Source organism: Ochotona curzoniae, unplaced genomic scaffold, assembly GCF_017591425.1.
Source record: "Ochotona curzoniae isolate NIBS_2020 unplaced genomic scaffold, NIBS_Ocur_1.0 scaffold_3835, whole genome shotgun sequence".
In the NCBI taxonomy this organism is placed as follows: Eukaryota; Metazoa; Chordata; class Mammalia; order Lagomorpha; family Ochotonidae; genus Ochotona; species Ochotona curzoniae.
The window spans coordinates 22,477,578-23,054,293 of NW_024467114.1; the positions used below are offsets into that span (position 1 = coordinate 22,477,578).

At 42.2% G+C, this 576,716-nt stretch overlaps 3 protein-coding genes and 4 pseudogenes across 7 annotated transcripts; 2 read left to right on the forward strand and 5 right to left on the reverse strand.

The window, feature by feature from the left end:
• The first annotated feature begins 4,396 nt into the window (after positions 1 to 4,396).
• PDE1C (phosphodiesterase 1C) lies at positions 4,397 to 423,124 on the forward strand. 4 transcript variants are annotated; one of them, XM_040964586.1, is made up of 19 exons: positions 75,394 to 75,478; positions 132,331 to 132,381; positions 158,124 to 158,295; positions 338,087 to 338,200; positions 340,426 to 340,608; positions 341,855 to 341,921; positions 343,343 to 343,459; positions 345,781 to 345,921; positions 356,009 to 356,109; positions 358,759 to 358,887; positions 363,949 to 364,050; positions 364,533 to 364,653; positions 373,561 to 373,642; positions 376,535 to 376,655; positions 377,897 to 378,072; positions 382,746 to 382,967; positions 388,087 to 388,164; positions 410,868 to 410,936; positions 422,955 to 423,124. In XM_040964586.1, the coding sequence occupies exons 1-19, from the start codon at positions 75,394 to 75,396 to the stop codon at positions 423,122 to 423,124; spliced, it is 2,301 nt and encodes a 766-aa protein (XP_040820520.1). The 4 variants fall into 4 exon arrangements, with proteins under 4 accessions (XP_040820519.1, XP_040820520.1, XP_040820522.1 ...); XM_040964585.1 differs by lacking the exons at positions 75,394 to 75,478; positions 410,868 to 410,936; positions 422,955 to 423,124 and adding exons at positions 4,397 to 4,724; positions 399,708 to 399,760; XM_040964587.1 differs by lacking the exons at positions 75,394 to 75,478; positions 132,331 to 132,381; positions 158,124 to 158,295 and adding exons at positions 223,351 to 223,459; positions 240,550 to 240,576.
• On the reverse strand, positions 37,343 to 37,547 carry LOC121145937 (annotated as a pseudogene).
• LOC121145960 lies at positions 70,450 to 70,547 on the reverse strand (annotated as a pseudogene).
• Positions 86,762 to 87,098, reverse strand: LOC121145637 (annotated as a pseudogene).
• Positions 423,125 to 423,517: 393 nt separating the features above from the next.
• Positions 423,518 to 424,853, forward strand: LOC121145599 (annotated as a pseudogene).
• Positions 424,854 to 440,823: 15,970 nt separating this feature from the next.
• PPP1R17 (protein phosphatase 1 regulatory subunit 17) lies at positions 440,824 to 451,746 on the reverse strand. 2 transcript variants are annotated; one of them, XM_040965135.1, is made up of 4 exons: positions 451,665 to 451,746; positions 447,522 to 447,674; positions 445,762 to 445,914; positions 440,824 to 440,903 (listed from the first exon to the last, which is right to left on the reverse strand). In XM_040965135.1, the coding sequence occupies exons 1-4, from the start codon at positions 451,744 to 451,746 to the stop codon at positions 440,824 to 440,826; spliced, it is 468 nt and encodes a 155-aa protein (XP_040821069.1). The 2 variants fall into 2 exon arrangements, with proteins under 2 accessions (XP_040821069.1, XP_040821070.1); XM_040965136.1 differs by lacking the exon at positions 447,522 to 447,674.
• Positions 451,747 to 476,242: 24,496 nt separating this feature from the next.
• ITPRID1 (ITPR interacting domain containing 1) lies at positions 476,243 to 548,200 on the reverse strand. Its single transcript, XM_040964516.1, has 13 exons — positions 548,041 to 548,200; positions 546,662 to 546,710; positions 546,391 to 546,434; positions 532,549 to 532,600; positions 530,447 to 530,533; positions 526,583 to 526,785; positions 523,191 to 523,759; positions 519,868 to 519,925; positions 484,153 to 484,235; positions 482,456 to 483,748; positions 478,542 to 478,669; positions 477,387 to 477,498; positions 476,243 to 476,533 (listed from the first exon to the last, which is right to left on the reverse strand). The coding sequence occupies exons 1-13, from the start codon at positions 548,198 to 548,200 to the stop codon at positions 476,243 to 476,245; spliced, it is 3,129 nt and encodes a 1,042-aa protein (XP_040820450.1).
• Between the last annotated feature and the right edge of the window lie 28,516 nt (positions 548,201 to 576,716).

A 576,716-nucleotide genomic window follows, 5' to 3' on the forward strand; every position in this document is an offset into this window, starting at 1 on the left:
CTGCATGTAATGGACTGTCTGCTGTGGTTTTCTTTCAGCCTTGATACATCAGAAACTCAAGTTTGTCCTGTGGAAGATGGGCTGGAGCAGCTGGGAAGGGAGACTTAGGTGATATTCAGATTTGATCTTTTAAGCTTAGATTTAAATTTTCATATTTAGGTTGAGTCTCTTTTTTGATTCTTGGAAGTGGTTCAATTTCATTTAATTTAGCACAACTTAGGCAAGACATATGAAATGAAACAGAATAGAACACATTTAAAATTCTGCATTTAAGCTCAAAGGCCAAATGGGACAAACATGAGCTCAATGGGAATAACAGCCTCGACAACATAAACATGGGGTTTGGGTACCTGACATTGTTAGGATACACTGACAGTGTCTGCTAGATTGTAGGGGGTAAGAATTGTCAAACATTGTATCTTTTCATTAGCTAAATAATTTTTTATCATTAATACATTAAGTTCACTTTATACATTTGATAAACAGAGTTAACAAGTCAACATATTATTTTAACCATTTAGTTAAAAAAATTTTTTTTAACAATCTAAATATTTTTTATATTCACGTGACATATAAATATGTATGTGTGTATAAATAAATGCACACACACTAGTTTTTTGGAAGGAGAGGTGGATATATTAGTGTCACATAATGTGGAATTCATGACAGATCAGAAAATGAGAAAATAAAGTTGTAGCATTTTGTAAGGAGTATAAGTTGGTGAAAGCAGAGCTTGCAGATTAACTAATAAGGCATCTACGCATTTTTCATTCTTACTCTGTCTGCATCTCTTCCACATACGGCAGAAAACACAGAACACTTGTCTTTTTGTGTAAGGCAACACGTTTTTTCCTGAGTAGACACGTCTAGATCATGGTCCTGTTGAAGTCTGTTTTCATGATCTTAGGAATCCTTTTCGCCTAATATCGTGGAAGCTACAGCCACCAGCAGAGCGTGCAACAGGAGTGCAAAGGGGAAGCCAAGGTCTGGGCAGCCCAGCATGAGGCACGAGCTGGTTTTCACTTTGCTTGAGAAAGGGAAGACTGACAGGAAGGCCACAGGGGACTTCCTAGACTTGCAGTTTTTATCCCTTTAGGAGAAGGCACGTGCTGGTTTTGATTTGCTCTGGAAAGCTCTCATTTTCATAGCTTGATTTTAAACATTATTGTAAAATATGCGGGTCAAGCATGGAAGCCTAGTGGTTAAAGTCCTCCCCTTGCACGCCTGGGATCCCATATGGGCACCAGTTCATATCCCACTGCAATGCTTTCTTTCCAGCTCCCTGCTTGTGGCCTGGGAAGGCAGTAGAGGATGGCCCAAAGCCTTGGGGCCCTGCACCAGTGTGGGAGACCCGGAAGAAGTTCCTGGTTCTTGGCTTCAGATCTGCTCAGGCTGGCCATGGTAACCACTTGGAGTGTAAACTAGCAGATGGAAGATCTTTCTCTGTCTCTCCTTCTCTCTGCAAATCTACCTTTCCAATAAAAAAATAAATGAATGTTTAAAAAAAAAAGCATGATTGTGATTTACTATTAAAACGACCTTGTGCTGTTAGGTACCCCTCAGTAATGAATTTATGTACCATCTGGGGAAAAAAAAAACAAAAACTTATCCCAAATGGTTTTTAGGAAAGGCAAATGCAATATGATTTATAGAGAGAAGGCCATACAGCAGCAAATATATTAATTATATATATTATATAATTAATTTTTGTCCTTCCCCTTATTAAACATTATAAAGGAACAAACATAGCCACATAAGCACTTGGAATCATGGCTGGTTGAAAGCGTCAAGTTTACTATGTTAGGTTTATGGATTTAGGATTATAGGGTTAAGTTTATGGATTCATTATTTAGGTTTTAGGATTATAGGGTTTGAAGGAGACGAGGCAATTAGTTAAAACAGAGAAGACTTTATTTTACGGGGACTTTACTCCTGGGGGATAAAGGGAGAGTGGGAGTACAGTCTGCCCAGGCACAGGGGAGGGATTTAAAACTAGGCTGCATCCTCTGAGCAGCAGGCAGAGTCCCTTCTTGTTGGGGGAGATTTAGAGCACCGGACCCCGAGAAGGTAGGTGGGGGACACACAGGCTCCTTGGTGAAACTCACTGTCTCAGCAGATTGGAATGTCCCGAGGTGCAGGATTTTCCAGAGCAGCAAGCATTCCACTAGCCTTTAGATGAACTATCTGGACCCAAGTTCGTCACGTCTGGGGGTTTGGACTTTGTGTTCCAGCAGACTGGACCATGGGTGTCAGCTATTCGGTTAAAAGTGATTGTGAGAGGGCTGCAGGATGCTAACAAAGGAGGGAAGCACACGTCCCTCCCCAGTGTAGGTAGGTCCTGCGTCCTCTGTGGGAGGCCCGTCCTGAACATGGACAGGAAGGGAGAACTCTTCTGTCTTCTAGCCTCCCACAGAGGCTTTTGCCTGCAGACCTACACTCAGGCTGCAGCTCACGGCGCTGGCTCTCATTCATGGGTGGTAGATCTTTGAACTTGGACTGGAACCATTCTAGGGTTCCATTTTTGCTGGCTACTGGCCATGGGAGTTTCAGTCTCCATATAACCTTATAGTAAATGATCCTCTCCATCTGTAGCTCTCCTAATATCTGTTGATTATGTTTTGTTTGGAGAACCCAGACTAACACAGGTGGGTGGATGAATCCTGATATGTTCCATCTTCCTGCCCTGAGAAGAAGGGTCCTGGATGCTGAGGGAGGTGAGAAGATGCCTGCTGTCGCCCTGGCCTGAGCAGCGTGTGTGTGTGTGTGTGTGTGTCTGTATGCACCTGTCACTGGTGAAGCATGCTCTGTGGGATGTTGGCTTGGAGCTTAGAATCACAGCACCTGTCTCCCCCCACCCCGCCATGGGAAACAAGGCCAAGGAGAGAGTGATGTTTTGTCCCCTGCTGTTCTCCGACTTGTGCCCTCCTAAACACCAGTTCAGAAATCTAAAACCTTTTGTTTTTCCTCCTCCCCCACGTAGCTTTGACATTTATTAAGCAGATAGGTTCTGAAAACCATCTCCTTGATCATACTGCTTCACATTTCCTTATGTATGTGCCACTTTATAAGTGTCATGGGAAGAGTGATCAGCATAGGATGGGGGAGGAGGGGACGTGTCCAGACCGGCTGAGAAATGGTCCATAAACTTACTCTCGCCTCACATGCTCCACCCTCAGATATGTGTATGTTGCACAGTTGTTGGCTTCATAAATTCAGGGCCTGAAAACATTGGAAGCGATGAGCTCTGTGAACAACAGGGCAGGGATAAAAACGGATTAAACATTTTAAAGAAATAAACATAGCAACATAAGCACATGGAATCATGGCTGATTGAAAGCGTCAAGATGACTATGTTAGGTTTATAGACTAGGTTAAAAAGGATTTTAGGGTTCAAAGAAGAAGAGGAGGCAACTTTGTTGAAGTAGAGAACTCTGTGAATAAAGAGACTGGATCTAGAAAGAGGAGTCCCAGGTAGGAGACGCAGGGCTAGGGCTATCAGGACCGTGGCCTTGGGCAGCGCCTTTAAGACATCATCGCAGGGACTTGGTTCCCAGCTTCTGCCTTCTCTATGCAGGCAGAGAAGGGATGGGACTAGTGGCTTCACCCAAGTCACCAAGGCAGCCCTATTAATAAGGTCCCAAGTTGCTCTGGCTTCCCTTCATGGGAGCCCCTAGGGCAGCCTCTGCCCGCTCTCCTGAGGAGCACCAGTCCAGCGGGCTACCGATGCACTTCCGCTGTCCTTCCCTGGCCTCAGCTCCCTCCTGGAAGGATGCGAGGCTCTGAACAAGGCACACTGGGATGGGGATTGCTCAGGCGGCCTCAGGGGCCAGGGCTGGCAGAGCCCCTCAGGGGGAGGACAGCTCAGAAGAGCAGTGGTCTTGGTTTTGAGTAACTGAGAAGCAAACAGAGCTCGTCCCCTCCTTTACTACCCCCGCGAAGCTTTCCATCTTCCTGGGGCCCGGGGCTGAGGAAGAAGTCGCCAAACTTTGGGCCCCAGGTGAATCAAGCGGAAAGCAAAAAAAAAAAAAAAAAAAAAAAAAAAAAGTATGTCTGGTTTAATACCACACCCCTTTCTCCTCCCCTAGAAAAGCCTCCGGACAACCCCTGGGTACTGTCCCTCGCCTCCCTATCCCTATTTTCCCATCCACTCGGGGACGTGACGCGAGCGCCGAGACGCGAGCGCCGACCCCGCCCTCATTAGCCGCGGTTCCACTCGGTGGGCGCGCAGCCTCCTCAGCCTCTCGCTCCTCGCCTGGGGAGGGGCTGCCGCGCGCCGAGTCTGAGGCGGACGCGTGGGGGCGCCTCGGCGCCAGGAGGGCGGGAGCTCGCTGCAGGCCTGGGGTGTGGATCCCGCGGGGAGCCCGGGCGCTCCCCGGGCCCAGGCTGGCCCGCCGAGATGGGCTCGGTCTCCTCAGCGCTGACGAGGTCCCGCAGCACCGTGGTGCAGGTGGGCTCGGCGCCACCTCAGCCCGAGCCGCTACCGGCCACTTCTGCTGCTGGCAAAGACAGATTCTCTCTGTCCAAGAAGACCCGGAGGCCGGGACCCGGGCGCGGAGCGACCCCCACCCCGCCGCCCGCTGCCTGGGAGGCGCAGCCCGCCAGCGACAGCCGGGAAGGACGCGCCAAGTTGGCGAGCCCCGAGCGGAGCCCGGAGCTGTCTCCGGTGCTGATGCAGGCGGAGGCGGCGTCCCAGCCTCACCTGCCCCGGAGCCCCAGCGCCGCAGGTGAGTAGGCTCCGACAGCTGGTGGGAGGTGCTGCCCGGAAAGACTTCCGGACAGGGTGGGTGGGGACTTTTTTTTTTTTTTTTTAATTTATGGTGCAATTCCAAAGGGTCTTGGATTTCCCTACTCCACTCCCCAAATTCCCACATCCGACTGATTTCCCCCATATTATTACAATAATATAGCCCTGCAGAAGCAGTTATAAGTCCATCAGCCTGTTCTTCAAGTGTGTCCTGACATTGCTGGCGAGGGGACACTTTCAACCTTCAGGGTGAGACCAGAAGGCTCTGCTTCCCAACGGGATTTCTCTTTCTCTTGCCTCCGCCTTGCCGGGAACTTCTTTTACAAGTTGATTCATTTCTGGGCGATACTTCCAACGGTCTTTCTTTCATTTGGGTTTTGGTAGCTGGCTCAGCACTTTCCGCCCCAGAGCTCCTTTGCCCAGCTTCGTCCTGGAAGAAGTCTTTCGTGTTGTCTGGGAAAAGATAGAAGTTGCGCTGCTCGCGGCTCCTCCCAGAGGACTGGGCAGCAGATGGCTGCTGGCCCAAGCCTGGATCTACGCGTGAAGAAGGGAAAGGAGTTTGAGCCAGTGCCTTCGGAGGGCTCTTGGGGTGTGGGGCTTGGGGAAGACTTTCTTTTTTTAAGGATAGGCAGTGTGGGAGAAGTATAAAGCGCACAGAGCTTTTTCAAGCAGTGGTAGATCTCGGTCTCCACCTGCTGCTTTCCTCGCGATTCAGGGCAGATGCTCTCCCTGTACCTCTCCGATAAAGGGCTGAATATCATACTGGGAGAGCGGTCTAGACACCCTGGAAATGTGGAAGTGCTTTGTAAACTGTCAAGTGCCGTGCAAGTTTCGGCATCACACCTGAACTAGACCTTTAAACGTCTTTAGCTGGGGAAAAAGTGAAACTAGAGCAGTTTAGTTAGAGATACATAGACTCCATTTTGGGGGAAGATTCTGTTTTGAAATAGTGTTGATGGGGAAAATCTCCTTAATCTCATGCTTTGCCAGTATGAACAGCTTTGAATTTGCAATTAATTCATATATTTATAGTGCCATAAAACCAATTTCTAGTAATTTGCCTTGAACTTGTGTCAATTGGATTTACAATTTATATGGATTTAAGTTGTAAATACTTTTGAATTTTGAATACTTTTGAATTTGCTGCAATCTCAAATTCTGTGTAAGCCAAGTTGAATCTGTGTGACTATATGGAAATCTACCTAACTGGATATGTAACTTTAGTGCTGAATGTATTTTATGAGATAGTGGGAAGGATTTTTTTTTTTTTTTACTTCACAGATGAAGACACTAAAGCACAAAGAGGAATATTTACTAGTTATACAGCTAGTGAATGACTGAGCCAAAATTTAAACCTGGGTATTATAGCTCTAAACGGTTATGTCCTTACTTATTTCTCTTTATTTCTAAAATTGTGTTTTATTTCATGTTTATTAGCCCTTACGTTGATTTTGCAGCAGTGTCCATGGAAAACTTTCTCTTGTCCCAGCTGTGGTGAGGAGAACCCACGGAAAGTGTTGGGAAGGAGTGTTGGAGTCTTAAGGGAGCAGCAGTCACCTGGGGGGTTCCTGCAGTGATAATTAGAGCCAGGGGACTGGAGGGGAAGTACAAGTTTGAGCTCTGTCTCTCTTAAAGGACATGTAAAGGTTCTGAGATTGGAGACTTCCTTCTTCCTGTTGAAGATCAAGTGCAATGAGGTGTCAAGGCCCAGGGGAGACCCCCTCATGTATTACCTTGGGTCTTTGACATGTCTTGTGTTTGTTTGCAGAGCCTTGGGGCTCTGCTCACTGGGAGAAGTGACGGAGCAGCCCGATCCCCTTTCTTCTTCTTTTGTAAAAGCAACAATTATTTTTATTGGAAAGGCAGATCAGACTTATGGAGGGAAGGAGAGACAGATCTCGCATTTGCTGGTTCACTCCCCAAGTGGGCGTGACAGGCAGAGCTGTGCTGATCTGAGGCCAGGAACCAGGAGCCTCCTCTGGGTGTCTCTCAATGGTGCAGGGTCCAAAGGCTTTCTCACGTTACAAGTAGGGAGTTGAATAGGAAGTGGAGCAGTGGGGACAGGGACCAATGCTCATATGGGAGCCTGGCACTTACCAGGTGAGGATTTATGAGGATTTAACTGTTGAGGCATTGTACTGGCCCCAACCCATTTGGTTTTTGTTGTTGTTGTGTTTTTTAAAGATCTATTTATTTTTATTGGAAAGGCAGATACACAGAGGAGGAGAGACAGAGAGGAAGATCTTCCGTCCGATGGTTCACTCCCCAAGTGACCGCAACAGCCAGAGCTGAGCCAATCTGAAGCCAGGAGCCAGGAGCCAGGAGCTCTCTGGGTCTCCCACATGGGTGCAGGGTCCCAAGGCTTTGGGCCATCCTCAACTGCTTTCCCAGGCCACAAGCAGGGAGCTGTATGGGAAGTAGGGCTGCCGGGATTAGAGCTGGCGCGTGCAAGGCGAGAACTTTAGCTACTATACTATCGCGCCGGGCCCAACACATTTGTTTTTCAACAAGCAGTTCATGAAAGCAAGTTGGATGACACTTCTGGCTAATAGTCTGTGTTAAAATTTTTGGGGATTTTTTTCATTTTCAACCGCTATCCCCTTTCTACTGCTTGTTTTTAGCATTTGGAAAAGGTATGTCTTTTAAGCACTGATTCTAAAGTGCCAGTAATGTTTGTCAAATGGCACTCTTTTTGAATGTTTGGGTGATTTGATTTGAAAGGAAAGGAAAGGAGAGAGAGAGGGAGAGAGAGAGAGAGAGATATCTTGCATCCACTGATTCAGTTCCCAGATACCCATGATAGCTGGAGCAGGTCTGATCCAGGCTGAAACTGGGAACCAATAGCTCAGCTCTGGTCCCCTGTGTAGCTAGCAGGTCCTGGTTCCTTGAATCTTCCATTCCTGAATTTTTCTCAGCCTTTTGGTTTCTATCTAAATCTAATGTAATTTTTGACAAAGTTACTAGTATTTGCCTCTAGTTGGTTTGGGGTGAATGGTTTAAGGCGTTTAAGGAGAGAGAATCCTAGAAACTCAGATTGGTTGTTGAATGATAGGGTTGGGGCCTTTGTACTTGAACAAGATTGCCCACGTGTGTCTGTTACTGCTAAAGTGAATGCTTACCTTTTAGCAGCAAAGCAGGTGTTCAGTTATCAGGAGGCTTGGGTAAAACATGACTCCGGGCTCTTTTACCCAGATTTCTGATGAGCACATCCAATAGACAACCCCAGATGCTGAATTTTGGAAAAGCTCCCAGGTTGTGCTGGGGTCCAAAGGTCACACATTGGAAACTCCTGGTCTGTAAGTGGACGAGAAGGGCAGTCAGATGTGTTGTGTCATCCGTTACTGAGCTCTTGGTCTGGGATCCAGACAGGTGCTGTGGAGGAGAAGTGACATGGCATAAGCCCCGTTTGTCTCCCCTACCTGGCCCCTTAGCAACCACACTCTCGCCCGTTTCTGAAATGTCAGGATAATTATGATCTTCACCCGTGATGCTTTTAACTTGGGATTGAATTATTTTTGGGTAATTTTAGCTGCATTCAAAGGACTGACTAATGTGAAAACAAAACTCTCCTCATTTTAAAGATCAGTGGGTGGATGAGAGGTCGTGACGCTGCTAGCACCTTGATGTTCAACAGGCATAGCTTCCCCTCATATGTGACCGTGGTCTGAGTTAATTTAAACTGGCACAAATAAATTTCTGAAATTTGGGTTGATGACAGTTGAAACTGATGAGAACAGACACGTGACAGGCAAGACTAAACCCCCCCCCCGGGAGGAACTGTGGCCTGCACAGTTTGCCCTCCCAAATGCCTCCTTCCCCATAGGAAGGTAAGGCAGGTCTTATACTCAGTATAAGGCCTGACATTGTGGCAAAGTGGGTTAAACCTCTTTCTGAAGTGCTGGCATCCACGTGGGTGTCACTTCATGTTCCTGTTGCTTTAATTTGGATGCAGCTCCATGCTAATCACCTGTGAAAGCAGTGAAGGATGGTCCTAGTGCTTGAGGCCCTCTACCAGTGTGGGAGACTTGAAGAGACTCCTGGTTCCTGTTTATGGATCAACTCCGTTCCAGCCATTGGGTTTGGTGAGAGTGAACCAGCAGATGGAAGATATTTCTCTCTCTCACTTGTTCTCTCTGTAAGTTAGCTTTCCCAATAAAAGCTAAAATAAATAAAATAAAAATATGAAAATAAAAAATAATAAAACATAAAAAATTAAAAAATGAAAAAAATGCCCCCAAACCACATGTCCACTGGCCAACAGGCTGTCCATGGTATCTGCACACAGTATAGCTTATTTTTCTGGCTTCTTCGAGGTTGAATGTTGAGTCTCCTTGGGGGACCCAGGGCAGGGGATGTGATTGCTCCCTGTTTAAGGCAGGGGCAGTTCAAGGCCTCCCCCTCACGCCTTTCTCTGGATATGAGTGTCCAGGGCACCCCCAAGCAGCTGTGCACGTGGGCATCCCAGAGACAGCTAGAAAAGGTTGTGGGGGTCCCCATTGATCTTAGCTCGGAGATACTCGGGGTGTACCTCTCTACGTGTGTACGTAAGCCAGATCACTTCACTTCTCGCATCTGCCATCTCACTCACCTCACGTCACATCTCGTCTGAACCCTGCCTAGAGGGAGGGATGGCACAGCTGCCCCCTGCATCATGACTGGGCCTGGCATTAGGTCCCTTTGCCGAGAATCAGCCCCTACCCAACTGAGGTGAGGGAAATGGCACCCTGGTGGTGGGGGTGATGATTGTGTGTGTGTGTGTGTGTATAAAAGCACATCTGCAGAAAATTTTCACATATCATGTGGCTCTGGCCATGACTAGCCTGCAAGGCAGCCAACCTGGAGTTTAGGCTTTTCTGTTCTGTCACTGCTCCCACAACCCTACTCCTTGTATTCCGGAGGAGAAGGCAGAATTTGTTCCCCAGCTCTCTGCAGCCTCCTTGCTATCAGCAGGCCAGGAAGTCTGGCCTGGAGGGTTGGGGAAGTGGATACAAGGTAGGCATAGCAGGTGTGCAAGATGCCTTCCTGCAGTCCACAGTGTGGCTAAATCTGTGATATGACCTCGCATATAAAAAAATTTCTTGGAAAGGAGATGATCAGATTTTTTGGGGGGAGGTGCAAAAAATTCTTGAAATCAATGCATACTCCTTTGAGGTTCTTCCCCCTTTGAGGATATTTCCCAAAAACCCATCTTAATAGAGTAGGACTTCTTCATTTTTATATTGCATAGAACAGTTTTGTTGCATCTTTGTAAGTGCGTGTTTTCCCCACCAGCCTCAGTGTCATGACTAAAGTCACTCTTGAGTCATCCTCATGGTGTCTGAGCTGTAGCACGGCACTCTTTGAGGCCATGAGTAATGCTGTTGCTGGGGGTTTGACAAGGTGAGCCCTGGTGGCCGTTTAGCCTTCAGCTACTCAGGGTCACCTGGCCACGTTTGATGAGGTCTGAGTTCTAGTCCCTTGGGAAGAGTAAACTTGACAAGAACCCAAGCATGAGATGCGTTCCTCTTTTCTGGAGGCTCGTTCTGCCCACGGGCCCAGGGGCCCACTACTTGCTTGATACATGGATAGAGAGAAAAAAGATGCATGGGCTGATACAACCCGGGTGACTCCTGACTCCTGGCGACAAGACGGCGGCTGAGTGTGAATAGCAACTTCTCTTAGTGTTTCAGAAGTTGAAAAGGGTTTTTGTTCTTTTTATAAAAATAATGCAGATATGTGATGAAAATGTCACATAATATGGAGTAGCAGGAGGAATAGAGCACGACAAATTTGTCAGCCAAAGATAGCATTGGTGAGTAACTTGGGGAACAGCCCTTCAAGTGTCTGTCCTACTTGGATATGTTTTATGTAAGTGGGTTCATATGACGGGTGCTACTTTATAATACAGTGCTTTCATTTTCTCTGTGGACATTTTTCTTGTGTTTGGCATTTTTTAGTACTGAAAGGATACTCTGTGTATGGTGTAATTTACTATCTCATCCTCCAGTTGATGAGTGTGTAGACTGTGTCTAGTTTTCTTTCAGTTGAAGATTCATCTTATTTTTATTGGAAAGGTTGAGTTTCAGAGAACAGGGGAGACAGATCTTCCATCTGCTGATTCACACCTCAAGTGGCTGCAGTGGCCAGAGCTGAGCCAACTTGAAGCCTGGAGCCAGGAGCTTCTTCTAGGTCTTCCCCATGGGTTCAGAGGCCCAAGCACTTAGGCTTTCCCAAGCCATAAGCAGAAAGCTGGATTGGAAGTGGAGCAATTGGGATTCGAATTGGCACTCATATAGGATGCTAGTGCCAGAGGCGGGGGACTTAGCCTACTATGCTACTACACCAACCCTTAGTTTTCTGTATTACAAACTGTACTGTAACAAAAACCTCTGGACTCCTGGCAGGGGAATTCTGTAAAGTGTCTAAGATGCTGGGTGGTGGGACGCTGGAGTTTCTGCATTGGAAGGCCTTGGTGCTAATGAAGACCCTGAGAGGCAACTGGTGATGGCTGATGTAGTTCAGCTTCCTGCTACCCACATAGAAGAGCTGCCTTGAATCATGGGCTCCCGGCTTTGGCCTGGTCCTGCCTAGGGAGATGAACAGGTAGATGGGGTATGGGATCTCTCTGTCTGTTCCTTTACCCTTCAAAACTAACAAGTCCTGAGTCAAAGCTATAAAGACTGTCTAATGTTACCCAAGGTTTACAAATGAATCCCCCCACTTTGGCTTCTACATTTAAAAAATTTTTTCAGATATTCATTTTTATGAATTGTGGTAAAATGTAAAAAAAAAAAACATCCTTTCAGCTATTTTTAAGAATGCCGGTTAGTGGCACTAAGTATATTCATTGTTGTCTTCCATCCAGACTGTTTTTTTTATCTGATCACACTCAGATTTTGAGCCGTAAACACTAATTCTCCATTCTTCACTTTCCAGAGTCTATGGCCCCTACCATCTAATTTTTTTTTTTAAATTTTCACTCTGATAGAGAGGGAGAGATAGAGAAAAATCTTCGATCTGTTGGTTTACTCCCCAAATATTGGCCTTTCATATTTCTTTTGAGTTTATTTCTACATATTTGCTACAATTGTCATTTTATCTTCATCATCTTTATTTAAAAAATAGAGAGAGAGTCAGAGATTTTCCATCTACTGGTTCACTCCCTAAATCTTTGAAGTAGCCAAGATGGGCCAGGCTGCAGTTATATCCTGGAGCTCAATCAAGCCTGCCACATGGATGGCAAGACCCAACTTTTCAAGCTATCATTTGCCTCCTAGGGTGCATCTAGGTAGAAAATTAGACCAAGGAGCCAGAACCAGCAATTCAACCCTGTTACTGCAATGGGACGGGTGTCTTAACTGCTGAAGCCTGTCTAGGCGACAGTTTATGAGCTCTTTCTTCTGCTACATCATCCAGTTGACTTTGGTTGGTGTATGAGAAAGTGGTTTGTTTTTCATAATAGTTTTATATTGATTTGTGTCTGTCTTACTGAGTTTTCTTATTGTTTGTAGCAGTTTCTACTATATCAATTTTCCATATAATCATATCACAGTAATGGGTTTATATCGTCATTTCCAATTTTTATGCTTCTCATTTCTTTTATCTAGTTATACTCATGACTAGGTTAAATTCTAATGGTTAGAGTGAGTCTTATGTCTGGCTTTATTAGACTGCAGTGAGTGTCTGTGTGTGTGTGTAAGTATGTGTGCACAAGAATATATCGAGTTTGTGGAAAAACAATAAAAAAGACAAGTTTATTTTTATACAAAAATGTGAAATTCATGCAATTAGCTTTTTCATAATGCAGATGTACTTTTTGAAGACCCTTTGTAAATATATATATATATGCAAATATCTAAACATGTATATGTATTTTATGGAAAATATATTAAGGAATTTATGTTAATATGGTATACACATGTATATGCCTACATAATTTATATTTTATTTATTGGTGTGTGTATGTATATATACACACACACATACATACACACAAATAACCTTTAGTCAAGATTCCCAGCTTGACTTTAAAAATAAACAAGAATGGGCCTAGCCCAATGGTTCAATGGCATGCCTCACCTTGCATGTGCTGGCATCCTATCTGGGCATTGGTTCATGTCCCAGCTACTTCCCTCCCTTCCAACTCCCTGGTTGTGACCTGGGAAAGCAGTGCAGGGTGGCGTAAAGCCTTGGGACCCTACACTCATGTGGAAGACCTGGAAGAAGCTTTTGGCTCCTGACTTCAGATGGTCTCAGCTTGATGGCCGTTGCAGCCATTTGGGGAGTAAATCAGTGGGTGGAAAATCTTTCTGTGTTTCTCCTCCTCTCTGTAAATCTGCCTTTCCAATAAAAATAAGCAAATCTTAAAAAAAAAAAATGAAGGCTGAAGTCTGTTGAAATGTCCTTTTAGTCTCAGCGAGTCAATATGAGTTTTAACCTCAGATCAATAAATATGAATTAGAAAATATTAATTTTCCAACTCTGAGGCATTTCTGGCTTTCTAGAATCTAATGGTGTAAGATACTGTTTTAATGTGTTGTTGCATTATTGATTAACATTTTGTTTAGGGTTTTTGCATTGACTTTTTTTTTTTAAAGATTTATTTATTTTTATTGGAAAGGCAGCTATACAGAGAAAAGAGACAGAGAGGAAGATCTTCTGTCCAATGGTTCATTCCCCAAGTGACTACAACAGCCAGTGCTGTGCCGATCTGAAGCTAGGAGCCAGGAGCTCTTCCGGGTCTCCTACTGTCCTTGATTGTTTTCCCAGGCCACAAGCAGGGAGCTGGATGGGAAGCAGGGCTACTGGGATTAGAACTGGCAACCATATGGGATCCCGGCACATGCAAGGCAAGGACTTTAACCACTATACTATCGCGCTGGGCCCTTTTGCATTGACTTTTTACAAAAGTATTTGTATGAAAGGCAGTTAGGAGGAGAAAGCAGAGGGAGAGAGGGAAAGAGAGGGATTTTTTTTTTTTTTTTAATGTCCCACATGGGACCCAAGTGCTGCTGTCTCCCAGGGTGCGCATTGGTAGGAAGCTCGGATCGGGTGGAGCTAGAACTTATCAAGTGAACTGCTAGGCCAAATGCCCACCCTCTTTCTTTTTAGAATATTTTTTTTTTTTTACAGAAATTGGGCACTTTTAAGAAATTTAAATTATGTTTGTAACAGATTCAATGTGATTTTTAGTCACAATTCTAAGGACCCAATCATAGTCCCTCTCTTCTACCTTCCCTCCCTCTCTACCTTCCTCTGTCCTTCTCCCTTAATGCCTACCATTTAAAAATTAATTAAGTTTTAAAAAATTTTAGATAATGTTTACGTAGTCGATCAGGGTGAGAAGGATCCAGGGTTAGGGAGAAGTGGGTGTGATCATTGTTTCCAAACTTTCTGTTTCTTCTTCCCATTTCTTGGGGGGAGGGAGGAAATAAGGTGATAGGCCATACCCGGCCGCCCAACCAACCCAGTACCCGAGGATGGGGAAAGGCCATCCCAGGATCACAATGTGGCACATGCTCCAAAGGTTCTGCCCAGGTGGATGTGATAGTTCTGAGATGCTGTTGATTTCGCTGATCTGTGGATGAGGAATCCTTTCCAATGTCCATTGCCTGACACTGTCGACCTTATAGTCTTCATTTGCTCAGATATTGGCTGTCATTGGTTGAAGTAGTTGCCCATATGTTCTGTTCTCCATTCTCTGCTGTGGTACCAGATGTCTTCTACAGGCCCCAGTGAGCCGCCATGTCTTCCATGTGGGCCATGGTCTGCTCTCTAGCACTCCGCCCTCTACACTAAGGAGGACCAGTTCTCCTAGGTGGGATCATGGATAGGTCTGAGCCAGGCTACCTGGGCCAAGCCAGATCCCAACTCCTGGGGCTCACAGATCCAGCACCCACCATGTAGGCGAGCCCATGGCCCTGGGCCGTGTGACCGAGATCCCACCAGACCCTGCAGCCCCGGGGCTTACAAACCCAGTGCCCACCATGCAGGCAGACCGAGTAACTTGGGACATGAGTCCCAGTTCCCTCCTGACCCCCTACTCTGGAGCTCATGGATCCAGCACCCACCGCTCAGGAGGCCCAAGGACCTGCGCTAGAAGACTCAGGACCCTCTGGTCCCCCCCTCCTCCACCACCTTTGGGACTCACGGATCTAGCATCCACCATGCAGGCAGGCCCAAGGCCCTGGGCTAGGAGACCTAGGACCTTCTGGATCTCCTACCCCTGGGACTCATGGATCTAGCACCCACTGTGCAGGCAGGTCCAGGGCCCTGTGCCATGTGACTTGGAATCCTCCGGACCTCCACCCCCGGGATTTATGGATCCAGCACCCACCACACAGGCGGGGATTCTCCCCAGTGCCTCAGAACTAAGACTGTGGGTACAGCAGTGTCTGGGATGGTTGGTGACACTGGCAGCAGGTGGCAGTGAACCCAGCATAACCAAGACTTACACTTGCATCAACCTACTTGGATTTCCATGAAGTCTCTTGGCAAGTGAGGCCCTTGTGGCTTTGCTCCTTGCTCAATCCTGCCCACTGTTGGCTCCTTCAACCCTGAATTCTTACTTGCTAAGGAGAGTTTTCTGATTATTCTAGTTTATTCCTTCTCCTGTAGCCCATGTCCAGAGGTTATTATTTTTTTTTTCACAGTTTAGTGTGGATAAACTCCAGGAATAATAATGCTGTGGGGTGATACGATTTAGATGTAACACCAAGGACAGTGGTTTAAGACACTGGTGCAGGTGGAGGAGAGTGTAGAGGTGAGGAAGGGGCCTTTTGTTATTATTCAGAATGTTCTCAGGTTGATGCAAAGCGTGTATGAGCTCAGCAGGACACTGGCCCTTCTCTTCCTCTTCCCATCCTGGTTACACCCACCTGCTGTGGCTTCTGACCAGATAGCGCATTTTTCTGCTTTTCTCACCTTAACTGAGAGAAAATATCGACAACAAGCCCCTCTATAATCCTCATGCATGCCCATAAAACAGTACCCAGAAAGCCTTCTGAAAAATACTGCTTTTCATTAGCCTTGCAGTAATGCAACTTCAGCATCTTGTGCAATTGGATTTTCTGGATTCCAGTTTCTGTGTTATGGCGGTTTTATGATAAACATCAATATGTTCTGTTGAATAAGAGAAGTCTGTAGCCAACTTTGAACAGCAATTTCCCCTCCCTTGTGTACTAGAAATAGAGGTCAACAATGATACATGGCCTTCTTTCCTATTGCTTGCACAATAGTTCTTACTGACTGGTGTTTCTTCTGTTGCACTGGATGGTTTGACTTATAAGAGTATTTCAAAAAGTTATGTGACATGGAATGAAAAGATAACTTTATTTTGTGCAAACATTTTGAAATTCATCCACAGGAGGTGTTTCCAACAATTTCATTAAAATGCATATTATACAAAACTATTGCAAGGATTTCAAAAATTTTTGATTCAAAATAAACTTAAAAAATTTTTTTTTTTCTGTTTATGTGAAAGATTCCCACAAAGAAGAAAAGGAGAGAGACAGAGAGAGACTATGCATCATCCATCTGCTTGTTCACTCCCCAGATTGCCACAGTGGCTAAGACTCAACAAAGCTTCTTGATTTCCCATCTGGGTGCACCAGCAGGGAGCCAGATTGAAAGTGGAGCAACTGGGACTCAAATCAGCATTTGTATGGGATGCTGGTGTTGGAAATACAGACTTACAGAGAGTAACAGAGACAGAAAAATCTTTAATCCACAGGTTCACTCCCCAGATGGCCGCAATGGCCAGAGCTGAGCTGATCTGAAACAAGGAACCAGAATCTTCTTCTAGGTCTCCCATGTAGGGACAGGGTCCTGAAACTTTGGGCCATCCTGCACTGCTTTCCCAGGCCACAAGCAGGGAGCTCTACAGGAAGTAGAACAGCCAGGACACTGCTGCCCATATGGGATGCTGGTACTTGAAGGCAGAGGATTAGCCATTTGAGCCATTGTGTTGCCCCTGGCTCCTCTTCTTCTTCTTCATTTTTTTAAAAAAATTATTTATTAAGGGTTCAGTGTGGCAGACTAATCCTCAGCCTGTGGTACTAGGAACCTGTATGGATACCAGTTCAAGTCCTAGTTGCTCCACTTCCAAGTCAGAACCCCTTCTAATGGTCTGGGAAGACAGTGCATGCTCGCTTAAGTCCTTGGGCCCCTGCACCTTTGTAAGAGATTTGGAAGAAGCTCCTGGTTTTCGATTAGTCCAGCTCTGGCTATTGTTTCCACTTGGAGAGTGAAACAGAAGGTCAAAGTTCTAGTTCTTCTTCTCTCTATAAAATTTGCCTTTCGAATAAAAAGTTTTTTAAAAATATTTGAGGGGGTGGGAGGAAGGAGTGAAAGGAGGGAGAGGAATATCTTCCATCCACTGATTCACTCCTAAGTAGCTGCAATGATTTGGCTAGCCCAAGCTAAAGCCAGGAGCCCAGAGCTCCATCTGGGTCTCTCAACATGAGTTAGCAGGGGTCCAGATATCTGGGCCATCTTCTGCTGCTTTTCTAGGTAGATCAGCAGAGAGCTGGATCGGAAATGCAGCAGCCAGGACTCCAACCAAGGCTCAGATATAGGATCCTAGAGTTACAGGGGTGACATAAACTGCCAGAACACCAGTCCCTTTCTCGGGCTGACTCATTCACTTAATAAGTAGGGTGGAGGAATTTGTAGAAGGCTGATAGTGTAAAGGGAAAGACACTGGCATTGCTTCTTAATTTTTTGGCCTCTGTAGGATAAGATGTTTAACTTGTCTGTAAACCCATTCTTTGTCTATAAATATTTGTGAAGATATTCTCATACCAATCACGTCTACCTCATGGGGTTGCTCAGCACACCAGAGATGATAATGGACATTAAAAGCACTCAGAAAACTATGCTGAGCTGTGCTGTGTTGTGAGTTGTCCATCTAATGGATGAGGGATAGATATGCATCCAAAGGATGCACCAATAGGCTCTGTCTTCAGTTTGATCTTTATGCTGTTTTTATCTTTATAGTATGTCCTGAAAAGATCCTTTCACAATCCCCTTGAATAACTGACAAAGCCTAAGAAACATCTGCAGACACAGAGTTGAGCTTCAAGGAAATAAAAGGACTCCCTTGGGGGGCAGAGAAGTGAGGGTGGGAGGCTGCTAAACTGAGCAACTGTTTTTTTTTTTTTCATTGAAATGTGTATTTGAGAGAGAGAGATTATCTTTCTACCTGCCTATCTACTATCTAACATGTATTATCATCTGTCTATATGAATTCACTGATATTACTTCCCAGATGCTTGCAAAGGCTAAGGCTGGGTCTGGGCCAAAGCTCAGAACTTGGAACTCAGACCAGGTCTTTCCTGTGGGTTAGTGGCAGTAACCCAACTTACTGGAGCCATCTTTACTGCTTCTCAGGATCCACGTCAGCAGGGAACTTCAGTTAGGAGCTGAATCCAGGAATTGATTCTAGGAATTCTGACTTGAATCCAAATCCTAAGTAGTGGGGTCTGAAGTGCTGGACTACATGCCTGTCCCCAGTTGTTCTTCCAAGTTTGGGGTGGTTTTCCCAGGATGTCTCTAGGATCTGCGTTAGCAAGAATCTGGGATCAGGAGTTGAACCCAGACGCTTGGGATGTGGCTATCTCAGCTACTAGGACAAATACCTTATATTTTTTAAATTAAAACTTTAAAACGCGTACTTGATTTTTAGCAACTTTCTGAAAGACAAGGTAAGTCTTTAACCCTGTGTTAACTGGAAAGTTGGAACTGAAACCTTAGGACTCCCATGAAGGAGTTTGCCTAGGAAAATTGGAAAATTTGCCCACCAGCAATAGAAGGGAAAAAAAAATTATCCAGGTTTAGGTTGGTGGAAAGAAAAAGTCTCCTGAAACATTTCGTTTCTGCAGGGCTGGTAGTGCTTGAGTTTGAGCTGCTGACTCATGGTGTCTGCACGAGCTGGGTCACTAGACAGCATGAAGGGGGCTAGGATTGCTGGAGCCCTGGGTTCCTTGCAATAGAGATGGGAACACTTATTGGGAGGTGAGTCTGGAGTCTAGGCCACACAGCATCCCGCAGATGAGGCTGAGATGAAGTAAACACTTGTCTAAACTTGCAGAGTGCTCAGGAAACACATTGGCCTCAGCTGGAGGGTGAAAAATAATCCTAATGTGAAGAAAGAAGTATTGCGCTCTGCCTCTCTCACACACACACATTCCCCTGTTTCCTCATTTGCATGTCATTACATGACTTGGATGAGGTTCAGGATCCTGGCTTTGACCTGGCGCAGCCCTAGTCATTGTTGTCATTTGGAAGGACAGTGGAGTGGTGAACCAGTGGATGGAAGATCTCTTTTTCTGTCTCTCCTTTGCTCTCTGGTGCTTTGCCAGTCAAATAAATAAATCTTAAAAAAGAAAGTGAAAAGGAAGCCAGTTTCCTACTAATTCTTACTTCTTCCCACTCACATTGTACGCTATGTGCAGGGTTTGATCAGAGGGAGCTTCTCTCTAGTTCTCACAGTCAAGAGAAACCAAACAACTGCGAGGATCTACCGTGTTGTCCGGCCTGCATCTGGTGCATATGGACACAACGAGTGTGGAGAGTCCTCGGTGTCACTGAGCAAGCAAACACAGCTGTTGGAAAGTAAATACTGTCCTGCTGGCCATAGGAGCAGTACCATTTATTTATTGCTTGCTGCATGGCAGGCGGTTTGCAAATGCTTTGTATAAATGTAACTTGTGTAGCCCTCTTCACAACTCTGTGACATAGGGACCATGATCCTTATTTCTGTGTTGGTCATGGAGAAGATAGAAACACAGAGAGCTTAAAGGACAAGTCCAAGGTCTCAGGTTCACCTGGCTGTTGGGAGGAGCCAGGGCACAGGCCCAGAAGTTCACTTCCAAGCCTAGGCACACGTGAAAGCATATGTATGGTGGTGGCAGTTGTGTCGGTGGTGGTGTGCCATGGGTCACTTTTGAATGATCCTTTTGGATTTTACATTTCCTTAAGTAGCTTGTTATTTTTTAAATACTAAAGATGGAGTGAGAGAAAGGACATTTTCTGTCTTTTGTTGCCTACTCTCCCCTACTGCATGGTATCCAACACCGTGATTGCTCCTTGGTGGGTATTAATAAGAATTGTATCACATGCAATTGTTGAATCGGACCACATGAAGGAAAAGCTCCCTGCCAAAGTGTAGGGGCCTTACAAGGGTCTGTTAGGATCAAACTGAATCCTGGAGTGGTTTCAGAGTGACTGGAGAAGGGCCAGTTCAGCCTGTGTTTGTGTAAATCTACAGAAGAGGCCATTCCTGGTGTAATTTTTGTGCTTCTACACTTTAGGTCTCCTTTAATGGTTAGAGAGATGAGTGGTTCGAGCGTCAACTTTCTTATGCTTGTGGTTTGACTTCTTCCGTCTAAGTGTGTGCAAGCTTTAAAATAACCCTCAACGTAACTCATCTCTGCCAAGGACCAGTGTCGATAATTTTGTAGAAGTGAGGGCAGAGGATTTAGAATTCCGAAAAGGGAAGTTAGGTTGGAGAGGTGGCAGTCCGCCATGGAGAGGTGGGTATAAATGGTGCCTTGAAGTTGGGAATTCAGGTCTCTGAGGCCTGTGGTATTTCTCTCTCACATTGGAGTTGGAAAAGAAAAGTCCGTTTATTCGTTTAGTTGCTCTGACATAGAACATGAGTGGGCATGGAATTCTATCCTCCAAGGGGAACCTAGTGCAGTTGCTCAACAGGCTAATCCTTCACCTGCCAGCACTGATTCATGTCCTGGCTGCTGCACTTTCTCATCCAGCTCTCTGCATATGGCCTGGGAAAACAGAGGAAGATGGCCAAAGTAGGAGGGACCCTGCACCCACTTGGGAGGTCTGGAAGATGCTCCTGGCTCCTGGCTTTGGACCTTAGCTCTAGCCATTGTGGTCAATTGTGGGGTGAACCAGCAGAAGAAAGATTCTCTCTCTCTCTCTCTCTGTTTCTTCTTTTCTCTGTAAATTTGCCTTTCCCATAAAAATAAATAAAATCTTAAAAAAAAGTGTGCAGTATCCGAGAGTTGGGTCACAAGTGGCAGGTGAAAAGAAACTAGCTGTTGTCATTGTATTGCAGTCACTTCTAAAAGTAACACAAATGATACTATCTTGTGCTACCCAAGAAGAAAAACATTGTTTTTTCCTAGAAATTAAATTTGAAAGAAAAAAAAAGGACATTTTTTTCTGGTTGTTAGAGAGAAGAGTGTTTGAAGCTTTCCTTGTGAAAGGTTTTGCTAGGAATCCCCAGCTTTCTCTCTGATACATATTTCTATATGCTACTGAGACAAGCAGGAGGCTGTAGGGTTCCCTCCTGGCTTCATAGCACCAGATCATAATGATATTCTGGGATGGATCTAGTGTTTTTCTCTGGAGTTTAGGGGTTTCCTTTAGATCACTGTAATTTCTCTTCCCGGTTTGCTGATGGGATGTGGAGCAGGAGTCAAACCTATCCTTGCGGGCTTCTGTTTAGCTGCCCGCCTCCTCTCTCCTTCCCACTTGTACGCCCTATCAGGATGGAACTGCCTGCTCTCTCACTTTTAACTCCCCTGTTCAAGCCCTGAGTCCACTGCTCTCTCTTCCTCTGCCTATACTTCCTGGCCCCTCTCAACTTTCTACAAAGCTCCCGTTTTTTCCTCTGTAAACTCAGTTGAAGAGTTGCCTCCTCTGGCAAAGTCCCCTCAACTCCCCTAGCACACTTCTCCCTCGCACTATGACCTTGCAAAATGATGTTTTTTGTTGGTGTCTTTTCCCCTTGTTGTCCATTCCTTCCCGGTTTGAATGTCTTCCTAGCACCTGGTTCCCGGCATAGGTCTGTACTCAGATATTTCTTGAACAAGTGAATGGGTTCAGTTGTGTATCACCTTTCTCATGCCATAGCCCTTTCAAATAGTGATCCTATCATGCTTTTCCCTCACATTCCTTTTTTTTTTCTTTAAATTTTCAACTTCTTTTATGGTTTCCCCTGGGATGTACTCTCTCAGGTCATCATGTGGGTTTGAAGAAACGTTGAGGCAGAAAAACAATTCATAGATGTCTCCTAGCCATAGCCAGAGAGCTGCTTCCATCACCTTCCGACTGCGGCTGCTCATGCCTTCATGAACCAGCCACAGAGCTCCTGATGGAGGTTCAGATCAGAACAGATCAGTTTTCTGTGTACGTTTGTCTACATTTTTTTTTTAACCCAGTGATATTTTGGAGGTTCTGATTTCTGGTAAGATCTCTAATTGGGCTTCCCAGCCCATGTGGTGTAGATCTCATTTCTTGGCCTTTTAGGCTCATGCAATCCATTCAGATCAGTCCCTCAAGACCCGGAATTGACTCAAGGCTCCAAAGTGTCAGTTTCAGTATTTGTTATTCCCTCTGGATTTATGGCTTCTACATGGTTCCTGACTTCTCAGCATTTCTTCTGCTCTCATGCCAGCTCTGCCATGATTTAAAAAAAAAAAAAAGGATGTTCATTTGTTTGTTTTTCACTAGCATTTAGGTGTTCTGTCCCAGAAGTCCTCCTTTTGGAGAAGTCATTTTGTTGAAAGTAATGGTCAATTTACTCATTCAGCAAAATAGTTTGGCTATTGCACTTGGGCAAGGTCTTTGTATCATTCTAGTTGAAGTATCACAAGGAACTCAGTCTGTTAAAGGAGGTGATACATGCAGTAAGTGATAGAAGGATATGATGGTTATGGGTTGGGCAAACAGGACACAAAGGCAGATGTTGAGAGGCCAAGGAAATCTTTCCAGAGCTGGCTTGGGCTAGGTTTTGAAAGGAAAGGGTAGAGGAAGCTGAGTTAGCAGAAATGTGAATGTATGTAACAGTATTCTTTTTTTTTAAAAAAAAGATATACTTTATTTGTATTGGAAAGGCAGATTTGCATAGAGAATGAGAGAAAGATCTTCCATAAGCTAGTTCACTCTTCAAATGGCCATAATGGCTAGAGCAGAGCTGATCCAAAGCCAGAAGCCCCTTCAGGGTCTTCCACATAGATGCAGGGTCTCAAGGCTTTGGAACATCCTCTACTGCTTTTCTAGCCATAAGTAGTGAACTGAATGGGAAGTGGGACATGAACTGGCACCCATATGGAATGTTGGGTTTTGCAGGCAGAGGATTAATCAATTGAGCCATCATGCAAGCTCCACAACAGTACTCTTCTAAAATACTTTTATCCAGAGCCACTTGACCATTCCAGTGCCTGTGACAGGAACCAGGTACCAGTCCTGGTCATAGGGAACCCAGGCCAAAAGCTTGTCAATCAGTGGGCAGCAACTGCGTTCCTTGTTCTGCCTTGTGCCTCTGTTTGCATGCTTCATCTGAGGCATAGAGGTGGGTCCATTCTAAACTTTTTGCTTCCAATGCCTGTTCCTGCTGAGGATGTATAGGACTCTCTGGGATTTAAGTGCTGCCAAGTTCTTGCTAGGTTTCCCTGGGCATAGTCATACGACACCTGACCATCTCCTAGCTCTCTCCCTCCACTCTCAGCCAGGCACTCTTGACTCAGTGAGAGACACTGAGTTTGGAAAAGGCCTAGGATGAATTTTCCCCCAGTTTCTCTGAGGGAACTCTCATCTTTTCAGCATATCCTAGTCCTGCTTGTTCAGGTTCAAGAAGGGGCTGGTGGGGAAGGGGCAGCAAGGTACTTCCTGATCCCTGCTCCATTCCTCAGGAAGTACTTTAAAATTGCCACAAAGAAGATTGCACTCAGAGTTTCTTGGGCTTCAAGGAGAAGCAAAAAAGAAGAACCTATTTGCTGCTGGATCCCACATGTTTGTTTTCATTCTGAAACTTTCTTTCGAGTTTCAGCTTGTATGTTCAATGGATTGCTTAGCATTTCTGCTTAGCATTTTTAGAGGATATGCCACTTGGGCAGAGATGAAGCCGTCTTTTCCCCGAAACATCTTCTGCACCCCACCCTGATCGCTCAGGTGCCTGCCATGAGAACCGGAATGCCCTCCTTACAGCTTGTCCTCATTGCCCCCTCCCACTGTTAAGTCCTATGATAGTCTGTGCTAATTTATTTTTGTTCTGTTTGCCACTTCCTCAGCCCACTTCCTTATGATTGCTCTTTTAGCTGGTGTCCTTGCTTCCTTGGTTATGCTGGCTTCCAACTGATTTTTCACAAATAGCAAGAGTGACCACTTCAAAACTTTGGTACTCAAAGGGTATTCATGAGCTGGCACTATTGGCATCACACAAGAACTTATTAAAAATGCAGGCTTCTAGGCCCCACATGATGTACTACATTTAACAAACCCCCCAGGTAATGCTTGAATACTTTAAAGTGTGAGAAGCATAGCTCTAAAATGGATATCTGATTTTCTCTCTCTTTTTTAAAATGTCCTTTAAGATACTATACTGTCTTCAGGAAAATCCATCATCCTTAAATGACCCCATATGGCCCTTTAAGATCTAGTCCCTCTGTACTAGTGCAATTTGTCTCTGTATTCTCCTCCCCTGACTCCTGAGCAACAGCCCACACTGAACTGCTCTCCATTCTCTGATAGACTCTGTGTCTCACCTCCAGGTCTTCGTGTGTGATTTCTCCCCCGCCTGGAATATTCTTTTTTTCTTTTTTTTCTGAGACACCTCTCTTCTACATGCTCCTATGATTGCATTATCCTGCTCAGTCTTTCATTTACTATTGCTTTTTACTTTTCAGATTCTGTGTAATGCCTGTGAGCTTTGTGCCGGGATGCAAGGTGCAGGAACTGTCTTGGACTGCAGACACTGTGTTCATATCCATCTGTCTGTTTGTTATGTCCGGCTGTGTCAGTAGCAGGGGCACACGGCGAGGGTCTGAGGGATTGAGGCACTGACGGGAGGCCAGTGATGGTGGAAGTCTCTCTCTAAAGCCTCGCTGAGGCTTCCTTTTATTGCCTTCTCTCTTGACCTTTCACCTACTTCTTGTTTACTCTTTACCCCGCACTCTCATTAGCGCATATTGGATACAGCTGAGACCAGGTGCTTTTAGCCCCAAGCCCACTCCCTGTAGTGCTGGGCTTAACGAGTGCTAGTCAACTCCTTAGCCCACAACATCTGTTGGCACTGGAAGCTTAGTCTGTCCTACAAACCATGTTTCCTTATGTACTTGTGAGACCTTAGAACCTTGTCCTGGTACAAAAAGATGCTCAACAAAAGGTGATTAAATGGACAGTGAACTCCAGTTCTGCTGCTGCTGAATACGGGAAGTAAAAACACCACTTGGTGAGTCAAGATCCTCTTTGGGTTTGAAGCCAGCCTGGGTGTCTAAGTTTGTCAAGGGAGTGGGTGGGTGACAAATAACCTTGATCTGACCGTGTACAAACTGGCCTGGTCTTAGAGGTAGTGGGGACGTGGGGAATGTTAGCTCACTTTAAAGGTGTACACACCAAGGTTCTGAGAAGCTACATGACTTGCCAAGAGTTATCAAGACGATGAGTCTTGTAGGGCCACTTTGTCTTTTCTGACCATATGAACGGGCGAATCCCTGTGTCTGTTCATCCACCCACCCACCCTTCTGATAATGACAATACGTCAGACATTTCTCATGAAATGCTAACCGTCTCTAAAGCCCTTCCTGGGCTCTCCATGAACTGCAGCCTCCTCAGACGGACTTTCTTTTAGTCCCCGCTCTATGGACTCAGAAGTCTTTCTGTATCTCCATAGAAAGGCCACTCTGGAAGAGAGTACCTCAGAGGTCCTGCAGCGCCATTCTCTTTTTCACCAAGGCTCAGAGACACACAGCAAGTTACCCACCAAGTGCACAGCATGAGTACATGACTGAGCTGGGACTCGAACTTTGGCCTGTGAGTCTTTGGTCCGTAGCCCTAAGCATGGGGGTTCGCTACTGAGTATGCAGTAGGTGCTCCGTTAGTACTCATTGACCAACTGATGATGGATACTCAGCGCCAAGAGGCTGGCAGCACCGTGTCATGACTCAGGCCCCAGGCACTGGCACGTCCCTGGAGAATTTTTGTAAGCCTAGGAGAAGTTGAGTGTCTTGAACTATGATTATCTGTTCACATTCCTGCAATTAGTGTCAAAGATAATAGCTTGATTGTTATTATTAAATGTAAATGTGAACAGTCCCCAGCCGCCCCAAAGCAGCAGCTGTCTGTTAATTTAGAGCAGAGAAGACATCTGTCCTCTGACTGAGGCCTTGCCTCATGACTCGTGTGTGTGTGTGTGTGTGTGTGTGTGTGTGTGTGTGAGAGAGAGAGAGAGAGAGAGAGAGAGAGAGAGAGACAGACAGACAGACAGACAGGCGCTATGTGACAGAATGGCCCAGGCCCATTGTGTCTGAGAGGTACTAGGGAGCATCATGGAGAACACCGTGTGGGGGAGTCTGACTCTGACCTTTGGCGGGTTTCTGCATTTTTAAACAATTTGTGGAGTGGGTTTGAGCATACCCATCTCACAGGCTTCCATAATGTGAAGTGCCGTGCCCCATGCCTGGCATGCTGACCTTGAGTAGGCAGGGGTACTAAACTGTACGTTGGTGACCAACACACTGGGGTAACCGCAGGCCTTTTTGGGCAGCCTCTTTGCATGGTTTTTTTCCAGGTAATTCTTGTGATGCCAGCCATGTCCCAAGGTGTGAGCAGATGAAAAATTGGCACAAGGCTTCTAGAATAGGCTCTAGAATGTCTGAATGGTCAGAGTCAGGAGGCCTCTCCCAACATGTGGTAGAACACATGCAGGCATGTGGCTGGAGAGGTCACTGGCTGCCTGTCCCTTCCCCCCCGCCCGTTCTGGGCACAGGACCACCTGGCAGGTGGGCCAAGACAGAGACCTAGGAGACTTTCTTGAAAGAGCAAATTGCGTGTGACTATGGGAAATGGGTAGAGGAGGGAGACTAACCCTTAAGCAGGGCAGACTCTGTCAGGGAGACAGCCAGGGTCTAGGTGCTGAGGGCAAGTCAAGAGAGCAAGGCCAGATGGTGCCCTGTGGTATGCATTCCTCCTGGCCAGGCCCTGGGGAGGCTGGACTGTGCTGGTGGAGACACTGGCTGGTTATAAATCCAGGTTCCACCAACTGCTATGTGTGAGTGCTTGGGCACAGTATGTGTTACAGCTTCTTGCAAAAATGAGAACGGTAATCATGTGGCTTACCTTAATGTCTTTTTGGAGCATTCAGTGAATTATCTGAGTGATTCAAGTCAGAAGTTGGCGTAGAACAGTACTCTGGTAAATGTTCTGAGGGTACTGGAGGTTCAGTCTTGACTCTGATCCCCAACTCCGGCTTCCTGCTAGTGCAGACCCCGAGAAGCTGTGGGGATGACCCAAGTGATTGGGTTTTTATGACTCGCGTGGAAGGCCCAGTTTGAATTCCTGGGTCCCATCTTCAGCTGGGCCCACTCCTGGCTGTTGTAGGCATTTGGGGTGTGCACCAGAGCCTGAAGAGCTCTGTCTATCAAGTAAATAAAATAAAAATTACTCATCTCCTCCTTGTGGAAAATAAGAATGAAGGAAAGGGATTGAGGACCATTTGTGGTCTAGGACACTGAATGGGAAAACCTGACTGGCTATGAATGTGAACCACTGGAGTTGCCTGGGAGATATGTAACTGTGGTTGTGATCACCAGGAAGCTGTTCCAGCTGTTGGGAGGGGGTTGTGATGTTGGGCGCCATGAGCACAGGTGGCGTGTGACATGGAACTGCAAATGGCCAAGTTTGGTTGGGGAGAACTCAACCCTCATGCCCTAATGTTAGAGGTCAGAAAAATGAGGATAGCCTTTAAAGGAGCTTGGGAAGGAGTGGCTGGTGAGGTGAGCACCTCCAGAAGCAGCTGGCAGTCAAATCTGAGCAACTGTGTCACAGTGATGGGAGTGCAGTGAGGTTTGAGATTACACTATCGATCTGGGGATGCAGGGTCATAATTGACCTTGGTAAAGGGAGCATCAGTGAAATGGCAGGGATGAAAAGCAAATCTTAGCACATTCAAGACAGTAAGGGAGATGGTCATAATAGGCACTTGCTTCTTAAGGAGTTTTACCATGAAAGGCAGCAGAGAGATGTAGTAGTATTTGGAAGAGTGTGTGTGGGCAAGTGAAGGCAGGCTTTCTTTTGAGACCTGTGGCACCCAGTGCAGGAGAGGGGGCCAATGGCAGGTGCACAGGATGACTGAATGTTCAGGGGCAGGATGACTGACCGTAGACAGCGACTCACTGCCTGGTGTTTCCTAGTGAAGAGGCATCCGTTGCGTGGACTTGTGCAGAGAAGGTTGAAAGAGCCATTCCAGGGGCCACTGTGAAGTGCTTCTTACAGCTTCCGATTTCTGGCTTTGGAAGTTAAATTACTGATGAACTCATTGTCAGAAACCAGACAGGGCGGCCACCAGAAGCAGCTGCAGGAAATTTCTTGGCTCCTGAATTACGCAGTTGTCCATCAGCAGCTCAATTAAAGCTCTCAGACCATGGCAGTTTGTCAGCTGTGTTCACATTAAAATGGGTCAGAGAAAAACCCTGGGGAAAGTTAATGAGCTGGAAGGCCACCACTGGACTTTGTGAAAACTGTGCTGGGCGATTCTTGTAAGGGTAGAATCTTGGGCTGCTCTATCAGCGTTGCTGGGAACTGACAATCCAGGGAAATGGCCCTCCGAATAATAGCAACTTTCTTTTCTTGCGGCAAAGGACTTGCTTTCTTTGTTGCTCTCAGGGTCTAACTTTTTTTTTTTTTTTTCAAGAATCTTGAATGAGGGGAAGGAAATCTGCTTTTCAATCCTAATCCTTTGTTTGTAACCTTGCAACTCCATTGGCCTGGCTGTTGGAGTTGTTCTTCAACCTGATGTTTGGGGATGTTACTCTGAGCATCTGTCCTCGCCTCTACTCCTTTAGTTGAAAGACAGAGGGGAAGGGTCAGCATTGTGGTGCCACAGGTTAAGCCTCTGTCTGCCATGGTGACATCCTGTATTGGTTGGCACCAGTGCAAACCAGCTTCCTGCTAGAGCACCTTGACAAGCAGCATAGGAGGTCCCAAGTGCTTGGGCCCTCACTCCTCACTGTGGAGATTTGGTGGAGCTCTGGGATCCTGGCTTTAGCCTGGTCCAGCTCTGGCTATTGCGCCCTTGGGAAAGTGAATCAGTGAATGGGAGGTCGTCTTCTCCTTCTCCCTCTCTCTGTCACTCTACCTTTTGAACAAGTGAATTTTTTTTAAAGTAGAAAAGCAGAGAGATGCTGGGAAAAGACAGAACTTCCAGTCATTGGTTCACTCTCTAAACATCCACAACAGCTCAAGTTGGGCTCCGCCAAGCCCAGAGCCCAGATATCAATCTGGGTCTTTGATGGGGTGGCAGGATCCATCTTGTCTTCCTGACATTATTTATGTTTTTTTTTTCTTTTCTTTTTCTTTGAAAACGTGGCATTCCCTTTTTTGTCCCTTGATTTTTCAGCCCAAATTATACTGCCTTGATTGGTGACTCAGACAATGGATCCCTGCTCAAGGAATCGCACATGTGGCATCCCAAGGTGTGCCCTGCTGTAGTCACTCTTGTTTTGGGCTTCCAGCTTCCAATCATGCCCTGATTGGCAGAGGGAAGGTGCCCCTGGTTGTCCCTGAAGAGCTCCACCTGCTATCTGGGCCAGTCTTGTACCTGTGCTGAGGCCCTCCTCTGGGCGAGGCCTGGACTAGGAAGTGGGAACTCAGAATTTACATGCCTGCAGAGGAGTCAGGGTACAGTGAATGGGCAAACTGTCTCCCCGAGGAGGCAGGGACTCAAGACTGCTGTGCTGGGGGAAGCAGAAGCCATATCTAAGCTGACTGGGTATTGTAGCTCAGGGTTCAGACACACCAGAGAGTGACAACTGAGGGGAATCCGGTTGAGTCCTTGGAGCTTTCTGTGTGTCAAAGTGACTCTTGAAATCTCTGACACTGCATGAACTAAGGGCTGGGGAGGAAATGCCGCCAAAACGGCTGGCCATGCACCCCTTTGGAGATGGGCAGAGCCCTCAGTCGGGACTCAGCACTTGACCCACCTGTCCCCAGATGGCTTTGATCTTCTCCACGTGTCGAACCCAACTGGAAGGCAGACAGCACCAACACTCCCTACCCCATCCCCGGGCAATGATTTTACATGTCGGTCTCTGGGGGAGGCTGATGGAGAAGGGGCTGCTGCAGGGAAGAGCTGATGTTGTCACTAGCAACTTCCAATCAGCATTGTGGTGGGAACAGCATGAGCAGATGGAACATACAAGTATATACTTGTGTGATGATTAACCTATGCAATTATGTATTCTTGGTGTGTTAGAAGTTGATGTGCCTCTTGTGCATGGTTTCGACCTGTTTGTTAAAGGACGAGGCTTGAACTCAGCGTTTGATGACCTTTCTGTGCTTGGTGTGACAAGAAACCAGAGTTCTTTTCTTCAAACACAGTCTGAGATTCAGCTCAAGTTTATGACTAATTTAGTTTTAGATTTCTCCTTGTGGTCTGGGGTCCTTTCAACCTTACGAAGTATCCTGGAATTTGCTCTACAAACTCTGAGAGCCTTGAGCTGTGCTGCACGCCTTGCACACCTGTGAGGCTGGCCCAGCTTCCCCTCCCCCAAAGCTTTAACTTCTCAACACTTGATTGGATAAGGATCAGAGGAGCACTGCCTGTTCTCCAGGGCTCCAGGTCAGATTACACTGATTTGCAAAGGAAGGGGCAGCGGAAGTGTCTGCACTTGGAGGGAGAGACAAAACCAAGTAATTCTGGCAGGCAGCTTTTCCTTTTCTCCTCTCCAGAGCATTCCACATTGGTCATCACCAGTTTTGGTAATGGTAAACAGATCAGGATAGTAGGGGCGGGTGCTTAGTTTGGGATCTCTCATGCTGCTAATCTTATGGATCACAAAGCCATTTCACATTTTTATAGATTTAGTCTTATTGAAAGGCAGAGTTACAGAGAGAAGTAGAGACATGGGGAGAGGGCTTCTATCCTCTGGTTCACTCCCCAAGTGGATGCAATGGTTGGCGCTGAGTTGATCAGGAGCCAGGAATCTCTTCTGGGTCTCCCACATGGGTACAGGGGCCCAAGGCTTTGTGACATTCTCTGCTGCTTTGCCAGACTGTAAACAGGAAGCTGGCTCAGAAGAAGAGCCCTCCCCACCCCCAGGACACGAACTGGTACCCCTATGGGATACCATTGCCACAGGCTGAGAATTAGCCTGATATGCCATGGGCATGCCCATTTAACATAGACTGGTTTAACCCAGATGGCTCATTAGTTGCTTTAGTGCGTTGGTCAGATTGGTCAGCCCAGTGTCCCAGGGCCAGAAGAGGGAGCAGAGAATTGGGCTGAACTTGCTCAGTGGTGGTCATGGTGCCCTGAGTGGGAGTCTGGTCTTTATCCAGCAGCTGTGGTGTTCAGAGTCAGGGAGTCCGTCACATTGTTCTCCCATTCCCCCAGGAGTCTACTATCACGGAAGGAGACCATACTTGGCTTAAAACAGCTAAATACCAACAGAAATGCTTCTGATCTAGCTAAATAATTTCGAGAGGACTCAGAGGAGGGAGGGATGTATATGGGCTGAGTCACTTCCCAGAGTGGATGGGCTGTGAGTGGATCTTGGAGGAAGGGTAGGAGTGGGTTGGGTGCTGGAGTGGAAGGAAGGCGTTGCAGGCGGAGAGACCTGCATGGGTAGAGGCTGAGATGGGGCCCTTGGGGTTATGTGGCAATTGCTGAGGAAATTGAATAGAATGTAGCACAACAATTTGGTCCCAAACCCAAAGCATTGATTAACAAATTCTTACATGTATACAATTTATATTTAGATAAAGTGAAAGGAAACAACCACTCACAGAAAGTCAATAAAACATAGTGATTAAGAATATAAACTTTGGAGGGCCCAGCACGGTAGCCTAGCAGCTAAAATCCTCGCCTTGCATCGCCGGGATTCCATATGGGTGCTGGTTCTAATCCTTGCAGCCTTATTTACCATCCAGCCCCCTGTTAGTGGCCTGGAAAAGCAGTCGAGGATGGCCCAAAGCCTGGGAACCTTGCACCTACATGGGAGACCCGGAAGAGGCTCCTGACTCCTGGCTTTGGATCAGTGCAGCTCCGGCCCACTGCTTAGGGAGTGAATCACTGGATGGATGGAAATCTTTCTGTCTCTCCTCCTCTCTGTATATCTGACTTTTCAATAAAAATAAATAAATCTTTTAAAGAAAGGATATAAACTTTGGAGCAAGACACATGTGTTCTTTTTTTTATTAAAGATTTATTTTTATTATTTTTTTAATTGGAAAGGCGGATATACAGAGAGGAGAGACAGAGAGGAAGATCCTCCGTCCGATGATTCACTCCCCAAGTGAGCACAACGGGCCGATACTATGCCGATCCGAAGCCAGGAGCCTCTTCCGGGTCTCCCACGTGGGTGCAGGGTCCCAAAGCCTTGGGCCGTCCTCGACTGCTTTCCCAGGCCACAAGCAGGGAGCTGGATGGGAAGCAGGGCTGCTGGGATTAGAACCGGCGCCCATGTGGGATCCCGGGCATGCAAGGCGAGGACCTTAACCACTGCGCCACCGCGCTGGGCCCCACATGTGTTCTTTAATAAATATTGACTGAGCACTTGCCGTGTGCTAGGCCACGTTATAAGCACTGAAGACAGAAAACTAGATCAAAGTTCTTGTCCTCATGAGTTTATATTCTAGTGGTAAAGACAGATAATAAACAAAACAAAGACACATGGATACTGTGGCAGAAAGCTGCAGATAGACAGTTGTTAAGTCAGTTGAAAACAAATTTTAATGAGAAACTTGCCCTAGAGGAAAAGAGACCCTGACAGGGGAGTTGTTTCAATTCTGAATACAGCAGGGTAGGATGGGAATTGGTAAGCAAGGGTCAGGTTGTGGTAGGCAAAGTTGTGTGTCTCCGACGGGAAGGACAGGGAGAGAGTCTTGCTGAAGTGACCTCACAGGATTCTTGCTAAAAGCAGGCCAAAGGCTTACACAAAAGGTGGGGATGAGAAATCTGATCAGGACAGGATTCTCTTTAAACCTGCTTAGCAGGATTCTTGCTAAAACTGGGCCATGCGGGCCCAGCCAGGACAGGAGCCAAGATTGAGGCCTGGTTAAGAAGGCTCAGAGCCTCACTAGGTGTTGGCCAAGGAGAAAAACTGCCTATACACACCCATGCACTAGTGCACATACACTCATGCAGTGTTTGATGGCAGGTTGTGTTATGGAGAATGGAGCTCAGCCTTCTCTGGTTCGATTCCCACCAGGCCCTGTAGAGGACAGCTGGCCTCTGTGATGGATCCTTCCTGCTACTGAGGAAGACCCTGCAACTGGCGAGAGACTGTGATTTTAATCCCAACTAGCTCGTTTGGAATGACACCTTTCCAATCCCTAGTCTCTCTCTGGTGCAAATTGGAGACTTAGGGATCCACGTGGTTAAGGTGGCCACGAGCCACATCAGAGCCCCTGGCTTTGAGTTCTAGCTCCAGTTGATGAGTTCATTCTCTTCCTCTGTCTCTGCCTCGCAAATAAATTAAAAATTGAAACTTTAGAATTTCAAATCAGATGTAAAATACAAACCATGATTCCCGAGGCTCCAGTTGGAGCAGGACTTTCCCTAGTCCTTGGGCTAAAGGCACATCTGTTCACTTCCCGCTGAGCTGAGCTGGACGGGAGGCCCAGACAGCTGCCCACCTTCCCTCACTTTCACAGCACTGCGGGTACTGTTTCTCGGCTGTGGCAGTGAAGGCATCAGATCACCAGATGGCGCCGTGGAGAAAGAAATGGTTGTATCATAACCCGACAGTGCTGCGTGCTGCTGCGGCTGTAGAGTTCCACCCCGGCCACGCTGGGCACTGGGGCAGCCCACTAATTCTGTCTGTACTAAGCCTTTCCCAGCACTAGAATCCCTTCGAAGTGTACCAGTTTCCTCTTAAAACCTTTCCGTTGTGAAATATTTTCCCCAGCGAGCTGCAGAAACAAGCTCAAGCGTGCTTTAAGACACGGTTAGGGACTGGGTGAGGTTTGTCCCTGCAGAGGTTCATGTTTTGGGCATTCAGTCCCCAGTTGGGGGGCGTTAAGTGATGGAATCTCTAAGAGGTGATGCTTGCAGGGAGGTCGTAAAGTCATTGAACGAATCACTCTTGGAAACAATTCATGCTCTTTGGGGGAGTGTTCCCAAGTGAACCCTGGCACCTCCCTGGCTTCTTGTCTCACCCTGTGAGCTCTTGTGCCTAGGCTCCCATGAGGCTGCCTGCCGTGGGGTGTTCGCCAGACAGCGAGTGAACAGGGGCCACCTAACCTTGGAGTTTTAGCTTCCAAAACTGTGAGCTAAGTAAACTTAAAAATATTTTTCCAAGAATTTATTTAGTTTGCTTGAAAGGCAGAAAAAAGGGGAGAGGGATAGAGAGGGCTCCCATCTCAAGCTCACCTGACCCCCGCAAATACTCAGGATGACTGGGATTGCACGAGGCCAAAGTTGGGGGCAAGGAGCCTCAAGGCAGGCCTCCACGTGGCTGGCAGGGACCCAATCACTGAGCCTTCACACTGCCTCCCAGGGTGTACCTGAACAGGTGACCAGGAAAATAGAATTGGGAACGGAGCTGGCACTTGATACAGGTTGAAGGTATCCCAAGTGGAATTTTAACCTTTGCCTTGTCATTGTAAAGTTTGCAGCATCAGGTTTTTTGTTATAGAAGCAGAAAAGACACATAAGTTCAGTCTAATTTAAATTCCAATAATCTTATTTTCTCTGAATCATCACTGTTGAGCCCCTGTTTAGTCACCTAAGTGTTTTTTGTGGATTCCACAGATGATGGGCACAGGCCTAGGGGATGGGCTTTTCCAGATGGGGAAAGATGTGGTGCTTGCAGATCTCGCCAGAGGGGAAGTGGTGGCTACCAAGATGTCCCCTCTAGGACCCTCCAGCCGGCTCTCCTTCTCTTTACCCAATCAAGAACGAGTAGTTCTCTCTCAGGTTTGGAAGTGAGCCTGCAATACTTAAAAAAAAAAAAGATTTATTTTTATTTTTATTTGAAAGTCAGACATACAGAGAGGAAGTTCTTTCATACACTGATTCACTACTCCCCAAGCAGTTGCAATGGCCAGAGCTGCGCTGATCTGAAGCCAGGAGCCCAGAGCCCCTTCCAGGTCGCCCATGCAGGTACAGGGTCCCATGACTTTGGGTTGTCCTCGACTGCTTTCCCAGGCCACAAGCAGGGAGCTGGATGGGAAGTGGAGCTACCGGGATTAGAACTGGCACCCATATGGGATCCCGGTGGTGCATTCAGGGCAAGGACCTAAGCCGCTTGGCTACTGTGCTGGGCCCTCCTGCAATACCTTTAATTGTAGTTTAGTTGTGAATTTTATGTAAGAGAAGCAGATTCCTTTGATTCAATAGAAATATGAAAATCAAGGTTAGGGGGCAGTAGTGAGACATTAGTGCATTACTCAAGTGAACTGTCGGCTGATGCCGCCCTTCAAAGGGATTGTCTATAAAGTGTGCATGCTCTTTGTGCTGTGGGGAGAGGGGCTGGGAGAGCTTTTCCAGTGGTCTTGCTTTGTACACAGAATCCTAGAATGTGCACATCCAAATGAGAACACGCTAAGCCCGTTGGAGCATTTGGTCAAGCATTTGGTTAAGGGGACTTCAGTTGTCCCCTCGCCCTGTGTGTCCACTTCAGTAGGTCCCCATCTCAGCAGAATCGTGTTTTCCCAGGAAGGTTGCCTCTTCGTTGTAATTGTCACAACAAGGTCTAACTTGCAGGGCCTGGATAAGCTAGAAATTAGGCCCCAAAGTGGATACACCTAGAACAACATCTTCTTGCACAATCTTGTTTTATAAATGCTTCCACACTTAGAGACTCTCATGCAGCAAATGCCAGCCAGCTAGAAGACAACACACTCAATATCTAAATCACAAGCAAAGCAAAAAGAGACACTGGATACTTGGAGATGAAAGAGATTTCAGAAACACATCGTTTAAGTGCCATGCCTGATTTACCCAGACCATGAGTCTAACTATTAAGTCAGGACCCAGGAATCACTTATGAAACTGAGGAAACAGTTGGATATTGGGCCCTGAATATTTGCTGCTTTGTGAAGATTTTGTTTGTTAGTCTAGACCTGGAAATGGTATTGTGACTGATACAACAGAGAGGGCCACTTTATATCTTAGTGAAACGTGATGAAATATGAATGAAAAAATAAGACTGTTTGGGATATGCTTCAGAATGAATAGGATGAAGGCGCAGAAAGAGCAACCCTGGGTCACAGATTGAGGGTAGCTGGTACTGGGCAGTGGATACAGGGAGGTTCTTTATAGTGTTTGGATTCTGTTGAAAAATACATACAAATAGAGTGGTGCAAAAACAATGCCACAAAGCAGGACATGCTTAACTGTTATGTGATTGTAAGAAATCAGGAATGTAAATAACGAAGTAAGGAAAAAAGAACTTGATGCTGACAGTATTGTAAATAAAGTTCTTTTTCTTTTCTTTATTTTTGGATCAGATAACTTGAGAATCAACTTAGGATCACTGGCATGGCAGAATGTGTTTAAGTGATTTCCTGTGCTAGGGCATTGTGCGTTGACCTGTTCTTTGATGGCTTGATGCCCTCTGGTGGTTTTCTGTTAGAACTGTCTTCAAGGAGCAGTCATACAGCTTTGGTGGTATAGAAGAATTCTTATTTGTCAGAAGTTTAAATGGCAGCCTTCAGCTCTTGGTCATTTACTGCTCTTTCCTGACAATTTTTTTTTTAAAGATTTATTTATTGGGAAGGCAGATCAGATTTATGGAGAGGGGAGACAGAGAGAAAGGATATGTCTGCTAGTTTGCTCTCAAGTGGTCGCAACAACCAGAGCTGAGCCGATCCAAAGCCAGGAGCCAGGAACCTCCTCCAGGTCTTCCACTTAGGTGCAGGGTCCCAAGGCTTTGGGCTACTCTCCACTGTTTTCCCAGGCCATAAGCAGAGAGCTGGAAGGGAAGTGTAGCAGCCAGGACACAAACTGGTGCCGATATGGGATCTTGGCACTTGCAAGGTGAGGATTTAGCTATTGAGCTATCATGCCAAGCCTTGATTTTTTAAAAAAAATATTTATTTATTTATTTGAAAAACAAATTGACACACACACAGAGAATCTTTCATCTGCTGGTTCACTCCCCAAATGACTACAACAACTGGAGCTGAGCTGATCAGGAGCCAGCAGCTTTTTCCAGATCTCCCATGTGGCTGCAGGGGCCCAAGAGCTTGGGCCATCCTCCTCTGCTTTTTTAGACTTTTAAAAGCAGGGAGCTGCACTGGAAGTGGAATGTCTAGGACTAGAACTGGCACCCATATCGGGTGCTGACATTACAAGGTGGAAGATTAGTGTGATGTGCCACTGTGCTGGCTCCACTTGCTGCTCTTTAATGCAAAATGACCAATATGGGGTGACTTCACCTGCACTAACAGGACTCACTGAACAATGCAGATGATGTGGCCATGGAAAACTGTATGATAGCTTCAGAGAATCACTGCTTTAGGATGTATCCTTTGCTGGCCTCCAGGTAAGAAAACAAAGCAGGGCTGGTGTCTCCAGAAGGCAGCTGTTAAGATGAATGCTAGCATTTCGTGTTGAGCACTTACGATGAACCACACAGTACAGGGGCCCAAGAAGTTGAGCCATCCTCCACTGCTTTCACAGGCCACAAGCAGGGAGCTATGGCAAAGTGTAATAGCTGGGACCTGAACCAGCACCTGTATGAGATCCTGGTGCTTGTGAGGGGAGGATTAGCCAGTTGAGCCATTGTAATGGCTCCCTCATTTGCTATTTATTTATTTACTTATTTATTTATTGGCTCTTTGACTTGTAAGACTCTTTTTAAACTGATAAGAACAGATACTACATTTGATCTTAGTCAAAAGGCCAAGGAGCGATGTAAGACTCTTTTTTAAAAATATTGTGGATATAAGTCATTTCAGTTATACAATATGCAGAAAGTTTCCTCCAGGCAGTGATTTGTCTCTTCCTTTTGTTAACAGTGCCTTTGGAAGAGTGAACCCCTGTAATTTTAATGAAATCCCATTTATCAACTATTGTCTTCTATGATTTGTGCTTATACCATCACCAAATTCTTTATATTGCTCTCCTCCGGGAAGAAATGGGGTGTGAGCAGCTGACCATCACCACTGTTGGCATGATCTGGGACCTTGGGGACAAGTTTATTTTGCTTCTGTTATCAAAACAGACAGAGGGCCAGTGTGGTCTTCAGACTAGCTGAGGTTTTGCAGCCCCTGCCTGCCGTCAGCCTGCATATGTGCTGTGGTGTGCTGTGTGTGAGCTGAGGTTCATGGCCATTGCATGGGGAGGGCTGGTGAGAGCCAGAACCTGACAGGTCAAGGGTGTCATCCCCCTTGAGGTCCCAGGTGAAGGGTTTTCCAAGATCTCATCTGTGATTACGACAGAAGGTGAACCATCGGAAACTGAAACTCGAGGAATTTTTGTTTTCCTTCGTGTCAGTATCTGAGAGCGACTGGGGTTAGTGATTAGCATCAACCTCCGTTGTAGCTGATACAACCAGTGAGGTGACAGATGCACCTGTCACAATGTGAGTGATAAGAGTGAGATAGGGAAGTAGTGTTTGAAGAAGGAGCCACAAAGGCAGAGGTTCTGGTTGGGCAGAAGCCCAAGGCAGTGATGTGCCCAGCCTGTCCAAGGATGCCTGTGAGGTCAGGGTGGAATGAAGAAGGAAGTGGGAGGCAGAGGAGGAAGTGGGAGCAGATATGCAGGCTTCAGAAGCCTATGTTAAATTCTTTAGTTCTTACACAGTGAACTAGAACAAATTTTGTGCAGCAATACCCAAATTCTTGTGCCATTCAGATGCATAATAGCTATATCTTCCTCAACTTATTTCCTGAACAATAGAAGGAATTTGGAATGTCATTGAATAATAGTTAACATCTTAAAATGGCAAATGATAGTGTGTGGATAATAAAGGGTAACAAATGGATCTAAAATATTATTACAGAACTATTGAAACGATAAAAATACTTGGTCTGTGAACTAGCAAATAAAATTTAGATATGAAAATGCATCTAGATTGAGTTTTTACCTCTTGGCTCCTGGCTTTGACCCAGTCCCAGGCATTTAGGGGGAGGAACGAACTAGCAGGCGGAAAAAAAAAAAATCTCCCTGCCTTCTTTTCTTTCTGTTTCCTCTGGCTTTCAAATAAAATGAAAACAAATTAGACAAATATTTAAAGAAAGAATTACCTTTTTTTAAAGATACTTTATTTTTATTTGCAAGGCAGAGCTCCAGAGAAAAGGGGAGACAGAACGCTCTTCCACACTGTCCCCAAATGGCCTCAGTGGCTTGCGCTGAGCTGATCTGAAGCCAGATCTTTCAGGTCTCACACATAGGTGCAGGGGCCCAAAGACTTGAGCCATCAGTTGCTTTTCCAGGCCATAAGCAGGGAGCTGAATTAGAAGTGGAGGAGCCAGGACACCAATCTGCATCCACATGGGATGCCAGTGCCTTAGGAAGAGGCCCAGCTTACGACGCCACGGGCTCTCGCCCTATGAAGAATTGTTCTTGAAACATGACAGATAAATGTAGGATTTTATTTGACAACGAAAAAACTTTGGATGTTTTTGTGGTGATGTCTATGTATCCTAAGTTACTTTACCAACATTGTTCTTCAAGTTGAGATTCAATATATAAAATGCATCTTAAACACAGCCCATATATATATTTTTAAAGATTCATTTATTTTTATTGGAAAGGCAAATATGCAGAGACAAAATCAGGTATGGTGATTCACTTCCCAAGTGGCTGCAACAGCCGAAGCTGAGTTGATCCGAAGCCAGGAGCCAGGAGCTCCTTTTGGGTCTCCCATGTAGTTTCAGGGACCTTTACTGTTTTGCCAGGCCACAAGCAGAAAAGTGCAGCAGCAGGAGCAACAACCGGTGCCCATGTGGGATTCCAGCAGATGTAAGGCAAGGACTTTAGCCACTAGAGTATTGCATAGGGTCCAACACCATTTAGTCTAAACTCTCTGAGTTCAGCATTGGTGATTGACTTATCTTTGAGTTCGAGTAGCAAGGATTGATTAATACCTGTGGAGTGAATGACCACTGGTCTAGCTAAGGAAACATACTAATTAAGCTTTCCACTAAGTCCCTAGCATTCGCAGTGCTGATTCATTGCATTCCTTACTACTTTATGCTGACTTATTTAATCTCCAGCAGCTTTAAGTTGGGTGCAGTGATTACTTACTATTTTATATTTAAGTGTATGTGGTATATCATAGTATAAATCCTCTGTACTTGGCCTACTTATCTTTCTCTGCCCCACTGCAACATCTTACCTTGTTACTGTTTGCGTATTTTTTTTTCTTTTCCAGACTGTCATGTGGTTGGAATCACATGTTGTAGTATGGAACCTTTTCAGATTTTTTTAAACCTAGTAATATATGCATTTAAGGGTTTTCTTTTTATGACTTGGTAGCTCTTTTCTTTTCAATGATGAAAACATTCCATTGTCTGCATGTAACTATTGATTACAGCAATTTTTTTTTTCTTTTTAAGATTTGATTTATTTACTTGAAAGGCAGTGTTACAAGTTAGGGAGAGAGAGGGAGAATTAGAGATCTTCCATCTGCTGGCTGGGCCAGGCCAAATCTAGGAGCTACAAGCTTCATCCAGGTCTTCCACATGGATGCTTGGGCCATTTTTCATTGCTTTTCCAGGTGCATTAGCAGAGTTGGATTTGAAGTGGAGCAGTGAGGGCGCTAAATGGTACCCATATGGGATGCTGGCACTTCAGATGGTGGCTAGAGATGGGTGAGGCTGGCTATGAGGGCAGTTAAAGGTCTTAGCGCATTTTTTTAGAAACACAAATATGAGTGATACCTACCACTTAAAATCCTTTCCTAGCTTCCTCATTAGCATGGATTCCTCAGTTACAAAAATAGCCTCACTTTCTACCCTACTTTTATCTGTCCCCTGACACTGATCTCCTCCTGCTCCTGGGCATACCCTTGCTTGCCTCAGAGCCTTTGTAAATGGCTTCATTTCGCTCTTCTATAACCTTGCTCTTAGCTCTCCCTTTCCTTTCTCCTAGCTTTCTTTGGGGGCAATCTTAACATGCATGTAGGGAATCCAATAACGCTTCAGGACTAAAGCTTTTTGCTCTACCCAATTATGCTATGTACTTACAAAGTCACTGACAATAACTACACACATACAAGATCTTGAATACAAGCCTCATGTTCTCTGGCCCTCTCCTCCTGTGCCCCCAGCCTGCTTGTTTACTACTGTAGCACGTGCAGGCTGTTTGTGTAGCATTTTTGAAGAAATGTTTATTCAGGTCTTTTATGTAAAGTCAGGTTCCTTTATTGAATTAGAGTGGTTATTTACATATTCAGGTTAATAACTGATTTGTGAATATTTTCTCCTACTCCTTTGTTTGCTTTCTACTCTTGGGCCTGTGTCCTTGGATGCATAGAGCTTTACATTTTGTATGGTCCAGTTTATTGATTTTATTTTTTCTTGCTTTGCTTGTGTTTTTCATCCTAAAAATCTTTGTCAGATCAGACATTCCTAAACCTTTTCTCCTGTGTTTCCTCCTAAGAGTTTTATACTTTCAGCTGTTATATTTAGATCTTTGATGCACTTTGAGTTAACTTTTGGGTTTGTATTTTATAAGGTAAGGTTCCAATGTCATTTTCTTATTTGTGGATATCTAACTTTCCCAGTGCTGGGAAGATACTCTGTTCCCTCATTTTTTTTTTTTTGTTTGACTCCTCAATTTTTGGAAACTCAAGGGCTGTTCCTTCTCTGTTTTGCTGGTTTCTTTTCATCTCTTTTAAAGACTTACTTGTTTTTAATGGAAAGGCAGAGTTACAGAGAGAAGGACAGACAGAGAGAAAGATCTTCTGTCGTGGGTTCACTCCCCAAGTGGCTGCAATGTCACAGCTGGTCCAATCTGAAGCCAGGAGTCAGGAGCTACTTCTGCGTCTCCCACATGGGTGCAGAGTACCAAGGCTTTGGGCCATCCTCTACTGCTTTTTCAGGCTACAAGCAGGGGGTTGGATGGGAAGTGGAGCAGCTAGGATATGAAGCCACATCTGTATGGGATCCCAACACTTGTAAGGCAAGGATTAAGCACCACCCCTCCACCCCCGTCCCCCAAGCCATTTTGCTGGGCCCTGTTTTTCCATTCTAGACAAGTTTGAGTCTCTCAGTTATCCACTATTAGGTATGATCTTCAAAGGATGTACAATACTGTCTTATTATGGTTCTTTGTTTACAACCATTGGCTGTTTCTCTGACTAGACCATCACTTGCAGGGTGTTTGGCTTGCCCTTTTCAAGGCTGAATCCCCAGAGCCAGAGTATCTGGCAGATAATTAGAACTCAGTAAGTACTCATAGATGGAACAGAAGAATGACCCTGCACTGATGCAGAAATAGACAGGAGGAGGAGGCCAGAAGTGAGGAGTTCACTTAGGAGTCTCTCTTGGAAAGAGACAATTGACATCTTTGGTAGGAAAGTGGGAGTGGGAAGGAAGGAAAGAAGGAAACAAGAAAGAGAGAGTTAGAAACATGAAAGTGGAAGGCATGAATTGTGAATGTCTGGGTGTTTGGGGTAAGATGACTCAGGACGTGGACAGAAAGAATGCTTCAGTGGCGGAGCGAGGGACTTATTACGTGAAGTTCCCTGGGGTTGCTTGGGTAACAGTGTCTGTAGAAATGCTGTCAGCAGCCAATTCTTTACTGTTCTGTGGAGGATTCTCTACTTGCTTTTAGAAAGATTCTTATAGACAGTTCTTAAAATAGAGTACAAATATGTTGAATGTATGAAGGTTACAGGAGATACTTGGCTGCAGTAAGGGAAATTCTGTTCTCTATGTGCCGAAGCCTATTTTAAGATCCCTAAGCATAGCGGGAGGGTGTTGGGTACTGCTTGGGAATTCCATATCCCATTCTAGCATGCTTGGATTCATGCCCCAAAGCTGTTTCTGACTCCAGCTTCCTGCTACTGTGTACTCTTAGAAGCGGCAGGTCATGGCTTACATACTTGGGTCCCTGTCACATGTGGGAGATCCGGATTCAGTTTTAGGCTCCTGGCTTTGGCCTATTCCAGTCCCAGTTATTGTGAACATTTGAGGAGTTAACCAGCCAGGTGGAAGATCTCTGTCTGTTTCTTTATCTTTGAAATAAAAATGAAAATTAGAACATAGAAAGTAAAAGAAAAGCATAGCACTAAAAAAAAAAAAAAATCTCAAGAGTGTGGCCCATTTTTGAGACTCAGTCTCTGATGATCTGATTTTAAGTCTTGACCCATGTTAGTTTTCTCCTCCAGACCCCCAATAAAACTCCTTTAGCAAACATATGTACATCAAATTATATCCACTGAACTCTGTTGAGAGCCTCTGATTAGAGCCCCTGTGCTTGTTTCAATTTTCGATTCAGTTTGCAGGAAAGTGAGGGCTTTGAGTTTCCCAACATTAGTTCCAATCTGTCATCTTTCCATTTTCTGCACATTTATTTGACATAAGAAGGGCAAAATGCAATAAAACATTGAATTAAGTACACGATCTCTCTTTAATGGGTAAAACAGAGGGTGCTGCTAAAATTGAGCTACAAGCTGGAAGTTGGCGTGATAACTTGCAGCGTGACACAAAAGAAATCTCACCCTGAGGGCAGCTTCACTAAGCAGCATCCTGTTACATGGGATTATGAAGAAAATGAACCTCTGCCTGTGTTTTGAGTTTTCAGATAATATCTTACAGACAGTAATTTTTACAGTGTTGGACTCGCTTATCTCACCCAGAACTACTTCATTCCCTATGTTCATTTCTTAGAAAGATGATTTGGGCTGGATTGTGACCCCCTCAACCTCCAGTATTTCAGAATGCAATTTCATTTGGAAATCAGGCCTTGAAAGAGGCAATTAAGATATATTAAGGCTTGTGTCTGATAGGACTGGTGTCCATGTATAAAGTGAGACTGAGGCTGCATGGAGGGATAAACTTGAGACATTGAAAGAAGGAGAGATTGACTTTGAAGGGTTGTGTCATAGCTGGGAGACCAAAGAAACCAAGCGACACTTGAGGCTTGCAGGAGGAAAGGCACATTGGTTTACACACATGGACTCGACTCATGTGCCAAGAGCCAAGCTCTGACCCTTGGCCTTTTTTGGCTTTTATACCTCACATCTGCAAGTCATGGTCCCTTGGCAGTTTCAGGAGCTACGTTCTCCTTGGAGGCTCCCAGATGTACAAGGTAGCTGGGTCTTAGGTATGGTTGCAGGCTGGGTTGGGGCCTTGAGGTCAGCCATGGATTGTCCAGACAGAGCCAGTCATTGTAGCCAAGAGGGCACATTTTTGTTTTGGAGTCTGTGATGGTTGCATGTGCCACCACTTTGATCTTGGAAATACCTTTCTGTTTGAGTCACTTAGGTGTGGCACTTACATTACCCCTAGCTAATGAATACAGAAGCTTCTCAACCAACACTACTGTCCTTGGTGAAATCTCTCAATTACTAAGATTTGCAGGGTCTCCTGATCCTTGGGGATGGGACAGGCAACTTCTCCAGGCCCGGGAACATCAGCTGTGCTGAGTTAAACACATCCAGGTGGAGGTCAGACTGGACTTGAGTTCACTGCTGTCACATTGTCCCTGTAAGAGATTTGGACATGTCATTTGCATGTGTGTCACTTGCAGATGGATTTGTGTCCCTTAGATTATATGATGTTCATAAATGTTTCATACAGGTGGGCAAAGTCAAAGTAATTATAACAAAGCAAGCAGTCACAGGAAAGATTTTTGCTAAGATGTAAATACTACAGGAAAAATAGCCAGTCATATGTCCACCTTACAAAGAATATTTTTACACAGATTTATTTATCGAAACAGTTATAAAGAGAGGCAGAGGTAGAGAGAGAGAGATCTTCTGTCTGCTGGTTCACTCCCCAAATGGCCACAATGGCTGGGACTGGGAGAGGCTGAAGCCAGTAACCAGGAGCTTCATCTGGGTCTCCCATGTGGATGAAGAAGCCCAAGTACTTGGACCATCTTCTTCCTCTTTCCCAGGTGCATTAGCAAGGAGCTGAATCAAGTGGAACAGCTGAGACTCGAACTGGCACTCATTTGGGACGCTGGTGTTGCAGGCAGTTTTACCTGTCATATCACAATGCTGGCACCAGAATATTTTCTTATCTCATTATAGAAGTAAAGACATTTGCAGTATAAAATTTGAAAAACAAAAACACCCCCCCCCAAAAGCCCAAAAACCTCTTCTCCCCCAACTCCCCAAACAAACAAAAAACCAAAATTCTATCTCTCACTGTCCTTAAATTTAAAATAAGTTTTATGAACATTTTGAAGGGCTATTCTTCCAACAATTTTTTCTGTTTCTGTTCATCTGACTTATGAAAATGGAATGATACAGAATGCATGCTTTTTGTTTTTGAAGCAGATTTATTTATTTGTGAGGCAGAGAAAAAAGAGAAAAATCACCTATCTGCTGATCCATTCTCCAAATGCCTGCAGGAGACAGATCAAGCCCGGAGCCAGATACCTGGTCTTCCAAATGGGTGGTCGGTGCCTAAGCAGCTGGACAAACCTTCTGCTGTCTTCTTAGACATACTAGTGGGAAGCTGGATCAGAAGCAGAGCAGCTGGCACTGAAGCTGGTGCTTTGATATAGGATACTAGCATTGCAGGTGGCAGCTTCATTGATGTGCTGTGGTGCTGGCCCTCACACATGACTATGTATAGCACCAGTGCCATTTAAAGAATTTTTCGTAGACATTTTCCTAAACTATCAAATGTTCTTTCAAAATAACTGCTTCTGCACATTGGCATAGCAAACTATTTCTCTGCTTGCAGTGTTGACATCTCATGCCAACATCTCATAAGGGTGCCGGTTCAAATCCTGGGTATTTCACTTCTGATCTAGCTCCCTGCTAATGGCCTTGGAAGGCAGTGAAGGATGGCCCAAGTGTTTGGGCCCCTGTGCCCATGTGGACAGCTGAAAGAAGCTTCAGGCTCCTAGTTTTGAACTGGTTTAGCCTTGACCATTGAGGCCGTTTTGAGATCTATCTTCTCTCTCTAGGCAATTCTGACTTTCAAGTAAAATAAATCGATCTTAAAAAAAAATCTCCCGTGGTTACCTTTTAATGTTTGTTACATACATATACCTCACTGTAATTAATATCCTAATGTGCAGATAAAATGAATTTATTTTTCTGGATGGAATGTTGGCAAAATGTTAAGGGAATTATGTTAAAAATAATATGGTTTGGGAAGAACGTTTTGAAGATTTGTTTATTTATTTTTTTTTTAGTTGAAAGGCAGAATTACAGAGAGAAGGAGAGACAGGGAGAAAAATTTTCATTCACCAGTTCACTCCACAAATGGCTGCTGAAGCTGGGCCAGTGCAAAGCCAGGAGCTTGGAGCTGCTTCTGGGTCTCCTACATGGGTACAGAGGCCCAAGGACTTGCAACTTCCAGTGCTTTCCCAGGCACTGTAGGGAGCTGGACTGGAAGTGGAGCAATCAGAACTTGAATTGGTATCCAGATGAGATATGCCTCCAGTAGAGGCTTAACCTCCTATGCCATGGCTCAGGCCCCAGGAAAAACATTTTTAAAAGACACATCTATATTCTGCTACCCAAAGATTAAGGTTCATTGTTTAGACAGTTGCACTTGGGGTTTGTTATAGCTCAAAAATCATGTACTGTCACAGGATATAGTTTTACTAAAAGAAATATAGTTACAATATAAAACAGAACAATTTGTGACTCATTTTTTTGGGGAACCCTACTTTCATTTGCTCATTTATTGGCAGCCTTATGTAAGTTTTCCTTTCAGAGTGTACATGTGGAAGGATGTCTGTTCCAGAAACTCAAATATACTCTCTGTTACTGTTTTCTTCCTTATCTGTCCGTGGCTCTGAAATGATGGGACCTGGGGGAGTTTTCAGCATTTTGTGTAAACATCAAGTCTGTGAAATGAGTTCAAAAGGTCTGACCTTCGATCCTTGTTAAAATGTGGAGGAAAGAGAAAAATGTCAATGTGTTAGCTTAAAAAATGGGTGAAACTGCAAGCCAAAAGTCTGCTGTTTCTGTAGCTGTTCAGCATTTGGTAAGTGCTCAGGACATGCCAGACTCTTTTTCCCTTAATATGTTTTGTTGGATTTCACTTCAGTCCCTTAATCTACACAGTTGCATGAGTGGGAACTGAGTTGGGGAGAGTGGATTGATTGTTTCCATGAGAATTGGTGGGCTCTGCGTTCGGTGTCCACTAGATGAGGCCTAGGACAGCACAGCTCAGTGTTTGGATTCCTTTAATGCACACTCAGTGATAAAGAACACACACACAGATCAGGTATGATGACAAAATAACAAGCTCGCTTTGTGGCTGGCTTTGGAAGTCATTTTCAATGTGTTTCAAAATTTATTTCTTTATGTTTATTTGAAAGGCAGAACAACACAAAGAGCCACAACAAGAGGGATGAGAAAGTGAGAGAATCAGAACGAACTGAATTTCCTCTGCCTGTTGTTCAGAGTCCCTGCCCCTCTAGGGCTAAGTCCTCCTTCCTCTGTCTACTTAGCACATTAGGCAGCATCTTCTGGAAGTACTTCACCGACAGGCCCAGATAGTGCTTTGCAGTCAAAATTAAACACTGCACTGTGTTAGCAATACGCCAGAACCAAAAACTTTAAAAATGCTTAAAAATGAAGATTTGAGGGCCCGGCGCGGTGGCGCAGTGGTTAGGGTCCTCTCCTTGCACGCCCGGGATCCCATATGGGCGCCGGTTCTAATCCCGGCGGCCCCACTTCCCATCCAGCTCCCCGCTTGTGGCCTGGGAAAGCAGTCGAGGACGGCCCAAAGCTTTGGGACCCTGCACCCATGTGGGAGACTTAGAAGAGGCTCCTGGCTTCGGATCGGCATAGCGTCGGCCGTTTCACTCACTTGGGGAGTGAATCATCGGATGGAGGATCTTCCTCTCTGTCTCTCCTCTCTGTATATCCACCTTTCCAATAAAAATAAAATAAATCTTTAAAAAAAATGAAGATTTGAAACTACAATGATATGATTTATCTTTCTTCCTCACTCTTTGAATTTTATGCTTGGCATTGATTGTTTGGCAATGACTTTGATTTGTCTTGACTATGATTTTGGTAAATATGCAACCATATGCCACTTACTGTTATTCCAGTGATGGACTGCATATGGGGTGGTGGCCTCACATAGTTACATTACTTAGCAAAGCCATGGATGTCTTAGTTTGTGTTCTCACTGTGATGTTTGAGCAATGACGCAATCACCTGATGATGCATTTCTGAGTGTATCCTTGTTGTATCCTTGTTGTTGAGCTGTACATGGTTGGATAGCCCCCAGGACAGAAAGTGGCTAGGGGAAATACAGGAGTCTTAGAACCCAAAAAGGTCAGAGAGGAGAAGAGAAAGAGGTTGGGGCAGCAGTGATCTGGATCGGACAGCTGTTATTACTAACCATTGCAACCATAGATGGTTGTTTTCAAATTTTGCCTTGAACAACTTTCCCTTGTTTCAGCCTTTTTGAATAAACCGTTAGCTCCTTCCCATACCATTTCCTCCTCCTTTGAGCCCCAAAGTGGGAAAGATATTTTAGAAGACGACGCCCCTAACCCCTTTTGGGACATGCTTTATCAGTAGGACTGGCCTCGCCTGTCTCTTAGCTTGTTAATCTGGATTTTGATACTCCATATTGTCAACTTAAATTAAAACTGACAGCCATCATACAGAGAGACTTTCTAAACACAATAATAGCTATGGGGGGAACAATAGGATAGTGTAATGGGATATGCGATAGTAAACCAGGAGCATAGACCAAGAGGTGGAGGCAGGGGAAATGTTTTAAAAGCAAAAAATGATGAGGATTGTATCAGATATTTTGAAACAACAATATTTGGCCATGAAGATGAATAACCAGGGTGACGTTAGTCTGAGGTTGGGCCGACAGTTGCTGGGTAGATATTGTTGATGCAGTACTTTCTGTAGAAAGCTGTGGTGGCCACTATGATGACGTGGTCCTGGTAGCCTCTTGATAGTTAATTTCAGGCTGTTGTCTCTAAGAACCATTTCTTCATAACCTCCTGATGTAATTTATTCTTAGAGTTGACACTAAGGACTCCATTTTGATTCTGATAATTTATATATTTATTTCCCAATCCTGTAAACTCATAATAGCAGGTGATATTTTCCAGTCTGACTTGGGGTTCATCTTCCTTAATTTTTCTCTCCTCTTTAAGTCTTTATGTTTCCAGGCTCACCAAAGCCTATCGATTCTGTGTCTAAAATATGCATCCCATGGGATCATGTTGCCACAGTTGTACTGTTTGTACTGTGGTTCAAACTACACCATCTCCCTGTTAGGAAATGAGACAGTTCCCAACTGCCTCCCCTTCTCACCTACATTTGAACCTCACAGTAGCCGAAGTGAACTACTAACAAACACAAACTCAAACCCCTACTCAAATATTGTTATCTGTTACCACCTCTGTTCTTCCCTTTGTAGCTCTTATTGCAATGTGTATATTTTTTTAAAGGCGTTTTTATTGGAAAGGCAGATCAGATTTACAGAGAGAAGGAGACAGAGAGAAGGATTTTCCATCCACTTTGTTTTCATGTCTGTCTTTCCCACTGACCTGTAAACTCCTGGAAGGCGGATCGGCCTTGCTTTGTATGCGAGTCAGGGCAGTCCAGTGAATGCTGGTGGATTTGATCTGTGAGTGATTGAATCAATGTCACATGTCCATTCTGAATCACATCGCTAGTGCTTCATGTTTCTTCTGGATAATTCTGGAGATGGAACTTTTACTACTCCTGAGTCCACAGGAAAGTATATTTGGCAGCTTTTTGATGCTTTAAACATGATGATCCATAGAAGCTACTTAGGAAGAAGGTTTATCTCAGCTCACCATTGCGGAGGTTCACAGGCACAGAATTGGATGACCCCATTAGTCCATATCTGGTAGAGGCTGGCAAAGATAGAGCACGTGTGGGAGAACAATCACTTGGGGAATCTGGAAGAGGAGGGGGAGCAGCAGGGCTGAACTGGGCTTCTCTAATCAACCCTTTGGCGAGCCCTGCCCTCTGATGGCACATCTCCAACAGCCCAAAGGCCTCCCACCGGGCCCTCCTTAGAGCACCCTTCATCCATCCATGATTCACATTCATCTAGAAACCTCTAACATGCTACCCTGGGAATCTGCAATCCTGCTCAAATCTAAGCGAGAAAGTTACATATCTTACTTCAGGGCGGAAAGGGTGGCTGCTGTGCTATTAGTATAGACTGAGCGACTTCAGGGAAGGGGATTTAGTTAGAATCTTGTTGAACTCTGAAGACTGCTCAGCTCAGAGTGGGAAATAAGGGTTCTTCTTTTCAACCAGGGCCTGGAGGTCAAGAGACTCTTTCCTGAGAAATCAGCGGCTAGGAGGGGGAGGAGAAGGAGAAGGAGAGAGGAGACATCTGTGCACACAGGAAAAAAGGCTGAGGGACTTGCCAAGATTGAAGACAGGCACAAAGCTCCAGGGCACTGTAGAATGTCCTTGCTTAATTGTTTCAGTTAGAAAACTCTCATTTAGTAGATGTGATTCCTGGCTCCCTGACCTTAATTTCCCTCCCATCCATAATGTTCCTAGGAAAGTGGTACACTTCAATACCAAGGACAAAATTAAGCATGGTAGGAGAGGGTGGGTGTCAATCCTGTTCCCATGTGCCACCTCCCGCCTTGTTCCCAGGCTTGAGGTCCAGAGTGGAACAGATTGTGTGCTGGGGTTCTGGAATAGGCCTCCTAATCTTTCAGTGGCCCTGCTCAGCTCCTTACCCAGCATGGGTTAATTAATGTAAACACATCAGGAGCAATGGCAGGGGGTGACTGAGGGAGCAGAAGCTCAAACTAACTTCAGGAAGAGACAAGGCTGTAGTTTGAAGTTCTGGCTGTATTGAGGCCATGTCCCCAGGGGTTAGCTCATCTATTAAGTAGTCATCTAACCCTGTGATGATCCCAATTAATTGGATGTTTTCTCCTCACTCCCAAGTCTGTACTCTGCACTGTGGGCTCATGAACAAAATCTTGGAAGCAGGGAGATCTGGGTTCAAGCTCTAATCAGCTGCTCAGTGGGACCTTGGACAATTCGTCTCACTGAGCCTCCTCATCCTTGCCTACAAAATGCAGATAACATTTCTAGGGTGACTGTGAGTTGTCCCTAGGTTACATGTAAAGGTGCCAGGCACCATCCCTAACACAGGCCAGGAGTCTGATATGTGATGGGTGCTTTTCCAAACAGAATCTCCTTGTCTTCCGGTCCAGGTAACCAAGGATGACTTCTGCATCTGTTTGCTTTGTATGGGATGTACTGTGTTCACTCTTGATTTCTGGGTCATATTTGCTGAGTTGTGAGAATTACCGCTGGGCCTCTTGGCATCCCTGATGGGAAGATAAAAACAATGTGTGGAGGATGCTTTGGGAAAATAACCTGGGATATAGGAGGCTTTTAATAATCTTTTCTCAGTTCATCTTCAGCAGTTTTGGGCAAAGAAGGCAACATGGAGTTGAAGAGTTAGAAATCCCCTGAAGCTCAGATTTTTATGGTAGTTTCATCCAAGTTGTCACTCTCACTGACATTAGAGGTCAAATCAGAGAACAAAGAACAGAAGACTTGAAGGAGGTATGCTGGTTTTTCTTGTGGAGCAGAAATATAGATGGCTGTTTTTCTTATTAAATTTCCAAATTTTCTAAGTGCTAATTTGCTAGTATTATTATCAGGATTAAAGAACTTTCTAGATTGAAATACCAAGTAAATTCATTTAAATGCATCTGTGCTTCTGCATAAGGGATGAACTCACATTAAGCAATGTGAAACAAGCTCACTTAGGTTGAATGGAAAACTTACAGGCAATGGAGAGGAGACACTCACGGGGTGGAGGGTTCTGTTACAGACACACAGGGCGTATCCCATCCCTAGTAAGTATTCAGTAAACAGACGCTACACTGGTGTGTACATAATGCTTTTTCTCCAAGTAGCTCAGAATATCTTTGTTTTATCAAATTTGATAAGTGTGGAAGGACTACTTAAATTAGTTTTACCCCCACTAGAGTTCTATTTACTGAGCATATTGGCTGATGAAGTTTATTGAATGTAAGGAATGTGAAGATTGTGTATGTATTACTGAGGAAAGAAACTCTTGAAATGGAAGTCCGCGAAAAGTTCTCACCTTAGCAGGTGACTTTTAAGTTAGATCTGAAATAGAACAGTAGCCACTATGGCAAGGGTGGGAGCTGTGGAGTGGGGCTATGTTCTGGGCAAGCAGGAAGAGTAGTTGACCAAAGACCCCAAAGTGGGAGACAGCCTGGTCTGTTCAGAGGAGATAAAGGGGGTTGGTGTGGTTGTTGCTCAGTGAATGTTGGGGGTATGGTTGGACAGGAGGTGGAAGCCAGATCATTCATGGATAGGGAGTCTGTGTCTGCAAGTTTGGATTTGTTCTAACTGGGATCCATTGGGATACTTAAAGAAGCCACATGCTGTTCTCTGATTTGTGATATAAACAGTTTTCTTTGGATAGAACACACTGTTAAAGGCAGCAAAAACAATTTTGAAATCCATGCATAGTTTTTGGGTGCTGTTTAAGTATTTATTTTTATTTGGGTTAGAGTTGCACAGAGAGAAAGAGAGGGAGTGAAGGATGAAGGGAGGGAGGAAGGGAAAGAAGGAGGGAGTAAGAGAGGTCTTTTAACCACTGCCTCACTCTCTAAACAGCTGCAGTGGGCCAGACTGGGCCAGGCCGAAACTAGGAGCTTCCTCCTGGTCTCTGATGTGGGTGCAGGAGTCCAAGTACTTGGGCCGTCCTCTGCTACTTTCCAAGGCACACAAGCAAGGAGCTGGATCAGAAGTAGGGCAGCCTGACTCAACCTAGTGTTCATATGGGATTCTGGCACTGCAGGCAATGGCTTAATCCACTGTGGCCCCCACCCCAGGCATAGCTTTAAAAAAATGCATATTTTCTATTAACTTTTGAAGATCTCTCATATATATGTTTCAGTAACACGTTTCTTTGAAGAAGAAACAGAGAACTGATTGCAGTAGTTTATTAAGATTATGTATAAGGGATGTGTGTGTGTTTGTCTAGTGGAAGGACAGGGCTTATGAGAGGATGGATTGGTATAAGGAAGGCTGACTTAGTTATTTTGCTCAGCTTGTTAGGTGGGTTATGGTATTGTTTATGGGACATCTAGTTTTGCACAAAGTCACAATTCTTGTTTAGTAATTCCCTAAATGTCCATGGTTGAGAATATCACACTAGTAATTCTCTTTCCTTCTTCTACATCATCACTGTTGTTCTAAATTGTATAGTTTCTTTCAGCATACACAGTGTTATTGTTGCCACCTTGTTCTCTTGGTGCCTTGCAGTCATCAGCTGCCGTGCCACTGCAGTTCTCCAAGCTCTTTGTCTCTTCCCCCATTCTCTCTTAATTTCACTTTCATCAGGGTTTTGTCTCATGTCCTCTACTGAAACTGATCTTGGCAAGGTATTCAATAACTTAAATATTGCTGAATCTAAGAATCAAGTAGTCTTCCTCCTTTTTTTTTTAAGGATTTATTTGTTTTTATTGGAAAGGCAGATCAGATTTATGAAGAGAAGGAGAGACAGAGAGAAAGATCTTCCATCTGCTAGTTCAGTCACCAAATGAGTGCAGTAGCCATAAGCAGGGAGCTGGATGGGAAGTGAAGCAGATGGGACACACACTGGAGCCCATATGGGATCCCGGTGCTTGCAGGTGAGTGCTTGGTTGTTGCCCATTACACTGGGTCCAAGTAGTTTTCTTAGCCGTAGACATGTAACTTAACTGATTACTATTTTCTTCTATACCTGATTTTTATGACATTATGATCTCTTTATTCCTCACTACTTATAAGCAAGCATTACTTATAGTTATTAAGAGTAATATAATATGCTTTATCCTTAGTTTTTTCATCTCCCTCTATGTATCTCCCTTGGTTGTCTTGTTGTATATCATTGCTTTAAAATCCATCTATATTTATATGCCAGAAACTGCTACTTGTTTTCCTCTAATCCAAAAACACTGTCCCACCTATTGGACTTGTATATGTAACTGCCCATTCAGCGCTGAGTTATGTCTGATCTGCAGATGTCTAAATGTTGTTGTCTTAGACAGGTAGTTCAGGATCATGAGCTTGAAAGCTACTCTTCCCCCTGATATGTAATCCTTTTTGCCCACCTGGGAGTCTGATGCCACTCACCTATCATCACCTGGAACCTGAGAGGTGGTGGTATTGTGTTATTGTGTAACCACTCCCCTTCCAAGCCCCCATAAGGGCCCAAGATAAGGAGGGGTTCCCTCTTGGTTGCTTGCTTCTGTTGCTCTGACACGTCAACTCTTGGCCTCCCAAGTACCTGCTTGCTCTCTGGCTTCCTGCGGACAGACCCTGAGGACAGGTAGCCCCTGAGCATGACTCCTGTATGTCTATATTCCTGACACTCTGTTCGCTGCATGGGTGGAACAGTGAAGATCTTAATGCTATGCTGCTTTGTATTTCTAATTTGTTTATTTTTAAGAGTTCCAAGAGAAGTGAAGCCTAGCAGTAATGGAATGTGGACAGAGAAGCCAGGAAAAGGTGAATGTTTACAGCTTTGTAAGTGTGTCCAGGTTGTTTACTGTATGTCTGTTAGGCTAATTTATATTTCTGGGAAAGCTGAAAAATAGGTCTTCAGTTTAACAGATGGTTTTCACAATGTTGACCATTTGTTCCTCTTAGGGTTTTGATTCAGACTGGATTGCCGCAGTGACTTTTCATTTGCTAATTTCTAGTGGGCCCTGCCATCACCAAACTTGGTTAATAAAAACTCCTTAATACAGCCTAAACTTGTCTGATGTGATCTGTATTGCACCCCATAACTGAACTGTTCAGTGGGCAAATGTTTATACGGACTAAGAACTATATCCTGCTTGGTGGCAAGGAGCTGAAGCAAGTCAGCAAACGTGCAAACATGGTTTACAGAAGTCAGTTTTGTAGTTAGCCAAGGTTTAGAGTAGACAGTGGATGTCTTTCTAGCATTCTGGTCCTGCACATGTATCCCTAACTGAACATTCATTTCTCTGCTCACCCTGAGGCTGATGTAGACTTAGAGGGCCTTGACAGAGTTGACACCATTTTGAAGTTTTGGGTTGCCACAAAATGAAGTGTGAGTGAAGGTAGAGAAGGAATCGGTCTTCGTGGCCCACATGAAGAGTGGAATTCGCGATGGGATTTGCAATGGGACTCAGGGCTGGCAGAATGCTGGGAGATGGAGAGAGTTAGTTCTACAGGCAGTCCTAGAGAGAGCCCTGCTCTCTGATCATTAGGCCGTTTGGTAAATATAGAAACTGAATGTGAAAATTAATTAACATTAAGCTGATTTCTTCTGTAGTTAGTACAGAGCTGCTATAAAAATTCCATCTCTCGCTTGCCCATTGTCTGCTGAGGTGTTACTAAGTGTTTTGCTTCAGGAATATAATAGATTCTAATTGTTGAGCCATGTACTTGAAGGGAAAGAAGGCAGACATCAGGAATGTTCTGTAACTCTGGAGCATCTGTTTAATGTATGCTGGAGAAGTGATCACAATGCAGTAACATTCGCAAAGCTAGTCAAGAGTAATCCGATGAAGACTTAGAGATGGGGATCTCTTGGTTTTCCCTCTCCCACTGCCATCTGTTGTCACTTTGCCTTTGGGGAGGGGTTCTTTTGGAACTCACATGTGCTGCCTTTTGAGAAACCAAAGTCAGGCTCCCAATTCAGGGCTCTTCCTGGGAGTGTGTTGAGACAGGCTGTGCCTCACAAAAGGAGGGGAGGGATATCAATATGTCTTTTTTTGAGACTCTGCATTATGACTGAGGCTTTTATTCTTTTGTTATTGAGCAATTGTTTTGGGGAGGGGCCATGATGGATAAGAGCCATGAGGATGGTACAGAGAAATGCACCCTTAGCTCTCTTCTGTCTTCCAAATCCATGGCTTCCTGGACAAGACAGGTCTGAGTTTGTGTAAGCTGAAGTGTTGGCTGCACCTTTTATTTGGATCTTGATTTTTATTCTCTGTCAGCAGGGATTGTGACCCCTGCCTGGAAAATGGTGGTGGGTGTCATGCACCTGGAGCTCCATGCTAATACTACCAGGGTCCTCCCCACTAGGGATCTTACTGGGTACTCAAGAAATGTGTCTTCCTTTGTTTGAGCTTTTCAGAGCTTCTTTCCTTCAGCAGTTCTGTGTGTGCAAAGAATGGTGAGCTTTCTCTTAATTCTGTGGACATTGACAAAGGTATGTGAAAAAGAACATATCTGGTTGTGTGTGTGTGTGTGTGTGTGTGCCTGAGGGCATATGTAGGCCTAAGTGTGATCATAGTCCTAGAACAATTCCTTGCATTACTCCTTTTGATTCCACTGTTCCTATCTCCTATCGGGAAAGCCAACGAATTACCCAAGAGGAATAGGAAAAAGTAGAGTAGACCAGTCTGAAAATCCTTAAATGAGAAAAACCTATTCTGTTCTTAAAATGATCCTCTGATAATGGTGACAAATGTGGTGCTTGAGATTCAAAATACATTGACCATTGTCGTTATGAGAATAAATGATATAGTCAGTGGTATCAACGAAACACAAACCTTTGTAAATTGTACAGAATGTAAACAAGCATTAGACAAGGCCAAAATAGGTCAAAAGGCTGTTTGATGAACATCAGTCTGAGAAGTTAATTCTTTGTTACAGCCTAAAATCCCTTTGTCTACTCCATCCCCATATTGTCCATGCTGAGAGAAGCTGTGTTTTGTTCCAAGCGACCTGGTGTCTGAGTGTGTGTGTGTGTGTGCACATGTGCACTCATGAGTGACCCAAATCCTTAGTTTTGTACCTTGGAGTAGTAGCACATAGAATTGATTTTTACTTATCTGTGTTCAGCTGGCATAAAACTTATATGAAGAAGAAAATACTTTCAGCCAACATAAAATAGGATCAATTATATATTGCCTTTTTTTTTTGGATTTGAGCAAAACTTTTTTTCTTTTTTTAGAAAATTTATTTTCAGTTATATAGTTTTATAGGCATAGAGATTCTTCACTTCCCCACTTCCTGTATCCTCATTTCCCCTGCCACTATTTGTCTCTGTTATTGAAATCTGTTATTGAAATAGTCCCTTAGCACAAATTACAAGCATAATTTTTGGATATTTAAATGTATCATGGCATGGTGATTATAGGAAAACATAGAAAATCTAGTATCATAATGTAAAGATATATTTATAAGTTTCATTGGGAGTCCTACTTTTATTTAGGAGTAGAGACACATGCTGTTACTTCTCAGTAAGCTGATCTACCTTGTACATTTCATAAATATATACATATATCATACTTTGCATATAGCTCTTTCTTTTTAAAAAAGATTTTATTTATTGTTCTTGGAAAGTCAGATTTACAGAAAGAAGGAGAGACAGAGAGAAAGATCTTCCATCCGCTGGTTTACTCCCTAGGAGGCCACAATGATGATAGCTGAGCCTATCTGAAGCCAGGAGCCAAGTACTTCTGGATTTCCCACATGGGTGCAGAGTTCTAAGGAATGGGCCATCCTCTGCTGCTTTCCCAGGCCACAAGTAGAGAGCTGGGTAGGAAGTAGAGCAGCCAGACACAAATCTGCCCATATGGGATGCTGACACTTGCAAGGCAAGGATTTAGCCACTAGGTCATCGCGCCAGACCTGCATATTAGGGAGGACATATGATATTAGTCCATTTGGGACTGGCTTACTTTGCTAAGTGTCGTGATTTCTAGCTGGAATCATTTTGTTGCAAATGTTAAGATTTCATTCTTTTTCATGACTGAATACTCTTCTACCAAATATATGTACTACAATTTATCCATTCCTCTGTTGACAGGCATCTGGGTTGTTTCTATTTTTCAGCTATTGTGAATTGTGCTACTGTAAACATAGGGTTGCAGGTCACTTTCTCGAATGCAGTTTTCATTTCCTTTCAGTGTAGTTCCAGGAGTGGGATGGTTGGGTTGGTGGGATGGATTGATTTGCAGTTGTCTGAATACTTTCCGTACTGACTTCCCTAGTGGTTGAGTAGTTTACAATTCCACCAACAGTGGATTAAGATACCTTCCCCCCCACATCCTCATCAGCAATTGCTTGTTGTTTCTGAATGTAAGCCATTCTCACTGGAGTTAGGTATTTTTGTTTACATTTTCTTGATAACTAAAGAATCTGAGCATATTTTTTTTTTTTACGTGGTTATTGGCCCTTTGGAATTCACCTTTTGAAAAACATCTGTTCACAGCCTTTGCCCATTTAACAGGGTTGTTTTGCTGTTGTTGAGTTTCTGAAGCTCGTTGTCAGTCCTGGATGTTTGTCCCTCCTTATCTGCTGTGTAGTGTGTCAAGATTTTCTCCCATCCTGTTGGTTTACTGCTCCTTTTACTGTTTCCCTTGCTGTACAAAGGCTTCTTCGTTTGATGTAGCCCCATTTGTCTATTTTTGCTTTAACTGCCTGTGCTTTTGGAGTCTTTTCTGAGACATCTTTGCCTATGCCTTGTAGAGAGTGTTCCTGATTTTTTTTTTCCTAGTAATTTGATGGTGTTTGGACATAGATTTAGATCCTTGATCCACTTTAGGTTAATATTTTCGCATATCTTCTTTTTTGGGAGATTTATTTATTCTTATTGGAAGACAGATAAACAGAAATAAGTAAGTAAAGAAAGGTCTTTCGTCTGCTGGTTCAATTCCCAAGTGGCTGCAATGGTTAGAGCTGAGCCTATCCGAAGCCATGAGCCAGGAGCCAGGAGCCAGGAGCCTCTTCCTGGTTTCCCATGCAGGTACAGGGTTCCAAGGCTTTGAGCTATATTATACTGCTTTCCCAGACCATATGCAGAGAGCTGGATGGGAAGTGGTGCAGCAGAGACACGAACCAGTGCCCAAAAGGGATCCTGGCAAATGCAAAGCCAGGATTTAGCCACTAGGCCACCACTGCACTGGGCCCTTTTCATATCCTCTTAAGCAGAGTCTGCAGGAACAATATTACATTGAATTCCATTTCTTTTCAGTCTTCACATCTGAGGGGGTTGCTTTGGGGGCACCCTAGGCCTGAGGAAAAGCCAATTTGAGTTCTGTGACCTGGGGAGAATGGGTTTTACTTAATCTGGATCTGTTTTCTACTTGAGGAATGGGAGTTCGTTGTCACAGTGTGGTCACATTTTCTGCTGCAGAGTCTGGCTTATTTGCCTTTTTTGCTTCCTCTAGGGCCAGGGCCCACAGGATGCATGGACAGGGGCTGGGGTGGAAGTCATTCCAAGGAGCTTGTCCAGCTGGTCCCTTCCCAACAGTGGCTTGTCTGCTGCCTAGTCGGCTCCAGTCTCCTTCCCCACCTCCGTCCCCCACCAGGCAATAGCATCCAAATAAATAAGCCATGCCTTGGAAGTCACCAAATATAAGGGGCTGGGAGGCCAGCCAGGAGGGAGCTTGGCACAGGAGTACAACGGGAGTGAAGGGCAGGCTAATCATCTGCTTTGTCATCTGCTCCTGCCCTTACACTAAAGACATCAGGGTCGCCAAGGTTGTCAAGTTTCAGCTGCTTTCAGCTTCCTCACAGGCCGTGTTTATTTTCTTTGCTGACAGAAGCAGGTGCCAGGAGGAGTGCCACTGATGCGGAGAAGTGCAGCCCCCTGGGGGACACTGTGGAGAAACTCCCCGGGGATGGAGAGCAAGGTAAGCCTGCAGCTGACTTTGCTCAGAACCCCCTCTGTTTTCCGCTGTGCCTGCAGAAGCACAGGGGAGCTCAGGAGGGAGAATCACCTGCGCCTCCAACCAAGGCCTGAGAGGCTAGGACCGAGGGGCGCTGGTGCTAGCAGCCGTGGCAGCGAGGGCTGGAGCCAAGTTTCGCCCCCCATTCTCAGCCCAAGTATAATACACTTGATATCTTTATTCTGAAATTCACTGTCATTTAGTCTCTTAAATAACATTGATAGCACACTTGGGATATTTGTCACAATGGTTACTAATGCCGTAACTCAGATCAGTAAAAAAAATAAAATAGAAAAATCTAAGCACTGCTGTAATTACTTCACAGTAATTTATGTCATAAAGGGAAAAAAATTTGCTTTGTAAATTTCCGGTTTTGTTTTCCTTCCTTCACAGCAGTCTTAACTGGAAGGAGCAGCAGCATCTTGGGAGGGAGTTTTCTGAGGATGTGCAGTTCCCCAGTCCCACCTGGGAAGGGAGCAGTGTCACCTCCTGCTGGCACCTTAGCCCCACCTGAGTCCTCGCCCAATCTTTTTGGTGGGAAATTACTCAGGGGATTGTGTTCTGTTTCTGCCTCATCACAGCCATCAGCTTCTGACTGCTTGATTTTGTTCCTGCTCATGCTCTGGCTGTCTTTCACTTTGGTCTCCTCTGTCAGATCGGGGGTGGTCCTTGGGACCTGGTGTGGACATCACAGGCTGCTGAGAAGGCTCCCTGCTTTTTCATTTTCCTCACTTGTTCAGGGTCCTGGCATCCCTTCCCCTTTGTGTTTCTGCCATTTTTCTGTTTAGTGCCAGTCGAAGGCTTGTGGTGTAGAGTCCTGCCAGCAAATTGGAGCTGGCTGTGAGCACAGCTGTGTGAACAGTGGGCATGCTAGGGGGCAGAGGTGAAGGCTGGAGGAGCTGGAGGAGTTCCCAAGACGAGGCTTCTGGGGCTGTGGTGGTTTGGAGGCTGGAGGGATTGTGTCACACTGGAAAAGAGGACTCTGGGGGCCACCCTGGGGTGCACTGAGTGCTGCTGCATGTTAACTTTTTTCCACAAACCCAAGACGCCAGACAGAGCAAGTGAGCCCCAGGAGAGGCCTTTATTTCAGTGAGGGAGGCAGCATGGGGTAGGGAGAAAGTGAGAGCAGAGCAGAGAGAGAACAAAGGGGAGAGGCATCTCTTCTGGCCTGGGGTAAGGGAAATAGAAAGTTGGGATCAGGGATTGGCAGCTGAGGCTGTAAAACTGGGGAGACATGCCTCAGGGGATTGGTGGAGCACATAGTTTAAACCTGAAGGTCACTAAGCTTAATTAGGCAAGTGGGCCTTAAGGGGGTTGAGGTCTAGGCAGTTTATGGTAATGCTGGGTAAACAAGTATTCAAGGGGATTGAGACCTGGGGGATTGAAGGTAGTACTGGGTAAGCAGGCATTCAGGGCATTCAAAGTGGTCCTGAATGCAGGATGGTGGGGTCAGTCCTCAAAGTCCCTCCCATTTTCCTCCTTGAATAGCACTGGAGACATCCAGGTTTTTAAATACATTTTTTTTTCCTGGAAACTTTATGTTTTCACGACAACTTTACAAATTTTAACACATTGGAAATATTGTGGACAGCCCAATAAGTTTGTTCACCAGAATTGCACTAATAGAAATTCCTAGGGTTATCTGTGTCACTCTTGGACCCTGTATCACTATCGTAAGACTTCCCCAGCCTTCACAGGATATTCTGCCAAATGAGAAGTGTGGAGAGCCACACTGAAACGAGCCAGGTATAAAAGCATCCTGTGATGACAGGAATGAGAGCCTCTCATTTCTATTGTGTCTCTACTATGAGTTGGATGCAGCTGTAGGCACCACTCTCAGATCAAGTCAGCTCACCCTTGCAGTGGCCATTGTAGGCATCGCTGTTATCCACGGGGTGGCTGAGGTCAAGCCCAAGGATCTCATGGCTGGTGAGTGCAGTACTGGGACTCCACCCTGGCCGCTGGGCTCCTGAGCCTGCCTGCAGTTTGTGACTGGGTAGGAGTAGGATGCTGGAGTAGGACTGATGTGATCAGGGTTAGAATGGAAATGACACCAAGCACTTTACAGAAAATCCGACTCATCTTCCCTCCTGCCTTTTATCACTCTGAGAGGAAGAGGAGTGTAAATGTTATCTCCTTCAGGAAACTGTGAGCTGGGCCAACGGCCTGAGGGCTGTCCTCTCCCCAGTCTTGAAGTTTTTTCTGTCTTAGCACCACTATAGGCAGTAATCTAGTTGCTAGGGGTTGGCCTTTCTAGACCCTGAACTGCTGCAGGCAGGTACAGTGGAGCCCCCACCAGCTCTGATCTCCAGCCTGGCCTCAGCAGGTTGGCCCTAGTGGTTGGGTTGGGTGCTGGGGCCTATGGCATTTTCTGCCTTTCCAGGCCTTGGTGCTGCTGGATCTCCTTCCAGGCTGCTCAGGGGAGTATCTCTTGAAAGGTTCAGGGGGTCTACATGGCTCCAGGGGGCTAACTTTCCCTCCTGGTGAGTTCACTCTCAGGACACTTGGGCTTTCTCATATCTGTTTGAGCGGCAGGAAGTTGCTGGTGGTCCCTGGAAGGGCCTGAGCCAGGTCCGTGGTTGGGAACTAAGCTGAGATGCTCAGAGGTGTGGGTGGGGATTGCTGGTCTGGTGGCTCTGGGTTCCCTCCCCAGGGGCTGAAATCTCGAGGGCAGCAAGCCTCAGGAACAAGTGTAGTGTTCTAGGTGACGATGAAATAAAGGTGGCTACCCTGGGTCTCCACCTGGAGCCTGGTTCTCCCTGCTTATGTATCTTCATTTTGTGTACACACACAGACACACAGACACACACACACACACATCTTCCATTTGCTGGCTAACACCCCAGATGGCCATAATGGCCAGAGCTGATCTGGTCTGAAGCCAGGAGCCAAGAGCTTCTTTCAGGTCTTCCACATGGGTAAAGGACCTAAACACTTGGGACATCTTCCTTTATTTTCCCCAGGCCATTAAAAGGGAACTGGATTGTAAGTGGAATAGTTGGGATATGAACTAATGCCTATATGGGATGCTGGTATTATTCACAGTGACCCCATCCACTAAGGCACAATGCCAGACCTTACATTTTATTTTTAAAGCAGAAAGAAAGAGTGGGCCTTTGCACAGCATGGGGAAGCTATTTTGGAATGTCCATATCTCATATTGGAGTGCTTAGGATTGAGTCCAGGCTCCATCTCTTGGCTAACATTGCACCCTTGGAGGTAGCAGGTGATGGCTCAAACACTTGGGTCCCTGCCACCCATGTGGGAGACCTGAATTGAGTTCTGGGTTCCTGATTTTAATGTGGTCCAGCCCGGTCCGGTGTAAGCATTTAGAGTGTAAGCTAGTGGATGGTATCTGTCACTCTGCCTTTGAGCATAAATGAAAATAGATAAATGCAAATGACAAAAGAGAAAGTAGGAAAATGTTACGAGCATGTGGAGAGGTTGTCAGAAGAGAGTGTCTAGGACCAAGGGCCCTGATAGAGGACAGAGAGGCCCTTGCATGGTGCTTGGAGCCCTGAAGGGGAGGAGAAGATGGCAGTGGCGACAGACTGCCCTCAATGGACATCTCACACTCAAGATATTGCAGCCAAGTCTCAGTTTCTCTGTGTGTGAAGCAGGAGCTGTCGTGAGGGCTAAATGACACGTGTGTATGAAAGAGTCGGGCTCAGTGGCTGGAGAACTGTGTGAATCTCAACAGACATGAATGTTGAATACAGAGTATGACCGAGCCCCTGACTCTTCTGCTTCTCCCAGTCCATCCATGGATCCATGCTTCCTTCTGACCCTTTCCCTCGTGTTCTCCCAAACAGGTGGTCTTGCATTTCCAGCACTTGCAAGGCTCTGTTTTCCTCAGAATTTGCTCCAGTTGCTACACAATGTGTGTGGGTTCCATACGTGTGGGCTGAGCACTGGGTCTGAGGCAGGGACCGTGGTGTGTGAGTGTGCGATTTAAGAATCAGAAGGACTGAACAAACCAGAGATAACACACGTGAAAAGCAGAAAGTAAGTCGCTTCCCATCCTCAGAAGTGTTCTCTGTTGATTTGGGAGACATTGTGTTAAAAAATTTTTTGTTCTACAAATATATATGTGCAGGAATTTATCAGTGAGGAAAGTACATGTTGGTTCCTTAAACACCTGACAAAAGCACTTCAGCTTGAAATCATGAATACTCCCACCTGCTGCCAAGTGTAGCTGCTTTCTTTTGTTATGATAATACAGTCTGTCTGATTCTCTGGGAGGTTTTCTTGGGGGGGGGGTGCGCAGAGGTGTAATCAACATCTGGAAACCCTTGTGATTCTCAGATTTTAGTCATCAATGTAGAGACTCCCACACATGAAGATTTTGTAATTCATGATCATAATTTAGAACTTGAACCACATAAGTCTGTTCCTGATTTCTTTTGGTATCAGCTTGCCGTGTATGGTTAATGTGCTTGGTATTTGGTAAAATATCCTAAAACTCCCCAGTTCTCACATGCTGATGCTGGGGCAGCAGGGCTGTTTGCTTAGGTTCTGGGATGACACAGAGGAAGGAAGTCCTTTCTGGAAAGAGGGGACTGGAGTCGTTAAATGTGAACTCTTTTTAATGGAATCTGTGGTAACCATGGCTTATCCCAACGTGTGGAAAACAGTTGGTGGACATCTCTGACTTAGAATGTTAATGTGGTTGTTAACACGTTTCTTCTTTGTAAGAAATCTTTGATTTTTTCTTTTGTTGTATTTTATTTGAAAGAGTGAGAAACACACACCAATATCCATTGGTTAGTTTATCCTCCATATATCCACAGAAGCTAGGGTTGGGGTAAGCTGAAGGCAGAGGCTTGTAAAGTTGGGACTTCCTGTGAGTGGCAGAAACTCAAGTACTGGAGCCATCATCCGCTCTTCCAGGTGCATTAGAAGGCAGGTGGATTGGAATCAGAGTAGCTGGTACTTGGATATAGGTATGCCAGCATGGACTACAGACACCCACCACATCTGTTCTTAAAGCTGCTGCCAGATGCAGAATATTCATGTGGTCATTCACTCGGCAAGCGTCTATGAGCTGCCTGCTTGGTGCTAGGCATTATTCTGTGTTGTTGTTGTTGTTTTTGTAATACATCAGTGAACAAAGCACACATGGTCCTCTGAAATTCTCATCTAGTACGAGCATGAGACTACAAGGGTCTTTGATCTAGGTCAGGATAATTTACGATTTTAACTTTTTAAAATTATAGAATATATTAAAACAGCAAGTACTTTTAAAGACTTATTTATTATTTTTATTTAAAAAATGGAATTGGGGGGGAATAGAGAGACAGAGGTTTTTTATCTGCTGATTTACCCCTCAAATGTCCACAATGGCCAGAGCTTAGCCATTCTGAAGCCAGGAGCATGGAGCTTTCTCTGAGTCTCCCACATGGGTGCAGGGACTCAAGGACTTGGGCAATCCTATGCTGCTTTCCCAGGCTACAGATGATAGCTGAATCAGAAGTGGATTAACTGGAACATGAACTGGTGCCCATATGGGGTGGTGGTGCCCCAGGCAGAAGCTTGGCCTGTTATGCCACAGTTGCTAATCCCAGGAAGTACTTTTAGATATCCATGTCTACATTGATAGCCAACTTAAATTTTTTTAAAAATTAGAATTCTGGGCATGCAGAGAATCTCGTAGACATATAAGAGACTAAAATAACCCAGTACTTCTGGGATGAGAAGCTTGCAGGTGAGACAATTCTGTGTTCACAGGAATGAGCATAATTTTGAACTTGCAATGTCTGGTGAATCAAGTTACCTATAATCTCAGCACTGGAATATATTCACAGTGTATGCCACTCTCAGATTTTTTCAAAAAGATCTGTTTGTTTACTTGAAAGGTCATTGCAAATAAGGAGGCTGGCTGGGTGGGGAAGAGGAGAGAGCAAGCTTACATCTGCTGGTTTACTCCCCGAATGGCCATACTAGCCAGGGCTGGGCCATACCACAGTCAGGAACTCTATCTGGGTATCCTATGTGGATACCTGCTGCTGCCTTTTAGTGATATTAGCAGAGAGCTAGATCAGAAGTAGAGTGGCCAGAATGAACTGATGCTCATATGGGGTGTTGGTGCTGCAGGTGGCAGTGTGACTCACTATGTCAAAATACTGGTCTCCTTCTCTTCTTCCCTTCCTTAGTTTTCAAATTTTCTTTGAAATTTACTACTTAAATATAAATATTTTTAAAGTTTATTTTTTATTTGAAATGCAGAGTTAGAGAAGGAGACACTGATCTTGCATCTGGAGGTTCACTCCCCAAAAGGCCAGAGCTGGGTCTATCCACAGCCAGGAGCCAGGAACTTTTTCTGGGCCATCTTCTGCATCCTCTAATGCCTTCCCAGCTTCCTTGCAGGGAGCTGTATCAGAAGTAGAGCCTCTGGGACTCAAACCAGAACCCATATGGGATGCTGGTGCTGCAGGCAGACACTTGGCTTATTATAATATGGTGAACCCCTATTTAAATATTTTTTAAACACTAAATGGAAAATGCCACAGACACACACACACACACGAGCCCAATTTGCAACCACTAATTGAAATGTTTTTACCCAGTTCTCTTATTCACTGGATTCTTCCCATTTTCCTCCTCTTTTGTAGTTGAGACTCTACCCTACTGTACTGTTTATTCTGTTTGCTTCACATTTTGTTCTGTGACCATTTTGTAGAAAAATGCCAATGTCCTTTCTCATCAGAAGTCATGTCCCAGATGCAAAAGTGACGTGTGTGTACGTGTGTGTGTGTGTGTTGGGGGGCTGTGGGTGGTGTGTATGTGTGTATGTGTCAGGGGACTGTGGGTGGTGAGTGGATGGTGGTGGTGTTTGCTAGTGACAATGATCATGTTTACTGTCTGGTTTGAGATCAGTCACTAAGTGGGAAGAAAATCCTAGATGAATTATCTGTGAATAACAAGTGGGAGAGAATCTACCCCCAAGTCGTTTTGGCCGTTAGTGAGCTCTGGTCTGTGTGTCCAAATTCCCCTCCTAGGCTGCCTGTCAGTTCTCTCTGGTTCCAGCATTCTCTGTGCTCTTAACAATTCTGTTGTCTAGGTTGCTACTCAGAGGAGCAAATCCTTCTCCAGGGATTTCAGAACTGCTGTAGGAAAACTCCACTCTGTCATGATGCTCTTTGTGACCAGAGGGTGTGATTGGAGATGCCAGTGTGTTTAGCACAGAGCCAGGCATATGGTGGCCTGCAGAGCCTGGGTCCCCTAAGGAATAGCAGACCCTTCGATGGCTGACTGCTGACTCTACCTTTAACAAATTATCACCTGGGACCTATTACAATGCATGCAGCTGTACCCCTGGAGGCTCTGTATTTATTCCATTACCCTGGTCCCTGGATCCTCACACGCATTTGATATGGCGAACTTTGCTAAAGATTATTGACTAGTTCCTTTGGCCCTTTGGCATTTTGTATTAATCTGTATTTATGGTTTCCAGTTACAGAAAAGAAAAATTGGAGCACCCCAAGATGCAGTTTTCAACTGCTATGTGGGTTGTGCCACATAGCCAGAGCTACAAAATATGAGTACAATAGTTTATACCCTTAGACATCCTCTAGGGGCTAACACCAAGAATGGGTCACATGTAAAAGTAGTGTCCTTGCTAGCGAGGGTGGGCTTGAATCCTATCACTGTGGTGGGTTTGGGGCTTTGACCTGGTCTGAAAAGTCAAGAGTCTGCTTTGGATGCAGGCTTTTATTCTTTTCCTTGTGTTTCTTTCAGGCCTGGTCCCTCATGGTCTTCCATTTGTTGACCTTGGCCCACCAGCTGGATGCAGAGGAGCAAGTGGAGGATCCCAGGGCTTGCTGGAACTCCCACAAGAAATAGTCTTAGTCCCCGAGTAACTCTATGGAGCCAGGCTCAATGTCACTGTTTCCCTCTGGTCTCAGCTGGGGAGGGCTGTTACACGGAAGGCAGTGCTGGAGGTGAAACAGGAGGCCCTGATGGTGTTCCAGAAGCGGGAAGGCTACGAGCTTAGAAGTATCAGATTCTGGACATCTGGGTTGCACTTGATGAGCTCTGTGCCTGTTCTGGCAGTGATCCCTCCTCAGTCCTCACAAAGGTGCCTCCTTGATTCCTCCCAGTAGAAAGCCTTTGCTCTAGTAAGTTTGGCTCAGAAAATAGTTCAGTTAACAAACCAACCAGTTAAGATATTCTCTTCCTGTGGGGGCAGTTAGAAAGAGGATGGACAAAATGGAGCTAACCTGAGGAACGGTATGGTAGCATGAGCTGACTACCCTCCAGCAGCCTGTGGGAAGTCTAGGAAGAGAATTATGGAGATGAAGAGGTGAGGTTGAGAAGTCAGGGGGCTTAAGAGCTGAACAAACATCTCCTCTGTGGCTGGGTAGAGTGGTCTGGGCTGATCACTAACCGCCATGAAGAGCCTAGAGGATGCCTCAGGGTAGAGGGATTGTGTCGCTGTCCCGCAGCGATGGACTTGGTGCACGGAGCCGATAAATAACACACGTGGATTCCGACTGATGGTCAAAGCCGAAGTTTATTAGTAGCATCAGACTTTATACACTGAGGGTCATATGGGTTAAGAGAGAAGTATTGAGCTTAACCATGAAACCCATCAACTGTTTCTATGCTTTTGTTTGGAAGTCCTTTTGTCTTGTATATTCCACCAAGTGTTCTCATACACATACTGTCCACACAACTGTTCTTATACAAATGATATCCAATCAGGTGTACAAAAGGTAGCCATTCGGTTGTTCTCATGCAAATATTATCCAATAAACTGTAATCCTGGCTGACCTTCTAGGGTCACAATGTCCTCCTACAGGATTGGAGCAGGTAAGAAGTTCACTGGTCAGCATCGACATTAGTGGGATTGGTGGGAGAGCTGCAAGGAAAACCAGGAACACGTGGTGCCCTGGATGCAGAGGGAGCGAAAGGTGTCCTCACTGAGCCAGGTGAGGTTCTCCGCCAGGCACTGCAAAAGCCCACAATGAGGTGAATGGGCAGGAGAAGGAGATGAGTTCCCATGGACGGAGAGTAACTAAGCACTTTCCAAGAGCATCCTTTGAGCTGCGGGGCTGTTTCTGCTCTGGACTGTAGTCTTGGAAATCTAATGCCTCTCTGCAGCTCACTGGGTGATGCTGCCCAGGAGTCCTTGGGTCATACGCGGGGGGCCCAGTATAGATACAGGATGGTGGAGCTCAGAGCCTGTTTCTCTTGTCTACAGTTATGGATGATCTCAAACACCTGCAGAAGGCACAAAAGGGACCTACCTACTTGCATGGTGATGATGATGTGTAAATAACATTTATGGGATATTTAGTATTGATAAGACCTAGGACTGTGTGTGTGTGTGTTTCAAGATTTGTTTGAAAGGTGGAGTTGAGAGCAAGGGAGAGATTTACCATCTGTTAGTTCACTCCTCCAAAGGTCAGAATTGCTAAGGTGGTATCAGTCTGAAGCCAAGCGTCAATAAATCCATCTGGGTCTGCCCCATGTGAATGTAGCAGCCCAAGTATTTGAGTCATCTGTTGCTTTTCCAGAGCATTAGCAGGGAGTTGGATCCAAAGTGGAGCAGCTGGGGCTTGAACCTGTGCCCATATGGAATGCTGGCTTAACCTGTGTGGCAGTAGTCCTCCAAGGTAAACCTTTAACATAAATTTCTTCCTGATGCCTCACACATTCCCCCTGCGCTAGGTATTGTATCTCTTCTTCACAGAGAAAAAAGCTCTATGACTTGGAGAAGCTGATCACTTGCTTGGTGTTCCACAGCTAGCAAATAGGGGAGCTCTTCGTTGTGCTTTGATAGGCTTAGAAGTTTGTGGTCCATTTAGAATGGGGTTGTGATTTGAACTGGCTACAAAGTTCATCCCACGGCAGCAGAGCAGGTGAATGTAGAAGGGATTCACCCTAATCATGTCACCCTCTGGCCATGTGACATTGCCTTGACACCTTGGCCCACTTTTCCATTCATCACATGTTTCAGCAGGGACCTGTGATGTGCCAGGCACTGCAGGACCGGCATGGGAGATCATGGAATCCACTCCTTCATCTGCTGCCCACATCCTCAGTGCACAAGCAAGAAGCAGTGTGCACAGAGCAGGACAGTTCTGTGAGAACCATCGGCAGAATGAGGTAGTGGAGTGGCTGCCTCCCCAGGGGCAAGGTCAGGCAGGCAGTGTGTCCTGCAGGGCCTCAGCAATCCCAGAAGACTAGAGGCATGGGCAAAGAAATCTCTAGATGAACCCAATGTGCTTAGATGATTGTGGGGTGTGTGTGTGTGTGTGTGTGTGTGTGTGTGTGTGTGTATTAAGACTATTCCAGGCTTGTTCGTCTAGATCACATACATACAAAAAAAGAAATAAAAAAAGAAATCATTTTGCATTGCCCCTCCTGCCTACTGTAGAATATTTTCAGTTCTGAAAAATCCCCTAACTTCAAAAACTATTGGAAGATTCTCCCCAAGTCAACCCACAAAAAGAGAATTTACTCAAATTTGCTGCACACTGGTCTTGGGATAGCGTTGGACTGTGAGGCCATAAGCTGTTTTCTAAGATTATGAAGGTAGGCATTGAAGAATGGTCAGATGTACTGACCACATGAGGGGTATTTAGGAAGATTGCAAAAGGTATATGTAAAAGATACATTTGTTTTAGTGCAGAAAAAATTGAAATGCATATTGGAACACTGGCTTGAGTTCTGAATGATACACTTCTAATCCTCCTCTTCCTTTTTTTTTTTAGAGTCTAGAGTTCTTTTATTTTTCTTTGGCATCCATTATGCCGTGAATTCATAGGGGATTGGTACTAACAGCTCAGGTTCCTTTTCTTTGAGTCTGACATAGTGGGCTTCCCTAGGTGGAGCAGGCTGGAGGTTTGGTTGAACCCAGGTGCTTTTCTCTTTGGCTTCCCTCCTTTTCGACATTTTCCTTCACTCATTTCAGGATACTATCTCAGCTGGTAGAGTGCTTAATATGCTCAGTATGCACATTTATCCTCTTGGCAAATATTGTGCCTTTAACTTGTTTAAAAATATGAAACGCTTCATGAATTTGTGTGTGCAGAGGCCATGCCAATCTTCTCTGTATGGTTCCAGTTTTAGTATACGTGCTGCTGGAGCGAGCACCTGATCCAGCTTCTTGCTCATGTGCCTGGGAAAGCAGTGGAGAATGACTCCAGTCCTTGGGCCCCCCTGCTCCTGGTTTAGGACCGGCCCAACTCTGACCATTGTGGCCATTTGGGGAAGTGAACCAGGAGATGGAAGATTTTCCGTCTTTACTTCTCTCTCTCTAACTCTGCCTTTCAACTTAAAAAAAAAATCTTAAAGAATAGACAGGAGGCCAACTCTATCACAATGATAAATTGCTTCTTGTGCAGATAGAATTCTGTAATCTTCAAGAAGGTCTTCTGGGTACCTTTGGACACCTCTTTCAGACCTTTGAGTGTATAAGTACTTTGCTTTTTTAAAAAATTTATTTGTTTTTATTGGAAAGTCAGATATACAGAGAGGGGGAGAGACAGAAAGATCTTCCATCTGGCGATTGACTCCCCAAGTGGCTGCAACAGTCGGAGCTGAGCTGATCTGAAGCCAGGAACCAGGAGCCTCATCTGGGTCTCCCATGTGGGTGTAAGGTCTCAAGGCTTTGGACTGTACTCAACTGCCTTTCCCAGGTCACAAGCAGGGAGCTAGATTAGAAGTGGGGGCACCCATAAGGGATCCCGATGCATGCAAGGCAAGGATTTTAGCTGCTAGGCTACCACCCTGGGCCCAGTACTTTGCTTTTTATCCTTCATGTGTATTTCAGTATTGCTGTCGTACTGGGGACTGATTTATAAGAGGAATGCGGAATAGGCTGTTGGGAAGGAGCAAGGTACAAGGAAAGTAAAACGGTGCTGCAGGGAGCTGAGCAGGAACTGCCTTGCAGACCCAGACTTCTGAAATTGGTTTCTTGCTCTGAGCCTCAATCTAGAGACCATTCTGGGACTTAATGCTCTCATCAGTGCGTCAAAGCCAGGGATGGATGTCTTGGTTAGCACAAAGCCTACCACACAGCTGGCCCTCAGTAGATGTTATTTAATTCCGTTATTTCTTTGTCCTTTTCTTCTTCCTGATTTTGCATTCTTGGCTGCAAGCAACAGTAACTCTCTTGCCCTAGGTCACTCGCAATATAACAATATAAGACCATAGCACAGGATTGGTAGGGTGTCCCACTGGAAGCTATCGGAAACTGATTTTCAAACACTTGTTGGGACTGGGACTGGGATGCAATGGAACCTTCTTTCATCTCTGACAATGTCTATCTCCTGAAAAGGTCTAATCTGAGTCCTGGCAATGAGCTGGGTTGGAAGCAAGTGGAGCAGCCTGAACCTGAACTGCATCTATGATATAGGATGCCAGTGGTGCAGTGGCCTCAGCAGATGTTTTTATGTCAAGGGTTGAATAATAAAACTTTTTGTAATTACAGATGACACGATCTCAAGTACAGTGACTCAATTCTGCCTTTATGAAGTGTTACAGGATTATTGTAGACAACATGGAAATAAATAGGCATGGCCATGGTCTCATAACATTTTATTGTGAGCACTAAAATTTCAATCTCATGTATTTTTGTAAAGATTTATTTATTTGAAAGGCAGTGCTAGAGAGAGAGAAAGAAAGAGAGAGAGGGGGAGAAAGAGCGAGAAGGAGAAAGAGTGAGAGAGAAAAAAAGAGAGAGGAGAGAGGGGGAGAGAGAGATGTTTTATCTGTTAGTTTACTCCTCAGTTGGTTGCCCTGGTGAGTTGGGCTGATCTGAAGCAGGAACCAGGAGATTCTTCTGGGTCTGCCATGTAGGTTCAGCGGCCCAATTACTTGGGTTATTCTCCAATGCTTTCCTGGGCACATTAGCAGGGAACTGGACCAGAAGTAGAGCAGCCAGGACTCGAGCTAGGATGGTGGCACTGCAGAGAGTCGCTTTGCCAATTATGTTACAGCACTGGCTCTTGCATCTCCTATAGTTTTAACATGTCACAAATTACCACTCTTTTGCTTTTTTTTTTTTCTTGAGCATTTAAAAACAGAAAAGTCATTTTTCGTTCGCAGATGCTACAAAAACAGGCTTGATTCAGGTGGGCTATAGGCATTAATTTGATGACTCCTGCTCCAACTCCGAGGACGAGACTGACCCATCTGCTTGGCTGTTGTGGTTTGGTGTTCTGACTTTCCGGACCTTCTTTAGGCAGCATTTCTGATAGAGCAGGCACAGGCTCAGCCTGGAGCCCATTCTCTCCTGGCTTATGTAACGCTAGTGTTCAGCTTCACTTGGTTTGGTGTAAGAGGCCCACACTGCGAAGGCTGTGTGAAGATTTGAAGCTGAGCATTGAGTGGGTCTGTAGGTGTGCAGTCTCTGCAACCAGCAAGTGAGCTAATGATTCTGGGGAGAAGCGATTTAAAATGGTTCTTGTAATTGTTCAGACAAGTTATTTTTACCATACTTTAGGGGTTAGATCAATGAGCACATTGTTATTATTTTTATAAAGTATATTTCTAGAAGCACTGCTGTTCAGAAAAAAAAAAAGTGCTATCACATTCGACTTTCATGCTTGAGAATTTACTCCAGGAGACTAACTCAGGGCTTTTGGGCTCCTGATTGGAGGACTTGTGTTGGCACAGAAGGAGGCACATGTTTCAGTTAAAGGTTTGGGAATGTGGAGGCAATGGGGGCAAGTGGGGAAGATGAGAAATTTAGGTGGCTGCTTATATTCAACACATAGGTGATACATAGTGACCAAAATGTTGCATACCCACACTCTCTTTGTGAAATTCACCATGGTGACAATAACTCATGTTATTACTGCGATAGAGGAGAACTTTCCGTGAGATATACCAAGTGGAAGTTGGGAGTTAACTGGTGATTGGTGTGACTATCCACCTTTGTGCCTAGGTGATGTACACGTCCTCTCATTTGATCTTCACTTAGGGTAAGAAAATCAGGATGGAAAGAGGTCTTAGCTAAGTTCATGGAGCTGGTAAGTGCTGCAACCAGCTTTCAGACCCAGGTCTGTGTGGGTGAGTTCTTTTCATGGCCCATGTGGTTGCTACCTCCAGACATGAGTGTCCCATCTCAAGGACAGCAGTGTTGGAAGCACTCTGACATCGGTGTTGAGATATACCACTCTGTGTGACATGAGGTTTGGTGGTGCCTGCTGCCTTGGTGATGAATTAATCTTGCCACTCACCTAATCAAAACATCCGGGTGATTCTAGGTTCTCCCCTGAGAGAATTTCTAAGTCAATTTTCACTACCGCTTTGATGTTAATTGTGGCACAGCCAGTTGGGAAGCTCACGTTCCATATCCCAGAGCAGGTTAAAGTCCTGGCCATTCTGTTTCCAACCTGGCTCCCCACTAGTGCGCATGGGAAGGCAATGGAGGATGACTCAAGTGCTTGAGGCCCTGCCACCACGTGGGAGACCAGGGTGGAGTTCTAGGCTTTTGGTTTCAGTATGGCCCAGGCATTGATTCAGGGGACTGAATCAATGGAAGTGAGATCTCTCTCCTGTTTTTCTGCTTCTCATATAAATACATCATAAAACCATTGCTTTGTGTTATGTGGTGAATGCAAGAAGATGGGGCTTCTGAAATGCATGCTAGCCTGAGTACCAGTGGGTTGGAGGGTTCTGTGTGTCCTCCGCGATCGTAGCTAGAGTAAGCATTTGTCTGCTTATCTTTTTTCGGGGTCATTGTTGGAGAGGATTTTTCATTTTTATTCAGTGGTGAAGATGAGTGGCTTCATTGCCCTCCCAACTGGAACCTGTGGGGAATTTACCCATCAGCTCCTCACTGCGACTATGTGTGTTAATTGTGTCAAATTTCATTGCAGAAATGAGGCTAAATTAACTGTAGTCCCACAGAGGCTGAATATAGCACATCTCTCTACTTGTCTCGTGTTGGAACCCTCAAGAGGACTGGCTCCCATCTCTGCTTGCTGGTGTCTCCCCAGCTGCTGGCACCTACAACTGTAAACCCACCCGCCCCCACTGATGACTGCCTGGGATTCAAGGGAATGGCCTAGCTTTGCCTTGTGGGAACAGCACAGGCACTGGAACCACCAGACTTGGCATCCCAAGTCACTTCCCCAATCCCTCCCAGCCTCAGTTTCGCCTTCTGTAGCAAAAGCCTTAGCTATAGGATTGGCACTGGCTCTTGCCCGTTGGTAGAGACGGAGTCCACCCCATCTGGCAAATCCAGCTCGGAAAAGGACCACCTGTATGAAGTGGATCTGCAGGGGCGAGTTCTGACTCAGCGTGGTGCGAAGCGTGCATCCAGCATTCCTGTGCGCCAGGGACAGTTGCCACCGGTCAGGGGCTGTGGACCAAGCTATAGACCGGCCCCTGTGGGCTCTAGGGACAGCGGGCCCGGGAGGAAGTGGGCGTGGCGACTTTCCTGCTTCCTTGTTTGGAGTAAACTTTGGCTGCATCTGACAGCGGTGATGTTTACTTTTCCATCTGTTGATGTGCTTTTGGGGAGCTCCCCAACCTACTGGAGAAAACATATCTAGGAGAAACGTGACGTCCAATCACAGCCGTTTTCTTGGGTCCCCAAGCCCCAGCAACCCCCAGAGAGGGGACGGCGCTGCCAAGGAGCAAAGAGAGGAGCGCGTGGCGTGCTGGCTCCAGCGGCTCCCGGGAGCTGAGGGTCAGAGTTGGGGATTCAGGAGCCAGCCAGTGCCGACCCTGCACACGCCCCGGGGGGCTGTCAGCCGCTGGTTGTTGTAGTTTCGGGAACGGGGTTAACTGGGATCTGCAAGGGTGATGACTCGCTAACCCTGCTGGTATCGGAGCCTCGCGCCGGGATCGCTCTGTTCAGGCAGCAAGCGGTTCCGCGGGAACAGCGCGCAGCGCGGCCAGGGAGTGAGCACGGCTGAGCGAGGTGCGGGTGCCACAGGCAGTGCTCTCCCCTGTCGCGGGGAATCCTAGGTGCCACCACTAAGCCATGACGGACGCCAGCAACAGGAAGGAGGGCTTCAAAAAATGCCGGAGCGCCACTTTCAGCATCGATGGCTACAGTTTCACTATTGGTGAGAACTTGCCTCCCCTTCCGGACCCTGGTGTGGCGACGGCGAGGGGCTCCCTCTCAGTTGGGCAGGGGGTGGCCCGGGGTGGGGGCCCGACTCAGGTCGCTGAGCCAGGACCCACCCCGAAGCGGGGGTGGGGTGGGGTGGGGGTGGGGTGGGGTTAGGGTCACACCTTCTGAACTCCAGGTTTGAGAAAGGGCAAGAAGGAATAGAGGCAGGGATGGGAGAGAGGGAAGACAGCACAAAGAACAGGAGACACAGAGGGACCCACACATGACCGGGAACAACGGAGCCCAGGTCACAAGTACAGAGACCCACTGAGATCATGGAGGTAGGACCATGGAGGCTGGTGAAAATGGGACAGGTGCAAAGTCCTGGGCGAGAGAGGGTCAGAGACAGAGGCAGGACGACTCAGACAAAGAGGGAGCTGTTGAGAGATAGTTATTGTTAAAGTTGAAACAAGGAGAAAAGACACACAGGGCTTGGTGCTGGGAGAGGCTGGAAGAGACAGATGAGGGAGTGGGGCGATGCAGGCGGGCAGGGAGAGTTAGTTACTGAAGTAGTGGTAGTGCCCCTGCGCTGCATGCCTGGGGGATTCCCTCTCCTGCTTGCTGCACTCGCAGTGGCTCTTCTCACAGCGGTGGCAGCAGCCGGCAGGTGCTGACTGGCTGGAGGCTGGTGTAATATAGGAGATGATTCTTGATGCACTTGGTCCCGAGCTGAGACTGTGGCGAAGTGGCTCATCAAGGGATCACAGCTTCCTCTTCCTGGGTGGCAGAGCAGAGCTGGGGGGCTCAGGGGGTGCCCAGGCTGTTTCCTTCTTCCAGTGTCAGCTTGGAGAACCTCAGGGCAAAGGCTCCTGCCTTAGAGGATTGCTGTGGCTTTAAAGCACTACTTAACCCCAAAGCCTTTGAAAATGGGGGTGTGTGTTTGGCTTTTGGGGTTGTACCAGGAAATCTCCAAGTAGCAAGAAGGGACCTGGGAGGAGGAGCTCCTCACATTGGCTCCTAGTGAAGTGCCCAAGGTTTGTGGGGCATGAGCTGAACACACAAAGCTCCAGCCCCCAGCACCCGGGTCCAGCCTCAGCCCGCAGCTGGGAATGCTGTCCCCCAACTGGGCTGTGAGCAGCCTTTTTCATCTCTTTCACAGCCATTCCCTTAGTTCTGCAACTATTGACATTTCTCTGCCTTGCCCCCGTGGTCCTGGGGTCAGGGGAAGTGGGTTCTTGACCAAAGTTCACACCTCACTTTAGGCACCTGCTGGTAGAACTCCTTGCAGGACAAGCTCTAGAAACAGGAGGCTGTGTTTATTTTTTCTTTAGCTACAATTTAACCGAGTGGCGGAGGAGGGTGCTGAGGAAGTGCTTATAGAAATGAATTAAAAGCTGCCAAGGTCAAAAGTATTTCCTTTGAAGGTCATTGTCAGGTTCACATGAGTCTTCTTGACTCTGGTAGGAAAGCTTTCAAGAGCAAGTTTTAAGTTTTCTCGGGTGATTTCCATAATATCCATTGTCTGGGAAGAGTAGCTTCCTAAAATCTAGGATCAGGGTGTGATTTTCCTACTCCCAACCTTTCTCCTTTCCGTTAGAAGAGATGGAGCAAGTCAGTGTGGTCTGGTGGGCAGAAGGAACAAAAACTGAGCTAGTCACTTTTAGGTGAAAGAGCTGCCCACTGCGAGCCTGGTTCAGATGCTTCTCATCTGTTCTTCCCTTCCTTCTCCTCCCCACCTCTTTTTTTTCTTCTTCCCAAACTGTCAATTGAATTTTACTGTATTAAAAGATGCAGTTTAGCACAATGTCTGCTACATGGAAAACATCCAGTGAGTGGTAACGGTTCAAGGTGCTAGGCGTGTAACGTGGGGGGAAGTTGATGCAGATAAATCATATCTAGAACTTGTGTTCCAGCCATCTGTCCTCCTGTGATGTGTTCACACATAGCCAGTTCACAAAAGTAGAAACTTGTCAGTGTCCTGTGAAACATTTGAGAAGTTTTAGGCCAATAGACACATTGCAGAAAATCCGGTAAATATGAAGGAGGTCGGAGCCAGCCTGGTGGTGCAGTGGGTTCAACCTTCAATGCAGGCATACAATGTCGGAGAGACTTCTGCTGTTCCACTTTGCACCCAGATCCCTGGTGATGCATCTGGGAATGCAGTGGAAGGTGACCTGAATACCTGGGCTTCTGCCACCCATGTGAGAGAGCCAGCTAGAGTTCCTGACTTTTACTTGGCCCAGACTTGGCTCTTGTGGTCATCTGGGGAGGGAACCAGCAGATGGAAGATTTTTATTCTCTCTGTCATTCTGCCTTGCAAAGAAAGATATAAATGCAACTTTAAAAATAAAAACGAGAAAAGTCACCTGTAATTTTGTTACCCAGTGGTAAACAGTATTATTTCCTGTGTCTGTTTGTACTGCTAATATGCTTGCACACTATTTTTACAAAGAAAATGCAATTATGTTTGAGCATGTGTTGTTTTAGCATCTTATTAGATTTGTTCTATATATACAGATTTAATCAATTGTCTGTTGGTTGTTCAGTTATGAACAATGATGAAAACCAAGTTTTTGAGTATGTGTGTACACACTCTTGAGGAGAAACTTCTAACAGTGGACCTACTTGGTCAAGAGTAGGCATAGTTTTAGGAGTTTCCAGCCACCTTCTGGACTGGAGCCCAGCTGCACTCCCACCTGCAAGGGATCAGGGTTCTCACAGTCACTGTCAATGCCAGTGTGACAGGTGGAAATGGGATCCTGACTCCATAAGTTATTTCACTTCCTTTGTTAAATTTCTTTCTTAAGTCCTTTGCCTGCATGGCTTTCCTCTACTTGATTTCTAATTTTGAAGGACTACTTGATGCAGACAATGCCTATCAACCATAATTGAATTATGTACCAATATAATCAGTACTCTTAGGTACTGTATCAATTGCTTTAGTATACTCTTATATTTTCATTTAGTAGTTTTACAAATGATATACACTGATATGTAAACAAGTGTGTATATATGTGTGTGTGTATAAAGTACTTTGAAAAGCTCATGGAAAAATGAAATTTTAAGTAAGCTTCTTTTGGCACAAAAATGTTGAAAGCCACTTAAGTTTTTGTAGTAGACATTTTCCACACTCTTTTAGAAGACCTCTCATGTGTATAAATTTCAATTTTTTTGGTATCAAAATGGACTTTTTTTTTTATCTTTATTCAAAGGACAAATTTACAGAGAGAAGGAGAGATGGAGAGAGCCCTTCCATCTGCAGGTTCAATTCCTAAATGGCAGAAATGGTAGGAGCTGATCTGATCTGAAGCCAGAACCGGGACCTTTTTCAGGTCTTCCACTTGGTGCAGGGGCCTGAGAACTTGAGTCACCTTGCATTACTTTTCCACATGCAAAGCAGGGAGCTGAATCAGAAGTGGAGCAATCCCAGTGCCTATATAGAACCGTGTCACATAATACAATGTAATTAAAAAAAAGAAGTGGAGCAGCCAGGACTTTAACCAATGCCCATACGGGATGCTTGTGCTGAAGCCAAAGCTTAGCTTACTATGCCATGGTGTTGGCCCTAGACTTTCTTTTCCATTTTCATGAACTCTTTAAGGCTCTGTATGTATACATGTACACACACACACACACACACACACACACACACACACACACTCACAAACACTTGCAAACCTGTCTATTATGAATGGCAAATATGTCTTCTGTGCAAAGTACTGATGTTCTTTTGACGTCTGATGGAGGATTTGCTTTGAGAATGGACAGGTGCTGTGTAGCTCACTCCTGTGCTTGCCAGCTCATTATGCATTTCAGCAGCATGGAGAAGATGAGCAGGCCCCTTCTACCCTGGTGAGGACATCTCTGTTTCACAGGTATCTGTCCTTCCGTCGCTAGGTATTACCTCTTCTTATTGTTCATCTTCTTCTTCATCATCTTTTTTTCTTTAAAGATTTATTTATTTTTATAGCAAAACAGATTTACAGAGAGAAGATACAGAGAGAAAGATCCTTCATCCTCTTGTTCACTCCCCAAATGGTTACAAAGGCCAGAGGTGAGCTGATCTGAAGCCATGAGACATGAGCTTCTTCCAGGTCTTGCACATGGGTTCAGGGTCCTAAGGCTTTGGGCCATTCTCTACTACTCTCCCAGGAAACAAGCATGGAGCTGGTTGGGAAGTGAAACAACCAGGACATGAGCTGGTGCCATTATGGCATTCCAGTGCTTGGAAAGGGAGAATTAGCTGAGGGAGCCATTGTGCCAAGCCTGGAGCCATTCTTTCTGTTCAGGCTTTGGAACTTGTGGAGGGAAGTTTACTGCTCCATAGAGATGTCAAGTTTAAGAAGCAAGACTTGTGGGGTCTGCTTCCTCTCAGCTCCCTTGTGTTCCAGTGCAAATGGTTTTATGTCCTCTTGATAAGGTTTTTTACTTTGGTTGTGACATGGGGGTGTGGCCCAGAGATCTTGGGAATGAAACCCTGGGGTTCAGCAAGGACCATGTGCAGAGAGCACTGGCTGTGGAGAGATTTCTGTCCAGGAAACACGGCACTTTGGGTGGCAGCAAGTAATGCTCATGATGGGCGTTGGCTGGAGGCCAGACGTAGCTGTTCATGCATGGTTTTCTTGTGAAATGCTCACATGTGAGCATTTGAAAATGAAGCCAGGGGTTGGGTAGAAGGAGTAGTATCTTGCTTGCCAGAACTTTCTTTGTCTCCTGGGGTTTGCATATGGATCAAAATCCACAGTTTTAGATTTTCCATGAGGCTGTCTGAAATCCCAAGAAACAACTTTTTCTACTGAAAAGTGATGCATGTCTAAAAATCAGAGGCGTCTATTTTAAGCAAGTCACCCCAGTGAGCCACCCCCTTGATCTCTTTGGCGCTCAGCACTGTTTATTTCACAGGTGAGAAAATTGGACTGGGCTTGTCATTTTTCCTTCTTCCCTCAGAGATGATCTCCAAGGTGTCAGACAGAGGAGGGTTGAAACCACGGCTGGGAAGATGTGAACTTGAGCACATACATGGCAAAGAAGCTGCTTCCTGAAACAGTGCATGTGGGTGTGTTGTGGAAAATTCTAGGTCGGTAGTGAAGAGGTGTTACTAACAGGAATGTGTTTCCTGTGGCAACGGCCATGGTTGCCCTGCCCTGTGTTTCTCTCCTTGGTTTGTCCCAATGGAGGAAAATAACAGGTCCCTTGATAGCTATCGCAGACCTGGGAGATGAGGGTTCGTTGTCTTCTCTGGGATGGCTGGTGCCCACAATGAGGTAGAGAAAGCCTGCTAATAGATTCTGCTTTCAGGGGAGCCTGGGACGGCTAGGCAGGGCTTCAGGAAGGAGTAGGGAAAGGTCAGGAAACTTGGCTCTGTGCGTGCCCTGTGGGCATGGTCCATTCTCCCTTCGAGGCATGTGGCTCTGACCTCCAAGAACTTGTCCCTGAAGATGTTTTGTATGGCCTCTCTTCTCTGTTGGCTGACTGCATATTCTGTCTGCCTGCTTGTCCAAGGGAAGACACTTGGGCCCTGTATCTGTGGTTGGAGGTCATGGTGGGGAAGAGGCAAAGAACTTCATAAAAACCCAAGGTAAAATGCATTAGCTGCCCATTCCCTACATTTGTAGACCCCCAATAAATGACTGAAATTGTGGATAGTCCTAAATGCTATAAATACTATGATTTTGTCTTTATGTACATGCTTATGGGAATGTTTATTTGATAATTGGGAGATTAACAGTAATAACTAAACACAATAGGACAATTGTAACAGCGTAATGAAATGAATGCTGCATGAATGTGGCCTTTCTCAAAATGTCTTACCTTTCTGTACACCCTCACGGGCAGGCAGTATGAACAGCACTAAGGGTGAAGGGAGGATTTTGTGGTTGGCATCTGGCGCAGGGGTTGAGATGCTGCTTGGATGCCGGTTCTACTTCCAATCCAGTTCCCTGTTAGTGTAGACCTCACTCATATAAGAAACTCAGAACTTGGTTTAGCCTTGGCTGTTGCCAGCATTTGGGGCCAGTGAACCAGAGCAGAGAAACTCTGTATGCTAAATGAAATGAGAATAAATAAATGCTTTGTAACCAAAATATTTTAAGAGATTTATTTTTAATTTGAAATACAGAGGACTACACACACACACACAGAGGGTACCTATGTTCTTTCATCTGCTGATATATTTCCAAAACACTGGCAACAGTGGGGAGCTCATATAGGCTGAAACCAGGAGCCTGGAACTCCACTTGGATCTCCTGTGGGGGAGGCAGGGACCCAAGAACTTGTGTCATCATCTCCTGCCTCCCAGGTGCATTAGTAAGAAGTTGGATTGGAAGTGGAGGCGAGATTTGAACCAGGCGCTCTGATGTGTGACGGGGGCGTCGCAAGTTATGGTTTAACCTGCTACTCTAAAACAGCTGTCTCTTGATTTAAAAAAATTAAAAATTAAAAATACAAAGTGATTCATATTCCAGGTAGGATGGAGTAGGTTGACACACGGTTTCATCACAGTACTCAAAATGGTGCACAGTTTGAAAGTTATGAATTATTTATCTCTTGAGTTTTCCTTGGTCAGCTGTGGGAAACAAAATGTAGAAAACAAACTTGTAGGACAGGGAGCTATTACTCTGTTCTTCAGCCACCTGCTGTGACCCATGGAACTCATTTGCTTCTCCTCCTCTCATCTCTGAGATGACCCAAATCAGAGCCAGGTGGAGCAGTGTGTGGAAGAATGTGTGGTCTCTGCCATGCCTATTGTCTCCCTCTGTCCTGCATCTTGGGCAAAGCTGTACTTCTCTGAGCCTTGGTCATCTGTTATGGGACACAGGGAGCATTAGCCTTTGGCAGGGAGCTGTGCTGGACAGAAAGTTCAGCTATGTGTGAACACACTGCCTTGTTACCTGGAATGGTCCTTCAAATGCATCTTCTGAACAGGGTGAATTTGTGCTGCTGACAACATGTGGAACACTCTTTACAGCTTTTGGTTGTCAGCCAAGAGGAGTCATTCTCAAGCTGGGAGAAGAAGGCTGTTCACAATGGGATTGCCCTGTCAGTTGAACAGTTGGGCTGTGTGGCTGGGGCGGTGGCACACAGTGTCTGCAGACAGGCTGCATTTGTAGTGGGAAACTCTAGGTTTGGTGTCACAAAACAATGTTCATGCCGATCAAGCAAGCTGTTTAGCTGCTCTGGGCTTCTATTCCCTTCTCTGAATCAGTGGAGCTAGGAAGAGTCTCTTGGTGGGTATACCATGACCAGGAAAGGGAAGTGTCCTGCTTAGTGGCTGGCTGGCTGAGTGCTCAGTGTCCCTTCCTTTTGTCTTAAATTGTGCTGTGAATAAAGCCAGCACTAACATTGCTCTGTGACCCAAGGCCTTGCATACATGAGGCATTCAAAACTGTCAGCTAAACACCTGCTGACCACAGTCCTGTGGGAGTGTGGGAGGGCAGGGGATCCATGTTGAGGAAAATACATAGAGCCATGGAAAATATATTATACATTGGTCTCAGAAGCAGGAGATGGCGTTCTCTCCTTCCTAACTTGCTCTTTAATTCCATATGAGTCATTTGACAGGGGCCTTGGTTTCTCCATTTGAAAATGAGCTGATTGGCTAGTGAGGTCTGTTTGGTTCTTGACACTTCCTAACAGCTTCTGCAGCCTTTCCAGGGTAGGAGGGTCCAGGGCATAGGTGCCTGGCAGGTCACTGGGGATATGGAGGATGTTCTGCTGAGAACAGAGCACAGTACCGGCAAATTACATGTAGGAGTAAAGAAAAGCCCAGAGTCTAGATTATTATCATTTTTGTTTCTAGACTTTGGAAAGGTAGAATTACAGAGAAGGAGAGTTAGCGATGGAGAACTTCCACTTGCTGTCTCACTGCAATGAATGATTCTGGGCCATTTGCTGCTGCCTTGCCTAACCACATTATCAGGGAGCTGTGTTGGAAGTGGAGAAGCAAAGACTTGAACTGGTATCTGTATGGGATACTGGTGTCACAGCTGGTGGCTTATTATACTGTGCTATGGCCTTGCTTTTTCCATGTACCCCGGGTTATTCTTGTAATAAGTGAAATGCACTCTGTGTATATCACTTTGCATAGTTTTCTTACAGTGGAGTGTGAAACCACTAAGCTAGACTCAAGGAAGGGTCAGAGGTTAACATAACTCTGGGGCCTTTATACCTTCTACCCTAACAATCAAATCTTTATGGGAAATAGGAGGCTGGGCAGAGATTTCCAAGCAAATTAGTTGGCTTGCAGCATCAGCTCCATTTTAATGTGATAGGCAGCAACCTTTTTGGCTTCCGTTCATGCTATTGTTTTTTTTTTCCTACAAAGAATAAATGCTAATAATAAATAATAGAGTATTTTAAAAAGTTTTTATTTATTTTTATTACAAAGTTAGATATACAGAGAGGAGGAAAGACAGAGAGGAAGATCCAATGATTCACTTCCCAAGTGACCGCAACGGCTGGTGCTATGCCAATCCGGAGCCAGGTCTCCCACATGGGTGCAGGGTCCCAAGGCTTTGGGCCATTCTCTGTTGTTTTCCTATGCTTTACAAGCAGGGAGCTGGATGGGAAGTGGTGCAGCTGGGATTAGAAATGGCACCCATAGAGATCTCAGCAGTTGCAAGGTGAGAATTTAGCTATTGAGCTATCACACCGGTTCCTAGGTTGAGTTTTTAAATTCTCAGTTTCTGACTTTGGCCTGACCTAGCTCTGACCATTCCAGGCTTTGCTGAGGAATGAACCAGCACATGGGCTGACCTTGGGTGTCTTTCTACTTCAAAAAAAGAAAAAAAAAAGTAGAAATTCTTTTTCTTTTTGAGAGGAGACAGTATTTGAGGAAGTTTACAGCACGAATTCTGGATTGTGTTTTATGTGTATATCTGTTAAAGTAACTGTATTACCTACTTCCTGGGATGTTAAATGATCAGGGTTCTGGGATTAATATACCTCACCTGGACATAGTAAGTTTTGCAGTGTTAACATGGAAGTCATAATCACAAGTTCTTGTCCCTTAAAATGCTATAAGGATGACCTTGGTCTTTTGCTTTCTGTTATTTAAAATCAGCATTTCCTGCCCAAAGGCTTTCATTCCATGTCCTTGGACATTGGTCTGTTGGTGCTCATGGTTCTTGATGAATTCATGTTGGACTTCCAGAGGTCTACAGCTCCTTAGCCTATTCTCATTCTTTGGAAGTTCATGGGTCATATGTTTAGTTTTATAAGACAGTTCTCTAACTTCCAGACCTGGCTAGATGGTTTCCTCTCCCAGGCTGAGAAACCAGTAGGAAGGGGCAGCGATGCCAAAACTTGGGCTCCATTCTCAGCAGCTCTGTCACGTCCTGACCAAGTGGCTGAAGAATAGATGGTTCACCTCTTGGAGCCTCAGGCCCCTTATTAGTAACTGGGGATAACAATTGCCATTTTGTTGCTTCATTGGGTGGATTCAGTAGGTTAAAGAATATAGGAACCCAGCAGGCTCTAGCTGCCCCCTCATTGGGAGTTATTCGTGTAATGATGGAGAGGCCCTGGAATCAGGCAGTGGGCAGGACTCCCAGGCTCTCAGCTGCATCCCTGGATGGCACTCACCAGTCTGCCCTGGCTGCCTCTCAGAGCCACTTATGTCAGGCGCTGGCCTGTTTGTGTTGGAGGGTAAGATTTCCAATCAGTTGCAGATCTGGGGCCTGTCTCTTAGCAGCCAAGGGCTTCCAGCTGGCTCTGGGTAACTTGTGCCAGCTGCTGAGGGGAGTGCTGGTTGGTGCTTCCTGTGCTGCTGACAGGCTTTGACGTGCTATAGGAACTTGGCCTGAGCTTTAGGCTTTCCCCCCAGGTCTTTAGGCAGAGCTGTTGGAAGTTGGTTCCACTTGGTGGAGGGCCGGGTCTGCTGGCTGCAGATTCATTTCAGTCTCAACTGTAGCCAAGTGTGTTAGCGGGTGCTTTGCTGGGCTTCATGTTTCCAGGAAGAAATCCCTTGGATTGACTCACTAACTTCTTTCTTGCTGCCTTACCCGATGACTGTGCCTCCCCTACCTCTTGAACACCTTGCAGAGGGCACAGATCTGGTTCCTGGGACTTGGAGAAGAAAACAGAATGGGCCATTTGGGGCTGAGTAAACTCCTAGCATCCAAAAGGGCTTTTATTGAGAATTTACTTCAGGTTTCTTGTTGAAATTAGATGGAGGAATGACCTGTTCAAGACCAAGCTGATCAATGATGGTTTCATGCAGTCCAACTCTAAAGCTTTTTTCTGTTTTGGTGGTTTTGGCTGAAATTCTGTGTTGAACCTTCCAAATTGTATATTTTGTTCCTTAGGTATCTTGACTCTCAGAAATTGTCTCAAAAATATTACAGTGTATATGGTAAAACATATTTTTGGATGGAGCAGAAGTGGCATGACTGGGCTCCTGGTTTACCTTTCTGAGTCTCCTTTCTTAATCTTGTCAAGGAAGAACAGTAGTGTCTCTGTATGATATGACATGTGAGCCAGGCAGAGGTGCATACAAAAGTGTTTGTTCCTTTCTCTTGCCTTTTTTCCTTGCTTCGATCAACCTGATGTTTACAATTATAAAGCGTGGGAACCCATAGGGCCAAGGAAGTTTCATCTTCCCTGCTCCTTCTCCCTATACCTGGAGAGTCTGGCATTTTTTGTCTTTGACTTTGGATACATTGACACAATTGGATTTAGGCTGTGAACTGTGGGATGGATGGTTTCTATTTCAAAATCACTAGTTTACGATTTTCAAGAAAGGCTTGCTGTGTATAGTGACTCATCTCTCTTTTAACAGTTGGAATTTACTTAGATTTTCAAACGTGGTCGAACCATTTGGTATTGATGGAGAATCCAGCCACTCTTAACAGAAGGAACCAGCAGGACTGGGAGCTGAGCTAGATCTCAGCCAGCTCTTGTTGGCCTCTGGGGGACGCGATTTTCTCACAAGACTCATGTTCTTCCTTTCTCAACTGGGTCATTCAAGACCAAGTGTTTAAGATTGTGCCAAATGTTTAAAAGATGCAGAATGTGGTGTCATGTGCTTCTAGGAGAAAGGAGCTGTGCAGGGGGTGAAGGTGTGTAAGGCCTCGTGGGGCCACCAGAGGAGGGATGACCAGGGGTCTGTCTGACTGAATTCTTGCAGGCCCATCACAGGGTTTTGGTGGTCCTTCTTCCTTCCTTCCTTCCTTTCATTTTTAAGGTTAAAAATTTCCCTACAAGAGTGATTTTATTGATGGCTCCAGTTTATTTCCTCCTCCAAAAATCAAATGAAGGAAACAAAAGCTTGTCTTCATAACATAGCAGAGGATGAAGATTAGAATTGGATCACTTGGCCCATTCTCTTCTTATCTCTTCCAAGTTCAGAATGTTTACATCTTTTAATATACAGCATTCTTTTGGATCTGCAGTTGGGATCTACAGTTGGGATCTACAGTTGGGCTCAAGCCTTAGCAAGCCTTAGAAATCTTTGGAGTTTTAGCCTTTTCCCAGAAAATCGGCTCAGTCTGTCTGCCATAGCCACTGTGTTTTCTCTAGTGACATTTCCCCTGGGCATAGAGGGAATCTGTGCTCTTCATCTACTGTGTTACTTTGTTGGGCTGGTGCTAGCCACACTTCTTGCAGAACGCCAGGTGCGTTTTAGGAAATTTCATGATGTTTGTAGAGTGCTACCGGCATGAAAAGAAAGAAGGCAGGCCTGAAGCGGAAACATTTGTATTGGTCTTTTTTCTTTCTCTTTTAAAAAGAAGTAGTTTTTATTGGAAACACAGATTTACAGAGAGAAGGAGAGATGGAGAGAAAGATCCTCTGATTGCTTGTTCACCTCCTCCAAGTGGCCACAATGGCCAGCGTCGAGCTGATACAAAGGCAAGATCCAGGAGCTTTCTCTGGGTGTTCCACAGAGGTGCAGGATCTTAAGGCCCTCGGTCATCCTCCATTGCCCTCCCAGGCACAAGGAGGGCTGGAAGGGAAGTAGAGTAGCTAGGATATGAACCGGTGCCCATATGGGATCCTGGCACATGCAATGCTAGGATTTAGCCAGCAGGTCTTTGCACTGGGCTCTTTGGTGGTCTTTTTAAGCACAACATAGGGCAACTAACCATTCAAGCAAGGGTGATGTGATCAGATCTGTGTGTAGCAAAGCACACTCAGGCTGTGGTGTGGAGAAACTCCCTGTGAGTGTTTGCTGAGTGGTCTTGCTGTTGAACTAAGCAGCTGTGCCCGTGGGGTCTGCTTTCCCCTCTGCACCTGGGCCTGCCTATGTTCTTCTGAGGATTAATGCGGTCCTTGGAACAGACCTGACAAGCTCGCTATAATATTAACCCATCAGAAGTGCACAATCAGTAATGTTTTGTAAATAAACAGAATTTTGGCACTCTCATCAGCATACAATTAGTAGCATTCTCATCACTCTCCAAAGCACCCTGAGGCTTGCACATGGAGTATGGCTTTCTGTCTAGCTTTCTGTCGATCGCCTATCTTTTTAGACTAGTCTTATTCTTCACTGTCAGTCATTTTTGTTCTTTGTCTGACATTTGTATTTTGTCTTGATCTTCAAACAGTTGAATGAATAAAAGCTCTGTGCATTTAAAATCCTTCTCTTGAAGGAGGAGGGAGAGTGGGAGCCACAAAGGAGGGTGGATAGGGTGGGAAGTATCATGTTCTTAGAGCTGTGTATATGAAATTTTTCCCTTCATATAAATAAAAGCATTTAAAAATCACTTTCTAATGTGGCAGATAAATTGGTGGCATAAAATTTCTGGGTTATAATCTTTTTCAGAGTGCTATAGGTATGGATTTAGTATCTTTGATTTATACTAGATTTGGTGATATCTGAGATCTGACTAACCTTTTTAGGCAACTTGCTGACTCTGTGTGCTTACAGGTTTTAGAATAAACTAGTTTAATTTAAAATTTATTTTTTATTCCTAAATTTTGTTTATTTAAAATCTTCAGTTTTAAAAAGATCCAATGTGATTTGTAGATACTTCTAAGAATGTAATGAAATTTAGGTTTATTCTTGTAGTTTTTAAATGAAAGATTTGTTTTTATTTGAAGGACAGATTTATGGAGAAAGAGAGAGAGAGATCTTCCATCTGCTTGTTCACTGTCCAAACAGCTGTAAAGGCCAGAGCTAGGCTGGTCCAAAACCTGGAGCCTGGAGCTTCTTCTTGGTCTCCCACATAGGTGCAGGGACCCCAGGACTTGGATCATTTTCTGGTGCTTTTCCCAGGCACATTAATAGGGAACTGAGTTGGAAGTGGAGCAGCTGGGACTTGAACCAGGACCCATATGGGATCGCAGGTGGAGGCTTAAGCTACTATGCCACTGTGCCATTCCCTGTGGTTAAGTAGTTTTGCAAGCACATGAATAGACATATGTCTGTTTTAATGGACTTCCATAGAAAACCAAAGACCTTTTTGATGAGGAATGGCTTCTATTATATGTTTGATGAATGGTTCTTATTCATTGGTTCTAAGTTTCCCTTCAGGAGCATCCATTATCCTCTTATTGACTTTCTCATCTTAGTCTTCCAAGATAAGAATTATTTTAAGTTTTGTGTTCTTTCTGCATTCTAGTGGAATGTAAGGTTTGTTATTAAACTATCAGTTAATTTTCCCATAGCATCAAATAGCTCCTGAAACTCTTTCCAATGTGTATGTTACTTCCGTGATTACACATTTAAAAAAAAATTTCTCTTCTCCTCTGTACTTTTTTGGGTCATTGTTTTAGCTTATTGCATTTTAATTTCTATCTGCTTACATTTCTGCTTTTTTTCCCTATATAGTCTAGTGACTTTCCATGCTTGGGACTTACTGGTGTACTTTGTTACCAGTCTAGTTTTTTATTTCTCTTAGGCCACCAGCTGATGAGTCTTGCTTTATTGAAGTCGTATCTATTTCCTCCTATTGCCCGTTTCTCAGGTACCCTGAATATGGACACATCATAGTCCCCAGCATGCATTGCTGTTGAGCTTGATCTTTAGGGTATCTTGCTTTTATGCAAAAGAAGTGTGTTGTGCTACCATCACAGCTTGTCTTGGCCCTAGCCATGATTATTTTCTAGAATCTGTAGTGTCCACCACACCTCTCAGTTTGAAGCCTCCAGTGGGTACTACACTTCTCAGTTTGTGAGGGTTGGTGATAAGCGTCTGCAGGGGAATCCTCCCTTGCTCTTCTGTGTGGTGGTCTCTGGTGCATTCATCAAAGGCAGGCCATGTGGAAACTGAGCAGCTGCAGTTTATCTGATGTCCTGAGCTACGGTCAGGCTCTAGGACTGGACTGTGTGCAGTTTTGGTTTTCTTTTGGCTTTCGACTTTTTATGTCTTGAATGCTATTTATGAGAACTCAGGAGAATCCCATTTGTGGTTTTGTATCTATCCGATTTTTATAAGACTCATGTACAAAATTTTAATTTCATGTCTGTGGGCAGTTTATGAAGACTTTGGAAGAAGTGAATTTGATAAAAGATTAAAGAAACTGTATGGATACAGTGTCCTGTTGTTCATTATGGGAAGACTCCACATGCATGCAGTTTTTCTGTGAAAGGGCATAGTTACATAGTGAACACAGTTTAATAAAAACCAGGATTTGGGGTGCAGGCCTTTGTCCTAGCAGTGTAAGAGCCTCACATCCCACACTGAAAGTCCTGGGATTGCTGCCCAGCTCTTGCACCTGACTTCAGATTCCTGCTTCTCCGGTGATACATTATAGTATTGATTTAAGTGCTGTAACCTCATATTGACTGTAGACATAACAATTTCAGGAATGTGTTCCAAGATCCCCAAATGGACCTTTGGAACCAGAGATATACTGAACTCCATACAAGGGGCCTTCAGAAAGGTCATGGAAAATGATTTCTGAGAAAAAAAAAACTGCATGGATTTAAAAATGTTTTGCACATGTTTTAAATTTCCTTTCCCGTAAACTTTTCATACTGTTTTTAACCTAAACATACATACCTATGATAGAATTTAGTTCATAAATTAGTCACACCATGAGATGAACAATGCTAACTGATAATAAATAGAACGGTTATGACAAAATGCCGTTCTAAAACTGCCAACATCACTCCTGCATGTTGGGGCCATTGCTAACTAAAATGAGAGTTGCTTTAATACAGGCCTTGGCAATACCATGACAGTCTGCTGGATAACTGATTCAAATACTAAGTGACTAATGGACATGGACATGTTGGACATAGGAAGGATCTGGTTCTCAAGAGGGAGCAGAGCAGCGTGAAAGTTTATTTTGGCACCCAGAACAGGGCATAATCCTTATGACTTGTTTATTTCTGAAAGTTTCCATTTAGTATTTCCTTTCGTCAATTGGTCATGGTAACTGCAACCTTGGAAAGCAGACCTGAAGGTCACAGAGAGGACTACTGCCTCACTGCCATGCTCTGCTTGACCCCTGGTTCTCACGTCTGCCTTCCTCTGCCAGTTGTTAACTTCTCTTTCGTGTTGACAGCTCCTGAAGGGAATGTAATTCTGCCTTACAGAGGTCAGCAAGCACACAGGATGTCCAGCAGGTTCTGAAATGGAGTTTGAGTTCTCCTCACTGTGATAATTCTGTCTGTTGCAACCAGGGAACCAGTTGAGGGATGATCTCTGTCTTTGGGTGTAGCCCTGGAATTCTTTTGTTTCAGAAGTATGGAAATGATAAGAATTGCTGGTTTATATTTCCCTGTTTGCTCAAAACACAGGACCAAGAGTTTACACACTAATTTTGAGGGACTTCATTGCTTTGCTCCGCTGTGTATTGTAAATTACTAGCTGCCTACTTCCCATTCAGGAACCATGGGAGGCTACATGCTGCCAGACTGGGGTGCTGTGTCCTACATCTGCTGTGGCTGCAACTGCAAGTACAGTTATTTCTCACAGCTAATACCACTTGAGTCCTGTGTATGAGGGGTCACTTAGTGTGTCTTTCCAGGATGAAATAGATTTCGCCATTGCCAGGTGATAGGGTGATTCTTTAATAACCAGACACATCTCTGTCACCAACTCTGTCTCGAAACCAGGCTGTAGACTTTGTTGATAAATTATCTCATATTCAGTGTCAGAGTTCAGTAAATATACAGCATATGTTTAAGAAATACTTGTTAAAATCCCTCTGCCCAAAGTGTTTTTTTTCACACAGGGTCATATTTAACATGGATTCCTAGTGAAAATAGCTCTGCAAATCTCAGTTTTTTCTTGTCCAGTTCATGGCTTCATGGTAACAATATGACACAACAGTTACTTCCTTTACTCACGTTTGCTAGAATGGGATCATATGCATTCTTCTAGACCAATCACTGACTTGGTAGGAGAGATTGTCACTTCCCAAATGACTAATGGCTGAAGCTGGGTCAGTCTGAAGCTGGGAGCCAAGAGCTTCTTCTGGATCTCCCATATGGGTACAATGGCCCAAAGCCTTGGGCCATCCTCTGCTGCTTTTTCAGGCCACTAGCAGGGAGCTGGAGTATCTAGGACTTGAATTGTTTCCCCCTATGGGTACTGGCACTGCAGAGGGAGGATTAGCTTGCTATGCTTCTGTGAAGCCCTTAGAATTTATTTTAACCAAGGCTTTATCATGCAGAATGTGGTTTGTGCGATTGCTGTCTCCAGGAAGATTATTGGAAGTGGGCACTTTCCCCTGCTCCTCCTGCTCCCCCAGCCAGATTCACTGACAAAATAGCCCTCCGTATCACCCCATTCTTGAAGGTGTGGGGGGTGGGGAGGTCATGTCATGTTCATGTGCAGGCTGCCCTGGTTTAGGGCAGTAGTCACTATTTTTGCTCTCTGTGTTTGGACTGTAAACGATGTTGTGATGAACATCCTCCTGAGGCTTTGGGCACTGCTCCCACCACAGCTGTTGTGTCAACATGTATTCAGCAGGTGGGTAAATTTTGTGTTCCATAGTTCACTGCCTCTCTCAGGTCTCCCAGCAAAGAACACGCAAGCTATGAGAAGGTCTCTCCACATCAGAATAACTAACAATTTTTCATCAGTTGGGCCAGCCAGTCCCTCCATCTCTCTGCCTTAAACTGGTGAGCATCAATGTTCTTTGTTAGATGTGCATTAAAGGACAGATCCAATCCTCAGATGGGGATCCAGTGGTTACATTTGAAGTTAGCCTGATTTCTCAAAAGATCTTTTACTGCTTTCCTTTCTTATTGCTTAGATCGAAACTCTTGCTAGTAATTCAAACAGAAAGCCTTTTCCTGGGCCTTGTAACTTTTTGGAGGTTTTATAATACCCCCATGCTACTTGTTTGTTATTGTTTTTAAAAAGTTAGAAAGTACAGTTGTGTTAAAAAAAATCAGTTTAAATCACACTACCTAAGATGCAGATGATGTGAGATGTTGGGGTACAGTTGTCCCTTGACATCATGGAGGATTGGTTGCAGGACCCCCTGTTTGTCTAGGAAGAGTAGAGGATATGTAGTTCAATGTCATCAATTAGTGAAAAGCTGCATCTCATGCAAATTCCTATTTATCTTCCTAGTTGTACTTACAAGCCAAACTCATCCCCACCCTTCTCAAAGCAAGGCTGAAACTGAAGTCACTGGTTTTAAAACAGCCCAGCGGATTTCACTGTTGGCAGTTTTCCCTCATTTTCTCTTTGAGCCTCTCAATGAGTCATCAAGCTCATTTGTGTCTATTTTCCATGAACCACTTGATAGATACTCAATGTGTACCAGCTGCCTTGAATGTCGTTTGGGACCAAGTAAAGTAGAGGAAAATCAATATGGAGCCCTAACTTTTCTTTCTGCTGTGGTATTTCTTGTGTCCTCTATGTGCAGTGCTGTATGTGTATGGGTTTCAATCCTCCTGTGATTTCAGAAAGAGAAGTATTGTCTCATTTTCCTGTTCTCTTTCTTTTTATGTGAGAGCAGCAAGAAAGAGAACACAAGAGAGAGAAAACTCTCATTTGCTGGCTCACTTCCAAGATACCCACAACAACCTATGCAGGGCTGGGACGTGGCCCCCAAGTGTCAGGAACTCAGTCAAGAGCTCACATGCAGATGGCAGGAAACCAACTATTTGTTCGTCGCAGCTGCCTCCCAGGACCGGCACTGGTGGGATTATGGATTCAGGAGTGAGGTGGGATGTAGGTATTTGAACTGCTATGCTAAATGCCAGCTCCCTAAAGTCTCACTTTCTACCACAGAATCCGAGGTTTGGTGATTTGCCTATGTTGGCCAAGGTCAGTGAGTAGTGGGGCCAGCATTTAAATCTGGGTCTTTCTCTAAACCTGTCCTGTACCAAATCCTCCCAAGGCTTTAGGAAGTGCAATGAAACCATGCAGGAATGTCACCAACTGAAATTCCTGACTTCAGGACTTAGCCTAACCACTTTGTGGCTGGGGATAGGTTTTCCACAGCCTGGGCTCTGGGCTTGGCAGAACCCACATAAGTTGTTGCTTTCCATGCCTCCGTTACCCCCAGGTTCCCAGGAGCCTGCTGCGCCTTTCACTCCCCAGTACAGCGCCTGGTGGCTTGTCTTGGTAGCACTGTAGCTCAACTTTTGCCTTCACTGAAGATTGAGAGGTGTCTGTGTCCTGTGGTCCAACTGTCCTCTTCGAACCTCCCCAAGCCCATTGCGACTTCTGGAACAAGAGGAGAATGAACTTGAATTCCTAGGAGTGCAGTGATGATGCATATATCTCCTGAGTTTTCTGCAGATTGGGGAAGGACAGGATTGCTCTTCATGGCAGCTGTGTGCACAGAGCCTACTGGGAAGGGAAATGAGGCAGCAACCACTAGTAACTTCTGCAAGGTTTCCTTCAACTGTGACACTACTTTTTAGTCATTGCAGAGATATCTGAGAAGAGGTCCTGGTTTGCGTGGTTTGGGGGTCCTTGCCTGGGTATTAGAGGGTGAAGAGTTGGATTTTCCTCTGATCTCTTGAGGGAACATCTCCCTCTCAGCTCCAGTATCTTCCAGAAGCCCCTCTGCCTGCATTGCTGGGTTGGTTCTCTTGTCTCAGCTCTTGCCTGCCACCACTCTCCTTTTTACACCTGTTGCTTCCATGGACATGTCCGCAGGTTTGGGCCTAGCCTACCCTCTCTCTTCCTCATCTATTCTAGGGTATTTTCCTGCTGCCTATGTGCCTGAAATCCCTGGAGATTTCTCTCAAATCACAGAACCAGCTTCATCCCAGCTCTCTCTGCCCTTAGATGAAAATTTCCTAACCACAGCCTGTGATGTGGCCCAAGCATCTCTTTCTGACCAGCTTACCTCTTCCCCCGGACTTGCTCCCTGAAGGGCCTCTATGTATGGGAAGTGTCATTGAGTGTGACCATGCCTCCTGCTGACCTGTGGCAGGCAGGGAAATGGAGGAAGGTGAATTCTTAGGGAATGCACAACTCCCCCGGTGGCTGATGTTGGGCTCCCTGCTCTGTGCTTTTTCAAACTCATGGCTCCCTGTTCCCTCTTCACTTGACTCATAGGCATCTCATCTGCTGGAGTCTGGCATGTCCTTGTCCCCTTTGGGCATCTAAAGAGTTAAGGCTCACCCTTGTTTGAGCTCACTAGCATCCCAGAGTTTTGCCGTCTCCCTGGTGTATTCATCATTACCACTAACTCCAGCTCAGCCTTCGGGCCTTGGCCCAACCCCTCAGGCCTGTCTTATGCCTTATCTAGCACAACATCCATTTTTAATTCTTTCCCAGTATTTGAGGGGATTTCCAGAACATCACAGAGAAATGCAATTAAAATTAGGTTCATTGTGGGGCAAACCTTTTCAAAATTCATGTGTAGTTTTCCCATGAACTTCTTGAAGTGCCCTCGGGTCTGAATTCTTTTTGTTTGCTGACCACATATTTTGTTGCTTGCTCTTCTCTTACCCATCAGTTAGGCAATAAGTTTCAAAAACATAGGGATGTTTTTCTTGTTCTCAATGAGGTTCCATCTCTATCTTGAGAGCTTTGTCCCTGTTTCCCACCAAGATTCTGGCTGTATCCTTCTAACTTGTTCACCTTTGACAGATTTGTCACGTGTAGATATTTGAGAGTAAGCATGGAAACATGTCAGATCAGCTGCTCAAACCCTCCAGTGCCTGTCTGGGATCATGATTTGAACCAAACAGATGTAAAAGTATGCCATAGATTCAATTGGAAAATTGAACACAAACTAGGTGATAAATATTGTAAAATTACTTTGGTTGGATGCAATGGTAGTCTTGTGGTTAGACTGACATAGTCTTTATCTGCTGTAGGTAAACACTCGTGACTGTTTGCTAAGATGTCTGGAAAGTGCTTCAAGTTGAATGCGTCTGCTGCTTTCCTTCTTTTGGTTTGATACTGTTTCTTCCTACTATGTTGATGTCCCTACATGTCCATTAAGAACTGGATCAAATGCTACTCTTTCCATGCAGTTTTCCCTGATTGCTCCATTGGAAGTGATGTCTTTCCCTTGTGAATGTGTAAATACCATGCTGTCCTTCATTTCTGATACTTATCAATCTGTCCTATTTTAAAGTAATTTGGGTCTGGCTCTCGTAGTTAGACTTCATTGGGTTTCAAGTGACAAACACAAATGATTTGCAGTGCAAAGCCCAACTTCTTGACTCATGAAACATAAAAACCCAGAGTTGCACAGCGTTAGGTAATACTGAGGTTGAGTGGTTCAAAATACATCCTCATGTTTATTCTCAGCCTCTTTGTATTCCTCGACTCTGCTTTGCTTTGTGTGGACTTTATTCTCAGGCCAGTCCTCTGTGTGTGCTAGCTACTGTAACATTCTTCTCTTCCTCTCTTGTTCTGGCTTAAAGTCCTTTGAGAGTCTTGTTGTTTTGAATTGAATCAAGTATCCATTCCTGAACCAATCCCTATAGTTGGGGGAAGACTTGGATGCTCTGAGTGGTAAGGTTTATTTCAGGTGGGCACTCGGGCCTGAAGGTTATAGTCGACTTCATTCAAGCCTCATTGACTAGGGTGGGCCTTGTGATTCAGTGGGTTAAGTGGCCAATTGAGACACATGAATCCATAGCAAAGTATCTGGGTTGGCTCTCAGCCCTCTGCTTCTGACCTAACTTCCTGCTAATGTACCCTGGAGGCAGTAGATGATGGCTCAAGTAGTTGGATTCCTGCTACCCATATAGGAAACCCAGGTGGAATTCAGGCTCCTGGATCTGACCTGGCCTACTCCTGGCTGTTATAGGCATTTGTGGAGTGAAGCAGTGAATGGAAAATCTCCCTGCCTTGCCCATGCCTCTGTGACTCTGCCTTTTCAATGAATATTATTTAAATCTTGATGAAAAGCAAAAGTTAAATGTAAGACAGTGAGTGTGCTGTATCCCAGAATAATTTATTAAATAGGTAATGAGACAGCACATGATATGGTGAAATGTGTTCTCTTCTTGTTTTAATTCTTTCTGACTGATATAATCCTGCCTGCAGAAATCAACCCATTCTGTTTTAACAGGTTAAACCTACCACTACTTTATATATCTGTGTGAGCCTCATCACACACTGGGCTACTGCCCTAGCTTCTTGGCAGAACCATCCCAGATTCCAAAGGGAAGTGCAATCTGGTTGATGGAACAATAAGGGACATTATAGTGTGAAACAGGGAACAAAAACACGTCTTGGAAAAGCCTACTTGGAAAGGAAGGGAGGAGACCAGAATGCCCCATGCTGAGTTCAGAGCATGTGGTACCCTCTGGTTCATTGACACAGATGAAAGGATCAGGCCAGTGCATACATTTGGATAGTTGCTGGTGTTCTTATTAGCCATTTCTTGAGATTCCTTCATGATCTTAACTCAACCAAAGTTCTGGAAGTCATGGGTATTGCTGCAGGAGAAATCCCAGCTCAGTGAGCCTTAAGTGCACTGAGCAAAATCTGAAAATTTGGATTCATTTGGGAGAGAATGATGTGGGAACCATGAACAAGGCAGTGTAAAGGGCATGGATTTCCGAATCAAATTTCAGTACAGTGATGTACTAGCTATGTGATACTAATTATGTTAGTCAGTCTCTTGGAGTCTAATCATGGCAATAGACAGATGAGAACCGACATGCCTTCCTTATAAGGTGACCGTGAGGGGTCACTGATAAAGTGTGTACACAGTGCTTATATGTAGTGGGTACTTGACTAAGTCCATTCTTTGATAAACACTAGTAAGTTGCCTTGTGTAACTCCTTTACACAGCTATCCGTGCCTCTCAATGATTTGGAATGCACAGGTGCCTAAGCACCCCTGGAGCTTCCATAATCATCATATGGCAGCCATTGTGGCAAACACTCATCAATGGATACTCATTGTAGGGGTACATGGGGTTTTGCTGAAGGATAGGATAGTTACGTGTCCCAAAGAACCTTGCAAAAAAAAAAAAGCCAGTGGTAATACTGAAGTAGTATCTGATGATTCAGGGCTGGCATTGTGGCGTAGCAGCTAAAGCTCCCCTAGCTACACTGGCATCCCTTATGGGCCCTGGTTTGTGTCCTGACTGCTTTACTTTAGATCCCTGCTGACATGTCCAGGTAGCAGAAGATGCCTCAAGTCCTTGAGTCCCTGCCACCCACATGGGAGACCCAGAAGAAATTTCTGACTCTGTCTGGCCCAGCTGTGGCTGTTGTAGCCATTTGGGGAGTGAATTAAGAGAAGCTCTCTTTGTTTCAATAGCTGTCTCTCTGCCTCTTTCTGTGCCTCTGCCTTTCAAATAAACAAATCAGTGCTTGAAAAAATCCAGCAATTCTTTAATCAGATAATGACAATGAAAATTACCTCTCTGGGACAGATGAACTTTGGATGCTTCCAGTTTCTGAGATCCTGACTGCTGCGCTCACAAGACAAAGAGTTGGTGTGAACTGCACTTAAGAGAGAAGGTGATTCTGGTCTCACAAGGGAGCTGCTCTGTGTTGAGTGTTTGCCTGTATGCTCCTTGTCCAAAATATGGGAAGGCAGTTGATGATCAAAGCTTTCCTTGGGTAGCAGGAATGCTGACACCATCTTTTGCAGGTCTGGAGGATTGCGGAGTATAAACCATGTGAAAATATTGAACAGATAGGACTGTACATGTATCTTCTTTACTAAACTTTTACTGCCTTTCACCATGTGCAGTAATCCACAAGTGCAAACCATGGAGTGTGATGGAAGGAGTCTGCTGGGGATCCATCCTGTGCCACTCTCAGCATGCACATTTCCTCCTTCCATCTTCATAGTTTCTCTGAGATGGAGGTTCTGTTTTTTCCAATTCACAGAAGGTTCCAAGAGGTTGAATGACTTGGGTCTAGCAAGCCTTGAAGGAGCTGAATCTTTTGAAAGATTCTTCAAGGGTATGAAGACATTTCCCTTGAATAAAAAATCATAAAAGGTCACTACCATGTCCAAAATGAAGGTTCAAGAAGTTGGCAGCTAAATCTTCTGGAATTTTCAAACTTGAGCCAGTCCTCGCATTGAAGCTGCCTCCATTCATTATTCTGGCTGTTTTTTTTTTTTTTAACCTGATGATTACTTGGGATCCCTAAAGTCTTTTATTCCCTTGACTGGAACAGTTGTGCTGGACCCACGCACTACTTGTTAATTAAGAATTCACTAGGGACCTGTCCTTACGTATGTCCCTCTGCACACCTCCACCCCCAGGTTATGCTACATGCATGAGTCCAGCCCTCATGGGCAAAAAGAGGAGTGCATGGAAAATGTTTTGCTAAGTGGAGTTTTGTCAGGCTCTCTAGTTTTAGCTGCTGGTTGATAGTCAAAGGCCATTATTCAAAGCAGAGTCAACATAAACTGTTTCATATGATAGCTTTGAATGCCTATCCTGGGATGTGACTTAATTCTGAGGATTAGGTTTTGTTATTCCTGCTACATAATCAAGGATACAGGGACTGTAAAGGCTTTGGGAACCTGCCTGTCTTCCTCCAGCTGGTGAATGGCAGAACCCAATTTGAAATTGAGCTGCTCTGACTCACTCAATGTCTTCTTGGAGTAAGGACTTACTTGACCTTGATATAGTTTGTCTGGTCCGATAGTACGTGACGGAGCTGGCATTTGAATTTATAGAGTTGCTTTGTGGCACACGATTTAGACATTCATAGCCTTTGCAGAGCCCCCAGTCTCTCTTAGGAATGTGCTCAACCCTGGAGTACCGTTGTACCAATAGGCAGGCAGGGCAGTTTAGGGGCAACATTGGAGTAGTTGATTTTCTCTGTAGTTCCTTCCTCCCCCATCCTTTGTTTTTTTCTGGCTCCACCAGAATCCCCAAAGATTGACTTTTCCCTGATCCTTGGGCTTTCCTTGTTCCCTGTACAGGTGCACAGAAGTTGGCCTTTGGTTGCCAGACTGACCTCTGAGCTCTGTGAGATCAGAAACTGGCTTGATTCTCTAAGTGGCTGCACAGGTCTGATGCATAAAATAGGCTGAGTGTATATTCATGAAATGGGAGGATAAATATCTGGGTGGGTGGACAGGTGTATTGCAACCCTGTTTCCCAGTCATCAGGCTCAAAATAACCTTCCTTGAGCAAGCAAAGGGATGAGAGTTGGCTAAAAGAATGGGGAGACAAAGCAAGACTCCATTTAAGTAGCCCAGTGGTACTCTGTGAAGCTTTGCAGCTTGTGGAGTGTTTTTTATATACCTTGCTGTATTTCATGCTTGTACTCATGCTAGACATAGAGCGTTTATTGTTGCATCTATTTGAGAGGTGAAGAAATTGATTCTAAGCGATCAGACATGGGTGTGTCCTAGGTCATGTTGATGAGTATCCAGCGATTCTCCCACTGCTCTACAGGGTCGACTAGACCCCAAAAAGGGTTGGTGAGCCCAGTACACTGTGGAGCAGTGTGTGCCCAGGTGAGACTCAGTGGGTACCAGGTGAGTTGGCTGTCATTAAGCCCCTGTAGTCCAGCTTTGGAGAAAGGGAACGTGGGATATAGATCCTCAGGGTTTTGCCACCAGGCAACTGCCCCTCTCTTTCACCATGGTACCTGACTGGACTGTATAGGCACACTGCAGGGCTTCAGTGGTTGTACCTTATCTTTATCCAAACAGGCTACTGAAGGAAAACTTTGGAAACACACCACCAAATAGGCTTCCTGTCTCCCCAGTGTTCACACTGGCCTCTGCCAGTGCTGCCTGTGCGAATGGACTTCTGAGTACTCACTACGGGAGGAGCTACTTAACTGCCATGCTTTCCATATACTTTGCTGCTTCTGTGCTCACCTTTCTGCTTGGGGTGTTCTTTCTCTTCCTTCTGACCCATCACGATTGTGCCATCCTCCCTGAAGCTTTCCAGATCCTTTACGTCCTACCTGCCGAACAGAGAGGCCCCTTCCTTCTTGGTTTCCATGGCAGTGAATAATATTTCCTCTCTCTTTTAGAAATAAGTATTTGCATTAGAAGGAGAGAGAAAGAGAATTGAGATCCAGGAGCCAGGAACTCAAATCTCCCATGTGAATGACAGGGATCCATCAGCTGCTACACATGCGAAAGAAGTATGAAGAGTGAAGTTGGGACTTACTCAGACATTCCAATGTGGGACACAACTGATTCAACCACTAGGCTAAATGCCTACTGCATAGCATTTCTAATAGGCTACTTAAGACAATGTGTTGTAGTTATTTGCTCGTGTCTGGCTCCTGTGATGTTCTCGGGGACAGGAGGGGTATACTTTAGTCTCCAATGGCCAGCACACAAAACTTTTTTTTGTGACTGAGTGACAGTGAAACTGAACACCAGCAGGGCCGCTCTCGGGCTCTGTGTTCTCATCTTTTCTTCTCAAGGCCCATGAGAGCCCTCATAAATTTTTAAGACTATTTTTGACTTTGGTTTTCATGTGTGTGTGTGTGTTTCATATATGTATACACATACACACACACAAATACCACAGCTGAGGCTTGGACAGGTTGAAGTCAGGAGCTAGCAGGAACTCAATCCATTCCTCCCAGTGGTGTCAGGAACTCAAATTCTACTTCCAAGGTGCACATAAAACTGGAATTAGAAGCAGGCCTGGGGCATGAACTCAGGCAGTCTAATAGATCTTATAATATTGTAACTCATGAAGGGATGTGTGTGTTCTTTTGTTTCTGAGATTTGGGCCTCAGGATCTCAGGATTCTGCCCATAGTACTCTCCTGGCATTTTTTTTTTTTTCTTTTTTTCAGTTCAAAATGTAGACTCCATTGGAGAAATCTCAGAATATGTTCTGTTGTGCAATGCCCACAGAGATCCTGGGAGAAGGATGTGAGAGGTCTATTTAAAAGATGATGAAATTGAGACAGGACAGTACATTAGAAGTTGTCACGGAAGTAGTGAGTAATAGTTCAGGGCTGATTAAAAGTGTGGTCTGGAGGAGGGCCCAACTGGAAACTGGGGCAAAATTGCAAATTCCGGGCCTACACCAACCTCTCTAAATCAGGAAGTCCATGGATGAGGCCCAAGAGTGCATATTTTTACATGCTGTACTGATAGTTCTGATGCAAGGACAAGTTGGAGTATTTTGAGCACCATCCACCTATGTTCAAGCTGAGGTCTGTGCAGCTACAAAGGCCTCCTTCATCTTTCCCTCTTGTGTCTCCGTGAGCAGAGGGCAGGAGGTGGGGCAGAACCCCTCTGGTGTAGAAGTAAATCCATGTGGTTTATCTTGGTGTCTCCCATCTGAGAGGCCTAGACTGTCAGGACCTCATTAATGCTCTTATCGGCTTTGCCAGCTGACGTCAGTTGCCCAGTGTCACGCTCTGGGCTCTTGCCAACCTCTGTTTTCAAAACAGAGTCTTGGGTTTCAAAAGAGCTCTTTAGGGAACGGTTGGGTAGAGGGGAAGGATTTAGTGTTTCAGCGACTTGAGACTGGCTGTTTGCCAAATTGCTCAGAAGAAAGGAAAAGCTGTTTCTTTGGTTTATCTTCCTCCAGGTCAGATTTCAGGGTGTGTATTTTATTTGGCTTTGTGAAGTTGCCATTATCTTCTGAGATTTTCTTGAGGGGTGGCGGAGGGCTTGCTGGAAGCATCGTTGGTTGTGGAGTCTTAGATTGCACCAGGTGTAGGCTTTCTGGAAGCCTCTGTAGGGAAGCCTGTTAGATCTCTCCTGCATTCCTTTATCTTACCTGCACAGGTGTGCACACACGTACACACAGTTGTTGGATGGATTCCCCTTCATTTGCCCTGTCCCTAATAAACAGTAGAGAAAATGGCAGGTTCTTTCTCTCTCTAGCATCTATGTAGATGCAAGATGGTGATGTCTGTAGAGGTAGCCGTTGGGTTCACTGGCTACACTTTACAGTTGTGGAGGAAAGGGGGAGGGTTTCTCCCCTACAGTTTCAGGAACTCTACTAGAGGGCACTGTGCTTTTCCACAAGGGCTGGCACCCATCATTGTGCTCCTTTGTCAGGAATGTGCAGAGGACCTGAGTGTCAGTATAAATGAGAAGTCACAGGAGCCAGTCAAACATCAGCTGCCTTTGTCCCCTCCTCTACAGCTTGGGATTTCCCATGCTCTGAGGCTTGTCTTGTTTCTGGAGGTGATCACGGAGGAGTGTCATGTGTGCAAAACCACCTTCTTGTTATCTTTCAGCTGCAATGAGCCACACTCAGATGTCCTCTTGGGGTTCAGTCCAGCCCAGATCCTCAGACATGACGGTGTCACTTTATTGTCCATTCACTGGTGCATAATGCTTCTTGTAACTCGCTTGTCTGTCTTGCCTTATACCTCTCCTCCCTTCCCCTTACATTATCTCACTAGTGAGCTGCCTGTGGTCTCCAGATTCATTCTGCTCAGCCACTTCCCCAGGAGGGTGCTCCCAAGGCTTATCAGTTTGGAAAATCTCTTTCCTGGTTTTAAAAGTGGATCAGTCACTTCCTCCCGCAGGGAGTTTTCTCCCATGCATGTCCTCTGAGCTCTCTGGGGCTGCCTTCTATGTGTCTGTGTCACATTTACCATGTGAGGCTTGGCTCTGGTCATTTTACACATCATTTCAAAGCCTGGCACATGAATTTCCAGGGATGTTGGTTTGGGTTGTACTGGAATCATCTTAACCCCCGTAAAGGCGGCAACCAGGGCTCAGGGGACTGCATGATGGGCATGGGGTCCTTCACAAGTGCATGATGGAGAAGGTGATGGGTTCTTGTCTTTTTCATGAACGGGGCTGCCTCTGCCTTCTCCTAACCCCTCTCTTGCTGCAACTGCATAAACTCAATTGTCTCTTAAAAGTCATCAGGGTCCCGTTGGAAATCTGTAGTTTAAGAATGATGAGGAAATTGTGAGTCTCTCTCTGCCTCTGGGATTTCACTTACTGTGAGATATTTGCATGAGGTATGGCAGCTAGAAGCCCCTGAAGGTCCTCAACCTTGATGGATGATCATGGGCTTTCAGTAAAGGCCAATTTTGCCTGTGGATGGCAGGAAAAGGCTGTTTAAAGAAGCAGCAAAAGGGATCTTGTTTTAAAGTCATCCCAAGAGTTGTGTTTAAATAACCCAGGAAATTCAGGGTTTTTGAAGATTGGATTTTACTTCCTGAGATGACCTTAAAGTCTCACTTGAGATTGATGCCTACTTCATGGTTGTTGCAGCTATTAAATAGCACCCTCCTGAAGTTACCTGTTTCTCACTAAGACACCTACAATAGTACCAACTGTCTCTTGCACCCCTAACTTATTCTTCCTACAACAGCCAGAAGGATCTTCAAAAAATACCACTCTGAGTTTTCCATACCTGTACTTAAGAGGCCTTTGGTGACCTCCCAATCATTGCGCTACTCAAAATGTGGCATTTGATGCCATTCTGCAAGCTGTTGTCATTAGGCCAAAGGAAAGATATGAATTGGAATCAAGTATTTAAAAACTTTTGTAGTCACTGGTAGAGTAACTTGAAGCCTATTAAAACTCATGGTAAAAAATTGAGGCTTGGACCCGGCCCAATGGCTCAATGGCTAAATCCTCACCTTGCAAGTGCCAGGATCCCTTATGGGCACTGGTTAGTTTCTTGGCTGCCCCACTTCCCATCCTGTTCCCTGTTAATGGCCTGGGAATACAGTAGAGGATGGGCCAATGCCTTGGAACCCTGCAGCAGTGTGGGAGACTTGGAGGAAGCTCCTGGTTTTAAATTGGTTCAGCTCTGGCCATTGTGAGTGCTTGGGGATTGAATCAGTAGATGGAAGATTTTTGTCTTTCCGCCTCTCTCTGTAGATCTGCTTTTCCAATAAAAATAAATAAATCTTAAAAAATTATTTTTGAGCTATGTTGTATATCTTTTTAAATTTCAGTTTTCTAGGAAGTTTTTTTTGTAACTTGCTGAAGTCTCCAGGACATATTGGAGGTACATCTTTTGAGCAGAACTGGCCTGCATGGTTCTAAGGCTCTCACTTGGCTGGTTTCAATTGATTTGCTTTTACACGCTCTCCCAACATCTATGCCCACCTCCTCAGCTAGCTGCTCATCTGCTTTCACTTTGCAAATGTTATGCCCACTGCTTGGGAGTCAAGTCTGTGGGAGTTATTTCTCACTTATTCTTCAGTTCTCAAGTCCATATAAGTTTCTCAAAGAAGTCATCCTTTTCCCTCCAGGTTGGTTTCTTGCATGCTTATAATCTTTGCAGCTTATTCTTCTCCACCATGATACTTTACAAAATCACCGTCAGAAAATGAACTGTGTGCTTCATTGTTTAAAGTCTTTGCTAAGCACATTTACATCATCACCTTATGAAAATATTGGAATTTATTGAAAAATACATGCCAGTGTGTCCTGGATATATAGGGAAACAGGAGATGCAACTTACCCTGGAGAGAATTTGCCATTGATTGAGTTGCCTTTTCAACTTCAGGACTGGGATCTGACTGATGCAAAAGTCAACCCAGATGTCAACTGAAAAGGTGTCTCATGAGCAAGAGTGATGAGAGGCCAATGACATCATGCGTTGCTGCCTGTTAGCAAGCTTTGTAAGCCCTTGTAAGCCCTTGTAAGGAATTTGAACTTTGCTTTAACAGCCAAGGGCAGCCACCAAGTTGCAAGGGTAGACATGGTGGAGAATGGAGGTGGAGCTTACAGGACTTGGTAATAGATTAGGTGTGGAGAGTGAGTGAGAAATAGCGAAGGATGAGGCACGCTTGGAAAACAGGATCTGTGATGCCCTTCCCTGAGCTGAAGCTTCCAGCTGCTCACTCCTCTTTAGAGTGGGCCAGTCCTGCTGCAAGTGTGCAGGTAGAGGGGGTGGTAGGTTGAGGACATAGGGGTTTGGTCCTGGCCTGCATACTGTAACCTGGGTCCCAGCCATAGGTATGTGAAGTTAGCAGCTGTCAGGGGCTCTGGCACAGGCCAGGAAGCAAGGGTAGGTTGATGGGGGAATCTGTAGCTACAGTTTAAGGAATTTAGCATTAGCCATCTGTACACACACATGAATGTATGTGTGTTGTTAATCCATCCTTTTTTTTTTTTATCTGCATCATGCTTCACTAAAGCTTTGACTTAATCCAGCTTGACTTGTATAAATGTCGCCATCTGGCACTAGATCATGCGGCTTTTCCATCAGAAGGAGCAGAATGAGTTTGTTCAGAAATGCAAATCCATGACTCTGTGCCGTCGTGGTGCATGGCAGCCGAACATGAACATTAGCCTTTGAGGGGTTCTTGAAGTGAAACACTTTCTTGGGTAAACTCTGAAGTTGACTTCCTGCTGGGAAAGACCTGCTAGTTTTAAGGATTTTACCCTTTCCCACATCATTAAAACTGACCTCCAAGGCTGGTCTGATTCCGCAGGAGCTTCAGGCGTGTGTTGCCACAGAGATGAGTGGTAAGAGGATGTGGCTGTAGCATTATCAGTGATCATCATCAAGCAATTTATTTATAGTCCCCAGGGTACTGGGCAGCTGGCACCGACATGTGGCTCAGTACAGAGTGTATTAAGCAAGGAATGAGAGCCTACTGCAGGGTTGCTCCAAGTCTGGTCTGTAGACTGCTTGTGTCAGGATCAGCTGGGAAGGGACTACAATTCTCATGGTCTGATAGGCACCCAGGAAGTTACATTTTTTTTTTAAAAAATTCTATTTTTGTATTTGAAAGGCAGAGCCTCGGAGAGAGGGAAAGGGGTATGGAGAGAGGAAGAAAGGGAGATCTGCTAGCTAATTCATTCCCCAAGTGGCAACAACAGCCAGTTCTGGGCCAGGCTGAAGCTGTGAGCCAGGAACTCAATCCTAGTCTCACACATGGATGGCAAGGGTACTTGGACCATCTTCAGCCGTCTTCCAAGTATCTCAATAGGAGATTGGATTGGAAACAGGGTAGACAGGACTCGAACAGCTGTTCCAATATAGGGTGCTGATATCCCAAGCAATGACTTAACCCTCTGTGCTACAAATTCCAGCTCTAGAAACTTCATTTCCAATAGGCTCCTTCTGTGATACACACTTGAGAACTGCTCGTCAGAAGACATGCTTTCTAGGCAGACAGACCTCTGGCTCCAGCTGTGCCACTTCAGGGCTGCGTGTACAATACTGGGTTAATTTCTCCCTGTCAGTCCTACATGTTATTTGTGATGTAGGACTAGCAGCAGTGACCCACACAGGCAGGGGTTGGAAAGATTCAGTGACGAGATCAACACAGTGCTTGGCAGGTAGTCAGTGCTCAGTATCTGGGACATGTTATGTCATTATTTGGCTGCTGACAGATCAGTTGAATTGGGACTCCTCATCTGTCTTACTACAGAGCATGTTTAACGTGCTGTGCATGTGATGGAAGTAGTGACAAACACATGCTTGATTTCATGGAAACTCAACTTTACACCTTCATTAGTTTTTCTCTTACATATAATTTAAAGTCCTGTAAGGTTGTATTTTGCATTTAGAGCCTTTATCGAATACTCTGTCTTACTGCTTGTCTGCTATTTGAGATTGCGTATGCAAAACCAGAGACTATATTTTGCAATTGAGTTCATGGATTTTTCAAAGGCAACCCTTCAATGCATGTGATGTTTGCCTTAGGAGCTAACTTTAGAATCTCATCCCCCTCCGAAGATGTGACTCCAACCATGCTTAAGACATAATGACTGATTTATTTTTGTGCTATGATCTTAAAGTCTACAAAATTGAAATAATGACATTTCATGCGTTGTGGTTGTGCAAGGCACTTAGTGAAGAAGAAAAGGTTTTCAATTATCTCAAATAGAATTGATAAAAATAGTGAGCTGTATAGTGGGAGGGATTTTCAAGATCAACTCCCAGATATTGGTCTGGGTATCTTTTGTTCTCTTGCAATAGGCGTGAAGGGTCTTTTTACTGAAGGAGGCTGGTGCTTAAGGAGGCCCTCTCTCTTTTCTCTCACTCTCCCGTGCAGCCTCGAGGGACATTCTCGTTTCCAACACTAATGCCATTTCCCATGATCCAAGTGAGGCTTGGATTTCCCTACATAACAGACTCTTAGGCTATGCTCACTGTCAATTGACCCCTGCAAGCAAAGACAAATCCCACCACCCTAGGGTTTTCCTAGATGTATTTTACAGCACTTAGAGCCGTACCTTCAAGGAAGTGACTCCAGGTGATTTGGCTAAGAACTACAGAAGCTTAGCATCTTGGAGTGAGCTTTCCATGCCTTATTTGAATTTGCTGCATAGCATCCCAGTAGAGGCCGGTCCAAGCAGACCCTGCTTGCACACTGGCAACAATGAAGGGGACCTGGTCATCCTCCGAGTGGCACACTCTATCTCAGACATATTGAGTTTCTGGGCTCCTCTATAATGTCCTGGATTCTCTCTCAGGAGCCCCTGTCCACTGACACGTTAGAATAGATGTCTGGTCCCTCTCTTCATGACTGTCCTTCACACATTTCAAGAGGGGATTCTCTCTCTCTCTCTCTCTCTCTCTCTCTTTTTCTTTTACTGTAAACCACTGTCTTGATGCTGCTACCCAACCTGTCTTAGGTCTGCTCTTTCTATGTGCAAAAGCATTCATGTACAAAGTATAAAAAGCAAAGGAAACTTCCTGCATAAAGTGCTTTCTTTCCAAGTGTTTTAAGTGTTTTGATTTCCAAGCAGTGACATTGTTGCCCATCAGGAGGACTTGGAGTTACTTATGCACAGCATCTGGGTCAAACCATGCTGCTGCAGGAGGTCCTGGTGCATTGATGGTGACTGGTGGAGGTTTTATTTTTTTCCTTTGTGAATCCTACTTATTCTCCTAGGTCTCTGCTCCGCTGGTGACTATCCCTCCCTGTGTCGTGGTCCCCCTCCCCACCCATGGCTTTGCGTCTGTGTGTCTCATTGGGTAGTCTTCTTTCTAGGTTCTCCAAGATCCCTTCTTGGGTAGAGTGAAGCTGTTGTTTCAATTTCCCATGCTGTTTCCAGCTTCTGTTTCATGTTTATTTCTTGGTTCCCCTTCTGGGTTATAAATTCAGTTAAAACTGAGGAGCCTGGCTTTCCCATCTAGCCACTTCTAATTCAGTGATTTTCACATTATTCTTCTTTTTAAAAAGATTTATTTATTTATTGGAAAGTCAGATATACGGAGAGGAGGAGAGACAGAGAGGAAGATCTTCCGTCCGATGATTCTCTCCCCAAGTGAGCGCAATGGCCAAAGCTATGCCCATCCGAAGCCAGGATCCAGGAACCTCTTACGGGTCTCCCATGCGGGTACAGGATCCCAAAGCTTTGGGCCGTCCTCGACTGCCTTCCCAGGCCACAGGCAAGGAGCTGGGTGGGAAATGGAGTTGCCGGGGCCCGGTTTTCATATTCTTAAACTCAATAACTGTTACTTTGATTTGAAGAGGATTTGGTTTTCTCTTCCACTTTATACTGTCTCACTGGGGCTGTTTACCCAACTGTGATGATTTCTGTATGCAGTCCTTCACTGTGTAAATGACTCTAGATCTATGTATCTGTTTGTCAATTAATCCTCTCTACTTAGATGCTCTGAAGGGAACTCAAAACTCAATATGAATGATAGTAACTAATTACATTTGTACTCCTCCCCTTAATCTCCTTTCCACCCAGGTTTGTTTTGACTAGCAACATGTCTTCCTTTAGTTGAAAGCCAGCTCTTGCTTCAGCCTGTGGAAGGTATTTTTGCTGATGAAGTTGGGTCAGTTCAACTTTGGAATTGTCTGTGAAGCCTGTTCCTTGCTCTCTACCCCATGGCACCCCTTCCTGGAGGTCCTCTCTATCATGGTTTCCTGGTGCTCACTGCATCACTTGTCTATTTCCATGGCAACTTTCATCTGCATGCCTAAAGGTATTGCTATGATCTATTTAGCCACATATAGGACAGAGTCAATTCATTGCCTTGACATATGGTTTGTGAGAATATAATGCGTGTCAACTCCTGTTTTTGGCTTTGAGGACATAATAACGCACAGAGAAAGGCTGTTGTGCTTTCTGAGTTGATGTTCTGAAAGGCGAGCTGGATAACCATTGATCAAAAATCCTGAGTTTGGCCAACAAGGCCCTTGGCTTCCAAACCCTGGTCTGTCACTCCTGCTTTATTGCACACTGCGCATCTGCCAGTTTTCTTCAAACATCCACATGCTGGAACCCCTCTTGGTCTTTGCACCTGTGGATACCTTCCCTCATTTGTTAAACTCCTACTCACCCTTTGGTGGCTCATGTGGCACTTCTTCCAGGAGGAGCCTTCCCTGACTCTTAAAGAGGGTTAGGCATTCTTTCCGGATTTAAATATACCTCTAGAATGGTATTTTATGAGATTGTGATTATCTGTGTCCATGCTTGACTGTTCCCCTGCATGTTTCATTTTTTTCCTTTGCCTCAGTGCATAAAATTGTTGTTGGCACAGAGAAAACACTCAGATGTGGTTGATAAAAATGACAGTCGCCACTTTTTAGCATCTTATATACTCTGTACTGTGTACTGTGACAAGAAGTTGTTACCATGTCTTAATTTGTTCTCACAATCAGATGAGGTAGTGAGAAAATGGAGGCTTTTGGTAATGAGGGGGCCAGGGTTTCATGTGGAATTCAGAGCCCTTGTTCTTCAATGAGCCTGCTTCTCTGCCCCTTGCAGTACTTCTTGTCAGTAGGGAAATTCCCGAGGGGTCCTACATTTTGGGGCTGGCTTACTTCTTGCTAAGCCAGAAGAAGTTCTAAGAAGATTGCAAATCTATCAACATTGACCTGTATGACCCATAGCTAATAAGGGCTGTGTTCTCTCTGTGGAAGCATCTAAACTTCCTGAATGCTCTTGGTACTGCATAGTTGGTTCCAGAGTAGTGAGAGTCCACACCTTTCTCCCCTGCACCTGTCTACTTGCCTCTCATGGGAGCAGAGCTGTTCTTTCATCATAAATATGAATCAATGCCTGATTTCTATTGTCTCAACATTTGTCTTCCCTCAAAATCCATGCTGATCCCTTATCCCCTCAATGGAAGATGAAACTAAGTCATAAAGGTAAAGCCCTCATGTTTAGTATCAGTGCCCTTATAGAAGAAAACACAGGAAGTTAGCTAGTTCCTTCCACCTTTCCAAGTCACAGCAAGAAGATGTTCTCTGTGCGCCAGAAACTGGACTTACGTTAGATTCTCAACCTGCTGGCATTTTGATCTTGGGCTTCCAGCCTCCTGAAAAAAGAGAAATAAATTTCTGCTGTTTATAAGCTACCATATTTATGGTACTTTGTTATGGCAGTAAGTGGGTCAAGACACTGATACATGTGGAAGAGAAAAGCTCAGTGAGTTTTGATCCACTCGGATTAGATACTCCCTGAGAGCAGAAGGCAGGGTCGGAGGGGAGGGGAGAGCAGGGGAAGCAGAACAAGGACTGGAGCTGGGGCAGGGCCAGAAAATGAAACCAGATAGCAAAGCTCACAGATATGCACACTAATTCTTCATATATTCTCTTGGAGTACCAGCTTTGGACAATCAGGGAGCAAATTGCAGTGTACAATTATTTCATAAATGCAAGACATGTCAGGATTGGGAGTTGTGGAGGTATCCTGTCTTCAGTTAAAGATAAGCAAGGAAAGGGCAGACAGCCTGGCCTTAGTTGGGCAAGATGGTGACACCAGGGTGGGGTTGCCATGGCTCCCACCAATTCGTTTACCTGAAATGAGAATGATGAATTCCAAGGCGACTAGAATGCTCCTGTTGCAATGGGTGCATTTTCAACCCTTGACGCAAGAAGAGTACACAGCCTTGGTGGGGTCCTGAACTGTCCCATGTAGAGTGTGCAAATTTGATAGAATCACATGACCTCTCTAGTTTCTGTTGCATTGGGTTCTGCAGGACTTTCCTGGGGTTTCCTGAGCTGGCCCTGAGATCCCAGCCCTGTTCCTTTAGCTCAAGAGGGTCTAGCTCCTCAGGGAGACAAGCAGAGTGGAAAACCAAATACCCTTGAAAGTGTTCAGAGTGTGAGTAGAGCTTGTGTTGATGCATGAGCACTTTCTCTCTCTCTCTGTGTGTGTGTGTTTGTGTGTGTGTGTGTGAGACAGTATGTGGTGGGGTGGGGAGAAGGGAGAGGGCACGCTCACCTAGTTCATAAGCCACTTGTTATTTACTTAGCTCCTGGGCCAAACATCTGCCCTGGATGATGATGATGATGATGATGAGTATGTGTGAAAAATTATAGGGAGGGATAGCTCTTTCATCACTGGTTCACGCCCCCAAATGGCTGCAATGGCTGGAATTAGCCAGACAGAAGTTAGAAGCTTCTTCCAGGTCTCCCACCTGGGTTCAGGAGCTAAAGGACTTGGGTAATATTCTTTAGTTTTCCTGGGTACATTGGCAGGGAGCTCGATCAGAAGAGGAATATATCATATGTGATCTATTGACTGTGGAATGCCAGTGTTTTAGGTGGTGGCTTAATATATTATGCCATAACATTGACCCTGTGTGTGTATTTTCTGTAGATTTATTTTTGAAGGAAGGAGGGGGATCTCCCCTTTATGGTTTCCAGCATTGTCTGCCAAGGTACCTTCCCTCCATGAACTATCTTGTGACATGGTATTCTGTAGAGCTAACAGTGCCCAAGGCTGGAGGAGTTGCTGATTAGGGGGGAAATAGAAATGATTTCCATTTCCCTACTTCTGTGTGAGGGCTCCCAGGTATCTCTTGTCAAAATGCTACTTTACTGCAGGGCAGGCCAGGCCAGATTGGCTGTTTCTGGACCAAGTGCTCAGCAGTGCCGTTAGTTGCATGACCTATGTGAGTTGAAAGCTTTGTGCAGTGTGGGTAAACTTCCATCTGTGATATTGGCATCTCATATAAGCACCAGTTGATCTGCTCATGATGATGGTTCCAGTTCCTGGGCCGCTGCCACCCATGTGGGGAGACCTGGAAGAAGCTGCCTCAGACTCAACCAAATGAACCAGCAAATGGAGGATCTCTGTCTCTCCCTTTTCTCTGAAACTCTTTCAAATAAACACACACACACACACACACACACACACACACACACACACACACGTATATATATAACTTAAGTGACAAGAATTAGTTTGGGCTCTTATAATCTGGCATCTAATTGTTCCAGTCCCTGTATCTGTCCCTGACAGCCTTCTTTCGGCCATCTGTGGTTACTTTTTCATGTCCTCCCCTCTTCTTTTCTCATGTATCTGCATGAAGGGACAGCATAGCATTTATTTATTCCTTCCTTCATCCATTCTGAAAATCTCGTGCTGGCTCTTAGGTTTTTTTCCTCCTGCCATTCCTCACTGTTGGAAGAGGGAAGGCTCGCTGTGAAGAGGAGCGCTGTGCTGTCTGGTCCTCATAGAAGGGAGTCTATCTTGTAGTAGTGTTTGCAAAAATCATCTCCTTGGAAACGCACTGCCACAGGAATCCTTCTCTTGCAAGGCTTTTGAGACATGCTTCACTCTTTGTGCAGCCGATTCAGGAACTCTGGTGTCTAAATACTCTTTCTGATCAGTGCTGCTATTGTTCCGGTGTCCTCTTCGATTTATGTGTCCCAGAACTTTTCCTCTGAGGGGGACCAAAAAAAAGTGATGAAGGAAACTTGTGCTGGGATCTGGTAGTAAGGGCTTGGCTGACTTTGATGTTATCATCCCCATATTTATATACAGAGAAACTGAAACTTAGAGAAATGCCTTCTTCCAGGAAAGACAGGATTACCTGCCTGCCTTCTGGTTGTGGATCTGTAGGGGAACTCCTCAATGCCCACCCTCACCCCCTACCCCTACCCTGGTAGTTTTGAACACTTGAATTTTTCTCTGCTCTGTGTGATGACATGGGGACTTTGTTATTGCTGATGTGCCAGTCTGAACCCCTTGGAATCCACCCAGAGCCAGTCCCCATGACAGGTGACTCATTGAAAGCCACAGATAGTTTCCATGTCCCATGTTTAACCAGAGCCATCAGCTTCCTCCTGCTTGTAAACATCACCCCACACTGCTGGGCTGCAAGGGCACCAGGACTTGAGGGAGTGTCCCTGATTCTCCCTGCCTTGTGAGTGGTGTGTGTGCTCCCACCCAAGCAGTTAGGAAGGTCGAGGGTGTGGTGTCACCTCTTGAGGTGCTCATTTGTAGAAAGCTCATGGCTTCTGAATCATTTTTCTGAAAAGCAAAGCAGGCGTGTGTCCAGTGTGCCAGAGTGTGTAGTGTTTATGTAATTCAGGCATGACCAACACTCCCTCTTGACTTTCTCTGCCTTTACCATCTGCATAATAGACTGTCCCTGGCTGGCACTCCCCCAGGAGAGTGTGTGTGTGTGTGTGTGTGTGTGTGTGTGTGTGACTCTCTTATATGCTAAAGATCATTCATCACCATCTCCTGGATTTCAAGAGTGTGTTCTTTTGTCTGTGCTATAATCCCAAATCTGATCATCTCCCATCATTTGCAGCTTTGCTCTTTATTCAAGTCACTGTTTCCTCTTGACTGACTGTTATTTCCTAACTGATCTCCTACTTCCACTCAGCCATTCCTTTTTAAAAAGGTTTGCTTCTTTGTTTGAAAAGCAGTGATACACAGGGAGAAGGAGGGAGGGAGGGAGAAAAAGAGATTGATCTTCCTATTTGCTGATTTATTGGTTTACTCTCCAAGTTGGCTGCAATGTCCAGAGCCAGGCTGGGCTAGGCTAGGCCAGGTTAAGCCAGGAACCAGAACTCCATCAGTGCTTCTCATATGGCCGGTAGGGGCCCAATTACTTCAGCTTCTTTCTACTGTTTTCCCGGGCACATTAGCAGGGAGCTGGATTGGAAGTGCAACAGCAGGATCTTAAACTGATGCTCATATGAGATGCTGGTGTCACAGGTGGTAGCCTAACTTGCTGCACCACAATGTTGTCTCCTATTTAGCAACCCTTAGATATGCTTCACTCAACAGCCTGAACAGCTTTTCTGGAACATGACAGATCATATCCCTATTCGGATCAAAATCCTCTCTGTGGACTTCCATGCTCTGAAAGGTCCTTTGTCGTGCTGTCCCAGCTGGCACTCAGTACTGGATGCAGGGATTCCTTCCCTGCTGGTTTTCTGAGAGTTTTGTCCTTTCTGTCACTCCTGTGCAGTTTCCTCCACAGTGGATTGGTTCCAGGACCCCAGACAGAAACTGAAATTTGCAGATATGCAAGTCTCTTATCATAGTAATGCATGTAACTGGTGCACCTCTTTTTGTATAGTTAAATCATCTGTAGAGTACTTAGAATGCCTTATGCCATGTTAATAGCTTTATTTTAGAGTTTAGGAAATTAATGACATGGAACAGATTTGTATATGTTTAGTAGATGACATTTTTGGGCATTCTTTTAAGCCTGTGGTTGGTTGAATCAGAGGCTATGAATTGGTTGATCTGAATCAATGGATGTATTCTGTTCTCTGTTGGCTGTCCAAGACTTTCATGCCCACCTGATCTAAAATACTGTTCTCTTGCTTTGTCCTCTTAACCCTGCTGTTGTGGGAAACAATACACTCTGACATTTTAAAAAAGGCATTCATTTTCTGCTTTCTCCCTCAAGCTCTAGAAAAATCAGAACTTGTCTTTTGGTTCGCTGTTGAATTCCTCACAACTATTACCCTCAACTTACATTTGTAGGATGTTGGCATATGTGTTCTACCTTAACCTAGAAAGCATTTCACTATCATAAACAGTTCTTCTTCTTCTTCTTTTTTTTTTTTAAAGATTTGCTTATTTTTATGGGAAAGGCAGATTTACAGAGAGAAGGAGAGGCAAAAACTTCCATCTGATGGTTTAATCCCCAAGTGGCCACAACAGCCGGAGCTGATCTGAAGCCAAGAGTCAGGAGTTTCTTCCACTGAGCCGTTGCACTGGGCCTCGTAGACAGTTGTTAAAAAAAATGATGAAATATTTTAGGTCGACAAAGCACCATGAATAATTAATAAGCATCCGCACACACGACCCATATACAGGAACCAGATGCAACTCTTGTCAGAATGGGCTGGTTGACACTGCTGTAACAAACAGCTCTCAAGTGTAAGTGGCCAAAAACAAAGGAGCCAAGTTTTGCTACTTGTTCAGGCCACATGCTGTGAGCAGGCTGGATTAGGTAGAGAACCAACTCAGGACACAGGCTGAAAGCATCATGATGAGTCCCTGAGAGCCAGGGACAAAAGGGAAGAGAAGCAATGACTTGCATGCTGGGCTGTACAAGGTTCCACCTAGAAGTGACTCTGCTGCAGAAGCAAATCCCAGTGCTTGCCCAGCTTGAAGCAGGCGGAGGAGGACTAAACAGTGCTGAGTGGCTATAGTGACACTCATGACAAATCAAGTGAAAGTTCTCCTGACACCATTCCTTGTTTTTACTCATTTCTCTGCTTGCTAGAAAACATCTCTATGCTTTTAAAATTGATTTTTTAACTTAAAAACAGCCAGAAAGAAAAGGTGGGAGGGAGGGAGAGAAGAGAAAAAAAATTCAGTAATATCCTTCCTTGGTAGTTCAGTTTCCAGTTGACTGCAACAGCAGAGGCTTGGCCAGACTGAAGCCAGGAAGCAGGAGCTCTGTCTGGGTCTCTCACGTGGGTGGCAGAAGCCCAAGTGCCTGGGCCATCATCTGCTGCCTGCCTCAGTTCAGTAGAAGGGAATTGGATCAGAGGAAGATGAACAGGAATGAACTGGCTGTCAGGTATGGGATGCTGGCATTGCAGAGGTGGCTTAACTTACTATACCACAATGCCAATTCTTAAAGTTCATGGTTTTTGCTTTATCTTGGTTAAGAAGTCCTGAGGAAACTGCCCTCGGGAAATCACATTTTTTTGTGAAAATTTTGCTTTTCATATTTAGGTCTTTACCTGGAATTCGGAGTTGTAAATGATGTGGACTAGGACTTGTTTTTTTTCTAATGTGGATTATGAGTTTCAGTATCCACTAATTTGTAATGCCTTCTCTGGTTTACATTGAGTTTTCATTTAGCATTCATTTCTGAATTTTTTAATTCCATCCCTCTATTCCTGGGCCAATAAAGCATTGTCTTATGGCTTCCTAATTAAGTGCTGATATCTGAGAGCATGAGTGTTACCCTCCTCCCACTTCTGTTCTTCAAGATGGCTGGTACTGTTTTTGGACCAATATTTTGCCTCACAGATTTTAGAACTAGCTTTTCAAGTTACATGAAAACCTTGTTGGAATTTTGATTTATTTATTCAACAACGGATATGTACTACTTGTTGCATATTAGCCACTGCTTTAAAGACTTGATAAACACTCAGTTAAAAATGGCATGGTAGTCTAGTGGCTAAAGATCTTGCTTTGCATGCCCTGGGATCCCATTTGGGCAACAGTTCATGTCCCAGCTGCTCCACTTCCCCTCCAGCTCCCTGCTTGTGGCCTGGGAAAGCAGTAGAGGATGGTTCAAAACCTTGGGACCTTGCACCCATGTGGGAGACTCAGAAGGCTCCTGGCTTCAGATAATCTCAGCTCTAGCTGTTGTAGCCACTTGGGGAGGGAATCAGTGGACAGAAGATCTTTTTCTCTGTCTTTCCTCTCCCTCTGTATATCTGATGACTAATAAAAATAAGTAAATCTTTAAAAAAATGCATATTGCATCTATCGATAGCCTGCTGCGTTGTAGGGCTGAGTAGTATTCTGTTACATGGGTGTGGCACCGTTTTCTTATCCATTCACTACCACAGGGCAGGTGGGTGGTTTTCATTGTTTAGTGGTGATGAATAGAGCTGCCATGAATATGTGCGCAGCTTTCTGAGTGAGTGTGACTTTTCATCTCCTTTAGGAGACATGCTTGTCCAGACTTTCTACATGAAAGTGCTTTTGCAACAGTTGCTGAGCCACGTTTGTGTGGATTGCATTCTAGTCTCTGTATATGATTCCTACTGGTATTTTGTAATACCACACTGTTTGGATTACTGTAGCTTAAGTCTTGAAATCAGAGAGTGCTTGCTCTCAAAATGTTTTCACTGTTTGACCTCATTTGCCTTGCTTATATGCATTTCAAGCTCTACTTAGATATTTCTGTTGGAAATTGGTTGAAATTGTGTTATATCAGAGGGTCAGCTTATGCAGAATTGATGTTACTATATTGAGTATTTTTGTTTTTAAAGATTTTTTGTTTATTTATATTAACAGCCACTGATTAATTCCTCAAATGGCTGTAATGGCCTGGGCTGGGATAGGCCAAAACCAGGAGCCAAGGGCTTCCTCAGGATTTCTCACGTGGGTCTAGGGGCTTAAGAACTTGGAAAATCCTCTGCTGTTTTCTCAGACTCATTAGTAGGATGCTGGGTCAGGAGTGTAGCAGCTAGGACTTGAACTTGAGTGCACATGGGATACTAGGGTTGCAGGTGGCAGCTTCACCTGTTGTGCCATGATTCAAGCCCTTCTGTTGAATATGACCACATTAGATCTGTTGTTTTATTTCTATCTACTTTTTCAGCACTCAGATTCTGTACATGTTTGATAGATGTGTCACAAAGTATTTATCTTATTCTTTCCTTCCCTTTTCTGCCTTCTCTTTGTTTTTCCCTTGCCTTTATGCACTGGTTTGACTTAGAATATAATGCTGAACAGATTGGTGAGTGGGTATTTTCCTTTATTTCCAAATGCAGGGGAAGAAGCTTAGTCTTTGCTTAGGTGTGAATTTAGCTGTGGGTTTTTATTGATGCCTTTCATCAGGTTGGAGATAATTGTTTTTATTCCTAGTTGCTGGTTTTTTTTATTATTATATATAGATGTGAAACTTTGTTAATCTTTTTTTCTGCATTAGCTGTTATGATCTTGATTTTTTTTGTGTGTGTGGTGGTGGTTAATGTGGTAAGACTCACTGATGGATTTTAAAGCGCTCAACCATCCTTACATACCAACACACATCCTACCTTTTTTGTTTACATGTTGCCATCTTCAATTTGCTAATATCTGTTTCTTTGTATCTATGTTCATGACAGAGGTTGGTCTACAATTCCTTCCTTTCTCCTCTTTGGTGTCTTTGATATCAGAGTAATACTGGCTTATGTGAATTTTCCCTATTTCTGTGATTATTTCTTCTTGTCATGATTTGTCCATTTCAGTTTTAGAGTTTTGACTTTCTGATACAGCTTGTGTTAGTTTTGATTCATCTAGTCCTTGAATATTTGATATAGTTTGACTGTAAAATTCTCAATCAAGCATTTTTTATCTTCATGGATATATAGTAGATCATTGTTTTTCTGCTTTTTCTTTAGTGATATAAAGTCTTCAGATAGCATTTTTCTTTCTATCTTTTGTTAAATCTGCTTTGCCTAAGAATCCATCCATTTCAATTCTTAAAACATATTGACATAAAGTGTTCCTGGTTTTGTATGGATGATTGTTAATGTGTGTATGTATGTGTGTGCATTGGTATGGTCACTCTGTGCTGTGCTCTGAGTCCTTCTTTGCTGGAGAACATTTTCCCAGCACAGTCAGCTGTGCATCTTCTGAGCTGACCAACTCTGTATCTAGATGGAGTATGATGTCCACAAGTTCTTCTGTGTTCTTTTGTGTTTGTGATTTCTGCAGGGACATTGCATGCTCATCTCATTCATTTGCAAAATGGGGCAAAATAAGTAGGTTTCAATGTGTTTTTTTTTTTTTTTAATAATTATCCCCACCTACTGGCTCTCTGGTATGTTTAGCTCCTGTGAAGTAGGAAGCTGGTCTTGTATGAAAAATCGGGCTCCAATGGAATATTGGAAGAGTATAATGAAAGAGTGACAGACTGTAAATGTAGTTGTATAGAGATCTGCTAGGGACTTGTGGAAACTTTCTTTCAGGGGTGACCTGAATACTTTCTCTAGCAAATGTGGAGGGAATTTGGGGGGTCAGCGCTCCCAGGGCTGTGTGAAGTGTGGAGTCTTGGGGGCAGACATTCTGAATCTTTTTGCTGAGTGACTGCCAGGGAGCTGTGTGCAGGATCAACGTCAGTGAATCAGGCTGAGTTCATGAAAGTGGAAGTAACCATTTTCAGCCATATCTTTTCTTTTTGTAAATATTTATTTATTTTCTTTAGAAGGCAGAGACATAGGCATTGGGTTCATTCCTCAAATGCCCACGACAGCTGGAGCTGAGGCAGCCTGAGTCCTGGAGCCCATAACTCCATTTCGGTCTCCAGTGCATGTGATCTATAGAGCCCAAGTGATGGAGCTGTCTTCTCCTTCTTCCCAAGGCGTACTTTACCAGGGAGTTAGAACAGGGAGAGGAGCTGGGACTCCAGGCATTCCAGTCTGGCATGTGGAGTTCCCAAGTGGAGTCTTACCTACTGTGCCAAATACATGTCCTGTTTGGTGTTGTCTTAAATGTCCTTGTATTAGTGTCAGCCCTGAAGAGCCAGCTGTGTGATTTCCATGAGCCTTTGAATGCCAGTGCCAAGGCATTTGGGGGTCTCTGTGATTTTAGAGGGTCTTAAGCCAGGTCTAGGGAATTGGAAAGGTCTGTAAATAAGGCAACCACATAGGGACGGGCGGGCGGAACAGGCCGCTTCCAAGGGAGGAGGTACTTTAATTGGCATCCTGTATGGAACATTCAAATTAAGTTCTCGGATTTCCTCCTCTTGTTCCTTCTCCCTCGGTTCCTGTCACCCCGGCTGGAGCCCAGACAGAACTGAGGGGCCACTTGGGGGCTGTCACCATGGTTTCCAGGGGCCTTTGAGAGGCTTGTGTGGAGCCAAGCCTTCCTTTCCTGGTAGATACCGACTGCCTTGAGAGTCCCCAGGGAGGGCCCCAGAAGCTTTCACTTGACAACCACAACCCTCCCCGGACCCAGCAGGTCTACAGAGGACTGCTCCTCTCTCCTATCCCAGAGGCTTCTGAGTCCATACCTTCCACCTTCCTCCCAGCTCCTTTCTTTCAGCTTGAACATGAGAGAATTGTTATATGAAGTACAGTATTCCTGGAGACCCTTCATTCATCTCCGTCACTCCCCATGGAGAAGAAAGTTGAAAGGGTCAGCCTGGTTCACCAGGCCCTGACCTTCCAAGGCTGTGATTAGAGCAGCTTTTTGTTAAGGTCAAACTTGCCTTCAGTGGCTCAGGTCAGAAGTGCCATGCCTGGCTGCGCCATGGTGGATAGCTACTCCTCTTTGGGCTGATGTCCTTCCAACGAACAAAGGAAAAGGGAAGATCCCGAGCCAGAGTCTTGGCTGCCAATGGCTTCTCCAGCTGGGAAGCCCTAGATGCTTGTGGTTCCCTCTCTGCCAGTTGAACTGTCTGTGGAAATGCTTGGGGCACTCCCAAGGAACATCTGTTAGAAAGAGCCAGGGCCTGGAAATTGAACACCACAGGATCAAATCAGCACTGAGCAGTGGGAAAGTCCTGTGGAACCATCGCTGACCCTCATTTGCTTTTGTGCAAACAAGAAAAAAATGCCCCTTCTAAAATCACTTTCTGCTGGAGAATTTTCATGATAAACATATAAACCTATGGTGGTGATTATATTGTGATTTCTGCCTAGAGGTATGCAGTGCACAATCTGCCTGGCTGTACACAACCACTACTTCGTGTCTGTTGGCAAGTTAATGAACCTCTTTGGATCCCTTTATATTCATTTGGGTAAAAAAGCTAGTAATGTCCATCTCATGGAGTGTAGTCATGAAAGACAGAAATATATGGAAAAACCCAAAGGCTTCGGGAGTGGTTGCTCTGGCAATGTGAATTTGCTTTCTCTTTATCTGAGAGTTCACTCTATGGTGTGATCTTCAGGGCCTCAATCACTTCCCCTTTCAGAATAACAGCTGGGATGGAGGGTGGGATGGGAGGGGTACTGAGGTGGTGAGGTGGCCTTGTGTTTCCATGATAAACTCAGAGCTTGGAAGCATGTCCTGTTGGCTTGCCCCAGGAAAACTCAGGGCCAGCTGCTGTGGAATGCTGCTGCTACTGCTGATCCTGTGGGAGGACAGGGAGAGCCCAGGGGCAGGTGGCTCACCCGGGGGTGCAGAGTGGCATCATGGTTGCTAGGCAGTGAGGAGGCCTCGGAGAGCTGGGACGAGATAGGGAGAGGAGCACCGGTTGCATGTTCTTGCTGGGCAGGGTAGTGACCCTGGGGTGGGGAGACATAGGCCCTATACCATCCAAGAGTCATGGCACTCACTGGGTCCCCTGTCAGGTCAGGTTGTGGGGAGCCTACTGGGGGTCTTTGAGGAGCCAAATAGAACTCAGTTGAAAAGCCCTGACCCAGGTGTGACTTCATCCTGCTTTGGAATGCTAGGCTTGCCAATTCCTAGCCGGTTGTCTTTAAACTATCAGAGCTTAGATCGTCTCATTTATAAGTTGGAAATATCATTCCTGTCTGTGCAGAGTACAGATCCTTTAGAACAGTATTGGAGACCTCTCCTGCATAGCCCTAACATCTCATCATTGTCACTTCTGGTGTCTTGTGGGCTGAGATATTCTCCCATCTCCTGAATGTAAACTGCCCTGTTCATGTTCCTTGTCTCAATCCTCTTCTGGCCCTGTGCTAGGAAGGTTCTCTGATTCTTCTGGGGCTGAAGGCTGAGAGAAAGGGGAGAGGGAGGGAAAGCTCCTGAAAGCTCCTGAAATGCCTGCAATGGCTGAAACTAAAACCAGGAGCTAGGAGCACACGTCAGGAATCTGCTGCCTCCCAAGGCCCGCATTGGCAGGAGGCCCCAGTTCAGAGCTGGAGCCAAGAATACATCCCAAGTACTGTGATATGGGACCAGGCATCTGGAGCCCTAGACCTGATGCCCACCCCTCACGCTGTGCCTCAGCAGTTATCTTATCCACCCATTGCTGCTCCCATCACAGTGAAATCCTCTGGAGACAGAGCTTATCCTGTTGGGGTTCAACATTCCCAGGCCCCTGCCACTGTGTCCGGGTGCAAAGATGGTGCCCAGTGCTTCATGTTTTGTCTTATTCTGCTGACCCCGAGAGGCGATGGTGACTCAGTTTGTCTGTGAGGAAAGTGATACTGGAGCAGTAAAGCTTGCACCCTACCTAGTGGGTTGGGAACTAGTGCTGAGGGCCATTCGCCATCCCTGAGGTCCTTGAAGCAGAAGTCGAAAGAGCAGAAGGTGGGGGGGGGGTTAAGGGAAGGATGCAAACAAAGGTTCACAAGTGTGCAGCGTGTGTTCCATGAGAAAAGCAGCTCAGGGTGGCTGGAGTGCAGGTGTGTGGAGGGGGTGGGACGAGAGATAGGAGAGGCTGGACTGTGATAGACTCATGTGTGTGGGGTTTTGCCATCTGGACATGGGCTGTCTCCTGTAGTGTGCGCTACCGGGAGCCTGTGGCGTTTTATAGGAGAAGTGAAGATGACAAGGTGGGAAGCGCCTGTGCCTCCGGAAGCCAGCCAGTCACACAGACGAGGCAATGGACTGGTTCATATGTAGTGAGGGAGGCTTTATGGTGTGCAAAGTTCTGGGATACAGAGAATTAGACAGCTGGGATCTGCCTGCAGGGTGCTTGGGTCCTCTTGTGTTGGTATTTGTGGTGGAGAAATTTGTACATGAATAAGAGGCCAATTCTATATACAGGTCATGAGGCATGGGAGGGCAAGGGGAGTTCTCATTGTGGACATACTGGGCACATGGACATGCTGTTTGGGTCAGTTGCATTCCAGAAGGTTGCTGCTGGGCAGGTGACAAGATCTGTAAGAGGGAGGATAATAGTGCTGCAGAATGAGACCCTGGGATCTGGTCTAGGATGGAAGTCTGGCTTGGCCTCATTTATCTTAGAGACTCATTTCTTCATTTGTTTGGAAGTCAGAGTTGCAGAAAGGAAGGCATTGGAAAAGGCTGCAGTGGGGATATGGCAAGAGATGCTGGGAGGCTCCCCAGGGAGTGCTGTGGTCTGTGGAGCACCTGAGCAAGGTGCTGGCTATTTGAAGCTGACAGTCTGGGGTGGAACTGAAGGAGCGGTAGGGTCTTGGGTTCTATTTCAAAGGCAAGACCCAGGGATTTGCTGAGGAAAGGGCTGTGGGAGTAAGAAAAATCAAGGTCATGTCACATGCTTGCCATGATCAGCCTTGGTTGGGGGTGGGGGTGATTTGGTGGTGCCACTCACTGAGATGGGAAACCTGGGGACAGAGCTTGTTTTGGGGAGCTTGTCAGATGAGTCCTAATGCACACTGGTCTTAAGTCCCCAGGAGGCAGTGGGCATGAAAACCACAGGGGTTCTGGAGACTCTGGGGAACTGTTCCCAAAGGAATTCAGCATGGGTATTTTTCAGTGCTCCGATTGCCAAGCCAATATACCTGTCTTCAGTTTGTAGCATCTCCTTCCCACCTCCAAATTCTTCAAACTTTCATGCAGACTAGAAAATGAAATGTCAGCTACAAGGCTCGTAGGTTTCTGGACTGAAGAGAAATCCCAGCAGTCACCACTACCAGTGTCCACTCTAGGGCTTTTGTGTCTTTGTGGCCATGCCTGGCTCCTTCCACGATTTACCAGCCCTTTGATTGGTGGCCTGTGTGTGCCAGGCCTTGTGCTAGGCTGGAGGGAGAAGGGATGTGGTTCTACTGAGGGGAGTTCAGTTTAGTGTACATCTGGGTCCCTGGCCTGAGGGCCTGGTGTTCTGGGTCTAGGCCTTTATTCTGATGCATTTTGATTTGGCCAGCCTGCAGCCAGTTGGTAATGATGCAATGATTTATGCTTCTGGACATAATAACGCTGGCAGTGCATGCTTGAGCTGATGTGTGTGTGTGTGCATATATAAGCATTCCTGTGTATGCATGCATGTATGCCAGCTCTCATAAGCTCAGGTTACTAAGAGGAGCTCAAATGCAAATGGAACAGCTCAAATCCGGTCCTGTGAGGCTGGTTTCTTTGCTCAACTCTTGGGATCTCCCTGTGCTTTTTGGGCTTGTGCCCTGCGGCTGGCCGCTTGCTCAGGTGGCCGGGGGACCTTCCAACTCAGCTCTGTTGTATTGCATGCCTCATGTCCAGGTGGTGAGTTTCTTTCTATCACTCTCTGCCTCCCACCGCACACACTGTCAGTGCCCACCTGAGGTGGGTTCCTGGGTCATGCTGTGAGCAGTTCTCAAAGCATTCCACATGAGCATGTTTTCAAAACAAGCCAGGGATTGCCAAGGAGCTCTTAGTAAGTATGTGTGGCTCTTCTGTTTCAAAGTGGGGTTGTATCCTTCAGCATCTGGTGACGTCAAGTGTGCTGCCTGGATCACCAGCCATTGGCAATCCATGGAAACTTGTTAAAAATGTTAATGCTTGGGTCTTTTCCTAGAGAGACTGGAAAAGAAACTGCTTGTTAACAAGAGACCCACACGGCTCCACATGTGCTTGAGTCTGAGACATGCTGAGTTAGATGCCAGTCAGCCTTTTGCAATATGCTTGATCTGTGGATGACCCTGTGGTATACCATGCAGGGGGCAGTTCCCAGGGCCCCATCACTTCTCCTGAGACTCCCCTCAGTCCTAACTAAGGAAGGAGATTTGGCTCAGCCTGCGGATCCCTGTGGCACTAGGTAGTGGGCTGCCAAGACTCTTTAAACATAAACATACGTTCTCCTGTTTTGGTAATAACTTAAGAGACATGACGCTCGTGGGGAAAAGGGCTTGGGATATTTTTGTCACATGAGGAGGGAGCAGGGCCTGTCAGTTTGGAGAAGAGAGTGCTTAGAGGTCTGAATCTCTGATGGTTGTCAGCAGAGTTTGGAAGGAGAAGGGAATTGGACCTGTTGTGGAAGGGTCAGTGTGGAGATTGAGCAAGATGCCTCGTTATGGAACCTTCCCTCCCCTGTCTCCCACCTGCTACCTAGGCAGAACTGCTGAAAAGCTGTCTGCTGGGAGGAGGAGCTCACTTCCTAGAGGCAGGGCAGGCATGAGCTGGCACTGCTCGGGGTGTTGTAGGGATGTGTGCATGAGATGTAGAGCTGGACCAGGCAGTTTAAAAACATATTTTTGAATAATGTTCACCATTACCCAAAAGGTGTCTGGAGACAGCAGGGAAGGGAGTCAGGGTATAGCCTCGCTCTTTTCTGAGTACAGAGTTTGCTGAAGCTTAGTGCATACGTGGAAGGCAAAGAGGCCAAGTGCCAAAGACATCAGACATGTCAGGGCTTTGGTGGGGGCTTGGTCTCATAACTCTATGCTCCTTGAAGAATTATACAGTATCTCTTTTTAAAGATATTTATTTCGGGGCCCAGCACGGTGGCCTAGCGGCTAAAATCCTTGCCTTGAACATGCCAGGATCTCACATGGACGCCAGTTCTAATCCTGGCAGTCCTGCTTCCCATCCAGCTCCCTGCTTGTGGTCTGGGAAAGCAGTTGAGGACAGCCCAAAGCCTTGGGACCCTACACCTGTATGAGAGACCCGGAGGAAGCTCCTGGCTCCTGGCTTCGGATCGGCTCAGCTCCAGCTGTTGTGGTCACTTGGGAAATGAATCATTGGGTGGAGGATCTTCCTCTCTGTCTCTCCTCCTCTCTGCATATCTGCCTTCCCACTAACAAATAAATAAATCTTCAAAAAAAAAAGATATTCATTTTGGGATTGGTGCTGTGGTGCAGGAGGTAAAGCTACTGCCTGTGGTGCTAGCATCCCTTATGGGTGTGTTTAGTCCTGGCCATTCCACTTCTGATCAATTCTGCTGATGTGCCAGGGGAAGCAGTCAAGGATGACTGGGGTCCTAGGGCCCCTGACCCATGTGGGGGACCCAGAAGAAACTCCTGGTTCCTGGCTGTTGTGCCCCTTTGGGGAATAGACTAACAGATGGAAGATCTCTCCCTCTCTCTGTAACTCTGTTTTTCAGGTAAATAAATCTTTAAAAGTATTTTTATTTGAAGAGTATAGATCTCTTATTGGTTGGTTTCCTCCAAAATGAGCATCAGAGCTAGGGCTGTGCTAGGCTGAAGCTGAGAGTCTGGAATTCAGTTCAGGTGTATTACATGAGTGGCAGGGACCCAAGTGTCTGAGCTATCACTTACTCTGCAGTGTACATAGCAATAGAGATCTGGCATCAGAAGCAGAGCCTGAACGCCAACCCACACATTCTGATGTGGAATGCAAGTGTCTCAGGCAGTGTCTTAACTACTGTACCAAGTGCCTGTTCTTACCCAGTCCTTCTGGGGTTCTCTTTATTAAATGGAAATGGCAGTCTTAAGAAGTGTGAAGGCAGAGATCATACTGGGTGCTTTTAGATTTATTTGGTATCTTCAGTTTATTCAGGGATTGCTACACATGTTTGAAGAACTGAATGGACTTTGACAGCACAACTGGGGAATCAGGGAGGGAAATGTCCTTGCATCTTCCTGTTACCTCCTTCCATTCTTGGCCCTTGTTGCACTGTGCGTGGTTGATTGAGAAGGCAGTCATCGATTCAATAAACATTGTGTGTCAGGCATTTGGGCACTGGGTTATGGTAATGGTGCTATGGTCAGAGAATCCACGCCTATGTGGGATTTATACTGTAGTGGATGGAGAAAGACAGAAATTGTAGATAAATGTAAATAAAATGTAGAACATTTAGGACAAATAAAATCATAAATAAATCTAAATAAAACGTAAAACATTTGAATGGGTGGTGGAAGAAAGTGCTGTATGGAAAGGATATGGGGAGTAGGGGAAGGAATCAGTAGGGTGATGTAATCTCAAGAATTGGCTAAGGAAGACCACTTAGAGGTAACACTTAGGAAAGATAATTCATGCTGGTCTTTGATTGATTTTTATCCCTAGTATTTTTAAAAAGATTTATTTTTTATCTGAAAGGCACAGTTATATAGAGAAAGAAAATGAATGAATGCACGAGTCTTCCTTTTGCTGGTTAAATACCTTAATGGCTACAATGGCTGAAACTGAGCTCATCTGGGGCCAGGTGTGTCTTCCAGGTCTCCTACAGGGACTTGAGCCATCTTCTGCAAGCTATCCCAGGCCATTAGCAAGGAGCTGGATTGGAAATGGAGCAGCTGGGACTTGACACCCATAGGGGATACTGGCATTGTATGTGGAAGCCAGCCTCCTAAGCCACAGCACTGACTCCCTCCTCCCAGCATTTCTATCTTAATTTCCCTGCTGTTGCTTGGGTCCTTACAAGTTGAAGGGAAGGGGAGTTGAGATCAAATACCTGTGAGGCATTCCAAGCTTGTTTCTACAATAACTAGGGGAGGTACCTTGATTCCATTAGAAACCTCATTCCAAATTTCTTCTCCAAAGCAGCTTACCTGGACCTGATTCAGAGCTGTAGCCCAGTCGTATCCAATCAGTGTGTCAGACAGATTTCTTTACAGGAAGTTAGGCTCTTCCTTGAGTTTGTTCTCTCAGTGTGTTTGCCCTGACACCCAGCACCCCAGCTGTGTTTATGCTCATTTGGGTTCTAGGGCTTCCAAAATAAGGGAAGCAGTGTTTCTGGTGCTAGTTTTGATTACAAAGCAGTGTGCACCTGCCCAGATCATCACCACCACTGTTTGGCCCATCCTACCATTCCCTTCATTCTCCCCTATCCCTTCCAACAGCCTTGATTGTACATGACGTCTCTGGAACACCAGAGCCCCCTTAGATGCCTGGGAGTCAGGTACTGCTTGCTCCGAGTTGACTTTCCATCTCTCTGCCTCCTTCTTACTACTCTTTGTGTGGTCAGTCCTGACATTGAGATTTCTTTCTCACCATTTTTTTTTGAGGGGAGGGAGAAGCATACAACAAACACACTAGAGAAATAATTTGTTTATAATGCTTCTTTTCAGACATTAGTGTGGCCAAGTGGCTTCTAAGGCATTGTTTAGAAACCCATCCCACCTGCAGTCATTCCAAGTCAGTGGATCTGGAATGAGGCCACAGAATGCTGCATCATCATCATCACCATCATCATCATCATGTCAGTTCACTGACTAATCAGAATTGAATAAAGCAAGACTAAAGAGCATATTTCACCTCCTTCTCTTGCTTACATTTCAAGGCTGAATCCTCTGTGGCAACCTGCCCAGAGTCTAGTTTGATACAAACTCAGTACATATGTGGTGGAGGTTAGGGGCCACTTGAGGCCAGTCGTGTTCTAAAGAACCCTGCAGCATGGGAACTAGTTTACCTTCATTACTGTGCCTGCGAATACAAACAGGTAAAATTTTCCCAAAGGAGAAGCATACCCGATTTAGGACTTTAATGACAAAAGAGGAGCATTCTGAGAAAAGGAAAGTGTCTGAGCTGTGCTATGTCCCTGGATGTTGCTTTTATAAAGCTTTGCATAGCTACCATTTGTCAATGTTTCTCATTATGGCTTGTTCAATGGAAATACTTGGGAACTGAAAAAACACTACTGTTGGTCTCCCATCTCTAATTTCCACTTGGTCTATGTGTGACCTGAGCTTTGGGAGTTTGTAAAGTTCCCTGAGTGACTTTGATGTGGCTAAGGTTGCACATTTCTGACTAAAGTGTGTGGAACTCCCTGGAGAAGGGGGTGAGGGATACATTTTTTGAATCTTACAGGAGTCCTCTTGGACTAGACATAACAGGTACCTTGGATTCTGTGATCAATTTGAAACAGATGTGTGCATGTATAAACACACACATACACACACATATATATCTATATATAATATAGATAGATATATAAAATACACATTTTGAAAAAGAGCAAAAGTTGATCACTTTTCATGCTTTTAATATTTTTTCCGGCTATAAGCATGGTGCATGCTTACTATAAACTATTGAGTTTATGGAGAAAAATGTGAAAAATTTTATAGCTCTTCTATTAAGTGAGTACACAGAGGAAATAAATGTGTGTGTGCGCAAGCGTACATATCTGTGTCCTCAAACACCATACCACTGGTCTTTCTGCCAACATCCACAGATAGCCTAGACGTATGTCTCCATATCAATAGAATCCATTATATGTTCTGATCTGGACCCTGTTTATTTTGCCTAATCGTATAGCATGGATAACCTTGCATAAACCTACATAATCATTTTTATAAGATCTCACGTATTTCAAGCTCCACTTCTACGTGTTTAAGGGAATATCAACATTATGATTAAAGCTTGCTGCTTGTTTTTAAAAAATGCATCTTCAGGGCCTGGCATGATGGCTCAGTGGTTAAGGTCCTCGTCTTGCATTCCGGGGATCCCATATGGGTGCCGGTTCTGGTCCTGGTGGCCCGGCGGCCTGGCTTCCCATCCAGCTCCCTGCTTGTGGCCTGGGGAGTGAATCATTGGATGGAAGCTCTTCCTCTCTGTATATCCGCCTTTCCAATAAAAATAAAATAAATAAAAAAAATGCATCTTCAAGGATGCATTTTGAGCCAGCCAGGTAAAGACACGGGGAGGGATGTCCTAGAGTAAGGGGACAACAGGAAGGTGGGGAGGATATGTAAAGGGCATGTTTGACATTTGCCAGTTTGGTGCATATGTCTGGGCACTGCAAAATCTTCTGGACGATAACAGTGGAAGAGTAAGTTGGAGCTGGGCTTTTGATTCTAGGCTGGTTTGACCTGATTGTGTCTTGTAGCTGCTGGTTGATCACTAGAGGCCTTTTGGCAGGGGATGTGGCACTGGGTCTCTATGCAGGCACGTAAGGTTGATAGTGCAATTCACACTCTTTCTGGATAGAGGCATGTCTCCTAGAGGTTCTCTGGCCTTGATCTTGGTTCCTGCCTCTGCTGGAGTGATGTGGGTCTGGAGCAGCCAGCCATTCCTGTCCTTGGAAAGGGTGGTGGGGAAGGAGGTTGCAGCTGGAAGAGCAGGCAGTGGCTTCTGACATGAGACCTGGGAGAAACATCTCCAAGTTGAGCCTTTATATGATGGCCGGTGTTCTTGGCCACTGCAATGGTCTTTGCAGATTTTTTTTTAGGGGGGAACCCCACAAACTTGCTGTTTTTTTTTTCCCTTTCAAGGTCGATGTCTCTAAGGAGCACAGAATCTGAAATCAAGGACCAGAGAAAGTCATGTCTATACCAACTAGGGCTCGTTCCTTCTTTCTTATCCCCTTGCTATTTGCCTGCTTTGTTCTGGATTTCTTCTAGAACAACTTTAGTCAGAGAACTCTTGAGATTGTCTAAATGCTTATAAAATCCTGTGCATCTCTTATGTAACTCTGTGATACTCACTGTGGTTAAAGATGGTTAGTGGCAGAGCAGGCTGCTATTCTGAAGTATTTTAGATGTGGCTATGCTGGGAAGCAGGGCTGTGGATGGGAATTATTTACAAATGTTTATAGAAGACAGCTCTTAGAACTCCTGATTCCTTTATGAAGATCCTTTTTTTTTTTTTACAATTTGTTTGGCCTGCAGTTTAGTAATTCTTTGATTTCTTTTTCCTTTTTTGAAATGTTGAGTGAACAATGATGGAAGCTGGATGCAATGTCACCTCCCCCTGCTGGTCATTTTCCTGCAATGTCATATTTATAATGGAGACACCATGAGACAGTGTTAATCATTAGAATAAACAGAGATTGAGACTAAATGATGAACTGGAAAAAAATAGTCCTAGCGCAGGATATTTTAAAATGTCTGACTTTGTAAGAAGGGGAAGGGGACTTCTTTGGACTCATTGCATTGTTTGAAAAATGATGTAGTAAGTTAGGAAGTAGGTACTTTTGTCCTTTAATTACCATTCGTCATCCGTTAATGAGTCCATTTGCCATGTCCTTTCTTCTACCCATGCATCGAGTGCATTTTTTTCTGAGCAAAAATGAATAGTTTTTTGGTGCTGCTTGGTCTGAGTATTCATTCAAGTAGATATACTTTGTATACACAAAACAACCAGGGTATAATCTTCGTGAGAGTTAGAAGTGATATTTAAAGAGAATGAAACTTGTGATTCTACTTAATAACTGATCTTGTTCCCCACCCCCCACAAGGAGAGTTCATAAATTACAGGGGTAGGAAGTATGCCTCCTCCACAGGATGGTCAGCTGGGGGGAAACCATTTGGGGGACTCTTGGACCCAGCTTTTCAGGACTGTGCTCTAGACAATGTTCTGGAATACCCGTATTTGTGAACATATGCATTCAGTAGGTTTCTTAACTTGGTTGCTCTTTTCTGAACATGCTCCCCACTAACTCACCCAGTACTGCCCCCACCCCAAGCTGTGTGTGCAGAAGGGACACTTGGTTGAATATCTGATGTTAACTAAGTGAGTTGGAAGCCAGGTAATTTTTCTAGGAATATGAAACTAGATGTTAGCTAGGATGTCTTCATGTTTATTCAAATGTTCTAATCAAAATGAATGAAGCATTTTACCTCATCCTGGCATGGAGAGAAATCTGGAGTGAGAGAGAGTAAGCATGCTTTTTTGTTTTATTCACGAATGAAAATTCTCATATTGGGTCTGGTGCAATGGCTCCACTGGCTAATTCTCCCCTTTCACGCAGCAGGATCCCAGTTCCCTGGCAATGGCTCGGGAAAGCAGAGGGATGATCCAAAGCCTTGGGACCCTGCACCTGCATGGGAGACCTGGAGGAGGCTCCCACCTTTTGATCAGCTCAGTTCTGGCCATTATGGCCACTTGGAGAGTGATCCAGCAGATGAAGGATCTTTCCCTATGTATCTCCTTCTCTCTGTAGATCTATCTTTCCAATAAAAAAAGAAACAAACAAAAAGGACTTTCATGTAAGGTTCTATGTCAAAACAGCTGGACGTGCTGTTGAGAGCTGGGCAAGTTCTACAGACACTGGCGCCTCTTTGCTAACTGCATCCTCTGTTTTTCTTTTCCCAGTTGCAAATGAAGCTGGAGACAAGAATGCCAGACCCCTCGCACGCTTCTCCCGTAAGTGAATCTTGTTTCACTGATTTCTGGGCTCACTACACTTCCAGAGCCTGTTCCCCAGTGTGGTTCTGCCCCGTGATCCCACCAGGAGTTGACAAAGTAGGGTTGCTAGAGAGAGATGTCTTCTATCGGGTAATATTTCATCTGAACACAGAGCTGCCGCTCCTCTCCTATCTCTGAGCCTCAGTTGCTGATGTGGTTTCCCAAGTTGCTCTTGCACCTTGTGGGTCCAACTCCGGTCCTTATAGCAGCAGAAACCTAGAGCTTCTAGAAACCTAGAGCTTCATGATTCACCTCCCTGTGCAGACCTACTTAGTGGAGTCTGATTGCTCTCACATTAGAGCTTGCTGGCGGTAGTGCTTTCTCTGGGGTAACCTCAGAGTGCCCAATCGTGGCCTCTTAAAAAAGATCAAGTGAGAGGCAGCATGAGTAGTGTTACTGTTATGGTCTTATATTCATGGAAACATTGCTGTGACGGCCTTCACCCCGGTTTGGCCACATTTGGAAGCTTGGGTAGACTTGATGTTATTCAGTAGGTGTGGTGATATTGGCAAGGCTGTGAGCAAGCTGTGGAGGTTTCCTTGTCTCCGGATCTTGATCCCAGTGGCAGGGCAGGAGTCAAAAGTCTCGAAGGATTCCAGTGCCCATGTGATTGGCATGCATAAGATCCAACAAGCGAATGCTTTCTCTGCAGTGAAAACCTGGCTGCCTGCCGATGAAGGGAGTAGAAATACTGGACACTCAGTGGTACCGGCTGGAGGCACTCCCCAGCCTGCTGGGAGAGTTGTAATTATTTATTTTTTTAAATTTACTAATGTTGTCACTGCCATGCAGGTTTTTACTTAGAATAACTAAGTGATATTTTCCGGGCTTCCCCATCCGAAGAAGCACGTCACCACCTTTGTAAAAACACTGTTGTCTTTTGAGATCAAGGTGTGAGAGCAAAGAGGCAAGTTCCCAGCTGTGGCATTATTCTCCAGGGTCTGAGTAGGGCTACTCTGTGAGCAGTTTCATCTTTATCTTTTATGTTTTATTTATTATTTATTTTCATTTTATTTGGAAGGAGGGAGGCGAAGAAAGAAAGTTCTTCTATCTGCTCATTGTCTCACTAAATGCCTGCAGTAACAGTGGCTGGGCCATTCTGAAGCCAGGAGCCTGGGACATAACTCGGGTCTCTCATGTGAATAACAGGGGTCCAGCTACTGGAACTGTCACCTTCTGTGTCTCAGGGTCTGTATTATCTATTTTTATGTATATTATATTAAGTGTAATTTGGATTTAGAAGTAGAGACAGGGGCAGGCGTTATAGCAGAGTAAATAAACTGCTACCTGTAACACTGGCATCCTAGATGGGCATCAGTTGTGTCTTCGATGCTCCACTGCTAATGATTTGGATAAAACAGCAGAAGATTTTCCAGCTACTGGGCCCCTGCTATCTGTGTGGGAGACCCAAAAAAAAAACTCCTGGCTTCAGTCTGGTCCAGAGTTGGCTGATGTGGCTGTGTGGGAAGTGAACCAGCAGGTGGAAGATCTCTGTCTCTCCTTGTCTCTAACTCTGACGCCCCAAATAAATAAATACTTTTTAAACAAAAAAAGCAGAGCAATGTCTTAACTGCTGCATCAATATTCTGGCATGTAGTCAACATCAGTGTGTTAAAATGGAAAGCGTAATTTTCCTTGACAAATTTCTTCTAAACTCTGCCTTTTTGCTTGGTTTTTTGTTTTTGTTTTTTTTTTTTTTTAACTCGTAAGAAGTCTTAGAATGTTTTGGTCCTGGCTTCTTGGAAATTGTTTTTGTAGAATTGCAGTCTGATAATGAATGAGGACGAAGGGCTCACAGTCTAGAAATTGGGTAATAAAGCACTTGGTTCTCATTGGCTCAATTGTACATTGCCCTCCTACCTGGAGTTATTATTTTCAAAATAAATGCACTACCTCACAACTCAATGACAATGGTGGATATGCTTCTATCCTTTTTATTTCTTTGCTTCCTGAGTTGCAGTCGGGCAAACTAATGAGTTGGAACTCCCTCCTGACCGTGCTGTGTGCACTGCTGCGTACATCCCATTGGGCAATCCTGACACCTGTGACAAGGTGTAGGGCGGGGGAGGGAGGGGCATGGCCCTTGACCGTGAAGCCAGAGTGGGAATTCCGATGCAGCTGAGAGGGTGTCTTCTCTTGTCAGTGTTGTCCACATTCTCCTAACTGTGACTGAGTTACGAGGCAGTTATATCAGTGTTACGAAGATGAGCAAGAGCATAGGGGAGAGAATATCTATAGTGGAAGTAAAAGTCATTAGTGGCCAACTCACTAGATCGAGCTATTTCTGAAAACCATATAAAAAGAAAAAAAAATGTGACTGCAATGTCCCAGAAAAAGACACACGGCACGTCAGCAGTTACAGAGTGTCTGTAGTAGATACTAGCGAGGATAAAAAGAGGTGGGTTTTAGGCAAGAATAAGCGTTTCCTGGCATAAAATCCTCTGTTGGACACTCACCTTGCTCTGCCATGTCTGAAGTCTGATTTGAATGGAGTGCTCAGTTTGGGAAGACGGGAGGGGCTGGCATGATTGACAGCTCCTAGAGCATCAGAGGCTGCAGGACTGGTGCACACTGAGGTTTGTTTTCAGCAGGGCAGATGGAGAACTCTGACGCAGGCCCTGGGATTAGGTGGGGTGGGGTGGGAGGGGCAGAGGGCAGCAGAGAATAGCTCTGGACGGGGAGGCCAGAGGGTGTGCCAGAGGGCTTAAGGGCATCATGGCATGGATTTCCTGTGGCGCTGGATCCTACCACTGGCCCTGACCCCTCATTTCCTGCTGTGGTTTCCATGTCTTCACAGCCTAACTCTGAAGGAGCATCTTCCCGACAGCTGTAGGTACATAGAACAACATATGGTTCATGTCTTAGAATAGGGATTAGGTAGAGGGAGGAGGCAACAAGCGTGAGAAACTCAAAAGGAAATGGAGATGATCCCTTTCCCTTCAAAACATCCCTAGGAGTGACAATGTCCAGGAGAGTGAGGAGTGCAGGGTGGCTTCAACATGCTGTTGGACCCAGGGTATGTAGGTCTGCCAGATGGCTTGATATTGGCACCTGTTGTGAGGTCAGCAGTCCTGGAGTCTTATGTATGGCTTCTCCCTAGGGGCTAGGGCTTGACTTTTCTGTGGCTTTGGAACTTGAGGTCTTTTGAGTAGTGCAGATGCTATAGTTGGGAAGACTGCCCCACAAACATCTTCTTTCTACCAGCTCACTCAGGCTGTCATCTCAAGATTCCCATGTGAGTAGCAGAGACCTAAGTCATTGAACCATCACTTGCTGTCTAGGAGGGTGTGAATTAACAGGAAGCTGGGATAGGAGCAGAGCTGAGACTGAGCTCAGATACTGCCATTTGGGGTGTAGATCTCCCAAGCTGTTTCTTAACCACTTATAAAGTGCCTCTGGAGTCATTTGCCTGCTTGCCATTCCTCCCTACCTCTCCCCCTCCCGCCCTGCTCCATATTTGTTGGAGACTTTTGCATGCTAGGCCCTGGAGATTCACAGATGAGTAGCTGATCTAATCAGGGAGACAGAAAAGAGGAGCTATTGGGGCCAGTACTGTGGCACACTGGATTAAGATGTAGCCTGAGATGCTGGCATCCCATATTGGAGTCCCAGTTCTCTGCTTTCTGTTCTCTGCTAATACAACTGGAAAAGGACTGTAAGATGGCCCACGTGCTTGCACTCCTGCCACCTATGTAAGAGACCCAGATAAAGTCCTAGGCTCCTGTGGTTGGCCTGATGTGGCACCAGCCATTATAGCCACTTAAGGGAGACACGTGGCAAATGGATCTTGCTCTGTCACTCTGCTTTACAAATAGATAAAATTTATCAGTGTGTGGAGGGATCTGGTTGGGGCTTGCTTGATAAGAGAAGCTGGAGGTGTTGGATTGGCGTTCCTTCAGCCAGTTGAGGCAAGGAGTACTCAATGCTGTCACTTTGGAGAAGACAAGGAGTAGTTCAAGTTTTGGGTGGGTAAGCAGAGTTAACAGGTAGAGAAGCTGACTTGTAACCTTAAGAGATGAGGGATCCCACAGGTAAGGGAATAGAAGCCACATGTAGTGTTCAGACATGGCCACAGTGTGGCAGAAGCAGCCTGGATTTTAGTGTGCATTTGGTTTCCGGGAGACTTACACAGGTTCAGGGCAATGCAATGAGCTTTCGTTCGGGAGGGCTCAGGTATTGGAAGACACTGAGTGGAGGGAACACTGACTCCGAGGCTTGTGCATCTGGGCAATTGCATTCTGGAGTATTCTCCCCTAAATAAGGGGAGAGTAGATTCTTCTCAGAGATAAGCAACTGTTGACAAGAAAGTAGTGCTATCCAAAGCAGTGAGAAAATGAAGACTAGTTAGTCATTGCCATTCAGTTTGGCATCTTTTGCTTTTGGGAGGTACCAAAAAATTCAGGTTTTGTGGAGTATAAATTTTGCTGTTGAAGAGCAGGGTAGCCAGGGTGGAGGGATGAGGAAACAAGGGGGAGTCACTTGGATCTTCTGGGAAGGGTGAAGGGTGCTCACCCCTGGGAATAAGTGAGCAAGGGCGTGCAGTGAGAGTGCACCTGCTGGAGTGGAGGGTGAGGCAGCACTCCTCACGCATCCCACAGGGATGCCCTTTGTGTGAGAGCCCAGGACAAGCTCCAAATTATGCAGTACTGAAGGCCATCCAGAGAGCTCTTCTAGATTGGTTACTACAGTTAGAGGGATCATGGCAAACCCAGGGTGCTTGCAATGAGCCTGGGTGTGGCATGAACTCAGGACGGTGAGGACAGGAAGGGTGATGAGAGGATTTGAAGGACCATGAGCTGTGACTGAGACTGGTGGCAGGGTGCTCAGTGTTCTTGGGGGATATACACTGCAGGAAGCAGAGCCTGGACAGATGAAAGCAGGCGTGGCTGAAAGAATCTCGTAGAATAGTGAGCAGAACTGGGGAAGGAAGGTTGTTATTGCTATCATTTTACTTTAATGGAGGAACTCAGGGGCTGAGGGGGATTAGGGGAAGAGGGCCTAACTTTGGAATTGATGTTTTCCAGAGCATATGCCTTGGTTTTCTTTTCTAAAGTCCCTTCCCACCTAGTCCTAGTACTGAAAGCTTCTTAGCTGGCACAGCAGCCTTCTATGTGTAACTGTGTGTATGTCTGGATCATCATCCTGGAACTCTGTTTGTATTGTTAATGAATTGAATTTGTGTTTCAGAACAAAAGTTACTTCCAATTTGTGATCTCCCAAGATTTATTTCTCTGCTTCCCCACCAGGGGGCGTCACTGTTGTATTTCCCTTTCATCAACTACAGCTGTTAGCCTAGCAAGTCTTGTCTCAGTCAGCAGATACAGCTGTCTACCAAGAAAAGCTTCCAAGTTAGAGCTTTCAGTGATTCAGTGCAATGCTCATCACCCCATCCACACTCAAGTTTCCTCTATGGCACCTCTGTCACGGGGTCCTGAGTTTTCTGCAGGAACTCCTGCAATGGTAGAAGTTGGTTGGTCAGAGTGAAGGACTGCAGTGTATATGTTTGTGTGTGTGTGTGTGGGGGGGTGTGGCGGGGACTAAAACTCACTTTATTTTTCTCTTCTTGAAAGAGTCTGATGGGGGTTTTTGAAACACGTGTGCTACAATCAACCTCCAAGGATAGCATGCTGATGCTTAAGCTACGTCTAAAAATGGCTTAGTATTTCCACATAACCTATGTAATCCTCCCATGTTCTTCAAATTATCAGTGAGCTGCTTGAAATACCCAATACAATACACATGCTATGTAAATTGCTTCTATCCTATATTGTTTAGGGGGAAATGACAAGGAAAAGGTCTGTAATTATTCAGTTCAGGCACTTTTAGAAGGTGTATTTTCTGTCTGTGGTTGGTTTAATACGTGGGATATAGAACCCATGAATGTGGAGGAGTGATTGTGTATCCCCTGGGCCCTGGTGTATCGGGTAGCTGGTGAGCTGACCTCTAATACTATAAGTAGCTTCCAGGAGCTTTGGGGTGGAATGTAACTTCCATGTCAGCAGTCTTCTGAGATGCAGGTCGTTAGGCTCACATCACTTCTGCGTCCCCTTTAGATATTCAAAGATTCCTTATGCTTGTGTATGTGAAGCTCTGGTTCTGATCCCCACTCCTGGTTGTTCCCCTATGCATGTTTTTGAGTATCTCTTCATCTCTGCTGACGTATCCCTCAAATGCTATACATATCTTGCTTCATTTCCTTCAGAACACCAAAACCTCTTGGTCCAAGCTGAAGCTAATCAAAGGTGAAAGGATCAATGAGAAAGACAACGTTAGGCACTGCACTTACATAGAGACGGCTTGAATTCACGGTCCTCTTCAAAATGGTCCTTTAAGTCAGCTTCCAACCCATCATTTTAAAAAGGAGTTAGTTGTTTATTTGAAAGATAGAGAGATCTGTCTTCCATCCTTGGGTCATTTCCCAAATGGCTGTAATATTTGGGACCACGCCAGGCTGATGCCTGGAGTCAAGAGCTGGGTCTCTGACATGGGTGAAAGGAATTCAGTTTGAGCCATTGTCTGCTGGTTCCCAGGCATGTTAGCAAGGAACTGGCTCAGAAGCAGAGCAGCCGGGTCTTGAGTCAGCATTTCAAGTAAAGGGTGTGAGTGCCACCGTGCTTGTCCCTGCCAGTAATTCAGCTTATGGCTACCACCTCTTGATCTCCTCTCATGTCTTTGTCCTCCGATGTCTTCTGCACAGCATCAGAAACCTTCTCTGGATTACCTTTGTTACCCGTTGACACTGTAATCCCAAGTACCTCACCTTCTATTCCTTTCAACTGATTTTGTTTTTTTCTGGCCAAACTTTCTTCTCTCTGGATAGAAATTGTGGCATTATGTGGAGATTGTGACAATTATTTGCCCCTTTCTATTGGTGTATTAGTTTACACAGTTTAAAAAACTCACCAGAAAGTTTTGTGTGCCATGTGACCCCAAGGAGGATAAGGATGACATGGCTTGGCTCTTGGGTTCCAAGTACTGTTTCCTCTTACTTCTTCATGGCCACTTTTTTTGGGGGGTAAAAGAACATTTTTGATTCTAGCTAGAGAGAGTTTAGACACACACACATAGAAATACTGCGTAAAAATATTTAAAAATACGTAGTGAAACTTGCGGCAAAGAAAGGGTGCTTTAGAGGTATGGAAGTGAAGAAAGAGTTTAATGTCTGCTGACTCCACAGCTCTGTGGTGTGGAGCGGTGCTGCAAGGTCTGTGGAATCTGGTAGCACATGTTTTAGCATCTACACAAGGAAAGGAGAGAAGGGCTTGGACTGTGTATCCTGAGGAGTTGGATCTGACACTTGCGCCTAAGCTCAGACTGTTAAAAACATATGGAAGGTTGTGTTTTCCAAAAATATTTGCAACTTTATATTCCATCCCACATGTTCTTCTTGTAATGTGATGCTGACACGCTTTCCACTGGGATGCCTGCATTCTCACCCTTTCAGTCTGTGTGGCCTGGAAATGCAGCACAAATGTGTGTGATGTGACTCACCGAGTTAGACTATGAAAGATGATAAAGGTTCCTCCTGCTGCCTGTTTAAGAAAGGCTTGTCAGTCAAAGCCTGTCTTCGTACTGTAAGCAAATAGAAAGGCTCCTTGAACAAGCCACCTCGAACCCATCCTGAAGTGTAGGGTTGAGAACAAATACCTGGTTTTTCTCTACAGCAATTAAATTGGATGTGGTCAGTTACACAGCAAAAGATAACAGAGTTCTCCAACCTTAATGAAAGAGAAAAATGGCGCAGAGAAACAATATGGGGATCTGTTAACTTCCTCTTGTTCTTGAGATGAACTTTTTCCTAAGAAATTGAATCTACCCTCATGGTCCAGAAACCCTTTCAGACTGAAAAATGAATGAAAATTATTTTTGGGTTCAAATATTGCAAAAATCTTCTAAAGGAAACTCAAGTCATAAAATATTCTTCAAAAACAAGACCAAATAGATAGGAGCTCAAAACACAACATTAAAACAAAACAAAAAGCTGATGAGGAGCAGATTCTCAATTCAACAAATCGAGAATCAGGATCCTAAGAGATACAAGAATGACGCTGTGGGAGAACATACAAATGAAAACTATTTAAAAATGACTAAAGAACTAAATTGTAATAACGGAGTAAGACATGTGGAGAACCGATAGAACTTTGAGAATAGCAATATGGGAAGCATTAAACATACCAGCAAAACCAAAGGCAAATGCAATGTTATTTGACTGGAAGGACTAAAAAGAGAAATTAGGGAGCAGAGGAAAGATACATGCGAGGAGATTATCCTTACTGTAACACAGGGATATGGTGAACATGGAACAACGGCTCACTGCTTCAGAGAGCGGAGTGACAAGGTCCAGCATACATCACATAGGAATTTCACAATGAAAGATAAAACAGACTTTGAGAACAGTTGATGAATATCCATTAGCTGAGCACGTATTAGTGGTGTGAATCTGCATATGGAAATATCATACTCAGTTTTAGGCAGGGAAGGAAACATTGGCCTGCTGTTCGGCATCTAACAGGGAAGTTATACACAGTGAGAACACAATGAGACAATTAAAGAGAATTGGAAAGGAATAACGGGTTACCTGTTCCCCTAAACTGAGTGTGTTTTTTGAGTTCTCTGGAAGGTGGATGTGACCGTTTCTGATCACTAAGTTGTAAACAGATGTGGCAAAGGAACATTTCTGGAAATTTCACTGGCACTTTGTGTACCCTTTTACCTCTTTCATTTTTATCTCTTTTGCATCTGCTGCCTAGAGCATACCTGTGATACCTCAGCTTCAGCCACGATCTTGGGTCACAGGGATAATTGTCACACTGAAGGTTGATAGAGTGGTAAGCTGACAGCTTTGTGGAACAAGGCTGCCAGGTTCTGAAATGCCCATGTCCAGATTTTTTTTTTTTAAGATTTATTTATTGGAAAGTCAGATATACAGAGAGGAGAGACAGAGAGGAAGATCTTCCGTCTGATGATTCACTCCCCAAGTGAGCACAACGGCCGATGCTATGCCGATCCAAAGCCACGATCCAGGAACTTCCTCCAGGTCTCCCACACGGGTGCAGAGTCCCAAAGCCTTGGGCTGTCCTCAGCTGCTTTCCCAGGCCACAAGCAGGGAGCTGGAAGGGAAGCGGAGCTGCTGGGATTAGAACTGGCGCCCATATGGGATCCCGGGGCGTTCAAGGTGAGGACTTTAGCCGTTAGGCCACCGTGCCGGGCCCCCATGTCCAGATTTTTACATACAGAGATATGACCTTCTATCTTGTTTAACTTACTAGATTTTTGCATCCCTGTTATCCTGTCATATCTAATCTGATACATTTGCCCAGGGTTAATAATCACTGCAGGCTTCTCCATAGTGTATTTGGAAGGCAGATGATAAATAGTATTTATGTCGTGATGACAAAAAGCATTGTCACCCTGGAATTCTACACAGAGACAAATACCATTTAAGAGAGAGTGACATTTCCAGGAAAGTTCACTATGAGAGAATTTACCACACATGGATCTTGACTGAAAAATTAAGGGTATGCTTTAGAAAGGAGGCAGTTGAATTTAGAAAGAATAAACACAGGAAAAGGATGACCTATTATTTTATGTGATATACAGTCAAAACCTAAAAAGAATATTAGGATGATTGTTGCTGTTAAGTTTTTAAAAAATCTTTATTGAACTGTCTAACTCACTTATGATCATTTTTATTCATTTGAAGTATAGAGTTCATCGGCTTTTAGTTTATTCATGGAGTTGTACACTCACCATCATCATCATCATATTTTAGAAGTTTTTTGTCACTTGAGAAAGAAATCCTGCGTTGTATAAGAGTCACTGGTCTGAGACCTGCGACCCTCCCTACTCCTAGGAAACGATTCATCTGCTCTGGGCTTCTGAAATTTTGCTGATTTTGTTCACTTTATACAGATGAATTCAGGTAATGTGTGATCTGTTGTGATTGGATATTTTGACTTAGTGTGCTATTTTCAGCTTCACTCATGTTGAAGTGGGTATAAGAATACAGTCCCTTTTTATTGTGGAATAGCATTTTGTAGTATGGATAGAGACCATATTGTATGTTTCCTTGAATCAGTTGATGGGCACTAAGTAGTTAGTAGCTTTTGACTATTGTGAATAGTGTTACTATGAATATTTGAGTACACTTTTTTGGTGGATGTGTTTAGCTTGGCTATAAACCAGGGAATACAGTTTGCAGGGTTCTGAGTGCCTCCACGTTCAACCTTCTGAGAATCTGCCTAACTGTTTACCAAAGTGACTGTACCATTGTGCCATTTAATATAATTTTTTTTTAAAAAAAGATTTATTTATTGGAGAGTTAGATATACAGAAAGGAGGAGAGACAGAGGAATATTTTCTGTCTCACTCCCCAAGTGGCCGCAAAAGCTGGAGTTGTGTTGATCAGATGCTGGGAGCTAAGAGCCTCTTCTGGGTGTAGGGTCCCAAGACTTTGGGCCGTCCTCGACTGCTTTCCCAGGCCACAAACAGGGAGCTGGATGGGAGATGGGGCTGCTGGGATTAGAACTGGTGCCCATATGGGATCCTGGTGTGTTCAAGGCGAGGAGTTTAGCCGCTAGGCCAGGGCACTGGGCCCCTCAGATACAATTCTAAGAATATAGTCATATTCCCTTCCTCTCTCACTTTCCCTCTCTTCCTTTCATACTTTATTTTTTATTTTAATATTTATGATAGCATACTTTTAATTTACTTTACAATTATAGGTAATGCACCTCTAATCATAATATTAAATAAGTAAAAGGTAAGACCACTTTTCACAGTAAGTAGATGAAGGCTGTAAGCAGTAATCATAAAATGCCAGCTTCATTCTTATATACTGTGGATTTTTTGGTAGTCTATTAAATACCACAGAACAGAGAAAATATATTTTACTTGTGTTCTTCAGATTGGCTTATTTTAGTAAGCGTAGTGGCCTCCAGTTGCATCCATTTTATTGTAAACAACAGGATTTATGTTATGACTAGCATTTGTTCATGTGTGTGTACCACATTTTCTTTAGCCAGTCATCAGTTGATGGATATCTGCATTGATTTCATCTCTTAGCTATTGTGAGTTGAGCTGCTATAAGCTTGGGGGGTGGGGAGGGGAAGTAAAAGCAGCTGTTTCATATACTGATTTCATTTGTTTTTGGTAAATTTCCAGGAGTGGGATAGCTGGGTCATATCATATGGTAGAGCTAAATTCAGATTTCTGCAGAATTTCTGGCTATCTTCCATAATAGTTGTTCTAGTTTATATTCCTGTCACAGTGTATTAGGGTACTTTTTCTCCATATTTTCACCAGAGCTAATTGTTTTTTGATTTTTTGGAATGATACCCATTCTAAGTAGTGTTGGCATTTTCCTGATGGTTAGGGACCCTGAACATTTTTTTATATGTCTATTGTCCATTTATTTTTCATACTTTGGAAAATGTCTGTTAATTTCCTTTGCCCATTTCTTAATTGGAATGTTTTTTTTTTGTTGTTGTTGAGTTTCTTGAGCTATTTATAGATCTTAGATAAGTTACCTGTGCACAGTGTTAGCCAATTGTGCCAACAGCATTTGTTGAAGAGATCATGCTTTTTTTCCTGGATCTTCTTTCAATTTTTTTAAAAGAATTATTTGTTTTTGTTGCAAAGTTATATATATATATATACACACACACACATGTATATATACACATATATGTATATATACATATATATATATGAGACACAAAGAAATATCTTCCATCCAATGATTCACTCCTCAAGTGACCGCAACAGCCAGTGCTGAGCTGATCCAAAGCCAGGGGCCAGGCGCTCTTCTGGGTCTCCCACGTGGGTGTAGGGTCCCAAGGCTTTGGGCTGTCCTCGACTGCTTTTTCAGGCCACAAGCAGGGAGCTGGATGGGAAGCAGGGCTACTGGGACTAGAACTGGTGCCCATATGGGATCCTGGTGCATGTCCAAGGCAAGGAGTTTAGCCGCTAGGTCAGGGCCCTTTTTTTCTTTTCTTTTTTTCTTTTTTTTTTTTTGTCAAAGATTAGTTGGCTGTACATGTGTGAACTTCATTCTTGGGTTTCTGTTTTGTTACAATGATCTTCTTTGTTTCTATACCAGTACCAGATTGTCTTGATGACCACTGCCCTGTTACGTACTGTGTGATGCCAATGATAGAATATTCTTTAAATGATATAATTATCGATGATAGAATAATGGCTTTCAGGGATTACAAGATATGATAGATGAGGAAGAAAAGTGAATGTGGTTACGTAAATGGAACACAAGGAATCTTCTAGTGATGGGATGTTCTGTGAGTGTATAGCCTGCATCTGGTTAAGAAATGTGTTGTGCAGTGTTCAAATTGTTAGCACTTTGCGTGAAAGGTGCATGGAAAGGATGCCTTCAATTGGACTGAACACAGATTGAATGAACAAGTCCTCTTCCCAGCCAGCTCCAAATAAGGGAAGGAAATCCACTCTTCCCCTGAGATTCATACATTCTCAGTTACATTGCTGCAATGAAATTGGATGTATTTTCATCCATGGGATGTCCCATAAATTTGTCAGTCACACATTTCCGTGAAATCTCCTTTTCAGTGGTATTTGTGGAACACTTACTGTGTGCCAAGTGTTAAGTCTTGGCTAAACCATAGGTTGAAGTCCCTCGCGGCTGTGAAATGTGTACCTGCAGGAGGTTGATGTAAACCATTAAAAACTTAACTCTTCTTGTAGCTGTGCATCTTTTGGCGGCTCTGTTGAAATTCTCATTTTTACAGCTGCAGCTTTTGGGACTCAGGAAACAATTACTTAGTGTTTATGTCAATATGTTGATGAAGCTAGGTTCCCTAATCTATTACAGCAAGATAAGAAAGAAGGGCAATCTGATTTTGATGGTTAATGAATATAAAACCATATTTCACTAAAAACCATCACCTGTTATGCTGGAATCCATATTGGAGAGCCAGTTTAAGACTCTTTTGCTATTATTTCAATCCAGCTTTCTGGTAGTTTGCCTAGGAATCTCCCCTTTGAGAGATTCACATGGAGTTCCTGGCTTTGCCTGGCTCTGCCCAGGCTATTCGACCGCTCAGAGTGAACACCAGCAGATGGAAGAACTCGCTCATTCTCTCTCTTTGCCTTTCAAAAAGTAAATAAGCAAGTGTTTTTAAAGACCAGAGCTTGAGATATGAAGCAGTTAGGTCAGAAACTGAAGAAAGACTCCTGCATGATGTAATTGACACATGATTGAAAAAAAAAACCAGCCTGTGGAGGTGTTAATCCATGATTTAAATGTAGTTTCTTGCTGCTTAGAACCATCTAAGAGATATATGAGTCTTTACTCACCTTGGAAGACATTTTGGATGCAGGGGTATAAAAATGAGTAAGTCAAAGTTTTTTCCCTGTAAGTACTGCTAACAGATGACCCGTTGTCTTTGCTTTATTGCCAGCAATGGCTCATTTGGGTTTAGGGTAGAGAAATTCTCCCTTGAGATCAATGTATTACCCAAAGTATCTAATTCTCTGGAAATGTTGATTAAAATCTCCAAATCTTTAAGCAATTGCTTTCACACACTTTTATTTTTGGTCACAGCACAGATCACACACAAACGTGTCGGGGTTTCACATGATACATGCTTTCAGAGTACTTTTATATGTACCGTAATTATTGAAATTATTCCTACCAAGTTTTACAGTGAGGTTGAAAACCAGCCTTGGAAATTCCCAAAGGACTACTAGGCAGATTTACAAATGAATCATCCACCAGATGGTAAGACCTGAATTTCTGCCTGCTTTGAGACACTAGCACACTTTTATACATTGAACAATTTTTTACTAAATTATGGGGGTTGTATTAAATTGATGAAAGTATAAATTATAGGAAATGTTAAAGAATGCTATCTTCTCATTCAAGTATTCAGTTTAGATTAACCATTAACACAGTAACAAGTAGATTATATTCTTAATAAACTTGTTTTAATTAGTATGCTAAATGAATCCTATCAAAGCTCTTGAAAATAGTCTCCCTTTAATCTTGTGTACATTACTCTGATAAACAGACGTGTTCTGTTTCTGTATGACAAAGAGTAATGGCGAGCTTTTCTTTTTGGAAATGATGGTCTCACTACGCAGTGAACCTTGCACCAGAGGAAGTTCTAAGCAGATTTTGAAAATTCTCCAGGAACAATGCCCATTAGTTGTGTTCTTTCTGCTGATTTTATTTGGCAACCTGAGTAGATAGTGAAGCCTAGATTAACATCCCTACCCTGCCTTATGGAACACCACAAATTATATGAATTTTTTTTTGCTTTCCAGCTTAACTAGAGATAAACCCAAAGTGAAACACCGAACAAAACAAAGAGGTAGAGAAATGAAACACAAGTGATCTAATACAGCAGCTCACAGAGGAAAGATGTAACTGCTGTGTTTCATTCTTAAATGAGAATCAAGAAGATATTTGAAAGAATATTTAAAGGACACACTGTGTTCATGAAAAATAAATTTAAGTATCAGTAAAAATAGCACATACCTAACATATATCTAGGAAAAAACTGAATTATAGGCAAACATGTTTACCTACAAAAAAATAAACTAATAAGGCTTGGCATTGAATTCTCTTATACACTATTCCCACATAAATAGAGGAAAATAACAGAGAAATCTGTTCAGAGTTTAATGAAAATTCAATCAATCGATTTCCCAAATTGTTAGTGTTTGTCATCAGCCAGTGTGTCATTTTTGGAAAGAATTGTTCATGGGTGTATATAAGCCAATTGCAGCATGAGTCAGAATAAATGGTTAGAGGTGTGGCCTGTGTGGCATGGCTGCTAAATACTTGAAATGTAGGTAATATTAACTGATGAAACAATGTTGTGAGCATAAAGCATACACTGGTTTCTGATCAATGCAGAAGTATATGAAATCTAATATTTGTATATCAGTTATTTGTTTAATAACCAGGGGCATATGTTCATGGAGCAATGAAATATGCTGTTGTGACTGAGGAAGTATATATTAAATTTTGTTTCATATTAGTTAGTCTAAACTGAAATAATTACTTATGATGAATGGCTACTGTATTGGACAGAATAGCTTAGTAATGTAAGCAGAGAAGAAAGTAAGCTGTAAATAAATAGATCATCAAAAATAGTACACGGATGAGGATTAAAATGGCAGAGACAAATTTCTGCTAACAAATTTGAATATCTCTACAAAATAGCAATTTCCAAAGAAAAATACTGAGTTTCACAAAAAATAAGTTGAATATAAAAAAGGGAAGACTTTCAAAAAAATAGAGAAATAGTTTTTTTTTTCTAAAAAGATTTTGGATTCCAAGTTTTATTATAGGCAACTTTATTTATGATAGTCCCATGATTAAAAGAAAATGTGAAAGAAGAAAATAAACACGTATGTCCTTTTTGAATATAATTGCAAAAGCCTTAAATAGAATTATCAGATCAAACTTGTGAGTTTTCTATAGTAATAATACAATATGATCAAATTGAAGTTATTTGAATAATGCAAGGTGACTTAACTAGTAAAATTTTTAAATATGTGATCATGATATTATATACGCTTTCCTTTTAAGATTTGTATAAGATGGTCTCAACTCTTCAAATCCAGTTTCAATCACTAAGGTTTCTTTGAATTCTTCGAGAATTTCTTATTATTTCCTTTTTTTTTTTATGTCGAGCTTTTTTCCTATACTTTGTTTAGCAAATGTTGATTTACTTTTTTCAAGACAACAAATGAAAGATGAAACAGTCCATTTTTTGTAATTTCTAAATCCCTCTAGTACCACTTTCAGAAGGTAACAAGTGTATGGAGACATTAGTGCTTCTGGAATATTGGTTACATTGCAATTCCATGAAGCATTTAACTTAAACATAAGTATCAGACTGGATCCTCTGTCTGCTGCTTGACCCCCTAAGCAGCCACAATGGCCAGAACTGTGTCAATCTGAACCTAGGAGCCAGGAGCTTCTCCAGCGTGGGTGCAGGGTCCCAGGACTTTGGGCCTTCCTCTATCAATAAAACACATTTGTATTAATAGGTCAGAAAGAAGAAAGAGAAGAAAAATGCGACCCAAGAATTTCAGTAGATGGCAAAGCCATTTCTGATTTGTGTGTGTGTGTGTCCTGGAAAGAGGCAAGTCACTCAAACTAGAATATAGTATGGAAATTTACAGTAAAGCTACAGTAGAACTTTTTTTGAAGATTTATCTATTTTATTTGGAAATCAGTTACAGAAAGAGGAGAGACAGAGATCTTGCACCTGCTGGTTCCCGCCTCAAATGTCCACAATGGCCAGAGCTGGGCAGTTCCAAAGCTCCCTCTCTCCCTCTTTCATTCATTCTCTCTCTGCTCTCCCTTCCTCCCTCTCTCCTCCACCCTCTTTTTTCTCTCTGTCTGACTCTCCTCTCTGCCTCTCCCCCTCATTCCTTTTCTTCCCACCCCTCCTTCCTTGCTTCTCTCTTTTTCTTGTGTTTTCCTTGGGGGCTTTGTTTGCTGCACTTCTCCATCTTGTAGGACAGGGCTGCCAGTACTTGCTATCCAAGTGAAAAGGAAGGCTCCTGCCTTTGGCTTTGCATAATATCAAGAAAGAGCTTCATTTTTATAATGTCATTGTTTTAGCAAGCATAAGGCTCTTCACATGGACTTTACTGTGAACGCCCTTGATTTCTCTGTATCCCAGCCTCATTTTGCCACTGGAAGCTTTAGGAACTTCTCTTTCTGGAGAGGGGGACATATAAGAGGAAGTATAAATTTAATCTGTGTTCTGAAAGAGCAAGGTTTTATCTTACCCTTTCTGGAGAATTGAAACTCTGCTTTCTCTTGGCTTGGTGCGATTCTGAGTCCTTGTTCCTCTGCCAGCAGAATTGCTGTGCATTTTTATGGAGAGCTAAGTTGATAGGCAGACATCACCACATTACCTTGAGCTGCAGGTCATCAGACAGCTGCCATCAGCCACCCTGCAGAATGAATCTGCAGTTAGTTCTGATCTAGAGTCTTCTCATCTCATTTTCTTCTCTTGTCTCTCAACCCAACACTCACTTTGGCTTCTTTATCATCCCTAGCAACTGAACTTCCTTAAAGCTGTAAACTACTTCACACAAAAGGTTCTCCATGGTTGTAGGAGAAGGCGAATGCTGTTTCTTACATGGAAGATTGTTTCTAGTCACAAAGATCAGAGCATCATGTTTAGTCTGCATCCTGACTTACGAGAGTGCAAATGTGGAATCAAAATGATCTATTCTAACTCTGCTGGATTTGAATTATTTTTTTGGGGGGGGAGGTGGAGGGTGATTGTTTGGAGCCTTGCTGCCCTAGCATTCAGTAGTGTTTCAGTAAATGCTTTTTGGAAGGATTGCTTTAAATGATGATACTGGAGAAGGCATCTCAACAAGGCTTGACTCAGAGCAAGTGCTGAGCAGACACTGTTAACCTGCACACTGGAGCCCTTTGCTCTCTTGATGAGTGGGTGGAGAATGGGGAGGGGGATGGTACAGACATTACCGGAGTTTATGCATTTGGAGGATTTGTATTCAGTGTGAAGGGTGATGGGGTATTTGAAAAGTTGTTTCTATGAAGGGAGAAGATTTATGGCCCAGAGAGAGGGATGGGAAAAGAAGGTCATGGACACCGAATTGGAAACAAGTGCAAGGAGGGCTGGGGTGGGGAAGGGCACAGGGAGAAGCAGGTGAGATGGAGTGGGCTGAGCGGGTATGCTCATCTGCTGCACCTGAGCCACATTATTTTTGGTCCCCTGGAGGCTTCCTTTACTTACGATTTCCCTCCTGGGGTTTTCGACATTATGGAGAGAGAACCGTGTGACTCTGTTTCCGTTTTTTTGGCCTCTATTTAGTCAGAAACATTTCATGCTTTCCAAAGCAGCTTAAAATAAATCAGAGCTGGGGAATTTTCTATTTTTCTCTGTGTCAGAGCAGACCTTTCCAGCACCCCTGGAGAGCATCCTGCCTATGTTTGTGGAGATTCAGAGGAAACGTTCTTTCCACCTTCTCAGAGTTCTAAGGGGAGAGTGTTTGTTCCAGAAACTCCCACGTGGTGGACTTGGGTTGAGACCGGCCAGGGAAACACAGTGATCCAGCAACGGCAGAATGAGTGACACGTAGGATTCTAGCTTTACTTTCTAGGGTACGAGACCTGGGTGAACAGCCCTTAGACTGGGCATCTCTTAAACCTGGTCACCTTCTCTTGTCTGCATTTTTAAGCTCAGTCTGCACTGTTTCCTCTGAATCCACACCCTAGGCATTGTCTGTTTAGCTACAGCGAATGGGCTGGGAACAGACTGGAGATGAGACAAAGGCTTCACATCACTTCATAACTTTTACTTTTATTTAAAGTGAAATAAACTTAACAGGTAATTTTTAAAAGTTGCTAAAAACTAAATACGAACAGCTGGCACCTATTCCTTGGGCAAGTAGTCCTAGAGTGTATCGGACCCATTAGGGAGGAACTGGAGGAGCTATAGGTTGGATCACATTGTTTGTATTAAAAATCATACCCCTGGCAGGAGGAACCCTCCTGACGGAATGTGCTGACAAGGAGAGCAGAAAGCTGAGACCAGGGACACATGGGATTTGTGGTTAGTGTATCCATTGCTGTGGGTGTGTAGGTATCTTGCCACCTGCTCCTGGGACTGCCTCTGTAAGTTCCCTTATTTGCTCTTCCTGCCCTCCTCCCTTGAATTCTGGAATCACTTCCAAAATAGATTACTTGCTAAAGTCACTGACTCAGGATCTGCTCTTTAGACTGAAACTAAGCCGAAACCCTATGTTAAAAACAATTCAGGAGGGGCTGAGAGAGACCACATTTCTCTGTATGCAGTGGTGTTCTCTGTTCATCTGCTTAGTGTATTTCCTGTGACATATTTTTCCTGCTTAAGATTGTTGAAATGATCATGAACTAAAAAATTTTTGTTTTTACTTCTTGCAAAGTTAATCCGTCATTCATTCATTCATTATCAGCTGTTTCTTTGTAACCTGCTGACCATGATCATAAATTCATATGGATCATTCCTATTTAAATTTAATACCCAATGGTATTAAATTTCTTCTTTATAATCTCCTGTTGCCTATTTTTATACTATTTTTCTTGATGTGAGAGCCGTAGTTCCCAACATTATTATCATTGTTGCTCATTTACTCCATCTAACAACATACATGACATAGTACTGAATTGCTGCTTGTACCATTCGCAGCAAAACTGTTTCAGGAAGTTCAAGATTTATCTGCTGTGTGTGTGTGTGTGTGTGTGTGTGTGTGTGTGCTTAGAATCGATCTCTTTCAGGATGTATGGTATTCAATACTATATTCAGAAGATATTTAGCTCTATTTTCCATTATGGTCATGTTATGGCATGTAGTTAGGCTTGTTTACTTCTGTTTGTATTTAGTTTTTAGCAACTTTTAAAAATCACCTGTTAAGTTTATTTCACTTTAAATAAAAGTAAAAGTTATGAAGTGATGTGAAGCCTTTGTCTCATCTCCAGTCTGTTCCCAGCCCATTCGCTGTAGCTAAACCATGTTCATGGCTTCTGGTCCATTCTTTTTTGTTTTTGAAAGGATAAGAGATATATTTCCTGTTATTTCTCACTCAAGAGATAGCAAAATAGAAATAATCTAATTCCTGTTAGCTTACTTCCTCCCTGCTCCGTTCACCATGGATCTTGGCAATCACTCATCAATTTATGTAGATTTGTCTTTGGAATGTTACTCAGTGGTGTAGTAGTGTGTCGCTTGAATGTCCCAGAGTTAACTCAAGTGGTCATTAGATGTAGGTAGATTAATTATAGGAGCATTTCTCAAGGGGGTATAGTGAGAAGCATGAGGACTTCAATATTGATAAAGGATAATTTTTTAAAAGATTAATTTGTTTTTATTGGAAAGCCAGATATACAGAGAGGAGGAGAGACAGAGAGGAGGATCTTCCATTTGATGATGCACTGCCCAAGTGGCCACAACAGCAGTAGCTCTTCCCGGTCTTCCACGTGGGTCCTAAGGCTTTGGGTCGTCTTTGACTGCTTTCCCAGGCCACAATCAGGGAGCTGGATGGGAAACAGGGCTACTGGGATTAGAACCGGTGCCCATATGGGAGCCTGGTGAATGCAAGGTGAAGACTTTAGCTGATAGGCTACTGTGCTGGGCCCCGATAAAAGATAATTTTTAAAAATTCATACAAATACAGGGTAAACATGAGCTAGAGATTCTAATTCCACTCACTAATTGATGAAGAAGCTATTAAGTTGTTGTAACTAGTTGGGAAGAGAATCCGAAAAACAGACTAATGTATAGGTTCATGAGGAATACTGCAATGAGTTTAACAGTTATGAAACTGGCAAGACTTGTCAGTATTCATATGGTAAAAATTAATTAAACTTCATGGGAGATAATTATGTTTCTATAGGCATGAATCATGGGCATTTTTATGTTTCCTTCAATTTACAGTATTTAAAAATAGTTCTAAGCTAATGAAAAGTAGAGATAAGTCATGTGGGTAAACTAGACAATAGATAAGCTAATTTTTTCAATTCTAGTAATTTTTAAAAATTATTTTTTATTATTGTTTTATGATACAGTTCCACGGGCTCTGGGATTTCCTCCGCAGGTTCCCTCCCCCATTGATATCCCCTCTAGTATTACAATAGGTGGTCCTTCCCAAACAGTCATAAGTCTATCATGATGCTGTTGAAGTGTTTCCTGACATTGTAGGCATGGACAACGTCAGAAAGTCCAGCACCCTACTGTCAGGATATGTTCAACTGTTTCGCTGGGAGTCCATTTTTGGTCTGCATGTAGAGAGACATGCTGTACTTTGTCTCCACATCTGAACATGTCATTCTCCACTACACTGCTATCATTCATCCCCTTAAAAACAGAGCCAGTGAACGCAGTCCACAACAGGGAGAAAAACAGAAAAATTTTCACCAACATGAAGTTAGAGAACATGTTATGAAAATATCAATGCATTGCTAGAGTGATTAAAAAAAAGAAAATCAAAAACGGAGCAGTGGACAGCATATCCAAGTGCACAGTACTTTAGAGTCTGCAGAGGACATCTGGTACCATAATAGAGGACAAAAGACAGAACAAATGGATCCACTACCCTAGCCAAGTGTTGGCAGTGAATAACTGGGTAAACAAAGACTCTGAGGTGGACTATGTCAGTCAGTGGAGTCTGGAGAAATTTTATCATGCTTGGAGGGGCAGTAATTCGAAACTGTTGAACTATCAAAACCTCCTGAGCAGGACCCTCAGAGCATGCCCCACATTGGGGACCCTGGGATGGTATGGGGTGGATGTCCTCTATCCCAGGGTACAGAGGCATTTGGGAGGCTGGGTGTGGCTTCTCTCCTATCTCTCCTCATCCCCCAGAACAGGAAGGAAAAAAAGAGATTGTAGAAATGGTGATCTTACCCACCTTCCTGTAGTCCTTGACCCTAATCACCCTAATCAACCATGAATAAATCATCAAAAATAAAAATAATTAATAATTTTAAAAAGCCTTGTGGAAGTTGCTGCTGCTGCATGACCCACACGGCACTGAAGAAATGACAATAAAAGCGAGAACATCATTACCCATGAAGTGTAGCAAAAACTGTTTGAAAGGAACAATTATTACCTCAGGTTATAAGGTAATTTTTGCCAGTTTCAAATATTTTGACCATGTCTGTTGACAGTATTCTTGGAAGGGTTGATAGTAGGAGCTAGAGGAAAAGTGATTCCATTGTTGGAAGATTGCCTCTAGACTAAATCAGTCTGCAGCTTCTTTGTGGTTTTCTGCCTCCTCAGATCTTTTTGACAGCAGGTGGGTCTAAAAATTTTTGTATATGATCTTTCAGCACAACATTGCTGCTACAACTCCAGTAGCATGCCTTCTGTACACACACACACACACGCGCGCGCGCACACACACACACACACACACACACACACACACACACATGAAAAGGGATGAAGGAGGGAATGGCCAAATTTAAAGGGGCAGTGTTTTTCTCACATGGAGTATTTTAAAATATTTTTTTAAAAAACGATTCATTTATTTGAAAGGAAGAGTGAGCAAGAGAGGGAAAGAAAGACTGAGATCTCTTCCATTTGCTGGTTAACTCCTGAAATAGCCTAAACCACCAAGGCTGGGCCAGGCTGAAGCCAGGAGCCCGGAACTCCATCTGGGTCTCCCATGTGAGTGGCACGAATCCCAAATACTTGGCTATTATGCACTGCCTTGCTAGGTGTTAGCAGGGAATTGGTTCAACAGTGGAACAGCCAGGACTCAAACCAGCACTCAGATATAAATTGTAGACATTTCAGGTAGTGGTTTAAATCTCATGGAACACAACATGCACTTGCTCAATATTGTGTAATTATGTTTTATATAGTTTATATTTATCTTTATTCACTAATACTTTGAGATGAATTTTTAGTTTATTGGCTATATCTGCATATGCTAAACACTAGTCCTATCTGTATATAAGACTTTGCTATTTACCTATGCACATGTCTGTCCCCCTGTGGAGTTCCAGGAGCCTTCAGATAGCCCTCTATTTTCTAACAGCTCCACTGCTAGATGGCATGCTGGTTATCCTGAAACATCCATGTGGCCCTGTCATCATGAGCTTGCCTGAAACTCTCATGCTATTTTAATGCCTAGAAAAGAAATCACAAAATGATGAACATTTCCTTCAAGGTACTTAGCAACAGACACAGTCTTTAGCCTTACCTGTGGGTGCTGTGCCCTGTCCCTTAGCTCTACTTTCAGAGAGACCACTGAGCCTTTGAGTGTGCCTCCTTGCTTGCCTCTCTATCTGCTGTTGATATTGTACATCCACATTGGGTATCATGTTCTCTGTTGCTTTCCCCATGGATGGTGTCAGAGGGGTTGGGTCCTTTTTGGGCTTCTGTTGCTTCCTTTGCCCTTTCATTATAATGTGTTCTTGATTCATTGTGACTGCTTATGGACTGGTTCCTAAGAGAACAATTTCATTCATCTTTCTGTTCACAGAGACTTAGAGTGGTACTTGGCACATTGTGGGAATGTAAATATGTTTTTATTAAATGAATAAATGAAGGAAAGAGGCACAAATATGGGGAGTTTTTGGTTAGGTCTTAGCTGAAATTTAAGAAAATAGATGATTGCTTTTAGTTCTTTTTCCTAAGCCAGGCATCCAGGCATCAGTAATTTATAACAGATCTTCATTAACAGGACCAGATCTTATGCAGATAAATGTTTAGGATTTTTTTTTTAAGATGTCTTGTATTTCAAGCATTGAGACATCTGTTTTCTGCCACAACTGTGATTTATTTTCTTTTGATTGACATAAAAACAGTTTACATGCCCAAAAAGGGTTGGTCATGACCATGTCATCAAAAGTGCCATTTGCTGATCCATGGGGAATGCTTGATGACTGCTCAGGGAACCTTGTGGGGTGCTTCCCCTTGACTGTGAAATTCTCATGTTCTTAGTGGTAGAGCTGTCTTTCGGGCAGAATAAGTCAGGATGGTTTCTTCTGTGATGGACTGCAGGTGGTTGGCCTGAGTCCTAGGGAGACATTGCCCTCTTGGTACATGCATCTTTCTCTGACACCTCGCCCACACATAATGGGTGTTATCTGGTACAGCTGCTTCTTCATGAACTGCCCTCATGCCCCTGAGGAGCCTCTGTGTGAGTTAGATAAAGCATCTCCTCTGCATTGTTGCGTGGGTGGAACTAAAGCCAACCCCTCTTGTATGGACAGAGCCCCATTAGTATGCAGTTTGACTATCTGCCAGAATTTTGGTGCAAAGACGAAATCTTCCTTTCATTTGAGTAGAACATAGCCAGCATAAGCCAAAGGCAACCTGCTAATGGTAAGAGGGATGCCCTCAGGCTCTGCTTTAGAAACAAAATTAGCCACAAACTAAATTTATATCAATTTATTAGTGTATTATTTATGGTATTTTAAATTTACTTTTATCATAATTTTACATTTTGGAATAGCTGTGAATTTGCATAAATTGTGCAAAAATATTGGAGCTCTACTGAGGTAAAGAGATTTCCCCCATCAGTTATATTTATGACATAAAGTATAGCACCTCCAGACCTATTTTGCTCTGCTGTTAGCTCTTATTTTGGCAAGGTGCATTTGTAATGACTGATGAACCAATGCTGATATAGTATTGCTCACTGAAACCCATGTTATTCAGATTTCTCTAGATTTTATCAGATGTCTTTCTTGAGTACCAGGATCTCATCACCTTCCATTTCAACCTCTTGCCTTCTTAGGGTCCTCTTGGCTGTGCGTGTCATTTAAGTCTTTCCATCTCTTTGCTAACCTTGACAGTTAGAAATTTGTTGATCAGATGTTTTGTAAAATATTCCTCAGTTGAGATTATCTGACATTTTCCCCTGACTGGACTGGGTGTTTTGAATAGTTCTGATCATTAATTAGATGTAGAAAGACCAACAGGTCAGGAGATGACTGCTGTTACATCAGTAGTTGCTATTTTCGTAGTGTTGGAGAGAGGGGCACCGCCTCATGATGTGGGGTCATATGGGAAAGCCCTGGAGTGGTCTATGAGGAGGAGCGAGTGGGGAGAACTATGAGCAAGAACCACTTTTATCGTCTCCATGGGAAGTAACTGCTGAAGCAGGATAGGTAGGCTTTAGATTGCATGGTTTATGTAATTCCAGTCAGCTGTTGGGTTTAGGGGACAGTACCTGGTGCCTGGCTCTGGCAATAGTAGGGCATAAAGGTAGTGGCTGGAAGCTTTGAAATTTCTGTAAAGGAGATGGCTGAGGGTGTGAACTCCAGATTGTTTGGTTGTATTTGAAAAGTACATCCCTTTAGGATGAGCTGGGAGAGCTTTAGGAGAGGCAGGAAGCTAGGGGCAAGATGATTCAGGCAAACCAATTTGACTAGGACTAGCCATGGCTGGCTGGTATTTGCAGGTCAGATGTGAAAGCATGAAACTTAACAGAAGCTGAAACCATTCTTAACACTGTGCAGTTACATGTTTTGGGGTATAGAAGCATCAAGATTAAAGACCTCTTTCACCACCACCATCAAGGGAGCATGCTGACCTTGATACCTGGCTGATCAGGCTGTACTTCTGTGGCACCGTCTTCGCTGTATGACTGCTTTTAACATTTGCTTGTTGGAGGTGTCTGAAGAGCAGGAACCAACAAGCATGCATTGTCATTTTCCTCAGCTTTAGCTATTGCAGATGAATTGAACCACTGATGGTGAGCTCCAGTTCTTAGCTGTGGGGTCCTCTTTGTGGTAGGTGTCTCTGTAGAATGGATGGAGTCTTGTAGCTTTGCTCTCAGAGAAGCTAAGGTCATGGGGGAAGTATGTGTCCAAATACCTGACTGTTCTATGAGAGGGTTTTACATGTGCATTTCCAATTGCTGAATAGACATTTGAGTTAAATATGCTGTGGGGATATGTGGATTTTAGGGCTACTCACCACTGCAGTTGCGACAGGACCTATCCTTACTGCTCAGCTATGAGTCAAAATACTCAGAGTATTTGTTTATGTCTTAGATGTGAAAATTCTTGGTCACTCCGTTTGTTGCTTGGCCAGTATCTTCCTAATATTGGAAAAAACAATGAAAAAATACATAGATTTCCATGCTCTGTTTTTTAACATCCTGAATTGGTAAAAGCTGGACAAGGAGTTAATAATTCACCCGCACTGGTGTGTTTTTTGTTTTTTATGCCTCAGGGTCTAAGTCACAGAACTGTTTGTGGAACTCCCTCATCGATGGGCTCACAGGGAATGCCAAGGAGAAGCCACGGCCAACGATCGTCCATGACCCGCGCCCTCCAGAAGAAATCCTGGCTGATGAACTGCCACAGCTGGATAGTCCGGAAGCCTTGGTGAAGACATCCTTCAGGTTTGCTAGACTACAGTTTCCATTCGTTTCTTCTTACTTGCTTGTGGAGTTGCTTGGTTCCATTGGATTCATTGTCAGAGTGGCTGGCGAATTACTCCGTTTCTTTTTACCCTTTTACTGAGTAAATGAGAATCAATGGAGTGTTGGAATCAATACCTGCCAGAGTTGTGTTTGATTTGCCTGTTTGTAGTGAAGATCCTATCAGTGGTTAAGTTTCTGTTGGCTATTAATTGCCATTGACATTTAGATGCTGAAGATTTACTGATGTTGGCAGTTTGAATTGAATTAATGAATCTTTTGCAAACTCAAAGGAGGATGATACATAGAGATAAGTACATGGAGGGAAAACATGTGGTGGGAATGCATTCAGCCCTGTGTTTTTTAGTTTCTTGTGAGCTGGCAGATGGTGGTTGCTACCATCTGAATTGAAGTGAGAGTTTTTTTGTGTTGATTGCAGGTGGCTGTTTGTTTTGTTCATTCTTGTGTCTTCTATCTTCCTGTCAAGTCTTCTTCTTTTTCTTTTGGTTTGGTGTTCCATTTTCATTAGAAATCTGTCCCTCACCTTCTCACTCCTATGAAGTACAACTCAATCTGGGTACGAATCTGGGTGTAAAATATGATTTTATTTTCTGAATTGCTCTTTTCAATACCCTTTTGGAATAAACAGTGCCGCTGAATTAAAATTGAATCATTTTCCTGCCTTGCTTCTTCTTTCATCCTGTGACTTTCACTTTTCTTTCTACCACAGACTTTCATGTTTTCTAAAAGGTTCATAGAGCATATAAACCTTGCTTTTCTCCTACTATAAACACTTCAGACAACTCTTGGAGTCCATGAAATACATTTGAAAAAGGTACTCTTTGGCATCCAGGTGATGTATGTAATCTCTCAATAACAGCCATTCCATTGTGCAAAGGTTCCTAGGTTGAATTATAGATGGGTTCTAAAAAGGAGTGATGAATAGGGGTTTGGATTATTTTATGCAATGTGATGGTTGCACTGGTGAGGCAAGAATTGCAGGCAAATGCTTTTCTTATTCCTAGAAAGTGTTTGGTAATTACATTGTGAGGTTTTGAATGAAATCAAACCCACTTTACAAGAGCATTGACATGCTGTGAGCGTGGAGTTCTCTGAAAGTGGCTGTGGTGGAAGAGAGGGTGGCGAATGGCTTCCTCAGTTTACATGTTCTCGCTCTGGAGTGTCCCTTGTAGAATTGCTCCTTTACCCTGCAGTGTTCTCATTGGCACTCCTCCCACCCCAAGCCTGGTCCATCATCTTCAGTGAATACCTACAGGTTATGTTGTGAAAACTATGTTTTACTTGCTTGTCCAGCTCTTTTATCATCATCTGTTCTCTTTGCAGTCACTCCATTTTCTTTGAGAGAGACTATGAATTGCTATGAATTTCATTTGATCTGCTAATTATGTCACATGTTAATGTCCTGGTTCCTGAAAGAGATTAAGTTATAATATTTTTTTGAAGTCCAAGGCTTATTTCTGATTCCTTGAAATACATTGGGATAGTGAGAAGAAAGCCACAGATACAAACTTGCCAACTCTTTAGCAACTGAAGCTAGAAACTTAATGACATGAGTCACTTATTTGTTCATGCCTGTAATACAACTATACACTGTTCTGGAACTGTCATTTCTTCCAAAGAAGGGGATTTGTTTCAGTGTGAATATCAGGTGGCAAATGTTTTCTTGTGAGTTCAGCCAAAACTGCGATAGTTATGTTGTGAGATTATTTTGTATAAACTGTTAGAAGGGAGATACTCAACTGTGAGAATGGTTTACCAACAACAGGTAAATCAGAGGATAATCAAGGTTACCCTTGAACTAATGCCTTTGATTATGACATGCCTTGTTTATTGCAAAGAAAGGGATAAACCACAGCTGGATTTTAAGTAATCTTATATAGTAAATCACACATGTCTTCTTACATTCCTCCTCATGTCACCCTGATAATTACTGAGTCTCAACTGAATAACTTAGTAGAAATGATTCATTATACTTCTACAGCATTTAAATTGCAGGGGTATATCAGTCGATCGGTGCCCTCAGCAAGGGGTATGTCTTCCTTCTGCTGTTGTTGAAATGTTGAATACTTCTCTGTAACTCTGAAGTACAGAACCTTGCAGACACTTGGCTGGTATGTGTGTATGTAAGTGGGTATATTATATATGGATATATAAATATGTATATGTATATATATATATATATATATATACACACACATTTGAAATTGGAGGAGTCCGTGTGTGTGATGGCCAACATCCTGCGTCTGTGTCTCTGTTTTTGGAAGGTCTTGTTTGCTGGGAATAAAGCACGTGGTTCCTGTGATTTGGCTTTGTCTGTCCTCTGTAGGAACCACGTGGGATCATCACTGCTGCCTGATACGGGAAAAGTGATGTTTTTAGTTACTGGCTTCTGTTTGTGCTTGTGCAGACTAAGAAGACAATTGGAATCTGAGGCCTTAAAATGTGCCCATCAGACCTTATTATCAACCAATTTGCAAATTGCAACATCAATCAATTCAATGTGCTAAATGATCAGCAAGTGCAGTCTTGAAGCTCTTCTCCCTGGATGTTCCCAAGTTCTCCCAGAACAACTAGCACTGGGAAGTGGGGCTCCACATGGAGGGTCGGCTTTCTTTCTTCATTGAAATTCTAAGGCTACATCACCAGCTCAGTTCTCTTCTTCCCAATGATGTTTGCTTTCAAGAGTATCTCTTGTCTTCTGACACTTGGTTTCATTTGGCACCACTAATTTTTCTCAGATTCTTTTTGTTGTTAAACATCTCTTTATCTGGCAGGAAGTGTTATAGAGAGAGACACACACATACACACAAAACACTCTTCCATCTGTTGGTTTATTCCCCAAATGGTTGCAACAGCCAAGGCTGGGTCAACTCAAAGCGAGGAGCTTGGAACTCCACCCGGGTTTCCCATGTGCATGGCAGGAAACCAGGTACTTGTGCCATCTTCCACTGACTTCTGAGGCGCGTTTGCAGGGAATTGGATCAGAAGTGGAGCAGCTGAGACTTGAACTGGTACCTATATGGGATATTAGTATTCCAGGTGGTGGCTTAACCTGGTGTGGTACAATGCTGGCTGCATTAGATATATTATAATGTTTACTTAATTTAGCCTGTATTTTTAAAATCTAAATGATGGTTGAGGAACCCCACTCCCCAGGGTTGCTGGAGGGATATAAAGGGGATGATATACGTGAATAAGACAAGCATCCAGCACCCTGAATCTGCTTTAATTGTGTATTCCTGCTCAGTATCTCCTGGAATCCGTGTATGCCTTGGAGACTATAGAGTGAGTAGGATCAGACTTGGGATTTGTGACTGCAGGTGCAGACACAGTGGACCCTGGAATTTCACGAAGTTTCTGGTAGGAGAAGTCTAGTTTCAAAGCCGGAGTCTTTGAAAAGGAAGAAACAGAAAGCTGTAATTTGACCAAAAGGCATCAGTGCCTGGAATGTAGCCTTTCCTGGGAACTTTGGCTCAGTGCTTCTTTTCCTGGTTTCTCAGATTCTGTGTCTGTGAGCCTATTACTGTGTCCAAGATTTTTTTTTCAATTATTTTTTAATAATCTTATTAGTTGATTAGGGTGCAAAGGGTCAAGGGCTACAGGGTGAAAGTGGGTAATACCATTGTTTCCACACTAATATTATCGTTTTTTCCCTGTGTCTGGGGCAAGGGGAGAAACAAAGGGAAAAGCCCCACGCAGCATCCCACCCATCCCAGATCCCCAATGTGAAGTACACTCCGAGGGTCCTGCTCAAGCAGTTTTGAAAGTTCAACAGTTCTCGATTGCTGCCAATCTTGCCATTCCGATCGCAATGAAACCTATTCAGAGTCCACTGGCTGACAGTATCTTGATGGTTGGGGTTCTGAGATCAGCAGTTCAGTTGAAGGGATCTCCAAAGAAATTTGATCTGAGATGTTCCCAGAGCTGATTCTTGCGTGAGTTTGCTAGTTCAGGGTCCAACACCATCTGTTGTGCCAATCAGCTTACACACATGTTGGTCGTTGCTATTGCTGGGTCAGTTCTGTTTCCAGCTCTGTCCTCCTCATGAGCCAATGGGTGTTGTAATCCAGCTCGATCCTACCCACTTCATACTCGGTCCTCACGCAAACCAGAGGGAGCTGCAGCCTAGTTGGGGTGACTCCCCATAATCCCCACCAGGTCTGCCCCCTATCCTGGTTCCCATGTATGCCAGTATGTACCGCAGGCTTGTCCAGTCTGTCTTACATCCCATTTAGCTCTCGTACATGTCAATGGGCATTGAAGCCTAGTTCAACCCAACCAACCTACTATTCAGCCCACACACTTACTGGCAGATGCCTTTCTGTCTAGCCATGCCTGCCCCTGTCCTGGTTTTCATGCTGTCCAGTGAGAGTGATAACCCCAAAGGAGGTGCCCACTATCTTCCACTCCCACTCTCAGATTTTGTACTCTCCAGGTGGTTCTGGCATTTGACTTGACAGAATTAGCTCCCAGTGCCAGCCTCTGCCAGCTGATGCTGCGGCTAAGCCCAACCAACCCTCACCCACTCTAATTTTTGCTTGCACCAGTTGGGACAGTCAGCCCACCGTGGCCCTTCCCTTATCTAGCTCACATGAGGCCCACAGGTGTTATAGCCCTCCCTGCCTAGTCTGGTCTGCTTCCATCCCTACTCAGGCTTTCCAATGGAAGTAGTTGTCCAGCAGGGGAGCCCACATTCCCCTGTCGACTTTGCCTCCTCCCCCTGGTTTTCACACGTGCTGTTTGGGTGCTGCAACCACATCTGGTACGGCTCATCTCACCCTGGCATTCCTTAATGTGTACTGGTATTTGTCACAACTGGACCTGGCCCGACCCATACTCTGTTCTGGTGCTCAGATTCGCCAGCAGGTGATGTGAATGGGTTCAGCCTGGTCTGCCCCCAACCAATGCCAGTGTATGCCAGTGGGATAATTTCCATAGCCTGTTCTGGGCTGTTTCCTATTGTGTTTCTTGCACTTACCTGCAGGGACTGTGTCCAAGTTTTTTCCTAAAAGAAAAGAGAATAAACTGAACCTGAGGCTGAGGAACATAGCCAAGGCCAGCCAGTTCGATGAGTGACAGCAATCTCAGTACCTGAGGGAACAGGAGGCACTGGCCCAGCCAACAACTTTCTCTTTCCCTTGCCTGTGGTGTACACATAAGATTGATTTTATTAATTTGGGGGTGCACTTTGGGTGTACAGTTGCTATATAGCTTATAGAACTGACCATTTTTCTTACAGCAAGAAGCCGTTTCTATCATTTAGACTTATTTTTTGCAATTCATCCACCTCTTTCAGATAGATAGCCTTTAGGGGGTTGCTTTATCATCTTTATGTCTAAATCAAGTCCTGGTGCCCTGGATGAGGTTTGGGGGAATACTGTTAAATGCAGGGCTGTGTACAACCTGTGAATCTGTATTTCCAGCAAGTCCTCCAGTAATGTGCTTGTCTTGAGGAGCTTCTAAAGGGTGAGACAAAGAGCTTTGGAAATCAGTTTGGAATTTGCAAGCATCTTAGAAACTGTGGGAGTTGAGTCATGGTTTGAATTTCCAGTTTCCCCATTTTCACATGGAAACCATAAGATAATGACACAGACTTTGGGAGTGGTTGTTAGGATGAAGTGGTTTAACAAAGGTGGCAGTGCCTAATTCACTGTCTCTCAGTTTTCAAAACTCTGACTAGGAGTGGATTGATCTTCCAAGCTTCAGTGTTCTCTTCTATGAATGGATGATGCAGTGCGCCTAGCCTGGAGATGTGAGCCCTGTGACTGCTGTGTGATCACGGGCAGACACCACCAACCCTGTGCCCTCCTGAGCAGCAGTGGGCACCCTGAAATCACTTGGTGCTTGGCTGTCTCAATTATTTACCTACTGTTGTGAGACTATAGCATAGGTTGAGTGGCCAGGTTTGATAATTTCATTTGGAAGGATAACAGTCTTATTTCCTAAAGATTCGCTAACGGCTGGATCAGCTTCTCTCCCCACGTTGAACAGACTTATTTGGGCTTTGGCAAAGGCGTTCTAGATTCTATACATAGCTTATCAAGACTGTGTTCCAGAGAGCAGAACCGCATCAAGCCAACACCCTCTGCCACGGATGAGATTAAGGCCTTGTCAGATCCCATTTAATGGATTGCGTTTTTCAGGCAGAATTAAATCATTGAACTCATCCTCATTTGGGCTTTTGGCAGATCTTTTTCCACTGGGGGTTGCTGCCAAGAAGTCAGTTTCTGACTTGATTGCTTTCAGGAAATGTGCAGTCTGGCTGATGATATGACATGGCCTAAGATCACGTCCCCTGTGGGGCTTTGCATCCCGCCCTGGGATGAGTCATGGGTTAAAATTCCCAATTAGCTCATGGGAAATCTGCTCCCATGGATTTCTCTATCATCATATGTTGGTCACTGACCGAGAGTTTTTGAGGACACCGTCTTCCTTGACTTGCTGTTGCCTTCCTATGTCTTCTGCTTCTATCCTTCACTAATCCCAATTAATTGGGTCTCCTTCAAGCTTATCCAGGGAAAAAACTAAAGAGGAGTTTGATGTTTTCAAAGCACAGAGGGTTTTCTCTTTGCACGTTTTTCTTCCAGTAAGGTAAATGTTTAGATATCCCTTTGTGGGTTTTAAAAGTAGATTTCCCAGTGTTAGAAATTGTCAAGGTATATATACAGTAGACATTGCTTCATTGCTTCTTTGGAGTTCCTCCTGATCCATTCTCTGGTATTTTGGGGAATTTCTATCTCTATGACAATCATGAGAATGTTCTTTTGTTTTTAAAAGTTTTATTGATTTTCACTGGAAAAGTAGATCAGATTTACACAGAGAAGGAGAGACAGAGAAAAAAATGTCCCATCCACTGATTCACTCCCCCAAGTGGCCACAACATCTGGAGCTGAGCCGATCTGAAGCCAAGAGCCAGGAGCCAGGAGCCAGGAGCCAGGAGCCAGGAGCCAGGAGCTTGTTCCAGGTCTTCCACGTGGGTACAGTGTCCCAAGGTTTTGGCCCAACCTCTAATGCTTTCCCAGGCCACAAGCAGGGAACTAGATGGGAAGTGGAGCATCCAGAATGTGAACTGGTGCCCATATGGGATCCCAGAGTTTGCAAGTTGAGGATTTAGGCATTGAGCCATCATGTAGAGCCTGACTGTGGTGAATGTGTTTGACCCGAGATTGTAGCTTCTGAGTGGGGGCATTGACCCTCATGATGGCTGGTGCGAAGAGTTCTCTTTGCAGTGATTGAGATGGCAGGTACGCTGGGAAACACAGGACTCTTCAGATGTGATTCTAGGTTGAATATGCCTTGATCACTTTGCTGGACTTCATTGGACACTTTCCTTTCTTTATGTTTCTATGCAACCATCCTTCCTTTCTTCTCTCCTTCACTGTGTTTCAAAGTTGCATCCTGATCTTTCTGAGCCTTCCCAGCTCCTATTGATATCTTACATGTCCAATACTGTCTTGGTGTCTGCTTTTCAGAGAATCTAGATTATCATAACTCCCAACATGCCTTTGACTGCTCTGTCCTGCCATGAGAGTTTGGTGTTGTGGGCACAGCTCCAATGATCATATAGCCTAGAAATTTTGAGCCAGTATTTCTGTATTGTGTTTTACATTGGGTATCAAATCTTTCTCATCAGCTATAGTGGTAAACATGAAATCAAGTCCTGTTTCTGTTGCCTTCAAGAAATTTTTGTTTACAGAGGTATTGGGAACAACAACAAATTCCAATGTAAGATGGGAGATTTTAAAATTATACTCAATCTCTAAGTACTTTCATCATCCCAAGGAAATCCTCAAGAAATGTCAAACTCTACTTAGAAAGTTTGGACATGCTCTTGTTTCCAGCCAGTGGTCCTGTCTCTGGGGCTAGCTTCCTGAGAGGAGGAAACAGCCTGTTTCAAACTTGAGCACACTCTCAGTGGGCTGATGGGAAATCCAGCTGTCTCAAGATCGTGTTAACAACATCTCCCAGAGGCAGGCAGGGGTAACTGAGCTGTGCAAGAAGCCTCTTCGATGCTGTGGCCCAGTGTGACGTGACTGAGCGGGGGAACAGGCAGAGCCGTGCTGTGACAGCTGAGCTATGCCACCTTGGGCATTGACCTTGACCTTCCAAAGGGTGAAGCAGCTGAGGCAGGATTATCTCCATGAACAGAAATGGACTCATATGTTCTAGACACATCTAGAAACTTGAGATTGTTACTGTCCCTTACATGAGCATCATGGCTGGCAGGTTCTTGTTAGTGTAAAGAAAATTTTTTTTTCTTAAAGATATTTATATTACAAAAGTGATACATGGTAATAGAGAAGGGAAGATGAGAAAATACCACTTGTCGTCCTTTCTTGCCGAGTTGTTAAATTGCTTGAGTTCCTCTAACTTAAGCTTGAGTGTGGAATCAGTTTCTAAGATTTAACAATAGAATACACTCAGCATTTCCCCTTTAAATTAAAATTTAAATGTCACTTTTATGGTATAGTCAACCGTGTTTCCAAGTTTAGATGCTGATGTTACTGAAATGTTTTCACAGATAGACTGTAGGTGATATTGTATTGGAAATCTTTGGAAGATTTATGGTAGTGGCCTGGGCAGGGAGGCTGTAATCCAGACAGAGTTCTTAGGGTTAATCAGATGAGTAGTGTCACTAACAATACCTTCATTGTTCCCTTGCTGAACATGGCTACAACTCTCTTTTACTTGTCATTCTCTTATTAACCAGATATTAATTGTAGTGACTTTGGCCTTGACCCTTCCCCTAATGATGCATAGGATTTATGTAACTCTCATATTTAAGTTATCCAGGGGTGTAGGACACCGAGGAGGGTCCTTTCCAGCTGCCCTCAGCATTCCTGTGTGCCCTGCAGAGTGGAATTCCATTCCACTGGTATTTGCTGATTTCTGAAGAACAGCTGTGGGACAACTGAAGTTGCTGTAACTGAGAGGCAGAAAATCAAGGCTTAGCATCCAGTCTTACCCTTTGCTAGTAGCCTTAGGCACATCGACTGACGTTTTCAGAACCTTGTTTTCACTTGAAATGTAATAGTGTCTTTCTCAGCATTTATGAGATGAATAGCTGATGAACTTGATAAACTGTATGGTGTATGTAAACAAAAGCCCAATTGTTAGCATATTTTCAAAGTTCTCTGCTGGCTGGGGGTGACACTAAAATGAACATCCCACCCATTGCCCTCCCTCCTTCACTTCATCTTTTCTTTTCCAATTGTCTGCTACTCAGTTACTCAATGTTACATAAAAGGCAGTGACCTTGGATCTGGAATGCTGTGGTAAAAGCAGGCCCTCTAGGTTCTTGAGGAGTTTGTAATCTGTTGTATAGAGAGCTATGCCCCGTTTCCCCCGCCCCCGTAACATAGAAGCTATGAACTACATGTGAACAATGGCACTAAGAGACCGAATTTTAAGTTTTATTTAAGCTGAATAAGTTTTAAAATAGATCAACCTAGTTTCTGAAAATGTTTTAGTGTTTTCCATTAAAAGTATGTCTGAGGCAAAATTGCATATGTGAAACTATTTTTCAACTGTAAAATTTTATGAAATCTAAATATAGATCAAGTATTTCCAGTGAAAATGTAACTGCTGAACTGAAATGTGCTTAGCATATAACTAGTGACTTCCAAGACTTAATATATGAAAAAATAAAATATCTGGATAGTTTTGATCACATTTTGGAATATATACTTCAATATGTAATCTTAATATCCCAATTTTTTCCTTTTAAAATTTATGTAGTTTAGGGCCCGGCGCGGTGGCGCAAGTGGTTAAGTCCTCGCCTTGCACGCCCGGGATCCCATATGGGCGCCGGTTCTAATCCCGGCAGCCCCGCTTCCCTTCCAGCTCCCTGCCTGTGGCCTGGGAAAGCAGTTGAGGACGGCCCAAAGCTTTGGGACCCTGCACCCGCGTGGGAGACCCAGAAGAGGCTCCTGGCTTCGGATCGGCATAGTATCGGCCCGTTGCGGCTCACTTGGGGAGTGAATCATCGGATGGAAGATCTTCCTCTCTGTCTCTCCTCTCTGTATATCCGCCTTTCCAATAAAAAATAATAAAAATAAATCTTTAAAAAAAAATTTATGTAGTTTAGAGGTAGAGAGAAAGAGAGAGGGAGCTCTTAGCTGCTGGTTCCCTTTCCAACTTAACATTTTTTAGGAGAGAGCATGTTTCAGCCAGAGGGGAATAGTTTTTGGAAAAGCCCAGTGATTGTAGAGTTTGTAAAGGCTAAAAACGAACAAATAAACAAAACCCAGAGAACTTGCCAACAGGTTTGCCTTTACCTTAGCTGGAAGTCTCAGAGTTTAAGATGCTCTCAAACCCAGCCCCAGGCCAGACACCCTGCAGAATTGCACCAGCTCCTCAGAGGGTGACGGAAGTACCTATTGGAATTTTGATCATCAGATCGGCTGGGGGTTCTAACTTTACAACAAGCAGCAGATAGTCCAACACAAGGAGGAATTATTTTGAACCTCTGGAGATTGCTAGCTGAATTGTTTTGAAATTTTTCTCAAAACAGCCACAGACAGGCCATAGTCGGAGCCAGACCTGCTGGGTTGGAATTTTCAGGTGGAAACCTGAGCATGTATATTGATGAGTCAAAAAAAAAAAGGCGGAATTAATGCATGCATATAATTAAAAATACGAACAGCACAAAAAGTTATAAACTAAACAAGAAGGATTTCCTTTTCCACAGGGACAACTGATATTTTTTGCCCCAAGTTAGAAACGATATGCAACTAGCAAATGTACCTGCTATGGTTTGGGAACAGGTAGATTGTGTCCTCCAAGAGGCATCTTATGTTGAAATGTAATCCCCAATGTGAAGAGTTCTGAGGTGGACACAGACTGACCATAATGTTTAGAGGGGGCCTTCGGGGGTGACTAGGGTTAGATGTGGTCAGTATAGTGGAACCCCTGTGACTGAACATGGATTGGTTTACAAGAGCAAAGATAGAGGCCCCAGGAGATACCAGGCCACACTCATCCTGTCATTTGTCTTGTGGCACCTTGCATTTCCTAGGGACATTGTCAGCAAGAAAGCTTCTCCAGATGTGGGCACTTGATCCTCGAGAACCAGAACTGAATAGGCCTCTTTTATTTCTAAAATTAGTCTGTTTCAGCTGTTTTCTTACAGTAATGAAAAACAGAACTAACATGGCATGTGTGTGTGTGTGTTTAATCTGCCAAATGAAATTATATCACGTGGAATCTCCAGTATTTTTTTTTTTTCCCAGAGAAGATTTTTTAAATGTTTTTGTTGATTTTCCAATGTAGATGAATGCCGATGGGACCCTTTTCTTCTTAAACTCCCGAAGTTTTTCATTGTATGAAGATATTCTATTTTATTTAACCAGACTTTCTTGGTGGGCATTTAGTATATACTTTTATACTTCTATCATTTTTAGAAATTGAATTGCCAGATCTGTTAAAATGTGGCTAGATAATTGCCAATGACTGTGCAAAGTTTTTCAAAGCATAATTTATATTCTCATAAACAATGTATGAGTATAATCCACAGAAAATGTATTGCCCCGATCAAGAATCTGTTTTCTAACAAACTTTGCTAATGTCCTTAATTTCCATTAAAATGCTTCCATAAAAATTAAAACATTGTTTTGTGTTTCATTCCCTTTCAGAAAGATGTCAACTATTTTGTCAGTTAGGTCACATTATTGTCTGCTAAAGTGTCAACTCCTGGGGTAGATACAATAGTGACCTTACAAAGATGTCCCTATCCTAATCCCTGGGACCCATGGATGTGTGACCTTTGAGGCCAAACAGTAATCAATTTAGAAATGGGGAGCCTGTCCTGGAAGAAGATCTAATATATTCATAAATAGCCTTATAATTGACAGTCAGAGCCAGGAGTGTTGGAACCAGGGAGATATGTCTGGCTGCTGGCTTTGAAGGTGGAGAGAAGGGACCATGAGCCAAGGGATGCAAGGGGCTTCTAGGGGTTAGGCAGAGGAAGGGGACAGATTCTCTGGAGCCCAGCAGGCACTGTGAGTGTAACCTAGTGAGCTCCCTTTGGGGCTTCTACCTCCAAACTTGTAGGATCCTACTTATGTGTTCTTTTGGCTATCTCTTCTAACAGACACAGGACATAGAGAGACTTGTCCCAGATGGCCTCTGAAGTGGGTGTTCTGGATCTAGTGCTGTCATAGAAACACAGATGGTTTCAGAGCCCAGGTCAGCCAGCTGTCCACCTGCCCTCAGGGCTCAGCATTAGCTCCCCATTTTGTTTTCTTCTTGAAGAAGTAGAATTAACTAAACATTTAAAGCTTAAATATTAAAACTAATTCTCAGATTGGGGACACAGCTTTTATTTAAACTGCAAATGATAAGAACCAAACTATGAAATTCACCATTTCACGTGTCTGGAACTTCCACCTTGCCCTCTGCCATTTGTCATTTTTGTGATTCGGGGCAAATCACTCATTTTGATGCAGTCTATGAAATGGGACCAGTAATACTCATTTCAAAATTGTTGTGGAAATAAACAGAGACAGATGAAAAGGCCTTGTATATTGCTATAAAATGTGAGGCCCTGTCTTCAGTTACCAGGAATAATTTTATAAGAAGTATAGTTACAAATATTCTGAATAAGCCTGCTAAGTCCTACTGAGTCATCAGTTACTCTCAGTTATGATTGTCAATGATCGTATTTCATTTTTAAAGCAGTTGATAAGCAGTTGTGAGGAAGTGCTACTTTGAGCCACATCCCTGCCTATCTCAGTCTTTTGCAGTATGTCATAACTGATCAACAGGTGAAATAGTGGGAGGAGCTGTCAGGGGATGTGGAAGCATGGTGCCATGGCACTTCATCCAATAGGCAGTTGCATTCTGTGCTAAACCTCTGGACTTAGACTCTCCATTTTCATTCACCATTTCCATTCTCTGTAGCTCTTCGTTTGGCTGTGTGCCTGGGCCCCCTCGTCTTTGTGTCCAAATAATCTCCCAGTAGACATCCTTGCCTTTAGGATCGCCTCATTCTATCCAGCTACAATTTGCCATCCTAGGCATCATTTTTCCCCCCACAGTTGTGCCTATTGTTTAGAAGCCTTCAGTGACTCCCCATTGCTGATAGCATCTGTGCTCAACTGAGGCATTTGAATCACTGTTGAATCAGAATAATTTATTATTACTAATAATTAGAGACCAGAAGTCTGTGAAAGATTAATTCCTATTTGGTTTTACCCTGAAAATCACTTAAAGTAAGCTTCACTGTATTGTTGTTATGCAATGTGAGAAGGTAGTGGTGGAATTAAAACAAATGATTGGGAAATTGAGGATAACCCTTGGCTATGCCCACAGAAGTGGCATTCATTGACCTTATGGGAAAAGCAGTAAGAGTGCCTGAAGACCCCATCCACCCTCCTTTGCATGTCTTCAGAAAGATCTGTCATCTGGTGCCTAACAATGCCCCTCGTTTGGATCCTTCTCTCTATCCTTTCCCCTCCCCTGCTGTTCCTCAGCCATGCCAGTTATAGGAAGATTTTTCTCTACCAAACATGCATCTTTTTTCCTCTGTGGTGATGGCAAGTTGGCCTCCCTTTGGAGAAGCTCTGTTTTGCTATCTTCAGCCCACAGGGTATCAATGAGCTGGGCTCCACCTCTAGGTCCTCAGGCTGGGCCCTCTATACTGTGACTGGCTGGCAGGAGTCCAGAACCCTCCAGTCATTGTAATTTGTTGGAGGGGAGTGGAGCTTCTGCTGATCCAATCAGAAACAGTCTGTGGCTCTGATGGCACAACTGGGCAAGCCGTACTGTCTTTCCAGTAAGTCTATCAAGCTTTTAAGACACATGCCTAGAGCTTCCACAGCTCATGTTGCACCCTGGGGCTTAGCCTGCTGAGTGTAAGGCTGGCCCAGAGGGAGGAATGCTGAGAAATAAATGGACACCTGGGAGGCATTATTTGATCCTTTGAATCCACCTGAGACTGGATACAATTTGGTTTTAGACTCCTGGTATCTGTTTCTGGCTTAAGTCAATGTGAATTTCTTTTTAAATTGGGAGCCCCGACCAATGTACTGGATTGCAGACCATCCCAACCAGACAAATCCTTTTGCACATTCGTTTTTGCTCCTGGCCTAGAATCCTTATTTGCACCTGTCAGTCCAGCAGCGTTCTGTAGATCTGTCCAGGCCCAGGAAGGACATCACTAGTACTGTTTGTCCTTCCTGGGTGAAATATGGCATTTCATTGTCTTGTTTCAGTGTCCTGGGGTCACACATGCTAGTACACTTTGTTTAACAACTGTGTGGGCATGGGAATGACGGAGTCTTTCCTTATGAGATACTGAATTTCCAGCATGTGGTTATTTACATTGATTGTGAATAGATAGAACACATTTGTTGAACTGAATTCAGCAGAAGAAATACACAAGGAGAGAAGAAAGAAAAGTGAAATTGTGCATTTTGTTCTTTGTGAGTCAAGCTAGAGCTGTGGGTGAAGAAACACAGAAATAACTCATTGAATAACAAGTTAAAGCTCTTTAATCTCTCTTTCTGGGAACTGTTTGTCCTTGACAGCTGCAGACTAGATGGTGGTCCCGAGACAGGGGATTTGAACATAATATGTGGGAATGGCAAGGAAGGAACGTCCGTCTGAGTTACATAAAGACACTGTCAGTGACACTGTGTGCTGCACAGCAGATGGGGTGTCAGATCTGGCTCAGGACTCTGTCCTGCTTGCATTGCCTGGGTCAGGTCATCTCGCTGGGCCTACTGCATTATCTTCTTGTCGAGCTCCCCAAGTCACCCCATGTGTGATGTCAGAATGATGCTGTAGTTCGTCTTGGCTCTCAGATCTCAAGTTTCTAAGGCATCTCTTTAAGTCATCACTGAAGACTCACCATGGGATGGCCAGAATACCTTGTACAGAATTTTTTTTCTTTTCTTTGCAGAATTCTTTCCCATGTTTCTAGCCAATACTCCTCCCTATTGTTGGTTGGTTGTATCCTGCCTAGTGATTCTCTTAGGGAGATCTCTCCACTAGAAGGACTGACTTAACAACACAACAAAAATAGTCATCCTCTTTGGTCATGGACTAAGACCACCTCCACCCTAAAGCCATCTGTCATTTGAGTAGGCCACTGCTCAACCCGAACTTGAATGGAACACTCTTCCTCAACCTGAACTTCTCTAGAACATTTTGGTTACAGGAGTTACTTGTCTTTTCATGTGTGCATGCAATGTACATGTGTGTGCATATGTTTATTTCTATGCATTGTTTTTTAATTAGACACATTTTCTATGAACTTTTGGGACATATATTTAAACTTCTGCATGTGAAAGAAACTTTTCTGTCTGTGCTTAATTTCACTTAAAACAATGTTCTTCATGCATTTTGTTGTAAATGTCGGGCCTTCATTCTTGTTTATGGTTCAGTAATATGACCCGTCAAATGCATGGGTTTCAGTTTTGCTTTCATACAATGTGCACATACATGTTGCACTGAGAAAGGTTAGCTGATGCTGGAACAGGCAATCCTCCAATCCCAGCAACAGAATGCAGTAAAACTTGGTTTCTCTTTCACTTTCCTATGCAATTTGGTCATCTGGTTACCTCCAAACTGTGAGTCATAACTCGGGAATCTGGGCCTCTGCCATCCTGGAGCTTTGCTGTCTCAGAGGCCTACCTCCTCTCTATACATCCAAAGAGGAGGAGAGGAGAGTGAGGTAGGAACATGAGATGCTTTAGAGCATACGCTGGGAAGTAGTGCATATTATTCCTGCCTGTCTGTCAGTCACTGACCACAACAGAGTCATATGGCAGCAAGCTAAAAGCAAGGTGTGGTCGGAATATGATTTTCTGGGAGGTCTTAGATGAGAAGATGGGATTTGATGAACATCACGTCAGTCACTTTGTTTTTTCCCATTGGAGAAGTCTAGCCGCACCCAGCCCTCTTTTGCACTCTGTCAGTTTGGAGCAGAGTGTCCTAAATCTGTCAGTCAGAAGTGGCCTTGGCACCCTGCAGGGCCTGCACAGGACAGCCCTGTGTTCACCACGGTTTGCTTCTTTGTGCCTGAGCAGGGACAACACCTCCTTCAGGGCTTTCACCCTCATGCCTCACTCTGTTTCCTTTCCCCCAATCCCTTCCACTTTGCCTTTTTCGTTTCCTTCACAATTTCCTCCTCTTCCTTTTGATATTGTTTTTTATCAGAAATTTTGCATTCTGTTATATTATGAATATTTGTCATATTTACCAAAAAGGTATAAATATACAAAGTTTGGGATGGATACTTGTGGCTCCTGCTCAGGTAGGAAAGAAGGCGGCCACTCCTCTTCCTTGTAGTCTTTGTTTTGTGTGGGAGGAGGTGTTTAATAAACTTTTTGTTTGTGAATAATTCTAGATTTGCAGTAAAATTGCAAAGGTTGTTTGGAGTGCCTGTGCTTATGCTTCGTCAGAATCTCCTCATGTTTGTCTTATCTGTGATACTTTTGTCAAAACTAAGGAGCCAACACTGGCACATGGCTCTCAACTAAACTCCAAACTTTATTCTGTTTTTACCCATTTTCCATCAGCATGAAGTTGCAGGATCTCATCCAGACCACCACGTGGCATTTTGTTGTCATATTTCCTGAAGTCTCCTCTGTTGTCGGACACTTTCTCAGTTTTTATGTCTGAGAAAGGATGGCCTTGGATGACCTTGGCAGTTTAAAGGGGTACTGGTCAGAGAATGTGAAGAATATCCTTCATTTTGGGTGTATTTGATTGTTTTTCTTTTTCTTTTTTTTTTTTTTTATTTAGGTTCTTGGGAGAAAGACACAGAGATGAAGTTCTCTCTGTATCTAGTGTATCAGGGGTCGGAAGGCTGGTCTGTCTATCTACCCATCCACCCATCTGCATCTGTCTGTTTACACACCCGCCATTCAAATAGTCACATAGCACACTCATTATGTTAGACTGGGTCACTTGATGGAAGTAATGCTTCCCAATGTGGAGTTCCTGTTTTTGTCCTGTCTTTACTCTCACTCATTGTATACAAACACTAAGTCCAGTCAATACTCCAGGCAGGAGACTCTCTATTTACTATCCTTGGGAGCATCCTGTCATTTTTGCTTCCCTACTGCAATACTTTCACAGACCCTAAACAGCCTTTAGCCTTAAAAGGAGACATCAATCTTGGCCTCAAAGTTGCTGCCTTTCTGACACTCAGATGAACAGCCTTGCACATTAGCATTCCGCAGACAAGAGAGAGCAGTCATCCTGAGGAATCAAAGCAGAGCAAGCCAATGAATGTTAGCAACTGGTCAGTTTGTGAAGCAGGACACCTAGGGACTGGCTAATGATGGCCAAATGTTACTGGCTTCTCTGATGCCTCTACAAGTGCACAGCATCACTCTTTGGGTGGAAGTAGCGAGGTTACTTGGGCCTTTGGAATTGGTGGAAGTAGTGAGGTTACTTGGGCTAGAATTGCGTCCAGCCTGTGGGGCAGGCTGATGTGCTGGGAAAGGGAAGGGGCAGAAAGGATGTGCCTTGGGGCTGATGGAGTGACTCAGTCAGTTAACCCTCTGCCTGCAAGTGCCAGCATCCTATATTGGCACTGGTTAATGTCCTGGATGCTTTTGTGGGTACGTAAGCAGTGAACCAGCGGATGGGAATTCTGTGCTTCTTCGTCTCTTTGTCAAATGAAGCCAACCACTGCAGCAGCAATTCAAACTGCATTTTACTCCTAGCTGCTTTTCCCCACCTCTACTGTTTCTTTGTACTTTTCTCCTTTGCCAGAGGTAATTGACCAACAGTCACACTAAACTCTCACAGCAGTTCTAAAATACCAAAATAGATGATTCAATTTATGGAAGAAGTTGGGAATCGTGACATAGAAGGTCTGATAAACTATGACAGAATGCCATTAATCAGAGAGGTAAACACTTCTGGGTGGATGCAAGACTGCCTTATTTTAAGTAACCACTTCATGTGCACCCTGGAATGACGTCAGAGAGTAGGAGGGAGGATGAGGGGCTCGTGAATTGAATGCCTAAGTACTTCTCTTTTATTGTTTCGTTGCTTCCAATCAGGAAACACTCTTTGAACTAATGTAGACAAAACCTGAAACGAGGCCAGGTGGAGTGTATTACAAATATTGAGGTGGAAAATGATTATTGGCTTTTTAAATTAGTTATCCTGATGGGGAACAGCTTTGTTCTCCTCCCCTTCTGCTGCTCCTCTGGGGGATGAGGAGATCGAGTAGCTGGCTTTAAGGCCATCCCTCTGTGGGTTGACTTTTAGTCCTTTATTTCACTGGGGTTGCTGATCAGGCAACTGTCACACTGCCTTTTAATAATGGTGACACCTAACCGAGGCATATGGCAGGGATTAATCTGATTGTGGTGTCCAGAAACTGGAACAGGGACTCAAAGGGTGCTGCAACCACACAGCCCCTGAACAATCACATGATTCTTAGATTTCCCTTAAAAGAGAATAAGGATGGAAAGTGCTGGGTTTGGGGTGCATCTGATCTATTTTGAGACTGTTGTAATAGTTTGCTATGTATCTTTGTAGTATAAAACTTGGTTTCCAGGCAAAAATTTTTCTTCACAGTACACTGTGTTTAGTATTTTGTGGGGTCTTTTTTTGTTTTTTTTGAACCAGATTCTTACTTTATAAAAATAGTGTGATATTCTCATTCTCTATCCTGGATTACTACAAATAGGTAGAGAATGAGTGATGAAAGAAGAAAGAAAGGAGGAAGGGATGGAAAGAAAAGGAAGAAGGGGAAAAAGGAGGAAATAAGAAAAGGAAGGCAAGAATATATGACTCTGTAAGGATGAATATGTAAAGGAAATAGTGCTGTAGAAATGCCACTCTCCTGGATGTGATTGCTTTCTCATTTTCCATTAAGAACTGCTAAGTAAACAACGCCCAACTGCTTCCATTAAACAAATGAAGCCTGTATGTCCTTTCATGAGGGTAACTTTAGAGGGCAAACAGGTCGGATTCTGCTTGACCCAGATGCTTCTTCTGCTCAGTTTGAATGCAGCGTGGATTTATTCGGAGCATAGAATAGAGCCAAGGCTGCCTCTGCATGGATCAACATCTCAGTGACTCTGGTACATGCCTGTGTTGGTCCCTTGCTTCTTGATAGCTAAGATACATTTTTATTATAAAGAGTTTTATAATATCCAAGGAAGTAGCACTATTGAGTCATTTTGAACTATTTCATTCTTTGAACAAATATGAGTATTTGCAAAATACTTTATCTCTGAGATACTCTGTACCAGATGTAGAGGGCTGTATGTGCTTCCTTCAACAAGCTTCTCCCCCAGTAATGCATTTACAATTATGAAATTGCCAGATTGTGTGTGTGTGTGTGTGTGTGTGTGTGACACATTTTCCTTATCCATTCCTGTGTTAGTGGAGACCTAACGTTGTTTTCGTGTCCTCTTCACTGTGGTGAATGATACTGGAGTAAATATGGGAATACAGATATCTTTTCAAGATACTGATTTAATTTCCTTGGGGTGTATACTCAGAAATGGGTTCTGGATAGTGTGATAGTTGTATTTGTAATTTTCTGAGGAACTTCATGCCATTTTCCATAATGGTTGTACCAACTTACATGTCCACTGGCAGCATTGTACAAGTATTACATTTCCTTCAACGTTGTGTTGTTTTTTTCTAGATTGTCAGGAAGAAACAGCCAGGAAATCCTTGTCTCTCTCTTCCTTGGCTCTTTTTTCCTTCTCTATTCTTTTCTATTGTACTTTCCCCCTCTATCCCCTCATTGGGTTTGTTCTAATTTAGATTTCCATGTTGGAAAAACTTACTGCCACTTTTTGTCTTCATCTCAGCTAATCCATGTTGCTACACATTACAGTATCTGTCAACTCCCTCCCCCCCCACCGCCCCCTTTTTAAAGCACTTTTGGGTAAATTGACCATCATATTTATTTTTGTTTTAAAATATATTGTTGGCCATTTCTTCTCAGTTTCTGTTCCTGGGTTTTGTCCGTTCCATTTTAGAGAATTTAGACCTGCGTTGTGGGCCTCTCTCTTCTTACTGTAGAGGATTTAATCTGTCCCAGATCTTTATCAGTTGTTTCAACACCAAATGCTCATGTACCCAAATACGTTTTTACTTGAATGCACTCTTTCAAGAATTTCTAATCTGCCTACATCTGTAAATTTTTGTTTTCCACTAAACTTTGACCAACTTTTTTTTGTCTATGTTCTGGTCAATTTCTTTCTCTTCTCCAACTGCTTTATGTTTTGATACATTTCAAAGTGTCTGAAATTAATTTTTTCAATAGTTAGACTCTACAAATTATAAGATTTCTAAATCTATTTTAGATCTACAATTTCTTTCCCTTGTCATCTTGTTTAAATCAGTTTTCAAATATGCTAGCACTTCCTTGTTATATTGTCTATGTATTGACTGTGATTTCCTATCACCCACGATGAGCATATTTTCCTTTGCTTTAGTGAGCATGGTCATTACTACTGCTTCCAAACCTTTTGCTAAGAATGTTAACATGTGGTTTATCTTCAGGTTGAGCTGTTGAGAATGAGTCACATGTTCCTGACTCTTCATGTATGTCCTAAATATTATGCACATTAAGAAACAAACATACTGCATTGTATTACGTTGTTTTAAGAGTCTTCTTTCTTAATTTTCCAGACAATTAACTTGCTTTATAGCCTAATTGTAAACTTTTAGTCTCAGCTGTAAGGTGATGGTTAGGTTGAATTCACATACTGCTCACCACATACCACAGCATACTGAATTCCTGGGCCTAAAAATAGCCAAGCTCATGCTAACTATAAAATATTCCTAGGTTACCTTGTAAGAAAGACATTCCCTCACTACAAAAACTAAACTGGACTCCATAATCATTTTTCTGTTACATTATTTCCTTTTTTTCTTTCTCCACTATACAATACTGTACACCACTTGTGTTACTATCACAGTTTGTCTGTCTTCCTCTGGTATAAGCTGCATGAAGTTAGGGTCAATGTTTTCTTTTTCATTGCTGTGTTTAACAGTGTCTGGAATGATGCCTAGCAGTGTTAAATAAACTGTTGAATTAATAGAGGAAAGAATATCAAATTATTTGGAAGGTGACATCTTTGGTCTAGACATGAGAAGAGGAGAAACTGAACTTGGTGATGATCAGAAGGAGGGAAGATTGACACTGTGGGGTATTTATTATGATAAACATTAGACTTATTAGATTGGTTTGAAATTCAACAAAAGTTATTCTAGTAGATGAATGAAACAGGCCCAACAGACCTCATTGATTCCAACGAGAGGGCTTCATCTGGATTTCTGAGGGTTGCGGAGTCATAATGGAAACTCTAAGCTCCACTGTGATGGCCACGTGACCACACACTTTCAGGTACTTCAAGAGTTAGAATTTTCAGTTCTTTCATATATCTAATGAATCCACTAACCAAAGAACAAATAAATTGTTACTGAGAATCTGCCATGGACAGAGACCTACCATGACACAGAGGTGGCTAAATATGGGTCTCCGTTCTCCGACGGTTAGCGTTAGCCATTTGAAGATGCCAAGCATTTGGTATCCAGAGAGCAGAAATTATCCATGTAGAATTCTGTGCCCTGAGTTTTCTAATGTGGAAATGTGACATGGGTTCTTGTTTCAGGAATGAGTGTAAAAGTTCCAAGGAGCCTTTTGGAAGTAGATAAAGTAAAATGGGAAAAGCATGGGTATTGCAACCATTCAGAAGTCCAGAACCTATGAAAAATCACAGCATTCGTGAGGAAATGTGCCAGTCTGGATTGATTCACATAGATTTACCTTGGATCTCCGCAACTAGAAGAAACAGAACATGTAGCAGTGTTGAGAACATGAAATGGCCAACAAAAGGTAACACCAATAGTATATTTCTTCCTGTAACAAGAGCTAGGAGGAGCATAAACTGAGGAAATGCTCCTATACTTATGATCATTACTTGCCCCTTTTCAGAGGAAATATGCAGAGAAGCTAGCATTGCGCAGGGCCGTTGCTTCTCTCCAGTTCCCCAGCACAATGTGCATAGTGATGTTCTTTGAAGAGCTTCTTATCTCCTGCAGCAGAAGTGGCTGAGGAAAGGAAAGCTGTACAAGGCAGTCAGTTTCTCCTGAACTGGAACAGGATGCATTTGTCACTGGGACCTAGGAAGTCAGGGAAGTAGAGGACTGTGCAGATTTCTTTGAGGTTGAGGAATAAGAATTCTAAAGACAAAAGTAAGCTATACTGGCATTGTAACTGTGAATAAAGGCCATTTTACAGCAATAGTACCTGAATCGAAGGGAGGAGAGAGGAAAGAGAAAAAGGGAGAGAGGAAATCTTTAGTTAACATAAATGCCTTGACTTAGTTTATGATGTATTTTCCTTCTCTTACAACTCCCATATTTTCTGATGGAGAAATGTACTCTCTGCAGTGACACACAGACACGCAGAAAAAGAGGATTGTTTTGAAAGTAAAGAGATGCCCTTTCCCAGATGCGTCTGCCTTTGCCATTGCCACATTTAGCTACTGTTTTCTGAAAAGTGAAAATGAACAACACTAATTCAAAGGGGAAATTGCTGCAATTAAAAAAAAATCCCAGGTGGGCATTTGGTGCATTGGTTAAGCTGCTGCTTGGGTGCCCACATTCCATGTAGAGTGCCCCAGGGTTTGAGTCCTGGTTCCACTTCTCATCCAAACTTCTTGTTAAGCAAACCAGTGGAGTAAGCAGGTGCTGGCTCAAGTATTCGGACCCTTGCCATGCAAATGGAAGACCCTGGTAGATTCCCAAGTCCTGGGCCTTTGTGGAGTGAATCAGCAAGTGGGATGTCTGTGCTTCTCTCTGCTTGTCTGCCTTTCTCCCTCCCTCTGTCTCTCTCATTCTTGTTAGAAGTTATTATAGAGTGATTTGAAGAGAATAAATGCAAGAAGTTTTGGCTCTGAGGAAAACTTAATGTTACCTGCAATGCGGTTGACTAAGCAAGAGGAGCAGACATCTTAGTGTAGCCAGTTTCCCCTATCTGAATGGTAGCTGGAGTGCTGGCAGCTCAGCTTCTCATTCAGCTTCAGCTAACATGTCAGGGAAGGCAACAGATGATGGCCCAAAGGTTTGGGCCCTGGCCACCCTTGCAGGAGGCCTGGATGGAGTTCATGGCTGCTGGCTTCAGCCTGGCCCAGCTCTGGCTATTGTAGCAATTTGAAAAATGGACTAACAAATAAAGCATTTCTTTTCCTCCGTCTCTCCTTCTCTCTCTGCCTTTCAAATTAATGACAAATAAATGTTAAAAAACGCAAACAAAATTAGTTCATCAGCAAAATCATCGGAATTTCTGTTCTTTAGCTAAACCAACAATAACATCATCAAAGAGGAATCTGAGAGATGCTATCTATTCTATTTTAGCAAATTAACAATACTAATAATCCAATTTTATATCATAGAAATTTGCATTCATTCATTACTTAGTTTAAGTAGATATGCATATATGAATGTATTCCGATGAATATTAAAGTGAGCAAAAAAGAAAGATTTCAAGATGTGATTGCATCGCTCAGTATAATTGTTGCAATATCTTTCCTATCTCTTTTCTGAGCACATGTTTCTCAAAAGAAACAGAATGAGACCCTTCTGCAGTGTAAGTTGCTCTTTCCATGAATACTTCATCAGTAACATCTTTTCATGGCAACAAATGCGGCTTTTAAAAAATTCCAGCACGACTGAGGGATTAAACAGTCTTAATAGTGATATCTGATGTCAATTCTTAAGATTTTTTTTTTTTAAATTGGAATGGCAGAATGAGGGAGAGAGAGTGTGTGCTTTCGTTTGCTGATTCACTCCCCAAGTGGTTGCAACAGCTGTAGCCAGGCTGGTTTGAAGCCAGAAGCTTCTTCCCAACCCTCGACATGGGTGTAGGGTCCCAAGGACTTGGCCATCACCTACTGCTTTCTCAGACCAGCGGGGAGCTGGGTGGGAAGTGGAGCAGCCAGGATTCTAACCATCGCCTATGTGGGATGCTGGTGCCTCAGGCTGAAGCTTAGCCCACTAAATCATGGTATGGGATCCCAATTCTATTTTTTAAGGGGATAAGTTTTAACCTTAAAAAGGATGTGGCAAATCCTAATGCAATGATATTTTAATGATTGCATACATTATACTTCAAAACAAAGTGCTAATTATTGACCATTTAAATTTCTTATTGTTTTTATAAATATTTATTTTGATTTGAAATGCAGAGTTACAGAGACACAGAAAAAGAGAAAGAAATATCTTCCATCCTCTACTTCACTCACAGAAGGGGGCTGCACTGGCCAGAGCTGAGCCAATATGAAGCCAGGAGCCAGGAGTTTTTCCTAAGTCTTCCCCCATGGGTGCAGAGTCCAAGGACCTGAGCCATCCTTTGCTGTTTTCCCCGGCCATAAGGGGGAAGCTGGATCAGAAATGGAGCATCTGGAATAAGAATCAGTGTCCATATGGGAGGCCAGTGCTGCAGGTGGAGGCCTAGCCCAGTTCCCCATGGCATGGGCCCCATGTTTTTTTTCACATTGTTAATCATAATAGGTAATATGGTGATAAATAGTTTTTTTTTTAAATTTTGTTTTGCTTTTCTGGTGGCAGGTTCCCTGCCATCCTTAGCTTGTTATTTCCTTAGGATCAGTCTCTAGAAATGGAATTACTATTAGCAAAGAGCGTTTCCTGTACACGCGGTATGTGGATCTAAGCCTTGAAAAATTGTCTCCCAGAGCTATCATACTAGTTGACACTGCCTGATGGTATTGTCCATGCTCTACCACATAGACCAAGGTCATTAAAAACATGAGATTCGTTTTGGTGGTAGAAATGTGAAGTGCTAATCACTGAATCATGCAGTTAAATATTGTAGTTCTTACCAATTTTTATTTCCAGAAAATTAGTTCTTTTTACGTTGATTTCTACATAGTTATTGTCACTGTTAAGATTCCTTTGCCTGGGCCCAGCAGCGTGGCCTAGCGGCTAAAGTCCTTGCCTTGGACACACGGGATCCCATATGGGCGCCGGTTCTAATCCCGGCAGCTCCACTTCCCATCCAGCTCCCTGCTTGTGGCCTGGGAAAGCAGTTGAGGACGGCTCAAAGCCTTGGGACCCTGCACCCGTGTGGGAGACCCAGAAGAAGTTCATGGATCCTGGCTTCGGATTGGCAAAGCATCGGCTGTTGCACTCACTTGGGGAGTGAATCACCAGACGGAAGATCTTCCTCTCTGTGTCTCCTCCTCTCTGTATATCTGACTTTCCAAAACATAAATAAATCTTTAAAAAATACTAATAATAAAAATAAAGATTCCTTTGCCTTCATGATATTGTTTTACTTAGTGCTTGCATACTAAAGGTGTTTTTTTTTTTATAATATACTGTGTAGCTTTTCTTTGTGACTTCTTATTGATTGTATTTTCAATTTTCCTGTTAAGACAGTCAGCATTTTTGGAATAATTGTGTTTTTTCTGTTATGTCTTTGATTATTAGTCCTGTTTCATTGGGAACTTTTGTTACAGTGAGATTCTTAGTGTTTTCCCCACATTTTGAAGGTCTCTTATGTTGATCTTCCATATTATAATATGCCTGTCTTAGAGTTCCTTGGAAAAGCAGAGCCAATAGGATGTGTATCTGCCTTTTCTCTAAGACCTTGACACTTGAGATGATGGGGACTGACAAGTTCGTAGACCTTGTAATCTGCAAACTGGCAATGCTGAAAGGATGATAGTGGTAGGTTCAGGACCTGAGAGAATTGATGTTTCCGTTCAAGTTGAAAGGCAGGAAAGGACTGATATTCCAACTCAAGACAGTAGGGGATGAGGGTGCTGTCAGGCCCTCAATTCACTTGATAAGGATATCTCACAGGGGAAGAGATTTTTCCTACTCAGCATATGGAGTCAGATGTTAATCTTACCCAGAAAAATACACACAGGCACGGGTAGAATAGTGTTTGGCCATATATTGAGGCATCCTATCACTGCCCAGTCAAATGACATAAAATTAACCATCATATCACTTTTAATTTCTTCAAGGATAGTTCTGTTCTTTACTGCTTCTAATTTGAATTGAATTCAGCCACTGGACTTTTCATTCTGCTTAAATCTTCTTTATTTCACCGAGTGCCTTTCTTTCTCCTATAATTTAAAAATTTTAGTTTATTCTTATTACTTTATTCTCCTATTTCATAAAGGCTAATACCTTCCTGTAGTATATTAGGCATGGCTGATAGTTACCTAAAATTATTTTATATTCCCAGATTAGATTATTGTCACAGATATATTTCTGTGAATTATTAAACTTCAACTTTTCAGCATCTGCATTGCATGATTTTTCTCCTAGATCCTATGTGATTTTCTCTTTAGTTATTTAGCCAATCCCGTTTTGATAGCAGATTATATGTCCTGCTCTGTATAGAGGAATGACTGAAATCTGTAGCCTCCTGGAGTGATCAGATAGGTAGACACAGGAGCCAGTTTGGATACTGGATTCAAATTCTAACTCTGCTACTTCTCCTTGGGCAAATTATCTTATTTCTCTTTCTCTGTTTTCCATTTGTAAGAAGACAGAATACTCATAGTGCCAACCCCATAGGTTTGCAATGGTGATTAACTGAATATATATAATTAGATTTGTTGGGGTGTGTGTAGGTATGAATGGCATTTTGTGATTTACAAGTTCTTTCAGAGTTCTGTCGCATGTGGAAAGAGTTTTCCAGTGATCAGAAGGATTCTTGGCAACAAAACCAATCGTTATTACCTATGACTCTTCCATGACTCAACTTATCAATGCAAAATTTTCCAGGAGTCCAACGTTCCCAATTGTATTGGGGCAGGTGTTTGCCATGATGGTTCCACCTCTGTATCTGATAATGCTCCCTGTGATGGGGCTGGAGGCAGCAGGCTCACAAATCTTATTTATCAGCAGGGCCACCCCACAGTGGCTGCCAGGGACTTTCCTTATTGATCATTCTGTCTTAGGTTTAGAGTTGTATGTCTGCCTGAAGCCTTTGGAGTTTGTAATGAATCAGACCGATTTTAATTCAGTCTTTGGCTATCATGGAAATGGGGAGCATTTCCCATTAAGCTGTTGGTTTTCTGTGGTCCCTGGAGCAGCTGCCTACAGGAGCCTGAAGTGAGACAGGCCTGGAGCTGCAGTTAGGACTTTCGATGAACCTGGGGCTTTCAGTGGTGTGTTGTATGCTTCCAGCATGCAGTTTTGGCTTAGTCTCTGCAGAGTTTGCAGTCTCTTCCCGACTTCCAATTTTCTGAGAATTTATTGATTATTTTTTTTTCTGCACTTGGAATTTTAACATCAACAGAGGATGTTCAAGGCTATCCATAATCAGTGTGAAAATCAGGATTCAGCAGAGAAGGGAGGAAGGAGAAAATAAAATTTCACTTCCAGTTTGCCATTGAGACTGGTACCTTTTAGCTCCTTAGACTCTTGTGTTGGTTGGATATCCTCCCACACATTATTTACCTGCGTGTTTATTTTACTCCCCCTGTTGAAGGAGTCTGTACTTCAGGAAAGAGTTCAGTGTAGAATCAAATCTGCTATCGCAGAGTCAGGAAGGAGGTAGAGCAACTGCAGCATGTTTTACCAAATAGAAGTACAAGTAATGCCACATTTTAGAAAAATTTTTTATTTATTTGAAAGTTATATGAAGGTAGAGAGGATGGGAGGGAGGAAGAGAGAATCTTCTAACTGGTGATTCACTCTCCAAATGGCTGCAAGGATTAGGGATGGGCCAGGTGGAAGATGTGTCTCTCACATAGGTAGCAGGGGCCCAAGCACTTGGGCTGTCTTCCACTGCTTTCCCAGGTCATTAACAGGGAGCTAGCCTCAACATGGAGCAGCTGGGACTTGAAGAAACACTCTGATGAGATGCCAGTGTCATCGATGGCGGCTTTACCTGTTACAGTGTGTTTCTTGAGCAGTACTAAGAGCTGGCCTCACACCATGGTGGTCACTTCATCAGAGTTTCTCTGTTCTAAATGTTTTAGTTGAGAACTGGTTCGTATATTGATACACAGAGATGCCAAGATTTCGTATTACTTTAGGCTCCTATTTCATAAAGGTTAACACCTTTCCATAGTATATTAGGCGTGGCTGAAGGTTATCTGTAGTAATGTTCATGAGATTGTACCCCAGTGCCTGTGGACTTGATTATGGTTATGCAGTGTAACCCCCCCACTTTCTTCCCTCTATGCACCTCCTGTTTCCCAAAAACACTCACACGATTTCCAGGTCTCTGGTTATCCAACGCTTAGGGACAGGACAGATCCCCTTTCCCTCTTCCTCTTCTTGCTCATTCTCCTCTGGATAGTCTCTTCTAATGTAGTGTCCTATTGGCTTTTCCCCAAGGGTGATAGACAGGAACCTACAACACTACAGTTGAAATCCACTCAAGAGAGGGATGGAGGAATAGCCCGAATTCTTCTGGAAGTTGGATTCACCACACCTATTCCTCCCATTGTTCATATTTAAAGAGTGACAGCAATTTAATTTTTTAGTCACTCATTCTATCTCATAATTTATTTAGTTTTCCAGCAATAAAATGTAAGCAGTGTATTTTGAACATTCTTGACTGCAGCTGCTCTAAGAAATACACTGTTAGCCCGATCAAGCAAGAAAATAACCCAGAGACTAGTATTAGGAATGAAAGAGGAGACATCACTACAGGTCCTGGAACACATGCATGTCTTGTACGTGTGTGTGCTCCCAAATATGATAGATCAAACAATTGTTATAATGTTAAGATTGAAAGATTTAAAGGCCCAAGAGGCAGTACTGGAGTTAGAAGGATGAGCCTTAAGTTTCAATGAGAATCTGAATCGGATATCACCATATGAATAATATAGTTCCAGTTACATATGAGACAATTTTCTTACAGTTTTTAACTGGAGGTTGGTCAAATAGCTCTTATTCAAATAGTTTGGAAAGCCTTGGCAACCAAGCTGCTTGAAGCCAACATTTTTCTCTTGACTTTTAGAAAAAAAATTTCTTTGAAGGGTTGACTAGAAAGGGAAGTTCACCATATCAAGGAAGGCTGAAGTTTCAAGGACGTTTTCCCACTGATGGGTTTCTAGATGCATAGTAGGTGAAAATTTTGATTTCTCCCTTTCACATCTGCATATTAATACTTGGAGAAGCTAAGAAACGTTTCCCCTTACGTAGTGGAGCAATAACTTGCAAAATAAAGTGTTTTCTCCATATGGCCAAGGGAGTCACAGTGAGATGAGAAGTGCTAACACCCTGTTTGGATGTCGAGTTTATTGCTGTAAAATGGTCTACAGGGTTGATGAATTTGTCAGGAAATGATCTGAGGCTCTGGGAAGAGACAGCTGTGTGATTATAAGGGACACAAGTGTTGCAATTTCATGTAGTCCTAAGCAATAGCAAAAGGGAATGATCACCTACCAGGGAGCGTGAACTAAATAGGTTTTCTGATGCATCTCTCTTATTCTGGCGTCTCGCTCTCTAGCCCATGGCTCCTTCAGCTTCCCAAGGTGATTGCACCTTTTATTCTTCTGAATACTCGTCATCCCCCTCACCCCAGGTGGTGGAATCAGAAGAAGAAAGTACAGGTGCCAGAATTTTTTCTGGTACCTTCTCTTTTGCTGTTTTACATATATATGTGCCTATTATGAGCAGCCCTCCTGCTCTTTGGGGAGGTTGTTACAGAGTTGACTGGGAATACATCTGACACCCCCCTGCCTGCTTCTGGGTTATTAGGATGTGTCAGCGTTAATCAGAGACAGCAAGGTCGTGCTCCCATTCCCAGGAGGATAGCAGATGTAATTGTCTTAGGGGATTTGCTGAGCACATTTAGGAGGAGTAGGTAGAACATTGTGCTAGGGAGGAGACAAATATATCAGATCTTCTGAAAACAGGAGAGCCACACGATCATCTCACAGTAGATATCATAGGTGCAGAAATAAGAAAGGGAAGGGGTTGACTGCAGGAAAGAGTTATTGCCATGAAAAAGTCACCCCAAGTTTACACTCTGTATTTGTATCCCAAGGAAAAGATCATACTTAAGAACAAAGCCTTCAGTTTTGACTCACTCTTCAAGAATGCTTGAGGGAATCTCTGTTCTTCTAAAAATGATTTACTTATTTGAATGGCAGAGTGACAGGGAGAGGAAGCGAAAGAAGTAATGAGCTTCCATTTTGTGGTTCATTTGCCAAATGACAACAGCCAGGGCTGGATCACGCTGAAGCCTGGAATCTGGGACTCCATCCTCATCTCCCACGTAGCTAGCAGGGAATAAAGCACTTGACCTATCTTTGCTACTTTCTCAGGTGCGTGGATAGGGAGCTGAGCTGGAAACAGAGAAGATGGGAATTGAACTAGTGCTCCCATTTGGGATGTAGGCTTAACTCACTGTGCCATTATGCTGGCCTGTGTTTTAGGAATCTTTCTTCCTTTTGTCTCCTTTTAGAATCACAATTTTCTGGGATTTTCTTGCACTTGTAACTGAGCAGTCCTCTCTCAGATATGCTGTCTTCTTGCCACCTTGGTCCCCTAATCATGCATCCAGGGGCTTCTGACCGGTCACCTCTTAGTACCTGGCAGAGTCCTCTGGTGGTCGTTGTGTTCAGACTCTGCCCATGTAGTTTTCATCTCTCTGCCATCCAGATGCCTCTGTATGATTCTCAGAAATGACTCATCTGTTTGAGCACAGACTCCCAATTTCACAGATGAGGGATAATATAGCTGTAAATGAATTACAGCAGAGCTGTAAGTAGCTCTCATTTTGGGTAAAAGATATCAAAGTGAGGTTGAAAGAGTATCCAAGAAAATCAGCTTCATTTATTTGGTATTCTCTATTATCCTATAAAGGGGGAAAGGCAGGTGATTTGTGGGGGGTTGTTATTGAACCTAGTTATTTATTTTTTTCTCTGAACTCCCTTAAGCCACTGTGATAGACCCTTAAGCTATCCATGCTGGGACCCATAAGTCAGCCAGCAGTGCTGCATAGTGCAATGTATCCTACACGTTCCCAAGTAGTTCTTGATCTTCTCCCATCTTTTTAGCTCTGGACTTCTTGCCAGAAGTTCTGACTGTGAGACAAAGATCTCCTGGTCTGAACTTCAGTTTCTCCCACAGACTTGTGCTGCTTTTCCCAAGAAAAACCCCTCTGCCCATGCTGGTTCAACAGATTCAGATGACTCAGTGGTGGTCCAGCCATCTCTGCCTGCCCCCTCACTTCACCCCTGTAGCCTGGACCTGTTCTCAAGATGGACGTTCTGACCAGTTTACCACAGGCCACATCCCCTTTACCCACACAACGTGAATGTCTTGAGTGTGAATGCAACCTTTTAGAAGGATTCAGAACCTGTAACCAAACCTAGTGGCTTTGCAGGTGTCAGATACGTATCATAATTCTCGCTTTATACCTGCTCCTGTGCTCAAAGTTTGAAATGCTAGGAAGTGTGAGCTAATGCATGCATGTGTACACACACACACTGCTATATATATGTATGTGTATGTTTGGTCTTTTCTGATCCATTCCATTGTGTAGCATTTTAAGAGGTTTGGTTCTTTTCTTTCTTTCTTTCTTTTTTAAAGATCTATTTTACTTAAAAGTCAGAATTACAAAGAAGAAGAAGAGAGTGAGACACAGAGAAAAGATCTTCCATATTGGTTCACTCCCCAAATGGCTACAATGGCTGGAGCTGCGCTGGTCCGAAGCTGGGGCCAGGAGCTTCTTCCAGGTCTCCTACATGGATGCAGGGGCCTAAGGCCTCAAGCCATTTTCCGGTGTTTTCCTAGGCGATAAGCAGGGAGCTAGATCAGAAGTGGTGCTCATATGGGATGCCAGTGCCACGGGTTGAGGATTGCTTGCTCCCCCGCTCCATGACATTGTCCCCCTGAGGTTTGGTTCTTTTGAGTTGATTCAGAGAGTACCTTAGAATATGCTCTAAAACAATGCAAACTGTCCCCTCTGTAACTCTCTCAGAGACCCTGCTGTGGGACAGCCGGGAGTAGAACTGGCGCCCATATGAGAAACTGGCACTTGTAGGTAGAAGATTAGCTTGCTGTGCCACCATGTCAGCCCCTAGTATATTGTTCCCAACCGTTGGTTTGACAAAACTATAAAGCAAAGTGTGATAACTATATTGGCAATAACACTGAAATACACAGACATTTCTTTTTGGTTGTTTTTGCTTTTTGCTTTTTTTTTTCACACATAAGAGAGAATATTTGGTGTTTGGCTTTCTGCATCTAGCTTATTTTACTCATCGGGATGTCTACATGCGTGCAAATGGTAAGATTTCGTTGTTTCTTGCTGTTCCTTGATTTCTCTTGACCTGGGTGTGGGGCACCTCCTCTCAGCCCTGCGTGTTTCCTTACTTTGCCCCATGCAAAATAAGCTCCCCCTCACTTTGAGCCAGATCTAAGCCTGATACTCCCTTTCAGTGGAGTGAATGATTCTGCCTGCTGTCTCTCTCTGTCTTACATGTGTTCTGGAATATGAAGCCCTCCAGAGAGCAGTGATCAATTCTCTTGATGCTGGGTCAGGCAGAGTTAACTAGATAAGGAATATGCTTGCTAGAGCACCTGAGGCCTCTAGAGGTGAAGAGACTACACGTGCGTTTCCACAGCCTGAATCAGCGCTCTGTGGGCTGCCTCAGCAGAGCTAAAGCTAGAGTATTAGTAGGAAAGTGTGTCGCCAGTGGCAGCAGATGTGCATACCTGATATTCAGGTATTGCTCAGATGTTGCCATGTGCTGGACCCTGTATCCTTGAAGGAGCTCAAGGATAACTGGCTGGAATGGGCTGAAATGGCCTGGGGAGATGCACGGAGGCTGAGAGAGGTTAAACCCTACAGGTCATGGGTTGTGCCTGGCTTCCTAGATCCTGATGAGGATTTTAGCTGTTACTCAGTGACAGATTTTGAGCAAAGGAGAGTCATCCTTAAACTTGTGTTTTGACGTATGACTTTTTAAAGTGAGATGCAGTCAGCCTCTGGATATAGCAATTGTCCTTACCCACAGGGAATATATTTCAAGACAGTGGATGCCTGAAACTAAGGGTAACTCCAGACCCTGTAAATGTTGTATCAGTAAATATACAGATATTTCTATGATAAAATTTAATAAGGTAGACATGGTAGTAGATTAATTAGAACAAAATAGAGCAATTATAAAAATGTACTATTATAAAATTATCTAAAAGTTATGAATTGCTTCTTTCTGGAATTTTCCATTTAATAATTCTGGAACATGCTGGACTGTGGATAGCTTGAGCAGTAGGAGGCCCAACAGTGGCTGATGAGAGACCACTGTTTCTCTCAGGTGGACCTGCTGGGATTTGTGGACGGCTTGGATGTGTTATGACAGAAGAGATAAGGAGCTCAAGAGAAGGAAAGGAAGTAGAAATGCCTTGATGCTCTACAAAGCAGAACAGCGAGCCGAGTTGGGTACTCATGAGCAGGTGTCTGCTCAGGTGTTAAACCAGTACCACCTCAACATTCCAGGCAGTCCTGTGAAGACACAGATGAAGTTACAGTGCCTTGGGGAGCAGCTGCTGCCCTTTGCCTATGTGTGTATAAGGAGGGGTCAGCAAACACCTTCTGTTGGGTGCCCATCCAAGGGAGCTATTTTAGAGTTTCTTGGACCACCACCCAGTTTTGGTGGCAACTACCGAGTTATGTGATTGCAGCATGAAAATTGTGAAAGACAATATCTGTATTTGGATTATGGAGAATGTTAATGAAACAGCAGGTGGTGGGCTGGATTTGATCTCCAGCCTAAATTTATCTAACCCTGGGCCAGAAGATTGCTAGATGTCCTGACGCCTCTAACACGCTGCTATTCTCTGACTTGAAAACAAAATTACTTCTGTTGCAAGCCTATCTCTGTATGTAGGAATAGGACATTTCATTTTGGATTTATTAATAAACTGTGTTAAGCAAAGTGAATTTTGTTTTGACTTAATTATGTAATATTTGTTAAAATAATAACTTGCCAAGAGACTCATGCTGGAAAACAGAAAACAAAAAAACAAAAACCCAAACAAACAAAATAGAGGACATTCTAGAAGCTCTCTGCAGAGAAGGAGGCCCACATAGTGTCACCCCACCAAGCCAACTGCCCAGATGAGCGGTCAGCACTGGGACCTGAACTGTGTCTTTCTCATCATCTTCATTTCCACCAGTGATTCTCGTCTGGAGGCATGTTTACCTAGCAGGGGCAATTGGCCTTGTCTAGAGTCAGAACTGGGAAGGAACCTCTGGCACCAGTGGGTCAAGGTCTTGGGTGTTGCTAAATGTTCAACAATGTTCAGGGCACTCTGTCCAACCCGGACTTCCCCAGTCCCAAACGTCATTAGAGTTGATGCTGAGAAAGCCCAAATTAGACCCAGTGGCTGGAACACGTGTGCTTTTTAGTTCATGTGAAAGAGAAAGAGATGAGACAGCTAGAGGGATATTGGGATATGGAGAGAATGACTAAGTATGAGAGTGACGGCAATCTCATCAGCTAGGTCACTTCCCAAATGCCCACAATGGCTGGGGCTGGGCAGGTTCAAAACTGGGAGCCAGGAATTTATCCTCGACTCTCATCTGAGTAGTAAGGACTTGGCCACTGACATCATCACCACTGCCCCCAGAGTGTGCATCAGCAGGTAGCTGCACTTAGAAGCTGTATCCAGGCTTTGAACTCAGGTACCTGTACATGTGCAGTGGGAATCCTAGTTAGCAGCTTAATGAGCCAGGCCAAACACACCCCTGTTTTTTTTTTTTTAAGTGAGATCAAAAGCAATTATTAATTTGTAATCTTTCACCCTTCTCAGAATAAACATCTGTGCATGTGCATAAATCCATCTCTGCTATTAAAAGCCAGTGTATTATCCTTCATACCAATGTGCAAAGATTTAGCCAATCCTTTTCTTATTTTCAGATGTCTAGTTCTCTTTACAGTTTTTTTTGCTATCCTAAACAATACTGTAAAGAGACTTCTTGCACATCAATATTTATGCATTCTCTTGTACCCCCCATGACTCACACTGGGAGCTTCCGCTTTTCTTCATTTCTCTGTACCGCCGACATTTTGACCAAGCCTGTGCATACATACTCCTTTGGCCCAGGGGTCTTATTTTATCTCGGGTCCCGCAGTGAAGAGCAGATGAATCAGAAGATTCCTTTGCCAGGAATGAGGCTGAATCGAAGAGAAGGCACGAACATTGGCACAGAAGCTGTTGTTAGCTAGTGCTGAACCGCCCTGAATGACTCAGATGCCTTTTAAAATCACCATGCCTTGGCACTGCGTGCAGTGCTGGGTCTGTTGGTATGGACCAGGCCAGAAGGGATTTGGGTTGCCATCTCATACTGTGAGTGCAAAAGGAAATAAGAGCCTGCTTTTTGAAATCATGAACAATAAAAATTCTTCCTTCCACTCCCCTCTCTTTCCTTCCCCTCCATTCTTTTTTCTTGGCAGAAAGAGATAGATAGAAAGATAGACAGACAGATAGGAAGAGAGCGAGAGCATGAGCGTGCTCGCCTGTTGGGTCTCTCTGCAATGGCCAGTGCCGAATCTAGCCAAATTCCTGAGCTGACAGCTGAGTCCAGGTCTCCAGTGTGGGTGACAGCCACTACCTTCTACCACTCAGGAGCTACATTAGAAAAAAGCTGGTGGGGTTGCTGGTGTGCTACATTGGGTTACACTGTTGCCGTGGTACCAGCATCCCAAACTGGAGTGCTCATCTGCTTCTGATCTGGTTCCCTGTTAAAGCATCTGGGAAAAAAAAAAGATGGTCTAAATATTGGGGCCCCTGACACCCACCTAAGAAACCTGGATGGAGTCCCAGGCTCCTGTCTTCTATCTGGCCTAGCCCCTGCCACTGTAGCTATTGGAGAGTGAACCCAGAGTCTCTGTTTCTATCTCTGTCTCTGTCTCTCTCCCGCTCTCCTCCTTCCTTCTCTCCCCCTTCCTTCCTCTCCCTCTGACTTTGAAAATAAATAAAACCCTTTTAAAAAAAGGAAGCTAGAATTAGAGCCAAATCTGATTATGAAAGCCAAGTACTTTGATTTGTGACAAAACACTATAAAGGTGCCTCTTCCCTTAGCTCTGATCTCTTTCTTTTCTCCTTGTCCTCTCTGTTTGTCTTTGTCCATGTCTCTTTATCTCTCTTCCCCCACCCCACGCTCTCTCTTTCTGTTCCCTACTTTCTCTTCCCTTCCTACAGCTGTCTGCCTTACCTAAATAAAGGACCTCTCCTATGACTCCTGGTGTCTGGTGTCTTGGGTTTGTGGTGAAATTAGCTAACACTTCTGCTTCTCCTCCTCCTCCTCCTTCTTCTTTTTTTTTTTTTTTAAAGATTTATTTTATTTTTGTTGGAAAGACAGATTTACAGAGAGAAGGAGACAGAGGGAAAGATCTTTCATGCACTGGTTCAGTCCCCAAATAGCTGCAATGGCTAGAGCTGAGCTGATCTGAAGCCAAGAGCCAGGAGCCTCTTCCAGGTTTCTCACTTGGGCCATCCTCTGCTGCTTTCCCAAGTCTTAAAGAAGGAACTGGTGAAGCTAGGACCTAAACGGGCACTCATACGGGGATGCTGGTGCTTTCAGGTGGAGGGTTAGCCTGTTGAGCTACTGCACAGATCCCCTAAGTCCACTTTCAAATAACAATATATTACTTCAGTCAGTTGCTCATATTAGAGGATTCCCAGTTCTTCTTTCAATCTCTTGCACATTGCAATGACTCATTTATCATTAATAAGCCATAATCACCAAATACAAAGTAAATATTATTTTGAACAAACCTTCCACCGTTAGATCAACCGAGAATAAGAAAAATAAGACATTGTTTTTATTGTCATTTATTCCTTCAGACAGGTCTGCCTTTCTTTGTGTAAATTTGAATTTCTGCCCAACTTCATTCTTCTTTCTTTTTTTAAAAAAATATTTATTATTGTTATTTTTATTGGGAAGCGAGATATACTGAGAGGAGGAGAGACAGAGAGGAAGATCTTCCATCTGCTAATTCACTCCCCAAGTGGGCAGTGGTCGGAACTGCGCCAATCCAAAGCTAGGAGCAAAGAGCCAAGGGCCAGGAGCTTATTCCAAGTTTCCTTTGCTGGCACAGGGTCCAGGGCTCTGGCCTGTGCTCAACTGCTTTCCCAGGCCACAAGCAGGGAGATGGATGGGAAGTGGGGTCACCAGGATTAGAACCGGCATTTATATGGGATCCCGGCATGTGCAAGGAGAGACTTTACCTACCAGGCTACTGACCCGGGCCCTCATTCTTCTTTCTAAAGAACTTCTCTTTGTAGGAAATCAGTTGGGGGAAGTGAATTTGGGGAGGGGATAAATGGAATTGTATCATAAAATTCAAAATAAAATAGAAGAAGAAAAAGAACTTCTTTAAAAATATCTTGCAAGTATGTCTACTAGTAACAAATTTTCTCAACTTCTGTTTGTTGGAGAAAGTCCATTTATGTTCCACTTTGGAAACAGTTTTTCTGACTATAGAATTCTAAGTAGGTGAATTTTTATTCACTCACTGATAAATATTTTACTCTACTCTTTTCTTGCATGGATTCTGAAGAGAAGTCCCATGTAATTTTTGTTTATATTTCTCTGTAGGTGGTTGTCCTATTCCCTATTTTGTTACTTTCAATATTTTCTCATTATCTTTCATTTTCTGTGGCGTGGCCAAGATGTCTGTAGCTGTAGATTTTTTATATTATCCAGCTTGATGTTGAATGAACTTCCCACATATGTCATTTGGTATCTGTCATTAAGGTTGAAAAAATTCTCAGCATTATTACTTCTAATATATTTCTAGTTCTCTTTCTCGTCCTTCTGACATTCCTTTTGCATATACTGCGTCGATTGTAATTACCCTACCTTTGCTGGATAGCTTATGGCATCTATCATATCATATCATATCATATCATATCATATCATATCATATCATATCATTTTCATCTCTCTATTACGAACCAAGCATTTTGTCCATGTCTCTCAGGGTGGCAGAGGCATTTAAGCTACATTCTGCTGTTTTTTTTTCCCAGGCCATCAGCAAGGAACTGGATTAGAAGTGCATCACCGAGACATGAATTCGTCCCCAGTGGGATCCTGTCATTGCAGGAGATGGCTTTGTCCTCCATGCCACACACTGGCCCCTCATTACAGTATTTTAAATTCCATGTCTAATAATTCAAAAATCTCTACTTTATCTGAGTTCTAATACTTGCTTTGTCACTTTAGATTATGGCACTTTTTTTTTCCCAAATTGAATTTTTATTTGGGGGGGCAGTTGTTGTTGCTAAATGTAACGTACGATGTACTAGGAAAGATAAATCAAAGTGGATTTTTATTCTAAGCTCTAGTACTTTAGGGATTATGTTGTATTCATTGTTATTGTGGCAATAGGGTCAAATATTTCTCTTATTCTCCTTGTCTTTTTCTCTTTTGCGGCCCTGGGTTTCTTTGGATATTCCTTATGTGGAATCTGGTGCTTGGAGCTCTTTGAACTGTTAACTCCTTGTTTATGATACAGGAGCCCTGCTAATGTGATGGATGTGTAAAGGATGCTGGCAGTTTCTTTTAAAGTTTCTCTCTCTTTACAAAATCTCTCTTCTCTCTCTCTTTCTCTGATCTCCATCTTTTATACTGGGGACTTTGTACAGCTGTTGGGAGTTGGTCATCTGGCTATGGTCATAGTAGGGCACTGAAACTGTTAGTGTTTTAGTACGGCACCTGTGTGAACTGTGCACATGGGTAGGACCGAGTTATGGGGGAAATGCTGGATGATTGTGGGGTCCATCATGATCTAGGTTGGTTATTTCAGGGCCAGTTACCCACTATTAATACATTTGAGTTTCCTAGAAGACTTCCTCGACTTTTTGAATCACTTTCCTGGGACCAGGATATCCATTTGCCAGTACAATGAGAGGTAAAAGGAAGAGGACTTGTCCTCCAACCTTCCAGTCGTGTTGGGATAAACGGATTGTCTGCCTGTGTTGAACAGAGCAAGGAAACTTGAGATCTGATCTTAATCATGTTTTCAGTATTTCTATATTCCACCTTTTCTCTTCCAGAAGAATAGGTTGTAACAAATTACTGAGACCTCACTCCCTAAATGGTTGCTACGACTAGAGCTGGATTGGTCTACAGCCAGGAGCAAGCAGCTTCTTCCGGGTCTCAAGAATTTGGGCCCTTCTCTGCTGCTTTCCCAGGTCATAAGCAGGGTGCTGGCTTGGAAGTGGAACAACCTGGACTCAATATGATACCCACATGGGGATGCTGGTGTTTTGGGTGGAGGATTAGCCTGATACTTTTGTCCATTGTTATTTTCGTGGGGCAGGAAGGGGTGTGCTGCACAAGTCCTGAACATGCTCTAGGCCTATGTGTTGCTCTACCCATGCTCTTCTCCCTGACTTGTAAGCGGCAACTGAGTTTCTGTTGGTCCAGATTGCAGCCTCTCTCCTTTCTGAATGGGACCTGTTCTATGGTGGCTTGTTCTGCATTCCTCAACATGGACTTCTCTTTTACATGAAGCACTGAGGCTGAGGGAGGGCTGAGAGGCCTCTATGTGGACATATGCAGAGCACAGAATGCCCAGTGTTGAAGCAGCCAGCTTCTTCCTGGGCTGTCCTTGGAGGGAACTGAGTGACCGGTGCTGTGCCAACAGTCTCTGGGAGACAACAGCAGGAACACAAGGACTTGCCAATAGTCACCTCAAAAGTCGCACTTGCCCCCTTCTCTCCCGTCTAGCTGTATGCCACACTATAGAAGTGTGATTACTTCTTACTCCTCAGGAATGAGTGGTATTCTTCTAGAACAGTTGCCTTTTGCCAGACAGGAAAATCGCCAGAAAGGGTGTTGACATCTAATGAGGTAGGCATCATGCCAGGCTTTATATAGGCTTGCTAACTTCATTCTTGTAATAATCCTTTGAGGACAATATAATTACCCCTTCGCTACAGATGAGGAAGCTGAGTTTCAAGGAGGTTGAATAATTTGCCAAGGACGTGGATACTCAGTGGCAAGAAGGGCTCTGCACCTATGAATGTGAAGTTAAAAAAAACAATAGACTTCTGGGGGACCACGTTGGATGATGACAAAAAGGAAAGCGTATATTCCCCTAACAACCTTGAAGGATCTATGTTCTGTGTTAGCGTGTCCCCAAAGTGTTCTGACTGTAAATTTTGAGCAAGCAGCTGTGGTAAAAGAGGACTATCCTTTTCTAAGAGCTTAAAGAATACTTTCAATTATAGATCAATGTTTGTAAGACTCTCCAGAAATCTAAATTCCAGACCAACTTTCTATTTTGCATGATAAAGAAATGTATCACTGGCATTCAATAGTGTCCGGAATAAAATTTTGTAATTGGTTTCAAGACTCAGTGTGGGGAATCCACTATGAGAACAACTTTGCTAGTTGATATCACGTCCATGTTTGAGAAGTAGGTTGACTTCCTTTGGTAATAATTTTCAGTAAGCACAGTTTATAAACAGGGAAAATAGGCTTGTATCTGGGGAGAAGATCATTTGGGTGTGGGTTAATTTCCAACACTAGGATTCTGTGTTTAATCAGGAGTGGTGGTATGGGAAATGATAGTAGAGGTGAACAGTGCTCTGGCTGGTCCAATCTATGGTGAATTCTGTTAGAAGGCGATGGCAAGTCACACAAGCATTTCTTAAGGACATGATTATATAACGCAGCATATACTGCCTTAGCCAAGATTGACAGATTTACGTTGCTTTCCAGAAAATTCAAGAAAAGCATAATCTTTACTTTTTGCCTTAGTTTTCTAGTTCTAGTTCTCAGCAGCCCCAAGCATATGGCATGGGTGTGTAATTTAAGGGGAAGTGGATTAATGTGCCACCTGGCAGCAGATTAATTTATGGTGCTAGATGACTAATGTGGCAACCAGAACTCTGGATTTATTTTCCTATCAAATATAGCAGAATTTATACCACTTATTTCCTCAACTAGGAAATTCTTTAGGAATGGTTTAGTAAAACAGACAGAGGATGGATAGAAATTCTACAAATGTTGACCTCCCTCTCTCCCTCCTTTCTTCCCTCTCACCATCCTTCTGTTCCTTTCATTCTGTCCACAAAATGGGGAGTTTGCCACATGCCCCTTGTTGTGCTGGACATCTGGATATAACATGGAGTTTGAGGTGCTAGTCCTTGCCACAGAGTCACTAGAGGTGGAAGCAAGAATATTACCAAAAACATGCACAACGTGAACATACCTGTTAGTAGATGTAGAAAATGGGAGATGCAGAATGGAGTACAACTGATTTTATGTGGATGGAAATGATGATTGGTAGAGTCAAGGGAGACAAAGAGTAGAGAAGACCTACTGAAGGAGGTTGATGACTGAGTGAAAGCAAGGGTCAGAGGAAATGGAGAGAGGGCTGGATGGAGATTGCACACAATGGGAGGAGTGAGAGAAGCAGAGGAAGAGCAGGTACCTCTAGCAGCTGAATGAAGCTACTCAGGACTCGGTGGGTGGTACACTTGAGAAAATGTGAATAAATGAAGCCTATGAAATATAGTTATTTGAGGGGCCCATGTGGTGGCTCTAAAGGCTAAGCCTTAATCTGCTTAAGCCTTAAGCGCAAGCCTTCCAAATGGGGGTCGGTTTGTGTCCCAAGTGTTCCATTTCCTATCCAGCTCCCTGCTAATTGTCTAGGAAAACAGTGAGCCTCTGAATGTGTGTGGGAGGCCCAGAAGGATTTCCTAGCTCCAGATTGGATCAGCTCCAGCCGTTATAGCCATCTGGGGAATGAACCAGTGAATGAAAGATCTTTCTCTCCATCTCTCTTTCTCTTTGTACATCTGCTTTTCAAATAGAAAATAAATTAAAAAAAATTTTAAGGGATAGGTATATGAAAGGCAAAGAGGTCAAAGCATTGTGGTGGCAGGCTTCCTTGTCATGCTCATCAGACAGACAAGTGGGATTTGATCTAGAAGAAGCTCATTTCTTTTTCCTTTCTTCCTTCCTTCTCTCTTTTTTCTCTTTTCCTCTCTCTTCTTGTTTGATAGTGAAAGCATAGTGACGAGAGGGAGGGACCGAAAGAGTGAGTATAATCTGTTGGTTTATTAATGCTAACATCCCGTGACGGGCGAGGTCAAAGCCAGGAGCCAGGAATTCCATCCAAGACTCCTGTGTGGGTGGCAAGAGACTCCAAGTCCTTGACTCTTCGTCTGTTTCTTCCAGAACCCTGTCTTGAAACTGTGAGGTAGCCAGGACTCCGATCAGGCATTCACAAGTTATAAGTGCCCCAAGTAGTACCTTACCCCTCTGCACCACAATGCCTTCTCTTTGTTTTTAAATTATTTTAAAAATATTTATTGAACAGTAATGTATAAGGACTTTGCGAAAATGTGTAAAAGACTGCAAATTTAAAATGTTGAAAAGGAACTGAAATATCTCTTAATCCAACATTTTTCTTCCAAGTGTCAACATTAACACTGAACAAAGCACGTGTGAACACAGTGCTTTGCAAATCCATACCCAGTTATGTAGTGGAAATTTTTAGAAGCACCATGAGATTTCCTGATTCAGATCAAGGTTCATTATAATGTCAAAGATAACATTTCCTCCTGCAGGTACTTTTATTTTTTTAACTGAAACCAAATAATCTGTATATAACTTCCATTTTTAGAAAAATATTTTTGGGAGGTGAGGGATGGATCATAGTTTGTTGTGCATATTCAAGTTTAATTTCTATGTTCATGTAATATTATCTGTAAATCTTTTCATCCTTTTTATATGCTGTCAAGAGTAATAAATGTTACTATAGCAAAGTTTCAAAACAATCATCTTAACATTTTGAAATTTTGTACATGACATGAATTTACTGTTTCCACCTTTTTTGAGTGCCCAGTTGAGTAACATCAGGTTCGTTCATTCATACTGTTGTGTAGCTATTACCATTCTCCATTTTCTGAACATTTTCATCATCCCAGGTTGAAACTTTTCCCCCACTGCCCACCTGCTGGCAACCAGCAGTCCATTTGCTATATGAACTCTCAAGCTGGAACAGCCTCAAACACAGAAACTGCTCAACTCCTCAACAGTGAGGTTCCTCACTGATAAATCCATCACGAATAGAAATATTGTCAGTTGAAACTGCATAGAACTTACCCAACCTCCTGGCTTGGGGAACCAGAGTTCTGCAGCGTGTCAGAGGCCTTGGTGACCCGTGCCCTCCCAGGTGGTCCATGTGGCCATCACCTGCTGCCTCGCAACATGTATGAGCAGGCAGCTGGACCTGAGTGAGTTGCTGGAACTCAACCCAAGCATCTTAACACAGAGCCAGACATCATTTTTAGTGTTTTTGTGAGGGTGCTACTGGAGGAGATTCACCTTGGAATCAGGTATCTGAGCAATGCAGATTGTTCTCCCTGACATGGATGGGCTTTGCCTGATTAGTTGATGACTGGAATAGAACAAGAAGACTGAGTAAGGCCAGGAACTTGTGCCTGACTGCTTGAGCTTTGTTCTTCTCTGGCCTTCACACATAGACTGAAACATCAGCTCCACTTGGTTTTATGAGCTCTCTGGCCTGACAGTGGTTCTCTGAGGTTGCAAACTTGCCAGTTACAGATCTTGGGACATCTCATTCTGCCTCATTATGTGGGTCAGGACCCCGAAAGTCTTTCTATCTGCATATCTCTCTGTCTCTCCACCCATCTCCACCTGTCATCATCTATCTTTCCTTGACTCATTCTGTTTCTCTGGAGAACCCTAACTATCATACATTTATCCTTCATGAGGATACATACCAAAGCTTGGAATAAGATTATTGCTTCTGTCTAGGAAAACCAAAAATGACGGATGTGTGCATGTGACATTGTGGGATGTTTTCCATGCCACAGAAAAATGATAATTTTGGGACATCTATTAATCACTTAGTGTGGTGGCACTCGTTGACACAGCAGCCATGCGAGGGAGATTGGAGGCTGTGACTATGATGGAACAAAGATTGAACACAGGTGTGTCTAAACTCTGAGTATGTATTTCTTTGACTTTGATAAAACTGATGTCAAAGGGAAGGGAACAGTTAATTTTCTGGGCATCATTTATGCTCTCTATGGTTCTAAGAATTGGACCTTTGCTTTTGGAGGTATTTTGACATTTCAATCTTCTGTTTAACTTTGTGTTGTCTGACTTCACCCTGCAGTCCCCTCTAGTGCAGGCTGAACAAAACCACATTCCAGATCCCCCCTTGCTTCTTCTCCGTGGCTTTGAAGTGCTTCATCTGCTCTTTGAAGGAGTGAATTCAGGAAGCCAGGGCTGGGTTGCCAAAGCTTTTCTGGGAGAACATCACTTAATGATTCACCGAGGTTGGGATTAACCAGGGCTAGGGAGGGAAGAGGCACTGCATTCTGCTCTCTGATTGCGAGGATCCTAACACAACTTTACTAGTTAAAGTTCTCAGAAGTCATGCAGAAAAGGTACTAGTTTTATATTTTTGTAACCTGAGAGTTCTACAACTTATTTGAGCCAAGCCCATTTTATGGTGCTAATTCATCTTTCTCTGCAGCATATTGTAATAGATGGATGCTGACCTACGTGGGAGGTAGATGCCTAAATCTGGCACCTGTTGGGCCAGAGGGGGCTTTGCATGGTGCCATTCTGAAGGCAGTTTACTAACAGCCTGTTGAGTGGGGGAAGGGCTGGAGGCATGTGTCCACGTGTACATAAAGATGGTCCATGTCTGAAGCTTCCTGTTTTGAACACTCAGGAAACAGAAAATTTCCTGGAAGCAGCTTTCTGATTCTGGGAGGTGAGTTGATGAGAATTATCTGTGCTCTCAAGAGGATGAAGCAAAGTGACAGAAATAGGCAGGGCCTTGGAAGCGTTCATGGAAAAATGGAATTAGGGTAAAGTTTATTTTGGTGCAAATATTTTTGAAATCCAGGCACTGTTTTTTCATCATACACATTGACATGAACTTTTAGAGGTATTGTGACATTTGAGGCTGAAAGTGGTCTGTGGAAGCTATGACAATTAAGTGCGTGGTGTTCCTTGGCCTAGGACAAGGTTGATAGGATTCTGGCCTAGCTGCTTATCCTCTGCAGCTGTTCCCCATGACAGTGGTGTGGGGGCAGGCCAGTCCTGATGGAGGGAGGCTGCTGCAGGTGGTGCTTCTCAAATGCCTTGTCCAGAGGGAAGGAACTGAAGAAGAAGGTGGGATTTCATTTGCGCCTGTAGATTTTTTTTTCCCTGTGCTGAGGATACAATGAATTTGCAGTTAGATTTCATCCTGTCTTCCCCTCTGACAAGGGTCAGCCCCTTAGGAGAAATGCTACTGCTGTCTGGTTTCTTTTCCAAGATTTTTGCTCGTCAGATGATCTGAGCCACAGGATTTTTTTTTTTTTAATGAAAAATGAGATGTTTCTTCAAGCATTTGTTTTATATGTCCTGGATGTGCAAGAGGGCAAAATTAGCCTATTCACTACCCTTTAAAGATTCTAGAGGACAGATGGTGTTCTTGAGAAATCTAGTAGTTCTCCCTTATCCTCAGGAGATATATCCCCAGAACCCCATCCCTCCTCCCAGTGGATGTCTGCCACCATAGCTGATGTATAACTAAAGTTTAATTTGTAAATTAGGCACAACAGCAACAAAATTATAGACAATGAGACCAAGTTGGAGACAAGGTAGGGTGGAGTGGGGGGCTGTCAGGGTAGGGATGGCCTTATGTCATATTGTGTGTCTGGACTTGGTTTTAGGAGATATCAGGAGCCAGTGAAAGACCCAGAGCTGGGAGAGGAGTCTGTTCATCTTGCTTGTAAGGTGCATAATACTCTAAGATGCTTCTAGGGAAAGATAGGGAAGCCAAGAAATACCAAGAAATACATGATGGAAAGGAATTGAACTCATACTGGGTTGTTCATTGCTAGTCTGTTAACCTCTCTGAGGCTATTCCCTTAAAAGTACCTGCAACTCCTCTCTCATGGCAGTTTTCAAGTTGCCCTGAAATTATGCATTGAACTTGGGTAATGGTAGAGGAATAACTGATTTAATTTTAAGTACAGTAAAAATCCACACCCTACAGTCAAACAAAATGTCATGTGCTTCCCTAATGTTCTTACAAGATTTCCCTCTTCCCAACTTCAGGAGTTGGAAGAGCTCCAACTGACGAAACATAAAGGGCTGAGTGTTGAATGGGCAGATTTATGTGGCTGATTGTGTGTGGCTCTTTCTAGCTTTGTGTGTAGTAATATCAATTGGTAGCTTGGAATTGGTGACAGTGGGAATATTTACACTGTAGGAATCAGCAAAGCCTAGAACTAAAGACTTCTCTGCTCTCACCTAGTTGTTATTTCCCAGAGTCTGATGAGAAGGTGGCTACCCACTGCTGCTTGGGAAGGCAGATCTCCTTCTCTACCTGTCCTGACTCTGGAATGGAGTGCCCAGCTCAAGGCTTGATTGTGGTCAGAGCTAATGAGTTGACATTGGCCTGGCAGCCTTGACTGACACACAGTGCCTTTGCTGGTGATGAGGGAAGAGGGGGAATACCTGTGCCCTCTCCTTCTTGGTGTTCAGATTCAAGTCACCTTGGAAAGTTGCTGCAAAACCCCAGTGTTTAGTGGCCAGGAGTCTGGCTCTAAGCAAACTGGCACCCTGGAGAGCAGAGAGATCAGGTAGCCTTGGGCATGAAGATCAGGAGTGTGGCAAGTGTTGCTTTACAGAGTTCAGATTAAGTAAAACTTGTGTACTTTTTTTTTTTTGGATTATTTATTTTTTAATGATACAGTTGCATAGGCTTGAGGATTTCCCCTCCCATCTCCCCAATTCTTTTCTCCTCCTCCCCAATTCCTTTTCCCCATACAGTATAGTCCTTCAAAAGCAGTCATAAATTCATCCTGCCTGCCTTCCTCTTTTGTCACAGCCTATGCGTAGCATCTTTCTTGGGAATGAAGGGGTGTAGTTGCAGACCGTAACATATTATAATATTCCTCTCAGGTTGGTTCTGAGACTCTGAGCATTGGATAGGATTGCCTTAGCATTACAGCTGAACAGATGTCTGTTTTGTTTGTTGGGTCAAGAATCTTTGAATGACCTGTAACTCCTCTCTGACATATCCAGAACGGACTTCAATACCACGGCCACCAACCCAGCTGTGCCACCATCATGTTTTGCTGGGTAACTGATAGTTATCTCCTATGTAGGAATCTCACACCTCCTCGTATTCACGCTATGGTTCTGTTATTTTCAGTCCAGCAGCCAAAATGGTCTTTGTACAATAGAAGTCAGATTGTGGGCCTGCTTTGCTTCAAATCTTGAAGCAATTCCCTGTTTCTCTGCAATGATTTATGCTGTCTTTTCCTCAGATCCTTGTGTGTAGTTTCTGGCTTAGTCTACATTGTGTTGTGATAACAAAATACTCAGGGCTGATACTTCCTAAACAGAGAGGATCATTGGCTCACACATCTGGGGATGGAAGGTCGCAAGAGGATGGTGCTTGCGCCCCCTGACTGTGTCATAGCACAGCAGAATAGTGCAAAGGGAGCCTACTGTGGACAGAAGGGTCAGGAATGCCAAGACAGGAAGTTGGGGAGCTTCAGGGCAGGTACCACATTCACTTACAACAACCTGCTTTGGCGGGAGTTGGGGAGTGTCTTGGAAGGGTGAGAAAACACTCCAGCAAGAAAGGCATTAAATCCTCTTTTTATAAATCTATATTCATGACACTGCAACACCAGGGCCCCTTTGGGGACTTGACCCCATCCTAATGAGAGCATCCTCCAACCTCATTTCTCATCATTCTACCCTTGGTTCTTCCAGCTCCAGTCTTGGAGCCTCCAGGGTATTTGCATAGATGCGACTGGCTCTAGTTCTGTCCTTCCCCTCTGGAACACTGTCCTGCTCACTGCCTCACCTCCCTTGAGGCTTTGTTTCAACTTTACCCTTTTCCAGTCCCACTCCTCCTCTTTGCCTTTGCTCCTCGGCTCTGGCGACCATCAGAGCGTATCACTTAGTTACTATATCCATGTTGTCTAGTCTCAAAGAATGCGATATCAAACATTCACGTGGCACAGGGAAAGTTACTCAAACATACTGAGATTCAAATTCCACCTCTGTCACTCATGCCTTGTCTATGTTGTCAGGTACTTAAATGCCCCCAGAGTTACAATTTCTTCCTTTATAAAACAGTAGTGATTCATTCACTTAGTATTCAGCCAGCAACAGTGCTGTGCCAAGAATTGAAGAGAGATGAATGTGAAAGGCACAGTCCTTGCTGTGCAATTGTAGAGTGTATGAAATGCAAGAATGTGTGCAATATGCCTGGTAAAAAACCTGGCATCTGTTTGTTGCTCTTTAAATAGAATTCCCCTTTTGAAGATTTTGGGGGAGGAGTTTTTTTTTTTTTTTTTTTTTTTTACTATTTATTTTATTTTATTATTTTATGATCAGTTCAATAGGCTCTGGGGTCCCCCTCACCTCTTCCCAAATCACTTCCCCCTTCACTGATTTCCCCTATATTATTACAATAATATAGTCCTTATTAATCTGTCATAATCCATCATCCTTCTATTTAAGTATATTTTAGTATATTTTGATATTGTAGGTATGGACAATGGCAGAAAGTCAAGCATCTTATTGCCAAGATACGTTTGAAGTTTCATTGGGAGTCCATCTTTGATCTGGAAGTAGAGATGCATATTGCATTGTATGTTTGCATTTGGATATGATAGTCTCCATCACATAGTTACTATATATTCCCTTATATGAAAAACCACGATACAAAATCAAGAGCAGAAAGAAAAATAGAAAATTTATAGCAACGTGAAGTCAACATGCTACTGAATAACAAAGTGCCACTGACAAAAAAGAAAACAAAAAATCTTCTTGATGCAAATGATGCTACTGTATGACTTATGAGTCAGTGAAGAAATTAATAAGAAAAACCCTCTTTGAAGAAATGAAAATCAAAGGTATTGAAAATCTTTGATATATTTTTGGTTAATTGTCTTTACATTCTAGAGTAAACAAGATACACACACACACACACCCCCCATTTAACCATGGCAGCATTTGGGGGTTATTGGGCTATAAGAGTTCCAGGAAGGTCTAAGAAGCCCCGAAAATTTGTATAATTCAGAGCATCCACAATTTATTTAACTAGAGACAAATGAAACTTATAGCTTGTATCAGACTCTCTAATGCTTTCTTTGATTCCTATAAGTTTAAAACCTATGACTTTTCTGCCTCTTTGGGGCATCTATAAACAGAGAGCTGAAACGGACACTATGAAATGATGAGTAATTCTAGGGTTGGAGCTGGCTTTTGTCTGTGGTAGGGTGAGAGCCCCAGCTTCCTGGGTGGTGAGAGAAGAGCCAGTGCTTGTCAAGGTCATTGCCCTGTGAGGCCATGGAATTTAAAGGCTTACTGCCTGGCAGAGGAAGCCACCCCTTGGCTGGCTGGACTGACAGTACAGGAAGTGTAAGCACAGGTCTTAGCAATTCTCCATTCATCCGGGGTGAGTACAGATCACAGGGGGCAGTGCCCCTCCAGCATTTAGGGTAATTCTGCACTGAGGTTTGGGAAGCTTATGAAAAGGCCTGTTGCACAGGCAGATAGATGCTGGAGGGTTGTTATGTGACTCTTAGTACTATCTGTGTTATTAACAAGAAGGCTACTGTCTAACTTAACTCTTATTTTCACTTCTGTAGCATTTAATCCCAGATCTTCTCATAAGGCCTACACTGCCACCGATCACTCTAGGCAGGTGCTTGCCAGATGATTTTTGGCAAGATGCAGGAGAATAAAAACTAGACCTAAGGAAAGGGAATGAGTTTAAAAAGCAGGAGAATAGTACCTCAGGAACTCTTCTGTCTTACCTTGATGGTAGCAAGTAAGAAAAATATTGCTCATGAATTCGCCTCTCCTTTTAGAGAGAGGGGGAAAATGCTGTTGTGGTGAAAGTTAGCAAGTGGACTGTGATGGCAGGGTTTCCAGGGCCCCTCACCCTGCTACTTCCAACATTCCATGCATTCCTCAGCAGGCTAGGGCAGTCTCCTTGTCATGGGAAACCCTTGGGAAGGGATCCTTGCCTGCTAGGGAAAGCTGTGCCCTGGACATCCAGAAACCCTTCCCACCCCCTTGGCTGGGCTGTGTTGATCTAAGCCTGGGGATCTCCTTACAGCCCTTCAAATGAGTGATGGATGCCAGAACTGCTAGCCTCTTTTTATTTGAACATTGCTCCTGTGTTTGATGGTTGCCCCACGCTAGTGGTTTCTCCTCTCCTTGTTGTTTGTAAGCCAGCTGAAAGATAGCTTGAGGTGGTCTGTAATGACACAATCACAGGACCACAGTCAGAGGACTTGGTTGGCCAGACACCCTGAGTTAACTTTTCGATGTATGCCACACATCTTTGCCTACTTGAGAGAGATGCCTCATAATCTGTAGGTTATTGCCAGGCTTCAGTTCAAATCCCGTTCTTACTGTATGACCTTGGTACTTTAAGCTTCAGTGTGAGCATTCTATGGGTTATCATATTTGGAAAAAAAAGGGCAGTGTATGCATTGCACATACAAGAAATAGTAGCTATTATTCTTATTACTGTCCTGTTGTGCTTCCTGTCATGTGTGGGTAGCAGTATTTGTGCTGGGAAAAAGGACACAGATTGAGTGTGCCCTCTGGCTACCATCAAGGGTTAAAACTGCCCTTTCAGTGACAAGGCTGGCTCATCCACACGCAGCCTTTTAGCACCCTATTTTGACAACTGCTCAGTTACTCTGATAGCTGAAAACTATGTCCTCCATGGGAGCCTGAACATTGTTGATGGTGCTGTTTCTTTCCACCACACAGTGTGGCCCTTGTTGGTTGGGACCAGCAGGGGTATTCTCTGTGTTGTGTCCCAGAGAGGAAAGCCAATCTGGAGCCTTGCTTCAAATTTATTACTTCCCTCGCTCAGGTAAAAAGCCAGAGACACATCTGGTCATCCCCTGGGTTATTTCCTTCCAGCCTTTCTTGGCACTGCTTCTCCCCTGCACCATTTCACGGGTGATTAAAGACAGGCAGCGCTCCACTGGAGTGAGGTCAGAGCCGGCGGTGCAAAGAGGGATTTTCCTCTACTGTGCAAACACCCGGCCACGTCACAGAGCCTCGGGAGTCCTATCAATTACACTTGCTGCCAGAAAAGCGCCTGTCTGACGGGATATGGATTTGGCACCGTGGTCAGCCAGCAGCTGGGGCCAATGGGATCACCTCTGCAGGGCTCCTACCTTGGTCTTGGTGGACCCGGTCTAGAAAAAAAAAATTGTCTCCAAATACAGCAAATGTCAGGAGGCAAGGAGGGGAAGCCCGCTCTGCCAGGGGATGGGTGTTTCAGGCAGCAAGGAATGACGTGGCACCACAAGACTGCTGTCAACATGCCCAGAATCATGCATTGATTTTGAAGAGCAGATGCTGATAAGCTCTCAAATTTAAGCACCTGCTTAATTGACTGAGAGAAAAAAAGAGAAAGGAAAGAATCCGATCCCTACATTTTTAAAGACTTTTTTCCTTTGAAAATTTCTGCAGCATTTAAGGAGAGATGTTGCTTCATTCTTTTTCTCTTTAAATGATTAATCATGATATAGGGACAAGGGGATTTCAAAAGAGCTCATGGAAAATGGAATTAAAAGGTCAATTTACTTGGGTGCAGAATTTCAAAAACCCATGCTCTGCTCTTTCATAATGTGCATTTTCCATGAATTTTTTTGAATAGCCTTCATATGCATGAGTTCAAATTGTTTTTGCATCATAATAAATTTATGTTTTAAATCCATTCCAAGCAATTCCTAAGGATGCTGCTTTTCTTCTGGGGCTTTTGACATTCCCTCATGCTAGTGTCATTTTCCAGGGCTAGGGAGTCACAGGGGGAAGGTTATCACTGAAATGCTAATCAAATTTATAATTAGATTGAACCATGTCAGTCTCCTTGCCAGGATTCTGACATGAGCACATTTTTTCATTTCAATGAGGATTTTGCTTCTAAAAGCCAGAGTTATTGAATAAATCTTACCAGTGGCAAATGACCAGTCCTTTGTCAACAAGTCCTTAACCTGGTTTGATTTTGTTAGGTGAGCAGATGGATACTGAAAAGGTCATGAGTTAAAATTCACTCTCTGACCAGCTAGTTCCAGCATATTCCCTGGGACAGATAACTCCTGCCACTCATGAACAGGAAAGTGGCCAAAAGTCCCCGGGTGATAGCAGCATCCTTAGGAATTGCTTGGAATGGATTTAGCAGATTGGTTGGTTGCTTGAGCTGGTTGACTCCTGGATAAACCAGGAGTATATGGGAAATACCTGGTTTCCATTGGGATTTTCAATGCAGATGGACCAGGCTCCACAGAGGCTATGGAGGGTTCCTGGTGTAAATGGCACAGAGGCTGCAGAGGGTTCCTGGTGTGAGTGGAGCAGACTGGTTTTCAGAGATATCCTGGGTATCTGGATGGGAGAGGGGACATGTTCAGTCCTGCCTTCTGATGGAGAAGCTTGTGGATTCTGAAAGCTGTCTTTGCCACCATGAAAGCAGGATGGTTTCTTACAGGACTTAATGGGCCCGATTGGAGCTGTTTCCGAAGACTCTGTTCTCTTGTTTGACATTTCCAGGTGTTTCCTAAATCCTGTGTGTATGTCTGTGTGGGGTGAGTGGTGGTGGTGGGAGGATTCATTTGCATTTCTTCATTTGCATTCAGCCTAGGTGATGTAGAGACCACAAAGTGCTGGGTCTGGTTGTCCATCTAGCTCCATGGGAATGGCAGCACAGAAGCTTTTGAGTCTTTTGCCAAGACTTGCTTTGCATGTTAATTACTTCCAAATTGGGCCCATAAGTTTCTATTCCTCCCCATAAATCAAGTCCCATCCCCTGCTTTGGGGAGCCTTGTTTAATGACTCAGAAACAGAAGTATCTGCATAAATCAACTTCTGATGGGTCTAACGGTCTGTAGGTTTGAGGGCTTCTGGGATGGGTCAAGCTGCCTTCTGGGTTTTTTTTAGTAGTACAAATCTGTTAAAAGCATATGGTTGGGAGTGGCTTGCAGAGATATCACTCCTTATCCCCCGGGCCTTAAAAATCCTTTCACTTTTGAGAATCCCAGGGACTACCAGAGTCCACTTAGATGTCTCCAAGGAGAATTTTGGAAATGCTGCCCAGAAATGTCCCTCATCACGCTTGGATACTGAATCACATGAAAGTTACATTTGTGTTATCTGGAGGGTGCAGGATTGCTCAGCTGGAGTCACATAATGGGAAGTTAACCCTTGAATTAACCTTGGAATAGCCTCACATTTGCTTTGGGTCTAATTGAAGAGTCATTTGTTTCCATTCCTCTTATGTCCCAGGAGTGACTAACTTTGGACCAGAATTGAAATAGTCCCATCTCTGAGGAGTTCAGTGGGTCATTGGGCACATCTCTTAGGAAGTGGGGAGCAGCGAGGGACAAGACATTCACAATATTTGCTCCCCAGGAGACTGCAATTGAGTGGGGACTTGAATGGGTCCCAAAGGCTCTACATGGGGCCTCTGGGTGCCTTGCACAGAGACCCACTCCACAACTTCCTTCTGTTCAGTCCCTGGACTCCTTCAGTAGCTTGTCTTGTTTTCTGTGTTTCCCCCTGCTTCCCTCCCCTACCTTCCCCTCCTCTCCAATCCCCTCCCCTGCCCTCCCTCTCTCCTTCCCCTCTTTCTTTCTTGTTAAAGATTTATGTATTTTTATTGGAAAGGCAGATTTACAGAAAGAAGGGGAGACAGAGAAAGATCTTCCATCTGTGGATTCACTCCCACATGGATGGAGGATTCTAAGGCCCTGGACCATTCTCCACTGCTCCCCCAGGTCATAAGCAGGGAGCAGGATGGAAAGTGGAGCAACTGGGACACCAACCAGCTCCCACTTGGGATGCTGTCTCTTAAAGGTGGAGGATTAGCCTGTTGAACCATGATGTTCCCCTGACCTGATCATCCCCTTTCAGTGCCTTCTTACCCCAGAATCTGTTTGTGTGTTTTCCCTTTTTTGGAGAAATGCTTTCCTTCTGTATGTTACCCAGCAGTTTTTCCTTTTTGGGTATTAGTTTCAATGTTACCGCTTTGTGGAGCCCATCCCTCATCACCAGAGTAGATGAGCGATGACTGCCAAGTCTGTTTTGCTGCCCCTTTTGTACCTCCTTCAGGAGGTGGGGTGCTCAGGGCTGCTCTGGGATCATTTGAGCCAATTAGCTGCTGCTGAGAAGGAGGCTGTGCTGGTTCTGGGTTCAGCTACTGTTGCTTCCCTCTTGAACCCATTCTTTCTCAGCAGCCACATGGGAAGACCCCAGCTTTGTCCCTGTCTTTGCCAAAGCACAAGATATGGGATTGAAAACATGGCTCTTCTAGCCTCGATTGTCTGCTGATGTTAGCTATGTGAAGGGAACCCAAGCAAAACTAGTAGAATTGCTTGGTCAAGCCACAGAATCAGGAGAGACCCTGCCCCCCAAATTTTGATTTTTTAAAAAAAATTAAGTCTTTAAGTGACACACAAAAATTAAGCATATTTATGGAGTGCCACGTGATGTTTCAATGAACGTACATATGGTATAATATGTAATCAGGGCAAAGACATCTATTGCCACAGACATCTATCATTTCCTTATGAAAAAAGAACATTCAAAATCCTTTTTTAAAAAAGATTTATTTTTAGCAGACTGATGGAACTATAGCTTGTTATGAAGGACTACACTATCGTAACAGTATGGGAAAAATCAGTTGGGGGAGGGAATTCGGGGACATCCCAGGCCCTCCATAATTGTACCATAAAATTTGAAATAAAAAATAAAAGATACATTTTATTTTTATTGGAAAGGTACATTTACAGAGAGAAGGAACAACAGAGAAAGAACAGTCTGCTGGTTTACTCCCTAGGTGTCCACAATGGCCGGAGCTGATCTGACCCGAAGCCTCTTCCAGGTCTTCCATATGGGTGCAGGGTCCCAAGACTTTGAGCCATCCTCGACTGCTTTCCCAGGCCACAAGCAGGGAGCTGGGTGGGAAGTGGAGCAGCTGGGACACAAACCAAGGCCATTTGGGATCCCTGTGCATGCAAGGCAAGGATTTAGCCACTAAGCCATCCTACCAGGCCCTCAAAATCTTATAGCTTTTCATTTTTTAGAAGAATATACCTTCATTGTTACTCCTCCCCACGTCATGAGATAGAACAGCAGGGCTTCCTATTGAACAATGACTCATTGTCTATTAAGTGACCTTTATTCCCTCTGCCTCTTACAGTCCCTACTGCCTGGGAACCGTCCTTGTATTCTCAATTTCTTTGACATTGGCTTTTCAAAGATGTAAGTGAAACCATAGCATATTTGTCCTCCTCTGCTTGGCTTATTTACTTTAACACAATGACCTCCAGGTCTACACATGCTGTTTTGACTGACTGGATTTTAGATTTTTAGGGCTAGGTAGTACTTCAACACGTCTGTATGTTCCATTTTCTCTATCCATCAGTAGCTGGACTCCTAGTTTGTTTAATTGCCCTACAAGAGATACGGAAGTGCAGACAAACCTTGGACAATTTGATTTAATTTCTCTTGTACATCTTTCTACCCAACAGTGGAACTGCTGGATCCCAGGATGGTTCTGGTTTTCTGTGTTGTTTTCCACAATGACTTTGGTGATTTGTGTCCCCACCAGCAGTGTGCTAGAGTGGTCCTTTACCTACATCCTCGCCAACACTTGTTATCTTTTTTTTTTTTTTTTATAACAGTCCATCCAACTAGAGTGAGGTGATATTTCATTTTGTTTTTGATCTGAATTCCCCTAATGATTAATGTTGTTGAACTTTTTCTTAATGAAACTGTTTAGTACTTATTTTAAATCAATAATTTTGCAGGTGGTTTGTTATCTAGCATCAGATAGCTAAAATGTCGCCCTGTTTATAAATGAGTCCCATCTCCACTGTTATTTGTACTGTACTCTATTTTCTTTTCAGCGCTTGTTACCATTTACAATGATGATATTGTTTTATAACCTGCTCAGTGTTCGTTTCCTCAATTAGGTTAAAGCTCCATGGCATAGAGAATGGAGTATTTTTATTGATTATTGCATACCCGATATCACAGAGCACGTGGTACATAGTAGGCACTTAGCAAATGTTTGAATGAATGAATGAAATGGCTTCAGCACTTACATATTTGTGAGATCTTTTAGTCCCAAGTTATAAAGACTTTGCAGATCATTACTTCTGGTGGCCTTTGAAAAAATTTTAAAAAGCTGGTCTTCAGTCCTTTTCAAATCAAGAGTCAACTTTGCATCAGTTGTATACTTACTCAAAAAAGTTTAAGACTCTGCTATTAGCAAAAGCATGAAAAGCCCAAGTTTTAACATAGTAATCCAGTCCCACTTTAGTCTGCATAGTCAGCCTCTGCCCACTATCTCTTTCTTGACTCCTGTGCACCTGCCACAGCAAGTTCTTTGTCATTACCTGTTGGCACTTGCCATGTCCATTTGTACATTCCTGGAGGGTTTCTCTCTAGCATCATTCATCCCCCAAGAAACCCCTTTCTTTCAGGAAGTTTTGGCCAATAGCCTATGCTTTTAGCAAGTATTTCTTCTTGGGTATGAGGAAACCATTGAACTAAATCTTCAGCTGGAAGCAAAAGCTATTCTTGAGTGCTGGAAAAAAGGTTATTTTGTGTCTTTTGGTCCCAGATCTGGCACCTGCTTACTTTGGCAGAGTTACTCATTCCTTACTAGTAGTATTAGGAAGTTTGGGAAGGCCACTGCATAGATCCCTCTCAGCTCTGGGGTTTTCTGCATTAAAATTAGGAAAAATAATTCACTGATTTCTCTACATTTGGGGCAGAGTTTGGCTGACGGAGGAAGCGTCAGCGGTTGTGCGAACAATGCAACCAGGAGATCCCTGCTGGCTGGGCAGTATGCCCCAAGGGGCAGAGTGTGGCCACTGTGCTGTCATCCTGCCCAGCTAGGGAGTGGGAAGCTGATGGCCCTCTTGGACCTCAGCCATAGCCTCTCTAAACTGGGAATACTTAGTAACAATGACAATGGTTTCTTTTACCGCAGGGTTGTTGGGGGATCATGTATGTAATATAGCAGTGCTTTGATAATATCTTATCAGGAAGCCTTAATGATTATAAAATTGCTAAAGTTCTTTCTGAATCTTGGGTGTTCTGCCCTCTCCAAGCTTCCCCTACAGTGGTCTAGTTCTCTTCCCCTTACATTCTGTTGGGTGGATGAGATGGAGGAGGAAGTACTACTTTATGTTTTAAAATTTTATTTATTTATTAAAGAGAGAGGGAGAATGATCTAACTCCCATCTGACAGTCTATTTCTCAAATGCCTGGAACAGCTGACTGCGGTTGGGCCAAAGTGAAGCCAGAAACTGGGAACTTGATATAGGTTCTTATTAAAAACAAAAAAGCAAACAAAACTGATAAGATTTTTTTCTTATTTACTTATTTTTTAAAGATTTATTTATTTTTATTGGAAAGTCAGATATAAAGAGAGGAGGAGAGACAGAGGAAGATCGTTTGTCTGATGATTCACTCCCCAAGTAGCCACAATGGTCAGAGCTGGGCTGATCTGAAGCCAGGAGCCAGGAGCTTCTTCCTGGTCTCCCACATGGTGTGTGGGTTCAAGGCTTTGGCCCATGCTCCACTGCCTTCCCAGGCCACAAGTAGGGAGCTGCATGGGAAGCAGGGCTTCCAGGATTAGAACCAGTGCCGGAGAGTGCAAGGCGAGGACTTTAGCCTTTAGGCTACTGTGCCGGGCTCCTGGTAAGATTTTTTTTTTTAAAGATTTATTTGTTTTATTTTTATCTGAAAAACAGCTACAGAGAGAAGGAAAGGCAGTGAGATCTTCCATTCTATGGTTCACTTCCCAAATGGCTGCAACTGCTGTTGCTGAGCAGATCCAAAAGCAGGAGTCAGGAGCCTTCTCTGGGCCTCCATTTAGAGTGTAGGACCCCAAGGACTTCAGCCATCCTCTGATGTTTTCCCAGTTCATAAGCAGGGAGCAACCAGGAAGTGGAGCAACCAGGACATGAACCAGCATACAGATGGGATGCCAATGCTGAAGGCGGGTAGTTGGCTTGCTATACCAAGGCACCAACCCTTGATATAGGTTCTTGAGCAGTAGGACCCAAGCACCTGAGCTATCACCTGTTCTTTCACAGGACACATATTAAGCAAGAAGCAGAGTTAGAAGCCTGAGCCAGGACTTGAGCCCAAGAACTCCAATTGGGATGTAGGTCCCAAGGAGCATCTTAACCACTGCCAAACATCCATCCCAACGACTGTCTTATGAAAGTCTGCATTGTTTGATAGAATCATCATGCATTGCTTAGCTTCTTACAAAACATTGCAGGGGAGTATTGCATCCATCTGAATTCTTTTTGTTGTCAATGACACAGATCTGACTAGTTTAAGTGGAAAGAAAAATGGGAGAGGGAGTATTTTTGTTTCATGTCACTTAAAAGTTCATGGTAGCTTTGGCGTCAGGCATAACATGATCAAGGGGCTCAAAAGGATGTTTCAATTTTTTCCTCTGTCTCTCTAGTTCTTTTCTCCATGTTGATGTCATTTCTTAAGTATATTCTTTCCATATGGTGGAAAAGATAACCCCAGGGCCAAGATAAGCTCAAGTGTGATATCTTGTTGTGACAAAGAAGATAGAAATAGATCTCCTTTTTTATTCTATAACTACATCAAATCCCCCATAAGGATTGAGTATAGAATGTGATATATAGTCATGTGTCATTCCCTGGACCAATCACATTGCTCATAGGTGTGGTCATGCAGTTGAAGTCAGATTCAAGTTTTCTTATGTATGGTTTTTGGTTCATGAAAAGCTGGGTTACGGCCCGGCGCGGTGGCGCAAGTGGTTAAGGTCCTCACCTTGCACGTCCGGGATCCCACATGGGTGCCGGTTCTATCCCGGCAGCTCCACTTCCCTTCCAGCTCCCTGCCTGTGCCCGGGAAAGCAGTCGAGGACGGCCCAAAGCTATGGGACCCTGCACCCGCGTGGGAGACCCGGAGAGGCTCCTGGCTTCGGACTGGCATAGCATCGGCCGTTGCGCTCACTTGGGGAGTGAATCATCGGACAGAAGCTCTTCCTCTCTGTCTCTCCTCTCTGTATATCCGCCTTTCCAATAAAAAAAATAATAAAAATAAATCTTTAAAAAAAAAAGAGAAAAGCTGGGTTAGCCTGGGATAGGCTGTGACTTTTAAATTAGTGTTTGTGAGCCCTGGCATGGGAGCCAGTGGTGACTGTGCTCAGCTCAGCCATACGTGAAGTCAGCAGGCACTCTCCATCCTTTCCTTGTTCTGTGCTACTTCTGGTGAAAGAAGTAGCCAGGCAACTGAAGGACCAGCTGGCGAGAAAAGCAGACACTGAGGGTCCCATTGCACTGCTCGTCGCCTGGGACTCCGTGCTTTCTCCTCTCCTGTCTTTTCCCCTCTTTGGCATCACTGCGTATGTACATGCCTGAGATGCGGTTGTTCAGAACCTCATAGCATATCAGAACAGGGGGACTTTGAGCTCAACAAGTCCTCTGCTTCCTCCTGTACTGCTCTGTTCCAGTGAAGGCACTTCCTTGGACAGAGTCTGCTCCAGATCACAGAATCAACAGAGATGTTGGGACGAAAAGCCTCTGATGACAGCAGCTGCCTGGTGCCGCTCCCCCACCTCCTGAAGGTGTCTGCACAACCTCCCTGGCAACAGTTCTCGTTGTGACGTCAGTGCTGGGTCGTGAAAAATGCATCAAGGACACAGGCTGGTTTCATGGAGGTCGAGGCAGGCAGTCTGCATCTAGCAGCTGGAAGATGGATGCTAGAGATGAGGCTTTTTCTGATTCTGCCCATTTTCTTGGCTCTACTCATCCTTGTTTGTAAGCTGAGGAGTTGGTTGGCACATTTGCTAGCTCTTACAGCTCTTACAGAGTTGTGGTTTTCCCCAGGTTTGTTGCATGTTCTTGGGGAGATTTCCCAGAGAACTCACCTCAGTGCACTATGCATGGTCCCCTCCACATCGGACTTGCCTCCTATGTCTTAGAACTACCCAGGGCCCCTTCATGACTGCAGGAGAGTGAACAGGTGTCTTCCATAACCACAAGTGTCTGACTCACCCTTCAAGCATTTTCTCCGGCAGTCTTGTTATACCTTCATGATTCAGCCATGCAAGGCTGTTCATGGACTGCTGAGCACTGTACCCCTCTCATTTCTCTTTCCACGCACTCACTTCTTTCTGGAATTCCTTGCCTGTTCCCACCTTCTACATTATGACCCAATTTGAATGTCACTGCCACAAAATGACCTCCCTAACTACCCCAACAGTACTAGTGACCACTGAATCTGGGCTCCTGTGGCTCACTCTCGCTCGTGTCCACTTTCCTATTAGTCTGTGTCTTCCTGGAAGTGGTACAGCCATGGGAGAGGGCATGAGCTTTGCCCTCTGCATTTGACCTGTGAGCTCTCTTGGCAAACACATTTGACTGTTGGGAGCCTCTTTGGTGCTTTCCTTGTAAACAGGCAAGGAGATACCACACTGAAATGCTGTGCTGACGAGGAAATGAATCCATGGATCACCATGGATCTTGACACATGAAAGTTCTCAGTAACTGTGGGGTAGTGGTGGTTGTGGGTAAGGTGAAAGTAACTGATTCTCCTGTTGGCAAAGTGTGCCTCTCATCCGCTTGCTGAGTGATCCTCCAGCTTCCCTGTGGGCTCTGCCTGTGACCTGGAGTTCACTGTCCTTCCAGTCTTTTGTGATACTTAAATATTGATAGAGCAAAGGTTCACTAGTGTTCAGGCTAAATTACCATATGTCTATTTGGAGGATATTTTTGAATTGTCAGCTAGTGTGTGTGTGTACATATATATATATATATATATATATGAAATTTTAAAAAAATTTAGATCATGTTAATGTAGTTGATCAGAATGGGATGGAGCAAGGGTTAGTGAAAAGTGGGTGTGATCATGGTTTCCAAATTTTCTGTTTTTCTTTCTTGTTTCAAAGGGCAGGGGTTGAGGGGGCAGAGGGGAGAAGCCGTACCCAGCCTACCAACCACTCCAGTACCCAGGGATTGAGAATGTCCACTTGATATCAAGCCAGGGTCCCAATGTGTCACACACTCCAAGGTTTTTGCCCAGATGCTTTCTATAATTCTGAAATGTTCATCTTGCCAGTCCCAGGATGAGGGATCTCTTTCAGTGTCCCTTGTCTGACATAGCCAGCCTCAGAGTCTCCATTCACCCAAATACTTGCTGTCATTGTCTGGCTGGGGTTGTTGTCCAATTTGTTCTGCCACACATCTTAAAAGTCCATATCTCCGGGCATTTGCCTAGCATGACTCAAAGTCCTGCCAGTGCATCTTGGCATCTGGCAAGGTGAAAGTCCCCGGTCATGGGCCTAAGCTGCCATGGCTGCCTTACCTCCATATGGGGGACACATGTGAATTGTCAGTTGTGTGTGTGTGTGTGAGATTGGTCAAAATTTTTGAATTGCCAGTTGTATGTGTGTGTATGTGAGGGACATTTTGGATTGTCCGTCATGTGCATCTACATGCCTGTCTGTACATTAAGGAATGATTGGCTATGTGCTGTCTCCTGGAGTATCACTCTAAAGAAAGTCACGATGGAAGTTTACCTCCACAATGAACTCAGGAATGGCCTTGGATTTTCCCAGACTTTTTGTTTCGGGGTCGATTTGCATGGGTGGACTCTGTCCTGAGAACCTCATGACCGTGTCCTGTTCAACCTGAGCCTCTTTACTTTCTGAAACTTAAGTGTACAATGGAGATCCTTTTTGTTATTTGACATAAAATATTCTGTTGCTCAAAAATTTGAAAATCTCTAGAGTAGATTACCTTTTAGGCCTCTTTCTGCCCTCAACAACCATTACAGCTCTAAAGTAAAATAAAGCTTGATCTGTGTATACATTTCTCCAGCATTCTAATTCATGTTTGGTTTTAGAGACATTTTCTCCAATGAAACAAAATCTTGCTTCAGAAACTTTGCCATCTGATTTGCATCACTGTTGTAAAAGACCATTTGTTTCCTTTTGTCTGTGTTTCTTCTAACTTAATCAAAATTACCCTCATGCTAGGAGGAAGTCCCCTGCACGGAGCGGGATAGTAAAGTGACTGTCATCCTTTATGTCTCCTGCTGTCCTGTCCTTTCTTCCCAGGCTATTCCTGGGAAAGACCAGGAGTGCAGGTGTGAAATTGGCAGAAGACATCTCTCTCTTTTCAGCAAGTCCTTTCTCCAAATCTCTCCAGCTGATTTCAATGAACCAGAAAGGTAGAGATAATTTATTTTGCATAACTTCTCCACCTTTCAGAAATGGAGAATGGAAAGTTAGGAGCAGGGACTAATTTATATAGGCTAAGGTAATGAACCCTAACTGCAGCTCTGGTGTTCTCCAGTTCAGTTTTCTTTCTAGAAGGTAACCATGTGGTGTATCGGTTTCTTGTTAGAGAGTGGGGATGATACTAATAGTAGCTGCCTCACTGAGTTGTTTGGAGAGCTACATGTGAATGGAACCCTTAGAACAGCGTTGGGACCATACCTAATTGCCAACACTTGATTGTTTTTACATGTGACCATGACTGTGTGTCCATACGTTGGCAGTAAGCTGCCCAAGGTTCACTCACTGGTGGGAAGATGTACATTAGTGACCTATTCCTGTCTTCCACCCTGCAAAGTGAGTGATCAAAGTGCTTTTATCTTTCAGCATCCCATCCTCCCAGGACACTGTTCCCTTCTAGGTGACATTGGGTGGGTAACTAGTTTGATTTAGAGAAATAAACTCCACCTTCACTTATTATTAGCGGTTGACTATTGTTTCTGCCTAGCATACTAGTCAGCTCTTGGTTACTTAACTAAATGACCTGAGGGCATCTTCTTGGGGATGGGAGGAGTTTTTTTTGGGAGAATTTGGAGGTTTGCCGTTTGGGATCAGACAGACCTGGGAGTCTGGCAGCTGATAGAAGCTGCATTGGAGAAGCAGTTGTGGAGAAATGATCCTGCTGGAGGCCAAGAAGCAGAGAGAGAGAGAGAGAAGGAAGACAGGGATTCAGCTGAAGCAAGCAACCCCCTCGCAGGACCTACCTTTGCAGGGCAAAACCAAAATGACCAGAAGCCCCTTCCCCTCCCCTGCCCCACCCTCAGACCAGATACAGCTCAGGCAATCAGATCAAGCCTTCACTGTGGAGTCATGAACTCTAAGAATTCAGAGTCGAAACCTACGTGTGAATTTGGAGTGACAGGTCTTGCTCAGCCCATAAACTCCTGTGTTGAGGTGTGAGCTCAAGGAAGAGATGCCCACTTCCAGGGATCCTGTTGGAGACTGAATGGATGCAAAGTACCGAGCACGAGTTAGCAAGCAGATCCAGTTGGATCTCACAAACCTGTTGCCTAACTACTCTCCCCTCCTTCCGATCCCTGGAAAATGAGTGCTAACCAGCAAGCGGAAGAGCATTTAGGATACAGCTGCCAACATTTTATTTCTTCGTGAAGTTCATGTAAATGTAGCTTTTGTTACAAGTGCGGATTACTTAGCTTTCAACTTTATCTTACTTTCTTGAGCAACCATTTGGCTGTAGCCCAGTGGCGGTATGGCTACAAACCATTACCTGCCAGTGAGAAAAAGCAGGTCATTGCTACAGCTTGTGTGGCACTACACTGTATCCCCATTGTGAGGTGGCTGCTGGGGAAGCCCCGATTGCCTCACACACCTGGAAGATGGAGGTTCTGTTCTGTGATATCACAGGATGCAATCACCTACAGCATGGATAACCCCCACCTCCTTTTTTTTCTGTGCCTTTGGCTTCCCTTTTCATTCTCTTCCTAACTCCACACTGGGTCCCATTCTTGCAGAGCATTCCGTTTCACTGACACTGCGGGTCACCTAAAGGAACCCACATGGTCACCAACCCATGCAAGGGAGTTGCAAGTTCTGGACTTGGAACTGTCACCCAACAGGGAACTTTGGAGGAGTATGGGAGAGGGTGGGGAGAAAGAGAGGGAGGAAGGGAGGGAAGAAGGGGAAACTGAAACTTTCATTAGTATCAGGACTTCCCAAGCATGGCCCGAGGTCGCTCTTGTCTATCAATGACTTTAATATTCCTAAATGGACTGACTCCCTGGCAGTGCTGTTAAAGAAAGCCCCAACCAGAATCTCTAACACCCTCGCAGCTGCTGTGTGTCTCCTGTGCTCAGAATGCTCCAGGAGGGCCCAGACCTCACTTCTCTTCTCCAGGATTTGCGTGACCACTTGAGTGGCGCGGGATCTGGAGCCGCCCACGCAGCCGCAGCCGCCTGGGGGCTGCGGTGCCCTGGGGTGCCCTGCGGGGGCGGGAGTGACGGACAGGCGGGCTCGTGCCTCTCAGACGGTGCGCCCCTCCCTGCGAGCCCGCGGTGTCAGCCCAGTTAGGGACGGCGACTTCTCTGACTTGTCAGCTTTCTAGCTTGTCAGCAGAGTGGCTGGTGAGTGAAAATGGGGGAGAAGGGGCGCGGCATCAAGAAAGTGGTGGGGGAAAAGGGGTGCGGCAAGGGGCGGAGCTGGGGGCGCGGCCACTGGGTGTGACCACCCTTCTACCCATGCCAGCCTTCTGAGGGATTCTTGCCCCAGGTCCCCTTCTCCCTTTCTCCCTCCTCATGTTCTTCACCTTCCCTCCAAGCCCCGTCTTCCATTTTTTCCCTCTAAATCCTTAGTCTGCCACACTGGTGACTTCCGTGGCTTTGTTTAGGAAAAAGAAAAGTATCCAAATAGACCCCAGGTGCTTTCTCCTGGAACAGGCGCACCATTCCCAGCCCTGTTTCTGGGCTTTGTCCCACGACCATGGCTGATGCTTTTGGCTGCTTCCAGGGCGTTCCTGGGACCAGGGTCGCCCACCATCCGCACCCGCTCTAGTCTGGGTTTGGGAGCCGCAGGGGGAGCGCACAGAGGAAGTGACAGTGCCAGGAACGCGCGTGCACACACGCAGGGCTGGGGAGAACTGCTGGACTGCTGGACCGGCGAGGAGGAGGAGGAGGTGGGGAGGGGACAACCTGAGCTCTGCCAGCCTTAACCCCCCAGTGATCCTCTACAGCTATGGAGTCCCCAACCAAGGAGATTGAAGAATTTGAGAGCAACTCCCTGAAATACCTGCAGCCAGAACAGATCGAGAAAATCTGGCTGCGGCTCCGAGGGCTGTAAGTAAAGCCATTTCTTTCTCTTGTTCCGTACCTTGTCCCATCACAGCCACAGCCTTGCTGGCTCGCCTCATTCTTGCACCGCTCTTTAAACACAGCCCTGGAAGTTCCACAACTGCTTGCCTGTTAATTACAGTCCCTGCCACCTTCCTTTTGGCACAAAGAGGGGGGCTGTCTTTGCATCTCAATGCCTTGCCCCCTCTGACTGAACTCTCTTTTGTGTAGACTGGGTTTAGACGAAAGAATTGTGGTAGATGTTTCTGGTCCTTTTAACGGGATATCTTGGTTAAGGACTTTTAATCAAAGAAAAGAGTTTTTCTCTGCAAACCGTGGCTCACTCACAATGCAAATACAGTATGCACGCTCGCTGTTAAGGTCTCTTCTCTTTCTCCTGAGTGTGGTCTAACTTGGGTTCTTTCCTGACAGGCAGGAGACAAAAATCTTAGAAGGAAGGGAGAAAGTGGAAATCAGAAGCAATCCTGGAGTTTCCTAGTAACGTTGGAGCAGTGAAGTAGGACGTTTGGTGTTGATCCAGCAGTTAGAGTTCTGGTGGACTGATTGGAGGGGATTCATTCCCTTCACTGAGTTCAGCCTGGTTTTGAGTCCTGAGGAGAGTGACCTAGGAAACCTGGTCTTTCCCGTGAAAAGGTTTCATAAATAGTGACCTGTCCATCACCTCAGTCCAGGAAGCTTGAAGTCAGTGCAGGTGGACAGCTTGTCCCTCAGTGGCCACACAGCTCCCTGAGACACCTTTCTTGACCACCTAGGGCTCTGTGCATCAAACATTTGTCCTCAGATAGCTAGTGTGCTTTCAAAGAATAGTTTCTCCCTGACTGTTCTTGTGTTGTTTGGATGCTCTTTCCTCTCAAGGACAAATGAGCTGTCCACCAGTTTGTTTATTCGGCAGCCTTTGTTATTTCTGGAAACATACACCCGCACAAACACACACAAAACTTATCGTAAAGCACCGAAGAAGCTGGTCCCTCTCAGGAGAGACTGCAGTCTAATCAAGGGCATTGAGAGTTTCCAGGTAGAAGCAAGAGGTCCCATGTGCTTCTTTATGGGGAACCATATTTAAAGTAGTATTTTGTAAACACTGCTTCATTGGTCTCCAAGTGAGTTCCGTTACTGGTGCTCTGGATAGAAAACCATGCCAACTCGTTTGGTTGTAGACTCCTCTGGCTGCTGCAGGTAGAGGTTACAAACTTATTTAATAGTCTTCCCTCTCTGCCAGGCAAGCTCTCCTGATGGTTTAGATGCCTGCACTGCAGCTACTATTTGAAGGTGTGGTTCCTTTAGTATAGAGAACCTAGTATAGTAAGCTCTTGCTGCACATAGTGATCCTGAAGTCCCATTGTACTGTGAAAGTTTGTCATGTCCAGCAAGTCTGGATGGGTCCTAGGTGAACACCTTCCAAGTGCTGGCAGGTGTTTGCCATCCTGACTGGAGGAAGCCACATCCACACACTGAGGAAGTGCTTCTTTTAGGCTCTTTCACAATTCAGACTAATGCTGCTACTCCACGCAGCCACTCAGCCTGCAGACAGATCCGTAAAGCCGAGGTGGGAACTTGTGCAGGAAGAGCATTTCGTGCTAACATCACACAGTCGTGTAGCTTGCTCAGTTTCCTATCTGTTTGACTTCTCTCCCCAAGGTGTTGTGACAGATCCTAGGGAGTGCGAAGGGTTGCTGCTTCTCCCAGTCTGTGTTACTAAATCATTCTGCTTTGCCTTCCTCCTGTAGCACCTTGCCCAAGAGTAATCCCCTGAGAGTTTTAGCTTCATTCTCAAATTAGAAAAGGATATGCTGTGTTTTATATATATATATATATATATATATATATATATATATTCCCCCAGCAGTGCTGGATTATGTTGCTATAGGCTCTGGACACCAAAGCACATGTTCCTCTCTTTGACTTGGAGTAACACATTCACAGTCCACATAGTAGAAACTTTCAGGAGCTGGGAGACTACATGTGTCTTCTGTCTGCCTGGCAGGTTGTCAGTGAGAGGAAAGGAAGCTGCTTTTTAAACTTTCCAGAAAGATCCAGTAGCCACAACGTGGCTCTCCTCTCAGTTCATGATCATGACGCGCTCGGGGAAAGAGCTTTCTAAATGACCACAGATGGTCAGGACTTCCTCCAGCTGGCCTGAGAGCTGTCTGTGAGCATGTCACACCTGGATTATTCTGTAGGATCTAATTCTCTTTTAATTTATTGTTGTTTGTTTATTTGTTTATCTCCTATATTAGAATGTTAAGTTCCTTAAGGAAGAATGCTTTGTGTTTTTTGCTCTTGGCAAATAGGGTTGGGCACTTAGTAGGTGCTCAATTTGTAGATAAGAAAGGCTATCATGTGAATGTCTTAATATTAAACATGAAGATGAATATGTATCAGGGGTGAGTGTATGGTTGGTGAGATCTCTGTGTATGCCAGGAGCTAGCTGGGAGGCAGGGTATACCCAAATCATTATCTAGGCTGGAGCATAGACACTGAAAGGGAATTAGGAATTGGGTGACCATGGCAAAGCCATGACCCAAGGTGTAATCACGCTCTTACCTCCTTTCATCCTCTTATATCTGCCATTTTCCATAGCGGAGAGAAGTGGCCTTTACCGGAAGTTCTGTGCTTATCTGCAGAGATATTTCAGGGCATGGCCTTCTCCGTATTCCAATCCTTACCCTTTCCCCTTTTCCCTTTTTCTCTCTAGTATTCTTCGTCATCTGAATATTGTATAGTTGATTTGCTTGCTGTGTTTCTTGTCTGTCGCTCTCAAATGGACTATAAGCTTCAAGAGAATGGAGTCTTGTGGTGCCGCTTTATCTCCAACTGCCTGCAATACTATTTGGTTTATAGTAAGGATCCACAGATATTTGAAATTTTGAGCAGTTGTTCATGTTTCTCCATGAAGGGGGAAAAACTATTGTTACCTTGTAGCATTAACAGCATAAAAGTAGCCCATTTGCTATGGGTACTGTGTGTTTTAAACACTGTTAATCCAGCTGAGATGATAAACCCTTGTAACCCTGTGCATGTTACCTTATAACTGGAGTGAAGGTTTTATACCGAAGTGTAAGCAGAGGAGGCAACTGTGGCTTGAGTGATGTGTTTCTCAGCTTCTCTCTGCAGCCCTGCCACTCTTAGACCTATGTTCAAAGTTTTGTAAGCCAGCAGAAACCAAATACAATCAACCAGAAGGATGCTCTTAGTCTTCTAAGAAGCCCCTGTTTTTCACTTTTCCATAAGCCTGTAGACATCTTTCTGTTTTATCTAGGAATGGGTGAAATTTGTCAGAGCTCCTCTTTACTTTGTTGCTGTGGAATCTTCCAGTCAGGGAACACAGGGGCAAGGATGTTTTCTGTGGCCCTGAAGCTGTGGGGTAGGTTTTTGGGTTTGAGCATTTGGGTCATGACCCCTGCACTTTAGTTCCTAACCCAGGGTTACTTTCTTGCTAGCCTGTTGTAAGATGATCACCAAATGATGTTTCTTATGCTACATTTGTAAAAATTGGGAACAAAATCGATGGTCATTGTTATAATGATGTAAGCTCTCTGGGCCATCCAGGAGGTAGCAGAACAAACTGTTGGTTTTATGAAGATGATGAAGTTGTTTTTGAGTGATCTGTGTCATATTGTGGTAACGAAGGCAGATAAATGGATGTTAGATTAGTAGGCTGAACCAATCGTGGTTCTTGTGTATCCAGCAAGCAAACCTTCCGACTCTGTGTTCCACTGAAGGATGGGTTTATGGTCTGTGAGTGGTAGATCATGTAATTTCACCTTCATTGCCCATCTCAGGTAGGACACTGAATGCCAGAAGAAGCATAGAGTCTTTCGCCCACTACCGCCAATTCTTTAGTCGCCACGAAGTGTGTCCTTCCCCCTTCTCTGGGTGTTTGTTCTGACTGCCATTGGATCTGCTTCCTGCTTGTTCATGTAGAAAGACTTCTCTACAGTGTAGGAGGCACAGAAATGGAGGTGAGGAGACACAGTGGAAATCTTTTCGTTGGCTCCTGGTGCCCCCAGCACCTGAGGGTGTTTTCTCTGAAGAAAATCAGGTGGTTTCTGTTTAGGTTTGGAAAGAGCCTTAACTTGCACCCACCAGCATCCACAGAAGTGACTCTTCCAAAGGGGTGGAGGTAAGCTACAGGCAAAGCAGTCTGGATCTTCAGTTTTAAATTTCTTGTTTAGGGCTTCTCACTGTATGTTTCTTTTACATTCACTTGAATTTTTTTTATAAAGAGAGTAAATAATATTCAGCAAACATGATTAACATTTGCAAGTCATACCATGTGATTACTATGCTGAACTCTGACAGTGCAGAATTAGGTAAGACATCTGATCTTTGACAGGCCACAAGCTGGAGGGGGAGTACTAAGAAGTGATGAATGTAGTTTTCAAAGGGTACGGGGGAGAAGCCTCTGCATCTAAGGAAGAGTAAGAGGCTGTGGACTGCAGGGAGCTGGGCTAGTAGCCCCCGGGTTTTTGGAAAAGCGGAAGTCAGGGGCTTCTCAGAAGACTAAGAGAACAGTCTCCTTCTAGTTGGTTGCATTTGGTTTGTGGACAGAACCCTTAGAAGAAGGCCAAGGGAGAAGAACCTGGCACAAATTCTTTTCAGGGATATCAGCTTTTTGTGAAGAGGCAAAGTTGTAGGGGAAACAAGGACCCATCCAGTCAGTCTAGAGGAGACCAGTTTAGTGTTCTGGGCAGCTTTGAATGACTATTGGAAGAGCTGCTTATGCTTACTTGGGTTGTGACTTGAGTCCCACTGAGCCTTGTCTGTGCTCACTTCTCCTGATCACCTCCAAAGAAGAGGGAGTGGTTGAATCTCCTAGTTGTTGTTGAACATGGAGGTACTGAATAGAAATCTCCCAAGCATCTTATAGCTCTTAAATAAAATGGGTACAGGTAACGGTTTTATTATTCTACAAGTCAGTGCTCAAAAGCTTGAGTTACTTTCCTTGAAAGGATTCTGAGTGCCATCTTCTTGCAGCTTCCTCAGAACAATGATGAGGGATAGAATTTCATCAGTAGTGGGAACAGAACAGATGCTGAGGCCCAGGAGACCTGGGCAACTCAAGAATGATGGAAAGGAAGACATGGACCGGTTGGAGATCCATGGAATAAAAAAAAACTTTTTGTTTTATTCAACATCCAGCATGTTTATAATTTAGGCGTATTTCAATGTATCTTACTCTACAACAAAGGCATATCGTGTGTTCTGGGTGCTCCTCTTCCATACCCTCCAGAAAAATCCTTTTTTATTTTATTATTCTTTGGTGCATATTATTTTAAAGAGTTTGATTTCCCATCTTCTTAGTTATGAGAAATCATGAGAATGCCTTAAACTAGATAGTTGCAAAATGTGACTTGAATTTTATTTTTATAATAATCTTTCTTGGGCCCAGTGTTGTGTTCCAGTTGAGTTGGACCTCCACCTGCAAAGCTGGAATCTCCGATGTGAACTCCATGCCAATGCATCTAGGAAAGCAGAGAGGAATGACCCAAATCCTTGAGTCCCAGCACCCATATGGAGGACCTGGATGGAGTTCTAGACTCCTAGCTTTGTTCTGGGTCAGCTCTGGCCATTGTGGCTATTTGGAAAGTGACCCAGCAGATAGAAGACTTCTCTGTCTTCATGCTCCCTGGGACACTCTGTTTTCCAAACAGATTTCCAAACATTTCCAAAAAATGTTGTTGATTTCTTCCATATATTGTATTTAGGGTACTGACTGGTCTGTCTATTCTCCTATTTAATTCATTTACTTAGGACAGGTTGGATGATTTCACTTGTTGCTGAGTTACAATTGTGTGCAGAACGTTAGAGCTTCCAAAGGGAGATGAAACTATCAGAAGAAAAGCCCACCTTGGCCTCAGGACACTTAGAAATTAGGAGGGCAAGCTAGTTCTTCTATGTGTGAGAAGCTAAAACACAAACAAGAATAAAGCCAATAAAACAGAAGGCGGTAATTAATGGTGTTGGCAGCACCTTGCTGGGTTCAGAGAAGGTGGACATCTGTGTTCAAACATGGCTTTCCAGCCTTTAGTTTACTAATAGAGATTGAGACTTTCTGAAATGCATTCTGAATGAGTACTACAGGGTAAAAAGAGGCAGCTAGCAACAAGGTTGTAGTCCAGCCTCACATTTAAAGCGAAATTGTCTTGACTTGAATATTAGTGTGGCTTACTATTGTATTATCATTGGCTTATCATAATTCAGTTATGCTAACTGGCTCATTACAACTCAGTATTCAGCAACTCTGAGATTCTTGCTCTGGCCCAGCTTTATGGCTGTCAGTTGGGAAACAGCTCTGAGCAAAGGTTTCTGTATTTCTAGGTCCACTTTTTTGGTCTATAATTGTCCTAAGAAAATAAAAAAACTATTTTTCTTCATTTCCGTTTCTTCAGATGAGGTACACAGTTGTTTGACCCCCCTCGCAGCTTTTTGAAAAATGACTAAGGAAAATATTTGTTAAATACGAGGCATATAAAATAATGTGTGACAGCTTTGAGAATGACCATCATAATTTCCCAGGAGTTAATAAAATTGAGTTCTCCAAAAAATGAAAAATTCTATTTTGAGAGAAAGAGAGCTGAATCCATGTGAAGTGTTGGTATTCTTAGGTCTTTTATGATAGTGTATTCTTTATCTTAATTCATCGTGACAGCTGTTATTAAACAAAAGAAACACATCTTAATGAGGTTAATGGAAAATGTTACTGGGTTATGAAATTCCAAAAGAAATCTCTGGAGAATAGTGGAATCAAAAGACAGAAAAATTGATCATTACTGGTAAGTGGCTTATTTATATATCTGAATGTATATGCAATATGTGGAAAACTCAGTTGTTACTCTTTCACTTAGCAAATGGCTCTCTAGCACTTACCATGCACCTGATGCAGTTTTAGGCACTAGGCATATAGAAAGAGACAAGACAAAGATTGTTTTCTTCAGAGGCTGTTCAGGCAGGCAGAGGCAAACACCACATACTATTTCCAGAAATAACTATTAACCATGATGACTGCCCCACAAAAGTAACGTAGAGAGCTGAGATCCGATTCATGATTCAGAGAAGACTTCTCTGAGGAAGTGGAATTTAAGCTGACATTCAAAGAATAAAAAGGTGTGATAGTCAGTAAGGAAGGTTCTAGGCTCTTATATAGCAGTTACCATTCCTAGGATCTTTGCACAAAGATCCAAATCAAAGAAGGTTACCTGGCTGCAGCCTATACCGGAAAGAGAGTACAAACTTGGGAGGGACCAGATCTGCCCATCTGCTGTGGGCCTTAGCCACGGAGGGGCCATTCTATGCAGGGGTGGAGTAGAGAAATAGAGGAGGTAGACCCAGCAGACCTCGGATGTGGGAGGTGAGGAAGAAAGAAATCTCAGATAACCCCCACATCCTTTAGCTTGAATCACCTGGTGCTATTTACATAGTTCAGATTACTAGGAGGAGAGCAAGGCTGTAGTTTGGTTTTGAGTGGAAGCAGGATGAATGGGAAATGTGAATTTGAATTTGTGTTTGGACACATTGAATAGGAAGGAACTAAGAGGATGTGTTGCAACATGAGCCGTGAGATAGGTAGGCTGCAGATTTAAGAATAAGAGCTTTCATTTATAGCTCAACAAAGAAGAAAGTATGTATGTGTCTGAGTGGTACTAAATTAATATTCCTACACATTTTACAAGTAGTTGGAATAGGATTTAGTCTGACATTAACTGGGTAGTCTGACACACGAGGCACCAGGACTATGCATTTATGTATATGAGGGTATTTCAAAACAGTTGTAGATAAATGGAATTAAAAGATCAACTTGATCCATGTCTTTGGCATAGTAGTTAAGATGCCTACCTGTGCCCTATGTCAGAGTATTTCGATCCTTTTCTGGCTCTGGCTTCTGACTGTAGATATTGGCAATAGTGGTGGCCTAAGTCATTGCCTCCTCTGTGGAATTCTTGGCTGCTAGCTTCAACCCTGGCTGTTGCAGGCATTTGCAGAAATCACAGTTTCTGTTTTTGCCCCTCAAATTAAAGGAAAAAAAAATCCATAGTTTTTTTCATAATACACATTTTCAGCAATCTTTAAAAAATTTGTTTATTTGAAAGACAGGGAAAGACATAGGAAAAAATTGACAGAGAACTCCCACTCATTGTTTCACTCTCCAAATGCCTGCAGAGGCTGGGGCTGGGCCAGAGCAAGTTGGGAGCCAGGAACTCAACCCAGGTCTTCCATGTGGGAAGTACTGAAAATTCTAGTTGAGCCATGCCCTGCTGCCTCCTAGGGTATGTGTATTAGCAGAAAGCTGGAATCCTGAAGGGAGCAAGAATGCATTCCCAGCCTTTTCTTAACTGCTGTGCCAAATGCCTGCCTCCAGGGATAAGGTTTTAATAAGAGTTGGGTGGAAGAGTGCTTGAGAATGGAGATAGGAGGGAGTATTCTCTGGACTAGACTGCGAGGCTTGGAGAAATCAGATTGTCAATGAAGTTAAACTTGGCAGAGGCTTCTGTTTTTATCTGAGTCTACACGAGGAGAAATAAAGTAGAGAAATAAAGCAACTCTGTGAATAATTCAATTTTAAAAACTCTTCTCCCTTGACCTCAAGTGTCTGTGAAGGGTAGGATTTTCGTCTTAATCTTTGGGATTTAGCTCCATGTTGTCAGTACCATCCCAGATATTAAGAGATGGTTTTTGTTTCCAGCCTTTCTCATTAATGTTTATTTAAATAGGAGGTTGGCTCTGAGGAAGGAGATCACCCAAATCTCTTCTATTCCCACCCACACAGTTTTGTTTGTATTTACAACACAGCAAGTGGTTGTAAATATGTGAATAGAGGAACAAATAATTTCTGCCCAAACACACGCACACACACACACTCTCTCTCACACACCCCTATTTCTTGAACTTTTACAAGCATGATATTTACTTTTTATTTTGCTTTCTCACAAAAGCTTTCCCTGTTTTTTCGTGGGTGTCACTGATAAGCTGGGAGCCTGGTTTTGAATGGTGCTGAAGGGGAAGCAGCTGGTGTTTGCTGGAAAAGCCCCGCTTTCCAAGGAAGGGTTTTGGCTTTCTCTGGAGGGGCGTCCTGTTTTGAAACCTCTGGAAATGGTAGTGTGAATGCTAAAATGGCTCATCTGGGTTCAACAAAGAAGGAAGCAGCCAGCAGCCAGATGTCTGCAAGCAGAGGAGCTGGGACAGGAAAAGTGCAATGCAGAGAGGGACCCTGGGTGGACTTGCTGGGTGAACTGGGTGGCACAGTTCCCGGGTGTGGGGAAGGGCTGTGCTGTTGGGTTTGTATTAAGTTACCTTCTCCTCATAGGTTTCTCCTTGTTCCCCTGCCCAACCAAGCACTAGATAAAAGCGGATTTGTTTCTGGGAACAAGGGGCACACTGATTATGCTGTGTACAGATGAGCTTTCTCCTGTTCTCTAGATTCACCACCTTTAACTTGCCTCGGCACCCTGGCAAAGGCGTCTTTCATTTGAATTGGTCTCATTGCTTCCTGTAAAACATTGGAGATCTGTATCTTTGGGAGAGGCCTGTCTTGACTATAAGCCTCTTTTTCTATGAGAGCGAAGGGAAAGAGTGGGAGCTTACAGGGCAATTTCCCCCAATAGAAAACCCAGCAGAAAAAATCCCTAGGAAGTTTAAACAAGAATATCTCTCTGAAAGTGAGTTTCCAATTTATTTACTTATCTACCTACCTACCCACTTATTTGGTCTTGTCTTGCATCTTTGATCAAGCAGGAAAATAGATGTATAATAATCGTGGGGTTTCATACTGTAGCTGATTTGAGCTAGTAAGAAAAGATTTTTCTCTGTCAGGGCACCCCTAACACCTTGTATGCATTTTATTGTGAATATTTCTTTGTTCAAAAATATGATGAAGGCCGGCAAAACACAAAACCCATATACATGCTTGTGCAAATGTAAGTTTTTAACATGCGCCTGATGGAGATGAAACTCACTAGAAGGAGAAAGAAGGAGTATACAAAGTGTCAGCAATATGAGATGAGTTCACATACATACTACAAGACAGAGCAAGCAGAAGTTTCTAGACATAGCAAGTGAAGTCAGTTTGCACCCCACATGCCAGCAAAACACAAAACCAGAGGATCAAATTATGGTGCCAGTCCTCACTCATTTTACGGTGATTTCTGATGTTTTCTCTCAGTCTGCTGCCCCACAAATGACAGACACGTGAGCTGACCCCTGAAGCATGTGTTAGCTATGAGAGTCCTGCTGTGTGCTTCATTTTTCTCTGAATCCGGCCTTAGCCTCCTGTTCCAGAGGAAACAGAGTGTTAGAGAACTCGAGATGTCCACTGCAGTCTGCTTGTGTGCCGGCAGCGACCATGGTCTCTGGAGGGAGAGCTGGACGCAGATTCTACTGGGAATTGAAACAGTGTGAGTCATTGTTTCCTGGACACCCAAGAAAGAGCATTGCAGGCAGAGTTGCCTCTGTGTGTGTGTGTGTGTGTGTGTGTGTGTGTGTGTGTGTGTGTGTGTGTGTATGCACACACATGCAGTTGTTGTGTATTCAACTTCCCAGACTCAAAAATCATGCTGTGTCCATCTAGGAAGTATCTTGCTGTCAACTGAGAAGCAAAGCACACATTTTGCTTCCTCGTAGCCAGCTTGTTCAGTTATTAAGCCCACTTACAAACCTCATGATTGCAGCCCCCATACGGCTGTTGTTCAGAGATAGTCACCTTAAGATAGTGAAAGGCTGCCATGTGTTTCATAATTTAGCATTAAGATTTAATTTACCCTCACTTATCCAGGCTCTTAGAAACACATCCCATCCCATTTCTTTGACCTTGAAGGATGTGATGCTTGCATTTGAATGCAGGTGTATTCAATATTTGGGAGAACCTTTTGCCATCAGAAAGCAAAAGGCCATCCCTGGAGAGCATCCTTGCTCTGGCCCCACTGCCTGACTCTCCTCTGCTGCCTGGTGGGTCTGCTGGGTGGGTCTTACTCCAGACACTTCCACCCTTGACAGGTGCTCCATTTTCTTCTTTTTCTCCCTGACTGTGGGTCTGGGAAGTGAAAGGAAATTCAAGCTCTAGAAGCCTCTGTTAGGTGATACAGCCTTGAAGGACTTTGGGGAACATTTTTAAATATTGACGGTGAGCAAATATTTGCTCCCTGATGAAGCCCCTCTCTCAGTGTTTGCTTGTCACTGAATGTGGCCAGCTGCATGTCAGTAGACTGCAGCCTTTCAAGGGATGGCTTCGTTTTTGAAATATTAATTAATTAATTAATTAGAGAGTCAGGTGGGTGGAGAAAGAGAGCTCCCATCTGCTGGTTCATTCTCCACCTGTCTGCAACTGCTGGAGCTGAGGCAAAGGAGAGCTGGGTGCTAGCTATATCCTCCAGGTCTTCTCATGTGCTTGGCAGGACCCCAACCAAGTCCTGAAACCATCACTTGTTGCCTCCTCAGGGCCTATACTGGCAGGAAAAGGGAGTCAGGAGTCAGAGTCAAGAATTGAACCCAGGTTACTTGGGTGTGTAGTGTAGGCATCTTAACAGCTGGGCCAAGGACCCACCCACTCTGAGGGGAGCTTTGCAAGCCCATTTTCCTAGCCCCCTACCTCCATTCTGCATATGTGCAGGGGGTAAGCCATGTGCTATTTGAAATTTCTTGAGAAGTCCACCATTCTATCACAATGTTCTTTATTTAGGCAGACATTGATTTTAAGTGAAGAGAAGTCTTTTAATTTACATAAGAGCTAAATGAGTATGGATGGGTCGGTCATTCTAGCTGGAGCACGTGATGTCTGTGCAGTGAGGTAACAGCTTCCAGACAGTGCTTAGTGATGCTGTATGGACACACTGCAAGGGTCAGTGTTTATTAGTGGTTTTAAGAGTAATTAGTAAAACGGGAATTTTGTTAGGAGATGTATTTAGATATGCCATGGGATTGTTATGTTACCCAATTTTACCTTCCTATTTTACTGCATGTTGAGTTGATGATGTCAGTCAAGGCCTGGAGCTGTGCTTTGCAAAATCATTTCCCTAGAACGGGATCTATCCATCACATGCACCAAGATGTACACACATGCATGTCTGCAGGGGCTTTGTATGTTTGCTTTGCTTTTCAATGAAAAGGACTTTGGCATTAGAGAGAAGCGTGTGCTCTTCTAGGTATGTGGGAGGTGCTGCCAGAGGGGGTGGCAGGGTATACCAGCTGCAGCGTCCCTTGGTCAAGATAAAAAGCTAAGCATGATTCTAGCTCATCCTCCTTTTAGTAAGACTTAGATTAACACCTGCTTTCTTGGTGGTTCTAGTGCTCCTAGGCAGGGAGAATTGGGAGTACCAAGTTTTTCATTCTAGAATAGACACCTTAGCCACTCATTAGTGATAGACTCCTCCTCCTTCCCACCCTTCCCCATGGAAAAGCCATTGAATTACAATACCACATTTATGCAATTCCATTGTTAGTGCAGTGGCTGATGCTTTTTTGAGGATTTCCAGAATGCTCAGTGCTGTGCAACAAGCTTCATGCCCATTATCCCATTTCCCTCTCACCGAACCCAGGGAAGCAGAAGTCTTGCCACCTAGGTTGTAGAGATGAGGATACTGAGTGTTTGGGAAGGTAATCAAAGTCACTGAAGGTCACAAATGTCTTGGACACGTAAAGTTGAGGAAGGGGTTTGCACTAGAATTAAGTGATAAGAAACCTTCTGCTGTAATGATGCTCTTTCAAAGAAAGAAAACAAACACCACCCCTGTATGCATGCCTGTGAAGGGCATGTGCGTGTGAAGGGTAGAACCCATTCTAGAAGCTGAAATATGCAATCACTGGCCTAGGCCTTCTTAGTTGACGTCATCATTCTAGCTTGGTAAGGATGAACTGCCTTTGAATTGGAAGCCACTTTCTTAGTCACCCTCCTCCCTTACCCCCCCACCTGCTGCCAAAATTGCCAGGTCTCAGAGCACCAAAGCTCCTTGTCCTTCCCTGCTTCCCACATCCACTCAGTCTGGCTGTACGGACCTTAAGATTTGGGCTACCTTGCCTCAGATTTCTTCAACAATTATGAATATAAAGTAAGTTTGAAAAACAAGACGAAGTAGAACAGCGTAAAACTTATTGTTTTTTAAGTATCTTCCAGGTAGTGAGTCAGGGAGAAATTCTGTTGAAATCCTTCAAAACAAAAGGCCAAGAATAAACTAGGTTTCTTTTCCAGCTCATTTCCTGCGTTTGAGTGGAAAGAACTCAATATGGTTTATTGTTGTTGGTTTTGTTTGTTTTCATCTAGTATCTAAGTTTCCAAATTGACTCTTTGGACTTTTGGAATGACTTCCTCAGTTTTCTCTGGTGGTTTTAGATATTGCTTTTTTTTTTTTTTTTGTCTCAGCCGCTTTAGGGATCTGGGTCTGTAGGTGAGTTGTTAAGCTTCTCTAAACTTCCACTCTGTCAAAGATAAAGTGAGTTATACTCCCCAGGATTTATAGATTTAAATGAGTTAACTTATATGTCCAGCATTGAACAGAGGGGTTACTCAATGACCCTGAACTCTACAGCCTTCTCACATCTTACTTCTGTGTGTGTGTTGGAAACCACAGCTGTAGTGAATGTCTTCACGATTAAGCAGAGGCAAATGAGTAAGAGATAGCATTTTGAATAGATGTCTTCATAAACACATTCATTCAGTGAGTAATATATTGGGCAGCTGCTATTGCCAAGTACAAAGGTGTTAGGCAAGGAAGAAAGAAGTAGCAGATAGTGGACAAGCCATCATTATTGCCACCAACGTAACACATCAAAACCATGAGAAGTCATAAACACAGCAGTTGGTAGGTAAGCTCTGGCCACCATGGGTTGTGTAGAAGGATTCGTTTCCAGTTTGGGAAGTCCTAAAATGTTTTTTTGTTTTGGGGGGTGGGAAATTAATAATTCAATTCCTATCTACTAGTTTATTTCCCAAATACCTACATCAGCCAGGGCTAGGCCAGAGAGAAGCCAGTAATCTGAAACCTAATCCAGGTCTCCCTTGTGGGTAACAGAGGACCCGAATGCATGAACTACCATCTGCTGCTGAAAAGCCATTTTCTGATGAGCTAGATCTGATGTGAGATGCAAACATCCCAGTCCCGTGGGATGACACTTTTTTGTGTGTGTTTGACCTTGAGACTCCAGTATCTGATGACAACATTTGGATTGTGTCTGCCTTGATTTTGGGGTGGTGTCTAAATGAAAAATAATGTAAAGGGTAGACTTTGCAACATGTGACATCACAAGTGCTCCCCTTTTTGGGGGTCTACCAGATGCAGAGTTCATATTTTGATGTGTTGATGGCAGCTGCAAAGAATTCATTTACTTAACTGACAGCCATTGTGTGTGTGTGTGTCTGTATGCTTGCACATGCATGTGTGTGCTAACCATAAACCAATTAATATGCAAATTCTTGGGGTACATTTGAAGAACCATGACAAAACCTGTGACTTCAGAAAACTCAAAATTGGGAGGGGAGAGGCATGTCCCTTACATGCTAGATGCAGAATCTGCCAAATTTTAGTGCCTTATTTTAGGATCATTCTATTCATTATTTAATTACAGAGTCTAAGGCTTGATTTAACATGGAACTTGCCTCAGCTTTTATAGTCCACAAGGTGAAGCTGAGTTTTAAACCAGGTCTGTCACATGGTCACACTTTACGGTCCTTGTTTTCTTTCCATATGGTCATAAACTTGAGAGTGTAGTACAACTGAGACTGGGGTGCCTGTTCCTCGGAGAGGTGACCCCTCTTTTCAGATATCCCCTCTTTTCCTGATGAACCCAGGCTTTGGCAGATGTCAGCTTTATCTACTATCTCACTTCCCACCCTCTGCCAGGCTGCCTTCCTATTGAAATCCCACCCATTACTCAAGATAACCTTTTCCACCAGATTTTCTCAAAGCATCCCTTGTATCTGTTGTGATAAAGTGAGGTGTGTATTGTAACTTCCTTAGTGGATTTGGCAGTTTTGAGACTGGTGATATACGTTACTTTCTTTTACTTTTCTTTTTTCCTCTGGGATGCCCAACAGTGCCGGTGTATGCTCTGGGGGGCAAATGCTGGGAAGAGTTCTGTGGAAGCCTTAAGAAAGACTGTCTCCTGCTGTTCAAGACATCCTCTCCTGTTGGAATTAGTTGGGTTTTGAGATATAACTCAAATGCATTCATCTAATCTGACTGCCCCTGGCCTTTAATCATTGCCCCCTTTGAATGGTTTTATTTGTTTATTTTGGTCAGTGTGTTCATGGGTTCCTTAGGTAAGTTTGTTAGGTTGCAGTGCCAGTGATGTCAAGGGCATGGGCCACACTCACAGCTCATGTATTCAGTGCCTGTAGATGCAACTTCTACCCTTGGCTGTTGCCCAAAGCTTAGTTAGCTGTCCTTGGTATACAACCATCAGCTTTTGCTGTAGTTCAAGGTGCTGCTTTAGGCACTAGGGTGGAGTGGGGAATGCAGAGACCTGCTTTTGGGGAGCTGAGGTTCAGGTGAATGATCTCATTTGTTTCTCATTATAAAAAAATCTTAGAAAGAGTGATGTGATTGTTTCTACTTTATAAAAACTGAGGTTCCAAGGGTTGTATAACTGGTCCCCTATTGAAGAGCTAAGTGCTAGAGCCAGGATTGGACTTAGGTACTTACTGTAGATCCCAAGTCCTAATCCTGAGTTTGAGTGACATTTCCCACCTAAATATGTGACATCATTCAAACATGTGCCTAAATATATTCCTATTGATACAGAAACCCTATACTCATGTGTGGCTATGTTTTATACATGCATAGTTTTGTAAGTTATTTCAAATGACAGTGCTCATCCTTTAAAATTCATGGCATTAAAAATAATAGAAGTCACTTATGGACCCTCTGCTTGGTGTTACTGGTTGTTCTTCTGGGGTTTTTCCCGTGGTAGAGGAATACTGATATGTAACTAGTAAAGACCACACTGCAGGTTTCACATTGCAAAAGCTTTTGCACTTCGTGTCTAACTTTGTCTTTGTGTTTTCATTTTTATCAGAGATAACATGTCAGCTGGCTTCTGGATTTGAAACCTCTGTGCCTTTTTTGTTTGCTTTAAAATATGTGGCCTCAAGCTCCCTATGAACAAATCGGTGGTTTGGTTGCCAGGGTGCAGTGACTGTAACAGGAATGCAGATGTGGAACTAAGGACTGCTGGGAAGAGTGTACTTCCTGGAGATGTTGAAAGAGAATATTTTCCTCTCTCAGCACTTCCTTTCCCCTGATCCTATCCAGGGAACAGCTTATTAAAATGCTTTCAAGGTATATCAGAACTGCCACAGACTTGAAGAACATGGAGGATATTGGGACAGTATACTTTCCTAGCCATTCTCTACCTTTTATGCCATTGTGACCTGGGTGAGATAAGGCAGAGGTTACTCTGTTGAGTAGATTAAGAAGTCCAGTGCACAAGGTATTTGTCCAAGACTCACTGAGGATTGTCACTGGCAGAGATGGGCTAGACGCAGACCCCTTCTGCTGCCTGTGGAAGGGCTAAGCTGAGCTGTAAGCCAAGTCCTTCTGCTGCTCCTGCACTGTGGTTCTCGGTGTTCTCATTTAAACCTTTCCCTGTTTCTTGGAAGATCTTTATTCTGGCTTGGCCTCAGGATCATGTATTTGCATTCAAAAAAGCACACCCTTGGAGATAGGAGAATGTTGGGGATGCTGGTAACCACAGTGAAATGCAGATAACTGGTAAATAGGACCCTGTGTCTGTGGTAGACAGCAGAAGCACAGAAGTGTCTGCCCATTTGCACTACAACAACCCAATGAACCTGGTATATGGAAACGACTGAGATTTGATGCTGGATCTTGTTCAACTTTACAACCAAGATCCTACAATCTCACAAGGGACAGAGAAGACCACAGGTGCAGGACTGCTGATTTCTTCATGGGTAAGCACAAGATTGTTTCCATCTACTATGGTACAGAAACAAGCACCCTGAGTTTTAACTGGAGGAACCTTGGAGAAAGTAGAGACCTTACCTTGCTCATGCTTGCTGAAGTCATTTCTCTTTGACCCACTGCCTGCCGCACATACTTTCCTGATGTGTGTTTATGCTTCTTTTCCTACAGGAGGAAATATAAGAAAACATCTCAGAGGTAAGAGTGTCTTTCTGAGAAAGGGGCACTTTCCAGGGCCTGATTGATTCGGTCAATGATGACGGAAGTCTGGCTCGGGTGGACCAGAGCTGTCATGTACAGTTTCCTGGTTCCTTCTCTGTAAGTTGCCTTCTTTCACTCCTCCTGAGGCTACTGCTGCTGTGTAATTAAAAATTGATAGCTGGGAGCTAGTGTGGCACAGCAGGTGGAAACCTCCACATGGGAGTGGATCCTGTGGATTCAGAAGCATGTTACTGCTGCACTGTTGCTAATTTTACTGGCACCGTGACCAGCAGGGGATGGAGCAGGCAGGGGATTGGAGACTTAAAAAAACAGGGAGCAGAAATTAACCTCTCAGTCACTTTTAGTTTCCAAATTCTTGCTTGCTTCAAATCCTCTTGTGCCCAAGCCATGGACAAAATGCTGTTGGACTAGAAAGACGTGCACAGATTTGTTTGTTTGAATGTAGTTTGACTGTGGAAAGGATAACTGGAGGTAGAATAACACCTGTCATGTCACCAGCCGTACACTAAGGTACAATGGATGTGTGAAGATGAGGCCCTGGCTTGGATTATGTCTGTGCTCTGCAAGCCTTTTGGCTTGAGAATCTGTGAAGAGATCTAGAGGATTGGCCTTGACCTGTGCAGCAATTAAACTTTAGGTTTGTAGTCTTTGGATCTATAGTTCCCAAATGACTTACCAAAGCTTTTCATGCAAGGCTTTCCAGTTCCAAATGGGGAATCTGTTTTTTAGAGCCTATGTGATTTTATCTGGAAATATCTTAGAGATGGTGCTTGGTGATTTGTTGATACAGGTTGCTTGTTTGTGTGCATGCAAACAGTTGTGAATATGGAAAGGATGTGAGTATGGAACGTCTCCAGGTATTAGAATAATGAAGTGGACATTGTTTATTTGTTCATTATTTTCTTGTATTCATTTAGGACATGCAACATGAGATTTTGAGGTACATATGGGTAGTGAAATAATTCAGTCAAGTAGGTTAATCGGTGCATCACCTCACATAGTTTATTGATTATCTTGCATATTTTGGTTGGTTTTGTTTTGCAATGATTTCCTTTCATAAATATCAGTAGCAACACCCGAGGCCACAGTCTCTTTTATTTTTCCACCATCTTCTTTGGGCGCTTTCAAGCTCTCTTCTTATTTTCCAATCATTAGCTGTGGATTTTTGTTGACATGGTTCTAAAGCCATGGATGTTTTCTCAGGAAGAGCTTTCTAGTAAATGTTTGTATTTTAGGCTTATTTAAGGTTATAGCCTCATTTGAGTCCTTGTTTCTTCTTCTTCTTCTTCTTTTTTTTTTTTTTTCTTGAGTAAGGCAGGATAAAGACTTGGAGTTCCAAGATTACCCAAGAAACCCATCAGGTCTAGAGGGAGTAGAGAGGTATTGCAGGTCAGGAGGACACATTGTGCTTCTTGTCATGTGTGATGATGCGTGTCTCTTTGTGTTTGTACGTGCTGTTCCTCCTTCTGTAACTGAATCCTGGTGGCTCACCTCAGGTTCCACACTTGTAGAGCTCTGTCTACCTTCCGTGTGCTCCCTTAACTGCCCTCTTCCTTCCTCCTCATCCCTGCCCCACTGTGAACAGCGTGTCTGCTGTGCCCCTCAGCATCTCCTACACCTGCTGCAGTCCCTGGGATAGAGAGGCCCTGAGGTGATGTAGAATGAATGGGTAACAACTGCTCCTCCTAGGGACTGAGCTCTTTTGAGTGACATGCGTTCTGGAGTGTTGGTGAGGGCACCAGGGAGGGATGCCACAGTTGGAGGGTGCTCAACTCAGTCTTGAGTTGTCTAAAACATAGCCCCAGTTATTTTTACTTACTATTTGAATGCTCCATTTTATATGCTGGATGGCATCATGGGAATCTACTGAGGGTTTTTAGGACATGTCTGAATGAACGCTGATAGGATAAGGATTGAAGTGGCAGGACCCACTTAAAATTTGACCAGGAGTACAATGTCTTATGGTTACAAGAATTTTTTTTAATAAAAATATTGTTCTAGTCTCAGCGACTTTAGATTGGCCCTTCACTTGGGCAAGACTTTAGGGGTATGTTTATCAAATGCCAAAATGTTTATTCTGCGTTACCGAAAAGAGTTTGCAGAGTGCTTTCCAAAAAAAATAGAGTTGCTTAGACCTCCTGTTGCCTGAGTGTTTCAAGCCCACAGTTCAGCTTGAAAGGCCAGCGTCTGCTTTTCATTGCAGTTGACTTTGGTATTAAAGATGTAAACAGATTATGATCAGATAAAGGAGTGCCTCATGTAATCAAAACCTGCCAGTGAGTTTCAACAATGACTATTTTAGCTGACTTCTTCAATTTCACTTTTTCTTCTGAGTATCATCTCCTGGTAGAGATTCCTGTGTGGTATGGTTTCCCAGTACAGTTGATAAATACTCCTAAGGAAAGGCGTTCTAACCTGATCTACAGTGTATGGTGTGCATGGATCATTGAAAGGAAAATGAACTGAGCCTTGGAAGGCTCGTGGAGGTTGCTATGCTTCCCTAACTATGGGGAGTTTTTCCAGATGACCCAACAGTTCTGTCTCATTCAGGTTGATTGGACTCCTGGTAGTAATTGCCTGTGAACCATGGAGCGGGATGTAAATTAATCACTCAGATTAGAGGGCACAATAGTCTGCTGAAGTAAAAAGTAATTTCTCATTTTCACATATGGTTGACCTGGGATATGAGCTACTTCAAAGTGGCCTCAGTTTTGAGGAAGAGATACAGACAGCTAGGAGAGAATTTTACAAGTAGGCTGCTCAAACCTGTCAAGATTGAAATTACTATGTCATTTTTTGGGGACAGCTTAATATTGTGTATCTGACATAAATGCAATTTTTTTTATTATGTCAATGTGAAAAGGGAGAAAAAAACCAACCTGCCTTATAATAGCTTCATCGAAGGCACTTAAGTTGCAAATTAATAGAGGGGCAGTGTGAGCTCTTTGATTTTTTAGTATTTTCTTGTAAAGTAGACCTACATTTTTCTACTGCATCATTGAATATCAAACCATTTCCAATGTGGTGGCTGAAAACAACCATTTTATTTGGCATATGATTATATGGATCATGAGTTCGGGAAGGAACTGGGAGGGCGGTTTGAAGGGTGAGCCAGGAAGGACTTTCCACTTTGAAGACAGCGAAGATGTCTTCACCTCTGCGGCAACAGCTTGGTGCTCCTTAGGTCTGTCTGTGTCCTCGTTCTCTGCCTCTTCTCCTCTTTTTGGATGGCTGTGATTTTGCACAGTGTCTCCATGTGTCTTTGGGGTTCTTCCTGCATGGTGGTCTCAAGGGGGTTGCTCTTGTTATTTGCATTCATAGGCCGGTATTCTCAGACAGGAAATGGGAAATGCCAGTCTAAATTATCTTAAGTCCTAACTGGGCCCAGACAAGGACACACACAGCATCATTTTTTGCTGTAGCATGCTATTTGTCAGACTCTTAGTGAATCCATGCAGATTCAAGGAGAGGCGTCATGGTCTGTTTGTCTGAATGGAAGTTGTGCTTGAAGAGTTGAGTCCCCCTAGCTAAACTTTTTCAACATGATCTTGCTTCAGACATATTCTGGGGATATGTGAATTCAGAGTTTGTAGATTCCTCATTTTATCAATGGTAGACAATTAAAAAAAATCTGCTTGCACAACTTGCTGGTCTGCTTGAATGCATTTTTCTGTATTTCATAGTTCATTTGAACCGAGTGTAGCTGTGACTGACTTCTCTAGTGGTAGGGACAGCCATACCAGGATGGAGTCAGCTGATCTGTTGAATTCTAGGTGTTGTTAATCATTACTTAATCATTACTTAAATAAAGGTGGTGGGTTCTTGCAGACAAAGAGTATGGCATAAATGGTATGTGAAAAAGCTTTAGATCACACAGGTCTGCTTTAGACATGGTGGGGTGGGGAATAGCCCAGGACACCCAAATAATTAACTTCTGCTTGTGCCTGTGTTGCTAAATTTTTAACTTATCTATTTGTTTATTTTAAAGATTTATTTGTATTTTATTGGAAAGGCAGATTTACAGAGAGAAGGCAAGACAGAAACAAAGATCTGCTGTCTACTGGTTCCCTCCCCAAGTGGCTGCAAAGGCTGGACCTGAGCCAGTCTGAAGCCAGGAGCCTGGAGATTCTTCTGGGTGTCCCATGCAGGTGCAAGGTCCCAAGGCTGTAGGTTGTCCTCTACTGCTTTCCAAGGCCACAAGCAGGGAGCTGAGTGGGAAGTTTAACAGCTGGGACATGAACTGGCGTCCATATGAGATCACGGTGTGTGCAAGGTCAGGATTTAGCCACTGCTTTATCACACTACACCCTAACTTGTCTGTTTATTTACCATTAAAAATCATGTTGAAGGAAAGCAATCTACCTGCTTTTAAGATAATTATCGTCTTACTGCAACTCATGTGAGGTTATAGTAAGTATTTCATAAAGTGCAAGGCAGAGCTTGGTAACCCATGGGAACGTTTTGATGATAGCGATTCTGCTGCATGATTAGCATTAATGGAACCAGAATGTCAACGGAAGGAATGATGTTAAATAGTACTCATTAGGCACTGGCACTGTGGCATACTAGGCAAAAACTCCTGCTGTGGCATTGACATCCCACATGGGTGCCAGTTTGTGTCCTGGCTGCTCTAGTTACAATACAGCTTCCTGATACAGCCTGAGAAGTTAACAAAGAATGGCTCCAGTGCATGAGGCCCCGGCACCCAAACGGGAGACCCAGAAGAACCTTCTAGCTCCTTGCCTCAGACTGACCCAGTTCCAGCAATTGCAGCCACTTGGAAAGTGAACCAGAAGATAAGAAAAATCTCTCTCTCTTTCTCATTATTTCTGTAACTGCCTTGCAAATAATAATAAAAATAAAAATAAATCTTTAAAAATATAATGCTTTTATCAGGTTAGTAAGAACACCAAGAGGTAGACACAAATTTATTCTTTCATAGGATTAGCCTTACCAGATTGATCTTTAAATCAAAAAGACTAAGGCCAAATTCTGACCTGCCAAATTTATTAATCTTTATTTTTTCCATATACTTTAGCAAATACTAGAAGCACCTCTGTGAGGTAATGGTGTGTGGTGTAGTGAGTTGAGTTGTTGCTTACAACACTGGCATCTTCTCTGAGCACTAGTTTGATTTCTAGCTGCTCCATTTTTTAAAAAAATATATCTAGCTCCTTGCTAATGGACATGGGAAAGCAGCAGAGGTTGGCCTAAGTGGGAGATCTAGATGAAGCTTCTGGCTTTAGCCTTGTCCAGCTCTGGCTGTGGTGGCCATTTGAAAAACAATCCAGTAGTTGAATGGAAGGTGTTCTCTCCTTCCTTTCTTCCCTCTCCTTCTCCTTTCTCCCTCCCTCTCCTCCCTCCTTCCCTCCTTCCTTTCTTCCTTCTCTCGTTCCCTATCTCTACCTGTTCTCTCTATATAACTGCCTTTCGAATTAATAATCCTTTAAATAAATACAGCTATGTGAATCATTTCATAGGCTTATACAAGAGACAAATGAACAAAACAATTATAATGAAATGTGATAACTACTATAATCACTGCAGATATTGAAGGTTTTTGGGAATAGAGAGATCCATTGTGGGAATCCTGACGTCATCATACTCTCTTGCCAGATACAGAGAGAGTACAATGTTGCTTGTTGTTCATGATGTTTTGAAGTTTGGGCATACCTAAGTGTGTTCTTCATTTTTTAACTTTCTTTAAAAATGTTTTGATAATTTTTTGGCTTTTCTTCTCCTGAAGACACAAATATTCAGACTTATCTTGTGCATTAGGAGGAGGATGGTCCAGGGCACAGATGGATATTGCAGGGGTGAATATTGCACACATCAGTAATAACATGGCCTCTCTTTGTTGCCAAGGCAAGCCAGGATTTGCTTGTCCCTTAGTTATCTAATGCTTTCTTTTAGTTGGATTTTTGATTTGACTCATTAATCACAGTTGATAGGCCCGGTAATTGGTTAAATCCAGCAAATGATTCCGTTAGTCAAGTCAGCCCAAACTCAGCTCGTCATGAATCAGCATATTTAATGAGCTATCAATCTTGCCTTTTATAAGGTTGCCTTCTAAGCATTCTAGTTATAACAGGTGCATCTCATGATGATCTGGTCTCTGTGTTGTTTCCAGGGCATATTAAGGCTCATATTAAGGTAAATGTTGAAGCTCTTTCAGCATCGTAGAATTTGGGGGCTGTTGTGACCCCCCTTGTAATGAATAATGGCAGCTAACTAACTTATTATAAATGTTAACAGGAGGTAAAGCGCATCATTTGCATACTTATGCATAGAAATCCTACATCTTACTATTTACTTAGTAATGTTGATTTTAGAGTATGATGGTTAGTAATAGCATCAGAAACAAGAGGATCTTCTAAGACATAATATATTTGAGATGACTAAAGTTTTTCAAAATATGAAGAACAGAACTCATCAGCCACGAGAATATGGTTTACATTTCAAGGCAGGCAGTTGAATTGAGTGACAGTGTAGTGAGTTGTGGTAGGTCAGGGCAGACCACAAAGAGCAGCAGTAGTGGTTTTGGTAGGGCACTGGTCACAGATGAGCAGTTAGGTTGAGCCCACAAAGAATTAAGCTTGGGCCTGGCACAATAGCCTAAAGGCTAAAGTCCTTGCCTTGCAAGCATCAGGATCCCATAGGATTATTGGTTTTAATTCCAATGGTCCCACTTCCCATTCGGCTCCCTGCTTGTAGCCTGAGAAAGTGGTTGAGGATGGCCAAGGCCTTGGGACTCTGCAGCTGAGTGGGAGACCCGGAAGAGTCTCTGGGATCCTGGCTTTGGATCTGTTCAGCTCTGGCCATTGCGACCACTTGGGGAGTGAATCATCAGATGAAAGATCTTCCTCTCTGTCTTTCCTTCTCTCTGTCTATCTGACTTTGCAATAGAAATAAATAAATCTTAAAAAAAGAATAAAGCTCATGGCAGGTTATAAAGGATCTGCAAGTGTTATTATTTTTATAGATTCATTTATTTATTTGAAAGTCAGATGTACAGAGGGGGAGAGAGAGAGAAACAAATCTTCCATTTACTGACTCCTCCCTGTATGGTTTAAAAGGCAAGGGCTGGGCTAAGTTGGTGCCAGGAACTTCCTTCAGGTCTCACACTTGGGTGACAGGGCCCAAGACACATGGATCATCTTCTGCTGACTTCTCAGGCTCATTAGCAAGAAGCTAGATCAGAGGCAGAGCAGCTCGGACTCCAGTTGCTGCTCTGAAGTGGGATCCAGGATTGCAAGCAGTGGCTGTGCTATAATGCTGACTCTTTGTACTGTGTTTGTGCAAGAGCCAGCAAATCTCCCTTGGCTTTCTGATGGTTAATGAAGAACAGTCTGCTTGCTGGGATTCTAAGACCATGTGCACCTGACATGACTTCACCTCTCCTGCCTTGTCTGTTACTCTTATTTTTTTGTGATCTATTCTCCATTCCTCTTGCTAATGTTTAGAATGCTCTCATTTTTATCTGTCAAAATCCTATTTTTTCTTCATGGTTTGAAACAAATGCCAGCTCTTCCAATGGAGTTCCACATCTTTCTACATGTAAGAGATCATTCTGTTACTGTTGCTCTCACTAGTTAGTTTGATGTAGATTATTCTTCTGGTTATCATTGTGATTTTTTTAGGGGAAAATATTCCTTTCCAAAAAGCATGGTCATGCAGGTACTTACTCATTATGAGTTTCATTTATGAATGAATGACGTTGGAATACTTCCCTCTATTTCTGTCATGGGTCAGTACTGAAGTCAGAGTCATAAGGTGGAATTATGGATAAATAAGATCAAGTTGATAAGATGACTCATACTTATAAAAGGCTTTGCAGTTCATTGCATATTCCCAAATCCAGACATTCATTTAGCCTCACATTCGCTAGCATGGAGGCCTGTGAGGTCATTAAGACAGATGGCATGCATAGCAAGAACCAGAAAGTGCGTAGTTGCTTGCATCATTGACTCTGCTTTTCTGTTCTATTTTACTTCCTCCAAAATGGATGTCTAACTTTAGGGGAAAACTCTACGAGCATTTTCCCCTGGTTTCTAGCTTCCCTTCATTCAAAGCATTCATCCTAGAGATATCCATTACAGTGTTAAGTGTGTTTGCTTGAGGTGCATTGTTATGAATGTTTGATAACTGTGGTTTGTGCATCCTTTGGCTGTTCTCTGGAGTTTTGCCACAGTGGTTTTGAGAATCACTTTCTTAGGATACCAAATAGTACCTTACACGCATTTCAAAAGCTAAGGGCAAGCTTTGAGGTGCCTGAGGAGGACTGTCTTTATATTTCTTCTAATCTCAGTGGCCTTCATTATTAAGGTAGACTTGACTGCATTGAAGGACCTTCAAACTAGGGCCAAGTCGAACTCCTCTGGAGCTTCTGGAGTCTAAGGGTCTGCCAGTGTAGGTGGTTGTCTCGTCACTGTGGCACCAGTGCTGCCTTCATTGCAGGGACTTGTCTGTATGTTATAGGATATTTGGCAACATCCTGGGTCTGCACCCAGAAGATGCCAGTAACAGCTCCTTTTTATTTGATGTGACAGCCAAAAATGCCACGTAAGGTCAAAATTGCTTGGGGTTGAGAGTAACAGATGAAGACGCAAGAAAAAGAACCAGATTTATGTTCTGTCCCTGACTGAGCCGTGCTGTACTGCTGCCTTCGTGTCTCAGTGTCTTCATGCCTAAAGAGATGAGGTTGAACATGAGGGTGCTTAGGATACATTCTGACTCAAAACATTATACTCTGCTACCAATTGTTGAAGTTTTTCCATAAGGAAGCAACCTTTGCAATGTTAGTACCCACTGTGCCCTATAACAGAATCACCCGAGAGGGCATAATAACCTATTAGCTTGGTGATCAAAGGGCACTGAATGTGGTCCATGTCCTGTGGTGATGGCCTTTGGTCACCAACCAGATTACTTTTATTAGGATGTTTATAGTTGCTCCTACTTAATGTAAGTTAATCATGGGGAAGGCATTAAGATGGTGCTATCTGAAGCATAAGTGTTGGCAAAAAGAAGTATATTTAAAGAGCACTCCATTGCTTGAATTTATTCTGTGTCTATGTTTAGGCAGGTATCTCACATGTATATTTCATTTACTTTTCACAATGATTCTGTTTATCTGAGTTACAGAGAGGAGAGAGATATTGTATCTATTGGTTCATTTCCCAAATTGACTGCAATAGCTAGGACTGGGCCAGGTTGAAACTAGGAGCCAGGAGCTTCATCTGGGTCTTCCACATGAATGCAGAAGCCCAAGTACCTGAGACTTCTGCTGTTCCTTTCCTAGGCACACTAGCAGGGAATTGGGTCAGAACTGAACCCACTGGGACTGGAACTAGCGCCCATATGAGTTGCTAGTAGGGCGGATGGGGTGACTTTACCTGTTATACCACAATATTAGCCTCTAGATTGTATTTTTGACAAATCACCTGTTTTTTGCACTTAACAACCCAACATGCTTTGAAGCAGTGTATCCAGTCATATGTGAATACATAACTTTTTAATGAATCAAATGCAAATAACAAAGATAGGATCAGTTAAAAGAAAACTTGTTCCATACCATTCTAACTTCTGATTTAATACATTATTTTTTTCCAAGTTCATGAGGTTGCTGTCAGAATTTTTCCCTTTGCCTCCTCACATAAGGAATCACAATCAGTTCAGCTCAGCTCTGGATTGGTTTTTCTTACAACACAGGGATGTCAGGAGAGGAACATGAAGCAAATTTCTTCAATAAGAAGTTTTTGGTAATTTAAAGAGAACAGATTTCATGTTCCTCATTAGAAGAGTTCCTCCTCCTACTCTTCCTTCCTCAATCCCCTTCTCTTTCTTTCTCTTTAATTTTATAAAAATGTAATTTCAGTGTGCTCTATTATCACAGGCTTAATGCACCTCTAACCATAATATTCAACTAGTATAAAGCAGAAAGTTCACAGTTCTATGGGAGTCCAAACAGAGGCTAAAAACAAAAATCAAATCCCAAAATGTCCATTTCAATGTTACACATTTTGGGGGCGGGGTATTCTCTATTAGCTATCACAGGCCAGAGAAAATGTGATAGTGATCTTTTGCAGACGGGCTTATTTCACTTAGTGTGACAGTTTCTAGTAGTATCCATTAAGAACAGAGAATTTCCAAGTACACTGGAGGGAATACTGGAAGCTGAGAATTTATTTTTACTTTTATTATTATTATTTTTTATTTTGCGGGACGTCAGTAGTCTTTGCTCAGCTGTGAAATGAGAAGGTTTTAAGGGTCAGGGTAAGGAGCTGGGTTTGGAGCCAACTGTATCTGAACTGAAATCAGAGTCCTAGCATGAACCCTATGTGATGCTTGGGTGAATTCTCCAACCTACTGGAACCTGTTTATTTTTGATCAAATGGAAATATTTTCTGCCGAGGGTTTTTTGCATGAAATAGTATAGTGATAACACAAAGGGAGTCTCCAACACATGGAAAGGGCTTAGTTGATGAATGCTTAGGACTTGCCTCTGAGAGAAGACACCAATTTAGTGGTCAACCTACCGAAGTACTGCATACAGAGATGTTGGGAGGTAGAGAGACAGAGAGAGGAAAGAGAGAGAGACAGACAGAGAGAGAGATGCCGTCTGCTGGTTCACTCTTCAAATGGCTACAATGGTTGGAGCTAGGCTAGTCTAAAGTTAGGAACCAGGAGCTTTTTCTGGGTTTCCCACAGGGCAGTGCACTGATTTTTAGATGTTGATTTTACAGCCTGAAATTTTCACTGAATTTATAAGTTTTATAATTGTTTTGGTGAAATATTTGGGATGTCTAAGATCAAATCATCTGAAAATAGTGGCAGTTTGACTTCCTCATTTCTAAATTGAATATCTTTTGTTTTTTTCTCTGGCCTAAGACTGGATAGCATTTCTAGTATGGTATTGAATAAAATTAGTAAAAGTGAGTATCCTTGTCCTTTCTAGACCTTAGAAAACTTTCAGCTCTTCCCAATTCAATGTGTTAGCTGCTGTTATACGTGCCATTTATTATGCTAATATATGCATTCCTTCCATTCCTACTTTGTTCAGAGGTTTTATCATAAAGCAATGTTAAATATTGGACCCAGAGTGATGACTCAGTGGCTAAATCCTTCTTTGCACATGCTGGGATCCCATATTGGTACCAGTTTGTGACCTGGCTGCTCTACTTCCCATTTCGCTCCCTGCTTGTGGCTTGGAAAAGCAGTGGAGGATGACCCAAGACTTTGGGACCCTGCACCCTCATGGGAGACACAGAAGAAGCTTCTGGCTCCTGCTTTGGATTGGTTGAGCCAGCAGATGGAAGATCTTTCTCTCTATATCTCCTTCTGTCTGTAGATCTGCATTTTCAATAAAAATAAATCTTTCAAAAATGTTAAATATTGACCAGGTGCCTTTTCTGCATCTATTGTGAGGTGATGATAAGTTTTTGTTTTTTTTTTTCTTCATTTTAGTGTGGCATGTCATGCTTATTGATATACAGTTTTAGAACCATCCTCGTGTTTGTCCTTGGATGAAACTCACTTGATTATGGGGAATAAGCTTTTTAATGTGTTGTTGGATTCAGTTGCTAGTATTTGGTGAGTGTTTATGTTCATCAGATATTGGCCTATAGTACGCGCATGTGTGTTTCTGTCTATCCTTGTCTGTTTGTAATATTAGGGTAATGCTGGCCTTGTGGAGCCAATTTGGAATTCTCTTAATTTTGGGGACTAATTTGAGAAAAGTATATTCTTTAAATACTTGATAGAATTCAGCAGTGATGCCCTGTGGTACTTGACTTTGTTTAATGAGAAATTTTTTTATTACTGATTTTGTCATGTTATTCGTTACGGATTTATTCAGGTATTCTGTTTTTTTTTTTTTCCCGCAATTTGTTCTTGGTATGGTATTTGTGTACAAGAGTTTGTCCATTTGCTCTAGGTTATCAAACTTGTTGGAGTACTGTTGTTCACAGTCTCTAGTGAGCCTTTGTGCTTCTGTGGTGTCAGTTGTAATGTCTCCTTTTTTCAGCCAAGTTGCATTAATTTTCATCTTCTCTTCCTTCTCTTCTACCTAGTGTAGATAAGGTTTTGCCAATTTTAGTTTTCCAAAGAATCAACTCTTCATCTCATTGATTATTATTATTTTATTTACTATTTCTTTCCTCTGAATCTTGAATTTGCTTTATTGTTTGGATGGTAATTACTTGATATAGTCAAAGAATAAGAAAATATAACATACTTGTTAAGCATGCATTGAAAGATACTCCAAGGTTGTTTTTGGGCCTTATAATGTTTGATTTTTTGTGAATGTACTTCATACTGAAACAAATCAGAAATCATAAATTTTATATACTCTTATAAACCACTAGCTCAGCAAAGGTATAAAATCGCATCTCCTAACTGGAACACTTTGATATTATTACATATAGTTACTAAGGAGGCAATAAAACAACACAAATTTGCTGGAAATGGAATTATATCTCACCCAAATGGGGATACAGAGAGTAAATTACCTTGGTAATTTACAGCAAAGATTCTTAGCTATGAAAAAGTCAGAATATGCATTGGAATAGATTTTTCCTGACTATACCTAGACAGCAAAGTTGTTGAAATTGATACCAGTCTGTTCACAAGAACGTGTCCTAGAAGCAGGACTTAATGTGGAGTCAGAGTCAGGTGCCTCTCTTGCGCCAGTGTCTGGCCTGCAGTTCTCTGCCACTAGGGAACAGAGAAGTCCCTAAGTCTTGCTGCCTTTTGTTATAAACACAAATGGAGGAACTGTGGCTTGACTTTTCTGCAATCATATCCTAAACCTCTGAGATGTGTTCTAGTGTTTAATCACAATCAAGAGTTTTGTAAGCTCAACTTAGCAGTTGAAGGACTTATGAAGAGAACTAGACTCTCTGTGTGTGTGTCTCATGATCTGTGGGCTGTACCATAACCTCTCTGCTCCTATGCTAAATTCATCATTCTACATCTATGATGATTCCACCATGACTTTACTAATTACCCATGTATTAGGTTGTCAGTAATGGCATGACCTTCATTAGTCACCACTGTTCATTAGCAATCACTTAGCAAGATAGAAAGCAAATAGTACCTGATGGATAAACAGAAGCCCATCCTGAGTATCTCACAGAATATGCCTTCCTTGGGAATAAAGGTTCTTAATAAGAACTATATGATGTCCAGGCTGCTCCACCTACTGCTGGCATGTTGTGGTGTGGTGGCCCATGAGCAGTGTGAAAGTCCAGCATCAAAGAGACTGGTTGTGCTCTTGGGAACCGTTCTTGCTCCAAGGAACCCCTGCGAATCTGCACTCTTTGCCGTTGGAAAATGATAATAATGGAAAGTAGGCTTTTGTTCTTTTGTCCTCGCCAGAAGGCTGACTGGAGGAAGGGCAGTTCTCCCTTTAATAACAAAGGGAATTGGACATGCTGGATGCTCAGGGTGGCTCAAAATGTATTCCATGTGCATTCTTCACTCTGCTTTCCAGACTGTAGGGTCATTAAAATCACTGAGTGACTTCTAGGACGAGGACGATTAAGCTGTCATTTACCATATCCCATGGCTCACTTCTCCCTTTAAGTCTGTTCATCTGTGCATGAGTCACAAAGGGATGGCGCATTCACCGCAGAGCACCATCCACCTAGGAGAGCTCTGGGAACTGACATTTCCATCTGCTTTCAGGCCTGCTCCTGAGAGAGCCTTCCTTTTTCCTCTTATCTCTCCTACCTTTGAATTTTGGCCCTCTGCTCCTCCTGGAAGGGCTTTTGTTGTCCACTGAGCTCAGTTTAAGATGGCTTTGGAGAGGTCACTTCCTGAATGCCTTTGCTACTTATGGAGCACATGTTCTCCAGCTCAGTGACTATTGCTCTTTCCATGTCTACAGCAGCCTCCTCACCTGAGAGAACCTTTCTTTACAAGCACATGCCACCTTACTTTTGGGAACTCTACAAAACTTCTACAGAACTCCGCAGAACTTCTCAAAGCTTAATGTTGTCATGTTGTTAAGATGCTGTGATCCTGCACGTGTGGATTTGCATCTGAGACCCTGCGTGATCTTGATGCCCTAGGCTCCTGGCTCGACTTTGAGTAGGGATATTCCATGGGTAGGTAGGTTGGCATTGTCTCCATGGGTGTCCACTCTTTCCATAACACCCTGTGTACAGCTATGGTTGGTAGCTTTTTCCTGCAATAAGAGATTCAGGTATCAAGGCTCTTTGTAGAGTTGGCCTTTACTCTAGTTTGATCACTTTCTTCATTCATCGTGTGTTTTACTCATATGCAGGTTCCTGTTTCTGGTCAGCTGCTGCCTTCACATACAGTCTCGGCAGTGAATGGGGTCACTGTGAACCTGACTGCAGCCTTGGAGTTGTGAGCAGGGTTTTCCCAGACGACAGATGGACAGGATACCCCTCTGGGTTTGGGGAATTGTTGATAGTGGCACATCTTCTAACTTGAGAAGACAAAAGACTGAGTTTGGTCTGAAGACTCTGCTGATCTGTCAGGTGACAGCAACTGTATTTCTCTTTGTAAGCCATGTGATGTCACCTGTTTCTCCAAAAACACCCTCCTTGCAGGAGTGCTTTGGTGCTTTTTAGGTAGTTGCAGCCCATGGCTTTCTAAAGTATATGTAATTATAACAACATATCTCCAGGATCCACTTAGAAAGGAACTGGTCTACCCTTTTGACTGTGTGTAGTTTTGGCCCTGGAGAGAATCTTAGATGCCACCTTGTTTAACTTCCCGTTAAGTTGCAAGCTCAAAGGGAAAAGATTGCGCACAAGGCCAGGAGGCGTGGCATCTCATCTGACCTTTAGGAAAGCAGAGATTCATGCCCTTTGTGGTCCTCCACAAGAATTTCTGATAGCGTTCCTGTACTGTTCTGGAATTCAGGTGTCCCCATGGCTGCTTCTATTTAGTGTCTTTGCTTTCTCTTGTCTCATCCCATCCCCCCAACTCCTCTCTAGGGGAAGATCCTTGAACTCCTGTGGTGGAAGACCCTTCTCTCCAGACCACATATTTATGTGTGTCCCTGCCTATTTCCTGCATGCAGATGGTCTGTTGATCCACTTATTAATCAAGACATAGTCCAATCTGACTTCCTCCCTGAAGTCATTCCTGTGATTTCACAATCTCTAGTTCCACAGTAATCGCTTCTCTCAGAATCGTTGCCCTTGTGACAATGTGGAAAAGGTATCCGCTAGAACCAAGTTTAGATTCCGACTCTGCTGAGTCAATGTGTGGCTTTAAACAAGCAACACAGTATCTCTAGGCTTCTATTTCCTCATTAGTAAAAATACAAGGCTATTAGGAGGATTAAAAATATTCTGAAGTGATCTAACACATATAAAGCATTGTTAGGATAATTTTCAAAGTAGGTAAGATTATAAGCTCATTCATGTATAAGTGAACATGAACTAATGCATACAACTCATTATTTGTGAAAGAACCGGTAGGATGTTTTGACCACTTCAAATAATAACCCAAAGAATAGCAAGGTTTGTGGATTAAGAGATATGTACGGGGAAAAGAGTAAAACCTTTCCAGGGTGGGGAAGAGAAATTGACTGAATCTCTACCAGGCACTATTTATTTGTCCATCTGTGACCAGAATTGTTTCATGGTGTTCTTAGTTATGTACAGTTTACAGGGTGGTGAGTAGCTCCCAGGCTATCTGGGATGTACCTGCTGTGGTACGAGATAGAATAAAAAGAAAGGTAAAACACTTGGTTACCTCTAAAGATGCGTGGTGCTGTGACATATGTCATAACCCACTGTCCCCAGGCCAAAGCAGATCTCTTGGTCAAAGTCAACTTTAATGGGTTGTCTGAGTGTAGTCCTCCATGGTGGGATTGTACATCTATTTAATAAATTTATAACCAGGTTTGTGATCAGCTCCTAATTGTGATGTAGGGTGCACACTAGTAGCATGAGAGCCAGACAGCTTGCTTTAGGGAGAAGTCAGGAGCCTACATTTTTGACCTGCTTAGGGAGGGGTCAAAAAGTCCTATTACATGGTGTTTTCTCAGATGTCTCAGCTTTCCTTCCATTCAGTGTGAGAAGGTGCCATGTTTGACGATTTGAATGAGTCACATGAACAGTTATGAAGAGGCATATTGGTAACTTTTAAGTTTTGCTTGAGAGGATTTGCATAGACCTGCTTTTAAAAAATAAGCAATTCAAAGGAACTTTTTCTTTGCATTTGGGATATAGTCAAATATTTAAATGTGGATGGTTCCCAACTTATAACGGTTTTGACTTTTCATTTTTCTGTGTTGTACTAGTACAAACAATCTGCGTTTGAAGGAAGCCATCCTTCCAGATTTGAACATTGGCTTTTCCCTGGGATAGTCGTAGGCAGTGTGAGCCTCCCTACTGCTGCTGTGCAGTGCAGAAAGCACAACTCTCAGACAGCGCTGCAGCCAGGAGGGGAAAGCAGCACTAGGATCTGCTGTGCAGGTAAACTGGGTGTATGAAGTGTGCGTTTTCTTTTCAAAAATATTATTTTTTTTCTGAAAGGTAAATTGACAGTGAGAGAAAGAGAGAAAGAGAGAAAGAGAGAGAGAGAGAGAGAGAGAGAGAGATGAAAACCGCAATAGAGGTAGATGGAGGTAGAGGAAGATATACATCGTCTATCTGTGTTTACTCCCTGAATGCCTGCAAGGTCATGGCTGATTAGGCTGAAACCAGGAACCAGAAACTCCATCCTTGCCTCCTAATTGGGTGGTGTGGTAGCAGGAAGCCTGATTGGAAGTGGGGAGTAGCCAGGCTAGAAACAGCACTGTGACACGGGACGAGAGCAACTCAAGCAGTGGCTCAACCACCTGTAGTACCGTGCCCACCCCCAAATGCACATTTCACTGATATTTTCAACTTCTGGTGGGATTATTGGGATGTAAGTGTAAGTTAAAACACCAGTGTAAGTTAAAAAACATCTGTATATTCATGCATATTATAAGAGAAACTTTGTTCTTATGTTTTTCAATGTATTCAATTTTTCTTTGGACTCAGCATATTTGAAAATGTTCATTGTTTTGAATCTTTTCCATATAAGCACAATATGAATTTTTTTTCCATAAAGATTAAAGTATTACCGAGAAGGTGAAAGTATCTTTTTATCAGGCAACCCCTTTCTCCTCGGCTATCCTTATGACAGGTTTCTTTTGAGAGATGATAGCTATTCATTTTGACGTGTGTGAGTGAATTTTATTTAATATGCATTTTCAGCAATTTGCTTCTTAACTCAGCCATACCTTGGAAATTTTTCTAATGTCAATTCTTATCAAAATTTCCTTTTCTCTTACAAAGTTCTAAGAATGACTAAATCATAATTAATGAGGCTGTTCTAATGGTAGACATTTAAGTTGTTTCCAGTTCTTTACTATGACAAATAGTGACTCAGTGAAGTAAGAAATTTCATGATTTTGTTTATTAAGGGACAGTTTTTAAAATGCACAAATGCTGAATGTATTGCTTTTTTAAAAAACCTCCTTCAGGTGTATTGGTGCATGTAAGCAATGTTCATTGTTTGAAGAATCCCTTTTATGGCATTTACACTGGTTTTTAAACCTATGTCTCATTACCTGTTAGGGTGAAAATCATTCAGTGTGCGAATCATCCTCTTCAGCTCTTGATTCCTTAGTTTATTTCTTGGAAATGCTTGGCTTTTTGTTTACATCTCTTTCTCTGCTTCAATACCTCTGTTTTGGTTACACGTCTGGACAGTTTTGCACATATTTCTGGATTTCTCTAAAAATTTTAGATCATTGTTTAAACAAAATCATGCTCACCACCACTTTGAAACATGAGGATTACCTTGAGATAGAAATTCTTTGTGGGCCCAGTATGGTAGCTTAGCAGCAAAAGGCCTCGCCTTGAACATGCCAGAATCTCATATTGGTGCTGGTTCTGATCCTGGCGGCCCACTTCCCATCCAGCTCCCTGTTTGTGGCCTGGGAAAGCAGTTGAAAGCAGCCCAAAGCCTTGGGATCCTGCCCCCACGTGGGAAACCCAGAAGGAGTTTCTAGCTCCTGGCTTTGGATCGGTGTAGCACCGGCTGTTGCGGTCACTTGGGGAGTGAATCAATGGATGGAAGATCTTCCTCTCTGTCTCTCCTCCTCTCTGTATATCTGACTTTCCAATAAAAAGAAATAAATCTTCAAAAAAAGTTTTTTTCCCCAAACGGCATAGGAAGACTGATTAGCTAGCTTAACTCTGCACCTCTGATTCTAAGACTCTGGAATTCCTTTGCCTCATGGTCACATACAAGCAAACAGTACCTGTACTAGGAGCTGCACAAAAGGGCAAACATCCTCTAACACAGAAACCAAACCAAAGGTAAAAATCTCAAGAGCACAAACTGGGGGAGTTCACCTCTGGGCGAAGTCTGAATCCATAAATTGGGGCGAAAAATCTCAGAGCCCACTGGTTAGGGTGAAAACTCAGAGCCCACTGGTTAGGGTGAGAATTCTCAAGAGCCTGCTAAGTAGGGTGCAGAATCTCAACCCACAAGCCGAGGCTTAGGCCTCACCCAATTTTACCTGAGTTCTTAAAGTCCTGAAGTTTTGAAGTTCTGACGTCCCTGTTCTCAAGTCCTAAGGGTTTGAAGTCTTGATGTTTTGGAGTCTTGAAGTCCCTGTTCTGGAGTCGTGAGGTTTTGTGTTTTAAAGTTCTACTGTCCTTGTTCATGGTGCCAGTTCCTGGGGTTTTGGCCTGCCAGTAGCCCCCGAGGTCACCGAGGGTAAGACAGGCAGTGGCATTTGGCCAAAAGGACCACCGGAGACAAGCTGATGAGGAATTTCCCTATGGGGTACCTTTGTTAAGGGAGTGGTTCATCTCTCTGTATCTTAATATCAGCCGCATCACATCGATTTTTCACTCCTTCATGGTTTTCCCAAGGCTGTTGTTGGTGCTGGTTCCAGTAAGTATCTAGTACTCAGAATGATAAATTGTGTGATGAAATTTATTCTGTAAATTTTAAGAATGAATCAATACTTGAGAAGGAAGAGCATCAGGTTTATATGAGAAGTCTAGATCTGCTGTCCAGCCTGGTAGTCCCTAGCCACACTGAACTTTGCAGTGTGGATACTAGTGTCATGTGTTAAAAAACACAAACATTTGGATATAGAATATGAAATAAGGTAGACCTTAACTGGACATTTCATCTGTTTATTCTTTAAAATGTGGTTTCTGGGAGAATTTGAACTTATCTCTGTGATGGCATAGCTTCCCACTGGATGGAAATAGGCTTGCTATTTATCAGGTGTTTTTCCCCTTGGAGGGCTGAGGGGAGCCAGGATTGCTTTAGTATCAAGGATGTACTTGAGTTCTGATCCTACTTGCAGTACCTAAAAGGTGATTAAATCTGAATTCCTGTGCTTTTTGGTTGATTGGTTTGTGAAGATTTAATGTGGTTTCAGTGTAAGACTTACTAAATCAGATTTGTTGCTGCTCTGAAAACATTAAGTATTTGAGGGGATGGTAATCACTGCATTAACCTAACAGCTAACATTTTTTCATAGTTTTTCTGTGTAATTTGTAATGCAGTCTCTAGCAATGAGGCTTACTATAAAAGAGACTCAGAGTCTGATCATAATTCCTTCCTTTAGCTTCTTTGTGATTTTTGATCTGACTCTGCAAAGAAAATTGAAGCATACACATTTTGCTTGTGGACTGTTTAGAGTCTTACATTTTGCTCTGTGGGTCAATCCAACATTTCTTTAGAATCCTATAACATTCATGCAAACACATATAATCAAACATATAAGATATAACGCATATATAATGCATCATTAATTGTGCATGTAAATGTTTTAAGGCAGGCTTTGTCAAGTTCTGGAGATTTCATTTTAATGAAATGTGTGGGTGAGCAATTTTAAGTTCATTGCAAAGGTGAGAGGCAGATGTAGAAGATTTAGACCTTCTGCCATCATGCGTGTACCACCTCCCCACATCAGCATCCTAAGTGTACAGCTTACATTAAGGATCATTCTTTTACATTTTTGGGGTTTTGAGAAGTGTATGAGATGTACCCATAATTATCCTATCGAATAGAACACCGTCTCTGCCCTAAACATCTTCTGTCTGCCCATTCAACCTGCCCTGTCCCTAACCCCTAAAGTGACAGATCTTTTCTGTGTTCCTGTGTAGTGTTGAGTTCTCCAGAATGTCATGTAGTATAAGTCATACTGTATGATACCTTTTTAGATTGGCTTTCTTCACCCAGTGGTATGTATCTAAGATTCTTTTGTCTTTTCATGGTTTCATTGTGTGTTTTGTTTCCCTTTGGCATTGGATAATATTGTGCTTGGGGAAACACCATAGCTTGACCATTCACCTACTGAAGGACATCTTGGTAGTTTCCAAGTTTTGGAGCCTTTATTCCAATATGGTGCTTGACTCATTCTGACCATGGTGTCTGTGCTGTACTGAGGAGTGTGTGTGAATGTGCACATGTGAATATGTGTATATGAGGTGGGAGAATATTGGCTACCTCAACACGCAGCTTTGTGGTGCTGATAGCAGCTTGTGGAACCAGCTGTCAGTTGAAGAGGGCCACATGAGCAGGGACGATTTCTGGGGAGGCATTATGGGAAAATAGCAGCAGCTAAACTTGATTGGCTAAAGAAGGCACTGAGAGGTGAATGTCCTGACGTTCCTCCTTATGGTCGAAAAGAAAGTTTGTTCCTCTGGGAACAGAGCAGGAGTGAGGGCAGCACTCTATATTGTGGTCATTGCCTTTGCTATACAGATTGTGAACACCATTCATCACATGAGTGCTGATGGAGTTATTATGGCAAGCCGTTGGAGTCCAGCCATCACTAACCTCTCTGGGTGGCATCCTTCCCGTGGTAGTCCTAGCTCATTGCACACCCTCCTCTCTTATGTAGTAGGCATTTGTTCTCTCTGAGCTGCTGTCTGTCCTGTCTTTGAAGTACATGCTAGTCTTGCTGCAACCAGCTCTCTGGGTTGCTATGTGGTGATACGCAGCTGGGACAGTGATGTCTTCAAGTCTTGGCTATACCTGTGGTTTTCGTCACAGTCCTCAAGGGGTGTCTGCCCATTCTCTCACCCCAACCTGAGTTCTGGTCTTGGCTTTCAAGGCTGTTCCTGAGTCTGGCCTTCCTCTTGAACTGTCTCATAGTGTCAGATGAAGTAGGCATGGGAAAGTGGGAAAAGGGAAAGTGGATAAAGTGGGAAAAGCACAAGTGGGAAAGCATCTTTGTGAATGAGGCTGTGTGTCCCCAAGGAAACTCAGCTTGTGGTTCATTTTCTACCCTGTCTGCTCTGACACAAGGCTTCAGCGAGAGGCTCAGTTGTATTCTGGGATATTTGCCTCTCAGCAGCCAATTTTTGGATCATTTCCTGCTTAACTGTGCTGGTACTTGAACACATCACTTTTCTAGTGTTCTGTCTGCTGCGTCTCCAGGCTATTACGGTTCCCCAAGAGGAGAAAAGCATCGTGGAGAGTATCCTCACTGAGGGAAGTGAAACTGTGCTTGCCTGAGAAAGGAGAATGAGACAGAGAGGGAGTTTGGACATCAACTGTTCAAAGCCTGGTCTCTGTCAAGGTGCCACAACCTTGCAGCCAGGGACTGAACTGTGTATGGGAGTCCCAGGACGGGGCCATGAGAGGACTCAGGTGTGCCTCCGCCAGCTGTGTCTATCCAGAAGGAACTCGAATAGGGTGATTAGTTTTTGTTTCTGATCACTGCTGGAACAAGAGGGAAGGATTTCACTAGAAAGAAAATGCAGTGGAAGAAGGAGTGAGTAAGGAGGAAGAACATAATGAGAGAGAAGTTTATTTTTTTATCCTTTTTACTTACTCGAAGACGACTAATATTTCTTGAATCTCAAGTTTTAATGAATGCTCTCAACATACATGCACATATGAGATATATAGGAAATATGTGTATTTCTTTAATTTGTACAACTGTTATAAAGTTAATTTGTATAAAATATAATTGGAAGTTTAAGATAACTTCGTCAATGGTTCCCCTGGTCTGTGTTAATCAGTTTTAGATTTGGTATGGATAATTAGCAATATGCCCTTTACGCCTTTCTATTCCTTGTTTATTTGATTAAAAAAATATCTATTTTGGTCCTTATAATACTATTCAGTTCTGTGTTAGGTTCCTGATACATCCTGATCTGAACTGGTATGTATTTCAGGCTTTTTATTTAAAAATATTGATAGACTGATAGAGGGTTGTGAAGCAGCACAGAGGGACATCCTGTGTTATCGGCTTCCCAGTTCTCTAAGAACTGGCATCTGACATGACTGTGATGCAGATGCAAAGGGAAGAAAGTAATGTTGGAACATCTATAAAGCTTTACTTTTGTCTTCAATTATTTATGCACTTATTTGTGTGTGTGTGTGTAATTCTGTACAGCTTTGTCGCATGTATAACTTTCTATAACCACGCCAACAATCAAGGGACCCCATTGCACCATCACCACAGGATTTATCTCCATACCTATCTTCTCTCTTCCATTGCTAAGCTCTGTTGATCACTCATCGGTTCATCCCCGTAATATTGGCATTTTATGGATAGTATATAAATGGAATTGTACAGTATATATGCTCATCACTCATTGTAATTTCTTCACAATTTATCTAAATTATTGTTCATTTCAATACTTGGTCCCTTTGTTATGCTGGGTAGTAGTCCATGGTGTGCATATATCACAATTTGTTTAACCATCACATATTGGTAGATTTCTGGGTTGTTTCCGGTGAGGGACTACTACAGATCAGGCTGTTATGAGCATTCCTGTGAAAGTGCTAGTGTGGAAGAGAGTGAGCTCTTCCAGTGTGTGTCCTGACGTTCATTTGCCGTTACATGTGAAAACAATGGCACCTTGTTGTAGAGAAAGTTGATTGGTTGTGGAATGAAAACTCCATTAGAACTTAATGATGGTGTTTGGGTCATTTTTTTTAAGCAAATATATTCTTTAATAAACATTATGGTTCACAAGAGATTTCAACCATTGCTAGCCCTTACGTTGAAGCTTTCACTAATCCTTCTGGCTTTTATACTAATTTTTACTTTATCCATCTGGTTCTGGAGTTAACATTTCTGCCAGGACCAATTGTGTGACAGTATGTCCTATTTCTTAGTTCTTTTGCAGAAATAACTAGCTGCAGAAACAGCAGGAGAGTACTTTATTGTCAGATGGGTTGGCTGTATGTGTGTGCATTTAACGGCAGGGAGCAAATAAGTAAGGAGAAGGGCAGTATCAAAGCCTTATTTATTTTCTTTTAAATGTTAAAAAATAATAAATTTAAAGTGAAAGAAAAATCACAGTGGGTTGTTGTGATGATGGTGAAATAATAAACTATTCCATACTGGCATTCCATATTCCTGGCACAAAAATGAAGTTACACGTAAGCACTGTACAAATAATAAATATTTTATTAATTTTAAAAATTCCTATAGACCTAATCTAATAGAGGGAGATTTTCTGTGAGTCCCTTGACAAAAAGGGAGGTATAATTTGCAGTTGACATTAGTGGGGTTAGAGAAATCATCCTCATGTCTAAGCCAGTGCATTTGTTCAAATGTTCATTCAAATGATCTTGAATAATTACTACTACTTATCAGTCTGGATACCAAAGGAAGGCTTTCCATATTGTCTCCCCTCAACAATTTTATTCCCCATCATCTCATGATCTCTCACATTCATGACTTGTCTGCAATGAATAATCACCTATCCAAAATCTTTTTGTCAATTCCCACCTCAGCTATTACCTCCTCTGTTGACTTGCTCCTAACAACTTCTAGCTCACATTTGTTCAAGTTTCCTCTGATAGTCTCTAGTGGTAGGCTCTACAGCCCTTTAATATTTTCTATTTTGTATCATGGTTATTTACGTACGTTTTTACATATTTGCTTCTCTGTTATTAATGTGTGCGTGCGTATTCACTTTGAGTATTTTTCCTTCACTCTCTCCCTTTCTCCTTCCCTAGCTTCCTCATTTCCACTCCTTCTTTATCACTTTTTGTTCTATTTTTTATTTTCTTTCTCTGTTTTTATCCCACCCTTCAGGATAATTATTAAATATGTTACCTACTGTATGCCAGGTACTGTCAAGGAGACTTTGAATAGAAATATTTTTTAAAGATTTATTTTTATGAGAAGGCAGGTCAAATTTATGGGGAGAAGGAGAGACAAAGAGAAAGCTCTTCTGTCCACAGGTTCACTCCCCCCAAGTAGCTGCAATGGGCAGAGCTGAACTGATCTGAAGCCAGGAGCCTGGAACTTCTTCCAGGTCTTCCAAATGGGTGCAGGGTCTACTGCTTTCCAAGGCTACAAGCAGGGAACTGAATGGGAAATGGAACAGATGGGGCATGAACCTATACCCGTACAGGGTGCTGGCACTTGCAAGATGAGGATTTAACTACTGAGCCATCATGCTTGGCCCAGAAAGTTGGTTTTTCTTGTTTGTTTTTGATTTTGATTTTTTAAAGAAGCAGTGCAATATGTCCTGAGGTAACTGTATTATATGTTGAAGTTAAACAGTAGTGAAAAACCAAATCTTCTGATTTTTGGGTTGAGAGACCAACAAATCCCATAGAAAATACTGAATATTACACTTCAGAGAGGAGGATGTGTTGCACCTTGTTTGAGAGAGGGGTATATTATGTAGTCTTCGTTAAGGACAGTAGACTGTATAGGACCATTCAGTTCCATGCCAGGATCCTGCAAACCTAAGAAAAATGATTGTGTTCCAAGTGATGTTAACAGGTATTAACTGAGTGTCAGCTGATGATATAAACTGGAAATATCAAAGTGAAACCTGGGTGGAATTCAAAGTATGTGTTGAAATAACTTTTATTGGCACAAAAATGCTTTAGCCAATAAACACATCTATAATATATGTATATCCATATATGTATAAAATATAATTCCTATTTTACATATATATTAGAGCAAATATAGAGTACGCCTGTCACATACTTGAGCTGCAATTAATTTTTCTACCTTTTCTCATGACTGAAGTTCTTGACCAATAGTCAGGAAGAAGCCTGTCCTCTATCTTCCTTTCATCTCAAAAGCAGCCATTGTGGAGTTTGGGCTGGTGAATCAGTGGCTAAATCCTCACTTTATGGGATCTCATATAAGCGCCAGTTCGTGTCCCGGCTCCCTGCTTGCAGCCTGGTAAAGCAGTAGAGGATGGCCAAAAGTCTTGGGTCCTGCACCCATATGGGAGATCTAGAAGAAGTTCCTGGCTCCTGGCTTCAGATCTGCTTTGCTCTGGCCATTGGAACCATTTGGGGAGTGAACCAGTGGATAGAAGTATCTTTCTGTCCCTTCTTTTCTTTGTGAGTCTGACCTGCCTTTCCAATAAAAATAAATACATTTTTAAAACTTGCCATTGTGGTTAAGAACATTCTCAGTTAAGAACTTCTACCCTGTGGAATTTGTGTTGAGAGAAGTCAGTCAAGAGGGGCTTTGTAGTGAACAGTGTTCAAAACTCTAAGAAGTTAGGCTCCCTGATGGAAAGGAAAAAAGTGTAAGGACTCTGAAGGAGTTCATATCTATACAGCAAAGTCTGTGGGACTGCTTTCTTTTAAGGACATGCAAGGAAGGCCTTGGCCACTAGGAAAATCCTGAGAGACCAGGAGGGTGGTGGCCTTTCGTGATCAACTTTTGGGGATGAAGTTGGTGCAGGCCCCTGGAAGAGGAGTCAGGTGGATCGAGGATTTCTACCTAAAATTCACTGCTCTGGCCTCTGCAAATGCTATCTGAGTGCAAGTTTCTCTTCTGTGAATTGTTGGTTTCTTTAGTAGAACATCTGGTGGCTGTGGGAACGTTGACCACTGCCCTGTGTTACAGTTGCTAGAATTCTTGCAGACCAAGGGTCTAACAAACGCTGCAAATAGAACATGGCCTTGACATTTATTTTTTTCTGGCAATTGTGATGAAAACGAACTCTATACCATCTGTACGTCATAGGGAAGGTCTGGATTTGTTCCCTGGAGTAAAATTTTGATTTGTATGAAATTTGTCTGACACAGACTGAGCTCTTCTGGGCCTTATTTGAATATGGTTTCTTTTTGTGCAAACTGCCGGGATTTGAAGCTCCAGGTTGCTTTTTCAGAACAGGATAATTGTGCTTTTACAGTAAACATCTTCATTCCCCCAGGAAAGTATTTGTGTTTAATTTTTATTTCAGAGAGAGGAAAGAAAGAGAGAGGGGAAGATTGTAAACAAGCTCCCAATTCATGGTTCACTCCCAAAGTCTCCAGTAATATTTGGGGACTGCTATTGATTGACCCCAGGAGCCAGGTAAAAATGAAGGTTTCCCATAGTGGTGGCAGGGACTCAGTTATTTGAGCCCTCACCCATGCTGTTGAGATTCACTTAACAGGAAACTGGAATCAGACATTGGAGCTGAGTATTGACTCCCACATGCCAATATGAAATATAGGCATCTTAGCTGCTAGTCCAGATTCCTAACCATGAGTGACTAATTTTCACATGAGAACCTATACTAAATTTTGATTTTTTTTGTTTGTTACTTGGTATGCTTATTCTTTTGGAAAAACGAATTCCAAATTTAGAAAATTAAATGCTCTATCTTTATTTTTCTGTCTATGGGAAAAAGAAAAAAAGGAATATGGAGGGCCCAGTACAGTAGCCTAGCGGTTAAAGTCCTCTCCTTGAATGTGCCGTTGGGATCGCATATGGGCGCTGATTCGAATCCCGGCAGCCCTGATTCCCATCCAGCTCCCTGCTTGTGGCCTGGGAAAGCAGACGAGGACAGCCCATGCCCCTTGGGAAATGATTGGTAACAACTTTTCTCATGATCAGACTTTGCTTATCCAATTCCAGCTTATTACAAGTGATTAGAAACTGACACTTGTGTTGGAGTTTTTGAGATGGGCCTTGGTGAATCGGAGTTGGACTTGAGTTTTCTTTTTATTCCTTGTGTTTTAAAATGGAAGCCTTATTAAAATATCCTCCACCTGCAAATCCTTCCATTATTTCCTGTTCTGTTGAGAGAAGGCTTTCTTCACTTCCGCTCTGCTGAGTTACAGCTATTCTGAAAGACCTGTGTTCCTGAGGCACTGCCAGCCACATTTCTGTTCTCTGTGTTTCCTATTTCTCCCTCTTTTCAAGCTTCTGGGACATAGCCAGAAGGATTGTCTGTGGGGCCTACACATCCTTCCAGTATAGCTGTGTGAACTTCATGTGGGCCAGTGCCCACAGGGTCCTGATGTTGCTTGCTTTCTTTCTGTTCCTGACTCAGCTAGGTATTTTTGAGGTGGGGATTTGTTGGCTTCTTTGTACATCATTGCCCATGGTGACTCCTGGCACACAGGCTTCTCTCAGTATCCTTGGAATCAGTGCTTATAGGAGATACATGCTGGGCAAGGATGTTTGGGGAGTAGGGGAGCAAGATCAGCTTTTTCAGTGCTGGTCTTGAGTTACCACGCTGAGCACTGAGCAGGGATGGAAATGCCCTGGGGAGGGGGAGGACCCTGGGTTTGGTGCTTTCAGGATCTGGGTTCGCAGTGTTCACTGGAGTATACTCCTGGGCTTCTTTCTGCCCTGCCCTTACACCTCAGTGATGGTCAGAGCTTCTTCAGGCTCTTGAATCCCCAACCTGTATCTCCTAGGCAGCTTTCTTCCCCAAGTTTAAGCCTTCACTATCCAGCGTGACACCTTAACTCTCAAGTCTCATAGACACTTGAGCACATTCAAAGGAGATATGTTTAAAATATTGGCTTTACAGACCTGCTGCTCTGGCATGTTTTTTGTTTCAGTGAAGGGCATGATCATGCCATTGTCACATGTTCCCTCCTGCCCAGAACACATTTGGTTTCTTCCTTCTCCAGCATGTTTGCATATGGACATGAATGTATCTTTCATTGCTTAGTTCATACTTCACACTTCCATAGTATTTCCTCTTGCCAGCTCATCAAAGGCCACGAGTAACAATTATTCCTTTGTTGGCAACAAGTGATTCATATTGTCAGCGTAAGCTGCTTTTCTCTCCTGTACTCTCTTACCCTTGTGTGCAATTTCATTTTCTGCTGTGCCTCTGAGTAGAAGAAAGCATCCAGAAAGTGAGCCTATCTTCCTATAATACCTGGAAATGATTGGCTGGACAGTTCCTCTTCCTTGAGCCTAGGGCCTTCCACCCAGGTCTACTCCTGCAGTCTGGAGGAGTTGGGAACCTAAGCCTTAGTTTAATTGCCTGATAAACATCCACGAGTCTAAAGCATTTTTCTTTTACTCTCTTGCCTTCTGAATATCTGCTCTGAAATGGAGAGTGATGCACGGTTTTATAATTTCAAATGAATAAGGTAATTTTCCCACATGGATCAGCCAATACAAAGAATCTGTGGTCTCCTGGAGAACATTATTCCTATAAATTGGAACTGGCGCACCAAATTAACAGGCCAGGGAAACAAGGGGAAAATCATTTCGGGCAAAGAAGCAGAAACCCATTACCTGCAAAAATTCAAAAAGTCATTTTCAGGTGATTTTATTTTAAGATTAAATAAATGGAATTCCTGTGCCTTTTGTTAGCAAATTGTCTTCAGTCAGAACCAATGGGATTAGGAAAGACACCATAGATAATAGACCCATTATTGCTAAGCAAAAAGAAAATGCCATTTTATGTGCCCATTTTAAAAAACGCATACACATACCACTGAAGTAAGGCAGTCATAACATTTTAAGGAGATGATTTTTGTGAAAAAAATATTTTTTAATGGATCCTTTAGTTATCTCTTGTTTTACTAGGAATCTCTGATGTAAGCCTTGTCGATTATTTCATAGTATCTGTAGCTTACCATTTTGTGCAAAGAATGCCACCAAATGCAAATACTGAAATTGTGCAAAATCTCCTCAAAGCTACCCATTCAGAAAGACAGAAGAGCAGTAAGCTAGCAGCAGTAGAGATTCTGACTCGGTGCTTAGTAGTGAAGTGCTCAATATTTTATCCTTCAGACTCAGCAGGCAGTTCTGAGTGGCCCCTTCCAAAGTGATTGGAGGTGCCCCTTTCTTTTATAACTTCATAGATAGTTGGAAGGAAGTAGAAAAAGATGTTTCTGGAAATAATGCTCACTCATTGCGAAGGTTGCTTCACTTGTCAACATCACAGTTTGCACAGGTCACTTGAGAATAGAAAGTGAGGTGATAGGAGGTGCAGGAGGTTTGTGGGCACTTAGTCAAAAGGGATATGCTTGGAACAGTAATTAAAGTTCGTGAGCCATAGAGTTTTATTAACCTATTCTACTTGAAGTGTTGTTTTAAAAATGCTGTATAAACCATAAGTACATTGGTAATTGTGATAAATTTTAGGTTAGTTAGTTTGTGGTCAGGGGAGTCAGTGTTTTTTCATTTTGATCATGGTTTGGAACTGGTGCCAATGTGAAAGCTTAATTACATACCAGAAAACAGAAATGTAGGCTAATGGAAATTAAAAGAGGTCTTAGTTTTCCTTTGCTAACAATATAGAATTTTCTAAAAATTATTTTTTGAATATAGGGTCTTGCATGAATTTTCATTTTTTTTTGTGCTACAATAAACTCATCTCTTAATTTCATTTCCTATAGCATTAAAAAGTACTATTCCATTGAGAAATATGTTCTATCGATAATAATTTTATGTTAAGGGGAATTTGTTGTATTTATTTGGACTCTTTCTGTAGCATGTGATAGAAAATCCATGTTAAATTAAGCTGAGAAATTAAAACAATAATAATAAATGAATTTGAGAATCTAAGAGTCTATTGGATTTAGGTGTGTCTCTATCTGCCCATATTCTTTTCTTTACATTGGCTCTATCTGCTGCCAGGCTTACCTGTTATACCTAAGTCTCAAATCACCCCAGGATCATGTCCAGCAAAAAGAAATGTTGCTAATTACACTTGCACAAATCCAAACCATATGCTTCTTTGATACCAGTTCTCGTGGAAGGGTTTCAGTGGGTACCTGGATGAGGTCAGGGTCGGGCATTGCTTAGAGTTGGGAGTGAGATCTTCTCAGAGCTGAGCATCCAAGCATGGTGGGTGATGTGAGTGTTTTACTGCAATGGCAGAGCAGTGTGCACCCTGGCCCCAAATGTTTACCCTGTGCATGTGCTTGGGCCTGTCTTTCGTAGCTCATTCTTCCTTAAGTGACATGAAGAGGAGGGTATTCTTTCGTAGAATAATCACACTTCGGCACAGTCTGCTTGTTATAGTATTCCTGTTTTCAGGTGTCTAGGGACCATTTTATGTTCATGGGAAATAAAATACATGTGGTTTTCCCCACACATCCCAACCTCCCTGAGGATTCCATGACCAGGTCTAAGAATCTAAGGATTTGGGTGCTCAGATTTGAGTTCAAGTTCCCACGATACGTTCTAGTTGTGACTTTCTGACAAATACAGTCTTTCCAGAAAGCTCCATACAAGTCTGACCAGATGGGCCAAATTAAGCTCTGTGCAAAGACCAATCTTTACATGCATGTTCCTTTTTTCACTATTCATGTCTCACTTCATTAGGGACCAGGCTGAACCTTCTTCATAAGACCTTCCTATTATTAACCTCAAAGGTTTATAATTTATCTGAAAGACATTACTAGCTTTAGGCAAAATGTGGGTCTGGCTTCCATGAAGAATGGGACTTAGATGTGAAGACACTGAGCCTTGAACTATAGAATGCTTTGTACTGAAGCACACCATTGCGTTTGAGGGCAAATGTGATTGCATTACATGGAAACGGACAAAGGTTTGTTATTAACGTACCCTTGGAACTCACAATATCAGTCTCCTTGCAGACATGTTGAGGTTGTTATCACATTCATAGAATGTTACCAGGGTGCCTGGAAGTGAGTTGGCATGTCCATTTGCAATTCCTCCATGCGTGCCCATCTCCTCCCCCACTTTGAAAAAGAGAATTGATTCCATCAGTTGTTTGCCATGGGAAGTTGATGTTTCCCCATTCCAGAGAGACTCTATTGATTAGATCTGAGTAGGTCTGTGGCAGGCTGTTCTTGATAAATTGGATTCATTTGATCAAATGTGCAGGTTTAAAGTTTGCAGAAATGAAGTGGAGTGAACATCGAGAGAAGCTATGGGGCTGATGGTTAGCACATTAAGGGGTCTCTGAGCACGAATTATTTATAGATATTACTGTTATGGTGAACTATCTAAGAAGACATCTACAAAATGAAAAGAAGCTGAATTTTAGATATTGCTTGAAGCTATCACTCTATGAGTCTAAATGATTTAATAGCTTTTTTTTTCATTCTGTCTTGAAATTTGTAGCAAACACATGAGCACTTGCTAAGTACTGAACTTTAAAGTTGTAAAATTGAATTTTTTTTAGGCAGTAGCTATTTGGAAGGAAGAGAGGCAGATCTGTCCACAACTAATTTTAGTTTCTGTGGTCAATGATACAGTAGAAATTGTGCAAAATATTGTTAGTAGGTAGCAAATAATACTTCCTGAGATGTGTGTGTATGTGTTTATGCACTAGCCATTCTAATCATGGCTTTTTATCTCTAATAATAATGAAAACAGTACAGACAGAACTAGTAATTGAGTACTTTTTATGTCAGGCATCATTCTAGTTGCTTTATATCTATTATCTCACTTAATCCTTGAAGTAGACTCTATGGGTTAGGTACCTAAATTTCCCGTAGTTTTACAGGTGAAGACTCTGAGGCTGACAGAGGAACAGTAACTTGCCCAAGGTCACGTGGGGGAGCCTTTATTCCGCTGGGGAACTCTTGTTGACCAGCAGCTGCTCCCAGTCCACAGTGCCTCCTGCTTCCAAGCTGGTTGCAGGGCTTTCCTGCAAGGGCTGTCTGTGGATTTTGAGTCAGTTTCTTTTCCCTACATGCCACTGTTATCCTGTTCAGAATCCATGTGTGAATGCCTCTAGGGTGACTTCACTAGTATCAGGAGAGAATGTGACTCCAGACATGTATAATGCACATCATGTCTGTGTTTTACAAAACGCACTTCTTAGCAGTCCCTGCTGCAGGTCTCCCTGGGATCTCAGCATTGGTCTCTAGCACTGAATCTGGTCTGTTTTATTTTAATGTGTTTGCTGCTATAGATGGAACATACCACTGCCCAGGGAGCTCACAGACTTGGCTTTTGTTTGAGCTTCTCCTCCCAGGTGTTTGACTTTTGGCCAATCATGTGTCCTTGTAGGCCTAAGATTTCCTTATGTGCACGAGAGAAATAAGAATGAATTTGCTCCTTAACCAAAGGGGTTCTTCATTCCTGTGAGTGCTGGTTTGGTGGGTGTGGAAAGTCCCATGATGTTGCTTGTGGATGCTGTGTGTGTGAAGGACCACTAAGCAACAGTTGTCCTGTGATCATGTATAGCCTCCCTTGGGAGATTCGATGCAGACAGATAATATTGACACATGGTAGTCACGTGAATTATAGTGGTAGAGGCAGTAGACAGGTCATCCTTTTATGTACACAAACTTGATAGTGTTATGTATGATTCTACACTTTCTCTTATCACTTAGTGAGTGCACTTTCACTTTCTGCACACATAGTCACTGAGAGGCATCAGCCTACTTTGTTTTTTGATAAATAGCACATTTTCTCAGGGAATCAGATGGGTTTTAAAAAACTTCATACTATGTGAAAATGTGATTATGGATACATTCAATATGACCCAATAATTATTAGGTATTGAGGTGCACTGGAACTCGAGCTAAGTGGCTCCAGGGTGCCTGACATCTCATGTGGGCAAGGGGTATTCAAATGTGTTGATGGGCAAGGGGTGAGTGTCGGAGAGTCTCCCATGGCTTATGTGTGACCAGGGCTCATCTCAGACACCTGCTCTGTGATGATAACGTTGAACTTCAGGCCTCTGGTGGAGAATCCAATACTATACACCGTAGGAGCTGGTGGGTGGGGGTATTGGGGGAGGATGGTTGCTTGGTTTCTGCGGTGGTGTTATGGGTCAGGCTTGTAGCGGTACACTAGGTATGGGTGATAGGTGTAAAGTAATGTAAGACATGAATTAAGAGAGGAATGGAGCTGGGAACGGGGAGAGAAGGTAGATAGATAGGAGAAATGAGGGGGCGGGAAATTATGGAATGCTTGGGGGAACATGATTGGTATGGGGGCGGGGGTTTTGGCTTTAGGGAAATGGGGATTTTGGTAAAAAATGGGAAGGAAGGGAGGAGGGAGTGAGGATTGGTTGGTGGGGGGTAGGGGGGGAAGGTGGGGTAGGGGGTAAATGGGGAGGGAAGGTGAGATCGGAAATGGTGGAGTAGGGAGGGTGGAGGGTAATGATAAGGAGTTGGAGTGGGCGGGCGAATGAGAATGGGGGGATGAGATGGGGGCTGATGTGGGGGAGGAGTGGGTGGGGGGTAGCCTAGTTTCACAATATTATAATTCCCTATTTTACATCCCCACATTACCCCCCTCCAACACCCCCCTCAACCCCCCACCCCCTCCCCCCTTCGCCCCCCTCACCCCCCCCACCCCCCCCCCCCCCCCACCATCCCCCCCCACGACCCCCCCCCCCCCACCACCCCCCCCCCACCCTCCCCCCACCCCCCTTCCCCCCCCCCCCCCCCCCAATAGTCCTCACAATGACCTTGCCGTGGGTATGTTGAAATCTGTTCTTACAGATGAGGAAATGGGAGCTTGGAGGAGCTCCCCACCTTACCCAAGTCGTGCCATAGTAGCAAATGGCAGTTCAGTATGTTTTCCAATCTCTTGCTCCAGCATGTATACTACTACTGGGCTCTCCTGGTTTTTCCCCAGCAACAGTCCTGCTCTGCCTGGCTCCTGGCGTGTAGAATATACTCAATAAGTAACTGTTGAGGGATTTCTGTCTCACACAGTGCTCTGTATTTGAGGGTACCTTAATGTCTCAGAACTTCAAGGCATGTCTCACTGTAACTGCTTTGAACTTGTGAATGGCCAAGTATAAAAATGTAAGATGTCAAGGTTGACATCCTACCCCGAGTAGGACCACCTTTCACTCCCTGGCTCCTCAGCTGGCACATGGTCAACAGATTCAGCAATTTCTCAAGGTCACCTGGGGCTGATCTGGAAGCTGAAGGTGAAGGGGCTGCAGGGATCCTCAGAAGAACATTTGTGTTGAACTATAAGGGGATGTATGAGATATATGTGGTCAGATTAGCATGTTCAACACATGATATGCTTTGCCAATTTTTGCATATTAACGTATCTGCATTTTGAGTCTAAGGCTTTTAACTCTGTGGAACTATGCCTCAGAGTTTATGATTATGTTTGAGAATGTAAGGTTCTTTGGAGAGCTGTGCCTGTGAGTTCTAGAACCTCACTTCTACCTGACTCCCCAGTCTAACACAGTGCTTGGCACACAGTGAGAAACCGGAAATACTAAGTGAGAGGGTATCCCTTTAGGGAGGTGATGTTCTGAAAATGCTGCAAGGATGCTATTCCTCAGTTACTGGAGCCCAGCATTGCCTTCATGTTTTAGTCCTCGCAGATGTTTCGTGGTGTTTCTAACAGCATAGCCCGTAGGAGGTGGCACAGTAACCTTGGCTCTGACTTTTTTGGATGTGGTGGCTTTGGCATAGTGAGTTTCTAAAATTAAGCAGGTGCTTTGGCTCAGTGCTGCTAACCTGCATTCATCATTTGAGAAAATGTGCAGATATTAGAATGTTTGCCAAGGGTTAGAATCTGGCTGTGAAAATGAATTTGTGTTAATTCCTCCTTTAGCTAAAAAAAAATTCTAGTATTTTATTATAGTTTGTCAGAGTTAAATACGTTGTTAATTATGCTCAAAACAATACCTATAGACACTGTGCTAATGGTTATTTTCTGCTTCAAACCCTTTAGTTGTGTTGTGAACCATGTGTATGATCACTTAGGATAATTTAGCTTAATAGTTCTTTATAGATCACTAATATAAATGTTTAATTTTTTTCCTATATGCAAATATGTGTGGTCATGTGTTACCTCAGTTTTCCTATTACTGGAATCAACTGAAGTAATAAATGTAAGGACTAACACAGACAAGTGGTGAAAAATTGATAAGTGTTTAGTAACCATCCAAATACATGCATTGATCTATGTATCTGGTGATGGTGACATAAAAACAAGATACTTGCTTAAAGCCACATACAAGTATTCATTTTTTTGCTCTTTTTGGTAAGTGACATGTATTTTTAAATATTTCAAGTTTGAAAAAATTGCTCCAGTGTTCTATAATACTGAGTTCTAGAATCTCAACTAACTTCTGTCTAAGCATTGGAGAAGTTTGTATAGATGATTGTTTGGGGAACCAAGAAACTTGGATTTGTCTATAGTCATGCCCTCATCCAGCCCTCCATGTAGGTGGTAAGAGAATCCGTTGTCTGGAAGAGATACCACTTGACAATGGGTGTCTCAAACATCAAGCTTGCTTTGATCAGCAACAGAGAGCATCTGCATTTCAGTACTTACTAGTTAGCTGAGTCTTCCAACCCTTGAAAGAGATTGACACCACTGTGGAGGTAAGGGGCAGAGCTGCCACTGTATCTCCAGGCTCTCCCAACTATATTCTTGCATCTTAGTGGAAATTTATTGATGTCATTGTAGTATTTGTATCTACACTCAAATGCATTCAAAGACAATAGAATTCTGATTTTGGTTCCATTTGCTTGAAGACTTGAGTCCATCCATCATGAGTGAGGGCAAGGGATGGGAGATGGAACCAGTGAGCCTGTTAGCCTGGGTACTATGTAGACTCCTGTGTCACCTCATTTACTCCTCATGATAACCTTACAAGGCAGATGCCAGCATTCTTATTTTAAAGATGAGTAATCAGAAGTTTAGTATGCTTAAGTAGCTTTCCCAGTACAATATTTGCTAACTTGAACCCAGGTCTGTGTCTAGCAAAACCCATACTCAAAACTTCTATGCTGACTTCATGAATAGCTATTTGTTATTATTGGATTTTTGTTAATATTTGTCAGTTTATCAATCCACACTCTGTGTGTTCACTCAATAAATTCCTCCTAAAATTTACTGGAAGAAAAGTGTGTTTCTTTTTTTTTTTTTGGTAAGCTAATGCTTCCTTTTTTGATTTTGATAACTATATCAGTTTTTATCAGTCTATTTTTGTTTGACTAGAGAACCAGAGAGTTTACTTGCATTAATTCTCATCTCTGATTTCTGATACTACCACACTTTCCCCATTTGTTTTTGAGATTTTACTGCCATTCATTCTTATCTTAACTGCCTTTCTGAGTTCCAGGTTAACTCTTAACTCAATGTATAAATGTTAAGATCATAACATTTGAAAACAGCTAAACATATTTGCATTGTGTAGGTGCATTACCTGTGTCATTGTACTTCATTTTCATAGGGCCCATGTGTCAGTCTTGTTTTCCAATCACATGATGATCACAGAGGTAGTAGCTGGTGAATATGTTGGAGTTCAAAGATATGATTGTTTTCTTTGTAGGGCACTGGAGCCTTAGAGGCCACACTTAACTGTGTCTCCACCACCAAACTTCTAATCTTTGTTTCCAAGATCCAAGCTTTGTCAGAAGCAGGAATGTGAATCTGACCAATGCCTGATGGTTTCCTTATGAGTATGTTTGATATGGTGACCAAATATATAATAGGCACTGGAGGGCTGTCTGAGAATGTAAACACTACTATATATTTCTATGAGAAAATGCAACATTTCAATTAAATGTCTTAGAAATATAATTTTTGTATGCAATGTTATATATAATGTCTCTATAATAAATAAACTTTGAAAGTTTGTAAGATGAAGAGGCATACTGGTAAAACAGCTGAATTTATGGAAATCAGGAATGTTTCCATAATTGTCCACAACGTTCTTTCTTGGTCAAGCTGGAATAAGAGTAGGAACACTGAAGAACAGACAGCCTTACTTGCTATCTAGAAACAAGTTTGGGTTGTTGGTAAAATTCTGCAAAAGACTTTAAGTGGGAAGGAAATGATAGCAGTTTAAACATGAAATAAAAAGCATAGTAAGGTGACAAGGATGTATTGAATTTCTAAGTACAATTTTAATTGAAATTCATTTTTCCCTACATCTTGCTACTCATTATAAACCTCCAGCAGAGGATAATTTAATTCTGCAGCTGAATTAAGTTCTGCAGTCAGACTCATCAAAGCAGATCATTTCTCCTTGCATGTAGTAGAATTCAAGTACATCTGTATTAGTTTCAATTGTAAAAACACTATTTCTGTTGCGACTGATGTTGTTTCCATCACTCTCAAGATAAATCAAGTATTGGGCATCCTAAGCTGTCACTTAGGATGTCTGCAACCCATATTGGAATGCCTAAATGCTAGTTCAAACTCTGCTTCTGATCAAGTTTCTTGCTAATGCTCCTGGCAGTATTATGCTTGAGTTCCCACCACATTTGTGGGAGATCCATGTGGAGTTCCTGTTTCCTGGCTCCTTCCTGGTCTAGCCTTTGCTATTGCAGGCATTTCAGGAGTAAGCAAGGGATGGAAGGTCTACCTCTCCATCTATCATGTGTCTCTGGGTGTCTCCATCATTCTGCTTTTCAAACAAACAACTGAAACTGAAAAACTAATGATCTACCAGCTATCAAGGAGGTATGTCTAGTTCGACTTCAGAATTAGGAGGCTTGACTTAGTGGTTTCTTCTGGGAAGCCTTCCCTCTGCCCTTCTTACCAAAGAACTGGATTAGGCACCCTTCCATGATGCTCCCCAGGCTGTGATTTAGCACCTGTTGGTATGTCTCATGCTGTATGTGACCACAGTGAGCACTGTTGCCTTTCTCTTGGGCCATATCCCCTATCCTGCTTCAAGGTCATTTTGGGGGGGTGTGGACACTGCTTCAGATTCACCCCTTCCCTCTGCCCAACAGTGTCTCATGTGTGGTTGTTTCATAGTATGAGCAGTGACAGCCTTAATTATTCCTGTGTTTCTCTAGTTGAGAATTGAAATGTGAGGCCCATACAGGATAGGATAACTTCTCTATAGTTATGTAATAAGTGATGGAGTGAGTAGGCATGATAAAATAAATGCCTTCTCAGGAGAAGGCTGAAGATGGAGATACAGCTAGCCTCTGGCTTATCTTAGTCAAGGAGAGCAAGAAACAGCGAATAGGCCAACTGCTGTGCTTGTGGATGGCATCATAGATTCTCATCCCAAGGGAGAAAGGATAAGGAAGAAAGTGAACTCTTGCTGGGTGAGCACACACACTGAAGTGTAAGGATGTAAAGTATTTAGAAAACAGCTGGACTAAAGGTAATAACTTACCTGTACACAGGGTGGTCAAGAATTCACAGAAGCATAGAATTAGAAGTACAAGTTTGTTTTGGTACAAAACTTTACATGATTTTCCCTCAGAATACATGGAAAATATTATGAAAATGCAGAATATGAATTCCAGTTTTTCATAAAAATAAAATCATGCTTTTTAAAGATTTTTTTTTAATTGGAAATTCAGATTTTTTAAATTGGAAATTCAGAGACGAGAGACAGAGAAAGATCCTCCATCCAGGTGTTTCACTCCCCAAGTGGCCACAAGGGCCGGATCTAAGCCGATCCAGTCTGAAGCCAGGAGCCAGGAGCCAGGAACTTATTCTGGGTTTCCCACATGGGTGCAGGATCCCAAGGCTTTGGGCCACCCTCTATTCCCAGGCCACAAGCAGGGAACTGGAAGGGAAGTGGAGTAGCCGGGATATAAACTGATGCCCATGTGGGATCCTGGTGCATGCAAGGTGAGAACTTCAGCCACTAGGCTGCTGTGCTGGGTCCTAAACTCATGCTTTGAATTCTATGTTTCTACAAACTTTTTGAAGTACCTTTGTGCATGTGTATTTGTCTGTTTGTTTGTGCTTGTGCACTTCCATAAATGACCTGTTGGCAGAGGCAACAATCATGCAAAAAGTTATTTCTCTTTATTTCTCTCTCTTTCTTTGTGTGTGCTTATCATTTTCTACTGTGTGGAGTTGTATACTGAATGTTCATTATAAAGCCATTTGTATCCGTGAATTAGGTTGCAAATGCTGGTTCCATATGTATGTAATTCAGATGGATTTTATTGGTAACACTATCTTTAAAAACTTTTATGTATACTTGCAATGCTTCATAGCCATTGGCAGTGTTCTCTACAGGGCAAGGAAAGTGTTGTGATGCTCAGATTACTCAGTTTTGTTAAGAAGGGGGCTGTTATCCATGATTTTACCCCTTCGTTCCAACCAGCTGCTTTGTAGAGCTAGGATTCCAGAGAATAAGGCTCCGTGAGATGACAGGTGTTGAAGAGCGTGGCTTAGTGTTCATTCTTCTTCCGTCGGTCCTGAGTGTGGCTTGCTATCTGAGTCTCTGGTGATGTCTTCTACTGCTCCATGAGGGGGTGTGACCATGCTCTGTGAGAGGATGGGTGTCGAAGAGTTTGGCTTAGTGTTTAGGTCATTCTTTCTCTTTCATTTCTGGGTGTGGTTTGCTGTCATGATCTCTGGCCATGTCTTTGTCTATTCCTGGAGATGTCTTCTACTGTTCTGTAACCATGAGGTGGGGGATGTTGATGTGGGTTTGAGGCAGGTTGAAGCCTGGGGAGACTGGAGCACTGATTAGCTCAGCTGGGCTGCCCTCCACCCTGTCCTGCTTCCCAAGCATGCTGGGAATGCATGCTTTGAATTACACCTCCCATTTGCATCTTTCTGTTTACTTTTCCTAATTTCCTCACAATTCCTTGGTTGTTTATTTAGGAAGCATTTCCTGATAAACACTTTAAAGGTCCCAGTTTAAAAATTCCACTCCAGTAAATAAATAAATGTATGAATGAATGAGTAAACAAAGGAAATACTAGTCCATACAAACATGTTTCCAAACAGCTGTTTGAAGGCACAGTTTCAGTAGAATTGAAACAGGTCTGACTCATATTCCTTTGATTGGATGAGTGCTGATGTTCAATGGCATATGCTTGGGATTTGTCATTAACCAAAAGTGCTTCTGCTTAGTTGTAGTCTTTTTTGAAAATGGAAGCTCCTGTGTTACAAGTTGATTTTTAATCTAAAATATTCAATATCCTATTTTTCTTTCCTCATTCATTTATTTAGGATTGCCACAGGAAATTACCACCAATGGAAATGCATTCCCTCACAGTCCTGGAGGACAGAGTCTAAAATCAAGGTGCTCCCTCTGATGACCCAGGGATGGGTCCTTCGTAGCATGTCCCTGGCTCTTGGTAGTCTCTGCAACCCTCTGTGTCCCTTGGCTTGCAAGCATGCCACTCAGGTTCTGTCTACTACCACACATTGGAATTCTTCTCCTCCTTCTAAATAGGCCAGTCATTGGATCTAGGAAATATCTGGATCCGTATGACTTTACCTTGATCATTAATTATATCTGCAAAAATCTCATTTCCAGATCAGGTTATGGATAACAACTAACCCATGTTGTCCGCCAGCCATACACACACACACACACACACACACACACACACACACACACACTCACTCACTCACTCTCACTCACACATCTTCTGAGAGTCTCAGCATGTGACTTTATTTGCAAATACAGCCTTTGCAGAGGTCATTGCCAACATGACGTCGTTGCCCAGATAGGGGAAGTCCTAAATACATTTCCTGCGAAGTAACTGCAGCTGCAAGTCGAGCAATATGTGGGATTGTTGGGAATGACCAGAAGAGGGCATTCTTCTCAACAACCTCCAGGGAGAAAACATTCCCAGCTACACCTTGACTTTGTACAGCTGGTCTCAGAGAAATAATTTGTAGCATCTCTGTTACAGCAACCCTAAGAAAGTAATGCAGTCATGCTCTGGGTTTTCCAGGAAACGTAAATATTGGGGGACCACTGTTCAGTTCACAATGATCCTTCTGTGAAGGCAACAGGCTGTGTGACTGTGAATGTTACATAAATGAGGGGCAAGGTAATAAGGGAAGAGGCAGGCTGAGACTTGAATTCATGTGTTTTTGTAATTGATTTATTTTTTTAAATGTTATTTTAAAATATGTTAAATTGAGAGGCAGGTAGAAAGGGGACTAGGGAGAGCATTATGCTAAAATATATTCTCTCATCTGCTAATTTACTTCTTGAATGTCTGCAATGGCTGGGACTGGACTGGGCTGCAACTGGGAACTGATAGCTAGTTCATGTGCTGCTGAAGCAAGCACTGGGAGCTGATAGCTAAATCCCAGTCTTCTGTGTGAGTGTCAGGGCCCCCAAGTACTTGAATCATCGTCACCTGTTGCTCCCTTAGGGTGCGTGTACATTAGCAATAAGCTGGAGTTGGGACTAAATCTTGGGTTTTGAAACGGGATTTGGTTGCCCCCAGGGACTTTTTATCTGCTAGGTCAAAAGCTTGTCCTTTGAGTTCAGACTGTTTGTTATTTGATTGAAGGGGACAGTCCTGATCTCTTGGAGATAAAAAGAATCCTGAGTTTTTGCAAATTTATTTCTTTGTTGTCAATCACATATTTAATTCATCAAACTATAGAAATAGCACTGCTAGTTACAAAAGAAGTGTGCTCTGGACTGGGGTCCTTTTGTGTTGTTCCAGAGTCCTGGACTGAAGAGTTTCATGAGAAAAGGCATGCCTTGCCTGTGAGGGTCTGTCCTTCTTTCACTAGAGTTATGGGTATCTTCATGCAAAATGCAAAGCAAATAGATATATGGGTAAAGAAGTATATACGTACATTTTCATAGATGAATTGCAGAATGATATAACCAGTATATCAAGAAGTGAAAATAATATTGCATTTCATGTATTTACTCCCAAATCAAAGAAAAACTCTCAATGAATCAGTGAAATGTACCTTGACAGTATGATATTGGATTGTCTGTCCTTGCTTATATCTACAATGCTATGATACACTTAAATAGCAAAATGTCAACCTTGTAACTGTTACTAAAGGACTAGAATATCAAGATCATGTAGAGGGAAAATGGAGAGGGAGGAAAGGAAGAGGGAGGGAGGGATCCTTACACCTACAAAACTGTATCTTGGAAAAGAGTAGTAATAAAAAATAATAAAAAGGAGGTATGGGTGCTAACTAGCCTGTGCTTGATGTTTATGCCCAGGCTGAAAATTTCCTCAGAAACTAGATTGTAGGTACTCACGGATTCATGCTGTGTGGACACCAGTTTTCTAGGTTTGCCTGTATTTTTAATCATTGATTGCTGACCATCCTTTTCCACCCTGACATTTTGAAGTAAAGGGTATCTTTTTTTCAAAGAAGTCTAGTATAGGATGCTGTCTTTGTTAACTTTCCGGATTTTCTCTCTTGGACTGCCACTTTGCATTTTGATTGTTCACTAGATTTTTTTCAGAGAGAAAAAAAGAGGCTATGTTTCATGTAAGTTTCATCTTGCAGTGAATGTTGCTGTAAAATAAGGCAAGAAAGACTACACAACTGAACTGAGTTTTTGAAACTGCACCAAAGTGGCTCCAGCCCAATAGCCTAGTAGCTTAAATCCTTACCTTGCATGTGCTGGGATCCCATATCTGTGCTGGTTTGTGTCCCAGCTACCCCACTTTCAATCTAGCTCCTTGCTTGTGACCTGGGAAAGTAGTAGAAGATGGCCCAAAGCTTTGGAACCCTGTACCTACATGGGAGATCTGGAGGAAGCTCCTGGTTCCTGGCTTTGGATCAGCTTTGCTCCAGCCATTGCGGCCACATGGGGAGAGAGTCAGCAGATGGAAGATATTTCTGTCTCTCCTTCTCTTTGTGTATATGTCTTTCCAATGAAAAAATAATCTTAAAAAAAAAAAACAAAATAAACAAAAACTGCACCACAAGGAAGCTTCTGGAATTCTCCATTTCACCTATGATTCTCTAGATCCTGTCAATAGGACATGTATCGAATCTATGAGACCCAAAGCCTCATGAAAACCTGGTGCTCCTTGTTAAAAACTCATTCAGAATTTTTAGATGGTGTCTCTGGAGCATTCAGCTAAGTGGAGGGAGGGAGGGGCTCATAGCAAGGGGGTTGACCTCCAGGCGTGTAAGCTGGCCCTAAATCCTGGGTGACGGCTCAGAATGAAACAAAGAGAAGATTGCGGTAGAAATCTAGAATACTGCCTCAAAGGAAAGAACCAGAGGAGAGAAAAAAGGAAAGATTCAGAAAATGAAGACGTGACGGGAGACACACAAATTCAGAGAGGAGAATGAGGTAAAGAACTCGATCAAGCAGGTGTAAGCCACTTCCGTGTTGCCTCCAAACCATTGCTCTGTTTTGTCCTGTCCTAGGATCCTCTCACCACTCTCCTGTCTGGGTGTGACGTCCTCTTCCTTGAAGAGCCACTGCAGTAATCCCTTTCTCATGGTGACTTTTGCTGAATTCCCAGGCTGGTTGGAGGACAATGACATTTTTAAGGCATTGAGATAATTACCCAAGTAGTCCCCCATTGAAGATAATTTGACTTGGGACTTTTTGCCACTATGGTGAGGCAATATGTATCATAATATTGCGTATGCAATATTCATTCAGTAGAAACTATACTCTAGATGTTTAATTGGGGTTTTTTCTCAGGATAGTGATGGACAACGGGATCCTCTTTAATGATGCTGGCAGTGGAAGTGAGCTCAGCTCCCAGTCCGTCCCACAGTCATCAGGGTGAACAATGTCAAGTTAGAACGTTCAGTAGGCTCAGTGTGTTTAATGCGTTCATTTTCAGTCTTTGGTATTTTCCACTGTGTGTAAGTGATTTGTAACTTCATAAATCATGCAAATCATATTTGTGTTTTTGCTGTTTCAGTTATGCCTGGTGTTAGCCAGACCTTTTCTCTCTACCTTCCCACTCTCATTCTGTGTTTTTCTCCTGGAAGATCTAGTACTTTTCCAGCCCAGAAGAATGATTCTAGAAGGAACACTCTTAAGAGAGGCCACTCCTTCTCTTCCATTGCACTCAGAAATTACCTGTGGTATAGTGCTTATCAGATCACCAAACTGTGAGGTCAGGATGAGTGTCTGGCTCTTTCCAAGGCTGTGTCCTTTCTAGGGCTTAGCTCTGTACTCATACCAGGCATTCGGTTATGTGTGTGTTTAATACATGATGGGTACCCTGATTTACTATTGTAGACTCACTTTTTCATTTATACGTTAGATGCTGAGTTCTTTCTGGTCACAGAAATTATTTCTTCTTCTTCTTCTTTTGTTGTCCTTTTTAAGAATTGCCTGTGAATGTATTAAGAACCTCATTGTGGCTTGGGAAAGCAGTAGAAGATAGCCTTGGGACTCTGCACCCATGTGGGAGACCTAGAAAAGGCTCCTGCCTCCTGGATTTGGATTGGCTCAGCACCAGGATTGTAGCTACTTGGAGAGTGAACCAGCAGGCAGAAGATCTTTATCTCTGCTTCTCCTTCTCTCTGTGTTTTTGCCTTTCCAATAGAAATAAATAAATTTTTAAGAAAGAATGCATAGGCGTTTGATAAATGTTTTGGAGACACTGAAGTACTTCCCCCTTCCCCCCTAATAATTTAAAATTTAATTTATTTGAAAGAGCAACAGAGTGAAGGGATACAAAAAGAGAAAGAGATCTTCCATCTGCTTGTTCACTTCCTAAATGGCAGCAGGTGCCAAGCTAAAGCCTAGAATCTTGAATTCCATCTTCATCTTTCATGTAGAGTATAAGCCCTTGGACCATCCTCTGCTACTTTTGCAGGTGCATTAGCAGGGCCTGGATTAGGAGAGAAACAGACAAAACTCAAATCTGTGTTCCCCTATGGGATGCCAGCATTGCAGGCCTGGGTTTAACCTGCCAAGGCACAACACTGGCCCTACCCTCCATGTTTACCCTGGAACTGTAAAATTCACATTTCACTTTTTTTGTGTACAGATTTATTTATTTTTATTGGAAAATCAGTTATGCAGAGAGGAAGATCTTCCATCTGCTAATTCACTTCCCAAATGGCCACAATGGCCTAAATTGAGCCAAACTGAAACCAGGAGCCAGGAGCTTGTTCCTATGAAAATGCATCAGCAATTGTTGCATTCCTACTGGTGTGGTGGTTATTTATATGAACTCCCTAGCCTGACCAACTGAGTTTGAGTCCTGTCTGCCAGTCACTGGCTCTGTGACCTTTGGCAATTTCCATTACTTCTCTAAATGCCCGTTTCCTCAAGAAAGTAATGATTCTCTCTGTCTCAGAAGTTCCTGTGTGACAAGAATCTGCCATGGTGCCTAAGACATTTTATTATAGTAGCAGTTGTATACTTGCTTTGAATTATGTTATTCTTGTCTCCTCTGAATGGCAAGTTAGGAAAAATTTCTATTCCTTTTGGAGGTGGCACCAACCATGGCATGAATAAGTGATGAAGTGCCATAGAATGAGTTGATGACTGGGATGGCTTGATTGAGTTTCTCAACAGCACATGTTAAAAACTCAATCCCTGGTGCAACGGTGCTGGGAGGTGGGACTCTGTGTGACTGTGTAGGTCACCAGGGCTCTACCCTCATGGGAAAGTTAATGTCAGTTACAAGAAAACTTGAGGATGTGGATTCGGTCCATGCTTTCTGCTTGCTGCCATGGGATGAAGGGAATGAAGACCCTCACCATGCACAGGACCCTCAACCTTGACCAAGCTTACAAGAAGTAAGCTTGTTTTTGCCTAGACTCAGAGAGATTGTTACAGCAATGCAAAATGAACTGGAACTGTAACAAAGCTAAAATGTGCGCCTGTGTCCGCTTCACTCTTAATTGCCAATCTGTATTGCCTCGTGGATCTCTTTATTTCCACAGTAACTCATGATTGGCGAGGCACATAGTTTTCAGATGCTGATTAGAATTAATGGATTAAGCAGGACTCCAAGGCTGCGGTTCAATCATGATGTCTGCCATTCGTGCCTGAGATCAGGAGGTGGGCACTTAGCATATCATGCTGCAGGTGTTCAGTGCCTTTCCCCGAGGGTTTCTTATTCCCACCAGTCCTCTGAGCAGGAGTGTGCCATCATTTGGATACCACCACATACGATTCAAGAGGGATTTAAAGAGGGAGATTTTGTGATGAGGAAATACAAGCAATCTTCCTGAATAGGAAGAAACCACTGAATACAAATAAAAACACTATTGGGATCTACTAATTTCCTGTCACCATTGGCTCCCCTGGAAACGAGTAGAAAGATGTTGTGAAAGTGGAGTTCCAAGCCAGGCCTGAGATCCCCATCATCAGTTTCTGGTGAAGGAACCAGTCCAGAGTGCTGCTTCCAGGGCTGCATGAGCAGCCTGAGCACCAGGCGGGAGCATGGTCCTTCTATGCCCTCTGAAGGTCTTTAGTGTACCCTTCTCTCAGAAGCCTAGCCTGTTTAGCAAGCACAGCATTTTTTCCTTCCTGACCCAGCTTCCCCAGAAGACCCATTTAATCTGCATTAATGTCTGCTTAATGCTTCCTATTTTGACTTTCATTTTCTCAACATCTGCATTAAGAGGCCTCTGAAATGTACATTCTCTAAGTGCACATCAGTTGATGTTGTAATTTCATGAAACTCCAATGACAGAATTGGCGCCCCCTCCTTTGCTGCTTCTAATGGAAAGAGATCTGACTTGGAAGAGCTACTTCCATGCAGGGGACCCTCTGCCCCTGCTGAAGTCCATGTGAAGTGTCTGGCAGAGGCCTTCTCATGGAAGGAAATGCAGTGTGGCAGGAAGTATCCCCACTGTGGACTGGGCCAGCCCGGTTCTGAACCCTGGCTCTGCATCTACCAGGTCCGTGGCCTCAGACAGTTCCTTGAAGTGCTTTCCATCACAATGTCTTTATCTCTAGACTAAGGATGGTGCAACTTCTGTGTCCCTGAGCTCTAGGGAGAAGGAAGAAGAAAATATGAGAATGGTTGTAGTGATCAGGCAATCTGTATGCTTGGTATAAGTCAGTGTTGGGTTTTTATTTTTAGAACTCTATTAAAGATTTATTCATTTTTAAAATTTTTTTAAAAGACTATTTATTAATTTCAAATGCAGAGCAACAGAGTGAGAGGCACAGAGAGATCTTGTATTTGCTGGTACAGTCCTGATATGGTCATAGCAGCCTGATCCGGAATAGGCCAATGCCAGGAGCTAACAAATTCATTCAGGTCGCATAAATGGCTCATGTGGCAGAAACCCAAGAACTTGGACCATCATTTGCTGCTTTTCCAGAGGCAGTCACAGGGAGCTGGGTCAGAAATGCAGTAGCTGAGACTCAGACTGTATTCTCTGTCTAGATAGATAGATTTTGTATTATATATCATATATATAAAAATAGGTATAGATAAATATATAGAGAATATACATGTGTGTATCTCTATCTCTGTATCTATATCTGTACATATAGAGAGAGACAGACAGACAAACACACAGGAGAGAGGAACCTGTCATCTGCTGCTTCACTTCCCAAATGTCTGCAACAGTCAGGGCTTGGCCAGGTGGAAGTCAATCTAAATCTTCAGACTCCATCTATGTCTTCCAAGAGAGTGGCAAGGCCTCAGGTACGGAGCCATCACCTACAGTCTCCCAGGTTTTTACATCAGCAGGAAGCTAGAATCAGAAGTCTAGCTGGAACTGGAATCCAAAGATTCTTCCCCCCCCCCCCCGTTTTCGTTCTTTCTCTCTTTCTCTCCTTTTTTCTTTTCTTTCTTCCTTCCTTCCTTCCTTCCTTCCTTCCTTCCTTCCTTCCTTCCTTTCTTTCTTTCTTTCTTTCTTTCTTTCTTTCTTTCTTTCTTTCTCTTTCTTTCTTTCTTTCTTTCTTTCTTTCTTTCTTCTTTCTTCTTTCTCTCTTCTCTTCTTTCTTCCTTCCTCTCCTTCTCTCTCTCTCTCTCTTCCTTCCTTCCTTCCTTCCTTCCTTCCTTCCTTCCTTCCTTCCTTCCTTCCTTCCTTCCTTCCTTCCTTCCTTCCTTCCTTCCTTCCTTCAGAAGGCCACTGTTGTCAAAGGCTGTAGGAGATATCCCACAATGAAAATTTCATTTGATATGGGGTTTGGCAAAGTACAGGAGAAAAGGGGAATGTATGATTTACAGTAAACTTATTTCACAGTTTCATTATCTCACACAAATAAGGAAGGGCATTAGAGTTTGGAGACAAATGATAAGGATGAGAAAGCTGTGCTTCCTCTGCTCCCTCCCCAACCCCCTGTGTAAAAAAGCAGAGTAGATTACACAAAATTAGATGAAATGAATAATATAATTCTTAAATTACACCAGTGGTGTTATTTAGAAACAGAAAGTCTTCCTGCCATGACATCTTGAACTTTTGATTCAGGTGAGGGAGGTGGTTTCCCTTCTTCCTTACCTGTTTTCTATCAAGGTTCCATTTATTGGGCACTTGTGAAGTCCTTGTGTGGCCTCCTTCAGGCTGCTGTAAATGGTGCTTCTGTTTTCTTCTAGTCCACTGTATAGGAATCTGCATTTCTGGAAATGATTCCCTGTTAGAACAAAAAGATAATTCAACCTAGACTTTCTAGAAGGGACAGTTTTATCATGAGAAATATGCTGCATTGAAATTTGATAGATTTTTGTCATAAAGTATGCCTTACTGTTTTACTATCTTAATTTTGCCCTTTTTTCTTCTTTCCCTCTCTCAACTTTCATTTTTTTGGGATTTCCACTTTAATTCGTAGAATACAGGAGGAACAGTGAGGTTTTCTGTCTTTGAAACTTATGTTTCGATAAAAGTGATTTTGGGCACTAGTCTGTGGGGAAAAAAGACAATAACTATAGGGATTAACTGCTTAATTTCAACTTCAAAGATCAACTGCTAATTTTTTTTTTGCAACACAGTTCTAGCAGAAGAAAACTTTGTTCTCACCAAATATGGCTTCAATGTTAGCTCAGTTCTCACCAGTTGCTTATTTCAAGATCTACATAAGCCAGTATGTTCAGCCTAAGCATATTAAAAAAAAATTACAGGAGTTAATGTGTTTATTCCTTAGGACTTGGTCATTTGGGATTCTCTCAATTTTTTGAATCTGTAGGTTTTTCTTTCACCAAATATGGGGGAGTTGTAGCTATTGTTTTATAGTGACAAATTTGTGTTGTCTTGTCTTGAAGCAGGAAAGTTTCTTAGAACTGAAGTCTCAGGATTACAACCAGAATTCTCCTGCATGTGACAATAGTAATAAGAATGACTGTAAAACCTTGCCTTTTGTAGCACTCTCTTGACGTTATCATCTTACTTGTAATTTTATCATCTTACTTGACATTATCATCCTTAGTTCAGAACAGGTCTGTGGAGTAGCCAAAATTAATTCTACTGGGAGCATCTCTTGTATTGTGGAGTTGAGGTGGAGAGGGGTTATCGTCTAGCCACTGAGCCTTCAGAAGGGGCATCAGTACTGGGACGAGAGCTTGGACTTGGGTTCTCACCTGACTCTGGCCTAGTGGGCTCTGTCTGCTACTCAATCATTCTGTATTAAGAGCCTGCTTGTGACCTGGGAAAGCAGGAGAGGATGGCTCAAAGCCTTGGATCCCTGTATGTGTGTGGGAGACCTGGAAGAAGTTCCTGGCTCCTGGTTCCGAATTGACTCAGCTCTGGCTATTGTGGCCACTGGGGAGTGAACCAGCAGACAGAAGAGCTTTCTGTCTCTCCTTCTCTCTGTAAATCTGCCTTTCCAATTAAAAAAGCCCTGTGCAGTAGAAGATCCGATGATATATTATGTAGCCAGAGTTACTATAAACAAAATACTATATAGGCTGAGCAACTTTTTGTAGCCCAAGTTCTTCCCCTAGCCCTGCCCCCAGAGTTCTGGAGGGTAGAAGACCCAGATCAGGGATCCTTCTCTTGGGTAGCAGAGGACCATCCTCAGACTTGGTCCTCCTCCTCCTGTGCATATGCACACCTGGTGTCTTTCTCTTCTTGACTGTGTTGGATAAAGCCCAATGGCATTGGTTTTATTCTAACCAGATCAGTAACTGAAAAAAACATTATCTCAGGCTTGGCGCTATGGCCTAGTGGCTAAAATCCTTGCCTTGAACATGCCTGGATCTCATATGGGCGCCAGTTCTAATTCTGGCAGCTCCACTTCCCATCCAGCTCTCTGCTTGTGGCCTGAGAAAGCAGTAAAGGATGGCCCAAAGCCTTGGGACCCCACACCCATGTGGGAGACCTGGAAGAGGATATGGGCTCCTGGCTTCGGATTGGCACAGCACTGGCTATTGAGGTCACTTGGGGAGTGACTCATCAGACAGAAGACATTTTTCCCTCTTTCCTCTTCTCTGTATATATCTGACTTTCCAATAAAAAATAAATAAATCTTTAAAAATTTATCTCTACATACATCTGGAGTACACAAGGTTGAGCATTAAACTTGTGAATGTTGGAAGAACACAGTTTTAACCATCAAAGAGAGGCATCATGTGCACTTTGACAGAGCTTGAACTACTGGGCACCACACACTCAGGAGTGAAGGCATACATTGTGGAAAGAGCTGATAGGATACCATTTTACGAACTTTATTACTTTCTCATTTCCCTCTGTGGGCACATATTGATTCTACTTAACTTCACTCTGGTCTTGTTCCATATCTCTTCTCTAGGGAATCAAAAAACCAACCTAGGGAGACGGAAGCCAAATGTATGGCCCAGAAATTGGGTCATGTCCATTAGCTCTGTGGCTTCTCTTAGGAGCTTCTTCTCTGTGGTGCTCAAGCTTCGTTAGCTTTAGAAAGGAAGAGGACTGAATTCCACATCCTGTCCTTTTCTTCCAAATGAAAATATTTCCATGCCTTTATTGTTTTTTTCTGCTGTGTTTTGGCTTGGCATCATTGTTTACCCTTGTTGTTCATTCCAAATTCAGGTGGTTTCTGGAAAACAGGTATGGGTGAAAGTTGACAGGTGCATTGGAACACTCTAAGATGAGAGTACAATGCTTGCTGAACTGTGTCTGCTGATGATAGTGAACGGTCCTGAACATCTGTTGAGCAATCACTACCTGCTAGGTGTAGATCCTTCTGTAGTGGCTGATGGCATTGGGTCTGGCATAAGGAATGGATATGTAGACAGGAAGAGAAGGTCTTTGAAGACAGGGATGGGAATCCCATGGTATGATAGAAAGTGATATTGCAGCTGAGGTAGGAGTAAGGCAGGCTCAAGCCTGTGGATGTGGTTGAGTTGCAGAGTTGGCTGGTGCAGCCACAAACTATCTCAGGATATGTGTATAAAGTGGGGTTCTGATGGGCACAGAATGTCTGCAGAGTTTGGTGTGGAGCAATGATGGAAGACAGTAAAGCAGGTAGGGAAATGAGTTATGCTTTGGGGGCACCTAGGAGAACCCATTCCGTTTAACAATTCATCCATTGATTGTAATTTTACTCATTCCTTAGATATTTATAAGCTATTCAAAAAGTTCAAGGAAAATTTATGTATTTTTATTTTTCATAATTCCTTTTTTTTTCAAAGTTTACTTTTATCTCAGAGACAGAGTGACTTAAAGGGGGACAGATATGTTTCATATGCTGATAGATTGCCCAAATGGTACATCATCCAGGGTTGGGACAGGCTAAAGGATGGAGCCAGGAGCTCCATCTGGATTTCCCATATGAGGGGCAGGAGCTCAAGTGCTTGAGACGTTTTCTTTTGTTTTCCAGGCATGTTAGTAGGAAGCTGTACAAAAACAGTATGGAAGGAATCCTTATAGGCACTCCAATACGAGATGTGGATGTTGGAAGTGAAAGATTAACCTTGAGTGCTGCTACACTTGTGCTCATAACCCACATTTTCTATGAACTTTTTAAAGGCCTCTTGTGTAGTTTTTATAGATTTAAAAGATTGTTTTAAATCTATAAACTGAAATGAACTTTTAATTGGATTTTTCCATGACCTTCCTGGGGTACAATCCTATTCGGAGTCTATTATGTGTTAAGTAAGAAACAAAGAGCTGAGTCAGAGCTGGCAGCTGGAAAGATGCATGTAAATACAGAGACCTCCTGCCACAAAGGATGGTCAGATATGGGTGGAAAGAACATGCATGTGAAGGCCCAACTGGCAAGGTGCTATTCCAAAGGCTGCCCCTTTTTCATGGACCCAGGAGAAGCCAACTTTGCATGGCACCTCTGATAGAATTCTATAAACCATCATTTTAGGGTGGTAGGTCCCAGCATCTGGGACAAAACCACACAGCTGTCTGGCAGTGTGGTACAGGTTTCAGGGCAGGAAGTGATCGAAGTCCTGCATCCAGCTGACATTGCAGCTGGGGATTAAGATTGGCAGAATATAATTATTGAATTGGCAGGCATCAGGCTCTCAGAGCTCATACTGAGTGCCTGCCCTGCCAGCTTGAAGCTTCCTGATAGCCAGCAGTTGTCAAGACCACTGTTTTATTGCTGCTTTCCAAAATGGGAAATTTACAATGAGTCACTCGTAATGTGGGGTACCTTATAAAATAGTTCAAATCGTCAAAAGTGATTGCACAGTGCTGAGTCACTGTGGTGTGTTACCCTGAATGCTTCATCGAAGGTGCCTAAGGTTCACGCTGCAGAACTGTGAACTGAAACAAAAGCTATATAAAAAAATTGCAGGAACAGCAGAAAGGAAACACTAAAGCAAACACAAATTTGAGTCTTTGAAAACATACAATATGCCCCTTTAGGATAATGCTTCCAACATCCCTTGTACTCAGAGAGTACACATAAATGCCCATATAATTACTCTTTAACTGAGTAATTACATACTTATTCATGCCCTGTGGATTGATTAGCAGTTATGCTTGGAATTGCTAGAGGGGGGACTGAGACCTGCTAATGTGGCTTCTGTCAAGTCCTAGTTGAACATGGTTGCAAATGATGGTTTGCAAAATGGCTTTGGTGGTATTTTAATAATGGTTGTTTCTAGAGCTTGAAGTTTATGATACAGAAAGACTGGAATAAAGTGATGATGGTTAGACTTTGGGTTGTAGTTGGTGCTACCTTCAGGATTGGGTTTGGATCAGCCTATGCAATTGGATTGGGGTTTTGGAATGATGTACATAATATTTTAAATATCATCAAATACACTAAATACATTTGTTAGCAATTGATTCCTATATTTAACATCACTTCCCCTCTCTTCTATGAATGATTTCTAGTAATAGTAGATAAGTAAGCTAATTCTATAGTTTAGATTACCCTTGGCAGATGAGGATTTGTAGGCCAATGGCAATGTATCATGGTGCCAGCTGGCTCCCTCACTTTACCAACATAGGATTTTTGACTTAGGATATCAATGAGGACGAAATAGGAAGCAGACTGCGTCTCATAAAGGTCAAGGGAGTTTAAGGAAGGGAGTATTTGTGAACTGGAGGGGAAGGCAAAGCTATCTTCATGGGTTGTTGTATATCTGGAAGCTAGTTCAGTGGGAAGTGACTACTCTCTTTAGTCATGAGGTGCCGGTGGAGGGGCTGACCCTACAGGAAACCAGTGAGAGGAGGGGCATTGGAGAAGGAATGTCCTGTTCAGAGCTAGAGTCCTAGAGGAAAAACCAAGGTCAGAAAGCATGCCTCGAGGGAAAGAGGAGTGAGAAAGAAACTTCTCAGCTCTACCCTCTTCATCTTCAGATCTCCTGTTATTGGTGCCTCTCGGGGCACTCACCCACCAGAAGCATGTCAGAGAGGTAGCTCTGGGACTGCATCTTTAGCAAGAAGCTTAGGGTTATAAGCAGGCTGACAAGGCAGCAGGTCATCCAAAACGGGGCTGGAGGCAGATGGAGGAAAAAGAGCAAATCACAACCATTTTGGCACACTCACTGAATTCTTGCTGTTTGCCAAGCACTGTGTCCGATACCCAAAACCCTCAGAGCCTTCCTCTGGGAACTCAACCTGGATCTCCCCTTGGGTGGCAGGGACCAGATTACTTGAACTGTCACCTGTGGCTGCTCAGGCTGTGCATTAGCAGGGAGCTACGGGATGTGTTCACTCCTATACTGGTTTTTTATTAGCTAATTTTTTATGGACACAACGTGAATGTGGTGTGGTTTATTTTGGTGGGAATTTTCCATCACTTCAGCTCTCTAGATAGTTTTAAAAACAGTATAGATAAGAAATTTCAAGTGATTTAGTACACACTACCTCTGTAGGTGCTAGCACATTTTCATACATTGGCTTCTGATTTTCCACCCATTTCGTAAACTCCTTCAAGTTAAGATCAGAAGTCACAGAATACATATGTGACCCTCTATGATCCAGTATCACCTAGGACTCAGTAAAGAAAGTAGATTTGGCTTGAGGTGTACTGTTGAAGCTGCATCCCCTGATGTGACTGTATTTGGAAATTAATTTGCCTTTTCAGAGGTAGCTAAGGTTCAATGGGATTGCAAGGTTGAGGACTTCGTCCACTAGGACTGATGTCTTTCAGTAGAGAGGGAGACTCTGGAGACACAGAGGGAAGGCCACATGGGCTCAGAGGGAAGGTGGTTGTCATCTTCAAACCAAGGAGGAAGGTTTCCAGACTATACGAAAATACACCCCCATTGTTTACGTCGCTCAGTCTAATGCTATTAGTTTTAGCATTCATAGCAAGTTGATCAGCATGCAACCAAGTTCTGCTGTTCTTCAAGAAAATACTAAAAATTCTAGCCTTCTCAATGCTACTTTGTTTCAATGTTTATTATTTTTGATTAATGTGTGAGATTTACATGAGATTAGGTTAACTCAATAGTGTCCACTGTAGGTCGATATTGTGGAGTTTCAAAAATATATATTTTTAATAGGACAATGAAATTCAAGGATAATTCCCCTGTGGGTGACTGAGGCTGTTTCTGTAACTCCTTCCTCTGATCTATATTTCATGACAGAGATAAAAGGAAAGAGGTTGAAAAAGTACATCCATATGTGTGCATACCTGACCTCACACTCACATATATGAAACCTGCTGGGGGGCTCCCTTCTCTGATGTTGTTGGCAGCGATGGTGATGACTATGTTAGTTCTGTTACACTCTGTATACTTTCAAGGGTGGTGTGAAAATGGATGTGTTCCATGAGGATGTGCTTGAGTTTACTGAATGTGTATCAGCCTAGTGGTATTGCGATGATTCAGAGGAGTGCATGCCACATGGTTAATGTTGAGTTTTGGCGAGTCCTTGTTGAGACTGCAACTTCCCTGTCATCCCTTCTCAAATTCTTTGGGAGCAAAGCCCACACCTTCTCTTTCTTTGCAGAGTGTGCTGACTGAGCATGGTGCCCAAAGCTGCCATAAATATTTCAATGAGAGTTTAAATTTTTTAACTTGTACAGGAATAGCTTGAGGACTTGCTTAATATTTTTAATAAAGCAAATGACATTTTCAAAAAGCATGTGTCTGCTCAGGCCTATGCATTTTAGTAAGTGAGGAAAGAAAGCTGTGCCTTTTTTTTTTTTCTTCTTGGTGGAAGCTGCAAAGTTATACTCTTGGGTGTGTGAAGTCAAGGCTTCCATGCTTGCCTGTGGCAGGACTTTGAAAAGGCAGGGAAGCCAATGAATCAGGAAGAGGGAAGCCCGCCAGGAAAGTGAACTCAGTAACTGTTTGTGGTAACAGCTGGCTGCTTTGGGGCTGTTTCCCATCCCAAGTGTGCCATTGGTTTGTCAGGCAGTCTCAGGGAAGGTGGGTCTCTACTTAGTTAGATGCGTCAGATTATTCCAGCAAATATCCAGGCATGATTCTAAATTCAGGGTAGATAATTTTATAAAATGCATGGACAGTTCTCAATCCAGAAGACAATGATCCAGTGTTTAACAGTGGTCACTGTTAAACTCTGAGCTGCATCGCTAACCAAACTCCTGTTATCAAGATGATCAGCAGAGAGCATTACAACAATGGGGGAAAATACACCAAGATACCTTCCCCAAAAGGTCCCCTCCCCATAGCTGCCAAAAAGCATGAAGGATTGGCAAGGTGGGAATGTTAAGCAGAACTAGTAAGGAAAGAAGTTGCCAGGAAGAGGCATATGCAGTAAGTGGCAGTAACATCACAAGGGTATTCATTGATTTCCAACTTTTAGGGAGTCAAATGAATGCAAAGGACTGAATAATTTCTCCAGGATATTAATGAATAAAGCTTAGCTGTCATTTGAAGTGATTATTAAAAAAAAAAAACAGCTCAAGTAGGTAAATGGTTCAGCCAGCATCTAAACTTGGGTTGAAGGGAGGCTGTACTCCATGATGCAGAGTTTATCATTTACAGCTCCCTTTCCCGGTTGCCAGTCAGCTAAGATATGCATGTTTACCAAATATGAGCATACCTATTAATCAGGCCCAAAGTACACATAAATTTATTGATAAGGCCCGAACTCTCACCAGCCTCACTGAAACTGACATCTTTAGAGAAATTGGAATGCATTTATTATTGTGTGTGTTTGAAAAGATGGCATATTGTTGTATGGTAAGCTAGACTGTTAAAAAAATATCCTGGAGAATGGGGAAGGCTGATGTGTACTGAGTTATAGCTAGATTTAAGGAAGGAGGCCTGGGTTTCTCTTGCATGGTGGCATACTTCAAATGGTGTTAATATGATCTCTCTCTTAAAAACTCTAGAAGATAAGGTCTTTGATACTTTCATAATAAAAATAATTAGTGCTTGAAAGGATAAACATGTTTAGTATGCTTGGGCAATATGCTGTGTTTAGCTGTAACAGCACATCAGATGGTACTCCATAAGTACGCTCAATTTTTAAATGTCACAGAGGGAAGCTGTGGTTGAGCAACAAGCTATTTCAGGTGCTGTGAACACCAGGAATAACCATAACCTCATTGCTGGTTTTGTTAGCTTTATGTTTAGTATTTCGTATTTGGGTGTAACTCTCAGGTACATGTACATGTCTTATTGTCTGTCCTCATTTTACCACTAGTGTCTAGATATCTCACCTTATTTTCTTTAGTGATATAGCTAGAGTGGACCTTCCAGTATAATCTCCTTATCTGGACTTCATTCTCCTCTGTAGCACACACATGGAACTGCAGCACTGTATTCAGTCTCTTCAGCTACATTTTTTTTTTTTAATGCTTTGGTATCAGGATCACTTATTTAATTCTATTTAATTTAATCACTTATTTAATTCTATTTCAGGTGAAAATGTTTGCTGAACAAAACTTCACCCCAAATCAGAAAGGGTTTTCCATTAACTGGCACAAAAACACACAAAATACACCAGCTACAATGATCTGCTCCATTTTAGAAATAACACTTCCTTCATTCACCTTTCTGGTTTTTGATGTTTTCTTCCTTTTGGGTCAAGTTTCACTTATTTTTAAATAAGAATTTTATTTTTTAAAGAAACTTTATTCAAGATTTACAGGAAAACTGTGGAAAGAGTACAGAGTTCCCACATATACCCCATCATCTGGTTCCTCCAATGGTTAACACTTATATTTGAGTTCAGAAAAATCTGTCACAGCTATGTACATATGCCAGTACATTATGATCAGATCAAGTCCATTCCTTTTTTATGGTCACTTTTTAATCTTAATTTAAAAATATTTTTCATGATAATTACTTGGTTGATCAGGCTGGGAAGGATCAAGGGTTATGGATGAATGGGTGAAATCATGATTTCCAAATTTGCTGCTACTTGTTTCTGGAGGAAGGGGAGAGATAAAGAGGGAAGCCACACCCAGCTTCACAAATGTCCCAGCACCCAGTGATGGTGAACTGCCACGTGTTATCTGCCCAGAGTCCCAGTGTGTATGTGTTCTAAGGGCTCTGCCCTAGTGGTTTGGATAGTTCTGAAATGCTATTGATTTAACCAATCCAAGGATGATGCAGCACTCCCAGTGTCCACTGGCTGACATGGTCAACTTCAAGTCTCCATTCATTTGGACTTTTGCTGTCATCATTCGTTGGGGTAGTTGTCCAATCTGCTTGATTCTGCTTCTTCTGCTATGGCACCAAATGGACTGCCATATTCTCCATGTGCATCAGGGTCTGCGTCCACTGCTCTACCTTTTTCACTGAGGAGAACATATTCTGGCAGGCAAGTCCAAGGACCTGAGCCACGCAATCTGAGCCCTGCCAAATCCCCTAACCACAGGGCTTATATACCCCGCACTCAGACCTCGTAGGTGGGCCAAGAGACCCAGGTCAGGCAACCTGAGCTCTGCTGCCTCTGCCCCTGGGGTTCACAAACCTAGCACCTGCAGCACACGTGAGTCTAGGACCCAGGCCAAGCAACCCGAGCCCTGCCAGATCCCTTGCCCCTTGGGCTCGTGAACCTGGCACCGCCTAGTAGGTGGGCCCCGGGACCTGGGCCCTGGGCCAGGTAACCCAAGCCCTGCCAGATACCCCACCCCTGGGGCTCACAGACCCAGCACCCACCTTGCAGGTAGGTCCCTGGACCCAGGCCAGGCAACTCGAGCCCCACTGCCCCCTCAGCCCCTGGGGCTCACCCATTGACCCCAGCCTGGCATGGTTCACTCACCTCAGCATCCCCTATTGTATTGTGCAGCCTGGCTCAGCTTAGTCTGTCCCCAGTTCCAGCTCCTGCTAGTGAGTGCTGCAGTCTATCCCAACCCACCCTGATCCCTGTCCCAGCCCTAATATGAGCTGGCTGGTATTGTAGCCTGGCCTGGTTCCTCCTGCACCCTGTCCTGATTCTCATATCTGCCAGTAGATGTTATGAATTGACCCACATGTATGCTGGTGGGTACTGTAACCTGGCGTGGTCTGAGCTGCTCTTTCCCTTTATTCTTGTGTTCACCTGCAGGGACTACATCCCGATGAAGGAGTTTCCCAAGCTCCTCTGTCAGGTCTCATCCCAGTGGCAGTTCTCACACACACCATTGTGTCCTTGGCCCAGGTTGACTTTGTCCACCTCCTATCATGGCAGGTACAGTGACCTTGTTCAACCAGCGCACATCCATTTTGATTCTTGCTGTTGGGTGTTGCAGCCTAGCAATACCTGGTCTGTGCCCAGACATAGCTTTCACATGCTTCAGCGGGAGTCAAGACCTAGCCTAGCCTGTTCTACATCCACTACATCTCACGAGTACCATTGGGTGCAGGAGTTTAGCCCAGTCTGCTGGTCCCTAACCCAGTCCACTATAGCCATGTATAGTCCAGCTCGCTGCTACTAATCTGTCTCTCTTCCTTACCAGTTGGAACCACAACCTAGGAGTGGCATCCCTTTAGCTCTCCAGCCAGGTCTATTCCCATCCACAGCTTTTGGACATGCCAATGCAGATTACATTTCCACAGGGATGAGTCCACATCTTCCCTACAGATTCTGCTACCAGACCTGATTCCCTCGCATGCTAGATATTGTTATCGTCCATCCTAACACCACCCATCCCCTGTTCTGTCACTGGTTCTGTCACCAACCTTAACTTTAGCGTGTGCCAGTGAGTGGTGCTTGGTGATGGTTGATGTGAACTACCCCAGTTTAGATCTCCCTTGTGTGCTTGTGTTTCAGCCTGACCATTAAAGGCCCTCTGGTTCCCCCCTTGAAACCATTTGGTCTCAGCCCCTGTCTTACATACATGTGCTGTGGCCTTATTCATGGAAGTCCCTCAGCAGTAATTCCTTACCTGGGCATGAACTCATAGGTCATCAGTCACCACCACCTGTACAATCACCCTTTCCCCCTGCAAATCGACACCGCTAATCCCCCAGAGCCCACTGCCAGGTGGCCTGAGGGCTTTGACCATTGCCTTTGGCACCTGGGCTACCCAGGCCCGCCCCCAGGGAGCCACGTGGCTCAGCTGAAAGAATCTGTGGTGGTCAAAAAACCTCCAGGCTGCGGAAAAGCTGAAGGCCAGCCAAGTCTCCCTTCTCCCAGAAAGCCATCCCACTCGGCTGTCCACACCTGTGGCAGTCACCCTTCAGCTATCTGTATCTCCTGGCATGATTTGATTCTGGTGCACGAAGAATCAACATTCTGAATGAGTGCTGAATTAATTTCAAAAAGAACTTCCTCATGCAAGGACTAGGACATTGTTAGCTACTGGTGACCATCCCTACATGGACATCATCAACACTACTCTGCCAAAGTTATCCTTGGAGCACTCTGCTCTGCAGTGGTGAGGGATGGGGGCTTCTCACATGGTAGTGAGCCTGGCTGACCCTTGAAGGGAAAGTAGGAGTGAGAATGATCCAGCCTAACTTGTCCTCAACGGCTCATACTTCAGTTAATTCGTTTGTGAAGGTAAATCATGATTCATTTGCATATAAACTGGACACATGTTGTAATGATTAACAATTGTGTTTATCAACATGGTTAGTCCAAGGCACCTAGATATTTGATTAAGCCTTACCTAGATGGACCTGTATTTTGAAGATGCAGTTGGCATTTAAGCTAGTGCAAACAACATGTTGCTTCATTTAATCAATCGATCGTGTTGAAGAGACTTGTCTTCCTAGAGGGAAAAAACTCCTGCTAGCCGCCTGCCTTTGGCCATGGGCCACAACATCAGCTCTTTCCAGATCTGGCCTGCTGGCCTACCCTGCAGATGTTCAGCTCTGCCAGCCTGCCTGCCTGTGTGAGCCAGTTCCTTACGATAAATCTTGTTCCTGTCCCCTGTCTATTTCTAGGGGATTTCACAATTTTTGGAAAACAGTATTAAGAGATAAGGTTCTTTTGGTACAAGACATTTTGAATTCCATACATAGTTTATTCATGATACATATTTTCCATGAGTTTTCTGACGACCCATCATACACATACATGCCTAGTGTTGGTTTGGTTTCTTAGGAAAACCCTAATTCATGTGTCAGATATTTTATCTTACTCATTTATTAAAAAAGGAACTGTTGTCACAGTTAGTTACAAGGATATTTCAAAAGAACCAACATTTTGATAAGCCAAGGATGTTTTAAGAAAAACGACATGATGTTTATAGATACTCTGGGCTATGATAATAACAGACATCTAATTTGAGTTTTTTTTCTTATTGGAAAAATTCTATGTGAGAATATATGTGATTGAAACAAATTTAGTGGATAAAACTGTTAAGTCTCCACTGTAACAGTACTTCTAAGTCTCTAAATATTATTGACATGCCCTTAGGGTTATCTCCCTTGTAAAAATGGAAGACTTGCACATACTTAAACTTGGTTCTTGCACATTTAGGCTACTAAATGTATTTGGCAAAACTAACACTTTATGGGATATTTATAGAGTTAAGAGTATACCTTGAGTGGGATGGAGTTTGATGATTCCAGTTTTCTGTTAGAATATTTTTTTTTCTGTCAGTGGTTAATGATTGTAGGTAGATCTCTAAACCCAAAAGTTGTAGCAAGATTTTGTTTATAATATCTTATTTAAAAACTAAAAATAATGAAATAATAAGATAGTTTAATTCTAATGAAAATACTTAATAATGAGCCAGATAAAAGTTATTAATTTTAGCAAAGCCATTTATCATTTTCTAAAGATTTATTTATTTCTATTTGAAAGGAAGATTTATAGAGAGAAGGAAAGATAGAAAAAGAGATCTTCCATCTGCTGCTTTACTCCCCAAATGGGTGCAATGGCTGGAGCTGAGCTAATTTGAAGCCAGGAGCCAGGTGCTTCCTCCAAATCACCCCTGTGTGTGTGTGTACAGGTTGAACTACTTGGGCCATCATCTGCTGCCTTCCCAGTGCACAAGCAAGGATCTGGATCAGAAGTGGAGCAACTGGGACGTAAATCAGCACTTGTATGGGATACCGGTGCTTGTAGGTCACCATACCAGTCCAGTGCTATGTAATTCTTAAACTTGATCCAGGCAGACAGAGTTAAGGAAAGGAGGGAAAACCAGCAAGGGTAGAGGAAGATAGGACAGATGGATTTCAGAAGAGTTGGAAGGTGAGGAAAGTTGTATCTAAGCACTGGTGACGTGAAAGGGAGACATGGCACAATTAAGTTTCATTTGGCCGAAGGTCAGAGAGCAGGCAGGGATGCTGATCGCTTCTGGAGAGCTCAGTTTGTCACAGAATATTATTTGTGAAGATTCGGGGAGATTCAACAACTATGAGTTTTGTCCTACTTGATATGTGTTTGTTGAGTCTTCATTTTTCATTACCACTTGTGTAGCATCATCTATTGCCTGTGAGACACATCCATTTCAATACCCTTTGGATCAGTGTCAACCGACTTGTGACATTTCCAGAGTGTATTTCTTTTGGGTATTCAAATGACTTCAACATCCTGCTAGATTCATTAACTATTCATAGTCATAGCTTTTAAAATAAACCCTTTTTGGAGACAACTAAAGGAACTTAAGGGAATTGGGCTCTGATAAAAGGCAAACACAGGGGCACTTGTTGGAAGTTAACAAACCTGAAACAAATGCACTTTTTTTGCAGAACTTTGGAGGGGTTAATGATTCAGGTTGACCTCAAGCAGGATGCTTGCTTCAGTTTTCAGATTCCCTGGAAAGCCTTGAGGTGAGGCCTCCACGGTTGCTGGAATCCAAAGTGCATGTTGGGCTTTTGGAGTGCAGTTCCCCTGGGCTGCTCTCAGAGGCCTGAGGGGAGTTGTTTTTTACTCCACTTTTAGGAGAATGTTCAGCTTCTTTCAATGTGAAAGGAGAAAGAAACCTGGGGGAAGAATTTCTACATCGTTCTGCATGTTCACATGAGTAGCTGTTTGTTTCACAGCTATTAGAACCACAGTGTTGCTGAAAATATATAAGCTTTATTCAATGTGGGTTTTTAAAAAAATATCCACAGTATTTTTTGAGTGGATCAGATAAGATTGCCAAACATACCACTTTAATAGGGTTACCTGCTTTCAAAACTTTCATCTGAAAGATTCCTTATCGTGAGATCAAAAATGACCAATACTGTGACTCCCAAAGGTCAAAGATGGGCTCGGGTCATTTGATTAAAGGGTAGTAGAGACAAAACTAGAAAAGAGATGCCCTGACTCCTCTAGTCTGTTTGCTTTGCTGCAATGTCTGAACAGCTTTGATTAAGCCTAACAGGAGGTGGGTGAGGGCAGAGTGACAACATACTTATTACCTCTACTAGAATTGAGAATGCTAGATTCCCGTACCTCCTCCCAGGAGCTGTCAAATGAAGGTTATCAGAACAGATATGCATTCTGGTCCAATTTTGAGAGTGATTTGGGGTGGCTGCAAAAGACTGTGAGGAAATGGGAAATTCTCCTTTATTAAAGAATTGTCCTAAAAAACTACCTTGACTTTTGCAAAACCATCTGTCTTCCTCTAGCTCAAGTTCTGTGGTTTTTGGACCAGTGGAATGCCTTTTGCAGGAAGTTTAGCTGGTTCTAGGCATGACTGATGGACTTGTCTTAGAGGGTGGGAGCAGTGTGGTGAAAGATCCTGTCTGTCCTGGAGTCCTTCTAAGACAACGGGCTTCCCTCACAGTAGCCATCCCTGCTTGCTCTCCACGCTTGCTCTTTAGCGTCATTCTCAGGCAGTGTAGCTGGAGGACCAGCCAAGGTCACCATTTCTAAAGCTTCAGGGAACTCAGGTTCAGGTCACCTTTGTGCTTTGGGTAACTGTTCTGTGCTTAGGAGAACAGCTTAGTTTGGGGCTACGCTGTGATATGAAATGTCTGTTTCCACTTAGGAGATTGGTCCTTTGCCTGTTACCTGCCATGCGCAGAAGTGAGAGGTTAGTTGAGATTTATTCTTTCTTTGCCATTAATTCCTCATTTGTATGTGGAAGAATGAGTGGAAGGCATGTGCATGATCCATTTTCTTAAGGGGAGGGATGGCCAGGTCAAAGGGACTGGAGAGAGGACAGCATAAAGTCCCTGGGTGGACCTCTGTGGTCAGAGAATACAATGTATTGTGTTCATAGTGAAACTGTGGGCTTACCTGCTTACAATAGTGACTGACCTTCGCTCACATTGTCATCAGTATTCCTTTAGTACTGAAAGTATGAAGACCAGGGATACTGCAAGGTGGACACAGACAGGTCACTGAACAGGGGCCTTGTGGTTCTGCCTTGTAATCCTTCTGAATGCTCCAGGGCGTCTTTCTGCTTGGACTCTGTGGGCTCCTCAGATGCTCCTGGCAGATCGCCTGCAGATATTTCTCCTGCCCTATCTGTCCTCCTCCATCCTCTCAGGCTTGCTAGCCTAGCTGTATTGGACCATTTATTTTGCATGCCTTCTAGACCCCATTCTTTGTCTTGACTTCAGACTTTCCACACAGGTATTCTCCCAGTTTAGAAGAGGATGAGTCATCAAATCCACCTTGTACAGAAGAGCTAGAAAATCATTCAGTGGAAAAGCTGACTCAGGCCTCTCCCATCTGCTTTGCCAATTACTAACTCTGCTTTCATCTCCTGGACCTGAGAAGGGGGTCAGAGCAGGAAGCACAGCCCCTGCAACTGCACACCTCTAAAAGTGTGGGGTTGGCCAGAGGTGGAAGGAAGCAACTGGGCAGCGAAGCAAATGTCCAGCCTTGAGAGTCAGAGGGGAGTTTAGCTTTTTTTTTTTTTCTCTCTCTCTCTCTGATCCCACTTACATTCTGCGCTCAGATCCAATCTAAATCAAGTACATCAGTTTCTCCAAGAGGCTATGCATTGGAATTAATAATAAAAAAAAAAAAGCACACAAACAAAAATTCCTATGTAGCCAGAGCTGGACATCATTGGTTTGACAGTTGGCCCAGTTTGGGGAGAATTTGCTCATTTCACAATCTGTACTCTTCTCTCTGGGCTGGTGGGTGCACATCCTGTCTCCAGCAAGGAGATAGTTGAACTTGGGCCATCTTCCTGTGAACCTCAGGGGGTTCCCAGGTGCTCTGTTCTCCACGTTGTTGGCTTTTCCCCTACAGACCCGAGGCTCTAGACACAGTAATGAGCCACAGGAGAGGTCTGTATTCTGGCAGGAAATGTAGCCATGGGGCAGGGAGAAAGCAGAAGCAAAGAGTCTGACAGAGAGAAGAGCAGAGCACTCTCTGTGAGAGAGAAAAAGAGGCAGCTTTTATAGCCTCCAGTGGGTTTGTAAGACAGATAGGGCTCTAAGTGCACACAGGGATCAATGCCCCAGGGGATTGTTTGAACCTGAAGGTCACTAAGGTTACTTAGGCAAGTGGGCCTTAAAAGGGACCTAAGGCATTTACCGTAGTGTTGGGTAAGCAGGCATCCAAGGTGGCGCTAATTCGCCTTGCTCCTTACATCTCTCCAGATGACTCCTTTTCCGCCTGTGGTGCGCTCTCTGTCACATGCTTTCTGTTTTTTTTTTTTTTAACTTCTTCCCCTCCATGCATTATTTTGAGCAGTTTGCATCACATTTCATTAAGCCATTTGATAACAAAAGGATCATTACCAACTTTTATCTTAAGTTAAGCAGTCAGGGAGATCAAGAAACCACTTACATTTTATTTATTTATTTATTTATTTTTATTTATTTATTTTGGGGGCTACTTGTGGCACAGTGTGGGAAGCGATGGCTTGTGATGCCAGCAATCCCATATCTTGGCTTTCCACTTCCAATTCAGCTCCCTGATGGAGTGTCTGGGAATGGAGCAGCGGATGGCCACTCACGCGAAAGATCCACATGGAATTCTAGATTCCAGCTGTTGTAGCCATTTGGAGGTAGAACCAGTAGATGAAAAATCTTTCTCTTTGACTCTGACTTTCAAATAAGTAAAATAATTTTTAAAACCCTTTTCTTTCTTTTTTATTCCTCATCCCTCATCAATTTCTCCCTCTTAAATACAAATTCTGTTTCTGTTCTTCTCAACTCTCAGCTTTGCTGCTTCTGTGTTTGCTGTATTTTTGGCTTTATGGTGACGCCCCAGGCTTTCAGGAACATCTTGTAATTTCGCATTTTTAAAAAAATAATAAGACTTGTCTTTAACTCTTGTTTTTCCTCTTAACTTCTCAATTTTGATCATTCTTTAGATATCCATATTGAAAACTCAGGGATATTATCTACCTGATGGCCATCAGTTTTATTAAACTGAATAACTGTGTAAATGGTTTAGCTACATCCTATACTGAGTACGGGGTGTGTGAGTGTGTGTGTGTGTGTGTGTGATGATAAAGAGCAAGAGGGAGAGAGAGATTGTATCTATAAGAATTTTACAACTGGGCCCAGCGCGTTAGCGTAGCAGTTAAAGTCCTCACCTTGAACGCGCCTGGATCCCATATGAACTCTGGTTCTAGTCGCTGTGGCTCCACTTCTCATCCAGCTCTCTACTTGTGGCCTGGGAAAGCAGTCGAGGACGGCCCAAAGCTTTGGGACCCTGCACTCACGTGGGAGACCCGGAAGAGGCTCCTGGCTTCAGATGAGCTGAACTGCAGCCATTGTGGCCGCTTGGAAAGTGAACCATCATCAGATGGAAGATCTGAAATAAATAAATAAAATAAAATTCAGTCAAAGCAACTGATTTGAAAAAATACATATATGAATCAGCCCAACTGCTTAGTCCAGTCCCTACACTTTTAGTTATTAATTTATTTATAGATTTAAAAAATTTTACTTGAAAAGCAGAGCTATGGAGGGAGATAAGGAGGGAGATTCTAATATGTGTTCCATCTATTGGCTCATGCCCAGAATGACTGCACAAAAGGAGGCTGGGCCAAGCTGAAGTCAGGTGCTTCATCTAGGTCTAATGCATGGGTGGCACAGGCACAAGCACCTGGGTCATCTTCTGCCTCCTTCGCAGGCAAGTTAGCAGAGAACTGGATCAGAAGTAGAGCAGCTGAGAATTAAAGTGGTGTCCAGGTGATGGCTTAACGCTGTGCCAAAATGCTGGCACCTACCCGTGTATAGAGTGAGTATTTGAATTAAATGTTTTACTGATATCTTGGCTTTGGAAGTTTGGACTTCTCTCAAAGATTTGGGTACTATTTTGGAACTATCCTGTTCAATGACTAAAATATCCTGCTGGTTCATTAGTGCACTGTAATTGTAATTAAAGTAGAAAGAAGTCATTTCCCATAGCATCACTGATACCTGTAGGATGAACTACTCATCCAGTTAAAAACTCATGATGTATGAAGATGGCTCAATGAAGATTTTTGTATAGAGTCTTACAGACAACCTTGGTAAATATTTTTGACATTAGTGAGATAGATGCAAATAATTATAGCATTGGCCCTTGGAGTATCAATGTCAATGTGATTGGTGTGTGGTGGAAGCAGATGTGGAGGAACTTGTTAGTGTCTATCCCAAAACATATGATGGGTATTATGGGTCACTCCCCAGTTAACAAAGGTTTAAGACCCGTTGAGTGCATTTCTACCTGGGTCTCAGCATTTTGGTCTTTAGAACTATTTATTAAAACAGATATTTTTCAATTTGGGGGGAAAAAGCATTTTGCTTCATCATCAGATCAGTTGTCCTTTAAAAATTTTTTTTGTTTTTTAATTTTTTTTTTCTGTAGAAATGATCATTGTAAAAGCAAGTAAAGGGTAAGAATTGACACTTGGACTGAGCTTGTTACCAGTAGAATGCAAAAGGCATTCCTGTGTCCCTACCCCAAGTAGAGGGAGGCCCTTCCCTTTATCAAAATGTAACAAGTTAGTTAATAGGCTTTGTAAGTCTTGCTCCTCCCCAACCCAAACCAAGTGAAACCACTTTGATTGCTGGGTTTGTTTTTCCTCCCTCCGCTTGTACCTTGGTGGTATTAGATCCTGAGAAACAGAAGGGCTCTGAGGCCATGAGAATTTGGTGCAGAGGGGATCTTGAGGTCTGATTCTTGGGCTTCCTGTAGCACTCTGTTGATATTGTTCATAGGACATGCATATTAACTCTTGTTCATTTAATTCTGCTGTGATCAATTTTTTAAACCAAATCAAAAAGCACTATCATTTCACAAGGGTACTTGAAAAAGCTTCTAGAAAACAGCATTAAGAGATGTTTATTTTCATGCCAACATTTTTTTAAAAAAAACCTGTGTGTATGAATGGTCTTAGGAATGTCCTTGTAAAATAATGCTATCAAAACTATACAGGAGCCTCATATTTTTTTTCATCCAAATAAAAATACTTTTAAATTTCATGTTCCATGAACTTTTGGAAGTACCCTTACATCTTTCTCTGGGCCCTGACATTGGACCTGGACTGGGAGCTGGTGAATTAATCGATAAATAAATGAATGAAATCATTGGAAGGTCTCCCTGACCTTACCATTGCTGGATTTTCGTTTGCCCTGAGAGCTGATTTATAGGGTTTCTTTGAACTGCAGTGTGCACAGCAAAAGATAGAGAAGAATGAGTCAGTGGGAGGGAGGTTTTAGAATAGTGATGTGTGTGCCTGGAGCAAGGGACAGAATTGAAAGAACAGATTTGATTAACAGACTACTGTGAACTCAGGGCCAATAGCTGTCAGTCAAACAGTCTCTGAAAGTGCAGGTTTCAATTAAACAAAGCACATGTGTCAATATATGAAGCCTTTATCATTTTCATCTACAGGAATGCCTTCTCTTCTTTTTCAGTGTTATGACTTTTTAGAATGTATGCATGGTAGCGTTATCTTCTCGCTCTTGCTCAACAAGGCATTTGAGTTTTCATTGCATTTGCCATAAGGAAAGGTTATATGAAAAATCTATTAACTGACTATTTTTATCCTTACATGTACGTTCCAGAAATGATACTTTCTAGTTTAAAGATACACTTTCAATTTATATTAAATTTTTTTTCTTTTTTTTTAAAGATTTATTTTTATTATTTTTTCATTGGAAAGGCGGATATACAGAGAGGAGAGACAGAGAGGAAGATCTTCCATCCGATGATGGAAGCGCAACAGCCAGTGCTATGCCGATCCGAAATCAGGAGCCTCTTCCGGGTGCAGGGTCTCCCACACGCGGGTGCAGGGTCCCAAAGCCTTGGGCCGTCCTCGACTGCTCTCCCAGGCCACAGGCAGGGAGCTGGAAGGGAAGCGGGGCTGCCGGGATTAGAACCGGCGCCCATATGGGATCCCGGGCGTGCAAGGCAAGGACCTCAACCACTGCGCCACCGCGCCGGGCCCAATTTATATTAAATTTTTAAGATGATTTGCGAAGTAAGGTCACATCAATTCCCATCTGCTGGTTCATTCCCTAAGAGCTGGCTCTTAATCCAGAGCACAATCCGGGTCTCCCTGGTGGGCATCAAGAACGCAGTCCCTGGAGCCATCACCCCTGCCTCTCATGGCGTGCATTAGCAGGAAGCTGGAGTAAGGAGCTAAAGCTGGAGGAGGTCAAATATTGGCATTCCAATATGGGCTTTAGGCATCTTACTAATGAAACAAACTCCCACTCCTTTGTTATAACAGCGACATTGGAACAGCATAATTCACTTTTGTAACTATTTTTCTGGAAATGAAATTTGTGCCATTGAAAAGGGAGTTTAGCCTTGGAAGATATTAATTTTTTTTCTGGAAGTAGCCTTTAAGATGAGTCTGCCCACAAAGCACTTGGGAGAATGTTAAGTGATCTTAGGGAAATTCTGGTCACAAACAGGCTATTTTAAGGTTGGTGTGAGGAGAGATGATGCTTCCTGCTATGTAACTTGGATTAGGATGGGTTTTTCCTTTGAAATTTAATAGAGGTTGAGGCAGTGATTTAGGCCATTCTATGTTACACATCAAACTGACGTCAACTTGTGTAATGTAGCGGTTATCATTGACTTTGCTCGTGATTTTTACATCACAAATTTCCTACTTCCAAGAAATTGAACTAGTTGCATAAGCTGGTTTCAGAAAGAAGCATGTTCATACAGAGAAATTTATCACTTAAATTACTCAGGAACTATATCCCATATCATGTTATTATTTGAGTTGTATTTGTTGGCAAAAATGTTGGTAATGTACTAAGGCCAAGTGTCTTGGACACCTGTACTATGTACTCTTTGGTTTAAGTGGGCACATTAAAAAAATGAATCATTTGAGATCAGTACTTTTTTACTCAAAGAATAAGGTGAGTGAAGTAGAGAATCTCTCTACATTCCCTAAGAAGCTGTTCTTACATCAGAGGAATCCCATGTTTAATGATGTCCTAGTATTCTATCTAGCAAGAGAAGGGGGTAAGAATGGATCAACATCTCTTATCTCACACCTGAATGGGAGTACTGAACCTTCCTAATACAGCATCTGCTTTCTTTCTTCTTGAATTCATGTAATTGTGAAAAAAGCATCAAATGGAATATTGCCCGTCCAAGTGCCTTGGAACGAAACATTCTTTCATTGGCAGCTCTTTCCTTAAGTCTCTTGACTGAAACCATTAAGTCTTGTTTGACATGCTGTATCTTGTTGGTTGAATGTAGCATAAAAACCTGTTTTGTAGCTAGAAAGTTTCTTCTAGTAAGTTTATAACTTAGACATTTTTTCTTGGAAGATTCTTATTTTTATTCATATAAAGAGAACAGACACCATATTTCATGGATATGGTTCTAACTTCTCTCTCTCCCTCTCTTCCTCCCTTATATCCTCTCTTTTCCTCTCCTTGCATATGTTTTTTGCAAAGACATAGTTTTCATGCACTCCTTAATCACAGGCTTACAAATTGTTAAAGTTGAAATGCCAGATGTACATGGCAAAATGTTACAAACACTGTGATGGAAATGAACTCTCCTTTCCACTGCAGAGGCACCTTACTCTCCCAAAGTTTGCAATGATTTCTTAAGCATTTTTCTACAGGTTTCCACATAGTCTTATATACATACAAATATGATTGTAATGTTTAGAAATGATTTATTTATTGACTTGAAAGGCAGAGTTAGAAAGGAAGGGAAAGAGAATGAGATTATCTTCTGTCTGCTGACTGCTCCCCAAATGGCTACAACAGTCAGGACTGGGACAGGCCGAAGCAAAGAGCCCAGAACTCCATCTTGGTCTCCCACATGGGTGACAGGGCCCAAGAACTGGGGCCATCATCTGCTGCTTTCCCGAGTGCATTGTCAGGGAGCGAGAAGAGGAGAGGAACAGCAGGGCCTTGAACCGGTACCAATAAGGAGTACAGGCATGGCAGGCAGCAGTCTAACCTGATGTACCACAATGCTGGCTCCTGTAAGTGCATTTTTTGGAATTATTTATTTATTTGAAAGGCAGAAAGAGAGAGAGAGAGAGAGAGAGCAGGCAGTGCTAGGCCACGATGAGGTGTCGCTTTCCAGGTGTGTTTAGGGAACTGATTCTGAGGTGGAGCATTCAAGGACTGAACCAAAGCTTATATGGGATGGAAACATTACAGGCAGTGGTTTAATCTACAATGCCACAACACCATGCCCAACTGTAAATTTTTTAAAAATTCAAATGAAGCATATTATAAAATGTGTATTTTCTTCCCCCAGTTGTCCTCAAGTATCCTCATTTTCTTGAGGATCGAATGGAAATTGTTGAAGACTTTATCCTTTGGATCCACTTAGTGTTAGGGCTTTTGTTCAAGAAATTTTTCTCCTCTGATATTTATGATAATCTCCTTTTCATAGAAAAGTCTGTTCCCCAGAGCAGCTGCAGACACCCAGAATAAAACTGCCAGCCCTTTCTAATGCTCAGGTTGAGCTCTGCACCTGGACAGTATCTATGGAAGATCTGAAGGAAGCACTTCTTTCGCTGCTCTGTTGGCTTGATCGCAGAACTCATTGATGAATGTAGTTTGATTGGGGTTGATGGAATGTTTATGAGGAGTCCTTGGAAAGTTCAGAGAAAATGTGTGTTATGAGACAATTATGTATGGATTTCCAGTTTTTCACCATGTCCATTGAGATGTCCATTCCAACCCCCCCCAAACTTTCTAAGTATTTACTAAGTCCCATCTTTTTACATCACACACATATTGTGGTTCTTACTTACATCCATGATCTATCACCTCTTCACTCAGTATTTTTCTATCTTCATGTATTTTAGTTTTAGGGTGAGGTCTGTAGTGGCTGACTTGGCAAAATAATACAAATGCATTATGCTTCAGAAGGTATACTCCCATTAGATGGAACCTAAAGCTCTTCTCATTCTTTGCTGATGGCCCTGTGTTTAAACTTCACTCTTGCAGATCTAAAGTGACTTCCCCAGTTAGTTTTGGGAAGGCATGTTTTGGACCCTCCAGTTGGTTCCAGCAGCAGAATAGGACAGGGGCCACTGTCTAGCCCCTTGAATGGGAAGAGCATCTTGCTCCTGAGCTTCACACTCATGTAAACCCTGGGGATTCCCTAGAGGAAGGAGTGGTAGTGCTGCTGGAGCAGCGAGGAATTGGTACTTGGTACAAGAAGCCCTTTGCAGAAACCAGGTGGCTGTGGCTGCCATTGATTTATTGACAAAAGTGTGATGTGCGAGGCAGGGATTTATCAGTGCCAGTCATGCCTGTAGGCAGCAGGCAAGTGTCTTGCTGTTTCTCTTGTCTGAATCAAGGCTGACAGCATGGGAGGAATGGGAAATACTTGTTCGTTCCAGGGAATTTTCTACTTGGCTTTGCCACAAATTAGGACAAGTCCTGTCACTGCTAGTTTGAGAGACCCTGTTCATTTTCCCCAAACAGAAGATAACTCAAACATAACAATGCAAGCCAAGATAATAGAAACCTTATTTTAAACTCCAGTTTCTATTAGCTTCTAAAATGAATTTTGCAGTAATGGGATCCTCAGTAATTGGATAAAATTCACTGTAGGAAGTAGGGACTACTATACCTGATACTAGAAGGTACTTTGGAATAATCACTGGAGTTAACTCAACTTGTCTCTGCTGAAACCAAATCTCAGTTTTTTTTTTTTTAATTTCCCATGGGTTTCAAGTTTTAAAATATTTTTACAAATTTATTTTGTATTCTTACAAAAATATGATAAAACATTTACAGTGACTCATATGCAAAAAAATCATGCCAATTTGGTGCAGTGGCACTTCTATAAACTTGTGGCTAAGTAGAATTAACATGTATGTTTATTTTGGTGTAAAAGTTTTAAACTCCACAGTATGAATTTTCTGTGAAGTGTTGAAAGATCTTTCATGCTGTCATATTTCATAAATTTTTTAAAAAATAAAGTATTTTAAAATAACCTTAAAATAATATTTGAGAGGCAGAGAAATTTACACGGAGAGACAGAGATCAATCTCTCATCTGCTGGTTCACTCCTCATGTGCCAACTACTGTTGTGAGTGGGTCAAACGAAAGCTGCGAGGCAGGAATTCCATCTAGGTCTTCCTTTTTGTGACATGAACCCAGTCTCTTGAGCCATCATCCTGCCTCCGCAGGAACCTGGAGTCAGGAGCTGGAACCAGCTGTTAACTACAGGTGCTTCCACATCAGTTATGGTTGTCTTAACTGCTGGACTGTATGCCTACCCTTCAGGTTATCTTTTATTTTGTTTTCTGTGAACTTTTAAACCTCCCTTGTATGCTATAAGCTGGCCTCTTCATGTCACTTGGAAGAGATTTGTTAACCATGATTAAATAAATTCAGACTGCTCAACCTGGATTTGTGGTTCTCAACTTCAGTTTCATCTTAGAACTACCTGTTATGCTTTTTTTTTTTTTTAAAAAAAGATTTATTTCTTACTGGAAAGGCAGATATAAAGATAGAAGGAGATGCAGAAATGTCTATGTCTGCTGGTTCACTTCCCAAGTGGCCAGAATGGTGGGAGCTGAGTCAATCCGACCCAGAAGCCAGGAGTCCCCTCCAAACTCCCATGTGGGTGCAGGGACCCAAGGCTTTGACCAATCCTCTACTGATTTTCCAGGCCACAAGCAGGGAGCTGGGTGGGAAGTGGAGCAGCCGGGATATGAACTGGTGCCTATATGGGATCCAGGCAGATGTAAGGTAAGGATTTAGCCACTAGGCTATCATGCCAGACCCCTGGTAAGCTTTCAAAAGTACAGGTGCCTCGAAACCACTTTTCTTCATCCCTGTCTTGCAGATTCTAACTTACTTGATCTGTCCAGAAACTTGGGTACTGCTGGTCTTTACAAGTCCTCCAGACAGTTCAACATGCAGGCAGGATTAAAACTGCTTTGCCTGAATCATGCTGTGTGGCCTGATTGAGAGCACTTCCTTCCCAGCTCAGAAGGGAACCAGGGAGTGTCATCTGTTGGAATGACTGGCATGGGGGCTGTCTTTCCAGATTTCTGGGTGTTCTCTGCTTAGAGACTTCCATACAGTGTGTTAGCATCAGCTGGTATGACTATGCCCCACTCTCTTCCTGTCTCAGTTGAGTCAGCAAATAGAATTTGTTGAGTGCTCACTTCCCAGATGTACTCCAACTCTGATGAAAATGCACCCAAACTGACACAAACATCTTAAAAAAGAGAGAGAGAGAGAGAGAGAGATAAGATTTTGTTTATTCGGAAGGCAGAGTTGCAGGGAGAGGGAGGGAGGGAAGAGATTGAGTAGTTCATCTTCCATTTGCTAGTTCACTTTTCAAATGACAACAATAGCTAGAACTGTGTTGGCTAGTCCAAAGCCACGAGTCAGGAGCTTATTCTAGATCTGCCTCTTGTGCAGCAAGGGTCCAAAGATTTTGGCCGTCTTGTACTGTTTTCCCAGACATGTTAGCAGGGACTGGATTGGAAGAGAAGCAACTGAGCCTCGAACTGGTATCCCTATGGGTTACTGATGTCATTAGATGGTGGCTTAACTGCTATACCACAACTCTAGCCCCCTGAAGCATCTTTATATAAAGAGAAAAATGCAGAAAGAAGAGCAGATAAAGGCTTCTGCTTCTGGGAATGGTGATTTCACTTTCCCAATAGTCATTATAATTGTGTTGTTTTTCACTTTCTTTCCAAAGACTTTTGTAATGAGTTTTTTTTCCTCCTATAAAATTCATTCTTGACTCTGCACTTTTATCTTGAAGATTAACTTCCTTCTTTCCTCTTTTTCTTTTGAACCACTGAGTGAATGATTTCATTTGCTTCTTCAATGGTTTCTGTAAGTGTAGCTGTCAGCCAATACAGTTGTAAAAATGTTCCATGAATAGGATGCAGCTCATACATTTTGTCTACTCATATCACTTTGTTAGATCCTCATTTGCTTCAAATGCCCAAATGTAATTTGGCTAACTTTAAGAGAAAGATGTGCCGGGAAAGTTTGTGATGGTTTGTGTATAAATTAAAGACTGCAGAATACATTTTTAACTCTAGAATGCACACTTAAAGAAACTAAACATTTATATTCATTCATTCAAAAAAATAGGCTTGCAGGAAAATTAGTGGGATTATGGCCTCCAGATGACATTTCTGGAAAATAAATTCAGAATTAAAACCCTATAAAAACTGTGTCACTATGCAAATGATAGGGTGAGACCTATAAATGATCAGCAATATCTGGCTCTAATTTTAGAAAGCATTCTTGCTTGAGGCAATAAGATCTTATATTTTAATATCCCAATCCCATTGATGCTTGCTGAGTATTTTTTTACTGTTCAATAGTCTGTCCCAAATAATCTAATTTTTGCCAATGATTCAATGAAGAGAGTATTTAAGGAAAAAAATCAGTATTATCAAGGCATTTTTTCCTTCATATTCTTTGTGCCATTGAATTTTATAAACATAAGGAGGTGATATAATAAAGAGATTAAGAGGTGGTTTAGCTGGTAAGTTTTAGGTTGTAGCCCCTATCACCTATCAACTAATCAATCTTGGGAAAATTATTTATTAACCTTTCTTCACCTATAGAATGGGTGTTAATAATGTATTTTGTGATTATGAGGATCAAATGAGGTAAGCATATAAAATTCTTGATATAAATGAAAGGCTGCACAAATAAGTGCTGCAATGATTAATAAAAGAAGCACTATTATATGCTCATACTGAATAAACACTTATGATGAATAATAGTATAAGTATTATTGTATCAGTTGATGGTTTATGACAACTCTTATTTATTTGGTGTGAAGTATTCTAGTTCCAAAACCCTGAAGCCAGGATGGGATATCAAGTTGAGAGTAGAATGTCCTTGCCATCCTTAAGTGGAACTTAGAACATTGAAACTACTACAGAGAGGTAGGGGGTTCTGATTAATATTTAACTGATGCTCATCACTGAAACAGAAAATGAAGTTTTTAAAAAATCAATGGCTCTTTAAGGATTTATTCAATATAATAAATCAATAAATGAATTTGTATTCTAATTAAGGAAGGCTAATTACCTTGACCTTTGGTAAATCTCCTGCAGCCCTGAAGCTTGGTATTGATTGGAGCGGCTTTCAACATTACCTATTTTTGGCAGTTCCTGATATATGGGGCTGGGAGTAGCACTCGGTATTATTTACTGCACTACTATTATTTGCATATGGTTTAAATCAGGCAGTGATTTGAATCTAAGCTATTCCACATGTTATTTCTCACAGGTTGTTTCTCCAGAGCACCGATCTATGTATTTTAATAGATCATTTCATAGAGTGAATTGATTAGCAAACATCATGATGGAAGAGAACTATTTTACTGGAGTGTGAATGTGTGGCAGGAATATGGAGAATGATGAAGTAGAGATTAACACTTGCTAGGTTTCATTAATGTGGATTCAATGTAATCATTTGTGGGGAGAAAGCATTATTGATTGGCTTCCACATTTTTTTTTCGTATGCCTTTTGTTATTTTTTTTTTCCCTTTTTGGTTGTCAGATGAAAAAGCAGCTTCTCCAATCTCAAGACAATTAATGTCATTAAGTAAAATATTTCTTCAGTGGGCTTATTCCCTTTGCCAGAGCTTGTGAGTCATCGGCGAAGGCTTGACTGTGGCAGTATAATGAAACATCCTGCTTGCAGGCTCGGAAGTTTCACTCATTTATCCTTGGGTTGACATTAATTGCTCTCACGAGGAATACACATCTGTTAAATGCTGAATGGTCCAAAGGTTATGAAATCCTGAAGGAGCCTCAAAACCTTACAATGAAGTGGACAGCTGCAAAAAATGTTTTTCTTGTCTCTGAAACAGTTCTGAGACTTCAGAGCCTATGATATATACTGTCTGCCAAAAAGAGAGAATTATCTGTAACATAATTAGGTCTCAATCTAATGTTGTAGTTGTATTTGAGGTGGGACCTGTGTAAGATTGGGACCGTTTACTACTAGCTGGATAGAAGTGATTCTTTCCCTTTCCAGTGTGCTGCCTAACTGGGAGTTGCTGGGCATTTCTAGGACTGTTCAAATTTCTGTGCACAACTGCGAACAGCATTCCTCTCCAGGAAAGCTGTGGAGGATGTACTGTTTACATGGAAATTGGCAGAAAAAATCACAATGCCCCACCTCTCAGCAAAATAATAGTAATGGTAGTTGTTATATCATAATACTTTATTATAATGTAATAATATATGCTATATAATAGTTATATCATATATCATGGTATATAATATAATTGTATTATGCTATATATTATTATAATAGTTGCTATAAATGTTATCATTATTATTGTGATGGTCTGTATGTTTCTTCTCATTGACCAAGTCTTAGAAAAAGCTGGTCTAATGGCTCCAGAAGAGGATATGAATAAATGGGATCGGTTATGATACTGTCATTAGGTGTGACATGATGGCATAGCCCCTCAACATTGCACTTGACTCTTGTCACAATTTGATGAGCAGTAATCTTTTGTTTGTTGTCCAGATCTCTTATTTGAGTACTCTTTGAGGCAGTCATTTTTTAAAAGATTTACTTTATTATTATTTTTTGAAAGTTGAATATACAGAGAGGAGGAGAGACAGAAAGGAAGATCTTCTGTCCAATGATTCACTCCCCAAGCGGCCACAATGAATGGAGCTGAGCTGATCCAAGGCCAGGAGCCAGGAATGTCCTTCAGGTCTTTTTCTTTTCTGATGGCACTGGCTAAAACTTCCAGAACTACTTTTAAATTTCAGTGGTAAAAGTGGGTATTCTTCTCTGGTTCCAGGTGTTAGCAGAAGTGTTTCAAATATTTTCTCATTCGATAGGATATGGACATGGGTCTGTCATATATTGCTTTGATTGTGTTGTGGAGTGTTCCTTCTTTATTCAATGTGCTTAATTTTCACTATGAGAGGATGTTTTGTTTTGTCAAATACTTTGCATCTATTCAGATAATCATGCAGTTTTCACTCTGCAATTTATTAAGCTAATATATCACATTTCTTGATTTGCATATGTTAAATCATATGTGCATACTAGGGAGAAATCTCACTTTAGCTGATGTTGTTAGATTCTATTAGCTAGCAGTTTGCATTTAGCTAGATTATCCAGAGGATTTTTGCATCTATGTTAATCAGGGATATTGATCAGTAGTTCTGTTTATTTGTTGGACTATCTTTCTCTGGTTTTGAAATTGAAATGATGCTGGCCTCAAAAAAGGAGGTGTGGAAGGATTTCTCCCTTTCAGAAGTTTTGAATAGTTAGGGAAGCGGTGGAATTATTTCTTCTTGAAAAGTCTGGTAGAATTCAGTGTTGATCCTGGGCTTTTGTTGCTTGCAGGGGTGGGGAGATCGCTCTTTATTACCAATTCAGTCTTGGTCTTGGTTAGTGATCTATGTAGGCTTTCTGTTTATTCATAGCTCAATTTTAGGAAACTGCATATGCTCAGAAACCTATCATTTTTAAAAACTGTCTTTCTTGTTCTTTTATTCCGTTTTGTGGTTCTCTCTGTTGCTTTTCAAGTCATAATGACTTTTCTTCTTATTGTCCAATCTTTTGTCAATCCAGGCTGGATTTTCTTTGGCAATACAGCTTCAGATTTGAGGTGGTGCTAGAGGGACAAGCACTTCCCAAAAGACTACACGTAGTTCCAGAAGTTGCTTATAAACAATAATGATCTTTAAACTTTCTAACTGGTCTACTTATGTAGATGATGTGATAAATAGGGCAAGCAAGACTGAAGGTCAACACAAGTTTAAAGGGGGAAATGACTACTTCGTAACTTATCTCAATCATATTTATCTCAATGCAGAGATAACCAAAGAACTGATTATTAAATAAGCATTAATGTTGGCCCTTTGATTAAAGTTGTAAATGTAATTTCCTTGACATCCCATGGGCAGCTGTAAAATATGATTTGATTGTAATAATAATTGAATTTGACTAACCATGTTCCTACTTGATTTAAGTTGCTGTCTTTGGAGAAATTACCCTTAAGAAAATCTGTGCCATTCTAACCTTCACACTTTGAAGCTTTGCACTGTCCTGATAAGTAGATGCTTAAATTGCTACACCTTCTATGGCTTTGCCAGAGTATAGAATTAGAGTTTACATATTGATATATCATACAACAAATGCTAACTAAAAGATTGATCTAAAAACCTGACCCTATGGTCTTTTAGAGAAATTTACAAGCCATTGAGATGAAAACATTGGATCCTTAGAATCGTTTCCTGATTGAATAAGTTAATCAGTCCTGCTCCTAAATTGAAGCTACTTTTTTTCTTGGCAGTTGGTTTATTTTATTAAGTAGTATGTCTCTTAAATCTAGTGAATGGCAGGTAATAAATTATGATTTATTAAAACATTTGGTCTTTGCATATGATCAAATGCTTTTCTGTTTTCTATGAAAAGTGCTATTTCTATAAAAGTCAACCCAATTTATTTTCACATAGTATCCCATGATCTCAATATCTGCCAAAACTTTGCTTTCCTCCCAAAAAATTCACTTCTTTTGGTAAACATTTTAAAGGATTAAAAAAAAATCACTGTTCAATGTTACACAGTATCTTGTTCACTATTACACAGTGCCTTAACTGTGTTTAACTTTTTTCCAGTGAGAAGTTTGTTTTTGTGAATCAGGAACACATTGAACTCTTTCAAATTTCTTTTTAGCATATACCAAGCCGGTCATTTAGATTTTGTGTCTTAACTTATGTATTGGTTATACTCATAGAGATTTTTTTTTATATCAAACTATGTTTGGTAATGCGCATCTTAAGAACTTGTTGAACAATGGAATCCCTAAGAAAGGCTTAATTTGGGATATTTAAAACTGGAAATCAGACCCCGAAAAAAGGTAATTTTATTTTAAAAAGTGGGCAGCAGATTAATCCTCTTCCTTGGAACTTGTGAGGGAAATGGCGCAGGGGCTCATTGCAATGGTTTGCATAATTTCCATCGTTCCATCTTTCCCTGACCTCCTCACCTCCCGTATTTTCTCCAGGTTCTTTGCTTTTCTGTGTTCTTAGTGATTTATCACACATGGCGTAAGACCTGTGGTGCTTTTTTTTTTTAACACTTCTGTTAATAACTGGGCATCTTGGATGTCCTGGGGCTGAAAATATTGGTTGGCACTTTGTGCTGTGCTGTATTGTCTGCAGCTGAGGCTGATGGGCTTCACGCCCGTCTGTGCACTCAATGGGGACTGTATGTGAAAGCTTCATGGGGATGTCCTAGGAATGGGAATTGACAGGGCTGCCAGATAAGCAACAGGGGTTAGAGGGTGACTTCCTGGCCCTCTGTTAGAAATGGCAACAGCTTTGTTAAAATCTGCTTGGATGGATAGGGCCATTGAATTGGTGATAATCATCTAAAGCCTTTATTTTACACATTACCAGAATTTTCATTAAGAATCAAAGGTATAAAAAAGAATCATAAATGTATGCCAGTGTAAATACTTTTCTATTGCCTTCTGAATAGTCCTACTAAGTTTCTGTAAGTATTTGGAAAAGTGGATGTGCTTATGTTTGGTACATGAAGAGAAGGTCGATAAACATTGTCAGAAGTTTAATGATAAACATCAAAAAGGAAGTTTCACTTCATTTATTCCTGATATTAGACTTCTAAATATTGTCTTAATTAAAAAGCAAGTTGAAATAAAAAGCATACAAAAGAAGGAGTTTTAAAAGTTTCTCCTAAGTTAATAAAAGCAAAAATTAGAAGCAATCCAAAGGTTCTTGTGCTCTAAAAAGCATATTGAAGAAAAACATTTGAAAACCTGGGAAGAATTTCATAATATTGAAGCGTATTATCAAGTCATTTTAAAGGAAATATCTTAAAAATTATTTCAAAAATCTATGTACTTATAATTATATATTACTACACAATCATCTCTGGATGGTACAATTTGATATTTTATCTTATTTTCTAATATTTTGTAAATTTTATAGTAACTATAAATTTGTTTTGAAATATAAAAACTTTTTTAAAAGATTCATTTATTTTTATTGGAAATGCAGATTTACTGAGAGGAGCGACAGAGAGGAAAATCTTCCATCATTCACTGCCCCAAGTGGTTGCAGTGACCTGAGCTGAGCTGATCTGGAGCCAGGAGTTTCTTCTGTTTTTTCCCATGTAGTTGCAGGGTCCAAAGCTTTGGACCATCCTCTACTGCTTTCCCAGGCTACAAACAGGGAGCTAGATGGGAAGTAGAGCAGCCAGGACAGGAACCAGTGCCTAGATGGAATTCTATCACTTAAAAGGGGAGGGTTTATCACTGGGCTATGGTACTGGGCCCATAATATAAAGACTTTTTAACATCTAAGAAATTCTAGTGAGAGACTGTGAAAGGAAATGCCAACGACAAACATGCCTATTAATTGTAAATTGTTTATTTCATTTAGAATCTTCTCAGTGACTTTCAGAAGGACATGAACTAAGCAAACTTTATTTTCAAGTCACACTTCTGATGTTCTAGTGAAAAAACACCAAACAAACCTTTTTCTTAGGTTTTATTTACCACTTTTACTAACATCCTTCTAAGAAAAATCACACATCAACAGTATTGTTGAGAATGTTTTATTGTGAGTAAACAATATACTGGTTTTCTGACAATGAAAGGAAGTAGAAAATGATACATGGAGTCACCTTGATAGAAAATTTTCTTAACTAGAAGCATGTGGTTGTGAAAGAATATAGAGACTCTGATAAGTCTGTGCTTGCTAAGTCCCAATATTCCATATATATCACAGTATTTTGAGATTCGGTAACCACAACGGCAGAATATTCCGTCCTTCTAAATTATATTGACTGATATTCAGAGAGTGTCCAGAGAGAAGGAAATTATGTTAGTGGAAGATACTACTTAAAAGAGAAGAAACGCTTCAGAAACCTTGATATCAGTTCAGAGATAAAAATGAAATAAATTACCCAAGATCAATCCTCATTAGACTTTAGAAATCTTAGTGACCTGTGTAAGAGTGCCACAAAGTTGGCAAAGAGAGAAAATCAAAAAAGCAAGTGAGACATAAAACAGAAACATGATTTCAGGGGCTGTCACATGCCATGGTTTGCCATTTGCTTCAGTGAATGGATATTCCTCTGTGCTTTTTGCTCTTTCCCTTTGCATCTTAATTCATAGCAATACTTTCCATGCATAAAATGGGGATAAAAGGTCTCATTTTCTATTTCGAATCATCATTTCATCTCAGCTTTGCTAATTCCTTCCCTTTAGTGTCTCTACCTGCATCCCTTCAGGAACATAGCACCTGCTGGTGACATTCCTGAGCAGCATCTACTCCCCTCCAAGTCTCTTGCATCTAGAACCTTCTAATCCTGGGGGATTTGCAAGGAAAACCATAGGACTTTGTCAAATCTAGCAGGGAGATGCTGTATACAATTGTCTTACCTCTGGGAGTTTGAGTGTGCAGCGATGTACAAAGCTTAGAACCTCAAGACCACGTACGCTTCGGTGAACATTGTTTAAGCAGGGTGTCCAAAACATTTGCACACAGAAGGTCTTTTTTTTTTCTTTCATTTAATGATATGTTAAAATCTTGTGGGCAAAAATCCTGCAAAATACAGTTTAGAAAGCACTGGTCTGTAACATCTAAACCATCACAAAGTAGTGTAGTCACCCAGATTATTTCATTGAAAGTATCACTGTCACCTGACAAGGTCAAGGTTAGCAGCATAAATAGGCCATCCCCACTTTTATTGCTGTCATGTCTGACTTTCTATATTTTAAAGAATACTCACCCCCCGACCAGGAAACAAGAGTATGGTGTTGACTTTGGATTATTATATTTGATTTTTAAAATTCTCTTATTTTTAAAATGTCCTTATGGCCATCGACACCTTACATCCTTAAGAAATTTCCTCTTTTAAAAAACTAAAATTTTATTTGGGAGATTTAAAAAGAGGGGGAGAGAGAGAGAGAGAAAGAGCTATCTCATTGTTACCTGCTATGAAAACACCCAGTCACCCAACCTTGGGTCATTTCAGCTTGCTGAGGGCACCTAGGCAGCCCTCAAGAAGGAACCCCTGACAGACTGTGCTAGACCTTTCACCCCTCTTTCTTGTGGTCACTGTTGTGAACCTGTGTCCTTCCTGTGTGCATTGGCAGGTAGACTGTCGGACTGAAAGTAGGACTCATGCTGCTAAGTCACATTGGCCCTCTACTCTAGAGAGTCAGGTGGGATGGAAAACATTGCACTCTAGAGCTGCAGTGCTTCTTCATGATTCTGCTCTGTTTGAATCTTGTCTCGTCCTTACTGATGACATTGTGGGATGTGAGGCACATAATACTGCTGGTTTTCATCCTTCAAAATTTTTTCTTTCCTCCCTTGAAATTTCTGTGTTTGTTGCTTTCTCCAGAAAGCATCCTCAGTGGGCAGAGTTCTGTCCATCAACAGTAGAAGATGATCAGCTGCCTGGCCCCCTGGCAGTGTCTCTCAGAGCTGCCTAACCTCCCTCCCTTTCTGCTTTTATTTCTCCTTCTACCATTTTCTCTGACTGGGGAGCTGGGCCTCTGGCTGACAGGTGTATTGTGTTGGCTGTAGCAAGATGTAAATGGTGTACTAAATTCAGACTTGTCTTCTTCTTTGGTCAAACAAGAAGTGTTGTATTTCCAATTCTGAATGGTAGACATTTAGGAAGTCACTTAGAAATAGTCTCACATTCCGCACCCCTTCCTGTAGTATCTTAAATTCTTATGTTACAAGTATTAAGATAAAGAGGTCAATAAACATAACTTTCAGCTTTTGAGTCTCAACCTTGAAATTCTTCTAGGAACTGAGGTCAAGAAATTCAAATCTTGTGACTCTCTGCATAGTCTACTCTGGTGTTCCCTGCATTGCTGGAGTTTGTTTCTCTCTGCCTCACCCACCAGACTGTACTGTCCAGATGCACGGACCTAGGTATCCCACTAGCACACGTGAAATAGTTGTCAAATGGAAGGATTGTGTGACAATCACATGTCAACACCTATGTCTTACTGGGAGTAATTTCCCTCTACTCTGTGCTTGAATGATCATTTGATGTAGCTGTCATAGGATTTTCCATGGAAGATTAGAGTTGTTCTTCCATCTGCCCCTCACAGCAGTGTGACAGGCTTGAGAGCAGGGCTTGCATTGTGTCTGTCTGTTTCCTGTGAAACCTGCCTGCTTCGGGGAGCTGCTCAGTGCTGTGCATGCAGCAGGGCTGGTCAGCCCTTCATAACACACTCAGAGGTGCAGAGAACCTGCAACTTCTTTACTTTTTATACGTGAGATCTTCTCCAGCAGCCCTGCTTTGCTCAGTCTGGGTCTATAATGTTGTACTTATTTGCCGTCAATTTGAGTAACTAATGAAACTTTTATTTTTACCAGATTTTAACATTTTCTTATTCCTTTCCCTTTTACCCTCCTTGAATTGTCTTCTGGAACTTCATATTTCCATAATGATTCCTCCTGTCTACCAGGTCATTGGAAGTCTTTGCGTCATCTCTAGTCAATCCCTGTGACTGTATTTCTCTTACATGCTTGGCCCTGCTTGACCCTTCTGGCCCCGTGGTGCCTGCTGAGGTCTGGCTGTAACTCCTGTTTGGCATGAGGCTTGGGAGGGATGACCCTTTTGGCCTTATGTGTAGAGGTGCTTCTCAGAACCTTCCAGGCAGCACCATCAGTGGTTTCTCTTCTGCAGGGGACCTGAGGATGTTGTGTGTTTAGGCAAATGAATTGTGACCTCTCCTAACCCAACAGTAGCTTAGGCACTGATGTTACCTCCCTGAGATGGCACTACAGGTTTCACAGGGTTACGCAGGAGGTCATCTCTTCTAACAAAAGGAAGAGAGCAAAATTCCTCTACTTTGTCCTTTCCAGTCCGTCTAATGGTTTCCTACCACGGAGATTTTGACCTAAGACACTGGCCTACACTGTGGATGGCTCTGTCCTGAGACTCCTCTTTCTAGTGTTTTCCTGGGTGTGGTGGTGTCATGGTGCGAGTGGCTGATATGGAGGGGAAAATGCTGTGCATTGGAAACAAACTACTATTCCCTGTGTCACAACCATGTATTTCAATGGTAGAGATCCCTATTGTAGGAAGAATGAGGTTTTAGGTGAGGGGAGGAAAAAATGGAAGGCCATTCCGGCCATGGGTTTTAGTTTTCTACTTCCAATTTCAGTGGCATATATTTTTTAATGTGGGGAGGATATGAGTGTGGAGGGCTAGGGAAAAGAATGGAAGAAAAGAATCCATCTCTAGTCCACAGACCATGGTGGGAAATAGCCCTGAACTGAAAGTGGCTGGGGCTCTTTGGGGAAGCTAAAAATATCATATGATTTTTTTTTTGAAAGGCAGATTTGCAGAGAGAAGGAGAGACAGAAAGATCTTTCATTCTCTGGTTCACTTTCCAAGAGGCTACAATGGGTAGAGCTAAGCCAATCCCAAGCCAGAAGCTTTTCCCCCATGCAGTTACAGGGTCCCAGGGCTTTAGGCCAGCCTCTGCTGTTATCCCAGCCAGGCGGCAAGCAGGGAACTGAAAAGGAAGTGGAGCAGTTAGGACATGAACTGGCACCCCTATGGGATCCCGGTGCTTGCAAAGGTAGGATTTAGCCACGAGGCCTTTGTGCTGGGCCTGAGACTATACAATTTGAAGACCAGTCCTAACATCAGTGAAGGTTCGGTACTCATCTTGTTCTCGTTTCACGCCAGGGCTCCACCTGACCCTTGGCTTTGTCACGTGATGCCTAGCATGGGTACTCTCTGTACAGGAGCCTCACTGAGCCATGTCTCCATTCACAGCCAGGTGGTTAGGAACAGGGCTGGGAGAATAAGCCCTTTCTGCAGACATCTGATGGCCAACTTGTGAGTACCACCCTACTCTTCCCTTGAGATTTCACACCGCTCCCACACACTCTGAGTGTCACTGGCAAACGCTGAACACGTTGTGATGCCCTGGCTGGCTCTATTTCCTCTAACAGAGAATCATTTAGAGAAAATTGTTTCTTCCTCTTTGTAGTCTCCAGGCTAGCACCTAGAGTTCAATAGTGTTCCTCTGAAAAGAATTCCTCTTTTTATAGGCAGGCAGAGAATATATTATGACACCACTTAGGATCAACTGTCATTACAAAATTTTTTTAAACAGAGTGTGTACCCAGATTTAGTAGTTTTAAAAAATGCTAAATGAGGAAGTGCTATTGCAGTGAAGAGTCTTACTGCTCATCTGAGGCAGAAAACAAATGCTCCTGAAAATGAGTCTAAACCATGCGAGTCACCACTGTGAACAATGAGGAGTTGGTGACATGGAGCATATGGAGTGCTTTACTCGTGTTGGTTCCTTGGGATTTGCTCCTGGTACTGTTAATTCCTCTGTATATTAGCACTCCTTGAATGCCTGATAGTAAGTGGCTAACTAGGAATGAGTTTGTTCCTAGATAGTTGTAGGAAGTGTGTCTTGTACTACCTTTGATTTTGTTTGGCTATAGGAGCTCTATCAAGCTTGTATTTCTGACTAGAGTGTGAGCCATTTCAATACAATGGAAAGTGGAGCAAGTTAAAGGAGGAGTTAGTAGCGAAGGAGATAGAGAGAAAACTCTTTTTTTCCTTTTCTATTAATAGAGAACAAAGTAACAGAGTTTTAGGCTTCTGACAGACTCAGCTATTAATATGTACTAAAGAAGATGATGAATGAGTGTGCATTACAAAGTCAGATTCCCACTGGTCCTCTACTCCAAAGCTATTATCAAGTGATTTATGGTGAGGAGGAAATTGAATGGTAATTGCCTTGAAAACAAACTTGAAATGCTAATAATATGCAAATTGTTTCCTGTTGATTGGAAATAACTATCCCATACAGTGTGATCATATACCTTTCATTCACGTTCTTACTGACTGGCCCACACCATCAATCTCTTAGCTGGCACTCAGTTTCTTTCTTTTTTATTTTGAGGCTCACCTATTTTTAACTCATTTTTTTTCTAATTAACAAAGAGTAGTATGTATTTGTGGGTTACTATGATATGATGTTTAACACATATATGCATTGTAATGTGATCAAATCAGAGTAATCAACATAAACTTCACCTCACATACTTATTTGTGGTTAAAACATTGAAGATCCAGTCGTTTAGCAATTTTGAAGTACACAACGCATTATTGTCAACTATTGTCATCATACTGTGGATTAGACCACCAAAAGTGACTCCTGTCAAACGCAAATTCATACTCTTTGGCTCCTCTTGCCTACTGCATTCCCAGATGACACTGTGTTCAATGAGATAAGCTAGGGACAGGAAGACAAATGCCGTGGAATTAGAGCAGAGTGGTAATGCTCATTCCCAGAGACTGAAAAGGGTGTGTGGATTTCCTTTCTAACATATCCTCCTTGGCCTGCCTTTACGTAAAGTCAACTGCTGAGGATTCAGTGAGTAGGAAGAGGGAAGGAGCAAGCAGCCCCTCTTCCTGGAGGTCTCATGGGACACCTGCCAGCAGAGGGGGAATCGGTGACCCTTGAGTCATCCGTTGATGGGATGCTCCTTCCTGCATCATGTCAGCATACTCATCACTCGCAAGCATCTCCGTTTCTTTGCCTGGTTCTGAGAAGTTCCATTTATCTGTCTCGGGGTTCTCGCGAGGCTTGAATCTGGTGCTTGCCAAATTTGGAGCATCATTAGTTAGTGCCCTCATTGGAGCTTCTGCAGCCGTAAAGCATAGTGAATAGCTCATCAGGCAACATTTACTACTTCTTCTCTAATGTTGCTGTAACTAGGTAAAAGGGACTGGGAGACACTGAATAGACCACATCATCAGATAGATATCAGTGGGGAGAAGGACAGCTCGTGTCAACCACACCACACATTGTCCATAATTCATTGAGCTTAGATGACTGTTCTACTGTTTGAACTTAATGTGAAGAAACAATTATGTGTCAGACTCAGCACGATAACGCAGTGGTTAAAGTCCTCGCCCTGAACACGCCAGGATCCCATATGGGCGCCGGTTCTAATCCCGGCAGCTCCGCTTTTCATCTAGCTCCCTGCTTGTGGGCTGGGAAAGCAGTCGAGGACAGCCCAAGACCTTGGGACCCTGCACCAACATGGGAGACCTGGAAGAGCTCCTGGTTCCTGGCTTCGGATCAGTGCAGTACCAGCCATTGCGCTCACTTGGGGAGTGAACCATCGGATGGAAGATCTTCCTGTCTGTCTCTCCTCCTCTCTGTATGTCCGCCATTCCAATAAAAATAAATAAAATCTTTAACAAAAAAAAATCATGTGTCATTTAAGAACAGGAATCTATTTGCAGAAATGTAGGCAGCAGGATAGTATAAGCATCCTAGTGTGTACTTGTACAAAGTATGATAGCTATAGCATTAGCAGATGATAGCTTGATGAATGTGTGACAGAGGGCCCACAAGATTCTCAGCAGAAACATGTTATGTAGAATGTAGTTGTGGGTTCACATTCTTACCAGAGACAGTACAGAGAAATCCTCTGTCTGTATCTTATTCAATTTCCTCCAGTGGATACATTTTGTAAAACTACAGTTTCATAACTGTGATAGAGTACAATCCATACATTTTGTTTCCTCCCATTTTATTGTGCTTCTGCGTGTGTGTTGAGTTCTGTGCATATTTGCAGCAATCAGCATACAGAGAAGTTCACCACCACTAGGCAGCCGGTGTTGGTTGCCATTTTATTCACAGCATGATCCCACATTTCCTTCCAACACCCAACCCCCGGAAGCTACCACTTTGCCCTTCATTTCTTAATCCTGCCATTCCAAGGGTTGTATGTAAGCGGAGTCCTAGCCTATATAGGGTTTGGGGCTTGGTTTTTGCTACACAGTGTAGTTCTCTTGAGAATTTTCATTTTTATCAAGATGTGAAATTCTCATAATGAAGGTGATTATGTCTTAGTTTAATAAGATTATAAAGTTAATAAGCCACCCTCATATGCAGTATTCAATTTGACCTTCCCCTCAGAAAAGAAAGTAAATATTTATAAGAAAAAACAAGCTTTGAGGATAGATTACATTTTGGAGATGTGGTAGGCTTGACTTCTTCCCTCTGTTAAATCTACAAATGGATCACATTTTCCACTGACTTTCTTAGAGAAAGTGTGGTCATAGGACTAGATTCTGGACAATCGGACATGGCAAGAGGTGATAAGTTTTAATACCAGTTTAGTTCAGGAAAGCCACACATTGTCCTTCCACATTTTTATAAGTCTACATTATACTTACCAAAGTACGGGACAAGCAGCCCTGGCTAAGCTCTCTGGCGTCTCTTGCCGTTTCTGGTTCTAAGTCCCTTCAGTTGCCTCCATGGGACCTTGAGGTGGTAGAGGGGAAAAAACAAGGCAGGCTCGCTTACTTCCTTTCCTAGGATTTCCTCCAGGCCTGGCAAGCCAGTGCCTGTCCCAGAATAAACATTCACATTCTCCTTGGATTTCCATATTCACGTACGCAGCTTCTAGTCACTTTAGAGGTTTCGCACAGTTATCTGAGTTGTTGTTTTTTCTTTCTGGAATTAATTTCAGGGAAGGGAACTATGCTAATTCAGCAGCTTTTCCTCCATCATTCGAAAGCTTTTAATCCATGAATTTTTAAAATTTGTTGTTACTAAAGGAAGAAAAGTGAAAGTGGGAGAAAGGTAGTCTTGGGTTGACCTTACTAAGGTAGTGGCATATTTCTAGTATAGTTGGAGTCCTGTGATTTTCTTGGTGAGTTTTAACATCTCTGGACAATCCTATCAATATGATATAATTCAGATGGGATAAGGAACTAGTTTCAGGGAAAGACAATTAAGTCTCCAGAGGGCTGGGTTGACTGCTAGACTTGCAGAAACCACTCTAAGTTTGTGCGTCACCTTCATTCTCTTATTCCTACCCTTCAAAGTGCTTTTCTTTCTTCTTGTGTCTTTGGCCTGTGAAGACAGATGGTGTCAGAGTGGCACATGGGTCAACAAAGTGAAGGAGATTCTATCCATACAAACACATGCGGAGAATGGTTTCTGGAGTTTCCTTCTTCAGGGCTGTATCAACTCCTCCTTCCCAAATGATGAACTCTGAATGATGCCCTAGGATTATTTTTTTTTAAGATTTATTTTACTTGAAAGAGTTAACGAGAGAGAGAGAGAGAACAACACAGAGAGATTTTCCATTTGCTGGTCAACTCTGAAAAATGGCCACACCAGCTAGAACTGGGCTAGTTTAAAGCCAGAAGTCAGGAGTGTCTTCTGGTCTCCCACGTAGTTGCAGGATCCTAAGACTTTGGGCCATCCTCTGCTGCTTTCTAGGACACAAGCAGTGAGCTGGATGGGAAGTAGAGCAGCTGGGTCATGAACTGACGCTTTTTCATTTTTTATTTGCTTCTCTTGAACAATGGCCAATAATAGTTCTTTCTTATAGGAACATCTTTCTCCCAAAGTTCTGTGCACCTGGAGTGAAACTGCAAAAAGACAAAACCTTCAAGGATGGTTTTTGCAGCTAAATTGTGAATCTTACACTTCTTTTCTCTCTGAACATGATTTCCTTTTCAATGTGTGAGTTGAGTGGTAGTAAAAATAGGCAATAAAACCAGGTTAGGGCAAACTGGCTTTTAAGAAATAGTTCTTTATAAGGCTAGAAATTACTAGGAGGTTGCCTTTTTCTAAATGACTGCATTATATTTTGATACAACAAGGCCAAAGAAACAAAATCAATGTTATAAACTAAAAATGAATTTAAACATTTAGCCTTGGATCATAATGTCTGTTATGAATATTGTTGTGCCCGGTGCAGTAGCCTGGCGGCTGAAATCCTCACCTTGAATGTACCAGGATTCCATATGGGTGCTGGTTCTAACCCCAGCAACCCCACTACCCATTCAACTCTCTGTTTGTGGCCTGGGAAAGCAGTTGAGGATGGCCCAAAGTGTTGGGACCCTGCACCCAGGTAAGGGAGCTGGAAAAGGTTTGGGACTCCTGGGTTTAGATCAGGAGAACTCCAGTCATTGCGGCCACTTGAGGAGTGGATCATCAGATGGAAGATCTTCCTCTCTGTCTCTCCTCCTCTCTGTATATCTGACTTTCCAATAAAAATAAAATAAATCTTGAAAAAGAAAAAGGAAAAAGAATATTGTCAAAACACCAGGCTTTTCCTACCCCAAGCAGTGTGTTCTATCCAGTGTTTGCATCTGGCAAACCGAACTACCTGTTCATCCACAGTTCCTTGGGTTTCTCTCTTGCACCTGCAGCGCACATCCAGTTCATCTGAGAGGCAAGCACTGGAGGACTGAGTGTGCAGAGCTGCTTTGTGGCGGAGCCTCAGGAAAGAGGGAAGGCAAGAATCACGTCTGCAGCAACCAAGAGACTACGGTGACGCCCTCTGCTGCACAACTGAGGAAGGGGTCCATGCTAATGGAATGGAAACAGTAAGATAGGAAAAGTCAAAAGTGGGGCTGATGCAATAGCTCAACTAACTGGCTAATCCTCCACTTCTAAGCACCAGTATCCCATATGGGTGCAGCTCGTGTCAATGCAGCTCCCTGCTTGTGGCCTGGGAAAGCAGTGGAGGATGTACAAGTGTTTAGGACCCTGTACCCATCCTTGTGGGAGACCTGGAAGATGCTCCTGGCTCCTGGCCTTGAGCTATGTCAAATCTGGCCACTGTGGCCATTTGGAGAGTGAACCAAGGGATGGAAGATAAGTCAAACACTTAATATGTTTTTATGTATCTTTTTGTGTGAATATATGTGTGTCCCTCTGTCTGTCTTCCTTTAAATTGAATAAATTTAATAATTAAAAAGATTATTTTATGATATAGCCTTTGACCCATGGGTTTTTTAGAAATGTTCCAAATGTTGTAAAATTTAGGGATGTACTTCAAATTGTTTAATTTGTTATTGATTTCAAGGTCAGTTCCACAGTTGTCAAGATTAATTGGAAATTGTTGAGACTTTTGTGATCCAACATCTTATAGTCAATTCAGATATGACTTATGCATGTACTTGAAGAAGTGGTGTGTTCTGCAGTAGTTGAGTGTAGTGTTTGTTATATCCCAGTAGGTTAATTTTGTTAATGCTATTCAAAATCTTCTGTAACTTCACTAATCTTTTTTACTTGCTAAGATATATAGTTAAAGTCTAAAAATATAGAAGTGAACCAAGACACTACATTTTTGTTAAGTAATTGGAGCTTAATAATTCAATTTAATTCATTTATGCATTTGCTATTTACAGCATTAACAACAGGTAAAAGCTACATAATTAGGACATTCTTGTTCGTCTTTATGGAACCACATGCTCCGAAACAAATTCTTCCTGAAGTTCATGGGAACAACCATCCAGACACGCACCACATCCACAGGACACATGTGCAAGTGCTGTTATATGGAGCTTACACTGTGTTGCTCAGGGCCTTACCCAGCCATGCTACAATGACAACTTGCACTCCTGCACTCTGCTGCTGTATCGGTATTCCTAATGTACAAATTCTAGCGTGTTTTCTTCTTCCCCCAAAAATTTGCCATGGGTTTCCTAATGCCTCCAGGAGAAAATGGGTTTGGTAGCTTAGCACACTTTTACCTGCCAGGGTGCATTCTCTGCCTTTACCAGAAATTTTCTCTCTTGACATGCACCTGAGTTTCCAACACCTGTCTGATTCCCTAAACAAATCAGTGCTCACCTGCTCTCTCAGTCCAGCACCTACCTTCCCTTTAGTCCATTTCCTGCCACCGGCTGACCGCTACTCAGCCCGCAGGTCAGTGCTGATGCCCCTTCTAGGGAGGTTCTGGCTAGGTGACTTTTTTTGTCCCTGGGACTGGCTCAGCCCTGTCTCACCTTTGCCACCAGGCTTCCTGGACTGCTCTGTGAGTGCTGATAGGCCCTCATGTGTCCTGTGGATGTGCTGATAGCTGAGAGGAAGCACTGCGTCCCCTCCCCCCACCACCGCCCTTGTATTGCTGGAGCTTTCGCATTGCCTATGCACAAGAAACACTCAGGAAATGCCGCCATCTCCACTAGTCAGCCTTGGTGATAGAGGCAAATCACCAGGAAAAAATGTTCCCTAGTAGCTGTAGACTGTGATGTGTAAACTTTAAAGTTCCTTTGGGCATCCCATTTAGAAGAGTTGTAAGGTATAAATGGCAGGCAGGGGATAGGAGTGATGTCAGGTAGCTGAAAAGTACATGGGACACATCAGTCTGATGAATCCTTGGATGGGAGGGACTGAAAAAGAGGTGTTTTTGCTCAATGCGATTTTAGGGTCCGTGATTCATCAGGCCATGTCACAGAGGTGCTGTTAAGGAGCACTTTCCTTTCCTGGTCTTTCAAACTGAGCAGAACATGTCTCAGATAGCAGCAACCATCATTGGCCACAGGGGCATCTTAGGAGCTGCATATCCATCCGCAGGGGGACAAGTTTGGGCAGCACATCCAGATACAAGAAAGTGTGCTTCTGTTACAATGTTCTCTTGTACTTTATTTTGGCTTTCCTTCTGGGGGTATCTGAAGCCCAACAAATGTCTGTGCTTTCCACATCTAGCACCACAGCATATTCAGTGACCTCACCATGTGGGGAGGATAATCCCTGGTCCATGGCAGGGTAGTTTTCTGTTTTAGAAAGTGGAGTCATTAAGTTGCTTCCTGACGGAGTCTACTGTTTTAGTACTAGAGATTGTCTTTCCAGCAGACAGCAAGCACTTCTCAGTGTCTCACCCCAATAGCATTCACCTTCCAAAGCATAGTGTGTGCCAGCTCTTTCCTTCCTTGGCTTTCCTCTTCCAACACCTCTGTTGGCATTCATTCAGGAGAACTGCACATCACAATTCATGGTGGACTTGAGGTCATAGAAAATGGAAGTGATGTTGCATTTCATGCCATGTGTTGCAGTTAAGATGTGTGCAGAAAACAAAGGTGTTTGTGGGGAGAAAATGAAAGACCCCTGTAGAGGTGCTGTGACTCCTGGCCATTGAGATTGTACACTGCTTAGTACAAAGGCATCTTGCCAAAGGCTGAAAGCATAAGCTATTCCTAACATGGTGCTGTACTTCTGTATGGAGACTGCTATCTGGCAGGCATGGTGACAGGAATGGATGGAGTGCTGGAAACTATGAGCATGCACTCAAAAGTGGATATTTGTTACTCTCATTGTTGTAGCAGCTTCCTTTCCATGCTCCCTTGTGCATCCATTTTGAATGCTCATGAAATAAACTGTTGGGATACTGAGGCTAAATATCCTTTTGAAGCATATTTGGAAGGCTGGTAGCTATCTTCACTAAATTACAGGCTACTATTTACTGTGGTCCCTAGCCCTTGGAGACACTAGTCTCTTAGGTGGAATGAATTCACTTGGAGAATGAGTCAGATGTACTTTGCTAGGAAAACAGAGGAAGGGAGCTGAGCCTTCCAGCCTTAGCTATTCATTTCCAAGTTTATACACCAATTCTTTATAATACGGGTATGAAAGAAAGATCTGGCTACTTTTCAAGCACTCCTCCTTTAAAATTTAAAGTAAAATTCCTTAAAATTATAATTGTATTGAGTAAAATTATAATGTATACTAATGGATATAAATTAAAAATATATATAAACACACATGCATCAGAGTCACAGAGCAAGCTCCCAGCTGCTGACTCCTTCTCCAGATAGCATACCAGGGGTCAGCTGGAAGGTTAGAGCACAATCCAGCATTGAGCATGGTGGGTGGCAGGGACCTAATTACTTGAGCCATCATCTGCCACCTCTCTAGGTGCACTTCTCTGGAATGAAGAGTGGAGCCAGGCTCAAATGGCTCAGATCCAGGTGTCTTAACTGCTACACCAAGTGCTTGACCTTAGATTACTCTCCTTAAATAGATTCAGATCTAGGGAAAATCTGTGCTGTGGTGAAACATAGAGAAAGGTCTTCCTTGCCAAGAATGTTAAGAATTTTTGAGACTGGTCAGGCTGTTAGTTGGCTAGTAGTGAGCAAGAATTCATTGGAAAATGTTCTGCCCAAGAAATGGACATTTTAGTGAGAGTTGGAAATGTGTATGTGGCAGGGGGAGGAATGGGCATGGCAGGGGTGTTCTACACAGGAAGGATGGAGAGGTGGAGGACCACCATGCACAGACAGCCAGTGGACCAGCCCGCACCTGGTCACTATGATAAGGCACAGCCGTATCAGGCACAGAGGGCATGTAGAATTCCTCAGGATTTTGTGGTGGTAACAGTATGCAGTTATCGAATGTACCTTGCATCAGATGTGGGCATCATGCCAGACTGGACCTGCAAGTCTAGAAATCTGACCATGTTTTATCTCCTTTTCAGTAACTGCTCCCATTTTTCTTCTTGTCTTGCTTTCTTTTCAAGTTCTTTTACTCTGTCAGTATCTTTGCTTTTTGTGACATTGATGCCAGCTTTCACTTTTGTCGTGCATTTATCTTGTCTTGGATTTTCCTGAGCACACAGATGACCCCAAAGTTTCCCTTGTTTCCGTTAGTACATGTTTTCCACAAACTGAGTTATTTCTCTGCTTTTTGAGTGCTGTTTTCCCCCTCTCACATGTTTGCTGTATTCCCCTCCCCTGCCTGTTTACTCATTCTTCAGTATGGGAGGGGATGAATGCCAGCTGCATGTTTTCCATGAACTCACTGAGTATTGGTGGGGGGGTGAGAGCAGGGAATTTGTCCTGGGCTCCCTTCACACTGTGCTAAGCTGTTAGGGTTTTTGGTTCACCTCATAAACGAGAAAGATGTGGGTTGATGTAAATTTTGGTACCTCATATGTGTCTCAAATCTTTCCTGGTTTTATTGAAGTCACTTTTCTAAGGTTTGTTATATAGAGCCTGCTGATGGGTCAGACCTTTGTACTGGATACATCTGTGACTGCCCACTATCCACTGGGCATGGCCACAGGTTGTAGCAGTGAGAAGTCCGCCACTCTGCCGTCAGTGGAGCTGGCTTTCAGGGCTGCTGATTTGCACTGCTGGGTAGGGTTTCAAGAGAAGCTTGCCCTGGGAGCATTGCTCATCAGGTCTGGGCTTCCTGCTCTGGATTGGATTCCCCAGGAATGAGAATTATCAACAATCTGGTTGTAAACCCATAGTCCATCTCATGTTCTTCAATTGCTTTTTGAGTGGCTGTAATTCTCAATTTATAGAAGTGGTGTTGGAGGCATCCATGCAGATTTGGAACTTGGGCCCAGTATTGTGGTACGGTGGGTTTAACTGTCTCCTGTGACACAAGCATACCATATGTGTACCAGTTCAAATCCTGGCCGCTCTGCTTCTGCTGCAGCTCTCTGCTGATGTTCTCAGGAAAGCAGTGGATGAGGATCCAGGTACTGGGGACTTCTATCATTCACATGGGAGAGATGGATGGAATTCCAGGCTCCTGGATTCAGCCTGGCTCAGCCACTGAGCCTCCCTCTCTCTCTGAAACTCTGATTTGAAATAAATGTTAAAAATAAGACAATTATTAACTTGTCTTAGGAAAAGAAGTATCAATTCATTTTCATGTTTAGTTCTCCATGAATTATTAGGATTATAGTTATAATTATAATATTAGGATTATATTACATTGCTTTATCCAACAACCTTTGTAAACTGTGTGTATGTACAGTTTGGGAGGTCGGCTTTCTCAATCCATGATCCATTTAATTGAAGCTTCATGAATCTGTGGAAGAACACTGTGCTAGAATAAGCCTTAAAGTTACTTTTGTTTGTTTTGTTTTCTGAAAAGCAAATGAGTAGTAACAGTTTGAGCTTGTCAGTACCTGAGAATATCTCTGTTGGCTTCACATACACTTGGCAGGCTTTATGAATAGTTAAAATAAATGTTGAATTGTACCATAATTATTCTCAAAAAACAGCTCTGTTAGTAAGTTGTATTCTGATGCTTAGCATGGTGGAAAGTCAGTGGCAAGCCTGAAATTTGTTGTTTTGTAAGCAATGCATTTTTTTTTAAAGATTTATTTTTATTATTTTTTTATTGGAAAGGCGGATATACAGAGAGGAGAGACAGAGAGGAAGATCTTCCGTCCGATGATTCACTCCCCAAGTGAGCGCAACGGGCCGATACTATGCCGATCCGAAGCCAGGAGCCTCTTCCGGGTCTCCCAAGCGGGTGCAGGTTCCCAAAGCTTTAGGCTGTCCTCGACTGCTTTCCCAGGCCACAGGCAGGGAGCTGGAAGGGAAGCGGGGCTGCCGGGATTAGAACCGGCGCCCATATGGGATCCCGGGCGTGCAAGGCGAGGACCTTTAACCACTTGCGCCACCGCGCTGGGCCCAAGCAATGCATTTTTTTAAGGACGTCCAAGTTCTTCCTTCTTTGAGATGAAGATTTACAGTGGATTATCCTGGATGTTTTCACTTGTTTTTCTGCTTTCAATTTGATCCCTTTTCATTTACTCACAGGCTATATTTCAGGTTTGCAAAACTTATTTAATGAAAGCTACTATTTCACTTTATCTCTATGGAAGCACCTATTCTGCATTGTTAAGATCTACTAAGTTCTATTGAAAAAAAAAGTCTAAAAAAGGGCAAAACTGATCATTTAGAAACACATACAGATGTCATATACCTAGGATGTCTTGCAGGTAGTCAGTGCTTGGCTTATTGGAAAAAAGTTTTCTGATTTCCCAATTACAAAAGTTTATCTATTGATCTTATCACTTGCTCACTTGAACCCATTACTATTTTTTCCAAATATATTAGGATAAATAATAACCTTCAATGATTGTAAATTGTGTCACCACAAAGACTGTTACTTGCCTTTTGAATTCTAATGCAGTGCCTTTTTTTCTCCTAGGTTACGGTCTTTGGTCAAACAGTTGGAGAGAGGGGAGGCCTCGGTGGTGGATCTGAAGAAGAATTTGGAATATGCAGCTACAGTGCTGGAATCTGTCTACATTGATGAAACCAGGTAGGCTAGCAACGACAAGAGAATGGTGCAGGGATGCTGAATTTCCTGTTCTATGACTTTTCTGAAGCTGCTGCAGCTGGCAGGGACATGTTAATATTCACATTGCTGGCCTTGAAGCTTTAGTTTCAAGAACGAAATGAAATGGATTTGGAGAAGTCACTTGCCCTCTGCACTTCCTTCTGTCTACAAGGAGCCAATGAATTTATCTGACATGGCCCTTATGGCAAGGAAGTGAGATGATGTAAAGGGTGCAGGGCTCTGTCCTCATCACTGCACGTTGTTAGTCTCAGTTTAGGAGTTGGGCCTGTATTTTAATTCATAATGTCTATCCCATGCAGGCCCCTGATAAATAGAGCAACACGTGTTCTCTCAGTGCACATTGGGCTCAAGGAGGAAAACTGCCTCAGTCTGCTTAGCACATTTTCTGCTTGGATATTCATGATATCTTACTTTGCTTTGCCAAATTCTAATCTCAAAGTATGCCACTGGAATCCAAAGATTGTATGGTTTTTCTCTTTTTCTGTCATATATGCTTTGTAAATTCAAGAAACCTGATATTATAGTTAATTCCCAATATTGTTTTCTTCTCTTTCCCCCATTTAGGATAGAAAAAAAATCACCTTTACATGGACACCTGCTTTTACTTTTTATTTTCAGTAGGACTTAATATATAAGTTTAAAATGTTGATTTTAGGGAACAGTTGGTATAGCATGCCACGAGCATCACACATGGGTTCCAGTTTGTTTCCTGACTGCTCTGTGTCTGCTCCCCTGCCACCCATGTGGTAGATCTGGAAGAAGCTTCGGGTCTTGGCTTGTCCGTCCTTGGACCTTGTAGCTATTGAGGGAGTGGACCAGCAACTGTGACATCTCTCTTGCTCTCTCTCTCTCTCTCTCTTTCTCTCTCTCTCTCTCTCTCTCTCTCTGTAAATCTGAGTTTCAAATAAATAATTCTTAAAAAATTGAATTTCAGCTATGTTGTGACAGTACTATTGACATTTATTTACAGTGGTCTGTCCTATGAATACAGCTGTCAGGTGACTTAAGTCATTGTGCTCAAATATAGAACTGCAATATTGTGTGGATTTTGCTTGAATTTAAACCTTACATTTCTGTAACATCCAATAAAATTAGAAAGAAGTTGACATCAGTGGGGTTCATTAATTTAGAGAAGTGAGTTGTTATGATTTAGTTAATACTTTGCAAATTCTTTGAGTAATATTTTTATTAAATGTTTATTTACTTGAAAGTGAGAGTGGGAGAGACGGGAAATGAGAGAAAGAAGGAGAGAAAGTGGTTGCTTATCAGCTGGTTTACTACCCAAATGACAATAATAGCCAGAGCTGAACTAGGCTAAAGCTGGGTCTCATCTGGGTCTCTGGCTTGGGGAGAAGGCTCATCTTCTGCTTCTAAGGTGCATTAACAGGAAGCTGGATAAGAAGCAGAGAAGCTGGGAATTAAACTGATACAATGATGGGGGATGCAGGCATTGCCAGTGATGGCTTAACCCACTGTGCACAACAGCCTCCTCCTTTTTTTCCCTAAAAATAAGTTAATGCCACATGACCCAATGTATATAATAACTTAAGACTTCTTGTGAATGTGTTTTAAATTTTTATTGAAGAACCCAAACACACACTCACTGAGAGGTTGAAAAGTTGAGAATGTTTATTCAATCTGCAGACACTGTTGGTGGCTGGGACAGGACCCACCTCAAGCTACCAGCTGGGACCCCAATCCATGTGAGTCAGAGAGATAATTTGAGGCATCATGGTTGCCTCCCAGTGTCTGGGTAAGCAGTGACCTGCAGTTAAGGAGCTAGAGGAATATAGATTCCCAGGCACTCAGGTATGGGAAGCAATGATCCTAACTGACATTTCAACTTTTGGGCCAAGCACTAGCTCCCTCGGTGCATTTTGTAAGTAAAAGGGATAAATTCCCCTGAAATGCCACAAACATTCTAGAAACAAAAAAATGCTGGGTGTCCCTAGAGCCTGAGGTGATGTATCCATTATTCTTTTCTCTTTGTTCCTCTGTTCAGTATGTAAAGGGAGCCATCATAAAACATCAATTGTAGGTATAAGCTTAATCAAGACAGTGATGTGTTTGGGCCAAGGAAGATGGCATTTGGTGTCTTTGAACCTGTCTGTGCAGGTGGGGTTGGAGGGAGTGGTTGGTTTGCAGGAGTACTCTGACCCCAGGTGTCATCTGTTTCTTGTGCTCAGGCGACTCCTGGATACGGAAGATGAGCTCAGTGATATTCAGTCCGACGCTGTGCCTTCTGAGGTCCGAGACTGGCTGGCCTCTACCTTCACCCGGCAGATGGGGATGATGCTTAGGAGGAGTGAAGAAAAGCCCCGGTTCAAGAGCATCGTCCATGCTGTGCAGGCTGGGATATTTGTGGAGAGGTAAGGAGGTCATTCATTGCGCCAGAGGGATGGCAGAGTCCAGTAGCTGCAAGCTTGGCTCCAATGTGCAGTTTAAAGATTTCTTTGTACATTCAACATTTGCAGTAGAAGTATGTCTTTATATGAGAAATGGCAAACACTTTTCTGTAGCATCATTAAGTCATGTTTTTGCCTTTGCCCAGAATTCTTTGTTAAACAGGATTTAAGTTTTGTCCTCAATTTCTATTTATCTAAATATCTAATAATATTTAATTATCCAATAGATAACATTTAATTATCTAATTATCTAATAATATTGTCTAATAATATTTTCAAAATATTATTTGCTTGTTTGAAAGGCAGAAATGGAGTCAAGGGGTAGGATGGAGGAAACTAAGGAAAGGAGGGAGGAGGGAGTGAATTTTGAAATTCTATCCATGGGCTCACTCCCCAAATGCCTGCAATGGCTGGAGCTGGGTTGAAGCCAGAGTCAGAAGATGGGAATTCTGTCCACATCTCATAACATAGGCAGCAGGGACCCAACCACATGGACCATCAGTCACTGTTGCCTCTTGGCAGCAAGCTGGAGTCAGGAGTCAAACCCAGCAACTCCAACATGGGATATAAGCATCTTAACCTAGGTCTTAACCACTAAATGCTCATAGCCAATCTGATTTTGAAATCAGGAAATCAAGTAATACAGAATACTTTGAATGTGATTATAGTGTCTGTATACAGAGCGTAAGTTATTGACCCAGTAAAAACTGGCAGTTAGAGAGATGCAACTGTCTCTTTAACCCAGAAATACTTCCAAAAATAGATGTACTTTGCCCTCCATCTCTGTGGTACAGTGTTGGCTTTGACGAGTTCCATGGTTACCCAAGACATTTTCCTTTCCTGTTTTGACACCTCTCACGACCAGGCTCTTCTAAAGGAGTGCTCCAGGGTCCACATTGACATTCAAGTGCTGCCCTATGTCCTGGTCATGCTGTGCCATTGTTCTCTCTGGTGGACAAAGTCAATTCCTTAATTTCTAATATGGGGCATATAACCCTACTTCCCAATGGTTCACCTTTGATTTTTGAAGTTTAGCACATGGGCTGTGTAAGTGACTGTGAGAAAGGCCTAAGGAGTTTTAGGTTTCTGGGACACCAGTTAGCATGACTTCTGCCTGTTTCTCAATGCTCAGTGTAAATGTGTGGATTGCTGATCCTTATTGCTAAGCTGTCATGTTGTGTTCCCCTCCCCCAACCTCTGATTCTGCCAGAATGTATAGACGGACATCAAACATGGTTGGCCTGAGCTACCCACCAGCGGTTATTGAAGCATTAAAGGTAACATCAATGAAAAGGTTTTACAATGTGTGTAATTCTTCATAAGAACAAAAAGTGCACGAAAAGAGATTTTCATTCATAGCTCTTTTCCCAGTTATTCTCAACTTTATTCTTTCATTATTGTTTCTGTCTCTAATTCTGCCTCACATACAGATTTTTTTTAAGGCAAGTTTAGGTCCCAGACCAGTATTCTTCAGAATCCTTCACTAAAGAATCTATATTTTAATTGAGCCTTCTAAGTAATTTTGAACATTTGCGAGTCACAGTTACGCTTTCTCTGAAATGAGGGCCCAAAAAACTTGTCTCGTTGATTTTATTTATTAATCCTCATCTTTCTCCACCCAATATTCAGAATGTATCTTTTGTTTAAGCTTGGAAGTATCCTTATTTTCAGTGTTAAAGAACTTTTATTCTTTTGGCTCATTCTAGAGACTAGGAATAAGCATTGTCACACATGACCAAGTGTTTTCTGGTACACTAACTTTACAGTGGTCTCTTGGTCAAGGCCAAGTTGCAGACAATGGCTGCAAGCTATAGCAGTGCCAGTGGTCATGGCCAAGGTAGAGCGTCAGGTTCAGGTTAATCTTCAGTGGCCTTGCTGACTCTGGGCTGCACCTTACCAGGGGGGATTTATGGATGAAATTAGAATCAAAACCCAGATTCATGGAGTTCAGGCACCATTACCAGGTGGAAGATCACACAGAGGCATCAATGGGTCACTACTTGCTTCTGCCACCATATGGTGTCAGGTCCCTCGTGTCATCTTTGATATCACCACCTGTAAAATTGGGGGAAGAATCACCTATTTTAGAATTCTACTTAAACAATGTGGATAGAATCAGCATATTATTTTATATTCTATATGATACATGTTTCTGAACACCTTTAAAGCTCTTAACTGTAGCTCAGGAGGAAATCACTGATTGACTCATGTTAGAGGTTAAAGACATTTCTAAAGGAAAGGAGTACCTCAGGTGTTCATCATTAACCAGTAATAGTTCATAGGCTTTGTGGGAAACCCAAGTTTCTGAGAGTCTGTGTGTGTGTGTATGTGTTCCTAATACTTAATGATGCTGGGTCATCTTAAGGAAATAGGTAACATCCATTTCTCTTCTATAGAATGTGACTAATCATACTATTTTATTTTTAGAAAATTACATCTTTAGCATGCATTATAATTTGTGATATAGAGCAGGCACTCAATAAATTATGGTTCTCATTAGCTGGAAGTCTCTTTAGTTTTGCTTTTTTTTAACAGCAAATGCTGTGGAGGACTGTCAGATTGGAAACAAATCTCAGTGTGGTGGGAATGGCATTGGAGAACTGGTTAGGAGAGCTGGAGAGTGGGCTGCTGGTGGGGAATGCAAAATGGTGTAATTGACAGCACCCTGACACATGCTGTCTCCCTCTGTGTTTGGCAGGATGTGGACAAGTGGTCCTTCGATGTCTTTTCCCTCAATGAGGCCAGTGGAGATCATGCACTGAAATTCATTTTCTACGAATTACTTACACGCTATGATCTAATTAGCCGCTTCAAGGTCAGTAGCTCATTTAAAAAGGTCTGTAAGTGTACTGTATCCCTTTGACCATCCTCGTCTGAGTTGCAGGACAAGATGGCCCTGAGGACTGTTTTAACACCATCTGAAACTGCGGTGGGCGACCCAGTAGACATAGCTCCAGTGGCCATTACCATAGGTTCTCTCATGGTGATGGCTGTTCGCTGCACCCTTGCTGGTGGATCTCTTTGGATCCTGGACAGGCATACTTGGATCCCCATTTCCCAGAGACTCTAAACTGAAGGCTACTCTGCAGGTGCTGCTGATGGATCTCATTTCAGCCTGACCTGATGTTGTATCATCCACACTGTCAGACAGTAACAGAGACTGAGTAAGTGTGGGCTGGCTCCATAAACTCCTTATTGACCATGTGGCTCATTCAGATGCTCTCACTTATCACCTGTGACAGCTCACTGCTCAGCCACTCATGCTCAAATGAATTCTTCAGCTTTAAATAAAGAGTGTGAATCTCGATTCACGGTCAGCCCTGACATTCTCAAATGCTGTAGCCTCTTGAAATTGAGTAGGTCAGTGTCTTCATTGGCTGAAATTTATCAGGTCAGCTCCTCATGCATCTCCCAGTAAACATGAGCCTCCAAAAGGCACAGACCTTTTCCTGTGCACCACGCTGATGTCTCTGCACAGCCTGGTTCTTTATTGCTGTCCTGGTGCTGTGTACTTCAGTTCAGGATGTACTTCTTACATGACCATCAATACTTTATGGCCTGGGTCCTTAGGTCCTTCATTTCTTTTGCATCAGACACTGCCTGAGAATCCTGCAGGTGCTGGGAGCCCTTTGCTCAGAGCAATACTTGTATACATAATCACAACTACTTCACAAGCTTATGTTTCTCCAAAGAACAACCTGTTGAGTCCATGTTCCTTGTATCTTCATTTTCAAAATGACTTGGCTGGGAGCTGCATGGAGGCATAGCAGTTGAAGCCATCTCCTACAACATCACATTTCATGGGGACACCAGTTCATGTCCTGGCTGCTCCACTTCCCATTCAGCACCCTGCTAGTTTCCTTGGAAAAGCAACAGACATGGCCCAGGTGCTTGGGTTCTGGCTTTTGCAAGCTCAGCCTAGGCTTCTGTGGCCATCTGTAGAGTCAACCAATAGATAATAGAACTTTCTTTCTCTCCCACTGTAACCTTAATTTTCAAATAATTAAACAAATCTTTAAAAAGAAAAGATTTATCTTTTGAGCTCTTAAAGGTAATGCTTAAGTTATTTAAGCCCAGAAAGACAAGTATCACACCATTTCCTTCTTAAACAGAAACTATAAAATTAAGGTGATCATAGAAGTTAAAAATGTAATGGTGATGGGGCCAGTGTCATGACAGAGCAGATTAAAGCTACTGCCTGTGATACTGGCATCCCGTCTGGTGATTTAATGTGTTCCAGATGCTGTACTTCCATTCCAGTTTCCTATGAGTAGACTGGGAAAAGCTGCAGAAGATGGCAGTTGTTGGGCCCCTGCTCCCCACACGGTAGTCCTGGCAGAAGCTTCTAGTTCCCGGTTTTGACCTAGCCCAGGACTAGCTCTTGTGACCACTGCTGGAGTGAACCAGTGGATGAAATACCTGCCTCCTCTCCCATTCTTTCTCTGTGACTCTGGCTTTCAAAATAAATAACATAATGATTGCTAGAGACCGAGGAAGGAAATGGAGAGTGAAGGACAGGGAAAAATTGATGGACACTAAGGTGTCACCAAACAGTAGTGAAAAGTTCTGGAATTTGAATGCCTAGCAGTGTGACTGTAGATGATGCTAATGCTTTGTGTATTTCTCTAAAAATCTACAAGATATGATTTTTGGATGATTTTACTTAAAAGACATGTTAAATGTTTGAAGTGACAAATATATTTACCCTGATTGACCATTACATGATATGCGTTTCTACTGAAACATCACAGAGTATCCCATAAATATGTTGGCTTTTAATGTCCTTAAATTTGTTTTTGAATCCGCAAATGGAAAGTGTGGAAGAACGCACCCAAGAAAGTATAGTTATGCAATCTCAGAAGGATCACATTTGTATTGCCCTTATTTTTTCTTACTAATGTGATTGTCACCCTATTTTCCCAGCTTAATATGAGGCAGTCTACCCTAAACCATGGAATTGGTCCTGGGAACTTTAAAATGCATGCCCTGCTTTTGTAATTGTTTGTCACTTTCTGCCACACAGAAAAGAACTCTTGTAAACGCTGCTGCTGTAAGCAGGGTGGGTAGATGTATCTTTGATTCCGTGAGTCTGTGTCCTTTGGGTCAGGGTTGGTTAACCTTGTGTCTGTTTTTCAGATCCCCATTTCTGCACTTGTCTCTTTTGTGGAGGCCCTGGAGGTGGGCTACAGCAAGCATAAAAACCCTTACCACAACTTGATGCATGCGGCCGATGTCACCCAGACTGTGCACTACCTCCTGTACAAGACAGGAGTAGCGGTGAGTGCAGACAGAAGGCATACAAGGTGTGAGGGCATGGTTTGTAAAAGGTACATGTTCCAGTTCTGATTAAACCCCAAAAGAGCGTGGGGTTTCATGGACTCCTTATTTCCAAGGAGGCACTTTGGGATTCCCCATTGCCTCTGGAAGGGTCTCTATCCTGAATTTGATGAAATAGATAGCAGATCATGACTTGTACCCTCACAAGGTTACCACTTATTCAACACACCAACTATGTGTTTCCAGATTTGGAGAGGGATTCTATTAACCTCTGCTAAAGCAAAGATATTCACACATATCATAACTGCTGCATAGATGTGGCAACCCTGTTACAGAAAGTGGGTTTTTTGCTTTAACCATTAGACACAAGATTATGGTTATTCAATCCCTATTTATGTGATTTTGGTATTTTTTAAAACTGCAGGTTCATTTTTACTTGATAGTTTCCACCTACGTTGGCCTAGCATTTCAGCTCTTTACATATTTTAGATCTGTGGCCTGTCCAATTCTGTTATCTGTGCTTTTACTTTCTTGGTCCATGTGTTAAATTTATTTTTAAGATTCATTTGTTTGAAAGGTATTGTTTCAAAGAAAGAGGGACAGATGTACTGGCTCATTCCCCAGATGGCCAGATTGACTAGGACTGGGCCAGGTCGAAGCTAGGAGCCAGAATGTTCTTCCAGGTCTCCCATGTGCGTTCAGGAGCCCACAGGCTTGGTACATCTTTCACTGCTTTCCCAGGCCATCAACAGGGAGCTTGATTGAAAGTGAAGCAGCTGATACTTGAACAAGTGCCCATATTGGATGTATATGATATTCCACAGCAACAGCTCCCAAGCCATTAATTTTAAAAGACGAAGTTTCTAATGACAGCAAGATGTCTCTGTGACTTGTTACTTCTAAATCTCCTTCAGGATGGACATACAGAAAGACATTTTTTGTGCTATAGCTATCAATTAGCCGATAAGCCCAAGACACATTTGTTATCTTTTCCACTAGGATGTGTTGAAGGATTATATCATATCACTTGTTTAAAAATGGAGTAGAGTGGGAAGAGTGTGGGATTTGGAGCTGGATGGCATGGATATGAATCCCTACTTAATTACTTACTGGATTTTGTGACTTATGATTAATTACTTGAGCTCTGAGCCCATTTTTTTTTTCTCATTTTTAAAGTGACGAGAAGCATTTCACCTGGTAGAAGTGTTTGGATAATTAAGAATAAAACATCAAAAACATTAAGTACTCTGTTTTATAGAGAAAGCTCGACAAGTTGGAATTACTGTTATGATAACACTGAAAGAGCTTCCCCATATCTATTATGTTCTTTCAGTTCTTCCTTATTAAAAATAATTTCTTAAAACATCATTTATAGAGAAATTTTTCAAATTATACAAACTCGGGGCTGATATTGTGATAATGCACATTAAGCTGCCACTTGCAGTGCTTGCATCCTATATTGGAACTTTGGCTGGAGTCTTGACTATCTGATTCTGATGCATCTTCCTGTTAATTTGCTTGGTAAGGCAGCAAATGATGATGCAAACACTTGGGCCCATGCTTCCCACTCTAGGTTCCTGCTTTGGCCTGTCTCAGTCCTACCTTGTGAGGTTATTTGAAGAGCAAATCTGTATATGAGCAAAATCTCTCTCTGATTGTCTTTACCAAAACAAATAAACAAAAAATCGTAGAAACGCTACAAAGGGAACCCGGTTGGCTTGATGAGAGCTTTGTTTCTACCAGAAACTTTGAGCAAATGCCACATGTAAGGGTGGCTCTGAGAAAGCAGAGTAAAATGAAGATGCCCGCATTACTGTTGCTGTTTAACCACACCTCAGAATGTCTGGTTTCAAGTCCTGGTTCTAGTTCTGCTTCATGCTTCCTGCTAATGCAAATCCCCAGAGGGCAACAGGTGGCAGCTTGAGATTTGGCTCCTCCAAGGTATGTTGGAGAACTGGATTGAGTCCCTGGACACCTGCCCAGACTCTGGTCATTGTGGGCATTTGGGAAGTGAATGAGTAGAAAGGAAATCTACCTCTCTGCTATTCAAATAAGTGAAAATAAAATTTTAAAATATTGATGGAAACTTTTTGGAAGGATCAGATAATATTTTCAGAATTATTCTGAAAATGTTGCATTATCTCTTAGAAACAAAATTAAGAAAATAAACTATAAATTATATAAAATAAGAGCCCTCTGTAAAATCTAAAATGAAGCAGTTACATATAGCAGAAAAATATAGTAGAAAAACTATCAAGTTTTTTTTGTTAATTTGATAATATATAAAGAATTTTTAAAAGTGGTAAAAAGAACTGTAAAGGCCAAAACAAATGTTTCAAAATGTATAAGTAGAGAAATAACACCATAACATTTTAAAGAGACTTTTTGATTTCTCTTTTTGAAGATCTGTTTTTGTTCGAAAGATTGAGCTATAGAGCTAATGAATCTCCCATCTTCTGGTTCACTCTCCAAATATATGCAATGACTAGAGCTAGGCTAGTCAAAAACCAGAAGCCTCAAGCACTTGGGTCATCTTTGCTGCCTTCCCAAGCATATCAACAGGCAGCTGGGAAGGAAGTAAAACACCTGAGATTGAACCAGTGCAGATACGAGGTGCTAGCAATACAGGTGGAGGCTTAGCTTCTTATACTACAGTGCTGGATCTACACCATGGTTTTGTGGTGAAAACTTAGTATAATTGTCAATTCCCCTCAAACTAATCTATGAATTCAAAACAATACCAGTCCAAATTCCAAAAGGATTTAGTAAGCATTAATACCTGAGTCTGAAATTCATGTAAAATGTCTCACAATCTTAGGAGAACAATTTTGAGAAAATGTGTATGGGGGAGTATGTTTATTTTACTAATACTGCAAGTGTTTACTGAAGCCTTAGTGATATGATATTGGTGGAAAAAGCTAAATTTCAGTGAAATTGAGTAGTTTCAAAAAATAAGCCCAAATACTTATTGTACACTTATTATATACTAGGATCCTTTCTCACAGGATGCTATAAACTGAGTGTTTGTATCCTTCCAAAATTTATGTGTGGAAATTCTAACCTCTAATGTGATGATCTTAGGAGGTGGAGCCTTTGGGGTGATCAGGTCACAAAGATTGCTTTTTCATGAATGAAAGTTGTGCCTACAAAGATGACCCCAGAGGACCACGTTCCTTTCTTCAGCCATGAGGCGACACAGCCACAAGGTGTCATTGGGGAGCCAGGAGGTGAGCCCCTACTAGACACTGGTTTGAATGAAACCTTGGTCTCGGTCTTCCCAGCATTGAGAACTGTGAGAAATCAATTTCTCTTATTTACAAACGACTCCACCTGTGGCATTCAGTCAAAGCCACCTAAACAGACTAGACATGGCATGAGGTCATCTCAGTGCTCCTGCAAAACTGACATTATGCTGGCAAGTTGCAGACTGAGGAAACTGGTGGAAAAAATAACCAAGAAAACATCACCAGTACTCTGCAGAGAATTGAAATAGAAAGCTCCAAAAAGCTCTTCAGAGGCAATATTTCTGCTGGGTTAGATTTGAGGCTGTACCCCTGCTGCTGTTAGTAGTTCGTGCAGGGCTAGTCCCAAGGCCTCAGTGGGAGAACAGTTTGTCTGGGTTAAAAGAGCAAAAAGGAGGCAGATGAGGTGAGAACAGCATATGAAGGGGACAATGGTGCAAAGGGAAACTGGATAAGATGGCAGAAAAGCCAGGCCAAGTCTGACTAAATAGGCCTGGTCATGAGTTCCAGTTGTATTCTAACTGCAGTGGAAAGGGGAATGATGTGATCTGACTATGATCAGAAGAGGATCATTATGGAGCCTGGGTTCTGATACAGCCTCTTAAGAGAATATTGGCAGTATATAGTGAAGACATGGTGACTGTGTGGACGACAAAGGGCATTCCTTGGATGGAGAGAAAAATTCTGCTTCTGTGTTGATTTAAAGGGCTGGATCTTGGGTAGGGTTTGGAATAACAAAGTCAGGAATCAAGAGTGTATCTGAGATTGTTAGGTTGGTATGCAAACCTCTGAGAGAGTAGATTTTGAGAGTAAGGGAATCATATTTTGGTTTAGACATTTTGGGCTCAAGATCTCTATTGAACTTCCGTATGAGATGTAAGATAGGAAGGAAACTAAAGGAATGGAGTTTTGGGAAGAGGTGAGGGATGGACATGTCCTTTGGGGAGAGGCGTGAAAGCAAGTGAGAGAATGTAAGGGGAGTGCAAATTGACAAGTATGGGGGTTCTGAAGTGATTCCAAGAATGTTTGAAACTTTAAACTAAGGGCAAACAGTAGCATCAACAGTAGTAACGAGAGTATTAACGAGGAATGGATGATGATGTTAGGACAGTGCACAGGAAACCAAGGAAAATGCATTAAGAATGTTGGGCATAGTTGAGTATACTATGACTACAGAAGAGACCGTTGGCCTTGGAAATGGCCACTTTCCAAGAATGCTCTATTCTTTAAGTCATTCACTGTAAGAGTCTGACAAATGAATTAAAGATATAAGTGCAAAATGAAAATTTGACAATGCTAAATGAAAATAAGAGTGTACAGTCCTGAAACAATGAATTCTTAACCTCAAAACATGGAAGTTTTAGAACACAATATGAACTCATTTGTGTGTACTCAAGTTGAAAGTGTCTGTAGGATAGAAGCCATAAAATGAAGTAAGTATTTGTAGGAAATACATAGAAAGCAAAGATTCAATTCGTTTTACCTAAATAAATCAAATGTATACAGGTTTAGACCAAATATGTGAACATGCAATTAATAGGTAGTGTGTGTGATGAATAAAATATACACAGCTCTTTAGTATCCAAAGGTATGTAAATGAACAAGAGAACCAGTTTACATCCATTATATACATAGGGGAAAATGTTTAAAGCTTGATAATGTTAACTGTTGGGTAGGATTTACAGCAGGATTTCTCAAACTCAGTCCTGTTGATGTGTTGGGACATATAATTCTTTATACTATGTGTTATATGAGAATTCTCTTTTATGCATTGTAGACCATTTAACAGTTTCCCTGATCTTCAGTCTTCTAGATAGCTGTAGCACTATCCCCCCATTCCATTTGTGACAATTAAAACTGTCTTCAGTCTTTGCCATGTGAGTCCAGTGTGGTGGTGGCAAGGGGGGGATTGTCTCAGATTTGGAACTACTAAACACAAGTTGAAGAACGTGCTTTGTCATCCTCATCCCGGGGCCTAGGGCTCCTCAACAGTACCCTCCTGATTGTTGTCCATCATCATGGCAGACAAAGGACGTGATATTCACACTGACTAAGAGTCTCATGCTCCCTCCCAACCCTCAGAGGGTTGGGACCAGAAAGTCTAGGCCTGCAGTATACATGGAAGAAAAATTCAAACTTTTACTTTAACTGGTTCTTCCTTAGTTATTTATTTGCCTGCATTTGGGACTTCTGACTTCATAGTCACATCCTTTCTTGTAGTTTCATATCTTTTAGTCTTAATTCCTCAACTATATTTTATGAACTACCAGTTTGGCCTACAAATTTTTTCTTTTTTCTTTGTTTTTTTTTTTTTTAAGATTTATCTGTTTTTATTGGGAAGGCAGATATACAGAGAAGAGGTGAGACAGAGAGAAAGATTTTTTGTCCATTGAGTCACTCCCCAGCTGGCTGCAATGCCTGGAGCTGTGCCAGTCTGAAACCAGGAACCAAGAACTTCTTCCTGGCCTTCCTGGGACCCTGGTTACAGGATCCCAAGGCTTTGGGCCAGCCTTACTGCTTTCCCAGGCAGCTAGATGGGGGGCGAGGCTGCTGGGATTAGAACTGGCACCCATTTGGGATCCTGGCACGTGCAAGGCAAGGATTCTAGCTGCCAGGCTACCGTGCTGCACCCCCCTACAGATTTTTCTAATTATTCAACTTGTATGTTTACTATTTTTAGTTAGCAAGATTTGTAATACCAGACATGCTGTTCTTGAATTATTTCTTCCTCTTAGCAGCCTGAGGTATTTATGAATATGTTTATGTACATATTTTTAAATTTAGTATTGTAATTGATTAGCTAATGGAAAAGGTGCTCATTTATTGATGAGATTCTCCCTTTTACATCGTTGGGGTGTTTTTTCCCTTGAAATGTGCAGCCCAGCCATCTCTGGGTGTTGAACAGTGCATATCCAGGCTGAGTAGAGGGACCAGGGCAGAGATTTCATCAGCATTTATGCAGACAGTCCAGTGAATCCTCCATTAGCAACTTCCTTTCACTCAATCCCCTTTTGGCCTGTGGCTTTTGTCTTTACGCTTGGAAAATAGCTGAAATGTACTTCTGCACATTCAGGGAGGAATATAAAGGAAGAGACAATACAGAGAAGATGAAAAAAATGAGTATTCTTGACTAGTTTTAACTTCAATTCAACAATGTTCAGTTACACTTAACTCACCATAACTATGTCACAGAATGACTGGCAATATATATTCAGGCGAGATAATGTCGGTGAGGAAAAACAAACAGTTGAGCAAGCAGTAGTGATTATCTCTTCTTTGAACGGGACTGTCATTCAGAGGTTCATGTTCTCCTGTTACTGGGGGATTGTATTTCTTTAAATGTGTATGTCCTAACCCCTAATACCTCAGAATGTATGCATCATCAGAGATATTATGTATTAGTTTATATTAAGAAGTAAAGAAAGTAAAATGAAGTCATAAAGACAGGTCTTCATCCAGTAGGACTAGTGTGCTGATAAGTCTATGTTGTTTAAGCCATCCAGTGTGTGGTACCTTGACAGTCCTGGTAAACTAAATGGTAAACTAAATGCATAGTCAGGATCAAGACTTTTTCTCAGATTAAACTTAATATTAAATATTTAGCCATTATCCCATAATGCCATAATGCCTTGGTCCAAAAGAATCCTTTATAGACCAGTATCCTTATATGCCCCTATTCAAGTTAGTGTGATGAGGATTAGAATGCAGTAAAAATTACAGCTGAAGCTCATCTGTTCGCCCTATGTTTAGTAACTCTTGTGACAGTACATTGTGTGACTATAAAGGTGAATCATACATAGCTCCCAAGCAATTGTGTTAATGCAAATTATCATTAACAAATGTTATATCCTAGCAGCCAGTGGTGATGATGTACTACACACTGTTCCTAAATGAACTCATTTGCCATTTGCTATTGAGTGTTCACCCAGGCCATATTTAGAGTAATTCTTAAATCTAGAAGCTATTCCCACCCACTGTTTCCTAGAAATACAGCTCAAAACAAATGTCTTTCATCACAAGCTCAAGAAAACAATGGGGAGCATCTGATGAATGGAGAACATGTTGTTACTCTCGCCTTTCATTACAAATTAAAGAGGGGGAGCACTTTAAATCGTTTCAGTTTTATAAACTGTAAAACACATGGAGAATCAAAACATCCCATTGCTAAAGTGATATCTGAGTTTCACTATCAACCCTGTTACTCATTGTAATTTGTATTGCTCATTGTTTAGCTTAAGCGCCTAGAAGATGTTTGAATCCTTTTAGAATTATTTTGTTCATGTTTGAAAGCCCTTGAACCAAATTAGACTGAAGAGTTGTTATTAATGGATTAAGTGCTAATTAGACTCTAAATTCCATCTGCTTTTAATTTAGGTCAAAATATTCCAAGCTCCAAAGCTGTTCGTTGATAATTTTTACTAATTTTTTTTAGGCAAGGTGCTGTTAATGTTCCTTTTGCCTAAATTCTTACCCCTACCCTTAAGTGTGAAGTTTTGCTTGTTGTTTGGGCCTCATATGAAGTCACCAAATGACATATTGGCTGAAGAATGTTGTGTCATTCTGTTAGGGGCTGTGAGTGGTAGGAGTGTATTACTTTCACTGTGTTCAATATGAGGGGGACTCTACTGGTACCATTCAGGTAACAGTCAGATCTTAAATAGATATGTTAGCCTGGAGTTTCCAGGTGGACACATTGTAAATCATAGAATCAGACAGGAAAGAAATAGGCAGAGGGGTTTCTAACGTGAGACATCAACCAGGCACCTGTTAGCTTGAAGGTGTTTTGTGTGTGTGGAGCCAGGTGGAAGCATGCTAATGAAATGGGTGTTTCCCATTCTCTGAATTCTCCTAGAAATGGATTTTGTCACAGAGTGACAAAATGGATTTTGTCTTTAGAAAGGCACACCTCCCTACCCACTTCAGGATGCCAGCTTTGTGATACTCTGATCAGAGAATCCATCCACAGTGGGCTGGGCTTCTGACTCACAAAGCTGTATCCCAGAGGCTTAGAGAATGCATCCTGTTTACTAAGTTTGTGCAATGTGTTATTGTCCACCTGCAATCCCTGCTCTGTGGAATGGTCAGTGCCCATGTTAAAGGCCCATCTTGTGAATTTGGGGGAGTTACACGAGTGTCTATATAGAAAACACCTAGAACAATGTCTGCCACACTGTGAGCCCTCTGATAGTGAGGTGGCTGGTGAGGAGACTATTTGCTTCATGCTAGTTTTAATAGCTTTGCTTTTTCTTATACCCCATTCTTATCTTACCCTTTATTTTTTCATGCAATTTTATTGATTCTCATCTTGTTCTATATCCTTTTTGTACCTTTCTGCTTCTTGCTCCCCAGTTTTTTTGAGTTGCATTGTTGAGGATGTCAAAATGTAACACCTCATTGCGGATTCTTCTTTAGATAGTCATTTTCAGAAGTATAGTTTCCAGGTTATATGTATGCTTATTTTTGTTTATGAGACCTTCCCCATAAGCTTATATGCCATTTATTTACTTATTATCCTCAAAGAAGATAACAATTCTGAAGAAGTCTCTTAGATGAAGATCAAAATTAGTAGTTACTTGAAATTAATAGGGAAATTCATAAAGTTTGTATTTTAATGACTTTGTATTGAATTGCATAAATATACTCAATACACTAATCTTTAGTTCAGACTCAAGGGTCTTTCTGAATTGATCAACTTGAATAATTATATTTGTCTTGTAGCAACCTTACCACTTTTAGAGTTCTCTAGTTTTACTTGTTTGATGTAAAATGGGAGCTTACACATGCTCATGGAGCAAACAGTGTAAAATCTGTTTTACTCTTTTTATATCACAGTGGTCACACATTTTGACAGTTCTTTCAGTAAGTGTTCAAAGTGTGGAGCTTACTATGAAACAGCTCCAGCTGTGTGTTCCTGTTTTATTGATGTGTATCATGGTTTGCAGTTTGGAGAAAACCATACTGAATCCTGTAAGGATCGATTCGACAACTGACTAAAATGAGTGGAGGGTAGCAAAGGGTGACGCAACAGTCATGGATGATCCATCTTTGGGGCATCAGACAGCGTGGTTTCTGGAAGGAAAGGAAGCATCAGGGAATGTACAGAGTCCATTTGATGAAGTCAGTTGAGGGAGCATCCCACATGGCATAAGTTCTCAGATTCAGTGTGTGTCATCATTACAGTCATGTGGCTTGGTAAAACAGATTGCTGGGCTACAGCCTCCATCTAATCCCATGAAATTGGGATAGGGCTGAACAGTTCTCTGGCCTTTTGAATAAGCCTCCAGATTCTGCTAATTCTACTGGTTCCAGACATGTACTTGGCAAACCATGGAGCCACCACCAGTGTGGGTGGGGTGCATGGGACAGTCACCTTTCAATATCAGCATACATAGGGTAGAAAAAATGTTATTTCTCATTTTCTCTCTTCCACCATATAGTAGATATTCCTGCCATGGTTAGACATTAGGACTTCCATTACCCTAAATTCTTGATAATATGTTACGATTTTAAGTGGTATGTGTGTATACATCTACCTCGGAACTTTATGTGAAAGTCAGGGGAGTGTGTAGTACAGGCTTTTAACAGTGTCATCTTCTTTGCTTTCTAGGAAACTACTTCACTCTTTCAACCTTGCTTGGCATGCCATTTTAAAAGTCACACAACCCTGATCTCTTAAAAAGAAAAAAAAAAAGAAGTCCAAAACTTTCCTGTATGTTAAAACATGTTTGACAATAGCGGACCAGCTGCAGAGTAGAGAGACAGCAGTGTGATGTGTCGTCAGCAAGCTGAGGATTTCATCTGTGAAAGAGACCGATTACCTGATTGCTCTGTAATCTCCCTTTCAGAACTGGCTGACGGAGCTGGAAATCTTTGCTATCATCTTCTCAGCTGCCATCCATGACTATGAGCATACCGGAACCACCAATAATTTCCACATCCAGACTCGGTGAGGATGTTGACACTTTGAGGGAAGAGGCACGAGGGGTTAGGGCCAGGATGTCGGGAATGAGAAAGGTGTTAGTCACGTGCCTTAGGCATGCTTACTCTGATTTTCTGAGCATGAATTTGTAAATGAGTGATCTGCCTGGTCAGTGTCCATCAAGACTGACTTTAGGAAGCCATGTGCTCCTAAAAGTCCTCTTGGGATCTTACACGGATGTCCTCTCCTCCAAGGCAACACTGGCTGTTAATTTAGGTCCTGGGACTGCTTTACCTGTTTCTAGTGGACAGTGGGGCTGTTTACATAAAATCTTAGTGGAATGTAATCTGAGTCATAATAATTAATGAATAGTAGTGAGACCTTCTTACTCCATCCTTGGCTTCTGCTGTGACGCTGTTATCATCCTTGGATTTCATCTTGAGCTCTGTTCAGCGCTTGCATCCTTTCTAGCACTGGACTTGAGGAACCACAATATTCTCCCCAAGGCTCCTTTCACCACGTGTACCACATATATCCATTTTAATGAACAGCTCTGATAAACACAAACCTCTCTGGGGCACAGCTTCACGTGCCCCAATATGACCGTCCTGTGCTGTCACAGAGCTCGTGCATTGATCTACAGGTTTTTTCCTTACCAAGCCATGAATTTGTCTTTAGTATTCCTCTCAGCACAGAATTCCAAACAGTCCTTCTACATTATCATTTTTACTTAGAGTAAAACCTTACCTTCACTAAGAATTAGAGAGAGTCTGGCAGTAAGGTTAATTGGGTGCTGATACAGGAATCAAAAGAAGGTAAGAATTGGGGGAAAAGTGGTAAGGCAAATAGAAAGTAGCGGGGAGGAGTAGGAGTTGAGGTCCCAGCAAATACTCACTGATTGCACTTGAAAGAGCAGGTGCAGCCTCCTGATAGGTTTATGTTCCTTAATTCTGTCTACATGCATTTAATGAATTCAACACTTAATTATGGAGTACACCAAAGAAAACAATGTAGTCTGATCTCTATTCAAAAGAGGAATTTCAATGGAACAGAAATACACAAAAGGACTTAAGCTTTTTGCCTTTATCCCTGCCTTCTTACAGAGAGTATTCTCTGCCACTGGGGAATAGTTCTTTGTGGTTTTGGTGCAAGGTTTTTAAATATAGGAAATTCCAGGGTACCTGTTTAATGTGGGTCTGTGGAAAAGACCTTTGCTTTGAGGATGAAGACTACCATGAAGAGCACCTGATCAAGAAAAATAGGTGGGAAGAGTTGAGTATAACCAGTACTAACAGCAGCCATAATCTGGAGCAGCACAGCCCACTTACAGGAGATGCAAAGTTAGCTGAGTGCCACAAAACACTCATCACTGGGTACCTGACTTAATCAGCAGGTGTAAGACCAAATCCTTTTCTTTCAGATGGCATGGTGTGTGTTATTTGAGAGGAGTTGGAAAATTCCAGTGGATTCAGTTCATCTCAGTTTGGAATAGAAATTAAACATTAGATAAAGTTCAGTTGAAAAAGGACAAACTATCTTGGACCCTATGATCCCTATTCAGAAATCTAAGTTTGTGACCACGTTTTTTTCCCCCTGATGGACTACAGGAAGAGCCTAACACTTTGAAGATATTCTGAGATACCCTTGCCCTAAAGTTTGACCAGTCACAGAAGGATATTATTTTCGGGAGTACTGTGTCAACTTTCAGAAGACTTTTCTCCCTTTCCCAGCCCCTCAGACAGCCACCGTGGGCTCCAAATGAGTCACTTTACATCTCTCAGATTCTGCTTCCTTAATGAGAAACAGATAAACTTTTTTTAGAGATATTAAAATACTTATTTGCCATGATTGAGTTGCCATTATTGGCAACTTTTACTTTCTCAATCTATATATTGCTTTTTAAATATCCATTTGTTTATTTGAAAGATACGGGCATAGAAAGATCATGCACCTGCTGCTTCACTCCCCAAATGCCTGCAAAAGCCGGGGCTATACCACGAGCCAAGAGCTCCATCTGGGTCTCCTACACTGGGGACAGGGACAGAAGTATGTGGTCCTTCAGCCACTGCATCCCAGGATACCTTAGTAGAAGATGGATCAGAAGCAAAGTAGCTGAGACTACAATTGGCAGTCTGATTTGAGATGCAAGTGTCTTAGCCCATGGTGTCACAATGCTGACCCCAATATTTATGTTATTGACCTTCAATTTTGCATAGAAAAGTTTGAAGAGGAAGTTACTACTAGAAACAGCTTATGGACAGCACCTATCAGGTATATTCAGAGAGATGCAGCCAAAATAAATCAATACATTCACTGAATGAAAGTAAAAATGTCTTTCCAAAATGCATCAAAAAGTTTGCGGTGATCTATTTTTTTTAAGTGTCTTTTGTTACTCTAGCATAAATCATTGAGACCTGGATATAAGCCAGTTTTGAGAAATTTCAGACTCAATGACACATAAATTTCATTCCCATATATTGGTAGCAACCTGCCTTCCACACATCTGAGGATAAGTTATGATATTCATTCAAGCTTTGGGTTGAAATCAGTGACTTCAAGGCAAACGTAATTTTCAACCTAGAGCAAAGCGATGAAAAGTGAATCCTAGCCTGTAAGCACTGAGGAAGTTGAACAGTCGAGATTTCTCCAATTAATTTCCCTTGGGTTTGTTCTCAGGTCTGACCCAGCCATCCTCTACAATGACAGATCGGTGCTGGAGAATCACCATTTGAGTGCAGCCTACCGCCTTCTGCAGGAAGATGAGGAGATGAATATTTTGATCAACCTCTCCAAGGATGACTGGAGGTAAGGGTGAGAGGAGAGATTTGGAGGCCAGGAAGAAGGGAAGGCACATGAAGTGCCTATCTAAAAGTCTGATTTCTTCTCTCCCTCTATCCTGCCCCAACTCTCTCTCTCTCTCTCTCTCTCTGAGGGGGTGAAGGAAGAGAGAGAGAGAGAGAGAGAGAGAGAGAGAGAGAGAGTGTGTATCTGTGTGTGTGTGTCTTTGTGTGTCTGTGTGTGTGTGCTCTCCTCTTCCTGCTGTTTGTCTCACTACTGTTTTTCTTGATGTGAATATTCAGAAGTTGTCAATAAGGGTTATAAAATATTAAGATTAGGTTCCAACTATCTCTTTTGGCCATCTTTACATTTCTTTGGCGGTAATGAACAGACTAATAGATCCAATTTAGGTTAAGTAATTCAGAATTGTGCTAAAAATTCTCAAGGAAGTTTGAAAAACTAGCCATATACAATTTAGGGCTCATTAGAAATACTTGGTGTTGATTATCTTAATTAACTTATGTTGCTATTAGCTGACCTTCTTAAGTCTGAAAGTTAACTTATTTTCTTCCAATATTAATTTGGATTTCAAGAAGATTTTGAAAAATTCTGAAGAAATTATTTTGATGATTAAAAAATGGGCACTTAATTCTATTCCCTAAATGGGAATATATCTTTATAGATATAGCAACCCCGTGATTTGAATACAAAACCAGACACTTACTGGTTATATGACTGGGGAGTTTAACTCGATCTCTCATAACTTCAAGGTTTCATCTCAGGAAAATAGTATTTACCTTGCTGCTATGTGGTTAAGAATCTGACATGTAATATTGGCTATTATAAAGGCTCACTACATGTTTGGGTTATACATAGTAAGCTTGTGAATCATTGTTGTAAGTAAAAGTCAAGGTATTTGACAGCTTATTGGACAAAGTCAGAGAAGTCTTTACAAAATCCCAAATCTATTACTCAATTAGTACTTGTGTTCTACCTAAGTCAGCAACTTCTTATCCATTTCACAAGGATTCAGAGAAATAAGCCACACTCAACAGTAAAACTTAGGAACTGACTTTCAGTGAGAGTGGCTGAGTTTCCAGGCATCTTTAGCTTGTCCAAACATGGGGGAATATTTGGCTTACATTAGATTGGGAATTACCAGACCCAGCTGGATCGGAACATGGCAGAGCACTTCAGTTAATCAGTGCACATCCTCAGGAAGAACGGACTCCTCTGTTGACTTGTTTTCAAAAGCAAAGTGAAAGGGTTGGATATGGCCAAAAAGAACTGCTTCACACCTGTTCGGATACACCCATGGTTGGGAAGGATTTGCATAAAGGCTCTCTAAATAGCAAATATTCTTGGCCTGGTTAAAATCTGTAATGTGCAGCACAGCTTTCAGAGCTATGTCCTGCTGTATTTTTATAGCATAAATGTCACTTCTGTTATGTATATTTCAATGTGGATTTGTTATCCCTCTTTATAATTTTTAAAGGTATAATTTCATTTTAACTTATTGATTTGAGATAGAGATGTAAACACCTTCCATTTTGCTAGTTCACTTCCCCACACCCCAAGTCTGTAAGTGCCAGGGGCTAAGGCTTGCAAGCTGGGAGCGTAATCCAGGGCTCCCAAATTGGTGGTGAGAATTCACACCTTGAATTAGTATTGCCAGCTGTCAGAGTTTATAGTGGTAGAAGCTGGGTATCGACCCCAGGCACTCCAATATTGGGATGTTAATGTCTTACCCAATATTCTACTGCTTGACTCTTCACCTCCCCTGGTTATTTGTTAGTGTTCTTAGGAATTCAGCTATACTATGTGTATTTTCATTCTATTGCAGTCTAGCTTCACTCACTATTTCAGACTCCGAATGGAAAGTGAGTCTGGCATAGACCATAGTTAAACCTGTGGGGACACGCTGCCACACAGTAATGCAAGCAGCTTTTCTGTTTATCTCCAGCTCTGTTCTTACCAGTGGCTCCTCATGAACTCTCAGTTGTAATTTGAATATCACCTCTAATCAAGGCAAGTTACCAGATTGAGTGATTCAGCAAACACGTGAATATAAAAAAAGTTTTAAAATGATCAAACAACACTTGAAAACGTAATTTTATGAGACCTACTTACATGTATTTTATTAGCAAATACTGAACGAAATATTAATCTGAGTGAAATTATGATTCAATGGCAAATTCTTAATTTTTGTGGCCCATTGCACATGTTTTCTGCTTTTGAATTCTGTAGTTTAAACAAAAATTGTAGTGAATAACAATTAAGATTTACTTAATATTTTAATATCTTAAAAACTATCTTCAAATTTCAGATACAGGGCCTCAGATAATATTAAGAAATAATATAAATACCTTTATTTGTTACAAGGTTCTCAAATAAACTCCATTAAATTAACCCAAGATATTAGTAAAATCTCTCTAAAAAGGTACTTTAAAAATCTCGTAGGTTGTATTTGGATTTTTAAGTTTTTTAGGCTGTTTATGAAATTTGTAAACAAGCCAATTGTTACCATGTGTTTATTACCTGAAGTATATGAAATGATAAGCAAAATGCTTTTTTTTAAATGAATTAGGATAAAAAGCATCAGGTAGATTTAGAAGGGATATCAAAATTTGAAGAATGTGTGACAGGATAGGGCCGATTTGGTACCCAAGTCTTTGGATGATTTTTTTTAAGATTTTATATTTTACTATCATTATTATTAAAAATGAAATTGATAAGAGATCTTTCATCCACTGGGTTCATTCATGAAATGGCCTCAGCAGCCAGGCTGGGCCAGAGGGAGTAGAGAGCTGGACACACTAGCAGAGAGCTAAATGGGAAATAGAGCAGCTGGGTATTGAACTGGAGTCCATATGCAATGTTAATGGCACAGTGGCAGTTTAACTCACTGTACTGAAATGCTGGCAGCATACACACACAGCGAAGATAGAAAGTAGGCTGAGTAGAGAGCTGATGTGTTGCTCACTGAAGTTGCACACAGCTTGCATTTTGAATCTGAACCAGTTAACTACCAGTGAAAAGAAAATATCCACCTTCAGAGCAAGAGTAACAATCGCCAGTGTTCACAACTTACAACTTTCACAATACAACCTAATTGACATCCCAAGACCAGGCATGCATGACTGCCTTGCATGGAAAAACGTAAAATACATTCATTCAACAAACTAAAACCATTGTTGGATTTGTCAGATACTTTTAGAGTAGTTAGTCTGTTCAATGAAGTGAAGGAACATGTGTTTATAATGAATATAGTAAAAATTATGAATGTATACTGAGGGTCTAAATTAAAATTTTCAAAGTGAAAATTTTAATATACAAGTTCATTTTCCACTTTATGGGCTTTAATAATATGGAGAAGAGAGAGGAAAGAATGAATTTTGGAAGTTTACTTTTAAATTTCAAAGGTGATAAGTATCTAACTTAAAGAATAAAAGGGTGTTTTCAAATGTGTAGAGTTGGGGCCAGCATGGTGTGGTAGTTAAACAGGAGCCTTTCATGTTGGAATCTCATAACAGCGCTGGCTCAAGTTCTGGCTGCTGTGCAGCTCTGTCCTGAGTGCCTGGGAAGGCAGAAGATGGCCTAAATAATTGAGCCCCTGTGAGACAATTTCATATAGCAAATATAGTTACAACTGTAATCTCAGAAGAGAGAATGAGGAATACAAGGGAACTATATAGAGAAATAGTGATTCAAGTTTTCTTGTACATGCTTCAATTTTATTGGAATTTTTCCCTGTGAGTTAAGTTCTCAAATGATGCATATATTCCATGGATTCTGTTTAAAATATATTTATTATAAAGTCAGTAACAGAGGAGGGTGGGGAAGACAAAGATCTTCTGTCCTCTGGTTTACTCCCCAGATTACCAAAATGGCCAATGTTGGATCAGGCTGAAGCGTGAAGTGTCCTCTGAGTTTCCCACAGGGGTGGCAGGACTTTGCTCTTCCATTGCTGTCCTAGGCAGAGAGCTAGATCAGAAGTGGAGCAGCTGGGACTCAAACCAGTGCCCATATTGGATGCTGACATCCCAGATGGAGGCTGCAGTGGCAGACTCCATGGATCATTTTCCCAACAACTGGTTTTCTTGTTTTTAAAACTTAATTTCTTTCCCATTACAAAAATTTACCTGAAAGTCATTAGACAAGAAGTGTTAGAAAAAAATTGATTTCATATACGAAAAAATGCTCAATATCACTAGTCCTCAGGATAATGCAAAAGCAAATCACAATGACATACCACTTCACATGATGCTACCCAAGAGAGAACAAAGGCTGGTGAGGACATGGAGACAGGGAAGCTCTCATTGGAGGAATATAAGTTATTGCAGTTAACGTGGAAAACAGTATGGAGATTTCTTAAAATAGAAATAGATGTGCCATATGATCTAGCAATTCCACTACTGGGTATATGTACTCAAAAGCATGAGCACTTTATATCAGACTTATTTGTATCAGTCTGTTTGCAGGCAGAGCTGTTTAGAGTAGCCAGAGAGCCAACCAAAATGCCCATCATCAGATGAATGAATGTAAGAATGATATACATGCCCACGTAATGGATTATTTGGATGTAAAAATAGAAACTGTGTGATTTGCAGCAAAATGGTGGGAATTGGAGGACATCAGGCTAAAGAAAATAAGCCAGAAACAAAAAGACTACTGCTGCATTTTCTCCTTAATATACTGAACTAAATTAAAGAAAATACATAGGAAATGGAGTGTATCAGTTTAGTTCCAAATACAGTGTTCTGTTAAACTGTTTTAAATCTTTGTCAAAGAAATTGGTAGGAAATATATTATTATAGTTGTTGGTGACTTTTAAAATGTACTGTATGAAGGGATATTGATCATTTTGATTGTTTATTGCCCTTGGCGATGTTCCTGCCATACAATGTCCTTTTACTTTTGTTTGTTGAACTTTTTGTTTAATAGAACCATTAAAACCTTTGTATATAGTGCAGATTAAAGTTATTTTATCTCAAAAATGAAATATTAAAGAGAAAATAAGTAATACTTTGATTAGCAATAGCAAGGAAACCCACTCATTTTTCTTTTCTTTTTCTTTGTTCTGGAAAGGGAGTTTCGGACCTTGGTAATTGAGATGGTGATGGCTACGGATATGTCTTGTCATTTTCAACAAATCAAAGCAATGAAGACCGCCCTGCAGCAGCCAGAAGCGTAAGTGAGCCTGGGACCAGTGTTTTTCAAAATGTTGGGACCAGAACTTGTCCATGCTATTGTTGATTACCTTTTAAAGTGGATTTCCTTCAATGTAGCATTACCAAGTGGTCTCACAAATGGCTAATGTCTTAAGGACACAGCATGGACATGGTCCAAACCACAATTTGCTCTATTCTTATCAGGGCTGAGATAGATTTTGTCCCAGTTAGAAGTGCAACTATTTCCCCTGGCAAACAAGGTTTCTGACTGATTCAATCATCTGTGACTTAGATTTAGTCGCACGTGTCTAGTTCAATCAACAAGGAGACCAAGCTTATGAAGTTCTATTTCTAGGAGGAAATGGTGCCTTTCCTTCAATTTAGCTGCAGTATATTTGACTTGGAAGAATTGAAGGGATAAAGCACAAATGGATTGTTTTGAACCCTCATTGAGAGTCTAAAGAGGGTGGTCCTCATGCGTTTGGGTGCTTTGATTTACAGAATTGAAAAACCAAAGGCCTTATCCCTGATGCTGCACACAGCAGATATCAGCCACCCGGCAAAAGCCTGGGACCTGCATCACCGCTGGACCATGTCACTCCTGGAGGAGTTCTTCAGACAGGTACCTTCCTGCAGTGCCACCATTACTGCCTGTTTTGTAAATCGCATACTTCAGCAACACCGGCAGAGCCTATTGAGATCTATTTGGAGAGGGTGGACCTGACCATGTGTGGTGCTTTCTCATCAGGTTCTGTTTGAATCTTACTTACATTGTGATTCTCAGGTCATTATGGTATTGCTATCCTGTGCATTTATATATGATCAGAAAAGGTTAAATCTTTTTTAAAAAGATTTATTTATTTTTATTGTAAAGTCAGATATACAGAGAGGACAGACAGAGAGGAAGATCTTCTGACTATTCACTCCCAAAGTGACCGCAATGGCCGGAGATGTGCCAATCCGAAGCTGGGTCTCCCACATGGGTGCAGGGTCCCAAGGCTTTGGGCCATGCTAGACTGCTTTCCCAGCCCAAAAGCAGGGAGCTGGTTAGGTAGCAGGGCTTTTGGGATTAGAACCGGTGCCATACAAGGTGAGGACTTTACCTGTAGCACTGTGGCAGGCGCACAAATTGAATCTTAAAGTACACATTACTTTAAAAAGAAGAACAAGAACAAGAAGAAAAAGAAGAAAGAAAAGAAGAAGGAGAAGGAGAAGAAGAAGAAAAGTGAATAGAATGAAAGAAATAGAAACCAACCTAAGAGCATAGCAGACCCACCCAACATCAGCTGTATGAGAGCTGCCATTCAGGCATAAGAACCCCAGGGTGGAAGGCATGATCTGAATTACAGGCCCTCGGTTACAACGAAGTTACTACAGTTCATTCTTGTGCACAGATTCAGGGACCTCTAAGATTTCATAAAATACTGCTTCTTAACTTCATCCCACTTCATCTCCTAAATCGGCAAGAAATATGCTCCTTTGCTGTTTCTGTCAAGTGTTACAAGAGAATCGCTTTTGTGGTTACTCTTACTCCTAGGGTTCTAATGTTGGTGGAGGTCCTGTAGACAGTATCCTAGCATTTGCTTTACCTTTCTGCAGCTGTGTATGCTGTTGAGGTGGGACTAGAGTTAACAGTGATTCAAGCAAAAATCCCAAAGTGCTGTATAGGAGTTCTTATTCCAATAAGTTTGTGACCTGGACTAATCAAATGCCTACTATAATTTCCTGTGGTCTTATCTGCAGTTTGTTTCATGGAGGGAGAGTGATGTACTTCTTTCCACCTGTCCATGGATGCTCATCAGTACCTGCACCTGCATCTCCAAGCTGTTGCATGCGCAAAGCATCAGGCGCTCTGTTCAGCGAACGGCCATTTCTCTTTGCAAATGCATTGTATGACCTTCCCCAATACAGTTGTCACTGCATCTCTGGGTTCTATAGCCACAGATGCAACCAATCTTGAATTGGGGAGGCAAAGACATGCTCAATTTTTTTTCTTTTCAATATTTCTTAAAACAGTGCAAATGATGATGTTTATATAGCATTTGTGTTGTATTGGGTATTATAAACATCCTAGAGATTATGTAAAATACAAGTATCTGGATCAATATGCGTAGGTTGTATGCATATGCTGTACCATTTTATTTAAGAACCTTAAATACCTATGGGTTTTGGGCACGGCGCGGTGGCCTACCAGCTTAAGTCCATGCCTTGAACGCATCAGGATCCCATATGGGCACTGGTTCTAATCCTGTCAGCACCGCTTCCCATCCAGCTCCCTGCTTGTGGGCTGGGAAAGCAGTCAAGGACAGCCCAAAGCCTTGGGACCCTACACCTGCAAGGGAGACCCGGAAGAAGCTTTTGGCTCCTGGCTTCAGAACAGCTCAGCTCCAGCTGTTGTGGTCACTTGGGGAGTGAATCATTGGACGGAAGATCTTCCTCTCTCTCTCCTTTCTGTATACCTGACTTTGCAACAAAAAGAAATAAATCTTTTAAAACAAAATACCTGTGGGTTTTAATATCTGCAAGGGGTCCAGGCCCCTATGGAAACTGAGGAATGCATTGCCATTCTCCAAGGGAAACCCAATACTCTGTTGGAGGCTGGAAAATTAGGCTGCAGAGCTGTGACTCGATTGTATGTATAAGAATGGCTGCAACTTCATCATCACTGGGGGTTTATTTTGGGCCATTTTCTTAATATTACTGAGACATTTTCATCAAATATCCACTCTTCTCAGACATTTTCTTTGATATTATTTTTTGCAATAACATCCCCCTCAAATCTAAGAGTTTTGTGTATGGCCAAAGGGTAGTTCATAGCCAACTCATGTAAGCTTATAGTATTGAAGTGAACTGTTGTTTTTAATTATGAGAGACTGAATATGAATTACTCAAATGCGTGAACATTATTTCCTCAGAAAGGAAATCTTGTTTGCATACACATATGCTCAAATTGGATGAAAATGTGCTTGAGGCATTGTGAAAATAACCATATTGAATTTTCGCCTATTGGGAACAGAATGTTAGCTCACTGAACTGGAACTATTTTTCAGTAATTAGAATTCATAAATTATTTTTATTGACTCATTATTTTAACCCAGAAGCCATAAACTTTAGTAAATAATCCATGGAGGAGAAATATTACCGTGGCTTCTCACTGTAGATTTTAATTTGGACAGTTCAAATGAGAAGTTTCAATGAGACTTTCAAGAAATGACATTTGGAAAGTTGGGTGATATTTCAAAATCAGGGCACAGCTCCGGTGCCAATGGGCCAGACCTTCCATCCTTAGCTGAAAGACTAAGTTATGTCTTCAGTTTTATGACCATGTTTTATAAAATTCAAATCACTCCCTTGGGGTGATTCTCAATGACATGTTGACTTTAAAGCATAAATTTGAGTCCCCGGTAAATGTATTTTGTTGTAAGAGCCTTAAGGTTCATTTTCTTTGTATTGCTGTATAGGTTTAAATTTTGTTAACATCTTTTGCAATGCTTTTACATTCTTCTGCCTTTGGTTATTAACCTGTCTTATTATTTGATCTATTATGAATTGACAGAAAATTCATGAAAAATGCTTGTGAAAAAAGCAGCATTCAAATTTTCATTCAGAAATCTTAATTTCATTTTTTAACACATTTTGAAGTTCCCTTTTGTTGCCATTTTTTTTTCTTCTTATGAAATTGTTCATTTGTATTTTATTGTTTTGTTTGTGTTACAATGCCTTTATGGGCTTTTATTTTTATTCATTTCTTCTAGAATTTATTTTGGTTTCTCAACTTTCAGTTGGATGCTCAGTTCATTTCATTTCCACTTTTTCTTATTTAATGTAAAAGACTATAAAGTTAAGACCTTATTTTTTCATCGAATGAATCTCAGATTCTGATGAGCAGTATTTTCACAATAGTTTCATATCAAATATTCAGTGAATTTGGCTTCGATTTTTTAATCTAAATTACTTCAGAATGAGGGATTTTTTTGTTGTTGTTGTTCATAATTTCCAAGTGGTTGATGTGCTTTAACGTCATTGTCATGAAACTGTAGACATTGAAATTTGATAAGCTGATGTTTGCATTGTTTAGAGTTTATTTTGAAATTTCTATATATGGTCAACTGTTTTGGATGCTAATGGTTCATAAAGTAGATTTCCCACTCACAGTGTATGTAGTTGAAAGAGCACCAAAAACACCTACCTTGTCATATATGTGTCTTATATACCTTTCAAATATTTGAGCTATTATGGGATACCAGGGGGTTCTGTCATTTTTTTATACATTCTGATTTTTGCATCAGAACTAATACTGTATTATTTAATTCTTAACATTCCAGTTAGATAATCCTTGCTTACGATATTTATCATGATAACTTCCACTTGGCTAATAGGAATCAAATTTGAATTCTAAAAGCATTGGATGAGACATTGTCTTTTATAACTTTTTAATCTTTCAGAGACACTGGTTTAGGGGTGTCTCTTAGGTACTGTGTATACAGTTGTCCCTCAGTATCCATGGGAGACTGGTGCCAGGACCACTGCATATCAGGCTCAGCATGCTACAGGCTCTTGTAATAAAGTGCTGTATTTTCAAATAAACTATGCACATCCTCCCACATACTTAAATCCTTTCTCACTTATAATAAATCTTTATACCATGCTATATCAAATTTACATCATTGTTTAGAGAATAAAGACAAGGAAAAGGTCTGCATCTCATTATAGATGAAGTTTTTAAAAGATATTTTCTTTGTGCTGGTTGAATCTGTAGATGCAGAACTGGGTATATGGGGAGCCTGCTGTAACTGAGATTGGCTAATGAGTCAGTCCCAGGTTCTTTTCCTTAATTATTTGAAGTCACCCATATTAACATGTTGAAATGAGAATATTTGGCCGTAGGTACTATCATACCTTACATCATGCATTCTGTTATCATGTATTTCTTTTGAAATATTGATGTGTCATCTATTTATATCTGTCTTCCAATGATCTGGATATGTGGTTATGTTTTTAGTTTTTCTAGTGGTCAACTTAGTAATGAAAACTTAAATCTATGTATATGGTCTCACTGAAAGGCAGACAGAGATTTAAAGGCAAGAAACAGGAAGATCTCATCCCATGGGTCACTACTCAGATACCACGAATAGCCAGAGCTGAGTCTGGCCAAGGTCTGGAACTCCATTCCTGGCCTCCCATGTGGCCTGAGTGCTTGTCCTGCATTGGCGTACTCCCAGGGTATGCATCAACAGAAAGCTGAAAGCGGAGCCCAGAATCAAAGCAGTGACTGATGTGGGGTGTAGGCTTCCCAAGTGGCCCCTTAACTGCTTATACCAAACACCTGTCCTTGAATGTACCAAAAACTGATTACCTTCCTGCTGTAAAAAAAGGCTTCTGCTTCTCTCATATCCTTGCCAACACCTGATTTTAGGTGACTTTAGTAGTTTTGAATTTTTCAGCAGGTTGCTGTATGTCTTGAGTGGCTTAGTGTATTCTATCTACATTTCATTATTATAATTGCATTATGTTTAGTTCTTCCTAGCATGTATGATTTGATTGGTTTTTAGCATTTAAATATTTTTTACGTTATTCCAGTACTTCATGTATTGGATTCAAATGACTCATTTTTACCCCATCTATAAAAAGAAGGAAGCTAGTGTTTATTCATCATTTACTAACACTTTTCTTCCCCTTCATTCACAACATAACTCCTTATCACTCCTTGTTGGTTACATTCTTTCTCCCAATTTTTTAAATGAGCATTCTATTTCATGTACTATATGCTCTTGATAAAAACGTATCCAAAGAGCCCAGCGTGACAGCCTAGTGGCTTAAGTGCTTGCCTCGCATGCACCAAGATCCCATATGGGCACCAGTTCTGAAGCCAGTGCCTCTGCTTCCCATCCAGCTCCCTGCTTGTTGCCTGGGAAAGCAGTGGAGCATGGCAAAAACCCTTGGCACCCTGCACCCATGTGGGAAACCCGGAAGAGGCTCCTGCCTTTGGATTGGCACAGCTGCAGCCATTGCGGCTGCTTGGGGAGTGAATCAACGGACGGAAGATCTTCCTTTCTGTCTCTCCTCCTCTTTGTACATCTGCCTTTCCAATAAAAATAAAATTAAAAAAAAATCCAAAACTCTGCAGCCCAGGAGAGTAGAAAAGAACAACACATATCAGGCAAAGACACACTATGCTAATTGTTCTCATCTCAGTCCTACTCAGAACTGGAACTCGGGCCATGGTGATCACCCCGTGTCGTGACTGTACACATTTGTTCCTCCTATGCCTTCTTTAAGGCAAGCCCCAATCCCTCAGTGAGGTTTCCCCAGGATAGTTGTCCATTGTGCTGCTCTCAGTGGAATCTTCACTCACGTCCCCTCCTTCCTGTACGCTGGTAGCTCATTTGTTGCTCTATTGCAGGTGTTTTACGTAAGGCCTTTTTCCTGTATGCATTTTGGGGGTCTTGTTTATAGGTTTTTGTTTTTCCTGGGACTGTTCCTGCCGATACTCCTCAGTGTTCCCACCATCTCTCCCTTTTTCTCCTTCTCCCTCTGCTTCCTTGTCCCTCTCCATCTGGCTCTTTCTCCTTCATCATTATTTTCCCTCTTTGAATGACTCATTGTTGTCTTTGGAAACTTGCCAGAGATTGATTATCAGGAAGAAGCCAGACCATTAGCAGCCAAGCTTTCCTAGAATATCTCTGGTTTAATAGAAGGCTCCCAGGAAGTGGTGTGAGTGTGTATGTGTGTGTTTGTGTGTGTCCATCCTTCTTTTTCCCAGACGACAGTGGGTAGCAGTGGGCAGGCTACTCACAGTCCAGTCTTTCACCAGTCCCTGGGCATCTGTCACCCACAGCACTTGCCAATGTTTATGCAGTTTTGATTGAAATATTTTTTTTGCAGTGTGTTTGCATTTTTGTCCTCAAAGCTATAAAGATTTTTTTTAAAAAAAGATGTATTTATTCTTATTGAAAGGGCAGATATACAGAGAGGAGAAGAGACAGAGAGGAAGATCTTCTGTCCACTGATTCACTCCCCAAGTGGCCGCAACGGCTGGAGCTGAGCCAATACGAAGCCAGGAGCCTCTTCTGGGTCTCCCACACAGGTCCCAAAGCTTTGGGCTGTCCTTGACTGCTTTCCCAGGCAACAAGCAGGGAGCTGGATGGGAAGCAGGGCTGCTGGGATTAGAACTGGGATCCCGGCACCTTCAAGGCGAGCACTTTAACCACTAGGCTATTGTGCTGGACCCTGTAAAGATTTTTGAAAGCAAAGTAGCAGAGAGCAAGAAGGGTAGTGGTGGGGAGGACAGGGAGAGAGGATACAGAGATGGCACATTTTGTGGTTCACTTCCCAAATAACTGGCACAGCCAAAGTTGGACACGACCAGGACCAGGAGTCAGGATTTCTGTCTGAGTCTCCAAGAGTGGCAGGGCCCAATTCCTTGGCCATCATTTGGGCCAGGTGCCCTTGCAGGAAGTTAGATGGGAAGTTGAGCTGCCAGGACTTAACCCAATATTCCGTGTAAGATGCCAACATCCCAAGTATTGGCTTTACCCTCTGTGCCATGACAACTACCCACCTTCACAGTTTTGATGTGATAATTTATAAGGACCTAAGTTTTGCTGTGCTTTTAAATCCATAGATCAATTTTTTTTTTTTTTTTTTGTAACTTAAACAATTGTGCTTTCCTCCCGAGAGAGGGAGGAGTGTATGTTGTTGCATTTTGTTTGGCTTTGTTTTTGCTTCTTTTCTCAACATATACTTAATCTCCACCTGCAGGAAATTTTTCAGATGAAGTGAAGTACTTTTATCTCAAATGCTTGGGACTGGAGGTGTTACAGGTCTGAAGATTTTTAGGATTTTTTTTTTTTTGTGCATATGCCTAATGAGAGATATTGGGGCCCACATCTAAACATACGTTTTGTATTTCACGTGTACCTTGCGAAATATATCCCAAAGGTAGTATTATGTAATTTTCAGTGCGCCCGCCTTTTTATTCCAGCCTATCTAATGACATCATGTGTGTAATTTTTTGACTTATGGTGTCAGTGCTCAAAGTGTTTCAAATTTTGGAGCATTTCAGTATGTGGATTTCTGGACCAAGAATGCATCACTTGTATTTTCTCATTGTCTTCTGAAGCTCTCACATTGGCAGATACCATCCTCTTTTGTAAACTCATGCATAAAGATGACCCATTGTTAAAAATTAACATTTTTGTTTACATTGTAGTCCTAACTTGCTGCTTCTTTCATGCTGTTCTCATAAATCCTCAAATGTATAAAAAGCATATAATTGGAAGTTTATTACCCACTTATGTTAAGTATAAGACAAGTGTTTCTTGATGCAAGGCCTAAGATCCATAGTGGTTTTAGATGCACAATCAGCTATCCAAGATGCTAGTCTGCATTGAACCAGCAAAGACAGGAAAATCGCAGAGAAGTAGGCATGGAGAATTTTGTACACCTGAACTGTGATGGAAATACAGCGCCTCTCCTCTTATTTATTATTTAGTACAACTGACCAGCAGATTCTGGACAATGCGGTCCACCTGTATGGACAGGAAATGTAGAGATGACATTTTGCAAACAGCTCCCTTTCTCGTTACTCTCGTTTCTTGTCTGTCACATGTGAGCAACGAGAAACTTGAGTGTTTCTAACTGTAGTGGTTTATTATTTCAACACATTTTCATCATCTTCTTTCTGCATATTCTGTACATATTATTGCCTGACATATTATTGCCTGGAATTATCTTAACCCATGTCACTGGGGATTATTTTTTCTGGGCTATCCTGCAAGAAAATTCAAATTAAAGTTAAGAAGATTCCTTGGTGATAGCTGCGACTTCTACCCTGTTCTGAAAAGCTGACTTCCCTAGGTAAAGAGTAAAATATGTGTTTTAATCTTCAAACAGTCAATACTATAATCATACAGTATTACTAGTCAAGTTGGATTCAGTGGAAGTCTGTTCCTCCATGTTAATTTTTTTTGGGAGGGGGAGTGTAGGTTGAGGATCTAGTGGCCAATCATGCTGTATTGTGCAGCTAGACAGACCTTAAAAAAATCTGTTATTCTTGCTCTCTGTGTTCCATTTTTCATTATGAATTAAAAAGTGAACATCATTCTAGTTGTGTAGGGCTTTAGCTATCTCTAGGAGACAAATCCGAATCAGTCTGAGTTTGCATTTTGGACACTTCCCACCATGAGAGGTTCACAAGCCAGATAGATAAGGACCATTTGTTGTCATAGAACCATTTGAGGCACAACAGCGATGCTGGCTGCACTGTTGGCTCTAGGCTACAGGCTGCATTTCCTGTTGCCTTACTTTCCATGGCAATTCTCAGTGTTGCCCAGTGAGGCTTTCTGTACCATAGCATGGACTTTGCAGTTAGCATGAGTGGACTCCAGAAATTTCATCCTTTTGGTGTTAATATAAAGGAGCAGATCCCATAGGACTTATTGCATACATCATAATTAAAGGCTGGTGGCCTTTGGAGCAGCTCAGTCTACTGCCCCCTAATGTGCAGTGATTTCCTGTTTTTCTCTAGGGCGACAGAGAAGCAGAGTTGGGACTACCCTTTTCTCCTCTGTGTGATCGAAAGTCGACGATGGTTGCTCAGTCGCAAGTAGGTATGTGTTTGCCGCCCACTGGACTTGGACGCCAGATGAGAACCCAGTGGACATAAGCCCAGATGCTTTCAGCATCTCTCTGCCTGGGAAACTGAACCCGTCCTGTGCTCTCAGCTTTCGTTGATAGGTTGATGGAGTCACACTCTCCATCCTCCAAAGAAAGTAGGCCCATTGTGGGAAGGCTATGCATCATTCCCTGCCAAAGCAAAACAACTTTCTTACACAATAAGCACATTCTGTTTCAACTTCTCCATTCTGGGTACCTGACTGACCTTGCCACATCATTTCTTCTTTTGATGGCTTCCATTAGCCCTGCTTTCTGGGCCACCCGTTTCCAGTTTGATCCCACATCCAGAGTTGGTTCTTTTTAGAATGTTTCCTTCCTTCCTCCCTCCTTCCCTCCCTCCCTCCCTCCCTCCCTCCCTCCCTCCCTTCCCACTTCCTTTCTTCCTTCCTTCTTTCCTCTTTTTAACATCACTCCTGGAAGGGGGAAAAGAATAACTTCTATACTTTTCATTATAAAATATATGCACTACAAAAGTCAGAAGCTATGAGAGGATATAGTGCCTTACAATGTTAAGCATCAGATATCTCCATCTTTGAAGATTGAAGTTAATAGAAAAGTAAACATAGTACAGATTTGGCTTTTCTGCCCTAATTTTGTGCTTTTGCAGGCAGGGGAGGAGGGAGAAACAGAGAAATATAAAAGCTGACTTGAGTGGTGGTCAGGGGATTCTAAAGAATTCTATATGGCAAGAGTCAGATGTGGTGACATTTCTGAAGAGAAAACTCAGGACTAGGTTAATAGCATGAATTTCTGCTTCCCTGAAGGAAATGATGTAGAACTTTATGTAACGATAAAAAGCATAAATTTACATTTAAGCCTGTGGGCTAAATTGGGACTATCACCTGTTCTGGCAAATTTTGTTTTAACACATCTAGGCCCATTGATTTACATATTGTCTGTGGAAGCTGTTGCACTGTCATTGCAGAACTAAATGATAGTGGCGACTTGGTCAGCCAGGTTTAAGCTAACAAGGTGGTCCTTTATATACAAGTTTGTTATTGCCTGTTGAAAGTTCCTCTGTTAGAGGCAAAAAGGTTGAATTAAAGGTGGAGTTGAGTCAGACTAGGGACAAGTTGGTTGCCTCCTGTGAGATTGCAGGAAGACTATGATGAATGTCAGAGCCAAGATGAGCAATGGAGTGTCCAGGAGAGAGAGGGTGTGGCAGCTGTAGAGGATTTGGCAAGAGGTGAAGGATAGGACACAGTGTGGGTCAAGATTAAGTGGTTGGACCATGATCCCAATTACAAGGGCTATGGGGAAAGCTGATGAGTTTGTTTTGGTTTGGACATGTTATTTTACCTTGGGAGAGAAAAAAGTGGAGGATGATGCCGTCAGATTTCAACTTCTGCTGATGATGCTAGTTATCTACCTTGCACACTTGGTGGTTACCACTTCCTCATCAGGATATCGTTAGTATTTAGTTGGGACAATTCTTTTGTCAAATACTATAGTTATTCTAGCATCCCTCACCACATCAGATGTTAACATCACCCCCATCCACTTATTGTAAAACCAAAGATGTGGTCTTAGAGTCCAGACACCCTTCAGGTGTCCACTTCCTGTGGCTGCTCTTCCTCTGGTTCCTGGGGTTGAGTAATCAATTACCATTGTCCCCAGGAATCCCAGCTCACCCATTCTTCCCTGTTGTGTTGCAGAACAGAGACACTCATCCTAGCTCACTTTCACACAGGTGTAGTTTCACAAAGGTATAGTAGCAGATGTAAGTTTTCAATCCTTTTTTGTCCAACTCTTTGCCTTTCCTACCAGGATGTGTCTGCTGTACCTCCCCATCAGCCCATCTAGAGCTGATCTTGTCACCTTTCCCCAGCCATATTTACCTGCTCTGTTTCTGGAGCCTCTTTGGCAGGTTCCGCTTGGAGGCACCACCCACCTGTGTTCTATAGGTATCTCTGCCTCCTTTGCATTCCCTCCTGACTTACCCATTGTGCTAGTCCCACCTTCCTCTTTTTAACTATTGAAATAACTTCATTTTCTCAGCTTTAACCCCTCCCGCTTCCTTCCTCTCTCCTGCATCATTCCAAGTTAGGTTTCTCAAAGAAAATTACAAAATTCATTACAGTGTTGCCAAGACACCTTCAGGGTCCTCTGGTGCTTTTCTAAGTCCCAGCTCCTTTGTGTGCCACTTTAGAGCTTTGCTTCCTGAGCTGAATGATGTGGTGCCTTCTTAGACTTTTTCCAGAGTGCAAAGGAATCCTTAGCCCCAGTCACTATTGAGGTGCATCCTGTACTTTCCTCCATTGGTCAGTTGGTTTATTCCATATCCTTTTCACCCAGAGTGAGCAAACTCTCTACTGATGCTCAGGGCTCAGTTCAAACATCACAGCCTCCATTCAGCAGTTCATACACCTCTCAGTGGGAGGAGGGAGATGTTCTATTCCCTTCCTAACCTTACCCAACAGCTTCGTCTGAGTTTCTTTGGCCTCTGTGTACTCCAGGTATCATCTGCTTTCAGTTAATCTTTTCTGTCAGTTTCTTGAGGGCAGGCAAGTTGTGTTATTCATTTATTCATTTTAGTCTTAACTAGCTCCTATCATGGTTACATGGTGCATTTTCATTTAACAAAGTGTTTAAAAAGACATTCCTCTCTATTGAAAAGTGAAAAGAAAGATCTGTAAGGGATATGGTATCAATCTCTATGATTTTTGCCTCAAGTATGCTGAATGAATAAGACTGACTCTTCACATGGCCTGGGACTCCTCGGCAGGTGGATTTCCAAGAAAAAGCCCGTTGACTTTTTACTGGGAAGTCTAGGCTGGCCCCAGTTGAGCTGTATTCTCTCTGAAGCATATGCCATTTCCCTGCAGGTTTTATTGATTTCATTGTGGAACCCACTTTCACTGTGCTCACGGACATGACCGAGAAGATTGTGAGTCCGCTAATCGATGAAACTTCCCAAACCAGTGGGACAGGACAGAGACGTTCAAGGTCAGTGGAGAAGCCTGATGGCAGAAGGTGGGGGCCTGTCCACGACGATGGAATTTGGCTCTGTAATCAGACTGCCAGCATTAAAAACCTTGACCCATCATTTTAACTATGCAATTTCAGCAAGTTTCCTCAATGATTCCATCAGAGTATGTCATGATCATAGATTGCTGTGAATGCTAGAGGAATTATTCAGTATATACAAGCAACTACAATGGATGTAACTTTGAGGAAGAAGTAAATAAAGCTGGAAATTGATCTTTGTTAGTAATAGTAAATACTATCACTTTGCTGCTATTGGTACTATAACTACTGTTGCCTTCAGTATCATTATTGTTGCTGCTACTGCCGCTACTACTTCCTCATTCATGCAAAGATGATCATAAAGGAGAAGGACCACAGGAAGACAGAGTAAAGAAAAAAGGGAGGCAAGTGAGAGCATGAAGACAATGAGACCCCAGGATGCCCAAGTTGGATGGACTGCTTGAGGTTGCTTACAAAGCTAGAAACCCCCGGCCCAAGTCCGACCACTGTAAAGCATGAAAACACATTCTGCTTGTGTAGTTGCCTTCCTTGTCAGTGGATTTTTGTTCCTGTCAGTCGCACTTGAAGGAGCGTGAAATATTTTGCTCATGTTTTCCATGAAAAATATGCTCTATTATTTTCAGCCTTTCATATGTAAAGCATAAAGCAATAGTCATATAAAATCAGAATGTTAGCCTTGTCTGATCTTTCACAATTTTCAAGTTACCTGTGTTCTTTCACCTTCTCCTAGCAACTTTTAAGGAAACTTTGACCTTTTCTGCATTTAGGGGAGCTTAGGATTAGAGGGAAAGTGGAGCTGTAAATAAAGAGAATCAGATTGCTGGGGAACTGGAAAAGTGATCAATGTAGAAGCATGTGGGTGAACTGTTACACAAGGAGAAGTCCACATTCAAGTTCATTGGTTTCAGAGGCTACAAGAGAAAGTTCTTGTGAAGATTGTAGGTATCAGAATAAAGAGGAGACCAATGGAAAATAAACCTAAGGGGTACAAAAGGCTGCAATATTGACAGTTTTCCTGCTGAAATAGAGAATTTTCTACCTGTCACATATGACAAAGAATAATTGCAGATGGCAAGAGCCAGCAGATTCCTAACAATAGTTTGATGAATGCTAACCACTCCTCTCTGGGACTTGCTCATTGGCATTTTTTTTTCCCAAATACTAACTCTGTTCTTTGAAATTATCTCTGTTGCCTCTAGTTTAAACAACATCACTTCATCAGATGCCAAGCGTTCAGGTGTGAAGAGCTCTGGGTCGGAAGGAAGTGCCCCCATCAACCACTCTGTCATCCCTGTTGACTACAAGAGCTTTAAGGCTACGTGGACTGAAGTGGTGCACATTAATAGGGAGCGATGGAGGGCCAAGGTGCCCAAAGGTAATTCATGCTGCTTGGGTCTTCTCAAAGATTTGTTCAAACAAAATTAACATTCACTCATGAAATAAGGAGTTGGCTTCCCTCCTGGGGGCACTCCCAGCTGCAAACTGACCTTTTCCAATCTGAAGTTTCTATCTCCAATCACAATATGAAATTTGGGGTTCACATCCAAGTCGTTGACAGGAGGAAAGGACACATTGTGGCCAGCTGGAATGCGGCAAGTCTGCTTCTAGTGTAGGAACTGCAGCCTCACTAGCTATTGGGGTTATTCAAAGGCCAGTCATTGTGATTCATCCACAAAGTCCTATGTAAGCAGCTGTTCATTTAAGGTGAGTCAAAGGAGTTATATTTATGGCACTTTCAGGGCATAATTGGACTCTTATCATTTCGGGACAGATGTTACACTCCAGGCTACAGTGTGAGCCAACATCTCTTTCATGTTTTAAGTGCAAAGTCTTATAGTCCCTTCCAGTGCTTTCCACATCTAAATCCTCCCCATCGGCATGTGTGGCAGGCAGCAGTGGCAGCTACTTCCTCATGTCAATAAGAGGCACACTCTTAGAATCCATTACACTCATTACATCAGGCAATCCCACATCCTGACAACATGCAATTTAAAAGAGTTGCTTTCAAATAATTGGTTTGCAATGATTTGGCTTTCTAAACTTACCTTCTGAAACTAATAACCCAGGGAAGCATTAGCAAGTTCCTTTACTAAGGCAAAGCTGAAGCTTTTTTTGTTTTTAAAGAGGACAAACAAGTAATCATTTTTAAATGTATTTGGTATGTGGATAGTGGTGTTTTCAGGCTAATTCAGAAGCTTAAGGATACTGATCCTGAATCCTTCCCAGACACTAAGAAGACATCCTTCAGCCAGGGCTTGAAGGATGATTGATGTTGGCACCTGAAGGTGATGTTTTCTTTGGAAATAGGCACAGGAAAAAGCAGAAAGATGAAGACCCAAAGCCTGGGTTACAGATATTTAATGTGAGGAGGATTTGGTGATCAAGGCACGTTTTGGTTAGTAAAAGGGAGAAATGAGTCTCAAGTTGCAAGATATTCTTTGAGATTCCCTTTATATTTGTTATAGGTGCTGAAATGTAATGTCTATGAAAAGTCACGTGTGACCTCTCCAGCAAAATAGAACTAATGGAGAACTCTTAATCCGCTTTCCTAAGCATGTGTAGGAGTAAAAAGTCCCCCATGAATTGGGATAATAGTTTTTCTGCTTTTATGTTTCTACCTTTAACACTTTAGCGTGACACTGAATGATTCTGATTTAAGTGTTATGAAACAGCATAGTTGGGCCATTCTTCTATAGTCATCCTGTTCCTCGTGACTATGTGTAACGTTGTTCTGAACGTTTAAATTCAGGAATCTTTGGCCTGACTTCTGATTTCTAGATGTAGAGATCCTCTGGCACTGGAGGTTAAGAAGTTTCGAAAGTTCTTAATGTGTGTTGCTACTATTGGGTGTTAGCAAAAGGACAGAGAGCTGAACCACAGTGTTTGTTTCCACTAGTCTGCAAGTGTCAAGGATGCTACATATAAGGAAAGGGTTGATTTTCTGTGGACCTGCCATTGTTGGACCTTATTAGCATGCCCTTGTCTGCTGTGTTCTCACTTGCCTTTTCTCACTGGAGGAAAATTGGCATTTAAGCGTACTAAATGGAAAATCATACTGATAATGTCATCTTGTACATACAAGGAAATCTGATTCTGGTCTAAAAGACCTACCTTTGGCCAACACTCCTTTCTCATGTTGCCTGTCTCTGTGTCTACTTGTGTGAGTGGGACCTCTTTGGGTAGTGGAAGGTGGATCACACTTCGCCCACTGCTTTAGAGACACAAAGTAGAGATGAAGTTGAGAAGTTGAAGAGCATCACAGCGCCACCTGCCAAGATGTGACTATCACAGAGAAAGTTCAGTCAACGGGGCAGGCTTCTGTGTGCTTTGATTGGGATGCTGTCATTTAGACATTAATTGCTTGATTTCAGTATAACTGAAAAAATATCAAATTTGTTTCTGAAATACACCCACTACCAGGTTTGTTTTTTGGCCAGATTTCCCATGGAAAACTGGTCTGACTCAGTTGTCAAGTATATTATTCTTGCTCAGATCATTTTTTTAAACTCTGATTTGCTACAATGGAGCATCATAGCTTTGGTTTTTGGGAAAAATTTTTTTTTTTTTAACTTGGAGATATTTGGATGTTGAAGTTTCCCAAGGACTCAGTAGACATTTGGGGAGATTGTCAATCATTCCTTCCAATGTAATATTTTTAAAAAAGATTTATTTCGTTTTATTTTTATTAGAAGCAGATACACAGAAAAAAGGAGAGACAGAGAGAAAGATCTTCCGTCTACTGGTTTACTCTCTGAGAGATTGGAACTGAACCAATCCTAAAGCAGGAACCAGGAGCCTCTGTGGATGCAGGGTCCCAAGGCTTTGGACCATCCTAAACTGCTTTCTCAGGCCACGATCATGGAGCTGGATGGGAAATAGAGCATCCAGGACATGAACCAGCACCCATATGGGATCCCAGCACATGCAAAGCAAGGATTTAGTCACTAGATTTTCACGCTGGGCCCCCATAGCAGATTTTGAATTGCAATGAATTCTCCCCCTTCCCCTTGACTCCAGTTTCCTCTCTGTGTAGTAATAGTTACCTTTTTAGTTACCTATACAGCAGTTCGGAAAACTGCTATTTATGGGATAGCTGACTCTTTTAGAACAGTATCTAGAGTTTTGTGTATGTTGTATGTTTTATGCCAATCTAGATTGCTGAAGAGGAGCTGTCTCCTGATAAGATCACATTGGCAGAAAAGATGAACACGCTGGTGGAACACATTTAGTTAACAAATACTTAAGAGTGTATGCTGTACCAAGCACTAGGATTTAGGGCAGTGGGAGTAGGGAGAGGAAAGATGTTTGACTCCTGCCTTATGGACCTTAGGGACATTCTGGGACCCCAGTATGTGCCACAAGTGCTATTTTACTGTCTTCTTTGTCAAGGGAAGCCTTTCATTCTTCAGCTGCACTTTCTGATAGAAGTCAGAAAATACGTAGTTATGCACATAATTATTTTGTTGGTAAAGAAATGTTTCCTTATTTCTTCCAATGTAAATTAGAAACACATCCTGTTGTGAAGGATGATGTCATGAAATGCTGAATGCAGGCATTTAACATTTAAGTCAGTGCTTCTCAGCCATGATTACCTCTTGAAAAATCAGCTGGAAAACAATTCAAATACCCTGTTCATTTCCCATTTACCCTCCAGAATCGGTTTTCATTTGATTTCATTTTCGTGGTGCAAGAACAGGGCATTGATTTGGATGAAGGTATGGGTCAATCAGTGGAAGATTGAAAGTTTCATGCTATATTAAGGGCAGACCTCTTAAGTAAACAAATACAGCGGCAGAAAAAGTAAGATGAAGCCAGATATCAAGTATCCACAAAATGCATGCAGTCAAACCTTGGGAACACGTGAACTGCTCACCATATTTGTTCTTGGAGCTTTTTAGCTGATAGAGATGCGATAGCGCTTCCTTAACAGAAGTGGATGGCACAATCTGGAAGATTTCTTAAATAAATTCAGTGCTGTGTAGTCAGTCTGTCTTAAGAATTGGTCCCTGTTAGGTGCCTTTTCTGTATATTACTCTCAGCTTCAACCTCATTGAGTTCAAGGTCAGAACCTTACTTGTCCCTTGATCATCCAGCCATATCATCTGTCAGTAACCCTTTGCCAAATTTACCTTAATCATCCTGGCTAGTTTCCCATTAGGGTTAATAGTTCTGTTCCTACTTTTACAGTAACAGTGACCTGAATATATATGGTGCTAGTGGTAGTGATTTTCCCTAAACGTTTTTTCAATCAGTTGTTTTAACTCACTATCCCACTCAAACTTACATAAAGCAGTTTTTGATGTGGTTTTGTTAAAGTGGTTAATGTGTCTAAGTCTTAGGGTTTCTTTGTTTTGTAAGCTTTGTTAGTGTATTTTAAAGTCAGAGTTAGATAGGGAGACAGAAAAATCTTTCAGTTTCTGGTTCACTCCTAAAATGGACAAAATAGCCAGGGCTTGGCCAGCCAATGCCAAGAGCTTCATCCTGGTCTGTCATGTGGTCTGCTGGGGCCCAAACATTAGGGCTATCTTCTGCTGCTTTTTTCCAGGCCATTAGCAGGGAGCTACATCCTAAGTGAAGCAGCCTGAACACAACTGGTTCCCCAGATGGGATGCCAGAGAGTTAGGCAGTGACTTTATCCACTACCACACAGTTCCTGCACTTGTAAAAGAAGGACACAGCAACAGAATATGACCATGGGAAAAAAATATAATCCTTGAAAAGCACTTAGCATACAACTTAGTGTGCAAGATATACTTAAAAATGCCTATCAATATTGCCCATTATAATGTTTGCTTGTTATATTGTATTCCTGACCCTCTTCTAACTTGTTTTCAGAAATGATGACATCATTAACCTGTTTTGCAGATCTACTGGGTAGCTGTACTAATCCATTCTGACTTGAATTAGCCAAAAATATGCCTCCAGCATAAACCATAGGCCATTTGGGGGATGTGAATTCCTGGAAGAAATCCTTCTTAAAGAGGCATTTTTCCTAATGGTGTGTCTGTGTGCTCTTTTCTCTGCCTTTCCTGATGCGCGTGGACACAGAGGAGAAAGCCAAGAAGGAGGCTGAGGAAAAGGCTCGCCTGGCTGCTGAGGAGAAGCAAAAGGAAATGGAAGCCAAAGGCCAGGCAGAAGAAGGCAAGGCCGAGAAGAAGGCATCTGGAGATGCCAAGAATCAAGGCAATGGGACACGCACAAACAGAAGTGAGAACCCTCGTGGGAAGAATGCCAAGGTGGAGAAGGCATCGGGAGAGAAGTCACAGACTGGTGAGCAGAATGGCCCTGGTGAAAGACTCTTTGTATGTGGTACTAATGTGATGAGGAGATGCTGGCAAAGCCACTTCCTGTGGTGATAGTGCACCAAATAGGGTTCCCCCAAACACCCCATCATTGGTGTTGACACCATCCAAAGCAGCCACCACCTCCTTTATACCACTTTTTGTAGAGGGAGTTATATCTTCCTGGTCCCTTTTTGGTTTCCCTTAGAATGCCAGCCAACGTCTCACTTCTTCCCTGGTGGAAATGATTGTCGGTAACCCTGTCGTTGATTTCAGAGCTTGCTGCCCAAATGACTGAACGCTGAGGATCAGTTTCTCATGTGCTAATTGCTCCACCTCTAGGTCTTACATGTACCTATAGCCAGCATCTTTATATGTAAATTATATGTGCATAGATGGGTCAATTAAAGTAATGGTCCACCCACCTGTAACACAGACACACACATGCACATTGCTTGCCTAAGGCTTAGGGGTTTCTGGGACACAGAAATTTCAGTTTTAACACCAGAAAGGTCCCAGGCAAGCTGGAATGAGCTGTTCACCACAGTGTACTGGTAGTTCATGCTTATTTGTATTCAATGCTATAGGTATCTGTTGATGAATGATGTGCCAACCCATGTGCTTGAAAGTAAGGATTTAGAAATGAAAAAAAACAAAAAACCTTGGAAACTCATGGCCTGAGGAACTTAAACATCCTCACTAATAATTCTGGGAACATGTAGACAAATAACCAGATGGCATAGGAGATGCCCAGGAAGCATGAGTCTGGAAAGCCACCAGCTCTGTTGGGACTGGGAAAGATGTCAGAGAAGGCTTTTGGTGGAGTGGTGTGTCTGAGCCAGGTTTTAAACACTGCAGTGTGCTAGTCAGTTAAGAGATGATGGTGAGTGCATAAGGATACGCACTTCATTCCCTTGCTTTGAGAAGGGCAAGAAGGTTGGAGCCTCTGGGGCTTCCAAGGGCAAGATTGTGACCAAAGAGTAAGGTGGCCTACCAATCAGAATTCAAGTCAGAGCAGTGCCTTTCCATTTTTAGTGGGTTGAACCCTCTTTGTAAACTGTGCATAATCCTTGCTTAAGCCATCTTTTCTGAACCTATAAGCATCACAGGTGTAAACAAAGGCAGCAAGTAACGTTGATGGTAGACCTCCTCATCCACAAGTTCTAAAACCCGAGTAGATGCTGGAAGTCACATTTCATACCCAGCCCAGTATGTGCTGTGTTTTCTTCTGTGTGCTCTGCAGCATAACCAGGCAGCACCAGAGTTATATCTAAGTTTTGTCCCCTAGTACCTTTTAGTAGCTCTGCTCTTGCACCCTGAAGCCATTCTTAAGTGAAATGAAATTAGAATGCAAATGCAGTGATAGCAATACCAAGATGGTTGATCCAATAAATCAAGATATCTATCCAAGAGATAAATGAGTGTGCAGTGCATGCAGTGTATTTCTTCTGGACAAAGGGATGATTCACCTCCCAGGCAGGATGCAGTGAGATTTGCTCACACTTCTGAGAATGACTTGCAGATTAAGATTAGAAATGGATTCTGAAACTTTTCTATTCATAGTTTTGACCAAAATTGACCATAGTTAACTAACCACAGGAAGAAAAATCATGGCTAAAGGAGAGCTGTCGTACTAAATACGTACCAGATGACAGTTTGAGTTATTTTGCATATTCATTCCCTTACTTGTCAGGGAGGGTCAGAAAATCTGGATAATCGTGTTCAATTTAATGCGAACTTATGGCCCACCTGTTGAAGTTTTAAAAGGAATAACACTACCTCTTATTTCTTTGTCTTGAGTTTTGGACAGAGATATCAAAATATGAGAAAACAGTGGCCGGGATACAAGGTCTTCCAAAGCCAGAGCTGAACTGGCCAACTGTGGACTTGGTCTGTTGAGCACATAGGCTTCTTGATCCATCTGCCCTGAAATGACTTACCCTGTCAGAGAGTGGCAGAGCTAGGATGGTGCAAAACCTGCCTTACCCCCAAAGCACTGTCAGGGACTTCTGGGGTAACAAGAAATGCATCTCCAATGGAAAACACACCTTGGAGAAGGATAAATCGGGTGGTGAGTCTCACTTCATACCCCATTACTCCTGGATAAATTGGCGTTCTTGGAATAGGAGCAGACAGGTTGAGAGGCAGGATGGATTTATTCTCTCTTGTGTCTAAGTGAACCAAGACTTTTTCTGCCTTAACTGAAGCAACAACACTGTCATTTATTCAGACTTAACATGCACCAGGCATCACACTGGAGATTTTATCTCTGTGATGTTATTTCAGAATTTCAACACCATGATGAGGTAGACACATTCATTCCCATTTTGTACACCAGGAAATTAATTGTCAGAGGGATTAAACTACTTGCTTGAGACCAAGATGCTATTAACTAGAGCTTTCAGATTCCAATCATGTGTATGTGAGTCTCAGTTTTGTTTTGCAATAGCATTCCCTTGCCATTTTCCAGAATCTGTACTGTTTTGGAGTGCAGGGAGTTGGAGAAACATTTCAGTTAGGTCTAGGTGTTAGCATGCTTTTCCTTTAATGGTCCAAAAGAAACATTTCAATGTTAGAGGGCAGTATGTCCACCAGTACAATTACTCAACTCCACCATGTCAGTGTAAAAGAAGCCAAGGGTAATATACAAGTGAATAAGATTATTTTCAGATCGAGCTTTGCTAGAAATAAAAATTTGAGTTTGTGTCACTTTTCACAAAATTATCATTCTCTTCAATGTTTTAAAATGTACAATCCATTCTTAATGTGTAGATCTCACTAAATCAGGCAGCAGAGCTAAGTTTGGCCCTGGGTTTCAGGTTTTTCTTTTCTTTGTTTGTTTTTTGTTTGCTTGCTTATTGTGTTTTTTAGATTTTATTTATTTTTATTGGAAAGACAGATTTACAGAGAAGAGGCAAGACTGCAACAGCTGAAACTGACCTAAGGTCTGGAGCCAGGAGCTTCTTCTGGGTCTCTCATGTGGGTGCAGGGTCTCAAGGCTTTGGGCCATCCTCTACTGCTTTCTCAGGTCACAAGCAAGGAGCTGGATAGGAAGTGGAGGAGCTGGGCCATGAACCAGCACTCGTATGGGATTCCAGGTCTGTAGCAAGGCAAGGATTTAACCACTGAGCCATCATGCTGCCACCCTTCCCGATTTTTCAATCTCAGCTCTAATCAGTGAGAGACACCAGTGAACATGCCAGCTTCACAGACATTTTAGAAAAGGGTGTGAACAAAGGCTCTGCCAGGGCAGAGGCAGCAGTCATTTTATTTGGGAGGTGATTGAGAGGAGTTCCTGAAAGAAACAGCAGCTGAGTCTTGCTTTCACAACTCGTTCATTTCCCAAAACAAGCAGTCATCTACCATTTTCTTTAAAATATTGAATGAGAGGTGGGGAAAGAAATCAATATAGAGTAATAAGAAAAGCTAATGGGGATTTGGGACTGTGTTGCCACAAACTAATTAAAATGATTTGTAAGTGCCCAACAAGGCTCTTCTGTTCTCCCATGTTTATTGAGTAATAGTTCCCATTGGCCCTTCTTGCTTATCCAACCCATGGGAAATTGCCTCATGAGAATTCTATTCAAAGAATTTTTAAAAAGGCTTGCGTCAGTTTCCCAGCACCTTCTTTCTGTGTTTTTCCAAGACTCTTTTCCGATTAGAGGGCCCTGGTTAGAGAGGTACTAGAACTGGTTCCCTGGAGGTGATTGTAGGATCATTAAGGCACATACCGCCAATTGTGGCATTCCTGTTGACTTTTGAAAGCTATCTTGGTCTTCCTGAAGCTGTGAGTAGGCTTAACATACAGAGCATCAATCTGAAGAAGCACCATTGAGGCAGGGTTTGTCTGCATGTAGGGAACTCTTTGGACTATAGGGCTGGAGATGTTCCAGTTCATTGTTAGAATCTCCAAAACAGGGAGAACTAATATTTGGGCTGTTTTATATGTCCTCTGGAAGAATTCTTTTCTTTTAGACATTGGTGGATACCCATGTCCTGCTTCTGTCTGGACCCTGAACCAAATTTCTCCTTAATCTTTCCAGCCAGAAGATACTATTTGAGAATTAATGAAAGGAAATTCAAGAAGTATGGCACTATCCTAGAAACAGCAGATAGAAAATGCTTCTGGTTTTGAGGTATCTCTGTTGCAACTATTTAACCCTGTAGTTCCAGCAGGAAAGCAAATAGACATGCAAAAGAGTGATCATGATCAAACTTTATGACAACAGGTTACAGGCTATAATAGGTTGCAGGCTACGTTAATCCATGACCTATGGTTTGGTGATGCCTACTCCTGGACATCTTTATCTTGGCTAGTGTCTGATTCAAGTCAAGGTATTGTGAAGTGATACACTTTGCATATAGATTGTTCACCAGTAGAGAAGTTAATTTCAAAGATTACAGCACGATTGCCCTGTGTAAAATTACCAATTTTATCTCAAAAAAATCTTATTTTAACACATTTATAAAATACCTATAAATGCCTAATTCCTTAAGTGTGCTTAGAACCACTCTTGCAATTTCACAAAGTCTCTCAAATGAGTTGAATAGGTATTTGACATATGTTCATTCTGCATTTGTGAATAATGTTGAGCTTTTACAAATTACCCTTTGGCAAGCTCCTTATTAGAACACGTCTTGTAGGTCTGTAGAATGGTAACAGGTGTCACTGAGCGATATGCCAGAGATCACGTTCAGAACTTACCAATTTGTAATGCATTTATATTTATGAACATGCCTACATAATAGGAATTATCCCCATTTCCCACTAAAACAGGGTCATGGAAAAGCTTAATAATTGTTAAACTATGAAGTTCACATTTAAACCATGATTTTCCTCGCTTTACATCCTCACAACCAAGCCTATTTTGTTGTGGGATAAACATCATTGAATTAAAGTTATTGTACAACAGAGTTGTATTTAAGTCTTAATTTCTGATTTTCATCAAATTTCTCATACTTAAAGTGGTTACAAAGGATTTACACTCAAGACTTACACTACTTTATGATCATGAGTTTATTTTTTGGTACCTTGATAGGTGTAAAGGTATTTGTATCCTCCCCTTCCAGCCATGTACATATACTTATATCATGTTTATAATTTTCAGGTGACTTGAAAGATGGTAAAAATAAGACAGAGAAGCAGGATCACTCCAACGCTGGAAATGAATCAAAGAAAACAGATGGTAAGAGTGCTGGTCTTATTACATTATATGGAAAAATATACAATTAACACAAGCTTGTTATAATCATACCTGAAGTCGAAATATAATTGTTAAGATACTCATTCCCAAAACAATTGATAAAGAGTACTATCTTCTTCAATAATTTATGATACTTTGTCCATTATAAGTGCTTTTTAATGCCACTTTTTCTACTCGTCAGTTTTTCCATCTTAAATGTCATTGAAAAGTTAATGTTGGATCTGCTGACTGTATTGGAATGGTATTAACAGCACGTGCTGATTTTGTTCATTGTGGAGCATTAACAGAAAACCTTTTATGTTTTATGCTTCCTTAAACCTTGAATGAATTGCTTTTGGTTAAAAAAGAATCTCTTGGGAGGTACCATGTTTAGTGGTAGACCAGTTTGTCCAGCAATAACAAATCTGAAGGACAATGATGAGCCAATCCCACGTTTACTACAATGGATCTACACTATAGAGTACTTCATGAGATTGTTCTGTTTTATGTAAATATTCTGTTCTTCTAGGACCCAGAAGTTCATTACCTTAATTGAAAAGCCAGTCTTCATTATTTACATAAGCCAGGTTTTCAGATATAATATGAACTCATTGCTATTTATTCTCCCATACATGGACAAGCAATGAAAATTTCAAGGGAGTTTTGAGTTGTAAGAGTCCAGTCTCAGGGGATGTTTAATTTTATGCTAAGGTATTTACATGATTTGATTACAATACTTTTGAAGAACAAATGCCAGATTGTCATCACATTGAATAGGAAGAATTTAAACACATCTGTCAAAAAGGAAGCAAGCCCTTGTGGTTTTTATATCTTTATTTACATGTATTAAATCAGTTCTTAAAATTTTTAAGGTTCATTCAAGTAATTCACTTCAGGTGTGCTGTACTTGGGACCATAAACCTGCAGTTTTTCATGAAGTTGCTTCTGTAAATGCAAATCACTTTCTCTTATTAATAAGAAACCCCTAATTGTAACTTAGTTCTTAGTTTTTCATAGATAAAATAGAATTCCTAATGACAACCCCTCAACTAGACAATTACAGGTTGTTGAAATACTAGTAGAGGATTTTTTGCCAGGAAATAATGGACCCACATCAAAGCAACCAAAGCCAGGAAGTGCATGGTGAGTAAAAAGCATCAGCTAGAAACCCAGTACGTTAAGACCTGCCCATTCGGCATTCAAAAACTGGCCACTGTCCCACAATTTCCACAGCATAAAAGCTCCGAGTAAAACAAGATTCAGGTTTTTACTACGACATCTTGAATCTTGTTTCTTTTCAATGTTGTATTACAAATAACTATAATGTTATCAGAAGAGCATGGTTGATAGAATTTTAAGATCTTGGGGATTTACCTGTTCTTTTTGACATGCATTTTTCCTATTAATTGAACACAATTTGGGGTGGAATGATATAGTAGATTCTATTGTGTATTCTTTAGTATTCTATTATGTAAATAAGTAATGCTTGAACAGGATCCCAATCTTTGGAGAGTATTGAGCAGGTTGTGAAAAATGGAATAGAGACATTGCCTGCTATCTATCCCCTTTCCCTTCATAATCCTAATCTTGTCTCGTGGTGCTGGTGTGGTCATATCTTTTTGTACAGACTTATGGCAACTTTTTATGGTAATGTCACTAATGAATTAATGTGGTATCCATAGTCTGAAATTTAATATAAACCTTAGAGCACTGAGCTTCAATGATTGGCACCCTTCAGTCTAAAACCTTTACCAAGACCAAAGTTAATTATTGGGAGTGTGAAGTAGAAAGAGTTAAATCTCATTTATACATTCTCTTTTGGTCATTAAAGCTCTCTATTAGGGAAAAATTATAAAGAGGTTATGTGTACCAATACATTTTCTGATTTTTTTTTATACTAGAAATAACGAGATGATATCTTGAACAGTTTTTTTTTTTCCTTTGGAGGCAGAGTCAGTTTAATTATTTTTAATTACCCTACAATCAATCCAACTCCAGAAGTGACCAATGTTTAGTTTTTGAGAAAGAATTTCCAGGTACAATACACACCCCATGTACTCCAACCCACCATGGTTCATAGTTGTAGCATTGTAAACATTCAAACAGAAACCTAATTGCAACTGGAACATACTTGATTATTCCTAAACTCCCATGAGCCTGTCCCTGCACAGAGGGAAAAGGGGAGTGCTTGAACTGGTCAATTACGTCTTGGCATAATGAGTACATTGCAGTTATACATTATCTCTGTGAGCCTATTGAAGTACTGTGTAGCACCCTGCAGCACTAATTTTCTTACTGACTTCAAAGAATGAATGTCTTTGGAGAGTACCTTGTTTATTCCTAGGAAGAAATGTACTAACATCAAAAGTCTGTCTCTGAGCCAAGATTTCTCTCGCCATTTAGAATTTCCTGTCATAGGGAGGGAAACTTTTGGGGTAGATAGACGAATTCTTTGTTGCAGTTCCACCATGTTATGCAGTAGAGCTTCTTGTGCCTATCAAATGTAGAATTCCTCAGCAATATCAGCTCTGCCTTATTTGATCGCCTAACAGATATAAGAGCTAGCCACTTTATTTCTCAGAAGATTGACTATTATTAGGTATTGTAGCATTATTAGCCAAGACCCAGGAAGGGAATTCAGCTGGATTTTCTTCTTCATTGAATATTCTTGGAGTGAAAAGCTTATGGATATTGGTTTGTGAAATTTCAAGATCATTTGTGAGTGGTGGAAAGGGTAGACAAAAATGCAATATGATCTTTGCCACTGTATTTCTAACACAGAAGCATGAACTCAGTTCCACCTGAACCCAAAAGATACCCAACAAAAATGTATGACTGGCTTAAGAAACTATACATGAGTCAATGAAAGATGATAAACTTAGAGATGGGAAAGGGGATCTGGGGGTTTTAACTGCCAACCTAAGTAAAGAGCCCAGAATTCAGCATGAGTCTCTCACCTGGATAGGGATCCACGTAACTTGAGCTATCACATGGTATCTCTTAGGGTACACATCAGCAAAAGTTGGATCAATAGTAGAGGGCCCAGGACTCAGACCTGGCACTGCAACATATGACATGTGAAACTCCCAGGTGACACCTTTACTGCTGCACAGAACACACACCCCATCAACCCTTTTCAGAGAGTGGACAGGATGTGGATAGTCTATACCACGTTGGACTTCATCTTTGAGATGCTGCTCTTAACACACATTATCCATTGATAAGCTGAATTTTGGGGGGACATGATCCCCATAAACTTCTCATAGTCCACCTGTGGTTTCGCCATTCTTCTACTCCAACATCAGAAATTTGATGTTTCTTCTTGCTTCATTTTTAGCAAAACTCATGTTACTTTGATAAGGATTTTTTAAAACTGGTATGTTTGAGTTTGTCATGAGCTTCTAAGTTATCTTTGAGAACGAAATCATTGTATCATTTAATTCATTAGTTGAAATGTATTGAGTTTTAGTATAAGCAGAAGTAATGTTTGTGAGTACAATAGCATAAAATCAAGTAGAAATGTAAGTATACTTGATAGTTATGCTATTCATGAAAATACTGTGCCATCATTTGAAGGTAAATTGAGATAACAGCATATTTTCGGAACACTAGAGCAATAACTAAAGATATAGCTAGTTAGCCAGGAGGTAAAAAATGAGTTTTAATCCAAACTTAGAAAAAAAGTAGTGATAGCACATAAGACAAACAGGAAGATTATAAAGCTAATCTTATTGCTAAATTAAATATATCCTAAATACTCCATTAAAAAGAAGATATTGTCAGAATATATGTATATAGTACCTTCAGAAACTGAGAACTGACAAAATAAACATTAATAAGCCATCATAACACTAGCCAAAAGAGAGTTTTAAAAATTACTCAGATTTCAGAGCCACGGTGGTGATAGTTTGTGATAAAAAGGTCATTTCTTAATGATAAAGTTGTTTGTTTGTCAGAAGGCTTTAGTTTAAGTTTATGCATCAAAACAAGTTAACTGGGCAAGACACAGTAGCTTAGTAGCTGAGATCCTCGCCTTGCATGCACAGGGATCCCATATTGACCCGAGTTCATGGTATGGCTGCTCCACTTCCCTTCCAGCTTCCTGCTTGTGGCCTGGGAGGGCAGTTGAAGACAGCCCAAAGTCTTGGGACCCTGTGCCTGTGTCCAAAAGGAGGCTCCTGGCTCCTGGCTTCAAATCAGCTTGGTCCAGGTTGTTGCGGCCACTTGGGGAGCATACCAGCAGATGGAAGATATTACAGCTCTTTTAATAGATTTACCAAGATACTGATAAGAGGGAAACACACAACAGGAGCAAGACCTTAGGTCTTCATTGCATTTATGGATCTTAATGAGAAACGAAAGTTGCCTAACATCTGGGGAATCACCCAAGCTTTCTCTGTGGGAAAGCTGGCAGAGAAAGATCAGTGGGATCCTGTGCAAATGCAGAGGCATACTCTGCTCTACAGACCCATAGAGGATGCAAACAGCAGGATGCAGGTAGAACTAGGACACCTGAGGGTCTTCTCCAAAGATGTTCTTGGGTTCATGTTAAGACTTGAGACAGTGAATGTGCTGGCACATCACGTTACTCAGGATGTACTGGTCATTGGTTATACAGACACTGACTGGAACTGTTGTCCGTTTTCATAGCAGCATAAATGCTTGTATCACAGGGGCCTGATCTTGAAATCATACTTGCCTTGCAAATGTTTTTCTTCATATCACTTAGGACAGTAGCCTTAGGGTCACTTTATATACCACAAAAGAAGAACTGCCCTAGGTCAGACTCCAAAACTCTTCCTTGTGGTTGGTGTCTATTACCATGTGTTCCAATCTGTTTCTACCCATGGGCATTCCTGCAGTCACCTGTAATTGATGCTGGCTTGTACCTTGTTCCGTGCAGGGCCACAGCAACACTTGAACATGTTATCCTTCTTAAACCACACTCGCTTGAATTAGTACTCTTTGCATATGGGATTTTACATTTGGTTAATCCATCTCCCGATTTCTGAAAAACCATTTTGTTCCTAGGAGCTGTCAGTAGAACTTGTTAGATCTTTTTTTTTTTTTTTCACACAAAGTTTATTTGTGAAGGGACCAAGCAAGCAGGGATGACTTATTAGAATTCTTAAGGCACTCATATTTAGTGTTTTATTTCCAACTCTGAGCACAATTTATGTTATATAAACCACAAAAAAGAACATTAGAAGAGTGAGTGTCACACCTTGGAATTCTTGGCTTGAGTATTGAAGTGAAATTCACCTGGCTATTCCTAGCTTTGTTTGGTATATGAAACTCATCCAATCATGACAGTCATAGTTCCTTTATCTGGGAAGGTTAGGGTGTGTGCGATGATTAGCAGGAAGGAAAGTAAGTGCAGAGTTGATTGTACCACAGAGGATTGGTCAGCACTGAAGCGAGAACTTGTTATTGACTATTAGCTTATCAATACAGACTGTGAGATGTGGAGTCCGTGTGCTCTGAGTACTCCTGTGAAGATCTCAGTAGCCTTTGTAGAAGTCAACTGCTATCCAGCTTGTTTGGCAAGCTGGTTCCGAGGTGCAATAGCCTGTCTCCAAGAAGGACCTGTGGAAACAATGTATCGGTCATCTTAGGTACCGGTGTCCTGATAGTGCCAGAAGTAACCTCTTTTTTGCAACTTTTTTATACTCTCTTTTCATACACTCACAGTCAACCAGCAGATACATTTATGTCTTAAAGCAAATTGTTGTTCATTTTCAGTGAGTCTTGGTTACACTTCTGGGACTTTAACCTTGAGGCACATGATTAACATTTTTATCTCATTTTTTTTTTGGTCCACCCTAGCTGACCCAATTTTCACAAGTTCTACATCTTTCGAAACATGTATGCCCCTATCATTTGTTGTACAAAATAAGCCAAGAATGGAGAAGAGTTCTAGGCACACTGATTGTTACCCTGTTCTCCCATTCAAGAGAGTGCAATCTATTTGAATTGTTTTGATTTACTTTAAAATGTGCAACTTTACAACAAGAGTGCCTAAGTCAATGATCTCTCGATAATCTTTGCCATCTGTAATGCCTCCAGTGGTCAGAAGCATTTTACAAATAGTTTAATTCGTCTTTTTTTTTATATACATCAGAGGAAAAGATATTTTGTGGTTCTGGAGAGTTATCTTACTATGTGTTGACCAAAAAAAAATGGGCTCGTTGTTTTTGTACTAAGAAATGTTTGTGTCCTTGATGTGAGCACCTTTCGTGTGGGTTGCTTTCCATGATTACAGGAACCAAACATCTAGAATGCTCTGGTTCCCAATGAAGTTACAACAGTCTGATTAATGCAGTTTCCTATAGTTATTTGTTGAGAAATTCCTGAGGCCCAGTGACTTAACATATGTAAATACACTGATACATTATCAATAAATATACAAGTTTTGAGTCCGTGAGACAAGTGCTGAAGTTTAAGCCTTTTGTGTCTACTAAATTAGACAGCAATTAAACTGTCCACTCCGTTGTCCCTGTCAAAGTTAACAAAATGTCAATCACTACAAAGAATTGAACTGTAAATGTAGATGTTTCTTACAAACCTTATTAGGTTTCAAAAGTTTTTGTTAACCATGTTGATTTATATATGTTTTCTGGTTAATTTGGGCAGCTTTACTGTATGTCAGTCTAACAGTATTTTGAGTTCAGTGATGCTGAAATTCAATACAATTGGCTTGCTGGATTGATTTGTGGAAAGTCACTGATTCAATCCATTATTGTGTGGGAGAGAAATGGTCAAATGGGATGAACCTGGAAAACTTTGTTGTTCTTTTGCTTTTGCCTTATCTCCTTGGGAGCATGGCAATACAAGGTCTGTTACTTATTCATGGTCTGGCATTGATGAGTCATGACAAATTGGAGTATTTAGCTCTTGTGGTTATAAACATCCATTTAAAACCAAAGCATTTTTCTAAATTGTATGGGTATCATGTGGTAGATTATAAGTGAACAAAGCAATGCCAGATAACATGACTTCTGTGTAGGTTGTTATGTCCTTTAAGTTGATAACTGTAATTAGAACAGCCATACAGATTATATACATCTGTAGATGATGTAATATTGGTGGTCTTAAAATTGTATTACTAAAGAAAACGTCCAATGTCAATTCATGCTTTTTACAACAGTCATGTAAATCCCAGTTTAACAAAGAGCTACGTAGTATAATTGTCAAATAAAAGTATATTTATGCATTTTTATTAATGACAAAATTAATCTTAAAACAATTTTTCCAATGTAGTATTTCATATATAAGCTTTTGTTGTTTCACTTTAATCTCCTAGACATCTCATTACACACTTAATGTTCCATTGTGTTTTCTAAGGAACCAGTTTGTTAGGATTAAAATTTTGGAGCTACTGGAGGAAATAATTTTCATCTCAACACTGACGTTCAATATTAGAAACAAAACAAACTGTTAATCATGAAATAAATGTTTTCCCTCTCAAAAAATTATAATTTGTCAAACTCCATGTAAATGATTGCAGAAAAAGTAGTAGCAATACATTTGTCAAAAAGAAAGTTAAGTTGAAAAGGTTAAAATCTCTTTAAACATCTGCCTTTGAAATAAGTAAGAGCCAAAGCCAGGACTAGCACCATCTGCGTTGTTGACGGGATAACCCCATGCTTATAAGAGCTGCTAAAAATGACACAATAAGTACGTATTCGATCTGACCGCTGTGTGTTTATTCTTAGTCTTCTGCACCCAAGGGCATCCTAGTCTCTAAGTGACAACATTTATGTTTCCTAAGCATTAGCCTCTTATGATACAAGTTATTTTTTCTGCACCCCAGGGCCTCAGTGAAAACATGATTCTGAAGCTTTTATTATTTTTGCTGAACTAACAAAGCAGAAACCCATGTGGAGTAGCCTGAACATTGCAGGACTGAACTCAAGCCTCTTACTTGCTTGCTAGGCCTTTGTCAGTCTCTCTGTTACTTGGCTGCTTCATGGCTTCAGAAATGAAGCTTGCTCAGCATAGTGCTGCTTTGCCCTCCCCTCCTGGTCTTCTGATTTGGAGTTGCCCACTTGCTACCCTTACATGAGAGGCCAGGCTCTAGGGCAAGTGGGAAGTTTATTATTAATATACTGGGATTTTGAGATAGTACTAGCAGGAAAAAGACACTTTGGCCAATGAGGAACAGAAGAATTATCTGCCTAATTTAAATTTGCCAAGATACAAATAAGTTAGAAAAGTAATGCCTTGGATCAAAAGAAGAGATCAAGAAAGAGTACAGAGGCAAGACCCAAAAACTCCCATCTTTTCTAGTATTCTTATTCTTTGTGCTTAAATCAAGTTAATTTTAAGGGACCCTAGCTGAAAATTCAGAAGTTATATTTCAACCAATCTCATCTATCTATCCATCTATACTTAAATTATCAGAGTGCTATAATAGCATTGTTATTAAGTACAAGGAAATTAAAATAATCTTACTATCATTCTCTGTTTAAGGCAAGGAGAAACTTTGTATCATTAAAATATTTAAAATAGCAGATCCATACCTGAACAAAGCTCAACAGCGATCCGAGTTTATTTGAAAGGCAGAGAGAGGGGGTGTTCCTTTCACTCCCCCAAATGACTGCAACCACCTGAAACTTCATCCACATTTCCCATGTTGGGGCAGAGACCTAAATGTTTGTCCTCAGCCTTGTCAGTTAGCTCTGAGTTTGGGTAATAAATTAGGTCATAGGAAAAAACCCTCAAGCCCAAGAACAATGAAAGACAAATATGCCCAGTACCAGATTCTTATGAGAGCTGACTGATGGACACTCAATTTATGTATTATGACTGCTAAACACATCTTTTAAGTCAAGTCCTGCTAACCCTAAGGTTCTTTAAGAAACATTTTTCTTTAAATCAACTCCTGCAGGAGTTGCAAGGTAAGCTTGGGAATACACAAGGCAGCACTATTTTAGTTGTATCTCCCAGTTCTGAATCAAGTTGCTAAGTTCATTCTGTGAGAATGCATACATTTCTGGGGATTCATGCCCCTTGCACTCACAGTGCTGGATTCAGTCACTTGGGAGAAGTAAGAAGTTTTCAGTCTGTAAGAGGAGAGTGATGGGACTTATGTTTTCTTGAATTCACTCAAGATAGGACAGATCCATTTGCTTCAGTTAATCAGTCACTTTTCCTAAACTGATTAGATTTTACTTTTTGTGGCATCCAGGAAGCTGACTTTTGTGACTTCAGAACAGCAGCTTTTAGTAGTTATGCATCTCAGTTATATAAAGCAGCTCCACGTACTGCGCATGGTCCTTGTTTTCATATACTTTGTAGTCTTGCTCATGCTTACTCAATTTCAGTTGGCGTCGAAAACACATGAACCTCAGACAAAAAAGCAGCTCTAGGTAATGCTGTTAGATGTGCATAGCACCTGACCCTCTGGGATTCAAATCCCTCACAGTAACCGTCAATCAATAATAAACTCTTCACAGGAAATATGATTTTATGTCATTTTTAAGATACAAAAGTCACCTCTTGATGGCTTTAACTTTTGTTTTCTGCATTAAAAGTCAAAATTAGAATGGAGGGAAACTTTTTCTTACACTTTCATCTATCACATATACATACTCAATTTGCTTCCTTTTGACTAAGAAAACTATTTGTTGAGTATACACTATGTGCTGTAAGTTGTACAGCATGCAAAATATAGTAAATAAATGAGCTGTTTCCCCCTGCTCTTAGAGTTAGCAGTCTGGGATGGAGCACATCGTCCCTCAAGATAATGGATGCTGGACACTGTACAGTGAGTGCCCTCAGAGATTCAGTTGTTTTAAGCAAACATGACCACTGGGTCACACATCCAGTTATGTACCTCTTGTTATTTCACTGTTGACTGAGCTTAGTGACAATGTGCACAGGAATAGCTTAAACACTTAAGCTTGTTTTACTTACCCCTTCCCATTCAGCCACTTAACCAAGTCCTCTCCTTCTGCCTCTTCACTAAGGAGTGAGGAGGAATTATGAAATCCATACCACAAGTTTCACCAACCCCCTGATCCTGCCAGATTCTGTCATCTGACTCATTAGCAATGGGTAGAAATGGAGAAAGATCTTAGAAGCCTTTGGTCCAGGATGGACCTCTTTCTATCTCTGTGTCCCAACAGTCTGGACAGTGATCTAAGCTGGGCCTCACTCCGCTGGATGATGCACTGATGCTCATCAAGTTTAGCAGAAGTCCTTATTATCACCAGCCATTTGGCTCTCTTCCAACCAGTGAGTTACTACAAAAAACAGAGACTCTGCCTTATGTCATAGCAAAAATGCATTTTGTATTTGAGGATCCAGCGACATTGCTAAAGGCCATCAATACAATGACAGCCATCTAAAAAAGCAATCTCATTCCCCCTGGCTTCAATTGATAGTGGTAGGGTCACTGAGGAAATCCTGTTGCAACTCCTGTGGGTACTAAACTGCAGATGATCAAAACCCATGGAAAATTTCCATGCCTCAATGTTGCATCGCCTTCTCTCGTGGCAGAGTTTTAGAGTGGACATATTGATCACAGGTTTTTCCTATCAAAGAGTGAAGATGTTGTATTACGTTTACCACCTCCATTTAGCACCAAGACCAGAACAAACATAGAACAGTGTGGGACCTCGATCCATGGCCTCTGGAAAATTTAGAGTCAACTATCATTGCAGTAGATCAGAGAAGGCTCTCCTGTGTAATTGGTTTAGTGCCTAATTCCAACCATGTCCTTTTTAGGAGTATCTAGTCTTTAAAGATGAGTGGGAAATATGGGAAACTTTGTCATGAAGTGGCTGCTAACATCTGTTACCTGACGGTGTTATCTAAGCAAAAGTCTAACACGTAGCACTCCTCCTATTCCTTTGGAGTTTGGGATTGAGTCGAAGGAGAGATTGACTTGTGGAATATGCAACACCAATGAGAAGAAATAGCATACTGCAGTAGTTAAGTTTCATCCAAGACTGCTGAGATGAGAGTATTTGGGATGAAAATGCAAAATCATGTATTTCCAGTGACTTAGTCCCATTTTCATCTTTCCCTTTCCCTACCTCTTCCAGTGGAACAATCAAGTGATTTAATAATCTGCACAATGATTTTGCCTGAGATACACTTATTTTAGATACCTTTGGAATGTTTCTGGGCCAGGTAGTAGCAAGAATTCTGAGAGAGAAGAACATTACTTTTACGTTATTTGGGTTTTCATGAATCTGGTTTGTCCCAATCCTACCGAGCCCTGGAGCAAGTTGACTAGATTTTGGAGCCATAGAGGTCTCAGCTACAAAATAGAGTGGTTTCATATCCACATGGCATGATCCAAGTAATTCATTGCCTAGTTTAGAACCATTGGTTAAGATTTCAAGCATGCCTGTGTTTAAAGTTCTGTGCTGAGATTTTGTGTGTTGAAAGGGTTATAAGATAGCAGCCACCAGGATTGAATTGTTTAGTTAATATCACCCCCTTTTTTGTCCCCCAGAGTTTCTTAGATGTGAAGGGTGGAGTTGGGGGGGAAAGGCAGCATTGACAGTTTTCTTTTTCTTTTTCTTTTTTTTCAGATTCGGAAGAGTAAAACAGACCTCAAATACAATAAAAGAGGCTGCCCATGCCTCCCATCATTTTAGCTGAGCTGCTTCATTCTCCCTCTTCCACAAAGACCTGTTTCTGGGGAAGGTGTGCAACTTTCAAAAGGAAGCTCTCCCCTGCCCCACCCCTGACACTTGGCCTTCTCTCATGGGTCTCCTCCAACGGGATGACTCTGGGAGTTGGTTTAAGATCTGAGAACTACTGGGGATTTTCCCCCAAGCAAACAAGCCAACTTGAGATTTTTGCACAGAGGTACAACATGAAGGGACTTCCTCAAACTCCTTGGCTGGTGACCTGGCTTTCAAGGCACCTGTCTGGCCTGGTGAGAATGGACATCCTGGATGCGCTGAGGCCTGGAAAGCCACAGAAACTGCCATTTTATTACTGTCAATGCCATTACTTTAAGGGTTCTTACCCTGGCTACTGGTGATGGATACAGCCATACCAGCCATCATCACAGCTAAGATACTCAATTTCTGGTTCTTTTCCTGAATCAGGACCATTTATTTTCTTCAATTTCTTTTCAGATGTGAGCATTGTTTTTGTGCTTTTTTTCTCCATTTGTATAATATGTAATTCTGTGTTGTTTTTTAAAGAAATGATCCTACAGAAGTCTTTGATGTTTCTCTGTGCATTCATATTAATGATCATAACCGTTCAGGGAAGAACTCCATTGTTTTCACTGAGTAGCATCCGTAGCCAAGTGGTGACTAAAGTTAGGACCACTGGCTGTTCCTTTTCTGATGGATTAGCTGTGGATTAACTCCATCATTTAAGTGCTAAGGGAACTGGTTCCAGGGAGATATTACAGGCATTTCATGTAGAGCAATCATTAAATAAGAGTAGTAGGGGCTGTATTGCTATTCTTTCAAAACCTGAAACCAAATTAAACCAAGTTAAAAGTGATTTCCGATGGAATGTAAGATAAGGTCGACTATGAGTCTACATAGCTTGATCAAAATGATTCTCAAAGTGGATATGGGCCACCAAGGTGTCTGAGTTCTCCCCCAGAGTAAATCACATGATCTGTTAGGCTGAAGTGGGATTGATACTAGGGAGGAAGTCAGCAGGAGTGAATTCCCCATTACAGATTTAACTTCTAGAATAAAAACAAAGTTCTCAATAGTGGTGTTTATGATGAAAGAGTTATGTGGCCTATAAGGCCTTTGAGTGTACTGGACTATTCCTCAAAGTTGTATAAACTGCACAGTAGTGTCCTGGTTATTGAGCAGATTTCTTTGATCATCTCTATACTTTGCCTTGCCTATAATTAATGTGGTTACAAGTTCACATGACATCAGGAGCCTAGCATGTCAAGTAAATAAGTAAAACCATACATAATGTCACTAATGTGAGACGTAGCAGTTTGATGTAGGCTTTAATATTAGTCTGTGAGGAATTGGAAAATGGGAGCAGTCTAAAGAGGGAGCAAACTGCTGGGTTTATGCTTTGTAGAAATTGGGGGAGGGTTCTAGATACTTACGATTTTATGTAAATTCTCTTAAGTTTTTATGTATTGATAACCAAACATACACATTTGATTTGACCAACACAGTGTCTGTGAGCTACCTTCAGTCCATGAAACATCAGTCTGAGGACTTTAGAAGCAGTAGGGTTCTGTAAGAAGTCAGTATAACCAAGTATAGGTCAATTCCTTACCTTGGAAAAGACCTTTTACCTCATTTCTAATCTGTATTTTTGTACCTGGAGTTTCTTGGCCAAAATTGAGTCTATTGCTTCTGTTTTATAATCTACCAGCAACTTTAAAGATGTTTAAAAGAAACAGGAATACAGCCATTTTTCTAGCACCAATACGTGGAAATAGTTTTCCTTTACTTTCAGTCCTTAATTAGTCCAAACAGAATGGGAAGAGAATTCCACTCAGTACAGAAAGTCACCTAAGATGACTCAGTAAGAAATGAAAGTTCCAAGTCACCCACTCTTAAGCTTTAAATTCTTAAAATGTGTTGCAAGGGGTATCCAGTAACAAATGCAATAAAGTGTATTAAGGTATGAATTCATAGTGAGGCTAATAAAACTATTCGATTTTTCATTGGTCAGTATGACCTGGAAGAAGACTCGTAAAGCTCCAGCTCATTTTTTGCAGTCTTCATTCTTTTGGAATAGGTTTTTCCCATTTGAGTAGCAGCAAAGGACACACATTACTCGATTGCACCAGCAGTGGGTTTTTATACACTCCATGTTAAGAATGGACTCAAAATGTGAAGAACAAGATTTTCCACATACAAGATCCCAAAGTGACATCAGTCCTTGAGTTTGAGTCCCCATGCCACTAAATAGCTCTATTCAGCTTTATCGTTGAAATCCATGTTTTACTTGTTATTCATTACAACTTTTTTTAGATTCTGAACCCAAATAATTTATGGTAACACCTCAAGTTCAAATGGGCTTTTTTCTGCTGTCCATTTTAACCTTGTAACTTTTAAAAATTATCAAAAAAACAATCCCATTATAGAGCTTGCATCTTTAAACCATGAAATGATATCTAAACATGTGAAAGCCTAGTTATCTAGTGTGTGTGTTTCCCTTGAGAATTGAAGCCAGCATACTCTCCACCTGGATATGTAATTTTGGTCACTGACAATGAAGTTCAGAGTAGCATATATCATGGGATACAAACGAGCAGTCATTGAAGAGTCATTTTATAAACCCCATTTGGGGAAATCAAGTCTTCGTATTCTCTCTGATCACTCTTCTTTAGCTAGATTAGGTAGACACGAAGTCTTAAGTGGATCGAAGTTGTGATATGCTTCTAATTTTAACTGTTGAGCAGAGACTTCTATGACAGAAGTTACTTCATAACATTCCCTATGCAGTAATTGAGAAATGAAAGTGGAAAAAGGAACAAGATATTTTCTTGTGATCTAGGGAAGATTCTGGAATTGGAAGTCTAAGCATACGGTCCTATCTCAAAGGAGACAGGGACTTCAGGCCCACATCTCCCTTCCCCCAGCCCCAGCCCAACCGGAACCCTTTCTCTTTACTTAGTGCCACACTCCTGACATGAGTTGCAGAACTGGCCCACAGCCAGTCTTCAGAAAGTACAAGCAGAGTTGTCAAAAGGAACATCGCTTCTCTGACAAAGGCAAACAAAACTCCCATTGTATCTGAAAAAGTATTTACCATCTCCCGCTTGGCAAGCACCATCACTTGATAAGGCTTAAAAATGCATACATTCAGACCCTTACCACAAAAATAGTTCACTATAGGAGATAGGAAATCGCAGGTAACTTGGCAGACAAGTGTTCATAGCGAAGTTAAATTCTCCATCTTTAAGGAAATAACAAACAGTCAGGATTTGTGTGAAAATGTGCTGCCAAAAGGGACAATGACATCAGAGTATGTGTTGCACCAGTGCAATTACAAACCATGTTGTAGCTTTTAAAACACAAGTTCTGTTGGACCAAATAGGAAATCTGTATATATGCAGTGTACAGGAACACTGCCCAACTCTGCACTCAGGCTGATATGGCACTAAATGCCAGCCAGACTGAATATTAAAGGATGTGGTGTTGCCATAATAATGCTATATTGATCATTATTTGTGAATAAATGGAAAATGGAACTTGTACCTCATCAGCAGTGACTCATGCTGAAAGACTTCATTATCACCTAGAAAATGAATTTGACGAACACACACTAATGAGCAGTGACATTTTACCTGTGAAACAGCCCCCAGGAACCAAAGGGCTTATCACCTGCCAAGGCTGCATTTTTAAGGTTTACAGATTGAAGACACTGATTGACGTGGAGGAGACCCTGGAACACAGGCATCTCCGTCAGCTAGTTTGTCTCATAAGTGAGCTTGGACCCAGAGTGGTTGGAAGAATGGAAAGGAGGCACCTGTGGGTTCTCAGTGAATGTTTGTAAACCTGAGTGCTCCTCAGGGAAAGCAGCAAAGAGTTCACGTTACTCAAGAACTGAAGTACAGTTGCAGACCTGGACTGGAAAGATCCAATTAGACATTACATCTTAGTTCTTAAATAATCACCGTACCCTACTCTTTAAAAATATTGGCCACCACACTTGAGATAAGTTTATGTTCACTTTGGCTGCTGTTCTCAAGCAGAAGGGAATTAGCACTGGAAATGTGGGCTTCTTGCCACAAACCTGGACCCACCCTAGGTTGCCAGGGGGAGCAAGGCACTTGTTCAGTCTCCCTTAGGGAAACCTTGCCCCTTCCAGTGTAACTATCAATTACATCAGACCAAACTCTGCAGCCCCATCTTCTCAGCTTTGGTCAGCTTCATGCCTGACTCTGGAATCTTATCCAAGCCTTCTTCTGTACTGAGCAACACATTTGAGCTAAAGTTCATTAAAAATCTAACTAATATGGAATAGTTTAAGGAGGTTACCCTCCAGGCTTCTCTGTTTCAGAGTAGGGATTGGTGTACCTGCTTAGAAGGTGAGGATGGCTGTATATATATGTTGCCATAGAAATAGTCACACTGATGTACACCAATTCCTAGTGAAATTACAGGCATAAATGTTGTCTGGTAGCCGATTCTAGAAAGAACTACACTTTTCATGATATTTTTATACATTTTTATATGCTGTAAGATGAATATATTTGCTAGTTCATTTGTAGAGCTCAGACTTTTATCTGTTCTTGTAACCACTGTATCCGCGCTAGCTAGCTGAAGCAACCTTTCCCGTTTCATACCTTTGACTTTCCCTAGCTTCTCTTTTCCATTTTTTCTACCCTGCATGACTCTTTCTTTTGCCTCTGTCTAGATAAGCCATTCTGCTTGCAATAAAATATCAGCACATAGAAACACAAAATAGGGTAAGTAAAGGAGGCCTAACCCAGTGTAATCCACATGGGAAAGTGCTGAGTGCCAAGAATGGGATGTCAGGGTTGAGGCAAGGTGGAGGACTTGAACTGTGAGGAAATAAAAATGTAAACCTTTGTAGACCAGTGACCCAAGGCAAAGTGAATCTGAGGCTAATATAGGTCACTGTCTTCCTTTAGTGTGAGCAAGGATGCTATGCCCTTGTGAGTCTATGGAGACTGGCTACTAATAAGGGCATGCTCACTCAGCTCATCTCCTCAGCCTTAGGTTGTGCTGGTCAGTGGATGGGAAACGTCTGAATGTTTACCAACATTCAAAAGAGGGAAGCGAGCAAAATCAAAACTCCAAACCACAACTCCAAAGAAGGAAAAAGGAATGTCGATGTGTTCTGAGAGTGTGCTCCCCAAGAAAAGAGTGAACTGGACTTTATTTTAGTGCCGTGGTAGAATGTGTTTGCAGACTGTGGAATGTGTGTGCGTCTGCTAGGTAAAATGAGGTGCGATTTGTATTTGTACATTGGAGGGGGAGAGAATGACCATTCATTAACAAAAAGCATTGTTTCCTACAATTCTGCTGTGCATTAGAATAACCAATTTAAATGCCATAGCATCAGATCTCCAAATGCAAACAAACCCCAGGGATTCACTTGGAACAGTGTGTTAAACTGCTCTCAAAAAGTGTTTATTGTAATCTTGACTGCACAAAAGAACCTACATGTCCTTTACTGTATAATTTCTCCCCAACACCTGGTAATGAATAAGCACTTGTATGTTCTTCTGATTACCCAATAAAAACAATGAGACAATCTTTGCTGGAATTTTAAAAGAAGAGGCAGGCTATTTTCTTTTATTGTTTGTACATATTCTGTCCCATCTGGTTTTTGTCCCCACCATCACCTCCAAGACATCATGTAATGACTAGTTACCAAATACTTCTACACAGAAAAAAATACACATGATGGCTGTGACATGTTTAGTATAAACCCTGACTATGAAGAAGGAGCACCTAGGTTATGAGAAGTTCTTTAGAGGCCTAAGAAATCTCAGCGTTATGGCATTAGGCTTGCTTCTGTATGTTTAATTTTCTGGAACATAAAATCTAGCGTTCTGGCATGTTATTATTTTTTTTAAATTCCAGACTTTCTCCCTCTTGAAAGCACTACCCCTATGGTAGAAATACAAGTGGTTTAGGGTCTGTGTGGCACCTTGGATCCCCCCCTGCATCTCAGGATGATAAGAATTACAGATCCTTGGGCCTGGCACAATAAACTAGTGGTTAAAGTCCTCATCTTGCACATGATGAGATCCTATATGGGTGCTGGTTCTAATCCCAGCAACCCTGCTTCAAATCCAGCTCCCTGCTTGTGGCCTGGGAAAGCAGTTGAGGATGGCCCAAAGCCTTGGGACCCTGCACTCGCATGGGAGATCCAGGATAAGTTCCTGGCTCCTGGCTTCAGATCGGCTCAGGTTCAGCAGTTGTGGCCGCTTGGGGAGTGAATCATTGGATGGAAGATCTTTCCTTCTCTCTGTATATCTGACTTTCCAATAAAAATGTAAAAATAAATCTTAAAAAAAAAAAAAAACGAATTACAGATCCCTCTCCCTACACTAGCCAACCTTGGGCCATTGTTCTGCATGGAAACTCCACATTGACAAAGGAGATTGTGATATTCTAAATGAATAAATGCCCATTATTGAGACATTTTCTCAATTTTCCCTAACACACATACCTTATTTGCAAAGTACAGAAAGTATGAGAGATTTGAAGTCACTTATAAATTATCCCCCTATTTAATCACTGTCAATATTTATTATATTTCCTTAGCAATGTCTGCTATGTGTTTACAGCTTAGGCTATAGAATTCATCTTGCAAATCATGATTATTCATGTAACATTTGCTTGTAATCATATTTGTATCTAAAAATATAATTCCCGTAGCAAGATAATACAGTATTTTATGGTTCAAGCATACTGTAATTACCTTCCTACTGCTGGAAGATGAATATACATACATATATATGAAAAGGTAAAAGTATGTATATATATATGAATATATATACATACATATATACGCATATATATGAATATGCATATATATGTGCATGCATACACATATATGAATATGCATATATATGTATGCATATACATACTTTTACCTTTTCCTTTTTTAGTTAATAGCATAGCAATGGATATCTGTTAAAATTTCTGAATATTCTCATTGGATAAATTTAAGATATATATTTACCGGACCAAAATTATGAGCACTGAGGATTCCTTATTCACATGTCCAATTCTAAAGTATATTTACATATAAAGACAGATTAATTTGGGGACTAACATTGTGGCACAATGTGTTAATTTGATGCCCAAGATGCCAGTGTCCTATATTGCAGTGTTGACTGCTACACCTCTGACTGCTCACTTCTCATTACTGATGAGAATTACTGAGAAAACAACAGAAAATGGCCTACGTATTTAACACTGCAGCTATCCACGTGGGAAAAACAGTTGAGAATTCAGACTCCTGTCTTCAACGTGTGTAGCCCAGCCCAGTCCGTGTGGCCATTTGGAGAGTGAACAAGTTGATGGAAGATGTTTCTCTGTCACTATGCTGTTCAGATAAGTCAGTGTTTAAAAACATTGAAATAGCATGCGGCATTGCATATCTAAAAGGGGCTCGTATGGTTTAAGCCATTGTTCTTTAGGTGACCAGACATAATGGAGCCCCATGGAATTCATGGTCTTTGAGTGATGCCACAAGCCAGAGCAGAACTCTCCTTGTCTTCCACAGCCCACAGCAGAACTTTGCTCTTTTCTTCAAGATTGTCAAGGGGCAAACATACCAAGTTGTTGTGAACACCAGTCAATGGTATGTTGCCCTCTGCTGTAACCCAAATAGAACACAAACAATGGGTTGGTTGGCAGGGAAGCTTAGCAACATTGATCATAGGTTTGTGGGTATTAAAGCAAGCAGTTATGAAATGCTAGGAGATTGACCATCCTGTAAGTTGCCAGGAGGTTTCCTAACACAGTCTTTCGACCTCTACCTCTGTGCTGTGGAACCTGTGTTATGACAGCTTTACCACCTGGGACTCTTCTCCCAACAGGCATGGGCTTGGCCACGTTCACCCAACTTTGTGGAAAGGAAATGATCAATTGAAATTAAGCTCCAAATCCCTAGGGATGGATTGCATTCATTGACCTATAGATGAATTGATTAAGGACATTATTTTTGGAATACCGGAGAATTGTTCGTTTATTAAGATTTAAGTCACAAGACATGGGGATAGCATTCCTTGTCTCTATTTAGAACGTTTACAGTTGGAACAGTCACTTTGAGTCAAGGACAATCTGGGGACCTTCCAAAGCTATCTTCCCAAGATGACATGTTAGCTATTTACACAATCCCTTTCTTCCTTTTGAATAAATTACATTTCCTTTCGTAAAATTCTTTCACACGTGTATTCTTGTTTTGTTTTGAAATGGGTATTAGAATTTATGACACCCGATAGTTGTCAGCACTGCTGAAGCAGATAAAAATTGAACTACATCAATGAGATCTCAAATTTTAGAAATCATAACATCAAGGCTTTTAGAAGGTGGGATGAAACCAGAACTATAAAGGAGAGCTAGTAGACACAGCAAGCCAGCACTAGTATTAGCCTTAGGACATGCAGTCTAAGGCAGCCTTCCCAGTTACAATCATTAAGTCACACTTTGGAGCCAAGCCTTTCAGGAACCAAAATAAATATAGAAAGAAAAAGCCACTGTGCTACTCACGTTATCCAGCAGGATAAATCATGTTGGCTAAGAAAGGCGGCTCTCCCTCACCACCTCAAGAGCTGGAAGTGTCTTTGTTGGCTCTTGACACTGCCTGTTCTATTTTATCTTTTGGATGCAGATCCCATGTACTGGATAACTTGAGAAAATGCCCATGCCCAGGTTGTACCTGGTCCGTTAAGTAACATCTGTGGGTAAAGGGCTCTGGGACCAGTATAGACACCTGGTGATACAGCAGGCATGTCCATTGAAAACCACCAAGCGTGAGCACTGCACACTGTTTAAGGGCAACCATCCCCAGGGAGATGAGGACTAATTCAAGAACCAATGACTTAAGCCATTTGTTCCTGGCCACTGCATGCATGTGACGGGAGAGCATGGTTTAGGATCCAAATCTAGACTTGGCTTTTCCAACTCAATGTCCCCGATTTCCTCGAGAACGGGGAAAAAGAAATGAGGAGTTAGCAAGTGAAACTTTGGTGGAGTGGCTTTCACTCCCACCAGAGGAGCTTTGTGTCAAATGACACATGCTTTGGTGAGCACCGAGTGGAGAAGACTCTTAGGCAAAGGACCAGGGACTGAGAGCCATTCGGGAGCAAGCTCAGAACCTCATCACCCCACCGAGGGCCATGTTGCTGCTAGAATTCTGGAGATACCACCTTCAGATTTATTTTAGGCATCAATGTTTGCTACCTGGTTGAGATTCATGGCCAGGTGGGGAGGGGATGGCTTCACAGTCTCAATTTATTGGCCATTGTGTCTGCAATACAGAGACAAGTGACATTTCTAGGAGGCCTTGCAGGTTGACTTTCTCACTGACTCAAGATCTCTAGGGGTCCTATGTCATGGATATCTGCACCCCCAAGAGAGGGACAACTGCCTCAAGGAAAAAAGAAAAGTCACCAGGGCTGTAGGTGACCTCTCAGAAACCACAGGCTAAAGGTTTGAGTGATAACCTATTGTGCTGAGTGTTTATTCAGGTTGTAACACAAAGCTCATTGTCATTAGAGCACTTTGCCAGTCTCCCATGGACTCAACTAAGGCAACCTTCAACTTGCTTTTTCAACATTACATGCATATCTGTGGAAAGCCAAGTACCAAGTCTCTATTGCCCAGTGGCTGGTGAGCCTGTCTGAGTTGTGGAGAGCTTGGGAACTATCCAGGTGTGTGGGCTCCCCCTCTGAAAATGCCAGCTCTAAATTGTTCCAGTTTCTTATCTTTGGGGAGATTTGGGAGACTGTCCTTGAAAGCCACCCAGATATTGGGCTGCTTAAGCAAAATTTGTCTAGGGAGAGTTTCTCTAGTTAGACTTGAAAATAGGCTTGGGCTTATGTTGGGTTTCTGCTCCATAACCCTGGGTAACCTGCATATCAGCTTTTAGTGTCTCCACATCCAGGAGAGGGGAATGACCTTGTTGTCAGGGTTGGTATCAGAAATGGCATCATAGTGACATTTATTGTGCTTAAGACGTAGCCATGGGAATCATCACTGAGTGAGACCCCCCTCAAATTTCTGTCGCCATCCACTAACAGTGGTTCTCAGCTGAGGACTGATTTACCCCCAAGATGTTTTGTCACCATCTGAAGGACATTTTAATTGTTACAGCTGGGAATGTGCTACTGACACTGGCATGCAGAAGCCAGGGTGGCTGTTAGACATCTGATAGCACACAGGATAGCCTCACCACACTAACTGTACGGGAAGAGTGTCACAGCAATGCTGTGGAGAAACCCTGTACCATGTGGCTGGCTTTGGGCTCCCAGGACTTTCTCATTGGTTTGGTTGAGTAAGTGAATGATATTTATAATATCTGTACATATACATGTGTGTACATGTTTGTGTGTAGTATGTATAACCTGTAATATGCATGTGTTTGGTGTATATATGAATATGTACACATCTGTACAGATTATTACATATACTTGTATTTGTGCATATGTAAGGGTAAAGAGTAGGGTTCTGCCTTCTCCTTACACCCTGGGGTCTGCCTTTTCATCCCCTCATGGCTAAGTGAACCATTTTTACAAAGATAATCCCCTTCCTGTTAGGAATTCTATTGCTGGCAGGTGGGAAAATCAGCCCTCACTCAGTATCAGTGTGATCAGCCACAGTTCCCAAGAATCTGGGCATACCCTGATTGCTTTAATGTCCACCAGAGAACAGACAGGATTGTTGCAGATGAGGACCCAAAACTGAGCCATCCAGTTGGTGCTGTGAGGCCCTGTCGTACATAAAGACCTGAGAGCCAACGCAGGAGCAGAATCCCTGGCAGGTGCATCCAGGACCTGCATACTTGGAAAGCTCAGTCTGGTGTTGGCACTCAGCACGCCAACCTACCAGTCATAGCACAGAAGCTCTATCACTGGCATGAAGGTCAAGGCTGTGCCCGTGGCTTTTCTAGATTATTAAAAACTCACTGCCCCCTACAACCTCAGCCTGCCTTCTTCTGAACGTTTGGACCATTTGGTAACATTTCAGATGAGCATTAACCTGTCCACAATCCTACTTTTCTTTATCCTTTCCCTCGCCTCTTTACAGGAAGAAAGCAGCATTCGCATGGCTCACCAGCCCCAAGCACTAACTCCACAAGTCGACTCACCTTGCCAGGTGGGTAAAGAGGCATCACATCACTCTCTTAATAACCAAAAACACTGGAAAGGATTGGTGCTTAGAAGTTGATGGTATCAGTGGGTGAAACACACCTACATTTAAAAGGTTCCAACAGGCATGGATTTATTTCCATGCAGTTTCACTATCTCCTATTCACCAGTGGAAAGAATAGGAGCTTGTTTTGTTACGTGCACCTGAACATACTATGGAAATACATATTTTCTATGAATAGTGTGAAAATTCACATGTTTCAACTATTTGAAGGAAAGAAAAACAGCTAGAGAGCTTCCCATCTGCTGGTTCATTGCCCAAATGCCTGGACTGAAGCCAGAATTATAAGCCAGGAATGCAATGCAAGTCATCCTGGTGGGTGACAGGAACCTGGTCTCTTCAGCTATCACTTCTGCCTACCCTGGTCTAAAGCCAGGTGCTTCGATGTGTAGTGTGAGGATCTTAAATACACGGCTAAACACTCACTCCTATTCTGTTCCATTTTCCATGATTTTCATGATTTTCTTGAAATTCCTTGTGTTTGCCTTTGAGAGGCAGTTGGTACTCTGGGAAACTGACTCCTTGCCGAGAGACTAGGGTTCAAATCAACTTTTCTACTTTCAAGTTAGGTGGCTTCTTGCACTTCAGCTTTCTCAAAGTTCCTGTATTTCTGGATCATAAGTCAAAATAGGAAGGAATATTTCAAGAAGTTTATGGAAATTCTTGCATTCCCATGAGCTTTTAGGAGCCCCTTTCTTATGCTTAGAAACTTAGCTTTGTATTGATGTGTGGCAGGGATTCACTAACCTGTTGGGAAATATGGAGACAATTGCCTGCATTGGCTCTTGCCTAGTCTGTACTAGAAAACTCAAGAATTTAATACTATTCTATGCTTAGCAACTATATTGTAATTAATATTTCTATGATCATGCCAGAGTTTAGGTATCTGTCCATCGATGGCTTATGAAAATACAAGCTTAAATGCCAAGTTCTTTTTTTTTTTTTTGTCAGCCCAATTTGTTAGGGGTTAAGGTCACGATCTTAATCCTGTCCTATAGGATTGCTGAGATTTCCATAGGTATGGCTATTGGCTCAAGGTGTACGTGTGTATGTTTAGACACATTATCAGTGATTTCCACAGATGTACTTTCAGTATTGTTGCTTGCTAATGCTGAACACTTTTTAAGAAGGTTTCTATTTTCTACTGTACTTAAACTAACACAAATTAGAGAAAACATTATTTGCTTTTTGGGGTATGGTTTACTTCCCCTAATGTAATCATGTCCAATCACATCTATTTGTTGCAAGTGTCAGGATTTCACTCTTTATCGTTGAGTATATGTGCACACTTGAAGATAAAAAGCACCTGTTAAATCCAGTCATCAGGTGAGGAGCATCTAGTTTGGTTTAAATCTTCACTATTATAAATTGAACCACTGTGAGCATGGGTGCGCAGGTAATTTCCATATGCTGATTTCATTTCTTTGGATGTATTCCCTGGAGTGGGGTAGCTGGATCATGTGGTAGATCTATTTTCAGTTTTCTGAAAAATCTCCAGACAGTTTTTTTTTTTTTCCCCATAATGGTTGTAATAGTTTGTATTCACAAGCAGCAAATTAAGGGTTACCTTTTTCTTCTACATTTCTTGCAATATTTTTTGATCATTGGAATATAAATCATTCTAACAGGGATAAGTTAATAAATCACTGAGGTTTTTGTTTGCATTTTCAACGGCTAGTGATGCTGGTCATTTTTTTTTTTTCATGCATCTGTTAGCCATTCGTAATTCATCTTTTGGAAGATAAAAGCTAATTCAAATCTTGTTATAACTGGGTTATTTGAGCATGTATTTTCGACATTAATCCTGCAGATGCATAGTTTGCAAGTCTTTTCTCCCATGATGCCACTCATTTCTTTCGTTGTATAGCAGCAGCCTCTTAGCTTGACATAGTCACATTTGTCCATTTTTTTCTTTTATTGCCTGTGCATGTGAGGTCTCATCCAGTCACTGCCCAGCCAGTGTCTTGCAGTATTTCCCAGATGTTTTCCTCTCGTACTTTTGTATTTTCAGATACTACGATTCTGTTCTTGGTTCATCATGAGGCAACTTCTGTGTAGGGTATATGAGAGTCTGGCTTCAAATTTCTGTCTATGAAAATTCAATTTCCCTAACATCATTTGATGAAGAAGTTGCTTTTCCCTCTACCCACTCCCCGCCCATAGTAGACAAAACGAGTGTTCAGTGTAGAATACAGGATACTTCATTTTGAGGCAGAACTTTGTAGTTTTATTCTCTAATACAAAGGATCAGTAAGGTAATTGAAATTATAACCTAGAACACTATTATGTAGTGAATGTCTATGTCCCCTCATCCAAATTTGTATAAAAAATAATCCCCCACGTGGTGGGTGTTTGTAGGTGAGGCTTATGAGAAATGGCTAGATCATAAGAGTGAAAACTCCTGGAATGGAAAAATTGCCTGGGTTTGGGGGTGTTGGGGGAGACCTTAGAGAACTAGCTACTATCCTCCTGCTTAAGATACTAGAAGTTGGCAGGAAAAACTAAAGACTGCAAACCAGCACCCAACCGTGGTGGCACCGTGATCTTGCACTTACAGCTTCTAGAACCTCAAGAATCAAAGCCCCAACCCATCCCACAGTACATTGTTATAGCAACCCAACTTACTAAATTCCCAAATGAAAAATATAAACAACTTACTGAAAGAAGACAAAAATGAAACAGAATTATAAGTCTCCAAATACCGGTAATAACAAAAACGGCAAGTAGCTTGAATTTGCTGTAAACTCCTTTTAAGGGGCACCTTCAAAAAAACCTTAGATTGCTAAGTATAGTGGAACTTTCTTGCAAAATATGGAGCTGCTTCTTTGAAGATCTTCATTTGTGTTGATATTTGTATAGCATTATATTGTATGAAGAATTCTTAATTATTTTCCTTTTGATGGCTGTTTTCCAAATTTTCACTGTTGCAAATAATGTTTACCATATTATTAAGCACATAAATCCAATTATAACATATATACCATCTATTTTAAGACATGCAGACATTAGTTTATAGATATGGATACAATAACCTCATGCATAAATTTATAGGAATTGACACTAAATTCTAGGTGAATTTTTGGGGGGTGGGGGAGAGTATAGAATCAGAGTATTTTAGATGATTCTAGATAATTGAGATTGAATTCCAGTTATTCAATCTCAAACATTTGAACAAGAATGGGAAAATGTTAAAGTTTAGTTAAGCTATATTGAGAATATGGGTATTTGGTCTTTTCTGAGTGTTTAAAACATTAGAGCTAAAAAATCTGTAGCTGCTTAAGACAACTTTGGTTTCATTCACATACATGATTTTACCTCCAAGAAATATTTTCTTTATAACCTGTTGGGCAAGATAGGCATTGGGATTTGCGGATTCCGCTGTGAACAAAGTTCGACAAAATCACTTGACTCAATCTAAAGCCCCCAGGCACCACTACATTGAAGAACAGCTTGTGGAATTCCGGAAGTTACCTGAGGGGGTATTCCTGGAGCCCTAGAGGCATCACCTGGGTTCCTAACACTTCTACAACAGACTCTCCAAAGATAAAAACCATAACGCCTGCAGCCATTTTTTCTAGAACCTGTTGGCCCCAAGGGACCTGTGAACCAGTCAGGCTCCCACAGCCTGCTAGGGCCATCAGGGATGGAAATCTGGAAACACTGGCTCACCGGAGGACTGGCCCAGAGCGTCGGCACCGTGAACGCTCATGAGATTGGCCAGGGAATCACATCTGGGCACATTCCTACCTCACTTTGTTCTAAGGGATCTTAGATGAAAGGTACAGTGCCGTAGTTACTCGCTGCAGCAGATGTAGCCAGTTGCTCTGTGTGTGCAGTAGTGTTGACAGTAGACGCGCTCTGCTTCCAAATTCCACTGCCTGCTCTAGAGTTTGTGCATTTTCATGCCAGTTGGCTCATAGTGACCCTGTTGTGTATCCTGTTTCAGGGGACTACGGATAAAGCATCCATCTGGAGGGCTCCACAGAAGAAATCTGATCGGCTCCAAGTTCTGAAGACGCTTTAGGAAGCTTATATTTCTTTCTCCTCCCCGAGCCCCCACCCCACCCCAATTATATGTATTATAACATCAAAAATGACTTTTGATCATTAAGATTGTTACTCAATTCTTTGATATCTATTTCGTACATATAAACATAGGGATAATGCTAGGCTCTTAACGTTATCTCATTGAGTCCTGGCAACGGCTTTCAAAAGGTACTGTTATCTCCATTTCATCCTTAGGAAACAGAAACGCAGATGACTTTACAGATTAGTTGGTGGCAGGGACAAGCCTGTGCCCCTTTCTGAGAGATTCCTTGTCAATGAACAGAGAATGAGTGAGGCAGAGTAGTCTGTGCTGCCATTGCACTCTTGTGTCCTGCATAGGGAGGAGCTCAATTCCCTGTGTACCAATTGCAGATGCACAGTTGTGCCTGGAGAAACCCTTCACCATCCAAGACTCACTTGAGTAACTGGGCAACTTTCAATGTCATTACAGTTTTAGGGATGACATTCTTTACCTACTCTGAATTAGATCTAAAACTTGTTTCCTCATATTTGACCCAGCAGCCTGGAAGTCTCTAACCTAGGAATTGATCTTGCCAGTTTCTGCTGAGATTGGTCCCTGTGGGTATAGACTAAGGACTTGGAGCTCCCAAACAACCTTGAACTTCTGCCTGTAACCCATACACACGTGGAGAAATGCATATGTTGACGAGGCAAAACCAGTCACAGACTTAAAGTCCTCTCCAAGTATTCTCTCGCATTAAGTGAACAGGAAGCATCGGTTTGTGCATGCCAGGGCAGACAGAATGAAACGAAGAACTACAGCACAGGAGATCCAGAGGACTCAGCATTAGTGCCTAGAATCCTGAGGCATTTTGACCAAGGATAGAGCAGATTCACTGGATTGCTGGTTCTCAGCCTTTCCTCTTTTATCTACTCCTTAAGGAGAGAGGCAGGCTTGAAAACAGTGCAAAAAAAAAAAAAGTGCCTCTGTACTTCTGGAGAAGCCAGCCAAGATTGTAGCATTATGTCAAAGATTGGTTTATACGCCAAGTCTGAGAAGGAAGGAATTTGATGGCATTAAGAAAACATGGACAGTAAAAGTATAGATATCAAGATGTTGTTGACGCAAGAGAAGTTTTTGGTTTGGCAGATCCTAGTCAATTTTGCCAGCTGTTATATATGCCAAGTGATTCATTTCTTCTTTAGTAAATGGGAGGTAAAGTGATGTGGTTTATTTCACTTAAATATTTCTCAGCCCCAACTTTTATCAGTACTGTGCTTAAGTTTTGAAGATGTAAGAGTAAATAAGTACTGTTCCTGGCCTTGTGATATTTACAAACAGGAAGTACATTTCTATGCGGTAAAAATCACAGAGCAGATCGGTCTAGAAGACCAGGGAACCAAAGATTTAGCCAAAGTGACTCCAAGAGTTCTTGTGCCCTGCAGAATGAATGCAGAGTCTTCATCAGATCTGTGTTGGTGGTTTTCCTAATCTACATACATTCTCCTAATTACTGCAAGAATAGAATTCAGAAACTGAAAGACTGTCATGGCTGGTTATCCAAGAGGCATATGTTTTGTTGATTCCTGGTGCTCTTCTCCCCTCATTCATTGCTCAGACCAAATGAATGCCCCTACTTTCATGTTCAGACCACTCAGAACACGGCTTACCTGTTTGTGCTCAGAGTAGAAGGGCACTGACATAAGCTTCCTGATGGAATAACTATGCTCAATGATATGTTTATTTCTCCCCAAAAATGTACATTTTGGGTAAGTTGGTCTTTTGTGAATCTGCCAAATGTTGACAAGTAAATTCAGCACTTAAACACAATTGTGTAGTGATGTTTTTCATGTAGGAAAATCCAGTCGCCTGGGGAATTGTACTACTGTACTGTCCTAGGAATTCCACAAGGAGGGAAGCCCTGCAAGATATTCATCCTGACCTCTTCTCATCCTGTGTTTTCTAACATTATATGCCAAGTATCCACTGAGCCCTGCAGGTTACCAGGCATACATTTTCTCATCTGTGTCCCTCTAAAATCTTTATGGTATAATGGGAAAAAAATGTAACTGACCCACACAAAGGAAATAAGTTGGATTATTTCCCTAGATCGATAGCCATAGCCCCTGCTTCTTCATACCACCACGTCCTCACTCTTATCAATCATAAGTTCATTGATCTGTCAGGTTTACAACACCTAGCCAAGGGTTGATAACTCTAAGCCAACAGGTCCAGGAGCAGGTCTAAACACACTGACCAGACTCCATGAGCAGTTTCTAGCAATCCTGTTTACCCACATACAATTATGTGCCATTTCATAGACGTATCACTAGCAGTTGCCCAAGCCTAGATGTGATAACTTACAATATACCCAGACTGTATGGTATTTATCAGCAAATATACGTACTTTAACATTGACCCAAGTATTATAAGGTGCATAAATGTATTATTTGCTCATTTGTTCAGGCTCATTTCCCAAGCTAGTGTTCCAACCCTGAGTCCATGCTGGGATCCCCGGCATTACAAACATACTGATACTTGGGCTCCTCTCCAGAAGGACTAGTTAGTTAAACTTTTGAGTCAACAACGTGGGCATCCATACATTCTGAAATATCTCCAGATATTCCTGTGTTCATTCAGTACTCAGGATTCATGGGCAGGGGCTTGGGGTGGAAGAAGGGCAGAACTGTGATTTATGGCCCCCAAGGAGACCTAGGAATGCTGGTCAGGCCACCCTCATAACAGACTAGTAGTGGGTGTTGAGTTCAGGTTGGATCAGCTCAGTTCCTGCTGGTTAACTTTATACAGAGTGACCTGTTTTGCTTCCTACTTTTAAGTCCTGCAGTGTGTACACAGAGGTGGAAAAAAAAAATGAAAGCCATAGGTAATTAGGCATTCTCATTTCTGGAGGAAGGTGACATCCTTGGAGAGCCAATCATTACAACATAGATAATGGGTTTTATCATTCTAGGTTTTAATAGAAACCATACCTTGAGGAATTTAAGAATAGATTATCACCTTAAACAACCCTATATCTAGTGTGCATGGGTTAAGAGCAATTTTCTAGTTGAGTGGATGTTGCTAAATTGCATTCCTACAAAAAGGGACTCCTATCGGCATAACTATTTCAACACTTTTTCCTCTTGGGTAACAGGTGCTGTTACTCAATTTTCCTGTTCACTCTTGGAGTACATGGGCTTTCATTAAAGGCATCATCACAATATTAGAAGGGGAAGATCAGGAGGAAAACCTCCAACAGGATGTCACAAATATAAGTTAGATGATGAAATTATTGAAAAGCTTAAACAGGAAAATAAGAAAATATTCCCTGTTGCAAACACCTTTTCCTCTGCACACCCCCTTTCTGACCTATCTCTTTATGCTTCTCTGGTCAGAGTACAGATGATGAGGGGGATGATGGAGGGGAATCTGTGACAGACTCCCACCCCCCAATAGGAGACACCACTGTAACATGGCTAAAAGGAAAAAATCGCTGATAGTACAGCTGAGGAAGAAAGAAAGAGGTAGCCCATGAGAAGTCCCCTTAGGAAAGGAACCATAATGTGGCTAAAAAAGAAATGTACCGTAGGCCGGATAAGGAGAACGGAAAAGAAAAAACTGTTCAAGATTCCCCTAACAAGAGATGCCATCATAATGTGACTAGAAATGCCTTGTGCTGCAGATGAGGAGGATGAAGAAGGGGAATGTGTGAGAGAGCCTCCTAACAGGAGATGCCACTGTCATGCAGCTCAAAGAGAAATGCCTAGAGATGAGATAGATAGAAAAGGAAAACTCGGGAGAGACATCCCTAATGGGAGATGCCTCGTAAAGTGGATACAAAGGGGACTAAGACTTCATGAGTTAAACAGCAAAGTCCCAGGACTTTTTAGAATCTTCTAGTGAGGAAAACCAGCTCATGCCACCACACCCTTCAGACTGATCAAGGATGTGCCCAAGTGTTTGATACTGTCCAGAGACCTCATGAGTTATGATGTGTTTTCCAATTACTTAGCCATGAAAATAATCAACCCATATGAGAATCTAGGCTTTTACACCATCAAGCTTTTAAGAAAGCGTGTGTGTCTTATGGACACACAGTTATTTTTCATATGTGTGGGACTATTTCAATGGTTGGAGCCAGGAAGAAAACTAGATCCTTTATGATTTTAAGGTGATAGCAAAAATAGGGCTTTTTCCTTCTCAATATTTCCCAGTAGAAAATGTGGAGGAGTGATATGGCTAAGGTAAAATTGTAATCCTTAGCATGAGCAGTCCAACAACTCCCTAAGGGGGTTGATTGATTAATGATATATTGGTTGGGAGATGGGCAATGGACAACTACAGTGCAGCAAATCAAACTACCTCAGGCTGCACTCACTCATAATATGGGATGCAGTGCTGATTGCCTGGGAAAAAATCGACACTGGCGCTGAATTTGCTGGCAACTATATGAAAGTCATCCAGGGGGCTGGTGGAGCTTATGTTGATTTTATAGGACGCTTGACTGACTCCATAGAAAAATAAATCCGAGATAGTACTGGAAATCTAGAGTTCAACAAAGAGAAATCCTCAAGCTCCAGGCAGAACTTCAGATACCTGATGACTTTTATCTTTAGCTAGGGACCCCTAGATTATTCCCTTGAAGAATATCTACCCCTGACACCCTGAAAAAAAAAAAAAGAATATCTACCCTTGAAGACTGCTGCTGTTGCCCCTGTTTAGCAAGAAACAACAAGAACGGTCATTTACTCCCTGTCTCTAATATCAGGTAGGGTCCATTCTTTGGGGGAAGAGAATGTGAGGAATCAGATGGCTAATAGGCAACTAGTTAGTCTCTGGCCTTGTAAGAGGACAATTGATTGGATACCTTTAGGACAAAACAGATACTTCCAGCCAAGTGTTTGGGAACAATTTATGGGATCTATAGACAAGCTTATGGGAACTCACATAATCTCAAATCGTCTCAAGCCAACTCCCTCTTGTTGATATGTAAAATCCTCAAACCCCCGTCCATTATCCTATGTAACTCTCAGTGTATAAAATCCCAGTGCTGCAAATAAAATTGGGCTATTGACCATCAGTCAGTCGTCCATATGTTTGATTATCAGCTCCATGCACCAAGTCCATCACTGATACACAGATGATACTTCCCCTTTTCTCATATTTTGGGCAAGGGTGACAGGAAGCATGAAAGTATTCCCACAGTCTCAGTCAAGTGCTCATTTCCATCAGCAAGTCTAATTCTTCCGTGTGGCAACTCCGATGGCAAGGAGAGTTTTGTTCTGACACTCAGAATTCTGGCAAATGGCAAATGCTTCCTTTCATGCTGAGAAGTGGGAAATTCAATAATACTTTGGCTGGGTTCATGCTGAGTAGAGAAAATAGAATGAATATGTAGACAGACTGACTTGAAGAGCAGTAAATCAGGCAGCCCAGACAATCCCAACAATCTGCTTTTAGTCGTAAGTACAATGCAGAAGAATTCCAAATAAGTTATCTACTATCTTGTTTACCTAGTATCAGAATGGACTCACAGTTATAATCCAACACAGCCTTATTAATCTTGTTGCTGTGGTTGTCTGGCTTTGACTATTTAGATCCTTATTCTAGACTTATTTATCACTGTTTTTGCTTTGTAATTTGAAATTTTCTGTTTAAGATATTCTAATTGCCTTTTGCAAATTTTAATTCATTTATTCTTGCGAGTAGCCCTGTTTTCTCTTCCTACAAAGTAGTAATAGAAATGAATATGTTGTCATTAAGTATGTACCATTAGTAGTTGTCATTGCTACTGAAGCTTCTAAGATTACAGTTGCTTCTTTATTTTGAGGCCTTTTTAGCTAAGTGAATAAGAAAGTGTGTTTTCAAGAATATATACATATAACTAGATGTTTCATATAATGATTTGCTAAGCTGAATATGAATCCATGACTCAAAGTCTAATCCATTACTGAAGATCATCCCAACCTCCTTGCATAGCTGTACCTCTAATGCCCATGGTTCTAATCAATTTATTTACATTTTTTTTTATCAATTCCAGTGTACATAAAGTGACATTAGATTTGATAACCTGTATCTTCTTACACACATGCACACATCCCAGTAACAACTAGAATACAGTGATGGAACTAGGTACGGTCTCCTCAGCCTTGCTCTTAAGAGACACAATATCCCAAGTGACTTAGATGGCCTTCTCGTGTGCCAGGTTCCTCCTTCCTCCAAGTAGTTTCCTGTATTTGGATGCAATTAGCCACATTTTGAATTCTGGAATTTCCATGACCTTGAGTAGTCTGACTTTTGTTAATAGTTCCTTGTGTTGTAAAGGCTTGTACACTGACCAAAGTGTAATGTTATGTGTCCAGTACACATGGTGTCCTATGCAATAAGTTTATTACTCTGAAGATTCACATCTACAAGGCTTACTTCAAAAGAGTTAATTTAAAAGAGGTAAACTATGGCTTATTTTGATACAAAATATTTTTCATAATGTATGGTTTTCATAATAGGTATTGTTCATAAACTTTTTGAGCTGCATGTCTGTATATTTTGCACGAACACCTTAGTTGCTTACCACGAACTTTTTGAAATACACTTAGAATTAAACTTTAGGTCAAGCTTTCATCATTCCTTAATATGTCCATTTTTGTGACATTCTTGAAAGGGATGATATGAATTTATGCAGCCCATAGAGACGAGTCAAAAGAAGGTCCAAGCACTTCTTGGAGAAAATTAAAACATAAGGATTTTGATGTAAAATATTTAAACCAATGGGCTGGCAAAGTAGTTAGCTGGTTAAGCTACCACCTGTAATGATAGTGTTTCACCAGAGATCAGTGTTTTGTATCAGGAGGTAGTGTTTGAGCCCCACCTGCTGTTTGTAATCCAACTCCCTGTCAATGTGCCTAGAAGACAGAAGACTCCCCAAGCCCTTGATACTAGCATGGGAAACCCAGATGCAGTTATTTAGATTAAGGCTTCACCTCAGATCCATCCTGGCCATTGCAGCTTTTGATGAGTAAACCAGCAAATAGAAGAGATCTCCCTATATCTGCAATTGATTTGACTTTTAAGTCTTTTGAGAAGAAGATGTTGAAGTCCATGAATATTTCTTTCATAAAGAAGTCCTCCAAGAATTTTGGATATCTTTTTTGTGTGTTTAAGAGTGATTTGAAAGAACACCATAGAGGGAGAGATGGATCTTCTGTCCACTGGTTCACTCCCCTAATGTCCACAAAGACATCGGCTGAGTTGGACAAAAGCCAGGAACAGCTCCACATGGGGATAGGACTCAACAACATGGGCCATCCTCTGCTGCTTTTGCAGGGCATTAGGGAGCTGGCTCAAACTAGAGTAGCCAGGGATTGAACCAGCACCTATGTAGGATGTTGGCATCAAAGGCAGAAACAACCAGCTAAGCCACAACATTGAAATCCATGTATCCCCAGTGTTAACATTTTCTAAGTGTAGCTCACTATATCATTGATTAGTGTGTAATTCCCCAGTAATGAAGATTGTTAAGCATTTTTGACCATAGTGGATTGTATTGTTTTGTTTCAAGTTCATCTTTTGGATATAGTTGTATGTTTTGAAGATACTTCCACGATGTTTTTTGACTCTCTATTTGAGCACCGTTTTCTAACTCCACATTCTTACACACTGTAACATTCTGACAACTCCATTTTTGCTTTGCAGATCTCAGAAGTAATCCCACTGTTCCATCTTACTTCCTTGAATTTGTTCACATTATATATTTGGCAATTTCTTGTCTTTAAGTGACTAACCAAGGTGATAGCATGCTTGTTCATCAGTCTGCAATAAATACCTTGTGAGACTCCAAAATGTTTGTTTCCTATTTTGGAGGAAATAAGAACTGTGAAGAGAAAGTTCCTCACAATGTTTAAGTTGTGCCAGGTCATTGCTGAGGCTAATTTTTTTCTTCCTTTCATTCCCTCTAGTCATCAAGCCTCCTCTCCGTCATTTTAAACGCCCTGCGTATGCATCCAGCTCCTATGTACCTTCTGTCCCAAAGAAAACTGACGAGCATCCTGCAAGGTACAAGATGCTGGATCAGAGGATTAAACTGAAAAAGATCCAGAACATCTCTCATAACTGGAACAGAAAATAAGTCAAGGAGATCAGAGGACATGAAGAAGGGCTCGCTTGTCTGCCTCTTAGCGATCCTTGGGCATAGCAAGATACACCTGCAACACCATTGGAAATGGTTGGGGCTGATATGATTATGACCAAAGTATAAAACAACATGAAGGCTGGATGTGATCCTCAGCTTTGTCCTTCCTTTATAGGCTCATTGGACTTGGGGGCAGGGCACTCAGATTCCAGAAGCAAGCTAGTAAAGAGTGCTATCTAGGTTTCCTAAAACTTAAGTTGGACCAAAACAGACCTGCTTGGGAAAAAAAGGAATTTTCTTAGTACTGTTTTTCATTCATAAAAGTGGACTTTACCAGTTACTGACTTGACATTGAAGAGACGTGTTTTTGCTGGGAACGATCCTGACATGATGAACCCATTAACTAAAATGAAGCTGATCAAGGAGTTGAATGAACAGGAGGTCCAGCTAGAGGTGGCGGAGATGCCATGCCACCTAGAATCCAAGGACAGCACATGGATCTTTGTGGGATGTAATGCTTACGAACTGACAGAGGGGGATATCATTTGTGTGTCCTCCCAATACGGGGAGATTGTTAATATGAATCTTGTGCGGGACAAGAAGACTGGAAAATCCAAAGGCCTCTGCTTCCTCTGCTATGAAGACCAGAGTAGCACAATTCTGACTGTTGATAATTTTAATTGAATCAAGATCAAAGGAAGAACCACCTGAGTGGATCGTGTGAAGAACTAAGGGGTTCCTAAGGTCTCATAGGATACGGATAAGGTGACCAGAGAGCTCCAGGAGATGGGCTATAGGGTTAGACCTCCCCTCCCCAAGTGCCTCTGAGGATGCTAAACATGATAAACGCCCCCCAACACATACATACACACACACAAACCACAGCACACACACAAAAAAGACAAAATGGGAAAAGCAGAAAAGAAAGACACTTGAACTTCACTTGGAATTTAAGATGTAATAAGGATGAAAGGAAAGGTTTAAGGACAGGGACACTTTAAAATGACTTGGTATGCCAGAAGATTTAGGTATTTTTCTCAATAGGTCCAATCTTCATCCTGTTCTATCAAGTTGCAGATTCTTGGCCTAATGGCAGATTATTAGAAACCTTGCTTTAACTAGAAAGTGGGACTTCTGAATGATTTTGTTGTTTGATTGCTATTGCCAACTCTGGTAAGAGACATACAAAATTTGCTGAGAGATTCCACATGTCACTCAAACACTCCCAAAGAGTCCCATAACAAGGCTAGTTCCTGATGGCAACAGTGTGCAGTACTGCCCAGTTCATTTCTGAAGAACTGGTGATGATCAGGTCAAGCAGGTTCCAAGGTTTACTGCCCATCATAGGTGCTTTATGGCTGCTTTTCAAGGATACATAGTTGTCATACAAGAGGAATCACCACTGTGACTCTCATTCAGTGGGGCAGTTAGGGAGCTCTTATTTCCCTGCTATCTTGGCAAGAAAATCCTTTTTCAGACTTAGTGTGCAATCATCAGAGCTCAGTCAAAGCAGCAGGTGTTTCCTGTGGATAGAGGTAACGACAGAGCACTCTTGGCTATGTAAGGAGGCCTCAAGTGATGTTTCCCACCTGGTTCCCAGCACCTTTAGTCTGCAATATTAAACTTCAATGTGACTGTGCTTCCTGATGGTCCAAGAAGCATGTGCCTGGGCCGAAAGTTCATTTCTTCTGTGTTCCTTTTAGAATCCGTTTTCAAACTCTGCTAAACAAATGCATAGATGTTAACACCTTGCATTACTTATAAAATGCTTATTTTTGCCCGAGGGATTGTTTTATACAGGCAGATTATATTCTTACAGTAAATTAAAAGATGCTTTCAAAAGATTTTTGTATGTGAGCCTTTATTTTCTCTGGAATTCTGAACTTTCTATAAGTTATATTTCCCTTACATTTGGTCTCAGTAACTCACCAAAGTGCATGATATAAATGATTCTTCCTGATGTTGTGATTCAGGTGATTTTTTTTTTTTTGCAACTTTTTCTCTTCCACTAGCTCTGCTAATATGAACAAGCTATAGGGGTTTGTGTGTAGATGAAACCTGTGTTACCAAACCAGCACATAACATTCCAGACTAGCCTGTATATTTAGAGTGAAGAACCAGGACTTAGTGTTAGGAACTGATAACACATCCTGGCTGAATCAGTCACAGGGTTATAGTCTGTACTTCAGTATCCTTAGCTATGAAAATGTGTAATACCTTCCTATGCACAGCAGAGGGTTGGGCTTATAGAAGGACTGAGCAACAGCTATGGACTTCTTAGGAAGTACAGTGAGAAATCTGAGTTACAGAGCAGTGCTTCTGGTTCCGTATCAAGTTAAGTCTTCAGCTACTAACACGTCTGATGTTGAACGCTGTCACTCAGTTGCTGCATGCCTATGTGCTTTCAAGTACGTTGGTGTTAGGAAACCCCAACATCCCCATCCCAACATTCCCTTCTCACTCTCCTGGAGTTTTGGCCCTCCATCTGTCATGGTCACCCCCTGAGTTTTCATGTCCTATTCCCCTACAAATCCCTGACTCTTCCTACTGAACCATCATCCTATATGTTCTCCACATCCATTTGCTCTCTCTCTTCCAAAGCTCCATCAACCACTGTACAGAGAGGAGCCTTTTCCCAAAGAAGAACAGCCCAGCAGAAGCAAGTTCTTAGATTCAGAACTACACAGCAGCTCAGCTGTGTAGAACTTCTGACCGAGGCTTCCTTAAGCACCGATTAGCCACTGTTTAGCCAGTCTGGCATCATTCCAACCCAGGTTTCAGGATGTCCATGATAATTTCTCTGTTCATTTTAGCTCAGAAGTGTTTCCTTTATTGAAATCACATCCTAGTACAGCCATATCTGGGTGATCTGTTGATTCAGTTGATCTCGGTTAGGAGTATTAGGGGACAAATTGATTATTGCGCCTATCTTAACTTTGCTTTCTGTAGCCTTTACTTTAGGCATTAATTCACAGACGTATTGTTTTGCTATGGTCCTCAGTGTCCTGCTCAGGTTTTGTTTGACTTTTTAGTAATCTAGTCCTATAGCACGTCCTTAGCAATTTGCATTGGTGGTCCCAAGTAGGAGATCAACAGCATATAGACAATATTACTAGGCCTCTTCTCATAGAAACCCATCACAAATTCTCACCAAGCTCAGGAGTAACATTGGACACCTTCAGCGTATAGTTCCATGTCCTGGTTCCAAGACAGGAATTTTCATTCTGCTAAGATCAATTAGCCTTCCTGGATGAACACAAACCAATCTGCCTTTCTTTATGTTCTCTGCTGATTAAAACATTTTGTGTGTCCAAACCTGAGTTGCTTTACCATGAATGTTTAAAATGCAACTGTTGTTTCAATACTGTTGTTACTTGCTCTAACTCCCTGCTCTGTTTTTACTAGTCAAATAAAGGAATGACTCTTCAGACCGTTGGTGATGAGGTGTACTATGGATGCTTGTGAAACTGCTGTGGCACAATGAAGAAAGAATTTCAAGACTGTTTGGAACCAGTGGTTTACTCTAGAGCCTGCAGTGGTCAGAGACAAGATTAGAAGCTGAAAATTCAGTCCAGTTTCCCACGTGGTGGCAGAGGCCCAATCACCTGAACCATTGTCACTGCCTCCCATGGTCCACATTAGCAGGAAGCATTAGTGGAATGAAACCCAGGAGGGGATATTAGCTAAACCAATTGCATTTTACCATCAACTTTTAGAGCCTCAGCTGTCCCCTGCTCTCAAGTGTAGGTGGTTTGTCTGAGCTATTTGGTCTACAAACAACCGGACTGTTGATCCAGAATTGCAGAAGCAAATATCAGAGAGATCTCAGCATTTCCTAGCGTAGGCTGAAAAATACCCCCAGTGATGTTTTGTTTGACAATATAGCTTGCTTCATACAGAAGTCTCCCATCTAGAAGAGAATGTACGTATTAAGTCAGAGAAGACATGTATCACTGAAGGATAGCACGCCTTACTCAATTCTGGGAGGGAGTTTGAAGCCAAGAAGACTTGCCGAATCAAGCACTTGTGTGAAGCACACGTGTTTGAATCCCAGAGACTCTGGTTGCCGATTGCATGGGAATACATCCTTCACTTCTGAGGTTACACTGCCTCCTGGTGTCCTTGAGGTGAAGGAGTTCCAGGAGCCCTTGATGCTAGTGTCTCTGGCATGAATGCTGTATTAGTTACTCCTCACTAGGGTATTTAAGATTTCTCTGCACACCCCTCCTAAAAATGTTCACCTAAACTGTTGACATATGGCGTTATGGAGTTAGACTACCCAAAAAACAGCCAGGTTCTGCAAAATCATGCTTCAACGCTATGAACTGCTAAATAAATTAAAATGGGACATGAGATAGCTGCTATAGCCATTTTAAGGTGTATAGAACCCAGTTGTATATAAACTAACAATTGTAATGTCAATGTAGAAGTCATAGAATATGATTCAGAACTTGCACTCTTTTTTTGTTTTGTTTTTTTCTCTCTCTCTTTGAACATGCTGGTTACACAATACCATGTCAACTAATTCCATTATGTTACAAATTGTTACTGATGTAATGTCGGGGCTTTTAATTGATTGGGATGATACTCTTTTGGCTGTACCTTCAGACCAGAGACTGTCTCCTCATGAAACTGTTGAACTTATCTGGACAATAAGATGCTGGACTCTGAAAACAAACAAACAAACAAAAAAACCAAAGATCTGTTTTTCTTTAAAGCAAACAAAAGTTGTGAGACAGGGCCCAGCAGCGTGGTCTAGCAAAGAGCACACCCATGAGAACATGTTACAGAAGAACAATCAACCACCAGGAGGCAGGTGCAAGATGAGACCTTTAGGACAGGCAATTGCCAGATTGTAGAGCGCTTCTAGAGTGAAGAGCAGCATGAGTCTCAAAGGAATTTCAGCCAGGTCTAAGTTCCTATCTTACAAGGATCATGTATGGCTGACAAGTGGTCAAAGTTGAAAGGGTTAAAGAGGGCAAGCAGGAAGCCCATGAGTCACAGCAACAGGCAGGAATGGAGGCCGGACGAGGCAACATTGGAAACAGGCAAACTGGTTCTGACATGAACTTGGGAACCGGAATCATGAACTTGGGTGTGGTTTGAGGTTTAAGTTAGAGCTTTATCTTGGATGCAGTACATGGACTCTCAAGTTAGGCTTTGAAAACTCAAGAAGCCTCAACTCAGATTTGAACCCAATGGAAGAAAAACTGCAGTCTGTAGAGAGTGATCAGCAAGTGATTTCAGGAATGTGATGCCATGGCTTCAGAACTGAAGGGATATTATCGTAGAACTTACAGATGTCAAATTAAGATAGATCCAGTAAATTGAATTAGATCACCTGAAGTGAATTCAAGTCCCTCAAACTCCTAAGAAACAGAAAAAGGATAAGTGAGAAGTCAGTCGCACTGGATTTAAGATAAAAAGACAGTTAATCATGGAATCTGGTGTGGGTTACCCAGTTATGAAGCCTAAGAGCTAGGCATTGATAGGTGAAAATTCATTGAAATACTGTCATCCTCTCTAAGAGGTTTTCCCCCATAATTAGTTCATGAATCCATTCCCAGACATTATTTATGGCTGGAAGGATATGGCATTTCATTTTTAGCATTGAGAAAGGTTTCACACAAACAAGGTTATAGAAATGGATGGCATCATTTATTATATTAATATTCCTTAAGTCTTCTAACTCTTTTTGGATAGTGAGCCAAAAGGGAGATGATGATCTAGCACCATGACAGCTTAAGTAGATCTAGCTCCCTTTTGCTGTAAGCAAGGAATGAGGATTTATAACCCAGTCATTTCAGTCACTTCTTTGGATAGACTGAATCTTATTTTCTGTTATCATGAGATGCCCAGTCTGAGTCCTTGATGTGCTTTTTATTTCTCATAAATCTGCAAAGTACTAGATGCTGAATCAGAGATTTAAACTGCAAAAGATCCAGAACATCTTCCGTAACTGGAACAGAAAATAAGTCAAGGAGATCAGAGGGCATGAAGAAGGGCATTGCTTCCTGAGAGTCCCCACTGTGGGACAAGCTCCACAGGACAGGGTCTGTCAGTCTATTCCCTCCCTCAGAACAGACAAGGGGGAGGTAATTCTTTGGGTCTACTCATGAGAACACTTGAGGCTAGACAAATGGTTCCAGAATCCAATTTTTTTTCCCTCACCATTTCCCCAAGAACTGATGGGTGTGTGACCTCCTCTCCTTGGAACTGGTTTTTGTAGTACTTGGCACAGTGCATAGCTTCCCCTTCAGGATGCTGAGACCCATGCCCCCCTGGCATGTGGCCTTTGGAACAACACCTGTCTCTTGTTGGGTCTTGTTTAGCCTTGCTGCTTTGTTCCCAAGCCTTCTAGTGTAAGGGGTAGATGGAGTTGGAAGCTGAAAATCGCCTCAGATCGGTAAGGTGTGTGGAATATGGAGAAGAGAAAGACTGGACAGGGCCAGGGAGAGGAGCTCAGTTTAGCACGCAAGGATAAAGCTCACTGACTATTAGCAGTGTGTCACAGGATTCCCGTTACCTCAGCTAACCTACGGTTCTGTTCCTGTCTGTTTTTTTGTTAGTGACCAGGGTCAGAGTATTACAGAAGTTTAGGTTTTAGATATGGAATCTGCTTTCATGGCATGGGAATAACAGGTGAATTTCATTGCCTCGGGAACTCATCCTGCATATCTGAAAAGCCAGATTCTTGGTTCCAGGTTTGAAGAGTTTTATAAAGTGAAGACCAAAAACACCAAACTAGGTCAACCGTTGAGGCATTTCCCTTGCAATTGCCATAGTTAGCATTGGAGTCATTCTAATGAGCTCGATTGTTATTAGATCAAATGCATTTCGTGTCCACTTTAATCATGTCTGAAGGCCAGCCAGGTCTGGCTGATGCCTCATGTGCCAATTTTTTCAGCTGTAACACTTGGCCATCAGATAGAAGCGACTCTGTTCGTAAAGTCATTCTGCATTTTACACACTATCTCACACACTTATTAAGTATTCCATTTTTATTAGAAAACAATTTTCTAAAGCAAAATAATTCTTGACCTTATTTGCAGGATCCCAGTACTCTGAGTCTCAGGGACTGAGGCTGCCAGGCAGTAGTAAAGCAATTAGGTGGTAACTGTCATGTGACAATTGTCCCAGGAGGTGGCAGTGGTGTTTAGGAAAAGCCACTCTTAGGGACAGGATGAAGGAAGGAGGAAACTCCTGGGGAAATAGGATTGAACTTGGATGGGGCAGAGGAGTTTGCACCTCCTATGCATGCACAGATCATGTCCAGAAGGTGCTGGGTGGAGGGCCACACTTTGAATAGCGAGACTATTTGCAGAGGTTCCCCAAGTGTCATTGTTTCAGCTATCACATTCTTGGTTCTAAGCTTCTATCCTCCTTGAAGCTGTTAGGTCTAAGACAAGCATCTGTGGTATATATAGTTTACCTTTTCTTCGAATTGCTGCTAAAGAATGTATTTTTGTTCTTAGGTTAGCATAGTGGTTTGCTATTGGCCTACAGGCACCTCAGGTCCTATACAGTTTGTTTTGGAATCAGAATGGGAACCATACCCTTACATTTCTCGTCTAATGCGAATTTTTTGAGATACTCTCTTTTTAGATCAGCAAGAGCCAAAAAATCTAGTTGCAAACAGATAGAATTTTGTACAAGGTAAAGTAGGGAAATGCCTGGAAAAAGGTTGCATGGAATATCACAGTTATAGCTCAAATCCCCACTGTCTTCCCCATAAATCTGAAAGATTTGTGGGCCACAGAGTTCCTTGTTTCTCTGGCTCAAGCATTCTGCCTTGTATTAAGGCATAGGAGTAAGCAGAGAGCTTGGACTAGGAGTTGTATGCTTGAAGCAGCAGTTGGCTGTGACCAATATCTTGGGATCCCTTCCACTCAGGAAGGACACACTGACCAGGCCTTGCAATCCTTCTGCCCTCACATTATGATCTTGATGTTCTGGGATATGCCTTGGCTCCCATGTGCAACTTGTGAATGGCAGGGACCTTCCTTATAAACACTGCCTGAAATCTTAAATTCCAGCAGTTGGAGAGACATAGGTTCTCTTATTTATATCCAAACATGTTTATGCATGAATGAAGCAGTTTGAAGATCAATGTTTTAATGAATTGTAAAAAGTGATGTGACATGAATACCACCAAATCCCAGAAGGGAGGAATATAAGCAACCAGGATTGGGGGGGTCTAAGGTCAAAGCCCAAATTTTAGTTATAGGGTGATTGTTTTATACCTCGAAGGACTTTGGTTTCCTGTATCTCAATTTCTGTGTGCTTAACAGAACTCACGACAGTTACCCCACAGGAAAAGGCTAAGAGCATCAGAAGAGGTGCTGAACATAGAAATACTCGGAGTTAGGAATCCACCAGCTTTTGCATTGGAGCTCACCAGCCATGTGTGATAACGTTTCGGCAGATGTTAGCTTTTGAAAGCCACATCAAGTGAGTGGAGAGCTTTGCCTAAGTCCATAGCTTTAATTACAGGGCTCAGATATTATCCAGGTAATTGGAAAGGCACCATTAAAAGACAGGGAAAAAACAAAAATCAATCCACTTGAAAGGTAACAATTTAGGCACCATAAATCAATTTCTCTCAAATATTTATGTGCCCCTTTGGACAGAACCTTTCACCCAGATCTAGCAAACAAAAGGGACACTAGGAGATTGCCTGTTGTTGTTCTTTCCTTGAGAAAACCCCATGGAAGAGCTTTCCCTTTGCAATGGAAATTCTAAGCTCAGTGCCTGACTATTTTTTCCCAGTTAATAGGTGGCAGTGGGATTTGGAGGCAGCTCTGAAGCTAAGTCCACTTGACCAGATGCCAAGCTGATGAGCCTCTAGGCATCACTAATCTTCCCTGTGCAGAATCAGATCCAAAAACATCTGTTGGCTACTCCCTTGAGTTATGGGTCACCATTTCTTATTTTAGACATAGCAACTGTTAAACCTGATCAAACACAAGCCATGGGAATGAGGAACTTGAGGTATGCCAGGGTTTTTCCTAGGTAGAACAAACATTCAAGGAGACACACAGTGATACTGAAAGGAATTGGCTGATAGAGTGCTTTCCTGTCTGAAATCCAGAGTGCTCATGTTTCAGCCTTGAGGAAGTCCATCTTTGTTCTCAAACCTGTCAACTAGATAATGTCCATTCTCCTAATTTACTAGAAGAGTCTGTTACATCTATAGAATACCTAAACGCAGTAGGACCCAGACTCCACCTGACTACTGACATGTGAAATTCACAATTTGGAAAGAGCATTTAGCACAGCAGTTAAACTGCTCTGAGATTCAACTTTGGTTCACACCAGGTCTGCTTCCAGTTCCAGCCTCGGACTAATACATACACCCTGGGAAGCAGCAGGTAAAGGCTGCAGTGCTTGGAATCCTTGCTGTCTATGTGGGAGACTCAGTTGGATTTTCTGGTCATCCCAGATCTCACTACTCTGGCCATTTGGGGAGTTGAATTAGCAGATGCAAGACCCATCATCTGTCTTTCAAATAATGAGTCACCCATGATGAGTTATTTGTCACAACTGTTACCATCACAGGATGAGTGAAGTTGAGTAGCAGCAAAGATTCAGAAAGGAGGGATTTTGCCAGGTCAATTAGGAAGATGAAGCATTGAGAATCCTCCACTAGATACCTAGAACCCCACATCATGAATGGGAACATCTGGCAGGGAGTGGGAACAGCAACATTCCTATGCTCCCCAGGACCAGTCTTAGCATACCTTCAGCAGGGGTTTCTCCACCATTCCTGGGCAAGTGCCTTCTGAGTAACAGCTTCACTAGCTTCAGCATTGGAGAAGTAGAGCAGCACTGGCAGACAGCTCCAAAGTTATCACTTAGTGGAGGTGTGTGTGGGCAGGGGCAGGATCATCCTTCCCCTGCCCCTGTCCATGCAGCAGCATATGGTCAGTCATTCCTGTGGTGAGAGCACCTTGGGAAAGGGTTGGCATCAGTCCTGCATGTTTTGGGAAGGGAACACCCTCAGGAATACTTTGCCTGATGGAAAAGTACCAACTCCCGATGTGTTGTCCTTGCTGCTCCATAGCCAATGCAGTTCCCAGCTTATGTGCCTGGAAAAGGCAGAAAAGTGCCTAGGTTTTTGGGTCCCTGCCACCTACATTGTAAACTGGGTGTAGTCTTAGGCTCCTGACTGCAGCCTGGCCCAGACCTAGCTTAGCCACCTGGGGAGTGAATCAGTAAGTAGATGGAAGAGATCTTATTTCCACACCTGTAACTGTGCCCTTTCAAGTAACATCTAAGACTGTAAGAACCCGGGTAAAGCATCTGGAGGGTGGGAATTACCTGGTAGGTATGTGCATTTTGAGTATTTGAGAGTTGGGAGTACAAAAAAACAGCTAGAGAGGCCAGGGTGAGCACTCAAGTCCACCTGTGTCTCTACCTTCCCTATCCACACATCTATTTTCTATTACCAGCTTCGTCTTAGTCAATTTGTTATCAAGCAGAAAGCAACACTGGCATAACAGGAAACATGAGGGCTGAGCTCAAGTCTGACTGGAGTAGAACATCAAGAATAGGTGTGGTTTGATCCGCCTGCTTCAGACTAGGCCTCCTTCCCAAGCCTGGTGTGTCCACTAAACTGGATATGGTTAGTACCAAGTAGGGGAGCAGGAGAACAGCCATTTTACAGTTATTTACCCAGGAGGCGCAGCACATGGAACCCATTACTGGGCCAGGCAGGCCCTTTCTTACTCCAAGCCACCAGGAGGCGGTTGAGTAAACTAGAGTGTAAGTTATTCCCTAGATACAAGTTTTCAAGTGAACTAGCTGCTTATACCCCACACAATAAAATAACTGAAGATTTGAGGGAGCTGGAGAGAAACGGGGCAGATAAGCTCACAGTAGAGGGTGGGGGTAAGGCTGGGGGGGGCACATTGTGAGGGAATGGGAACTTGTGGAGAGAGAAAAGAGTCAAATACAAATGTAGCTACTGAAGAATGCTTCTTACAAGTGAGACACAAACTGGTCAAGTGATTGGGTACACCTATAACCAGAGTCTGATTCCCAGTACTATGTTTCTTCTTTATGTAAACCTCAAGTAAGTATTTTTCTGAGATTTTTCTCCTTCCTATTTTCTGGGAGAAGGATTTTTTTTTCGGGGGGTGGGGGGAGAGTTCACTGATGTAGCATCTGGTTTGGGGCAGATATTCAGGGAATAGTATATGGGGGTATTCAATAAGTTCATGGGAAACTTACATTATGTAAAATTATCCATAGGTTCTATTTTGTGTGTATGTATGAAAATCACCTAGTAATTCTGTTTCATTGTGAACTTTTGGAAATGCCCTTGTGTTTTCTTTTCATCCTCCCATTAGCTTAACTGTTTTTACACAGGTGCACACATGATCTGCTCTGTAGCCCAGCTCTCTCCAGACCAAGGCCTCACAACGTATACTCAGTAATGGGCTTCTGCAGACTAGAACTTCTCAAGTTTTGCTCTTATTCGTATTATACCCCATCACTGTGAACACCTAAGCTCTATCATCACAGATGCCTTTCCTAAGTCCTCAGGCTCTGTCCAGCAGGTGTGTGAAACTATCTTCCAATTTGAAATCCCTTGTTTCTGGATAATCAGAGCTAAAAACAAGTGGCTTTTTTTGCCTATATCCAACCATAGCCTCTCAAATCAGGGACCTTAACATCCCCAATCTGTGCTGCCTAATATACTAGCCAGTTCTTACATGTGGCTATTTAATTATAAAACAAAGTAAAATTCCTCATCCCATTAGCTACCTTGTAGCATTCAAGTAGCCCCATCATAGATGGTGCCTGCTGTTTTAGATATCACAGACCTAGACTGTTTTGGTTACCACAGGGCTTCTGGCCAGTGCTGGTCTAAGTGAATGGATGTCTTTGGCACAGTGATCTGAGTTGCTCATTGCTGAAAGCCGGTCATCTTTGAATGAGCAACATGTTCACCCCTTGAGCTTGAAACGAAGAACCCCCGTACTATCAAAATTTCTCCCTTTGCAAGTGCTGTGTGCCTGACTGGCTAGAAAGACCATTAGAAACTCAGGTTTATATGCACCCACTGATACACATAATTATGCAACTGGGTTCTTGATGAACCAACCTACATCTTTAAGCTTCTGGTTGCGCCAATCAAGTATACTATTTTTTATTCTTCTAAAATTTTATCTGGGGCTAATAGGGATTTTATTTAGGATTCAGGGTTTGCTAAAGTCAATAATTGATTCTTTATGTTTCACCACATTCAGGTAGTGCTTTCAGGTACTCCAGAGTATAAATATGTGTACTGTTGGCAAAAGTCCATGGCTCCTTCACCAAAGACATAAATGGAGGCCAAAGGAAAAGCTCCCTCTCTGCTTGGAATCGTTAGAGTGCAGCTCTAGGAGGGGATTTACAACTATGCAGTTACAAATTATGAATGCACATTTGCTCAAGAACTGCACCCTGTTGATTTGCTATTTGTTTTTTTTTAAATTATTATTATTGTTGGCTTTGTGCACGGCTCTACAGGAGCCTGACTGCAGATTTGGCCATTGCTCAGTGAGGAGTCGCCAGGGACGTTGTTCCTATTCAGACATGCACAGGGTGTGTCAAAGACAGAGGCTGCAAACTTGTATATTAAAACCCATACATTACCTACACAATGGAAGCCCTCATCCCACTCAGCACGGGAGGCTTGAGGCGGAGTGTGAGCCGAGGACATTTGTGTTGGAGGAAAGCTGAGTGCTGATTATTGCTCTCACCTTGCTCTGAAAAGTTCTAGAAGTTGCCCTAAAGGTCAGTAGATGACCTGCATGGACTGCCAACCTTCCAGTTCACTTCTTTTAAACAAAAGGATACCCAAGACAGTTAACAATAGAAACAAGGAGATTTCCGATGTGACAGGACTGGAGCTGAGAGGGCCAGCTCCTGGGGCTTTGTTTCTGAACAATGTGTGATGATAACCATGTTTCAAACCTTTCCTAGGCACCCATTTCAGGCCATGTGAAGGGTTTATTTTTGTCCTAACTACTGTCATCAGACAGAAACAGAGCCGTGAGGTCATGTAGTGGGTGAGGAGGGAGGGCACCATGCGGATGGGAAGACTAGGTAGAGATGACCTCAAAGAGAGAAATGTGTTTCCTGAATCCTTGAGCATACTAGCTTGAGCCATGACGGAAGTGTTGGCCAGAGCCTGTGGGGCTGTGCTAGTTCCTCCTCGTGATGAAGGACAATCTGGTCTGTGATGCAAGAACTATGGAAGGACGTCTTTTACAGATTTTCAGTAGACATATCTGTTTCAGAATGTTTACCTTTCAGTTCCATTGATCCTGCTTCTGAAAAGTCCAATCAGTGATGCTGTGGAAAACCGATTTTGAAAATAATCACAAAGCAGAGTGGAGACCTTGCTTAGGCTCATGGAAGCCAACCTGCCCTCTAACGACTGACAGAGGTCCTTCTGGAAAACAGGTTGTTGGAGGCGGGGCAGAGTGCTACAGGGACCCTGATAAGCTGAGTGAGGGACATGCAGGAAGGCTCCTTGGTGAAGTCTACAGTGCCCTGTAGTAGCAACTTGGAATGTGCCTATGGGTTTCCAGGGTAATAGGCATTTCACTGACCTTTACTTGAACTATCTATAACCAGTTTCCTCAGACCTGGGAGTTCAGTCCCTATAGTCCAAGAAAAAGTACTTGTATTTTCCTTTTGTTCTAACTTGTAACGAGTAGGACATGACCTGTGGATGACCATTTTAACACAACCCTCCAAATACGTCATTGGCATCACATGGAAGTGGCACTCTGGTTAGATGGAAAGCAATTGTCTGCTGTTCCTTCTCAAGGAGTCTCCAGCAATTGCCCTGGAGGAGCCTCTTTTTGATGGAAGGATTGGCTACTTCAGGCTGGAAAATACCCATTGCTGACCTCTTGAGAGAGGTAAGCTGTTAGCTTGCTTGCTTTTTCCAGGGTGGAACAGAATTCCCTTCAAGTACAAGAATCGGCAGAAACCCTTCTGTCCACAATTTAGGGTCAACAATTATGGTTGTTGTGGTTGGTGGTCTGGCCCTGTGCAGAGCTCAGTGTGACTACCAACTGAAAGGCCACTCTATACGCTGGAGAACAGGGGACATTTTTCTCAGTTTTTGTATTTCCTGTGGATTCATGCATTGCCTGGGAGAGCTGTGCATGTTAAGCTTTCACACCTACAAAGCACAAGGTAGCCTTCTGTTCCCAGGATGACATTCCAGTTCATCCTGTTAGCAGCCTCCTTTTTTCAGTTAGCAAAAATAATTGCTCTGCTTATTTTCGTGACCACATGATATCTCGGTCTCCCCTGGTTTTCAGAAAACAACATGGACAGCACAGGGTGGGGAAAGAGAATTTCAACTAATTGCATTTAAAAAGGAAGCCCTGCTTGAGTCCTTTACCGGCCTAGCCAATCCCTCAGCACCTGCTTTCTGCCTCACCGAGTGATAATTAGTTAAGGCAAGTGGGCTGCATGATTTCTGCCAACAGCTTGTAAAGGGTGCCTGGCTGGAAGAAAGGCCCTGTGTGGGGCTTTTAAAAGAGAGATACGTGTATTACATCCAGTGCCACCTCCTCTCAGGTGGCCTGGATTGTGGAGGAGATGCCTTCAAAATGAGCAAATGCCCAACTGCTTCCCCAGTTTTGTGGGGGTGCCTTTAATTAGGGGCTACGAGTTTATGCTTTCCATCTCTTTACTAGAACTACTGTTCCGTTGGAGGCAAGCTGTTCATAATGTACTGAGAGCCATTTTAATCCAAAATTTGATCTTAATGGTTATACTTTCATTTGCCCAGAAAAGGGTTACATGAGGCAAAGGAAATAAGGGAAGTTTGACTTCCACCCAGATGCAGCCCAGCGATGGCCAGGGTTGGTAATGTGTTGGTTGCTTTTGCCTCCCACCATTCTGAGTAGGAACTTTTGAGACCATTTTCCTGGGAAAAGAGCTTTGGTCTTTTAGTTAAGGATGTGTATGTGATGGGACCATTCTACTTGAAAATTTCATCCAATACCCACATGATGGGTGTGTGAAAGTAGAAAAAGCCTGCCTCCTCTGAATGTGTCTTAACCTTATCCTGTGTGATGGCTGAACACGGCATTGAGTTTACACAGCACTTTGCCATGTAGCTAATTTTCAAAGACAAAGACAAAGTAAGGGCTATACAATCCTTGTTTTTACAATAAAGATCACAACTCAGGGTCCTAGGGATTTGACCCATGGCATCCATGCGGTCAGGGCCTTGGGTTCTTAAAAAAAAAATGCCCATCTGCTTTCAATGTATGATTTTTTTCCATCACACATAGATCAAGGCCTCCTCAGACTCAGTGCTGGGAAGAATGGACTGTAAAGCCCATGGAAGACCCACTAAAGATAAGGCTTTTCAGAGAGACTTTCTAATGCTTACAATTTCGTTAACCCTAACTGCTCATGGGACAAATGGGGGTGGGCTATCCCTAGTCAGTTATACTTGGGAACTAAGACCTTATACCTTTGTGCGGGACCCTTCGGTGGAATTTACCATCTAGGTCAGAAATTGTGAGGGTTTCTCTGAGGAGACAAAGCATTTATTGAACACCCTGTGGGCATGCCTGCACATGCACACCATATTGATTCTGGAGGTCAGATAGGATCAGAGTGCATTTATGCACAAACCTGGAATATCTTTTGGTTGCTTATGCGGTGGCCTATTTCACCACTTATGTCTCAACCAGCATTCTGTGCTCACAATCTTATTCTTCCCAACACAGTCTATGATTAAGGCATCCAGCATGGGTGTGAGAGAGCTATAGGACCATGCCATGGGCTTTCACTATATGGACTGCAAGGTCAAAATGTAAGACTGGAAGGTGCAGTCAATTAGAGACTACTCCAGGTGGAGTGCTAGGGAACAAATACTCAAACCTTAAAGGTAGAGGTGACCAGAGCTATAATTCAAACATGGTGTTTGGAGTTAGGATCGTGAGTGACCTGAATTGGGTCATTAGGATGGGGTGTCCTCCATGATTAAGTCCTGGTGGCCTTACAAGAGGCCGCTGTGTCATAAGCCGATATGTTCATGCTCCAGCTGCCATGTGAGGCTTTGCACTGCTTATGGAGACTCCCAGCAGGATAGCTATCCCCAGAGCTCAGGCCTATGAGGCCATTCTGATCTTTGCAAACTAAATCATGAGTGAAAAATAAATCTCTTTCCATTAGGAAGTTGGCCTGCCTCAGGTACTTTGTTAGAGTCATGAAGAGTTACCTAACACACTAGGCATATGGCAAACATGAGGATGCGTGCTGAAACAACATTCGGAACTCAGCTGCTGCTGATGGCTTCAACGTTTTAGTTAGGTTTCAAGATCATGACATGCAATCCCAAGAGAATCTGCAGTTCTAGAATTTTACATAAATTCTGATTGGTTTATTCAATATTAACAGCTAATTTGACCATTTCCAAATTTCTGTAGGCCAAATGAAAACAGACAGTAAACCGAATCCAACCTGTGAGTCTCATTGGCAACTTGTTTATGATTTTAAGTAAATAGGTGTTTTTAGGAGAAGTTCACCGAGGTACAGAGATGCGGCGAGAAGCATCTTTGTTTCCAAAATGCTCCTGCCTCTTTTCCATCTTTGTGAAGCAGAGTAAAAAAGCAGAAGGAACAAAACAACTGTTGGGACCAGGACATGTATGTTCAGGCCCTCCAAACTGATGCTGTTAGCATGAGGATTTCAATGCCTTCTTTTCCTCCTTTCACAGGAATTCTCATCCTCTTTTGTTACTATGTCTTTGTTAATACCCTGATGGTTAAGGGATATTGCTATGTGCACAGCCCTTCCATGAGCATTCATAGTTTGCAGTCTGGCCCAGGAGCTGTATTCAGACCCTAACACTATACTTTCCTATCTCATCTAAGAAAGCATATTGGAGTCTAAATAAGTGAGGATACTAAAAATATCAGTGTCTCCCATTGACCTGATTTTAAAGGGTAAATTTCTATCAAGCTTTGCTATTTTTACTATCATTGGTAAGGGTTCACAACTCTCAAATGTCAACATAACATGTTAAGGGCTTTTGATTTGAAGGCCAAAAATTAACAAAAGGATACCCTGCTAGGATTCCATGACTATTGCTCCTGGCCCCTAGTGCTGTCCACTGAAGTAGAGCACTCTGGCTCATGAACCCAATGTTACAGCTTCGGTCACATGTGTCTTAGGAATGTCATCACAGACAGTTGGGCTCTTAAGCCTGTGTTCTCCAAAGCAATGAGAAAGTTGACCCACACATTCTCATGTCTCTCTGGCAGCAGGGAGATCCTTCACCAGTCAAGATCTTCCCAGCAGCAAAGCCCGAGAAGGAAAGTATCTCTGAGTCATCTGGGGTCCACGCCCCATGAGCTGGCCGAGAAGATGCCAAAACCGAATCCCCCATCTTTCCCTGCTACCGTCTAATTAAGGATGATCTATTTCATTTACACTGATTTGGAAAATGAAAATTCAAGAAGTGGGAATAGAAACAAGACTGCAGGAAGGAAAGAGAGACGAGTCGGTGACTGGCAATCTGGTGTCAGCTGTCTCCAGGGGAAGCAGTGTCTGGATCTTGAAGTCTGACTAGCACAAAATGAGAGCAGGAACAAGTCTATTTTTTCCCTGGTTCTCCGCAGGGAACCAATCTAACCTATTTACAAGGGGTCTTAGGGGAAATCTCTTTAAATAGCTATCTTGTCACCCTCCTTTTCGTCATCTTCCAGGATCACTTTGGGCCTCTCTTCCTGGAGCAGCCTCACCCCTGTAAAACAAAGCACAGAGCTGCAATTAGGAGCCTCCAAGGAAAGTATTAGTCAGCCTGGCAGTGCAGCTACAGCACACAGGAGCGTTGCAACCCAGAGACACCTTGGGGTCTGCACTCAGATGAAAGTAGCTGGGTGGGATGGAGGGGGTGTAGTTAATTTTTCCCCATAAGTGTTCGATGGGGATAATGCTCTGGGTATACACAAACTTGGAGTTTGGCAATCTTTATCCTCTTCTTATGGGAGTTGTGCTCTGAAAAATGGGCAGGTTGTGGTATCCAAGACTTGGGCTCCTAGTTCAACCCCTCTATCTTCTCTCTCTCTCTCTGCAGATATCACCTAAGTTTTCTCATATGTAAAATGAGGACCCCGCTACTCATTATGAAAGGCTGTGTGCCACAAAATGTGCGCCATAAACCACACTAGCCAACAGCTCTGTGTCAGTTTTTCCTTCCTTTTCTAATTTGTAAGCTAATTTTCTTTTTGAGAAGAACTGGTGAGCTTTGCAGAAATCCTACTGAAACGTTTTTTACTAACAGCTGGGGAAAATATTAAGCTGAGACTCTGGATCTGTTTGCAAACTTTAGTGCCCGTGGATGATAAAATTCACAGGGGTCAAAGCCAAGGCCAAATGAGTAAGTAAGGAAAGTGTAGTAGGGTTATCATTATTTTTTTTATGATTAATGATCCCATGGACATGATTTTACAGATTTTTTTTTCTTTTTCAGGAGGATTTAAATACCCTTTCCTGAAAATTGAAAGATGTTCAGTGGCTTTGTGCTTAACATCTAGGCAAGATGAACAGTCTCTACCTCTCTTGGGCTGCCAAAGTACCGTGTTTTTGAAGTTCTTTGACTCTTTTCATCCATTTGGTCATACATTCAGCTTCAGGAAGCTGAGAATTTTCTGTTTGCATTCTTCTGTATCTTTCATATGAAATGTCTCCAGTACTTGTCATTGAGTATTCTAGTTCTCTGCTCATCCTTCCGGGTATAACCGCTGGGCGTTGCTCTTGTTGGCAGTGCCTGTGCCTGGGTTTGGGGTTTTTTGTCTTGCTCTTAAAAAATCATTCTCAGGGGCACGGGGGTGGGTCTGGATGGGGTTGGTGTAGGGGGATGGAATTTTGAAAACAACAAAAAAAATAAAAATAACAGCAACAAAAAATAATTCTCAGATCAGGAAACCACTGGGCCAACATGAGAATTTTTACCTTTCATCACATGTGGTTATTGCTCTATGATATTAACTTGTTCTTATTGTCTACTATTCCCAGGAAGATTTGTTAAATGTATGCATGTATTATACTACATTATAAACTCCAAAATAAAAATTTAAACAAAGTTAACTACTCTGTGAAATTCAGAATTTTGAACACAATTTTCTGAACTGAGAAGCCCAGAAAACACCAGCCACAGAGGTTCGGGGGTGGGATGTGAAGTGTGAAGTGGATCATTGTAATGAAAGGACAAAGGAAGCTATGATTCCAGTCCAGTCCCCCATGATTTGTCTCATCTCACTGCAGCCAGCCAGCTTTGTTTCCCGTTCCCTCCCCCCACTTCTCTCAATTAGAGACCTTTGAACACATGAAGCATTTCAGAAAGCTCTAAGCGGGGGGGGGGGGAGAGAAGCTGTGCACCACAAGAGGCCTTTCTACGACACTGGAGTCCATTCAACAGCAGCAAATTAATGAAAACTATGTTGATCTGAATGACTATTCATTTGCTTCAGTTTCTGGTTTATTCAGATGGATTCTCTACTAATTAACTGATATTTATTGGAGGAGAAGAAAACAATTTCAAGAGTCTGGCTAAAATCAGGCTCCTGCATAAATCACTTATGAAATGCAATGGGAGATATTTTCTCGCTCTTGCATCAGCTGCAAAGAGGTGAAGATTTTCATTTGGCATTAAGGCGAACATAGTGGGTGATCTTAGAGCTAGCTCTGCTGTGACCCCAGACTTTCTCTTCATCTTTGCTTGATCTCTCTTTAAGTGAAATCAAATCTGGCTTGGCTCAACACAAGCAGGCCTTTTAATTCCCAGAGCCTGGCCAACTTCCTGGTTACTTTGAGTACCATTAAAACCTACTCATGTGAAAATCTGCCGCTCCTCCACTACATGCATACACAGAAAAAGCCCTAGGATTTCAGAAACTGAAGTCTGTTAAATGCTCAAGGTCAGCCCATCCCAGAGTGGACTGGGCTATGCATAGGCACAGCAAAGTGAATGCAGTTTTATGTTAATACGCATATGCATTAAGTTTAACGTCTTAGACTAAAAAAAAAATCTATGGCAGCTCATCAGAATCACTTCCTGGATATCATCACTTAGGCTGAGCCTTCACTTAGGATGTCTACATGTACTTGATGTGCTGGAAGTCGGGAGACCTCCATTTTTGAAAAACAGCGCTCTGGCTTGATTCTCTGCTGATCTTCCTGTTCTTTCAGGGGGAGTGAGAGTTGGTTGTTGGAGTGTAGATTTTAGAGCCAAAAAGCTTGGTGACCCCCTAGCACTGATCAGGTCGTTGAACCTATCTGATCCTCATTGTATTCACATCTAAAACTGAAGGAAAGATAATCTGTCTTCTGTAGGATGTGATGCTGAGCTAGGCTTAGGTCCACCTTATCTTTTTTTGTTCTAGTCAGCTCAGAACATGAACTTGTGCTAAATCATTTTTCATAGCCAGGAATGGCTGGATAATAACATACCTCCTTCCCTGCAAGGCCCTCAGGAGACATTCTAACACAAGGCATCAGAATTGGAATAAGCAGGAATTTAAGAAATGACATTTCTTCCTTTCTCCTCCTTTCTATATGGGAAACTAGGGAATTTGGCTATTTGTAAAATCCTGGTGCTGGTACAAGTTCTGTAAGGACCGCTCACCTTTGTAACAAGCCATTTTAGAGCAAGTGTGATCCACCCTCAGCACCGTCTAAGAGGGGTCATCCACAATGCAGACACATGCTCCCACCAGAGAAAGCCAGGCTGTAAGATCATCTGTGATAATAAGCCCCACTAGGGTCTAACCTCTGTCTCCAGCTGGGTAGAAGAGGTGTCACTTTCCAGGGACACAATGACTCCTTTTTTTTTTTTTTTAAATCATTGCCAAGCTGCAAATATGCTCATAGCTCCTCAGCCAGTGCTTCTGGTCTCGTTAGTTTTTACTTAGCCTCGTTCCTTTTGCTACTGACTGCATTTCTTTCTCTCCTAAGGACTCTGACTATCCCGATGGGAATAATCATAAACAGTGTTCCCAAGTCACCAAGTCTTGTCTCCTGGCAATAGTGGACCATGTTGGTCAGCAAGCCCAGGGCTGGTATGGACAACTTAAATGACTCTCTGTTGAAGGGCTGCTTGGCAGTTGGAACCCGTCAGATCAGCTCACTAACTCAGGGGAATGAAGTTAGGTACCAAGACCTTGAGAAGACAGTGTCTCTTCGTCCGGTTCTCGCTTGCCAGGGGCTGGGGGATGAGGTGTGCTCACTGTGCTTTTGTCTGTGAGTTTCTCTCATTACCTTTTTCGGAACCAATCTGGATCTTTCTGAACATCTGCTGAAAGCTCTGTCCTTGTCAGTTTACTAGCATTTCAATGACTGCCAAATCTTTAGATACTAAAAACCTCTTCAGAAATAAAGTGCTTCAGCTAATATGCTAATAAAACCTAGAATCATACCACAATATCTGTAATTGCACACAGTTATGACACAGAGACTTGCTGATTCAAGGAATTCCACAATGTCTGCAGAGTATAGACATACCATGCCCCTCTTCCCCTTCAGCTCCTATAGACTCTGCATTGTTTGAGAGGTATTTTTCATTTGATAGCGAAGTTGCTCTCTGAGGAGGTAGAGATTGAGATGTAGGCAGTATCCATGGCAGGATGAACAGCATTTAGCATTGTCAGCAGTTCCTTGAATCAGCCAGAACACATGACCAGGTGGGGTCACAAGCCTACCGTTCACATTGATATATGGTAAATGAGGAAAACCAAGGATGAATGCAGCTAAAAAAAAAAAGTGGTTGGAAGAGAGGAAAAGGCTAAGAGGTAGGAGGAATATAAGAACATGAGCCCCAAGAACCTGGAACTTGTTCCTCTACCACCACTGGCGCCCCTATGATCTGACTGCTTTTTTCTTCTGAACCTGGGAAATTTTTATTAAATGGAATGATGGGAAAAGTGGCCTGATAATAGCTGCCAAATCTCATCTTCTCCCCAAAGTCCTCCTTCTAGATTCTTATAATGTTCAACATCCAAACCATAGTGTAGTACAACAAAAAACTGTAATTCACAATCAACATGTTCACATACCATGTTAAACCATAAATTCACCTGTCTTCATTCCCCAAAGTTTTTGGGGGCAAACTCAATTCTCATTTATGGTTTCCCTGCACCCATGGTTGTGCACATAGTTCAGTAAGTTTCTGTTTATTTGCTTTGGCACTGATTAAGATAATTGCCCAATTCCCACAGCTTTTATTCTCTCTCCCTCCACCCCTGACTTGGAGACTCGTCATTTTTTCCAGGCATCTCAAGTATAATTGGTCATCAGCCTTAGGATGCACAACTCATAGAATCCTGAGTAAGAGGGCATTTCAACCTTTCTCAGGGGCCCGCTTACATTTCTATTTCACTGGCTCAGAGATTTGGACCAACTCTGCTCTGACTCACCCCAGATCAGTCTTCACGGAACTGCCAACAATGAAAAAATGGATTAACCTGAACACCAAGAAATGTGCTTCCTCGCCAGGAGACTGGGATAATGAGCCAGAACAGAGGCCGTACCCCTGGCACCTCCAGGTGGCAAAGCTCCTGAGCTGTTCACACTACCCCTTGCAATCATGCTGCCTTTACTCTCACCTGACTCGAAGGGAGACATGTGCAGGGCAGGTGTGTCTTTTCTCCTGGGTTTTTGCTGGTCTAGGTCAGCGTTATGAGGCGCGGAGTTCACTTTATTCTTTGGATGTCTCTCTTGAACATCATACCTTTTAATCAAGTGTTCTGATATCACCCCTGTGGTGTTTGGGGAACAGAGAAGGATACAAGGTCAAATACGCATGCCAAACACATGGGTGTGAGGAATGTGTATATTTACATATTTGCACATACACCTGGTGGGAGCAGTCAATGACTTTGTAATCTTGTTTCAATAATAATAATAAAAGTATTTTTAGTAAGAATAGTTTTTATTGAGGCTACACTAGGGACATCCTCCACCCAAAGGGTTTTCTTTCCATGACTGAACTGATTTTTTGACTCACAAAACTGAAAAACTGAATATTCCTCCCACCATCACCTATTTAAGGAGAGTGAGGCTGAGAAGTGTGCCCAAGGTCATGCAGCTCACTAGGGCCACGTGGGAACTGAGCCCAAGTTTCTCCACCTGCAAAGCCCACTCTCTCTAGTCTGAGAGTGCTTTGCTCTTCTACAAGAGATGAGCTACACACTTGTGCCCTGAGATCTTTATCGCTGCTCTATGTCGACCCACCTGCTTCTCACCTCCATTTCACAGTTGAAAATGTTTTCACACTTAATAACTCCATAAATGGCCTCTCCTATAAACATTTTCCACAATTTAATACTCAAGCTCAGCCCTTGTGGTTCCTGTCTAAAGATCTCCATTTTTTTTTAAGATTTATTTATTTTTATTGGAAAGGCAGATATACAGAGAGGAAGACAGAGAGGAAGATCTTCCGTCTGATGGTTCACTCCCCATGTGGCCACAATGGCTGGAGCTAAGCCAGTGCGAAACCAGGAGCCAGGAGTTTTTTCCGGGTCTCCCATGTGGGTACAGGACTCCAAGGCTTTGCGTCATCCTCGACTGCATTCCCAGGCCACAGGCAGGGAGCTGGATGGGAAGAGGGGCTGCCAGGATTAGAACTGGTGCCCATTTGAGATCTGGGCGCGTGCAAGGTGAAGACTTTAACCACTGTGCTATGGCACACTAGGCCCCAAGATTTTGATACTGCTTTCACCCCCACTCCTGTCTGCCCCAGCATATTTAGCTCTTTATGTACTAGTGGTCTTTTTATTTTTTTTTTTAATAAATCTGGAAGTTCCATGTGAGAAAGATTTGCGTTCTATTTGTCTGATACCCCTCAAAGTATTGTAAACAGCAAAGACACAAAGAAGGGACCAGGAGCGAAGGACAAAAGGAAAATGCAACACAACTTTTGAGAGCGCGACAGATCACATGCAAGGGTGTTGTAGATCTAAGTCGGCAGTTCACCAGGCTATTTTGTTTTTCTTGTGGGCAGAGAGGTGGGCTATGTCTCCCAGCCTCCTGCAGCTGGCTAAAGCCCTGTGATGGATGGAATCTCCTTGTCAATCCTCCCTTCTCTTTGTCACCCAAACCTAATGGCTACTGATGCTCCTGCTGACTTTGATCACTATGGATGGGTGATGGAGCCTTAAGCCTGCTGCCCCGAGGCTCTGGTCTCTTGTACTCCCCAAAGACCACTACTGGTGAGTGAAAAATATATTGCATTATGTTTCAAACATTGATTTTATTAGGATATAAATATTTAAACATTTAAATAGCCAGATGCTTAAAGAAACGTTTGTAAGGCCAATGAGATAGAGCATCCTCTCCTCTGCAAACCAGCCCCGTCCTCTGTTACCTGGTATAAAGGGTGGGATGTGCAGGGCTGGGGTATCTTTCCTCCTTGGTTTCTTTTGGTCTGACTCAACATTCAGAGTAGTCTGTCCGTTTTTCCCTTTTCTTGGCTTCTTTTTGAGATCACAGTCTTTGATGAATTGGTCCGAAAGGTCATCTGATTTAGATAGGAAGATGAGAATTTAGACAAAGAAAATGAGAATATACCAAGAGTAAGAGGCTGGTCACAAACAAGTTGGTTTCTGATTATACTTGATGATGACAAGGGCAGACACCATTTGGTCTGGAAAAGAAGTGTTATTTTGCTTTCTTCACAGCAGATTTTAGTAGCCTTGCATGACTACATGGAATAAAGTGAAAAACCAGAATTCAACAAAATAGCAGATGAATAGAACTCAAATAGGTGGCCATCAATCTGAAGAGGAACTTAAAACTAGCATCAGGCAAGTCACAGGTCGGGGCTGAATTAACTGACTGATTCAGGGACAGCTTTGCTGTGCTGATGTTCCTCAACTTCCTTGGTGACCCTATGGAACCTGAAGCTCCCTTGGTCTGGAAGTGTTCCCTGCAGTTTGCCTCTAGTGCTGCTGCTGAGTCCCACCTGCGCATCAGCCCTGACCTTCTCAATGCCACCAGGCTTTGCTACACTCTCATTTGCCCGATCCCATCTCAGCATCTTGTTCTCTCTTTATTCTTCTCTTCACTTTTCTCAGTTGTTGACATGTCTTCACCACAGCTTTTGAAGCCAGGATATTACTGCATGCCCATAAGCAGCTGTAACAGGAATCCAGTCTGGCTGCTTCTTGCCAATGGAATCTTCCTGTTCTGCCTCTCTGCTTTCATCTAAGCTGCTTTCCTGTGGGCTTCTCTGCTTGCTGTTCTAAAACAGCACCTTTTTACAGATTAAAGATGACCTCCTTTTTGCGTTTCCTTCCAATGAGAACAGGGTAAAGAACCTGGGTTTTAATTTCTAGAAATTTTAATATTTTCCTCAATATTTAAGTGGTAGTAAATATTAAATAGCAATGTGTGACAACTAAAATGTATTAATGCTTGCAAATGCCTGCTACATTTGATGCTCTGCCATCAGTCACTCTAAATATTCCACCTGTCCCAGAGGAAAACCCACCTCCACAATTTTTCTTTTCTTTTTTTTTAATATTTGTTTTTATTGGAAAGACAGATCAGATATATGAAAATAAGGAGAGACAGAAAGAAAGATTGTCCATCTGATGGTCTACTCCTTGACTAGTCTCAACTGCTGGAGCTGAGATGATCTGAAGCCAAGAACCAGGAGCCTCTTCCAGGTCCCCCAAGTGGGTGCAGGTATCTAAGGCTCTGTTTTCCTAGGCCATAAACAGGAAGCTGGATGGGAAGTTGAAGAGTTGGGGCATGAACCAGGACCCATGTGTGACCCCAGGACTTGCAAGGGGAGTTTAGCCATGGAGTCATCACACCAGGTCCCCCACCTCTTTTTCATAATTCATTGCACACCAGTCCCAGGTGTCCTTTCTGAATTTCTGAATATCCACAGGTAACACCAAATATGACTAGTTCTACATATTTGTTCTTTGTCCTCTCTAAGGACCAAATATTGTATCTTTTGTGTCCTTAATAGCAATGAATAAATATTGAGCATGTGCTTGAACAAGTGGACTCACGTATATTTAGTACCAGGAATTGTTCTGGTGGAATAAAGAACCCACAAGACAAATTATTCATCTTCTCCGGAATAACCAGGTCCAAACAATGTAGCTATATTTACCAATATGAATAAAGGTTGGGAAACTCGGATTAATTTGACCTTTCCTTTCAGCTCCTTGCTCTTCCTTCCTTTCTCCCTTCTTCCTGATCAACTCTCTTGTTTTCTAACATGTAGGTACATTTCTTTAATATATTGAAGATTAAATGTGTCAGCCATTATGCTTAAGTTTTGAAGATCTAGACATAACCTATATCATTCATTCAGTTCTTCATTCATTCAGGGGCAGGGAATGTAAAGCCATCTAAGGCCCATGATATTCGTCTCTGGCCTTGCCAAGGCAACTACAGGCAGGACTCAAAATTCAATATATCTATGGCAGGCTATTTTTTTCTTTTTTTTTTTAAGATTTATTTTATTTTTATTAGAAAGTCAGATATACAGAGAAGAGGAGAAACAGAGAGGAAGATCTCCTGTCCGTTAATCCACTCCCCAGGCGACCACAATGGCCAGAGCTGCTCTGATCCGAAGCCAGCACTTCTTCTGGGTAGCTCCCGTGTGTGTGCAGGGTCCCAAGGCTTTGGGCTGTCCTTGACTGCTTTCCTAGGTCACAAGCAGCGAGCTACTGGGAAGTAGGGCTGCCAGGATTACAACCAGTGCCCATATGGGATCCTGGCACATGTAAGGCGAGGACTTTAGCTGTTAGGCTACTCTGCTGGGCCCAGCAGGCTGTTTTCTAAGTTGATCATTTTGTATGGCCGGTGAATGATGTTGTCACTACGTAGAAGGTCCTAGATGGAAAAAAAGAGGGTCCCTACCATTTACTGCACACGTTTATTTCAGCTTTGTATCAGGATCTGTGCTAGACTCCAGAAATACAAAGAAGACCAAGAAATGGTTCTTGACTTCAGATTGCTTATGGATCACTGGACTTTATATCTGGAAGATCAAAAAAAGTCTCAACACACATAAAGAATCTTTCAGGACTAGTTAATATTCATTTATAATTAAGCCTGTATCATCTCAAGATTATTATACACTACAAATCAAAATTAAGTTATTACTCTTCTCAGCCACATTTCCTAGCAATAAATATCTTATTTAGAATATTCTAATAATTTCATTTAATCGTCTCAACTTCATAAACATTTACTGAGATCATCCTATGTTTAAGTCATGAAACTATGTGGCATCAAGTTTACAAACAAGTCAGGAAGTGAGACGGGAACTTTGAGTGTAGATGAGATGGTTTCACAATATTTCCCCATGTAAGATGAAGCAATACCTGTGTGATTCTTCCCCGCTTGTACTTTAGCAATGCTTAAATCTAAGTATAGTCCTTAAACATGCGATCTCACTGTTTTCCTATACCCAACCTCTAAGAGCAGCATCCCATTCTCTCCAATTTGAAGGGAAGGCCTGGGAAGCCAGACTAAGTGGTACATGACTGGCAAGTATGGGATCAGAATGGAACCCTTGCAACTCTGTGTTCTACTGCTGGCTGAAAAATCTGTTTTCAAATTGTGTGTGTGGGAGAGAGAGAGAGAAAGAGAGAGGAGAGGTCACAGTTAAGGCTACCCAACATTATGCACATCACAGTCAGTGGTTAAATTCATGAATGTATGAGCAGGTATTGCCTAGGATGGGTACTGTCTGACTGTGGAAACCATGGAGGTCAAGGCTGAGTGTGCACCTGCTGCAAGCCACCTCTTTGACCTCAAGGCACTACGCAGTGCATAGCACAGAGAGGAAGTCATTGGCTTCCACGTTGACTTTTACTTTGATGGCATTTTTCCTTGTTTTTGAAGAAATCTTGGAACATAAAATATCTTGATGGGAAGTGGGGAGAGGAGAGAGGGAAGGAGAGTCATAATCGGAGAGGCATCAACAAAAACTATGAATATGCAAAAGGCATATCCATCAAAAGTCTGAGTGTCTCATTTTTAGAAATGGGTAGAGGCAGAAATGTTTCTGGTATTTTCATTACAAAGGTTATGTAAAAAGTCAGTTCTGGAAAGGAAACAGATTGACAATAAAGCAGAAAAATGCTATTTAAAATTCTGTCTTGATAGGCAAAAAGAGATATTTGAAATATTTTATTGGCAGTGTGCATGGGATGTTAGTGTGCTAGGAAAATACTAGAAACAAGCTATACTGTCATGTTCCATTTATTGCCTCAAAAATACTCTGCCTGGGACTCTATCAGACTCCAACAAAAGAGGATCGTGCCCCTCACCCCAACCCTAATGAGCTCTTCTCCATGCTTCAGCTCCTATTTCCACGGCAGACCCCACAGCCCTTGGCTGTGTGCCGGTCCATCTGGTGTTGGTTGTCACCAGAAGGCACGGATTCTCAGGTTTCAGGGGCTCTAACTTGCCCAGACGCTGAATGGTGGAGATGTCCCCTTTCTGATTTCCACTCGTGACAGTCACCATGGAGACTTACCTAAGTGGTTGCAGTGGGGGTCCAACACATCCAGCCTGTCTTCTGGGAGCTCCAGTGGCTGCATTTGCTCCATGGACATCATCAAAGGAGAACGGGGTGTGTGTGCTTCTCTTGCAGCCTCATGAAGGAAATGAAATAGCCCATAAGTATGCTTTTCACTCACTCTTTCACTTAACATATTCAGATATGTTTGAGTCCTTCCTGATGGAGTCCCCCATTTGATCCTGCTTTCTAGGGTTGACTACTAGAAGTTTTGAATTTGAAATCTAAGCCAAAAGGAAATGACACAATTATTGACCATTGTCATGTATCAAATATTCATATTTGGCCTCTCAGAGGCACTTTGGGAGTTTCTGGATGACTAATGATCAGGTCTGAATTAGAAATGAGTTAGGTGAGTTAGAGAAAATCTTGACTCTACCTTGCCTGTATTTTCTTCACTGAGCTCTGCAAAGTAGGATATTGCTTTGCAGGTGAGGCACCTGAAGCTGTGTGAGTCCAGGACCAGACATGGTTTGTCAGACTCCCACTGCAGTCAAGACCAAGCATTACCTTGCTCTGGTTTGTACTATCGCATTTTATCATTAAAGATAATGAGACTGTCTTTCCAAGCGCATTAGGATGATGGGAGGAGACACTCTGGCACTTGAATGGATTTTTATTGTTTTCTTCCTGGAGACCCCTGCTTGTTCTCCTCCCCCATCCCTTTTCTTTCCTGGACCATAAATCTATTGATGTGACCGGGGCTGTGAGTTATGGCCATTGCCCCAGAAGGGTGCAAATTCAGAGTGGACATGTACTGTATCTGAGCAAGAAGCGTGGGAGTTGATCCTCTCCCCTGGGGATTCCTGCATTACACATTTATGGATGAACTCAGAGAACAACTATGTTCACGTTTACCCTCAAAGAAGGACTTCAGCTCCTCTGTCGTCTGAGAAATTAGTTGATTTTTCTCTGCGATGGCTGGAGGGCTCTCCCGTGGTGAACTGAGCTCATTGTCTAGCAGGAGTCATTAAGGATTCACTTGAGCTCAGCTTTGAACATCTGTCTGGGCAGACTGAGGGCTCTGAAGGACTTTAGCAGAAATCAATTTGCATCTCTGCTTTTTTTTAAAAAAAAGATGTTTAGAGATTGACATCTCTCTGGAACCACTGATGCCTTGAGTAGGCCTGCTCCCAACACCGTGATTTGGGGGCAGAGGAGGTACTGGAATATCAAAGTCAAGGTCTTCAAGAGAAGTTAGAGCCAGAGATTCTTCAAGAGAGGTTAGAACCTGAAATGTGGTTCTGTACACTGTTGATCGATCTTCCTTTTCTGCAGGTGGAGAGTTACGGGCATGGTCAGGGGTGTGTTGCAAACCATCCTATGGAGGAACTGATCAGAATACCCATTCTCCAGAAAGGCAGGCTTATGTTCAGACCTGCACTTACTTATGCCCCGAAGGTCACATTCACCTTTTTAATCCAGGCTCCTATTGTCTTCTCCCAATGCCTGGACCTCCCTTCCCACACAGTGGGTAAGCTAGCTATTTAATTTAAATCTGAGTTTTCAGTCAAATTTTAACTCAGAGGCCACATGACTGATGACATTGCAATAAATGAGGGCAAATGGAGTCTAATTTTTGCTTTGGTATTTTTGTCTCTCCTTGTAAGCTATTGCTGTTTTGGCAAAATGTTCAAAGGCAGCTCTTTGGGGTGACCCTGTGGCTGAACACTGGGGACATATGGTCCTCTCTGGCCTCTGTACTTTGTTTTCTGATCTGCATATTGGAAACAAGCATTTCTATCATATAGAGTTGGTATAAAGATGAAACCCAAGAGCTGAGTCCTTATCTTGTTATGGGTACCATTCAGGTAGATGGCTGCTATTCTGTGGCATTGCCTGCACCCTGCTTGAGCAGTTATGCAACTGGAAAATTGTACAAAGCAAATAAACTTGTGATTTGCATCCTGATGCTGAACCAGGGGAGGACCAACTTTCATCTGCACAAGCTGCCTATGTCAGCTTTCGGCTAGAGAAGTCTGCCCTGGTCAAGGGATTATGCAAGGGTCAGCTCAACGGTTAAGACCCTCTGCCCCAGTCAAAACCAATGATAGCACCTGGCACCAGTGAAGGCAATTGTCCTATTTTATACCTCTGTGATTAAACAAATGACAGTGGTGAACCCAGAGTGCCATGTTCCAGGGGCCTGAGAAGTGACTTCCAGCTCTGGGATTTCATATTACAGACATACCCCAGGCTGGGCAGAAATATGCTGTGCCCATGGGATGAGAAGAAAGTTTTATCATGGATGATGTCATTACGAGCTTCCCCACAGAAAACCACCAAAGAAAGAAAGGAAAAGCAGGTGGAAGCAAAGGTTCTCTGGGGTTTTGCAATCCTATTGACAACTGTCAGTCTACCTTCCTGCTGAACGTTCATATGTGAACCCATCTCCTGACCCTGCCTCCTGACCCCTCTCCACTTCTGTCCTCAGGGAGACCAAGAGATGGCTAGCCCGTGTAAGACCTAAGCCTGGCTAATTCTCCAGCTGAGAAGCCACGTACGCCTACTTCTTCTGCCTGACTCTAGCCAGGCTTTCCCCTCTTTAATTGGGTCTCCACTCAAGCAATGCAGTAAAAGGATGCTGCCGGTCATGCTGCCGGGGGGAGTTTCATCATCTCCCTCGGCAGCACCCTGTAATTTGGTGGTGACTTTCCGAGGCGCCAGCTCACTCTCTCATTCCTAAATAGTTGCTCCCCTGGGTTTTCAGATTCCAACCCAAGCTAGGGCCTTCACAGTTGCTTGTTGATGATGCTTTACATTTGGGGAGGTTTGCAAACTGTCTGTAGTACAATTAATGGTCCTTTTAACATTGTTTTGCCATCTAAAGGTTTATTATGGTCTCTAAATTTGAACACCCACACAGTGGTAATTGGGACTGCCACTGTGATTGTCAACATTGACATGCTCAGTGTCACCCGAGAAGCCTGGAGCCCAGTGTGCAGTGGAAATCAGAACATTTGTAGGTAACACACCCAGAGGGATTGTCATGCGGGACCATGGGTCACACACACTATTTCTGCAGTAAATCCAAGAAAATTCAATCCTGAGGTATGCAAACAGACTAGGAAAACACTCATATTCTTACAGGTCAAGTTTTTCTATTAAACAAGTCTATGTGGAACTTAACAACAATGAATCTTTTGCTTTATAGAACTTCTCAGAATAAAGGATTGTGAATCTGAATTGTTTTTCTGGCTATGGGTAGTTTGGTCTAGCAGGCTCAAGTGACCAAGGGATAGGAACTGATTAGAAGAAGGACTTTCAGGACTCTGGATGTTGAGTTTTTGCAATGTCCTCTTCCCAAAACTTACCTTCCTGTTCATAAAAGACAAAGCCTTTCTTCCCACAGGCAGACACTTGCAAAGGCAAGCAACACCGAGAAACGAGACTTTAGCTGATGTCAGGATTCCCAGGAAGGTTCATGGCAAAAGTCCCTTGCTCTTTAAAGAGCAGGAGCTGAAAAGGTCAAATAGCTGGTGCCAGGGCAGGTACCCTGAGCTACAGAACAGGCATCCCTTGCAGCCTGGGGAAACTGAGGACATTGTTTTACAGAGGTCAGCCCTCTGGTGGTTTGAGCTGCTTCCTGTTCCAGGAGGCGTGTAGCTTTCTCACAGCTGAGGAACATGATCTAGTTTGCAGTCAGAAGCTGATCTGGTGTTCCGTTTGAATGAGTTTCTCAGTTTGGTACAAGAAGATATAGTTTAACTCCAGGGTAGAATATTTCTCACTGATCATCAGCTTTTGATATTGGGAGGCAGCATGAGGTTGAAGCAACCATTTGGTTGATTATCCCATTCTCGGGCTGAGTGAGCTTGGAGACATTACATTTTCTTTGAAAGAAAAAAAATCAGTTTTGACATCTGGAAGATGGGCGTGAGAGTAGCTGTTCCCCAGCATTGTACAGAGGGTCAACAATGCAATGCACATGCAGCCCCCAGCACAGGCGAACACTGCAAACAGCAGCACTTACTTGTCTTTTTGGTTCTTTCCTTTCTCCCTTGTGTTTATAACACCAAATTGACCCCTGGGGATCATCTCTCCCCTCCCCCATTTGGCTTTCTCTAAAGCTAATAGTACAAGGAGAAAAATCCCAAGACCACCAACCAATTGCAGAACAGATTAAGTTTGGAGTAAAACTGACTTTCAGGAGTAAGTCAATTCTTAGCTCAGCCACAGAGTATCCTCCGAAGGAATCTGGCAAAAATTTCCTTTGATGCAATAGAAAGTTGGACGGTGACAGCCACAGCCGATACGGTGTCTGGGTTTGGTACTCTCTGTCTCTGTGAAACTGTGCATCTGTCAAACCTCTTGTTAATTGTAACCTGAGGGTTCAGGTCAAAAGATACCACATGCCAAGTTCAGATTTGCTTACTTGGAAAGCCCAATTTATACCATTGCTCAAGAAGTGACTCTGATTTCAGGTTGGGTACTGGGCATTTTTGGATAAGCATCTTTTCCCCCTAGACCTTTATGGAACTCAGAATCCATCTCACTTGAGAAAATGATGTAAAAGTGATAACTTTTTCCGCTTCCTACCTAGTTCCAGCTTTGCTTTATAAAGCATATTCCTAGTACTACCAGATACAACCGTCTTTGTCCCAGAAATTACAAAGCTCTGACTTACTTGAAATTTGTTCTCCTCACCACAAAGAGCAAATGCAAAGCACTTACCAATCTCCTGGTGCTGGGATGAGAAGGTGAGAGACAGGCAGGGCTGAGTGCTCGCTGATGCTGACCAAGATCTTCTGCAGCAGTGGCTGCTGCTACCCGCTCCAGCTCTTATCTAGGGACCAGATGCTGCTGTTGCCATGGGGATGCTCTGCTTCTCAGGCGCCAGGGCAAGGGGGATGGAGAGGGAGAGAGGACTAGGTGAGCTGTCCCTGTCTCCATGGCAATAACTGTCCATTACAAAAGTACAAAAGTCCTGTTCTGAGTTCAAATGTGCACACCTGGGGAAATCCAGGCAAAATAGCTACATTCTTAAATGCTCCTCAGAATCCTATGAAATAGACTTCATGGCCTAACTAGGCAGGTATGGAAACCAAGTTATAGAGAGGTTAACTGAATTGCTCACACAAGGATATAGCTGATTTTTCACCCCAAATAGATTCAAATTTCAATCTGAGGGCTTCCACTCATCACTGCTCTCAGAGTGGTATGATGTAAAAAGGAATAATAATGATATCCAAGGAATAATAATGAAATAGCTGCATCATGCTAGCATGCCTGCCTATCAGGTAGACTGTCAAATGGTTTACACACATCAATTTATTTATTATATAGATTATTTATTATATAGAAGAAATGAACTGCTGTCATCATCCTTATTTTAATAACGAGGAAGCTGTGGCTCAGCACTGTCAAATCATTTGCCCAACATTTCACTGCTTATAAATGCAAGGCTAGTGTTTGAACCCAGTCAGAATTCGGTTTTGCAACACTCTCATCAAGAGACCTTGTCTGAATAACACAAAACCAAAACAGTAGCTCCTGAATATACAGGTTGGGATGTAGTGGCCAGGAAAAATGTTCTTCAGAGGACCTATACTGAGTGTCATGATAGTAGGAATTTATAGACACCCTGTCCAAGGGTTGGGTTCCATGGCTAAGGAAGCAAGTAGGAAGGGAGCTGTGATCTATGGTCAGCTCAGTGGAGGTAATCCTGTGACCTCAAGACGTTTGTCTGCAGGAATAGTGGGGTGTCATTATTAAAGACAGGAAAGACAGCACATATTGGAAGGCTCTAGATGCCCGAGAGCAGACAAGGGATCATCTAGTGATGCACAAGAGATATATTTTCACACAGTGTGTCTTTGCAATCAGCCCTAATTTTCCAGGTTGTATATGGTGCAGGTCCAAGAAGCCCCTGGTTGGCTTCAGCTACGTCCTAGTCCTGGGGATGGGTCACCCTCCTGTTAGCAGTATCACAAGTCACTGGGCTGCAGCCCTGGGTGAACTCGTGTTAAGATTGACTCCTAGGGTTAGAATTTCTTCATGATAGCAAATAAGCATCAAATGAACTTCCTTGTCTGATGCATTTGATTGGAACCTTCTGCAAGGAGATGGAGGCTGGCCTTGTCTCATGATAAGTTAAGACACTACCTACAGTGCCAGCAGCTCATAGGAGTGTTGGTTTCTGTGTTGGCTGCTCCACTTCCAACCCAGTTCCCTGCTGATGGCTAGGAAAACAGCAGCAGAAGATGGCCCAAGTGTTTGGGCCCATGCCACCCCCATGAGAGAATCAGATACAGCTCCTGGCCTCAACCTGGTACAGTTCTGACCTTTGGAGAGTAAAGCAGCAGGCAAAAGATTTCTCACTCTTCCTGTAAATCTGACAAATTCAAATAAATCTTTAGATCATAAATAAACATTGTCTCTCATCTTGCCTTTGTGTAACCAGAGTCCCCTCCCTCCTCTATTTTCCCCATCCACTACTTAACCAAACATTCACTCAGCTCTTCTTCACCTCTAGAATTTTGTGATTTCAAAAATGTTGGGAAAATGTAATCACATAGAATGGACATCTTTGCATTTGATTTTTTTTCCCACTGAGCTTAATTTCCTGAAGAATCAGGTATATGGTTGTGTCCATTACAATGATTTGTTCATTTTTAAAAAATTATTGGACAACCAGACTTACAGAGAAAGGGGGGAAGGACAGAGAAAAAGATCTTCCATCTGCTGGTGCACTTCCTCAGTCACTGCAGTGGCCAGAGCTGAGTCAATCCAAAGCCAGGAGCTTCTTCTGGGTCTCCCACATGGATGCATGGTCCCAAGGCTTTGGGCTATTCTCTATTGCTTTCCCAGGCCACAAGAAGGGAGCTGAATGGGAAATGGAGCAGCTGGGATGAGAACTGGCACCCAGGTGGGATCCTAGCACATTCAATGCAAGAATTTTAGCCACTAGGCTATCATGTTGGGCCCAATCTGTCTGTTTTCATTGCTGAGTAGTATTCCACAGTGTGTACCATTTTTTTTTTTTAATAATTCACCTATTGAAGGACAGTTTGGTTGGTTTCAGCGAGGGTAAATTACAAATAAAGCTATTATGAACATTCATTCTGTGTGAACATAATTTTCATTTTTTTCTGGGACAAATGCCCAGAAATGTAATTGCTGGTAATAGCGTGTTTAATTTTATGATATTAACAGATTAGCTGTCCATTTTCCATTCCCACTGCAGCTTCTCCATGCGATCACTATTGTCTTGGAAGTTTTTTGTACAGATACGTAGCAAGAGCTCATTGTGATTTTTGCTTGCATTCCCCGCAGAGCCAATAGTATCAAACATTTTTCATGCTTATATGCAGCCTGCATTTTCTTTGGGAAATTTCTCTTCAAGTCATTTATTCTCTTTCTGATTGAATTGCTTTAAAAAAACTGTGGAATTTTAAAAGTTCTTTATATATTCTAGGTACTAGTCCTTTATCAGAAATGAAATGCAAGTATTTATTTCTATTTGTAACTTGTCTTTCCAAACTCTTAACAGTCTTTCACAAAGGGTTTTTAAGTTTTATGAAGCCTAACTTTCTGTGACTAACTTGCTAAAAATGATTTATTTATTTTTATTGGAAAGGCAGATATACAGAGAGAAGGAGATAGAGAAAAATTTTCCATCTGCTGGTGCTCTCCCCAGGTGGCTGCAACAGCAGATGGAGCTGAGCTGATCCGAAGCCAGGAACCTCTTCCGGGTCTCCCACGCGGGTGCAGGGTCCCAAGGCTTTGGGCCGTCCTCAACTGCCACAAGCAGGGAGCTGGATGGGAAATGGAGCAGTCAGGACATGAGCTGGTGCTCATAGGGTATCCTGGCATGTTCCAGGTGAGGACTTCAGCTGCTAGGTTACTGCACAGCATACACTGTCAAGCATACATTGGGATATTTGCAAAGCTCTTTAGAGCCTGTGCCTGTGGTTTTTAACAAAATTTTTTTGCCTCTTGATTTTCTGTGTATTGGGAGTATTTTCCAAAAGAGAAGAGCATTAATTTCATATTTCCCTTTTGGTAAATTTGTGTCCTTCTCCAAGCTCAGGTTGTTCCTGTGGTGTTGTTTTTTTTCCTGTCCCCACACTCCCACCACCTGGTTTTTCCATATACGCTTTAATTGATAATGCTTCCCCTCCCCCCTTCTAAGGCAGATGTAAACAGCAACTGAGATGGCAGATGGGAATGTAAATCTATACCTTGGAGAGTTCTAAATAACAGCTGCCTATGTGCAGTGTTGAAGTCATAGAGCCTTGGCCTGCAGCACTCCCAGTGTAAGTGCGAGGAGCCATTGTGTCCAGAACATGATTTGTAGACCCCAAAGCCCTCTGGGTGTATGAGCGAATCGGTTTCTGGCTTCAATCCTGATGGATGCCTAATGGTAATTAGCTTTCAATGAATATATTTTCATTGTATTTGCAAATATCTCCTTTTTGTGAATGAGTCATTAGAGTGATGAATATTTCCCATAATTTATTTCTGTCCATAACCTATGAAATGTCCACTTGAAGGATTTATCTTTACGATCAACCAAGGGGAGATTCTGTGTTGAACCTCTAGTTTAAGAGACAGAGAGAGAAAACACTCAGTTTTTGCTCTGGAAGCTGCAGTCTGGTTTTATTCTGGCGATCTTGTTAGATCTCTTTGTGTCTGTCAGCCTCTCATAGACTACTTAGTGATCTCAGCTTGATATCTTTAGATCAATAAGTTTCTGTGTCTGCTTTGGGCAGTTTTAAAAACACTTCAGTTCTTGACATAGAGAACAATTCAAATTAATATAAAAGAAAATCTGATGTCATTTATTTATTATCACTTCACTGAAATAAAAGTATAGAGCACATGTAACCTTTCGTATTACCAAATTACATTGTCAAACACTTAAGTACCTCCTAAAATGGTAACATTAATAAGTTGTCTTTTCCCCTGTCATTTTAACTGAAATTTCATGTTTTTGTAAGAAATAACACTGATTTCTTGAACACTGTGCTTAGTTCATCACAATGGTGACATTTAAAAAAATGTAATACAATGTCACAGTATCTCTACCAGAACATTGATGTTGCTACCACCTGCCTTGCTTACTCAGATTGTTCACTGAGGATAGTAAGTTCTACATTTTTATCTCTGTAAGTTCATATGTCCACCACCCCAGCTGAGCTACTACCATTTCCAACCCTGCAAGGACTCCTCCTGCACTTCTTCAACGACGTCAATCCTTTCACTCAGTATGGATTTACTGAGATTATTTATTCACAGTTCATTCTTCTTTATTACTGAGTAATATTCCACGTAAGGATGGAACACAGTTTGACTCTTCACCTGTTGAAGGACAACTGAGCTGATTCCAGTTCCATCTTGTGGAAATAAAGCAGCAAGGCAAATATGTGCACGTGTCATCTTAAGATTTAATATGAGAAAAATGCCCAAAAATTTAGTTGCTGCCTTGAATGTCAATTACATGCTTAGTTTGCATAAAACTGTTAAATTCTTGTCCAGAGTGTCTGTATTGTTTTTCATTCCCACCAGCAGCCTGTGAGTAGTTCAGTCTCCTTAAATTCCCATCAGCGTTTGGTATTGTTGCTGTTTCTATTTCTTGTTCTAGTCATTTTGACAGATGTGAAGTGACTCTGAGTTCACATGTCTTTGATGAATAAAGAGGCTGATTATACTCCGATGCACTTATCTGTCATCTCTGTGTCCTCTTTTTACAAGTGTTTCTTCATGTCATTTGCCCATTTTTTACACTGTCTTGTCCACGGCAGAAATTCCCTTTTTTAAAAAAAAACTTGTAAGCTGTCAACTAGAAATGATTTCTCACTTAATTGAATGATTACTATATGCCACAGATTATTCCAAGCACTCAACTTATCTGACATGATTATTTGTTTAATCTTACAACCACTTCATAAGGTAGATACCATCATTATTTTTCCTTGTTTGGGGATGGAGAAAGTGTGGTACACAGCTAAGAAGTTGTGGAGACCAGACAGAACCCCAGACAATCTGGCTCTAAACCAATCCTCAGACTGAAGATTTCTAGAATGGTGGAGAATGGATTGCAATTTGAGGGACACCTACTTTCAAAAGCACACATGGATATTTTGTTAACCATTAGCTTGTTACATTTACTGTTGCATTGATCAGAACTGATCCTTGTACAGGATGTGCTGTGGGTCCTAAAAAATCTACCGAATGTTTCAAATACAACGGTAGCCATTTTCTGGCCTCAAAGAAACTGAAAGGAGAGGCTTCATGCATGAGGGGAGTTAGTTTACTCAACGATTATTACTGGAGATGGACTTGCTCTTCTCCCTGGTGTTGGGGAGTTCACATCAATAGCACGCGATGCTCACCTTCTAAGAGCTCATAATCTGATGGGAAGAAAGGGAAATAAAGGCAGAAAATTCATAATAAGGGGGATTGGCTGTTCTAGCAGAAACGTGTGCTCATTGTTGCAAAGGCTCAGAACAAGAAGCAAGGACCTAAGGTAGCAAATAGAAGAGGCTGCTGAAAGGTGGGAACAAAATATTGAGACTAAAAATAATAGCACATCCATCTATTCAATTGAAGTGTAAGAAATTATGCACAGGCAGTGTGTTAGATACCACAGACTCAGTGGTGCATAAAACATGACTGCAGTCTCAAAATCCTCACGTGTGATATGGCAGGAGAGTCAGCTAAGGATAGCTGGATTATGAATTAAAAAAAAAAAAAAAAAAACAGCTCTTCATGTATCACCTGAAGAAAAAGAACTAAAGCTGCTGATGTTTCTGTATGGGCAGTGCCATATGGTTTCAAGACAAACCTTAAATAAACTTTGAATGTTTTTCAGACATTTTGGCCTGCATGATGGCATATGTCCAGGAATATGGTAAGCTGCCTTGAAAGGGTTTGACTAGCCCAAGCATCTCTGAGGATGTGTCACTAACTTCTACAAACTCAAAATCAGTAATTTTCTTTGAAGGAAAATGTTTGCTCTTTTTCATGTAAAGAAAACACGACTAACGCAGTTCAGTGATGAGTTTTAGAGGTTTGACTTTCCCAGCTTGGCAGAGTGAGCCACAAATTTTGCATCCAGTACATTACCTTGATAGCAATGACACGTCTTGTCACATCTGTCATGATGACTGGTCCTGATGTTTTCTGTTAGCTTGTCTGGCAAGTTCACATGCATCGAGGCCGTGGTGGTGCCTTCTTCCTGTAGATCAGACGCCACAATCTATCTTGTGACACAGGCTGGATGGGATCTGTGTCAAGTGCAATCGCCTACAGCTGAGCCTTCTTGCCCATCGAGGTGGTGATAGGGTTGACCTCTGCGCAGAGGACAGAAGGTGCCTTCGTGGGGACATGTCCTTCAACAGCATCTACCTTCTTGGCCTAGGCCAACAGTCTCTGTTTCTTCTCTCACATTGTCTCTGCTCTGTGTTTGTGGATCAGCTGAAGCAGCTGAGTAACTGTTAGGGGATCTGAGGCATGGGTGAACTGATTAATCAGAGGCAATTTTAGTTGCTTCTATAGTTCAGGCCTTAGTTGCTTGGTCATTCAACAAATTAGGTGCAATCCTTTCTAATGCCAAAATTATTACGCCTTCTCTTAAACGAGATTTCCACCTTCCTGGCCTCCCAGTCATCAGGGTCACTTTCTTACCCTTGATCCTTTTATCTTGTGTTCTCTGGTGGTGGGAGCTGGAGGTGGAAGAGACATTGGAGCCTTCTCATCTTTCCTTGGCATCTCATCTCCAATTTGTGCCAGTTTTCTATACGCAGTCTCCATCTTTTTGCTTTGATTTTTAAAATTTCCTGTAACCAGTTGAATTCCAAGTTTTGTCCACCTATGTACATTTCTACCTACTCTCTAGATCTTGTTCTATGTCAGTTTGTCTCAGTGGAAATCCAGAGCCATAGAGTCCTGAGTATCACCATGACCCACAGAGTCACTGTCCCTCTGACCTGGCTAGGTTTTGATGAAGCTACCATTCCAATCTCTTAACTGTATTCTGGTCAAGTCTCAGTACAATGCTGCATATTTACTTTATAAGGGCACTACCTGACTTGCAGAGACTTGGATCTTTTGTCCATGCTATACACCTAGTCAGAGCGAGAGAGGGCTGGGCTTCAGATGTCTTGAGCATCAGGGCCTGTTCCCTACTAGCAATTATTACATACCCCTTTCCCAGCTGTCTGCATTGGTGGTCATTCCATACTTCCTGCTCTTCTCTTCTCCTGCATGAAAGAAATGGACAGATTTGACCTGTCAGTGGCTAACTCATGAAACCTAAGCTGATTTTTTTTTTTTTTTAGGAACACATTCTCAAAGCTGGACATCTGGCTACCGTGTAAAACAGTGATCACCACTCAGCGGAATAGCAAGGGAGCCATGTGGCTTTTATTCAGTGACTAATTCGAAGCTTTGTTTGAATATTAATTCTGCTGTGGCTTCTCTGATGCTCAATTAAGTAAGTGTACTACAAGTGAGAAACATGCAGAAAAGATGCTGACTAATGTAGCTCAAAGTGACTAAGGGGCACCCGGCTGCTCTTTGGTCACTGGTTCTCCCTCATGGCCTGTGAGAAGGCACAGGTCTGTGGAGAATGAATCCATCACCCTCTTGCCTTGTTCATGTCCTTGCAGCTAAGCTATTACAACTTTCCCAATCTGTGAAATTGCCCGAATCCTGAAAAATCTCCACCACAGAGGCAGCACAATAAAGGAACAGAGCTTAATCCCCACTGCGACGCTAAAGCCTGTCAAACGTTACCGCAAGCATTCATAGAAGGCTGCCTTGTTGCAGGAAAGCAGTGAGGGAATTGATGTCAGCTACCAGATGGTAATACCAGCAGACGCAACGTACTGTTTATGGGGACTTGTGAACACAGAGGGAGCAGGCACATAGTGTTTCCCAAAGGGCACACAGGATTTCAAGGTAAGGGCAGTGCAGTTAAAAGCTTTTGTTACTCAGAGAGTATTTCGATATGAGGGGTTATTATATCTGAATTGTGCTAGCAAAATATTAATAAGGAAGCTCATTAACTCTCCAGGAGCATAAGGAAAAGTAATGACTATGGTTTTTGTGATGTGGGGGAAAAAAATCTCTTAAAGTTTTAGGACTTTCCCACTTTGGATTCAATTGCATGAAAAATGATGCACCATTTAGGAATATGTGAAAGCAAATTTTGAACCCAGCATGTATTTAAAATAGAAGCTATAACTTCCACACTTGATTTCAAGAAAATTACATGCCTCATATCACTATGCTCTTAAGGCCCAGTGGGAACCTCTTAAGTCTTGTGCCAGCAAGGTCAGCGACTCAGTTTCTGGCAAGAATATCTATCCACAGCAAGGACTGCTCTTTTACTTCCTGCTCCCATCTGTCCAGGATCCCCTGGCCTGGCAGTGGCAGCTCTGGAATGCCTCCATGGGAGCAGTCCAGCGGTCTGTTCTGCTCAGAGGGAGGGTTAGAGTATCAGCACTTGGCTTTTACTAGATTGTCTTCATTTGGGGTTGGATTGGTGGGGTGGACTAAGTTGACCATACCTCAACTCTGCCACTGTTCCCAGAGAAACTTCTCTCACATTCTCACCACAATCCAGAAAGCGGCAAGGAAGCCAATTACCTTCGAGGTGTTTTCTAAACATTTATAAGAGTCATGTGATCTGATCCCATCTCATTTCCCACCTGGTCATTTACAGTATATGTCCTGAATTATTTCTTCCATGCTCTTCAGATGCATTCTTGCCTCAGAGTATAGGGGAAAGAAAGGGGCAAATTTTGATGTCCTAGAGAACTGAACGGAACATCGGTCTCGTTCCCTTTACACTTTAGGAGATCTCTGAGATCTCATTTCCCATCCGCAGAACGGGCTATGATTCCTGTCTTACAGAGTGGCAGAGTGTATGAAGTGACAGCACAGCAGCAATGTAACTATCACATTACACGGTTCACAGCAGGCAGGCAGAGGATATTCACTTCTTCACATTCTGTTGCCTGACCTTCTATTCTTATATTTTCATGAATGATGAAATCAAGTATAATTCTGTCAAATAAGAATCTCTAAGATCAATCCAGACACAAATTTATATCGATATACTCATTAGAACTTTGAAAACAATGTATGATCAGAGACAGCTATTCCACGAGTGTGGGAGGAGACAGAGGTGGAGTGGAGTCACTAATGTGTTGAGCTAAGCCCTGCTGAAGGGGAAGGCCTTACCCCACCCTAGAAAAGTCTCAAGCTAGCTTTTTTTAAAAAAAGGATTTGTTTATTTTTATTGGAAAGGCATATTTACAGAGAGGAGAGACAGAAAGATCTTCTGTCCATTGATTCACTCCCCAAGTGGCTGCAATAGCTGAAGCTGTGCCGATCCAAAGCCAGGAGCCAGAAGCCAGGAGCCTCCCACATGGGTGCAGGGCCCCAAAGCTTTGGGCCATTCTGAACTACTGCCTTCCCAGGCCACAAGTAGGGAGCTGGATGAGAAATGTAGCAACAGGACATGAACTGGTGCCCAAATGGGATTCCAGTGCATGCAAGGCCACTAGGCTACTGCACTGGGCCCTTCAAACCAGCTTTTCACAACTCAGGAATCAATTCTGAGTCTGTCTGCCCTCCCCCAAATTTCCTTTTTTAATTTCTTCCTTTCCATTTTCCTCTCTTCCTCTCTCCAGGTGGCAATGGAAGTTCTGCTAGAAGGGAAATTTCCCTTATTCAAGTACAAAAGGCCTGGTGGGGTTAGGGATGGGGAAGGTAGGGGAGTGAGAACAGGGGGTATGAACCTGTTTCAGTGTCTGCTTGGTGCCCAAGAGGATTCTGGGTGTCTTGTGAGATCTCCGAGCATGCAGAGAGGCTTGGGAATCCCACAGTCGATCTCTTGTCTGAGACTCTGGTTAGCCACCTGCAGAGTGCATCATGGCTAATGGACGGACTTAGCTAGAGGAAGGACCAGCACAGGTTTTAGGATTCTTCATGCACCTGGGCATGGTGCAGAAGACAGCCAGCCATTCCGGGGTGCCCATTTGGTGGGAATGTGGCTGGGAGCAGGGTAGTCAGTGGGTCTGTGTGTCTATGACAGGTCACAAGGCAGTTATGGAACTTGGCAACAGACATGGAGACACAGTTAACATACCAAACTGTAATGAGGACAAACTGCCTATAACACATGTGTTGTAAAGCACGTTCTGGCCTTTCTAGAACATGAACCATAATGAAACAGGAGTTATCAGCCAGACAAATTAGGGGAGCAAGGAGACACCTGCGACTATAAGCAGGATGCCACAGGAGAAAAGCTGGAAGAAAACCACACTGAAGCTGGAGCAGACGCAGAAGTGATGACCTGGGTCTCTGACCATAAGGGAGAGAGAAAAGCAGAGAGGAATGGCTCACTTTTAGGATGAAGAAGGACATATGCTATAGAAAAGTTTGGAGCTGGCATAGAAATATCTGGGTCACCTGGAGAGCTGCGCTGGGACGTGTCACGGCGTGGGAGGAGGGCTGGAGAGTCCCAGGCGACAGTCACATGATCAGCACAGTGAGTCTTCTCCATCGGATAGACTGATCGGGACTCGAGACAAGAGGGCAGCCTTTGTCTCTTTTTATTCCTAAGCTGTGTTTGATGATTGAAATGTCGGTAGGCAGTCATTTAAGCCCTGGGGAAAGTGTCTATTGAACACTACATTGAATAGCAGGCCTCAAGTTTCATTCTGTGAGTCATTGTCAACCAAAGCAGGCCTGTGCTTTGCCACCCACTTCACATTACACAAAGGCAGTCACCTCACGGGCGGGAAGAAGGGTGATGCGAATTCTGTTTGTCCACAAATGTCTTCTTGTTTCTTTTCCAAATACAGTGCTGAAGACCGTGGCTTGTGATGCTAGAAACGCACCAAGCTGCTGAGAGCCACGAGCTTCGTGAGGGAAGAGCTGCCACAGGCACGAAATGTGGCCTGTGTTTTACCTTGGTGGTGCTTTTTGAAGGGAACAGCAAAATTGGATACTAAATTGGGATAATAATCCCTCTCTTAATACTAACAATGTGAAAGTGACTGGAAATTTACAGTATTAACAGACTAGTCTTCTGTGAACAGCAATAGATTATGTGGGGTGTACTAAAGGTTAACAGTGGTTCAAAGATTTTGATTGCTATTTTGTGAAAACTCATGAAAACTGTGTTACTAATAGAAAATAATATATTTGTGACAAAAAAAAAATGGAAGAGGAGTACGGAGACAAAAGAAGAGAAATTTGCTCAGCTTCCCAAGTTTCACCTAAGCTTACCATGGCCACTTTTGTCTCGGATCCTTGCCTTCTGCCCTGCCCTCTGAGTCAGTTACTGCCGGGGCGGTCAGTCTCATTTCAGTGCATCCCAACACATCACGGTCTCACTTCAAACCCTCCAATGAGCTCTCTTTACATTCAAGATAAAATCTGAACTCTGTCACAGCTTGAGAGGCCCTATGTGGCGTGACCTTTATCTGCTTCTCCTTCCTCAACTGGCACCAGCCTCACGGACCTCTCTCTATTCTCTAAATAGAGGACGTTCGCTCTCAGCCGGAAGGCTTGGCCTGCTGTTCCTTTCTGGAAGTATTCTGCCCACCGGTGTGTGCAACGTTGCCCCACACTTCATTGAGATATAATTTTGTATGCAATACAATGAAGTTGAATAATTTAATGTGGTTTATTTTTTGGTATATTTACATAACTTGAATTTCCACCATAATCTAATCTAATATTTTCACCACTCCCCAAAGAGAAGTCATTCTGGGATACCACTTTCAATGTACCACTAGGATACCACTTTACTATGTTATAGTAGATATCAGAACTTGAATTTGTATTGCTGAAGAATGTTCTTTTTGTGTGAACATGTTACAGTTTGTTTATTCATTCATCAGTTGATGAGATGTATGTTGTTTCTACTTTTTTACTACTATGAATAATCTATAGCTATTTGTGAATGAGTCTTTTTAAAAATGTCTATTACTGTTTAGTTGAAAAGCACAGTTAGTGGAAGGGAGTGAAAGAATGGAGAGAGAAAGCTTTCCTTTGCTGGGTCACTTTCCAAATGGCCAGGGATGGATTAGGAAAAGAGCAGGAGCCTGGAACTCCAACCAGGCCTCCAGCAGGGACTCACGCACTCGAGCCATCACCTGCAGCCTCCTTGACTGTGCATTAACAGGAAGCTGGATGGGAAGGAGAGTAGCCAAGACTTGGTCCAGGAACCCTTTCCAACGTTAGTAATTTAAACAAGGTGCCTAACTCTGAACCACAATACTCTCCCCACATGGCCATACATTTTCATTTTCTCAAGTGGATAGGAGTGAATTGTTAGGTTAAGTGGTAACCTATGAGCACTGGAATGTTGCTTTGCATTCCATCCCCTCGCAATGTAACAGCATTTTGGTTTCTCTACATCCTTGCCAACATCGGTTCATATCAGCATGGCTTCGGCTCATTCTGCTCCTCTAACATCGTGATTCTGTCCTGATGACAGAGTTAGCCTAACTTTGATTAAAAAATGCAGTGCAGTCACTATCATATTCTCTAATTTTTTGATATATAAAAGTAGTTATTCTTATTTGAAAATGCAGCCTTCCTATATTTATTCACTTGCATGTTACGCATTCCCACCTGTCTTCCAATTGCAAACCACACAAAAGCAAAGCCTTGTCTATTTTATTTTGTTTGCTTAAGGCCCCACACAGCACCTGGCATTGAATGAACACTCAACAGCTCTATATTAGACCAATCAGTCATCCAAATTAGTCAAGTAATATATAGTCAGCGAGGCAAAGTTGGAAAAAATTCCTATAGAGTCTGCCTTTGATATACTCTGCAGAATTCCACAAAGACTTACACCTTTACATTTAGGTCAGTAACTCCTTCGCAAAGCTCCACTGTTTATAGATTGGGGCCCGATCTAGTCAGTCACAAGAAAATGAAATTCAAAGGTCAGTCAGACGTCAATCACCCTCTAATCTCAGTACAAGCACTCAGTGTAAATCCATCTCTTAGAGAAGATTTATATTCGGCACTTTTTGAGGGGAAAAAAAATCAAGGATTGGAGCAGGTGAATAAGGAAGGACAGGACCTACCAGTTGTCCTGTGAAAGAATTGCTTCAGAGGTGCTTAACTTTCTCCTTTGGAGTTATAGAAAGAAGTCAAATTTCATATACATGTGTGAATTATTGAGCACAAACATAATGCCTTCTAGATTATTGAGACTCTTGGTTCTTAAGCCTGGGTTGGTGTTACAGCAGGGTCCAGCATGATAGCCTAATGGCTAAAGTCCTTGCCTTGCATGCATTGGGATCCCATGTGGGCACTGCTTTGTGTCCTGGATGTTCCACTTCCCATCCAGCTCCCTGCGTGTGGCCTGGGGGAGCAGTACAGGATGGTCTAAAGCCTTGGGACCCTGCACCTACGTGGGAGACCCAGACAAAACTCCTGGCTTTGGATTGGTTCAGCTCCTGCCATTGTGGCCACAAGAGGAGTGAGCCAGCAGACAGATCTCTCTTTCTATCTCTCCTCTCTGTAAAAATCTGACTTTCAAAAAAAAAAATAACTCTTTTTAAAAATCATTTAAAAAAAATAAAAAGAGTATTCAACAAAATGCCAGCACCTGTCCTCACCCCTAGACCAGTTAAGTTACATAAACATTCCTGATTGTGGTTTCTAGGCAATGGTAACTTTCTGAGACCTCGCAGATCATTTTAATAGGCAGTCACACTTGAGACTATGTAACCTAGATGCTTGACTAGAAGCTGAAAAACGTATATAGACACAGGCTCCCAAAGGGAAAGAAAACCTTCCCAGAATAAATCTTATTTTAAGGCAGGGCTTTGAGAGGGGGCATGACGATACAGCACAGGGGGCCTAGACAGTGTGTTCCATGTGCTGAGGAAGCAAGCGGGAGCCCGGGGTTGACCTGGGAGGTGGAAGGCATGAGTGATTGGGGTAGCTGACACTGAGGTGTGCAGCCTACTGGAGAAAACTCTTCCAATTTTAGGGGAGACACCAGCCTGAAGCACAAGCAGCAACATTGTTCCTTGGGTTGCATTCAAGTTATTCAAGACTGATTTGTTGTCCTAATTGTTTTGCCTTTTCTGTTAAATTTTTAAAAATGATGAAAAGTCTTATTGATCAGAGATTTATGAAAAGTGTGCCTTGGGGAGGTGTTTCAGAAAGTTCACAGAAATCTGTCATGTGAGAAGACTACAAATGAATTAAAAAATTTTTTTCACACTGAAATCTTCCAATACCCTTTTCCTTGGAACTTAATAAAATCCCCTCGGGCCTGGCGCGGTAGCCTAGCGGCTAAAGTCCTCGCCTTGAACATGTCAGGATCCCACATGGGCACTGGTTCTAATCCTGGCAGCTCCATTTCCCTACCAGCTCTGTGCTTGTGGCCTGGGAAAGCAGTGGAGGACAGCCCAGAGCCTTGGGCCCCTGCACCCGCATGGGAGACCTGGAGGAAGTTCCTGGCTCCTGGCTTCGGATCAGCACAGCACCGGCTGTTGCGGTCACTTGCAGAGTGGCTCATCGGACAGAAGATCTTCCTCTCTGTCTCTCCTCCTCTCTGTATAGCTGACTTTCCAATAAAAATAAATAAAATCTTAAAAAAAAATAAAATCCCCTCACATGAGCAAGGAAGTAATGTGATTACTTGTATATGTTTTCTTACTCAAACTGAAAACTCTCTGATGGATTAGACTGTCTTATTTATGTTTATGCAGTTTTTACTAATCTTGTTAACTGGTTAATAATTCTTCCATCCATTCACTCATTAAGTCCTTTTGTGAGTTACCATATACTAAGCAGCGTTTTAGGGGAGAAAAGAAGAAAAAGAAGACAAACAAGTCCCTCCTCCGTAAGTCTTACATTCTAGTAGAGGAGACACACACTGAATGAATGAGCACAGGAAGATGCAAAAATTCAGAAAACACACAGTACAAAGGAAAGTGACTCAGGTAACAGGGCAACGCCTACGTAGAGGTGTGCATAGGAAGAAACACTGGTGTGGCTGGGCTACCCAGGAAGCCTTCCTGAACAAGAGACATCTGAACAGAGATCAGAATGAGAAACCAACAACCCTACAAATATCGGAGGAAAGCTGAAAAGCAAACACAAAGAACAGTCCAGGGACGGCCCCTGAGATGGAAGTAGCAAGGCCCAGAAAGCTAGATCAGAGGCAAGGGGGAGAGAGCTGCATGAAATTAGCTCATGAAGATGCACAAGGTGGGGTCAAGTACAGTTCCATAGAACTTTGCAGAGAGAATTAGAAATGCATTGGGAAAAACAAAACCTGGAGATTCCTGAACAGGAAACCCAACTACCTCCTTTGTGTTTTAAAAACTGAGACAACTGAGTGACAAGGAGATAAATGAAAGAAGAATTAAATATTATTTATTACACTGCTCCACAGTGAGGACACATGTCTGGTCAGCTGGAGTGTTCTAGGACACAGAATAGTATGTGTCCCTTCCAGCCATACCCATGGGGCAGCCTCATGATCTAAAGACTCAATTAATAACTTGAAGGGGAGGCTCCCTCTGAGTGGTGATTCCTGTTGGATGAGGTCCCATGCTGTTGGCAAGAGTGTCTAAAACCCTGCTCCTTCATAACTGTGTCAGACACAATAATCCTGGAGGATTCGGGTACTGCATCTCAATTTCTGTCACCGTAAACAGTTGCATCTGCTTGCAGGGAAAGCCAGGCACAGGAGTCTGTGTCCCATACCTGTGGCATGGGCAACTGGAACATCATTTTCTATTATGTTCTATTTTGTTTTGACAGACAGATGATTAATTAGCACCATCAGCATGTCTCCTTGAAAATGGCCATGGATCAGTGTGTCCCCTCCGTCACGTAATTGAATCAGGGCCCACACACCTGTTTCCACTTCCTTTAAATAAACAGCTGCCCAGTTATCAACACAAAGCGATATTAGATTTCAACTACCTGTGCATCAGTATATCTTCCACCATGACCTAATCAATGCTGAAAGCTGGAAGAGTGCGGATTCCAGAGAACTCTCCTGCTTGATCCTCACTTGGAATCAGAACATCTGTAGCTCTGGCCTGACGTGGACTGTGTGACAGAGCTGGACAGGGCTAGGCCGTAGAGTCCTTCAGAACAGGGGTTTGGGATCATGCTTGGTTTTCTAATAGTGTGGCATTAAGCAATTCACTCAGTTCCTAAAATCCTGTTTCCTGATAGTTAAAATAAGAATAATAATAGTAATTTGTTTTTTTATATACAAAAATCTCATCCATCGTGGAGTTAGCACAGTGCTTCATACATGGTATGCATGTGTTTTTGTTACTATATAAAGAGAACATTAAACCTAAGTGGGCTGATAACTGCGTTGTTTCTGGTTGAGATGGACTATGTACATGTTATCTTGTCTTCTCCATTGATTAAGACCAAGAGCCTTGAACAGAAGATATGAGATAGCTACTTGTGGACTCAAAAAGGCAAATAATACCAAGTCAACCGGGAGGGGGAATACAGCGCTTGAAGAAAAACACCTCTAGAAATGACGTCCTGCTTTCCCCCACCCTCATCTTTACTGGCATAAATTCTAGGGCAACATGATTCTTCAAACAAGTACTAACATAAAAAAAAAAAAAACCTTGGGGGCCAAAGGATTAGAAAAGGAGTTCCCTGGGAAATTCATCTTTTGCATCTCCCAGGCCTACCCCAGGCAGGTCCCAGCAGCAAGGCACATTCCCATGCAATGGTGAGAGCAGTGGCAGGACAGGTGGAAGCAGGTGGCAGCTACAGACGCAGTCTTCTCAGATTGCTTTCTATTGCTACTCTGTGCTGAGGCCAATCCAGCTGCAGATAGTTCATGATGCTACAACCATAATTTCCTAGTAAGAGCCTATAAGAAAAAGAAAAAAAACAGGGGTGGGAAGGATAAGAAGATTGACAGGCAGGGAGTAGCTAAGAAAAGGTATCATTTAAATCAGTGTATAAAGTTTCAGATTGTCCCTGAGTTGTGTATGTAAAGTACTGATTGTAAAAGCAAAACAAAGGCTTTCAACACGGACCGAAGCGCAGACCACTACCCAGGTCCCAGGCTGACTACTGGGTGGTATATACTCATGGTCATAGCAAGGGAAGGCTGGTACCACAGTATGCAGATGGGTCAGAGTGGTGATCAGAATCTGAGCTAAGCTGATTGGCCCCTAAGGTATGCACAGCAGCTCCCATCTTACAGCATACTATCAAGAGTCCCCAGAATGACTTGATACACAAAGAACCAGAAATATCTCCACATTCTTATGGCTATTTTCATTAAAGGGAGATTTTAATGTACCTCTTATAATAATTCATAAGTTTAGGTGAATCCATGAAGATAGGTGAGTGAATACTCTATTTTTCAAAAGATTTATTTATTTTTTATTGAAGCTACAGCTTCACAGAGAGAGAGACAGAGAGAAAGATCTCCCATGTATTGGTTCACTCCCCAAGTAGCTGCAATGATTGAAGCTGAACTTATCCGAAGCCAGGAGCTAGAAGCCTTTTCTGGATCTCACATGTGGGTATAGGGTCCCAAGACCCTAGGCCATCCTCTACTGCCCTCCCAGGCCACAAGCAGGGAGATGGATGGGAAGTGGAACCACCTGGACATGAACTGGGACATGCAGGTAAGGATATAGCCACTAGGTTATCATGCTGGGTTTCAAATGAATACTCTTAAAAGGAGTGGATGGACCTTCTCAGCCAAGAAGTGCGAGTTCTACCAATGGATTGCATGGAATTTGTAGAACTTCATGATTCAGTGACAGATGTAAAAAGTTCTCTGAAGGACGTCCAAAGCAAAACAGAGATGTGGAAGCAAAAAGTCAGTAGGTTTGCAGGTATATCAATAAACATTAGCTGGCAGAAAACACAGATTGTGGAAAACATTTGACATAAAGTGAATAAAAAGAGTGCCAGACAACTGTGGGACAAAATCAGAAGCTCTTATACTGCTCCTATTGTGGTCCTAGAAGGAGAGGAAGAAATAAAAACATAAATATATTTGAATAGTCACCGATAACATCCAAACTTTATAAGGAGTATTTAGTTACAAATGAAAACAAATCAACTTCAAAGAGAACAAAATCAAAGACAACATGCTCTGACTCATTGTAATCAAAGATCAATATCAAACCGTAACAAAAAAATCTTGAACGATCCCAGAGGAAAAATTGTATTACATCCAACAAATTGACAGATTAGTCAGAGCTTTTTCATCCGAAATCTTAGAGGCTAAAACAAAAGCAGAAAATCAGTGCTAGAAGCTTTTTAAAGTATTGAAAGAGAAAAACATCAGCCAGGATTTCTACATCCAGTGGCAATGTGCAATTCAGGGCTCTAAATCCTGGAGCCAGGTTTGATATTTTAAACTTACTGGTTCATCAAATACTGCTAATATATTTTAGATACAGTATCAGTGGAGCAGGCAGGACATGAACCAGTGACCATACGGGATCCCAGAACTTGCAAGGTGAGGATTTAGCCAGTGAGCCATCACGCTGAGTCTGACATTACTTCTGTCCAGCTTGTGAGGCTCCCACCCCCATCAACTGGCAGGAAGTGGAGAAGGCATGTAGTCTATGGTTAAGATGATGGTGAAGACAACCATGTCCCTATCAGAGTGTCTGGGCTCAATGGGTTCCATCTCCTGACTCCAGCTCCCTGCGCATGCAGACCATGGGAAGCAGTAGTGACGTCTCAGCTGAGTCCTTGCCACTCACATGGGAGACCTGGTCTGCATTCCTGGCTCCCAGCTCAGCACAGTATCAACCATCGTTGGCACTGAGTGAACTAGCAGATGGGAGTCCTAATACTCTCCTATCCACCTCTCAAATAACATTATATATATATATACTAGAAATGCAGGGAGGTAGACATCAAAGCCAAAGGCAGCAGCAGTCTCTGAGGGCCAGCCAATAGATGAAGAATGGGGCAGTCAGCAAACACTCTTGGAAATTCAATGCCATGAGGGAAGACTCAAACTTATTTGACATGACGGGTAAGTAGAGGTCACTTTCAGCAAGGAATCTAAACAGTTCTTCCTTTGAAGCTGCCCACCGCCCAGCCTCATAGCTTATTTCCATCCTGCACCTGCCTTGGTGTTTGGGAGCCCTCTGCCCAATGAGGCTCTCCTATCTCTGGAGTCCTCCTGCTGTTTTTTCTGTTGAGTGTCCTGACAACACAGAAGTCCTCCATCTGTCCTTCATTGTCTGCTTTTCTGTCTCCATCTCTCTCCCTCAGTGCAAGCACACTGCAAACAATTTATGGGAAATGGAATGAAAAGACAAATTTATTTTGGTGTAAAAAATGTTCAAAACATGCACATGTGAGTGTCCTTCAAAAAGTTCATGAGAAACAGTCACACAGTGAGAGAACCATGCCTGCATTTGGACTGGTTGCCACAATGAACTTCCTGTGTAACTCCAGCATCTGAGACATTGGTTAAGATGCCAGCATCTCATATCCGCCCAGATTTCTTTGCTGCAGCTGGCCTGGGCTCTGACATTCTGCTCAAAGATCATCAAGCCTGCTCTGATCTAGACGAAAATGTGTGTATCTTTTCCTCCAAGAGGACAATGTGCGGAAGATGCTGGACCCGCCTCTGTCTGAGCCAGCGATGGAGAAGACATCCTGGTGCTGGTCTCCAGGGTAGGTTGGGTGAAGATGGCCATCTGAGTATCACCTGCCGGGGGAGGCTCTGGGCCAATGCTGGGAGGAACTGCAACCTCGGGAGTCATGACTGGGTGGGGTGTAGCACAGGAAGCTTGGCCACCATTTCCTTCTGTCCAAGTATAATGACGTAGTTCCCCTGTGAGGAGCTCCAGTTGCTGAAAGAAAAGAATGACAGGAAATAATGAACAACGCACCTGCACAGGGCATCTAACTCAGCCTTGGGAGAAAGTCCTTTATCAGATGGTCAAGTCTTCATTCTGGGTTCTTTGAGCCAATAGTAGATTTTAGTAGTGATTTCAACCATATTAAAAGATAAGCTTTGCCATGCCCAAGATTCATGTTCTCATGTGGAAAACGGGCAGACAAGTAACCTCTCATTTATAAAACAGAGATAAAGACTTACATTGGCAGTTAGGTGACCTGAGTCTATCTTGGTCAACTTTGGTTGCTAAAGTGCAACACCAAGGCAGCTAAATTTCATATAAAGGTTTGTTTAATTCACAGCTTTGGGGTACTCAGGGGCATGACACTTGAATTGATTCAGTTCTGGTGAGGACCAGGTGCGCTAGCAAAGGCCAGGTTACATAGGAACTAAGTACTTAACATCTTTGCTGGGGGGCAGTCAAACACAATTGGGGGCCAACTCGGGCTTTTGCAACAACTTTCTCTTGAAAATTAGAGGCTACATGAGAACCACTTTCAACAGTGCAGTCTCCAAGGACATGCCACTAGACCCCACCCCTCAAAGCTTCTATGCCCTCTCAATGACACACTCAGGGGCTTTACCCATGGACCTATAGGGAACATTCAAACCAGTCATCAAACCACAGCAGTGCTCCAATCTGGATTAGTGCTGCTTGTGTGGCTGTCAGAAAGCCAAGCTGTATCTCATTATGTTATATTTAGTTATGATAAACATACTGATTGCACAATCTGGTTTTTCATTGAAGCCACCTTCCTCCCATTCCCCAAACCGTGGATACAAACTTCACACACAGCACCCCATACCAAAACAATCTCTTCTCGGATTTGCTGAGCTCGGTCTCCTAACTGAAACTCCAGCTCTGTCAACTGCTGCTTCAGGGCCTCGCGTAAGGTTTGCAGCTGGGCTGCCTCCTCCCTGCAGGTAAGCAGAAAACCACCACAATAAGCCATCTTCCACTGTCTCTTTCATAATGTAAGGCCTGCCTTTGAAATTTCTCAAGAGAGAATGTCACTTTCTTTATATGTTTCAGTTGCACACAAAGAAACAACACCAGGGCAGACTGCATTACTAAAAACAGTCTTTCTATTGTGTATAATTTGCACATCGTAGAGTTCACCTGTTTTAAGAGCCCAATTCAGCAATTCCTAACCCATTTACCAGGTGCTATAAGCATCACCACCATCTAGTTTTATGAAATTTCTATCTTCATGATAAAGAATCCCCAGATCCATTTACAAGTACACTCTTCTCATCTCCTATTTCCAGAGTAGGAATTATTTGTACACTTTGGGGGTATATGTCTAATCTATATGACAACGACACGGACTTGCAGTTATCCTGGTTACACCTCGGCTCCTAGCTGACTGCCCTGCTTCCGACTTTCCCAAATGTCCCCATTTAGCCAATGGCCCTCACATACTCCCACTGAGACAGCAAGATCTTTAAAAAAAAAACAGATTTTTTTTTTTTATTGGCAAGTTAGATATATAGAGAGGAGGAGAGACAGATAGCGAGATTTTCTGTCTGATGAATCCCCAAGTGCACGCAATGACTGGAGCTGAGCCAATTTGAAACCAGGAGTCAGGAGCCTCTTCTAGGTCTCCCATGCCGACACAGGGTCCCAAGGTTTTGGGCCGTCCTCGACTGCTTTCCCAGACCACAAGCAGGGAGCTGGGTGGGAAGCAGGGAGCTGGGTGGGAAGCAGGGAGCTAGGTGGGAAGCAGGAATGCCGGGAGTAGAACTGGTGCCCATATGGGATCTTGGCACTTACAAGGCAAGAACATTAGGCACTAGGCTACCACGCCAGGCCCAAGAAAGAGATCTTGAAAGCAGGGGAAAAGCCAGTGGGTTTCTCATTAATCCTGCTCCAGGATGCCCCACTGTCCTGCTCTGATTACTTTTCTTGTTCCAGATGTGGGACAGATACTTACTTTTATGGCCCTCTTTTAGAAAATTACCTTTCCTCTTCGGACATGTGTCTGGAGAACAGTGCCTGCTGTCCTGAGAGGTACTGCTCCGTCGCCTCCAAATGTTCCCAGAAACTCCGGCAGAGCAGCTTCATGGCTTCCATCTCGTGGGCTGTGCCCTGAGAACACCAAGGAGGAACAGGGAAGGCAATGCTTCCTGAGTCGCTGCAGGAGCTTCTGACCCCAGCGGAGGGGGCAGACTCATTCCTGTTTGGGCCCACCTGTACGCCCAGCCTGACTGAGGCTTGCATAAGGAAGAGAACAGAGTCCAGTCCCTGGCTTTGGGAAGCAACAAGAGCGATGCATGACTGGCAAGGAGGGTTATGGTTGTTGGGTCATCTCTGGGTGTCAGTCTCGAGGGCCTACTAGGACTGGATGATACAGGAATAAAAGGGTATAAACAGAACAGAGATGGGGAAAGAGCCAGATTCAGGACTTGTGCTTAGAAAAGTCCAGTCTGGTTAATTCTGTTTAATTTGGGTGCCAAGTATTGCCTCACTCTTGAGTATCAATAGCAGGAAACACATCTGTTCAGGTGGTTTGTGTCTGATTTAGGAAAATCTGCTTAGAATATTTTCTTTTATTGTTAGCCCTGCTGAGACACAGTCCCTGGAGGTTAAGAGCTGCAGGAATGGCTTCACTCAGCTAATAAACTTGTCTGAGCAAGACAGAGGAGTAGGGGTTCCATCCTCTCCAGCAGTTAGCGTCTAGATATAAACTCCAGTTACCTACCCCCCCGCCACACTTGCTCTTGATGTGCCATCCTTCTTATGTTACTTCCCCTGTAGGACTATGTTCATGCCCAGGTTTGTTTTCCTAATCTGGACAAATTCTTACAGCCTCTGGGAACTGCAGATCTCTCTCTCCACACCTCACAGTTCTGCCCACACCTCTTTGCTAAGAAACTTGCCCTGACTCTGGCAGGATCTCTAGTGGTGCCAAGTCCTGTCCTGGGGACGATCTCTGTTCTGCCAGTTAAAACACCTGCCTGGGAAAGACCAATGCTGCCAGTCTACTGTCTGCTCTAGCTGACACTGGACCTGAGGGTCTCCGATACCCTCCCCTTCGAGAGGCCTATGAACTGGGAAGAACATGCTTCTTGAACAACTCAGAAGTGTCTCTCTCACGGATCTGAGAGCTATTCTCCCAATCTTCCAGTCCCAGTTGGTTGGTGGATCCCTAACTTTGGTCTCTGACTATCAACACATCCAATCCAGTGTATCCAATTCAAGCAATCTGCCTCACTTTCCATTCTCTGACTCTCCAGAGCTACAGCTCTCGTCCTCCTCGGTCCCTCTTAAATATTCCCAATTCACCTCTGCACAGAGTTCTGTTCTTTCCCTACTGTCAGTAGTTCACAGAATAAAATGTGCTTTTACTGCTTTAGCGCATGTCTGCTGTGTTTAAACCTGTTGGTGGGGCACACTGTGGTTTGTTCAGTCGTCCTTCTGGCTCTGTAGCTGCTATTGGATCATGGCATGAATAGATCTGTGATCTGGGCCGTCTGCATCAATCCTGTGCAGTCGAGTGGTAACGATGCATCTTGGGCTCTGCACCTGTCTCTAGCAGACTCACAGCCTTGGATCCTCTTGTAGATTGGTATGAAGCTATGAGCTGCCTACTATCTTTCTCCTTATTATTACCAAAACAGTTCTATTACCTGATGTGTCTGTCTAAAAAACTTTATTTCCCAGTGTCCCTTGCTGATAGGAAGGCCAACGGGACAGAAGCCGACAGTACCATCTAGGGCTCCTTTTTCAAAAAGGTAGCTTTCATCATCATCATCATCATCATCATACAAAAAAAAAAAAAGCACTTTGCTGACGCCCCTGCCAGCCTTTCCTTCATCCTCTTTTGGAGGAGACCAATTGCTTCCAGGTTTGTTTCTGGGAAGCTCTGGATTTCTTCCCCTTCTCCCCAGAACTGCATGGCCAACATTCTGGAAACCTGAGGACTGTTTCATCATAAAATACCTATCACAGAGCAATATATTAATATTGAAAATGCCCCATCACCTTGCCTTGAGAGTTCAATTTTGAATCCTCCATGTTCTAAACAGAATAGTACTTTGCATAATAAAACTCTCCAGTATTTGCGTCAGTGTGAATGGATCTTCGAAATATGATTAAGGTTAGCAAGAATGTTCGAAAGTTAAATGGTGACTCTTAAGTCCAGAAAATAAAGGCAGCTATTTGGCACAATGGTTACACTGCCACTGGGGATGCCTGTGTCCTGACTGGGGACCATAGATTTGCGGCTAGATTTGGCTTTCGTTCCATCCCTTTACAAGTACACCCCCTAGGAAGCAACAGGACCTCCACCATCTGGATTGAGTTCTGGGCCCCTGGTTTTGGCCTCGCCCACCCCTTAATGCTGCAAGTACTTGGGGAGTGTATCTGTAGCTGGAAGCTCTCTCTCTCTCTCTCTCTCTAAGTGTATCTGTTTCTATCTCTCTGCTTTTCAAACAAAATGGAAATCATTTTTTTTAATCAGAAAACATTTCAGGGCTCAAGAAGGGCTGCTTTTACAGATATGTGTTCTGATATAGAATAATTTGCCCGTGGTGGGAAAAAAAATAGCAGTCAGATTTCAAATTCATGTCTCTTGGTTCAAGTGTTTTCTTCAGACTTGCTTGAACTAAAGTAGCACCAACAGTGTTGTTAGGAACTTCTAGAAGTCGGAGTATCTGCTATTTAGTAGCAAGTTGATGAAATGGTTCAAATTCGTTTCCAGAAGGCAACCAAGACTGGTCACAACTGACCCAAATTCACTTTCAAGTTCTCAAGGACATGAAAAGTCAGATCCATGGAAATAAGGTGTTCAGTGTGGCTGCACAGAAACACAGAAAATGGTGCTTCATCCAGACCTTTTAGGGGTGACTTTATGAGTAGGATTTGGGAACAAATGGTTTGTATTTGCTCAGAAGAGTGATGATGATGATTCTGAAACACTGCCATCTGCTGGCCATTTGGAAGCATAAACATAAAGTTTAGTCCTTTAACAGGCAGTTTCAAAATTAAGAAATCCTTAAAAAGGTTGGGGGGCGGAAACAATGATTTGAACTTTTATTTCAAATAAGGATGTGGTTAGAACCCCAAATCAACAGAAGGTTGGCTCTAGTTGTTCAAACCCATGAAAACTGACTTTAACTTCAATGATAGCAGTTTCAAAAGACAACGATTCCTTTTGAATTGGTCCATACTGTTTTTCAAAAATAGGAACACTTTTTCCTTTAAACTTAAACCACAGGCATTGTAGGAGAATTTTTAAAGATAATACTATCTGAGCCAAAGCAAAGCTAGGAGCCTGGAATTCCAATTAGATCTCCTGTGTGAGTGGCAGAGGCCTAAACACTTCCGCCAGCAGACACATCACCAGGGAGTTGGGCTAGAAGTTGAGCAACTGGAACTTGAGATGGCGCTCACAGGATGCTGGCTTCTCAGGAGGTGGCTTAATCCGAGATGCCATAATTCCAGCCCCATCTCTCCACTTCAATAGGATATCTATTGTTTTTAAGGCTGATAAACAGAAGCTAGTTAGTATTTTATTCATAAACATTGCAGCATTTATACTAAAAGGACTGACTGGCCATTTCTTCTGGAGTTTTTTTTTTAATATAATTTTTGTCTTTGTGGCGTTATCATTTTTACTAACAAAGATTGGCATGATTTCTTGTATGTGTTACTATGGAGTCTATATTCGTAAGTAAATTCTGGATATGTATTGATTTGTCAGACCAATAATCTATATCAGAGCCTATATAAGAAATGAGAAAGCGCTCCATCAACATGACAATGGGTTGAAAACAGTAGGGTTTGCCCTGAACTACCTCGCATTTGGGAAGGAAGGCTGGGCACCACCCAAGAAGTTTCCCCTTTCCTGTTTTTGCAGAGAGAAGCACTTACAAAACACAGCTCCCTCACGGCGGTGTCCCGAGGGGTGTTCATGGGCTGCAGGAACTGGGCTTCTGGATGGCCAGCCTGTGAGCACAGGCCATGCCCAAAGGCTGGGGGTTCAAGACTGGAACTGTGTGTGTCCCAGTGACTGTGGGGATGGTGGTGACAGCAGACACAGCCACACGCAGGTACAACGAGGCAGGGGGCCCCCGGATAGGTGCTGGAGAAGCCTGTGTCCAGAGAGACAGATTTGGTGAGAGACTGGTGCCCGTGCTTCAAGGCCGTACTGTGTGGGGCTGGACAGCACTGCCAGGACCTGGGCTCACATCCCGAGGTCTGAACAGAAACATCTCGGAACTGTCTCGCCTCTGTCCCTGATCTTGATCCTCTTGTGGCAGCAGTGTCACACGCAGTGCACTCCAGAGCTGCTCCTCTGTGGTCAGCTGCCGAGGCCGCAGTGCTCCAGGCAGCTGACGCCAGGCTAGAGGACATCTGGATTGTCACCGACCTGGAGTTGCCCAAGTTCAAGTCAGCATTTACAGGAAGGTTTTCTGTCTTGGCTTCTGTCCTAGGTGGTGTCTGACCCCCAGTTCTACACTTTGACTTCAGCTGGGGAGTGGCTGCAGGTGGATTTTCAAGGTGAGGAGTGGAGCTGTCAGACATTGGAATGCAGACATCTGTATAGGGCGTGATTTTTCGGTACTCAGGGACATGAGACCCTTGTCGTCGTGCCAGTGAGGCGGTGGCGGTGTCAGAACAAAGTCTGTTCTTTCCCTCTCCCCCTGGGGCCTCGGAGCCCATCCGCAGGGTCTTGTCTTCAGCAAAGACATTTCTGGAAGGCCTCCCAGGCCCCTGGCAGCCAATTTGTGTGTCTACTTTACCAGCTTCCTTGGGCCTGGAGGGCTCGTCCTTCCCATCTGTGGTAGGGGTCGCCATGAACCACGGAGGGTCATTCATGGAAGTGACCAGGGCTCCAGTGCCCTCAGAGTCAGGGCAAGATGGCAGCAGGAGCACAGGGCTGCCTTCCCTTGAGTATACCTTCCTAGGGATGGTTGTGGCAAGGGCTGGATCTGGCAGGAAGGGCTCTGGGGGCTCCTCGGTGGCCTCGCGTGGAGATGCTTCTTCCACAGCAGATTTCGAGCTCCAGCGATGGCTTGAGACGGGTGTGTCCGCAGCGCTCTCGGGATCAGATTCATCTGGCCCTGGCTGACCGTCCTGAGATGACCCGAAGCTGTGGCCCCCAACATGCGGCTTACTGCCTGTGGTCTCAGCAGGGTTCTGACTGCTTGGCCAAGAAGGCATCTGTGGGAGAAGGTAGGAACAAGGGGAGTGAGTCCACCATTGGGAGAGGCATTCCAGGTTTTTCTTCCCTATCGTTACCACCGACTCAAGAGTTTGGAGAAGACGGTCACAGCTCAGGGCTTAGTTCAGTGGCTTACTTCACCTTTGGCCTCCTCTCTGCCAGGCTCCACGGCCTCACTGAGAACATCAACGAGGTAATAAGGCTCTCTACGGTGACTCCACTTTCCTTGCACCTGGATCCATGTGACGAGCACCTGCTCAGCCTGTCTAGCAGTGGCAGGTGCTGCAGAGTTACTCTTCCTTCTAAACCGGCTGGGTGTGAGGGCAGAGGAGCAGACTGGCCGGTGGGGTGGGAATGGGACAATGGCAGGGGAGCGCTAAGGGCCCAGCCCCATCTTTCCTACCTGCAGGGGAAGCGGTTCTGGAGGCTCTTCCAGGAACCCACTGCTGTCAGACTGACAGCTGTTTGCTCTGCCTGTCCAGACGCCTGTAGAAAGAAAGTGGCTTGGGGTTATTAAAGTAGAAAGCCCAAGGTTTCCAAGGAATTCACCTGGGTCCCAGTGCCAAGCGCAATATTGATAGGAATGCAGAGATATCTACACCTGCACTGTCAAATTCAGTTTGGATTTTATAAAAGATATCAGGCACATTGAGAAACAGAAAAAGATGGCCAGTTGCAAGACAACAACAAAAAACCAGACAGCTGAAACTGAGTCTACATACTATATACCACATCTATGTACTATTGGTATACAACCAAGCACATCTTCCCATATACTTTCAATCATCTCTAGGTTGCTTCTAATACCCAATACAATGTAAGTGCTATGTGAATGGTTGGTACACTGTATTCATTGGGGAACCATGACAGGAAAACAGTCTCCACATTTTCACACACTTTTTTTTGAGTAGTTTGTATTTTCAATCTGTGATTAATTAGATCTACAGAACCTGCGGACCCTGGGAACTGGCTGTGAACAGAAACAGAAAGGGTCTCTAAGAGACAGATGGGTGATTTCCTCTAGGAGGGCAGGCTTGTGACGTTAACTGCTACCTTGTGTTGATTTCTGTGAAAGACAAACAAACGTATCCTCTGAAACTCACTTAAATGAATTTGTGAATCAACTTGACTGAGAAATTTCACTTTGATGATACGATCAGACGGTGGACTAAGCACGGGTCCCTCTGGAGGCGGGCTGCGTGTCTTGCTTTTGTTTCAGAAGTCAAGTGTGTGCATTGAGGCACTGTGGACTGACTTACTAAGCAAAAATGTGGGCCAGTTTGCAGAAGGGTTACTTTCTTCAGGAAGCTCAAAATCCTTCCTTCTTGTAAAACACCTTTTCAGTAACTAGAATATAAATGTGTAAAAGTGGGGTTTCCAAATTTAAAGTATTTCCTTATAACCGTAGGAATCAAGACAAAGCATGAAAAAACATCTAGCCCAGGATGATCAAGCTGGATTATAAAACAAACAAATATGTATCATGATCATTTCCATATACTCACACCAACATACACCGTGAGGGCAGGCTAAGGTTTGGGGAAGTCTCATGACGCTTGGCCCCAGGCCTGGCGGTGAGACCAGCACACCCAGACCAGTCTCTACAAGTTGTTCCAAGGCTAGCCTGTGAGAGCTTGAAGTCTTATTCCTTCCAGTAGCATTTCCCAGGGAAGCACATCCATGCCTTGCCTGACTTCCACCTGCTCCAACCAGCCTTTTTCCTTTAGCTAGATCTTCACTCTCAAATATCCTGTTCCAGACCATTTCGAAAGATGGAACCCTCCCCCATGAGTAACCATTGTGTGATCTTTGTCATGGCCCTGTCGGACTCAGTGCCCACACTGCCTATTCCACAATTCAGGAAGGTTAACTTCCCTACCATGGAAGCAGCTAACACCCAGTCAGGCTCCATGATGGAGACATGTTCGGAGCCAGACCTACCTGGTTCAGATTCTGTGTGTGCACTTGCAAGCTGTGTGATCCAGAGCATGGTACTTAATCTCCTTGGAGAAAAGAAAGCATGGGGAGACAGTAGACCTTCGTGGGGTCTGGATGAGTACAATATCTAACAACAACGGGTATGAAGAAGCTAGCATGTGTAAACAATCAATTACACATGCAACATTTTTGCTGCAGAACACCATTTTTTTTCAAAGATGCATTTATTTATTTATTTATTTGAAAGTCAGATACACAGAAAGGAGGAGAGAAAGAGAGGAAGATCCTCCATCTGCGGATTCACTCCCCAAGCGGCTGCAACAGCTGGAACTGAGCCCATCTGAAGCCAGGAGCCTCTTCCGCGTCTCCCACACAGGTGCAGGGTCCCAAGGCTTTGGGCCTTCCTTGATTGCTTTCCCAGGCCACAGCAGGGAGCCAGATGGGAAGCGGGGTCGCCGGGATTAGAACTGGCACCCATAAGGGATCCCGGCAGTAGCTGCTAGGCTACTGCCCCAGGCCCACAGAACACCGTTATTATCATGATCCATTACAACTCAATCACTATTATTATTAATATTAATATTAACTAGAAATTAACTTTTTGACATACACACAATTGTCTTCCTAGAGTTAGATTTTATTTTACTTAGTGTGTGGGAGCACTTACCTACCATCCTAAGTGAAAAATCATTTCCCCTGCAGAAGATGCCTCAGGCACTTTGTCAAAACAACCACAAGATGGCAGCATTACACCAACCACAGAGCAGAGGGGTCCCTGTAGAATAGCTGCAATTCGCAAGAAATATCCAACCTTGTGCACTGCGTTGGTAATAAAAGCTTCTGAATCCCAAGTAGACAGTTTTACATTTGAAATTACGTGATTTCACAGCGGCAGGGGTAAAAATGAAACGTCTGTGGAACTGGGACCGAAGTAGGGGAAGATCAGAAAGAAGTGTGGCAGTGGCAGGGCTGTGAAATGGGCCGAGGTTGTGACTGCAACACAGGACTATCAGCTGTGACCGCTGGAGGACATCTGTCCTCACCACCACCTCCCCTCTGTCAGAGCCACTTCATTGTCCAGTTTCTGCATCGCCTTCCTCCAGCCACAGACGACTCATGGGGAAATGGAGTCAGAGAAGCCAGCTGCTCTCTTTGGAGCGAGGTAGGCCTGTCAGCGCCCGTCAGGGAGCTTCGTGTGTGAAGCAACTAGGGGTCTAGGTCACAGAGGAGAGGGGGTTATTGGGCCTAAAGAGCACTTGCTCCCCAGTGACATTTTTTTTAAACTAATTTTTGAAGCACAACCTCCCTATGGACCATGGTTCACCTCTGAATTCCCAGATTGGAAGATAACCAGAATGGTACGACCTACCACCAAAGCAGAAATTCTTTCTAGAACATTCGTTTAAATGAGTCATCTGTCTAATGTTTACTTCTGATGACAGGGATTTGACTACACGGGTCAGAATATATATTTGTATTATATCTTTTAAGAAATGCTGCTTTTTATTGAGCCAATCCATGTTCACATTTTTTTTTTTCATTTGTTGGTCATATATCTGTCCCTTGACGTTACACACAGCATATCTAACCTCCTCTCTGAGGAGAGTTCATCCGAAGGTCCTCAGTCCTTCTGGCCAGCTTCCATCTCCTGAGAGCTGTTAAACTGGACCTCACAGGACGGGGTTTTCAGATCACTGACAGCTTACAGGCACTAAGACGCTTCCTGGAAAACCAGGCCTGCAGAACCGTGGGCCTTGACGAGCCCGCCCGCGACGAGCTCCTTCCCTGCTCGTGGACTTACACTCCCATCCACGTGGCCGGAGATGGTGACACTGCAGTCGGAACTTGTGTTTCCAGGGTTGGGCAACTAAAGCCATATCTAACTTGAAACTGAGCAATAAATGTTTTAGCTTCTAAACAAATGATTGATCTCATATCCCTGTCAAATTGGATCTAGCTTGTTTGAAACCCCCAGCTCCCTCTCTCAGGGGTAATTTTAGTCAGCTTTCTGAAGTGAGTTTAAGTAACCTGTGACCTTGAAAATTATTCTTGCTAAGGGCCAAGTCACTAATAACATCCTGCCGAGACCAGGCAGACCATACCGATTATGACAAACGCTCCCAAGCCAAGGGGATTCTCCCCACAAGGCTGAAAGTCGTGTTGAGAAGGGGCCTGGTGACACTTCAGTCGCTGTCCCACCACAGTTGTGTTTCTGCCCCTGCAGCAGGGAAAGGGACTGGCTATGTGGAGGTCCGTGGCAGGAAGCAACCGGGGGGCGGGGGACGTGGATTGGCCGTCCATCCAGGAATGTCACCAAAAGGAAATGGAACCCCAGTATTTCTGAAATGTCAAAGTTGTTTCAGCCTATAAAGTTTTTTATGTGTTTAAACACATCTCTTCTTTGTCTACATAGATGCATATAGGGTACATCTAAGGCACAGAGAAGGTGCGGGCATGATACAGTTTTGAGGGTGAATCTGTTTTAAATGTCACAAGAAAAAGCAATGGCAAATTTTAAGTGAGACCTACTGTTGATCTACTTGGAAATGGAGGAAGAGATGTTCTTGGTGCCAAATGAACAGTGTGTGCATGACCGTGGAGAAAGGTGGAGCTCAGTGTCATTTCTGTACTGATTCAAAATACCACGGTGCCGGTCCAAATGCTAGTTTCTTTGTGAAACTGTGTAAGAGCAAATGCTGTCCTTGCTGGAATTTACCAGCAGATGATGTCAGCTGTTCCTTTTACATGCTAGCCAAGTTCAGTCACAGTAGAGGGAAAAGAAAAACTGGAGCTGCCAAGCTGGAGGACCAAGGCTTCCATCCAGAACCACAGCTTCCAACTTTGTTTCTAGCTGCATTCTGGGGGATGTATGTGGGACCCTGGTTCCATGAGAAGCAGAAGGGGTTCTCAGAGTTGCATGAAGGTTATTCTCCATTCATCCTTACTTGCCTCTCTTACATTCTCTCAATCCTTTCCTGCCCTGCTGGTGTTCCTGGCTTTGCCCTGTGTTCAATTCTTAGAAGGGAGAAGCAGCAGCATGGATAAATCAGCACCTGTTCCCTTGCGACACTTTCTAAAAAGGTTGTTGATGACAGCCTTTGTTCAGCGACCTCTTCCCTAAAGCTCCCAGTTTAACAGGATCAGGAACATGCTCCCTGTGGTTTTCAGCCCAAGGGGTGGCAATGGCCTTGGATGCCTCCCCATTGCTTGTGGTTTCTTGGATCCTGCCCACTTTGGTAAATACTCAGGTTTCACAACTCACTTCAGTTAAACTCTTTGGATCTGCTCTGCCGTGTTGGATGCATCAGTGCAACCCATTAGGCAGCTTAAACTGGTACTCACATACTACTGCGTCTTTTCATTTTAATTCTAATTCATCCTCTTTTTTTTTTAAGTAAAAAGAAGTTTAAGTTTTAGAAACTTCAACCCACACAGTCTGGGAAGCAGGATGGACAGAGGACTGAAACTTTGTCCTTCATGTGTGTCCAGTTCACTTGTGTTTAATGAACCTTTCAAAGTCTTCATATCACTGTCATTGTTTTGCACCCTCAGTTCTGTTCCTACTGCTTCCAACTCGTGTTGATAAAAGCTATTTTGTGTATTGTACCTTTTCAGGTAAAAACCACCATTTACTGCTTGGCTCCCTGCGCCAGGCATGAGAAGAAAGATGGAGAGAACTGAACAGCCTTCAGAAGCCTGTCCAGTGGGCAAGCCATGGATTAGGGGAATGGCCAAGAAAATACCAACAGTGCCTTTTCCTTTAATTTGACAGCAATGATTTATATCCTAGAACACATATAAAGCATGTCTCTTAAAACCTTGAAATAAAGTAATCTTAATAACTAGATGACTAGGCACTGCATAGAGGGAAACATGCCACATAGATTTGTTCAGTCCACCAGTTTTATCTAGTAAGTGCTTACTGTGTGTTAGTCTAAGAGATAAAATAATATTCTGCTTCTACTCTGTTTTAATTTGCAGTTTAATGTTCTGAGAATGGTATCTGAGGAAGTTTAGCTGCCCTAAGAAAGGTTAAACTGCCCTATAGTAAGAGTCTTTGAGCAGGTTAATGCTAAGTCCTAGCCCTGAGTCTTCCTTTAAAGTGTATTTTCACTGATATATAGAATACAGTTCATTTTCAAACACCAAAACATATTCCTAATAGAAATCCTGAATAACTATTACAGAAAAAAATCAGATTAAGCTGCTGCATCCATCTTTCTGATATCTGTGCAACAAAACAAAGCAGAAAGGACAATCAAGAACCTCCACGCAGCAAGAGGCCAACAGATACTTATTAGAGCAACTTGCTTTTAGCTAGGAGCACCGTGTGAGTGATGGCAATTTAAAAATGTCATTCTTGGCAGGAAATCAAGTCACACACCCAAACCTGAAGCATGACTGTGGCCACTAAATGGCTTCCTTCAGATTGCTTTTTCAAAAGTTGGCCTGATTTTACAGAAGCAATGTCCGTATCTTTAAACATTTCAAGTATATTCTGTTGCTCTACGTGATGTTATGATGATTCACTCTTTTTCCTGGACTTTTGTTCTTGCAAAAAGAAAACCAAAAGATGCATGCGTAGAAACAGATTTTGAGATTGAGCTCTTTTTTACTTTTTTCTGGTAGAACCTGTTTTTGCCAAATTTGCAACCCACTTGAACTTCTGTCTGTTCTTTAATTTTGGAATCAACTTGGGCTCCATTTGTCACTTAAAAAAAAAAACCCCAAAGATCCTGCAGTATATACATATATATTTTAAAAGCCTTAACGAAGTTTGCTGATCAACACTCAGTATGTGTAAATAAGGGTCCTTGTGCATAACATTTACTACAACTGAATATGAGGCACATTGTTTTACTTTCAGGTAGGATCATTTTATTTTGGATTAAGCATTTATAAAATAACTTTTCAAAAGCTGAAGATTTATTTCCTAAAAAGACATTTCAAGGAAAACTTACTCTAATTTTTAAATGATTCAGAGAGGAACATACTTTGTTTACAAATCTACCCGATCCTTTGTTTACATGTGTGCATTTTTTTTTTTTTTAGTATTTACTATATGTCAAGAACTAAGGTAAATCCTGGGGACTGAAGAGAAATCAGATATTATTCCGTCATCAAAATGCCATAGAGTAGTGGATTTAACTGCCTCAAACTTGGCTACACAAATATGATTTAAATGAAGAATAAGTTAGAAACACGGAATACACGGAGAACTGGCTGAGTCATAATGACAGTCACAAGGGAAAATTCATATACAATGGTTTGAATTTGAATCTCAATTTGTAACCAGTGATTATTGGTAAATCTGTAACCCTATCAACCTTTGTTTCCTCGCCCATAAAGTTTGACAGTTGGCTTAGAATCCGGTCATCAAACCTTCCATTTTATAAAGCCAAAAAATGTGATTGTTTGAAAATAGCAAAAGGAAGGGGGCTACACATACTCTTGAATGGCCAATAAGTTGGTAAAGGTAACGTGTGTATTTCAGAAGCTAGACGATGAAGATAAACACTGGTTCAGGGAAGAAAGCAGATAAGGAATTTCTCACTCAGACTTGATACAAGGGGATGAGTAAATCAGGTCTGACAGTTCTGAAAGTTACAGCCGGAACTTCGACGTGCAGCATGGGATTTGGGCAGAGAGATGTGGGGTTGTGATGCCAACACTTGCTACTGAATGTGCCTGAACAATGTACTTAACTTTGATGAGGACCGACTTTCTCATTCTGAAGACAGCAGTAATCGGTAAGCCCTGACACTCAACTCTAAGTTTGGAGGTCTATCTTGCAACTTAACTAAGGCAGGGAAATTTCTGAAATCTGATTTTGAGCACTCTTGGCCCCATGGTTTTTTCCCCCCTTTGGCTCAATTTTTTTTTTTTTCTGACATAGTCTCCTTTTTGTGGGAAAATGGGTCCCTGGTTATATTTTGTCTAGGGACTAGTGGATGCCACAACAATAAAATATTTCCCTTCTCAATCATAAGACTTGAGTGCCTCAGGCTTTTGACACCAGGCACCTCTATTTACTGGTGCGATTGCACAACAGCGCACAAGGAGCTGAGGATTCAACAAGGAAGAACATGAATTTTCCCTCTTTGGATTTTCCCATGAATAGCCTTTATGATTGGTTATGATTGGTACCGTATTGTGGGAGAGGGAGAGCTAATTGAGCAAGGACGGGAGAAGACATTCTGGAAGTGGAAAGTGGTCTTCAGTTTGGAGAGAGGGTCAAACCTCTGACCCGGGTGATAGTTCACAGGGTCACTGTTGTCACCCCTATGGTGAGCACCGAGAGGGCAAAACATTTTCTAAGAGTTTGTCATCCAGGTGGGCTTCTGGCTTTTCTTGACCTCCTTAGGAATTCAAACTAGGGCACAACCACCAGAAATGTCCCGAGAACAACAATTTCTTTAAAGATGACAACAACAACAAAAAGTATTCATTCCTGAAAGTCCCTACCACTTTCCAAGTTACAGATAAGAAAGGGACCTGAATTTCATTTCCTAACATGACTTGTAATGCTACAAATAAATCTAAGCACTGCTCTTTACAAAGTCAAACATTCTCTTTGGAAACCCAACACTTTCTCAAATATTTTATCTCCATTCTCTCAACCAAATTTACAAACTCATTTTGGGTTTGGCAGGGCATTATTCTTAAAGTACTCCGAGGACTGGAAGGGACACAATTATAAGATGAGTGGCCACAAGAGAAAGCAGTGATTGTTATTTTAATCATTTTATTATCAGGTGTTCACTTAGAAGGTAAGGTATTTATTTGAAGGGTTGCTAATAACCGAGGATAAATCACAATGTGTTTCATTTAAAAATAATTTGCTATGTTATTTTATCTTTACAATGATGCATTCTAACCCCCAAAGAAAATGATTGAGTTTTTATGCTGATACACGCTTTCTTTTGATTAAACTTTCTGGAAGATATGGTTATTATTTCAATGAATCCATTATATACCTTGAAAATGCTTAATACTACATAAAGGTACACCATCCTTGACAGGGTAAAATTTAAGGCTTAATTTTATAATAAGGGACCAATGAAATACTTGAGAAAAATCATTATTGTTAATCACTATCTCTGCCCAGGTCTATCACTTCTTACTGTTGCTGTTATCTCTATTCTGATTAGCACAATGTTTCAAATCTACTGCAGTTATACGAGTTATAAAAGGATGTCCTTTTTACATCTTCTCCAGGCTTTGTTTCTTGGAAGCTGTAAGACGCTTTAAAAATTGGCCAAGTTGGTAGACAAATTAGAGTGGGACAAACTATCACTGATGGGGTGGTTCTCTCCAGCTGCTAGCCACCTCACAGAGGGGCTTGGGAGGAGTTGACCACATGAGAAGATGAACAGGTCATCCACCTTGCATCTACAAGCAATCAAGATTAAAATCACTCCTGTGTGTAAACTGAGTACTTGACTTGTTAGGGAAAAAGTAGTCAGGAGGGTTTGAGAGGTCAACAACTGTTTGAAACAGCTAATGTTCTCATGCTGCCAACACATAAAGAGTGAAGGCTTTTTATCGTGTGTTTTGTTTTCTTATACATAAGGTCCATGTTGCTTCCAGCTTTGGGCACAGAGAAAGCCAAAAAAGGCCATTGAAAGTGACTTAGTGAGTGACCTGTCTGGAAAGGTGACTGTGTTTCAAAGCTGAGCTGTGCTTAGCTGTAGAATGAAAGGGACGCTGGAGTGTCCTACTGTTCTTCCTGGGAACACCTGATAATAGAGTAATCACTTTAACACAAAGTTGTGCCAACATCTATCAGGATGCTGCAAAGCCAAACTCTAAGACCTTCATAGTTGAAAACCTACTTAATAAGAACAGGCAGTGTGGCACAGTGAGTGAAAAACATCACTCTAGGATCAAGTCCACCTCCACTTCTGCTGTGGATCCCTGCTAATGTACCTGTTGGCACATGGGTCCTGTCAGCCATGTGAGAGACCCAGCTAGAGTTTCTGGCTTGGGGCTTCAGCCACGCCCAGTTTGTGCTGTTACATGAATTTAGGAAATAAACCAGCAATGTTATAAACTCAATCCTACAGCATATAGTTTAAATAGAAATGTCATTTTTGCTCTCTTTGCATTCCTAATGGTGATGGAAAATATTAATGATCAATCCATGGGGAAGAAGAAAGGACATTCCAGGATTCCAGGTGATCCAAAGCTGTAAAGCAGAGCCATTGAGCCTGGAGTCTGCTCAGTGGGTATCTCTGCTGAGAACTCCCGAAATGAGCATGGACTGTCCTAGAATTTGATGACCGTGACATCCACTCAGGGAGCTTTCCTTACCCACCCACCTTAATGCAGCTTCCTGTGCCAAGAATGCTGCACACCTTATTTGTCACCTTTAAAAGCAGCGAAAATATTCTTATTAGGTAACAAACTGTATAAAAATGTATTGAGCATTCATTATGTACCAGTAATTGTTCCAAGGATCTGGTTATACAGTATTGGACATTATAAAGAAAAGTAAATATATTCATGGATGTAAATACCTATGCATTTACTTACTTCATATTTCTTTTATAGAGTCCCTGCCTGATTTTTAGCTTAATAAATATTTAACGGATGCTCAATAAATATTTAAGTTACAATGACTACAATAAATCTGAGCCCTGGACTGAAGAGTTTCTTTTTAATAAACTATTGAGCTGTGGCTGGGATGGTAGTGCAGCATGCTAATCCTCCACCCTGTGGCGCTGGCACCTCACATGGGCATCAGTTCATGTCCAGGCACCTCTATTTCTGATCCAGCTCCCTGCTTATCCTGCTTCCCTACCTGGGAAAGCAGCAGAGAACTGCCCAAGTCCTTGGGACCTTGCACTCATGTGGGAGACAATGAAGAAGCACTTGGCTCCTGGTTTCAGATCAGCTCAGCTCCAGCCACTGCGACCTTTTTGGAAGTGAACCAGCAGTTAGAGGGCCTCTCTCTCTACCTCTCCTTCTCTCTCTGTAAAATCTGCCTTTTAAATAAAAGTAAATCAATCTTAAACAATGCTACTGAACTGGAATTGAATTTCACTCTCACTTTCCCCCATGGCCCCAACAGAGAGAAAGTAACCAGTGCCAACCCTTCCCTGTAAAGTGTAATTTTATTACCCATACACTCCTTTGGGCACTCAAGAAGAGATTAAATACATGTAATTGAAGTTATACGTGCTTTAGACTAAATAACATCCTAAGGCTGTTCAGTACCTGGGGTCAAGGATATCATGTGACTTTAATGGAGGTAGCCTGGATCCAATCCTAAATCTCAGTAATACTAAGTAGTTGCATGGCAAGTCACTTACTCTTTTGAAACAGATTTATCATTTTTAAAATGAATAATTCTGACTGCTTCAGTTAGTTTTCATAGGTGACCACAAAGGGGAAAAATAAAAGCATAGGGCTGGTGCTCTGGCATAGTGAGTTAAACTACCACGTGCAATGCTGGTCTCCTATATGGGCACAGAATCATGCCCTGGCTGCTCCACTTCTAATCCAGCGCTCTGCTAATGTGCCTGGGCCCTTGAACCAATGTGAGAAACCTGAAAGCAGCTCTTGGTTCCTGGATTTGAAAACATGCCTCTAAACAAATTATACCAACAGCTGATGAGCACAAAAAAAAGGTCAAGTTATGATGGTGATACTACAAATATCCTAAAAAAAAAAAATCAATGAAATGGACACATTAAAAGGGTGAATTTCTGCTATGTAAATTTGTGTCACTAAAGCTAAAAAAATAAGTGGATGAATAGATAAATGAGCAAGAATACATAATGGAAAAAAAACCCAGTATTACTACTAAAATCACTATTTGTGCTAACAAATAATTTAAAACTGAATGGCATAAATGAGATTGAAATGGATCCCAAGCACTCAAGCCAATGGCTGATAAAAGAATACATGTATCTCATTAAATCTCAGAGTGGTAGCAGTTGGCATAGTGGGGAAAGTCACTGCCTCTGGTGCCGGCTCCATTTGGGTCCCAGCTCAGGTTTCAGCTACTCCACTTTTGATCCTGCTCCCTGCAAATGTGCTTGGGGGAACAGATGGCCAAGTCCTTCAACTTCTGCACCCATGTAGGAGATCCAGGAGAAAGTGTTGGCTCCTGGCGTTAGAGGATTCAGCTCTGGCCACTGCGTCCATTTGGGGAGCGGACCAGCAGAAGAAAGCTCTCTTCCTCTCCATGTGAACTCTGCTTTTCACATAAATGATTAAATAAATAAATAAATCTTAAAAAAAAAACTTTATATGGCAAAGGCATGACAGAATCTGTAGGCTTCTAAAAAGAAATCAGAGTTCATCAAAACTTTAGATTTCTTTATAGCACGACACTGGAGACAAGAAGACAACGGGACAAGGCCTTTGGAATTAATTCTGAAGGAAATTATTTTGAAGCTAGAATTTGTTGCTGAAATAACCTAGCAGTTAATGTTGAGGGCAAGATAAAAGCAGGTTCAGATACGCAAAATTCTCAAAAATTTAACTCTCTTGAACATTTCTTAGGAAACTCCTTGATATGCTACGACCCTATACTACTAAGATCTGTTAAATCTAACTAAATTATTGGAGCATATTCTCTTTTTTTAAAAAAGGGGGAGTACCCCACGAAAAAAAAGCAAGTCAGAAAGGTAACGGGAAACCCAGGGGAGACATCCTCAGACCAGGCTCTGAAGTCATCTTATCCAGAGGAAAGAGCAGAGGCTACCAGAACTACGCCAGGAGAGAAAAAAAATTATTGAGTTTGTAGTTTCTCTGCTACAAAATATAACTTGTCAAAAAATAATACTGCAAGCATAAGAGAGCCTGCTGATATACACAAAGGAAAAGCAAAAGAAGATACTTTGCTAGAAATACATTGGTCTGTACCCCTCTTTGAACATCTCTGTGAATTTGAAGTTTTCTTTTTTTAATTAAAAAATTATTTTCCATAATATGGTTTCGAAAGTATTTGTAGGGTTATTCCCTCTGCCTGTCTGTCTTCCTCCCCATCTCCCCCCGTTTTCCCTGTGTTATTACTATCAGCAGTCACAGACCCACCATTCTGCTTGTTCAGTGCATCGTGGCATTGTAGGTATAGGCAATGGGAGAAAATCTAGTATAATATTGTCAAGGTATATTTAACAGTTTCTTTGGGAGTCCTTCTTTTATCAGGAGTACAGATACATGATGTTTTCTTAATTTTTAAACTTTTCCCAGATAAAAACCCCAGCTGATACATTATTTGGAATTAATACTTAAAATATGATTTGCATTTTTCTTACCCCTTTGAGCTCAAAGCTCTTTTTCCATATTAAGTTAGATCAACACCAACGTATAATACTAGAGAGTTTTATATTTGTAAAGTCCTAAGAAATTTAATGAAAATAGGGCCCGGCGCAGTGGCCTAGTGGCTAAAGTTCTCACCTCTTAATAATAATAATAATAATAATAATAACAACAACAACAATAATAATAATAGTGATTGAGTTGTAACAGATCATTATAATACAGGTGTTCTGTGGGCCTGGTGCAATAGCCTAGCAGCTACTGCTGGGATCCCATATGGGCGCCGGTTCTAATCCCGGCGACCCCACTTCCTGTCTGGCATCCTGCTTGTGGCCTGGGAAAGCAGTGGAGGACTGCCCAAAGCCTTGGGACCCTGCACCCGGGTGGGAGATCCGGAAGAGGCTCCTGGCTTCGGATTGGTGCAACATTGGCTGTTGCAGTCACTTGGGGAATGGATCATCGGACGGAGGATCTTCCTCTCTGTCTCTCCTCCTCTCTCCAAATAGCTAAAAATATATCTATATATATCTAAAAATCAATAAATAAATCTTAAAAAGAAATTTTATGAAAATAGAGTTTAAGTGTGTATCATGTTACATTTTAACAAATACATTTTAGACTCTGTTGGACAACATGAGTACATGACCAAGGTTAAGCCTCAGAGGTTTCCACGCAGGTGGGCAAATTGCACATGCAGAAGGAAACAGACCATGTCAGATATCATTGTTGAGGTCTGTGTGGGCACCAGAAGCTAACTAGAGTTGGCAGCGGAGGAACCCAATCAAATTTTCAGCTGCTCTGGCTCGGAGCCCCTCGGCAACCTCTCTTCCCGGGAAGAACAGCCTCACCTCTGGCTTCAGCTTTCCCAGGGAAGCTAGGAGGGAGAGATGCCAACCCTCCTTCCAGGCAGGAGCAGCCAGAACAGTATCACTTCTGCAGGGAAGAACCTTATTACCCAAAGCCCCTTCTGCACCAAGACCCTTTTCATTGGGATGCCTTGTTTGTTCAGCACCTTCCATAGCCTCATACTTGCCATAAAAGATGATATTGGCTACATTAGACAAGGATTAGGATCTTTCCAAAGGATCCCTGCAAAGGAGCTGAGAGCTGTGTGCTTTTCCTTACTTTCTCCCAAGCCACTGATTTCCATATTTATTTTATGCTCCCTGAAACACTGGGTAAGACATAAACGCTTAGGTTTGCTGATAAAACATTCACCTTGAATTATTTTGTGCCAGTTCTTGGCCAGTAAAATACCAGGGACAATTTGTTAAGCTGAGCTTGGGAAAAGTTGAGATCAAGAATACATTAAATGCATCAATTAAATGCCTACTCTCCTATCTCTTCAGATGATTCTGTTGAAACAACTGGCCACAGTCTCCCTTCCTTCCATAATCACCACTTAAGGCTCAAAAAGATCCATGAGAGATTCATGTTCTAACTAGCTTTTAAGGAAAAAAGGGGCTAAAACAAAGTCAATGGTTCTTGGTTTTGTATCTAACATAAACCTTTTTGTGGAATAATTTAGAAACATCTTCCATTAAACATAAAAACTGAATATTGTAGAGTAACAGAATAGCAGACTCTTGCTCATTTTCACATCCAGCATAGTTCTTGGTATAGTAGTAGCAGTTTATAATAATAATTATTATTATGTCAAATATTCTTAAGCTAAATAATACACTCTTTTGCTGTTTATTCTTGTGGACTATTTCAAAAATATTAAAATATTTTGATTTGAATATTCCTCTTGAAATACAAAATTCCTCTAGAATACAGTTTTCTTGGCTAAACCATATATTTAGTTCTACATATGTTTTTATATCTTAACAATTATAGCAGCAACATTAAATTATGTTAGGGAAATTAAAGTGTATGTCAGGAAGAATAAAAACTTTGCTATCAGACAGAACTGTGAATCCAAATTCAGGTACTCACTAACTGGGTTACCTTGGTCCAATGATATAATCTTTCTTAGCTTTCATTTCATTGTCTATAAAATGGATATAAAATGCAATTAATCTCATGGTTGTTTGGAGGATGAAGTTTGAATGCAAAGTGTTACTTACACTACCTGGTACACAGAATGCTCAATAAGTGTTTATTCACATTCCCGCCATGCTAAATTCTCTGTGGATGTTATACCAATACCCAGCTGGGAGGTGGCTGCAAAGCTGCATGTATAGTGTCCTTACAATCAGAGGTTATCTAGCTAGGAACATAGGCTTGGTGTATAGCCAATTATACTACAAGGCCAAATATGTCCAGGCCAATAATATATCAATATTTATGACAGCATGGGAAAGGAATTTCCTGTGCAGTAGGATTTGCAGAAGAGATGAGAGATGAGGTAATAACTGCAGTGAGACCCTGGAGAATGAATGCCTTCTGTCATGTAGACGAGATCAGAAGTGGATTCCCTGTGCGGGGAACCATGTAACTACAGAGAAGTCAAAGTGGAGGACTCCAGGGGACACTGAGCAGCCCAAAAAACACAGTCCAGGCTCAGGGAGAGGAAATGAGGTGTAGTGATGAGCTGAGAGCAGAAGGGGCAAGACCTTGAATTCAATCCTAAATGGATTTGCATTCATTATCTAGACAATTAAGAGAAATCAATTTTTAAAAGATAAATGAACCCTAGAGCATCCTCATGGAAGCAAAAGTCCCCAGGCAAGTGCAGGGTGCTGTGTGTATAAGACCTTCACACCGAGCAACTGCCCCTTTCATTCAGAACTGGGTACTACCAGGCTTCATGCTACTGGAACATACTCAGTCAATTAGGAAACGTACTGACTGCCGGCTGCAAAATAGCCCCATGGTGCCAAAATGTCTGTGGAGTGGGTGGGGAGGGGAAGGGAAGGTGTGATAATTAAAAGAATTGTTACTTGCGATGTCACAGGAGCCAATGTGTTAACTCTGCATGCTGGGAAGCTAGAATGCTCCCAGCTGCCACGGGGAGGGAGGATGTGGTTTGATCCCTGGCACCACTTGGTGGGACAAGATGAACCACAAATGTGTTAATAGTGAGGTTCCATGTCATAATGTGCCAGATGGAGGTGGTTACATCTCTGATTGATTGCCTCCTGGCCAAGACAGGGGTTTTCCAGAAGGCGAATGTCTCCAAATTGGCATCCAAGCTCTAGGGATCAGCAGGTCTTTATTACGGTCAACATGGACCCTGACATTCTCAACTCTATGAAGTGTGGCTGCCTGCAAGACATGGGCAGCCAGTCAAGGTGTCTGATAGGGGAAGATGTGATGAAGGAGTGGCGTATGGAAAAGCAGGTTTGTGTGGATAGAGTGCATATGGCCAAGGACAATTAACAACAAGTCCATTGAAATAAGGGGGTACAGATGGGGATGGGGAGCTGCAGTTAACACCCTAGAAGTGACATAAATATCTAGAAAAAGAAGAAAGGAAAAGAAGAGAAAGAACTGGGAGAAAATGTTTCCAGCCTCAGATGCCAAATTCCCACAGCAGATGATTGTGCATGCCAGCCTGAGGCCACCAAGCAGAAATGCAGGCTAGGGGCAGCCAGCTGACCTGCCTGGTCCCTCTCCTGCACTCACCCCAGCCGTGACCACCCAGCCCTTTGTTGTTGCTGCTCCCCACCCCCAACCCAGTGGAAGTTTCCAGTTATAAACAGCCAACTACAAGGGCAATAACTGTGGCATCCTACTGGGAACTAACGCAGCCTCTCGTGCAGGCATTGGGTCCTAATACAGGACAGTGAATAAAGCTTCATTACAGAACAATGGAGTTAGCTGCCAGAGCCTACAGATTTGAATAAACAACAAATAAGCAACATCTGCTCCAGCATATGTGTATGGTAAAAAAAAAAGTCACAAAATAAAAGAATTTGTAAATGCCAAAAGCAACACTAAACTGCCAGTGCTACTGTAGAGTGAATTTTTAATTGCACATGCAAAGAGGCAGGCTGTGGGTATTAGTCTCACATATGTCTTGTTGCTGCCAACCTGGGAGTATAGATGAATTTAATTAAATAAGGATTATCCCTTCTCCCCAGTACAATTACTTATTTATAACAATGATAAAATTGCCTAATAAAAATTGCAATATTTTAAAAACAAGGCTAGAAAACACCCTGCTTTTCCTGTGTAAGTTATACAGGGCTGTTTGAGTTGGAATGTATCTTTTAAAATTAAGTCAATGCCTACTGCCAAGTAAGAAAAAAAAAAGAAAAAAACAAAACAGCAACCCTTATCATAAAGCTAGCTGCAGTTAAACAGAGGTGATGTTGTGGAGAAATATAAAGAGGACACAGGGCAACAGAGGGTTTGGCTTTTGTGGGAAGTATAGACACCTAGGTAACTGAGGCAAGGTGGCTGAGCCAAGGGAAAGGACCACTAAGACTTGTTCTGGTTCTCATTTTTCTTAGGGACACGCAGTTAGCTGTGATCAGGGCCCTGAATGTCGGCTGTCCATCTTGCATCTGTGCTGACTCCTTAAAAGCAAGTACCACCCTGAAAGCAGCCAAGCAACCAAACAGAGAGGCACTCCGGTCCCTCTTCTGGTCAGAGAGGCCAGCGATGATAATCCAGGTGGGAAATTCTGGAAGGCAACATGGGCATAGGAGGTGACTGCAGAAACCCCTGCCATCTGAGCGTTGTGGCCTCAGTTGCTGTTGCTTTCCAGCAAATACCTTAATGGCTTTCCACGGGGTTTTTAACAGCTTTGCTGTGCTAAGATTAAAGGCAAATGTCCAGGGTGCCTGACCAGGGTCATTCTCATAGGGATGATTCAGGAGGTAATTGGAACCAAAATATGGCAGGGGAGTCAAGTGGGAAGCCACGAGCAGTAAAACAATCACACTGCCTCAGTTTCCTCATCTGGACAATAGGCTACCTCCTGTACAGTGCCTGGGTCAGCTGGCACAGAGCAGGCTCTAAGTAGATCTTGTCAAGGATCAGTGGGGATGCTCTAGTAAAGGCACTGGTTCCTTCTGGGATGCCAGCAGTTTTGTATTCATCTATTGCTTTTTCTTTGTGACACTTAAAATTGCTACTAAGTAATTAGTTTTTCTGATACTTGCAAGTTCCATGGGATTAGGTTCTGATTTCCTTCTGCTTGTGCCCTCAAGCACCCAGAAAAGGTTATTGGACATATGAACATTCATCAAATATTTATTGAATTAAGAATTCAGTGTAGAAGAAGGACTAGATTTGAAACAAACTCTGTCTTGAATTTTTCCTTCCTTTTACCAGTTGTGTAAAGTCACGCAAATTACTCCCAACCACTGGTGTTTAATTTCTAAAAGGTAAGCCAGTGTGATGATGACACTAAGCAATACAATTGATTAGGAAATTACAAATCTCAGAGAGCGAAGATGGCCGACGTAGGAGGAAGGCTGTGAGGGAGAGTCTAGTGAGAGAGGGATAGAAAGCTACAGAAGCAGCAAAGAGGAACAGCAGGGAACCGCAGGGAGAGGTCCGTGAAGCTCCCTGGGACAGTGTGGAGCCAAAAAGATCCACACAACTCGGAAGAACAACGAGAACGGAGCAGGGCAAAGGCAGAGAAACCGACATCCCACTCCAGACCTGCTGAGTCACTTTTGAAAACGGCCTGACGGGAGACGCGGCCAGCTCGGAGGCGGGGAGATCAGGGGGATCGTCACCGGCGGGAGGCCTTCGGCAGCGGTGGAGGCAGACTGCAGCGGCCGGACGTTTGGTGAGCTGGGGGTTGACGTGGCAGCCTCCGCATTTCTTGCCCCCCGCTGAGGCTCCAGCCTCAGAACGCGGAGCAGACGGCCGAAACTGTTGGGTTTGTGTGGAACTACGCACAGTGGTGTTGTGTTGGTGGCTGAGGGGGCCCCGGGAAGGCGCATCGGATGTCCCTGCGCTGAGGGGACCAGTGCGGCTCGGTGCGCAGAGGTAGCTGGCGAGGGTCTGGAGTCCCCCACATCCTGCCTGGTGAGTGCTTGAAACCACCAGGACTCTGATCGCCGCACCGAGCGGGCTGGGCGCCCCGCCTGCAGCAGCAGCACCTCCGTAGCGCAGGTGTCAGGTGTCAGGGGAACTCCTGCAACAAACTGACACGGTGCGAACCTGCCGCCGTGAAGTCATTATAACAGGGCGCCTGGGCCACTCCTCCGCTAAGGGCCTGTGTGGGGGAGCCACACGGGAGCAGGGGCTCTGAACACCCACACACCACGAGTGGTGGATTCACTGCACAAGAGCCACGCCTGCAAAGTGCCTCACCCACAGTCCCGTGTGTGGGAGACGCACCAGGTGGGCTCTGAAAAACCCTGCAGTCCCTGACACGGAGAACGCAGGGAGAAAGCACATAAAACCTTCTACACCCTGCGGATTCCCGTGAAGGGAGCACACCCAGAGAGCGCCTCCATCCCGCCACGCCCTGGGGTGTCACACCTGTAGAAGAGGTGCCCAGAGTGTGCCTGGAATCCACTGGGCCCCCAAGGTGGTGCTCTACAGCCCCAGGCCCTGAGAACGCACCAACGGTGCCTTGAAAATTACCACGCCCGGCAACACCACGCCTACAGGCTCCAATCTCTACAGGAAAGCACCTGACAGCCCCTCAACACACGGGTCCATTTGCCTCACCAGAATACACCAACGCAATGGGAAAAACCACCAGAAAGAGTTGTGCTCCAGATGAAAGAGCCAGCACCCCACCAAACAAGGGCCAAAAGCCATTATCAATATCGACGATACGAGATGAAGACATGGAAGTGTTACCAACAAAGGAATTGATGAAAATAATGCTAAAATCTCTCAGAGACGTGGACACAAAGCTGGAAGACCTCCAGAACCGCATAATCACCGAAATACAACAAATCAAAACCAAACTGGATGCCCAAGATAATAAGATTGAAAGCCTCATCAACAGAATAAATGCGGCAGAGGAAAGGATCTCTGAAACAGAAGACACACAAAATGAAAGTGCCCAGCGAATTAAACAGCTGGAGACAAACCTCAGCAAAACTAATAAAATGATGCAAGAGATGAAGGATTACCTTAGAAAATTGAATATTCGGATCATCGGCCTCCCCGAGGGAGTAGAAAGAGAATCTGGGATGCAAGCAGTGCTCGATGAAATTATACAGGAAAACTTCCAAAACACTTGGAACACGAATCCACCCCGCATACAGGATGGACAGAGAACTCCCAACAGACATGATCCAAAGAGATCTTCACCCAGACACACGGTGCTCAAGTTCTACTCCAATGAAGACAAAGAAGGAATCCTGAGACAAGTACGAAGTAGAGAAAAGATCACATACAGGGGAAAACCCATCAGAATCACTGCTGACTTCTCCGAAGAGACCCTACAAGCAAGGAGAGAATGGACAAAGATCTTCCAAGTCCTGAAACAAAACAACTGTCAACCAAAAATAATCTACCCAGCAAAGATCTCATTTGTATATGAGAACGAAATCAGATACTTCAATAGCAAAGAAAAACTAGAAGAATATGTCTACACAAAACCAGCTCTGCAAAGTCTCCTTAGAAATGCGCTAGTCCCGGACAAAAAGGAGGCAAATCACAAACAAAGTTGGCAAATAAGAAGGTCTCCAAACTAAAGGCCGCACAAACAAGACAATTACATAGGCAACAACACACACACAACACAATCACATGGCAGGGCAAAATTGCAACCTCTCAATTTTAACTCTCAACACAAATGGTCTAAATTCACCAATCAAAAGACAGAGATTAATAGAATGGATCATCAAACAAGACCCAACCATCTGTTGCCTACAAGAAACGCATCTAACCAGAAAGGATGCAAAGAAACTGAAAGTGAAGGGATGGAAAAAGATATTTCACGCCAATAGACGAGAAAAAAAAGCTGGGGTAGCTATCCTAATTTCAGACGAGATAGATTTCATTCTAACTAACATCAAAAGAGACAGGGAAGGCCATTTTATACTGGTGAAAGGAATGATCCATCAAGAAGCAATCACCATCATTAATGTTTATGCACCGAATCTTAATGCACCTACTTATGTAAAGCAATTACTTACAGACTTAAGGGAAGACATAGACACCCGCACAATTCTTGTAGGCGATCTCAACACACCTCTAACAACAATGGACCGGTCTACGAAACAAAAACTCAACAAAGAAACAACAGAGCTCACACAAACAATAGAACAACTGGACTTAGTAGACATATATAGAACTTTTTATCCTAAGGCCACAGACTATACCTTCTTCTCAGCGGTGCATGGCACCTTCTCCAGAATCGACCACATGATAGGACATAAAGCGAATCTAAACAACTTCCAAAACATTAGTATCATACCATGTACCCTCTCAGACCACCATGGGATGAAACTGGAAATCAACAACTCAAAACTCCCCAGGAAGTATAGGCACTCTTGGAAATTGAACAATATGCTATTAAACGAACAATGGGTCAGAGAAGAAATTAAAGATGAGATCAAAAAATTCATGGAAACCAATGAAAACTCTGATACAACATTCCAAAACTTGTGGGACACCGCCAAAGCAGTGCTACGAGGTAGATTCATCGCAATCGGAGCCCATGTCAAGGCCCAAGAAAGACGCCAAATACAGGAACTAACCTCACACCTCCAGGATCTGGAAAAACAGCAGCAGAAGAGTCCCACACACAATAGGAAACAAGAAATCATCAAAACAAGGGAGGAGATAAACCAAATAGAAATCAAAAAAACTATACATAAAATCAACAAATCAAAAAGTTGGTTTTTTGAGAAAATAAACAAAATAGACACTCCACTGGCCCGATTGACCAAAAAAAAACAAGAGAAAGTGAGAATCAATAGCATTAAAGATGAAAAAGGCAACATAACAACAGACACTGCAATCATTAAGAAAATAATTAGAAATTACTACAAAGAACTGTACTCCCACAAATTTGAGGACCACCAAGAAATAGAAAAGTTCTTGGACTCCCACCACTTACCAAAACTCAGCCCGGAGGCAACTGCAGAATTAAATAAACCCATAACCGAGGTAGAGATTGAAACAGTCATCAAAGATCTCCCAACGAAAAAAAGCCCAGGCCCAGACGGCTTCACTACAGAATTCTACAAAACATTCCGAACAGAACTAACCCCAATCCTCTACAAGCTCTTCAAAACAATAGAGGAGGAAGCAACCCTCCCAAACTCATTCTATGAAGCTAACATCACCTTAATCCCAAAACCGGACAGAGAACCATCAGAGAAGGAAAACTACAGACCTATTTCTCTGATGAACATTGATGCTAAAATTCTCAACAAAATCCTAGCCAATAGAATTCAAAAAATCATCAGACAGATCATTCATCCGGATCAAGTAGGATTCATCCCTGGAATGCAGGGATGGTTCAACATTCGGAAATCCATAAATGTTATAAACCACATCCAAAAACTGCAAAACAAGAACCACATAATAGTTTCAATAGATGCAGAAAAAGCTTTCGACAAAATCCAACACCTCTTCATGCTAAAAACTCTAGCCAAAGTAGGCATAGATGGGAAAATCCACAACATAATCAAAGCAATTTATGAAAAACCCAATGCCAGTATCATACTGAATGGAGAAAAGCTAGAACCCTTCCCACTGCGATCTGGAACAAGACAAGGGTGCCCGCTATCACCACTGCTATTCAACATAGTCCTAGAGGTACTTGCAGAGGCCATAAGACAAGAAAAAGAAATCAAAGGCATACGTATAGGAAACGAAGAAGTCAAGCTTTCACTATATGCAGATGACATAATCCTGTACATAGAAAAACCAGGAGACTCAATACAGAAACTGCTAGAACTTATACGAGAGTTTGGCAGAGTGGCGGGGTACAAAATTAACGAACGAAAATCAACAGCCATAGTGTACGCAAATAACACCAAGATGGAAGAAGATCTAACCAACAGGATACCATTCAAAATAGCAGAGAGAAGTATGAAGTATTTGGGAATAAATTTAACCAAAAGCGTAGGAGACCTATTCGAAGAAAACTACAAACTATTTAAAAAGGAAATTGAACAAAACCTCAAAAGATGGAATAACATCCCGTGCTCCTGGATAGGCAAAATCAATATCATTAAAATGTCTATACTACCACAAGCAATATACATTTTCAACGCAATTCCAATCAAATTGCCCAAAACATTCTTCACGGAACTGGATACAATGATTCAAGAGTTCATCTGGAAACACAAAAAACCACGAATAGCTAGAACCATCCTGAAAAATAAGAAGTTAGCAGGGGGAATCACAATCCCGGACCTCTGGACATACTATAGAGCAGTGGTTATCAAAACAGCCTGGTACTGGCACAAAGACAGAAAGGAAGATCAATGGAATAGAATAGAAGCACCAAAAGGGAACCCACACAAATACAGCCAATTAATCTTTGACAAAAAGACCAATGACAACTCAAGCAAGTGGGAAGGCCTCTTTAGTAAATGTTGTTGGGACAACTGGCTGATAGCCTGTAGAAACAAAAAGATAGACCCACATCTATCACCATACACTAAGATCCAATCTACATGGATAAAAGACCTAAACCTACATCCAGAAACCTTCAAACTCTTGCAGGAAAATGTAGGAAATACCCTGCAAGACCTAGGAGTAGGTTCCGACTTTCTAAGAAGGACACCAAAAGCAATAGCAGTTGAGAACAGAATAAACAAATGGGACCTCATCAAACTAAGAAGCTTCTGTACAGCAAGGGAAACAATCAACAAAGTAAAAAAGCAACCCACAGATTGGGAGAAGATCTTTGCACACGATATAGGCGATAGGGGGCTAATTTCCAGGATATACAAAGAACTTCAAAACAACCAAAAAACCAAAACAAACAAACCACTCAAGAAATGGGCACGGGAAATGGGCAAACATTTCACAAAGGAACAAGTCCAAATGGCAAACAAACATATGAAAAAATGTTCCAGCTCCCTAGCAATAAGGGAAATCCAAATTAAAACATCGATGAGGTACCACCTAACACCAGTAAGATTGGCCCACATAAACAAGAACACCAACGACGCTTGCTGGCGAGGATGCGGGGAAAAGGGAACCCTACTCCACTGCTGGTGGAGCTGCAAATTGGTACAGCCTTTATGGAAATCAGTCTGGAGAACACTCAAACAACTCAAAATCTGCATACCATATGACCCAGCAATAGCACTCCTAGGAATATATCCAAAACACCTGTTTTACGACAAACCAACATGCATCCCTATGTTCATTGCAGCACAATCAGTAATTGCAAAAACATGGAAGCAACCGAAATGCCCATCAGCAGAAGATTGGATAAGAAAGCTTTGGTTCATCTACTCCATGGAATACTACTCAGCTATTAAAAAAAACAAAATGCAGTTCTTTGTGGCTAAATGGGCACAACTGGAAACTATAATGCTAAGGGAAATGAGTGAATCCCAAAAGATTAGATACCACATGTTTGCCTTGATTTAACCTGTAATTTTTTGTTTGGTTGTTGGTTATTTTTTGATCCTGTCATTGATACTGTCTCAACCCAGATGTTTCGAAGAATGGAACTTGCATTATTTTTAACATATTGTCTACCCATTACTATGTCAATTAATTCCATAATGTTGTATATTGATACTGAGGCCTTTTTGGGGCTTTTAACTGACCGGATCTTTACTCTGTTAGACCTATCTTCAGACCATAGAAGGTCTCCCCAAGAGGCCACTGAACTTATCTGGACAATAAGACGCTGAACTTTATGCTAGGCATGTGTTTGCAAGCAATGAATCTCAACTGAACTTGAACTATGGTTATGCAACAAGGTGGAGGAATCCACCATGGGGGGAGGGTTATGGGAGGGGTGGGGGGAATCCCCAGCGCCTATAAAACTGTACTACATAATACAATGTAAGCAACAATAAAAAAAAAAAAATAAATAAAATAAAATAAAAACAAAAAAAAAAAAAAAAGGAAATTACAAATCTAAATATCAATGTAGTTGATACGTTAATAAGGAATAACTCCACATTAATAACTAGCATCGGCATGGAATATGAGTAACCATTAGACTCCACATGACCACATACATATTCAGGACAAGTTTTTTGAGACTTGGTGTTGTAATGTGTGTGAAATTATAAGTTGAGTCTGTGTCAACTAGGACTAAATGCACCATCTAAAAATAAAGCACTAATTCATTGGATTGAGAAAAATGCATATTTAGTTGGCCCTCTAGACCTATAGATTATGATCCATAGATTTAACCAACTATGGATCAAATATTTGAAAAAATACAACAGCTAAATATAAAAAATAATACAAACACTATTTGCATAGTATTTACATTATACAATTTAGTGTAAGTGATGTAGAAATATGTAAGCCATATGTGAATACTAAGCAGTTTTATGTAAGTGACTTGAGCATCAGTAAATTTTGGTATTTGATGACGACTCCTGGAAACAATTCCCTGTTGATTCTCTAGAAAGAAGTATATGTGATGTTCAGGGCTGCTCCTTTAGGAGTCTTGCCTCTGCTGCGTCTAGGGGTACATGACAAATAATACAAGAGTCCTGTCCGCATTTGGAATGCAGCTTTGCATGAGAGAGCAACATAGGCAAATATATTTTTCTCCAAGATGAGTCCACAGAGGTATCATTTGTCAAGGGTAGCAATAACAAAAGGGAAGACGTCACAGGAAGAGAAAATATGGAAGGAAGAGATGCCAGGACAGAGTAAGAAAGGAAAGTGTGTCAGAGTGTTTTCACTGGACCTGAGCCCCTTTGAAATAATATGAAAAAGTGAAGAAAGGAGGGACATGGAGGAAGGGAGGCAGGGAAAGAGAGAGAAGCACTAAATGAAATCTAACATTAACTGGTAATTGATGAGGAAAGACATCCAGGAGATGGATAATAAAGGACCTTCCCCACATTTGTTTTGGGGTGAAAATCTCTTTTTTTGGAAAACAATCCATTGAATTATTAATAATTCATTCTTTTTACATTTAGCCTTAACTATACAGTCATCCTACTAATGGACTTGGTCTAGGAATTCCTAAGATTAGCAAAATCCACAGATGGTCAAGGCCCTTGTATAATGTGGTATAGTGTTAACACATAATCTTGAAATCATGATTTAAATAATGTAAATAATTTTGACTAACTTCCAAAAGCCCCTTGGTCTTGGTCACACAATGCATTCTAGCAATAATTTTTACTATGAATGTTTATTTTTTTTAATTCCAAATAATTTTATATTATTTTGTATGCTTCAAAAGTTTAACAGCAGCTAATTAATCTTTATCGATATATAACCTTGGTCTTACTACCTCAATTTACGTTTTCCATATACTACTTTTATTATTTTAGAGTACTATTTATTTCAACAAATCTTAATCGATTTGTGTAGTAATAACAATACCTGATAGTCACCTAAAACATTTGTATGTATTTACACATTTAATCTTTTAAACAATGTCATCCTGATTTCTATTTTCTTTTCAGAGGGTAAGCAATTTGTCTGAAGTTACACAGACAGAAGCTGCTAGAATAGAGAACTGGGATCTAGACAAGCCGGATGTAGGGTGTATGCATGACCAAGTCTGCACTGGTTTGAGAATATTACTGAAAGTGTAGCAGAGGATCTACTTTGTGAGTTCTTTTATTGGTGAGACTGAATTTATTCTACCCTTAATGTAGAAATGTTTGGCTTGGTATAGAATCATTGGTTTATATACATTTTTTAAAAGGTTTATTTCCTTTTCATTGGAAAGGCAGATTTACACAGAGAGAAGAGTCAGAGAAAAAGATCTTACATCAACTGTTCACGTCCCAAGTGACCACAATGGCTGGAACTGAGCCAATTCGAAGCCAGGATCCAGGAGCTTCTTTTGGGTCTCCCCCACATGGGTGCAGCGTCCCTAGGCTCTGGCGCATTCTCTACTGCTTTCCCAGGCCACAAGCAGGAAGCTGAAAGGGAAGTGGAGCAGTCGGGACATGAACCGGCGCCCATATGGAATCCTGGTGCGTGCAAGGCAAGGATTTACCCACTGAGCCATCGCACTGGGCCCATTTCATATTTTTCCACTTCTAGATTATATTAATTTATTCCCAACTGACGTCATGTTGTTAATAAGATGTTGCATTTTATTTTTACTCTTTGTAAGTGATCAGCTTTCTCTGCTTGAGGATTTAATTCTCCTTTGAACTGCCGCCATATTTTCTCATTTCTAACATTTTGCAATGATTTCTTTAAGTTCTTATTTCATTGAAGTGCTTAGACATCTTAAAAGCAAAGCACAGGGCACAATGGCTTGACTGATCAATCCACCCCTTTAAGGACCTGCATCCCATACGGCACTGGTTCATGTCCCAGCTGCTCTACTTCCCATCCTGCTCTCTGCCTGTGGCCTGGGAAAGCAGTGTAGGATGGCCAAAAGCCTTGGGACCCTGTAGCTACATGGGAGACTCAGAAGAAACTCCTGGTTCCTGGTTTCGTGTCAGCTCACCTCTGGCTGTTACGGCCTCTTGGGGAGCAAACCAGCAGATGGAAGATCTTTCTCTTTGTCTCTATAAATCTGCCTTCTCAATAAAAAGAAATAAGTCTTTAGAAAAAAACAACTATCCTTACAATATTTACTTTAAAGAGGTGTAGGTAGAAAAAATTAGGGGAGTCTAGGTGTGTTCCATTACAGACAGACAGAAATATTAATAGGACAGACAGAAATATTAATAGAAAAAGTGTGGTGAGGGACATAGGGAACCATTTGTATCACTACTTCATGACTTTTGTTTTGCAAATTTAAAACTATTTAAAAGGAAATGCTTAAAAATTTAAAAAATCAAATTGCACTATTAAAGTCCATGGAATGAGAGTCAATTCTACACAGGTTACTGCTTTTAATCTTCATTTGGAATTCTAGTCATGTAAGGTTTTCTTGAGTAATATACTTTTATCTCTATTTATTGATTTATTAGCAACAATATTAGTATATTATTGAGTGTTAACATGCTTTGTGCACTTTTAATTTTGTTACATTAATTAACTCACTTGATGTTCACAGCCTTGTTAAATATATTTTTTCTGAGTTCATGAAAAAAAAATGGAATTAAAAGATAAGTTCGTGGGGGGGGGGTGCTGTGCCATGGCATAGGGAGTTAAGGTACCTGAGACACTGGCATCCCATAGGAGTACTGGTTCACGTCTTGACTACTCTACTTCCAATCTAGCTCCCAGCTAATATACCTGGGAAGGCGGCAGAAGATGACTCAAATGCTTAAGCCCCTGCCGCCCACAAGGAAGACTTGGATGAAGCTCCTGGCTTCTGCTTGTGGAGCAAACCAATGGATATATGTCCTTTTCTTCATCTTTTCATCTTTCACTTTAGCTTTACTTTTCAAATAATAAATAAAATCAATCTATATAAGACAGACTCATTTTGGTACACAAATTTTGAAATGCATCTTGGTTTTTTCATAACATACACTTTCCATGAACTTTTTAAAGATCCCCTATATGCACGAATTTCAAATTTATAACAGGTTTTTTTTTTAAACCTTTAACTCCATTTCCCACAATTTTTGAAGTATCTTTTGTATTTATTCTACTTTTAAAGAAACTCAGGTATTTTGATCTAGATCACATATTTAAATTTTCTTAAATTTATTTCAATAAATATCTGTCAGGGAGGCTGATAGATAATGAGAGAGACAGAGACAAAGAGAGTAAAAGCACATGTGTGTGAGAGGAAGTGAGCTCCTCCGTCCTGGTTCATTCCCCATATGCCTGCAATGGCTGAAGCTGTGCCAGCGTCAGAACCAGAAGACAGGATCTCCCATGTGGATGGTAAGAACCCAACTACTTGAGACACTGTGCTTCTGAGGGTCTGCATTAACAGGAAGTTGGAATCAGGAGCCAGATGAAATCAGAAATCGAACCCAGCCACTCCAGTGCGGGAAGTGGGCATCTTAACCACTAGGTTAAATATCAACTCCTAGGTCACATATTTCATAAGCAGTGACACTAGGTTTTTGTTTTTCTAAAGATTTATTTCTTTTTATTGGAAAAGCAGAATCAGATTTTTGGAGAGAAGGAGAGATAGAGATAAAAATTTTCTGTCTGCTGGTTCATTCCCTGAGTGGTTGCAACAGCTGGAGCTGAGCATACCTGAAGCCAGGAGCCAGGAACTTCTGTGTGGATCATGTGGGTGCAGGGTCCCAAGGCTTTGGTCACTCTCTAATGCTTTCTCAGGCCATAAGCAGGGAGTTGGATGGGAAGTAGAGTAGCCGAGACATATTTTGGGATCCCAGAGCATGCAGGCAATGCAAGGATTTAGCCATCGAGCCATCATATTGGGCCCCAGTAAAACCAGTTTTAATCTGCATCCAGTTCTATCTAGTTCTGCTACAAAATAAAGTTAGCTAATTTAAATGGCTATTTCATACCCTATCAATCTCTGTAACTCTGTACACATATATGTATCTTTGTGAGAAAATGATGTCAAAAGATGATGCTCATTTTGCAAGAACTTTTGGAAGGCCCTGTCTATGTGTATATACATCTGCCTGTCTGTGTACATTCTTCGTTCTCAGACCATCAGCTTTAATCAGTACCTTACCTACCTGTCTACACGTGGCTACAATGACCTGTACTGAGAATGTGAGACATTCCTTTCCAAGTCCAGTCTTTCTCCATCCTGCACTGTGTGTGCCCCACATGGCTGAAATTATTTAACTTCCGTGATACTGGACACCAGCTTGTGTGAAGCCACAGGAGATTGGAACGTATGAAGAGGGCGTTTGGAGTACTGTTTTCCACCTGTCTCCCTGGTGAGTTTTCCATGATTTCCTGCTGGGTAAAGCCAAACTTTCCACACACTGGGCACTCCAAATGCCAGACTGCTCCTTCTTGTGCACCTCCAGCAGTGCCAAGAGTGGCCATATCTCCCTGGTGCTTCTTAACTCATGGTTTATACCATCTTTCGTTAGTTTTGCTAAAGCTTGTTTATACTTCTGTAGATACCATTCACTGTTTCATCAGTTCCACGTACTAACAGGTATATAACAGTGTCTGTCTTAAAGGACTACTTCAAGGATTAAAATAAAGAGAGGGGAAAAGAATAAGGTAATGCATGAAGACACTTGGAATAGTACCTGTCGCACTGCTCTGTGAATGAGCATCTCAAAAGCCTTTCAATGCTGGTATCCTTGGGGCAAATATTTGGTTCAGCAGATAAGATGTTGCTTGGGAATCCTGCATCCCATATTGGGGTGTGTGCTTCAAACCAAGGCTCTACCAGCCTCTTGCTAATTTACAGCCTATGGTTGTGATATGTGATTGCTCAGTTTCTTGGGTCACTGTCACCCATTGTGGGAGACTGGGGCTAAGTCCTAGGTTCCTAACTTTAGGCAGGTCTTGCAGACCGAAAAAAAGTTGATAAAAATTTGTATCTTGCAAATAAAGAAAAAGTAAATACGTAAATAAAAATTAAGCTTCTTTGATCTTCCTCCAAAAGGTAGATTAGGAATGCATAGGTAGGCACAGGGTCCTCTAATGAAATTTGCTCATTCATCTTTCTCTCTTTCTCTACAGCATGTCCCCTAATTTTAAACATGCTAGCCTGAAAGGTTCAAGGGTTGTATAGTTGGCACCTACAGTCGCCTAGGGTATTTCAAAAAGCTAGCAGATAATGGAATTAAAAGACAAGTTTATTTTGGTGCAAAAATTTTTGAACTTCATGCATAGTCTTTTCATATTGCGCAGTTTCTATGAATTTTTTGAAGGGCCATTATTTCCAGTTTGTCACACACCAACTTTGTATCTTATATCTGCTGTTTTTAGAACTTCAGTTAAAAATAAGATGGGAAAAACTATCATCTTATCACCTATTTTAGCAATGTAAAAATATGTGGTATTTCTTGGATATGTCTTCCTTGACCTTCTTGCTTACTTATATCCACTTTTTTTCTTTCTCAGTTTGGCTGTTGTTAAGTACTTTCTCATGCATATCGCATATCTTCTCTTTTTTCAGTCATTTTTCTGCACCAGTTTGTTACTTATTGACTTCAATGTTTCTTCAATTATGCTTTACTTTTATATTAGCATTTTGCTATTATTTTGATTTGTTTAGTGGGAACTTTTTATCCCTAATTTCTCACAGTCTACTTAGATTGTACATTGTACTATTTTACATAAAATATGGAAACCTTATAATCATATTATTCCCTTTCTAGCCTCTATGATATGCCACATCAACTTATGGAATCAAACACACTGTTTTAGGTGAAGAGCGTATTTTAGCATTGCTTACAATACAGGTATGCTGATACTGAATTATTTTGTATAAAAAAACAAATTATCTTTGTTTTGTAAAAAGAAAAAAAACCTTTGTTTTGTCTTTATTGCACCTTTATCCTGAGGGATAAATTTGCTGTGAATAGGATTCTGATTCGTGGTGCTATTTTTTGGTACCCACAGTTTTTAGAAACAAGTTTTTTGATAAATTCAATCATAATTCTCTTGTATTCAATATATCATCCTCCTGTGCCTTTCTTAGCTTTTATTTTTATCATTTTGATTATAACATTGTTCATGCATAGTTTTTTTTGGTGGCTCTCTTCTTCTTGGAGTTTGCTGAGCCACTTGAATCTGGAAATGTAAATTTGTGGGTAAATTAGGGAATGACCCTAACACCACTGTCTATTTTTTTAGTTCTCTGGATCTTTTCCGCTGCAGACAACAACTGCTGTCCCACAGGTTCCTGAAATTCAGATAACCTTTCATATAATTTGTAAATCTGTTTTTCCCAATTCTTCAGGTTTTTGGATAAATTCTCTTGATCTGTATGAAAGTTCATCAAGTCTTTCTTTAATCAATTAGTCATTAAACCCACCCAATATATTTTTAATTTCAGAAATCATAACTTCCATTTACAAAAATTTCACTTCATTCATCTCCATTTCCGTTTTGCTCTTGAGATGCTTCTATTCTCCGTGAGCATATTTTCTTTCACGTAGTTCAGAACAATTAGAATCTTCAAATTCTTAACTGCTAATTCTAACATCCACCTTTTTTCTTACATTTTGTCTTCACTGTCTTTTTTTCTTGCATGGAGATTATATTTTCTTATTTCTTTGCATGGCCAATACATTTGTATTGCACCTAAGCCTTATAAAACCCTATACACACAACTTGGGAAATGTTCCTGCTTGGGATTCTCATTCTTTTATTTTCAAGCTGTTGTCAACTCTCTGTCTTCTGATTTTGCTAGCTAGTGTAACAGCAACTTTCTATGAAAGTTTTAATAATGGTGCCTATCAGAGCCTGCCCTCAGGCAAAATGCTTGTTAAAAACGTGATGCTTAGATTGTACCTTTTTTTTCCCCCAAGTGTTACAACTTCCTCCACTATCTGTCTGCATTTGGCCACTCTCCAGTGCCTGTATGTAGTAGTTTAAACATATTTTATCAAGAGTTTAACAGATATTTCTATGGGGGGGGTAGTCCATTAGTAATAGCCACAATCAGATATTTTATGTTCTACCTGAAAGGAATCTTTACTCCTTATAGATGTACTTAGATGTAATACTCCGTATCTCACTGAGGAGACTCATCCCTAACGGTGATGAATGGTTCTTTATAACTCACTCTTCTCTTTAAGATTCTTTATTTGAAAGAGTGGGAGACAGCAGAATGGATGAGAGGGAGAGAGTGGGAGGAAGAAACACATATATGTAGAGAGAGAGAGAAAGAGAGAGAGAGAGAAGAGACAGTTCATCTGCTTTTTCACTACTCAAGTTGACATCACAACCAAGTATAGGCCAGGACAAAGCCAGGAGCCAAAAACTCCATGTAGTTCTCCCAGGTGGGTGGCTGGGACCTGAATACTTAAGCCATCCTATCCTGCTTTCCCAGGCACATTAACTGGGAGCTGGATGTGAAGCACAGTGCTCAGAATACAAACCAGCACTTTGACAGGCGATTCCAGTGTCAGAAACAGCAACTTAACCAGGTACACCACAACCCCAGCTCCTACAGTGTATCTTTCATTGGTGAGCATTTCTTCCTCATACCCTCTGTTTTTCAAAGCTGAAACTTGCGATGATTTTGCTGTGTTTGCTCATTTTGTAAGATAACAAGAAAGAAGTCGTTAGTCTTATTTGGTTATGTGATGTCTATTTGGAAATTATGGTTTCAATATGTGGGTATAGTTTTGTAATGGATTCCTCTTTTTTTTTTTTTTTTTAATTCTTAATTTATTTTGTTTATCCATCGGGATGTCTGTAAGTGACACCCATGTCTAAAGCACAGATGATTTCTGGAGTGATTTTTGTTCTAAGTGTAGATAGCATTGTTTTTTTTTCTATTTTATTATTATTATTATTATTATGTTATTACATTGCATCATGAGACACAGTTTTACAGGCACTGGGATTCCCCCCTCCCCTCCCCAAAACCCGCTCCCCCCCCATGGTGGATTCTTCCATCTTGTTTAGAGCCTTACAATTTTACAATTCTTTGATGTAGATCAGAAGCAGTCTACTCATATCGATTATTGATTCCTTGATTACTTCACAATATCTTATTGCGTGAGATACAGGTTGTTTGGGGTTGAAATAATATTACTGTTTCAGATTGACATCAACTCATAACAACCACATCAACAACAACACCAACAACATCGACAACAAAGTATATCACCCTGAAAAAAAGTAACACCACTGAATAGCCAACACATGCATGACAAAAAGGAAACACAGAAGTCTCTCGGGAAAAATGGTGCCATCATATACTTCATAAGCACATGATGAATTCTACTAGAGAATAGAGATTATTTGGAAGCAACCAAACTGAAGTAAAAACATCAAAAAACCAGCATAGATTGGACTGTTGGAGTTACCCTTTCCATGTTGGCTATGGATTCCTCTTTTTAATCTATAGTTTTGCAATGGATTCCTCTTTCTAATCTAATCTTCCATTTTAGCCTGCAATTTCACTCCTAATCCATCTCAGCCATTCCTCCTTTCCGCTTCTGAGGTTAATAATGGGTACCTCTCCAGGCTTTCAAATAGCACTTATACTTCCTTCTGCTTATGTTACCGTGTTATTTCAGTGATACCTTTTTTCAGGAGTTAAAGGAAGCTAGTAAATTTGTGGCCTTGGGTCCCTATCTTCTATGAGGAATCATTTGCTGAAATGCATCTCATAAATGCTTAAATACATATTTATGCTAATACTCAGAGTGTTGTGAATGAGTTTTCATTGATCTGTATATATGTGTGTGCCATAAAGCAGCTGTTCACTATGATTCTCCCTAATTCTGGGGAATGGAGAGATTGAGCTCTGTGACTGTCACTGAGGTTCTCTCCTGAAAATGTAGTCAGATGGTGTCCGGGTAAAACTCAGCTCAGAGTTGGACTGCGTAGGATGACAGAGTTGGCTTCTTCATGTAGGAGATAGCTCCAGACCCACCTGCTGGGTGCCTACGTTAGCACCGCTCTGTAGCCTGAGCTAACAGCACGGGAGCTGCCTCACCAGAGAGTGTGTTCTCAGAGACGATGTCTTTAAAGCCAGGAAGCAGCCAGTAAAGGTAGAGGGACTGTCCTAAACTAACACAACTTCACTCCTGCCATATCCTATTGGCCAAACAGCCTATGCAATTCCTCTTTCAAACAAAGTCACTGAGCTTGGAGCAGTTCACAGACATATTGCAGAGCAACTACAGGGGAGTTTACAAAACACATATATGATTACTATATATATATGAACACACACATATATATGTTTTCCTTATTAATTGAACTAGTTTTACTTATTTTCCAGCCCAATATTTTCCTAAATTAACTACATCATTTTTGAAAATGATGAAATGTCATTGATTGTGTAATAAGGCAGATTTCCTCCATTATAATAACATTTACTTATCTCCACTTGAGATTAAAACTGCTGTCCAATTTCTCAGATAATTTTTTCGGATGTCTGGGACAACCTACATGGTTTTAGTGCACCTACTAATTGAATGTCAAGTAAAGCATTTCCTATTGGCAAAGGGATCCCCAGCTTCATTGAGAAGCATTCAATTATATGGAAAACAGATGCTTATTTCTGTCTTATAAAGCTCAATGCAGGTTACGTGGTAATTACTTCGAAGAACAGAATAACAATTTATGTAATCAGCAGGACCCTATAATTACTAATGCATAATTTCTAAACAGCATTTAGCAAAATGAGACCCATACATACACTTTGTAATGAAAAAGACTTGTTTGACACCACACGAAATTAAATTAAAAATTTGCATATTTTCTTCCAGGAAGCACACCAGCTTCAGCTGCTCTAGTTTGCTTCACTAATCCCTGCCTACTTCTAGTTCTGTTATAAGATCATGGAAATAGTGGATCACATTGATGGCTGAGTGGGGGAATTACAGACAGGAGAGAGCCTTCCAATCTCTGCTGTCTAGGATGTGTAGAGTTATTCTGAGATGATTTGCAAGGTTCAGGTAGGCAGTTTGTAACAACTGTTTATGCCAGGGCCATTGCATTTAGGATGTAAGTGCTAGCAGAAAACTTAAAAATTATCTGAACTTCTCTGTGCTCATCTCTATTACTGACAGAAAAACTGAGCCTCAGTAAAACAATTGTCAGAGAATTAAGAGGGTATTCAACAACAGTCTTACTCCTATGTAAATCCATTATACTATAGTGATCAGATCACGTAGATAGTGTTATAAAAGCCATACACTCCATTAATCCCTGAGATACTCAACGTTTCAGTGGCATTGTAAAATTTACACATGCATTTGCATCGCTAGTAGGTTTTGAATGGCACACATGATACATACATGTAGGGTACCTTCTGGAGATAATTTCAGCTCTGTGCAGAGGAAGAAACTTAAGTATCAGTTGTTTACATTCTCTTTCTGAAAGACCAGTGATACAATGACATACTGTGATGAATTCTTACCTGTGGTTCCTGAAGTCAGGTCAGGACCATTACCACTGTCTTCCTCAAAGCTCTGGACCTAGGATATCAAAATTCATCGATCTCATTAGAAATTTTTCATAATAAATTCACTTCATTTAATTAACACCCAGTGAGTATATACTGGCTACTAACACATGGGTTCCTGAATGCAGAGAGATGACAGTTGGCTGAGAGGAGGTGGTAATGATGAGGTGCCCATATGAATGAGGGAATTATGGAAGTTGAGGATGGGAGAAGATCAGTTATGGTGGGAGAGTGCAGGTCCTTCTAGAAGATGTGTTTCGGAACTAAATTTAAATACTAATAAAACATTAGCATTATAATTTTGTTCTGCTACAAAAAACTTTAAATACATTTGAAAAAGGTGAGTTGACTGTGATTTGATTTGTGAAATGTGAGAAAATTCTGTTGGTACATAGAAGTGTCTAAAGAGAATTTGACTTCTAAATTGATCAAGCATATTTTCAAAATTTCCTTTAAGATACTACTTTATAATGAAAATAAAATTATCAAAATAAAATGACTATTTCTTTAAAAACAGTAATATATCATATTACAGAAATGCAGTAGAAAAAGGTGAGAAAACAGTTACTATTAACATGCTCAAAGTGTTTCCTTACAGCTTCTCTTTGCATACATTTATTCTGGTTGCACTTATGTTGTCAACTTTTTCCCCATATCTTAAAATTTCTTCAAAAACACCAACTGTGATGACTGCACGATAGACTGTACTTTGAAGGCATCACGGGTCTTCAAAATGTTCATGGGAAACACAGATTATGAAAAAAAACTGCATGGATTCCAAAAATTTTCTGAATCAAATTCATCTTTTCATTTCATTTCTCTATAAACCTTTTGAAGTACCACTGCACATTAATTTGCTTCATAATTCTACTGTTGGAATATTTTCTGAATTTTACAAATAGAAATTATGCAGACATGAATATCATGTACGTGAACTTCTTCTTTCCTTCTTTGGTTTTGCTTCCAAAAAATGTCAGAATATTGAGAGTTGTATCAAGTGACATGAGCATGTGGCACATATGACCCCCAAATGACCTTGAACTCTTGAACAAATTTAGAAGAACATGATGATGCAAGAAATTTTTGTTTCCTCTTTTCAATCCTTCATCCTTTTTCAAAGAAATTACTTTACCCTTAGAAGTAATTAATCATACTTTCTACCATTATTTTCACTGGTTTTGCTAGCTCAAGCAAGTGTGATTTCAAGTTTTAGTAAGAAAAATTCTTTGTTGTGAGCATTGTCATCATGGGGAAAAATCTATGAATTACAATATCAAGCATGCTTCTGCCTATTAAGTAAAGAATAAAAGCAAAAAAAGCCCAACTTAAAGCAAATGGTATATTCCTAGATTATTCTACTTGAGCCAAACCTGTCAATAAAAATCAAGCAATTATGACATGATTGAAATTTTTGGTGTTAAAATGTTCTCATGACTTCTAGAGAACACAATCTTCACACAAGCATGAAGCGTAAAGATTATTGTGACTACAAGAAGGCATCCAACTTGACTTTGCAATTGCACAAATTTCACAAGTATTAAATTTAGTATGTCTGGGAGTTTTAAAAGGAACGAAGGAGCTGACTCAATTTTACTAAGAAAGATAAACACAAAATATGCTGATCTTTGCATTAAAAGTCTATGCACAGTTTTGTGGGAATCATAATTTTGGGAAGTGGCCAATATTGCCAAATTTAGCATTTAGTCTGACTTTAGGGAAAACATTATGGATTATTATGAAAGCAAAATTTAACCAATCATAGCTGAAATTCTGATGGCTTGGTATTTAAGTACATTGGCGCATGTTTTATCTTTTAAAAGCCATGGAAAACTGCCAATTTCACTGTTATTTTTCCTTTCCTATAATTGGATTTTTATATTTGCCATTGGAAACTAAGTATTTAATCTGGCATTGACTGCTGTTTCAGTTGAAATCTACCTACACTTCATTTACTCACCCAGGGATATGGAATGAATATCTTTCCTCAGTGACAATGTAATAGTTTATATGTACATTTCATAAAAACAAAATTCAAGTATTCAGTTCTTGTTAAATCTGAGTTTTAGGGCTGACTCTGCTCTACCTACACAGGCAGCCTCTCACACACCTACAAGCCGAGGAGAATGCTAAAAGAACACCATAAGCAACATTGTCTATGAAGTCTGATAATAATTCTAATTTTCTATAGAAGCTGTCCACAGATTATATTAGCATTAAGCACTATTTTTAATGTTACTCTTCTATCTGTACATACTATCTGACAGCATCTCTGAACTCATTCACCAAATATTTGCTTGGTGCTTAAAATCTGACAAAGGCTTATGAGAGAGGTTTGGGAGGTCGTAACTCGCCTGAATGTAGCCCTTCCTCCTCATGTAAATATCAATACATAGGTTCTTTTTAATTAAATTAACTGTCACATAAAAGTACTGAAAATGCTCTGGGAAAGGACTTTTTTTTTCTTATTCACTTATGTGATTTTTGACATATGTTGATCCTTGTATCATCTCCTTGTAATTATCCCTTTGATTTATATTAAATAAGAGAGCTATCAGTAAGCGAACTCCCAATTCCAGTTGCCATTGTAAATACAGAAACGTGTGGAAACTTGTACAGGTTTTCATGGCATAAAAGGAGCCTGAAATGTGCGGGTGGGGATGTCATCCAAATGAAGACGAAAATTAGTGATAATGAGTGAGGGGCAGATAGAGCAGAGAATCTGTGTGAAATGGGGTCAAGCGCTGCAAATGTCAATAATCCTAAAACAAACACACAAACAGCCTACTAGCCGCTAAAGTCAAAACCAACTTCAAATCCTCATGGATTCATCCATGGCCCTGCATTAGGCATTGTGGGAAACTACTGGGAGATGCCATTGATACATGCACAGTTTCCAACACAAGGAGGTCTCTGCGAAAACCATAAGAAAATGGAGGATGTGTAGTGCAAAATTTCACTGAGTGGAAAATCATTGATCTGATTTTCAAGGAAAAGGAAAATTTAGAGACAGAAAATATAATGAAATGTAAAATAAAACATTGAGCAAAAGCAACATTAGAAAAGACCCTTAGATTTAACTGTGGAGTGATATGGCAATGATTGTTTTCCTGAATGAAGCAACCAGGTTGACTTTGAGTGTCCTTAACTACATTGAATTGGAACAACAAAATTCAATGCTGTGAGGCTGAAAGATGGAATAAATGTGGGCAGGAAGACAAATAATTGTATGATGTAGGTTATGTTTCTCAGGAAGTTGACCATTTAGGCACAGCACTGACCTCTTCCATTTCGTAGGAGTCTAGTTGCTTATCCATAAGACAAGCCCAGTTCTTGAACTGATTATAGTGATTCAAGTTCTCCTTCCGCATTCTCTCTTTGGCTGACCCTTCAAACCCACAAGAAGGAGAAATCTGCTTGGCCTGCTGGAGTGAGTGTGGCCACTGCTTGCCAAGAAGTCTTTGGGAAGGATGGCAAGTTATCCTGTTTTCATTGGCTTGGGGAGGTTGATTTTCTGCTGAAGGAGACACATGGGTTTGTCTGTTTGAAGCAGCTGAAAGCTCTGCTCCACATGCTTCTGGTTTTGCAGAGGGAGTGAAAAAATTGTCCTTCCTCCGGAAAGATTCTGGAGCTTCTGCGTTGTAGTTCCTCTCAATGGTCTGTCTTGAAGTTCTCCTTGTAAGGTTCTCCATTCTTCTCTGAGGCACTTCCATCCCACTCACTGAGGTTCCCTGCACATTCCACCCTCCAGATTTCTCCTGTGTTTTGTTCTGTGGGATGGCAACGTCATTCAGCAAAGATGAGAAGGCATTGGTCACATGGTTCAATATTTCCAGCTGTTGGAAACGGCCTGAACAACACAAGAAACACAATTTCTAGACTAGCTCTTGTCAATAAAACTGTGTCAATGTAGGGAATAAGGCACTAAAAACTGGAGAGTTGGTTAATATGTAATATTTAAGCTGGAAGAATTTTCAGTCCTTGAAATAGGAGTCCTTCATACTATCTGCCACTATGATTGTGAAATATGATTTTCCTATACAATGAGATATTACCATGCTATGGGAATAGCTTTCATATTTACTGAAACTATACACACAGATGTGTATATATGTGTGTACACATATACATACACAAACACACATGTATATGAATGTATATGAATATACATGTATATGTATATACACACATGTATATGAATATACACACATATATATCAAAAAGAAGATATTTCCAGAAGCTCAAAAAATAAAATCAAGAAATAAATTTGATACAAAAATGTTTTAAATCAATGATATAGCTTTTCATATTCATATTTATTTCTCAGGAACTTTTTGGGGACCTCAACTATGTTGTATAATAATAACTATATATAGGAATATATAATTTCACATAAGAGTAGTTTTTATGTCACTCCAATAAAAATTGTAGGTATGAGAAGATCTACATGAGAAAACTTCAAATAGTTCATGGAAATGGAATAAAAAATTTATTTTATGCCCCCAAAAATGTGGAGGGCAGGAGTGTGGCACAGAAAGTTAGGCCACTTCTTGGGATACCCACTTCTCACATCAGAGTGCTACTTGAAATCTTGACTATACTCTGCTTCTGATCCAGCTTCCTGCTAACGCATCTGGGAGGCAGTAAATAATGGCTCAAGTAATGGAGACCCTGCATCCATACAGGATACCTAGCAAACCAGGCGGAGTTCCTGCCTCCTGGCTTGAGGCCGGTCTAGCCCCAGCTATTGCTAGGATCTGAGGATTGAACCAGTGGATACAAATTCTGTCTGTTTTTCTCGCTTTCTTTAGCTTCTATTACTGGGCCTTTGAAACAAATAACTCCTCCAAAATTAGTTTTTCATAATGTATACTTTCACAGATTTTCTAAAAACCCACTGTATGTGTACACATACTTGTATTATGCTGTGAAAGTGAGCCCAGTTCTGTCAATATGAGGTTACCTTCATATGTATTCCTCCATAGATGTATGCAGTAGATACCTTTCATCATCTTGACCTATTCTGTACCAGAGTGTGAAAAGATTACTGTATATGAAACCAGCTGGCCAGAATCCAAATCCCAGGTCAACCAGTCAGTGCAAGTGTGATTTTTGAAGTAAATAAATTCACAGATACAAAATGTGTAGCTGATTGTCAGGCACATGGCAAACAGTCACTCTTTTCCTCTTTTTTATGGATCACTTGCATCTGTTGTGAACATCAAAGCAAGGGTGTAAAAGTACATACTTTGTAATTATTAGTTTCTACAATACTGATTTATAAAAGAAGAGAACATATTGTTCTCAGTCTTTCAACAGAAGAAATTCATTAATATGACTTATCTGTCTTTTAAAACAAACCAACCCCCGAACTTGGGAAACTTTCTGGATTATTTGGTCTCAATTATTTTGATAATATGTATTAAATTAATTAGCTTACTGGAGAGATCAAAAGTTGCAAAGACTAATTCAGGGACATGCAGGCAGTTTCAACAAAGTAATTAAGAAATTTTGCTATCTGAAGACAGTAAAACAATGACAAAAGGAAACAGGACATTTGTTTTTTAACACATGGCCTTTTCCCAATCCCAGGGTTGCATAAGTCAGCAATGGCCAAGGGACATAGAGGTGGGCAAGAATGTTCTCCTCTGTTCTATTATCTGTTGTACCATCAGAGCAACACTTGTGAGTATATGGAGCATTTTCCTATATCTACCTGTTTCTTTCACATGAAATGTGAAGATTTTGACTAATCATCCTTTTACTCCAAGCATTATGATGGATTTCTCACAGATAATTCTGCTATTCTTTCACAGCCCAGACAAACTCTTGGATTCTGGATGTTTGGAAATGATTCTACTTCTTCCCTAAGTTAAGCTTCAGTTGAAATTAAATCTCTTTAGTGAACCAGAAGACATGATTGAATCATAACTCAACTTTTATGATTGCCTTATACCCAATCCATAGTAGGTTTTATACTTAAACAAATCCTGTCTATGAATTGGCACAGTCCATCTAGAGAACTCTGAAATGTGAAACAAGTGGGAAGTTTTGCCTGTGGGTAGACTGAACAATGAAACAATTGATTCTTATTATGAACTATGAACCTTTTATATTGACTTTGAGTGAGACATAATTTTCCTTTCTCTCCTTTGGACAGCCAATCAATTTTCTTCTTTTAATGCCTTTTCAATATGGTCAAATTTGTGGTGATACACAGAGATATCAAGGAATAAGTTGCTTCTATTTTAACCTGATGTAATAAAGAGATAGGTACAACTGCAATCAGGTTCACCATGACTCTGTTCTTCTTTCCTTCCTTTATTCCTTCTTTCTTTATTTGTTTATCTGAGAGGCAGAGACACATAAAGATAGAGAGCACCAGTACACTGGTTCACGCCTTAAATGCCTAGTACCTAGAAATTCAAACCAGGTTTCCCACATGGGTATCAGGGACCCAACTACTTAAGCAATAAGAGATGCACAATGGCAGGAAACTGGAATTAGGAGTGGATCCAAATCTCAAACTCAGGGACTCTGATACAGAACAGAGACACCCTGATCAGCATCTCAACTGCCAGGCCACATATCTGCCCCAGTTACACCGTGGTTTAAGCTCAACAGTCACTTATTGCCAGTGTTGAAATGTGAATACCACCATGTCCTTACTTACCAAATATACTAGGATTCTCAACATCCACGCGCTGCTTTTGAGCCTCAAGAAAAACACGGGTGTTGATTCCCCTGGCTGCTGAGCCACTCTCGAGAAACCTGGCTGGGATTTGCGCACAGATGTCTGGCTCATCAGTCCCAAAGCCCAGATCCAAGAGAATCTCTACTGGATCTTTTTCCCAAAATTCCAGCCATTCGGGAATGCTGCAATAAAAAATATGAAAGTTTTATCCAATTCACTTAGCCAAAAGCCACTTCCTAAAATCACTTCAACCATTCAGTCTTCTGCAAATTCAGCGTAGGAACAACCTGACTAGGCAAATAGATGCAAATGCATTAGAGTTTACATAAAAGCAGACTTTATAAACTTCAGGGAAAATGGATTAAAATATTAAGCTTGTTTTGGTGAAAAAAAAATGAAATGCAGTCACATGAGAGGTTTTCAAAAATTCACAAAAGGCACATAGTTGGAAAAACTACAGATTTCAAAATTCATCCCAACAAAATAAACTCATTTTCTAATTCTGTTTTCCATAAACATTTCAAGTTCTCTTGTACACTTATTTAAGGGACAGGTCACAGCTACAGGGACTGTTTTCTTATACTTCATCTATGAAATCAAGAGCCTCTTTATGTCTATTTCTATTTCACAGTAGCAAATTTACGTTAGGACAGGGAGAGTGTGGGGCAGGAACTAGAGATGGTACACTGATGATCACAGTATTGGCAAGAAAGGGAAAGGAAAAGCTATTCATAGTAGACTAAGGGAATTTTTGCGTATGTCTGACACCATGACATAAAACTAAAAGCTAATGATACTCTTTTTTTTCTTATTTTTCATTATTATTATTATCATTTTATTATACAGTTCAATAGGCCCTGGGATTTCCCTTACTCTCTCCCTAAAACCCCCACACCAAACTGAGTTTCCCTGTATTATTATTGTAGTATAGTTCTTCATAAACAGTTATAAGTCCATCATTGTGGGCATGGACAATGGCAGAGTCCAACATCCTACTGTTAAGATATAGTAAACACTTTCATTGGGAGTCCATCTTTGATCTGTAAGTAGAGATGCATACTACATTGTATCCTCACATCTGGTTATGGTAGTCTCCATTACACAGTTACTATACATTCCATTAAGTGAAAAGCCACAAAGCAAAATCAAAACCAGGAAGAGAAAAAAAGAAATTAAAAATGCCATAAAGTTAAATAACATGCTGCTGAATGACTAATGTCTCACTGAAGAAATGAAAAATAAAATAAAAAACCTTCTTGATTGAAATGATGCTGCTGTATGATCTATGAGTCAGTGATGAATTTAGTCAGAAGAAAATGTATTGAAGAGATGAAACTAAAAAAAAAAAATCCATGAGATGTAGTTTCCATTGATATTTGTTGGTAGATATGTCTGCTGTAGGCACAAATAGATGGGCTTTGTTTTTCTTTTTATTCTGGTCTACTAATTTATAACATTTGGTATTTTTATGATGCTTTGACATGCTTAATGACAGACCAAGTGGTATATTTTCATGGCCATGAGACTGTGGCCTTTGCGGGTAAGCACTATTCTTTCCATTTTGGTGTCATGGACACCTGGGACGGAGTTGAAAACATGGCAGATATTCCATAAATATTCAGCTGGAGGAATCCTCAGCTGCACAAACCTATTTGGACATGATCAAGTACAGACCACAAAGATGAATGCTTACCAGTAACGATTTCAAGTCCCCAAGGAGGATTCAAACACACTCTGGCTTTGTTGAGGAGAAGACAGAGGATTTGGTTGAGAAATGAAAATGCCTTAGTCAAACTGATCAAGTCTGGTTTGGTACTTCAAATGGTAAGTCTGTTAGCTGGAAATTATATTTACGTTGACCAACTCATCTCACAATTACTGAATCTCTCATGGGTTCCTCTGGTACAGACTTTTGTAAGCTTATAAGATCTGGTGGAATCAGAATTTCTAATAAGGTTCCACCAGCTTATTTAAGATGGTTTAGATAGCCTTACTTTCATGGGTTGGGTGTTGCAGAACAAATTGGCGAATCTGTCACTTGAGAAGTCTGCATGCCACATACAGTGCTGATTGGAGTCTTGCCCACTCTAGGCTTCAGATGTAACTTTCTGCTAATATTCCTGGGAAGTAGCCTTTGCCAGTCATATGGGAGATCAAGATGGGGCATTCCTTTTTCCTAGATTCAGTTGGCCTACTCTTGGCTGTCATGAGCATTAGATGAGTAAACCAGAAGTCTTTCCCTATCACTCTGCTTTTTCATTAAATATATTTTTTAAACATGACACACAACTTCCATGAGTTCATCATGTAAATTGGATTAGCTACAGTTTGTCCATAGAGACATTTCTCCATTCATCAGCAGCCATTTGCAGTCTCACCAGGCACCCATTCACCACATGCCAACGGCATCACAGTTATACTTCCTGGTGTGAAACATGGACACTTGTGGCTTTACCTTCTGATTACATCCAGGTAGAAAAGATCAGCCAGAAACTGTGGTGGTGGAGGGAGGGGGCATAGGACTTCAGTAGCTCATTTTAGGTATCTTTAAAATAAAACATTTATTTATTTACTTGAAAAGCAAAGTTACAGAGGGAGACAGAAGGGAGATGCAGAAGAGAGAGTGCTCTTCAATCCACTGATTCACCCTTAAATGATCACAACAGTAAGGGCTGGAGTGGGTCAAGGCCAGGAGCCAGGAGCTTCATCCAAGTCTCCCAAACAGCTGCAAGGGCCCAAGCATTGGGGCCATCTTCTGCCGCTTTCCTAGGTCATTATCGGGAAGCTGGATCAGAAGTGAAGCAGCCAGGACTTGAATGAGCAACTGTGTGCAATGCTTGTGCTGTAGGTGGCTGCTGTACCACAATGCCATCCTCTGGATACTTTAATCATTTCAATTAACTGTAGAACTATTAGTATAATTTACTCAATTACAATGACATGTATCTCTTAATACAAAAGGAGTCATATATTAACTCCTTTTCATTTTAAGCTTCTTTTGCATATGGAGTTCTGTTTTAATGTAATTGATGCAAACATCAAAACTGTGTATGGAAGATTTTTATCTGTCATTATTCAAACCTACTGTACAATTTTTTTTACTCATTCCTATGAATATGTATCAACCATCTGTCATGTTCTCAGCTATATTTCAGGTGCCCATGGCACCAAAATGGACAAGGGTAGTGCCTATTTTCCAAAGGCCACCGTATCATGGCCATGAAAATAATTATTCATTGACCTGTCACTAAGGATTTTTCAAATCCTTGTAAGAATATCATATCATTAACTGTTAATTCTTACTTGGTAGTGCCAGACATACATAAAACATACACATTTTTTTAAGAACCACAATGTGACACATAAGGCTCTTTCTCCCCCATGGATCCTGAACTTCTTCCTGCTCCGGCAGAGTACACCCTTCCAGATAGTCTTCTGTCTAGTGTACATACATGTTTGTAGATTTCACCTGTTTGCTTTATACACAGTAAATGCACTATGTATTTTTCTACAACTTATTTTTTTCCCTTTAAAATAAGACTTGAGCATCTTTCCACATTAGCATTTTGATCTCTACCTACTCTTCCTATCATTAGATGAAATTCCATGAAATACATGGGCCAATGGTTTTTTTGGCCATTTTTCCACTGTCAGATACTCAGCCTGCTTTGCAGTTTCACTGACTTTTATATAGTTCTTCCAAGTTGGAGCTTGAAAATCCTGTATTCATTCTTTAATCCATTCATTTGCTAAGTATCTCTTGAGTGCCTATTTGTAATTTCATGAATTCTTTTGTTGCACAGCATGATTTCTCTGGATGAAAAGTGTGTGGAAATCACATACCTTTGTGGTATACTTGCAGTAGAATGGAAAGAGTTGAAACTAGTCCCTCTGGATAGGTTGGGAGTTTCAGAAAACTGTTGCAGAGATCTGCAGTGGGGAAAATACCAAGGATAAGATGTGTTGATTTATATAGTCCCCAGGGAGGGAACAGACAATCGCACTTCCTCTCAGTTTCTAAGAACCCCACAATGGCCATGCCTTTGAGGAGAAGAAAAATGTGCAGCTGAGCAGCCACTCCTCTTTTCCAGAGCGCTGTGCTGTTACAGAAGGTGTGAGAATTTAAGTGTCAAGTGCCCGCTAGTGCTCATTATAAAGGTGACAGAATGTCTCACTTTTGACAGATGGCAAATCATTGGGGAACATTTCAGGAATACAGCTTTGCTAGGCACCAACTTTTGGGAAGAAGTTACAATGATGTGATGAAAGAGGTATGGTGAGCAGCCGCTGAAGCGGTACCATGCTAATTCCCACAATAGAGAGGGATTTCAGTTTGCACAGTTAACAACTTCTAAGTGTCATCTCCAGGGCTTCTGTGGCCATCCACACGCATCAGTAACAAGATCCTTTGCTATGGGATGAATGAGTGTCATTCTATCCTATAGGCTTGCATTGCAAAGCATACAAAAGCACTTTTAAAGAGAATGACATTGTTATATTATAGATCCCATCTAGTACTACTGGATATATTCGGTAATTGGCACAAAATTAGAATTTATTAAAGAAAACCATGCAGGTATCAATAGTCCCAAGAAGATCATGTCATCCTACTTGGGCTGCTGACTTTGTCTTGGCTTAAAGACATTTAATAAGAGTTGCTGGATCCTACCTCGTCCCTGCTTAGTTGATATTCTTCATTAAGAGAGATAGCATATTTCTGCATAATAAGAACTCAGGCTTGAATTTGTTTGAACTTGGTGGGAAACTTGTGGAGAGTCAGAAGACATGTTCTCACTTAGGACTGCAACTTGTTTTGCATTCTGCCTAACAAAATGATCCTCACATAATCAAAGTGGCTTCAAAGATTTCCATGGTTGTTTATAGCTTGTTGTGTCTATGAGTAACAAAAACAAGTTGTTTAAGAGGGAAAATGTGTGAATTGATAGGTAGGAGGAGGGACATAGTGCTACCAATGTGGTATTTGGCTAATTAGAATTTTCCTGACAATGCATGAGTAATGAGAGCAGAGAAAACAGAGTTTCTAACCTCAGTTAGCTCCAGCGTGAGTTGGGGAGCACTGCTTGCTTGGGGCTTCAGCATCCCATATCGGAATGCTGCACTGAAGTTCTAGCCATACCCTCTGATTTGGCTTACTACTAAATTGCACCCAGCCAGGCAGCTGATGATAGCTCAATGACATGGGTCCATGTCATGCATGTGGGAGACCCAGAACATCTCTATCTAGGTCCTAACTGTTTGCCTGGCTTGGCCTTGGCTGTTCAGGACACAGGAAGAGTGAACCACTGAATGGAAACGCTTCCTCTACTTCTGTCTGCCTTTCAAATAAATGAATAGAAAACATCTATTTTTTTCTAAAATAAAGCTTATTACTTACTCCAGGAGTTCTTAAATTACAGAGAACCTATATTTCATATGAAGGACTTACAAACTTAGAGGTTCCTGAACTCCCAAATTTTACAGTTTAGTATGTTGGGTTGAAGCTCCCAGGTGTCCTTGATGCTATACACATGGAGATCAAGTCTCTATTGTATTAATAGGTGCTCACTTTTTTCTACATTAACACTGGAAGTTGTGTGTGCTATTTTCACTAAAAAGCACTACCATTGATAACATTGGCAAAATGGAAATATGAATGTAATCATTTCATGGATAAATCCATACGAGCCGTTGTATAAAATGTGATTTGTACCTAGATTCTAAGTAAATCGACATTTATGCATTAAATTTTTTCATTCCATGACACTTTTGAAACCTCTACTTTTCTCAAGGTTAATAAAAACATTCTAGGCATGATAGACATGCCTATGAATTTTCACAAGATTGCAAGATCCATGGTATTATTAAGAATCTTTCCTAATTGTATGACACTTACCAAAGATGTAGCTGTAAAATACTGAAGGGGAGTAACTAAGTTTGTAACCTACCTCATGTAGTCTTTCACGGTCACTTGAACCATTCCTTGGTCATGCAAAGCAGCTGCAACAACAAAAGAGTAGAACTGAACTTAATTTCCCTTTCCCTCAAGGAAGATTTACCCATACCTATATGAACCAACACGGGTCTGAATTTCCATATCCAAGATTGTGTAGACATAAAATTCATGGCCTCTGTGCAATAAGCAAGGCAGAATGAAATCAATGCCTAGAGTGTGTGGTCTGTCTTGAAGCACTACACTTGGCTCTCTGAAGAGGGGGACTGGTGGCAAGTGGATGAGTCAGTGAAGGTTTCATGGAGGAAATGGTATCATCTTGGATTTCTAAGACCAATGAGAATGTGATGGATAGAGAAGGGGGTTTTCCTTGAAAGAAGTGCAAAGCATGGTGCTAAGGCTGCTTTGAGTCTAGCATGGGGCATCTGAGGATGCCCACTTTGTACGTAAGATTGAGAAGCAAGCATGAGGAATGGGGATAGGCAAACGAACACATGAAGGGCTCAGTACTTGATGAGCATTTTCTGTCTGTTGGGATCACTGAATCCCTCTAGTTGCTTTATAAATTAGAATCAATCCTCATCTCTCATATAAACCAACTCAGACCCACAGAAAGGTTAATGATGAGCCCAGAGTCCCAGTCAAATTAGCAGACAAGGGAATTTAGTATGACCTTATTGATTATAGCAATGGTAGTTACTATTTATTTAGCATTAACGTTCTGTAAGGCAATGTGCTAAGCAACAAATCCATGTAAGAGCTAAAATGAATTCCCATTCAATAAAGAGAAAAACTAAGGCTCAGAGAGATGAAATAAATTCATCATGGTCAGTAAGATACCACAGCTTATTTTAATTTGTTGTCGTTGTGTGGTTAATGTTTTTGTTTATTTTCAAAACACCACATGCCAAGAAAATTACTTGTGGCTTCTTTGAAAGCCAGAAAGAGGAGTGTATACGTATGTGTCAGGATATGAAAAATCATGAAATATTTTTGAGCAAGTACATAAATGTGAGAAAAAGGGTGCTGAGGGTTCATTTACTAGCACATATTTCTGAGGATATGTTGTTAATCTCTTACTGTGTCTAATTTATAAATTAAAATTTATGTGTGTAGGGAAAAAGTTGAGTGTGTGTGTGTCTGTGCGTCTGTGTGTATCTCAGGCATCCGCTGGGTGTCTTGGAACATATTCCCCATGGATAGGGAGGCTGACTGTGCTGGGTGTGAGAGAAGACCACTCAAGGACTGCTGTAATATTCAGCTCTTGTACCATGCTATAATATGTGGCTGACATCTGTAGAAGGAAATGTTCAGAGTGTGGCAAATCCCTCAACAGGTTCACTAACCTTCTTGCTTTCACTCACTCATGGACACAAAACTTTACTGCATTTCCATTCTCCATTTCCTTGAGAACATCACATTTTTTGTTATAAGGAAGGTAAGACAGGTGGGAGAAAGTTTGGTAAAGCAGCCCTGAATGATTTAAACATAACAAAGAATGCTAAAGAGTCTGGCACTGCAACATAGCACGTTCAGCCTCCACCTGTGCCATCAACATTCCATATGGGTGCCAGTTCATGTCCCAGCTGCTCCACCTCTGATCCAGCTCCTTGTTAATGACCTGAGACAGTAGCAGAGGATGGTGCAAGATCTTGGGACCTTGTACCAGAGAGGAAGATCCAGAAGAAGCTCCTGGCTTCAGATTGGCTCAGCTCTGGCTATTGCAAGCATTTGAGAAGTAAACCAGCAGATAGAAGATTCTCATTCATTCTCATTCTCTCTCTCTCCGTCTGTCCTTCAGTTTGTGAATCTGCCTTAAACAAAAGGAGTGCTAAGACAAAACGTTAGTTTTAAAGAAAGTTCTTGTTTGGATTCAAGACTATGAATAGATTTTAAGGTATTCGTGAACTTATATCTGACTGCTGAGTTTAGGGGATGGGGTGGGAGTAGGACTTTCTATGGTTTTCATTGGACTTTATAAAAATGCAGTGATTCTGATAGAAAGGATCAGGAATACTGGTCTACGAAGAAAAACACAAGAGATGTATTGTTGAGTTGTGCGTGAATATCTCAGAATGCACTACACTCTGAAGAAGTATCAAGAGAATGTCTAGCAAATGCCTGCTGAGTGAAACATATGGGGCTCTTACTACAAGAATCAGTTGGAAAGGAACAGAAATACATTTTAAAGATTTAAGTCTAATGTAGGTATGCACATGGTATCTTTGCTTCCATTTCTGATCCCACTCCCATGCAAACACCATTAACCAAATGCACACTTCCCCACCCAATTAGTCAATTTCCCAGAATCTTCAGGAAGTCCACTACAATTGGTTGAAAATATCAGATGAGTAAATGCCATTAATGAGGGTCTGAGAAAAAATAATTTAGAGGTATGTGTCTTAATTCTAGATGATATTGTAAAGAAAATACATAACTGCACCATAAAATGTTCTGGGGTGTAACTACCAAGGATGAAATACAAAGGTGAATAACCTTTACTATGACACCAATGTAATGTTTCTAAAACTTCCTGTGCAATATCTGGTGACACGTATTCATGTTAAAAAGAATATGACTCAGATTTATGCAGATAAAGTTGAACTACAGTATCACTTACAGAACTTCGAATTTTGACAGAGGAAGTCTAATAACATGAAATCTTTTGCAAATCTCTAATAATTTAAACCAGTTTAAACAGAGTTGTTTCACAGGATATCTTCTACTTAGCTCTTTCCTCACTCTATGAGGTATCAACACGATCTATCCAATACACAGTCTCATTCCACCAGGTATTGCCAATCCATTGCAATGCTGATTTCTACTTAGTGTCAGCTCTCATGCTGACTTCTACTTAGTGTCAAAGCTTCTTCAATCTGTAAATGTCTTAAGAAGTTGGTGTCATGAGGAACTAAATAATACGTGGCACAAAAGGAAGGTGAAATTTTCCCATTTCTTCCTGCCCCTCTTCCTACCAGCACTCTACTACTTTGCATGAAATGCACAAAGTTAGCCTCCATTTGTGGCTCATGAAGTTCATTTGGAAGAATCCAAGAGAGATTCTGTTTGTGTCTCCTGTCTCCTAAAACATTCCATGTTCCTAAGACATTTGACAGCATATTCCGTCACTGCCGCCAATCTTGCCAGTCTTAATATTTTCTGATGGTCTACTATTGCCATAAGTTTCTCAGGATGTGTGGATGAATATGTGCAACCAGCACAGGGATCTGGCATCGAGGCCATGCTTAAGTGGTCATCGAGGCAATGACCCATTCTCAGATACTGCTGAGAAGACTATGGCAGCCTTACTAAGGTTTCAGAAATCCTAAACTTAGAGAAAACAGTCCTTCAGAACAATCGGGTCATCTGGGGCTGCCTCATGGGGCTCTTGTGATCTAGAGGCCACTGGCCACAGATTACACCCCTCTTCCCAGCAGCCACTATGGGAGCAGTCTGCTAGGAAACAAAGGGCAATCTCCAGGAGGAAAAGAAATCCCTCAAAGTAAGCAACTTCCTCAGGACTGGGCACAGTGAGCCTGATACACTTGCAGTGGGGGATTTTCTAGTTTGATGACACACATGAGAACCTTATCCAGTTTTAATACCAGCTTGGAAAAGGGCCCATGCCACTTTTCACTGCAGAGATAGCATCCTGGAAAGCCCGGCTACTTCTGACAAACAGGTAGGTGCTTGAGTATCTTCCTGAACTCCTTTCTCACTGACGTAGAAATATAACGTCTACATTCCATCCTATATTCCTGATATGCTTGCTTAAAATGACAACTGTCCATCTACAGCCACTTGCACACAGTCTTCTCTGCTGCTAAGCTCAGGTTTCAGAGAAAATCAAGCCCAGGATTAGGGATAATTTCATTTTATTTTGATATAAACTCTCTAGATAAGTCTGATTTTTTTTAATCATGGAAAAATCATTAAAAATTTTCAGTGGGTTTGTGGCTTAATTTCTACTTTACATTTCTGAATTCTGTGGGTCCTGAAGGCCCATGTAGTGTTTCCGTAGTGTTACCATGTGTGTATTTCTTGATGACTGTGAAAGCAGAGACTGTCTTTCAAGTCCTGGGACCAAGGCAAGGAGACTCTAGCACTGGCTAATGAGAACCTATTGTTCCTTGCCTGTTGGAGAATTTGTAAGTCTTCCATCCACCCTTGCACATACACCCCAACTTTAATTTGTAAACTTCTTGGAGCTAGCCACTGCCAGCTTCTCCTTCCCCTTGCCTGTTTGCAATAATGAGCTTGAATGAAGAGACGCAAGCTGGTGGTCCATCATGTGTTAGTTCCCACATGGACTGGGATTCCTAGACTTTCCTTGAAACTTGGAAGAGCCAGCGACACCAAACCAGGTGTCTTCAGGGAGGCAATCTGTTGAAGGCAGGGAGCTCTCCAATTCTCTGCACCTCCCTCCCTCCTACTCCACTCATTAGCAATTACCTGTTTGGCTTCTGGAAGCGTTTGAGTCAGCTACCTCTGATAGGAACAAGAATCTCATGCTAACTAAATGCCATAACAAGGGCCAAATTGCTCCTGTTACCCCAGATTCCCCCTAGGTTTCTGCAGACACCTGCTTGAGGTAGCCTCAAGAAGGTGAGACCCTCACAAAAGCATAGGCATTCACCACACGAAACTCTGTTGCCTAGATCTTCCTCTATTTCACACACCTTCTCTTGTTTCTTGGTTTTCATATTCTCTTCATGTCTCTTCCTCCAGGATATCTGTGGTTTATAAAACTAGATTTTACTCTTTAAAACCTAGGGGGAGAGAGTGAGTGGTGGTGGTGAGGTGGGAAAAGTCCTACTCTTTCCAAGTTTGTTAGGGGTTGGTTTGGGTAAATATTAAAATGGGAAAACAAAAGTCCTTTCTCTCTTCAGTACATCCCATCCATGGGTTAAAATGTTGGTTTCTGGTTCCCTTTTAGATACAGGAGTCTCCAGCCACTCTCCCTTCTGTTAGGTGGACTTCTGCCATCTGAAGCAGCAGACACTGCACTTAACCCTGCAAAATGTATTACTGGAGAAGATGTAGTGAGATATGCAGAAGGCACTAATTAGCACCTTTATTGGCTTAGAAAGCGTTTTTTATTTTGGTTTTCCTAAGCATTTCTGACTGATTCATGGAAGACATTTGGTTCTTTGGAATATCATCCAATAGACTAATCAGATTACATTTTCACAGGGCTCTAAAATAATAGCTTTCTGCAGCTTTCTGTATATTTAACTCCTGCATGACCAGTACATCTGATAGAGATGGTGAGTAGCATTGACTGTTTTTGTTAGCAAGTTATTAATCCATATTCTTACAAAAAAATCCATCTGACACTCATGCTTGAAATCCTGAAACCAACAGGATTTTTTTTTTTTTGCTGTGCTTTATCCGCAAACCTGTTTTTCAAATGCTGTTCCTTTTCTTCTACCCTCCATTGCTGCTCCCCCAATATAAGGCTCTGTCACCTCAAGCCTGAGTTCATAGTCTTCTACTTCCCACTGTTTACCCTATCTTCCAGGATAAGCAGTAGCATCTGTCATTGCATTTCTCACTGCAGTGTATTCAGAACTCATTGCAAGAGCAATGATAAATGCGTAAATCACTTGCTTCAATTCTGTGACACCACACCTACAACAGTCATCATAAATGATTATCCTGAGTGACTAATGCCTCTCAGTTCACATTAAAAAAGAAATGGCATCAGAATCCTGTTCAGTCTAGAGCTGTCTGTATCTATTCCTTTCAAGAACCTGATGTGACTTTTCTATGTTCTCTGAACCCTAAGACACCACTTCTCAGCCCCTCTTTCTGGATTTTCAGACATTTATCATGGGCCACTCCCTGTTTCACAGAAAAATTTCCACTACTGCTCCCTAACATAAAACAATTGCTCTGCTCCAATCACTTCCATGTGCTTTCTGTACACATTTAACTTTCTTCCTGTCTCAGCTTCTTTGTTCAAATTCCTGTGTTTTTTTTCCCCCACTGAATTCAATTTTCTTCCCACGTTTCTTGTTTGTTTTTTTTTCAAAATCTTTTTTTTTCAAAACCTTGTTCATTGGTTCACTGAAGTCGTGCTTCTTCTAAAGAGATAGCCTAACTTGACAGCACTATCTTCACTAAGTTTCAGTAAGAAGCTTTTGTTACCTTGTTTTCAGGAAATCAGGTGACTTGGAATTATTCCTGCTCCATTGGGTTGAGGGCTTGGCCAAGGACATGGATCACACCTCTTTTAACTTACGGAGCACAGGCCCAGAGTTGCCTGATTGGAACACATGATGGATGTTTCTGGGGTTCAGGAAAAATCTTGTCAGTGCAAAAGCCAGGGAGAGTCTTACGAAGGCTACGGAATTTTGGATCAGATCCCAAAGAATAGCAGGAAGTAAAAAAGAAAGGAGGCAAGGCTAGAGAAGGTAGATAAAAAGATAACTGGATAGACAATGAGAGGAAATAATGTTAGTAAATAATAATAGAGATTATATTTGAACTATAATAGTCCTGACTCTTCAAATGAAGACCTGGCTATGTATTTTACATCTTTGTACATTTCACCTGTAATAGCTCTTTTCTCTGAATTACTTTACTTAATAAGTGTTAAGGGAACATCTCATATTTAACTGGATTTGTTTTGACCTTTTCTCATAGACCAAAAATTTAGAATTTTATTTTATAAGTTCTTATTATCTAATAAGTTTCTCCTGGAAAGAAATGTTTACTCTTCGGAGACCCCTCTGGGATTGGAGAAGAAATCTAAACATAAAAAAGGACAAATGAATTAATTATACATCAATTAGTAAGTGGCATCAAGCATCTTTCATCTTTTTCTGTAGGAGTCAATTCTATTTTTCACAGTTATTCTTAGATGTGTTGTTAAACAAGTGTCAATTATAGTAACCTACATGTTGAAGCATACATTCATTGTGTATGTTGTAATTTTGCATTATATTGACAATGCACTTACAGTGAGTACTGGTGCTTAATTTGTTTCCTACCAGTGTAGATAAGTTTTCCACAAACCAGATACTTTCTAGGGATTTCTTATCTTCAGCTTTAATTTAGAATCTGAGATCAAGTGGATCTGCCACCTGGGAAGTAGAATCTTAACATCCATATGCTTGGTCACTTTAGTGCTACAATTGACCCCAAAGAATCTCTGAAAGTCCCATTTTCCTTGTGACTACAGGAAGATTGGTGGATCCACAATTAGTCCAAAGTCAAACCAACCTTGTTTACTTGAACTATTAAGAGCAGTTATAATATACATCTCCTGGTAATGATTCCTGGAAACTTGGCAGCTGCCTGTGAAGCTCTCTCATGTGAAGTTGAAATGGAAAAAGAAACAAGAGCAAGCTCTATGTGTATTCAAGGTCCAATAGCAGCTTTCACTGAAAAAGATCTTGGAGCTCCAAGATGAGAGGTCACAGAGGCTCTGTCCCTAACCCCAAGGATGCCATGGGAAATGCCACACATACTTCAGCTCATCTAAGTTATGGATGACTCCAAGCTCTGTCTCCTTTATCTCATAAAGTGGCTAATGTCTGTAGTATGAAAGTAACTCCTTCAGCTTAAAAGAACAAACACAAAATCCTCTTTTGTCTTCACTTTCCTTGTGTGAATGTCAGTGAACTGCTTTCTTTCACAACTCTAGTACCTTTCTGTGTATAATTCTTTTACTTCTCCGCTTCTCCATGACAACTCCTATTATATCTTCTCTCCTTTCCAAATTACTTGATTAACCTCTTTAACTGGGTTGCCTCTTCTACTCTCTTAAACTTCCCCTCCCTCTACAGGAATTTTTATGAATAGAAGTTGGGGTTTTATGAATAGAAGTTGGGGTTATCCTGTTTAAAAGAACCAAGATGGCATAGGTATTATTTGTTTTTATGGTTAAGACACTGGTTGGGATGTCCAATCCCACACTAGAGTACTTGGCTTCAACACCTGTTCCCAGGTCCTGATTTCAGCCACCTGCTCATGTGGACCCTGAAAGGCAGTGGTGATTTCTCAATAGTTAAGTGATTGGCACCCATATGGGGGACCTGGATTGAACTCCTAGCTCCTGGGCATGTGGGAAATGAACCAATGGATGGGAAGGTGTGGTCTCTCCCTCTTCCATTAATTAATTAATTAGAATCAGGATTACCCTTTTTTGTATAAAACATCTTGAAGTATTCATTAATCATGCTGATTATCAACCATGGTACTTATGGTGTTATAGTTGACCATAAACTGTTTGAGGTTTGAGTAATTCTTTAATTTTTAGCCCTCTAATCTCTTCCTTGCTCATTTAGCTACAACCCTGGGGGACTCATAACTATTCCTTGAATACAGAGGGCAAGTTTCCACCCCATAGCTTTTGAATGAGTATCTCACATGCCTGGGATATCTCATCATCAAACAAGTAAATATCCTGCTCTTTCACTTCTTTCAGGTAGCTGCTGAAAATCAGCCTCATCTTGAGGCTGATCATCTTTCCTGATCATCTATTCTCCTGGTATGTTGCATATTTGTTTGTTTGCTGTGGTTTTTACCACCTGCATTTCCTCAATCCTAAAGAAGCACCTGCTTTGTGTGAGGCAGTTAACACATATTTTCCAAATATTTAGAATGGAATCAACAGGAATCTATCAGAAATTTTGTGTGCCTGTGGATAAGAAAAAAAGAGTTGACAGTATGCTTTTGTTTTCCAGTGTCCAGCTTAAGTCTAAAGCTTCAAAAGAGATCTAACCTGCAGAGAGTTATTTAATTTCTTTGTTTTTTTTTGTAAAGACTTTTTTTTATTTCTACTGAAAAGTCATACATACAGAGAGGAGAAGAAACAGAGAGGAAGATCTTCCATCTGCTGATTCTCTCCCCAAATGGCTACAACAGCCAGAGCTGAGCCCATCTGAAGTCAGGAGCTAAGAGACTCCTCCGGGTCTCCCAAATTGATGCAGGGTCCCAAGACTTTGAGTCATCTTTGACAGCTTTCCCAGGCCACAAGCAGGGAGCTGGATGGAAAATGGGGCCGCCCAGAGTAGAACTGGCACCCATATGGGATCCCGGTACATGCAAGGTGAGAATTTAAGTTACTAGGTTACCATGCTGGGCCCAGGTTATTTAATTTCTGTCATGGGTTTCCCATAACACAGAACACTAGTAATAGTGTCTAAATCTCCAGATGATATTCATACGGTACAAGGGAAATGAGTGTCACCAAAAAATTCTTCAAGAGTTGGAGCACCATGCCAGCTCATAAGTACTGATGGAGGTGCCCAGCGTAGTAGAACATTATTCTCAGAAGTGTTGAGACATCTTGTCTTTATGTGGACATCTTGATTCTACTGAATTAACAACAGTCACAACATACAGGAATGTAGGCATCTAGTGGTTTCCAGAGACACCCATGTGGAGTATTTTGCAGATCCATCCTGTCTTACCAAGACAGGGCAAGATTGGGATAGTGATTTTATTGTAACTCAATTGATAACCTACAAAATTAGAGAGATTTTGGGCAATATTGAGTTATAAGAGTTATTTACCGGTAATCTCAGAATAGGTTTGCACGTATTGCTTCTTTGAAAAAGAACTTGTTTTATTATTTGAAGCGCCAAGTAACACACACACACACACACAAAGAGAGAGAGAGAGCGAGAGAGAGAGAATAGAAAGAGGTTAATCTTTAATCTGTTGATTCACTCTCTAATGCTACAATGACCTGGACTGAGCAGGACTATAATCAGTGGATTAAGATAGGCTGGATTCTAAACTAAGGACTGAAAACTTTGAAAGTAGTTTTGAGTTCAAATCGTGTCTCCATTTCTTATTGGCTGCATGGTTTTAGAAAATTTAATAATATTTCTGAGTATCTGCTTCCTCAACATCCTGCTTTCTAAAAAAAATTCTTTATTTGAGGGGCAGATAGAGCTCTCATTTTCATTTATCCCCCAAATTCCTTAATAGCTGAGGCTGAACCAGGCTACACCTAGGAACTGAGAAACCACCTGAGATCTCATGTGAGTGACAGGGAGTCCTGCATTTGTGCCATCCCTGGTGCCTCCCATGCACATTAGCCAGAAGTTGCAATAGCAAACACAGCCACACTCAAACCCAGGCCTATGGTATAAGAAGCTTGCATCCCAAGCAGCAGCTTAACTGCTAAGACAAACCTGCTTCTCCTTGTTAAAACTTTTATTTAATTGAGAGACAGAGATAGCTGTTTTATCTTAAGGTGTTTCATGTTAGTGGTTTGTAAATATGCAAAAAGCAACTGATATATAATAATTGCTAGTGGTGGCAATTATATTAGCTTTATTTTTCAGTCTAACATGGGTTATCAGAAGCCTGATAAATGTTAGAAAAATACAACAACAAAATGGTTTTCTTTCCAATTATCAAATACTAGTTTCTAACATGTCCATTTTCTAAGAATTTATGCTCTTAAAATTAAAATTTCTATAAACAGTGACTTCTTATGACTTCCCATAGAAATTACTTGATGTATTTATTTTCATCTTTACTAAGTATAACTGATAAAACTGTATATATTCAAGGCTTACAATGTGTTTATTTATATACATGTACGTTGTCAAATAATTAACCATAGTCTAAAGCTAATCAACTTATTTGTCACTTCACATAAGTACCATTTTAAAGGTAATAATAATTATGATATTAATATTTTGGTTGCGGTAAAAACTCAATTATTTGCTTGTAAATAGAGAATAGTTAAATTCTATTGTCTGCCAATTTCAAATACATAAGGCATTACTGTTGATAGACACTAAGCTATACATGAGGACTCCAGAACTCATTTGACTTATTACTGAAAGTTGGTATCCTTCGACCAACTTAATGCAGCTTTTTTATTTTAACAGGTGGATGTGGCTATTTTTCATTTTCAGAGCCACTTCATTGCTGTTAAGAATACAAGTGTTATTCCACATGGAGGACTTTAACCTCCAGCATACTGTGGGTGTCCCCGGAGGAGTAGGACAGAAGAGTCTGCAATGCTAGTGGCTCTGTGCTCTGAATTTTCTAGTAGGGTTGCAACACAGGGTTTTCCTAACAGAGATTTTCTCACAAACATGTCTAGGAATCCATATTCTCTTTTACTAGAGATGTATCATGGTTATACAGCCAGGTAAAGATCAAATAACTTCCTTACTTTCGACTGTTCTACTTTGGGCAAGTTACTTACCCCTCTGAACCTCATTTTCCTCTGTGCAGAATTTAATAATAGTAATATTCATCTCAGAATGCAGTGCTGGTAAATAAGATGACTATGTCAAGTACCTAGTATGTGTGCCCTCAATGTAATCTCTTGCTTCTGTTAGCTCAAATTGATTAAGAGGACAACATGCCAAAAGGTTTGGGGAGTTTTACCAACACATGGGCAGCACAAAGATGGGAAAATGAGCTAACTGGTTTCCAGCATAATAAAAATAAGAGGTTAGGCAGTCACAGAAGAGCCTGGCAATCAAAGAGTCACCACAGAAGGTCAAGTGCCCCCTTGGCCATCACAAGATTCAAGAAGGAACCCAGAACAGAACTCTGAAGCCTTTTTCCACCATTTTATTTGGGTCTAGGTCAGGGCCAGGTGGCCCACTAAGATGATTTCTGTGCTATCTGATCAGACCCTGGGATCTGGCTGCTCAGTTTTAACATGCAAAGCCTCCCAGGGAAAACTAAGGAAGCCTAAGAAGAGCTCCATTTGGTGGACTGGATTCATATTCCACACAGGATTTTAACACAGAACCTCACAATGTGCCTTTCATTAGAAGCATACTTGGGCTGTGAGTGGTGAGCTCACACTGGATGAGGGAGAATCCTTCCGGCAGTTGGCATCTCTTGAAGAGAAGATGCATTGGGAGAGAACGCTGGGGAGGGTGGGGGCACTGGAGCCCGGCAGCTGGAAGCTGGAGGGCCCAGGATTGACAGGGCTCTAGAGTCTGGGAACAGGGCAGCCCAAAGGGATCTCAGAAGCAGAATGATTTCCATGGTTTTAAGTCACCAGTGTTGTGCCAAATGGCAATGACTGCCTTAGGAAACTAATAGATCATTCTACATCCTATCAAGATTTTCAAGTTTTTACAGGATGCTTGCTCCAGTCATGACTATGTTTCTTCTTCCTGCTCAGTTTCATTTTTTTGTGCCCTGGGTTTTCTCCCTGTTCTTCTCAGTACCATCTTTGCCAGGTTTCAGTACTGTGCCAATGCCCACCCTTCCTAGAGCGTCTCCCATCTTCCCTGGAGGCTGAGTACATGAGTCCATCTCTCACAAGGCTAAGCCGGTAGGGGACCACTGGAGGGCTGATACTCCAGGTGCTGCATCACCTCTAAAACTCGGACCAGAAACCACAGTTCTTCACTGCGTGGACCACAGATGTCTCACCTGCAAAACAAAACTACAAACCTGCTGTGCTAGCTCATGGGCTGCTGTGTGTAAAGTATGATAGATGAGGATGGGCCTTGGAAAACTGAAGGCTCAAAGTGGCAATAATCTTTTCCATGGTTATGAGGGGGTTTGTTCACGACACAGGAGCTGCCAGACTGATCCGGTGACCTTCTGATCTGAAAACCACACTTCTTCCCTCGCTGGCCCACAGGTCTCTGCCCCATGCTTGTGATTTGCAGGTCACTGATTTTTGTGGAGGAGGCGAAGGACCACAGTTGGTCTCTAATTTCTGGGAAGTGAAGAGTGTAATGCAGTTACTGATAATGTACAATGAGGGCTGAGTCTCTGAGGGAACCTTAGAGGGGACAGAGAATGCTGGTTCACATGCTTATTTTTTCTTGAGTCTAGACTATCATAAAAGACAAGTACTTACACTCAACTTATTACCAAGTATTTTAGAGGTGCTGACATCATAGAATTTTTGTTACTTAAAAAACCAACTCTGTGAAGAAGGAAATTTTATAAACAAAAAATTTTTAAGAAGTAATACAAAATTCTGTCGGTTTATAGCCAATGGTTAAAGTTAATTCAAAAGATGGTAGTGAAGAAAATGAAATAATTAAAGTCAGCTAAATAAATGACCATTAGACTAATAATTTCCCACCAATCAATGAATTCCTAATTCACAGCATTTAGGTGCAGATTCTCCATCACATTCTTGGCATTTCACCAGCTTTAAAACTCATTTTTCTTCATATCTTAACATCTGTATGATCAGTATATATCTTGCAGTCTATGTTCCTTTTTATTTTGTTTTATTTTTTCAATCTGAGTGGCACTTAAAATATAAGTTTATCTTATAATTGATAGATCTTAGATTCTATAAAATAGTAGTATTTCATTCGAGGAAGGTGGAATCAGTGAGACTGGTAATCAGATTTATTCTTTATAATATTCTTACTAAATCCCAGTGAAACAAGTCTGACACATTTTCTGCCTCAGAAACACTTACTCTGCTTGCTGAAAAATTCAGTTATTTGCTCATCTTGAGAGCAAACGCTTCCTTCAACAGAGAGGATGTAAGTGGAATTTTGAGATCAAAGAATAGGAAGAAATGGAATTTAAAAGTAAAAGTGTCATCCAATTTGAGGAAAAATTACACAATTTCATTTCCACATTAACATCCTTGGAAACACCTTCGGAGGATGAGCTTGGTAGGGGTCATTGTCTAAGGTCTCAGATAAAATGGCCAGCACCGTGTGGTCAGTCCCAGTGTCCTGCTGTGATAACGCCTATCCTTGCCACGACTCAAGCTCATCTGTCAAGCAAAGGGATTTAGCTGGATGTATTGGGATATCTGAAACATTGCTAAAAACCCCAAAGAATTCTCATTTTAGGCAGATGTATTCTCCTACTCAGGTTCATAAAGCCTAACTGCTTCTGGGTTCTCTGGTCTTACCAGTATGGTGGATAACTTGCCGAAAATTGTCATCTGCACAGACACTACAAAGAAACCAAAGTATGAAGAGTCAAACAGTATGTTTAAATAAAATATTCATTGCTCTTTTTTTTGTACTTTTTAATGACACATAACTTATGCATTAAAAGGTAATCCTCCACATACTCAACTAAATTGAAAATCCCTCCACAGACATCCTCCCCTGCAGAGTTACCCACATTGTTTTCATGAATGTTAGCAAGACATTCATGCAAGCATCACAAAAACTTACAAGAATCCGGAGTCCAGCCACTGCTGAATATTTGCTTGTTTGGAGTTTGCTACAAATAGGAAACGTATCAGTTGGAAAAGCACAACCACTATTATTCACCCAGCACTCAATAGCTCTATTTCTTCAATATTTAGTCACATGTTTCTATAGGCATATTCATTTTCCCCCTGAAGGCAAAACCTCCTGTTTTCCATAATGAGCCTTTCCTGAGCATGGAGTGTCAACTTGTTCAAACACTACATTAAGAGAGACAGAAGGAGAGAAAGAGAGAGAGAGGGAGAGGAAGAGAGAATATGAATGTGAAAGAGAAGCAAAACAAATCAACAAAGAGCAGGAGACATTAGAATAATTTTTCAATTACCTGGTGTGAATGCAATGGGTGAGAAGGCATGTGAGACCTTTTTCTTTCTCTTGTTGGGTATAAATCACCACGGAGCCTCTCATTATTGAATCACGACATTTACCTAAGGCAGCCAGCCAGTGGTGTTTATTTGCAAGGAGTTCTCTGCCAGGTTAGAAACCAAATTTGCATTCATTCCAGGGACAAAATTGAACTAAGTCCCTAGATGGCCAAAGGCACCCTGTGTTAAAAAGACACCAGTCCTTTAAGGTAAATCTTTATCACTGGTTCAACAAATTGTCAACGGGAAAAAAAGTAGAAGATACAAAGGCAGCCCTTTCTGTTAAATATTTATTTCCATTCTGGTTGTCTGCTGAGCTGACTTTCTTTAATTTTATTCTACCTAACAGTGAAGTACCTGAACTACACCCTCATAGTCAGATGATCCAAAACAGCCAGCCAGGTGGACATGCCAGATTGTTCTTCTTCTTCAACGGAAGTACCATGAAGGGGCAGCATGAATTGGGTAGTGGACAAAAATAGAAAGCTACCTAACAGTTTTGAGAGTTGTTCAAGAAATGGGAAAAAATGAAATTAAAAGATGTTTGGTGTGACTTCCAGGCATAGTTTTCATAATATGCATTTTCCAAACCTATTTATGAGGAGAGAAATTCTCACAATTTACTCTTTAAGTTATTAAGATACTATCAATGTCTCAATCAATACCCCCAAAGTCTGTTGATAGCATATGCATTGGTCTGAAAGAAGTTTCAAGCCTCTAGTGTGTAGCCCATGCAGCTTCAAGATCCTAGTGACATATGATGAAGGGATAATGAAATGTGAAAGAAGCAACATTCCTTCTTTAATTGATCTATTTCTATTGAACAAATCTGTGTTCTGAGTGTTTATACAGAAATTCAAAAATGTATTTTCAAAGCCAAGTCTCTTCCAAAGTCATCTTCTCCCAGCTGAAAGTGCCTCTGTGGTCCTTAACACCCACAGTAAGAGGCTTTCAAGAGGCCCTCAATGCCTTACTCACCTACCAGTTGGGTTGTGGGAATTTCTCTTTCCTCTCTGGAACCAATAGACAGCTGCTCATCCAGAGGAATCCAGGCCTTCCTGGTGCACCTCAGAATCTCTCTTCTGCTCTTTTCCTGGGCTTCTTGACGTTTGTCAGGTCCTTGTGATGTCTCTGCCATCCTGAGAGAGAAATTCTGCAAACTTACACAAAAAGCACACACACACACACACACACACACACACACACACACACACACACACACACACAAACACCATGAGCTTGGCTGGCAGGCTCGGCTTGGTAAGCACAAGAAGGCCAGCATGCTAACAGTAAGAGGAGTAATCCTGCCTCCCACTCTCCTAAGCCTACCAAGTTTCTGGTCTCAACTGGGTGAACTGGTACCCTCTCCAAAGAGAGGCAGCTGGAGACCAGGGACAGAGGGGCTCCACAGCCTATAGGATGCGTGAACAAAGAAATCCATCTTGAGGGCACAGCCAATAGCTCTCATTCAAATATATGCAATGGGTTCACCTAGTAAGACACCAAGTGCTGGAGGAGCATGAGGACTATGGCAAAAAATCAACCTGAGTCCCATTTCCACAACTTATTTTGTGGCTGAATATAAATTTTATAATATCTCCATATCCCCTTAATTTTATATTAAGTATACATTGTACAGAATCTTAATAATAATCTACTTCATTGGAATCAATTAAATAACTTTATTGTCAATGAAGGAATATAATGGTAATAATTTTATGCTATATTGAAGAATGTCAAAGGGTTAAGTCACATATGCAAAATTCAAACTAAAGCCAGCCCAAACCCAGACACCAAATTCCAAGTAGATTTCATGAGCTACCTACACTACAGAGAAGATAATTAGAATATCTATGAATATTTTATGTACCTGACACAAAAAATATCATTTGCCTTCATTATCTAATTTGACCTTTATTAATAATGCCCTTGTGGAACATGCAAGGCACAGGTAGAAGACAGGAGCTTGGAGCCACTGTGTCATTTGCTCACTATGCCTGGACTATTGAGCCCCTGAAGGCAAGAGCCATTCTCCTTCTCTCTTACATGTCTGTAGTATTTTTTTTTTTTTGCACATAGTAGATATTAGGTTAACATGTAGTGCAATTCTAAAATAGCAACAACTATCATTCAAACACATGATTTAAATTATTTCCTCCAGAGCTCTTTAAAAAGTTTGTGAGTAATACATTTTATGAAAAATTTGTGGGTGGACATCAAACAAACTTATTATTTTTTTAAAGATTTATTTTATTTTTATTGGAAAGGCAGATATACAGAGAGGAGAGACAGAGAGGAAGATCTTCTGTCCGATGATTCACTCCCCAAGTGAGCCTAACGGCTGATGCTATACCAATCCAAAGCCAGGAGACTCTTCCGGGTCTCCCACGTGGGTGCAGGGTTCCAAAGCCTTGGGCTGTCCTTGACTGCTTTCCCAGGCCACAGGCAGGGAGCTGGATGGGAAGCAGGGCTGCCGTGATTAGAACTGGCGCCCATATGGGATCCCGGGCGTGCAATGTGAGGACCTTAACCACTGCGCCACCACGCCGGGCCCAAAACAAACTTATTTTCAAATTATATTTTCTATAAACTTTCTGGAATACCTTCATAGTTGGGTTTGCATTCATTTATACTTTAAGTTTAAAGAATCTGTCAACTATTCAAGCACCAATGTCAATAGCACTGCTAACATGCCTGAGCTGATGTATACCCAACAGTCACATGAAATACACCCCATTTCTAATTATTGTTGAGCAAAGCAACTCATTCTTATTTATTGTAAATACTTGAACAGGTTCTTTCAAGAATAGATGACAATTCTAGATACTGTAGATAGGAATAATTTTCTTCCATGCTTTATATGTTAAAAGCCTATCATTCTGCAGAAGTTTCCACCTTATTGTTGCAAGTATAAATTGTTGCCAAAGTTAATAATTGTGATTAATTAATTTTATGGTAAAAAAAGAAAAAGCTAAAAAAGTTCAATTCATTAAAATTACAACAAAAGGTGGACAATTAATATAGTTAATACTGCACTAAATAGAAAGCATGCTAGCTAGTTTAACTCTAGAAAGACCAACTAAGCTACATACTTATAAGAAAAAAACATACATTTAAAAACATATAGGGCCCGGCGTGGTGGCACAAGTGGTTAAGGTCCTCGCCTTGCACGCCCGGGATCCCATATGGGCGCCGGTTCTATCCCGGCAGCCCTGCTTCCCTTCTAGCTCCCTGCCTGTGGCCCGGGAAAGCAGTCAAGGACAGCCCAAGGCTTTGGGACCCTGCACCCGCGTGGGAGACCCGCAAGAGGCTCCTGGCTTCCGACCGGCATAGCACTGGCCGTTGCGCTCACTTGGGGAGTGAATCATCGGACAGAAGATATTTCTCTCTGTCTCTCTCCTCTCTGTATATCCGCCTTTCCAATTAAAAAATAATAATAATAATAAATCTTAAAAAAAAGAACCATTAAATTTAAGGAAAGGTGCTGATTTATTTGTGTGTCCCTCCTATAATGGCACATTTGACTTTAGCTACCAGCCTTCCACAACCAATGAGAATATGCTCTCAGCAAGCCTGGTTGTACTTGGCCATCAAGTAGACAAAAAGCTGCCAAAAAGAGTGGGAACCTTTGCTAAAGGCAAGGGTCAGGGATGAGTTTGTAAAGAGTCTTTTGTTCTCTATGATTTGGGGAATGTCTTCCCAGTTAGTAAACAAATCTGCCTCTGGGAATGGGTTTTTCTGATGCTTGAATGACTTCTCATTGGCATCCACTCAGAATCTGACACCCAGAACAGCCCTTTGGCATCCATCAGGTGGCATTCTCACATTGCCCTATTACGACAAGTGACCTCTGTTGGCTCCTGCAGTTAACTCCTTTCTCCCCAGGAGTTGCCCAACTGAGTACCCAATTATTTCTTGCTTTGTCTTGGCTTCAAGTAGAATCCTTCTTCTCAATCTTGCTGTCTCTGTACCTGAGGGACCACGTACCTTCTTTCTAGATTCTGATTACCACACTGTCATCAATCTTTATGTGTATGCAGCAAAACTTCACTAATGTGGGAAATTGCTTATATGATCATGTTTAGTCTTTAAAAAGATCAGATGTAAAACGACTTGAATATATGTACCATGAATTAAATCGATTTTATAAAAGCAAACAAAAATATATTCTGAAAGAAAAAAAAAGATAAATATATCAAAATGTTACCAATGTTTCAATTAAAAAAAATAACAACACGAGGAAAAATTACATTAATTCTTTTTTTCTTTAGCTTGGGAAAATTCAACCATACTTATTCCTTTACACTGTAAAGGCTTCAGTTCAAAGAAAAAAATCACAGAATTTAGTATTTAAAACAGTGATGACAATCACATTTTTATCCTCTGTAGTTCTATAATTATGTGCCCCTTTGTGTGAACAGGTTGTCTTGCCAAGTGGGTAGTTAATGCCAGAATAGGGACTGTGTTTTTATTATCTCCAAGTTCCCCATTAATTCCAGGGCAGCGTTTTGCCCACGGTAAGCATGACTATCACTTGATTGTTTGGTTACCTGGACAGGAACATCCAGTTAGCTGAGCCAACATTCTTTTCTTTTCTTTTTTTTTTTTTTTTTCATGTATGGTTAAAATAGCAAGTCCTGTTAAGGCAAATAACTCTAGATTTTAAATTCAACAATTGTGGACTTGTTGACATCCCAGGAAAATTGTGAAACTTTTCTATTTCCTCATCTCTGTGAAACAAAGCGTTCACTGGGATGTGGAAAGTTTTAATGATAAATATATACAAAACAATCAACGTTCACATTGGTTAGCTTCCTTCTCTCCCTCCTGCTATTTTTTCCTTTCTTATGTTGTATTCTGCCATTAGCCTGTCAAGAACTATCTGATTAAGAAGAATTTTGAACCTTCTACTGAACCTCCCACCCACCCATTCTACTTAAACACACATACATATCTGCTCTTATATTCCAGTATTCCACATCTTAGTAAACAAACTAGCAAACAAACAAAACACCATTATTTGGGAAAACTTTCCTTTATTCTCCTACTCCTTCATATGTTACAGTAAGCTACTAAAACTAGAAGAGAATTCCAACAAGATAGTTTAGGAAAACCACCTCTGCTGAAATAAACTTGATATGAACCAGAATTTGCAGTCTCATTAAAATCATAGTGAAACCTCTGGTCTATACCAATAAATATTATCTCCTATTCTCTTTATAACCCACTTAAATCAATATTTTAATGATTCTCAGTTCTCGGCATTTTAGAAGTTTTGGCAGTATTTTATGTAGTTGATGGAAATAATCTTTTGATTATATATTTGCTTATTTGTTTTAAAGGTAAAGGGGAGACAGAGAGAGAAGACGAAATCTTCCATCTGCTGGTCCTTTCTCAAAATGGCTACAGTGGCTAGGGGGTGGGCCAAGTCAAAGACAGGAAACTGTAACTCTGTCCAGGTCTCCGATTTGAGTGACAAGGGACCATGCACTTGGCCGTCTTCGGCTGCTTTCTCAAGTGCATTAGCAGGGAGTTGGATTAGAAGTGGAGCAGTCAAGACTTGAACCAATGTGCATATAGGATTCCATCATTGCAACTTTACATGCTGGGCTACAATGTCAGCCCATTAATTTGTGTTTTCATATCATTCTTTCCATAATCTATTCCTTCCTTCCTAAAAACTTCATTACTTCTAGCTTTTTGATCACCTCCTTCCTAGTGTCTCATTTTTGAGTACTTTGTATCTGAAATTTTAGTCTACTTCTATCCTTTCTACCTACATGTTCTCCCTAAGTGAGTATGGTCTCCGCTGCTTCTCTAATCCTACAGTCCGCTGTACATCATGATTAGGACATTGTCACATTACTTTTTAAATTTATGTTTATACTTTGAAAACTCTGGAATTTTCTTCAAGACAAAGTTGTTTGCTCTTATTTCATAACTGCATACAAAAGTCACTTAGCACATGTTGAATAACATAAAAGAATACTGGGAAGGATAGAAAGAACATCAAAGCAAAGATGGCTATGCAAAAATTAAAGATGACTTGGTATTTTGCAATTTCCTTTTTGTAATATAATGGAATTAGATGAACTGAGATAATTACATAAGTTTATTATTCTGTTTCTAGCCTTCTCATAGACTGCTTCACATTAGACCCATGGAGCTCACATTTTAAAATATTCTAAAGTTATATTCTTATATTCACTAAAATTATAAAGATAGGAATAATAGGATACTATTCCTACTACTCACAGAAAGCTACTCAAAAAAAGGCAAGTTTCAAAGTCAAGCCAGGAATGCCCTTCTGCTTGCCATCCCTATCCAAGAGCTGAAGCCCCACAAACACTTGAAAAGATTTCCAAATGATTCAGTGAAGTAGAGGCAGATCCTGGGGAATAGAGTGTTCTGTCAACACTCTGCTGGGAAGAACACGCAGTCTGTGATGACTTGTTCTGTGGGTGGCTTCCTCCCACCATGAAATATGTGAAGGGTGTTCACTCCTGCCATTTAGGAGCAAGCTGGATTTAAAGACAAGGCAGTTGTGCCAAAGCTGGAACTCAAAGTTCATCTTCTTGGACTGAGAATTTTCATCATATGCTGCTAAAAATCAGCAAAAGAGCATTAATTAAAGGATCATATATTTGGTTTTCTGGAGACTAGAAATTGTTTCAAGCCTGATAAAGCTGGATCAACTGATTCATCTATTGCTAACCCTATTTCAGTCCCTTTCCAATTCCAAAGAGATCTTTTTATTTTTTAATGATTTCCTTCTTTTACCATTTCTGCTTTTGTCTTCTCAACTTTTATAGGTACAAATGAAAAAATAAGGGTCATCAGAGTCCTAGCTTTTATTTTTCATCCCAACATCACTGCAATCCATTTTCTTCATGCTCAACCAGAGTCTGAATGCATCCTTGTCTCTGATTTCACTGGATACATATCCTTCCAAGAGTGCCTTCCTCTTCTTTGCTTGATACTGTTCAATTGAACTCAAACAGAACTTTTCCAATGGACCTTTACCACAAACATATATTTTAAATACATGTATTTAAAATCAGAGCTATAAAGAGAGAGAAAAAGAGAAACAGAAGGGGGGGGGTTCCTAATACAAAATATAGAACTAGGAAAAATCTAGACGGTAACACAAAAAAGATCTAGACGATCTTGAGATTGATGATACGTTCTCAGTTGTGACAGCAAAGGCAACAGTACATGACAAGCTGGATTTCACTAAAATTAAAATTTCTGCTCTGTGAACAATACTCCTACTGTCAAAAAAGGTAAGTCTAAGACTGGAATAAAGATAAGCCCAAGACTGGGAGGGAATATTTGCAAAAGCTATGTCTGAGAAAGATGGCTTTCCCAAAACTGTCCCTAAGAACTCTCAAAACTTAGTGATAAGAAAACAATGGGATTGAAAATGTGTGAAGACCTTAAGCAACACCTTATCAGAGAGAATATATACAAATGTAGATGGGAAATAAGCATATGAAAAGATGCTCCTGTTATATGTCATCAGGGAAATGCAAATCAATACACCAATGAGATCCCACTAACACCTATTAAAAAGGTCAAAATCCAGAACATTAACAGCATGTGTTAGCAAGGATGCAGTGAACAGCAACCCTCTTGCTCTGTTGGTAGAAATGCAAAAATAATACTGCCACTTTGTGAGACACGCATGTTGTTACAAAGTAAACATACTCTTAACACACAACTCCACAGTTGAACTTGTTGTTATTTATCCAAGAGTTGAAAAGTATGCACAAAATTTGCACATGTGTATTTATTAGCAGCTTATTTGTGACTGCCAAAACTGGCAGACAATCAAGATGTCCCTTAGCAGGTAAATGAATAAACACACTCTGGTATATACAGACAATGGAATATTACTCAGCACTGAGCAGATATGAGTTACCCAGCCATGAAAAGTAGAAGAAGCAAACTTAGGTAGAAAAAGGCCAGTATGAAAAGTCTATACACTTTTTATGATTCAACTGCTTGACATTCTGGCAAGAGGGAAAACAATGGAGAAATTATAAAGATGCTTAGCTTCCAGAAGTTGGAGGGAGACAGTGATAAACTCAGAAAATAAGGAAGAATTTGAGAACAGTGAAACTACACAGGCCCATCGATTATGCAAAATCAAGAGTGTGTTGTGGGTGATGACGTGTCAATGCAAGTCCATCACCTATAAGAAATGTGCTACACTGGTAAGGGATGTCGATAATGAGGGAAAATTAGACATGTGTAGGGGCAAACACTCATGAAATATGCACAGAATATTTTAATTCCATTGTTTCACAAATGTTTTGAAGCTCCCTCACTAAAGAAATTGTTTGCCTTCCGCTCGATTATTCTTAAGATGCTCATGTGAATACACACCCAGTTTAAAAAATATACAACTATACAATAAGAATTAGTTCATACTTCATTTCAGTAAGAAATTGTTAGGATGGCAAAGCTTTTAAATACACAAATAAGAAAGTGCTGTGTCTCAGAAAACAAAAAAAATAACTGCAAGTAAGTGGAGGACTTCAGCACTTCAACAGACCCTATGTCCAATTCAGCTTTTCTATCTGTAATACTTAGAGGACAAGTCCAGTAGTATTCCTTTCTCCCTTTCTATCAGAGGTGTCATCATTCTCCCTCCTTTCTCCTTGAGCTCATAGCCATAAAAGCTCGGGGAACAGAGAAGGGAAAGATCTTATTTCTTATATATAATCCTAAGAAACTTTAATGATATTACAACTTTCTTACATGTGGGTGAGCCATCACTCTGTCTCCCAAGATGGACGTTAGCAGGAAGCCAGATTGGAAGCAGGTTAGTGGGCACTGGGATCAGACACTCTGATGTGGGATGCAGCTGTCGCCAGTGTTGCCTTAACCCATGACCCTCACAAAGGGCTATGGATGCTCTGTTTAAAAGACTCCGACATCAAGGCAGGTGGATGTTGATAACCAGATGGTGTTTTTCAACTTCAAGATTCTGTCCTAAAGAGTCCCACCATTCCATCCAGGAAAAAATATTTCAGTTTTATGCCCAGTGCTTGAGTCCATGCAGTGGGTGTGAATGACACAATGGTGTGAAGAGAACAGGTCCCTTGTTGGCAAGGCTGAGAGGAGCTTGCAGCTGTAAGGCAAGGCCTGGCAGATATCTCTCCAACCACCACAATGCAGTTTCACTCTCTTTTGCATGGACACTCAATCACCCCACTAAGAATTCTGTAATCTACTGAGGTATTATTGTTTGCCCATGTGAAATGGTTTTTGCAAACGATGTGAGCTTGGGAGTTAATGTTGCTGATAATGTCTTTGTGAGTGGGCCTTTAACACAGGGGCACAATTAATCCCACACCATTTTTGGACACCGTATTGTGTGTTACCCATTGCTCCGGAATCTGGCCCAGACATGTAGCATACCTTCTGGGAAAGGGCTTGATAAGAATCCTACAAACTAATGGAAGTGATGGGAGTATAAGCTGAAACTGGATGGCAATAAATATAGTTACTGTGCCCTTAAAGGTTAGGCTGTCCTGCAACGTTTTGTGGAGCATAGAAAATGTAACTGTTTCAGCTGCTTTTATAATTTTTTTTGGCTAAAGGAATTATAGGGTGCTTTTATTAATATCATAGAGATATGCTTTTAATTATTGTTTGTTTACAGGGTTGTAGAGATTGCAGCTGTGGGGGATTTAATGTTTGAAACTTTTTGTCTTGAATCTTTATGTTTTTTCCCTTTTGATGTATTTTTCCCATTAAATGATAGATAAATTGTAGAAACAAAAATGTAGTGGGAATGTATTATTGGCTAGTAGGTAACCACATGTGCCTTGGCCTTGGAGTCCTGGCTGTCACCTAATGGTTGCTTCTGAAGAATAAATAATGGCTCGCTTTGAAGAAAACTGATTATAGTAACTTACAGAAATACCTTTAAGAGCACCTGGTTGACTATGAAGCAAAAAAAAATTAATTAATCGAACATCTGTGCATGCCAACTTAGTTCTGAAGTTAAAGATAATAAAATCAAACGTTTGTGCAAAGGCTTGTGATGTGTCTGAGTAAATAAAAAGGACAACTTCTTGAGCTGTTAGCAGAGGGCACCAAGTGACAGTGTCTACGTCTTCTTTTCGCCGACTCCACACACCTTTCTCAAGCTCCAAGCTTGGCTGGAGCTGGCCTCCCGGCAGGCCAGAAGTCACCACTTCAGCTGCAGGATTTGGCTGAGTATAGAAGACAAGATGTCATAACGGTTAAGTTCTTGCTATGTCTGTTTACTTCCTTGTAATATCTTTGCATGCCGGTAATTCTCATATATGGTCTTCCAGTGATGTATCTCGTCACCCCCATCATTTTGATGACACACAGGTTTTGATCATCAATCTTCTATCAACAAATTCTAAGCTTTCCCCTGTTATTGTGGAATATTACTAAGTCCATTAATATAATAGGGAAATAACTAGTATAGGTAGGATGTAATTCTTAGGGTGTCAGAATGTAGAAAGAATAGATTTTCAGAAACAAAAAGAGTTGGTTTATAATAAAAAATATATACATATAAAGCATTCCTGCCGGTGACATACAGGGCAGGAGATCCTGGCTCCTAGCTCCCGGTTTTGGCCTGGCCCAGCGCTGCTTATGGCAGACACTTGGGGAGATTATCAAAATTCTCTCTCGTCCTGTCACTCCACCTTTCCAGTGAACAATGAATAAATATTTTTTTAATCTACCTAACTGATAAAGTTCTAAGGACACCCAAAGCTATTATTTTCTCCTAAAAGAGAGAAGACAGGGATTAATCAGAAATTTTGGGAACTATAGCAAAATATTTAAGACCATTGATAATTTTCCCAATAACATATTGATGATCAGACAATTTGAAAATTTTTAACATGTACTTGAAAAAATTACATAAAATAAACAATTCTTTGGGAAAACATCCAAACTGATGAAAAAAGATGAATAGAAAAGCTGTATATATTATAACTGAAAAATTTGAACCTGTCGCTGTAGAACTTCCAGAGAGGAACATCCTCCTACAAACATCATCACTGTATTCACACACTAAATTTTCAAACATTTAAGGAAGGAATCCCATATCCCTTAACAAACTTGTTGGGAAAGTAGACAAGGAGGGACTCTTGCACATTACTGATGAAAGCAATATATCTTGTTACTAGAATTTGACAGGAATTTTATAGTAAGAACAGACATCAGCCACTTTATCCCCATGTGAGGCAATCTTCATTAAAATCTGGTGGACTTCTCTTTTAAAGTTTGAACTACAGTCATTAAATCATTTCCAAATACGATTTAAAAAGACAATGAAAATTCTAGATGGAAAATTACAGTGAAAAATTTACAGTGAGGAATGGATGCACTTCATCTTCTTAAGTACTTTAATTTTCATCCATGGATCAAGTTGCCTGAATTAGCTCATGAAAATACAGGCCTTTCACTTACATTTGAATTTCAGATTAATAATAATAATAATAATAATAATAAAACATTCTCAGCACTACTGTTCAGGTCTATTTATTCTTTGGGACATACTTATACTTTAAGTGTTGCTTTTTTATAATTCAAATGTATCTAGATGTCCTGTTTTGTTTAGCAATCCCATCCTGAACCAGCACTCTCCATTCTGCTCAGAGCAGACATTTTCTCTGCTAAAACCAGTTCCACCTGTCACACAATGACACACGGCTCCAGCGCATCAAGCTCAGGCTTCATGTCTCATGAATCCATCAATGAATTAAAAATGACAAGCACAACTCTTTAACTGCATCTTAACATACTAGATCTCCCTTAGGAAACAAAAGCCAAAATTAAAAAAAAATGGTGAAAAAGATATGAAAGTTTCAAGAAACAAAGAATAGCTCCAAAAGGAAGAGAAAACAGAATCTGTGCATTGCTCCTTTGAAACATTGCTTAAAATGGTATTGAGAAGTAGGAGATAGAGCCCACCATTTGAGCCTAGAGCACTCCCATCCCCTGTGTGTTAACAGCAGCCCCCAATGCAGTTGCGACCTTCTGGAAATCATCCAGGTCAGAGTCCGTGACAATTAGATCACCTCACCTTCCTGCTAATGGACTTGCTTCCTAGGAATCACCCAGTTACACAGCTGCAGGTAAAGCAGTTTCAGAATTTGCTGTAGCTGCCCTTTCATTCCAACTGAGAGAAAATGAGAACAGAGTAGACACTCCCTCCCCCAAAATGCTAAGAGGGAGTTACAAGAGTTGCAATACCACAATAAGGAGCCTCTACAGAGCAGTGACCCTGTCACTAGCTGCAGCTGAATGCCACAGCTGCTAAGACTATAGAGTCCTTGTGACCACTGAACTGGGACCCAGGTTTCCATCTGCTATAAAAGCAGGTTATAGACTACCAGGATGTTCAGCTTGCTAAGAACCCTGGTCAAGTCGAGGGACAAGATGCAGAATGATTCTAACTTTCCTGCTAAAGGAAGGGAAGCAACAGAAATGGAATGGTGGAATTCACTAGGAACAAATCTCAGCCTCAGAGGAAGTGTGTGTGTGGCATGATTACAAGTTTCATTTGTGTGCTTATTTCTGTTGGCACTTTTGCTATTCCTTTAGTGTAGTGGTGTCAGGTGTGAATGCAGGACTGGGATGCATTTCTCTGAGCAAGTCCAGCAGACTTGTCTTTAATTGGTTTCTATGGTTATGGTACCCTGTGTTACCAATCCAGTGATTTGCATTGCAAACCATCACTGGAAATGAGGGCAGTGGAACTTGATATTCAGGGTGGAGAGATCCAGTTTACAGGAATTTCAATTGGCAAGTTCAGAGTGAGTAAGACATAAACCTGCACATGCCTCCTTAAGCCCATTAAAAGGGGACTGAATCTTAAGAGCTATAACGTCAGTCTCTTCCACAGAATTCCAAAATCTATGAAATATTTTTCATTGAAAGGTAAGACAGTTTTATATTAGGATTTTAAACAAGCAATTGATCAGCCCCATTTTTTCAAATTATTTTTTATACATTCAGCAGACATTTTTATAAATGATAGACTGCTGAAGTGCTACATCAAAATAATCCTATTTTTGACACATGCATTCCAACAAAACCCCTCGTTTTGAAAAACTGCATTATCAGAGTTTGAAATGTTGGAAAAGACCGTGTATATTTCAATTTATATTTATGTTCCGACAAAAGAAGAAATAAATTCTAGTGCATAATAATGGAGAATTTTAACACTTCACTTCATTGATGGACAGATCTTCCAAACAGACTATCAGCATAAAAACACACCAGAGTTGAGCTATTTTAAAAAGTAATGGCTTAACAGACATTTACAGAATACTTTATCCACCAGCTGCAGAATATTCCTCTTTCTCAACAGCATATATAACATTTTCCAGGATGTATCGCAAATTAAGCTACAAATTCGAGTCCCTGTAAACTTAAAAAAAAAAAAGCAGTCATACCATGTCTGAGCTCAGATTACGATTAAAAAAGAAACTGCAGTTACCAGAAAAGTAAAATACAAGGGCTTGGAGAGCAGAGGAATGCAGAGGGAAAGGGACTCATCAAGTGTTCTTCTGTCTTTCTAGGGCAGCTCAGAAGGCTCCTGGGCAGAGCTCCAGCATTAATAGCCACGGTTGGAATACCTTCCTCCTCCTTCCGCGGTGCACTGACATCAGCATAGCCAGGAGATTTCCCTTGCCTCTTAGGACTTTTCCCCACCTTCAGCACCAGTAGTGGCAACCCTGCTTTACCAGGAGCGCAGACATGTCTCAAGTCTGAGACAACAGTAAAGCGTGCTTTTTCTCCTGTGGTATCCACAATCCCCTCCCCCACTAGGAAGGCCATAGTTTTACCATCACATCCACGAAGAGAGAGTGGCCTTCTTGTTAAAATGCTAATTGACAGAGTATATTTTTTATTGAAACATGTCCAGATGTTCATCTGCAAGTAAAGTTCCTATTTGAATAGTTCTCTTTCTAGAGGGCTTTAATAAAATTAGCTTTAAAAAAAAATTGGCATACAACTGCACACACACACATAAATCCATATTGTAGTTATCAATTAGTTATTTGTATGTTTGTATGTGTGGCTTAATATTTGAGAAGGGGCAAAATACAACCATTGAATTCTGCATTAGGAGAACAGAACCTGAATGAACCCTGTATCAGTAGAATGAGTCAGGGAAATTCAATTTCTTCTATAGAGGTATATTTTAGTTCAGAAAATTTACATGCACCTTTGTGCGTCAAAAAGAAATCTTTCTTTAAATGAATATATGATGCTATTACATGCATTGAAGCCTAAGAAATAATGGGCAGTTCACAGCCAAAGCATTGTATTCTAAGAAAACTTATTAGAACACTTCTATTTTTCAGGTCTGTCCTCCAACATACAGAAGAATGACAGGAGATGCTTAAAGAAAGCTGAAGCAGCTCACTAGCCAACAGCTGCAATAAGGATGTAAACTCAAAATTCCAATATACCTTCTGTGAGTTAGGGAATGGAGAGGAATCTATGGGATCTTCTACATAAAGCACTCTGTCCAGTTTCGAGGGCTTGGAAAATATACTCTGGGAATTTTGGAGTTAAACTTTGTCCTAAACAAGAACAGGGGTTAGCCAAGAGACAGGGAAAAGGGAAATAAACTAAAAGGAATTAGAGGGATCTCCTAGTTAGCAAAAGATTGAAGGGGATGGAAGGAGGTAAGCTTGGAGAAGCAATGCCACGCATTTTCCATATTTTAATAAGTGGTTCTGGTTTCTTTTCATCCACACAGTAATTCTGCAATAGGACTGCAGAGGTGAGGAAAGTGAAACACAGAAAAGCTAACAGATTTAACAGTGTCACCAATTCCACTTTTTAGATATTAAATTCAAAGTCTTTCGGACCCTTCTCATAATGTTTCTACCATCAATGTCTCATTCAAGGAAACCAGGTTAAAAAAGGAGGTATGGTTTTAATGTCTTCTCAATTAACTGAGTTCACCTGGAATTATCTGGCTGGAATAGCTTTATTAGGAACTAGGTCCATGTAACTCCCACCCTCTGGGTGGCACAGGGAAAGAAGTGGTCCAGGGGAAGGTTATACCCTGTCCAAATGTCTGAGAGCAGAAGGAATGGTTCATTTGAGGAGCTGCAAGAATCTTAGGGTCTCTACTAAGCAGTATACGAAGAATCACTGTCGGTGATGTAACCACAAAGAAAGAATAACCTGAAAGTGGACTCTGTATGCCAGCCAGGAGATTTGCACTTTATCCTGAGAGCAGCAGAGAGTGAAATAATCAGATTTTTCTTCTCCAAAGGTCTTCTTGCCTCAATATAGGGAGTAGAATGATTGAAGGCAGCATGCTGAAGCTTGAAGGCCAGGGACAAGGGAAGATACATTGGTGATTGCAAATACGGCCCCAAGAGCAGAGATTTGGAAACATGAGTTCCTTTGAGCTCTGTGGGAGGAAATAAAAATCAGCAGGTCTTAGTGACTGGCCAGCTGTGGTGGGAATGAGAGTGGAGTAGTAGTCAAATGTAACAGACAGGATTTGCAACTTAGTAAAGTGTTCCAAAGGATTTATTTATCAAGAGGTGATTACAGAGAAAACAGTGTAAATTCATGGAACGTTACAGAGCTCCGTTTGGGAATTTATAATTGTATTTACCATTAATTTTTAGTTTATGCCAAACCCCCACACTGAAAGTTTTACAACATTTTCTGTCTTGATTTTCCTGAGAAACTTAGAAGGAAGTTATTGTTGCATTTTGTAGACAAGGCGAATTAGGTTCACAGGTGTTAAACAATTCATCCCCAAACAACAAACTAGGTCTGAGTCCCAAATCCAACCTCTTAATTGTACAAGTGAATATGCTCAAAGTTAGAAGAGTATGCCAGTAGTTCCCAGGCATTTTCCAAATGGTTGTTTTGGGAAAAGGAGAGGCTCTTATTTCACATGTATCCAAATATTTTTCAGTTTTTCATGATTCTAAATAGGCAGGAAGCAGAAAACTCAACCCAGAAAACCATTCAACAAATTAAGGCACAGAATGGGTTTGCTGTGCTTGCTGGGAGCTTGTAAGTATGTCCCGAAGTCCTGGTTCAATGTGGAAGACCTAAAGGTAGGAGGCTTTCCTTTCTTACACATACATGCAAAAAGTCAAGCTCAGCTTTTTTTGTTTTTTTGACATTGTCAACGAGCCAGAGATGTACTAGAAAACACAATTACCATGTAAAATTCAATTAAATGATGATTGGGACTGATTTATAGGTTAGTGAATTACAGAAATAAATACAAAGCAATTATTTCCATGATGTTCTTTAGTAGATAATATGATAAATCTGCCAAACGCAGATCCAGAAACTGAATGTCCCCAAACAGCTCATGTTCCACTAGATGGACATAAAGGTGGTGCTTCATTGTGGCATGGCATTTTACATTACTACTGTATTTTCCCCCTCAGAGTTAAATTTGATACATTCATGTTCAACAAATATTTTGTATTTCTTCTCATGGCAATAAATCCTGCCAGGTCAATTTAATTTTTCTACAATAAAGATTCAAATCAAATACTGCCTCCAATGTGAAAGGGGCTGTAGCTTTTCTCCTTGTTTTGTTCAAACTGTTGCAGGGCACTTACCCCACTCTGCTTGCTAATGCACTATCTCGTTTAAACGAGAACTGAGTTTGCCCTCACAGGAAACCTTTGGCAATGTCTACAGATAATTTTTGCTTGCCACGACAGAGTGGAAAATGCTGTTGGTATCTAGTAAGAGAGGGCAAGGATATCACTAACCATGTGATAACACACAGAACAGCCACAAATGACAGGAATGCAAAGGTTCAGAAATCCTGTATTACACAAAGAAGAGACACAAAGCACTTAGGAGTTAGAGCTGCCAAGTGCTGAGTCCCAGCTGTGACTCCATCATTTATCAGCTATGAGATACTAAGCAAGTCTCAATATCTGGTTCTCAATATTTTCATTAGTACAATGCAGGAAATTGTTCTACAGATAATCCACCTCAAAGATTTCTTCTTGGGATTAATGCAATAATTCAAGAGAAATTACCCCTAAATTTGGTAGAATCAACATTTTATGTGTTGTGATTGTATATATATAATGATAGATGTGATAATAACTGGTCAGTACGTTTGGATACACAGGTTTGGAGCTCAGTGACAAAATGTGAGCCAGATTTAAAATTTGAATCTTACTTGCATTTCATCTTGGTAAATATTTATTGAGCAGTACCTCTGGGTGAAAACTCTTTTAAGTATCACAGATATAAAAATGAGATAATGTATCTGAGTAAAGTTACTCTTTTATAGAGTGGAAAGGGAGTTATAATCATTACACTAAATGAAATAATACAGAGTTTTTAAAAATGAGGCTAATTCAAGACATAAGGGTAAAAGCACAAATGCAATATATTTGGTAACAAAAAAAAAGCTGCAGTATAATTGGTAACAACAACAACAACAAAACTTCCTTTTCTACTTCACTGATCTCCATGAGGCAAAATGTACATTGTTATGACTTTGATTACCCATTCTACAGAATAAATGAAAGTCAATAAGCAAACAAGATTGCTACTTATCAGCAGATAAGCTACATCAGGCCACACAGAAACTTATCACAATGGAGGCAGCACCCTGGAATCTTGAAGGGAATCATCAGCCATGACGCAAACTGGCTGCATGTGTTGGGGAGCTGCTTGCTGGTCTAACTGAGATAGAAAATGCTTTCAGAATGCACAGAAAGGTTCTGGGGAAAGCTTTCTATATGTCAAGCAGAAGGGAAGATTTCTCATTTTACTTAGCTCACAGGAAAGAAATGACTGTCCAAAAGTGACCGATAAACTGGGCTGAATTGAATCACTTGAATCGGTAATGTAAGAAATGGCCCTTGATTTTTGCCCTTTTTATACCAAGTCAACCCACAATGGTTGGAAGGCAAAGCACCAAATACCCAGATATTTCACAGAACACAGTGAATGCTCATCTTTTAAATTCAAATTGTCTTGGGTGCTCGACAATATTAGAATTACTAGATCTTTATTTCTGTTTTTTACATTTCTTATGTTGTTGCCCTTTGTATTTCCTCCAGTGAATCTTCTGAAATACAATGTAATCAATAGTATATAGGTTAGGTGTTTTCAGACATTTCAGTTTAAAGGGATCCTTTGTTTGGGAAGAGCCAACATCCTCCCAATTATCATTTATGTAAAAAAATTCACATAATTCATAAGGGAAAACTCAGGCTTCTGATTTCTACCTCAAACCATAAACAGCGAATATGGAGGCACACAGGACAAAGAAAAAAATCTCAAGAAAATGAAAATATATTGTGAGATGCTGCAATGTTGGCAACTTTATATATGCACCTAATTGAGTCTCAGCTGCTCCACTTCTGATGTGGCTCTCTGCTAACGGCCCGGGGAAGGCAACAGAAGATGGCCTGAGTGCTTGGGACCCTACACCCACGTGGAAAAAGCTCCTAGCTCTTGTCTTTGGGCTGGTCCAGTCCCATCTGGGTAGTTGCAGCCATTTGGGCAGTGAACCAGCAGATGAAAGATCTCTCTATTGCTCTTCCCTGCTACCATCACTCTGCCTTTCAAATAAATAAATAAATGCTTAAAAAAAATTTTGGAACTAAGCAAATATTAAATATAACCTACCAAAATTTGTATGAAGCATCAAAAGCCACGGTCAGAGGGAAATTTACAACCCCAAATGCATAACTTAGAAAAGAATAAAAGTCCATAACTCAAGTGACCACTCTAGGGTAGCAGAGAAGAGAAGTATATAAGCTTAAGATTTAACAAACAGAAAATAAAATTTTAAAGTGAAGAGAAACAATAAAAACAAGAGCAGAAATCAACAAAATTGAAAGCAAAAGCAATGGAGAAGATTCAATGAAACAAAGTTTGTTCTTTAAAAAATTCTGTAAAATGGATAAGTCTGTAGCCAGTATAATAGAATAAATTTCAGAAAAGACACTCTTTGTAAAATGCAGTGGGGTTTCTCACAATTGAAGTACAAGTAAGCAAGCATAAGGATGTCTTAATGACCAATGAGGGAATGAATTAGGTTGAAGACTTCAGTCTCAATTCCTATTTAGTTTATATAGATATATGTCTACATCTTTATATTTATAGGTAAGTGCATACACTGAGTCAGCACATACACATTACTAATACAGGACACTCCACAAGCAATAAATATTCCTGGGATTCAGACTTTGATTTCTAATATCATTTAGATTCTTGGCCTAGGATGGGAAATGCAAAACATGTACAAGAAACCAGAAATAAAGGGCTAAATTCTCTCTCTCCCTCTCTCCCCTTCCTCTTTCTTGTTCTGTCTTTCACCCCCCCCCACACACACAAACACAAAAAGATGTGATATGTTAAACAGATAAAGAAGCCAAATGCAATAGTTCTCTATAGTTGAAGTTATTACAGTATGGGCAATTTAGTTATTTATAATTGGATTATAATGCAATTATTTTATTGGATTATTATGTTATTGCACTACAATAAACACCTTTAGTTACTGGACATACCCTCATATAAAATAAATCTCCACAAGTACAGATTGATTTAAATGAGTAAAATAATTGAGAGAGGATAGAGAAAGTCTGCAGGGAGATTTCAAATAATGGCTGTAAATATTCCACTTTCAAGGAGGTGGGGCATAATTATTGTAATTCCTACTTATGGCAATGGGTTACATATACTGAATTTCTTCCATAAAATAATGCACATGCTGGAGAAAGCTGACAAATACTTTGTCAGGAGGTGATCATGACAAACGATGTCCATGATATGCTCCCTCGTTACAATGTGTGGACATGGCTGATTTTCCTCTGGGATTCTCCTCTCTCAAACCCACAAGTTCAGTCTAACCATGACACCATCACCAGACAAATTGCAGATGAATGTCAGTGTGCATTACACTGGATCGTAACTCTGCAAAAACAGAGTTTTTTCTATGTTTTTCTATGTTTTCAAAACTAAGTTTTCAAAACTGAGAAACTATATCACCAGGAGTTAGTTGAAGGAAATGTGATATTGAAATAGTATGCCTACCAAATGGGATCATGAAACAGAGAACATTAGATGAAAAACAAGGAAATTAGAGTATGGAATTAGTAATCAAACATCAATATTGGTTTATTCATAGCACTTAATGTGCTACACTAATGGTAGTAAAGGAAATGGGTAAGGCAAACTCTCTGTAAATCTACAACTAATTTAAAAATCCAAAGTTTATCTTTTAAACTAAAAGATGGTTAGCCTCTCCACCTGACTCTGAGACTCAATGACTTTAAATAAGGTATTGATGACCGTGTGCAAAATGACAATCAGGAGCATACTGTGTATCTGTGTGTATGAGAGATACCAAAAAGGCAGAGAGACATCCTATGTGTGAGAGAGGAACCAGAGGTAAAAACAGCCTTGGAAGAATTGTTCGGAAGCAGCCTGGTACTTACACATCAAAAGTCCGGTTCATGTCCCATAACCATATACACAGGTCCCAATTTGTCCTGGGGGAATCTTTCTGGCCCAAGAGGGTTAGTCTATCTTTGTAATTAAGGCTGGGGGTGGAAGAGGAGTTCACAAAGAAAAAAGAGGAGGGACATGGAGAAATGGTGGGGAAAAGTAGACTCCAAATCTATATAAACCCCAATCTAAATGCAATCTTGGCACTTGGTTTTTGTTTTGCTGAGTTGCCCACACAGTCTGTGAGGAGTTCAGCTTTGTCAAACTTAGCTAGCTTACTTCCCCCCACTAAGTCTCATGTCTGAGATGATTTTCTTATGGAGATAAAACAACCTCTATTCTAGCTGGCTCTTCTAACATCTATACACATGGTTTTCTGTTTACCTGTGTTTAAACGCAATATCACTACACAAAGGTACGTGACCCAATGTTAAGAGTGGTTATTGCTGCATGTTAGCCTTATCAACAATTTTTAACTTACATTCTTTAACTAAATATTAAAGATAATGAGCCAATGGCCTTAAAAAATAAACTAATAATTATTTTTAGAATCTATGCCTATTCATGAGTGCTGCCTTTCAAGCACCACAGCCAATACCCTCTGCTTTATACTTTAGAAACTATTGTTCACACCTATATTGTTTATTTTTGTCTAGATTATAATGTTCTGCGGACAGGAAAAAATTCACTTCTGCATCTTTGCTGTCTAGTGTGGAGCCTAGTATGTTGAGCATTTGGGGTGCAGGTATGTGCTATTTTGCACAAGTAATAATTTCAGTGAAATGAGAAATTCAGTCTACTGTCATCTCTGAGGTTCTTTCCAGATCTAAGATTTTGAAATTTCTGCCTGTCTCCATAAATTAGGGAAAATGTCATGAAATGGAAACCTTGGGGTGATTGTGTGGCTTGTCCAATTTCTGTTTTATCTTTTGGAAGATGGTGCAAGATTGAGATTCAGGAAACGTCTGCTCCATGGGAATTAGTTCAGAAAGTCTTTTCTGTGGGCTTTCAATAATTTATTTGTAGTTAAGATTTGTCCTTGGAAATGTATACACATTTGATTAAATGAGAATTGTTAAAAAAAAAACAGAATTAAATACAAGAATAATGATTTCATAAGACCTTGGGGAAATTGTTTTTTCAATATTTTGTAAGTGGAACATACCATATATAATCAAATTGCTGAATGCAATTGTTCTAATTATGCTATTTCTGCCTTGAACCTGAGATTAAGGGAGAATAATGGAAAAATACATTTTATCTTCCACAAATCAAAATCTAAGGTTTTCCATCCTCCTCCTCATTTCTGCTATCTCTGACTCAGCAACATTCTGCAGCTCTCCCATGTCTATCCCCTAGATGATGCCCTGAAACACTGAGTTCACCTAGAAAAGGTGATTACATGTGAATTCATTTGCTGTGCAACAAATTACCACAAATTCAGAAGTCAAACCTTGGTCACATTGGACTGAACTTAAAGAGTCAATGGATCTGCACTCCTGTCTGGAGGCTTTGGAGGAAATCAGCATCCTATCCTTTCCCAGCTTCTAAAGGCCACCTGCTGGTTTTGAATCCTGGCTCCATCAGATTTCTGTCTCCATTTTACAGGGCTTCTCTCAATTGCTTTGGGCCTACTCAGCGGATCTAGGATGATCTTCCCATCTCAGATCCCCACTTTAATTGCATCCATGAAGCTCCATCTGTCAAGCAACAAATTGACATCCTTAAGGGAAGCCATTATTCTATCTCCCACAGCCTACTTTCTCCCAGAGCTCAACAGGGCACACACCCCATGGTATTGAACCTGTTTCTCAACAGCCTCTGAGTAAAACACTGAACTTGTCACGATGGTCATTATTATGTCAGTGTATAAAAGTCTGCTCTTTTTGACTGTGAAACATCTGAAGGTCTAATTACACATATCTGAGCAAGTAATGTTAATGTATTCAGATAAAATTTGATCTTGAGTGTGTAAGCCTTGACGAAATGCACTTAAAGTTAAATCGGGGCACCCCCACTTATAACCTGTGTTACTAAGAACAAGCTGCTCTTTTTAAAAATTCGTAAACTGTGCCATCTCTAACTTTGTCTCATTTTCTACCACCCTTACACTCCCCAACCTCCACTATCCCTGACTATTTTTCCTTATGAGATTTGCAGAGTATCTATGACGCATTAAATTTTATAGTGAGAAGCATAATCCAACTTTATAAACTTAATAAAATAAGTAGAAATAGAAATGATCATATGATTTGGGGGAGATTTATACATGACTAAAGATACATATAATAAATGTCATATCTGAAAATACTTTACCAGAACTAATCATGCATACCTATACATGCACACATGCAGACACACATGGTATTTAAAGAACTGCCTAACTACCCAACAGAGTGAAGGATATTGGTGCTTGTTCTAACATATGATGTCTACTAGGCGGCTTTACTAATTTTCCAGGCCCTCCCCCTCCTTACCCAATCCTACGTGTCTGTTCCTCTGAAATCTGCCCAAGCTGCTATGTGTTGCCCATGGTTCCCAAATGTACTCTTCTTCCTTCTCAATACTATATTTAATTTACTAAAAGGTCATGTTTAATTAAGAACCTCCTGTATTATTAGCAAAACGCTAGTAAGCCTTGATTCAAAGTATACACCCTATTTCTTTTGTTCGCACAACACTTTTATCAGCTCATCACATGAAGTAGAAATTCCGCAGCTCCCTGCAAAGCTTCTCATCTTGATCAGGTTTGGGAAATCTATTCCCTTATTCCTGCGTTTTTTCTTACATACCCTCCTCTTCCTTTGTTCTTTATGTAAGAAATGCGTCAGTTTGGCCCATTGCAAAAATGTTAAACAGTAGACTGTTTAAAACGAAAAGCGAAGTTCATATTCCAACCTCCTCAATCTTTGCATGTACTCATCACAAGCAGATGCTGTCAATCATTATGCTCCCAGGCTTTGGCCCGTTTGAGTACACGGCACACATCATGCTGTGTTCTAGCCCAGACATCTTTCCTAACTTTTGGTGGACACTATAGTAGCCCTTACTACATGGACACACAAATGTTTGTTTCTCTCTGCTTCTCTCTTTACTGTTACTGCAGAAATCACAGTGTTTCCTTCATTGTATTTATAACTTCTTACACTTTCCTTTAGTGAAGGAAGTAATGAAAAATTCTTCTAATTCTCCTTAAATTTTTTCCCTCAAACTCTCTCATGTTGATCCGTTGTCTCTGAGGAGTTAGAGGGTGGTCTGGTAATAGATAATTTCTAAGTAATTCCTTCCTTGTCTCCTGACAACTTCCCAGTCAGGGTGCCCGGCACAGGCCAAGTTCTCATGTCTAAGCTGAGAGAAATGAGTGAGAGCTAAGACTGACTGAAAGAACCAGTTACCAAGAACACAACTGCTTTTACTTTACTGGAGCTTTATATAAATAAATACCATATAGAAAGGGAAAACAATTTATCTGTGCCTATATGTAAATAAATTCAAATTTGTTCTGTCTGATTAGAACTTTCCATTTCATTAGTATTTAGCACATTTTTAAATTAGCAACTTATATCTGTTACAGATGAGGCACTAAAATACCATTCTGACTTGTGGCATTCTGAAAATTGTTCTAGAATGACATCCTCATATAAAAATATCACCAGCTGGAAACTAGACAAGGAGTAGCATCATACTTATGAGCAGTGCTTCTCTCCTGCTTCCCGTTCCCTCTCTTCCTCCCTCTGTGGAATCCTCCAGTTCTTATGTCCACAGCATTCTTTTGTCAATTTTCCACAAAACTGCAAACAATTTTTTCTTCTAAGTCCCCATGTAGAAAATGATCAAGACTTCATTTTTCCTCCTTTGTCTTCTCCTGGGTGAACTCTTCAGTCCCTTCTTCAACAGCTTTAGCTTCGGCTGCTTGTTTGTAGCTGCCCTCATTTGCTGTTTCATTTGTTGCACTCAACATTTGCCCTTTAGCCCAACTACAGTTCAAAGAGGCTTAGGAGAAAGAAAAGGAGAAAAAAAGAAAGAAAGATCCAGTATTTCTGTGTCAGTTATTGCAGTGTCCAGAGAAAACGTTAAGGCTACCATGGAACAAAAAACTTCCTTGACAAACCTTACCTTGCCTGGGTGAGCAAGAGCTCTGGGGTCAGCTATATTCTTTGCTCAAAGAAGTGGCTCCTCATAGCCCCTCCACACAAACCTCCACCTGCAGCTCCACACCAAATTGTCTGAAAAGTTGGATGTCTGTAGACAGTTCCTGAAGGAAACAGTGTAACATTTGACTGATCTTGCATAACATTTTCATAATGCACGCCCTTTGTCCTAAGGAAAAACCTGTTTCCCTGATTCAGTTACCAGAAACTCTCAGAACAGGAGAATCCCAACAAGCAAATCAGATTAGAAGAGACCTTAATCAAACATTCAAGGGTACAGAAGGGTTTCTGAGGACTACTTTGTTCCAGATGCTTGTCTGAGAAAGAGAGATATGGATGGGCTGTCATTGGTGGGCACGGTAGGTTAAGCCACTGCCTGCAATGCCATCATCCTGTAATGAGTGCTGGTTTGAGTTCTGCCAGCTCCACTTCCAATGGAGCTCCTGGATCCTGGCTTCAGCATCATTCGGCTGCAGTCAAATGGCCATTGGAGGAGTGAAAAGGCTGATTAAAGAGTTTCTTTTCCTGTCTCTCCTCCCCTTTCCTCTGTAACTATCTCTCAGATAAATACAAAATGAAACTTTTTTTTTTTCCTCTTTAAAGAGAGAGGCATGAAGATGAACAAGGCAGTCATTTCCCTCCCAGGAACTGGCAGCCATTTGGGACCTACAGATGAGAAAATTGGCTTCCATGGACTCATACTAAGACCAGGGGGAGAATGGGTGAATTTGCTGTGGGGAATTGGGGAAGGCTTCTTAAACTGAATAATGCCCGCTTTGAGTTTTGAACCACAAATAGATGCTTTCTTGATCAATGAGAGTTCCGCACAGGCTAGCAGTGTAGAGGTGAGGGGAAGGAAGAAAGAACATCAAATACTGACGGGTGGTTGAAGAGGGTGGTGCAGTTGGGAAACTGGGGGATATGTGTAGCCAGACATGGAAACAAAGGAGAGAACTGAGACTAAAGAAATCAGAAGTGTCTTCTTAATTATGTAAGACAGAAAACAGTCACAGTGCATTTGAGTCCTATAAGTAACGCCATTTTTTAGTTTCTGGATTTAACGTACCATCTCTGACCAGCAAGAAGCACCAAAGGAAACAGTTTAATAATTAGCTACTCTTTGTGCTCAGAAAATGGGTAGTCTGTCTGGCTGAAGATGACCTAACGTGAGCGAGCATCCTAAATACTGACTTCCAAACACATAGAATCATTTAAAAAAAAATGTTGGATCCGTTATTAATATTCTTGAATATTCCTTTGCTAGTTCAAAAGGCTCTTCCAAATTTCAGGAACACTGGAGCTTGTCACTGGCATGAAACTTCCCTCAGGGTGATGACAAAGGCGATTGTGAGCAAGGTCTCCAAAGGAGGAGGAGAGCTTGGAGTTGTTCTATTTCAAGCACATACTGGCTTTTTAGAACATTTTTGCATCTTCATGTACTGAGAAACCTCTTAACAGACTGAATTGGAGCCACTGTAATAAATGAAGCACTGCTCTAATAATGTTGATACAACTAGAAGAAAACCACATTCCCCACGTGAGGTAGCAAACATATGGTCTTGTGGTTGAAACTTGGCAAGTTAATTGTCATCGGAGCCCTGAAAGCAAAGTGGATTGAATTGGTAATTTTATCCCTCGGTCAGGCCTCCGTCCTTGATTATTTCCTTGTTCCCACAGACTGGCAAACCCTCAAAGCTGCCAGTGCTTACCATTGTCAACTTTTCTTCCCCCAATGGAGTCCCACTATTGATTCAAATTTGCTCCATTGGCATTAGCTTTACAGCTTCAATTACATGTTTTCACATCTAATATTTTATCTTGTTACTAACAACTTGTTGGATTTCTGAGGCGAGAAAACTTCATTTACTCCCCTACATTTACCATGTAAGAGTAGAGGCTGAAACAGGTGATATGTTTTGCCCAGAGTCGCACGACCTGGACAGAAGCCTTATCTCGGTGACATAAACATTCACTCAGCATCCAAGTCAAACATGTGGTAACTAATCTAGACTTACACTTTCTTCCTCATTCTTATCCCAGCCACTCCTTGACAATTCTCCCTTCCAAATTCCTCTGTATGAATTCCTTTCTCTCCGTCTCTGCTACAACTACCTGTTCTGGCCTGAACACGTCTTTTCTGAGGTATATCAGTCACCTTGCCAGTCTCTTGCTCTAATCAGGTCTCACAGCTGGTGATGATCTGACATGTCACTCACCCTCACTGCTGTTAACTCAGGGACCACAATGTGGCATTAATCCTTCCCCTTCACACACTACTTCCACAGTCTTTGTTCTCTCTTGGGAGAAACTTCCCTTGACTTTTGCCTGTGTAGTTCCTGCCCATGACTGAAGACAGGTCAAGTCACTTTTCTTATCTACTCCATCATTCGGACTAATATGTTCACCACCACCAGTGAAATTATGGGCATGCTTGTTCATATCTTTAACGATTGGTCTTTCATGACCTTGTTTTGAGTTTGCCTGTCATGTATATGGGCACTTAAGGTTGTGGGGAAAAATGGAATTAAAAGTGAAGATTAAAAAATGCAAGCTCCCTTGCTCCACAGAAGTCCTAAGACACTTTTGTTTGTGGTGATGCCAGCTACTTTAGTCCATGCCTAAATAACTAAGGGTTCTGGGAATTTCGTTACATCAACACAGTCTCTTTTGCATGGGTAATTAAAGGAAGCAAAACTAAATCAGACTTAATCAGAAGGGCAGTATGTGGATGCTAATGATTTCCTATTAAAACTCTTGAAAAACTGTCCTTGTTGGCAACTTTTTGAAGAAATGCTTCAGGATCTTGATCCCACCTGTTTGAAATTTCCTAATGCTTTGCTCTTGTCACTGATCGGCATTTGACAGTGCAGAACTGATCGTGTCTAAAGTGTTCCTTCCTTTATCTGGTGCACTCTGACTTTTACTAAGATTTCTATAAAATCCTATGACTGAATTATTGTATTGTCTTGTTACAACACAGCTCATCAGGTTGAGAATCTCTCTATATACTGCTTATTCTTTTATGCTCCCCTTTCTTTAAATTGTACAGTCATAAACTTTGCCTGTTGTTTATTCATTTTTTGTTTAGGGTTGATTCATAAGAATCCCTTGCATTTTCCAGATAAATCCCTTATTGGTTTTTGAAGTTGCAAATATGCTTTCCTAACCTGCCACCCATATGTTAATGTAGTCTATTGTGTGGGTCGTCGAACAAAGGTCTTTAATTTTGATGTTATAAATCACTTTTTTGCTTTATGGCTTGTGCTTTGGGGTTCTTATTTAAAAAGTATTTCTTCACCCAATGATTTTTGAAAGTACTAATATTTTTCCCTATTCTTTTTATAGTTTTACCTATATCTAGGTCTTTTCTGTCTCCGGAGTTCATTGTTATATATGGTATGAAGTCTGGACCCACTCTTTGTGCATATGGTGAGCCAGTGTCCTGAATATCACTTAAAACCAAACAGCCCATGAGTTTATCTATTTCTCCTTACTCTTGTTTGTGATGCCATTTCTTTAATATGCTAAACTCCTTCCCACTCATTTATTTAATTCTATTTCTCTGCACCACCATACTCTTTTTAGTTACTGTAGTTCTAAAATAAAGCTTCATAACTGTTCGTAACAGTTATGTAAGCTTTCTTATTTTGCCCCCCCTTTTTTTCTGAAAATTGCCTGAAACCTTATTCTTACATAAAATTTTACAGGGACTATTTTGAAGTACTAAAAGATTCCAAGTAAAATTTTTATATAAGAAGGTTTTTAATTATGTTACTCTGAAATTTTGAGTAATTTTGGAAGAATTAATATCTTCAACTTTTTTCTCAGTGGTAATTATGGTATACCCCTTCATTTACTCAAATTATCATACTGACTCACTAGAAGAGATTTTTCCCTTCATTAAATGTCTTCTGCTTTTTTCTATGGGATTCTGAAAAATCTGATATCCTTATTTCTTAGGATTTCAGAATTATTTTCCTATTCAAGTGGTTTCTTGTATTCCGTTATACTTCCTCATTCAGTATTGTTGTGATAATTAGTGTGTATTAACTTGACCAGGTTATGATGTTTCTCCAAACTCAGGATTAAATGTTGCTATCATGAAATTAGCATCTGGAAAACTCTGGTTAAGTACAAACAGTTCTTGTTACATACATTATTAGGATCTCTACTTCTCCTGAGCCCTATCAGGGTGGGTAAAGTTGTTTCCCAACTTATTGATTCAATATATTCCTTATACTTTTTGTATAAGATTCTCTTGTTAATCTTTTTGTCAGCACAATGTCAAGTTCTGGCAGCGATTGTGAGTATAGACAGACTATGATGAATTTGCTGTTAGTGAAATTGCAGTGTTTTGTGTATATCATCACATTCAGCACAGCATAATATCCCATAATACCATGACTGCTGTGTGATATCAGATGATTCACAAAGGCTCCCAAACCTCAAGTTCCTGAGGCTCGTTGGCAAGATGTGGTAATAAGATTTATTTCATGCTTTGCTTATGGAGATGAAATGAGATGTAAACATTTTAACACAATTCCTAGTACACAGCAGGCAACTGATTTTGGAAATAGGTAAGAGTATTACATCCTCACTCAATGAACAACCATTTAATAAGCAATTACTCTACCAAGCACAGTGGCTACTATGCCCGCTCTCTTTATAGAGATGTGTTCACTGAGGAGTACTTGCCCAGTTTAAATCAGGATATGCAGGTCCTGAAGATGGCTATAATACACCATTCCATGATGAAATACACTCCGCCACTTCCCCCAAGTGATCCCACGCTCTGCTGGATAGTGACTGGAAATGAGTATCTCTCCATTTTCCAAGACAGACAATTGTGATGTCCAGAGTTCTGATGGTGGGATCACCTCCCCTCAATGAATCCAGATCTCCATCACTGCCAACTTCGCCTCACCCCAGTGACTTACATGGGTATTACAGACAGCTTTGGCATATTCTATAATCACAACCAGGACATTCTCTTTTCTCTTTATTTTTAACACA

Coding starts and splice junctions, on each gene's coding strand:
- PDE1C (XM_040964585.1), top strand. CDS start 4,397: ATGGGCTCGGTCTCCTCAGCGCTGACGAGGTCCCGCAGCACCGTGGTG. Junction 132,382..158,123: donor ACCCCTCGCACGCTTCTCCC/GTAAGTGAATCT, acceptor TTTATGCCTCAG/GGTCTAAGTCACAGAACTGT. Junction 364,654..373,560: donor TGGAGGAGTTCTTCAGACAG/GTACCTTCCTGC, acceptor GTTTTTCTCTAG/GGCGACAGAGAAGCAGAGTT.
- PPP1R17 (XM_040965135.1), bottom strand. CDS start 451,746: ATGATGTCCATGGAGCAAATGCAGCCACTGGAGCTCCCAGAAGACAGG. Junction 447,675..451,664: donor CCCCCACTGCAACCACTTAG/GTAAGTCTCCAT, acceptor TATCTAAATCAG/ATGACCTTTCGGACCAATTC. Junction 445,915..447,521: donor CATCCCACCCTTTATACCAG/GTAACAGAGGAC, acceptor CAAACACCACAG/GGGTGATATCAGAACACTTG.
- ITPRID1 (XM_040964516.1), bottom strand. CDS start 548,200: ATGGCAGAGACATCACAAGGACCTGACAAACGTCAAGAAGCCCAGGAA. Junction 523,760..526,582: donor TGAGAATCCTAGTATATTTG/GTAAGTAAGGAC, acceptor TGTGTTGTTCAG/GCCGTTTCCAACAGCTGGAA. Junction 476,534..477,386: donor TCCGAGAAGAGATTGTTTTG/GTATGGGGTGCT, acceptor CTTTTCTTTCAG/CAACTGGAGCTCCTCACAGG.